This window comes from Rutilus rutilus (genome assembly GCF_951802725.1).
Source record: "Rutilus rutilus genome assembly, chromosome: 1".
In the NCBI taxonomy this organism is placed as follows: Eukaryota; Metazoa; Chordata; class Actinopteri; order Cypriniformes; family Leuciscidae; genus Rutilus; species Rutilus rutilus.
In genome coordinates, this window is record NC_140209.1 from 53,500,185 (window position 1) to 54,008,999 (window position 508,815).

General features: G+C 38.6%; 9 protein-coding genes and 3 long non-coding RNA genes across 27 annotated transcripts in view; 4 read left to right on the forward strand and 8 right to left on the reverse strand.

Moving 5' to 3' along the window:
• Window positions 1-34,215: 34,215 nt before the first annotated feature.
• On the forward strand, window positions 34,216-57,667 carry LOC311297053. 2 transcript variants are annotated; one of them, XR_014628733.1, is made up of 5 exons: window positions 34,216-34,252; window positions 47,421-47,608; window positions 50,169-50,331; window positions 51,290-51,382; window positions 56,803-57,667. It is a non-coding gene; the product is annotated as an uncharacterized lncRNA (long non-coding RNA). The 2 variants fall into 2 exon arrangements; XR_014628734.1 differs by lacking the exon at window positions 34,216-34,252 and having other exon boundaries at window positions 47,051-47,608.
• Window positions 57,668-66,200: 8,533 nt separating this feature from the next.
• tob1a (transducer of ERBB2, 1a) lies at window positions 66,201-69,749 on the forward strand. Its single transcript, XM_084418882.1, has 2 exons — window positions 66,201-66,491; window positions 67,683-69,749. The coding sequence occupies exon 2, from the start codon at window positions 67,866-67,868 to the stop codon at window positions 68,838-68,840; it is 975 nt and encodes a 324-aa protein (XP_084275008.1). The 5' UTR covers window positions 66,201-66,491; window positions 67,683-67,865; the 3' UTR covers window positions 68,841-69,749.
• Window positions 69,750-87,758: 18,009 nt separating this feature from the next.
• LOC311303685 lies at window positions 87,759-91,522 on the reverse strand. Its single transcript, XR_014629802.1, has 3 exons — window positions 91,296-91,522; window positions 90,411-90,571; window positions 87,759-88,448 (listed from the first exon to the last, which is right to left on the reverse strand). It is a non-coding gene; the product is annotated as an uncharacterized lncRNA (long non-coding RNA).
• A 10,545-nt stretch (window positions 91,523-102,067) lies between these two features.
• Window positions 102,068-106,559, reverse strand: wfikkn2a (info WAP, follistatin/kazal, immunoglobulin, kunitz and netrin domain containing 2a). The gene is made up of 2 exons (XM_084407590.1): window positions 105,903-106,559; window positions 102,068-104,780 (listed from the first exon to the last, which is right to left on the reverse strand). Exons 1-2 carry the CDS (start codon window positions 106,104-106,106, stop codon window positions 103,266-103,268), a joined length of 1,719 nt encoding a protein of 572 aa, XP_084263716.1. The 5' UTR covers window positions 106,107-106,559; the 3' UTR covers window positions 102,068-103,265.
• A 6,420-nt stretch (window positions 106,560-112,979) lies between these two features.
• Window positions 112,980-122,799, reverse strand: ankrd40 (ankyrin repeat domain 40). The gene is made up of 5 exons (XM_084418789.1): window positions 122,362-122,799; window positions 120,069-120,217; window positions 118,331-118,891; window positions 117,530-117,711; window positions 112,980-113,707 (listed from the first exon to the last, which is right to left on the reverse strand). Exons 1-5 carry the CDS (start codon window positions 122,493-122,495, stop codon window positions 113,561-113,563), a joined length of 1,173 nt encoding a protein of 390 aa, XP_084274915.1. The 5' UTR covers window positions 122,496-122,799; the 3' UTR covers window positions 112,980-113,560.
• Window positions 122,800-122,903: 104 nt separating this feature from the next.
• Window positions 122,904-128,010, reverse strand: mettl26 (methyltransferase like 26). Its single transcript, XM_084419015.1, has 7 exons — window positions 127,721-128,010; window positions 127,425-127,641; window positions 125,426-125,588; window positions 125,277-125,336; window positions 125,113-125,180; window positions 124,094-124,172; window positions 122,904-123,784 (listed from the first exon to the last, which is right to left on the reverse strand). Exons 1-7 carry the CDS (start codon window positions 127,788-127,790, stop codon window positions 123,728-123,730), a joined length of 714 nt encoding a protein of 237 aa, XP_084275141.1. The 5' UTR covers window positions 127,791-128,010; the 3' UTR covers window positions 122,904-123,727.
• A 4,192-nt stretch (window positions 128,011-132,202) lies between these two features.
• aatka (apoptosis-associated tyrosine kinase a) lies at window positions 132,203-189,204 on the forward strand. 2 transcript variants are annotated; one of them, XM_084417326.1, is made up of 14 exons: window positions 132,203-132,811; window positions 162,923-163,056; window positions 171,330-171,471; window positions 178,364-178,443; window positions 178,689-178,807; window positions 179,043-179,130; window positions 180,161-180,294; window positions 180,624-180,708; window positions 180,817-180,938; window positions 181,439-181,588; window positions 182,368-185,665; window positions 185,804-185,948; window positions 186,046-186,246; window positions 186,397-189,204. In XM_084417326.1, exons 1-14 carry the CDS (start codon window positions 132,730-132,732, stop codon window positions 186,423-186,425), a joined length of 4,809 nt encoding a protein of 1,602 aa, XP_084273452.1. In that variant the 5' UTR covers window positions 132,203-132,729; the 3' UTR covers window positions 186,426-189,204. The 2 variants fall into 2 exon arrangements, with proteins under 2 accessions (XP_084273452.1, XP_084273453.1); XM_084417327.1 differs by lacking the exon at window positions 132,203-132,811 and adding an exon at window positions 150,075-150,292.
• A 280-nt stretch (window positions 189,205-189,484) lies between these two features.
• On the reverse strand, window positions 189,485-291,768 carry baiap2a (BAR/IMD domain containing adaptor protein 2a). Of its 8 annotated transcripts, none has more exons than XM_084418172.1 (15): window positions 291,573-291,756; window positions 262,455-262,530; window positions 255,917-256,003; window positions 229,182-229,243; window positions 228,128-228,199; window positions 222,887-223,024; window positions 206,266-206,418; window positions 203,478-203,711; window positions 201,821-202,037; window positions 201,510-201,711; window positions 200,955-201,023; window positions 199,040-199,193; window positions 197,519-197,556; window positions 191,359-191,402; window positions 189,485-190,827 (listed from the first exon to the last, which is right to left on the reverse strand). In XM_084418172.1, the coding sequence occupies exons 1-14, from the start codon at window positions 291,642-291,644 to the stop codon at window positions 191,375-191,377; spliced, it is 1,602 nt and encodes a 533-aa protein (XP_084274298.1). In that variant the 5' UTR covers window positions 291,645-291,756; the 3' UTR covers window positions 189,485-190,827; window positions 191,359-191,374. The 8 variants fall into 8 exon arrangements, 7 of the variants coding, with proteins under 7 accessions (XP_084274298.1, XP_084274295.1, XP_084274299.1 ...); XR_014628586.1 differs by having other exon boundaries at window positions 190,748-190,827; window positions 191,359-193,707; XM_084418169.1 differs by lacking the exon at window positions 191,359-191,402 and having other exon boundaries at window positions 291,573-291,768.
• Window positions 291,769-292,324: 556 nt separating this feature from the next.
• On the reverse strand, window positions 292,325-300,624 carry chmp6a (charged multivesicular body protein 6a). Of its 5 annotated transcripts, none has more exons than XM_084425767.1 (8): window positions 300,398-300,617; window positions 298,012-298,118; window positions 297,763-297,850; window positions 296,239-296,325; window positions 294,583-294,648; window positions 293,509-293,589; window positions 293,352-293,418; window positions 292,325-293,248 (listed from the first exon to the last, which is right to left on the reverse strand). In XM_084425767.1, the coding sequence occupies exons 1-8, from the start codon at window positions 300,461-300,463 to the stop codon at window positions 293,199-293,201; spliced, it is 612 nt and encodes a 203-aa protein (XP_084281893.1). In that variant the 5' UTR covers window positions 300,464-300,617; the 3' UTR covers window positions 292,325-293,198. The 5 variants fall into 5 exon arrangements, with proteins under 5 accessions (XP_084281893.1, XP_084281892.1, XP_084281890.1 ...); XM_084425766.1 differs by having other exon boundaries at window positions 298,012-298,121; window positions 300,398-300,615; XM_084425764.1 differs by having other exon boundaries at window positions 293,352-293,589; window positions 298,012-298,121.
• A 1,843-nt stretch (window positions 300,625-302,467) lies between these two features.
• Window positions 302,468-345,108, reverse strand: ttyh2l (tweety homolog 2, like). Of its 2 annotated transcripts, XM_084402342.1 has the most exons (15): window positions 344,689-345,108; window positions 339,539-339,711; window positions 328,146-328,257; window positions 324,602-324,822; window positions 320,150-320,245; window positions 318,104-318,176; window positions 313,558-313,627; window positions 311,533-311,588; window positions 310,881-310,973; window positions 310,684-310,776; window positions 309,256-309,398; window positions 309,004-309,180; window positions 308,835-308,913; window positions 307,398-307,422; window positions 303,543-303,967 (listed from the first exon to the last, which is right to left on the reverse strand). In XM_084402342.1, exons 1-15 carry the CDS (start codon window positions 344,815-344,817, stop codon window positions 303,927-303,929), a joined length of 1,581 nt encoding a protein of 526 aa, XP_084258468.1. In that variant the 5' UTR covers window positions 344,818-345,108; the 3' UTR covers window positions 303,543-303,926. The 2 variants fall into 2 exon arrangements, with proteins under 2 accessions (XP_084258467.1, XP_084258468.1); XM_084402341.1 differs by lacking the exon at window positions 307,398-307,422 and having other exon boundaries at window positions 302,468-303,967.
• A 37,718-nt stretch (window positions 345,109-382,826) lies between these two features.
• Window positions 382,827-386,990, reverse strand: LOC311306984. 2 transcript variants are annotated; one of them, XR_014630243.1, is made up of 4 exons: window positions 386,913-386,990; window positions 386,674-386,781; window positions 384,383-384,623; window positions 382,827-383,289 (listed from the first exon to the last, which is right to left on the reverse strand). It is a non-coding gene; the product is annotated as an uncharacterized lncRNA (long non-coding RNA). The 2 variants fall into 2 exon arrangements; XR_014630244.1 differs by having other exon boundaries at window positions 386,674-386,776; window positions 386,913-386,965.
• Window positions 386,991-427,481: 40,491 nt separating this feature from the next.
• Window positions 427,482-508,815, forward strand: part of sdk2a (sidekick cell adhesion molecule 2a) — a 138,354-nt gene continuing 57,020 nt past the window's right edge. Inside the window, exon 1 of the mRNA XM_084430276.1 lies at window positions 427,482-427,590. Coding sequence (XP_084286402.1) covers window positions 427,509-427,590 — 82 coding nt within the window. The 5' untranslated portion in view covers window positions 427,482-427,508. The remainder of the gene's footprint in view (window positions 427,591-508,815) is intronic.

Consider the following 508,815-nt stretch of genomic DNA (forward strand, 5'->3'; position numbering starts at 1 on the left):
CAAGATCCTGAGCTAGGTAATACAGCAGTTTATGCAATGTCTCGTACCCTCATCTCAGGGAACCGAGGTTACGGGAGTAACCGGAGACGTTCCCTTTCGATTTTGTTTCTCAACATTGCATTTGCTATTACTATGGGGAATGTGTAAAATCATGCCGTGTTAACTATAAAGATGTCACATTCACTCCAGGGGCGGGGCGGAGTTAGCACAGGTAAGACCTGTAGGAAATTAAATGGTGCCAACGCCATCACAAATAAATTGGTTTGAAAAGTTTCGATAATTTGAAACGAAATTATGTATAATGGGGTAATGGCTGAGCTCAATGGTGCTCAATGAGTAGTGTATGACACGGTGATCACGTCGCCATCTGTCTATATCATAATAAACGTGATGAGCTGACAGGGACAGAATTGAGGTGGTATATACGACCTAGTTGAAACCACTGAGGCATGTAGAGCAGATCATAACTGAGACTGGGTAGGCGGGTGCGCAGCTCACACAAGACCGTACATGTGAAGCAAGTGACAACACATCTAAGTTATAAAACCGCACAAAAGTATTGGGTGACAACCAGCCTGCCGCCATGCAGATATCCTGAATAGATATGCCATTGTTCCATGCTCACAACAAAGCCATTCCCTTGGTGGATTGGACTCGTACTCTTATAGGACATTCCACGTTTTTAGAGCCATAAGCCAGGGTGATCGCATAGACAATCCAGTGGGACAGTCTTTGCTTAGACACAGGCAGGCCTTTTGTGCGTCCGCCAAAGCAGACAAATAGCTACTTTGTGCTCTGAGAGCCTGAACTGTCCAGAGCGCTCGATATAACATGTAACACGCGTACAGGGCACAGCAAGGGTGTATTAAGCTGTCCTGTCCTGGCCGGTTCCTTGGGAAAACTGATAGTGCTATGATCTGCGCTTTAAGCGGGGTCGAAAGCACTTTCAGTACATAACCTTTCCTAGGTTTTAAAGTGACTCTGCAATCACCTGGCTCAAATTCAATACACAAGTTGTCAATTGATATTACTTGTAGATCCCCAACTCGCTTAACAAAGGCCAACGCAAGCAGTAACTGCCTTGAGAGAGAGCTCACGCAAGCTCACTGATTGTAATGGCTTGAATGGAGGTCCCGTAAGAGCTTCCAGGACAAGTGCCAAGTCTCAAGTGGGCAGGGTGGAAGGGCGAGGGGGTTCAGCCTTCTAGCCCCCTTTAAGAATCGCATCACTAGGTGATTTCTGCCGTTACAGCGGAAGGAGCCCTGGCCTCTGAGATAAAGTGTTCAGCACTCACTGAGAAAGCGCATCTGTCGCTGGCGAGCTCCGTCGAGCATCCAGACATGAAGATTCCAGAACTCCGGGTTGGGGTGCCATATCGTTCTCTGTGCTTGAGAGAGGAGGTCTCTCCTCAGCAGGATTGTCTACGAAGGGGCTCCCAGCATCTCCACCAGTTCTGGGAACCATGGCTGGTTGGGCCATTTCGGCGCCACTAATAGAACTGATTCCCTCTTCTTCCTAATTTTGAAAAGCATGCAAGGCAGAAGTTTTACTGGAGGAAAGGCGTACTTGTGCGCTTTCGGCCAGCTGTGTGCGAGTGCATCCACACCCCAGGGAGACTGCGAGACACTGGGCAGTGAGCGTTCACTGTGGATGAGAAGAGATCCACCTCCGCCCTGCCGAATACACTCCAAATCATATTGACAGTTAGAGGGTGTAATCTCTGCTCTCCATGGATCACTCTGCCTCTCTATAGCATGTCCGTATCACAATTCAGATGTCTGAGGACATGTGCTACCTGAATAGAGAGGAGATGTTGATTTGACCACAGAAGGAGGTCTCTCACTATAGCCACAGGAGGGGCTGCAAGCTCGCACCTCCCTGGGTGGTTTATAAACGCTACCACTGTTGTGTTGCCTGTCCTGATGAGAACATGACGGTGAAGAATGTCTGGGAGAAAGCACTCGATGAACAGCACGAAGCTCTAGGCAGCTGATGTGCCACGACTTTTCAACTTCTGACCATTTCCTGAAGGCTGGTCTGCCATTACATATGGCTTCCCAGACCATGCCCAACTCATCCGTCGTAACAGTCTTTCTCCTGATCACCTGTCCAATAGGAAAGCTAAGCTCTGAAGATGAGTGAGAAGTTTGAGCCTGTCACTGAGCATCGCCCTCTCTGATTGGGCTAAAACCAGCCAGTCGTCTATATAGTTCAAGATGTGCATTCCACTCTGCTTCACGTGAACGTATTCATGGCCAATGATAACCCGAAAGGAAGGACCTTGAATTGATATTCCATCCCCTCGATTGCAAATCTCAGGAAGCGCCTGTGACGAGGGGCTACCTGAATGTGAAAATAAACGTCCTTTAAATCCACAGAGAGAAACCAATCTCCCGGCCTGATATGAGAGAGGATTTGCCTCAGCGTATTCATTTTGAACAGGCGCTTTGATAGCGTGTGATTCAATGGTCTCAAATCCAAGATAGGGTGGAGTCTGCCGTCTTTCTTTCCTGACTGAGTACTTTATCTCAGTCAGAATGAGCCACAGGTGACGATCTAACACCACCAGATTTCCCATGTTGCGGCCGATCGACCGAGCTGTCACTTTTGTTGCTCTGAGGACCAGATTCGTGGCACACTAGAGCTCTTTAAAATCTTTTGGGTCCGGCCCACCCTCATCCACAGACTTGAGCAGCTTGGCCTGATAGACCTGGAGGATCGCCATCATATGCAGTGGTGAAGCTGCTTGGCCCGCTGCGGAGAATGCCTTGCCAGTGAAGTTTGTGGCGCGGCAAGGTTTAGAAGTGAGAGATGCGTTTTCTCACTCTCCATCTCGTCGCTGCTGCAGGGCAGAGATGGGTTCTGCTATTGGGGATTGTCTTTATACAGGACTCGAATGTGCACTCGAGTCTTGAGCGACCGTTTCCATGACTTTGATATCTCATTGTGCACCTCGGGGAAAAGGGAGAGGGCCTCCTCATGTTGTCATTTTGGCCACGATTCGACTGGAGGAACCACTTGTCCAGGCAGCTCCTGGCTGGCTTGGCAGGAGGTCCCAACTCCAAACCGAGCTCATCAACCGTCTTGGACAGGACGGGTAGGAGCTTGACATCACTATGATGGAGGTCCCCTACGTTGCTGACGTGGGGCGCGGTATAATCCTGCGGGCTGTTGGATCACTCATCCTTTGCGGATGCTGCCACTGGTATGGCATCATCCTCAGTGCCCACCATATCTTGTGGGTCAGGGGAGGGGCGGAGATCAGCAGTCATGAAGCGCACTGGAAGGGAGCCCGCAGCAGGGGGTGGGGGGCGTGGTGAGAGGCGCGTGGGCATGGAGCAGGCGCAAGCTCATCACCTGACCCTGACAGGACCACATCAGAAGCTTGCGGCACCTTCCTCCTCTGCTTGCAAGAGACAACAGAGGAAGAGCGCGGCAGGGCTTGTTGGGTTAGTTCATCACCTTGGATGATGGTCACACGGAGCCTGAAGGCGGGAGCACACCGGACGAGTGTACACACACTTGTCTGGACTTGTTTTCTATGAGTGTACACACACCGGTAACGCCATTCGGCGTCGCTACGGCTCAGGACCTTAGATCGCCAATTTACATAGTTTTATAATCAATTTACATTATATTTGTCTCATATCTTCGTTAATCTACATACTGACTTCACCCTGTGCTGCAAGATACATTTAGTTTTACATTTCACATTTACAGAAATCAGCTGCGTGGATGATAATTGCTGATGTTATCGTATTTTCAGGTGAGTTTCTCAATTAATTCAGTTAACGTACGCCCTAAGGTAATAAAGTGTTCAGACTGCAGACTCAGCAACGATTGTATTTAATTGTACAGTACAATCATAACATAGTACAGACATTATCTTAGTTTCATAATGTCCTTAAACATAACAATATTACTGGCCATAAACTGAGAATGTGAGCATCCGGTGTGCGATACCTCAAGTTATCCTAGACGCGCTGTGACGCTGCGCTTCTTGTCCGGTGTGACCCCCTTGAGAGTCCTGAGCATATGTGTGCATATCTCCACAGTGGGGGCAGTCAGACTCCCCAAGCGCCGGCTCTGTGGACACGACCCAGGCAGAAGGCACACGTCTCGTGGCCATCAGAAGGTCCTATTGGATCTGTGCGGGAAGAGGCAATCGTGAGAGGTCATCCTTATTGAAGGCTCACTGGAAAACAGCAGGGGATGAGAAGGCGTTGTCCGCTAGATCATGGTGTGTAAGTCTTGATTGCTAATAGGCTTCTTGAAGAAGGTTGACTGAAAGAAAAGATTTTGAATGAATGATGTTCAGAGCCTATCTGAAATAGCGGAAGCCCGACCATATTTTGCATGCTTGAACGCCATTGGCAAGTGTTACTGTAGTATTTGTAGGAAGGGGTTTATTTTTTAACCAATCCAAATGAGTCTTTCCTGTTATGCAGTATATTCATTTTATATCCCCAATTTGTCTTAATGGGGAAAATATTAAATAAAAAATTTTGAGAATCAGTTAATTTTCCAGTTAGTTTCCTAACTGGAACTTAAAGGAACCGTATGTAAGAAATGTATTTCAATTAATCATAAAATGGCCCTGATATGTCACTAGACATTAAGAAATCATGTTCATTTCAAATACTTATATCCCTGACAACAGTAGTCCGGCCAGGATATTGTCATTTAAAAGTGAAGTTGCAGCCCTCAGCTGATGTTGATGTTGTCATGTTGTGTTTTGGCCTGAAGCGCCACCCTCCACCTATCTACCAATCACAATGTCAGTAGTGTTTCGGCATCCGGGTTGCCAGCTCTGCTCTAGTTACCACAGCTGCAGCTACAAACGTGTCGGATAAAAAATGTCTATTACGAAACCTAAAAGACCTCGTTATGAATCCGAAATACGCAAAACATCTCTCATGAAGCATAAACATAATTAACAGAAAAAAAACGTACTGTGTAGGACTCGTCACTTGCCATTGGAAGCTCCTTGTAGCAGCCTGCGTTCCTGCTGGATCCTGCAGCCTAACTGGCAACCTCGAGTCAGGGGGGAGGGGGAGGGGATACACTGATAACATTCCTTTATTATCAGTGTACACTGAGATCCTTTTCATATGACAATAATAATAAAATAAATTATCAATTTAATATTTCAAGCATAAAATACATTACCTTTTAAATGGACAAAACGATAAATTACCATTTTACATGATCATTTTAAATTGAAAAATTAATAGACATTTATAATGGAATATTTAATTGAATTGAATTTTATTTCCATCCTGTCAATATATATATATATACAATCTAAAACATCAGTCCTGTTTGACTTAATTGCAGAAATCCTTTTTAATAAAATCGACAGCTGAAAGATTAAGACTAAAAAAAGATTAAACTTCCACACCCTCATGTAAGCTCTCAATATTGTCGAGATTATGCCGTTCAAAGTAATTTATAGACTATAGATTCATTTCGATGTTTGATTTTAATGACATTTATTTACTTTATATCATGGTTAACTTTGGTACTGTGTTTATGTCGCCACTTCAGGTCCCAAGTAAAAAAGGGATCTTTAAAATTAATAGAGTTGAGAACCGCGTTCGCCAGCAGGTGGCGGCACTGCACTGTTCCCGCAGGCCCATAGCAACACGAAGGACATTACACATGCTGCTGATGGTGTGTGTGTGAGAGAGAGAGAGAGAGAGAGAGAAACAGAGCTACAGCACTTACATAAGAGAGCCAGCTGCTCTCATAAGCTGTGTGTGTGTGTTTGTTTGTGTTTGCTCACCTACCCGTTCACATACTTTGAGGACATCCTACACCTCCATAATGTTTTGCTATTGTAAATTTAGCTGTTCATGTTGCTTGCAAAAAGATAAAAATACAATTTTGAACACCATGTACCATAGTAATATCATGTTTTTTTTTTTTTTTTTTTGCATTTGCTCTTTGAAAGATCATGCATAGCGTGCCATATTCCATATTTTACATAGTATATGTATATGGTAATCATTCAGGCCCTTGCTTTTGCCATCCGTACCATAACTGTATACCATGTTAGGTAACAAACTGTGATTTGATTTGTGTCTTCAGGTCTTTCAGCAACTACACTGTTATTTAACCTCTTTGAAATGCTTAAGCTCAAGGTTAGAAAGTACGAAGTGTGTGCGTGAGTATTACAATCTTGTAATGTGATTTAGACCGTGCCGTTACAGAGCGTCCTAAAAACATTCTCTAATGTGTCGGACACGGGTCGAAGGGCAGCGGCAACATGGCCGGCGTCCAGGCAAATGTCAGGGTTTCCCTGCGGCTGAATCAGGAATTATGAATCACAGGAGCTGGGCAAGACGAGACTGTGTGAATGCGACAAACTGTTCATGCGAGGTTTAGTATCACGAGGGTTACATGGGGTGACGTCCTTCCCTTGGTCGTTCTCTCTAAACATAGAAGCACTGCGACTGACCATGTGCTTGTGTGATGTATATTTTGGTGAGGTGTTAGTGTGTCTGGCCGGTATTGTGAGGGAGAAGAGTGTGAAAGGTTTGTTCATTTCATTGGTATCTCTATATTTATACACACACATACAACAGCTCAAGTGTCTGGCAGTGCTTTGTTTATCATTGGTTGCAAGGCTGTCCATTTGTTGCCCATTACAGCTCTTTTTCCCCCCTCATTTTCTCAAAGTTAATCTCATAACATTATTTAGGCAATCGTAATTGCAGTGTAAATGGATTATAATGAATAGTAAGATGGATTTTGTTGATACTGATTTCATTCATTTGGTATCAAAACCCTTATAGTGTATAGAGTTAAAAAGTGTAATTAATTAAAAAGGGTCTGTGCATGGCATCAGTAATGATGCTGAGAATTCAGCATTGCATCACAGGAATAAATTACATTTTACAATACATTCAAATAGAAAGACGTTATTTTAATAACATTTCACAATATTACTGTTTTTACTGTATTTTGTATCAAATAAATGCAGCCTTGGTGAGCATGAGAGTCTTCTTTTAAAGGATCTTCAACCTTCTGAACTCTAGCATTTTCTTGTATGAAAAATAACAGCGTGGACATTCTTCAAAACATTTCCTTTAATGTTCCACAAACTCGTACGTGTTCAGAATGACGTCACGTGAGCTATTCCTTTAACACAACAGGGTATAAACCGGTTTCTGTGGGTGGTTTCAGTGGGTTGTTAATGAAGTAAAAGTGAGTTTGTCGTCAGTTTGTTATCCCTCTCATTACTGCCCATCCGTTGACCTATCATCCCTGTGATGTGTCTGTAATTTATCAGGTTCTCTGAAGGCTGTAATGATTCAGGCTTTTTAATATCCCTGCACTGCAGTCCTCCAAATTTAGAGGTAGAAAGAGAGAGTGTGTGTGTGTGTGTGTACTCAGCATGTTTTTTTTTCGCTCGGCTCACAAAGTCGCCCCTAAATTTATCCTGACAGTCTCTGGGGAAATGCCTGGAGAACAGTGCTTATTACCACAAAGGGGCTTGCAGAGCACAAAACTAGAGCAAGAGCAGCCGAGGCATTTCTCTAGAACAAAACCTGTCACGGGACGCTAAAGTTTGAGCAGCTCCGCTCCATGGTTTTGACGTGTCAAAAGTAGAGAATAGTTCCTTAAGAGAACTAAGACAACAATATAGGAAGGTAGTTTGATGTTGCTATTGCTAAGGATTTCTGAGTGAACTGTAGGGCATTGCTTGGTGGATTCTTAGTGACCCAAGTCTCTATGAAATTCTGGTGTCTAGATATGGCTGGGGTTGGTTCTGGAATGTCAGTTTATGGGATTTTTTGGGGGAAAGTGCAACTTGCAAGGTACAGAATGTGCTCTTTAGAGTAAAACGTGTCAAAACATGCATTAGACTCTAAACCCATTCACATGCTCCTAACGTCCTCAATAAACCTCTAGCATTTTACCCTGGAGGAGAATGCAGTTTGAGTAACAACAGTATACTGGTACACTTTTGTCCCGGTGTGTTTTAGAGCTGTCCTGAGTATAAGAGATTCCATCAGGTTCAGCAATCCTTGTAGATCCACCACAGGTGAAACGGTTGTTGTGTTGACGTTGTAGTTAGCCCAACATGTGTGATAGAGTCACTGTCACTGAACTGCATTATAAAACTATTTGGATACATGTTTTTGGTAGACAGCATAAGGAGAGGGACAATTTGTATAACAAATAAGTGTTACACCCCCATTTTAGTGTAGAGATGGAGGAACGTAACAGAATAAAATGTGATGTGTGGAGGCAGCAAGGTTCAGTTCTCAACCCCAGTGCTTTCACAATAACCTAAAACAACTTTTATTTAATAAATGTGGAACGATTGCAAGGCTTCAAGATGGGGCATGGCCAAAACAACAAACATAAACCCTTTACCTAGCAGGGAGATTAACTAACTAAGCTTCAAAAGAAACGAAAGCAAAAGAACGATGAAAATACACTAACTCCCTAACTAGCTTCAACAGGAGAAAACAAAATCAAAAGGAAATGGCACCCACCTACTAATCCCTTCCCTAAGAATTAACAATAAACTTATCAAAATCATAGAACATAAGAGAATGTGCAAACAATAAAGCATACAAATTAGTAGTCTTTCTTGCCATAAGCACCAATTACAACAAGAAGAGTTGCACAACAGTACAAAAGAAAAACCCAAACAAAAGGCACAATCAATGAACAGCTTCTGGTTTGAGAAGTGAAGCCTCACAAAGCATGTTTGCTCCTCAAGAGTTTTTTTTTTTTTTACTATTATCAATGTTGAAAACAGTTGTGCTTGCTAATATTTTTTGTGGAAACCTTAATTTTGAAATATAACTTTCAAAAAGCAGCATTTTTGTATCATTACAAATGTTTTTACTGTCACTTTTGATCTGAAAAGTGAATAAAAGTATTTCTTTCGTTAAAAAAATCTTAGTGTATGCTATTAAAACAAAAGCTTAGCCGGCAGTTTTGGAGATTTAAGTCTTTCCTCCTTCAAGTGTTGCAAAAATGACAGCCAATTGACCGATATGGCATTCAGAATCCATTTTACTTTAGTAATGTGACGTGTTTTCAAGTGAAATGGTTAATCAATGAGAATGAAATAAAGGGCAGCACTTATTTAGAATTGATTGGATTGTAAAAAGTGGTGTATGTGTTTGAAGGGCAGGTTTTTCCCTCAAAAAAAATTCTGCATGCCTTAAAATAGCTTGAATGTAACTCTACACCCTACTGTACTGTTTACACGAGAACGCTCGCGGGTGAAAACGTAAACATATTTTATCAGATGTGCCTTTCGTTTAGACGGCGAAAAGTGAAACCACCCTCCAGAGTGGAAATCTTAAAAACGCTCCACCGTCGCGTTTCCGTCTAAACGGTAAAAACGCAAAAGTCTGCTAGACAGTGAAGGCACCGATCAGTGCTTCACATTGCCACCTAGCCGCCTGTAGTGCATACTACCAGAGCCGGACAGTAACGGAGTACATTTACTTGAGTACAGTACTTAAGTACAATTTTGAGGGATCTGTACTTTACTCGAGTATCATTTTTGGGGAGTACTCATGACTTTACTCAAGTACATTTGAGAGGAAAATATTGTACTCTTTACTCCACTACATTTCTATCCATAACCGTGAGTACCCGTTACTTCTAAAAAAGAAAAAGAAAAAGAAAAAGGAAAAAAGAAAAATCTCGGAAACCCTCAATTTGTTGTTTCCCTCTCAAACGTGATTGGATTGTGCAGGCGCCACTGATTGGGACAGCCTATCAGCAATCACCTTCAGCTTTCCGCCAAAGGTCAACTCCATGGTCAGATTTAGATAAGAGACGAAACCATGGATGAAACAATGGATGAAGACGCAGCAGGTCCGTCCCGGGAATGTGCCAACCCGTGGCCCCACCTCGCCAGACTATTTCAATTTTCTGAACAAGTTAATGATAGTTTTCGCTTCAAGTGTTTGCTGTGTTTACCAATGTAAGCACTGTGGCAGTAGTAATGCAATATTTAAAAAAATTTACTCTTGTACTCTTGATACTCAAGTACTTTTAAAAACAAGTACTTCAGTACTTTTACTTTAGTAGACATCTGACTGTAGTACTTTTACTTGTACTTGAGTAAAATTTAGCAAGGGGTATCTGTACTTTTACTCAAGTAATGAAGCTGTGTACTCTGTCCGCCTCTGCATACTACATTGAATTTCACACACTTTTGCGTCACCATATGCATGCAGATTTCCCCCCCATAACGCTCGTCTAAACGGAATAAAAAGTGATCACTTTTGCGTTTTCTCTTCAGATCGTATCCGTGTAAACGTAGCCTCAGTATATGCGGTTCTATGAATATGTAAATTAGCCCCGCCTCCACCCACTCGTTGATGATCACACGGATCACATGTTGACGTGATTGGTTACAAGGTGGTCAGAAACACCAGCGATTTCAAACTGCGTTTTTGAGTCTGTCTTTGGTTCACCGCAGTTTTAAAGAGAAAATACTCAGCAATGGTGTTGACTTATGAATTTACACATGGTTTGTATTAAAAAAAAAACAAAAAAAAAAACACATAGACATATAAACAACATTATAAGCTTGATTTTCACAACAGGGGGACTTTAAAATTTCAATAGCGACTTAGTGCTGGTACTTTTGACAGCCCGAATGTTGACTTTAAAGGGATAGTTCACCCAAAAATAAAAATTAGCCCATGATTTACTCACCCTCAAGTCATCCTAGGTGTATATGACTTTCTTCTTTCAGACTAATACAATCGGGAGTTATATTAAACAATGTCCTGGCTCTTCCAAGCTTTATAATGGCAGAGAATGTTTGTTTCTGTCAAAAAAAGTGCATCCATCCATCATAAAAATACCCCACACGGCTCCGGGGGGTTAATAAAGGCCTTCTGTAGTGAAGTGATGCGTTTGTGTAAGAAAAATATTCATATTTAACATGTTACAAAGTAAAATTCTAGCTTCTGGCCAAACGGCCATACGCAGTCTTCTTACGCCTAAAGCGCTTTTTAGCAATGAGGGACAGGTGCTTTAGGAATCGTGTTTAATTTATCACTTTGACTCAGCACATGTGCGCTCTTATCCTGTTTCATGGATCACTGTGTTGGCTTTCACAGCATCTCTCTCTTTCTCTTTCCTATTCCCATTTGTCTCCTCCTCCTCCTCATTCCATCAGCACCATCTTGCTCTCTCTCTTTCTAATGTGCGTCACAGGCTGGGTAAACACGTTTGCTGTGAGGCCTGCTGCTTCACCTGCTTTGAATTTTGCATAGAGAGTGGGCTAGAAGCTGAGAGAGACCTTGTGTGTGTGTGTGTGTGTGTGTGTGTGTGTGTGTGTGTGTGTGTGTGTGTGTGTTTTAAATGAACTCCTCTGATCTCAGAGGCATGAAGACACATGCTTCATTAGCCATGTGTCAGAGACAGACCTTCAGAGATCACTGACCACTGCAGCTCAACACTATCAGCATCTGTTTGCACATTTCAGGTTTCATTTTATATGGCACAAGTTTATTTGGATCTCATAAGCCTGCAGGAAGCTATAGCAGAGCCCCATTAAATGAGTAATTCAGCTGGAAAATTCTGTCATTATTTGCTCACCCTCATGTTAATCCAGACCTGTATACATTTACCTGTGGAAAACAAAGAGAATTTCTGAAGACCACTTGAAATATAATGCAGTTATAAGTCATATTGACTACTTTTATGGTGCTCTTTGATTTTGTATTACATTTATATATACCGGTATAAACTGTTTTTGTATGGAAAAGACTGGTGTAAAGATTCATAAATTTTTCTTTTTGTGCCTCACAGAAAAAACAACAACCACTAATGGGTTTTGAATGAATGTAAAAAAAAAAAAAAAAAAAAAAGAAAAGAATAATACCCCTTGAAATAATTTTATTAACTTTTAGTCCATATAATTAAGTTTGCAGCCATCTATATGCTAGTGCATGTCTAAAAGTAAAAATTATACTTTTTTTAAATAAATAATTTTATTCAGCAAGGATGCAATGCAATTAATCAAAAGTGACAAGACATTTATGTTGCAGAAAATGCTGTTCTTTTTCTATCAAAGGATCCTGAATTATTTAATTTTTTTAAGTAAGATGTAACATTAAATATTAATATAACAACTATTGATAATCAGCAAATCATGATATTAGAATGAATTCTGAAGGATCATGTGACTGAAGACTGGAGTAATGATGCTATATATATATATATATATATATATATATATATACATACATACATACAAACTCCATATCAGACTACTCCATACCAGGCTAAGTTATGCTGGAAATAAGCGCATATTTCCATCTGAGTTAGTATCACGCTTGATGGTGAGCTTTCTTTGTCTACGTCAGCCTTCATCGCTTGTGTTTTCAGCACCTTGGACAGTGGCCAAACAGAAGCATGTCGCTGAGTAAGTGCAAGAGATTCTCCCGTCGGTGTGCTGTGATTGGTCAGATTTTGAGAGGTTCTGTGACTCATAATGATGCCAGAAGGCAGCGACAGAGTGATGAGCTCAACCATGACTGAACTGGGCCTCTTGACAGAGAGCCCGACCAGCACCTGCCACTGTCACAACACAACAAAACCACGCAAAAGTTTTGCTAGTGAACGCAATGTTTCTCTGAGAATGCTACATTTTTGCGAGGGAACGCAAAGTTTCTTGGGGAACAAAAGTTTTGCTAGTGAACACAAAATTTATTTAAAAATGCTAAAGTTTTGCGAGAAAACGCAAAGATTCTTGGGGAACGCAGTGTTTCTCTGAGAATGCTAAAGTTTTGCGACGGAACGCAAAGTTTCTTGGGGAATGCAATGTTTCTCTGAGGATGCTAAAGTTCTGCAAGAAAACGCAAAGATTCTTGGGGAACGCAATGTGTCTCTGAGAATGCTAAAGTTTTGTGAGGGAACGCAAAGTTTCCTGGGGAACAAAAGTTTTGCGAGGGAATGCAAAGTTTCTTGGGGAACAAAAGTTTTGCTAGTGAACAAAGTTTATTTGAAGATGCTAAAGTTTTGCGAGAAACCGCAAAGATTCTTGGAGAATGCTACAGTTTTGCAGGGAAACGCCAATTTTTTCTGTGAATGCAAAAGTTTTGCGCGGGAACGCAAAATGTTTCTCGGAGAACACAAAAGTTTTGCGAGTAAAAGCAAAGTTTCTCAAGGAACGCAAAAGTTTTGCGAGGAAACAAAGTTTCTCAGGTAATGCTATAGTTTTGCCAACGCAAAGTTTATCAGGTAATGCTATAGTTTTGCGAAGGAACGCAAAGTTTCTCAGGTAATGCTAAAGTTTTGCGAAGGAACGCAAAGTTTGTCAGGTAATGCTAAAGTTTTGCCGAGGAACGCAAAGTTTCTCAGGTAATGCTAAAGTTTTGCCAAGGAACGCAAAGTTTCTCAGGTAATGCTAAAGTTTTGCGAAGGAACGCAAAGTTTCTCAGGTAATGCTAAAGTTTTGCAAAGGAACGCAGAGTTTCTCAGGTAATGCTAAAGTTTTGCGAGGGAAAGCAAAGTTTCTCAGGTAATGCTAAAGTTTTGCGAGGGAAAGCAAAGTTTCTCAGGTAATGCTAAAGTTTTGCGAAGGAACGCAAAGTTTCTCAGGTAATGCTAAAGTTTTGCGAAGGAACGCAAAGTTTCTTAGGTAATGCTATAGTTTTGCGAAGGAAAGCAAAGTTTCTCAGGTAATGCTAAAGTTTTGCGAAGGAAAGCAAAGTTTCTCAGGTAATGCTATAGTTTTGCGAAGGAAAGCAAAGTTTCTCAGGTAATGCTAAAGTTTTGCGAAGGAACGCAAAGTTTCTCAGGTAATGCTAAAGTTTTGCGAAGGAACGCAAAGTTTCTCAGGTAATGCTAAAGTTTTGCGAAGGAACGCAAAGTTTCTTAGGTAAAGCTAAAGTTTTGCCAACGCAAAGTTTATCAGGTAATGCTAAAGTTTTGCGAAGGAACGCAAAGTTTCTCAGGTAATGCTATAGTTTTACGAAGGAACGCAAAGTTTCTCAGGTAATGCTAAAGTTTTGCGAAGGAACGCAAAGTTTCTCAGGTAATGCTAAAGTTTTGCGAAGGAACGCAAAGTTTCTCAGGTAATGCTAAAGTTTTGCGAAGGAACGCAAAGTTTCTTAGGTAATGCTATAGTTTTGCGAAGGAAAGCAAAGTTTCTCAGGTAATGCTATAGTTTTGCGAAGGAAAGCAAAGTTTCTCATGTAATGCTATAGTTTTGCGAAGGAACGCAAAGTTTCTCAGGTAATGCTATAGTTTTGCGAAGGAAAGCAAAGTTTCTCAGGTAATGCTAAAGTTTTGCGAAGGAACGCAAAGTTTCTCAGGTAATGCTAAAGTTTTGCGAAGGAACGCAAAGTTTCTCAGGTAATGCTAAAGTTTTGCGAAGGAACGCAAAGTTTCTTAGGTAAAGCTAAAGTTTTGCCAACGCAAAGTTTCTCAGGTAATGCTAAAGTTTTGCGAAGGAACGCAAAGTTTCTCAGGTAATGCTATAGTTTTACGAAGGAACGCAAAGTTTCTCAGGTAATGCTAAAGTTTTGTGAAGGAACGCAAAGTTTCTCAGGTAATGCTAAAGTTTTGCGAAGGAACGCAAAGTTTCTCAGGTAATGCTAAAGTTTTGCGAGGGAAAGCAAAGTTTCTCAGGTAATGCTAAAGTTTTGCGAAGGAACGCAAAGTTTCTCAGGTAATGCTAAAGTTTTGCGAGGGAAAGCAAAGTTTCTCAGGTAATGCTATAGTTTTGCGAAGGAACGCAAAGTTTCTCAGGTGATACTATAGTTTTGCTTAGTAATACAAAGTTTCTCAGGTAATGCTAAAGTTTTACGAGGGAACACAAAGTGTCTTGGGAACGCAAAGTTTCTCAGGTAATGCTAAAGTTTTGCGAAGGAACGCAAAGTTTCTCAGGTAATGCTAAAGTTTTGCCAAGGAACGCAAAGTTTCTCAGGTAATGCTAAAGTTTTGCCAAAGAACGCAAAGTTTCTCAGGTAATGCTATAGTTTTACGAAGGAACGCAAAGTTTCTCAGGTAATGCTAAAGTTTTGCGAAGGAACGCAAAGTTTCTCAGGTAATGCTAAAGTTTTGCGAGGGAAAGCAAAGTTTCTCAGGTAATGCTAAAGTTTTGCGAAGGAACGCAAAGTTTCTCAGGTAATGCTAAAGTTTTGCGAGGGAAAGCAAAGTTTCTCAGGTAATGCTAAAGTTTTGCGAAGGAACGCAAAGTTTCTCAGGTAATGCTAAAGTTTTGCGAGGGAAAGCAAAGTTTCTCAGGTAATGCTATAGTTTTGCGAAGGAACGCAAAGTTTCTCAGGTAATGCTAAAGTTTTGCGAGGGAAAGCAAAGTTTCTCAGGTAATGCTAAAGTTTTGCGAGGGAAAGCAAAGTTTCTCAGGTAATGCTAAAGTTTTGCGAAGGAACGCAAAGTTTCTCAGGTGATACTATAGTTTTGCTTAGTAATACAAAGTTTCTCAGGTAATGCTAAAGTTTTACGAGGGAACACAAAGTGTCTTGGGAACGCAAAGTTTCTCAGGTAATGCTAAAGTTTTGCGAAGGAACGCAAAGTTTCTCAGTTAATGCTAAAGTTTTGCCAAGGAACGCAAAGTTTCTCTGATAATGCTATAGTTTTGCGAAGGAATGCAAAGTTTCTCAGGTAATGCTATAGTTTTGCCAAGGAATACAAAGTTTCTCAGGTAATGCTAAAGTTTTGCGAAGGAATGCAAAGTTTCTCAGGTAATGCTATAGTTTTACGAAGGAACGCAAAGTTTCTCAGGTAATGCTAAAGTTTTGCGAAGGAACGCAAAGTTTCTCAGGTAATGCTAAAGTTTTGCGAAGGAACGCAAAGTTTCTCAGGTAATGCTAAAGTTTTGCGAGGGAAAGCAAAGTTTCTCAGGTAATGCTAAAGTTTTGCGAAGGAACGCAAAGTTTCTCAGGTAATGCTAAAGTTTTGCGAGGGAAAGCAAAGTTTCTCAGGTAATGCTATAGTTTTGCGAAGGAACGCAAAGTTTCTCAGGTAATGCTAAAGTTTTGCGAGGGAAAGCAAAGTTTCTCAGGTAATGCTAAAGTTTTGCGAGGGAAAGCAAAGTTTCTCAGGTAATGCTATAGTTTTGCGAAGGAACGCAAAGTTTCTCAGGTGATACTATAGTTTTGCTTAGTAATACAAAGTTTCTCAGGTAATGCTAAAGTTTTACGAGGGAACACAAAGTGTCTTGGGAACGCAAAGTTTCTCAGGTAATGCTAAAGTTTTGCGAAGGAACGCGAAGTTTCTCAGGTAATGCTAAAGTTTTGCGAAGGAACGCAAAGTTTCTCAGGTAATGCTAAAGTTTTGCGAAGGAACGCAAAGTTTCTCAGGTAATGCTAAAGTTTTGCGAGGGAAAGCAAAGTTTTTCAGGTAATGCTAAAGTTTTGCGAAGGAACGCAAAGTTTCTCAGGTAATGCTAAAGTTTTGCGAAGGAACGCAAAGTTTCTCAGGTAATGCTAAAGTTTTGCGAGGGAAAGCAAAGTTTCTCAGGTAATGCTATAGTTTTGCGAAGGAATGCAAAGTTTCTCAGGTGATACTATAGTTTTGCTTAGTAATACAAAGTTTCTCAGGTAATGCTAAAGTTTTACGAGGGAACACAAAGTGTCTTGGGAACGCAAAGTTTCTCAGGTAATGATAAAGTTTTGCGAAGGAACGCAAAGTTTCTCAGGTAATGCTAAAGTTTTGCCAAGGAACGCAAAGTTTCTCTGATAATGCTATAGTTTTGCGAAGGAACGCAAAGTTTCTCAGGTAATGCTAAAGTTTTGCGAGGGAAAGCAAAGTTTCTCTGGTAATGCTAAAGTTTTGCGGGTAATACCAAAGTTTCTCTGGTAATGCTAAAGTTTTGCGGGTAATACCAAAGTTTCTCTGGTAATGCTAAAGTTTTGCGGGTAATACCAAAGTTTTATGAGGGAACGCAAAGTTTCTTGGGGAATGCCAAAGTTTTACGAGGGAATAAAAAATTTCTCTGAGAATGCTAAAGTTTTGCGAGAAAACGCAAAGATTCTTGGAGAACGCTGAAGTTTTGCGGGGGAGAGCAAAGTTTCTCGAGGAACGCAAAAGTGTTGCGAGGGAATGCAAAGATTCTTTGGGACGCAAACGTTTTCCTCCCATCTCATTTTTTTCCATCACTATGTCCCTTTAGCAGCTCTATAAAAATGAGATCTTATGCAGAATGAATCTCCAAGCAAAATGAATAAATAAAATGCATGCTACCTAATAGTCAAGCTCTAAAATGCACTATAAAATTTTCATTCACTCAAGACCAGGAACAACAGGCAATAATGTAAAATTTGCTTTCGTCAACTTTAATTTGCGGTGAACCTAGGATGGTTTAAAAGATTGGACAACATAAAAAATGGTTTGTCCTGATTTCCTTGCAACAATCCTTCGCTTGCTAATTTACATACAAAAAAAGCATCAAAATGAGCCTCCGAATGATTAATTTCCCAATTACACACATTACTCTTCTGAGCTGTTTTCTTATTAGTTCTTATTAGTAGTTCTTTTATATTTTCCCTGTTCTGTAATTTGTCACAATGACCAAAATAGTAAATGCAGTTGTGCTTTTTGAAGTGTTGGTGTGATGACTCACACTCGAGGCGTACAGTGTGGGATTTGTGTTTTAGTTCTGTGTGTTTGATTTGACGGCTATAAACAGATGTGTTTTTCTGAGGTCGCAAGAGCTCAAAGGAGGCAAGAAGTGTGACAAAAATATAAAAGATCGCTGTGTGATTGCAAGACATCCGATTCGTCTGTCATCCCCCCTTCCTTTGTCTTACCGACAGATCTGAAGTGGCTTTAAATGCTGGTTGCTTTTCCATAATCAGACAACAAAATGAAATCCTGCCATTTGACACGTGGAGGAGAATCAGACCCCATGGGAGGGAAGCACGCTTTGAATTGCAGGATGATTGTGTGTGTGTGCCTGTCTGTGTGGGCGTATATGACTGTGGCTCATATTTCCTGGAGCTTTAGATTTGTCAGCAGACAGGCCTGTCTCTTCCTTGAGGTCGCTCTGAATTAAATATGAGGAGCATTGTGGAAAAGTTTCTGCAGGACATGCAGTTGTCAGGAGTTGTCTCAACTGGTAATTTTAAATTTACTTTTACCTGTTTGACTTTAATTGATTCTGTTTGTGACAGTTGCAGAAAATAGTATAATTTGTTGCGCATTCTTTAGCAATAGTGTATTTCTATCCGTATTTGATTTAAATTTAAATTAGGTATAAATTACTCTACAGTACAGCAGTTTTCCAGCCTTACATATACATACTGCTGACTCTTGCTGTGAAGTGAGATAGTTTGCATTTTCAGACACAGAGGATATATTAAGAACAGAGTGTTAGCTTACTTATTACTGTACTGTGCTGTAAATACTACATGCCTCCTCCTATTTTTTAAGGCCGCAGCTATTTGCACTAAATAGCAACAAGAAGTATTTTCTTTGCACTAAGTGCAAATAGTAGTTAGATGCTATTTATACTTAGTGCAAATAGCGGCAGATACTAATTACACCTCAGTGTATTGTAGTACATTATAAAACAGTATGCAATAACAACATATTCAGTATATATGATTAGATGTATTAAAATCATAAATGAACGCTGCTTTATTAGTTGTCCTAATAAAGGATAATAACCCCTTCCCTAACTCTCCCGATATTCCCAGTATTAAATGCCCATTAGCCACTTTATTTCCACTTTCCGGATATTTTCTTAATTTTTATTTAAGATGGACTCTTCTTCAAACTAGTATGTGATGGGAAAATGGAGAAGAATGAGTCTGGAAAAGGGAGATTCAAATTTGGGCTGGTCACGTCAAAAGCATACAGCTTTACCATCACAGAAATAAATTAGATTTTAGAAAACAATATTTCACAATATTACTACTTTTTTTTGATCAAATAAATGCAGCATTGGTGAGCATAAGATACTTCTTTCCTAAAGTGTCAATATGATGTGCAGTTCAGAATCTTCATAACAGATATGCACTGCCCTACTATACATATTCAGATGCAGCCTGTGTAGACCTGAAAATATATACAATATGCAAAAATCAGTATGTTAAATTGTGCATATACATCAATGCATGACAAAACGATGTATGGCAGAAATAGTAGTATAGACCTTATGTTGCCCCGCCCCTTTTCAGCGCTGCGCTCGTTGTCTTTTGACTTCCGGTCTGTATTTTCACAGCGATCTTGCGTATTTATGAATGAAAGGCTCGTTTTAAAATCTTCCCGGTCTACTGACATTTGTTAAGACATCTGCTTTAAATAGTACATTCCTCATGATAACTTTAGTTAACTTTACTTTAAGTAAATCCACTTAAAAAGTTAATTACTCCTGGACAGCAATGCCATAGAAATATACAGAGCGACTGCAAAAACAGAAGGTCAAAATAACCATTCACTCATATACTCTTCTTCTTACATATTACATGTAGCTTTGCAAGTGCTTAATCGACCTTACATTCTTAATAAAGGTTCTTTATTAGCATTGATGGTTCCATAAATCCCTTCAACATCCATGGAATCTTTAGCCTGGCAAGCCAGACGTAGGCCTACATCAAGATGTTTAGTCTGGCAACTCACCAATCTGATGGGCGGGATAAACGGCTGACGTTCAAATTCCCTCTGCACGCAATAGGACAGCGCTTCAACCAACCAGAGCGTTTTCCCAACAGCGGAGCTAACGTTAGTTGATAGATTCAACTTTTAAATCTGGCCGACAAAACTACGAACACATCTTCCTTTTTTTAAGAATGACTTAAGTGCCGTTCTTTGTTCTTTTCTCAAAGAAAAACTTAACTCCAAGTCCTCCAGAGTTGCGGCCAAAGCCGATTCGAAAGACCGCTGTTCTCCATCCGCAGCAGCCATTCTTTGTTTTCAAGTGGCAGGAACCGTCGCAACTCTGTCGTCATATGTTAAGCCCGCCCTCGCCTACTCTATACACGACGTGATTGGCCTGACCCAATTTAGGTTTTTGCAGCAAAAAGGTCTATTGAGAGTTGCTAGACCCACCCTGGCTGCAAAATAATTTTGCTGCCGCTAGGGTGCGTCTAGATTTCTAGGCTATGGAATCTTTCCATTCCGCATAAGGTTCTTTAGATTTTAAAATTGTTCTTCTTTGAAGAAAAACAATGGTTCTTTTCAGAACTGTTCACTGAAAGGTTCTTTGTGGAACCCAAAATGGTTCTTCTGTGGCATCACTGCGAAAACACCCTTTTGAAACTTTTATTTGAAAGAGTACTAGTGTACAACCCAAGAAATGTAGTTAAGGTGTTGCTTAAATTTGTTTTCAGAGTCAATTGTTCTTGATTTATAGATTTCCTTTTCTGAATTAAGTTAGTCTTAATTCGACTTAGGCACTTAGAATGTTTTAAAAAAAAATGTAGAGGTGAAAGTGAGTGTTACCTCTTGAAGAGTAGTAGAGTAGAGTAAACTTTATTATGGCCTGTTGTGTTGAAGAGTTAATGAACTCATTGGGGAGTTGACAACTACTACTACTCAACTCTTGCATGGTGAGCAGGGAAGACTTTATGCTTCTGTGCTGAGAGCTGATGTCGACTCTCAGGTTCCCTGTGGTGTGCGGCGCTCCTGAGGGTTCAGTCGTTCTGGATCTCCTCATGTTCTCTGGCCTGTGCTCTTGCTCTCTGCTAATGAACTCCCATGACATTGAAATATACAACAAAATAACAGCTGAGAGAGGAAGAACAGTGTTTCCATTTTAAACTAGAGAACTCATAGGCATCGGCTAGCGGGTTTAGCACTTGGAACACCATGCGGTTTCTTCAGAATAATCTGTTATTGACATTCATTGTCCTCACGGACATACACGCATACTATTAGCAAGCATTCTATTCTAGCCGGGTTGCGGAGGTTAACAGGATGAGCCGTGCGGATTTATGAACACAGGTGGGCGGAGCCTAAGGATTTGGATCTATATAAATAGTAGTCCTAATCAAAGGAAATCTATAAGCACTGAGAACAAGTGAATAAGAGCCACATGAAAAGGAGATTGTCCATTCTGACCCACAGACATGGTATAGTAAGGGATTAGGGTCAGCTTTCCTCTACGACACAACCTAAGTATGGTAATGTGCTACGCGGTGCTAATGTGGTCTATGTACTGGACACTATTAGTGAATAATGAGTTTAGCTTAAGCTTTAGTGTTCATTTATGCTATTTTTTGCGCTCTGAGAGATTTGTCTGTGATAATTTGACCATGAGCTGGGAGCTACAGGAAATATTTTAAATGTTGAATTGTGCACATTGAGATCCTATAAGACAATTGGTTTAGATTGATATTTTGAGAGAATAGTGGTTTTGAGAAGCTTTCGAGTGTGACGCTTACCAACTAATATTTCAGTATTTATTATAAATGATTTATCTGTACACATCATTATGTTTTTTTAAGTCATGTGCCCTCATAATGTTTCATCAGAATAACTTCCCCTCCCTCTTGCAGCAGATGATGTGTTTACTGGCGTGAGGGCGGGATCAACCTGTCACTCACATGAGATCGACCAATAGCAAACCACAACCATCCAATCAATTCCCCATGGACAAAATCAAGTCCTGCCCTACATTTTTTCTTGTTCCTGAAGCTACTTTTTTCAGGCCAGTTGTAGTTTTCCAAAAATTGCTACTTATTTTGCTGCTCTGTGATTGGACGGAATGACAAAAAAAGAAAAGAAAAGAATGATATAACGTACCAATAAGCACAATAATTATATAAAATACCAATATCCCTAGCACTTTCTGTTGCTAAAACAGCTTCATGTCTTTGTATGAGAAATAGAGAAATTTTTTTATATTTATATATTATATAAATATTCAGTATATGATATATACAGTTTATATATATATATATATAATAAATATAATAATAATGAATAATATAATAAATCATTAATTATTTTATAATAAATTAGTATGCATTTTCCCCCCACAGAAATAGTTTGAATGTAGTTCACTTTGTATTTACAATTTCCAAACCAGTATTTCAAAGTGGAAGTTTCTTTTTTTTAAACGATACCGTTATCATCTCCATGTAAACTACAAAAACGTGAATCAGCATGGTGAGGTCATGGACATCGTATTATATGTTCAGTCTATAGGCACATACTGTAGTGTTTCTTTACAAAGTGATATCGCCACCTACTGGCCTGGCATGAATAATACAGCAGTTTTCCGTCTTAATGGGGATCATTTCGACACTGTTGTCCTCTGCACACACACAAAAAAAAGGCAAAGAAAAAACTTTTCCATTTTTAGTACATCGTTAACGTGTAAACATACCCTCAGTTAGAGCTCGAAAGGACCAAGCATGGCCAAATAGACAAAACTACCATCATGTTGGTGTCATAGCAGGATGTTTATTCTTTGTTTATTGACTGTGGCGATTCCAAACCAAAGAGATGGTGCACGGGTTGAAAATATACTACCTACACTACTTGTTAAAAGTGTGGACACAGGTTTTTTTTTTTTTATTACTATTAATGTTTTGTTTGCTTTTTAAAATAATAATTTTCATGACTTATTACTATGATATAACACAAATGGCAGTCTGGGAATGATGTAGTGACCAAAATAGTGAGCTTCTTTTTCTTTGTCTAGATTGGAGCTTTGCATAGTATTTCACATTTGAAAATATTCAGCCATTTAGAGTTTGAGAAATGAACTTAAGAGTCTCTGAGCTTTTGGACACGTAGGGTACTCCTGCTCCCGTTTAACCTTCTTGTACTTTCACTGAGTATTTTTAACCGGTGTTTACAGTGCAAGTAGGGAAGTCACCAGGACAAACTCTTAATTCATCCAATTATCTAAGCCGACTGAACTACAGGAGCTGGTTTGAATCTAAATGTCTCAAAGCCTTAGTGACATTTATTTTCCAGGGTGGCCGCGGGTCCTTAAAAAGTCTTAAAATGTCTTAAATAAAGTTTTCCTAATAAAAGGCCTTAAAAAGTATTAAAATGTCTTAAATTCAGATTCGATAGGTCTTAAATATTTCTGGTCACGTTACCGCTAAAATTTCTCCAGTCTGACGGACCTAATGTCCGTCAAATAACCAGTGAAGCATCGAATCGCGAGAATGATTCAGATTTTATTACATAAACAGCTATTGATAATGATAATGTAGGCTTTTTCTGGTAACGCTCTTTCGTTATTTCAAATGTAGGCGCGTTGCGCGTGGCAAGCGCGCTCATAATGTAAAGAGACGCCGGCGCGATCACAACATTGCCCAACATCAAATGGCAAACGTAAAATGCAAGCGGAACGAAACTGCTCGTTATTGTGTGGTTGAAGGACCGTTTATCAGTTTGGACCAGTGCAGCGCGAGCCGATCGTGATCATGCGACACTACTACACAGCGCTAATAAGAGATGCAGTAAAGAAAGCATTTGAATTCGCCACAGAACTGACAGAAGTAATAACATCGCTGCGAGATCTAGTGAGAAGCATTCATATTTCTCCGTTATTAACGGATCAAACAGCGCTGACGTGGAAACCTGGAAGAAACATTGTGCCATGAATGAACTATCCAGTGTCCACAGATCAGCAACATTCACCATGGATTTACTGTAGAAACACTACTAACTGCAACCATAGAAGTTTGGCAGGAATAGTAGGCTATAATGCCTTCAAGTAACATTACGTCGGTTTTATTTTGACATTATGAATACAATTGCTGCCCTCAAATGTTAATCTGAACTAAAATAAACCTTTGTTTATAACTACTAGCCTACAATATGACATTTCATTTTTTCCAAGGAGCTGTTTTGTTTTATATGCTCCTAAGAAGAGTCAATTATAGCTCTAGAATTGCTCAAAGTAAAAAAAATATCATACTTTATTATGTTAGTTTTAATATAAAAAAGAATAAAAAATTTAAATCAAGGAAATTTCTCTGGCATTTATTTCTTTATGCTGTATCAAAAACGTACCGTACCAAACCGAACCATGACACAAGTGTATCGTATCGAACTGAACCGTGAATTTTGTGAACCGTTACACCCCTAATATATACGCATGTAATATAATGTGTATTTCCATCACAGGTTTGGTCTTAAATTTCATTCAAAGTGGCATTAAAAAGGTCTTAAAAAGTCTTAAATTTAACTTGTTCATATCTGTAGACACCCTGTTTTCAGTGCAAAAACCCTTGTGACCAACAGTGCAGTGTTGCATTGTCCGTAGCTTGATGTGTTTTACACCAGAATTTATCAGTCACAACACTTTATGACAATATTGCACTTATTAAATTGTTCTTTGGACACATTTACCCAAATAATCTAATGTGTGCACTATCAACCGATTACTGACTGTGTACCAGCCACCTGACAGAACTTTTTAAATATCAATGTTCTGTTATGATGATGAAAATCAAAGCAATGGCATAACTAAACATACCTCAAATGCTCACTTTAATTCAGAATGGATGTTTATGTATGTATGTATCATGTATGTTTGTGTGTATACTAGAGCTGTAAAATTAATCGTTGAAAAATCGGGATCTCAATTCAAACACCCACTCAGTCTGGCTATGTCTAATAAACCGTTGACAAGTAGTATCATAGCAAACATTAAAATCTGTGTTGGCGCTGGCGCGCTGAGCCAGATAGAGCAGTTTCCATGTATAGATATGAAAGAGCTTCACAAATAATCTTTTCAACCACATAGTATTTCTGTCTAACAATAATTCAAATTATTACAGAAGTACTGGGATAAAAGTTTAAAGTTCGGATATAAACACTGATGTCTATGGTATAGCGTGTCGAAAGGTCTTTACAATTGGTCATGAAAGCTGCCTGTTCCACAAAAAGGCGGGCAGTAAGCTTAAATGCCATTGGCCTACAGATTAAATCCAACATAGACAATAAGTGTGTACCTTGTAGTCATAATCTTATGAACCCAATTCCCTTTTTTTTTTAACTTTAAAAATGGCGATAATGATATTAAAAATATAAAAGCATCTATGGAACTGCATATAAATAATCAAATAATGAAAAACAAATTGCAGTTATTATTATGATCATAAAATATTCACCACAGAATTATAAAAAAGTAGATTGCGGTTTGTATACAAGTAAGAACTGTTTAGTAACCATTTTTTAAGTGGCATTAACCAATTTAGCAAACACACAATTTTATCCAATATAACATTTATTTGGTTGTCAAGGGCTTGTATTCACGTCATTTTTCCCCCAAATAAAAAAATAGAAATAAAGAAAGAGGAAAAACCCATTCCATCCATCCAACCAACCAACCACCGACCGACCGAGGTTGTTATATGAGTCACTGAATTGTTCATTCATTAAAAAAAAGTATTCAAATAAATTAAATATATATTTTTAAATAGACTGCAGCACTTACAACATTTTATGTATGTATTCATAATATTCTATTATTAAGTTTTAATAATAATATAAAAATATTGAAGAATGTATTTTTATTTATTTGGATAAATGTAAATGTAGTATGTGCATGAGGGCCTAGTTTAAAGTTAACATTTACAGTGATCCTTTTAACAGACTGTTTCCTTACTAGTATCTATATAAAATACGCAAAAAGCAGTATGTTAAATTGTGCATACATCAATGTATGACAAAACGATGTATGGCAGAAATAGTATTACAGTATTGAGTATCTGCAGCAACAGTTCAGTAACTTCACAAACTTGCATTTTTATATATTGTTTTCATGCTGATGCGAACACTGATTCACTGCTTTCTGATTCAAGTGCTAAAACAGTTCAGGTTCTTGAGAAGCACTGCACTGCTGAAACATTTTGGAAAAGAAAAACCATGTCCTCTAAAAGTGCTGCATCATTCTTTGGACACACTGTCGTTTTAGTTCTCTGGTTTTGCTGGCAACTCCAGCCACTGAGCCTCTGACTGCAATATCAACACCACTCCCGCCGGGGAGTCATCGCTGCAGTGCGTGTGTGCGATTTCATTCTCGGGAGTGTGTAAGGTCTCCTGTCTCAACTGATTCTGCTTCCCCATGTCTCATCTGTCTGCGCTGACAGTGCTGCTTTTCATGATGCTGCCCTGGTTTACCTTTTACCTGCATGTAAAACAACTAATCGGCTTTCTTTTACCTTCCTTGATTTAGCATACTTCGACAACCATAAGCTGCCATGAAATCATATTCCATAATAGGTCCTATAATGCACCTTTCACAAAAATGTAAAATAAGTCTCTGATGTCCCCGTAGTGTGTATGTGAAGTTGTACCTCAAAATACCCCACAGATATTTTTTTATAGTATGTTAAAATTGTCACTTTTTGAGGGTGAGCAAAAACGTGCCGATTTTGTGTGTGTCCCTTTAAATGCAAATGAGCTGCTGCTCCCGGCACAGAGGGCGGAGTTTCGAGAGCTCCTGTGTGTTAGCAGCTTCGATTACCTCACACAGACACGCACTGAACATTTTTTAAACTTTTAGTTTTTTATGTTCAAACCGGAGTCGGACAATGATGGAGAGACTCAAGAAGAAGTGGCAACATGTAGTAATGCAACAGGACATTTCTGAATGGTTAGTTAGCATAGTTAGCATATTCTGCCATAATCTATAAATCACGTTCCCGTAACTTCCGTTTCATGTCGACATTAATTATGATTTATAACATCTGCTCCTAGAAGAGTAAAGAACTTATATATGTGAGGACACAATGAGAAACTAGACATCTATTCACCTTGATGTAATGAAATTCGAATAAATCTGTAAAACATTGTTTGGTATGCCAGCACAGTCTCAAGAAGCAGCAGCAGCAACAACATGACCAAGGTTAAAGCTGCAGGCCAGTTTGCAGTTTCCACCAACATATTTCTTCTTTTTTTTTTACTCCAGGTATCTTTTTTGTTTATTAATTCATTGTCAAACGCACTTGTGTGTAGAACTTGTGCGAAGTGTGTAATTTCTGTCCCATTACCTTTCAGACGGGTTTGCTGAACACTCTTACGTTGGTCAGACAAACAGATAGTCGTGCCCCAAACTCACAAAATTGCTACGCCAACATTCAGGCTTATTGGCATGCTCAAAAATAGCTTTTGTTTTGATAATGCTTTTCTGAGATATCAAGCTTGGATAAGAGAAAGTATTTTAACATGGAACAAATTGCACACTTCACCTTTAAACAAGAGTGCTGTGTCTATTATGTGTCACTAGGGGGCTAAAAGAAGCTGTTTCTAAAGCAGTCAAGCAAGACCAAAGATAGATCAACACTCAAAGTAATTACCTTGTTCTTTTTGGCCAATTCCACAGAGCTGTGCTATTCAGTGAAAGCCCTGGTACCTGCTACAGGCTCTTTAAAAACAAGCCGATTAAGGTACAAGTCAGCTAAGGTGACCAGATTTCTGAAATGGATACCAGTTCACTGGTCTCTCTTGTTATTATCTATGAATTAAAAAATGGGGACAATACATTTTTTGTATGTCTTTATTTTTTAATTGTTGTGAATATACTGTTTATTATAATTAACAATTAAGATGTTTGCGGGTCAAACAGACCCTATCTTGTTACAGTGATAAAAAATATTAAATACTAACCATTGCACATAGCAAAGACATCAAAACAGTATTATATTATAACAAAATTATGACTTATGACAAAATAAATCAAACTAAATAAATATGAGGACATAATATGATAAATAAAACTGTATTTAAAGCTGCAGTCCGTAACTTTTTTGGGTTCAAAATTATCCAATTTTTTTTTTTTGAGCAAGTACATAACCAGCCTGTGTTCAAAACTATGTGCTTGCCTTAGCTCGATTCAAAACAATAAGCTTGTAATAATGTTTTTTATTCCAGTGGTACTGGTGGATTTTCGCGGGAAATTCGAGCATGTCTTTGCGTCACATCTGTACACATAAAGAAGGTGTCTCGGCTAGTAGGCTATATTGCGTGTGAGGATGTTGGATGACGGTTGGAGAATAAAGTATAATTTGCACGGTTTGACACGATATGATAAGCAATCGTTAGATTTTTATCAACGTGATTTACTGCAATGCTTTTTTCCCTAGTTGGTCAGAACAAAAGTGGGTGTTACTTTCTTGTTAAGACGACATTTTACGGTGAAAATTCTAATGTTGGTCATACTTCCAAAAAGCAGAATCTGTGATTCCGAATGACAGTATCCGATTCCACACCAGCGCGGCTGACAGCTGCACATTCTCCTCAAAACACCGGATTCATCCGCTCTGTGCCGTGCCGAGGCACAACCCACGTAAAGTTGATAATTCCGTGAATAACTGCAATTGCAGATTTCGAACAGAGATGGCGACATTGAATATAATATTTTCACAAACTGAATATATTGTCGCCTATGTTTATACAGTAATTACAACTTTTTTTACAACAGTTATTTTATCATGGAGGCTAAGTTGGTCTGACTTTTTGCAGTGTATTTGTGGTCTGTTTTGAATGTGCTGTGAAATGGGGAAGTTTCTGGGGCTGTTTACTAAGTCAGTTTGCTTAATGTAATTTCTGCAAATTCTACTGATATACTGTAACTATCTTGGATGAAAAGTAAGATTTCACCACATGCCCTTTTAGGAAGTCATTTTTCTTAGAGATAGACCAATACTACATTTCTCCACGAATACAGATAGCCGATTATTCAGAATGATATCTGCCGATACCGATGCTTTGTTGTTCTTAAGGGGGGAAAAAACACTGTTGCTAATGCTAAAACTAATGCTGTAATCTATAAAGGGAACCCTCTCAGTTGCTACATTGCTATAATATTACAGGTTAAAATGAACAACAGAGTCCAAAGTATTATATTCAACTGCTATTTATTTTCATATATAATAATAATATATTTAACAGTAGATAAGCTTTTCTTCAGTGTTTTATAAACACATTTTATTAATGTGAACATTTGATAAGTTTCCTGATGTAAATGCGGCGTTTATTGACATCACATTGACGTCTTTCCTAGGTTGAAACGCTTATTGAGCGTCTATATGAGACATGATACATCTCTGTAAGTTGTACTGTATCTTTCAACATACCTTCTGATGTTCATGCATGTTTTTTCGTGCTATACCGTGTATTGAAGTGTACTGAAGAAAAGATTTGCGCTGCCTCTACAGCGATCTGTCACGTCACATTTAAGAGCATCAAAACGCCATTTATTGTTTAAATTTTGTGATAAAATCTACTGAATTTGAAAGCTGAGACTTTGTCTTATCAAAAGTAACAAAGCACAAAGCTCTTTGCAATTATGGGATAGGAAGTGCGCTACAAATAATGTTTGGTTCTGGACCTGGCAACCCTAGCTTGAACTACGGTCATTCATACATCCGACCCCTTTTGATTGACAGGATAATCTACCCTGATCATTGGCTGTTTTTAAACAAATTATTGCTTTTTACTGAGACCAATTACTGGCTGACATAAGCGCATCGCTAATTTTTCTTAGGGTGAAAAGACTATTTAGCCTACATGGCAACAAAATAACCAAATTCTACATAAAAGATTTTCAAAATTACTTTTGGGTCAATTCCTACTTAGAAGAGTCAGATGTTTTGATTTTGAAGAGAATAAAAAGTCAGCTAATTTAGTCTTTTCTCCTGGTGGGTGGCAGAAAAAAAAAAAAAAATCACTTGCAGGCTAGTGCCTGTAGGCTACATGCTAAAATTACCTCACATCCTCATGTGCAGCAGTTACTCTCTGAATAGGCCTATAAACATGTGTTCTGTGTGTTGATTAATCACTGAAATCTCCATATCTAACAAGACTTCTTCAATAGCAGCCATCTGTTTACTGGAACATGACTGCAGTCTGCTAGCTTACATGTTTGGCTGCGTTTACAATTGGCATTAACATGCGACCTGTATCCGGATGTTGTCCACATACACATTGAAAAGACAAGTGTAAATGTATGGAGTCAATATAATGCCACATAGTTTTGCAAAAGAATAAAGTATCGCAAAAGAAAATAAAGTTTTGCGAAACAAAAATAAAGTATTGAGCAAACAAATAATGTTTTACCTTGACTGAAACCCATGTCTCTGCACTGACTGATGGAAAAAACCAAGGGCAGTTGATGCTTTGTTATCTGTTACAGCTTCAAGGAACATGATCTGAGGTAAATTATCAAATGTTATATTTATGTCAGGGGTGCAGAAATCAGTTCCTGGAGGGCCAGACAGCCCTGCAGAATTTAGTTACAACCCTGCTCCAACTGGCCCCTGTAGTTTTCAAATAAGCCTGAATAACTTAATTGGCTGCATGGATCAGGTACGTTTAATTAGGGTTGAAGCTACACTGCAGGGCTATGGCCCTCCAGGAACTGAGCTATGCACCCCTGATCTATGTATTCCATCATTAATTTAATATACTTTTAAAGGCAAACAATACATTAGTGAAGAGATTAATTAAAAAAAAGACCTTTCTGGAGTATCCATCAATGGCACCAAATATAACAAGGCCATATCTGGACAAATATTATATATATGCATGCATGCATGCTGTAACTAAGGGTTTTGCACAGCACCAATATCGTTTCATCAATGATTATAAAACCCTTTTGCCCTGTGTGTGTGTCTGTTTGTATAATCTATATGTAAAATGATATTTGCAACATTACTATTGAATTAATTGCGAGATGTATGATGTATGAATCAGACCTTATGAGCTTGTGATTGGCATCTATGTGAACAAGATGCAGTGGGCCCTGGACAGAATAAGTCCTTCTGATGACACATCTCAACTGCTTCATTCTTGCAAGTATTCCAGCAGAGTCCACTCGATGCATGAATCCCACACCCTTGTCCATGGCACACGGTGACCCAGTGCTTGCAACTGTCCTTTCATCATTCTGTGGCCTTTCTGTGGACGACAAAGGTGTGGACTTTCAGCATTTACTGAACTGACAAGGTTGCTAAGCTCCTCATCTGAGATCTTTGTATATGTGTCTCTTACAGAAATGCCAAACTCATTGAGACGGCGATTAATAGTCCTTGTTGACACACTAAGAAGCTGGGCAATACATGACACAGACAGCTGCACACTCACAAGATTCTGAAGATGCTCTCTGGAAATAAGAAACTTTGGAGGTCCCTTCACTAGAAATTGCACTTCAAGGGCATTATGGGTACACTGTTGTTTTCCACTTGCCTCTCCACTGTGTTTTTTTAAGTTGGATAGTTCATTAAGGAGTCCGCCTGGGATTGTAATTTGATTATGGATGTGTGTAATGAAAAGAAGTTCATGACTGCATATAAATTGCAAGTAATCTAAGTCCAGCGGCTGGCGACTCACTGCACACTGGAGTTTGAAGAGCAGTCTCTCCATTATCATTCGCCCCAATTCAACTCTGGTGGCATCATTGTGCCCACCGACCTACAAAATAACAGTGTCTTCAATTAGTTATGAAATGTATATGTGGCGATACACGGAGGGATTCAAGATTGAAAGCTAGCGACTACGCCACCCTGGAATTAATGTCCTATTAAGGCAACACCGTTTAGTTCACAGTGAATCAGCGGGAGACGTGGATACAGAAAAATATAAATGTTATATTTTCAATAAGAAGAGACTTTACAAAAGCTCAAAGAACAACCCATCAATAACATTTAATGTAGACAACAACAATTACACCATTTAATAAAATACACAAAGAGCGACCTGAGTAGTCAGCTGAGTTCAGGATAAAGGAGCCAAGGCATGACAGCAGGGAATCTGTGCTACCCTGGAAATCCAGAGTTCTCGCGAGAGCACAATTTGAATTTGCTCAGCGAGTTACTCTGGCATTGAGTAATGATGCTCAGTAACTATGCCCTTGTATCCGAGCTGCACCAATCACATCGGGTTATCTGATATAGGCAGGACCGAGGCGAGCTAAACAGGTGACGACAGCGCTGTGACGTCGAAGTCATTAGTAAACATTGCAAGATGGCTATGGATGAACACCACTTGGTTGAAACGGCTTTGGCCGCTACAATGAACGAGTTAGACTTGGCTTTTTATCTAAAAGAGGAACAGATGACGGTGCTCAAATCGTTCCTTTGCAAGACTGGATACGAATACCGACCGGATACGGCAAGAGTCTAATCTACCAGTTAGCTCCGCTGGTAGCTAAGCTAAGGATACGTCACCCTGTGTATTGTTGTGATTGGTCGTAGTGTCATCCAATTGCGTGCAGTGAGATTTTCAAATGCATGCTTGGTGCCGCCCCTCAAATTTATTTATTACTCAATGCCAGACCCTTAATCTTTCGGATTTGGGTCTGGATTTCCAAGCTATCAACACTCATGCACACGTACACACACCACTCATAACACAGCACTCGTGATGAAAAGACCGCCACCAGCAATTAATCTTTGGCAAACGCCGTTAATACTAATCGCATTTAGTAAAAAAACAAAAAAACAATGCACATTTTAATGTTAGTGAAATAAAGGTAAACAATCAACTGTACATACCTGGAATTCTTTATTTTTGTGAGCAAAACATAATTTTTTTTTTTGCTCAATACTTTATTTTTCTTTTGCAAAACTTTATTTTCTTTTGTGATACTTTATTCTTTTGCTAAACTATGTGGCATTATATTGACTCCATATAAATTATATTGACTCCATATAAACGCGCTTCTGATCGGAATGTTATCCGATCAGCGTGTCCAGGTTTGGAGGTAGTCGAGGACGCATTGTGATCGGATCTCAGTGTAATGTAAACGCAATCCAGCCATCGTGTCTGCATTCACAGGTGGAACGTCACACAAAACTCCGCCCACTGTCATTATTCCCCCTCCTCTCTCCAGAACTGAGAGCTGTGTGGTTTTGCGATACAGTCGAGTGCGAAGTACATGTAGGCTACATCGCAAATATACTGAAATGTTTGTCTTCGCAGTTCGCACCCGAAAGTTGCAGAAGCAATCATTTTCTGTAAAGACCGCAAATTTTTCCCACCACAGCTGGCAACGTTCTCGGACCCATACGTTTCTCTGTACCGTTTCCATTACGGCATCTATCCACATTATTAGTAGCCTACTTGCAGCCTCTTCATCCTCCTAATTTTGCGAGATTTGTAAAATGTCCCCCTACTGAGCACCGGAGCCATCCTTTTTTCTTATGTTTTTTTTTTTTTTTTTTGTGCAGGAATGTGAGATCCGATCTGTTATCCAGATACAGAAGATACTTGATGTGGACAGGTGTAAATGCACCGTGTCCTGATTGGCTTACGGTGATCACATGTTGATGCCAAGTGTAAACGCAGCCTCTGAGAGCATGTGTGTTGATTCACCTAGAGAGGGCTTTTGGACTGTTGAGGAGGAGACTTAAACATATGGCTTGTTAGTGCTGGACTGTTACCGCAGTAAAGCAAGCACTAGGAGGCAGAATCCTTGATTTACCCTGATTCTAACTTATATTTATCTAACTTATATTTATGCTAAATTTAGCTTTAGCTATTAAGCTGTGAGCCATCCATCCATGAAATACCTTTTTTCCTCTTCAGGCTTTTCCATTTAAACCTGCCCACAAACTTGCTTGCGGGGCTGGTAAAAAACATTGTGACTATCAAGTGTTTATTCTACACCCGTCTTACAAGACACGCATCTGACATGCTAATTGCACTCCAAATGCCCTGTAGATACAAGTAGCTCAAGTCCTTTTTGGCAACAGTCTAGTAAATGATTGCCAGTGACCTGAATCCTGAGGGGTCAGAAGCACACCATGCTCCGACTGTTTGCATTGCAAATATCTGATAGGCCTTATCCAACTCCTGTTGATTTTTCCTCCTGTACGTCTCCATAATTATCCTTGTACCGCCTGTGAGTAGCAACAGATGGATGGACTGGAGCGAAGGGGTGGGGGAAGGATTTGAAGGATGCGCATGCACATGGTTTATATGGAGAGCACTGTGAATGACCCTCTGTTGAACAGCTTCATGTTTTGCTGGCTGTGATAAGATAGTGGAAACCTTTTTGGTTTATTCATTGCATACTTTGACCTTTAACTGATTAGAGAATGACTTTCATTTTCTTGTTCGCCATTTAACAACCATTTCTCACCTTTCTGACACCAAATAGTGTTAAATGTGACATTAAACGAATAGTTCACCAAAAAATGAATGTTCTGTCATGTTTTTCTCAACCTTATGTTGTTCCAGTCCCATCTTTTTGGTACTTTTTGGTAATTTTAAAGCTTGATTAGACAATATATAAATCAGGATATTCTTTAAAAATGAATCTTTTGTACTCCACAGAAGAATGAACGTCAGACGGGTTCGGAACATCATTATGGTGAGTAAATAACGTGTAATCCTCATGTCAGCTTGACGTCTCCTACTGGCAGACGTGTGTTTGTTCAGCAGTCTTTATTTTACAGAAGTTCATGTTTGCTGCTGTTTGTTTGTCGTGTACTGATGATCTGGAAGCCAAGGTTGGGAGTACACATGTGTTTTAACAGGTCTGCCAAAAGAGAGAGAGACTTTGATATGGTTTGTACTACTGTATGGACTTTTACCTCAGGAGATATATTTGAGCTTTAGCATAATAAAGTTGCAAAACTTTATTTTCTTTTGCAATACTTTATTCTTTTGCAAAACTATGTGGCTTTATATTGACTCCATATAAACACGCTTCTGATCGGAATGACATCCGATCAGCGTGTCCAGGTTTGGAGGTTGTTTTAACAGGTCTGCCAAAAGAGAGAGAGACTTTGATATGGTGTGTACTACTCTATGGACTTTTACCTTAGGAGATATATTTGAGCTTTCGCATAATATGTTTGTCATATTGCAAAGAGACCTTTAAACTGCCATATTTGTAAACAAGTTTCATTCATGACAATTTATTAATTCTTAGTAAAATAGTATAGATGTGAGTTAATGTAGGAAATATATTTTTTTGTGTGCTGCTTACTTTGGAATGCATCATTATTAGTATTGCTTATTCTTAGTTAGGGTCATGAAATTGAATGAACCCCTGAATTAGGCTGTTTAACTCATTTTATCAGGCAAATGAAGAAAATCCACCGAAAGTGAGACTAGAAAATCAACGAGACGGGTTAGTAAGCAACAACTTAGCAGAATAGCACCATAGCAACATTGCGCATAGCAAATTCAGAAAACAATCAGAACCATAGGCCTTATTCACAGCAGCGCCATGACAGGTATAAAAAAAGCAAGGCTGTGAGGGATAGACTTACTGTGTTTTCAATAGCATCTGCTGTAAAAAGCTGTATAAAGCCTGTAGATCACTTTGAATAAGGTCAATAGCAACGTGATGAATACACTCAGAATACCTATGCAACTGCATAGCAACACTTCAGGTAACACACACAACATCATAGCAGCCGAATGGCAATGTGCTGAAAATCACTCAAAACACCTTTGCAACCTCACAGCAATACAGTGGCGGCTCCAGAGATTTTCTGTTGCAGGTGCTATGGGGATGCTCAACAGTTAAGAGAAGGTGCTTTGAATTTTGGGGGGGCGTATCATTATGGAGGTCGCATCGGACCACCCTTGGTATACACATGCGTACACGGCCGCATTAACTATACTTGTTCTGTGACTATAAGCATATATATATACTGTATATATATGTAAAAGTATTCAACGCAAGGGCTATAGACAGGGGCGCAACTACCCAGTGTCAGAGGGGTATGCAGCAACAATTTTGGCAATCATCAATCTGGTGCACTTTGAGAGTTAAAAATGAAAAGCTCCAACCTATATTCAGTGTGCAAATTAAACAAAGAAAAATTCAAACCTCTTTTAGTTACAGTGTCAGTCTACATTACACTACTACATAATAATAGTTATAATATTAATCCCATGATAGTAATAGCCATATATTGTAAAAGAAATGTACTGAAAAATAAAGGAAACTTTCATAATTAGTTTTGTACTAATTTCTATACTTGAAAGAGTATATTTCTATACTTCACATTAAAGATGTGATTGGGCCAGTCCAGTGTCAATCAAGAAAAGATCCAATGGGCCGCTGATCTTCGTGTTTCATAGGGTGTCAGAAAAAAAACGAACGCTGACTTTTTTTAACCAATGCATTACACCGGCACTAATGCGCCGCCAATTAAGCAAAACAAAACGAATGGGCCGCCGATGTACGAGTTTTATGGGCCGTTAAGACAAAAAAAAAAAAAAAAGTATGACATGTATCGGCGCAAAAAGCACGTCGGCCCACCGGGAATCTCCCGGTAGTCCCGATGGCCAGTAGTCTACATGCCTGGATGTCACACTTTAAATCCTACCTGTTGCCTTTCACCATCCACTTATTTAGCTGCTGTCGCATCAATTGACATGCCATCTCCTTTTCCCTCTTTCTTTTTCTATTTTTAGTCCCCGACAGCTTTTTTGCTTTAGGCCTATCCATCTTTTTCGACGACAACTCACTACTTGTTCCTGCTCGCTCAGGGCTCACGGCGCCCGCGCCCGCTCGCGATTTTAAAATTATTATTTAATTCCTATTTTTAACAACATAAAAAGACTATTCAAACATGACATTAAAATATAAATATAAAAAATTACAGAAATTTCTTGGGGGTGCTGGGCAGGTGCTATGGCTATTATATGGGGAGCTACAGCACTACCTAGCTCCGCCACTGCAGCAATACCCCCACAACCACCCACAATGCCATATAAATCACATAGCAACACCTCGGTAACCACCTACAACAAAATAGCAACATAGCAATGTGCAAAAATCACTAAAAACACCTTTTCAACTGCATAGCAGCACCTCTGCAACCACCTACAACATAATAGCAACCACATAGCAACATGCTACAAATCACTCAGAACACATTTACAAGTGCATAGCAACACTTCAGCAACCACCTACAACATCATAGCAATAGGCTAGTTGCACGTGGCCGCCATGTTGGATTTACGATCAGCGAGTGTGGGGGTAGACACTTCCGGTCTCGCACTACGCCCGGTGCAGGGAGCCGGAGAAAGCCGAAAATGATCTCTCATAGTTGTTTATAGAATCAATTATATCACTTAAAATACTACTAAGATCCATATTACTATCACACGAGCCAATGGCAATTAAATGCAGGGATGCATAGTCAGATTAATGAATGAAATACAACTGTTCACGAACAGAAGTATTTGACTCATGCTGCACGTATACGCAATGACAATTATGCCTACTGTAAATATGAGGTTACAACTACTATTAGAGTTGTTTGCATAAAATGCACCGTGCACATTCACACGTTTGCCCTGTGATAGGCTGCAATATATCACCACATATTTCACATTTACATTTTTAACTGTAGGTACCACAAACAATTTAATATAGCTAAGTTTGTGTATATTTTACACGTAGTAAAATACTGTTTGTGCTGCTTATAATAATAATAATACATTTTATTTGTAACTTTACATCAATTCAATGACCTCAAAGTGCTACAATGCAGTGTCCTCAGAGGCTGGAGGAGGTTGGCCTATCCAGAGCGGAGATGGCGTGAGAAGGAAAGGGGGGTGATGAGTTGTTTGAGATATAAGGGGGCAGTGCCATGGAGGCACTGGTGGGACAGAAGGGAAAATTTGAATTCAATCCTGTACTGGACAGGAAGCCAATGGAGCGATTTGAGGATGGGTGTGATGTGGTGGTACTTCCGCACGCCCATCAGGATCCTAGCAGCACAGTTCTGAATGTACTGCAACTGCTGGATGTTCTTGCTTGGGATCCCGATGAGGAGTGCGTTACAGTAGTCCAGCCTGGAGGGGACAAAGGCGTGGACAAGTTTTTCGGCATCGGGGAAAGTGAGTATGGGGCGAAGTTTTGCAATGTTCCTGAGGTGAAAGAAGGAGGTTTTACAAAGATGTTTAATGTGGGCCTCAAAGGTTCTAACACCGAGGTTTGTAACTGAGGATGAGAGGTGGTTGTCGTGGCCGGAGAAGGTGATGCTGGTGATGGTGGATGACCGGGTCTGGTGCGGAGTGCCAACAAGAATGGCTTCAGTTTTTGAGCTGTTGAGTTGCAGAAAGTTAGCCGCCATCCACGTCTTTATCTCCTTCAAGCAGGTAGAAAGTGTGGAAAGGGCTGCAGAGGGGGTTGGGTTTGTTTTAATGTAAAGTTGGGTGTCATCAACGTAGCAATGGAAAGATATTCCATGCCGGCTGATGACATGACCAAGGGGGAGCATGTACAGCGTGAAGAGGGTGGGGCCAAGGACTGATCCTTGTGTGTCCGATTTAGCACCACCCAGGGATACATACTCAGTTCTGTCCGTGAGATATGATGTAAACCAGGCCAGAGTAGTATCAGAGAGTCCAATGGAGGAATGGAGGTGGTGTAAAAGAATATGGTGGTCCACGGTGTCAAATGCTGCGGTAAGATCGAGAAGGATGAGAAACACCAGACAGATAATGATTTATGAAACAGATGGTCTTTACTCATCTCACTTGCACAAAATAATTGCAGTATTAGAAAGCATTAGAAATGCATTGCAACACCTCAGCAACCACCTAAAACTTAATAGCAACCACATAGCAACATGCTAAAAATCACTCAGAACACATTTGCAACAGCATAGCAACACCTCGGCAACCACATAGCAATGTGATCAAAACGACTCAGAAAACCTTTGCAACTGCATAACAACACCTCAGCAACCAACTACAACATCATAGCAACCACATAGCAACGTGCTAAAAATCACTCCGAACACCTTTGCAACCACATAGCAACACCTCGGCAACCACCCACAACACCGTCTGGTATTGACTGAAAAAATAAAACTCCATTGTTGGCCTTATTTTTTTTCCTCTGCATGTTTCTGAAATCCTGCTATGTTAAAAGTGTGGTTCCCTGCCAATACATACTGACCTCTGCAAGTAGAGATGCCAAAATGGCCTCAATAATTCATCTCTCACTGTGCTCTCAGCTGTTTACCCATCCATACCAGCCGGCAGCCCTCACTGCTTCACAATCTTGGATTTGTAATGTCTGGTGAGCTGTGCAAAGTAAACATGGTGCATTTCTTGTGAACGGTTGGAGAACTCACAGCATCAACAACCTGACTGGCCTCTCAAAATAAAGTACATTTCTGATGCATTTATTCCAAATGTTTTACTGGCATACAGTATGTGAATCAAGTCAAGTCATGTCAAGTATATTTGTATAGCGCTTTTCACAATACAGATTGTATCAAAGCAGCTTCACAGTATTAAATTAAAATAATACAACAAGGTTTGTTTCTAGTGGAATTTATTGATTGATAAAATTAAATATCCCCAAAATATCCCCAACTGAGCAAGCCAAAGGCAAAAGTGGCAAGGAACCGAAAAACTCCATCAAGTGACCTAATGGTGTCCTAAAACTCCATCAGGTGACCTAATGGTGTCCTAAAACTCCATCAAGTGACCTAATGGTGTCCTAAAACTCCATCAAGTGACCTAATGGTGTCCTAAAACTCCATCAGGTGACCTAATGGAGAAAAAAAAAAACCTTGGGAGAACCCAGGCTCAGTCAGGGGCCAGTTCTCCTCTGGCGTTAATGAACTAGAGACAGGATTTAACTGTAAGATTAAAAATATTATATGAATGCCTGGCTGAAGAGATGCGACTTTAATCTAGTTTTAAACTGGGAGAGCGAGTCTGAGCAACGAACAGTATCAGGAAGGCTATTCCAGAGTTTTGGAGCTAAATGTGAAAATGCTCTCCCTCCTTTGGTGGATCTGGATATCCTAAGTATGACCAAAAGCCTCAAATTTAGTGATCTTAAAGAGCGCGATGGATTATAGGGCGATAGAAGATCCGTTAAATAGACTGGAGCTAGGCCGTTTAGGGCTTTATAAGTCAGTAGCAATACCTTGTAATTAATACGGGACTTTATAGGTAACCAATGTAGTGATGTTAAAATCGGTGTTATATGATCATATTTTCTTGATCTAGTAAGAACTCTAGCGGCTGCATTTTGGACTAACTGTAGTCACGTGTGTGTAGTACAGTAGTGTACCATCTGTGTTACATTGAGTGCATTTACATGCATTATCTTACATCAATTACACCTATAACCTATCAGTGGGTAAAGGACATAAACTGTAACTTCATTTTGATTTTTTTTTATAGTATTGTTGTGCATGTAAACACTCACTGTTTGCGTGCAAAGCAGTGTGCCTTGTTTGAAACTTCTGCTATATGACTTGAAGGTCAATTAATATTATTTCACAACACCTACATAATACAGTTACTGTAATTATTCAGAGCATCTGTTCGTGTGTCGCAGATTTCTTCAGGCATTATGTCTGACTACTAAACATTGTGTTTCCCACTGATAAATAGGAACATTTATCAGTGAGACACGTAGCTGCACACGTTGCTTATGTAATCAACTTTTTCAAGCATTATGGGCATTACGTGACTGCTCACACTGTGCTGGCAATAAACTTTCTAATGGCTTTTCCAACTAATGCTCTACTTAGAACTATTGCAACAACCCTAGAAAATAAAAATAATCAGCATTACCCTAACAGCTTTATTTGACTCTTACTTATGAGGAAATGGCAAAACCTATGAAAGCTTGTTTCCACCACTGAAAAAAAAAGTAAAAAAGATAATTGCGACTTTTTATCTCACAATTCTGACTTTTTCCCCCCAGAATTGCATGATATAAATTTAGAATTGTGAGATATAAACTCAGTCAGTCTTTTTTCCTTCAGTATTTGACTTTATAACTTGCGATTGCGAGTTTATATCTCACAATTCAGAGAAAAAAGTAACTTTTTTTTTTGTTTTTGAGAATTGAGAACTGCGAGGAAGTCGCAATTGCGAGAAAAAAGTTAGAATTGTGAGAAAAAAAAGTTAGAATTACGAGAAAAAAGTCAGAATCGCGAAATATAAACTCATAATTGCTAGAAAAAAAGTCAGAATTGCGAGAAAAAAGAGTCAGAAATTGCAAGATATAGACTCGCAATTACAAAGATAACAGTCCAATTTGTAAGAAAAAAAGTCAGAATTGCGATTAATAAATTCAGACTTGCGAGAAAAAAGACAGAATTGCAAGAAATAAACTCGTAATTGAGAGAAAAAAAGTCAGACTTGCGAGAAAAAAATGTCTGTCAATTGTGAGATATAATTTCGCAATTGCGAGGAAAAAAGTCAGATTTGCAAGATATAAACTCGTAATTGCAAGGAAAAAAGTCAAATTTGCAAGAAAAAAAAAAGGTCAGAATTGCAAGATATAAACTCGTAATTGCAAGGAAAAAAGTCAAATTTGCAAGAAAAAAAAAAGTCAGAATTGCAAGATATAAACACGTAATTGCGAGGATAAAGGTCAGAATTGCAAGTTTATCTCACAATTCTGACTTTATTTCTCAAAATTTGAAAAGTTTGAAAGTTGAAAGTTTTAAGTTGCCATTTTGAAAAGAAAAAAAAAAAGAAAAAAGAATTGCGAGATGCTTCACAATTGTGAGATAAAAAGTCGCAATTATCTTTTAAAAAAATTTCCGTGGTGGAAACAAGCTTCTATACCTGACAGTAATTGTGACCTTCCTCTTTATTAGGCATCAGAAACATTTTTTTTTACATTTTTTTTATTGATTATAATAAAAGTTCTGTATTTCAATATAGTTTTAAATCTGGGTCTAATTTATATATATATACATATAATAATTATATATTTACATTATTACATTAAATTAAGAATTTTATAATGCTAAAACTGAGTCCTCTTGCATTCATTTCATTTGTTCCTGTCTTATTTTGTCTTGGGTACCAATAGAGTCTGGACTGACACTGATAGAAACTACATAGAACTGGTCAGGGGTCCATCTTTACATTTAGCAGTCGCCATGTAATAAGCATAAGACAAAGAAGGTGAATACCGTTCAACTGGAAAACTTTACACTCTGACCATAGTGTGGCCTTTACGTCAACAGCTGTTGAATTGACACAGGATGCAACCGTCTCTCCCTGACAGTACGAGGATACACTAATGATTATAGCAAATAACACCGACTGACAAGTTCCTTCGTCACCTCATCTGCGTCCTGATTCAAGAGCTTTGAGAGGGGCGGGGCTTCAAGTGACAGCCAAATAGTGACAGCCAATCAGATGGAGGGGAGGAGATTCTTTACCCAGCAACAGCTAAGAGTCATTACACACTTCTCCACAACTCTCAGGTGGCCGTGTCCATCCCCCAGGGTACGGCACACTGTGGCATGTTTTCTTGTCCTCTTGATCTCAATGCATGACTTACAATGGCTTTTATGAGTTGAGTGGAGGTAATGACGAGGCCTGAAGGTGAAGTGGCAACACGAGGTTGTTGGTTTGATCTCTGAATCAAGAACTGAAAAGTTCTGCACCCATTGAGTGAAGCATTTTCCTCCAGGTTGCTTCAAATTAGTGGACTGAAAGTCAGTTTGGTTGAAAATAGGTTGAGTTGAGTTGCAAGTTTAAACATCTGTAAGTAAAGATTAGTATTAAGTTTTTTATTTTAATACCATTTTTAAATTTACTTTTAAGTTTTATTTAGTACACGGTCTACCAAACGCTGAATCTTGTATGATGTTTTCTGCTACTACAGCTCTGGTTGTAGTTACTATAGATAGTCCCTTGATAAACACTATCTTGGTGTCAATCTAACACGTACACACAGTAGGCAAACTGCAATTAAGCGCATAAAACATTCAGCACAGCTTGCAGCCCATATAGTCTGTATTATTAGACAGATCTCTAGAATATCTGATTCTGATTGGCCAGTCACTGCATTCTGCAGTTAAAGATTTGCATATTATCCGACAGAATGCATAATTGTCCCTAGCAACTGATTTTTTTACACGTCCGTACAAAAGTCTGCGGTCAGTACGATTTTTTTTTTCTTTTGTCAAAAAGTGACTCTAAAGACATTTATAGCCTAATAAGATTTCCATTTCAAATGAATGCTGTTTAATTGAACTTTCTAAACAATCCTGATGAAAATGTAGCACAGTTTACAACAACTGTTGTCATCAATACTGTAATTTCGAGGTGACAACCTATGACGTTCTACCCGTAACTGACTCAAAATTATGTGTTTATGTGGCAACACTATCAACGGCAAAATGAACCTGCAGTGGTCAGGTCACATGGTACAAGTCAGAGTTCTCAGAAAATTCTGAGTTTACAAGGACATCAGGTTATTACAGTCATTCCTAAATGGTGCGAATCCAAAATAAAGGCACCCTTATTGAGCATAGGCTACGTCTACATTAATCCGGATACATTTGAAAACGGTGTTTTCATTTCAAAACACTAGCGTTTTCTGAAAGTTGCTCATCCACATTGAAACATCTTGCGCATGCGTAAAACATACAAAAAGTTCACAAGATGATACAGAGAGAGCAGACATTATAAAGTTATCATGCTATTCTTCAGGCACGAACATTTTATTAGCAAAGTCTCACACCACACCACCAGGTTGCACTCAATATCGCATGGTCTAAAACTCAATTATCATTATGTTTTGCCTCAGGACAATTGCGAATAAATGTTCTTTGCAGGAATGCAAAATGAAGACTGTACAAGGAAGCATTTCTCTTTTGCAACACTGAAAGTATATAGCAGACACAACAATGCCGGTATAACCATAGATATCTATGTAGCCTATGCAATACGTCACATGACTAAACATCGTTTTATCGGTTTCATCGTTTTCGAATTTCACAGTCCACACTACAATGCAAAAACGGCATTTTGAAATGGATCCACTTGGAGACCGTTTTCAAAAAGCTCCATCTCTGTTGACAAAAACGCAATCTCAATGTGGCCAAACCGGCGAGAAAAAGATGCGTTTTCAAACAAAACCGTATTAGTGTGGACAAGGCCTACAAGACTTCTTTCAAAAACATTGAAAAATCTTACCGACCCCAAACTTTTTAACGGTAGTGTAGCTGTTTCTCTTTCTTTTCATATATTAAATGAAATTTTAACTCAAAACAATATTTCATGGTTTTGTTTTGGCAAATAGCCATGTAATAGGTGTTATAAGTTAACTTACATTTATTATCACAAATGAAACCTGATACAAGACCCCTTTGACTGAAAAGGATCCCTTACATAACATGCATCCAGCTATTAGAGGTCTGAAATATAAGGCCGCTTCTTTTACTGCCGCTCGTGTTGAGAGTGTACACAGGCTGAGCTCTTAAGTACCGAGTCTCAGCCCGGCGGAATGAATAGATACTAAACAGACTCTATTAGCCGTGGGTGTGTTAGCCGGGCACCTCTCCCTCTAGTCTAACAAAAACGCTGTGCGCTAGCCCTGTGCTCTGATTATTATTAGGACACCGAGCATTTCTCTCAGCAGGAAGTGGCTGCTGGTGCTTCCAAATGCTCGGCTGAAGTTAAACAGACACTGCTTATTTCTGAGCGCCGTGTTTACGTAAGGGGTGCAGGTGCTGGATCAAATACACACAGATGGTCTGTTTTTGTTGTGTCTTGACAGACACAGAGTGTCAGGTTGGTGCATTGCTCAAGTGTGTGTTGTGCATGTCAAGTCAAGTCACCTTTATTTATATAGCGCTTTATACAATACAGATGGTTTCAAAGCAGCTTTACATGGATAAACAAGAAAATAATGATTCAGTGTTGTAAACAGACTTCAATTCTGCTGTAAAGCAGCTCTAAAAAGACAATAGTAAACAGTCAAGTATGTCTGTGCAGTGTGCAATTGTGACATTTTTTGATAAGTAGAGTTGAATTTCGCAAGACCGATGTGAAACAGGAAGTATATAAGGTCCTTTTATAGTGACCAGGGGTAAATGATAGGTGACACTGACCCTCTCTGGGAGGTAAACATGTGGTTTTGATGTCCTGTGGTGGATTGGTCATCTGTTCCTCTCGGTCCACTGAAACTCACAAAGCAGAAATTATTTTTAAAGACACTGCAGTGCTTTTAAAGGGATAGTTCAGCCAAAAATGAAAGATATATATATCTCCCTCCATTTCCAAACCTGCAACAGATAAGACCCTTACTAATCCAGATATCCATTCTGAATACTATATTCATCAGTTTCTCACCTGCTTCCATCGTTGCGATCACATACTTCTGCAAATAAACCTGTTGATTACTTTTCATGACACTATCATCTATCTGTAAAATGCAATAAGTTGACTTTACTCTGCTTTACTACTTCATTTCTAAGTAGTGTATTGATTTTTAGTTGGAAGAACTTAATTTAGTAAAGAGAACTTGTTGGTTAAGTACTGTTAACACAAAACGATTAGTTGTGTGAACTTATTATTAGTGTTCACATTACTAGGAAAATCTTAGGAAACCGATTGCCTTAACATTCAAGTAAGCTGAACTAAAAAAAAAGTTAAGACAAAAAGTAACAACAGATCTTTGGCAAAACATTATTTATTACTCATCATTTTCTTCAGGCATTACAATGTAAAAAAACAATGCCATTCTAGCACCCCTTACATTCAAAACATTTTTCATTAATGTAACAATATGCATTTCAACAAATCTGATGAATAAACAAAGAATACTGACAATCTTTTGACAAGAAACTGAATAGCTGACCCTTTAAAAATCAATGTTTGCTTAATTTTGAATTAACAGAAATAAGTAAAACGGTGCTCTTTAAAAAATCAAAATAAAATTGATGGGTTGATGGGTGACAATTTAACACTTTAATCAAAAAGAATGTTGACTTTAGTGCAACAAGCTTTAAGGGTTAGTTCACCCAACATTTTTAATTCTTCCATCATTTACTCTCCCTCATGATGTTCCAAACCAGTTAGACTTTGAAACACATTAAGATATTTTTTTTAATGAAATCTAAGAGATTTCTGTCCCTCCATTGAAAGTCCAGGTAAACAAAACTTAAAAGATCCAAAAAGGTTATAAAAGGCATTGCAAAAATGAATCCATTTGATTTTAGCATATTAATGACCTTCTTGGATCTTTTAAAGGGGTCATATAATGGTACATGCACTTTTACAAGTTGATTGTACTGAAATGTGTGTTGGCAGTGCCTGTACACAACCATCATAAAATGATAAAAATCCATCCAGTGTTTTTTTTTAATCTTCTTATGTTTTCCCCCTCTCTCAAATCAAGCCGTTCGATTTTGTGACGTCACAAAATCGACGCCCCTCCCACGATTGTTGATTGACAGCAGCGTTTCAACTGTCAATCATGAGCTGTCAATCATAGTCCGCGCAGTCATTGTTGATACGCTGGAGCAGTGTCTATGAGCAGAATGGCGTCTAAGAGATTGTGGTGTTCTGTTCTTGGGTGTAATAAGGAACACAGCAGTCATTTTGATGTTCCTAAATCCGAACCGCTGAAGACGCAGTGGCTGAGTTTGTTTTCGAAGGGAATATTCCCCACGATCAACGTCAATGCTTTCATGTTTGCGCGAATCATTTCACACACCAGACTGCTTTACAAACGAGGGTCAGTAACGTTATAAAGCTGGTTTTGCTAAGAAGCTGCTCCTGAAAAAAGGATCGGTACCAACTATTCGTGTTCCTGCTGCACCTCCAGAAGAAGTGAGTGTAACGTTTTATTAACCTTTATATTAATCTTTATATTAATCTTTGCAAATCGCTTGCACGCTTCACGATGAATGCGGTTGTTTACACTCAGGGTACATTACGGCATGTTTTCTATGCCGTTCTCAATATAGTTCATAATCCCACGTTTAGAATGAACAACGCATTATGGTTATTGTGTTATTATTACAAACGGTGTATGCAAAGAACAGAGGGGCGGGGTGAGCAAAGCTCATTATCATTTAAAGACACATGCACTTAAACGGCGTGCTGAAAACAGAGCTGTTTTTGACCAGGTAAAATTAGTGTTTTCTTACAATACTAATGAGAATTTTTAATTAAAGTATATTACAAACTTTTAATTTAGACCCTAAAAAATCATATTAGCTTGTACAAAAATGGCATTATATGACCCCTTTAAGTTTTGGTTACCTGGACAATTAATGGAGGATCAGAAACCTCTCTGATTTTCTGAGTGACAAACTGACAGAATGTACATTTTTAGGTGAACTATACCTTTAACACAATCTCAAACAGCCTTCGCTTAAATCAACAGAAGGTTTTTAAGTGAATGTAGGTTTGGTTTTAGAGATTTAAAACCAAAACTAGTTACCTGTAAACATTTGTTTAAAAAAAAAAAAAAAATTTTTTCTCCAAGAATGAGAGGAAGGTAACTTCCTAAGTTTAACGTTTAAAATGGAATATTAAATTAGCTAAAAAATCTATTAACAAAAGAATTCAATATGTTTCAACATTGATATCTATTATGAAATCCATTGATTAATGTAATGCATCTGCTTTTGTATCATGGTAACACTTCCTTGTTTTATCTCTCCCCCTCTCTTCTGCTTTCCTCTCCTCACCCACAGTCTTTCTTGTTTTTTAGAAATAGCTTGACATCTTGGCAGACCATGTTCTTAGTTATTCCTGTGTTTCTGTTTGTGCAGCTGCGATGGACACATGTGACGTCAGAGGAGCAGGAGAGGCACAGGGCCGCTCCGAGAACAAACGCTGATTAATGCGGATTAAACAACGGCTGACATTAAAATACACCAACGAAAGACAAGCCAGACGAGGTGGTGAAACACCCTTCATTGTATCTGTAGTGGCAAGCAAGACGTAGAGTTTCTGACAGGTGCTTTTACATTTATTTACCCCACAATCTTCATGTCCTAAACTTGAATGCATTGTGCATCATTGTTCACATTTAAGTGCAGTGAAACTGTGCAGACAGCAAAAAATAACACTAATACAAACAAGAAATAAAATGATAGCAAATAACATGCAAAACAAAAGCAATGCATGAGTATGCCAAAAGATGCAAAAATATTACACCAAGTACTTTGAATGAATATGAAATTTTACATATTAAATGCAAACTAGAGACATTCTCTAAGCGAGCACATCATTATTTTCATGTAGCTAATTTGTTTCACTAACATATATAACAAATGTGTGCTTAACTCACTTTAACTATTTAAAACTTTAACTATTTATGTCGGACCATAAGTTAGGTGCACATTAACCTCTGCACTATGACATCATTGTGTCTGCAACCTCATTGAAAGTGGGGAATACAAAGGTAAACCAATAACTGCAAAGGGTGATCATTTACAATGACCCTAGTTACCAAAAGACAAATTCTACAATGGTTTGTGAAAGTGTGTGCATATTTGCTTTTCTGTTAGATAATTAGGTCAAATTATGTAGACCAGCATCCTCAACTGTATTGTGGCACATGCAGAGTATTGTGGGTAGGGGAACATCATATGTGATTCACTGAAAACTGATTAAAGCATAAACCAGACCAACTCTCTTCTTCATCTGACACTCTGCATTGTGATTCCCATTCAAGGTTCTTGCCCTGTAGGTGACAACTGTGCATGTCTAATTCTCTCCTCTTTCTCCTGATTGTTATTTTGGCCAAACGACTGAGTATGTCTGCATTGTCTAGCATCTCTGCGCTATTATCTTCCGTCAGACGTAATGGGAGCCGCAGAGGAATTTCTTATGCACAAAGACTCATTTCCAGGGCCGTGGCTTTTAACAAGGCACACATTTTAACCAGTTTCCCATTCAATCAGCCATGATCAAAGACAAAAGCAGCCCAACACGCTACCCTCACATAGTAATTACAGTACGGACACAAAAGAGTCCAATACTTTTAATGATGGACTAGATTTAATGGATTTATTGGCGGGAGCAGTTTAGAGTTTATGCAAGGATCTCATACTGAGTTTTTCAGGGAAGTCTGGACAAAAGATAAGGATTTCTTTTTGTCCCATACACTGATTATTGCTACGTGTGTCATGTCTCCCATTTGTACTTTTAGATTTAGTTTGCATTTTGCCCTGTTCTGATCCTGTGTCTTGTTTTATAGTCCTTTTGTAGTTCTTTTGGTTCCCCTAGTTTCTCCCTGATCATTTGCATCTGTGTCTAGTTAGTCTTGTTATCCCCTATGTATTTGAGCGCCCGTGTTTGCTATGATAGTTGGTCAGTTGTTCTGTTACAAGGAAGGGCAAGGAAGGAAGGCAGCTTATTAAACAAAACAAAACAGGGAACACGAGAAGACAGGAAACAAGAGGGCAAAAAAACAAAACAAAACAAGAATCCACCAAAAAAAATTGACCAACATACATAGCAAACATTGGGGCTTAAATACATAGGGAATAACAAGAGTAACTAAACATAGGTGCAAATAATCAGGGAGAAATGAGGGGAACCAGAAGAACTATAAATGGACTACAATTCAGAAAACAGGAACAGAACAGGACAAAATGCAAACTAATGTCCAAATGGGGGACAGAATGACAGAACGCTTCCACATGCTCCACAAAAAAATAATAAAAAAAGCAAAGGAAAAGTCCAGGAGGGTTGTGGAGTGGAGGCGGACAAGGGGGATGGATGGAAGACCAGGCCCGTGGTAGTGGGCCTTAGGTGGAGCATCGGACAACCAGGATAGAGCAGCAAGCCAGGGTAGAGTGCTGAGACCACCGAACTTGGGACCACTGGACTTGGGAGTGCAGAGACCACCGGACTTGGAAGCGCTGGACTTGCGACCACCGGACTGGAAGTACTGAGACCATGGGACTTGGGACCACCAGATGTGGAAGCATGGAGACCACCTGATTTGAGACCACTGGACTTGGGACCACCAGACTTGGAAGCACCAGACTTGAGACCACCGCACGTGGAACCATGAGACCATCGGACTTGGGACCACCAGACTTGGAAGCACGGAGACCACCAGATTTGGGACCACTGGACTTGGAAGCACGGAGACCACGAGACTTGGGACCACCGGAAGCAATAAGACCATCGGACTTGGAAGGGCCGGACTTGGGACCACCAGACATGGAACTGGAAGCATTGAGACCATCGGACTTGGGACCACCGGACTTGGGAGCTCTGGGACCACTGGGCTTAAGAGGAGCTGTGGCGGACACTGCCGCCTCAGGCACAAGGAGCTAGTAAACAAGTATCCACCAAACAGAAGACTAACTAGACACAGGTGCAAATGATCAGGGAGAAACAAGGGGAACCAAAAGACCTATAAAAGGACTACAAATCTAGAAACAGGAAACAGGAACAGAACAGGACAAAATGGAAGCTAAACATAAAAGTCCAAATGGGAGACATGATGAAGTGTGTCTATTCAATAATTTGAACTCATTTTTTTTATAACTTTCATGCAGGATGATGTAGCGAGCGGACTATTTTGACTTGGACCAGTTAGCAAAACACCTATTAACCACCCAGAACACTCTAGCAACCACATAGCAATGTGCTAAAACCACTCAGGACACCTTAGAAACTGCATAGTAACTCCCTTGACAACCACTAAGAACAACAGTCATGGTGAGTTTTGCATTGGCAAACCACTGCACACTATTCATCATTTTTGTCAAAAAATATACAAATCTAATTTAAATATTGTGCTGTACTAGTATTTTTTTACTATTTACTATTACTATTATATAATGTATGAATATTTTGAATTAGTTTTATTTTTATATTTTTAGTTTTCATTTTGAATTTTAAAACATTTTGTCTAAGTTTAGGTTTTAATAATTTTGTCATTTTTATCAGTTTTTTTCAGTGTTTGTTTGTCACTTTAGTACTTAAACTTAAATGTATTTTATTTTAAGTTTATGGAAGTTTTTATATTTTATTCAAGCTTTGTTTCACTTAAGTTTTAAAAGTTTTAGTTAGCAAAAACAACTGTAGGCCTACTATACATGGGGGAAGAAATGCATTTATAAGAAATGCTATTTTGTTATTATATACTCCATTAGGCTTAATATAAATGCTTTATTGAGCACATCAAATACTTTAATGTGTTATAAGATGCTTTTTCTAATCAAGATTTTTATAGAAAGAGCACCAGCTGTATTAAGAGCCATATAATTTATCTTAAATGCACCCTGCCAAGACTGACATTTCTACTTCTCTATCATCTTCCTCAATCTCGTGCCCTCCCTCTTTTCATCTCTAGTTTCTCTTCTATCTGTAATCTTACTTTCTCAGAAGCTTCTCTTTTCACAAACATAAGAGAGGGAAAAATCAATTTAGGCATGAGCAGCTTCCGGACTCTAAGTTTGACCTCTAAATCGGATGCATTATGCATCGTACTGTTTAAATGATCCCACACTTCTAGATTTGACGATAACGGCAACGTACAAACTAGATTTGCATTTCTGTGTAAATCAAAATACTGCGTCATTTTTTCTTTCAGCTGTTAATGAAAATCAACACAATGTGACGCTGACTTTGCAATGCATTTAAGGTGAAATGTGTCTTTTCTGTTTTCATACAGGTTTCATAAACTCCCCCTCATCTGCAGTTGGTCAGTCAAACCGATATTAGTTGAGAAAATGCGGCTGTGTCGCTCTGGTCTGCAACAAGTACAGTACGTATGCATGCACATCTTATCTAATGATGTTGCATAGTTAGATGCAAGAAAGAAAAGACCAATCACAGTTCAGTATGCAAATATTACAAATACATCATTGCGGTTGGTTACATTAAAAAATTTACGTAAATAAGCGGAAGATTTTCAAGCTTGAATTGTAAAGTCTCCAATGTTCACCAATGCTGCATTTATTTGATCAAAACTACAGTAAAATAAGTAATATTGTGAAATATTGTTACAATTTAAAATATTTCAGCGCTTCTGAAAAGCAGAATAAAAAATCAAATAAAAAATCAATTATATATAAGGAATAAATATACGCTATTTCACTTATATAGACCTATGGATTAATAAAACGAAAGAAAAAAGTGTGCGACAAGTAGTAGCCTATTTCAATTCATTTTTGTGACGCTCTCCACAAACTTCATGAAAAGGAAACTGGGATGGATTTTCTTTATTTTACAAAAGCACAATGTTATTTTGAGTGTACACAAATAAAAATAGACCCTTTCTGGTTTTGAATGATGTCTTGCATGATGGCACTTTTTCTCCTTCTCGCTCTTCTTTATGTGATTTCTTGGGAAAAAAACCGCAATAATGAACTTTGTGCATCCGCCATTGTCACTTGTCATTGTCGCATGTTAATGAACTCTCACGTGCAAAGACAACAGCGTTGGCTACACACAACAAGTTAATTAAACCAAATAAGTTTGAAAACAGCCGTTGCACGTGTGTGCATGTTACTTGTGCGTGCAGTTCTTCGTAGTGGTTATAAATTTTAATATAAGGTGTAAATAAATACTACGCATGCAATAAGGCCCTGGGAATATCATTACACTGGATCCCAGCAATCACAGTTCAACCATGTATTGCGTTTTAACTTTACCACCAGACTGTATTTGATCCAGGTGGTTTGTAAAGAACAGATGTGGACCTCAGAGGCTATGTTTACTGATCTGAGGATTAAAAAAGAGATTTGATGACATGCTTTATTGGATTATCATTTTCTCAAGACTCAAGCATTTAATGATCCAAGAGCACCGGCAGCATCATCGTCATCCATTATCCTGAGATGTGCGGGTGTTGTTAATTCGTCATGGAGTCTGCGCTCTATAAATAGCCATCGTGTTGCGTAATACGCATGTCAGTGGCGAATCAATAGAGGATCTCCCGACAATCACTGGGGTTGCGTGTGTTGCATATGAAAAAGCTTTAAAGGCTGACGCTGGCTGCATTGTTGTGGATGATGATATAATCATGAGCACAGAATGTGGCATTAAAATGCCTTTGAGCTGTTTGTGGGATTCAGATATGCTGATGTAAAAAAATAAAATAAACTGCTTTTGCCTGTTGTTTTATTCATCTGATAAACACAGTCGTGAAAGAATGTATTAGATGAACCCAATAAACCCAGTATTGGAAAAAAAGCACTAATGCTCTGTTCCAAAACCTTGTGAGCTGCCCACGGAGGCAGCATTTTAATGCGTTGTAGGCGAGCTAGAGATGCTATTCCTTAAGGTAGACTGCCTTGTTTAGGTAAGATACTTTGATTTAGTGAAATCATAAGACATGTATTCTTCGCAGAGAAGGCAATCCCACAATGTAAGAAAGATTTACTATTAATGGTGCGGTTCAGTCATGCAGGATTGACTTAAGATAACAAGAGGCCCTTGGGCTACAGAATTAGGCCCCCTACCTAGTCTGGCTATCACCAGACCAAGCTCAATCTTTTAAGATTGAACATTGGTCTGGAGAGTCTGCTCTGTATTTTCTCCTGCACAAGAGGCGTGATCAACGGGCATAGTTCAAATGACTCTGTACGCAATTGGATAGTCCTTCAACCAATCAGACCAACGATCCGGGTGACGTACTTTGCAGAGTGACGCGAAAACTCCAGACAGGAAATGTGTAACCAAACGTGTTGATCAGCGGTTTGCAGAAGCAGCAATGGAATCGAGCGATTTTAGCAGGTTGTGCAAAAAAAAAACATGAAGGTTAGTGGTATTTACACCCACTCAAGCGATCTGTTTGCTAAAAAGAAGCCATTGAGCATCGTCAACAGGTTAAAAGGAATTGGACAGAGCCGTAACGGCTCTGGAATTGGATTGGATTAAACCCGCCAATAGCGCGCCAGGTGGATAAGCCAGTTTGTGATTGGTTCCCGCAAATTTGTAAAGGAAGCAGCAGAGATAAATGCACAGGTTTCCAGCATGAGCTGCAGGGCGAAATCAAATCGCCGGCAGATCAGGCTGGGTCTACCCAGTCTACCTCCTACCCCCAATAATCAATGTCACTAGGCCATTAGTCAATACATAGACGTTTAAATTTGTGCTTATTTATGAATAAATTCAAATGACATAACTTTAGAAACTTTTCTTCCTTGTTTTTCTATCTGAAAAGTCCTTGAAAACCTCAGTTAAATCCAATTTTTGTAGAATTTTTGAAATTCTCTAAAACAGACGTTTCTTGTTTGTTTGTTTTGCCAAGGCCAGTTTTGAAAATGATTTGAGAATTTGAGTGTAGAAATTTCCTATTCACACAGCAACTTACAATAGACTTTAGTCAGGGTAGCGGCATATCTAATGTTTGACAGGAATGAAAACGAGGCTGTGAGAGATAGAAGTACAGTGCGTTCAACAGATTGTACTGTTGTTTAACAACCGATTGTTCAGCTGACCAAACGTCTTTTCGGGGGGGGGGGGGGGGGACTTTCAGTAGACAAAAACTCCATAAAACAATTTTAAATGTTGTGAGTTGTGAAAATTACGTGATCTAAGAGCTTTATGCAGTGTGTGCTATTGTAAAGACTGTAAGTTTATCTCTCAAAGCCTCGTTTTCATCTGGGGTTAAATTCAATATGGCGTCTAACCTGACTAAAGTCTGTAGCGTCTCGAATACTGTGAATGTGCAATGGGATATATCAACTGTAACCAGTTCAGTGTCAGTGACTTAAGTAATATCAGTAATATTATCAGACTTATTAAATTTAAAATGACAAAAGTCAAGGTCAAATTAATTTTCATTACCTGAATGAGAGCAGGGCACTTTAGTCGTGCACAGACCCCAAAACTGACTGGAGGAAGACAGTGACTGGATTTAAAAACTTCAGATGACCAGCACATTATATTCACACTTTTGTAAGAAACAGAACCTGCTTTCAGCAATGAGTGGCTCTCTCACACTGTGGGATGTTACAGAAAACGAGCTTTCCAGTCCGGTTCCGTTCACAGCGTGGCTTCACTGAAAATGCAGATGTGAGTCTTGAAGATTTACGGATCTGAGTTTGGTTACAGAATGCTGTTGTCAATGCTGTAAACTCCCACTTATCTAGTCCAGTCATGAATCTCTTGAGGGCGCAGGCTGATAGGTCCTTTACATGCAATCTGCAAGCAATCACATCATTATATGGCACAAGCTGATTGGTCTCTGTTGATCCTGCAGCCAATGAGATTGCTTTCTCAACATTTAAATAGTCAGGTTCAATGTTTGCTGTAAGCTAGTCCTGCAGAGCACTATCAGAGATCCTCTGAAACCCTCCACCTCCCCCAGCTCCACCTGCCCATATCTGGATACGGATACGGATACAGATTTTAGATACGGATTTTATGCATGTCCATTCATGCAGCAGCAGCAGATGTGTCTGTGTATCTATAAGCAGTAGCGTAGCAGATCTAGTCCGCCAAGACCAAATATATTTAACATTGCCATATTCAGTGACATCAAGCAACATTCATATGTGTACATTGTCATATCTGTTGCTAACAAGTTGGTATTTAAAGATTATTTTCCCAAGCATGTAAACTCACAGCCTTGTGGTAGTTGTAGTCCTTATTTAGCAGCTTGCTAACAAATAAAATGCATAAAAATGCATTTGCTGATAAAAATGCTATTATGCTATTTTAGCTTGTTTTTACAAGTATTTGAGCTGTTTATCGAGTCTCATGACTCGTGTTTCACGTGACTCGTACCTAAGCGCACCTAGAAGTGCAATGCTGTATCGGGTGAGCTACCGAGCAAGTTTACTACATCAGAAAAGCCAAGCATATAGTGCTGGTTATGTGATGCAAATTAAAAATGTATTAGTTTACAAATGCACAATGGTAAAAGTGTTTTGGGTTTATAACAGTATTGTGCAAGGAACTGCATGAAAATAAGTCTTTAATTGATAATATACCCTGTAGGAATATAAAAAAAAAAGGATTTTACTGCCAATAGTGTTCATTCCAGCTGGAAACAGCAGTGAATTGTATGTATAGGCAAGTTTTTGGAAATAATATAGGTAGAGGCATGCTTTCCCAATGAGCCGATTTCACAGTTAGCTGACATTATTATGAAGTTGTAGAAAGCTAGGCAGCCCACTAGGTTTTGGAACAGAGCTTAAAGGCATGAGTCAGATGTTGTTTTGACAAAGCGTATCTGGCATCTGGCTATGCAAATAGGCAATATCACATCTACATTTCCACTTTCGCTCTTCCTCATCTAAACATATTTTTCTGCTGATTTTAGGTCATTTTAAAATCAGATAGAATTATTAATACCGCAGTGTGAACCGGGTGGCTGATGTCTTGTAAAGAAAGAAAGGCCGTCTGCATTGTCTTGCTGAAAGTCTTTGAATTTGTATGTATTGCTCACACTCTTTGAGCCATCATCTATTACCATGGCAATCGCACTCATCCGTTTCAATCATGTCTTGTCTCTCGGCTCCTGCTCATTGTATTTCCATTAATCAGCTGTACAGCTGGGAACTAAGAGGTTGTTTAAAGGGAAACTTCATCCAAAAATGAACATCGTGGCATGATTTGCTTACTGTTCCAAACCTTAATGCCCATCGATCCTCCTGAGAGTTTAGCAGAATGTCCAAGCTACTCTACTTTTCATTATTCACTCAAATAGTATAGAAAAGAGCAGTATGACCAGCTAACATGTTCTAAGAATATTTTGCTAATGTTCTGAAAACGTGATTTCTCTAAACCTTCAGTATTTTAAACGTTTAAATGTTCTTGGTAATGCACGTTTCTGGTTATCATTTTAGGAACTTTTTTTTTTTTAATGTTCTTTAAATGTTCTGAAAAAAGTAGTAAAATATCCAATTAAAACATTTCAGAAAAAAACTTCCATTGAATGATGAATAAATACAAATTTTGTGCTAACATTTTGAGAATGTAAAGAACAGATTAACTTTGAACAAATGTTCTTTTAATGTTACTGGAGGAACGTTTGTTCACAACTTTGAGAACCTTGCCAGAACGTTAGCCAAAGTTCTTCGGAAAACGTTCCCTGTTAGCTGGGTGGATATTTGTCATCTACTTTTGTGTTCCATGCAGAAAGTCAGTCGGGTTTGGAACGATATGAGGGTGAGTAAGTGATGACAGAATATTCATTTTTGGCTGACCTGTTTTTTTAATTCCTCACTGCAGGTCCAGTGATTCTGCATTAAAAGGAGTTCCATAAGTGCTCCGGAATACAAAGAATGGCAGAAATGAGTGAGTGACAATGTCACTCACAGCCGCTTCCACAATGGCCATTCAAATCCCACAAACACACCTCCTGACCTTGCGGTCTTCTTGCATTCGGTCTGCTGCAAAAGGTCAGGTTTTTCCCCTTCTGTGTCCTTGGCATCGGAGCACTGATGCCCAGAGCATTGTGACGAAAAGATATTACACTTGAATGTCACATGGACAAAGCGAAGAGACATCATTTGTAAGAGCAGTTGCCATGGTGACTTTGACATCACTGCTTCCAAACAGGATTGGAGTTTTCTGGCCGGATTTTGTGTTTGTGCTGATGATAGAGCCTGCACTTTAGACAAACAGGAAATAGCCTTGTAGGAAGACTGACACGGATGGGACGTCTCCTGTGACGCTGGTAGACTTTAGAATCAAACATTAACAAATAAACTCGTCATTGAGAGTGCATGACCTAAATGTCTTTAAACTTTAACCTGTTTAAAGCCAAACTATTAAAAATCTTGGCTATGTTTTAAACCTACACTGTAAAAAAGAACATGATCAATAAGTTATGACATGTTTTTTTTTTTTTTTACATTGCTTTAACTCATCAGCTTAAGTTCTGCAGTTTTCAACCTTTTTTATGTTATACAAGATTCAACTCATCTTTTTAAGTCAGTTTAATGTAATTTAAGTTGAAATGACTTAAACATCCAAGTTGATTGTACTTAAAAATGAAAGGGAGTCCCTGTTTGAAAATTAGGAATAAATAAAAAATGTTTCCTGAAAGTTCACTTTTCATGCAATCAGAATATTCAACCAAATTATTAATTCCTCACAAGAAGGAACATTTAGTCAGTCCCTTGCAGCATAGAATGATCATGTGCTGTTTTGAATCGGCAAAGAAAGTTTCACAAAACTTTGTGTTCTGTTATGGTGGAGTGATTTCATTTACACACGAGAAGTTCTCTTGAAATGGGAACCTCCCTGTTTAGGGGAAAAACTGCTTGTTTAACATTAATTCTGTGATTTTGCTGGCGTGATGGTTATTTGGTTGTTTGGAGGGCCTTTGGTAGGGATGATTGAGCAATGGTCTTCTAACATGATTGACAGGAGAACTGAAAAAGGCATGTTGACTGGTCTTTGGGGTCAAGGTGACCGGGCATCCCCAGCTGCTAATGTCACCCGCCCTGGTGACCACACACAGACAGCAGAATTCAGCCTCTTCTCATCAGCATTCACTACAACAGCCCTATGTGACCCTGTAGCACATTTCAGAGATTCCTTAGGCCGCTTTGTATTGTAAATATAATCATGGATAATGGTGTTGCATGCACTCCGCTGGACATTGTGCCTTTGGCTCTGACCATTTTCACATTATAGTACAGCCTCTGGTACATCGTTGCTGAACTGCATCAAACATGCTTCATCTATGTTGAACCGAGTCCTTAAAGTCCCTGTAAAGGCAATTCTACAAAAAAATTCTAAACACATTATAAGTGCTAGAAATGTATTGCTAAAACATGTTACAAAGACTGAGAACTGTGAAGTACTAAATTGTGGAGTTAGACCGTTTAACAGTTTTTCACCCTTGCTGTGAGCCGGATTTTTTGGGCGGGGCTAAAACGGGGGCTCGATGACGCACTGCGACCCCCTGAGCTTGATTGGGCCCCTACTTGATGACGGACGGAGTCACTAAGCCTATCGCTCAATCGCGACGATTCGCGAGTTACTATCAGACAGCCTACAGTTTGCTAGCTACTATGCCCACGGCTCTAGCTATGCCTTCGTCATGTAAATGCGTATTCCCTGGATGCAATCACTTAGAAAACAGATCGGTGTCCTTATTTAAATTTCCGAAAAATGATCATATCAAGAGGAGGTGGATTTATCTTGTGAAGAGCTAACGTTACCTTGATGGAGAGCTGATGATCACCACCACACCCGCCTCTGTAGAGATCAGGATAGTTTACTTTCGTTGGAGACAACTGGAATTCACTGATAATCCGCTGTTACTGGTGAATGGGGCCGAACCGACTATCTCCCGCTGTCCGCTTCGGCCTTCATCCTCCCGTCGCGCCGACATGCACGAGCTGTGCGCGAGTCATATTTCCCGCGAGTGGGCGTGGTTTCAGCGCAGCCAGCGGACACGCCCCCAGCGTTTGAGAGCTGAGACTACTGCTCATTTTTTCGAGATTTTGATAGCTTATTTTATTTACTTGGCGGCTTTTTTAATCATTGAAATTGGGCTGGGTGGCTAATAACACATTTTTCGCTGGTATGACAAACTCAGAACACATACTTAATTTTGACTTTACAGGGACTTTAAGCTACAGTGTCGCTAGATATCTGTATTCATAATATGAATTGAGTTACTCTGGAGTACTGTGTTCTGTGATGAGTTGAGATTGTTCTTCAGTATTTTGCTTCATAAATGTTTGTAAGGATTGAATAATTGTCTGGTAAAGTCTTGAGAAATATCCACAGCTTGCACAATATGAAGACATATGGAAGAGAAATAAAGGATAGAAATCCCATCCATCCATCCATCCATCCATCCATCCATCCATCCATCCATGCATCCATGCATACAAACATACATGCATGCATGCATGCATACATTCATTAATTTGGGTGCTGACAGCTGGGAAGAGCAGCAAAGGTCGCTGTTTCGAAGGAGACTGAGGTGTTTGTGCTTTAAGAGTTGGAATAATGAGAAGGGGCCGGGGAGATTTCATGTTAATCTGACCTCGGAACAGTGGGGAAATTTGTGAGAATGCCAGGTAGGCTTGTTATGAGGTGTAAATGTCTTGCAACCGGTATGCTCTGACACAATAAATGTCAGGGCAAAGTATGTGTCCTCTTTGGCGACATCAAAGCATGCATCTGAAAGCAAAGCAACAGTCTTTCTTTCACAACTTTTTTACACAACTTTTTTAGCTTATTGGTTATAGTGGTTGCTAGCACATTAAAGCTAACATATGCAACAGCCGGAATGCACGAAGATGCACCAAACTGAAAAAGAGGCCAAAACCTCTGTGTATACAAGACAAGAAGCCGTTGTTGAGAAATGTTACACACATTGCATACTGTAAAGTTTGGCAAGACCCTCTTCCAGTAAACATCTAACGCAGCTTAGCATGCTAGCACCCCACCCCATTTCATCTCAGGCCAAGCTCAAACAGATACTGGCAAACTTTGTAGCAGGAAATGAAAATTGCATTTTTAAAAGAGGTGGGTAAGTTTAGGTGCATCTGGTTTCAATGGATTGTCCTTCTGCCATGAATACTGATTTCATTTCAGTGCTGAGACAAACTGAAAATGCTCCCTTCCTGTCTGTTTTCTTTCTGTGTTGACTGTTTTCATCTCTCGAGGGCTGTTGTCTTCAGTTCCGGCTCTAATTTTTCTGAGCTTTTTTCTTCCAGTAAGGTCAGTCAGACCTTTTCTTAACTGCTGAGTTACTTTGAAATGTTATCCCACTATTAACTTTTTTTTCTCCTCCAATCTCCTCTTTCAGCATTAGCCCAAACAATTGCATATTACTGTATGCAACCTGCCTACAAAAAAAAAAGGAAGAAAACAAAAAGTTGCATCACATTCTTAGTTTACAAGTCTTACGAGTCCTAGTTTTGAAAACTTGAGTAATGTAGTTCAGCAACTTTATGGCATCACAAACTAGCTTTTATATAATGGTCTTAAGTTATTCAAATTCATAGCAATCAGCTCACACACAATATCTGTAAATAAAATAATTTTAGTGGCAGCAGCACAATAAATGGGCATTTTCAGGTATTTTAACACAGATGAAAAGACACACTTCACCTTTAATCCTATTTTTTTCAGCCTTTTTTTTGTTGTTGTTGTAGAAAATGTGCAATAATATGGCCAGATTGGATACCAGAGCTCTGTCGGTGGATATGGGTTCTCCCAGTTTTCCTTCATCTCCTGACTTCATAAAGTATAAAACTGGCAAATACAGTTTAGAGCTGGTGTCCAGTGCTGATTTGAGACATGTGTGGATGGAATGCAGCAGAATGTGGTGTGCTTTCCTCTCTAAGCACAGCAGGTCCAGAAAACCTCGAGCCGTATGACCGGGCCTGGCCTCTACTGCCGTCTGATTTGAGTCAACTGTCTCCTTTTTACCTCACACCCTTCCTTTTTTTCCCTTCTCTGCCCCCTTCACACTGTAACTTCCAAACCGAGCCGCTCTCTTGACACCTCCGAGTTTTTTTTTTTTTTTTGTGTGTGACTGGACTGATGTCTCAGCATGTCGTTTCTTCCTCTTTCCTTGTAACACAGGGGAAAGGGATAGTTGTTTGATCTTCAGAGGCCATTTCCACATCTTACAGCTCTTTCTCAACTTCAAATGGCAGTGCCTCGGGGCGAGCAACTGCAACTGCAGTAAAGACAAAGCCACATGGCAGATTGAAGTCGTAGACGACGTGTCAACAAGGACACATTTCTGTTGCATCTCTTATTCAGGAAGCACTTGGAAATAAATCAAGATGTTCTTCCAAGACAGAATTCCAGATTCAAAGTTCAAAAACCCACCTGTTACCAGACAAACTGAATATGCTCATTTCAGATGGAATGTGTATACTTGCCTGATTATTTTAAGTCAAAGTCACCTTTGACTTTAATTGTACAGAAAACAGCAGTGCAAACATTCCAACCTCTCTTTTAATTTTGTTAATATATTAAGTCATATGGATTGGAGCAACATGTTTTTCATTTTTGGATGAACTATTCAGTTACTGATTGAGGATTCCTCTTTCTTATTGTCAAGATGAGATCAAAAACTGCATTTCAGCCTACACAATGGTAAAGCCGACATGTCTTGACATGTCACACCTTCAGTGTGAGATAGTATGTGTGTGAGAGTGTTATTATTGCATCTTATGACAGTTCCTCCAACGCAAGGGCAGTTGACCAGTTGAATTGTCAGTCAGCTAATGGAGGTCTGATTAAACTGTAGCCAAGACTGCAATTTGTATTGTTGAGACATCATTTACTATTACACAGCATGCATCTTTTATCCAAACAAATTGATACCTTTATGATTTTAGACTGAAATCAAAGGCATGATATGCATTTTTCACAATATGGCATGGTAGTGTAAAAGGTCTAGGGTAGCAACTCAAAAGACTCATATACAGTATGTAGAGGTGGCCAATAAGGTATATACAAAATATTTTAGACATTATATGTATAGAAAAATATTTGTTGTAATATGATAGCAGTTTTCTTTTACACCACAATACCATATCTATTAGGCTGACTGCAGTGGAAATACATTGTGGCATGTTGTGTAAACGCTATTGTTTTGGTAAATACTACTGGTTTTGAAGGTGTGTTTGTCTACAACATATACACAGTGCTGACACATACTAACCTAAATGAGCTGTTCATGGAGAACATATCCTGAGCTGTATTTTGCACTTGTGATGTGGGTGGTTTAATGAATAACTAAATCACATAGCTGAAGTGGAGAAACTAGGGAAACTATTATTTACTATAGTTTATGCAATAGATCTATTCGGGGTAATTGGCCAAGCGTTCGTGAAATGTCATAATACAAATTGTCTGAAGTGACAGCAAATGGCACGTCCATTTTCTCGCTGTTAGGCTCTTTTACATAATTTATAATGCACCCGAATGGAGTTGTACATTGGTTCGGTTGACAGCCTGTGTAATTTAGCTTCCACCCATCGTCTCTGGATCAGCGAGCCGGCGTTGTAACTGTGACTCAAAGCCTATTTAAAGAGAAGATAAGGTCAGTGTAACAGGTCACTGTCAGCTTTGTAATCCTAAAAGAAATGCCAAGGCAATACACAGTTCAAAACAACTCAGATGAATTCATAATGGTATATAACTAATCAAAAGAATTTTGTGTTGGGCAAGGTTATGGTGAATACAAACCTGTGTTTGTGCTAAGAAATATAATAGATTTTTTTCCCAAACGCTGCATGATGATTAGAGTTCTGACACCTTCCTCCTACTTCTTTTTAGCGTTCCCATTTTTTGCCACCCCCTCACTGCAGCTGACATCAAAGAACATCTGTTTGTTGTGCAAACCTGCCTCTGAACTCCATGTTAAGTCATAGCACTCGGCAATGTCAAAAGTTCTTAATTTGAGATCGGTAGCTTAGAGAGAGAGAGAGTTGAGGTTAGACAGGCATACTCTATGCTTTCTGTGTGTGTGTGTATGTTTAGGCATGACTCTCATATGAAGAACCAGCAGTGCATCCAATCAGGGAACAGAATTCAGCTTTGCTTTTCCCAGGAAATTAGGCTGCTTTTCTCCTTGCTGCAATGGGGCAGAAAAATCACAGGCCATTTGGCACAGAAACACATGAGCCCTCTTCTTATTATGCTACAGTGTACAGTTCCACGTCAGAGACATGCCCTCTCATAATAATAAAACCGGATTTATTGCGTATAAAGGGGCAGGTAGAAGAATAAAAGCGAAACATTCCCTGATCTAGAACAAGACACACAAAACAGGCATAACAGCCTGGTGTTTGATAGGATGTGCTGGTATAAAGAGGAATACCCGTGCGTTCTTTCTCCTGGGATAGATAGATAGACAGACAGACAGACAGACAGACAGACAGACAGACAGACAGACAGACAGACAGACAGACAGACAGACAGATAGATAGATAGATAGATAGATAGATAGATAGATAGATAGACATGACAGATAGACAGACTGAAAGATAGATAGATAGATAGACAGACATGATAGATAGATAGACATACATGATAGATAGATAGATAGATAGATAGATAGATAGATAGATAGATAGGCAAACATGATAGATAGATAGATAGATAGATAGATAGATAGATAGATAGATAGATAGATAGATAGATAGATAGATAGATAGATAGATAGATAGATAGATAGGCAAACATGATAGATAGGCAAACATGATAGATAGGCAAACATGATAGATAGATAGATAGATAGATAGATAGATAGATAGATAGATAGATAGATAGATAGATAGATAGATAGATAGATAGGCAGACATGTTAGATAGATAGATAGATAGATAGATAGATAGATAGATAGATAGATAGATAGATAGATAGATAGACAGACTGAAAAATAGATAGATAGATAGATAGATAGATAGATAGATAGATAGATAGATAGATAGATAGACATACATGATAGATAGATAGATAGATAGATAGATAGATAGATAGATAGATAGGCAGACATGCTAGATAGATAGATAGATAGATAGATAGATAGATAGATAGATAGATAGATAGATAGATAGATAGATAGATAGATAGATAGATAGATAGATAGATAGATAGATAGATAGATAGATAGATACCTTTAATCTCATATATAGAAAGGTAGTAGAATATAACTGAATGAACAGTAGCTCTAACGGACATTACAAAGAGTGAAGAAGACAAGTGTTTTTTTCACTGAGGCAGTTGTCAACTAATTTACATATCATTTGAAGTCTGAAGCCATTTGCTGTGGAAGGTATAGCTTCTAACACCAAAGTACAATAAAACAGTGACGGGCACATGTGAAGCTTTATCTCTGTGGCCTTTCATACTACAATCCTCTGGCCAGACAAACACATGACTGGTTTTTGGTAGGTTGTTTGCTGTATAAATATAAGGGAGTGCACTGTCAGAGCGATGTCTAACTGAGTCATACCCCAGGTCCATTCTTGTCCCATCATATCCCCATCATTAAGGCTGGTTGCCCGGGCAGATAATAACGTGATGTGTGATCCTTATTTGAGCTAACGGTGACGTCAACCAAATTAGTTACACTGCATTAAAAGGTCCACAGATAGAAAAGCATCAAAATGGCCGAAGGTAATCAGAACTAATTGATCATTAATAATAGGAATGACAATATCTGTTATTAAAGGATCTACATTTAGATAATTGGTTTTCAACCAGGGATGCATCAAGATCACTTACACTTATTTCAAGTAAGATATATTAAAAGAATTTAACACTAAATGCTGCCTGATTCTGCTTATGTTTGGTCTGCAATACTACCCTGGCAATTATATCCCCTGGCATTTGGCATAAACCAAATAATAATAATAATAATTTTTTTATGTAATGTTAAAAATGACCAGTGGTGTATAGTTATCTGTATTAATAGACTATTTGGTTGTCTATATTTTATGCTTAAATGAATCATTTTAATCTTAATTTATTGTACACATTAATAGTTTAAATTAGTTTAAAGGGATAGTTCACTCAAACATTTAAATTTGATCATCATTTACTCACCCTCATCTGGTTCCAAACCTGTATGAGTTTCTTCTGTTGAACACTACAGTAGATATTTTGAACAATGTTGGTAACCAGACAATTCATGGCATGAATTTTTTTTTTTTTTTTTTTCTACTATGGTCAATGGGTGTTGTCAACTGTCTGGTTACCAACATTGTTCAACAATATCTTCTTTTGTGTTCAGCAGAAGAAATAAACTCATACATGTATGTTTGGAAAAACTTGACAAGTAATCACAAAATTTTCATTTTGGGTGAACTATCCCTTTAAATCCACTGACGTAAATGACGAAATCAGCACCATACGCCATTCACGTGGACCTCCTGTCTGTTCTGCAGCCAATAAAAAACGAGAGATTTTATTCTCCTGCTACCAGTGACAAAATCATTACCACGTTGATTTTGTATTGTTTTATTAGCCAGTTTCTTGTTTGACATTCATTTTTGTAATACTATCTATATGCGTGTGCTATCTATATGCGTCTAACGAAACATTGCTAACGTGGAAATGTATTCAAATGCAGGTTTATATTGGTAAAGGAAACCTCGCCTTGATCGTGCTTCTTTACTTCAAAACACATACGTTTTCTGTAGTCACATTTCATGAAATTCAATTTCGAATGCAATTTTCCCCTCGACAATAGCAACCTTTCCCCGTTTATTCATACAATAAATAGTGATAAACAAGGTTGCATCAAAGCTTTGCTCTACTGCCATGTCAGCTCACTACTTTGCCTTTATATTTATTCAGTCATTTGATCTACTTAGGGGCATAAATGTCTCTTTAACAGTCATGTTTGCGAAATATGAACATGGAAATGAAATACGATACCTCCATGAATAGCCTGTCTTTTTTGTGGTACTAGGTAACGCGTGACGTCAAAGAGCCTTTATGACGGGCTCAACGTAAGTGCATTAAATCTACCCCTTTTTTGATTGATGGTAAAATGAGCTAATGGGCTTGAGGGGCGTTAGAGCAAGAGCCCGCCTCTCGCTCAAGCCTGACCAATCACATGCGTGGATTCGATGTTCGTATTGTTGTGACCTTTGGAACCGCATCACCGCCCACCGCGTGCCCGTGGCGGAGGAAAACTATATATAGAGGCGGATGACAGCAGTAGGGGACGAAATTGTAAAACACCCAGATAGAGGGGGTGGAGATGAGCTTATTGGGAAGGTGAAACTGCAAATACCTTACAGAAAATTGGGAGCAAGATAAGAAGAAGAAGAAAAAAAAAACACATTTCAAAGTCTACCAACTGGAATACCTTTATGTTTAACTTAATGTGAAGAAAGTATTTATATCAGAATTTTTCTATTTTGCACTAGTTAAATCTACTGCAACTACTGAAAACCGTCATTTTGTAAACTCAAGTAAGTGTTTCATTTATTGCATTACCATGTTTGTGATTTGAACTGTTTTTTAAGTGTTCACTAATAGTGTTGAGCATTGCAAAAGCGTTTTCTGTAAAATAGTTAAGTGAAACCTTAAGAGAATTTAAATGAAGGCAGCTTGCTGCGTCAGTCGTGGGCTGTAGACTTAGCTGGGAGGGATTGCCAACTATGGCAAAACATCGTCTTACACCATAAGATATGCGATATTTGCATAGAAATGCAAACGAACAAACGCCATATAATATGACATGGGCTAACTTACATTCAATTTGTCAGCATATCTAGTTCGTATTTCACAGAATATAGCATATACATGCTGTCTTGTCTTAGATGTATACCTTGAATGATGCCTTTAATGCATTACTGATATATCTGTTTTCAAACTGTACATTATGTCCTCGCTGTCGCTTTAATCTGTGAACTGGGTGGGAGCGACGATACGATCTCTGACGGCTTACTCGCTTTAAATATACAAACGAAACATATTTTGATCTTCTATTTGGTAACTAACGCTTAATATGAACATTTTATTCGTTCGATTTAAGATTCGAGCGCATTCATCCCCTTATTTGCTTAATCGACGGTCGTGCGCTTATGTGCGCGTGCTGACTGGTTTATATTTCTCCTCGTGACACACGTTCAGGTTTAATAATTAAAGTCTCGCATTCTTGTGTCTGATTTCCCCACGACACAGTCAATTTTACAAACACGGATGGCATGCTAAAGATAAAGTTCGATTATGACGACAGCAGTGGATTGATTGGTTACAGTTGTGCAGGGTCTAGTCAGGGCAAGTTAGATAGGCTATTACATAACACTATCAGCTCCGCGAGTCCCAGTGCATCCTTCCTATAATGATAAACTGCATTTATAGGATTACCTTGGTGCACCTTACAGAATTTGGTGTCTTGAATTGAACTTGTGTGGAAAATTCAACCAGTGCATTGAAGCGTGATTTTAGGGATTGTTTGTCTATGCATATGCAAAATCTAATCTTGCTTGTGAGCCCATGAATGCGCAAGCTGTTTGTTCAAAACATTCAAGCTATTTTAATGAACTCTTTATTAAGAAAACTGACAGATGGAACCATGTTCCAATGTATTATTTACAGCTGAGAATAACAACAAGCCAGGGTTATTCACGCTAGTTGTTTTTTTTGCTTCCCTCTAGGAATCGGATCAGACGTTTGTAGACCGAGACGTTCCCTCTGCAACAGCACTTTGTTTTGAACCGTTTTCCCCCAAGTTTCTGTTTATTTGCCTGGCTCCAGCTGAGCCTTGCCCTCTGGTGGCTTACAACACAATACGAGAATTCAAACAGCCAACGGTGATACTCCAGGGCGGTGCAGCAGCTATGCAGCTTGAAATCCAAGTAGCACTCAACTTCATCATTTCTTACTTGTACAATAAGCTGCCCAGGCGACGTGTCAACATCTTCGGCGAGGAGTTGGAGCGACAGCTGAAACAGAAATATGAGGGACACTGGTACCCGGACAAGCCATACAAAGGGTCTGGATTCAGGTGTATACATGTCGGGGAAAAAGTGGACCCAGTTGTAGAGAAAGCAGCCAAAGAAAGTGGGTTGGACATTGAGGATGTCCGCAACAACCTGCCTCAGGACCTCAGTGTCTGGATTGATCCTTTCGAGGTGTCTTATCAGATTGGGGAGAAGGGACCCGTCAAGGTGCTCTATGTGGATGACAGTAATGAGAACGGACTGGAGTTGGACAAGGAGATCAAGAACAGCTTTAACCCAGAGGCCCAGGTCTTCATGCCTATTAGTGAGCCTGTAGGCATGTCCCCAACCTCCAGTTCCCCGTCCCCACCGTTCGGCCAGTCGGCGGCGGTCAGCCCCACCTTCATGCGCCGTTCCACGCAACCATTAACCTTTACCACTGCCACCTTCGCCGCCACCAAGTTCGGCTCCACGAAAATGAAAAGCAACGGGCGGAATGCCAACAAGGTGGCCCGCAACTCCCCCACCAACCTGGGCCTGAATGTAAACAACCTCCTGAAGCAGAAAGTCATGTCCACATCGATGCATTCTCTCTACGGTGTCGGCTTGGGCGGTCAAGCGCAGAAGCCCTCTGCCCTGTCTCCGAACGCCAAGGAGTTTGTGTTCCCTAATCTCCAGGGTCAGGGCAGCCCAAGTGCAATGTTCCCCGGGGAAACGTCCCTCAATCTCAGCCCTCTCCCGTTCAACAATGCCTTCGATGTGTTTGCAGCCTATGGGGGCCTTAATGAGAAGTCCCTCATGGACAGTCTGAATTTCAACTTGAGCAACATGCAGTATTCTAACCAGCAATTCCAGCCAGTGATGGCCAACTAGAAAACGAGAATACTACTAACGACCAGAGATATGTGATGAGGCGGCGGGAAGCAGGTGTTCACGTTTGGAAAATCAAAAAAATAAATAAAAAAAAATCGAAAAAAAGAAAATCGAAAAGCAACACTTCAACTGTAAAGTACCAGTGAATAAGTCAAAAACGATGAGCCCGAGGGTGAACAATGTTGTTCCCTTGAGTATTTTTGTCATCCTTTTTACGATTAAGCTTGTTGTACAATCAAGCTTAGTTATCTAAACTCATACTGTTTTTTTAAGTTGTTTTCTTTTGCCAACCAAGCACAAAATTATTTTTACTGACTGTTTTAAGATATCTTTATGAAGAAGAAAACTACAAATCAAGGCCTCTAATAGTATTCAAGGTAGAGCTACACAGCCAATTTTCCAAGGATTGGCCTGAATGCTGAATGAGGGATTTCTTGGTCTTTTTTCTAACTGTATAATTAATTTAGTAGAAAGTTTGTAAAATATCAGAGTATATATTGTTTCTACGACATATTGCATTTATATCTTTTTACTACTCCAGTGATCTGTGATGGCTGCAGCAGCTTTTGTTATATTTTTTTTTATTGAAATTGTAAAATGAAATCCATCTTTAAAAACATCAACTATTCTAAAGAATGTGTACAGAATATTCCATTGTGTTGGGATTTAAAAATATTTGCTTTTGTTGGGAGGGGGAGGGAGAGTAAAAACAAGAGTTGTATTTTCTGTTAAGAGTTCAAAGATTTTTGCTATACTATGGACAAAATGTAATCGTATATTAATTTTGTACCAACATTGTGCAATACTTGACAAAAACAAATAGTATAACAAAGTATTTGGAGTCAGTGTCTTACATGTAAAGAGGGACTGATAGTTTATTAAGTTTGTATTAAAATGCTTGAAATGATACTCATGGTCTTAAGCTTTTTATTCAAGTCTTCTTTTCTACTCTCATTACCAATTGAATATCAGGCTCTAAACTAGTCTTCATTTATTTTCTCTCCTAAAAAGTGCTTCGTGTTTTCGTTTTCACTGCTCGAGAAAATGTAAAATGAGTATAATTTCATAAATGGGTTTCCATAATCTAAATAGCTGTGACTCATATAGTGTAGCAGTCAGATCAGCATTTATTCTTCTAGTCACGAATCGTAAGGTACACTCCTCATTTACATTTATTCATACGTCAGATGCTCTTATCCAAAGCAATTTGCAATGCATTCAAGGTATGCATTATATCAGTATATGAATTGAACTGTGACTCGTGCCATGCGCTTTCAGGAGAACAGAGGAGCTTTTAATGGAATTATTAGGTTTATATTTAAACAGGCTTTTCTCTTTTCTAGCAGTCCGTTCCAGATTTACTAGTAGTTGCCCTTTAAACCACAAGCATTCACTAAACCCATAAAGAGAACGCCTAATCTTGACCAGTCGAGGCATTTTGTATCTTTTGAAGATGAACGTGAATTTTGATCTGTTTTGGATTCTCCCATAATGCTTCAGCAGAAATATGTAAGTTTTGCAGTATTGTTGTTGCTGAGCCTCAGCATAAAAACAGGTGCTGCTAGACTCAGAATGAGCGGCTGTTAGATCGATGTCTAAGCATGTAACAGCTCCTCTGAATCCAGTGAGCAACATGGATCTATATTTAGTGCTCTAATTAAGTTAGTTGATTGAGCAAAGTGAATTGAGGAGGGAATTTGCAGATGAGGTAACCCACAACCTCACTTTCGGCAGTATATTTTGTCATCCTCCCTTTCCCTGCATAATGTTGGTGTCTAATAGAGCGAGTTTCTGCATTTTACAGCTGAATTAACTAAAAAACACAGTGAAAGACATGGAAATCAGGACTCACCGACACTTTTATTCATTTATTTATGAAAATTGCTTTTGCAGGATGACAAATACTTCCTAAAAATATGACTGAAGCGATTGGATTACAAAACATTGCTTGTGAGATGGCTAATACCAAGTGTAAATGTGGCCTCTTGCTCTCACCTGTTTGTCTGAGCTACCACCTTATAGCCTCAAAATGCAGAACAAACAAGGGCGGTTGCTAGGTCTAATTGTCTAAGGGGAGGTCAGGAAAATAAAGGCCTCGGAAGGCATCTTCATCTGCCGCCGTGGCTTCACGGTTGTGTGTAGGTGCCAAGCTTGGCAGCTCCCTTTCTGTGCAGCTCTGAACTTTGCCAACTCGGTGAGTCAGAGATGAGTTGCAGCACATTGAAACAGGTGCAGGCATCAGGGTGGCAGCAGAAGATACCATTACGGCCACTGTTTATCACCAAATGCTGCGTGGGGGAAGAGGATAGCAACAGACTGGGAATACCTCAGCCTCTGTCCTTGAAGGAGGTGGAGGGCTGACAGGTTGTGGGGGATGAAACAGTGCATGGAGGATGACGGGAAGAGCTTAGTCACTGAAGGGGATCACATAGATTTTCATTGTTAATGAAACAAGTCTCTTATTATGGTCACCAAGCTTGAATGTGTTTGCTAAAAAATACAGTAAAAACAGTCATAATGTGAAACATCGTTACAATTTAAATGAACTGTTTTCTATTTGAATATACTGTAACGTGATTCCTGTGATCAAAGCTGAATTTTCACCATCATTACTCCAGTCTTCAGTGTCACATGATCCTTCAGAAATCATTCTAATATGACATTTCTTAATACTATCAGTGTTGGAAACAGTTGTGATGCTTCATATTTTTATGAAAAAGTTCAAAAGAACAGCATTTATTTGAAATCAGATAATATAATTATACCCAGATATAACAGATACCCAGATAATACAATTATCTAAATATGTTGCGATAATATAATACTTCTGATATTAGAGAAACAATTACAGAAAAATAAATTAAAGAAAGCATATTTTGATACCTTTTGGAGCTTGTTCAGTTTGAGCAGATGTTTTATAGTATCATCATCACTGTCCTCATCAGAGCTCATTTCAGTACATTCAGCATCTGGCTCATATTCGCCATCTCAAACATATTCTCAAAACTATCGTTTTCAACATCTTCAAAATCAATATTTTGATCGCTGACAGCTTCTTCACCAGATCCACCATCAAGTGACAGTGACACTAATATTTGATTGTGTTCAGTTCTTGCTCTGCAGTAAATCACTGAGCCATTTCAAGTTTTGCTGATGATTCTTCCTATTCTTTTGTTTTCTGCCTGCGGTGACTATGAGTGAAACGTCACTTCATCATTGTGTATCAGACATTGCCACCTTGTGGAATAAATGTAACTTTCACTTATTCAGTCATCATAAAGTTCATTTGTTGTTGAAACAATTTACTTACACTGTTACACACCACGGGTCGTTAGCAACCCTATACAGTTTTTACACTTACTGACCACAAACTTTTGAATAGTAGTGTATATATTACTGTAGACATTTAAATTATGAAAAATACTATTCTATTTACTATTTAAACTATTATATGCTTTTGTCTCGCATAACTAGATTAGCAGCATATAAATTCTACATATTCAGCTTTTTCTAGCCAAGAAGCGGCCACTTAGACAGGAAGAAACTGACCAACATGTACAGCGGCCAACCACGGTTTGTATCATATTTACACGCGTAGCTATTTCTATAACAATTTGAATCCAAAACAGTTGTCAGATGTGCAATATTAGAGAGTGACTCCTTCCATGAGCTTTCTCTTTTAATAATTTACTTTGAAATACCTTTGCGACATCAAACTGGCCTGGTTTCAGTAATGCAGAGGCTCAGATAGCAGCAGTATTTTTGTGACAGTGATACTGTGGCAGTGTGTTGTGTGAAGACTTCCACTTATGTGGTGCAGATGGGAGACGTTCCCAATATCACAAGAACGAAACACAGCACTGCTGCAACTAGCTTGCTGACACACTGTTTTAATTTTTTCAAAGAAGGAAGGGCTTTGACTTTAGGCCTCTCACAGGTTTACCTGCAAAGATAAGATTCACTGCTGTATTTAATTAATGAACTCCATTAGACTGACCAGATGTCCGTTTCATGATCAGACTTTTTTCTCCCCATACATTTTCCTTGTATTTCAGAAGTTTCAAAGAAGTCAGAGTAGAAGAACAGAGAGGACATCTCATCACCCTACACTTCATCAACCAGGTTTCTTTGAAGCCTTTTGTGAAGTTTCTGACCTGTTTTTTTTGCTACATGAGTGGGCAGAAAGTGAGAAAACAGTCTGTTAAAATCTTTCAATGTATGTATGTATGTATCTATCTATCTATCTATCTATCTGACAGTCTGGAAAATGCATTACAATTATATATATATAACCAAAAATTATTCAGACACCAGATATCATTTTTTATGTTTTACTAGCTGGTGCAGGACCATATAGTTCATTAATGTAAGTGAGGATAGCAAAATAAAGTAAACTGTGACATATTATACCCAGAAATCCTTCATACAGTGGAGTACCAGTAAAATTTATAAAAGTTTGGGACTGAAAATTATTCAGACACTTTGACCTGAACATGTTTTGCTTAAGTGTTTTTGCTTTGATTGCTAATGCGACATTTTTACACCACAGACTGATTGGCTGACCTAAATTGGTGTTATCTAATTGTCTTACATTTAACAGATATTCGGCAATATAAGATGATAAGATGATTGTCAGCCAATTTTGAATTGATGTATTATAAAACATACAGTGACATATGAAGAGGACAGTCAATTATAAATATGAGTAAGAGTCAGGTCAACCTATAAGTCAATAAATTACTATAATGTTCTATTTTTCTCTATAATACAAAGCAAAATTTTATTCATGCACAATTGACTAGCGAACTTAATCATTTTGTTTTTTGACTAAAAACTATAGCTCATTATCTACAATGTAAAGTTGATCTGTTAACCCAGATGACTTGTCCTCTGAGGCCCTGCATCAACATCTTATACCAGCTTAAACATTAAACTAGATGATAAAACTCTACATTACCTATGTAATCAATATTCATATCTAGAATGAATTATTGTTTGTTTAATCTTTAACCAGTGTTTGTATTGCATGGATATTTTCAGTGACTCATTCATTTTGGTAATGTGTAACCTGTTTTTACAAGCATTGTTTTACAATATATGAGATAAAATGTTAAACCAACAAAACACGTCATAACACTTGTAATATTTTCCTCAGCTGGAAGCCCGTGGCCGTGTTGGAGCTCGCTGAATGAACGTAGGAGGTTCTGAGCTGCTCAGCCTGTCGTGGGAGGTGTTGCATAACTGCGTGGATGCCGCTGTCTTCAACAACACATTAGTGGGGAAAGGATGGCAAGTTTCCCAAATGCCATGATAGGCGATGTGCAGGATCTCCTGAACTAGCTGTGTGCTTGTTTGTTCTTCAGAAATATCTGTTTTTGTTATTACTCCAATTCCCGAAGGTGTCAATAGAGATGAGCTGTTAAAACAGACTTTGCTTTCTGTTGTTTTTCTCTGCTCAAGGACTCGGTATGATTCTCTCACACACATGAGGCCATGGATACAAACAGAAAGTCTGAGTTTGTCTTTCAAAGAAACCCAGAGCCTTGGAGAATCAGAAGTGGGTGGATGAGATGACCCATGCTCAGCTGCAATCTGCCGCTCGAAGAGCTTCATCTCTTAAAAATAAAAGTTTCAAAACGGGGTTTTCCGTTAGAAATAACCATTTTTTGGTTCCCTAAGGAACCTTTCAGTGAACAGGTCAAATAACTATTTTGTTGTTGATCGTAAAGGTTCTTAATGGAACCATCAGTGCCATAAATAACCTTTATATGTATGATATGTATGAAGCACTGCTCACACAGAAGCCACTTTCAACCCAAGCATCTTTCTGTTAGTCAGCGTGGCTAATTAATAACTCCATGGTGCATGGATTCCTAGTAGAATGATTGGATTTCGCCCATGATATTTCGCCAAGCAACAGTAAATGTGACTGCACTTTAGTCTGATATGGTATCAGTTCATTATGATGGTTTTGGCAGCTCTAGGGACAGTTGGTATCTAATGATGATGGTATATTTCAGGGATAGGCAAATTTGGTCCAGGAGAGACACTGTCCTGCAGAGTTTAGCTCCAACCCTAATCAAACAGACTTGAATAAATACTAGATAGCTGTAGTTCTAGAAAGCTAGTTCTCTTGGAGGGTTGGAGCTAAACTCTACAGGACAGTGGACCTCCAGGATCGAATTTGCCCATCCCTGGTATATTTCAAATATTTTAATTAATAAAGAAATTTCAATTTGATGCTGCAAATGAAGCAGAAATTTGTAAGCCAATTAAAATCTATTTTTGTAAGCCAATGTTTTATTTATTTTTTTGGTCTTTTTTTGCTCTCACAAATTCTAATTTAAAAAGTAAAAAGCCAATTGGAGACAAGTAATAAGAGTTTATAAGTTCACTAAAACCAAATCATGTGGTTTTCTAATCTCAAATTCTGTTAATGATTGCCTAATGAGAAAATGTGTGCAAGAGAGAGAGAGAGAGAGAGAGTGTGTATATGCACTTTGCCTTATTACCACGTGTGACAGAATGTGTGTGACAAGATGTGTGTCATGTTCTGTCTTTCAGTGTGGCCAAATAGTTGTGAAAAATGTGCATGCTTGTCTAGTTAAAAAGTGCCTGAATAAAACTGCTTATGCATGCAACTTAAGTATTCTAAGTGTGCAATATATGCTGTTCATCTTCAAGTGCACATATTCTATCTTTGTTTGACTGCATACACCTAAATTTGTAGCAGTATTTGAGGTTTTGCTACCGATACCGTTAGATTTTTTGGTTGGAGGCATTTTTTAATAGGATATTTATTAGTAGCTGCATGGTGTTATTTACTGGCTGTGGTCCATAGCTTGGCTTCTGTCGACGTCAGCACTCAGGACTGCCAGTTTTAGCAGGGGAGGGTGTAAACACAGGCTGCTCTCAGTGAGATGAACAGAGGAACAACCAAAACACTGAACCTACATTCACAACTAGAGCACTCTGTAGCCCTCCAGGGAGCTGCTGTAGGTTTAATTATGCTGGCTGGTAGAACCTGTTCACTGCACAGGTGGGAGAAACGTTATTTTAAGCCGTTAGGTTATGCAATGCAAAATTCAAGAATAATTAGTGAGAAAAGCTCGGGCTCTCGCTGAAGCATGGGTTTGTGTGTCAAAGATAATAATAAATCAAGATAAAAATGTTTTATTACAAGGTACTTTTTTTTTTCTGTAAAAAAACTGTGCTCCAAAAACAGCTACAACCACATTATGATGATAGATACATTTTTGTGGTTTCTAGCTAGTCCAAATTTGCCATTTATCTTGTTGTATAGGACAAACATTTGAGATATTAAAGAGCTTTTTCCCTTTCCTATGCCAGCTGATGCTCCAAGCATAATTCATTCAGAAAACAAAGCTTCAGGGACTGTTCAAACAATGATTCACATGCTCACGTGATTTATGAGTTTGCATGATTTATATGTGCCATGTGGAAAAGAGACTCCAGTTAAGATATAACTATTGAGAGAAATGAGGACGTTTATACCCCTCTTGGATTAAATGAACATGCTCCTCTTGAATATGTGTTGGGAACTCCATTATGTTAGGGTACAGTCGATTCATTCCCGGCACTCCATACTCTACTATTGAGTGCTATTTTGCCCAGAGCCACAAACGACCCTTTTCTTAATAAGGTCAAATATAACCTCTATTGCCCACGACCAACTCAGGCCTTGACCCAACCAGACAGGCCATTCCCTAAGATAGAAACACACAAATCATAACTCTGTCAGCCGTCAAATACAGCCTCTGAGTATAAATAGCTATGGATTGGACTCTCATCTCTTATCTCTGCTATAGCCAAAGACACGTCAGTGAACCGCAAATCACAGCCGTGTCCTCCTACAAACCCAGCTCTCCCGGCCGCTCTATCCATCTGTGTGTGTGTGTACAGCCTCATATATTCTTACAGTCTATTCCTGTGTTGCTCATTGGTTTTATTCAGCGGCTTTGAGAGATTTGAAGAAAAGTATATATTTTTTTTTGATGCATGCGTTATTCAAGCCGGCGTTTCCGGCATAGGAGGCAGGTGTGCTAACAATCACACTAAAGATCGCTGATTCTAGTGTGCCTCTTGATTCCAAGGGAGTGAGGTTTACTTGCACAGGTCTTACTAGAGGGCCTCTGTTACACTCACCCCACTAAACCTCACTCCCACCCTGGTCACGGCGCCAATTTAACCCCTCCGGTTCTACTCGCACTCCTCCGAGCGGGATTCGAACTGGTGTTTATGACATGGGAGGCGCACGCGCTAATAAGGACGCTAAAGCCCGCAGCCTCTTGACGCCAAGGGAGTGAGGTTTACTCGCACAGCTCTTATTAGAGGGCCTCCGTTACACTCACCCCTGTAAACCTCACTCACATCCAGGTCACGGCACAGATATAACCCCTCTGGTTCTACTCACACCGTTCTGAGCGGGATTTGAACCACTGTTTCTGACATGGGAGGCGCGCGCTAATAAAGACGCTAAAGACGTGCCAACTAGCTCTGGCACGCACTATAATGCACTATACGCACTATAACGCCCACTTTTGGCCTGACAGTGGAAACGCGGCTAATGTGACCCCTCCATTTCTACTCGCCCTGTTTTGAGCAGGATTTACTTGCACAGCTCTTACTAGAGGGCCTCTGTTACACTCACCCCCCTAAACCTCACTCCCATCCGGGTCACAGCACCAATTTAACTCCTCGGGTTCTACTCGCACTGCTCCGAGTGGGATTCGAACCGGTGTTTCTGACATGGGAGGCGCGCTCGCTAATAAGGACGCTAAAGACAGCAGCCTCTTGACGCCAAGGGAGTGAGGTTTACTCGCACAGCTCTTACTAGAGAGCATCCATTACACTCACCCCCCTAAACCTCACTCCCACCCGGGTCAAGGCACAGATGTAACGCCTCTGGTTCTACTCACACCGTTCTGAGCGGAATTCGAACCACTGTTTCTGACATGGGAGGCGTGCGCTAATAAAGACGCTAAAGACCGCTGCTTCTAGCTTGCCTCTTGATGCCAGGGTAGTGAGGTTTACTCGCACAGCTCTTACTAAAGGGCGTCCATTACATTCACCCCCCTAAACTTCACTCCCATCCGGGCCACGGCACCAACATAACCCCTCCGGTTCTACTTGCCCCATTTCGAGCAGGATTCAAACTGGCGTTTCCGGCACGGGAGGCGGGCGTGCTAACAAGGATAGTGAGGTTTACTCGCACAGTGTAGTGAGATTTACTCGCACATCTCTTACTAGAGGGCATCCGTTACACTCTTTATTTGAAGTCACAGGGTAGTATGTGTACATCGCATTTAGAAAGAATGATCATTTCTACAAATTTTCCACCAAAAATAGGACCTGAGGCACTTTAGCATTCTTTCCAGTGACAGTCCCAAATTACAGTTATATTTTCAGTCAGAGAAAAAGAGGAAGCTCCCGAAAAACCGGAGTTGCTTTATTTTATGACATGCAGAGCTAAATATGGATATCAGACAGTCCGGTATAAAGAGACGAGACATACTGACATATAAAATAAATGCACAATTGTGGTTGCCTATATGATTTGTCTGATTTCTTCAAGCGGCTGTATTTACGATGTTTACAATGGTTAGCGCGCATAGTCTTTTGCATCGCATATAAATATTTCTGCCTTATACAGTAATCAGAATCCACATCGGATCACAAACAGAAGTTATTTAAAACACTCACTGCTGTCTAAAAGTGAGTTTTGAGCTAAAATGATTTTAAAAGTTAAAGGAGCTGTATGTAAGAAATGTATTTCAATTAATCATAAAATGGCCCTGATATGACACTAGACATTAAGAAATCATGTTCATTTCAAATACTTATATCACTGACAACAGTAGTCCGGCCAGGATATTGTCATTTAAAAAGTGAAGTTGCAGCCCTCAACTGATGTTGATGTTGTCATGTTGTGTTTTGGCCTGATGCTCCACCCTCCACCTATCTACCAATCACGAAGTCAGTAGTGTTTCGGCATCCGGGTTGCCAGCTCAGCTCTAGTTACCACAGCTGCAGCTACAAACGTTCGTGCTGGATCCTGCAGCCTATCTGGCAACCTCGAGTCAGGGGTAGGGGGAGGGGATACACCGCTCTACAGTAATTTGAAAGTGATTGCAGTACCAGTTTTGGCCACAATCTTACATACGGCTCCTTTAATGCTGATGTTAGCTGGTATTTGAAATAATCTGCTGTTCGTAACCACTCCTTAAGCCCGAGCTGGTCCGCTTTGGACTAAGGTATTAGGCGGGCCAAAAAACCCTGGCCGTTGGCCCAGAGGAACCCCAGACGAGGTCCGAGTAAGCCCCGGAAGTGACAGTGGAAACGCAACTAGCCCTGGCACGCACTATAACGCTTTTGGCCCGACAGGGGAAGCGCAGCTGATGTAACCCATCCAGTTCTACTCGCCCTGTTTTGAGAAGGATTTACTTGCACAGCTCTTACTAGAGGGCCTCTGTTACACTCACCCCCTAAACCTCACTCCCATCCGGGTCACGGCACCAATATAACCCTTCCGAATCTACATGCCCCTCTTTGAGCGGGATTTGAACTGGCATTTCCGGCATGGTGCACTAACAAGGACGCTAAAGACCTCAGCCTCTATAGCGTGCCTATTGACACCTCATATATTCTTACAGTCTATTGCTGTTTTGCTCATTGGCTAAATTCAGCGGCTTTGAGAGATTTGAAGGAAAGAATCTTTTTTTTAATGCATGCATTATTCAAACCGGCGTTTCTGTCTGGGGATCTGGGTGTGCTTACAAGGTAGACCGCTGATTCGTGCCTCTTGATGCCAGGGTAGTGAGGTTTACTCGCACAGCTCTTACTAGAGGGCCTCCGTTATACTCATCCCCGTAAACTTCACTACCATCCAGGTCACGGCACCAATATATCCCCTCCGGTTCTATTTGACCCAGTGTTTCCGGCATGGGAGGCAGGCGTGCTAACATTCAATATAATAGTACTAAGTGGCCCCCATAAGGCATGCAAGTTTTAAAGAATAGTATATTCCAAGTCGAACAGAGTGAATTTAAGTTTTTATTCAGCTTTATAAAGTATTTGAATTACATCAGTGCTATTTTAGTATTATGTATATACTATTATAGTATTTTTTTCATTTTGAAATAGCTTTTATTTTAATATCCTCACTTTTCATTTTAATTTTAGTTTATGTTTTAGTTGTTTTGTAATGTAGGCTACTTTTGTATTTTTTGTTTTGGTTTTAGTTTTAGTCATTTTAGTCATTTAGTTTTTCATTAAATATTTTTATTTTATTTTATTTCAGCTATATTTTTCAATTACCAACAAAATGTTAATAGTTTTAGTTTTAGTTAACAATAACAGCACTGATTTACACATTGCTTAACATATTATTAATTTCTTATTACATTTTTATTTCATTTCTGGTAGTTTTGTTTTTAAGTAGTTTCATACATACCCTATTGTACAGTTTTAATGTTTATTGTAAGTGAATATTGACTTTCGGTCTCTTTCTCACACAAAGTTTTCAACTGCAAGGCACTTGCAGAAAAATCCTGTCAGTGTTGATACATGAACTGCATTGTGTCCTTGAGTAACCTTAACCTCAGGCTGCTGTAATTAGTGCACCACAACTCCCCTAGGATGAACATGTCCGCTAAATGACAATACTAAATGCATGTTCTCATTGGGCTCTGAAAACACAGTTTGAAAACATTTTACAGCTGTGAGAACATTTTAGCATTAGCCATACAGGTCAATGTCAAAGGTCAGTTTCAGTTGCATATTTTAGTCAATGACAAAATGTCAACAATGGAGGTTGCTTTGGTTGAATAAATCCTTCAGGCTTCTAATAATGGTCTTCATTCAAATCTCCTCGTATTACTGCTAGTTTCCTAAAGCTTAAGTAGACCCCCACAAATTTAGTTCCCCTTCCATGCATGCGTTTGTTGTGAGTTGAAAGTAGCGGACATTTGTTTCCTTTCTCTCCTCTCCCTCACACACAACAGAGAAGGACTTTAGTATAATGTGATGGTGCCCTTGCTGATACAGGCCTCCCTTTATGTTGTGTGTAATCTGAGCTTTCAGTGCCAGCACTGACCCTCTCTCCCCCTGAATGGAGCGCTGTGGGCCAGGCCACTGTTTCCTGTGCTTTCACTCTGCTTAGCTCGGCACTACGATTATAGTAAAGCCAGGGGTGGGACCAACACATTTGTGCTGAGGAGACAGGGTCTCTCTCTCTCTCACACACACATACACACACACACACACACATACACAAACACAAACACACACTGACTCTGTGAAGGTGAATGATGGCAAACAGAGCTTGAGTCTCAAGGGCTTTGGATGCCGTGATTAAGTCACGTTTATCGTGCTGTAATAGCATAAGTGCGCACCATCTCTGTTCTCTTGTACTCTGGTCCTAAGGCTGAAATTGACATGACCCACCCAGCTAATAGGGAACGGTCTGAGAACTTTAACTAACATTCCTGCAAGGTTCTCTCAAAGTTATGAACAAACGTTCTTCAATTACGTTAATAGAACGTTCCTTCAAAGTTATTATTATTAAGTCTTTAATAATGTTTTCAAAATATTATCTATACAGTACATCGTTCATGGAACGTTTTTTTTTTTAAACAAAATGTTTGTTTTTTTTAAATGCATTTTTAAATGTTATTGTTTCAGAATATCCAGAGAACATTCAAAAGAAACATTCCCATAATGTTTGCAAATTGGAAAGTTCCCTTAAAGGGATAGTTCACCCTAAATTGTAAATTATTAAATTATTTCTTGAGACTCTATTAGCGCCGCAGTTAAAGAAAAAGCACACAAGTTGTGAGAAATCAAGTTGAACAAAAAAACGTGGTTATGATATGATGATTTAATGCACTGATCACTGCTATATAACAACAGCAGGATGCTACTTTTAAATTATTTTAAGTCCAAATTAAATGATCGAATTATGTCTATATATATCTATATCTATAAATGTAATTTGTGATTGCATTTTCCAAAGATATGGCCGGACATGCAGTCTACCAATAGGATTAGAGCGACAGCACTGTGAATGCCCACAAGTGTCTTCATAGGACAGAGGCTAGCGACACAGCGACAAAGTCTTCAGTGTGTCACGGCCCTTAAAGGTGCAGTAAGTTATTTCTGAGAAACGCTGTTGAAAGTGGATCGGACCATGCAGCACAACACACTCAGCCAAGCAGCAGTAAGGGGCGTGTCCACTCATGATGGGGGAGGAGAGAGAGCCCAATCAGCAGTATGGGGTGTGTCTACACAATGAGGGGGGAGGAGATAGAGTGAGCCAATCAGCAGGGGGAGTGTCCACTCATGATGGGGGAGGAGAGTTAGCCAATCAGCAGTAGGGGGCGTGTTCACTCATGATGGGGGAGGAGAGTGAGCCAATCAGTAGTAGGGGGCGTGTTCACTCATGATGGGGGAGGAGAGAGGGAGTGAGCAAGAGGGAGATTTGAAGAAAGACTGTAGAAAGAGAGATGGCTGAGAGACATTACAAAATAGAAAAGCTCAGAGGAATATCAGTGGAAAAAGAAGGGTTATGATCAGACAAGAGCTTTAGGACCTGCGTTAATATTAGAAAAGCTTTCGAACGCTGGAGAGACCGAAGCAGGAAGGCCTGAAAACAGACACAGAGGTTGCGTTGTTTCTGCTCCATAAAGGAGTAACGTTTTTTTCGCGAAGCATTATTTTGCTTCGCTTCAGCTATATATGATAAAGAGACATCCACTGGCTCTGTGTGTTCGAGCATTTTAGGGGTGGAACAATGAAAGGAAGAGTGTGTTGGTTTGGGTTCATTACAAATATCAATATATATATATATATATATATATATATATAAGAAGAAATACACACACTGTTTTAAATACATTGAATTAATATAGAACCACAGAGAATTTCAGTTGGAAACAACATTTTACTCCCACCTGATTTTAAGTAAAAAAGTTGTCCCAAATGATATGTGAAATGAGGACATGGTCTAGGATTGAATTGCCCTCTTTTCTGGTTAATAAACAGGTTGTAATTTGTGGCAAGTAACTGTCCTCACCGTGTAGAAAACAGAACCAGAGAGTATAATGATCTGTAATGATCTATTCTTCTCACTCTCTGGTTTTATTTTTATTTTTTACACCCTGTGGTTTTATTTCCTCTCACTGTCTGTGTTTAATTTTTAATGTTTCTCACTTCCTGGTTTTATATTTATTGTTTCACACTCTCTGGCTTTAGTTTTATGATTTTATTGGGAGAGTTATTAAAGCCTCTTTGCACTGGTCAAATTAATATGTGTATCCAATATGCACTGATTATTTATGAGGAATAATACAAATAGGATTTCTATTACTCTGTCATTTAACACTTTTTTTCACGAAGACATTGGCTATTAGTTGTACTCAAAATGTGAAAACAATAGACTATAAAAAAATGTAACATGAATAGTGCTTCTGCTTTAGGTTTATTGTTTTATGGACATTGTAGGTATTACTTATAAAGATTATAGCCCTGATCAAAAAGTGAGAGAGAGAGAGAGAGAGAGAGAGAGAGAGAGAGAGAGAGAGAGAGAGAGAGAGAGAGAGAGAGAGAGAGAGAGAGAGAGAGAGAGAGAGAGAGAGAGAGAGAGAGAGAGAGAGAGAGAGAGAGAGAGAGAGATGAAACACTTTCTCTCATATACATTTCTGCCTGGTGGACAATAAAATGGTGTAAAATATCTCCATATCTAAAAACCAGAACATTATAGAGACTTGTAGACCTTTTCTGGTAAGCAAAGACCTGTCAATCACCCAGAATACCTTGGCAAGCACATGACGATGAGTTTTATGAATGCAAATCTAGTTTTACAAGTACATTTAGCACAATTTATTTAATTAAAACACAAAGAAAAGGACATTTCAGGACACATGCTAAATGAGCCATAACAGTTTGTTCTGTACACAAAACCTACTAAAATGAGGTCTGTTCTGGAAATGAGTTCACAAAGGCACCCCTTCCTCTGTGGCAGCCCACTTGCATACGCGCCATTGACATTGTTGTGATGTGCTTGTGTGTGTGTGTGAAGGGTGAGGTCAGATCCAGAGGTCCTGCAGGCAAACTGCCCAACACTCAAAGCAAACAAGCGGGCATTGTCAAGGCAGTGTGTGGTTATCTCTGCATCGCATTTCAATGGATCTGAAAGACACAGTGACAGAGAGAGACCTGTTGATAAGGGTTCATGTGTGCTATTGGCAAATGGCACAAACGTGAACATGCATTGGATGTTCAAAAGTCAAAATGAAGTCATCAGTTGGGTAATCTGAATTAAACCCATTTACTTACTTAATACATGTTCCTGCTCTGTAAAAAATAGTGTTGGTTTAACTTAAAGTAACCTGGTTGGAGTTCTGTTGTTATTGAGCACGGTATTACAAATAAATTACTTATTATTATCATTGTTGAAAACAGTTTTTGCTGCTCAACATTATTGTGGAAACAATGATAACATTTAAATATTTGTGGTCAGATTAAAAAAAGAGAGAAATTAATACTTTAATAAATGCTGTTCTTTTGAACTTACTATCCATCAAAAACTCCAACTCCCAAAAAATATTAAGCAGCTCACCTGTTTTCAAATTTGATAATTATAAGAAATATTTCTTGAGCATCAATCAGCATATTAGAATGATTTCTGACAGATCATGTGACACTGACAATTTTGTTGATTCATTCAAGTTGTTCAAAAAAGCAAATTAATTAAATGTGCATCATCACCTGAACACATGAGATGTTAAAGGTAGGGTAAGCAATTTCGGAGAGGCTAGCAATAGTAAGCTAGTTTTGAAAGCACAAGATCCCACCCTCCCTTCAGAGCGTCTCCAAAGCCACGCCTCCTTCGAAACACATGAACGCATACAGTCAGAGCAGAGTCTGCAAAGCGTCACAAGAGAGGCATTAAATTACCTCATGTCTCAAAACACATAATATTACAATGGTAATGAATGTAAACAACTTACAGAGCTCTAGTTGTACCACCTGACTGCTGCAGATTCATTTCGGCGTTGATAGCGTTGATATCGAAACGCATAAATCCCGAGTCTGAAAACGTAAACAGCTCCAGGTGGAACATCACGGGTTGCCATCTCGTAATTACGGCAGTAATGACGTGAACGCAGCATAAGCTTGTTGTTTTGGTACAGGAGGAACTGTAAAAGGTCTACAATTCTTGCGAGCAGGTGCACGGAGGTATGGAAATATGTTGAAAGGCAAGAAGGACATTGTATCGGACTGAATGCAATGACTGTACGAAGATTTTTTTGGTCCTGAGACTTCCACAGAAGATCTTTGTGCATGTTTTAATGTTTAGACCACTTATATTATTGATTGCTATCAGGATGTGAAGAGAGTTTCAACCAGTATAACCAAGTGTTTATATAAATATATAAAAATTGCCTGTACCCTACCTTTAAAGGCCCCCTGAAATCAAAATGTAAGTTTCTTAGCTTTTAGTATGAATATGTTAGCATTAAGGTTATAAGCTAGTGTGTTCAAAAAACAATGACAAATTTTGCATTTAGGAGATAAAAGCATTCAAAACTTACAGTCTCTTACTTCTGTTAAAATGGATCACAGATTTTTATGACATCACCGCTGACTTCAGCTTCTCATCACATCTTCTGTCCAATCAAATGCTCTCTAGAATCTAAAGAGTCCCGCCCCCTATGCTATAAATACCACCTGGCCAAAGCATATGAGTTGGAGATGTGTGTTCGGTTGCTCAAACGCTCAAGTTTTATTCCATTTTTACAACTGTACTGTACGTTGCTTAAAAATGTAATGGCTAGAATTTATTCACTGTTTCAGTGGAAATGACGTCAACGCATCATACAAAGCTGCATGTTCAGCACTTCGGTGGGCCTTTAAAATGCTATAAATCATGAAATGACATCAGATATGTGGCCAATTTCATTTGTCCCTGAAATGGATTTCATTGACTTATAAAAAAATTCAATACTTTTATTTTGAGTTTTGGTCTGTTGGCTCGAGAATAGCGTACAAGTTAGTAGGCCTAGTTATAGTTCAGTAACTTACTTGATTAAAGTAGCCTAGCATAAAAACATGATATTTAGGTAGCTGCTAATGATGTACAAGGGGAAACTAATGAGTCAAGGGCACTACACCACCCACGTGTAAAGCCATATTACAGCAATCAATTATAAATATGATATTCATTTGATCGCAATGAACAGCAGAGAAAATGACGTGGCGCGCAGCTCCAGCAACATGTTTTACGTGGGTGCGTGTCACTTTTCCTAGTATTCATTACACAGCAAGATTCACCAAACAGCTGCTCTCTGCCATACCTCTCAAGTTTGGTAAAACACGCCGCTAATGAGCTTTCACTCAGGATGCCGCTTGCTAAGTGCAAACCTGACCCGAGTTTACACTCACTGACTGGAGAAATCAGAAGTAATGAAATCAAATGTTGGCGCTACCCGCCGGTTGTCATGGTGACGCAACTCTGAGGAGAAAAGCTTCAGCTGGGTGAATATGTCTTGTTGTATGTGTGCTTGTTATGGAAACTTGCCCTGTAATTGGAGTCTGATAGTCTTAATGGTTCTGGCGGGGTCCAAGACGAACACTTCAAATAAATGCAATGCTATTTTTGAGCTGCGTTTGGACGGCTGCATGTGTTCAGCAAATCCTCTCCGCTCCTGTTCCTGTGTATCGTATTTTGGCAAATTGATGGAGCAAAGGTGTACAGTGTGAATTAATAAGCCACAGTGTGAAAAATGAAACAAAATAACCCAGGATTACATGTGCACACGGCTAAAAATCTGTCTTTAGGTTAACGGTTTTAAGTTTGACAATGACTGTAACAAAGAAAATTCGGAAATCTTACTAAAATCAACTAATCTAATATAAAACAATAATAGTAATAAATATATTTCTAAAGCAAAGGCTATATTAATCTTAGGCTAGTTCATTTCAACATGCCTACTTTTGCATTATTAAAATCAAAAGTTATAGCCATCCGTTATTAAATGGACCTGTCCTGAGCTGACATAAACTAACAATGAACTGTTGTATTTTTGTTAACTTATGTTAACAAAGATTATTAAATACAAACAAATAGAGAGGTGCAGGTATGACCATAGATATATATATAAACACTAGATACCTCGTACGCGCTGTTGGCCAATGGAGGTCGACGTCCGCACGTGGCGGCCATCTTGCTACAGTGTACTCGCTCACTACTTCAATGGTGCATGTACTTTTAAATAACCATAACTTGCTCATTTTTCTACCGATTTTCAAACGGTTTGGTTTGTTATAAACGTCAGAGATGTAGTTATGACACTGCATACATACACTGCATACATATGAAAAATTATAACATACATGTTCAAGCATTCGGAATTATAGCCACGTTAATAACGTTTGTAAGAAACCAAACCGTTTGTAAATCCGTCAAGATTTCAGCGAGATAAGAGGATTTGTGTGCGTGCTGATCATTCACCTTAATGCACAGAGCACTGTCACAAGATGGCCGAACGATGATGCCGGAAGTGACTGCGCCATAACACATCTAGTGTTTATATATATATCTATGGGTATGACATCACTTTGTAGGCCAACCGGCAGTTGGCATCACACTGGTTTCATTGACAAAAACCCAATAGGATTTTCCCATAGGCTTTTGGTTTATTGCAAAAACTAAGCTCTGTGATCAACAAAAGTTGATGATACGTACACGTTTTGTCCATCAAGATAATTTTCACAGATGAACACAACTTTTAGGAATTTTCTCGTTTTTGTTGGCCAACAAATTTACATCACCTGCACCACTCTATATTGTTAATGTTAGTTAATGCATTAAGACAGATTCCAGAAGTATTTTTTTTTAAATAAATGTTTCCCATAGGGATTTTAAAATAGTCTTTGTTAAAGCATTATAAGCCATGAACCAAGACAATCAGCTCCGAGGTTAATCATTACAAACTTTGATTTGAGGCAAAAATGTTTTTGAAAATCTGACAAAAAGACAAAGGTACAAAACTGCTGCACTGTTTTTATGGATTTGTCTGTGTTTTTTTTTGTGTGTTTTTTTTTATGGAAAATTTCCATGTGCGGGACCTGAAATCTGCACATATGGCGCCTTTTCACTGTGTGGCGTCTCTAATTCCTGTCCCAGGAACAGCTTGTCCTTTTTGGACCCTCTTTCATTTCCCCTCAGGCGGCTCTGAAATGAAAAACAGAGAGAATGTACGTGGTAATATGCGGGGCCACGGAGGTGCTCTTCATGACAGATGGCTGGTATGTTGCATGCCAACGTGTAGTGTGATTCTCCGGGATACTTATCCTTTCAGATTCATCGGAACAGGATATTGCCCTGGGATCCTCTCAAGAGCTCAAACCTCCAGCTCCACTTTAATCTGTTTGTCTTTTAACTATGAGATTAATGCATGGAGCAATCGGCCTGCAGGGAGACTGTGGCATGTGACGTGGTGTGATGTCATCATGCATGTGCAGACACACTGGAGCAGACTGCAGTGGAATGGGAACTGCACATCTCTCCTCAGAGTTGTTTTTCCGCTGCCAGCAAAGCAAAATTCAATGAAGTATTTCTTGATACCAAGGGGCATCATTTACAAAATGTTGCATAGAAACCATCCTGCAGTTGATCTAAGATAATTTCTCAAATGTGCGTACGTGTGATTCAGAGAAACAAATGCACGCACAAAAAAGCATGCATACAACTCTCTTCCAGATGTGAAATCTATTAAATCGCAAATGAAATTGAAATTGTGATTGGTTTCAGATCTCCGCCTTGTAAACGCCCCCTTATTAATGCCATTAGCATATAAAAGAACTCCAGTCAACCTCCAAATCCTTTACTTGAAATGGCAAGTGGCAAGAATAGCTTAGATTTCCAAATATCTGCACTTCTCTGACTCTCTGCCACAAGGAAAAGTGACATCTTAGACCACTGATATGACTGTATTTCATATGAGCACAGTTTTATCATTTTTGTCAAAAGTACTAAATGCATTTGCAGTAAAACCTTTTTTAAAAACCCATTCACACCAAGAAAGATAACTATAAAGATAACTATAACAATAACATTAACTAGCGGATGATATCATTCTGTTTACTATAAGCAGGAGCTGCAGTTGTGTCGTCTGCCGCTTTAAATGCTTGAGCTCTTTAAAGCAGAAATGTATGGAAGCTTCTTTCCGCCACTAAATAAAAAATAAAAAAATCTACTTTTTATCTCACAATTCTGACTCACATTTGCAAGTTATAAAGTCAGAATTGCAAGATAAAAAACTCGCAATTGTCTTTATTTCTTGCAATTCTGACTTTTTTTCTCGCAAGTTAGGCTTTTTTCTTGCAAGTGTGAGTTTATATATCGCAATTCTGACTTTATTTCTCGCAATTGTGAGAAAAAAGTCCGAATTGCAAGAAAAGTCAGAATTGTGAGATATTAACTCGCAATTGCAAGAAAAACAGTCAGAATTGCAAGATACAAACTCACACTTGTGAGAAAAAGTCAGAGATGCGAGATATAAACCCACAATTGCGAGAGAGAAAAAAGTCAGATTTGCGAGAAAAAAGTCTGAATTGCGAGATATAAACTCGTAATTGTGAGAAAAATGACAGAATTGCGAAATAAAAACGGAGGAAAATAGATATAAATATTGTGAGAAAAAAAGTATCAATTATCTTTTCAATTGTTTTATTCCTTAAGTTTAATCAAGCTTCCATAGAAAGGATTAGCCTATGATTGGCTGCCAATATTTTTACTGTTCATCAGCTGAAAAAAAAAAAAAGTTCTGAAATTGATTCCAACATATTGCTCTACATATTGCTATACAACTCTGTGCCGTTATCATTGTAGTTGTGGTGGTGTGGACTCTACTATTCTTTTATATTTAAAGCGATTTTTAGATATCCTCATCATTATAGATATTGTAAACTGGCCTTAAGAGGTTACATACAATTAGTGTATCTTTAGAGGGGTGGTACAGTATAATGCCCCTTTGTCTGGGCATTCTCTGTCTCTGATGTCCCCAGAGTGTATATGTGAAGTTTTAACTCAAAATACCCTACAGATCACGTTTTACAGCATGTTAAAATTGTCCCTTTTTGAGGGTGAGCAAAAACGTGCCGTTTTGTGTGTGTCCCTTTAAATGCAAATGAGCTGCTGCTTCCGGCACAGAGGGCGGAGCTTCAAGAGCTCGAGTGTTAGCAGGCAGCTTGCAGACACACTAAAATGTCAAACTGTTTTGCCTTTTATGTTCAAACCGGAGTTGGACAATGATGGAGAGACTCAAGAAGAAGTGACAACACGTTTCTGAATGGTTAGTTGATTAATTTATGTAGCTGATGTGGAGTTAACTATCTTCAAGTCTTTGATTAGCATATTCTGTCATGATAATCTATAAATTGTGTGGGAACTGTTGTAAGATGCCTGCAGCGTGACATGATATTGCATTTGTGTTACGTACTGTATTACATGTGAAAAGACGGATGCGACAGCTTGAGCAGACTCACAAATGTGCTTTACTGCAACAACTCTTCCTCTTCTCAACACGGACTGCGTGTTCCCGGGGGGCAGGGTTTATGTAAATTTTAGGGTTTGTAATATCACTAACCCGGGAGGAATGTCGTGTAGTCCCAACCAGCCGTTTGTTGTAGTCCTTAAAAAGCGATTTCTGTAAAAGAAAATATCTCCCTTTGCTTTGAACTTTGAGCGTTGTAACTTTGCAGATGTTGTTCATGCTCAAACAGCAACATTACACACTAACTAAAGTTGTTCTAAATGTGAAATGGCTATAGTTTCTAGAACAAACAACAATAGTCACATGTTTATCCATGTTTGTCTCCGATAAGGGACCAATGGACTGAGTGGGGTTCTGACATGGATATACAGTTGTAGTCAAAATTATTCATCCCCCATTGCAAATCAGGTTTATTTGCATCATTTACAGACTACAGAATAATTTTGAGACTGCAGAAGTCATTAAAAGTTGCATTTTCAGTTGAATTTGGGGAAACCACTTGAAACATTTGGTGTGTCGAGCTATTTCAATTAAAAAAAACAGCTGAAAGTCTGCAATGGGGGTTGAATAATTTTGATTACAACTGTACCATTTGCAAAACTATACTGAAAAAAATGCATAGCAATTTTCACACAGAAATTGTTCAATTTCACAAACAGTTATAAAGAAATGGCAAGTAACGCATTGAATTAAGCATGACATTTTGAAGTCGGAAAAAATGAAATAGTATTTAGTTTAGTATAATCTTTATTTAAAGCATTTTTTACAGTTTATTACATTCAAGTGTAATAAACGTAACAAATCAATGCAAAACATTTAAAATTATGTTCAGTTTATATATTATATCATAAACCTCCAGCTCCATGAGTGTCCTCACCTCTGTGGTCGATGGAGAAACCCAGCACACTGTCTAGCATCGGCTGTCCTGTGGTACCAAACATGGCCAGGGCAGCATCAGGTTTACTCAAGGCCTAATAATAGTCCCAGCTGCCTCGCCCCGCACAGCCCAGAATGTGCGGGTGCTGCCAGGGAACACTCTGTACGCACGTTCCACGCATTTCTCTGCGCTGACAACACAGCAAGGACTCCTATACTGACCCGTCCGGGCGCTGGCACCCAGTCACCGCTCATATATACCCGCGGACATCAGCACTTGTGGATATTTAAAACACTATGACGCCAGAATTGAAAACCACTTTGCTGTGACTTAAAGCACTCCATCTATGCACAACATATTCAAATAAATAAAACAAAAATCACTTTAATCTGATTGCAGTACTAGAATAGTTCTGCAATCAGATTAAAGTGATTTTAGTATAAAACAAGCAATGGTGAAAACATTTTTACATAGCAAACAAAGCAATACAGATACATACTCTCTCTCTCTCTCTCTCTCTCTCTCTCTCTGGTTCGCTCCTTTCTGTCCACTTACACTAACCCTACCCCTACCCCTAAACCTACCCATCACACCAAACTTTCTGCATTTTTACATTTTGGAAAAAAAACCCTCATTCTGTATGATTTATAAGCTTGTGTACCCATGGGGACCTCAATTTAGGTCTCCAGTGACAAGAGTCCCGATGAGTCAGTGTGCATTCAAGTTTAAGTCCCCACCGGGATAGAAGAACATGTACACACACTGAAAATAAAGAAATAAATATAGACAAATGTAGTAATGTAGAAAATTCAAATACCAGACAAATAAGCTATAGCTTATGAAAAAACAAGAGGAAACAAATGAACAAACAAACAAACATTTAAAAAAGCAATGTAGATGACCATACATACATATATACATACACATCTCACTCACATATATCTTCACATCCAGAATATGTGAAAGTGATATGATTGATATCCACTTTATACTCTCCCCCCAAAATAAAATTTGTACAAATAAATAGTTATTTTTAACATTTGAAACTGTTAAAACCCCTTGAAAAATGTAATGGCATTGTGTTCTTTTCTTTTTCTCTACTCACATACACTCTTATCTTATCTAAAGCGCACTGCTGCCACATAAACAATAAAACACCATGAATATTTAGCTGTTCCTCCAGTGGGTAGACATGCTTTGAATGAGATAGCCGTATTTTCTGCAGATGTCTGAGTGTGCCGTGATAAATACATGTCTCGGCTTCCTGAACAGGGTAAAAATACAAATCTGCTGCATGTCACAGGACTGTGGTTTGTCTTTAAAAACAACTCGCTCCTCATTGTGCTAATTACGGCTTCGTTGACAGGACACAATCACAGAAAACTATTCATTCAGCATGTGAGCAATAATGACAACCAGTTTAAGTGCATCTTTACATTTTCTTCATAATTATTCAACTGTTGCCTCTCTATGTGATTTCTTGAATATGAGCTGAATAAGATTTGTTTCCCGAACAACACAAGAAAGATGCTAAATCTCTGTAAAGCGCTGTAAGAGAAAGCATTCAAGTGACATTCCCCTTTATCTTTCTTCTTTTGCTGAGGTTTTAGCAAAACCTAAACTGGTTTTAACCAGGCTACTGCTCAGACTAAAAAATTAATTATACATCCAGTACACTGCAAAAATTATTTCCCTAAAGTATTTCTCGGTTTCCAGTAAAACTATTTAAACATCATTAAAACAAGATACAGTTTCTTGTGAAACAAAACTGCATATTTTTTCATAGAATATATCGTTAGAATCATTGAATATGTTTTTCTTAACCCAGTGGCAAATTATACTTCTTGTTTCAAGCCACAGAATTTAATATTTACATTAATAGGGCGACACAATTTTACTCCTGAAGTAAATTTATCTTGTTTTAGGGATGCATTTTTATTTTTATTTTTACCGAAAAAGACACGAATACAGTTTTTTGTCTCATCTTGTTTTGTGTGAGCAGTTTGTAAACGCTCTCATCAACATTTAAATTCTGTTGCAGTGAGCTTTTTCAATTTTGTCAGTCTATAAAGCATTTCCCACCTTTCCTTGTTTAATTGAATGCTATAAATTCACAGAATTTACGACATTCTGTTCTCAGCTCGAATACAAAAGGACAGAGGACAGGCGCAGTAATTCACATGGGGGTGTAGAGCTAACACCACTCCACAGAATTGCCTTTTGTTCAGCGTCTGGTGGATCAGAACACCCTCAGAATGATCCTTCCTCAAACTCCACCAAAATTTTTTTGTTTTTTGTTGTGGGTGGCTAAGAAAAGTTCATTAAAACATTTTTAGCACAACATTTCTTCTTTCTCCTTTAAATAGAGTTCTTAATGAAAATTCCAAAAGAACATTTTCAAATAATCACAACAATCTCAACAATTCCGAGTATGTAAACACCAAAATGTAAACGTCACTACAGCCAAAAGTGCAAAATGCATTTCCTACCAATGAGGAAACATGTATTTATTAAATTAAACTAGGATGCAATGTTTCACAAAAGTTAGGTCATTGTATGGGTCAAAACATCTTTGTTAAATAACTTGCTATATATATATATATATATATATGCCCTTTTTTCCTTTTTTTTTTCTAGAAATCTCGATTTCTACGGTGCACTTTCCACGCTCACGGCCAGAGTAGTTTTAAAAACTTTATAAGGCTCGCACACAGAGCGGAACGTGGAAAATTAAGTATACCCGCTTAAGTATAAAGGCCCACTAAAGTGCCTTGGAACGCGCAGCTTTGTATGATGCATTTACGTAATTTCCACTGAAGCAGGAAGCTAAGGCGGGACATACTGAATGGCTCCTCCCCCTTTTCAAATAGCCAATAGCGTTTAGTTTACCTCACAGACTGCAAGTCGTACTTGACAGCACCATGGAAGCGAATCCGAGCGCTGATGATACGTTGGATTCAATAGTAGGGTGTGAATAAATTCTAGCCATTTCATTCATTTTCAACGTACAGTTGGAAAACGGAATAAAACTTGAGCGTTTGAGCATCCGAACACACATCTCCAACCCATACTGCTCTGTGACGTGTCAACGGTCGCTTTGGCCAGGTGGTATTTATAGCATTGGGGGCGGAGCTTTAGATTCTAGAGAGCATTTGATTGGACAGAAGATGTGATAAGAAGTCCGCGCTGATGTCATAAAAATCCGTGATCCAATTTAGCGGAAGTGAGAGACTGTAAGTTTTGAATGCTTATATCTCCTAAATGCGAATTTTGTCATTGTTTTGGAACACACCAGCTTATTCATAACCTTAAGGTTAACATATTTATACTAAGAGCTAATCCAATTTTATTTTGATTTCAGAGGGCCTTTAACACACAATGAGGCTGTCTAGCTAACTGGTCGCGACAAAGCGACCTTTGCAAATCCATTTGTTCTTCATGTCAGAAGTAGGCTATGACAGAAATAGATTGGGGCATCAGTTTACGTCACTGATCTATATAAACGTTTAGAAATCATTTATATCATTGGTTTACGGTCGGGAATTTGTCTTGTGGTGCCGCATCCAGTGTAGACATCATCACTGATTATAATGGGTTCTATTTGCCGCGTCACTTGCATGTGGTGTAGACGGATAACTATAACGATAACTATATTAGCGTCCACACCAACGGATGAATAACTTTCTGGTTATTATCAAAGTGTGCCACTGTTGTCATCTCCGGCTTTAAGGTGGAATGAAACGGAAGTTGTGATAGTCTTTTCTTCCTTATGGTGGTATGAGTGAAATCCGCTTCTTGAACAGGAAAAAAAGTAGCGTGGGACTTGATTTTGTCTATTGGGAATTGATTGGATGGTTGTGGTTTGCTATTGGTCGATCTCATGTGAGTGACAGGTTGATCCCGCCCTCACGCCAGTAAACACGTCATCAGAGAAGAGAAGACAAGACAAGAGGGAGCTAGGGGAAGTTATTTTGATTAAAGATTATGAGGGCACATGAATTAAAAAAATAATAATAATGATGTGCATGGGTAAATCATTTACAATAAATACTGAAACGTTCCATAAAGAAAACAAGAATGATCAATTTTGATTTCGTGGCGAAATGCTCAAGCTATTTATAATGGCTGGCTATCAATGTTTTTATCATTCATCAGCTCTGAAATCACTCCAATAATTTGGTTCCTCTGTGCCATTATTGTTATAGTTGTGGCACTATTCTCATAAAATTAGAATGACTGTTAAAACGTAATAGTTATATTTTAAGTTATAGTTATAATCCTTCTTGTGAACGGCCCGGAAAATAGAGATAAAATCCCCATGAGTCGTGTAACGATTCTGCGGCAACATGAAATGGCTCCGCTGAAATACATTTACATGCAAAATGCCTATTAGTCACCCGCTACTAGCAATATCAATCATAAATACGCTCGTGTGGGTGACTGTGGTGTGGAGGTCTCTCTTACAGTAAGGGACACATTGCAGCTAAAACATGCAGAGCAACAACTAGGAATAGTCATTATGATGTCATTTCCTTCTGAGAACATTCTCACTCCTTTTTCGGCTCCACTCTTCTATCCTCTCCTCTTCCCTGGAGCTTTACCCTGGAAGGAAAACACACCTTTACACGCACAATAAATAACGTCTCTCCGTGAGACCTGACAGTCAGTTCATTTTGCACAGCCAACCATGACTTTTAGGGGAATGGACTCGGTGTCATGCTGTGACAAATTCAGATAATATTGAACGTGTGTGTGGAGAGGCGCGTTATTTATGATCGCGATGGCTGCTGTGGTCGGTAGAAAGTCAGAGTTATGCGTTAAACGGTAAAGCCAGGCTTCACTTCGGCCTAACAATGCCAGGCGGAGCAGACACACATTCTGCCATTTGAATCAATGATGCAGCTGATTTATGCACTCGGTTATGCACTATATTACTCCCTCACTTTTGTTATTACAGTGTACACGTCTATTTCTTCCCACTTGCTACTGGCTAAAAGTAATTATAGAGCAGGGATGCGATGACGGCCTGAGAAGATCATCCATTTACAATGAGAGGTTTGCCCGCCATCTGTGTGGCATTATAACGAGAGAAAATATCTGTATCTCGTGGAAAACAAGCTGGATCAGAGTATTGGCTTATATCACACAAAAACGTACATGCTGAAGGAGCTTTCATGAAAATAACCTTAATGGTCATACAAATCTACCTCGTTTTATTCTAAGCAAAACGTAATTTCTCACTTTGAATTTAAGGTGGATTGTGATCTTGAAATGTTTTTTGGTGATATTCACAGACATACTACATTAGATATGTTTAAGACTCTACAATTACGTTCCATTTATCAGATTAGGTGCATCATGCTCTAGATTTCCCACCTTCCACTTCAGCCAGCTTTCTAAATGAAGCTACTGACCCATTAAGCTTGCACATAAATTATTCCTTATTGATGAGTTAAGCACCGAAGCAGAGGATTCTTCTGGCAAAAAAAGACTGCAGCATGGTAATTTCCCATTATTCTGCTCACTCACCCACGAGATTGGTTTAAAAACTCGTAAGACATTGATTGTGACAGTGTGAATCATTCATTCATACCTTAATCTATTCATTCGTCAACTTAATCATTCATTTTTTTATTTCAAATCAAGATTGCATGTAGTGTCACTGTCAACTCAATATGATAATATGCACTGCATAATTTATGTCAAAGCATATGACAGTGTAACTAACATACAATGACAGTTAATGAGAATACCCTACTCTGGATGTAATGCTACAGACACATGGCCATTTATATAAATTGCACTAGCTCTGGTGCAAGTGCGCCCCCCAGTGGAGGATTCTGTGACCCTGAGAACCTGATCTATTAGCTGTAATTGAAAGCATAACTTTACTCTGGACAAAATATAAAACTGATCTCACATCACCTCAGGTTTGAAAATGAACATGGTTTGGATGCATGCATTGCAACTGAACTGACTTCCATTCCAATACTGACGAGTATACGAGACCCCTAAAGTCACACGATGAAGGAAATTCAAATTGCATTTTCTCGCAAATGTTTTGGGTTCTCCCGAGAAACGTTGCGTTTGCTCGCCATACTTTTGAATGCAAATTTTCTGGGGGTATGTAAAACTTTTATGAGAGCCTTTTTTTTTAAATCTCATCAATGTTGTTTATATGTCTTTGTGGTGTTTTAAACATGCTTTAAGACAAACCATGTGTAACCATAGCCACGTTTTTTCTCCTTAAAACTGCAGTGAAAAAAGGGGGTTTGAAATCGCTGGGGTTTCTGACGTCACAAACTACCTTGCAACCAATCACGACGTGCTGGTGGGTTTTAGCATATCATTAACTATTCTCTGAAGCAGGGGAGTCTCAAGAGAAGCCAGGTTATCCCAGTATATATTTTTTTGTTGAAATGAAAAATCGGAATTTAGCAATATAGCGGGTGAATGATGTATATTACGATGTTATGATGAACTATATGCATTTCTCCACTGACGTTCTGAGTTGTTCAAAGCGTTTCTGATGATTGTTAGAAGGCAGACTGAGATGGCGAATATGGTTTGTGTAACATTAGGAACACATTATTAGCTGTTTGATAACAGTCAAGCAAAAGGCTAATCATATTAATTACCGTTATTTGTTCGACGTTGCAAAGAGCCATACCATTGTGCAGCGTTTACCTCAGTAAGTTGGCCGAGTGAATCTGTGAGCCTGTATGAGTGAATGGAGGCGGGGCTAATTTGCATATTCATGAATCCGCCTATACTAAATGAAACAAGGGTGTGGAGTTACATTCAAGCTATTTTAAGGCATGAAGAATTTTTTTCACAGGAAAAAAAACATTTAAATTTGTCATTTTGGTGATCAAAGATGAGTTTTAAGGGATAAAATGATTGACTAGAAGACTTTAAATATTTCAAATTGCACAACTGTTTTTCCAAAATAATAACTGGAAGCCATTCACTGAATTAAACAAACTGTTAAGAGGTCATGGGACAACACTATGGAACTGTTTACATACTGTACTGTACTGCATACTGTTTCACATACTATTTTCTAAAAAAATTGTTGGTAATATTTAACCATGAAAGTCACTAAAGAACTAATTATTATTGTCAACAACAGCCTGGCAGGAGTATGCAGAATACTAAACAATTAACAGACCTGTTATTATTCGAATAAATAAGTAAGTAAATGTTAACGGAAGTATTTGAATAAAAGAAATATGGTAGACAGCAAGTTAATGTACTCTGTCAGATACATTTAGTTGAAAGTAACTGGTCTTGGTTTTAGATGCTGTACATCAGTTGTCTACTTCTGGGGACTCACACGCATACGGGACGCCACTAGACTCCTGATCGCTGTGGGAACCTCTTCCCAGTATGAATGGGCCATATGCACGCCCACTTCTGCATATGGAATGAAACATTTAATTTGCATAATTTACTTCGAGAAGAAACAATTTCCCCTGTCAAAGCAGAGCACGCAAATCAGTGGCCACCAAAGAAAAGTGCCTCCATGAGAGTGACTTCTGAGGCACCAGGAATAAGGAGGCAGGATAAATCTGTAGCAGAAGTACTTGAACACTGTTAAGTGCATGAGGCCCTTAGAGGCGAGACTGCAGGGGTCAAGATGATTCAAATAGATGCCGTTGCAAATCTCATCCTAATAGCAAAAAATCCCATCATCGGATAAATCAGTTAAAAGTCTAATTGCTTTCTACTGAAATTTTACCTGATAGTCCACTATAATGAAGACCATAATAACCCACCACAGATGTCGAGGGGGACAGCTTGTTCCGAATTTTCAGCATCATTACTTCTGTCTTCAGTGTCACATGATCCTCCATAAATCATTCTAATATATGCTGATTCGGTGCTCAAGAAGCATTTATTCTTATAGACTGCTGCAGGGATGACGTATTTTTGTAGACCAACCCAGAAGTTAGGTTCCCTCGACAAAAACGGAAAAGGATTTTTGGATTATTGCAGAAAATAAGCTCTGCATGTAATCAACAAACATTTATGATACTTACAAGTTTTGTCCTTCAAGATAATTTTAACAAACGAACACAACTTTTATGAATTTGGAAGCCTAAATATTGCCAGAAATAAAAGCTATAACCCTAGGCTATAAAAGAACGAACTACACCACCGTCGCCCGACTTCAACGACACGACCATCACCTTCTGACAACATTTCATAAAAAAATAAAAAAATCTCTGAAACTTTGAGTTATAATATTTTGCAAGAGCGTGAGTATAAACACGAGGCTGTGAAAGCGACGTTTAATGTCAAAAACCTCTGTACTGCAACTGGTTAGCTTTTACAAGACGAGTAAAAGCTTTAAAGACAGTAAAACCTTTAAAAAAAATAGTGGGGTGTTTTAACTGATGTGTTTTAATGTCAAAGAATAAAACGTGAAAAAATATTGCGTTCACCACAGACCTTATTTCAGGCTTTTACCCAAACTCCTATTAAAAAAAAAATTGGGATATGAGATTCCTGTGGGATGGAATAGGAAATGCTAAAATGCGAACTAATTTCCGGGTTTTGGCCTACAAAAACATGTTATCCCCGCAGCACTTTATTATCAATGTTGAAAACAGATGTGCTGCTTAATAGTTTTATGGAAAGTGAGACATTTTTCAGGATGAATAAAAAGTTGAATAAAAAAAAGCAGCATTTATTTGTAATAGAAATCTTGGTAGCACTTTATTTTATGGTCCTGTAGTTGCTGCCTTAAATTTTTAAGTAGCTACAATCAACTTGGATGATTAAGTAATTTCAACTTAAGTTACATTAAGCAGACTTAAAAATTGAGTTGAATCTTGTATTATATAATATATAATTGCTGAACTTATTTAGATGAGTTAAAGCAATGTAAAAACACATTGATCGTATAATTTTGTACAGCCTTAATACGATGTACTTATAGTAATTACAATAACTGCGTAATAACTAGGTACTAACCATGAACCTACTCCTAAACCTAACCGTAACTCATGTAGTTACCTTATATTACTTAGTATTTTCTAAGGTAAGTTCATTGTAAGTACATGCAAGTACACGTACTGTAAAATAAAGTGCAACCAAAATCTATTTTATAAACGTCTTTACTATTAACTTTTGATCAATTCAGTTCGTCCTTGCTGAATAAAAGTATTAATTTCTTTAAAAAAAAAATCGTACTGACCCCAAACTTTTGAACAGTAGTGTATTTGCTAAAAAGTGATCACTTCCAATGCTGACCAGTAGATGTCAGTGAATCTGCCAAACAATCAAAATGTACAATGGCAACAATAGGCCCTAGTTACTACAGTTACTGCCACACTACCATAAACTGTGGTATTATATATAAAACAATCAGCAAAAATAGAAAAGAAAAGGACAGATTTTGTTGACTTCTTACACTGTCTGGAGATTCTGTTAGCATTTAGCTAACAGAAAATTAGCAACCTTACCTAGTAGCTAAGATATTTTGTCGGAAACTATGGTTAATATGGTACATTTTAGAAGGAAATTTCACAAGGAAGTCTTTCTTACTGACAAAACACATTGAACGGTTGCTAACAGTTTGTTAAATGTTACGTAGCCTGCGTTTAAACTTTTATACAAAGCAACTTACAGTGCATTCAGGATATCCAGGATCTCTGGGAATTGAATCTATGATCTTGCTATAGCACCTTGCTTTTCCTGTTAAGCTACAGGAAGACATTTTGGGTTGATTACCATTGCAGCATATATCTAAGGAATACAAAAGCAACATGAGAGCAAAAATACTGTACCATCATCTCTTGTTTGCCTTTGAGTTTGGTTTGGTGACGTAAAGGTCATATTAAACTTATTCTGAGATTGAGATGCTTATCAATAGCTGTAACTCCCACGGCTTTAAGGGGGACACGTCCCCTCAAATATTCAGATTAGCGCCCAACCGATACGGTCTTTTCAATGGCTAGTTCTTAAACATACATTTTGTTCCCTCAAATACATGCACTTACAGTGTTGCTCAGTGAACATCCAGCATTCATAACTAACGGTTAAGCAAACTAGAAAACAACAATCTTTCTTTTTTTGCCCATTGAACTTGAGCCTGAGTGCTTCACTTGACACTTGTCAACAGTTTTAATGAAACTTCCCCACTCTACATTCCCAGCATCCACCCCCAAGCCAATCCTACCTCTGATTCTCTCCCTCGCTCTTTTCATTCCTTTCATTAGCCTCTTACGGGGTCATGGATGAGGCCCTGTCAGCCAGCCTGAGGTAGCAGCCATCGGAGGCCCACCCTAGGGAAAAAGCATGTGTTATCCCTCTCCCTCCCATCCAGCTCCAGTCAAAAGTTCAAAGCCGTGCCTTTAAAACAGAGAGTGGTGTGTGTGCTGGCTCCCCTCCCATGCAGGGTCACAGCTTGGCTGGAGTTGGAGCTGGGGAGATGAGAGGGCCGGGCGGCTGGGGGGAGGCGGAGGTTCTCACATGAAAGGTCTGCAGCCGAGGAGAGAGTCCCAGACCTAGACACAACACAAGGGATCAGACTGGCCCCCCACCCCCCTTAGCCGCAACACTTCCCACCAAAGAACAGCTGGAATGTGACCTGTTCCAGAACCAAGGCCAGGACTGACCGACAATAGAATCCATCGGGATTGGGGGGTGGGGCCGCTGTTCTATCATAAAGCATGTCCCCCCTTATCAAAGCTCATTCAAAAACGCCTCATGAAGTCCCACAACCCCAGCTATGCAGAAAGTTTTGCAAGAAAGGTCCAGGATTTGATTGGAAAAATGTCTTTAATCGGCTCTCTGGTGTATTTCCATAAACGTTTAATACATTTTCAACTGCTCATAAAATAATAGTTATAATCTCATTATATGTTTGCCATTGTATGGTTTGACAAAAAAACACGTAACATACTTTGTAAAGCACGTACATAGGACTACCTTTGTTTCAATTTATGGTAGTAATGTAAAAGCATAAATAGACGGAACAAAGTACAACGATTACAGATACGAAAGACTATGAATTATAATAAGGTGCAAGAGTATTTAACGTCATATTTTTTTTGTTTTAGAATGACATGGGTTCATAATTAAAGGTGAAGTGTGTAATTTTTGCGGCAAATGCAATTGCAAAATTGACTGTATTCACACAGGTTTCTTAAACACTCTCATTGGTCAGACAAACAGAATCCATACATAAGCTTACGGTACTGGATTGGCCAATGTCGCTGTGCCGGGCTGCTCAAACAAATAAGCAATGTGTAATAAATTTACTTAAAATTGCCTCTGCATGTTAAGACGGGGTTTATTCCGTCCTCGAAAAAATTACACACTTCAGCTTGAATGAAATCTTCATGGAGTATAAATAAAGTTTTAGGTTAGTAATGTTTAACCGCCTGTTTCCACTGAAGATTCATGTTCAGTAACCGCCTGAAAGGCATTTGTTCTGAGACAGGTAGACAGTTTAATAAAAACATCTGTGGATTTTTAGTCAAACTAAAATAACTGGACTCACACTACAACATGTAGATGTAAATAAGGTAATACTTTCGTATGAAATCATCTAGTATATAAGCATGTTTATGTGTCATTCACACAGTGTAATCCACATATTTCATCTCTCTGTGGATAATTCAAGCAGCTTTATGCTGCGGCAGAAGCACAACATATGATTGTAGAAACTACAAGTCAAGTTTGCGAGTGAGTCTGCTTCACGGAGAAAAGCAGGTGAGAGGCAGGCACGTTGGTTTAGGACAGGGGAACCCAAACCTACTCATGGAGGGACAACTTCCTGCAGAGTTTAGCTCTAGCCTTAATGAAACACACCTGAACCAGCTAATCAAGGTCTTCAGAATCATTACAAACTTACAGGAAGGTGTGTTAAGAGTTAAACTCTGCAGGAAAGTAGCCTTCCAGGAGCAGGATTTAACACCCCTGGTTTAGGCGTCCAGAGATTTAGGTATTGTAAGCGCCTTAGTACTTTGTGCTGCTGAACTCCTTTAAAACATCACAGGTCTTTTTGTTGATAACCTCACGGAGTTTGCGAACACGCCGTACACTGGAAGTGGCCACGAAGCTGTCGGGCTGCAGCGCGGCCATGCCGTTGTGAACATCCCCCATGATGATCATCTGTCCCTCGGCTCTCGTTATGTTCGGACAGGGACAGTTCCATTCCATGTTGAGCAGCGTCACCTCCAGAGGCTCTTGCCCGAAGAACCGCAGCCCCATCTTCTCATCCTTCAAGATCTCCTCCACCGTGATGAGCGCGTGGCCGGAATCGTGGTCCTCGTTCAACTCCGAAATACGACCCAAGACCACAAAGTCGCTCTTGCAGAAGCTGGGGACCATCTTCTGCCGGGGTTTGCATGGCTTGCAGTTGTGGGTCTTGGGGAAGGGGCACATCTCCTCACAGGCTTCCTTGCTCTCGAAGTTATTCTCGTTGCCGCCGCAGCCTCCGTAAACAAATGACTGGCATTTCTTGAGCACATGGCTGTAAGCCCAGCGTGGTTTGTAAGCCTTGCAGGGACCTTGTACGCTGGGCAGGGAGCAAGGTGCCGCAAGCTCCGTTCCACAGGACAGCATGCACAATTCGTATGAATCGAAATGGTTTCGGTTTTTGTTGCACTGGCTGTACGTGAAGGTAAAGCAGTTGTTGCGCTTGGCTTCATAGTACCAATTCATACTCTCCTCGCCGCAGTCATCCATATCAGGTGTTTTCAGACACTCTTCAGCAGGTAGGCGTGTGGAATTCATCACCGGCTCCGGTTTGGTCTGCTCCCTAGGGACCACAGAAAGTGGGAAATGGGCTTGCACAGATCCACCCTGGTTCGTGGCAGTGCAGGTGTAGATGCCGGCATCCTGGACCTGGGCATTGTATATGACCAGCTGGGCGATGTTGGTAACCACTATATTTTCTTGCACGTGGTTTGGTCGCATCACAGTGTTCTCTTTACCTTCAATCTGCTTTTCCCAGGTAATCGCCGGCTTCGGTTTTCCTGTCACCTCACAGAGGAAGCTGGCCGTTTCGCCAACAAACACAATGTGGTGCGCTGGGTTGCTGACCATGTTGGGACGTTGAACGTCCATGGGAGTGGTCTCAAGATGGGCGGTGGTTGGCCGGGCAGTGGTCTCCGCTGGGGGAGGGCTGGTGTTGGACAAACTAAAGTGGTACCTGCAGGTGACTTCTGTGAGGGTGACACCCCTGGTGCAAGCCTCAGCATCCATGTAGCACTTGTTGTAGTATGTCATGCCATCCGAGGCACAGGTGAAATGGGGCTCTCGTCCACAACGGTCACGGCACTTGCACACTGGCTGTCCGTCCCAGATTTCACACTCCGAACCCTGCTGGGTGCACATGAATTTGTCACAGGTGACCCCTTTGGGCATCCCCATTGGACCTTTCTTGCCCTGAAGGTCCATGTAGCGGGCAGCCACGCAGCTCTTGTGTCCGCAAACATTTGAACAGCATTTCTCGAATGGCTCACAGTCCTGGAGGAACAAAAATGGGATATCACTAGGAATGTTTGTGAAAGTGTGTAGAAGTTAATAGCATGACTGATGCTGTTTGATAGTTTTAGAAGTCCAGTTTTTTTTATTGTTAGCATAGGTAAAAAAATAAAAAAATAAAAAAAATCATGTTTTTCATTCATTTCAAACATTTAGAACAAAAATAAAATACTAAAATGTATGCAGATGATTAGGAAATCAAGCATATTCTTTTTAAATCATTTATAAATTAAGTATTTAAAACATATTGAATTAGACATTTTCTGGTGTCACAGCAACTCAAATGGGTCAGTTTGCTACATTTAATGACACCTGGATTAATAAGGACAGATTTTTATTGTTCTTATAAAAAACATGCTATTTTACAATGACATGACATTTCTGAATGCTGTAAATCCACCCTTACAAAAATGAGCATGGTAACAGCCAAACAGTAAAATTTCAAAAATTAATATAAAAATAATATCTCCAGACAATGTTTTATTTTATTTTTTATAGTGTTAATAATTTTTCTCCTTAATTTCTTTTTGATGACAGTACTTGCTAATACCACATTAGCAGCAGTAACTGTAAAACTATGGTTTCATACCATGGTCAATTTAGTAAGATTATAAATTCGATCAAATTTACCATGCTAACCATAAGAGATACTAGAGTTACAGTTCATGATAAATTAGTCATAATCATTCTGTCTTTGTTTTGTTACTAATTTCATGTCAGTTGTTGATAATAATGCCACATTAACAGTTTTACTGTAGTGACAATTATATATATATATATATATTTATATAGCAAATATGCGTCGGCGTGAACTATGATTATCATGGTCAATTTGGCACCATGCTAACTATCGTTTATGGCAAAATAATATAGTTATGTGAGATAGTTACAAATCTAAATTAATACACTGCAAATGAATGAATGAAAATGACCTATATTTAGACAGTTGCTGATGTCACGTTACAGCAGTTTCATTACAGTATCTAGAAATAGTAAAACTATTTCTATTAGATTTTTTTTTTTTTTTTGGTTACATGGTGCATTTATTTTTAATTGCTAGCCATGTGATAGAGAGACACGTAGGAATGGAGCAGATGGACTCACCTGGTCGGACTCGCACTCGCGCGCACAGGTGCTCATGGCATCCACCCACAGGTTCGGGTTCATCTCGTTCGGACACATTCCCGCGTGAGAATAAACCACTTTGGACAGAGTCATTGGCATCGCTCTCGCGCGCAAGTCCAAACGCAAGACGCAGAAGTGTCCGAACAAAAACCAAATCCATCTGGGAAACAGCATCCACCACATATCCACACGATAAAGAAAAAAAGTCCTTTCGAAAAAGGCAACGTTCCAGTGGTCGAAAAGCTACGCAGTCACCGCCAAAACAATGCGTAAAATAGGGCACAAGTAAGTGAGGACCCTGGCTGAAGTGGAGGACGTGTGATCCGTTCAAGAGGTTTGTGGAGTGGAAGAGAAGTAGATCCGCGCGCGACGTTCATCAGTGCTGGGAGATTATAGGTTGCCGGTTCAACCCTATTATTACACATTTCAAACACTTGAAAACGAAGCCTATAGCCACTGTTTTTTATTCAATGTAGCAGTTAAGGGTACACTAACTTCTCGAATGCTTTTGAAATTTAAGACGCAGAGAGGCACCTGCGTGACGCACCAGAACACCTTTTAACTCTTCACTACCCAATAAGAAGTCTGCTATCTTTGGAATGGCCAACCCAACTGGTGTAATGCGCAGTGCGCACTGAAAACAGCCTACTAATTTTCTGTTGAGCACTATGCAGTACACTGTAAAAAAAAAAAAAAAAAAGGAAAAAAGGAACATCTACTTGGATGTTTAAGTAATTTCAACCTAAATTGCATTAAAAAATTAGCTGAATCTTGCAAAAGCTAACTTATAAAAAAGTAAAAATATTGCTTAACTTATTTTGATGAGTTAAAGCAATGTAAAAACATATGTTGTCATTACTCATCTTTTTTCTTTCTGGGGATCTGGTGTTTTTGAAAGGAGTCTGTTCTGCTAGCAAGGCTGCATTTATTTGATCGAAAATATGAAAATTAAATGTAATTTATGTCAATGCTGAACTTTCATCATCATTACTCCGGTCTTCAGTGTCACATGATCCGTCAGAAATCATTCTAATATGATTTGATGCTCAAGAAACATTTCTCATTATTATCAATGTTGAAAATACTTTCTTTAATGTTTAATTTTCTTTTTCTCATTCTTTAAAAAGTTCAAAAGAACATAATTTATTTAATTAATTAAAATGCAATTGAAATATAAATCTTTTGTAACATTTCATGTCTTTACTGTCCATTTTGATCAATTTAATGCTGAATAAAATCATTTAGCCTACTTAAAAAAAAAAAAAAAAATTCTTACTGACCCCAAACTTCTGAAAGGCAGTGTATTTGGTAGTATAATAATTTAAACATACATAAAGAATCAGTCTCACAATGATTTCATACACACATTATTTACTAAGGGTACGTTTAGGCTACATGACAAAGATGTACTAAAAAGGGAAACATTTTTCCTTTGCGTTTTTTGCACACAGGCGACAATATTGTCAAAGCGATCTGGACATAGATCTGAGAAATCAACTAAAAGCACTGTATTATTCATGCCAGGCCAGTAGGTGGCGATATTACTTTGTAAAGAAACACTACATGCACATGAGCACGACCTCACCATTTTCACAAATTCATGTTTTTTTTTTTTTCTTCTTAGTTTACACACAGACTATAATGAGGTCGTTTTCAAAAACTTGCACTTTGAATCCTGTTTTCAGAAGTTTGCAAACTGCTGTTGTCATGTAAATGAACGATTAAAACGCATTTGACACAATAAAATAATAGCCTACCAATAGAAAAACTGCAGCCAGGAACATATTCACCCAAAAGTTCATTTGTGTCTCTCATCCGACTCTAGCAGACATGGGAAAGTTACCTCCAGCTGTGAGGGTACAGGGTGGAGGTCATGTGGTTCAAACATACAACCAATGCTGTCACCAGACTTCATATGAAACTTTCATACAATGGTTTTTCCCATATTTTAGTCGTTCAATTTGTAGCCCATCAACATAGCAGATACTTAAATAGTTCAAAATGATTAAAGAAATTAAATGATTAAAAATATAAGACAACGTTAAAGTAGTCTATGAGCTCTGAGTGGAAAAACCCAAAATGTCCGCCTTACACAGGAACAACATTATGGGAGACTTGCATTTAATAGAAACTCTGTGTTCAGAACATGAAGCGATCTTCCTACGGTTTGCTAGTTTAACCTAACTGACCTGGACTTTAAATCACTTTAATTCCATTTCAATGTTTTATTTTTTTGAGAAAGCAAGCTTTTGTAAAAAAGTATAATGATTTCACAAGATTTTGAGTACACACTACATGACAGAAATGAGCAGCTGTCTCCATTTTAAGTCACGGAAACATGTACCACCTGCAGTAAATCAATACACTGCAACAGAGCAGTGATTTAACGGGGCTTCTACTTCAGATGAATCTATTGTGTGAACTTATGAGCTTTCTGAAAGGTATTCACACTGTCTGTGTGCCATGGGCTGCCCACCCGAGGGAAGGGTCATAAAAAACAATGCACGTGTTATTACCTCTCATAAGCTCATTATATCGTCTGACTGGCACACAAAAGAGCCACCAACTCTCAGCTAAGCTCTGCTTGAAACGTTCAGTCGCCTCCACACGCACGCGGCAGGGTGACCTGTCACTATTCTCAACACAGCAGGTTGTTCTTATGCAAGAGCGGCAGAATGTGTGGCGCAACATCTGGAGGACACATGAGATGTGTTTTCATTTTACACAATTTTCCTCAGACTTATTGTGTTTAGGGCAAAATATCCACCTTTGCCACATCCACATTTTTTTTTTTATATATATATTCTTTAGTCAATAAGAAATAAATTTTTTATACATTTCTTAAATATTATATATGGTACCACACACTCACATGCCACTGTATTAGGTGCATGTGTTCAACTGCTCGTTAACACAAATATCTAATCAGCCAATCACATCATGGCGGCAACTCAATGCATTTAGGCATGTAGACAGTGGCTGCGTCCGAAATCGCATACTCTCTTGAGTAGGTACTTATTTTGAATTTGAGTAATTACTTCAGGGCTGCTTAAAAAGTATGTTCTATATAGTATCATATGCACAGGTCTTTTATGCCTACTCTTTTATCAGTACTGTGAATTTGGACATACTGCTTTTGTCACACACTGTTTTTCGTCTACTATATAGTAGGGAAGTATGCGATTTCGGACGCAGATGATCTGCTGAAGTTCATACTGAGCATCAGAATGGGGAAGAAAGGTGATTTAAGTGACTTTGAACGTGGCATGGTTGTTGGTGCGAGACGGGCTGGTCTGAGTGTTTCAGAAACTGTTCATCTACTGGGATTTTCACTCACAACCATCTCTACAGAGGATAGTCCAAAAAAGCATCCACTGAGCGGCAGTTCTGTGGGCGAAAATGCCTTGTTGATGCCAGAAGTCAGAGGAGAATGGCCAGACTGGTTCGAGCTGATAGAAAGGCAACAATGACACAAATAAGCACTTGCTACAACAGAGATCTGCAGAAGAGCATCTCTGAACGCACAACACGTCAAACCTTGAAGCAGATGAGCTACAGAAGCAGAAGACACACACCACGTAACATTCCAGTCAGTCAAAAATGGACAATAGAAGATTGGAAAAATGCTGCCTGGTCTGATGAGTCTGGATTTCTGCTGAGACATTCAGATGGTAGGATCAGAATTTGGCGTAAACAACATGAAAGCATGCCATGGATCCGTCCTGCCTTGTATTAGTGGTTCAGGCTGCTGCTGGTGTAATGGTGTGTTAGACATTTTCTTGGCACACTTTTGGCCTTTAGTACCAATTGAGCATCATTTAAACGCCACAGCCTACCTGAGTATTGTTGCTGACCACGTCCATCCCTTTATGACCACAGTGTATCATCTTCTGATGGCCACTTCCAGCAGGATAACTCTCCATGTCACAAAGCACAAATCATCTTAAACTGGTTTCTTGAACATGACAGTGAGTTCACTAAACTCAATGGCCTCCACAGTCTCCAGATCTCAGTCCAATAGAGCAGCTTTGGGATGTGAAGGAATGGGAGATTCGTATGATGGATGAGCAGACGATAAATCTGCAGCAACTGTGTGATGCCACATGACAATATGGACCAAAATCCCTGAGGAATGTTTCCAGCACAATGTTGAATCTATGCCATGAATAATTAAGGCAGTTCTGAAGGCAAAAGGAGGTCCAACCCGGTACTAGCAAGCTGTACCTAATAAACTGGCCAGTGAACACACACATACTTAAAGCTGATCTGCTAAATCTTTGAACAGTTTGTCACTTTCTCTTGTATTGGCTAGTAGTTGAGGTTAATACGGGACGGTTGTTGCCGGATCAGCGGAGCAGCGGTGCAGAATGATCCGTTTGCCAGGTGCAGCAAGATGTCTGGTCTTCAGACGGACACACTGTTGTTTACTGAAAACGGACAGAGATCTCATGCTAGTTTCACCGTGAGGGGTGAGAGATGTGATCTGCTACGAGAACATGAAAAGATGGCGCAACTGTTTTAAAGTTCAGATGGGAAACCAAGCTGAGAACACAACAGCTTCAGGATCTTTCTACAGCACACAACTTAATACGAATGCTAATGTATTATGCTTTTCTCAGTTACAAAGTATAGCTTGCATTGGATCATTAGTTCTTGCACAAATACAAGGATTCTAGTGTAATTTCCTGTTGTCTTGGGTAAGATGCCTGCACGCTCATGCGATCTATAGTGCTGAACGGGGCGGGGCTCCGTTTCCCTTAAAATGTGCAATTGAGCGAAAGAGGTCAAAGGGCAGTTGGTGAGCCCGACTCCGATGTGAAAGAAATTCACAAGTTTGAATAAACAGAGGGTTTCTGCATAATACATTTGATCAAAAATCATCAATACACCCGTCACCAATTTTATATTTACAATGTAAATCAGACGTTTAAATAAAATGCAAATGTAACAAGGTTTTATTCACTGCAATTCCCCCTTCTCTCCACAATATTGGCCTCAGAATTTCAAGCTTTTAGTGAAAGCTAAATATTCTTCTGCAACTCTGATGTTTAGAACTGTAAATGTTGCATTGTGCAGTGTGGTGCAGTAACTCTGCTATGCGGTGTGGAGCTCCACTGAGTTTAACAAATGAGTGGAAACACTTCCTTCCTGCTGTCTGGAGTCTCTTTCTTCAAGACTGAGCCTGTCCTCTATTGGTGAACTTTAGCAATGGCATGTTGCACTACATTTTTGTTTTACCCAAAGAAAGATCTGTTCACTTGCATTTACTTTCCATCTATCCATCTATCCATCTATCCATCCATCTATCTATCTATCTATCTATCTATCTATCTATCTATCTATCTATCTATCTATCTATCTATCTATCTATCTATCTATCTATCTATCTATCTATCTATCTATCTATCTATCTATCTATCTATCCATCTATCTATCCATCTATCTATCTATCTGTCTATAGTTCTGTCGATATAGCCATCTATCTATCTATCTATCTATCTATCTATCTATCTATCTATCTATCTATCTATCTATCTATCTATCTATCTATCTATCTATCATTCTGTCGACCTATCTAGCATCTCTTTCTGTCAAAATATCTATCTATCTATCTATCATTCTGTCGACCTATCTAGCATCTCTTTCTGTCAAAATATCTATCTATCTATCTATCTATCTATCTGTCTATAGTTCTGTCGATATAGCCATCTATCTATCTATCTATCATTCTGTCGATCTTTCTATCGCTCTATCTATCATTCTGTCGACCTATCTAGCATCTATCTTTCTGTCAAAATATCTATCTATCTATAGTTCTGTCGATATAGCCATCCATCTTTCTGTCGATATAGCCATCTATCTGTCAATCTTTCTATCGCTCTGTCTATCTATCTTCTATCATTATGTCGATATAGCCATCTATCTATCTGTTGATCGCTCTGTCTATCTATCGTTCTGTCGACCTATCTAGCCATCTATCTTTCTGTCAAAATATCTATCTATGTTAAATTCAGTAAAAATGAACAATAAGGTTCAATCAGTTAACAATACATTGTGTAATGATAATGTATTATGAATTCACAATGAACAATAGTATATTTAAAAAAATAGCATTATTCTAGAATAGATTAATAGATTCTGTAAATTGTCTATCATGTTAATCACACACACATAAAAAAAAGCAAAGGAATTTCTGGAAATTGTTTCCCAGTTGTCTTTAAGTTACTTGAGAACATATGAAAGAAAAGAAAATGAGATTGTTTTATTTCAACTGAAGTGTATAATACTTCTTTTAATCGTCAGATTCTAGTATTATATATAATACTAAAACAATTGCACATTTTTTAAAAAAAACTTTAATTTCAATAATTTAACAATGTCTTTTCAAGGGGCTAATATTACGTCTGAACAATAGTAGCATATTGTTAAATGTTTAATGATCATATGCTTGGTTAGACAGTCAAACTCTCAGAGAAAACTACAAACAATTCGTAAGACAAATCTTTAGAAATTCTTCCCACAGTAACACAATCTCTATCGAGTCAAAAAACTAATTTACAACAATGTAGTGTTTATGCATCGCTCCTAAACCTAACCTCAAGAATTCCCCACAAATGGGTTATCCAAACTGCAAAAAAAAAAAAAAGTATTTCTATGCTCAACATAATCAACAATGCAGCAAAGTGTTTAGTAAAATGGCACGACTATAACCGCTATTTCTTAAATACAGGTCCTGCTTCTCAAATATGTGAGAATGAAGCATGGTAAAACTCAAAAGTATGTTCTGTGATTAAATATCCTATTATTCTTTTCCAATTAAGCTCATCCTAGGGGAAAAAAACAAAGATTTTTTTTTGCTACATTATTAAGTTCAAGAGAATTAAAAGATATTTTGTCTTCATACAAGACCATGAGGCCTCTCTACTCCAAACAGTCCATGCTAGTTTACAGGACGAGTGTTTTGGCTTACAGTGGCTGACAGAACAGCATTCAAAAGACAGCACTGAAGTTCTCAAGGGTTAAATAAAAAGGACGCTTCCCCAATAATGGCAAGGCTTTGGTAAAGTGCACAGAGAGTTTTCTGGCAAACAAAATATTTATTGAATTAGAAGCATTGATGTGAATTCAGCGTGGCTTCCTTCAATCAACGCAAGCATTAAAGACACTAAACGTAAGTTTTATAAACTGATTCACCAGAATGTTGGACTGAATTTGAGATAGGACACTGTATATTTGTTGGATGTACGATGAAATGTGCCTACTCTCACACAGTGACCCGATATGAAGGCAAGGCAGTAAGACAGATCTGAACACACTCCAAGGCCCGACAGTATGCAAAAGTGGTGCGTTTTAATATTTCCCGAAGTCCAATCATGGCCTGGATGGATTTAAATATTCAAACTGAAGCGATGCAAAAAACCCATCCACCCCGGAGCAAGTCAAAGCCCGTATAACAAGCTATCTATGGTTACAATGGAAGAGGAGGCACTAAGGATACATCTGTTAATGAAGGAGAGGAGGAATAAGGCTAACATGTTATATCTGGTTACCAACCCAAAGCATGAGCATATTTTGGGATCCAAAATGTGTTTGGGATTTCAGGAAGCAGGTAAACCGTGAGAGTCTCTAATGTGAAGCTAGTAGGTGAGCCTGGAGGCCTTCATGTTGTAGCAGGGCCTGTCGGTCAGACCTCCCTGTCCTCCAGAGAACAGCGACAAGCCTTCGGTTTTCTCCAGCACCACCTCCAGCTCCTGGAAATCCTGTAGCCGTGCCACATCTTTATCCTGCCAAAGGAACATATACACATTTAGACAGATGTAGCGTTGAATGATCTGGAAGTAGTGTCGCGAATGAGAGCTGAAGCCATTCGATATGGCAGCAGAGGCATTCCCATGATGCAGTAGGGTTGTCCAGCTCAATGCACTGAAGAAAACTTTTGTACCCATCGCTGTCTGGCATAAACACTAAAGGCCCGTTCACACCAAGGACGGTAACTATAAAGATAACGATATATATATATAGTTCTAAAAATCGTTCTCCATATTAAAGAAAAGCAGAGTTCACACCACAACTATAACGATAAAGATATGAGGAATGATATCGTTGGGATCACTTTTAGAATGATTTTTTTTTCCAGCTGTCGAACGATAAAACACTGACAGCCAATCAGGCTAAAGGGCATTTAAAATGCAGACGACATTGTGGAGAAGTTAATCGCCGAGGTACAGAAAAATCCAACACTGTTTGACAAGTCAAACCCTCTTTTCAAGGATGCGTTAAAAAAATTGATCAAGCAATCGGCTGGAATAAATGGTGAGAAGTATTAACAATGAGATCATTATGTAGGCTAGCAAATAGTGTAACAAAATTACCTCAGGTATCCAGCGCTAGTTTCGACAACATTGTATTGCTCCCTTTAAAGTTGCAGTGAAAAAGGTGTTGTGTGTGTGTGTATTTATATATATATATATATATATATATATATATAAACAGGTGTTGACTAGGCATTGTTTTTATGCCACTATTGACTCACTGTTAGATTAGATAGATTATACTAGACTAGCTAGATTCACTGTTTAGATGCGCTCAGAACGTAGCATGCTGAGGACATCTGCTGGTAAAAGACGTGTAAATGCAACAAACTATTATTGATTCATTCGAAAGTGTGAATAAAATTTGTCTTCAAAAGACGACGACTCTCTAATCAGAGTGACGGATTCTCCCAACTCCTCTCGTCTTTTAAGGATATCGTGTACCAAAATATAAGAACTATACTAATATAGTTATCGTTCTTGGTGTCAACAGGCCTTAAGAACTAAACTCCAATGGCGTCTTCAGTTGGATATAATAAAATGCACAACACGGCCAAAAGCACAAGGGCGTTTCGCGTTTGCTTGTCCAATTTCAGCCATTATTATCATGTTGGCCACTCTTTTTGAAGCTAGAACTGCCTCTACTACTCAATGTTAAAAAGCACTGTTTGGATTTACCATCTCAACAAACTTTGTCTGTAGATTTAGACAAGCTTAAACAGGAGAGGATTTTCCTCAACCAAACAGAATGTCACTTTTACGAAGCATCATGATAGCCCTTCAAGCGAACTAAACCAAGAGGAACAGATCCAAAACATCATTCCTTCACCAATAGCTAGAAATATGCATTTGCATGGGAAGATTTGTCTTTGTATTCAATCAAACAACAACACGACTAGCAAAACTCTCAAACGTGTAGGAAACTATGTTTTCAATGCCTAACAATGCTCTTAACTCTATTTTCTGCTATTTTAAAGGAGCCGCCCCTTAAAAATAGATGGTTGAAATAGACAGAGGGTTGAAAATAATCGGTTTTCCACATATATATTTGTTTTTGCGCAAAAAACTTCATCGAAACTTCAACTTCGTCATGACCCCTTTAAAGTTTAGTGCTGTGCGATTTGGGGGGGAAGAATCTTGCGATTTAAAGGGATACTTCAGGATTCAGTATTAAGCTTTGTATCAGTAGAAAACCTGTAGTATTTTCGAATTACCATGCTTTCCTCCCTCATATCCCCCTGAGATGAGAGATTTATGTATTTTTTGTCTGGAAAAAATCCTCCGATGACGCAAAAATCGTCATTTTGCGTCATCTGAGGATTTTTTGGCCAGAGGCTAGAAACTACAGCCAGTAGTAGGAGCTCGTCCCGCATGTTTTCAACCCGCCCATAGTGGGTGGGATCTCACTCACTCACTCTCACTGAATGTACAAACAGTGTCAGCAATCTTTTATTTGGAAGCTAAGCTAACGGGTTCTTATTCTGTGGAGAAAGCTGAGTGGTAGGGGTTACCACACATCCTCTTTTTCCCGGACATGTCCGGCCATCGAGATCGTCCAAAATTTCCGGGATTCAGCTTTTGCTTTCTGCGGTCGCCATTCATTGTTTACATGCACACCTTTTGTTTCAATCTAACTGAATTAATTTCGATCGGTGAATCTGAACGTAGTGTTTACATGAATGCTAAACAAGTGATTGGTTGATGTGCGTTTTACCATTGCTAAGGAAATACTCGCTCCCCCGTGAGAGATAGAGACCGGTGCGTCTGCATCAGTAATCACGCCACCGGCCTCGCGTCGTTCTCCCGCGGCCCTAGCCTCGTCCTGCTCGCCACAGTAAACATGATGAATGGCGACCATAGAACGCAAAAGCCGAATCCCAGACATTTTGTGCTATCTCAAAAAACCAGAGCAGACGGAGTTTTTGTCACGGAGATTCACTAGTACCTCAGCTTTGTTGTTTAACTGCTGTCTAACCGGTAGGCGTGGCTTGGGAGTGGCCTCCTAGGGCAGCGAAGCAAGTGCATTCTGGGAGTTGTTGTCTTTCATTCACATGAGCCAAAAAAACATCTTCTGGCTTTTCTCATTCTAGAAGGCTCCAAATTCAAAAATAATTTCACATTTCTACTACATAAATTACCCAATTTAAATACACATTCATCTTTCCAGAGGTGAAGTATCCCTTTAAATCTCCAGATTTGCAGTGCTTGTTTGTAGGGCTGCACAATTTGGCCAGAAATGTTGTGATTATGTTTTAATTTCTTAATATTTATACATTTAAAGTCCAACTGAAATCAAAATTGACCCTATTTCCTTTGTTAGCGCATATTACTACTAGTCTTGTGGTGAAAAATTTATCCGTGCAAGTTAATACACAGAAAAAAATTGTTTGCCGTCGTAATCTTTAATCAAAGTCTGAAAAGTTACTTCCGGTCTGGAATGGCGTTCCTTCTCTGATGATGTAGGTTTGACGGCTTGGGTTGGGAAACGCTTAACCACTCCCCTCAAACCGTTAGTCTGTTATGAGCAGAGATGGAGAGGAGGAGCGCTAGAGTAAAACCCTGCCCTCTGTTCAATATTCCGTTTCACTGGGAAATGCGTCACAACACTGGAGAAAAGTCGTTTGCAACTTCCGGTTCACGTAGACTTTAAGCTGCAGTCCGTAGTTTTTCCTCTTTGTCGCCATCTCTGTTTGAAATCTGCAATTGCAGTTATTCACAGAATTATCCACTTTATGTGGGTTGTGCCTTGCAAGAAGGGCGTTTTTGCTGTTTTGCCGACCGGATACGGCAAGAGTCTAATCTACCATTTAGCTCCGCTGGTAGCTAAGCGTATGGGGCTTGTTGTGATTGGTTGTGGTATTATCCAATTGCGTGCAGTGAGATTTTCAAATGCATGCTTGGTGCCGCCCCTCGAGCTGGCCGATTTTCATTTAGTCGATGCCAGACCATTAATCTTTCAGATTTAGGTCTGGATTTCCAGGCTACCAGTACCACTGGAATTAAACACATTACAAGCTTACCGTTTTGAATCGAGCTAAGGCAAGCAGATAGTTTTGAACACTGGCTGGTTATGTACTTGCTCAAAAATTGCTTTTGGATCATTTTTAACGCAAAAAAAGTTACGGACTGCAGCTTTAACCCATCAAGCTTTTATTTTGTCATCTACTGCTTATGTAGGTCATTTATGAAGTTCCATCCCTGTTAGGATACTGCCTTAGAAGGCAGTCGGCTGTGAGGACCACATACATCAGATCTGGGTGAGTTGACTAAGCTGTTAATAGGCTCAGGCCTCACCTTTCTGAGCATAGTGTTGGGCAGCTTGCGGATCTTCTCCACGTGCTCTGCGCTGATGTCTAACTCGCGGCAGCAGACGCGGAGGAGGGCGCGATACGTCAGCTCCTGCCTGTCCAGCTCCACCTCGATGAAGTCGTTCTCTCTGACATTGGTGTTCTGGATGCGGACCTTCAGGACGAGCTCTGGGAAGAGACAGCACGATTGTGACTCGAGGCATCTTTGTGAATTCCTCAAACCAGTCTGTTTGGTGCACGTGCATTTAAAGAAAGCGTGTGCAAACCTGTTTGTGGAGATCTGCTGCCTTCAAGTCATGTTGGAATGAGCGCATCAAGCCAATATGTATAAGAACGTCTGCTAAAATCCCTTAGATTTAAGTGTATGACCGAGCAGCCAAGATTTACAGTAAAATAGATGCAAACAAATAAATTCAGATGTACTTGTATATAGATACTGTTCAAAAGTTTGGGGTCTGTAATATTTTTAAATGTTTTTGAAAGAGTCTCTTGTTCACCAAGGCTGCATTTATTTGATCAAAAATACAGTAAAAACAGAAATATTGCATTAACTCAAATGCAGCAGATAATAATAATAATCTCTATTATTATTAGAATGAAATTTTCTTTCATTATTTACAGTGTATATTACACTGTAAATCTGCTTTCTTGCTAACTAGCAACCTCACCTTTCAGTGACTCTATCTGCAGCACTTTTTTATGTGGAGGTGAAAGCGGAGCTGTGTTTAGTCACATGACAGGGCACGGTTCACAGACCAACAAGCTTTTTAGCAAACCCACACTGTACCTTGAACGTTAACTGGAAAAGTGCTGGTGAAAAAGAAGGGCTGGAAGGCCGGCATGGAGCCACCGAGCTGGGAGCAGTTGATCTGCTGCGGGATGGACGGCTGCCGGGTGACCGTGGCGTTGGGAACCTGCGTCTGGCTGCTGCTTCCGCCGGGAGAAGGCAGCGTGGGACACACTGGGCCGTTCTGTGCGATAGGATGAGCGTGTGTAAACTCGCAGTGGTTGGTGTGATGAGTCTCTGAGGAGAGCTCCATTGGCAGGCCGCCGTTGACCACGCCGTTCTGCTCCACCATGGGGACGTAGGGTAACTCCTGCGGGCTCTGGCTGTCTGTGTAAAGGCTCTTGGGCTGCTGATGCTGAGGCGGGAGCTGCTGCTCTTGCGTCGGCGACAGGGTCGCTGGTTCTGACTCCAGGGGCTCTGGGTGACTGTTGGTGCCGTTTTGCTGTGCTATGCTCAGGTTATCTTTATCTATCTTGCTGTACAGGAAGGGCGGGTTGGAAAGATAGTTTGGAATGATTGGCAGCTCTGGTTCCTTCACCTCGGGCATGTCTTCCTCTTCCACTGGAGAAGGACGATAAACATGAATGTGAAGGCGTAAGGGCATTATGACTTTACACAGAAGGTTTTCTGTTTTCATGTTAATATTTTCAAGAAAAAAGAACAAAAATGATAAATTATTACAATAAATTAATAATTAAATTATACTGTAATGGCCGTTGATCGACAAATTGCCGAAATAAACTGAAATAAAACAATCAAAACTAGTTGTAATAAGTGAATGTACTGGATGAAAAAAATTTATTCTTTTTGAGATTTGCTAAAGATTACATTTAATGATGTTATTAAATTATTAGTGTTTTTAAAGATTAAATTAATTTAAGCAAGCTTTCAAAAAAAGTAAAAACAGTAGTAGAAGGAAGATTTTCTATTTTAATATGTATTTTAGTGTTTTTAGGAGTTGCAAAAAAGAAATTAGACACTCTATATTCTATATTTTAAATAATTAAAAAATAAAACAATTGTTTTTAATATAATGTATATGTTTATATCTTAGGACAACTTTGGTGATCATTTTTGATCCACTTCAAATGTTGACTACTGTGTGTGTGTGTATATATATATATATATATATATATATACATACATACATACATAAGGTAAAGGTAATCTAAATGTAGAAATAGGGGAAATTAGCTAAATCAATGATCCAATATTAACAGATACATAATATTACTTATAAATAATAATAATAACAAAAATGTAATATTAGTCAACAACTAATGTGGCACTGAAATATTATGCACCTTGAACAAAAAAAAGTTTATTAAAACCTTTTATTTAATTACCTAATTTTTCTTTAAAATAATTTATATTTTTTTTTAAATTTATTCAATTATTAAAAATTAATAATAATAAAAATTATAATTTATATAATTAACTTTAATGCAAATATATATATGAATTAATATTAATTATCTTTTATGAACTCACAAATTAAAATGACTTTTGCATTTCAATCATTATTTACATGGAATACATGATTTGTATTTATACATGCTGCAACGTTATCCACACGCCGTTATATTCTGGTGTTCATATTCTAGTCAACAAAACACTTCGCTAGATAATCTAAACTGTAAATGTCTAGAATGAAATGTCTAAATGTCTTTGTATGACGGCTTTGAGAGTATCTGAGCATGTAGTGCATCATGTCCTTTTTTCCTTCTAAAAAGCATACCTCCCAGCAGTCTTCTGATTTCAGGTTTAGAAGTGAGCTGAACAGCTAACTCCTCTTTCGCTGTAAGAATGTCTTTATCGGCTCCGGCGTTCAACAGATAGGCCACTATCTGTTTGTGGTTTCTTTTACAGGCCCAATGCAAACATGTCCTGGATGAAGAGGACACACCAGATTATCTTAAACATGACTTTCCACAGTGAATCAGTCAAATGAGTTTTAATGCATTACTAAGGCCTGGCATGAACGTCAGAACAAATCTAACACCTAAAGTCAGTTGATCAACAAATATCAGCAGTGAGAAAACAGAGAGCTTCACATGCTCCTAAAGACAAGCTCTCTTATGAAGCATTTCAGGAATGCTGCCAAGCTACATGACTTGAAAGGTTAGGGCTATCTCTATATAGCAATCAGAAACCATTATATTTTCTACATGTTATATAGAGCTTTTCGCATTACATCATGACCCAGGGTTAATGCGTTTTAAACCCTGTTATGGCCACTTTTAAACCAGAGTTAAGCAACGTTATATACATTTAAGCAACATTAAATGACATAAAATGTAAAACAATCAGTGTCCTGTTGCATGAAGGCATTTTCAGTTGTTTGCTACCCAGGTAAGTTTGAGATTAGTTTGAGCAAACTCTGGCTTTTCGGGCTCAAGAAGGCGGGTTGGTATTTAGCGGTGTTCACCGCGATGGTAACTTGCGCTACACGGCTAACCTGCTCCGGAGCAGGTTTGATTCTGGGTTAGAGATCGCAAACCCAAACTGGACCAATCAGCTGTGAGGAAAGTGATGCATTAAAGCCACAATCCCTGTATCTCTCACTCCATATTACATCAGATTATGGGTATGTTTACATGACAATGATGTAGTATGTACTAAAAAAAAAGGACGTTTTTCTTTTGTGTTTTTTAAAAGTTTCGCGTACAGACGACAGCGCTTTCAAAGCGATCCCTGTTCTCACGGATCCGTGAAACCGACTAAAAACGCTGTATTATTCGTCACTTTGTAAAGAAACACAACGCGCCTATAGACTGAACATGTAATACGCATGCGCATGACATCACCGTTTTCACTAAGTCACGTTTTTGTGGTTTACAAGGAGACGTTAACGGTACGGTTTTCAAAAATTTGCATTTTCAGGGACAATTTTAGAGACATTTTACCTTTCTTTTGCTGCTAATTACTTTTTTATTATGGATTAAAATGATGTATAATTCATATAATATACTTACACAATTATTACATTGGTAATTAATATTAAACTTTGCATTAAAATTAATACAAATATATAAATACATGCTTAAATAAAGCTTTTAAACTGATTAATCTTACGTGTTTTCTTGTTTGAACATATATAGATTATTATTTAAATTATGTTGCATTGAAATAATCAATAGTTGCCTTCTCAACCTTTCGCTGAAGCAGCAGTGTTTATTCCTGACATGTGAAGGCATTTGAATGTATGATATTTTTCATAACCATCTCGTGTTCAACGGAGAAGTGAATTATGCCGGCTATCTCGCTAGAAGGGAATCAAACTGACTCTCTCCATGTTCTGTGTGATCGGCTGTTCGCCAGTTAATCACTAACTCTCAATCAAATTGACCAATTTGTATGCTCTGAACCTCTCGGTAAGATCAGTCAACCCAGAAGATACATTATTACATTATACAGAAAATGTCCCATTTTCATTCAATAACCTTTTGAATGCACATCTACGATACGAGAATAAAATAAGAAAAAATATAATTCGAGAAAAATAACCTGCTGTCTAGAATACCCCCCAGTGTTTGCACTTTACAAGGAAATGTCTTACATGCATGCTAAACTGAAAGTATTTTAACATGACATACTGCATTTTTCACAATCTCAAGTGTGAAAAGCCTGTATAAGGTAAAGGTATCCCATAAATCTGACACTGGTGTCCTAGATCAATCTTTAAGATACCATGGACCCCCAAATATGATCATATTTGACTCCTTTTCTAAAATATTAAAGTTACCATGAATGGACAAGTCATGATTGTTTGTTTGTTTTTTATAGAAAATTGCAGTGGTTATAAATGATTCATCTGTGAACATCATCATCATTATTATTATTATTATTTTAAATTCAACTTAAATTCCTGGCCCCTCCTCTAACGTGTCAGGTATCAATTGTGGCCAGGAGCTCTCTTATCTTAAGAATAAAGGTGAATTGCACTCGAAGGAAAGGTTAATATAACTGTACACTAGTAATAAATAAAATAAGTGGTTTAGCCTGAGTCGGATCAGTGTTTATATACGCACCATCCGTTGATCTCATTCTGAGAGTTGACGTTGACTCCGCTCTCCACTAAAGTCTTCACCTCATCGATGTCTCCGATGGCACTGGCCTCTCTCAGACGCTCCTGCAGCTCTTTATCCAGCGATGTCGTTGACATTATTCAAGTCTTTATGGAAATAAAAGCTTCATACGAACTGACACACTGTGCTTTTGAGGCAGGGGACAAAAATAGACACTCAACTTGCTCCGCCGTGGCTTAAACTGTTGCCTGTTCCGGATGATTTTCGACAGAGAAGCGGAAGGAGTGTGTTTGAAGTCTCAAGAATGAAATCAGATTAAAACGATACAGTATAATAAATCGGGTTGTGTTCAAATAATCTTTTGCCGACTACTGCGATCCACTCATATCCGCTGCACCTCCCATGTTGGGGGCAATTTTCGGTGTAACACGTTCAGATCATGATCTTTGGTTCCGACTTACAGTCGCCAGTGAACCATTCCAAAAACAAAAACAAGAGTCTGAGGAAGACAAAAATCTATAGTCAATAAACGGACTCAGTGCACATTAACAGATAGATATTCTTTATTGATCAAGGATCTTCAATCGCATAAAAGAAGAGCAGCAATTAACTGTATAATGTATTAGTGTTTCATGAAAATTCAAACAAATATTCTGCCTTGAAATGTGAGAGTTCACACCTTTACTTTACTACAAGCGTAAAAATATTCACCATGTATACTGGTAAATTTATATTACCCACCAATTTGATTAAAATAATGCATACATTTATGCATTTGGCATAAATGCACATTCAAAGCAAAGCATTCAAGATATACATTTTTATAGATTTAGATTAGCTTGCTTTTGAAGCATGGCGGTTTGGTTGAGCTGGATTTCACACACTCTCTCACACACACACGCGCACACACACACACTAAGCAGTTACTATGGTTAGCATGGCTATTTTTTTTTTTTGTAATAGGCTATAATATGGTGGTAAATAACAACACTGCATATAAAATAACAACACCTATAATCCAGATAACCAATGACAATGTCCTAAGAAATTCAGAGTAACTATGATCATGTCCTGCAATAAAACCTCAGGCACTTTAAATTTTACTTTCTCGGGCATCCGTGTAGTGAAAATCATTCTGGAATGAAGTATGTTGTATTATGTTATGTTTCATTTCATCTGAGTACACATCATTTTAAACATATTTGTAAAAAGTTTGGGGGGGAAAACCCCACATTAATACATCCTGCAAAAAAACACATCTTTGTCAAAAAGATAGTGATGACAAATTTCAGCAAAGCCTTTGTATTATTCAGTATCTTTGAACACTGCTGAGTCCACACATAATGCAGTGCGATGAAACTGAATTAAATCAAACCACACTGTCCTTGAGAAACAGTAAGCACTGGTTGTTGGCGGGCATATCAACCTAGGAAATCAAAACAAAAACAGATGCATTTACAAGCCTACCAATGTCCCAAGGTGGTGAATCATCACATTATCAAGCCAATCATATTTAAAAGCAAGAAAGAAAGATGTGAATAAGGCATGACAGATTAATTTGCAGTGGATCATGGTCAAAAAATAGATCATAGCTTCTAAGAAAAACCTTTACAGCAAGAATTGTAATGAACAGAAATTGGCATTGCATCTTAAACTAAATGATCATCAAGCATGCACTCGCATTGCACTACACCAGATGCATTAAGCAATTCATTTAGGTAATAAACACTCTTACAATTTCCTCCAATCGTAGTCCATTTTCTTGGCCTAGCTTTTTCAGAAATGATACATCTCTTAGACCCCACTCTGGATTTCTGTAAAACAACATTGGTACAGCAAAATATGACATGATCAACTTTTGCAGTGTAATAATTGTTTTTGTCTTGTATTCCAGTACAAATATCAAAACATTCTTAAATCAAGATGCATTTACTCGAGAAGCAACATGACTGTTAGGTCTATTAGATAGTAAGTGTTGTTTTCTGAAAAATCTAACAAAATTAAACGAGTTTGTCCCAGTAACAGAAATCGTGAGTAAGTGCAGAGGCGTTGTGTGAAGATCTAGACTGTATGTGAGCATATATTTATTCATCTCACTTGCACAAAAACAGATTCAGTATTCCTAAAAATTCATTAAAAAAAAACGTGAAATGCAAACTCAGATTATGTAATAATCCTGCAATAAGTAAATACGTTAAATTGCACAAAATGTACTTTATGTATTTAATCTAATTTTATTAGGCATTGTCTTTGCTGCTGACCTTAGATGATCCGATTCAATCAAAAATGACTTTAGATAAACATCACATTTGTGTTTCTTTTTGTTTTGTTTTTCCAATTCTTCAGTGATTCAGAATGGCAGCACAGCTGACATGTTTGTTTGAGCTGCTCTACTGTACAGGCGTGAATTTGCATTTCCTTCAGCCTGAGGCTTATTCATTTCACTTTTAGTGTGAAAGGGCCTTTACATTTGCATAAAAATATAACTTTTTTTGTTACTAAAAAAAAACAAGCAAGCCCAGCCCATGTGAGAAAAGGTTTCCATAAAAAGTACAGCAATTAATTACTTTTTAGGGAGTAACGCAATATTGAATGCATTACTTTTAAAATTACATTTCCTCAACACTGATTATAAGTTTTTATATCTGCAAGCATTTCTTTTCACACCAGTGAAATAAACTTTATCGAGGGTCCACACCACTTTGCAGCAATGCAGATGTTGCTCGTTTGCCAGTGATTTCCTTTATCACTAACCTGTATCTCAAGCTCTGGTCAAAGTCAACATTGCTCTGAGGAGTAATCGATCCTTTGAAAGCATAAGGCTGCAAAACAATATCAGATGCAAGACGTTAGAAGCCAATAAATGTAACCAAATGCATAATAATTCAAGGTGCTTGAGCTTATTATGCAACAAATACCCCGTAAGTCAGAAGCAATCCTTGGCGCTTCAGTATTTTTCCAACAGCACTAAACAAACCCTAAAAAGCGAAAGAATATTAGATGATTTTATATGCAGACATTCAACTAATACAGAGAAAGAGAAATATAAGCAAGCAAGCGATGATACCATTGTGCAGGCCAGAGGTGAGATGTGCATCATGTTGATGTTCACGACGAGATCACATGACTCAGGTTGAAATCCACCCCAGGTCTCCCAACTCTGAGACACATCAAGATAGATGGGTGGCTTTACATTCTGCAGCCTATGATACTGTCTATATGCTTCAATGCTGCAAAAAAAAAAAAAAAAACAGACAGGGATTAGATTAAGCCAGGATTAAGTTTAGTTCAATTAGGACATTTAAGTAGATTTTATAAACGTGCCTTAGAAAAAAACAAATATTACTAGGACAAAATATTTCAAGTTATGTAGATATGTATCTCAAACATGTATTAGACTTAAGACTTAAGCCTTGTCTGTGAAACCGGGGGTACATATTGGTATTGAGTAGCAGGAAACATTTTATGGAATGAAGCCTAATCTAAAGAATAATCAAGAGTGAACTTTGAACTAACACAGCTCTGTCACAAGTGTTTATCACTGCACTATACTCCTTTCTTTTTTCTTGGCTTGTTACTGAGCAAATTAGAGAAGAACAGATATTTAAAAATTGAATTGAAAGTTGCAGTGGATTGTGGAGGTCTTCTTTCTAGTCGATCCTGAAACAACACATGCATGTCCTTTTCCCAAAGGTAACACTTGTTTTAAAAATTTGTCGTATTTGTTATTAAAGTGGCATTAAAGGGATAATTCACCCAAAAATGAAAATTATCCCATCATTTACTCATCCTCAAGCCATCCAAGGTGTATATGACTATCTTATTTCAGCCAAACATAATCTGAGTTATATTCAAAAATATTCTGGCTCTTCCAAGCTTTATAATGGGAGTGAATGGTACCATTTTTTTAAGGGCAAAAAAAAAAAAGCGCATCCATCCATCATAAAAGTAATCCATACGGATCTTCGTCACTTCTCACCGGAGCTTACGCTATACCTACGTCATACGCCGGAGCTCGACTCTCTCCTGAAAACACGGACGGCGGTTACCGGAAGCCAGAGATTATACTTTATCAAGTTATAAGTATGGACATTTTTCTGACAAAAACGCAACACATCGCTTCAGAAGGCCTTTATGGAGCCGTATGGATTCTTCAATAATGGATGGATGTGCTTTTTTTTTTGCTTCAAAATCTCAGGCTCTATTCACTCTCATTATAAAACTTGGAAGAGCCAGGATATTTTTGTATTTAACTCCGATTGTATTCGTCTGAAAGAAGAGAGTCATATACATCTAGGATGGGACAATTTTCAATAGAAAATTGTCGGAAAAACGCGCGCAGCCAAAACTTTAATTTAAGTAGCTTCGGAGGGGATCGAAGCAATTGACTGCAGGTGAAAGATTAGATTAGCATACAAAGTTTTTGTTCTTTGGAATAGCGTGCACTGACAAGAATGTGTACTTTGAAAGAAACTATTAAGGTCCTGACTCTCTTTGGTCCCATGGCACTTGTAAAAGAGTAGGGTAACCCCGGTGTCCTGGCAAAATTCCATCCATTGGCCCTTGCCAATCATGGCCTCCTAATAATCCACTTCCATTGAACTGGCTCTATTACTCTCTCTCCTCTCCACTTATAGCTGGTGTGTGGCACCTATATGTGCTATATAAATGCCTCATTCATTCATTATTAAGTAATATCGTGCATTTTGACTTATTCTTATTTCATTCATAAATAAAAACTAAAATGCTTTAAGCATTCAAAATAAGCTTTCACTAGAGAACACGTTTCTAAAAGTGACTAAACAGCGCCATCTAGTCATAGATCTCTGCACCTGTACTCAGTAAACGAAAAAATAAAGAACATATTATTATATTATTAACTATTTCAACGACCTCTTCATGAATTAGTACATGTTTTACGATTTCATAACCTGAATAGGTATCAATCAATCAATGCGTTTCTGCAGCAGATAATCTTTTAATAAGAGATTTATATTTGCAGAGCTGTTCATGTCTACATAGAAAGCCGAGAATTCAAGATGAAGTTTGATGTTGCGCATATTCACCTCGATATTGACTGTGCTTCGAATTCAGACGGCTGCCATGTAATATTCGGAAATGCTTTGGCAAAGTGAATGACATGCTGTCCAGTGCCAGAAGAGATTTCCAAAGCCATCAGATGCCTGTCTGATGTCACTCTGCTTTTTAATACAGCAAGGATCGGCTCCTTGTTTCTGTCGGCTGCTGCAGCATTCAGCATTTTACACATCCAACGACAAGTTCCTGGAACCAAGAGCAGAAGGGAGCTACGTAAAAATAACCGCAACTAAACAAGGCAATGTCAGTCAGAATCTAACAAGACCTTTATAAGCTCCAAAGTTCGAAGATCCAAAGCCGTTCCTAAACTGAGCAAATGTCCAGAACAGATTCATGCATCTAAATGACGGCTTCTCACATCAGGTCACATGACGAGGTGCTGCATTTCATAACGGAGGAAAATTGCGAGGCTGCGAAAATAATTTAGATAGATCTTTTTATTAATTGTTCTCTATTCACTCCGTAGTAGTTGTTATTAAAGCACGTTCAACACTGTAATTCGATTTAGAACGCAGTGTATTGGATGTCACATCCCACAATGCAACGCGCGTCAACTTCCTCTTTCTTTTAAAAAGTGGCGCACATTCATTAGTCTGTAATCACGACCAGTGATTATATGTATTTTATTTGTATTAAAATAAGATATCATTTTCTTTCAATCGTTATACACTGTTCAGAAGTTTAGAATCGCTCTGAATACTTGTTAGAAACTGATAGTCAGCCGAGGACGGATTAAATTGATAATCAAATATAAGCATAACAACACAAATACATGCACAAATAAAACTAATAGCAGCAAAAACAAGAGAAATCTAGTCAGAAGTAGGATATAAAGTAGATATTTTGAGTTGAGACATGAATACAGTTTCATCAGTCCCACCTGTTCATTAATGGCTTGCAAGGGTTTCTTTTCTCTTATTTCGTGGATCTGGCCTGTTTTCCTACTTGTTCCCTGGTGAAAAATAAATAAAACATACTTAGAATAATTCAGTAGCCTACTGAAGTGTGCTATTTTGGAACAACTAATTTTGTACTGAGTATATTTTAGTTGTAGCCTAATTAAATTGTAGTAAAGCATAACTTTAAGTGTATTTAGAGTACTTTTGTGTACTTACTATAGGCTACTTTATATACCTGTGTAGGGACTAATTACTGTACATGCTTGATTAGTGATATTAAAGTGTACTTTATTTGTGTTACAAGTACATTACAAATTGATTACGAGTGTCTTCAAAACATACAAGCAATATACCATAAGTGTACTATATTTGAGTAAAAAGTATATGCTCAGTAATACCTAAGGCTTATTCCAAATACTACAAATTGCACATGTTTTCAATAAAAAATGCACATTAATAAACAAATATTACTTAGCTATACTTTGTACTGTATACTATTGTATACTATAATGTATTTTGAAAGTATACTTTCAATGCATTGTTACAATGATCATTTTCAGTACACAGTTAAAAAATATACCTAAAATATATATATTTAAGTAAAGTGCAAATAAATACACTTTTAAAAAAGAAACAGAATTTTCACTTCGTTTATTTTTTAGAAAATATATTCTTTAAAAATATACTATAGTAGGCTACAATTATTTTAAAGTGTTAAAAGTTGTATTGTGAAAATAGGTAAAAGAGTGATGCAAATATACTTTTAATATATTTAAAGATAGTAAAACATTTTATTAGTATGTTTGCAATGTACTATTGAAAAGGGAATATATTTCAAATACAATAAAGTATACTTTTTTCACTGGTTACCACAGTAAAAAATGACAAACGTGGACAACATAATGACTAAAGCTGAAATGAAAGCGAGGCATAAATCTATTTTTCTTGTGTGTTTGCATACCAATGCACAGCCTGTTCATGCAGACATGTTCACGTACGCTGTGCAGACAGAGCGAGAATGGCAAGCAAGCAGTTGTTTACATTCGTTATTGTAGTTCTGTGTTATTTTTACATTTTTACATTTGTTTTCTTTAATTTAAATTGTATTCAAAATTACAAACAATATCTGTAATACAAAAAAAAACTAACCATGACCGTGACAACAATAGACGAGTTCCATTTTTGTAAAGGGGGAAGTTCATGCAGTTATTCAGTGAGTTGTGATTCATTAATAAATAAACAGTTCAACAATCATTTAATACAACTCTATACTGTTATATGACAATGTCAATATTAAATATTTTACATATAGCTATATAATAATAAAATAATAAATAAAAATCAGTAAAAAAATTCAATAAACAACAATAAAGCCAGACACCCTGCAGCATATTCTAATCGGACAAATCAGTTCTTTGGCAATTGCAAAAGAAAGATTGATAATAATAATAATGCAATGGTTCTCAACCATGTTTATGAACCCCCTCCTTCTCCAAATCAACACCCTAAGATGCTTGACATTTCCTTTTATACTGTACTTTTAGGAAAGTATTTGTTTTACAACCTTAAAAAAAAAAAAAAAAAAAATTCTTTGCTAGTGTTATTTCTCTTTGATAGCATTCTATTACTTTTTTTTTTAATGAAAGTTAATTTAAAATCAATTTAAAGCTTCAGAATTATTTTTTTTGAAAACATACTATGCAAATTAAAGCTGTATTTTATTTTATTTTATTTTATTTTACTCACTTTGCTCAAATATATCAATATTTAAAGGCTGACTTTTGTACAGTCGACGCTAGTTGCCGGATAATCAGAGTCAGCCTGCAGATTTCACAGAAAATACTTAGGATGGGAACTATAAGTCTGTAAGGTTTTTTTTTTAGCCAATTTTAGATAGATTTAGTCAGATGTGTCCTAACAAAAAGTGCACCTTAACTCCTTGCAGAATATGCATTAAGTTAATTGAATTGGATGATTGATATGAGTCCCTCTATCAAGTGTGACATATGGCTTTTAAAAATCATACAGTCACAGTTGAAAAGGGTTCAAATATGCAGAAGATGCTAGAAAAGCAAAGAATGTGAGGAACCTGGAGGATTTTTCAGGACAAACAAGGGACTCATGAACAACCATCAAAACATCAAAACTATACAACTATACAATAGTACACAGATTTAAGATCCGAGTATATGTAAACTTTTAAATTGCTTCAATTGTGTAAATTCAGTTAATATTTTGTCTTGTGGATTTCATTTAAATAACTGTTATGTAAAAGCGCTTATTCAGGACAGTATGCAATTTTTTATGATCCCTCTATTAAAAATATATTATTAGCATCTTGCATATTCTGCAAGGGGTATGTAAACTTATGAGCAGAACTGTAGAAAAGAGCAATGTAAACAATCTAGATCAATCTCTGCTTACAGCTGTTAAGACATTTAGCCAGGGTGAATAAATGATGATGAATTTTCCCTGTTAAGTTCTATCGAAAGTCTGCTTACCTGTCTTTCTGTCGGTGCCTGAAAAAAGAAGTAAAAAACAGAAACATTACGAAGGAAGGAGGCTACTCCGAGGTGAAAAATAAATGTGCCCTTATACACTATAGGTATGCCTCCAGTTTTTATCTTGCTTTACTCTCTGTTTCCTGAAGGGGGCACTGTGTGACCTGTAGTACTTCACATCCTTCAACCTTTCAACGACTAACAATTAGTTCACACCATTAATAAGACAAATCTCGCTGTGTATCGTTATTTCCTTTCACAAACGAGAATATGGTATGAAAAAATATCCTGGGGACATGTTTTGGCTGGTCAGCAGTTGTAATTTGTCAGGATGTCATTTTCCAGAGTGATCAGTCACTTGAATAAAGCAAATGTGTCAGCATGTGTAACTCAGCAAATGCTTATGGTTTGCTTTCTCAAGATACATAATGCTGCATTCCAGAAAACTTGGAATTCCTCCACCTTCTAATTGAAAATAACTACTGTAATCATGCTTAAGGTTGGACCATCAGTTTGTAGCTTGTGCAGATTGATCAACCCCAATTTTCATAAGACACAGCATTTGACATTATTTCCAATTAGGCGGTGACTACAGTAGTTATTTTAGTTAACACTTTATCTCGATAGTCCACTTTAGACGTTGCAAAGTTACTTATTTTTTCTCCCTCGGTAGAAATTGCATTTTTTAAAATCATGTTTTTATCCCTCGGTAGAAACTGTAGCCTATAACAATGGCTAATTTCCTGGCCCACCCCATCGGCTATCCAGTCCAGGCCCCCATAGCCTGGGGCTTGGGACAAAAGGTCCACTTATCCCCCATTCTAGCGGCCCTGGCACTTTATAACAAAATTTAATAAAATGATAAATAATTAAATTTTTGTTCTGCCAACATGACAGAGCGTACGTCATGCATTTTCTAAATGACAGGGCTTGCTACCTATTTTTCAACCAATGTTTATTAAACATTATGGTGGCAATACATCCTTAAAGTTATTTCCTGCTGACAAACCCCTCTTAAAATGTTTTGCTGAGGTATGTTAGCTGTTTTTTTTTGGTCTCTCTCTGTTGGTCAGGGCTGCTGGGAGACCATCTTAAACCAGCTATAAGACCAGCAAACCAGTTTAGGCTGGTTCAAGCTGTTTCAGCAGGGAAGACTTGTGTTGTTGTGTAGTCATTTCGTCAGAAAAGCTGAATTATGACACATTCTGACACGCAAACGTTTATTATTCAATAAACATGTTCTGATAGATGTTACAGATGATGTGAAACGATATATTTTAACTTCCGACTTCGAACACCGACTGTTTATTTTTTCTTGCCTAAATCCGTCACAGTTTTGATGTCGGCGCTCGCTCGCGCTCTCCTGTCTGTCACTGCCGCCGCAGCATTAATAATCCTCCTCTACACACTCCATCACACACACACACCGACATAAACCGACCAGAGCTCCAAATAATATTACAGACTGCGTGTCCAAAGGGCACAGCTGCAGGCACAGCAAAACATTTGCAGGAATGATACTGGACAACTGCCAGACACCAAAATCTTGGTGCATAGCCTGCACATGGAGAAAAACCGACGCTAATAGGTGGTCTGCCCCGAGGAGCCTTCAGCAAACAACCCGATGGACGAGGACACACCGCGCTGTTTACACTGAAACGCGCTAAACGCAGAACAACAGACGAGCGGAAATGTTTCCCCGCATCTGTGTCTTAATCCGACGCATCTGAAGTGAGGCAGAGAGAGAGATGACGCTGTGGTTCATGATGCATCGGAGCACCGTCATACCTACTTTTCTTTAATGAAGCGATTTTGTCTTTATTTACTGTACATTCGCTGTGTCCTGCAGTAAATCTGAAGCCTTTACGAGTAGGATGAAAGCGTCGGTATTTGTCGTGGTCATGTCCTCGGTTTTATTTAATCCCAGTTTTGCCTTCAGTTCGCATTTCGACCCAGGTGAGTGAAAACATGACACATTCTGACACGCAAACGTTTATTATTCATTAAATGCGCTGATATAGATGCTACCGATGATTTTTATTTTGTCTTGAGGAATTTGTCTTGAGGAATTTGCCACATACATGTTTTACCATGCTTACCATGGTAAAACATACATAATAAAGGCCTATATATATATATATATATGTACTCATTATTTATTTATTGTGTTTATATGAATGTGCTTCATATTTTTGTTCTTGCTTCAATTAATACTTTTTAGCTGTTTTCTAATTAATAATAATATAACTGTGATGCAGATTAAATGTATTACAACATTTGTTATTGTGAATAATGCATTTATCAAAAGGCAACCTGCACGTGCACATGCATGGCATTCTGCACTACAGGGAGAGAGTGTGTTTTGCACATTTGCAGTCGGACAGAGCTGACTTGGCATTCGTCAGCCAGAACTGTTGTGTTCCTCTTCTTGTGTGTCCTGTGTTCCCAAGGCAGTTCCGTTGCATAACGTCTGTGCTTGACATATCTGAGCACGGCTGTTTACTTCCTCGAGAAGTCAGCAGCCTGTGGTGTCTCAGACACTGTGAGGGTTTGTGGTTGAAGGCCGACCTGTGACACTGAGATTCACGTGCAACCCCCCCCCCCCCCCCCCCCTTTTTTGTGATGTCTGCTTCAACATAATGAGGAATCAAGCAGCTTAAAGCTCGCTCTGCATGCATGCCCGGTGAGAGAGACCCAGCCGAGCAGAACGCAGTGGGGCAACTTGGCTGAATGTCTGCAGTCGGATCACACCGTTCATTGCATGCGACGTATACAGCATGTGATGCACCTGCGGGTGTGCTGAGACCATAGAAAAAGCAGAGCCGTGTGAATTAGGGTGACATAGGTGAGGAGAGAAATAGGTAGTGCCGTAAACGAAGCCAAAAGTGTCCCTGGCCCAAGTGACGTGCAGCATACTAATGAATCTGGGGAGCAGAGGGAGTCAGCTTGCTTCTATATCGCTCTCGGTTTTCACTGTCTGCGATATGCATTTTGCATGCAGATCAGCGTTTGAATGGCTCTCTGATTGGGATGCTGTAACAAGCTATTATGCAACACTGTAATTAGATTGGGCGATATGAGGGCCACGGACGGACACTCCCAATCACGGCCGAGGAATTAAAAAGTCTGAAAAGATGCCTTGACCGGCGCACAGTCCTGTGCTTGATTCAATTGCACTTTTTGCATTCCTGTTTTCCGAGGGAACTTCCACTAACCGTAACAGAATTACCTGAATCTCTCTTGAGTGTTTAATGAAAGTAAATCAGAACTAAGTGAGGATATGAGTTTCCATATATGATGTTTTATTAACAAAGTTCGGGAGAAGCATGTTCAGATAATAAACTGATTATCATGAGAGGAGCTCATCCAGTCAACTCAGTTAGCATCAGGAGGTATATATATAGCAGATTTACCGCTGTTATATGTGACCTTGGACCTCAAAACCAGTCACATGGATGCATTTTCTGAAATTGAGGTTTATACAACATCTGAAAGCTGAGTAAATAAGCTTTCCATTGATGTATGGTTTGTTATGATAGGACAATATTTGGCCGAGATACAACTATTTGAAAATCTGGAATCGGAGGGTGCAAAAAAAATCTAACCATGAAAATCGCCTTTACATTTGTTAATTTATGTTCGCAATTGTGCTGCATTCACTCACAAAAATAAATGTTTTATATATTTACGGTAGGAAATTTACAAAATATCTTCATGGACCATGACCTTTACATAATATCCTAATGATTTTTGCCATAAAAGAAAAATCTATAATTTTGACCCATACAATGTATGGTTGGCTATTGCCACAAATATACCGTGCGACCACCCCATCTCCTCACTTACTATTTCTATCCCAACCTGGGATGGGGGGGTACTCTGGGGTCGGGCCAAATTCCGAGCTGGGAGCCCTCCCCTCGGACAGAACGCCAAATACGCATATCCTTTACTCTATTTAAGTATTTGTAAGTGTGAACTCGTGAAATGATTTACAACAGGTTTGAGATGATAGCAGTGCAGGAAGGCCATTGGCCAAAGGCTGGAATACACTTCATGAATTTTGGCCAGATTTTGCCCCCTGGATTTACAGTCTGGACGAGATGACATCAGTTGCTGAAAGTCAGAGCCAGTCTGCAGATTTGAGCTGACAGATTTCACAGAACATCATATTCATGCTGGGCACGGACTATCACAAACGTCATGATTCCATCCTGTCGGAGCATTTAAAACATGTTCGATGTTTTGAGCCCATTTTAAAACACATTCCCCCGGATCCACAGACAAGGCTTAAAGGGTTAATTCAACCAAAAATGAAAATTCTGTCAGTAATTACTCACCCTCATGTTGTTCCAACCCCGCAAGACTTTCGTTCATCTTCGGAACACAAATTAAGATATTTTTGATGAAATCTGAGAGCTGGCTCACTCCTTCATAGGCTGCTAGGTAATTGATAGCTGCCAGCCTAGAAAAGTTAGTTAAAGACATTGTTAAAATAGTCCAAGTGACTACAGTGTCTCAACCTTAAGTTTATCAAGCGACGAGAATACTTTTTGTGCGCAAAAACAAACAAAAATAATGATGTTATTCAACTATTCATTTTCTTCTGTGTGGGCCTCTGAGTGAGTTCACGTAGTGTAACAGCGCAGCGCTTCTGGGTTGTACGTCAGAATGTAGGCTCACTATTGGCCAGCATCACACGCATCACACACACATGACCAGCGTCGGCCAATAGTGAGCCTACGTTCTGACGTACAACCCAGAAGCACTGCGCTGTTACACTACGTCAACAGCTTAGAAGAATGACATGGAAGAGAAGAGATGGTTGAATAAAGTCGTTATTTTAGTTTTTTTTGCGCACAAAAAGTATTCTCGTCGCTTGATACACTTAAGGTTGAGCCACTGTAGTCACTTGGACTATTTTAACGATGTCTTTACTATCTTTCCTGGGCTGGCAGATATCGATTACCTTGCAGCCTATGGAGGAGTGAGCCAGCTCTCAGATTTAATAAAAAATATCTTAATTTGTGTTCCGAAGATGAACGAAAGTCTTACGGGGCTGGAACAACACGAGGCTGAGTAATTACTGACAGAATTTTCATTTTTGGGGGAACTAACCCCTTAAGCTAGTTCCAGACTAAAATTCATGTGTGAGCTGTTTTAACTAAAAGCATCTTGCGCTGACAAATCTTAAAATATGTCAGTGCCTTTGTTTTGTCTCAAGATGCACCAGTAATGTTTCTTCCTAAGGCCATTTATAAAAGCTACTTAAATGCCCTATTTGAACGAAGGCCTAATTCTGGCTTAATCTAAGCCCTATCTGTGAAACCAGGCCTTATTGTTTTCATTTGTTAGGCAACAAGGCATATGTTTCTGCGTGAGTTGTTGTGCTCAGAATGACTTTATGCAATGAGATCCACAGTCGTGTTTGATGCCCTATTTTTCTGTGTTACCTTTTACAAAGTTGTCAACTGTATGATGCCTAGCATTTTAAAAACTGCTCAGATTTTGAAAGTCGTGTAGTATATTCCAGCCTTAAGGCTGTAAAGATTCCCATTTGCTTTATGAGGGCATATTTAGGGTGACTGTAGGCTGGCTGGGTGATGTACATGCTTTAACAGGCTGGAGTCAGCAGCAATCTGTTACTCTGACTGGCCAAGTAATGGGATTGAGAATCAATGTTTCAGTGGCAGTGGATGGCGTGGCTTGCGATGCGATAGGAGACCAATCAGTCTCCCACTCTCAGGATCTTGGACATATGCAAGGACATGGCAAAGTCATCCGGATTTTAATGGTACAGGGCAGTTTGCTTCATCACATTACAGAAGTTTGAAAGTCAAGTGCTGTTTTTAAGGTTAGGACTGTATTAGTATAATGTATGGGGTTGGGAATCGGATAAGAACTGGTTCCATCTTTTAAAAAATATCATAACATGTCAGAGCCATAGCTGTGTTGGAAAGTGCTCTGCCATATGGTGCGGTTGCACTCTGGACGACCCGATATATAAATCAGTACACAATGAAAATGAAAATCATTGTGCTTTGCAGTACAGCTTTTTTACTGTGTTGCCTATAGTCCAATTTACAAAAATTGGAGCGATTTTTCTCCGAACCTTACGCCATTACCTTTCACCATTACTGTATTAAAGCTTATGAGACTTAGACATACACAACCGTTCAAAAGTTTGGAGTCAGTATATTTTATTTGAAAGAAATTTAGAATTTTATTTAGCAAGGATGCATTAAATTGACCAAAAGTGACAGTAAAGACATGTATAACGTTACAAATATATCATGGTTTCCACAAAAATATGAAGCAGCACTACTGCTTTTCAACATTGATAATATGAAATGTTTCTTGAGCATCAAATAATCATATTAGAATGATTTCTGAAGGATCATGTGACACTGAAGACTGGAGTAATGATGCTGAAAATTCAACTGACATCATAGTTACATTACATACATAAATTACATTTGAAAATATATTCAAATAGAAAACAGTTCTTTTAAATTGTAATAGTTTTTCTCAATATTGCTGTTTTTACTGTATTTTTTATCAAATAAATTTAGCCTTGGTGAGCATAAGCGACTTTCAAAAACATAAAAAAAAGTCTTACTGAGCCCAAACTTTTGAATGGTAGTGTAAAATCAGTTTAATTATACTAGAATTAGTTAAAGATAGTGACAACTGAGTTTGTTAAAATAAATTGTGTTTATCTAACAAAAAACAACAAAATCACTTTAACATAGAACCAGAATTGTTATGTGGAATCTGAACCAGAATCTTTACATTCCTCGCACAATTCCATCCCTATGTTTAGGGTTTGTGGAGGGAACCACATCAAAGCATTCAAAGTTGGTCTGTTAGGGCAAGACTTCTTGCTTTTGTCAGAATTTGTAGCCATACTGCATTCTGATGGTTATTTACCATGCTGGGTTCTCAAAGCCAGGCACTATTCATGCATCCTATAAAGCCACATGCACCGCAGATGTGGTCGGCCTGGAACTGTCTGTGAACCGGGCTTTACTGCTCCACGTTCACAACAACAGAATCCTCAGACGCTGTTAGAAGGACGGTTGCTCAATACTTCAAAGCCTGCCTGTGGTTGTGACTGTTTACTCCAGTTGACTGTAATTTTGTTTTATCCCAGACTCTCTCCGATTCAAATTGCTCAGGTTTTTCTGTTTTAGATGACAAACAAATGAAGACCTGAATGGCTATAAGTGGTTGTGATGGGAAAATGTAACTCATGTGAAGTACAAGATGAAGGTCGTAAGACAGAAATATGCAGTATGTGATAAATAGTAGTAAGTAATGCAGTTCATTGGTCTAACTGTAGGCAGTTTGTGGCAAATATAGTGTTAATATGCTGACTTATATGCAAGGGCATTAATATAAAATGTGCAGTCAATGACTTAAACTGTGGCTCATTCAATGAGAATTATTCTTTTTTTTAAAGATGGATGCTGGAAATAAATGCACTGATTTCTTCTATATATTTTGTTCTCTTTTGTCTAATGAAATTTAGGTTTGAGTGTTCTCTGCTATAACATGCCAGATCAATACTATGTTGATAGGCCTATTAATGGTGTGAGTTTACATCTTCTGTTGGTTTGCTAAAGAAATACATGCGCAGGTCTTTGCAGGACTATTTTATTTATTTGATTGTTTTTAAGCATGCTTTATGCAGCTATACGCATATACGGTTTGTTTGTCGAGCTTCTGTGTTACTGATTGCCATATCAAATTCCTGTGTGTCTGCTGATGCATTTGGCGAATAAAGTGATTCTGATTCTGATTCACTTACATGGCGGCAGAAGGTGTTTGGATTGTGCACCTGTGCACAGAATCAGCACCATGGACAGGGTCACGTCTAAATGTAAGATTTTGAAAAAACATGGTGAATTGCTAAAGTTCAGAGTCAAAGGAATCCCAAAGCTAGATTTCAGTCCTCTTCTGAACCATAAATAAAATCAATAGATTTACAACCAGTACCTGAAGTAAATAATAATATTTCCTTCCACACTATTACAAATGTTAAAGACATAGTTCACTCAAAAATTTAAATTCCACAATTTACTCACCCTCAAGCCATATATGACTTTCTTCTTTCAGCCAAACACAATCAGAGTTAAATTAAGAATATCCTGGCTCTTCCAAACTTTATAATGGGAGTGAATGGTACCTAAGATTTTGAAGCCCAAAAAAGCACATCCATCCATCACCAGCTCTGATTGCATTTGCCTGAAAAAAGAAAGTCATATACACCTAGGATGGCTTGAGAGTGAGTAAATTAATAATTTTCGTTTTGGGGTGAAAATGTTCACCTAGAAATGAAGATTCTGTCATCATTCGCTCACCCTCATGTCGTTCCAAACCTGAATGACTCGTTCCTCTTCTAAACTCAAATAAAGACATTATTAATGTTCTCTTATCTTTTTTTTTGTTCATCCATTGAAAATCTCAATGAGTCGAGCAGTTTAATCCAAGTCAAAATCGCTTTATTTGATGGTATTAAGTTTTAATTTACTATTAATGATCAAATTAAATTAAATTTTGTTTTCCATTAATAATTTTGATGTTACAGTTTTAATAGATATTTAATTGAACATGCTAATTTACTTTATATAACATTTGTCACCTAATACGCAATTAAATAAATCTTTAAAATCACCTTTAAATGTAATATTTAACATATCTAAATACATATACATCAACATGTTGTGATGCTTAAATCCAGCAAAAGCAATTCAAATGGTTGATTTTAGTTTTAGTTTTAATCTGTGGTAACCCTTTTTACTATAGAACAGCATACTATAGAATATTAATATCAGATATGAATCAGTTATCAGACAGAGTTATACTATCAGTGCAATATCTCTAGTTTCTTAAGACTAGACATGCATGATATATTTCATATAATTACTTTAACCTTGTCTGTCTGTATAAGGCTTTTGTACATATTGCTGCGTCTCATTTACCAAACACACACATATAGTCGGATTCACTCGACTGCCTCTGACAGATGAGTTCATGCAGAATTTAATACAGCACCTCGTCCTGACCTCGTCTGGTTGAGTGCTGCTTGCCATGTGAGGCGGTCTGGAAAAAGACTGCAGTGTGTTGATGTCTTTGAGAGAATGTGGGAAGATTCAGAACAAGATCAAATGAAACACCTACAGAACGATCAGGTACACTGTAGGTGTACAATCTAATAACAGTCGAGGGTAGTAAAGGAAAATGTGTTGAAGTACTTTGGAAGAAACTGAATCAGTACACACTACAAAACCCTCGTCAGCCTTTCAAGTTTCTCCACAACAATCATCATCATCATAATTATTTTAGTATGTACACTTTTTAAAGTCATCATGAAATCAAAAAGGACCATTCTTGTGCCCTCATAATCTTTAATCAGAATAACTTCCCCTCCCTCTTTCAGCGACATCTCTTCTCTTCTCTGATGATGTGTTTACTGGCGTGAGGGCGGGATCAACCTGTCACTCACATGATCACAGCAATAGCAAACCACAACCATCCATTCAATTCCCCATGGACAAAATCAAGTCCCGGCCTATATTTTTTCTTGTTTGAGAAGCCGTTTCACTCAGATACAGTGGGTACGGAAAGTATTCAGACCCCCTTAAATTTTTCACTCTTTGTTATATTGCAGCCATTTGCTAAAATCATTTAAGTTCATTTTTTTTCCTCATTATTGTACACACAGCACCCCATATTGACAGAAAAACACAGAATTGTTGACATTTTTGCACATTTATTAAAAAAGAAAAACTGAAATATCACATGGTCCTAAGTATTCAGACCCTTTGCTGTGACACTCATATATTTAACTCAGGCGCTGTCCATTTCTTCTGATCATCCTTGAGATGGTTCTACACCTTCATTTGAGTCCAGCTGTGTTTGATTATACTGATTGGACTTGATTAGGAAAGCCACACACCTGTCTATATAAGACCTTACAGCTCACATGTCAGAGCAAATGAGAATCATGAGGTCAAAGGAACTGCCTGACGAGCTCAGAGACAGAATTGTGGCAAGGCACAGATCTGGCCAAGGTTACAAAAAAAATTCTGCTGCACTTAAGGTTCCTAAGAGCACAGTGGCCTCCATAATCCTTAAATGGAAGACATTTGGGACGACCAGAACCCTTCCTAGAGCTGGCCGTCCGGCCAAACTGAGCTATCGGTGGAGAAGAGCCTTTGTGAGAGAGGTAAAGCAGAACCCAAAGATCACTGTGGCTGAGCTCCAGAGATGCAGTCGGGAGATGGGAGAAAGTTGTAGTAAGTCAACCATCACTGCAGCCATCCACCAGTCGGGGCTTTATGGCAGAGTGGCCCGACGGAAGCCTCTCCTCAGTGCAAGACACATGAAAGCACACCTGAAGGACTCCAAGATGGTGATAAATAAGATTCTCTGGTCTGATGAGACCAAGATAGAACTTTTTGGCCTTAATTCTAAGCGGTATGTGTGGAGAAAACCAGGCACTGCTCATCACCTGTCCAAAACAGTCTCAACAGTGAAGCATGGTGGTGGCAGCATCATGCTGTGGGGGTGTTTTTCAGCTGCAGGGACAGGACGACTGGTTGCAATCGAGGGACAGATGAATGCGGCCAAGTACAGGGATATCCTGGACGAAAACCTTCTCCAGAGTGCTCTGGACCTCAGACTGGGCCGAAGGTTCACCTTCTAACAAGACAATGACTCTAAGCACACAGCTAAAATAACGAAGGAGTGGCTTCACAACAACTCCGTGACTGTTCTTGAATGGCCCAGCCAGAGCCCTGACTTAAACCCAATTGAGCATCTCTGGAGAGACCTGAAAATGGCTGTCCACCAACGTTTACCATCCAACCTGACAGAACTGGAGAGGATCTGCAAGGAGGAATGGCAGAGGATACCCAAATCCAGGTGTGAAAACTTGTTGCATCTTTCCCAAAAAGACTCATGGCTGTATTAGATCAAAAGGGTGCTTCTACTAAATACTGAGCAAAGGGTCTGAATACTTAGGACCATGTGATATTTCAGTTGTTCTTTTTTAATAAATGTGCAAAAATGTCAACAATTCTGTGTTTTTCTGTCAATATGGGGTGCTGTGTGTACAATAATGAGGAAAAAAAAATGAACTTAAATGATTTTAGCAAATGGCTGCAATATAACAAAGAGTGAAAAATTTAAGGGGGTCTGAATACTTTCCGTACCCACTGTATATGCCACAATAGGGAAGAAAAGACTATCACAACTTCTGTTTTATGCCGACTTTAAGACCCATTGCAGGTATAGACTAAACTATAGATAAATTTCTTACTAGTTCAACCAGTTATCATGTACGTACGATGAGCAGCAGCCAATGATACTGCAAAGGTGCACAAGTGGGAAGTGGGAGCCAAAAAAAATCTGAGAGTTAATAAGCATCACGTAGGTATTACAGTTGTTTAAGTTTGTATGTTTTGTATGCACCAATCTTCGTTGAGTAAAATGCACACCAACATGCATGGCAACAGTGTTGTTATTGTTAACTAAAATTAAACCTATTAAAAATTATTTTGGTAATTGAAATTAAGTTAAAATAAAATATCAATATTAAATGAAAAAAGTTTAAATAGAAGTACTAAAATGACTAAAACTAAAACGGAAATAAATGTAAGCTTATTAGAAATATAAGAAAATAATAAAAATGACTAATGCACATAACAAAATTACTTAAACTAAACTTTAAATGAAAACTGAAGATTTTTCAAAGCTAATTCAAAATATGAATAGATACTAAATAATAAAAATGTTAGAGTCTTTAAATGTGCTTCAGTTGTGCACTGAGCATATGTGCATGTTGTTGTGCAAGAGAAAAGAACAGTCATTAGTCAAAATTAGGAAATACACAGGAAAGCGTGTGAACAGACAGATGCATGAGCGAGATCTTGAGGCCATGCAAGAGGAAGAGACATTATGTTCTTGTTCAATGTTAGATAGTCATATCTGTGGCAAGGATTTCCCTGAATGTTTTTTGTATTTTCGGCTTCTAGAAGAAAATTATTAGTGTATTTTGTCATTTGTGATGGCATGTCTTAAGCATATTTCACAATGTGTGTGTGTGTGTGTGTGTGTGTGTGTGTGTGTGTGTGTGTGTGTGTGTGTGTGTGTGTGCTTTTGTGTTAGTTGTATAAGGGGTGGGGTGGTGTTGTCTTTGGTTGTTGTTTTCTTATCTGTGTCACACATTGTTCCTGGGAAGGAATGGTTGCAAAAAAAACAAAACATTGCCTGCCTCCTTCCTGAATATTGAGTACACACACACACACACACACACACACACACACACACACACACACACACACACACACACACACACACACACACACACACACACACACACACACACACACACACACACACACACACAACACTAAACAGCTCTGCAGAGGTACCCTGCACTAAAAATAAATGACTTTGAGTAATTAATTATGAATTATCCAAGGATGAATACAACCCAACAAACCTGGGGATCTGGTCAAAGGCTCTGTTCCTAAACCTAGGGCCTCATTTACATGAGGTCCTACATCCTTTTTCAAATGTGCATACACGAAGGTACGCATAAAAAAACGTGCGTATACGCTTCTCTTCCAGATGTGAAATTTATAGATCGCAAATGATCTTGAAATTGTGTGCAGCTGAATGGTTTCCGACTTGTAAACTACGCCTAATTAACGTCATTAGCATATAAAAGAACACCAGTCAACGTCCAAATGCTTTACCTGAAAATGGCGAATGGCAAGAATTGCTTAGATTTCCAAATACCTGTTCCAGTTCTCCGACTCTCTGCCACAAATACGTTGGCATGGATATACGCACACACCTCTAAGATCAAACCTGTGTCACGTTTTATAAATGAGGCCCCTAGTGAGCTGGAACAAAAGAATCATAGATGTGCTTCTGACGGAAAGTCAGTTTCAAGCGGTAAGCAAAATAACCATTCTGCCTACCTATTATCAAATTCTAAGGCAGCATGGCAAGTATCATTCATGGAGAAGGCAAAAGTTGATGAAAATGCTACATATTATTAATTAAGATGTTAATTATATATTATTAATTAAATTAAAGCTGCAGTCCGTAACTTTTTTGGTACATAAAGTACATAACCAGCCAGTGTTCAAAACTATCTGCTTGCCTTCGCTCGATTCAAAACGGTAAGCTTGTAATAATGTTTTTAATTCCAGTGGTACTGGTGGATTTCCGCGGGAATTTCGAGCATGTCTTTGCGTCATTACGTCACATCTGTACACATAAAGAAGGATGTTGGTGGTGGAGATTTATAGCCTTTTCTCACAGCACTTGATATAATTAAACTCATCAATTAGATGGCGGATCCAGAAAGGTTCAAACGACAATCACCAGTGACAACTGGAGATTCACCCGTTGTAAAATGCAAAAGACTTTGGAGTGGCTCCAGAAAAAAAGAGACTCCAACTGGGCCAATGCGAAAACAAGGATAAATATCGGAAGGGCATTAAATGTAGTCACGCAATGCTGATGTTGTTAACATTAACAATTTGAGAACAAAGTATCATTTGCATGGATTGACGTGAAATGATTAGCGATTGTTAGATTTAATAATTTGTACTGCAATGCTTTTTTCCCCTTACTTGGTCAGAACAAAAGTGGATGTTACTTGTTCAGATGACATTTTCCGGTGAAAATTCTAATGTTGGTCATACTTCCAAAAAGTAGAATCTGTGATTGCGAATGACAGTATCCACACCGGCGTGGCGACTGACATCCGCACATTCTCCTCACAACGCTGGATTCATCCGCGCTGTGCCGTGCCGAGGCACAACCCACGTAAAGTTGATAATTCCGCGAATAACTGCAATTGCAGTTTTCGAACAGAGATGGCGACAAAGAGGAAAAACTATGGACTGCGGCTTTAATTAAAAGAATATTTTTGTTCTATGCAGTTTATGCTCATTAGTGTATTGCCGAACACTGTATATATGCCAAAACAGTGCACTTGCATTACTTTGAATGAGAGAATATGTTGGAGTAAGTACCACCTTATAAGTAAAAGAAGCACGGGTTCCCATTAAAACAATCAGTGTCTAAAGATACAAGCCTGCGGACTGCATATGCACATCCAGCCTGAAATATAAGCTTTTTCAATGCTAATTAAATGTAAAAAAAAAAACAAGATTTATGAGATGGTTCATGTCAGAGTTTGCTGCTGGTTTGAAATATTATGTTATTTACATGTGAATTTGCCAGGCAGCTTTTGAGATTTCGATATTTTAGTAGAAAGAAGCTGGTCTTGCATTTCCGAAATAGCTGAAGGCGATTCAAATATGGCCACCAAGTGAATCGACTTTCCTTGAAAAGGGACTTTGGTATCGCGCTGTTCGCTTAGCAAAATTGCTAATGCCAAACTGTATTGAAATCAGTTTGACTTGAGTCTCTCATGCACTTTGTGGGAGGAGTTGATTCAAATTAATTTGTATAGCGCTTTTCAGAATACACGTTGTTTTAAAGCAGCTTTACAGAAAATCTTGATGTTAATGTTTAAAGTATCTTAATGTCTTCATGTTTTTAGCAGATGGGTGATAATATAGTTCACATTATGCATGCTGTTTGTATGATGTCACAGGTTCCATTTCCATTTATGATGTCACAGGTTCCAAGACAGCAGCCGATATAGACGCTAGATAGCAAGGAAGCTCACTAGATTTTGGAACAGATTTGGAACTAATTGTGTCTTTGCCCTTTATATATATTTTCAGTGAATGTTTGCCTCATTTCCATCTAGTAGATGTAAGCAGCTCCAGAAATAAATCTTCTGAGACGGGACATTAATTATTGCCTGCACCCCATCACCCATCAAGCCATGCTGATTACTGTGGTTAGGAAAACCATTGGTGCCGAACTAGTGGTTCGGAGTTTTACACGCCATGAATGAAGCCGCTTGCTGTTTACCCTCCAACCTCATTCAGCCTTCACAAAGAAACATTCCTTCCCCGTATCACCACGTGGTTCAGTGTCTTCGTTCTCTCAGCCGCTTCAACACCTAATAGCAATTTGGCAATATGACTCTCTCTCTCTCTTTCTCTCGCTGGGTTTTGTCATCTCACTCACTCAGTGGTTGACAGAAGGCAGCTGTCAGCATCAATTCTTCTCGAGGGCAGTGAACAGACCACAGCACTTTCCCACTGATTCAGCATTGACTGTTTAATGAAAAGAATGTTTTTGTTTGTGTGTATTTCTGAATAGGTGATGATAAGGCCCTCCTGCAATCTGTATACTTTTTCATATGTTCTGTGCAAATATGGTAAAAAATATGGTGTTTAATGGATACTACACTGAATGCATAACTGAATGCATTACCGACACTGCATAATACAAATGCTCACTGATAAAAAACATAATACACTGCTCAAGGAGACGCATACAATTGATTCCAATAGAGATTGCTGTTAGCATGCTAGCACATACAAAAATATATTCAAATGAAGTTTATGGATAGTTTTTCTCAGACTGTTATATAATAAAATATATTCTTAATCAAACTCTTGCTTTGTCTACCATCCTGCATGGGTTTAAAAAAAGTTTTTTTTTAAGATATACGACAATATTAAAATTCTGGCAGTTACCAAATAGCCGATAACTATTCTACTGGTAAGGCTAAAACTGATAAATGGACAATATTTTAATTCTATGCTATTGTAATTAATAAAAAAATAACACAACAAGTAAAATCATTCTACTAAATAAATGTTCTGCTTCTGACAGCGTCCTGCCTGTCCACAGATTTTAAATGGTGATAAACTGTAAAAAAAAAAAATTATTCTAAAGATAACATTTGAGTGTTATTAAATTATTAGTGTTTTTAAAGATTAACTTGAATGAGTTTTAGATGATGTCAAAGGGGAAAAATAGGGGAAAAAAGCATGAACAATTGAATATCCATCGACCGCTAAATGTCCAATGCAATGTCTGACCGAAAACATCTCTAATATCAGCCTATAACTAATATGTTACATACAGACCCTTTCCAAAAAATTAGAATATCATGGTAAAGTTTATTTATTTCCATAATTTTATTCAAAACGTTAAACTTCCATAGATTATAGATTCAGGGCCCACAACTTAAACGATTTCAAGTATTTAGTTGTTTATTTGTACATAATTTGGGCTTCCAGCTCATTAAACCCACGAAAACAGGATTTCAAAAAATTAGACTATTACATGAAATCACACAGTAATTACACAGTGATACCATGGTCATTGAACCAGGTTTTGGTTCTTTTGGCAGTGTGGGCAGGTGCAAATCCTGCTGGAAAATGAAGGGAGCATGAAGTGCTCTGAAAATGTCCTGGTAGACGGCTGTGTTGACTCTGGATTTAATAAAGCACAGTGGACCAAAGTCCTCTTTTCTGATCTCATTTGGAAACCAAGTTCCCAGAGTCTGGAGGAAGAATGGAGAGGCACACAATCTAAGATGCTTGAAGTCCAGTGTGTAGTTTCCACAGTCTGTGTTGGTCATCGGCTGGTGTTGGTCCACTGTGCCGTCCACTCAACGCAGCCGTCTACCAGGACATTTTCAGAGCACTTCATGCTTCCTTCATTTCCTTCATTAATACAAGCCTGCTGTAGCAAACCCCGTCCGAATGATGACTAAAAATAACGTTATACTGATGAGTTCAGTGAAGTTTATTGTACATCACACAAAAGATGAGCGTTAGTTTTACTCCAGAGAATCACTGTAAGAGCTGAATAAACACAGTATAAGAAGTGCGTATTAAAGTCTTATCCATAAACTCTCGCTCTCTCTCCCTTTCATTATCATCAACATACACAGCGAAGTACACAAAACACTCCTTACAACTAACAGTAAACAAATATATACACACCTTTTCAGTGGGTGCTAAATTAACTGGTAAACCTTATATCCGTAAAATGACTCGATGAGCTGTCATAAAGTGCGCTTTCATTTCTGCCGTGGTCAGTAACGTTAGTCCTGTCGCTCCGGAGACCGTAAGCTGGATAACAAACAGTACAGATCCATCCTCGAGTAACAAAGAGAGTAAATGAAGACTGCTATGTTCATTCTTACATCCAACAACAGCACACCTCAATCGCTTAGGAGACATTCTTGTCTACAGCTGCTCCAGCTTCGAACATTGGCGGACTCTGTGTCCAGCTCACTCAGGGCGGGTCTATGCTCAAACAGCAGTGTCAATCAAGGAGTCGTGGGAGGGGCTTGCGCAATTCTACGTCACATTGCACCGAATCTGAGAACAGCTCATTCTGAGACAGTGCTTATGATTTATTGAGATTGTGAAAAAACCACTGGGTGGATTTTTATCATTATGGGGTGGTTTTGCTCACACACTGCCAACACACATTTATGTTCAAACACCATGTAAAAGTGAATTTTGCATAATAGGTGCCCTTTAAGGTGCTTATATGTACACTTTAGTGGTATGTAAGGTACAAAGGTGTTCCTTTTTAAGGGTACAGCTTTTGCACTTTTTCCCCCTCTTAGATTGTATGCTAGCTACCTGGTTGAGCAGCTTTTGCATTGTGAGCATGGTTATGTTGTAGACAGATCACTACGTTTTATAATAGAGGCAGACTTTTCCTTATTGATGTTCCTTGAAGTCCAAGAAGGCCAAACTGGGGCAAATGTGAATCACTGCCCCCATCCCACCCCATACTAGACCCAATATTCTTCCGTAAATGTCACTTGTCCTGCTTTCCTGTTGTCTCAGAGTCTGATGCACTCTGCTCTATATCAGTGTGTAAAGGTCAATACTGTCGTGGAGCTGAACGAGTACCTCCATTAACGTTCCAGTGCTCATTGTTCATCCTCTGATTCCTACTGATTCGGGCTTATCCACTGAAGCAAATGGAGCTGGGTCTTGTTTTTTAAAGAGAGAAGGGAAAAATGTGCTGTCCATCCAAATGACCCCAAGCAACACTGCCTGCCCTGCTGAAAAGTCCGGCATAGACCTGCATGAATTCCATGTTGTTCCAGGCTGGTTTACGCTGGTATAGAGCTGGTGTACAAGTATAATCTTGCTGTTCTCTAGCAAATCTGAGCTGGTCCACTACAGTAGCAACCAGCATCCCATTTAGTTCCCAGCATGCAAAACATCCCTTATGCTGGTGACCAGCAATGCTGGATTTTTCAGCAGGGTGTTGAATAATGTTCCCTTTCTAGAACAGTGCTGTTATTATCAACTAAAACTGTTGAAAAATGTTTTTAATAATTGATATAGAGCTGAAATAAAATAAAATATATAAATATTAGATGAAAATATTTTAATATTTTAACTGAAAAAAAAAAGATTTCAAGAAAAATGTGTAATGTTGCCCTGGCAGTTAGATAAATAAAAAAGTTAAAGAAGTGCTAAAATGACTAAAACTGAAATAAAAAATAAATGTAATCTAAATCTAATAAAAAGCAAATTACCAATTACTAAAACCTAAAGAAAACTGAAAATACTATAACAGTATATAAACAATACTAAAATAAAACTTGTTTGGAAGAATGTATCAGTGTTATTTTAGTATCTTTTAGTATCTTCTATTTTCCATTTTTATGTTTTACAAATTTTGTTGCGTGTTTTTGTCATTTTTAATAGTTTTAAAAAAAATATGTCTATATAGTTTTTAATAATTTTATTTAAGTTTTAATTATTTATAGTTTATATATAATTTTTAGTATTTTGAATCAGTTTTTATTTTTATATTTTCCATTTTTTATTTTAATTTTACAGTTTTAAAGTTTTACTAATTTAGTTTTTACAAATTTTATTTAAGTTTTAATTAGGTAAACAAAATTAAAACAAACATTTTTTGCTTTAACTTAACCCCGGAAAGCATCCCTCCCTTACAGGAGGTTTTATTGCAGTAGTGTCAAGATTGGCACATCACCAACTCTGCAAATCTGTCGGCACCCGGTCACAGAGGTGAAAGGCATTGTGGGTCTGTGTGCTCGCATGCTTTTAAAGTGTACAAACACGAGGGAAAGAACAGCTCAGCTGGAAACTTATGCTGTGCTGAGGCATGAGAAGGAAGAGTGCGTATACATGAGAAAAACGGCAAGAGAGAGAGAGATGGAGGCTAAATATAGGGACACAGGTGGCCCCCCTCCCCTCTGTTCTTCCTTCCTATTAGGCATCAGCGAGATTGGGGTCCGGCGTTGTTAAAATACGCTCTCTCGCAGACAGTGTCCACTCCTTGTAGAGGACGAGGCGATAACTTATTGATGCCACAACAATGTTGTGCCACTACTTCATAAAGCCCAGCTCTCGTCCTGAAGGGCTCCTGGCTGATGAGTTTTGGAATTAATGTCCATGTCTGAAGGTCTGTGGGGAGTCATATGTCTTTTGGACAACACCTGCTTCTGAATTTCAAGGACTACCGGGGTTGTTTTTGGTAGGTTTTTTTAAACATTCATCTGCAGAGAGTGAGAGTGTATTAAAGCAATACAAAAGAGTTGTTTGAATAGTTGCGACAATGATGATGAAATCTGTTGTACTTAAATTAATAAAGTCCTAGTAGGACATTTTATAAAGTAAAACATTATGTGTCATAATAAGAAAAATCACAATGCTTTCGTATGCTGTGCTGAATATTACAACAGCACTTTTCAGTCCTGACCTTGAGGGCTCTCCTCCATCCGCTTTCTTATTCACACTGCACACATTCACATTTACCCATTACATTCTTTATACCACTGCTTCACCAGCTAACCTCCTGTGTCATAATGTTTTGGAAAATGGACCCCAGTCTACTCTCCCTTCCTGTTTTGGATGTGCTGTTTCGTTCTCTGTGAGCTAAAATAACTTGCTGCTTCATTCCTGGTTTAAATAAGCCAACTTGACTTGCTCATATCCTTCTTTTGCATCACATTTGACTCAACTTCCATGCCTAACACCTTACAACTTTGAATTATTTTGTCTTTCTAAGATAAAATAATGCTTTGTAATCAGGGCTGGCGTATGCCTATAGGCGAGCCATGTAACCGCCTAGGGCGGCAGCACAGTCAGGGTGCAAGAAAGAGAGAGAATTCTCTACACATTAACAATATCAACACATTATCACCCCTTTAGTTATTCTAAATCTAAATGAAGTTTTCCTTCATACATAGTAGTGCCACTCCTGCCCCGTCCCCGTCCCCACCCCACCCAACTCTTAGAGCAGCATCAGTCTACATGCAATCTGTTATCCGGACATGAATATAAAATATGACGACTTTTTACTGCTGGTGATGACTAATGATTTTAAAGCTTAATACGCTCTTCTGAAAGGAAGGCTTATGTATGTGTGTGTGAGAGAAAATGGGGGAGAAGTCATGTAGCTCACCTTATTGTGATTTTCAGTGAAGCTTTGTATCGATGCTTGATTCGTTCTATCAAAATCACATTACCAATGGCGTCCGAAGCTTCGTTTCACACACACCCACGTACTCTTCGTACTCTGATTCAAAGGTTTAAAAATGCGCGACACAGGGCGCGCCCTTGTGGTTTGTTAAGGAGTATTGCGTTGCATTGAACTGTTTATTGTATTGCAAGAGTTATGAGAATGAATTGTATTGTGAGAGTTTAGGAGAGTTTATTGTATTGTGAGAGTTTAGGTGTTTATTGGTGCGAGTTGCTACAATCATGTGAAAGTGTGTGTGTGTGTGTTTGTGTCTTTGTGTGCATGCACCTACATTTATTCATGAGTTTTATTTGTTTACAAAGTGTCCACATCCAGAAAACAAAATGTTATCTTTATTGTTTTGAGTTACTTGGAGTATGAAATGGAACAAATTGTTGTCATGTATTTAATATATTGGTTCATTAATTCATTAATTCATTCAATTTTGCTTCTAAGATTAATGCGTTGGTCGGTTGTGAAACATTTTGCTACACATCTCTTTCCCTCACTTTCACCAGCAGAGGTCCTCGCCGAGCTCTGATTTGAAAAGCTTCGAGTAATGAACCTTTTTCCGATACGATTGTGTTGAAAGCTTCACTTATTCAGAAAGCTTCACTTCGCGATCACTACTGCTTGCACACCGTCGCTTCACCGCTACTAGAGCTACCACCAATTTGCCAGCCCAATTTATCAGCGGCCTGCCAGGAATTCTCCCAAATCTTTCGATTTCTTTAGTGCAATTTTATGAATAAACGAATCCCCTAATCTTTCACATGCATCTCAAAGATCGTGTTCAATTGTGAGTGTGAAGTAAGCGCGTAGTAGAGCGGCAGTTGAGCTTGTGCCGGCCCCGATTGTAATAGTAACGTCTTGGTTACTGTTGTAGAGGGAATGAATGGAGGTAATGGGACATGGTGTCGAATGACTGACACTAGGGGTCATACTTGGGAGCACCTCTGATTCTTTGAGAAAAGGGCAATGAGAATTGGAAAGCATGCCACTCCCCCGGACATACGGGTATAAAAGGGCGCCGGCGTGCATCACTCATTCAGGTTTGTACTGAGGAACCGAGACAGTGTCCCGACCATTTCAGCGGGCAGTTCAGAGTTGTGGTAGGAGTGACACCATGTCTCGTTCCCTTCATCAGGAATCGTAGGTTACAACAGGAACCGAGACGTTCCCTATCTGTCAGTCATTTAGACTTGTGCTGTCGATTTACTGAAACTACTGAAGGTCGTCAAGAGAAAACACCACAGCAGCTAAACCTTGTTACAAGGTTTTGGTGGTGCAGATGTCGGCAAGCCCCTGCGTGCCGGATAACAAGCGCACTACTGAATGCCCCACGTAAGCCATGTAGTCCCTCGTACAACGCAGGGACAGAGAGGGTTGTACTTACCATGGGAAAAGGACGCTTCAGCCGGTTTTTTTACCTCTTCTTCCTTTAAAAACAAACAAAGCTTTCCAGAATTAGCGCTAACGGAGACCACATCGTGCCTTAAGGGTGGTTAATATGTGGAGAATACTTCACATGAACTTACCAACCAGGATGTAATACACGTGGAAAGAGATCCCTGCGGTAGTAGGAGGAAGTACTACAAAACATTTACTTTTAGGGACACCATACTGTGGACAATACATCAAATAGGATTACCATTAGGGAATCACTACATATGGAGCAACTAGCCCAAGTATACAGGCTGAAAGGACATGCACCAGGAGTACTGGACCTGGCGTCAGACTCCTCTGTTGAATTCGACTGCCGCAGGGTGGTGAGGGAAAATTCACATCCAGGGTTTGCCGGTCCAGGGAACTCACATGGACAAAAAAGTGCACGTTATCACCTCAGTGAGGGGAAAGGCGCTGTGTGTAAGTGGTACACCCGGCCCGTTGTCTTACCTGTTCGTACACAATAGCACACGAGACAAAACTGGCTCAACCTGGAGATTATAAAATCTCGCTATGGTATTGGGTTTCGCCCAACCTGCTGCTCTAGATGTCTGTTAGAGAGGCAAAGTTTGCTAGAGCCCAGGAGGATGCAACACTTCTCTTGGCGTGTGCACACACTCCTAAGGGGCACGGCACGCCTTTGGGCTGGTATTCCAAGGCAATGGCATTCACAATCCAATGGGTCATCCTCTGTTTGGAGACCCTTCTTCTATCTGCCAAAACAGACAAAGAGCTGCTCAGAGCTTCTGAAGCTCTGCATGTGGTCCACGTAAACACACAGGGTGAGTACTGGACACATCAACGAAAAGGCTGGGACTGCTTCATCCCGAGGTTCTCACCACTTGGTTCCTAAAAGGGGTAGTGGGAACTTTGGACACATCGGCTGGGTCTCAGGATCACGTGAGACTTCTTTAGAAAATATTTTGAAAATCGTACAAACCCCAAACCTTTAAATGGTAGTATGTGTATATATATAAAATTGCCTTTTTTTACGAAGTGAAAATGTGCTTCTTACTTATGTGGCCTTGGGGTAATCCAAAACTAACTTAGCGATATCAGAATATGTTATGTTATTACATCCATACTGAGATATTTGGATGTGGCTACCTATTATGTTTTATAGTAATTGGTATATAATGTACCTTAAACCTTTCTAGAGTAACCCTCCATCTGGGATGACAGATTAGGTGTAACGCAGCCACACTGCACCACTGTGAGTGTCACTGTGCAGTTGGAGGACATTCACACAGCACAGGTTAACAGCAGCCACAGCACCTGAGGCTCTCTGCAATCACTCTGTGTTATTAGCAGCACCTCTTAGCATTGCCTGTCATCAGAACACAGCAGTGGCTACCACAGGCTCCACATGTGTTAGTGTACTACATGTAGAAGCCCTGCTTCCTGCTTAGCTACTGTTTGGATGCTCTTGCTTACTGCTCCGCACTTTGCTCTATCGCTTTTATATTTTATCTCCTAATTGTAACTTCAGCAAATCAGCACAGTGCTAAATCGACATAGCTTGGCATCAAATAGAAACTTTTGTGACTGGACCACGTAAACCATGAACTCACTATAGAGGCTGCGACGTGCAAGTTCTGACATTGGGTTTGTTAGGACAGCTGAAGATATAGGGGCTCTTCTCTCTATATCAATCAGTTATTTCCCTCGTTTTCTCCTACTGCCCCTTTTCAATAGCAGAGGGTGCTGAAACTGCAACTTTGTGTATCCATCTCAAGTGTCCCATCTCTGTGTTTAAACAGCTTTGTAATAAAGAGAATCAGGGTGCTCATAAAATTAGGCCACATACACACTACAGCTAAATACTGTTGCACTCTTAGTTAATGCTTACAAATGCATTTTGCAACTTGAATTCACTCCCAAGGATTTACTTTGAAACAATTTTCAATCAGAAATTGCTAGCAAATTTCACAGTAAACATTAAATTAAATTCTGAAGTAAAAATTTAAAACATACTTCAATAAACTTTGTTTTATGTACAATTTTTAATAAAACTACTAGGGCTGTCAATTGATACATTTTTCTGTTGTTTTCTGTTTTTCAATTGAGCGTATACATTTTTAATGTGCATTTTTAGAATCTATGGCCATTTTGGCATTTCCATCAATTTTTTTAAATGTGATATCCCAAAATGCACATAACAATATGGATGGAAACATAGCTAGTGTCAGTCATCACTATTTTGGGTATAAATAGATCAAATTTTTTTTTTTTACAGTGGGAACGAGACGTAATATGGGAATGTCCATCAAAGTAAGGGAAAACTCTGTCAGGTTTCACAGCTACAATTAAACATGTAATAATGCTGGTTTAATAGATACTTTTTTTTGTGTAACCTGGATGAAAAGAGCAGACTAGAAAAATATTTGGTAACACAATTTTGATTTTGCACTTTAGTCATTCTACTAAGTAACTTTGCAACTACATGTAACTCTTATTAGAGTATTAGTAGACTGTCTGCTTAATTTTTACTAACACTTTATTTTGATGCTCCGCCAACAGACATTCTACTGACTACAAGTAACTTCACAACTTTGCAACTACATGTCAAATTCTACTAACCCGAACTCTAACAACTAACCCTAACCTAACAGTCTACCAATGCTGTAATGAGAGTTAGTAGAGATGTAGTTGCAAAGTTACTTATAGTCAGTAAAATGTCTAAATTGGACCATCGAAATAAAGTGTCAGCAGAAAATAAGCAGACAGTCTACTAATACTGTAATGAGAGTTAGTTGAAATGTAGGTGCAAAGTTACTTATTTAGTAGAATGTCTAAAATGGATCAAAATAAAGTTTTGGGTTCAGTGGCAAGACCTATTAAAGAGGATAAATTGGTATGAAAATGCAGGGAACCCTATCTTGTGAAATCCTCCATGAGTAGAGTGAGTCACAGTGAACAGGATGTCTTATGTCCCCAGTGACTGCTCTATCTACTCACTCAGTCTGAGAGATTTCTGTTACAAGTCTGTTAAAGTCTGTTACACCAAAACTTTTCTTCAGTAAGTTCATAAAGACATCAGAAAGTAAACCATATGAAGTCTTTTGAAGAGACTCGATTGCTTTATATAATACACAGATTTCATTCATGCTTTTATTTACATATAAACATTGATCAATGCACATGTAGCACATTAAATATGGCAAATGGAAGCACAATTGTACTGGCTTGACGTGCAAAAGCCAATGTGGCTTGTTCTCGCATGTCACCCAAGCAATGGTTGAGCTTTCATTTAGCATTTTTGATGTGCGTTGATCAGTGTTTATGTGAATTAAAGCCTAAACTTTAACTTTTTGAAGCGTCAAAGCTTTGGTGTAATGGACTTCCAGTGGAGGGACAGAAATCTCTTAGGTTTCATTAAAAATATCTTCACTTGTGTTTCGAGCTAAATAATTAACATACTGTACTGCCTTTCGATCCAAATAAACCTAAATACCAACACAACTCATGTTTATAAGTTAAATCAGGTAGAAAAACTCTTTTTTAACATTTTGAACTTTCTTTAGTGTGTAATGCTGTTGATTGAGCATGAAAAAGCTCTGCATAATTAAAGTCACTCTAAAGAGAGTTATTCTCTATATCAGTGCCCACTGTTTCAAAACTCCCTGAAACGCCTCGATTGTACTTGAGGAATGAACATGTCACAATACGCCTCATTTAAATAATTCCCGCCCAATAGGGGTGTTGAAATTAATCGTTTCTACGATGCATCACGATGGGCGATTCTGCATTGATGCAGTAATAGACCATTATCGATTATAGCCATTGTAGCCTATTGACGTTTCTCTGACGTTATTCATCACATACGAGCTTGTCGCGGGAGGCGAAACACAAAAGCGAGTAAAGTAGAGATGCATTTACAGTGTGTGCGTGTGTGCGAGTGCATTATTGTAACTTAAGTACACTTCTTGACAGTTTCATGCACTTTTTGTATTTAGTTCTAAATGCTCCTGTCGTCTACTGTGTTCAGACTTAAGTTTTGTTTGACTACATTTAGGAAGTGTACATTCTTTGAGCAGATCAAATAAAAAGGGACTTATATCTGACTGCTTGTATTTATTGACGAAAACATAGCCATGTGCAGTATGCATTGTGATATCGAATCGAATAGTTGACATAAGTCCAGTGAGGATTCACATCCCTACCGCCCAAGGCATTTGCTAAATAAAGGGGCAAGGGTTGAGTTAGTAATGTGTTGATACTTACTTTTCAACAAGGGTGCGTTTGTGGTACAATGAGTGACTTGCTGCTTCGTACGATGCATTGTTTAAAAAATCAACTAGCTTGTCACAATCTTTTTCCCGAAACCATATTTATCGCAAATTTGTCGTTCAACCATGTTGGTTATTGATGTCACGCATGTAGTGGAGTAATAACTTATTTTAATGAATCTGTTTGACATCGAATTAATGCTAGACTTTTTGCTATAAATTACAAACATGGCATCTGAGTACTAATTCAAATTTTCTCAGTTATTTTGCTTTTACTGATTCGCTCGTTCTTATATAGAGAACGTACGCACATGCGCACTATCCAAAAACGACTACGCTTTAAAACTCTTGACAAACTAAAATATAGGGCTGTAATCAACCAAAGAAAATCTTGGTCGACTAAAGTCCTCAAATTTTCGTCTAAAAATCGACTAATAATTATGTTAAAAAAATAAACGTTAAATTAATTAGTTGCGCACTGTGCGCCGTACTTGGTAGCCTTGTTGTCCGCCTAAATGAATTATAAATAAACATAAAAAACTAGTAGGCTATTTGCAGTAGCCTATATTAAATAGTTTGTGACCTAATTATTTTGCACTGAAATGAGTCTGACACACGAGTCTGTCGGCTCTGACAGCGTTGCGTCACGTGCACCTGCGCAATATCATAGCCTATAATTTCCGAAAATAGTAGCCTACTATGTTGTCAACCAGTGATATCATCACAAGAACTTTTGAGGAATATGCAACATAATTTAGACAATTGTTTTTTGTCATATGTATTATAACAACTGACAGACACTATCATTTCAGCCGCTCTGTCCAGCTCGCACACACCGCTGCATAGGAGCTCAACTTCGCGGCTGAGACACGAATAGATTATTAACTTTTTTTAAAATGCTGCCACACTGCCGATGTCTTTGTTGACATGGTAGAAGAGGACTGACTGACTATGAATTAAACGCTCTCACAATTAAATAAATAATATTCAGCAAACCTGCTAGTAGCCTACTTTCTTCAATCTGTCTCTCTTCTCCAGTGGGTTGGGCTAATCCAAAAGAAGTGAAATCAAAGGGGGTGTTCTGAAGACAGACTGTTACCTGTGAAACAGGGGTGCTCTGAAAACACCCCCATTAGCAATTAGTGCTTTCCACCTGATGAAATGAACGCGGCAAAACTGATGAAATGAACACGGCAACACTGAACGCGGCAAAAAAATCGACCAATCAGAATTTTGGTCGAGCCAGAACGTATCGACCAAATAATCGACTAATCGACTGGGAGATTACAGCGCTACTAAAATATGTAAATTACATTATATATATTCAAAATAAAAGATATAGATTGTTCTGAATTTCATGCTTATTTTGTATGTTGAGAGTTGATTTGTAGGGAAGGGCTACACTCCTGCGCACATATATTCAAACGCATATACCTATAGACTCGTAAATGTGCATGTGCACGCCATCTGCGTTCTCACTGGTTCGCGTTTTTGAAGAGTGCGCAGAGAGAACTTAAGAGTTTTCTGTTAAAACGGTGTTGTGTTAGCGGCCCCTAAGTTAATAACTAATTATCGTTGCGACGGAAGTGAATCAATCAAGCTAACTTTCTAGAGCTGCTATAAAGCCAAAACAATCTCTGTTACTTTAATTTCTTATTATCAATATAAAGCAGCTTTGGAACAATCTACATTGTTAAAAGCGCTATATAAATGAAGATGACTTGACTTGACTATTTTGCTCCAGATAAGGATCCAGAAAAGTCAACACGTCATGCAAACAAGAAACTATGCTTCTAACCACAGCTCGAGAGCTGTTGTTCCAACCACACAACTTTGCGATGCTGTCAACTATGCAGATGACGACGGAATTGGCGACCATAGTTTGCTATCAAAGCTTTCGGGAAAAGCACCCCCAGAGCGTTACTGACAGACTGGGAAAAGAGGTGCTGCAACAATGTAAAATATGTGAAAAATAATTCTTTTTTTTGTACATTCAAGCATGAAATCCTATTCTGGTAAAACAAAATCAAGACAAAAGGGCATAATATGTCCTCTTTAAATGTCAGCACCTAATTAACATTCATTAAGACAGCTTTTTTGGTGACAACTGCATCTATGCATGCAGACACTTTGCATACTGCATATTGCAGAAGAACTATGATAGTATGCGATTCCGAACACCTGTGCTGCGTGCTCTTATTTCAGAAAAGCAGGAGAAAGCTGTTTCACTGTTAAATTCAATAGCTCGCGTCCTGCTTTCGTCATCATCTCAGCTCTGATCTCCTGTGTATACACTTACACCCCAGGGAAGCGAAGCTGTGTGTTTAGGAGACTGTGTGAGAATGCTTGGGTGTGAGGGGGAAACCTGATGAAAGAAGCAGAGGAAAATAGAAGGAGCAGCTGTTAATGCATCAGCAGAAATGCGTCATCATTATGAAAGGTGGGGGCTGAGGAGAGATTTGATAAAAAGCGAAGTGCAATACATGACGGGTCAGGCAACCAGCCTGTTACCATGGAGACGCAGGAGTGGGCGGTAGAAATGCTTTTGCACGTTGCTGACCGTGTCTCTGCATGTGGTGTTGTGTATACACACATGCTCCGGTCACTGGCCACTGCCTCCTGTTCCAAAACCCACTGAGATATAGACAGCTTTATTAGGAAGCCATAGTTGTTACACCCTTTTGGTCAAAGACAGCTGCCTATGTAGGTATTATACAGCAGGGCAGCTCTTATGTTTTGGTGCAGAGCCCATCAGAGTTTTGTTTTCTTATATTTGTGTGTGTTTATACCATCCCATGTCCATTTCCGTCTCAAGACATTGACCTTTCAACCCACATGAGCAGTGACAGACGTCATATGTGGAACATGGTGTCCACAGCGACATGTGTCAGCATATCAGCAAAACAAGCCACTTCCTCCATTTCAGGACACATTGCCATTGTGGTGAAGAGTTTCGCAGATCTGAATATTCATGCACTTTTCAACTGAGAGATAGAGAGACAGCACATGCTAAACATGTGTCTTTATGTGTGTGTCTTTGTCCCTTGCTGACAGCAGGATTACAGTGAAAGTCAGATTAAATCCCAGTGGTCCAAAATGTGACACCAGCCCCTGCGGTGTCCTTATAATGACAGAGTGTGAAAAGGCCTAAATGCTGTTGGCCTGAGTCCCATCGCTTCTGCTTCATTAGCATACAGCCAATCAAACTGGACAGCTGGGAGGCATGTTTAAATGGCAACAACTTTACCTCAAGCGGACATTTCATTAATCATTATCTGGCGGAATTCTTCTTTTCAGAAAATCTGGTAGGACTAGTGTGTACAGTGTAATTATTATGCATAAGCCAATTTGATTTTAGTCGTTCCTATGTCTCTGGATTTTTAAATGCATGAATTGATCTGCATCTTTACAATAAAGATTTCATTTAATTTAGATATTTTTTTCACATTAAGCTATTGCTACAGAAGCGAGTCCTAAAGTCCAGAAATGAGTTTGCATTTCTGGATCCATTGTCCTGAAGTCAGTCGTTTTTTTTTGGTTAAATGCCTGAAATAAGGTCTGCGGTTAATGTAACTGGTCATACTTGACCCGCTCCGAGTGCGATTCGAACCGTGTCGAACCTCTTGTGGCCAGGAGAGTCAGGTTTTCTCGCACAGCTCTTATTGGCCTATGTCCGTTATGTTCACGCCCCTAAACCTCACTCCCATCCGGGTCATGGCACCAAATGCAACCGGTCCTACTCAAACCGCTCCGAGTCAGGTTTACACGCACAGCTCTTACTGGCCTACATTCGTTACATTAACACAGGGTTATTTTCATGTTTTATTCTGGAATGCCCCACTCGTAATTTTTTTTCTGTTGTGATTTTATGCGCCTTGAAAAGGCGATTGCTTACAAGTGGCTAAATGGGACTATAGGGGACATTAAACGTCATCACGGTAACCCATTCTACTCACTAGTCTGCTTTCAGAGCCTCATTGTGTTTATACTCATGCAAGTATTCTAACTCAAAATTTGCAAACTGTTCTACATTTTATATAAAGATTGATCAATTTGTTTGAAGCTTAATGGAGGTTACGCTGAAGTCGTGCGAGCATGGTGTAGTTCGTTTATAGTCTTTATATAGCTTTTTACTTCTGGAGATTGTATTTGGGCAATCAAAAGTTGTGTTAATTTGTAAAAATTAACTTATTGAATAAAACGTGTAAGTATCATAAGCTATTGTTTGTCACAGACCAGATTTTCCACAGTAATCCAAAAGCTAATTGAATAAAGCCGATTGGCTTTTTGTTAATGGAACCAGGATGAAGCTAACTTCCGGGTTGGCCTAAAAAAATACATCACCACCACTGCACTCAGACTTGAAATATTGGGCACAGGGTGCATTGACTAAGTTTTATGGTTCTTTTTTTCAATTTTGGAGCTTGGCAGTGTCAATTGCCATCCATTTTGGTGTAGGATGAATGAACAGCACAGGCAGTCTGCAATATATATATATGTATATATATATATATTTTTTTTTTCATACAGGTTTTCAATGCCATTTGAGTAAAAAGGTTTTCAATGCCATTTGGGTAAAAATAATGGCAGAATTTTTGTTTTTTGATGGAACATCCCTTTAAGATTGCGTTATCTTTTCTCAATTTACGTTTATAGCCAATCAAACTGCAGAGCTTATTTGCATACCCTCAGCTTTCATTTGACAGCCATTTCGCTGTCTCTCACTTCATTAAATGATAAAACTGTGCAACTTGCTTTTAATTATGAATAACAAATGTCATCTCATATCTAGGTTTTTTAAACCTTATACTGCATCATCATGCAGACTGTGTCTCAGTGATTCACCGCAACAAAAAAAAGAAGCAGATTTGGCTTCCATTAGCGCTGGTTTCATCATGTTTCTTCATGGACAGGTGATCTGTTCAAATGTGATGCACACCAAATCAAATTTCTGACAGCAGCTGCATGCTGCTTCACATGCTGTTATGAAACATTTAGATAACCCGTGTTATTGACTTATCAGCTGTTAATAGCCCCCAATAGTCTCTACCGTCGTAAAGACAGTGAAAATACTATTTTGTCTGGGTTTTTTTCTGGTGTTTTAATGTATTTTAGTTATTTGGCAAATTTTCTGATTTTGACTAAAGGTTACAAAGACAAACATGTTGGTAACACTTTACAATTATTAATTTGTTAACATTAGTTAACTACAAATTAGCTAGAAAAGTAAACAAGCACTGAACAATATTTCTACAGCATTTATCAATCTTAGTTAATGTTAATCTCATCATTTACTACTACATTTTTAAGATCAAAAGTGGTATCTGATAACATTAGTTAATGCACGTCATGAACATGAACATTTGTATTAACTAACTTTAAGAAAGGTTAATAAATGCAGTGAAAACATATTGTTCATTGTTAGTTAATGTTGGTTAATGAATTATCTAATGTTAACAAATGGGCCTTAATGTAAAGTTTTACCATCATTTTTTTCTTCTGTGGATTAATTTGCACGGATTAATTGTTAACCACAAGGCTAGAAATGTGCATATAGGGCCAATTTTGATTTCATGCGGACTGTAAAGGTAAAGTCAGTAACACTATATTTTACAGTGTCCTTGTTACATGTAAATTGTAGTTACTGTAGTATTAACTATAAATTATTCATAATTACATGCAACTAACCCTAAACCAAACCCTAATCCTGGCATTAGACAGTACATGTAGTTAATTATTATTACTCAGTACTTAAATGTATAATTAAACTGTAACATGGACACCTTAAATCAAATTGTAACCAGGTTTTAAACCATAAATGGGAAGAAATGGATCTGATTATTGACAGATGGGAAAATACATCTTTGGTTTGGATCCACTTATGCACTAAAGGCACATAAATAACACATTTCACCTTTAAACATTGTCAGTGAGCCTTCATGCACTGAAGTGTGTTTGTGCACCCCAGGTGGTTCCCCGCTGAGTGAGCTGTCATGGCCATCCTCTCTGGCGGTGGTGGCTGTCTCCTTCTCTGGCCTCTTCACGTTTGTCTTCCTCATGCTCGCCTGCCTGTGCTGCAAGAAAGGGGACATCAGCTTCAAGGTGAGATCTCAGTTCTCATTAGTCATTTCATCCATCAAAACAGCCCCCCAAATTAAAGGAAGATGAGAAATTAATGTCTTCTCCGGCACCTCATCCTAATGTTTTATAGGCACGTCATTCAGTCTTTTTTTATAGCAACCTATTATCATTTTTGTTTGATGTCACCTTGTTTCTTCCCAGAATTACATCATGTCATTCTGCCTGCTAGGTCTGATTTGTCCTTCTAGTCATGTACGCATGTACTGTACCTACAAAGCCTCACAAAGAAAACGTCAATCTTGCGGCGCTTTCCAGTGCAAAACAAAAAAATCTTTTTTTTACTTCATTTAGAAGATTAAAGCCTCCACTTAATTCTGACCATCATAGTTTTAGCTACTTCTGTATTGTGCATCCTGAATTGTGCATTTCTGAAATAAACTATGAATCCAAAGCATCATGGTACAAATAGTGTGTTTGGTAGATGTTTGGTAGAGTATATCCAGTATAAAGATACCAATCTAAAAAGTCTTGATATGCTGTCATACATTATGCATCATAATATATCTGAGTATTGTGATTTTAGCTTAGCTTTTTCAAGTGGAGTCACCCATATGCATCGCATTCATTTCAGGTGGGATGCTGCGTTATAAGACAGCTGCCCATGTAGGCAGCGGGGCAGCTCACTAAGTTTAGGAACAGAGCCATAGCATTTCTTTGTGAAGTATGGCACATCGAACCCAGCATGGCTCTGATACATGGGGTGATTTTGAACCTAACAGAAATAGGTTTAGCTCAAGAACAATAATTTGAGGGAGCATGGATGTTTGACAGAGATATGAACAGACAGACTGAGGGATAAGTTGTTATTAGATTTGGTTTTGGTACACACAGTTGAGGATTAATGTATCAGAATAAACAGGCTGTTTATGTCCTCATGAAAGCAACAGTGGGAGAATGGCACATCATAAGACCCATCGCAGCACACAGCTACAGTCTGTTAATATGCTGCTCATAAAGCCCGGCGTCTGTACTGTCTGATTTTAATAGGATCGTCTGCTCTTAGTGACTCTGTGAGTGGGTGGATGGTTTGTCCATGTCTGTCCCACACTGGGCTGTCTGTGGCAGACTGTGAACGTGATTCAAGTCCAGGGATCACAATGGCACAGATAATTACCATGGCATTTGGTTATCTGTGCAAATCGCGGGGATGCCACCCTGTGGAGAGTCTGTCCATGTTCGTATGGGTGTTCAAACAGAAAACAAGCTGACCTCTATAGAAAGTAACAGAAAACATGGACCGAGGTGGGATTGATACTAGCAAATTAGAGATGTGCATTGTTGTGTGTGAATTTCTAGCTTTACCACCTCTTTCTAGCTCATTAAACCAGCACTTAAGCCTCTAATTGTGTTATTAGTACATTGTACATTTCTAAATAAAATTGTTATTGTGATATTAGTGCAATTGTCATATCACGCAGACTGCGATTTAATGAAATAAGTATGTGTGCTCCAGAGTGGCACTGCTCATCTAGATGTGCAATAAACAAACAAAATGAAAACAAAGGACTGGGAGACACAGAACATGAAGAATCCAGAGGCCCATGGAGAGGAGGCATGACTGGAGATTGAGGCAGATTGGGGAGCAAGGGCAGAGCAAGTGGCCAGGGCAGAGCAGATGGAGATGAAGACCACCACGGCTGAGCTAAAACAGAGAGCACGGAGAGGTTAAAAACGGCCCTTCGTGGTCATTACAGGAAGCTTGGAGGGCTTCCATTCATAGATGGCCTCCATGACCATGTCAATGCAGACAGAGAGTTCAGGAACGACCTCTGTGGTCGTGTCAGGACAGACATAAGCTTCAAAGATGATCTCCGTGGTCGTGTCAGGGCAAACAGAGGGTTCAAAGGTGGGCTCCTTGGCCATAACAGGGCAGGCACAGGGTTCAGGAGCAGTTGGCTCCACCTCGAGAGGATCAGTATTGGTTGACGGTGCCTTGGGAGAAGCTGGAGAAGTGTGTGTAACCCAAATACACAAGATGGCAGCTGCCATGACAGGAACCACAGCCGATGGTGGGAGGACCTCCGGGACCACCGGACTCGGGGACCACTGGACATGGAAGTACTGGGACCACCCACTCTGGACCACTGGACTTGAATGCGCTGAGACCACCGGACTTGGACCATCGGACTTGGATGCACGGAGACCACCGGACTTGGACCACCGGACTTGGATGCACTGAGACCTTCAGACTTGGAAGTGCTGAAAGCACCAGACTTGGAAGCACTGGAGGGGAGTAAGGCACAGAGCCGCCCACCCCTCTCCCACCAAAAAAGTGTTTAGGGGAAGGGTCCTCCTCTACCTCCACCATAGTGAAGGGGGATCCACTTAACTGGAGGGTGTAACCCAGGAATTCAACCAGCGACCCTCAAGGATCATCACAGAGAAGTATAGATTGGAAATGATTATTGAGTCTGTAGTAATAAAAGTCAATGAGGAAATCTGGGAATTCTGTTAAATGTGCAATGTCCAAAACGTCTCTGGTGTGGTCCTCAAGGGAATTTCTATATGCCTTGATGGCGCCAATTAAACGGATTGCTGGATCCATTTGTAGGTTAATCGTTACGTTACGAGGGAGGATGAAGATGACAGGAGAGGCGAGAATCCAAAGGAAAATAAACAAACAAAATGAAAACAAAGGACTGGGAGACACAGGACACGAAGAATCCAGAGAATAAGGGAGATCCAACACAACCAACAATACCAAAACAGGCCAAAACAATGACTGACAAAGAACAAGAGAAACACAAGGGCTATATATATATATATATGAAACAATGGGAAACAATGGGGAACACAAAACAGGAACAAGGAACAAGGAACAAATCGAGGTGAAAAACTACAACTAACATGACACAGGAAGTGAAACAAAATTCCAAAGACAAACAAAAAGATCACGACACCTATTGTGACGTATATTCGGCTTCACGAACAAGAAAAAAATATATAGGACTTGATTTTGTCCATGGATAATTGATTGGATGGTTGTGGTTTGCTATCTTACAGTGTGTGAGTGACAGGTTGTCCCGCCTTATTTTGCATGTAAAAAAAAAAGAAAAAGATGTGCACAGATAAATGATTTATAATAAATACTGCAGTATTCCATAAAAAATAAGACTTGTGGTGACATCAATATTAATATTGTATTCTTTTTCCAGCTTTTTCAATTATTTTTCATTTGGCACTCTTCAAAAAACAAACAAAAAACACCCCACTCATTCTAGGATGATTAATTAATTCCAAATATAGCTATTCAAGTCATCTCGTGAACATTGCTGTATTTCTTCATATTGCAATATTTATCGGTTCGATTATTTTCTTTATCTATCAGCGCCGTCAAGGATTCTCAGCCCTTTCAGTCGAGAATGCACATCTGTGGGATCTGATCTGAGGTCAAGCTTCTTTAAAGTTTATTGTTCAGGTGTCAGCTTATATTTATTTGCAGACAATGGTAAAGGTGGTTTACCTCTTATCTTATTATCTCCTTATCTCATCATGACATACATGACGTTTGTCGACCCCACACTATACTGGTCGCAAAACTATTGCAGTTTTTTCCAATATTGTGCAGCCCTAATGTATGGAAGCTTGTTTCCGCCACAAAAAAAAAAAAAAAAAAAAAAAGATAATTGCGACTTTTTATCTCACAATTGCGAGTTTACATCTCGCAATTCTGACTTTATTTCTCATAGAAATAAGTCACGAGATATAAAGTCAGAATTGCGTGTTATAAAGTCAGAATTCTGAGATATAAAGTCAGAATTGCGAGATATAAAGTCGCAATTGCGTCTTATAAAGTCAGAATTCTGACTTTTTTTCTCGCAATTGCGACTTTATATCACGCAATTGGGAGATATAAAGTCAGAATTGCATGATATAAAGTCGCAATTGCGTGTTATAAAGTCAGAATTGTGAGATATAAACTATTCTGTAAAAAAAAAAATTCTCTTTTTTCTTAGAATTGGACTTTATATCTCACAATTCCGAGAAAAGATGTCAGAATTGCGAGATATAAACTCGCAATTATGTGTTATAAAGTCAGAATTGCGTGATATAAAGTCAGAATTCTGAGATATAAAGTCAGAATTGCGTGATATAAAGTCGCAATTGCGAGAAAAAAAGTCAGAATTCTGACTTTATAAGACGCAATTGCGACTTTATATCTCGCAATTCTGACTTTATATCTCAGAATTCTGACTTTATATCTCAGAATTCTGACTTCATTTCACACAATTCTGACTTTATATCTCGCAATTCTGAGAAATAAAGTCAGAATTGCGAGATGTAAACTCGCAATTGTGAGATAAAAAGTCGCAATTATCTTTTAAAATGTTTTATTCAGTGGCGGAAACAAGCTTCCATACTAATGTGATATATAGTAAAACTTCAAATAATTGTAGCAAAATACTTATAAATACTTATCATTAATTTTGACAAATGATGATTAATTAAAGGTATAGTGGAGGATCTTTCCGAATTTTAGATAAGACCCGCCCTCTCCACTTTTTAAAAATAAGTTTGATTGATTCACCAGAATGATTGACAATTAGGAGGACCAATAGTATAGGTGATCCACCCGGAAGTAAAAAATCCTCCGCTATACCTTTAATTAATCTAAATATTTAGATATGTAGATATGTAGATATATAATATGTAAAATATTTTCTGACTGGAAATAATACAATTATTATTAAACTCCACTCTATAGTGGCAATAGGCCTAATTAAGTTTAATTTGTTTTAATTTCAGTCCCCTGTTGCTTACCATATTTGAAATTCAATAACTGAATTGACATTTAAAAGGCATCTCAATTCTGAATGGTGCACAACCACTGTACCCTGGTAGAACCGTAGTATGTTTCTGTAAGGGAACACATGCCGAATAAATCTCTCAAATAATGCCCAGTAACATTGCCAAGGAGTGGGTGGCATTTGCAGTAGCATGTGGGACCAGACCGCATCTTTTCATCCTGATTTCACATGTGTCTCTGTAACAGACAGCCATGTTGGTATTAAATGTGACTAAAGCCTCTTTAGGGATTGTGTGTGTGTTTATATTGTGAACGAGAAGCGCACACTGCTGATGGAGTGAGACAGCTGCTCTTCCTGAATGGAAAACAGCCCTCGCTCCCCGGAGCTACAACTATTGCTGGAGTCTAATTGAAATGAGTTGGCTGCTTCACACTAGCGTACTTTTCATCAAGATGTTTGAGGTTCTGTTGGGAAGAAACTGATTGTGTGGCTGCAGTCCACGAGGGTCTGACATCCTGTGCCAATAGCAAACTGGCACTGAAAAACATGCTGCATGCTTTCTCATGGACACTTGCTGTCTACTGTCCATGTATGTCAATAGACATTTGTCATAGTACATTTGACTGTTTAGCTTTGACAGTTAAGTCTCTGCTGGTAGATGCCATAACCACGCCATTATGCAGGTAAACGGCATGTTTTATTTTACTATGCAATAAATAAATGGCATAGAAAAACAAAAAACTACAACATAATAAGCTATTAATATTTTGTTGGTTCTCTCTTGTTTTTGCATGTTCATCATTTCTTAGCCTGACCGAAATTTTTATCTGCACAATTTATTGCGTTATCACAAATAAAACAACTGACTCCAATCACAACTACGCAATACGCTTACAAAATCTCACAAACGTTTTATAATATTTGAATAAAGGGTGAATATGTACATTTCCCTAGACCGGAAACATCACTTTTGGACACTGCTGTATACATACAGAATTTCATATTGAACAGAGTCGGACTCGAACAAAGTTGTATTTGCATGATTGTTAAAATATTGTACAATATTGTAGTTCTTATTGAACTAACATACAGACAATTAATAAGGGGAAATGAATAAAGAAATAAAAAGATTTTTGCTGCTTAATATTTTTGTGGAAACTTTGATGAATAGCAAGTTCAAAGTTATTTGAAATAGAAATCTTTTGTAACATTATAAATGTCTTGAAATCTTAAAAGGATGTGGTAGAGAGGAGCAGGCCAACATTTTCCAGCCTCGTGTTATTCTCTTCATCCATCATGCACATGAAACGCATGGAAGCAGTTGCTCACTTCAAATTAAAGTTTTTATCGACTGCCGGTGAATAAAGATAAACTGCTCCCTCCTCTTCAAATATGTCCTGTTAGCACTTTAGTAATGCACACATAATGAATGAATAACAGATTGAAGTATGAAATATTTAGATGGACTGTGTGAATTAAGAAAATTACTTTGCACCCTCAAGTGGTTCGAAATGATATTGCATCAGTTTGCCTCACAGCCATTCACTGTCGATGATAAACACCCTGTAAAGATTTCAGTAAAGATTTTCTATTGAGAGCTTGTTTTACATTGGAAGTGGCAAAAGAAGATTACATTTTATAATACAAATAGAAACTACACACAACTAGTACCAGAATTAAATAAACTAGCTGTCTCATACAATGCTGTATACACAATCAAAGCTACTTTTAATGCAGGAAAAAGGCGATCTTCCCATCTTATGCCTGAAAAATAGAGAAACTGCTGTTTTTCCTACCTCAGCAAATCCGATTTTAGTCAGAGAACAATTGTAACATTACAAACTGAAAGATTGCACTTCTTAAAATAGGAGAGGCACTACGGCATAAGATAAGAGTGTGCTGTTCATTGTAATCAGACATACAATGAATATGAGGATATGCAAGCACAGAGAAATATTTTCCTTTAAGTTAGGGACAAAAGTCACAATTGAAGAACTGTCTCCCGTTCAGTTCATGAGTATAGGAATGTAAATTCAATTGGAATTTCAATTGAATTGACAGAAAAAGAATTTCATGAATTACAATTAATAGAAGTTCATTACAGTCACGCAGCAGATGCTCACAACTGCTCCTTTCTGTCGACAGCAAAACTTATGGAAAGAGGCTGAATGCCTTTATCTTACTTGATATAAAACAAAGACACTTAAGGGACACTTTGGTCTTAATATTGGAACTGCCACAAATTTCATCTTACATCATACAATACAATGTATTTTTTTGCTTGTTTGTAATTTAAACAAAAAAGACTAAAAAAAGCTACAGTAAAAATACAAAGTTCTGTCATGAAACTCTAGATGGAGCAGGCTCATAGATCCTCAACTCAATCTGCTTGCAATCAGATCATTTTCTATAGGGCACAGCTGATTGGTTCCTGCTGTATCAGTAGCCAATGAGTTCGCTGCTCAAACTTCAAATACATGGCCAGTATTTTCTGTAGCAGTGCAGCATGCTTTCAGAAACCCTCCAACTTTCCCAGCTCCACCTGTATGGATCTGCTACGGGTAATTCCTGCACGCTATATTGTACAGCAACAGCATGTCTTACTTGCTCACAGCAGTGTGCCGTGTATGTATTGGCAGTAGCAAGTTCCTGTACTTGTTCTGCAGCAGCAGAAATAACCAAAAGCAAGAGCAATAACAGCAAATAAATAACAAATAGTTTAAAATGTCATTATATGTAATTTTACTGTAAAATACTACATCTACTACTTTCTACATTTTATGATTAAATATAGTTAGAGGACATTCCCAGAAGCTTTAATTTAGTGATTTAATGTGCAATATTTACATAAAGCTAAAAAAAAAAAAAAATACTGTATATAATGAAATATTTCAAATTAAATACAAATTTCTGCAGACAGCATTTTGAATACTGAAATATTACTTACTTTAAATTCAAGTTATACCATGGTCTGTCTGAATACTCGATTCTGATTGAAGCAGTTCTGTATTAATGCGCGGTTTTCGTTGAAACACACACACACACACACATACGTCACTATACATATATATATATATAAGAATTTTGCATCCTGTTTACTACCAAAATCTAAATCTTGAATTCACGTTGGTTATGGCACAGATTCAATACTAAAATTCAATTCCCCGACACAGATGCTCAACAATAGTCAGACTGTGTGAGAATGAGCCAATATGTGTAGCTGTGGGAGCTGAATACCCTTAGGTTATTGGGTTCAAGCAAATGATTGCTCAATTTTCGAAATGTGGCATCCAGCGTTCACAATACAAGAAATAACACACGAGAGGCTTTCATCTGCCATCATACTGTGACAAAAGAGACCATTAAAATTCCATATTAATTTCCCAGAATGCATAAAGTAATAGTGCTGAAGTAATACAGTCACTCTAAATTTCCTGCTTGTGTCTGAATTGTGTCATTGATTCTCTGTGCTTTTGTTCCCTGCAGGAGTTTGAAAATACAGAGGGGGAGGAGGGCCAAGCTAACCTTTCCACTTTAGCCTCCCCCAGCTCTCAGAATGACCCCGAGGTTTATATCCTGCCTCTCACGGAGGTCTCACTACCTGTGTCCAAACAGCCCGGCAAGTCATGTAAGAATTGTATCGTTTTGTTCATTGTTTACTTACCCAACACAAAAGGAGATGTTTTGAAGAATGTGTTTTTTCATGGAACCAGTGCTGGTCATGTGATTCAACATGTAGCCAACCATGAGAAGGCTGCTCAAGTTGACATGTTTTAATGGAAAACATGATTTAAAGTAGACTTACTGCCTAATACTAAGTCCGTTTTAGTTCGAAAAAGTTCAAAGAAGTTTGAAATCGCTAAGCAGTGATATAGTGTTAGCAAACATCCCAACGCCACCTGTACTGCTGAGAGCTGCATTAGTTGAATATGTAAATATGTGCTGCGCTCTTTCCTCTTAATAACAAAATAAACACACAACAAAAATGACAGCGGTGAGAAAACTTCAGCTTCAAAGCATCTGATCATAGAGACGTGGATATGTTTGCATGAGTCCAGTCCAGTCGCATTTTTTTATACCCCTTTATACAATATACTGCTTTAAACTAAGCAAGCAACTTTGCTGTATTAAACATTAAACAAACAGCGCATTGACGCTTTCAATTAGAATTTCAACTTTAATTTGTAGTATAAAGCAGCTCTCCAGTGTGTTCATGCTTTTACTCGTGAATGACTGCGACGGACTGAACAGAAGAAATTAACCAAAGACGACTTTCACGTCAAAGAAGGCGGAGCCTCAGAGCCACACCCACCTATTACGTAATCGCCAAGGACCAGTGGTAGTTTAAAGGGATAGTTCACTTTGAAATTAATTTTTGATATGTTTTAGCTTACCTCAAGGGCATCCAAGATGTAGGTGTCTTTGTTTCCGCAGTGGTTTCAATTTTTATATTTTTAGGTCAAACCGTTCTTGTCTGTCAGTCATATAATGCAGGTCGATGGTCACTGGCTCAAAACACAAGCACAGAGTCCAAATTAAAACAATTCCCCATCGTCCAAATGAAACAATTCCCCATCATAAGTACACATTGATGGCCTAAGACACGAAACGAGCGGTTTGTGTGAGAAAACGAACCGTATTTATATCGTTGTTATCTCTTGAAAACAGCACACGTCCAAATGATCTGACGGCGCGGGCGGGTATAGATATATACATAGATGTCGCCTTGGCTACGGTTTCGTTCCAATGAACTGCAGTAGCGAAGGCGACATCTAGTGTATACGTCTATACCCGCCAGCGGGCGGGTATAGATATATACACTAGATGTCGCTTGGCTACGATTTCGTTCCAATGAACTGCAGTAGCCAAGGCGACATCTATGTATATATCTATACCCGCCCGCGCCGTCAGATCATTTGGACGTGTGCTGTTTTCAAGAGATAACAACGATATAAATACGGTTCGTTTTCTCACACAAACCGCTCGTTTCGTGTCTTAGGCCATCAATGTGTACTTATGATGGGGAATTGTTTCATTTGGACGATGGGGAATTGTTTTAATTTGGACTCTGTGCTTGTGTTTTGAGCCAGTGACCATAGACCTGCATTATATGACTGACAGACAAGAACGGTTTGACCTAAAAATATAAAAATTGAAACTACTGCGGAAACAAAGACACCTACATCTTGGATGCCCTTGAGGTAAGCTAAAACATATCAAAAATTAATTTCAAAGTGAACTATCCCTTTAAAGGTGTTTACCAGCCGGAGTGAACTTTTCTGGAAAGCAGTTTTAAACTCTTGAAACGAACTTTGTTTTGGCCTGATTTTGTCCGAAATGGTTCATTCTTCGATTTCGTTTGAAGTATATCAGGGCCTTAATGGACACTGTGTGTTAACAGAAGTGTTTATAGCTCATCATTGTCAACAATGTGCATTCACACATTGCAGGCTTGGTTGCGTTTCTCATTAACAAACAATACTGGAAGTGAAGTGCCACACTACGCTGATATTTGTCCCTCACATTCCTAATGGCCTTGTGACAGGAAGAGTAAAGAACAGGACCTCTCTCTGTGCCCATTGTGAACGGATGGTTCCGGAAAAAAGAGCAATGGCCTTGTTTATGTTCTCACAGTGCAAAGAGGGGTGGAGAGCGAACCGTCTCTGGAAGCAGAACACACATCTGTCAGTTGCATAATGCGCCGTGAGATTGGCCCAGAGGACTCCTGGCATGATGGATGCATGTGAACTGGACTGCAGAAAGGAAAAGAAGTTATTAATGCATGGAGCACTTGAGAGTACAGATGGAAATGAAGCTGTTTTTACCAACAATATTTCAACAGATATGAAACAGATGTGTCCTAAACCCAGATTGAGTAAAACCTTTTCCTCTCTTTAGAAGAGATAAATTGATTCATATTTGGGGTTGAAGGTTTTTTTAAAAGAAATTAATACTTTTATTCAGCTAGGACACATTCAATTAATAAAGTGACAAGACATTTATGTTACGAAAGATTTCAATATTAAATGATTTTCTTTTGAACTTTCAAAGAATAAAACAAAGTATCACTCAAAAATATTAAGCAGCACAACTGTTGTCAACATTGATAATAATCAGAAATGTTTCTTGAGCATCAAATCATCACATTAGAATGATTTCTGAAGGATCATGTGACACTGAAGACTGGAGTAATGATGCTGAACATTCAGCTTTGATCACAGGAATAAATTACATTTTAAAATACATTCATATAGAAAACAATTATATTATTTCACAATATTTCAGTTAATTTTTGGTTAAAAAAAATGCAGCCTTGGTGAACATAAGAGAGACATTCAACAACAATTTTTTTGGCATATTCGTCTTTTTTGTAGCCTTAACACCAAAAACAAAACGTGATTCAAAAACAACCCAGATAGTAACATAGTGTTGGCTCAGATCCGGCCACCATCTGGGCCGTGTGGAATCCACATGTACCAGATGCAGGCCGGATCTGGGCCGACACTATGTTGCTGTCTGGGAATCCTGATCCAAACCATATTAATTTTTTGCAGTCTCAATCTGAACACCTAGATGAGTAGTTTTTCATAATTTGGGACATAACGTCTATGCAACATAATTGAAAGTGCCCAATATTGTCTGTGTCATTTTTACTAACTCTATAGTCATATGACATTTAGAGAATAAGTCAACAAGTCCATCCTATCTTTCCAAACCAATGATGCACTGCTGCCGATGTAGATACACCAGACGCTGATACATGTACACTGTTGAACAAACTGATCTGATTTAATTACTTGCAAAATGACAGCATTGATTGGTGATTGATTGGTTGAACAGCCAATCCTAAACATCAGATTTGAAAAACAAGCCTTAGTGGGATATTTACCATCTGAATAGTCACCTACAACCTTAGCAGTTGCATAGTAACACCCTGGCCACCGCTCACAATGGCCTGGCATAATGGCAGTGAGTTTTGCACAGGCAAACAACAATCACATTTTCTTAAGGAATGATACAAATCTACTGAGTTTATTACATATAATTTTGCATCAAGTCAAACCCAATAGCTCAATGGCTGACTGTCGTGGGTGAATCCGTGCGAGTCAGGTTTTCTCCCTATGACTCAGACACTGTCTGCGTAGAGCTTCAGAGGAGGGTGGGGGAGACAGCGGGATGCTGGAATGAAAGCAGGGATTGGACAAAAGAGTTTTAGGAGTCAGCCAATAGCCTCTGGACTGTTCGTCGCCCGTGGTTACGGCCATGTGATTGGTCCAGGTGTTGCAGAGCGAGAGGGTAGCACTGAGTCCCTCGTGATATTGAGAAGGGCTCGGTCATGGTTGGACCGCTCCCTTTCCGTCCTCCCCCTCTTCCTCCTCTTCATCCTCAATCATTTTGTATGAATGCAAAGAGCCGGAAATTAACACTTGACTGAATGCAATGAAGTAAAACCCCCACAATTGAATGTCCCTGGTGTTTTTTCACTCCTAAACTACATTTCCAGGTTTTCACTGACTGTGACATAAGCTTCAATCTGAAAGAGGTTGAGCATGGAGAATCAGAGAAAAAGGGTCTCACGGTTATGTCCATAAACAGCAAATTAATTCAAAGAAGCATATAGAACATTTAAGGCAGGGTTTCTCAACTCTGACCCTGTTGTTTAGGGTTGGAGCTAAACTCTGCAGGACAGTGGACCCTTGAGGGACGGTTGAGAAACCCTGGTTTAAGGGAAACATTTCTATCACTTATTTCCCCTGGGAATTGAACCCAACATTCTCTACCAATTGTTGAGCGAGTATGGAACAAACATAGTAACTGTATATGTCACAATATAAAACGTGAGACTTAATTTTGTTAATTGGGAATTGATTGGATCACTCGATTGTTGACATTTGCTAATAGTTGCAATTTTCACGTTAATCATTCAGAATGAACTGAAACATTCCACAAAAATATAAGTATCGTCAAATTAGATTTTATTACGACGTTACATTTTCTGGAATTTCAACAAAATTGTTTTATATATTTCATAACCAAGTGGTAATGACTATTTTGGGGGAATTTAGTAAATAACAAACTGTTTATTAAAGCTACATCATTTGATTAGATCATGTTCTCTTTTTATTTGGAACTTAGACAAAATATATTTATTAATAAATTACTGACAAAAACAGCTTGACTTTATATACAATATCACTTTAGTTAAAGGTAGGATAGGCAATGTTTTTCATGAACATTTTGGTTATACTGTTTTAAACACTCTTCACATCCCGATATAAATCAATAATAGAAGTGGTCTAAATATTAAAACGCACACATATATTCTGTGGAAGTCTCAGGACCAAATTTTTTTTCGTCCAATCATTGCATTCGGTCCGAAAGCAATGATAGGATGTCCTACCTGCCTGTCAACATATGTATTTGCATACCTCCTACGCCATCAGTGCAAAAATGAGGCTATGAAGAGTTGAACACAGACAGTCACCAAGCGTCGCAAACCAAAGCGAGATTATGCTGCGTTCACGCCATGCTGTAATTACCGTAATTAAGAGATGGCAACCCATCTCTTTGGAATTGTGTTTTAATGGAAAAACTATGGGTGGGTGGGATCTCATGCTTTCAAAACTAGCTTGTTATTGCTAGCCTCTCCCAAATTGCGTACCCTACCTTTAAAGACTAAACTGCAAAATGAATATCATACACAAATTCAAAGGTGTTAAAATAGCTAATAGATCACCCATGTTGATGCGGAAAGTCGAGACATTGCTCAATGCCCATGAGCAACTAAAACCTGCTTACCGTTGTGCCAAACAACACTCCTTAATAAGTTCATCCTCATCATATTAGACATGTCCTATCTGTATTTTCACATCACTCCATATTTCTTTGTCTCTCTTTCAAAAGATGTAAATAATGTACGCCATCCTTTGCAATACATATCCTAAACGGTGTAGTAAAATCTGTAATGGCTGACACATTTCTAACTTTGCATGGTATATACTGTCATTCAGCTCTATTTATCTACCATGCTGGTTCTATACCAGAATCAACACCGTTATAAATAAATCGACAAATCTGATGTAGGAATATTTTCTCTTCCATATTGAAAGTTCACGAAAAAAAAAAAAAAAAATCATCTCAGCACCTTTGAAATCCCCTCATTCAGTTAAGTTTGCCATTTTACTCGTTCTGAAATCTTTTGTTGACATATTAAGTAGAATTTCTCTTCCAGCCCATGTGCAATCATAGGCCAGCCTGGGTCTTCTCGTGCAATTGTGCTGCGTTTTAATGCATTTTTAACATGGCCCAGGGCTGCTGTGGGAATACCAGGAGTGGGACGGGAATGCACAACTCACAAATTCCACAGAAATCATATAAAAGGCCAGTTCAAGTCTGCTGAAGAAAAGAGAGATAGTTGTGTGTCAGGAATGGGAGGTGGAGGGGGGTCATTTCTGTGACAATCCTGGCTCTGAGCAGCAGAGAATGGGCCTTGTGTCTGGACTGGTACTGGGGTACCAGGCGCTGCTGCTCTGCGGACAAAAGCCACAATGTAACTGTGGCGGGGAGTGTGAGGGGCTGGAATGAGAAGCTTCTGGAACGCTGCAGAGGAGGAGAACAGTTTAGTGCATTAATACAGGGATGGGTCTGTGAGACGCACACTGTGAGACCTGCTCGTAGCGCAGGAGGAGGTGTGTGGGGGGGCTCGTGTTAATGACAGAGGTCTTTCTGCTGCTCACAGTGCTTTATTTGTTTACAATTGCCCCTATAGTCTTGCTGAGATAGACAGAGGGAAGGAGGGAAGGGAAGGGCAGAGGAGCGAGGGTCATTATGTGCTCATGGCATTGCTTGCGTGAGCAGATGCATTTGGCATGTGCGGAGCTGCGCGGCAGACATACGTCCAGCTCCTGGTGGGGCTGAGGGACACTTGGCACTTTAAACACTGATCTCAGCTAGAGTCGCTAGTTTTACCACAGCTTCAAGTTGAGTTGGCTCCAGCTGAGAGCTCCAGCCGGGTGCATTATGGGAATGATGTGGAACGCCATATCTCAGAGCGAGAAGACGAGCTCTGTCTCTGGGAACGAAGAAAGACAGCGCTGCTTTCTCAGCTGTCCGAGGGCTTGGAGGGTTAAACCCCTGGAGCTTGGACGGAGGCATGGAGAACCAGAGAAGAACGGCAAATCCATTTCACAGCATCGTCAAACCTTCATCCTACGGTTTCCTGCCAGACAAAGAGAGCTGCTCTTCGTCGCTGTATCTAATCTTCCGAATTATCATGGTTCAAGGTATTTGGAACCAGAGTGTCTGAAGTTTTGCGTCAACTTTCACAGAATTTGATCCATTTCTCGTCTAGATGTGTTAATAGAAGAGGTAGTTTAAGCAGATAACCATGGTTCTTGTGGTTGTGCCTCCCTGGATATTGGTCACTGTTCCATTGTTTGGGAACATTCAAACCGCTCATTGTGTCTATTTTTTATGTCTCTACCATCTCTGAATGCATGTTTTCTCTCTGTTTCCCTCAGTTCAGCTCCTGAAGTCTACAGACCTCGGACGCCACAGCCTCCTCTACATAAAAGAAATGGGACATGGCTGGTTTGGCAAGGTAAGACCTTTTATAACCCAAGCCATACCATCAGGTGGCCTTTAGAAATCAGCAGCATGGAGTTGATATTAAACATAGTACAGTACAGTGTGGTCGTGATCTCATTATGAGCTGCTGTTAAACGAACAGTTTGAGATAAATAGCGCACAAGTGTAGACTCTTTGTAAATCTGTGCTGCCAGTTTCACAGGTGGCAGGTGTGAGCCATTTCCTCAGTGTTAATGTGTGGTTTGGGCTGGCTTTCAGGTTTTGCTGGGGGAGGTGAATGCTGGACTCAGCACCACACAGGTGGTGGTTAAGGAGCTGAAGGCCAGTGCCAGTGTACAGGAGCAGATGCAGTTCCTGGAAGAGGTCCAACCTTACCGGTACTCACCGTTCCTCTCATCTGTCTTACCTCATCTTATTTTACTTACCCTCTCATCTTATGTTATCGCATGCTATATGCTAAAATAAATGCTATGTCTATGCCATTTTTGTCATTTCATCTCTCTTGGAGGCACAAAATGAAACAACATTAACGATAGCTCTTATTTGAAAGGTATAACTAAACGGTTTCTTGTGTGAGCAGTGTTTTGATGTTGGAATGTGTGGATCTTACAGGGTGCTCCAGCATCCAGCCCTCCTGCAGTGTCTGTCCCAGTGTTCAGAAGTCACACCCTACCTGCTGGTTATGGAACACTGTCCCCGGGTAAGCCACCGAATACCAGGCACTTCCCTCACTGTATTCAGAACACACTCCGAGTTGGTCTGCCTTCCCTTCGGAATCTATACCAGCGGTCAGCAGCCTTGTGAGATGATGTGGCATATTATATCAATTATAATATGATTTATTGAAGTAGCATTTTATTTACCAAGTATTGTTTTGAAAACAAGAAACTGCAAAAAAAGCAACTGCACTGGTTTTGTGAGTGTGAGTGAGTTGACCCTTTGGTAAGCCAAACCTTCAAAATGTTACAGACCGATCTTAGCTTAGCAACTCTTGCCATATAATCAGACTTTTGTTCTTTTCTCATATAAGTCTATGGAGAGTCTGTGTTTGGATTTAAATTTCACATTTTGGATTTTTGAATTTTTAAATGCATACCGGTAATAATGCAAGAGAAATAAAGTAAAACTTTGTGTAAAGTTAATGCTGTGTATTAAACCCTCATTCCCAAATGAACGTGCTGCATCTGTAATCTTTATAACTTTCCTAAAATGTAATTTATGTATTGATCCATACTATGCAGTTATACTATAGGTAATAGTAAATAAAGAGTTCACAGTACCATAACATTAGGAACAGTTTCGATCACCATCAAATGAGGCTTTTTTCTTTTTACTTGGCTATGCTGGGTGTTTGTCTTGTTACCAATTTCACAGTCTTTGCAGTTTTAATATTTTTTACGCCATCATTCAACAATTTAAGAAAAACAGCATTGCTTTGTTTCATTCCAACACAGAAAAGAATAATAATCTTTCCGTTTTTACCACTTAATGAGCATTTTACCGAAAAACATGCAGTGATGTTTCTGTAAAGCAGAGCTTTATAGGGACAGAGCTTAGTATAGGGATTATTAAACAGCTTAATGCTCCCTCTCCTGGTCATATTAAAAATTGTGCATTTGCAGTGTTACAAACTGACACAGTAATGGTGCCAGAATTACAGTTAAAGGTAGTAAGATAACACACATTAGCATCCATGTGTTGTTCATACGAATGATGTTTACTTTATACAGGGTGATGTTAAAGGATACCTACGAAGCTGTCGGGCCACAGACTCAGTGACCCCTGACCCTTTGATCCTTCAGCGGATGGCATGCGAGATTGCTTCTGGTCTTCTGTACCTTCACAAACACAATTACATTCACAGGTCAGGATCCACTAGCCTTTGGCCTTTTCCCCGCATATTCATTATTTTAGTTCTTTTTCACCCCGCCGCTCACTGGACGTCCAGCTCTGGTGTCTCCTGGCAACAATATCCTGGTGCTGCCTGAGTACATGTCACAGACTCCAGCATCAGTGATTTTGTTGCTGGGGGAAAACCCCTTACTCAACAAACACCATCAGTTATTTGTAAGTTACCCATGAAGAAAATGTGAGATGACACTGCAGACTTCCTTTGTTACTCTGTCATGAAAGTTTACTAATGACAAGAACTATAAATGATGCAAACATTGCTCCACTCTGTCCTTTTTGCAGTGACCTGGCCCTTAGAAACTGCCTGTTGACCTCCGAGATGGCAGTGAAAATTGGAGACTATGGCCTCAGCCACAGTAAGTACAAGGTGAGTCTGTGAAGGCTATAAGGATTGCAGTCATGCTGATCCTATTATTTTGACATTGTCTCAGAATTTCCTCATATTCAATATCAATGCATCCTTTCCCCCTGTTAGGATGACTATTATGTAACAGCAGATCAAATATGGGTTCCTCTACGCTGGATTGCCCCAGAACTTATTGATGAAGTCCACGGCAATCTCTTAGTCGTGGACCAAACCAAGGATAGCAATGTCTGGTGAGAAATGATTCAGAGAAGAACACTGGTTCTCAATCTTGAGGTCACAGGAGATTACATGATATGTTCACTGAAATGTAACCTGGATGCAAAGGTGAACTCAGCATAACAATCAGGATGCCGCAAATGGCGAATGCAGAACTAGCTCTTATTTGGATACTTATTTTGTGGTAATATTTCGCATGTTTTTAATGATAATACTGGACTGTATTACAAAAAAGCTCAGCCCCTCTCAAACAGGTAAAATTCCTCACATAATTTGCAGCCTGTGATATCCTGAAGTACATTTCTTAATTCTGTGCGGGTTCTCTAGAAGTTTGGAATAAAAAAAGGTGTAATTGACCAATAAAGGTAGAAAACCTCTGCCCTGTGACATACTGACATATGTGTGTAAAATTTAAGATCCAGAATTTGAGGAAATATTATTTACTTAAAACTAATTTCCTTACTGTCTAACAGACTCTGACTAACAGAAAGCTGTTTGTTTTTTGACCCTGCAGGTCACTAGGTGTGACAATATGGGAGTTGTTTGAACTGGGGAACCAGCCTTACAGGCACTATTCTGATAGGCAGGTTTTAACATATGCTGTAAAGGAACAACAGCTCAAACTGCCAAAGCCCCTGCTGAAAGTGCCTCTGTGTGAACGCTGGTGAGTCGTCTCAAGTCACAAGTCCTTGTTATGAACCGCCCATCCCCTTGCGTCTGCCAACCATGACTCCCCTGACCCCCATCACTGCATTCAAACCAATCAATGTTCCCCTCCAGAGACACACCCACAAAATCACTCTTATTTTAAATAAAGCAATCTAAAGCAATGAATATTTTCCAACCACAAGTGTTGGAAAATAACCACTTCCGCCAGTCGTTGCCATTTTCTCTGGCAAGACCAACAAATCAATACTGCTCAAATCCACTGTGGTCAATCATACATTTATCCAGTCCTGGAAGCACACAGTCATTCATTTTACCCTCAAACACTCCAATCATTGTCCATTTAATCAATAGCAGTCATGCATACAACTATACCACTCCATCCCCTATGGGATACTAAACAATGAATGACCATACTTTAAGACTGCAAGGCTACTATTACGCTATAAACTGTCCATATTTCAAATCATCACTTAATGGTTTTCTGGCTATTGTCCATACTGTACTAGCATCCATTTTTAAGTATCCATAAAACAATAAGATAATAGATAATCAAAACTGTGCTACTCATAAATCATTAGATGCCAAGAAAAGAAGCAAAATGTTGATGTCTGTGTTTTTAAGGTTTTTGAACTTAAATATAAAATTAAATATAGTTTTTGCAGGCAATTTGGTCTAATCAATCTATTCTAATCCTTTACAATCAATCAATTATTTTTCTGATAGATATTAGTTCAGGGTCTAAAATATTTGCTTTTCTGTCACGTGTGTGAGCAGGTATGAGGTAATGCAGTTCTGTTGGCTGCAGCCTGAGCAGAGACCTGTCGTGGAGGAAATCCATCTACTGCTAAGTTATCTGTGTGCTAAGGGTGCCACTGAGGCTGAGGAGGACTTTGAGCAGCGCTGGAACTCCCTCAGGCCAAGTCTGGGCTCCAACAGCTCTCACAGGACACCTGTACCTGAAGTAGCTTCTTCTACTTCCTCTTCATTCCCTCTACTTGAACACTTCTCTATGGCAGACAGCTTCCAGTCTGAGAATGGGGACGACATATTGACAGTAACTGAGACCAGCCATGGGCTCAACTTTGAGTATAAATGGGAGCAGGCACAAGCTGAGCAGCCCTACTGCTCCTCTTCAGCTAGTGGACCATTGGGAAAGAATAATCCCCATTACCAGGATGTTTATTACCCTCATAGCAACTCCACAGGTAGCTGTAAGGGCGAGAGCCTCCCTCTCGGGGTCTCTCCATCCTACTATGAGTCAGACCATCCAGGGGTGGTTCCAGTGCTGAGTGCACACAGCCCCTCAGTAAGTAGTGAGTACTATATCCGCATTGAGGAACCAGTTGAGTGCAACATCAACTTAGAAGACACCAATCTTGATTACAGCCCAAGAGTTGAAGACAGCAACAGCAGCTTGTCTTCAACAGACAGGAGGAGCCCCATTGGGTCTCTACCAAACACCTACTGGTCAGCAGCTAAAGAATCCATCAGTAATGATTATGATTCAGATAGTAGCCTAAACATGGAGCCACTCCAAAGAAGAGTTCCAAACTCGGTAGAGACTGACCAGTCAGAAACCCATTTTTCTTCTAATGACAGGCACAATTTACAGTGTGAACAGTCACCTCAAGCAGGGCCAGATGTTCATTTGATAAAAGAGTATGGTTCAGACTCTAATCAGCAGAGAGGGTCGGGAAGTCTCTGCCATAGACTTGAGGCAGTACAGGAAAGCCCACTTGACATTTCAGTCTCTGTTAGTAGTCCCAGCTTGGCATATTGTGATCCATACCTTGAATCTAACCAGAGAACCGCAGAAAGAAGTACGGCCAATGAAGCCTATTATGACATGATGGGCCCCGTTCAAAAGAATGTTCCCAGACCCCACTACATGAGTATTGATATTGATGCTGGTGATGGTCTTCTTTTGGGCATGGGCAGTGCCAGTCCAGAAGATGATGATGATGATCTGTTTTCTCAGAACATGTTGACTAACTGGAACTCCAACCACTCATCAAACAACAACAGTTTAAGCGATCGTACGCAAGCTGTGGGCTTTCAAGATGCATATCTCGATTTACGTCATCCAACACCCTCTTCTCATGTCGGGAATTTTAAATCAAGAGAATTGGAAACAGGCAACAGTTGTACATATAATTACACCGATTCTCTCAAAGCCCACTCATATATGGAAGCCACAGATAGTACACCCACCACTAGCAACCCTCACACTGACTCAGAGGGTGGTGAGTACCTACATGTATGCCCTGAAGGTACTCAGGATGTTGAATCATCTTCCAAATGTCATTCTGTCACAGAAAGTCAGCATATTCATACACGGCAGAAGAACATTGCTCATAAACATATTAAAAACAACACATCAGAATTACTTGTAGGAGATTACAGCAGAATGAATCCATCAACTCTTCCAACGGATATTGTAGCGACTAAAGACAATATATTACTCGAGACAAGGATATCCCCTGCACAAAAAATTAAACTTGGGACAGATGGTTCTGCTGGAGTGTGTGTAAAAATGGTGTCATGCCCCAAGGATCTGTCTAAGGGTGTCTCAGAGTGTAACCTTTTGACAGACAGCAGGATAGTGCCCAACAACTCCAGTATCAGTCTGGTGGAAATTAATGACTGCAGTTATGACTGCACTGACATCCCTTCTGGAGTTCTTACAGATTATCCCTTGGACTATGCAGAGGTGGGCAATATTGAATTGACTCATAGACCGTTACAGAGGGAGACTGGGTCCAGACACTGTGAGGACACGATAAATCTTGCCTCTAGCAGCAGTCCATGTGAGGCCTTCAGTCCTGATAGTTATCACACACCCATTCAGCCGAAATCCCTCGACAGTGGCTATGACACAGAGAACAATGAATCCCCAGAGTTTATCTTGAAAGACCTTGAAGGGAATCCAGCACTTAGCACCAGTGTAGAATCAGATGAGTGTGACATGGTGCTCCAGATGGACCTAGATGATGATGTCGAGGTAATGCTCCTGCATCCACCCAGCAGTCATCTACCACTGATCAGCCTTGGTGAGAGGAATCAGTACAGAGACTCTGCTTATTTTTCTGACTATGACATGGAGAATGACAAGAGCCCCAGTGTAGGGGGAAGCAACTTTTTCAATCGCCAAGATGAGGATGATGTCTTTAGACTCGAAGCAGAAAAGACAGTTGGGAAAGAAGGACATTGCATGGAGAGTGAGAGGGGAAATAACATCTCTGTGCTAAAGAACAACAATTCAGCCCTTCATGCTAAACAATTGTGTCTTAAGACAAATCCAAATCTGTGTTCATCACCTACATTGGTTCCAATGATTTCCATGCTTTCTCCCTTTCCTCCAGAGATGGGGGGATGCTTGACCAAGGAGTCAACTCCAGATGATGGTATTGGGCTGGAATCTGATCATTCTGGAGAGGAACCAAACTCTGAATGCTATTCTTCCACAGTGTCGGAAGGTTCCTCCTCGACACAGGAGGCCTCGGGTGTGGAGGAGCCGTCTAACGGAGACACCAGAGATTTTTCCTCAGCAGAGTCACTAGGTGCAGACTGTATCATAGTAGATTTCAGTGGGGAGATCGTCCAAGCAGAAGACCAAGAGGACTGTAACAAAGTGGACAATACAGAACTTCCAAGGGAAGGAAACAATGAGGAAAAGGAAGATGAAGATTCAGTGGAAGAAGGTGGCATAGGTCAAGCTTTTTCAAGATCAAAGCGTGATGATTCCTTGGAGAACCTTCTTCCAGCCTTGCCAGAAGACCTTGATGTCTCAGCTCCACTGGGAAATGGAGAGGAGGCAGATGAGGAGGATTCTGAGGATAGTGATGAGTCTGATGAAGAACTTCGTAGCTACAACATACAGGAGCAGAGTGATGAGAGTGATGAGGAGTTCCCCGTGGTGCCTGTCATTGTGAGCGACCGTAGCAGTGCACGGCATCTACGCAGCCTCCTCAAAATGCCGTCCATATTTACACAGTCCTTCTGCGATGAACTGGAGAGCAAGAAAAAAGCGGTGTCATTCTTTGATGACGTCACTGTGTTTCTGTTTGACCAGGTTCGTAGAATTACCTCTTGTAGTTTTGAGGTAGAGCATTAAGTAGCATGTTACTTTCTTCTCTGTTCAGAAAAATAGACTGATTTGTGCAATGCTAATCTGACTCAAAAGTTTGTGTCTTGCTGTGTATTGATGCAGGAGAGCCCCACGGGTGAGCTTGGAGACTACAGTTTTCCTGTGGAGGCAGAACCTAATGGCCAAGCTTCAGAGGTGGATCAACCACAACCCCATGATAGGGTCACTGCCCCAGAGGATTCACTAGGAAGGAATTTCCCAGAAGAAAGTGGGTGTTCAATAACAATTCTTCTACATTGATTAGATTTTTGCATTGGTATTACCTCTCATTCAGTAAAATTTCACAAGCCTCTCACCCTAAAAAGGTGGTGAATGTGAGTGGCAAGATGATTTTCCATTGATGCCAAGCCCTTCAACATCAGAACCTGGCTCTGAAGAAATCACTACTCCACCCAACTCTCCCGTCAAGTCTCCAGATGAAAAACCAGTACCACCGTTTTCCCGATTTAGTGTCTCTCGTTTCTCCATTACGCATGTGTCTGACTCTGACACGGACTCCATGGGAGGTCAGTTTAGCTCTGCACTTCTTCACATAAACACATTCTTGATATCATTAAGGAATTTAAGGGCTGTGCTAGATACATTTGAGTGTTGAATTTTTGCTTTATTCATGGTTGACACTGGAAGTTAACTAGCTCTCTCCTTTCGTCACACAGGTAACAGTGAGAATGGAGCCCAGGAGTAAAGGGGTCATTAACACACTTAATTGAAGAGGTGTTTAGAACCTGTATGGTTTGATTTGGTCTGTTCAGACTGTGGGTTCTCATGTATCACTATCTTTTTGTTGTTTTAAACGTGCTGGATGAAAGGGTCCTGTCAACCTGATATGCTGTTTGGACACAGTGCCTCATATTGTAGTGGATTAGCCAGCCCCTTCCAAGTGTTCCTAGACAGGCGATGGTTGAGTGACAGTCTGTTGAGGATAACAGTTATAAGAACAGGAAAAGAGATCTGTATAACAGAACATATTTATTATCTATGTATTAAAACATGATGTATGAAGATTATAACTTATTTGCACAATTCAGTATCAGTATCATGCTGAAAGCATAACTTTTTTTTTTTTTTTTTTTTTACACATAACTTGTAGGAAACAATACAGATACAAGGCTGCTCTCATTTTCTTGTCATGCCCCATATTGTCAATAAGTGATTTAGAGTATGAAATATCTGTCATAGTGCTTTACATGTTTCAGGTTGATCCAATGAGCCACATTAAAATAGGGTGCAGGATGAGACCACCGAATAACGATATAAACTGAGCCCCCTACCACAAGCTGCTCAAAAGTGATATGTTCTATATTTGACCACTTTAGCTCAGGGGTGTTAAGGGTAAGGAACAAAAGTATTAACTGTATGAACCATCATGCTTAAAAGTCTTCATACTGTCTGCTGTTTTGCTTTTTTTTTTAATGCCGAACAACTTTCATACAAAAACTACCTGCACTTTAATTATTTGAACCAAGACATCTTTTATACATCTCTTTCCTTATAATCAAGTACATCTAAATCAAGATCTTATTTATGTCTTATTAAAGTGCAGTTCAATTATTAAAAGGCTAGTTCTTCTCTGGTTAGATCTTTAGTTCCCTAGACTTCAATATCCAAAATATTTTACAGACTACAGTAATACATTACAGTACTTGTTCGCTCTAAAAATGACAGTATTGCTGGTGAGCAGGTGATAAACCAGCGATTTTCTTCAACTTGAGGTAGCTTGCATATAGGACAGCTTGCATATGGGTCATTCCTGTTATCCAGCCATTTGAAAAATATGTTTGCTTCTATAATGGGTCTTCAGACTTTCAGAAATATCAGGCACTTAAACCCTTTAAAACAAATCTCATGTGCTACATTCTGAGTTCAGTCTTATTTAAATCTTTCAAAAAAGATCCGTTGAAATCTTTGGCACATCACAGTCGATCACAAGACCCATAATTTGCATCAAACTTTTCATAATGCCTCATGACTGCAATTTTTGAAAGCTTAAATGAGTGCAAGATTTCACAGTTATGGTAATAATTATCAGACAAATTTCAGTCTGTTCTTCACATAAAACTATTGTATGACTTCCGAGGAATTAAATAGGCTACATTTATGGGGCTTGTACCATTTTTTAAGCTGTAGCTCAGACATTCAATTGTGAGAAAAATGAAAATAAAAAATGTAAAGAGTGAATGACAATTTTTTTTTTTTACGTTTTCAATTTTAAAGGGATAGATCACCCAAAAACGACAAAAAAAAAAAAATTCTGTCATTACTCATCCTCATATCGTTCCAAACCCGTAAGACCTTAGTTCATCATCAGAACACAGATGATGATATTTTTGATAGCTTTCTGTCCCTCCATAGACTGCCGCGTAATTGCCACTTTCAAGGCCCAGAAAGGTAGTAAAGACATTGTTAAAATAGTCCATGTGACTACAGTGGTTCAACCTTAATGTTATGAAGCGGCAAGAATACTTTTTGTGTGCAATAAAAACAAAAATAACGACTTAATTCAACAATTTCTTCTCTTCTGTGTCAATCTCTGACAGTGTCTTACGGGTTGGGAACGACATGAGTTAACTAACCGTTTAACTACTTTTGAGTTTAATCTTTCATCCAGTATGGCAAGAATGAAAATGCACGGCATAAGAGGAATGACCCTGATGACGATTCGTTTATTGGTGCTTGTCAGGATGAGATAACATCTTGGGCATGAATAACATTTGCTTCGAATTCAAGAGCTACAGGAACCGATTTCAGGATTGAGCGAAAAACCAGTGGGTTATCGAAGTCACAGTTGTATACTTCAGCTGTGATACTTAAAGACACTTAACCAAGTCAAAGGAAAAGTGACCATCTCGTCTGCGAACAAAATCTGTTACAAACAATAATGGCAGCTCCTGCAGATCTGATCCTCCATCTGTGATGAAGCCTCATCTCAGAAGTGTTCTTTTTGTTAAAATCCAATAACAGATAGATGTTCAAAAATATACTACAAAACAATTCAGATGGTCCAGACGGCATGTGGACCTCATGTGTTTCTACAAGTTCTCTCAATATATTTTGTCCCTATACGATCTGAGGTGTTACACCGAGAAAAGTTATGATATCTGTTTATATGTAACGTACAGCTGTACCTGTCATGCTCTGCCTTGATTCACTGGAGCCCATACACATTTGTGCCAATGCTGTAAGTCACAATCACTGCAATGTACCCTCGCTTTCTCGCTGTTTGCCTTTTAAGAGTTTTATACTGTGCTGAACCTTGCGGCAGTAGGTACTTTTTCTCATCCAGAGCATCAGTGCTTCATTTGGGTGTTTATGGTTGCCAAAGAGAGGTTAAAAGAAAAGTGAACTGAGTGTTGAATGTAGCGTTGAGGGGAGAAGTCTGTTGTTACTGCCTCATAGCTGTCAAACCGTACGTCCTCACGACTCATGCCTACTGAACTATTCTAAAAATAAACCAAACTATAGTTTCTCCTTGTGCCTGTGAGTTATTAAAGATTCTTCATACATATGCATGAGCTCGATTCAAATACAGTGGGCTCAAAAGGCCACTTTAATTGAATATATAAATTGTTCATGTAAAATGAAAATAATTCCCTCTTTTGCTTTAACGACAGCATCGCTTGAACTCCACAAGTGATGGTCATGTTTTCCAGCATGATTTGAGATGATCCAAAAAGCAGCTTGAGCTTCGGGCAAAGAAAAGAAATTGTAGATCTCCGTCATTATAATCTGAAAGTGTGGTAGAGGTCAGTTTACATTTGCTTTTTTTATTTCAGAAAAGACAAGAATGTGCACATACATTAGCAGTTCTCCATAAATAGGAATAAACAGAAAAGCCAAAACAAAAACGAAACATTATAAAATGGGTTTTTAAAGCCGATCAGACAAAATCTCTCCATCGAAGAATCACATAACGTTCCCACCTTCCTCAAACAATCCAGAGGAGACGCCCTATTATAAAACATGCAATTCATATCATTATCTAATCTACCTGATTTCATATTTTTCCTGTAACAAATCAAATGTTGTATATACACAATGGCTTTTGTGACTGGTCTAGTTCTTTTTAGTCCCTCATCAGAAACGAACCAAAAGATATATTTACAGAACCTGCAATTGAATATTTTCACTATTATGCAGCAAGTCTATTTTTTGATATTTAATAAGCAGTATTGCTCAGAATGTGAAAAAGCAAAAGCAACACAAACGAACCCCCTTAAATCTATAACAGTCATTGAAATTTCTAAGAAACAAAAACAGAAAAAGCAAATAATAGTACAAAAATCAAATGGAACAACAAAATATCACATAAAAGCAAATCCCTTTTACTTACACCAGTGGAGTTACAGATATTCAGAACCGCATTAAGCACAAAACAGCAGGAAAAGGCACAGTTCCTGTGTCGGGGCTGCTTGCGTTGAGAAATTGCACTATATATATTTTGCATCTAATACACTGTACAGATCTCTGCGTAGACAGAGAATTCACAGAGGCATCACTAAAACATTAGCAAAGCATGGTGGTCTGTTTAATATTAATATCAAGAAGAGGCTTCATCAGCTTTCTGAAATGAGTGTTAGAGGCATGTGCCACAAAAACGTTTAGAACTGACAGAAAAAGAAAGGCTTCCCTATAGAACTGCATTTATAGAAATAATATCTACCAATTGCTCACTTTTTTCTTTTTTTCTTACATTTTCACATTCATTCAAGTAAAAGATCTCATTTTTAAACAGTCAGGCATAAAAAAAGAAAAAAAAGAAGCACATTCAGTTTGTTAACATGAAGAGAACCCTTTAGAAAAGCTTTTGAAATACGTAAATTGGTGGTTACAAATACCGATAATTATGTACTGTAGCTACAGAGTTAAGATCATTACTCTAATCCTTTCAGGACGCAACAAGCTCTCTCTCCTCCATGCCCTGTGGGTAAATGCATGAGCTCTGCCTCCACATGCTGTTGCAATGACACAGACAGAACAGAAGAGGGCGGTATAGCGCACAGGCCGCTGCACGGCCCCTCTAGTAGTAGAGAGGAGCGGATCGGTCGTCCATGATGCTTGGCCTGAAGTAGAGCTCCAAGGAACGGTCACTAGATAGAGAGGGGGTGGAGAACAAACACGGTCAGTACGCCCGCAACACGGCCCGTGCTAGTGACCCACTGAACTCTACGACACCAAAACATCTTAAAGTCTACAGCACTTTGATTTGGGAAACAGAAGAAAAAGGACTGCTGAAAGGCATACGGTGAGTCATTTGACATATACTTATGAACAGGCATCTGAAGGGTGTTTGGGGCAGGCATGCAAATGGAACAAGACATAGTTACTTCTGATAGAGGCATGCAAGAGTTAGATTCAGGGTTACCTCCAGCGCCAACACCATTTCCTGGCAACCTATGACCTCTCTGGCTGGTGCGAACTACAGCTCACACACACAAAAAAAAAAAGCCAAGGACCAACCAGAGAGGCAGGTGGCGGCATGAGACGAAACAGTTGTGAAGCCCTACTGCCTGTTTAAGCCGAACAGCGAATGGGAGTCGAAAAACGAACCAAAAAACAAAAGAATAAAAAGAAAGGGCATGACTGGTTTGGCTTAGCAGCGATGGAGGCAGGTGACTTACGGAGGTCCTGCAACACTCAGAACCGGGACAATTCAGGACCAAAACTGGAAGGTAAAGAGAGTCCAGGGGTTTGTACCTGAGATCTCAGCTCAGACCGAGGCTATGCATGGCTACATTTCCACCGCATTCACATGACTGTTAGTGTTGCGTACGATGGCCGTACTGAGCGTTTAGACTGGTCATGGATGACGTCACAATCTTATGTTCGAAGATGAGTGCGTAACGCACCTCTAGAAATGACATGGGTTCAAAATATAGTGCAAAATGAAAGCAGTTTGCATAGGAGGTCCGATTAGTAAAGAGATGTGTATGGAAAAAACAAAGAACTCTTGAAGAGCACATTTAAATATCAAATCCCTTCGGTTCTTGAAACTTAAAAGGCATGCTTAGAAAACTGACACATACATCTCATATAGATCAGATTTTAGAAGATAAGGTAGAAGAAAAAAAAAGGCGAGCAGGCAAGCACAGCCACAGAAATACACGGACAGGTCACGTATTCATACAGACACAACATCATGATGCACAAACACACAAACATTACGCTAGATTAGAACTGTGTGCTCTTCAGGTTCGTGAAATGTTGGATCACAGTCGGTCTCAAAGGACGGCAACATAACCTCATCTGGATATTATTTGTGGACGACCTTGTCTTGTCGGTATGTGGGTGCAAAGCCAAGAAATTGAATACTAAATTCAGGGTGCAAGATTAGCCATTAATGGTTTGAAATTGTTCATGCCATAGATTGTCACTTTTTTATATTTATACTGTTGTTGTTTTTTTTCAAATTATATGAATAAATAACACCATAATAAATATCACAAAGTTATTTTCTGCTTTTTTTGTTCAATGCAGAACATTGTAAATTCAGGATGACAAATTAAAAATCATCAAAAGCTCATTCGAACAAATGTTTTATTAATATATAGATATTTATTTATTCTTTTCGTAAAAAGTCACCATACATTCAAGGTCAATGTTCACTATTTTCCTCCTCAGCATGCATATTGTGATTGTTACACTGATTTCTTGTGCATTTTTCCTAGTTTGTATATTTTCCAAGAAAAAAAGAAAGAAAGAAAGAAAGAAAAGAAACAAAAGAACATCAACACAGCGAGGACTACACCACAGCTCCAGAGGATCTGTCAGTCAGCATCCTAAAACTGCACGGAAACATACTACAACGGGAATGTTTTAAAGACATGGGCTTGTTGGCACTTCAATATGGGCTCAGAATAGGCTAAAATTAATATATTCATCAAAATGTGATGCAGAAATGCGTAACCCAATTGAAAAGTTCACAATGACTTCATCAGCATTGTCCAACGTACTGAAATCTAACTCTCATTTGATTGGCTGAAGCGGATGTAAAAAAAATAAACAATTCAAAATAAACCATTGCGATTATTAATTTTGGTCATTTTGGCAAACCTTTTCAAAAAAAAGTCTGCAAAACATCCCTACACTAATCCATCGATTCGTAAGCATCTAATCGGTGAACACACATGAATATTTTGTGAATTAGGTCACACATTTGTGAATCATACTGTCAAAATATTCATTATACTACTATTCTGATCCCATACTTTAAGGTGTCTGAGGCAGGATAATGGGGTATTTTTTTGGGGGGTAAAGGTTTCTGCTCAGAGCACTTTTCTTTCATGCATGTAGGGTGAGCGGACGCGTGCCGGTCCGGGCGATCGGCACAGTCCCACCCGAGTATTTTGAAGCTCATGCGACCTTCACTCTAGTTTCGTAGGTCCACTCTCATTTGGCACTTGTTTAATGAGGGAAAATTTCGATTTTCCTTCCAATCATTCCAATTTCGTCAGTAAATCGGGAGGAAAATCTAAGCTGCTGTTTGTTGCGGCACAAAGCGACACAGTCTCTGGACCAGAGGAGCACCAGGTAATACATGAGGGATTCACAAAACGCAAATGCTCTTCAAAAACACACACAGAGAGAGTACACTCTGCACAACTAAACCACAAAGAAGAAGAAGAAAAAAAACAAAAACATTCCTCATTATGCATGAGGCTCCCATCACATCTGCTTAGAAAAAACACTCAGCAAGAGCTTCGCAATGAGGAGAGCTGCTCCAAAAGACTAAATTGGCTTTTGGCACTTTTTACATGAGGATGTCATTTTAGAAAACAACCACATAGCAAAACTTGTGCACATGCATGAAAGACGGGAAGTGGTAAGCAGTCTCTTTGGAGTCCACAGCGATGTCATAGCGGCGTCACTACAGGCGAATCAGAGTCCGTAAAGCAGCGAGACGAGCAGTTGGACTGCGTTCCGGTCGTTCTTCTCAGAGTTCCCCCCCGACCCACCACACGCGACCACCACTATCGCCCCGGCAAGACGCAGGGAGGAAGAGAGGACAGAAAGGAGGGATGAGACTGGCCCCTTCCATTGGAGGAGGAGTGTGTGGAGGCAGAGCTTAAGAGGGGGAGGGGCTAAGGGAAGTAGGGGCGTGGCCCCTGTGCTATCCGGATCTGTGTCTGATAGTCTGTCTGTGTTCACACTGTCGAAATCAATTTGCCATCGGAACTGTGGAACAAAGAGAGAAGGAAGCTTGCCAGGTCGGACACATTCAGAGAGAAATGAAGAAAAGACAAGACAGCCACAAATGGGTGGGAGTGAAGGCTGTAGGGGGCTTATTCCTCAACCTTAACATGTCTAACATCAAACTATACAACCAACTTCAGTTATGAAATGTGCCATGGGACATTTGACAAAGAGATTAAATTGGTAAAAGGTCAGGTCAAGTTTCATCTCAAAGAAATCTTTCTGTTGCCCCAAAAAATATTCGGCTTACGTACAATTTACAACAACAGTCTTTTGACTTGGTAGTCAAATCGTGTTTACAGTAATGCACTTACATGTTACATTTATGAGGCAGGGCATTGCACTGGAAAACCTTTTCAAAGGAAGGCTACAAAACTTAGTTATTCACTCTTATATTAGGCTATTGTAACCTTTATTTTGATCTTCCTCAGTCTTCACTTTCTCGACTTCAGATGGTCCAGAATGCTGCTGTAAGGACTGTTGACCTCGGGCAAACAAATATGACCATAGTACACCAATACTAGTCTCTCTTTATTTGGCTCCCTGTTTATTTTAGGATCCAGTTTAAGATAGTGTTGTTTGTTTTTTAATGACCAGGCTTCATCTTACATGTTACAACAACAGCAACAAAAAACTAGTAAACCTAGTAACTTCTACTACCTGAAAGGGCTGTTATATAGACAAATATGCCAACAGGAGTAATACTGATAATGTATAGCCAGAAGCTTATCCACTTGAAACTAGAGTTGTCAAAAAGTACCGACTTCAGTACCAAGTTAGTACTGAAATTAAAAAAAGTGACGATACCAGTATTTCCCTCTAGCATTTTGAGCGCTGTTGAACGGATTCTTAAAGGAGAACTCCGGTCAATTTTAACATTGAGCTCATTTTTGTGTACATTTGGAGTGCTGTCAGTACAGAGAACAACGACAAAAATCGGTGTTACCTACACCGTGTTATCCTCTTTTTAAAATTTGCACCCTGTTGACTTCAATGGGGCAAGTTTTAAACCTGCTTTTAGCCTCTTAACATCCTTGATGTGTCATTACAAGTGCACAGGTCATGTGAGTGATTCCTTCTGAGTGAACGCGAGTGAATCTGACTGCAGTAGATGTGAAAGAAATATATAAAAAATGATGTTTATTCAGCCAGCGCACATACCTGTATTTACATCCTGTTTTCGGTCGAAGTCCACAGTAATCGATTGTCGAGTTCACGCGCATAGGTTTAGTACCTATGATCCATATATATCTATGCCTATGGTCACGCGCGTGAACTCGACAATCGATTACTGTGGACTTCGACCGTATGTGGTCAGGTATGTGCGCTGGCTGAATAAACATAATTTTTATTCATATCTTTCACATCTACTGCAGTCAGATTCACCCGCGTTCACTCCGAAGGAATCACTCACATGACCTGTGCACTTGTAATGACACATCAAGGATGTTAAGAGGCTAAAAGCAGGTTTAAAACTTGCCCCATTGAAGTCAACAGGGTGCAAATTTTAAAACGAGGATAACTCGGTGTAGGCAACACCGATTTTTGTCGTTGTTCTCTGTACTGACAGCACTCCAAATGTACAAAAAAATGAGCTCAATGTTAAAATTGACCGGAGTTCTCCTTTAAACACCTCTGATTGGCCATTGTGTTGATGCGCTCTACATATATGTTTCTGATTGGCCATTGTGTTGAAGCGATCAACATATGTCTCTGATTGACTACAATGAACAACGACATATTTGACGCTCTTCACCGAGCACTTTCATAGATACACACGGGAGTGTTTCAAAGCAGGCGTCTAATATCCCTAATATAGCATCCACTGATAGACGCCGCTTTCAAACGCTACCGTGTGTGTCTGTGTAAGCACTCGATGAAGAGTCAAGTCAAGTCACCTTCATTTACATAGTGCTTTTAACAATATTAATTGTTTCAAAGCAGCTTTACAGTGATAATAGGAAATTACAGTAACATAGATTGTTTTGGCTTTACAGCAGCTCTAGGATAAAGTTATTGTCCAGCTAAAGTTAGTTTTGATTGATTGATTCACTTCCGTTGCGAAGAGCATTAGTTATTAACTTAGGGGCCGCTTACACGACACCGTTCTAACAGAAAACCCTCAACGCGCTCCCATCCGCACAAATCAGTGCCTGGTGGCTCGAGAACGCACGAGAAATAGGAAATAGGTTCCAAGGTGCAAACGATTATCAGTTATCTCTGCGCAATCCTACGCAACCTCTGCGCAAACACCGACGTCGCGCACATGCGCATCACGTGTTCAGTCCAGAGGTATGCACGTTTTAAAGCAACACTAAGGAACTTTTCCTCTTCGGCCGCCCTACAGGTTGGAAGCGGAATTGTCCATAAATAATTTCGCCGCCCGCTGTCTACTGTCGCACGCACGCTCGCTGTTTATCCAGCATCGGCTTTGGACTGAACGATGTCCACAGACAAGGTAGAGTATGTTGCATGATTTCATGAAAGTATGATGTATTGCGACATCAGAAACGAAGAAAAACTAAATAATGACTATTGTGAATATTGCTTGACGTAAAGCAAGTCAAATTTGTAGTTTTCTTATGTCTCATTCGAACTACAGAAACGTGACCCGGTTTGGCAAACTTGCATAGTGTGGTTATAGCAGATATAGGGCTGCAAAGCGAATCCAGAAGTGCCTTTCACCCTGTTACGACTTGATGAACCACTGAAACCATTTTGAAAACATTATTTTAAGGTAAAAAAATGTTACTTAGTGTTGCTTTAATATACATGTGCGCAGGCGTGCAGTCCTTTTTTACAAATCAACCCAAGAGTGTCAAAGACAAGTTTTTGAAGCGTTGATCATTGTAGACAATCAGAGGCATATATGTTGAGCGCGTCAACACAATGGCCAATCAGAATCCGTTCAACAGCGCTCAAAATGCTAGAGGGAAATGCTGGTATCGTCACATTTTTTAATTTGAGTACCGACTTGGTATTGAATTCTGTACTTTTGACAACTCTACTTGACGTGAATACAAGCTTCACACTTCACACTTCTACTTTTAAACCCTTCTGAATGAAGTTGTTTCAATTGTAAGTGCATTATTGTACAGTTTTGGTTTGCTTTTATAAACTGCGGGTTGGTATGAAACTATTATCTGCAGTCAATAGAAGTCTGTTTTTAATTCTCAACTCAACTAAGAAGCTCCTAGAAACCATGACTTCAGGGCACATACTGTGAGCAGCTCTGATCCTGACCTTAATGGATCACACACACAAGTGAGTTTACAATGAGGTCAACAACGATGCATTTCACAATCCAACAGCTCGTTCACTCCACTCACGAAAACAGACACACAACCTTCTCTTGTCAAACCATTTACAATTCTCAGATAATACAGGGTTGGTCTCCCAACAAATATCAGCACTACATTGCACATTTAGCATAAGCAAGCAAGAGCTAAGAAAGGGATAATTTACAGATATTAACTACTATTCACTAACAAAGGTATAATTAGCAGTACAGTTTTGGCATTTTTGGGATCAATTCACAAGACTCTTTATTAAGTGTTGTCATTTCTGTCCATTAAGAGCCGATCTTACCTTGGGGCAAACTGACTGTCATAATCCTCTAGCGCTGGCTGGAATTCGTAAAAACAACATTTCAGTGCGGCTTAGAAGCTTATTTCCAGCTTAGAAGGAAAATATCCAAGCGTGCATCAACACAGTGTATTAAAGGGACAGTTCACACAAAAATACTAATCCTGTCATCATTTACTCGCTCTCATTTCACTCCAAACGGAAGGATACATACATTTTTCATAATGTTTCAATTGTATTTCCTACAATGAAAGCAGAATGTGACCAGGGATTGTCAAGCTCAAAAATAGACAAAGAGCACCATAAAATTCTTCTGAAGCCATACAATAATTTTGCGTTTTGTTATTCACTGAACACCTTCTGCTTTGCTTTTGGTCTCAAATGTAATTTAACAAACCCAAACCAAGCTTATTGGATAAACATGCCAGTTGCGACATTTCTACAAAATTAGCCATTGTATGAATTGTATGAAACGTGTTTTACAGGACTCGCGCTTCTTCGCATCCAAAATGCAATGCTGAGCTACAGAGCAAGTTTACTACATCTGAAAAGCCAAACATATGTGGCTGGTTATGTGACGCAAACATCAAAATGTACTGTAGTTTAGTTTACAATGTATGCATTTACATTTACATTTACATTTATTCATTTAGCTGACGCTTTTATCCAAAGCGACTTACAATTGCTATATATGTCAGAGGTCGCACGCCTCTGGAGCAACTAGGGGTTAAGTGTCTTGCTCAAGGACACATTGGTGTCTCACAGTGGATTCGAACCCGGGTCTCTCACACCAAAGGCATGTGTCTTATCCATTGCGCCACCACCACCCAATATGCACTAGGGTAAAAGTGTTTTGAGGTCATATCGTTGTGCCGTGCAAGGAACGGCCCCAAAGTAAGTGTTATTAAGTGATAATCTGCCCCTGTAATCAAAATTTGTGTGACAAGAAATAAAAGTTGTTGGTGTTTTACAGTAACTAGCGTTTATTTCAGCTGTGAACTGCAGTGAATTGTATGTACAGGTACGTTTTTTGCAAATATATCTAGATAGGCTCACTGGCAAAACGTGCCTCTATGTTGAAAAATTCAGTGTCAAACTTGTCAAACCAGATGTGACGTGCCAAATCTGACCATGCAGAAACGTGATTGAGATTTGACAGATTTGTACTAATGTGCACAAATCATATGATTTACTTCCATCGCATTTTTTGCCCCTAATCAAAATGCTTTCGGTGTACAGAAAAGTAAAGCTCTTCAAAACGAGAGAGAGAAAGTCTTGTGTTTGAAACGACATGAGCATGAGTAAATGATGACAGGAATTTAATTTTGTTAATCTTTTTAATATGAAAATCATGCACGTTAAGAGAGACCCACACCATTAGTAAGCTTTACAGAACAGATTAAAGAAGAGCTGACATAAAGATTACACTTTGAGCAGAGTTTAAAGAGAATTACAGAGAAAATTCCAAGAAAGGAGACTTCAGTGAGAGATTCCTGTCTAATACGTATGTGTGTGAGTGTGTACCTGTGCGAAGCCTGCCATGCTGTAGGGACGTGGTCGAGTCTGTGTTAGGCTCTGTGCCAACAGTCGGGCAGTCAGACCATAGTCAGGCATGGGCAAAGACATGTCCTCTCGCTCCAGCAGGTTTCCTGTGCTGCTGCTCTTCCCATGGTGAAGACTACAGGATGAAGGTCAGTCAATCAATCATCTTTACACCTGCCATTAACATGTGTTTGTGTTTCGTATCCAGAGAGTTTTTTTACTGGATTGCATTTACACCTTTATTCAAATGCATCTCCAGTAGCTTATCATCGCAAAATGCAAATCGCCAGTTGCACACACTAATGCTCAAAAGTTGGGGATTTGTAAAAAAAAAAAAAAAATTATAAGTAATATATATATTTTTTATTATTATTATTAGTTAAAAATAAAATATTATGCAAATCGCCAGTTGCACACACTAATGCTCAAAAGTTGGGGATTTGTAAAAAACAAAACAAAAAAACAAACAAAAATAAACATTAAAGATATATATATATATATATATTTATTTATATAATTTTTTTTATTAATTTTTTATTATTATTAGTTAAAAATAAAATATTATGCAAATCGCCAGTTGCACACACTAATGCTCAAAAGTTGGGGATTTGTAAAAAAACAAACAAAAATAAACATTAAAGTTATATATATATATATATATATATAATTTAATTTTTTTATTATTATTTTATTATTATTAGTTAAAAATAAAATATTATGCAAATCGCCAGTTGCACACACTAATGCTCAAAAGTTGGGGATTTGTAAAAAAAAAAAAAAAAAAGAGGAAAAAAATTAAAGATATATATATATATATATATATATTTAAAAAACTTTTTTTATTATTATTAGTTAAAAATAAAATATTATAATATAATATCTAAAATATTATCATTAAACTGACTGAGTTGTTTATAATATAAAAAATATATACTTCAAACAAATGCTGTTAAAGAAATTCAAAACAATACTAAATAAATGAATCAAGGTTTCCACAAAAAAATATGAAGCAAAATTAATAATGTAATGTTTTCTTAAGCAACAATGATTTCTGATGGATAATGTGACACTGAAAATTCAGCTTTGTCTTCACAGAAATAAAATACATTTTTATAATATAAACAAATAGAAAACAGTACTTTTAAATTGTATATTGTATATAAATAATATAAATATAAACAATATAAATTGTATAATATTACAGTTTTTACTAATTTAAGATACAAAATAAATGCAGCCTTGGCGAGCAAAAGACTTCTTTCAGAAACATTAAAAATGTAATTACCGACAACAAACTTTTGAGGTGTGAGTTTTCGTAAATCATTTAGATATTTTAGTTATTTAAAATGTGAATTTTTTTTTAAAGTGTTTCCTTTCTTTATAGACTCCTCAGTAAAGGATGTTAATAGTGATTAGAAGTGAAGAAACAGGAAGAAAAGGTTTTAAAGCGGTTTAAACGAGCCAAACAAGATTCCAACCATATTCCAGTGAAATCAATGGATTAATAATCAGATATTGTTGATTAAATCAGGCGATTTAATCAAAGCGCAAGAGAACAATATCTGTGTTTCAGATCGCCAGAGAAGAAAAAGAAAAGCCCAAACCTGCATCCCACTGCTCAGTCAGTTAAAGTGACATACAGTATGAGATTATTTGCTGCGTAACCTCGTATTCCTTAAGTAACTGATAACGAAAAGATTCGCCTTTTCACCTTCATTAAATGTGGTACAAATCCATCCCAGATGACTTCCAAATGCGTTTTCAGTGAACAGATTATGACGTGATATCTGTCCTGCATATACACCTGGCTTTTAATGTGGTCAAGTGCTATCTGATCATGATCCAATCACCGAAAACGTACAGTATGTTAATGCCAAATGTAAAGAGAGAAACTTACTTGACTTTTAACTTCTCGCCGTCACTCTCAGGCAGCACTCGAGTGTAGGAAAAAGGAAACCAGCCACGCCTGAGAGAAAAGAGCTTTTCTTTAGAAACTTTACGTCCATGACAGTGGATCAAACAAAATGTAAAGAAAAAGCATTAGTGAGATATCTTTAACATCTCAACTTACTTAGAAAAATAATCTCCTAAACAAAAACAAAAGAGATTAAACGGAGATTTATTCATCTCAGATTATTCTCCAGAGAAAAAAGACTCTAGTAATCAAATGTATCACTAACTATTTGCATTTTATCTCTTAAGTCATTGTTTACTGCAAAATATTTAAATAAATGCAAAGGAGTGAGAGAATGTAGAGAAACATGTCTAATGCCACTTTGCAGTCGCCTTCTGGGCACTTTGAGATATTGTTGAGATCTCTTTTGGGGCCAGAAACCCTAGCGACGGTCCCAACGTCATCTGCAGTGCTTCATGGGATGTGAGCTTCATTTAAGACTTTTCATGTTTCTATTCAGCTATGTTGCTAATATAATGTTGCTAATTGAGTGCTTACATCTTGTTTTTCTCATTCTCCCCATAGTGCCAGCCGTCCCGAGCCTCTGGCACCAGCAGGGTGATGATGTCGCCTTCAGTGAAGCTGAGCAGGGTGCTGTTGTCACCAGCGGCGTGGGAGAAAATGGCCTGTACGCGAGCGCGTCCGTTCTTCTCCAGTCCAGCCGCCATAGAACTTGACCTAGGCAGAGTTCGTGTCTCTCCTACAGAGCGAACCAACTATTAATAATAATTCCTTTTATGGAGCTTTTCTCAAAATCCAAAGGACTTTATTTGCCCAAAAGGTTGTGTGGAAGGGTTGGTTTCTCTTACCCACAGTGGTCTTGTTTTTAGCGGGCTGAGGCCTGCGGACGGGCAGAGTGTTGGAGTAGACGTCGCTGACCTGTCTCTGGGGCTGGCTCTGCGGTTGAGACTGATTCGGTGGGGAGGGCGGTCTTCCCTGAGAGACCCCTCCCTCGTTCCAGTAGTCGTCTCCATGGACGCCCGTCGTCCCGTTCACCAGAGACATGCCATCAGGACCCATTAGCCGCTGCAAGCATCAAGATCACCAAGTAAGCGATGCCAGACACTAATGGTCGCCTATGCCGATATTTAGCTTTTTTTCATTATTTGGCTTAGGCCAATAAGACTTTTGGTAACACTTTATTTCGATAGTCCACTTTAGACTTTCTACTAACTATAAGTAACTTTGCAACTACATGTCACCTAACTGTCATTAGAGTATTAGTAAACTGTCTGCTTAATATCTGCTAACACTTTATTTTGATGGTCCCCCAACAGACATTCTACTGACTATAAGTAACTTGGCAACTACAAGTCAACTTATTCAACTAACCCGAACCCTAACACCTAACAGTCTACTACAGTCTACTAATACGCTAATGAGAGTTAGTTGACATGTAGTTGCAAAGTTACTTATAGTTAGTAGAATGTCTAAAGTGAACTATCGAAATAAAGTTGAACCAGTCTTTTACTTTTATTTTGACAGCGCTGTGAATGCCAGCGTCAGAGCGTCTTATTATTAGTTTATGGTCTCTGTTTAACAGTCCAATACATTACATTCATTTCCAATGTGGCTACAGCGGATCATACAGGTATAAATTCATTTTTACTTGTTTAAATTTTTAAATAAACTTTATACATGCTAGTTTCCATGCTAGTTATACATGCTAGTTACCATGCTAGTTGTATGCTAGTTTCCAATCTTTTCATCTTACTACTGGAGCTGCCAGTTTGCTAAATTTCAAATGATTATTAAACAGCAAGCACAAACTATGCAAAGCGGCAGCCCTTCCAGCGAATTCACTCACTCGTTTTCATTCACTCCTTTTAAATGGACTACGTTAGTGAAGTAATGTAGGAAATAGTTAATGAGGGTATGAGGGGGCGATTTCAAACACAGTCTGGGTCTCCAGGAGCAGGGTTGAAGATCTCTGCATTATTACATTACATTATAAGACAGAACTGTTAAACAAAGATAGTAAATAGTATAGGAACAACCGTGTGCATTTGTAGACTGCATAAAATCATGTGTAGTCGGTTAAATAGTGTGATATCGGCATCGACCATCAAAAAAATAGCAATATCGGTCGGCCACTTCCAGATACACACACAAAAGGCTGGGTTTTAAACCAGCAGACAAGGCCACAGACTTCTAAACAAGCTCTGATATACGAGTATCACTCAAGCAGCAGCACAAATAGAGCGTTAGTGCATTATGGGGTGTAGAGGCACAATTAACATTGTGTGAGCGTTCTGCTCTAGCGAGGGGCCACTCGACTAAAGCACAGCCTGCAGACATGAGTTTTAAAGAGGTTGAATCATCCTACGCTCAGCTAATGCTGCAGTATGCAAATGAACATTTACTTTTCACATCAGGATCCGCGAGGCTTGAAATGCTATTTTGTGTATTCTGACCAACAATCAATCCTTTATGTTGTGAAACAGATGGCAAATATTCTTTACTAACCCCCTGATGGCCCATGAAGGCAGCTAGTTCGGGGGGCACGGGCAGCGGTTGAGCTCCAGGAATGGGATCTGAGATGACCAGGTTGCCCTTGGAGGAGTGCAGAGGGCTGGAGATGAGGGTGCTTGATCCAGAGCTCATCTGCTGGGCGAGCAACATGGCCCTGTCGGGCAGCTTGTTGGGGTCTGCACAGGCCTGTTGCCACACCGGGATCTTCTGGGTTAACAAGTCCTTACCCTACAAACAAGCACCACGGGAAAGATAGGGATTGTTTAGAATGGCATTGTCAAAGCTTGTCTATAAATTGTGTAATAAATGAGTGAGTGAGTGAGTGAGTGAGTGAGTGAGAGAGTGAGAGAGAGTGAGAGAGAGTGAGAGAGAGTGAGAGAGAGAGAGAGAGAGAGAGAGAGAGAGAGAGAGAGAGAGAGAGAGAGAGATGCCAGATGTCCTCTGTTGGCTTTACACCACTACACTTGCTGCTCATGTAAAAAAGAAAAAAGAATTGCCATGGTAACGGTAACTGTAGTTTCTGCCAAAACACCAGAGTTACTACAGTTATTGTTACTACTTCAGATTCGTGACTAGATTTTTACACTTTCAGAAGAAAATGCAAGTGGCTGCCTAGACATTTCAATTATGGTTGCGGAGGAGTTCTGAGTGGTTCTCAGGTTGTTGCTAGGGTATTCTAAATGGTTTATTGTGTGTTGCTAAGGTGGTCAGAATAGTCTTTGGTGTATTTGCTAGGGTGCTCTAAGTGGTTGCTAAAGTGTTTTGGGTGTTGGGTGCTCTGATTGTTTTTTAGTGTGTTGCTAATGTGTTCTGCATTTTTTTTAATGTGTTCTGAGTGTTCTTTAGTGTGTTGCTAGGGTGTTCGGAGTTATTTCTATGGTGTTGCTAGGTTTCTAGGGTTTTAAGTGAAGTTTATATTGTATTGCAAATGTGTTCTGAGTGTTCTTTGATGTATTTCAATGGTGTTCTGGGTGGTTTTTAAGGTGTTCTAAATAGTTATTTGGGTTGCTGGGGTGTTCAGAGTGATAGTTTTGAGTGTGTTGCCAGTGTTCTGAGTGTTCTTAATGCGTTGCGGGTGATTCCTAGGGTTTTCTCTGTTGTTTTTATTATGTTGCTATGATGGTCTGGGTGGTCTTTAGGGTTCTCTTAGAGGTTGTTTGTTTGTGTGTTGTTAGGTTATTCTGAGTGATTTCTAAGGTGTTTTGACTGGTTTTTGTGTGCTGCTAACGCATTCTGGGCCATTTTACGGTGTTCCGAGTGTTTTTTTGAGAGTTGTTAGGTTGTTCTGATTTATTTTTGGTGTTTTGCAAGGATATTCTGGGCCATTTTACAGTGTTTTGAGTGGTTGTTTGAGTGTTATTAGGTTGTTCTGATTTATTTTTAGGGTGTTCCGACTGTTTTTTGGTGTTTTGCTAAGATATTCTGGGTCATTTTAGGGTGTTCCGAGTGGTTGTTTGAGTGTTGTTAGGTTGTTCTGAGTGATTTCTATGGTGCTCTGACTGTTTTTTGCTGTTTTGCTAGGATATTCTGGGCCATTTTACGGTGTTTCGAGTGGTTGTTTGAGAGTTGTTAGGCTGTTCTGATTGATTTTGAGTGTTGTTAGGTTGTTCAGACTGATTGTCGGTGTGTTTCTAGGATGTTCTGGGTCATTTCAGAGTGCTCAGAGTGGTTGTTTGTGTGTAATGTTGATCTGAGTGATTGCTAGGGTGTTCTGACTGGCTTTTTGGTGTGTTGCTGGGATGCCCTGAGTGTTTGCTAAGGTGTTTTTAGTGTTTTAGTCTATTGCTAGGATGTTCAGGGTGGGTGCTAGGGTGTTCTGAGTTATGTGGCAAAGTTCAACTTAGGGTTAAGAGGTTTGAAAAAGCCCTAACCCTAAGGGCATCGACCGTTTTTGACCCTGAGCTTTTTGCACAATCCTTTCAACATATAATTCACCTCATGTCATTGTCCTAGCAGTTGACTGTTGTTGATTCTGAGCAACTGCTAATGGGTCTCTCACATCTCGGACCACTTACAGTACAGCTCACTGCAGTGTGGGTGAGGGGCCTTCGTCTCCGTCCTACCGCCCACTCCTGGTGACTCACGCACACAACACACTCACGGCTCCCGACTCCACCACACTCGCTCTCTCTCTTTCTCTCTCTTCAGCGCGCCCTTTCTGAACTCTTCCCACACACGCCTCCGTACTGATTAGCTACTGGACAGGATGTTCTTGAAAACGAAAGGCTTTTCTCCGCCCCTCCCTACAGCTTCAACAACGTTCCCAGAAGACGGCACCACACGTCTAGTCCATGATCAGGGTTTACGGTTTAGTCAGAGCAAGTTATACAATAGTATATTACACAAAATAGCCACGTGCAAGCATCTCTTCAGCACACACAAGTATACAGATGTAAAAAGGAGCATTTAAGTAGATTGCATATGAGGTGGGACCACCTGCAGATCTAAATAACTGCTCTACATGCAGTCTGGAGTTACAATGATGACGTTTTGCCGTGGGGAAGTGGCTCCGTTATTACAGATAATTGATATGTCCAGAAATGGCGTGCAATACTTCACAGGCATCTTTGGAACACAGACAATTGCAGGGGAGAATAAATCTCATCTTTGCAATAAGCCCAAACAAACTGTGCCCAATGGAGACGGTAGTGAGGGGTGATCTTTGGGGATTGCCATGGCAACTGCTGCTGTCTTCAGCCATATTACAGGAGAGACTGTGAAAGTGCATCGGTGGTGATGCTGTCTATCTTGTACGGCAAAGGAAAAAGCATCTGGGTCTCACCTTGCCGTGGTAGGCACTGCTGTTCTTGGCCACGGCACACTGACGGTCCACCAGGAAACAGTATCTCCTACGTTCCTCTGAAAGTGCTGTTTTGTAGCCCTCTGCAATGAAGGATTCCAGCTCACTCTGTTTACTGCTGATGGTCTCAACAAACTGCGGAAGATAAAAGAAAAAACAATTCGTTTCTATGGTGAACATACAAAAAGCTTGCATTTACATTCTTAAAGGTTCTTGAATGGCCTTTTGACCTTCCTAAAAATGTTCTTAAGATGGCTTGATGGTTCTTTGGAGTCTCTTCTGCTCACCAAGGCTGCATTTATTAGATCCAAAATCCAGCAAAAACAGTAATATTGTGAAATATGTGTACAATATAAAATAACTGTTTGCTACATTAATATATTTTAAATGTAATTTATTCCTGTGATGTCAAAGCTGAATTTTCAGCATCATTCAGTGTCACATGATCCTTCAGAAATCATTCTAATATTGGTTTGATGCTCAGGAAACATTTCTGATTACTATCAATGTTGAAAACAGTTGTGCTGCTTCATGTTTTGATAAATGTAATGTTCAAAAGAAAATAATTTATTTGAAATCAAAATCTTTACTGTCACTGCTGTTACCTTGCGGAATAAAAAGTCATAATTTTGAACAGTAATGTATATTAATGAGTACAAAACAAACACTCATCCTCATTCGCTTTAGCAGCCAGGAGTTTCTAAAAAATGTCACCTTTTGTGCTCAACAGAAAGAAAATGAGTTAAAAAGGTGAGTAAATGATGAACTATCCCTTTAAAAATGTTCTCGCTTGGCATCAGGCTGTGAAACTCGTTTTTGGTACGGATTAAAACCTCGAGAATGAAGATAATTTTGCTAATAATTGGTAACAGGAGAGTGCAGGTTCTCCATTATGCCTTACAAAAACTATTGCGACAGTTCCGTGGTACTGAATGATTATCATATTCATGTATAATGGCACAACAAAATTGGTGCTTTTTAGTGCTGTTTTGTCAGTGACTGTGCTCTAGATTAAAACATGAGCAGAAGTGCTGTGAATATATGAATACTAAAATTATCTCGTCTATACCCGCTCTCTGCTGATTGGTCCATAATCACCTTGCCATCTCCCTCTCTCACATCCCCAGTGGGAACTCTCAGCTCCCGGAAATGTCAGAACCATTACAGAACTCATTATCTCAACACATCCAGGTGTTTTAGTGCCCTATTCCAATTTACCCACAACAGGATGAGGGGGACTCCCCATCACTCACTGGTATCATCATGTATTCAGTTATAGTGGCCTGAATGAAACAAGTGATGAGAAAAGCATAATAATGAGAAAAGTACTTCAGACACCATCAAGAATCAATGATGGGAACTACTTCCAATGAAAAAAAACAGACTTATAGAGAGAGTGAACGCTGATGAACAAGTCAGACTCAGAAATCTAATGGAGCAGAAAATCTCCTACGGTCACACAGCGAAAGCTCGACTGCGTTCAGATGAAGATTGGGATGTAAAATTAATGGGTTGTAAAACCAGCAGGAGAGAGTTTTATAGAGAGATTTGATGGTCTTCCATCTACTCTGTATCCAGTGGACTGAATTGTCTGAAAGAAGAGCTTGTTGAAGAGAGTATTGACTAGATTGAGTATCCGCAAGATAAAACAACCTTTGTTCACGACACTGCCACAAAATGCAAGGTCCTGACTGAAGTGAGTACATGCAGTGTGAAGTAATTACCACAGGTTGGCGCTAGTTTTACACTGATGGCTACTGGCTTACATGTGTTGAGGAACAACAGAAGATTGCATTAAAGACAAAATAAGTGTCAGTGCTGTGGCTTTTAGTCATTGTCTGTCATCTATATGCTAATGTAATCCAAAAAGTAACTCTTAACAGATATATGCAGGGTTTTTCCTGGCTCAAAACAAGGCAGGTGGTACCATCCTGATGATGTGCACACATGCACTTGTGCCGTGCCTTCAACTGGCCAAAGCAAACATTCTGAAAAACGAAAAATAGGAGGCTGAAATGTTTTGCCTCTGGTTGTGCAGTGTAGATGAAAACAAAGGCTATAATGCAATGTTTAACAACCTTATGTTATGTTTATGTTCAACTACACTGCAAAAGGGACCCCTTTAGCTGTTAAACAGCTGCCTTTTAACAGGCAATGCATTATGGGTTTTCTAATAATTAGATGGTTTAAGAAAATGACAATTATCAAGATAAATTGGAATATTCTACAAAAAGCTAACCTGTTGAACATCAAAGTAATTAAATACAACATAACAGCTAAAAAGGGTCATTTTGCAGTGTAGTTGAACATAAACATAACATAAGGTCATGAAACATTGTATTAAAGCCATTTTGTCATGGCATTTCAGCCTCCTATTTTTCAATTTATGAAACTTAAACTTTTTAACCACAAATGCTCGTCTTGCACTAGCTCTGCGATGCGCCACGCATTACGTATTCATGTTGAAAGGTTACGCGTGACGTAGGCGGAAGTACCGACCTAGAGGTTTACAAAGTGAACGCGCAAAGACTAAGTCAGTTGCCATTTACAAAAAAATAAAAGGCAAAACAACAATGTCAGATGATTTTGAAGTTGGAGGAGAAAATGAGATGGAGTTTTTCGCCGTACCCTACATTTTTGAATCGGAACACACGTGACCTTTCAATGTGATTACGTAATGCGTGGCGCATCGCAGAGCTAGTGCAAGACGAGCATTTGTGGTTAAAAAAAGTACACATATATACACACACACACACATACACACACATATACACATATATACATATATACACATACATACACACATACATATATATATACACACACACACACATACATACACACACAGACCCTTTCCAAAAAATTTGAATATCATGGAAAAGTTTATTTATTTCCATAATTCCATTCAAAACGTTAAACTTCCATAGATTATAGATTCAGGGCCCACAACTTAAACGATTTCAAGTATTTAGTTGTTTATTTGTACATAATTTGGGTTTCCAGCTCATAAAACCCACGAAAACAGGATTTCAAAAAATTGGAATATTACATGAAATCACACAGTAATTACACAGTGATACCATGGTCATTGAACCAGGTTTTGGTTATTTTGGCAGTGTGGGAAAATGAAGGAAGCATGAAGTGCTCTGAAAATGTCCTGGTAGACGGCTGCGTTGACTCTGGATTTAATAAAGCACAGTGGACCAAAGTCCTCTTTTCTGATCTCATTTGGAAACCAAGGTCCCAGAGTCTGGAGGAAGAATGGAGAGGCGCACAATCCAAGATGCTTGAAGTCCAGTGTGAAGTTTCCACAGTCTGTGTTGGTCATCGGCTGGTGTTGGTCCACTGTGCCGTCCACTCAACGCAGCCGTCTACCAGGACATTTTCAGAGCACTTCATGCTTCCTTCAGCAGACAAGCTTTATGGAGATGCTGACTTCATTTTCCAGCAGGATTTGCACCTGCCCACACTGCCAAAAGAACCAAAACCTGGTTCAATGACCATGGTATCACTGTGTAATTACTGTGTGATTTCATGTAATATTCAAATTTTTTGACATCCTGTTTTCGTGGGTTTTATGAGCTGGAAGCCCAAATTATGTACAAATAAACAACTAAATACTTGAAATCGTTTAAGTTGTGGGCCCTGAATCTATAATCTATGGAACGTTTTGAATGGAATTATGGAAATAAATAACCTTTTCCATGATATTCGAATTTTTTGGAAAGGGTCTGTATATATATAATTTTTATTTTTTTATGTTATTTTTTATAGAAAATGACAGATCGTTTGGCTAGATTAGACCCTTATTCCTCGGCTGGGATCATGTAAAGCCCTTTGAAACTGCATTGAAACTGCAATTACACCTGTTAAAGTCCACTATTATGGAGAAAAATGATTTTCGACTGAAGAAAGACATGAACATCTTGGAAGTAAATTATCAGGAAATTTAATTCTCTGTTCCCTTCAGTTTTGTGTTTTATGCGTGACTCAAATGCTCCGCTCTCCACTCAGATGTAAAAGCTGCTGTCAGTTAATGAATATTTGATGGATGAACTCGTGGCTCGATTGGACTCTTGTCGTATCAAAAGTAATAACACTTTTCTATTTTATAGACGTCGCCTTCTTTGATATTACTTTGGTCACTGTCGCTATGGTTACTGGCAGGGGCGTAGGAATGACTTTGACATTGGGGGGGACATATTGGCCACTATGAATCAATGTCCGTCCCACCAGCATAATAGTAACATACAGTATGGTGACGTGGTACAACATGTATGGAATCACAAACAGCAAATAAATAAACAAAGTCATCCAATCTGTTTATTATTAGACTAATATTGTATTTGTGAAACATAAAAGTGTACAAGCCCCCCTGTAACTGCGGGCAAATATTTGATATGTAACACAGAGAAATCGATTGCCAGCTATGTAAAAAACTCGGTACCTCTAGGGGTTCCGGGGGCATGCCCCCCCCATAAGAAAATGTAGAACATTTTAAAGATAAATTCATTAATCTGGTGCATTTCGTGATCACTCGAATCCGCTGTTAAAAAAAAAAATCCACCCGCAAACCACCCGAACATATATTCTTTGATTTAGATATCTGCATCTGATCATCACAATTATTCAGAATCTCAGTGTTAAGCATGATAATATGGTAAAATATCACACTGAAGTAGGCTGATTTAAAAATAACATTTATTTAAAATAAAAGTTCTTCTTTTGGCAAAATTACATTTCCTTAATAGCCTAAACTTCAAACTTAAATTGTCAATGTTTCAATAAATCACTGTTGGAAAACACTCTTATCTGATTTTTTTTTTTACCTTTATAAAGGGCTCCATCTTTCATTTCAAATTCTTAAATTTGATCTATAGGCCTACATTCAGTTAGAATAATAAGACACTAGGCTGTTACCAATCAAATTAAATAATTTACATTGAAAAAATAAAACTGTATTAAATGATTATTAATTGAAATATTCATAAATTCTCTTTCACTTGTCCCTTCAAAAAAAAAAAAAAAAAAAAAAACCACACGTGTTCGGACAAGCGTTAATGTCGAGCCCTGATATGTTTTCCTTGATTGGTTTTCCCTGAAGAGTTACGTTGAAAACGAAAGTAAAAGAGTGACGCTCGTTCATTGCGTTTTGCCGTGATGAGAGTTCCGTGTCTTTATTTAAAATCAACACATTATAACGATTAATCTGTCATCCACCCTCGATTAATTGGAATGTTATGTTTGTATTACTTGGCCCGCCCGACCCGCGGATTATCCGCGATCCGCGCAGCGCTATCGGCAAACTATACGGCTTGAGAATGGACACAGGCCGGAAAGTGATATTTTTTTTCCCAGGATGGTAGGGGAAGACTCATGAATATTCATTGGGGAAGTCATCCCTGATTGGTCTGATGACCTACCCCGAACCCCACCCCTAAACCTAACCGTCACTGGGGGTCTGATGACTTACCCCTAACCCCGCCCCTAAACCTACCCATCACTGGGGTTAAGACCAATCAGGGTCTTATAATTCTCTATGCAGGAAAAACCCAATTTGTCGCGCTTTCAAAATAAAAGTTACAAATGTACAGTTTTTGACCCTGCGGGATAGGCTAATTTTTGGGTGGGACACATGCAGCATTTTCCAATATTGGGGGGGACACGTCCCCCACGTCCTCCCCGGTTCCTACGCCAATGGTTACTGGTAAGAGAATATGGGCTTGACTCTAGGGCTGTGAAAAGATTAATCGCGATTAATCGCATCCAAAATAAAAGTTTGTGTTTACATAATAAATGTGTGTGTACTGTGTATAATTATTTTGTATATATATATATAAATACACACACATGCATGTATTTATTTAAGAAATATTTGCATGTATATACTTTATATATTTACATATAATTTATATTATATGTAAATATAATTATTTGTATATATAAATAACAAATTTTTCTTAAATATATACACATGCAAGTGTGTGTATTTATATATACAAAATAGTTATACACAGTACACACACATTTATTATGTAAACACAAACTTTTATTTTGCATGCGATTAATCGTGATTAATCTTTTCACAGCCCTACTTGACTCCCATTTCACGTTCATAAAGACTGTATTCAAATTTCAAGACGCTATTGCAAATTGCTGTTTGAATAGGATATTTCAAGAGTCACACTTGTAACTAAGTAAATGCTGTTATCAATCCCCACTGACAGTGTGAATGTAGCCTTAATGAGGGAGAGCCAATGAAAGATTTGGCTGACCTATAACTTAAAAAAAGATAAACCTCATAAACCTTGAGCTAAACCTCAGCAGGAGATTACCCGTGTTGAAGACCCATAGTCTTTAGCCTTGAAAAACAGAACTCTGCATTACTGATGAATGGAATAAAACATAAAACCTTGTTCAAAACCCCTTTATACTTGCATGATGTTACATATTTTCAAGCAAAATGATATTTGCTGACAAAAAATAATTCATTAAAAAGGATAAAGGATACATTTTTTAACTTTAAAGGAAGATTCCTGCCTTGTAGAATAATACATCAATCAGACATGTGGACTTGTTTTACAGCCTTCAGAATAAAATACAGATACAACTGTACTATGAGTCATAGAGTACTGCAGTGTGAAAGAGATACGGTGAGGTACGACAGCACAGGAGGTGAAATGAGGAAAAGCACAACGGAAATATAGAACATGGGGAATGAGTGTTTGATGAAAAGAAGCATTAGAGGTCATGACAGCAGGCGGCCGCGTGGACAGGCATGACGCGGGTGACAGGCGTGCTGATGGCGTGATGGATGGAGAAGGCAGGACCCTTCGCTTCATATATGGAAGCTGTCAGACCTACTCAATCAGCCGCTATGAAAGATGTTACACAGGTCATGTGACTTTAGCACATTAGTCTAGTTATTGATGGAGAAAGTGGAGAGAATTGCTGCACGGTATACTGGTGACACAGTAAGACTTCAGTACCCGTGCCTTGATTATTTATCATCATACTGAATACTCAAATAATATGAATCCAAAAGTATGATACACTACCATTTAAAGGTTTTGGGTCTGTAAAACTGTTTTACTCAAAGTTGAACATTTCTCAGCGTCCAGAAACAAAAACATACCAAGCTGTTTTTCCAAAAACATTTAAAAAAAATCTTCCCGACCCCAATCAGAACCAATTTTGAAGCAACATCATCTCTCTCGCCAAAGGGAGGCTGCAGTTCCAACAACATGTTACTTTAATTTGGAGAACAAGAAAAACTCACTAAAAACAGCCATGTTTTACTCTGGGACATGCTGAACCAGTCCAGCTCAACTTTTATTTTGACACGAGGTACATTTCACTAACAAGTGAAACCGAAGACATGTTACCGCAGGGAAATTCCAGACACAGTTATTGTTCTGCTCGTGTTAGTGTCAACAATATCACGGATTCCTCTCCACAAAGCTATTCCAATTCATCTAAAATGAATACCTTTACAAAACCACACTAAATTAAACTCGAGGTTCTATGGGGTGCGGACTGATGGGGCAGTGAACCCGAGGTCAGTCCTAGAGCTCCTCCTGTCCGATTTTAGGGATAAATCAGGTCCATCGGAGACGTCCAATGGAATTCTTAGGCGCGCCGAATAAACACCACAGACTAGGTGCAAAATAAGATACACTGGTGTTTTGCCAGATGAGAAGTTTATTCTATGTATAATCTGTTTACTACTTTAATTAATTTTACTCTAATTAATTGTATAACTGTATCATTTATCTCTTTTAATTCCTTTTATAACTGTTTTAATTTCCCTTGCTTTTATTTTGTGCTTATTTTCTATGCAAAGCACTTTGAATTGCCATAGTGTGGTATTTTAATTCCTTCCTATGTAAAGCATTTTGAATAAGTGTTTTAATTTTCCTTGCTTTTATTTTGTGATTATTTGTATTCCTTTCTATGTAAAGCACTTTGAATTGCCATAGTGTATGAAATGTGCTATATAAATAAACTTGCCTTGCCTTGCCTAAAGCAGTACTTTCATGTTAAAAGATTAATTATTCAGTGTCATGATGTGTATCAAATTATCATGGTATTTTTACAGAATGTTTTTGAAAGGGCATTAGTTTCCTCCCACCATAGTTACAGTTATTGTTTTTGAAAACTGGTATTTTATCCAAGATCCTGCAGTATCTAATTGAACAGGAAAAGAATGAAACCTCCAAAAGTGTTTGCCAAGATGACATTTCCAAAGAAAAAAATCCAGCACTGCTTGCACAACGTGGCATAAAATATACTGTGACATTATGACATTATCTTATATACCTACTAACTTCAGGGATGTGAGAGTTTTTTTTATTTATTTATTGTCAATAATATACTTCAAATCAGCAAATGAATCATAAATTTAGCTTCTTTTGCTTAATTTAATAAAAAAAAAAAAAAAAAAACAGTATTTTCCAAACTGGTCCAGCTAATATGCATGTTATCTTGAGTAACAAACAGGTATTACATAAATCATACTGTATCATATTTGATATGCAAAATTCCAAGGCCTCTAAATGATCAGCTTTGCTGAAAAACTGATAGATAGTTTTGGAACTCAGGCAAATGGTGACAATGAAAACAGAGCCAGAGGGAGGTGGAGGGTCGAGGCGCAGCTGGTGACTCGGAAGTCCGAGGCGGAACCAGAGGGACGACTGAGCAAGGTGGAGCCATAGGGACAGAGGGTTTGGAGTCCTCCATGGTCAATTCGCGATTGTGTTCCCCCTCCTTGTGGCACCGGTTGCACTGCCCTAAGGATGGCCCTGATTTGGAGATGTCTTGTTCTGTTCTGCTTAGTTTTGTTTTCATTGTCACCATAACACAGAATTTTATCCGATCAACGTGTCCTGGTTCAGAGGTAGTCGAGGACGCATTGTGATCAGATCTTAATGCAATGTAAACGCAATCCAGCCGTCTCTGCATTCACAGGTCGATGTCTCACAAAGCCCCGTCCACTGTCATTATTCCCCCTCCTCTCTCCCGAACTGTCAGGGCAAATGTGTAGATCGCAAATATAATGGAAAGTTTGCTTTCGCACCTGAATCTGTTTGATCGGATCATGGTGATTGCATGTTAAAGCCAAGTGGAAACGCAGCCAAGAATGACAGTGGTGAGAAAACGGCAGTTAAGAAAGCATCTGATCATAGCGACGTGGTCGTGTTTGAAAAAGCTCTGCAATTCCACACTTTAGTCACGTCACGTTTATTTATATAGCATTTTCTACAATACACTGCTTAAAAGTAAGCAGTACTTTCAGTAATAAACACACACAAAAAAGTGTCAGTCTCTTTCAATTAGAATTACAACTTCAATTTCTATTATAAAGTTGCTCTTCAGTGTGTTCATGTATTTACTCACGGATGTCTGACCTCGACGGACTGAACAGAAGAAATGAACCGGAGAATTTACCCATGTTCAAGAAGGCGGAGCCTCAGAGCCACACCCACCAATTACATCATCACCACAGACCAATGGCAGTTCGACGGTATTTACCAGCCCTTTTTAAACTCCCGAAACGAACTTTGTTTTGCTCAGATTTTTTTCTTCGAATTTCCTCGATGTATATCGAAGCCTTAAAAACAGTAGAAGCTGGGGCCCACTAGGGGGCCTCAGTGAACTACCTGGTGGACCCTAACAGTGTGTGTCTTAAAATGATTTAAATGTAGAAATTTAAAACTCTAAAAACAGATGTATAACATTAAACTGAGAAGTAGTACCAGAGGTACATATCAGTATTAGGCGACCGTCGAATGTTGTCTTGGGACTCAGACAAAGGGGGCCTTTGGAGCCAAAATCATTACGCAGCAATTTTGTGTAGCGTTTTCAGATTTTGTTTGTCGATTTTGTGAGAGGTGACGCACATAATTAAACTGACCTGTGCTGTTTGCTGCAAATATTCAGCTAAATAATTCCTCATTATAGGATTGAGTCATCTTCATAAATTACCCAGCATTTGCAGCTTCAGAAAAGTGTTTTTTGGACCCTAGCTGTGTGCTGGATGGGAGGTTGGAATCCCTCTACTGTATGTCTAAATCAACACTCACGTGCTGTACACCAGCCTACAAAGCCCTCTCTAACTTAAACGCTTCCTGCTGGGTGTCCCGCTGCGTCAGCCTGATATAGCCGCAGCTCCACTCGTTCCTCTGACATCAGCAGTCCTTCATCCAGTGGCACAGCAGCTTCCTCTCCAGCCTAGCAAAGCAACAATCCCTGGCTCTCTCAAGATGACTCTCAAAAAGTCATGTGCGCTAACCACACGTGCAAGTGTTCTTCTGTAGATACGCTAATTACTTTCCCTGAACTCGTTGAGGAGTCCACACCATTCAGAAGCATGACACGTCTGTTAACGTGTGATATTACAGCGAGCGCGGAAGACCTCCGCCGAATCTCATATCCCTCCCGCTGTAACTCAGACCACTGTACCGAACTGAATAATTAGCTAATTAGCATCTTCAGAGGGACTTCAGCGACTAATTATTTCAGCAGCAACAGGACGAGAAAAAAAAAAAGAAAAAAGAAGAGAGGACGGAGGTACAACAGAGTCGAGAGCGAGAAAACCCGAGTGCATAAACAGTTGTTTGAACACGCTCAGACAGAGCAGTCAATTCATGACGGTTCATGGAGCTTTTCCAATGAATCACAATCCGTGAACCTCCAAACCGCCATCACTCTCTAAGCGATAGCGCCGTGATTTACCGTAATACAGATGAAGTATCTGCATTTATGTGTGTGCGCACTCAGACTTTGCTTTATGCGCCCCTGGGGCTCTCGACTAAATCAGTTGACTTTTCCTGCTCTCGCTCAAGGCCACATTTACATGAAAAGAAAGAGTCTGAGGTAGAAAATGAGAGCTGCTCTTTTCTTTGGACTGAAGCAGGTTTTCAGAATCGATCTTTTAGAAGCTCAGAAAGATAAAATAACTCATAATATATCATCTAAATGCGCAATTATACAGCTTTTGATCTGATTAGCAGTGCTCATTGTCGTTGTTAAAGGGGTCATATAATGCCATTTTTGTACAAGCTAATATGATTCTTTAGGGTCTAAATTAAAAGTTTGTAATATACTTTAATTAAAAATTCTCATTAGTATTGTAAGAAAACACTCATTTTACCTGGTCAAAAACAGCTCTGTTTTCAGCACGCCGTTTAAGTGCATGTGTCTTTAAATGATAATGAGCTTTGCTCACCCCGCCCCTCTTTTCTGTGCGTACACCGTTTGTAATAATAACACAATAACAATAACGCGTTGGTCATTATAAACGTGGGATTATGAATTATATTGAGAACGTCGTACATAGAAAACATGCCGTAATGTACCCTGAGTGTAAACAGCCGCATTCATCGTGAAGCGTGCTAGCGATTTGCAAAGATTAATATAAAGATTAATATAAAGGTTAATAAAACGTTACACTCACTTCTTCTGGAGGTGCAGCAGGAACACGAATAGTTGGTACCGATCCTTTTTTCAGGAGCAGCTTCTTAGCAAAACCAGCTTTATAACGTTACTGACCCTCGTTTGTAAAGCAGTCTGGTGTGTGAAATGATTCGCGCAAACATGAAAGCATTGACGTTGATCGTGGGGAATATTCCCTTCGAAAACAAACTCAGCCACTGCGTCTCCAGCGGTTCGGATTTAGGAACATCAAAATGACTGCTGTGTTCCTTATTACACCCAAGAACAGAACACCACAATCGCTTAGACGCCATTCTGCTCATAGACAGTGCTCCAGCGTATCAACAATGACCGCGCCGGTCCGTGCGGGCTATGATTGAAAGGCTCGCTCACAAGCGAGGGTCTGTGTTGAAACGCTGCTGTCAATCAACAATCGTGGGAGGGGCGTCGATTTTGTGACGTCACAAGATCGAACGGCTTGATTTGAGATGTGGGGAAACATATAAGAAGATTAAAAAAAAAAAACACTGGATGGATTTTTATCATTTTATGATGGTTGTGTACAGGCACTGCCAACACACATTTCAGTAAAATCAACTTGTAAAAGTGCATGTACCATTATATGACCCCTTTAAAGGAGCACGCCGACTTTTTGGGACTTTAGCTTATTCACCGTATCTCCCAGAGTTAGATAAGTCCATACCCTTCTCATTTCCGTGCGTGCCGTTGTGGTGAACAAATGAGTCCTATTGAAGAGATGAGTCCGAGCTTAGGACCCCATTAGTATGCCAGTAGTATGCCTGATCTAAATCTGTTCTTGCAATAACTTGTAGCTAACGTGAGCTGTCTAAACTGTTAATAAGAAAAATAGCAATATACACAAATAAACATTATTTTATGGCTCTTTTAATTTAAAAAAAGTGCACTTGTAACATATTGCGCTGATTATTACGATAAAAAAAATGACAATTATAATTGCATTACAAATTGCTGTGAATACGGAAAGGCAGTATCAGGGCAGTATAAGCTCAGGTAAAGCTCAGCTAGCACGATCATCGGATAACGTTAGCTGTATGCTATGCTACTATCTAAGCTAACTAAAAAAAACACTAACAACGAGAAATGTTTAATTTCACAATCTATAGCTTCGGTTAAATACTAGTATATGAAACGTACAAGTTAAAATACATGAATGACTCGTTATAACGTAGTACAAACGTCTTCTATAATAAAGTGATTTTGTATGATTTTTAACCAGGCACTAAAGCGATTATTACCCATAAAACATGCTTTGAACCAATCGGATTGCTTGGGTCCTAAGCTCGAACTCATCTCGTCAGTAGGACTCATTTGTTCACCATACCGTAACTCTGTCTGACGCACCCACCGCTAGCCTAGCTTAGCACAAAGACTGGAGGTAAACGGCTCCAGCTAGCATACTGCTCCCAATAAATGACAAAATATCGTCAACATTTTCCTATTTACATGTTGTGATATGTATAGTCACAGCGTGTACAAATAACAAGGTCACATGAGACACAGCCATCTTCTAACCCTATACATACTGGGAACTATATTCTCAGAAGGCGAAGCACTGCTACTTCTGCGGAGTGATTTACTCCAACTCTGAGCGAACTCTCTGCTCCTCACCACGGGGCTTCTCAGGTGCTGCGAGCAAATCACTCGTTATTCATTACTGGGAGCAGTATGCTAGCTGGTGCCATATGCTAGCTGGAGCCATTTACCTCCTGTCTTTTTGCTAAGCTAGGCTAGCGGTGGGTGCGTCAGACAGTTACGGCATGCACGGAGATGAGAAGAGTATGGACTTATCTAATTCTGGGGGATACGGTGAATAAGCTTAAGTCCCAAAAAGTCGGTGTGTTCCTTTAAATGCAGAGACACACTTGTGACCAAACATTATATATGAATGTGGCATGTGACTGTGTTGCTTGTCAACTGTGAGGCCCAAAACTCTGCACAAACTGGTAATATTAATATATCAAACTACTAACTGAACATCTGTGACTGCTGTCATTTTATTAAAGCAATAAGCTGTAGTGTGTAACAGTGATTTTACCAAGGGCAAAAGGTGTTCTTAAACATGGCAATAATAATTGCTTTATTATGCCACAGATCTGATTGGATGAGACTGATTGGATTTACTTTATTTTAAAGTAAAGTTTAATTTTCAACATTACTTCTGTCTTCAGTGTCACATGCAGGGTTGCCAGGTCTGCGCAACAAAAGGAGCCCGATGGCCAATGAAAAATAGCAGAAAACTGACACAAACCCATGGCAACATTTTAAAAGTAGCGCAATTTCACAGGAAAAACATGGATTTGGCAACACTGGTCACATGATCCTTCAGAAATCATTCTAATATGCTGATTTGATGCTCAAGAAACATTTCTTAGTATCAATGTTAAACAGTTGTGCTCCCTGATATTTTGTAGAAACCTTTTTTCTAGATTCTTTGATGAATAGAAATGTAAAAAAACAAACAAAAAAAAACAGCATTTATTTGAAAAGGTAATCTTTTGTAACATTTTAAATGTCTTTACTGTCAATTTCGCTCAATTAAATGCATTCTTGCTGAATAAGTAGCCTATTAATTTCTTTCAAAAAACATTTCTGAATGGTATGGTGTACATTATTGTGCTTAGCAAGTATACGAATATTGTTGCCACCATTACAGCAATACCTCTTGTTGCTTTATTGTAGCTTTAACATTAGCTTACAAAATCACGAAACTGAAAATGTTTGCGTCTCTCTGAGGCGAGTGAAGCTCCACCTGGCCTGAGCTCACTATCTGCAGAGCTTCTGGCAGCAGACAGACACATTTACTGTATAAATCTCCAACAGCAGTCACTGACAGATACAGTACCTGCTCACACACGCTCACAGCCAGAGGCCAGTTCAGCCCTACATCTGACCGCACTCACACTCAAGCAATATTCACTTCTGCTAATACAACCTTCACCTATTATGAAGACTTTTGTATACAGTTTTTTAAAAAAGACCTCCCATAACAAAGGTAATAAAAAAATAAATATATATATATATATATATATATATATATAATAATAATACATATGTATATGTACATATATATACATAAATAAATGTGAGCTTGAAAAAGATCAAAATGATTTTAGTTTTTGTTTTCCGATCAGTGTTGGATGGTTTAGTTAAACTGTGCATTGTGTGAGACAGAATCCGGCAAATAAGGTAAGAAGCGGACATCTGATTGATCAACTCGTGGTTGGTTCACCTGTCAATCAGATGGTTATCATCACTTCCTGCATTTTAATAATAAGGTTTCACATGCATTGTTTAATTTTTTATTTTTTTTTATAATACTGCTCGACACTGGATTTCCTGTTGAGAAACTACATTACCCATAGTTCTGTAAAGAAACCAGCAGATCATGTCAAAAGAACACTGTAGCGTGCACCGTTTCCCATGAAGCACGGCGAATAACTGCATAAGAACTGGGAATGATGTAATGGGAGTCAGTCCCAACTCCCTACGCTCTCAAACTTCTGCCAATATGTGTATACTGTATTAGCTAGAAACATCTGTTTACATCATTTACTGAATGAGCACTGCACTGTCTTACTGATTGCACATATTTATGCATTTTTCTTTGCTTTTTTTTATTTTATTTAATTTTAAATCAGTTTCTTATGCATCTATTATGATTATGATTATTAAATCTTTATGTAAAGCATTTTTACTTACTGTGGTGTATGGATTGTGCTATACAAATAAGTTTTCCTTCACATATTTTGCAGTAAACTTAAAATACATTGTTTCTACATACATCATCAATAGTTTTATATTTATCCATCTTTTTTTTATTTGATTATTTATAATTTCTTTCTCGCTTCAAATCAAAGTTTGTAATGGGGTTCACTTCCTAGCTGGTTGGTTTGAGCTCTATAATTTCTTTTTTTAATCTGTATGGGAAAAATGAATGGGGGAAACACGCTACTGCAAAAACTACATATACTGTACCTGTACCTTTATCAAATTGTCTTTTCAATCAAAATAAATGGAAAAATAATAATAAAAATGTATACAATAATAATATTTATTATTATTGTTGTTGTCATATAATAATATAAACATAATAATAATAATAATAATAATAAATATCTAATAATCATAAATATCTAATAATCTAAACAATCTTAATATAATAATAATAATAATAATAATAATAATAATAATAATAATAATAATAATAATAATTATTATTATTGTTGTTATCATAAAATAATAATCCAAACAATCTAAACGGTTTGGATTATTATTTTATGACAACAACAATAACAATAACAATAATAATAATAATAATAATAATAATTAATATCTAATAATCATAAATATTATCTAATAATCTAAACAATCTTAATATAATAATAATAATAATAATAATAATTATTATTATTATTATTATTGTTGTTGTTGTTATTGTTGTTGTTATCATAAAATAATAATCCAAACAAACAATCTAAATACAATTATTATTACTACAAACTGAAAATAAAAACTTCAAAGCTAAAACCAGAGGTGCACAGCTACATTTTGAGGAAGTGTGAGCTGATCAGGGATATTTCATGACTCAGTAGCGGGGTCAGGAGGGCGGTTCGTCCACACCCGGCAGAGCACGTAAGCTTTCCCAGAGCACATGCACTTGGCTTATTGATCTGTGCCGGGTCTCCACCGCCCCGCTGTCGTAGTGTAAGACTCCTCTCAGCAGGCTAGCATTCACACCGAAATGAATCCGGTAGGTTGGGGCCTGGTCCACTCGCATGCTTTACACAGGCAAGAAAGTTAGCAAAAAACAGCCATGATGTTTGTGTGTGTGTGTGTGTGTGTGTGTGTGTGTGTGTGTTCGGCACAACCTCTTAGCTGATACGCCGCAGCGCTGTTTGTATACACACCTACGGCTTTCGCCCACCCATTGTGTTCTCACTGCCTCGAGAGGCTCACAGCACTTCTTGCATTCAGACGCTGGTGAAAATCATCTCAGCATTAGCATGATGTAGGTGGCCTTGCTGAACCAGAACCTATCCATACACCTCCGTCCCTTTCAAAGGCCTGGGACGGAGCCCACAGCGACACGCTAGCTCTGTTCGCGACCCGCAGCGGTGTGGGGGCTCACCTGCAACTCCTTCTCGCCGTACTTGGAGGGGTTTTTGCTGCCCTGGCTCTTCCTCCGCAGTTTCTTCAGCTCACCCTGGCATTTCTCCAGACTCTCTCCTTTGCTTTTGTGCTCCATCTGGTACTTCTTAAGAGCCGCCTTCAGGAGAAAAAACACAAGGAACACCGTCGGTAAATGCAGAAATCATCAGACTGTAGCTAGTGAATTAAGAATGACATGGGAGTCAAAACCCATGTTCCAAAACAGTCGCTATCTGCCGTCTACATAAGCAGCTGCTCTCCTCAAGGCAAATCTTTAAACTCTAAATCTATAAACGGCCGACATAAGCAGGACCTTTCTTAGTGGTCACTTCTGAGCAGAAGAGTTTCCCAACCTGGGGGTCGGTAAAGATTTACGAGGGGTCGCCAACCTCAATCTCGATTGAGGGTTAGGAATGAAACGGTAACCAGCTTGACGATAAACCACGATGTAATTTTCGACGTTTAATATTACAGTTTAATATAATTAGCATTATAACCGTATTTGATTGCCAGCACTTGAAAAACTCACAGTAAATACTGATACAGCATTCAGCATAGGTTTCGTTTTGTTTGGAAAAAACGGCGGAAATAAGCGAGAGGATTTCTGCTGTTCCATAAGCGCCACCTACTGACAGAGTGTCGATTTACATTTTTGCTAATTTTAACAAGTTAATGGAAAATAAGCTAATGTGCATTCTAAAAAAAACACCAACAAATATAACAATGACAATAATAAATTATTGTTATTACTATTATCATTATTAATTATTATAATTATTATTATTGCTGTTGTTATTGTATAATCATTAATCACAATTCATTCTGATATCATAACTCAGATTCAGTTGTGAGTTAACAAGTCTGTAGACTGTACCGCTAAAAATCATAATTGTGATATTTTGATAAAATAATAATAATACTTATTATTATTATTATTATTATTATATAGAAGTTATGTTATATAGAAGTTAATGATAATAATAATAATAATAATAATCTAATATCTTAACTTTTATATAATAATAATAATAATAATAATAATAATAAACACAATGCTGTGTTGTAAACGCACACGAACACGTAGATGAAGGGAAACAGGCATTCTTAATAAATCCACAGGTAAATCCACAAACAGAGAACAGCAATCCAACACGACAAAACCATTGACGAGCAATGGACTGAAACAGAGGAACTTAAGTACACTGGCGAACAAGGATAATTAACGACACACACCTGAACTGAATGATAAATCTAATTAAAAGTCCCCCTGTGGTGAAAATCAGGTTTTTAATGTTGTGGTGTTTTTAATATGCGTTCAGACAAACCATGTGCAAATTCATAAGCATATGCTGAGCATTTTCTCCTTAAAACTGCAGTAAAAAAAAAGACAGTCTCTAAAACACGGTTTGAAATCGCCCGTTCTCTATGTCACAAACATTACCAATCACGTCAATTTGGGTGGACTTGAGCATATCATTGATCGTCATCATCTGCGAATGGGAACATGGTTTGTGTAACATTAGCAACACATTATTAGCTGTTTGATAACACAGTCATCCAAAAGGCTTATCATATTATTTACAGTTATTACACGGCTCTGTGGAATACTTGATTCTGATTGGTCAATCGTGCCATCCAGCAGTATGTTATTCCTTGATAACAGATAACACGGGCTCATCCGGGTTACTGAAGTCAGCAGCGTTATACGCTTTCTAGGACGGGTTTCTTCATGGAAGTTTTGCATTTGGTGAGCTAATAAAAGATTAAAACTCAGTCAAATCAATATTTTGTGTAGTTATTTAATTTATGTGATCCAGTATCGTGTAGAATATGGCCTAAATTTCAGGGAAGGCAGCAACAGCTCTGCCAGCAACAGCCTTCAAGTCAGGATCCCATGATGCCTTGAAAAGCCAGACAACTCAATGGGTTCTGGAACAGAACTGAAGGTCTGGGGTTTCAGGGCAGCGCATTCTGATGTCTGCAGAAGAAAGAAGTGAAGGCCTTCACTCCCAGCCGCACAACATGGCTCACGGCCAAATTCTGGAGGCTGATACACTTGGATGGGAACATTTCTAGATATACGAATCTTCGCACATCCTACACAAGGTATGTCGAGAGAATGATCTCTAGACTACACATCTATAAATAGTTTGGCAGCTCAACCAGATTCTTGCACAGCAGGAATGCATCTACAAAGACAACGTTACATGTGAGTGATCGCTCTATCTTCAGCGAGAGAAAGGAAGATTCTGCTTTGCCAGCCATGATCCCCCCTTTCTCACCACATGAATGATTCACAAAGCACAACAGGAATAAATATAAATCAAGTCTAATGTGTTATGGATCATGATTTCTCTTGGAATACAAGAGATGGAGCGTGTGGCTGGTTAACTTGCAGTTAAAGGGTTAGTTCACCCCAAAAATGAAAATTATCATATAATTTACTCACCCTCAAGCCATCATAGATTTATGAGACTTTCTTCTTTCAGCCAAACACAGTTGGTATTAAAAATATCCTGGCTCTTCCTAGCTTTATGATGGGAGTGAATAGTTACCTTGTTTTTTGAAGCCCAAAAAAGTGCGTCCATCTATCATAAAAGTAATCCATAGGGAGTTTAAGAAAGGCCTTCTGAAGCGAAGCGTTGCGTTTTTGTAAGACAAATATCCATATTTATAACTTTATAAACTATAATCACTGGCTTCTGGTAACGGTCGTACGCGAGTCTAGTTCCGGCGGAAGAGGGACCTTTGACTCGACGCATGTCGTAGGATGTAAGCGTAGTGTATAATCTTAGGTGAGAGTCGACACCTCTCGCGGTTCAAACTAATAGGGCTGGGCAACAAACTCAAGCTCTTACAACATTTTTCTTTAAAAATTCTCGTTTTAGACTTCTAATCCGTACTGGTGTTTTGTTTAGCTATTTCCTCTGTGCTTCTGTGTTTGTCAATGCGTCATACGTCGGGTCAGAGGTCACTCTTCCGCCGGAACTAGACTCGCGTACGGAAGCCAGTGATTCTAGTTTATAAAGTTACAATTATGGATATTTTTCTGACAAAAACGGATTCGCTTCAGAAGGCCTTTATTAACCCCCGGGAGCCGTATGGATTACTTTTATGGGCTTCAAAATCTCGGTTACTATTCACTCCCATTATAAAGTTTGGAAGAGCCAGGATATTTTTTAATATAACTCAGATTGTGTTTGGCTGAAAGAAGAAAGTCATAGACACCTAGGAAGGCTTGAGGGTGAGTAAATTATGGGATACTTTTTTTATTTTTGGGTGAACTAACCATTTAATAGTTAATAGCATTCATCTTTGATTTGTTGTGGGCAGAACAGAACATGCATTTGGAACCTTAGAAACATATTTATACGTTATGTCACAGTAAATCTTTATAAAACTGCGTTCTTACTGCAGCAGTACCACAAAATGAATATCATCATAATCTTACAGACCTAAATAGAGACTCCAAAGCAGAAACTCAACATGTTTGCACAGAATGTGCGGACTGAGAAAAAAAAATAAAAAAATTGTTTGGTTTCCATGGGGAACGACTGCAGACCGCTCTCTCCAGAACTAAGGCAAGACAGCAAGGCATTAATTTTATCTGAATACAATGTGATGACAAGTGACGCCCAATCCCAGTCGCCCAACCCCCCCCCAATGAACTGCTCTACACAGCTCCTCTCCAACCCACTCACGGCCTAAAGATATCTCTCTCAGCACTGCTCCAAACATACTTTAATCTCCCGCAAATTGTGTACTTTCATTTGTTGAAAATAGTGGAAACAGGAATGACGGGAAAACAGGGCCGTTGCTAAAAAAGAAAGCAAGACCAATGTCTGAAGATGTAGATCTTCAAGATCTTTGGGTATGTTTGGAATGGCATACTACATATACATATACATATATATATATATATATATATATATATAGATGCGCTGTGTAGTGTACACATTTTCTACACATTCATCAGTATTATAAATACCAGTATTAGTAAATATCAGTATTTTCTTTGCAATAAGTGTAAATAGTAGTTATATGCTATGTATATTTATAGATAGAGGCAGATACTGTTTGCACCTCACTGTTGTTGTACATTAAAAGGTATGCAATAATAACAGTGTAAATGATTATATTTATTAAAATTATTAAATTGACGCTGGCTTATTGGGACAATAAAGCCGTCCCTACATCTACCCCTAACTGATAAACACTTGATTATTAAACAATTTATTTCCACTTTTCGAATATATTCTTCATTTTTATTGAAAGTAAATGCCTTTCTGATCTGATATGTGATGGGAAAAGGGAGTAGAGTGAGGCGGATTCGAACTTGGGTCAATTTGCGTCAAAACTTTCTGCCACGCATCTTACCCCTACACTATTGCTACCGTTGACAATGCAGCGTCCACTGTAATTTTGTCTGGCCCACCAGACGTCAGTGGGTGGAGTTAGTGTAAATAGCCTCCGTCAACAAGGCGGGCTGTTTGCACATAGTGTAAACAGACACTCCATAAATATAAACTGTTTGCAAATTACCTTCTACATTTGCCAAAATGTGGAGTATATCATCAAAACAGCAAAAACAGTGTCATCCAGACTTTTTACATATTTTTGGCTCAATGTTTCATTAGACTGCCAAGAGGCAAGGCAAAATATGACTCAAAAATGCTAAATAACCCTATTTAACTACCATTCAAAAGTTTGGCATCAGTAAGATAAAAATAAATAAATAATAATACTTAAGTATTAATTAGTTTTTGTTTACATGCATAAGCATAAGAGACTTCTATCAAAAACATTTAAAAAAAATCTCACCAACCCGAACTGAGGAAAACGTTGAATGGTAGTACTGTATATGTCTGAAATGGTAACTGGATGCCATGTGTGGCATTAAAGATCCAACATACTGAAGCATCCCTATAGGTTTTTACCTTTAAAGTCAACCTAAAACGCCATTTTCAATCCATTTTACTTCCATAATCTTATGCATTTCAGACTGAAAAAAAATAAAAATTAGAGTGGTTTAATTAATCAGAAACTAAATGGATTGTGAAAAGTGTGTGTGTGCAGAGTGTGTGTGTTGGTTGTGCCAATCAGTGCCCAACAGAGGAATGTGTATTACTAAAGTAGATAAGAAGCACTTCTGTTCAGAGTGTTAGTGAGCTCAATGTGCGTCTTGTCAGCCTGTAAGGAGTGGGATGAGGTGCGGACTCACAGTGAGGTATCTCGCGTCCAACTCCACCTTCTTCTCCAGCTCCGACAGCAGCTCGTTGTGGAAGCATTTCAACTGCAAAAGAAATTGAGTGAAGTTCGTTAAATTGACTTTTAATTAAACTGAAAGCACAGATTTGTACAGATTATATGGGTTCAAATACACCATCGACCGCATTTTTAGAATAATGTTGATGAGCACAGAAACTAATTATTCATCCCTCAGTTTGTTTTTAAAAGAAAAAGAAAAAAACTTTAAAGTTACACTTTATTTTAAGGTGTCCTTGTTACAGTGCAATTATACATTTCAGCATCAAGTAATATTACTATACATGTAGAGTTTACACAATACCATTTTCAGCTAAAAACAGAAAATGTTTTAAGTGTTTTGGCCGTTCGTTTACACGACAAGTGTTTTGGGGGCCTGAAAATGCGGACTTTTTTAAAAAGGGTTTCAAAGTGCAAGTTCATGAAAACGATACCGTTATCGAATCTGTGGAAACGGTGAAATCATGCGCATGTGTATTACGTGTTCACTCAATAGGTGCGTAGTGTTTCTTTACAAAGTGACATCGCCAACTACTGGCCTGGAAGAATTATAAAGCGTTTTTATTGGTTTTCAAGGATCTGTGTGAACGGGGATTGTTTTACAACAATGTCATCTGTACGTGAAAAATGCAAAAGGAAAAACTTTTCCATTTTTAGTACATCATTGTCGTGTAAACATACCCTTTATGCATAATTTACTGTTATTAATACAGTAATTACATGCAACATATGTAACAAGTCACCTTAAAACAAAGTTAAAACAAACTGCAACTGAAGTAAAGGTTTTTACAGTAGAAACATTGAGTTTTGATTTTGATTAAGCGGTTACAATAACATGCAAACTTGTAAATCCTCCTTTTGATGCAATTCCTATGGGTGGAGTTTGCTTTACAGCTAAAGTTAGCTGTTTAAACTTGTATTGAACAAGTCAAAAACTGTTGGAATGTAATCTATGCTAAATAATCCTTTAATAAGAGGAGAAATGGACTGTGTGTGAGAAGGGTACACACCATTTCCTCTAACTGCACTTGAATCTGCCGGTGGACCTCTGCCATCTGGAAAAGCACGTCCCCTGCAGAGAAGAGGGACAGACGTCCGTTAAGAGAGAGGACAACAGGAAACGGACTCATAATCATGTGATTCAAGTGAGAAAAAAAAAAAAATGTAGTAAGGTTAAAGAGACTGATCGAGTTAGGGTGGAGTAGGCAAGAAAGAAAGATAGATTTATAGAGGGAGAGAAGCAAGATAAGTCCCAACGTGCATTATAACCATGCCATCGCACTGAACACACACCACAGACGGGCAAACATGGGGACAATGACACGGTCAAAAGACATTAAACACTGAGACAGAGACATGAACGACAGGATGAAAGGGTGGAGAACAAACAAAGACACTCGGATGAGCAAAAATACAAAGCATTTCAAAACAGGGTTTGAACATTTCAGTGTATAGGAAAGGAATATTTCACCACAAAATGAAAATTCTGTCATTATTTACTCACCATATGCTGTTATTTTTTCTGTGGAAAGCTATCATATGACTTCAGAAGACTATAGCGCTTTTAATGGTGGTTTTTGGGGGAAATTTGACAGGCATGCTCACTTTGAACTACTGTTTTATGGAAAAGATTATTTTGTGTGAGTGTGTGTGTGTGTGTGTGTGTGTGTGTGTGTGTGTGTGTGTGTGTGTGTGTGTGTGTGTGTGTGTGTGTGTGTGTGTGTGTGTGTGTGTGTGTGTGTGTGTGTGTGTGTGTTCCGCAGAGAAAAATAACAGCATATGGGTTTGGTTGGGAATGACATGAATGTCAGTAAATACTGACAGGATTTACATTTGAGTGAAGTGTTCCTTTAAACAAAACCAAAGAACTCTTGACTGTAAATCAGAAATCAGTTTAATTTGTCTTTTCAAAAAAAGAAAAGTTTAATTTGTCTTTTTTTTTTTTTTTTTTTAGTGCTTCTCCTTCAGGATGACTGTCAGAATGTTGTGAAACTTATTGCAGAAGAGTAAAGAAAACAGGAAAAAAAAAAAAAAGAAACAAAGAGAGGCCATGCAGCTGGTGGAAGTTGTTTTAATATACCTACATGCTGCTGCTTCTGAATATGCAATGCATTGTGAAGAAAGGAACAGACAGTGAGCAGAGCACAGAGAAGACCTTTGAAAAGAACACACAGCAATGGAAGACAACAGCGAGCCGGCCTGACCTCCGCCCATCTCGGCACGCCAGCCTAAAGTTAGGTGGTACAGAACGTCTCTAAGCATGGTGCAAAGCGGATTTAGTGTTTGCGCATGCTTGAACACTTTGGACTGAGTATAACACGCATCGGATCTCCGGTCGCTTGTTTACACCACATACACATGATTGAAGAGCTCTCGCTGAAGAGTACAAGCATTGGGCTCAGAAAAGCAGTCTGTTGTTTGCTCCTGGAGAGATTAATGATGACCAGTTCGGCCAAAAATTTAAGTAGGTCATCATTCATTCATCTTCATCATGTCCCAAACCTGTTTTCCTTCCATGGAAAACAAAAGGAGATGTTTAGCCGAATGTTTATGCTGCTCTTTTCCATACAACAAAAGCAGAAAGTGGTCAGGGCTGTCAAGCTCTAAAAAGCGGGAACGTACTACTGGTTGAACAATATGGATTTTTTTGATGGCTGATACCACTATCTTTGAGAGCTGGGAGGCTGATGGTCGATGTGAAGCCGACGTGTTGCACTGCGTGAGGCAAATGGTGGTCACACCAGATACTGATACTGTTTTCGGACCCCCCCCCCGGACCCCCGCAATACAGTAAAACTGCACATTTTAGAGTGGCCTTTTATTGTGGCCAGCCTAAGGCACACCTGTGCAATAATCCTGCTATCTAATCAGCATTTTGATATGCCACATCTGTGAGGTGGATGGATTATCTCAGCAAAGAAGAAGTGCTCACTTACACAGATTTAGACAGATTTGTGAACAATATTTGAGAGAAACATCAAACTATTTAAAGTTAGAAAATAAGACGTTTCGGTTAAATTTAGGCAGCACTTTATTTGACAGTCCTGTTCCCCATGTACATACTTGCTATAGTAACTACAATAACTGAGTAATAACTACATACTAACCCTGAACCTACTCCTAAACCTATCCTTTACCCATGTAGTTATCTTATATTACCCAGTACTTTCTACTGTAAGTTCACAGTAAGTACATGTAAGTGCACCTAGTGTAAAATAAAGTGCAACTGAAATTTATATGTATTTTACTCAACATTTACTAAATTAAAAATAATTTGGAAATTAATCAATATGGAAAAGATAAACATGCAAAACAAATAAAAAAAACTGTTAAAAACGAGAATAAATGGGAAGTAAACACTGTAACCAATAGTACACTCAGTAAGTCTGTGCGCACTGGGAATCATATTTTCTCAAATAAAAGACCAGTAATGCTAAATTTACATACAATACACAGTGAATATGAAATTAATATGGCATAGTGGCCAACTGGATATAGTGCAGCACAGGTTGAAATCAAGGATATAAAGTTGCTAATAGACAAAACTGTTAGACAAAGACATTAAACGAATGAAGGCTCCCGAATGGGCGCTGTCAAAATAAAAGTCATGGTAATAAAAGTCTAACACTTATTGGGCAAACAGAAACACTTTTTATCCAATGCAAAAAAAAAAAAAAAAAAAAAGCCAAATATCAACCTTTGACAACTAGTAATTAAGGCACATCCTAATTTTGCAGAGCTACTGGATCAACATATTTTGTTGATAATGGAACAACATTCCTGTCCGAAAATGTTGTCCTATCCCTTACCCTTAAACCTAACCCTACACCTAACTTATTCCTAAATTCAGAGGGAAATTATAGGTGAATGTAGAAGCACCTAACCCTGGCTGTAAGCCTAAACTTGACATTTTAAACTTGACATGTTCCAGGAACATGTTAAACTTGGTGAAACTATTACTTGGTAAACTACTACTTTAATAACACAAAATTGTTCTTTCCTTCATTTATTAATTATCATTCCATTTCTCGAATGTAAGAAAATGCTAAATAATTCACACACTTCCATTCTCATCATAAGAAGCTTATTGGAAACATTACTTTAACAGTGATGATAAATCAGAGGACAATCAAATCACAAGAGTGAAACCGGTAACTATGTGGGCGGTTGATGTGTGATGCTTTTTATCTGTCCTGGGCATAAATGCTGTTAATAAAATGGTGGGTAACATTTTACAATATTCCTTCATTAACATTAGGCATCTACTTACAATGATCAGTTTCACAGCATTATTAATGTGGGTGAATGTACTTATGGGGATTTATAAAACTTAATATTAAAAATGAACTAGTATATAACGTTAATAAATGTTGTGAAATTAATATTGTTTCTCTTAGTTCATGTGAACTATATTTCGCATTAAAGGCAGAGTATGTAAGTTTCACCACTAGAGGTCGCTTATTCAAAACAATGACAAAGATGAGACAGTGATGGAGTGTGGAATCATGGGAGTTGCCGTGTTCACCTCTACGACAGTTTTCTTTATGGGTTTAACTGAACCCACAGCAAACAATAATTGTGGTCCATCACAATTTAATATTATTTTGGTTTATAATAGTTGTTTAAACTGTTGGCATGCATTTTTATACCCTTTATATATAAGAGTTTATATATAAACCCTCCCAAACATGGGACGTGGTGATGTTTTTTTTTGTTTTTTTGTGGCTTTTTGATCCCAAGACTCAACTAATCTCTGCAATTCACCATCTGTGATCATTGGAGAGTCACTGAAACTCTCCTCCTCACCGTACATTAAGACAATATAGACACACGTCCTCTTCCTGGAAGATTTGTAACATCTTTAGTTGATTGGAACTTCTTAATTATTGCCTTGATGGTGGAAATGGGGATTTTCAATTCTTTAGCTATTTTCTTACAGCCACTTTCTATTTTGTGAAGCTCAACAATTTTTTGCTGCACATCAGAACTATATTCTTTGGTTTTACTCATTGTGATGGATGATTAAGGACATTTGGCCTTTATGTTTTCTCATATTTAAACTCCTGTGAAACAAGAAGTCATAACTAGACAATTTCATGTCCCTAGTCACCCTGGTGTGCTAAAAATGTACATATTAATAGGAATATACTTCAGAGAGATTTTACTCATTAAAAATTCTAGGGGTGCCATTAATTTTAGTGGCCATTATTTTGGCCATTTTATTTTATTTAAAGATCAAAAGTATAAACAATGCAGAATTATTTTAACAGCCATATTTGATCGTATTTACTAGGGGTGATTCTGACCACAACTGTATTTACCTTTTATCTTGAAAATATATTTAATTTAAGACAATGTTATTACAAAATATTCCATCAAGGCTAGTCTGTCTGTCTGTATATATATATGTATATGTATATATATATATATATGTATATGTATATATATATATATATATATATATATATATGTGTGTGTGTGTGTGTGTATGTGTGTATGTGTGTGTGTGTGTGTGTGTGTGTATATATGTGTGTATGTATGCATGCATGCATGTGTGTATGTGTGTATATACATACATATATACACATATATGTGTGGGTGTGTATATATATGTTTATCAACCCTTAAATTTTTTCATGAGATCATGTCAAATCAATTCATGACATGTAAAACAACAACAACTTTAATTCACCAAAATCCATATCCAAGTGAGTGGACAGTATCTATGAACTGCATTTTAAAAATATTTTTGAATAAATCAATAGATACTATGAAAAAAATTAAAATCAGTACAACACTGACTGAGACTCCAAAATGTTGCTATGGTTACCAGCACATCATGTTCAGGAGTGACTCATGTATTTCATACTCACCTAACAATGATTTAGAGGATTAAATCCTGCATTTAAATGCGACTCCCAAAACAAACTCAACAGTGTGCATGTGGCCACAAAGACACACCCGAACCTTCCTTCCCGATACGTTACAGGAAAAGCTTCTTCCTCAATCCACTTTTAGATCATTTATTCAAACAGATGAAAAATCTGATTTGGTTTGGCTCGAGTCAAAAAGAAACTTGATTCGAGGCAGTTACCGAATTAATACGAGTAAAAAATATTGAAATTGATTCCAGACCATTGGTCTGGTATGTTGTTAAAGATGTGCAATGACGTTTTACAGCAAAAACACACACTAACAGCCTTTCAGAAAACTTGACTCGGCTTTGATGTGTCTGACAGGAGCTCTTTGCATGCAGGTACTCTAAGCTCTTTTAAAAACGGACGTGTGACATCCGCATTCCTTCTGCTTTATGCATGACTGACACACGGCAACAAGCGGTCACGGTCACTGCAGAGAGCTCGACATGGAAAACCTCCACACACACACACACACACACACACACACACACCTCACATCACAGCCAGCGGAGAACAATAGACACCCGTCAGTTATTCAGCAGGTTCTCTTGGGGGAAATCTGGTGGTTGCATTACATGACATTGATTTTGCAGAAAAAAACAACCATCAAATAAAAACTAAAACAAAATACATAACATAAAACAGTGAGGTTTGTGAAAACATTTAAAAAAATAAATAAAGTCATATTAACAATATTATTAATAATAACATTTATTATGATTACCGTATTAATTAATATCAATATATATTATATTTCTATTACTAATATATTTATATATTTAATCTCAATATATTTATTTAATATCAATATATTTCTATTACTAATTCTACCACCACTACTACTACTACTACTACTACTACAAATAATAATAATAATAATAATAATAATAATAATAATAATAAATAATAAATACACATACAATATTTATGATGCTGATTATTATGATGGTGATCATTGATTTTTATTAGAATTATCATTAGTATCAATATTAAGAGAAATAAAACTAATATATATTAGAAAATGGTAATAAAATATGACAAGAACTTAAGAGTTATATCAGTTGACATTTCACTGGTTTTGGCCATCGTTCTGTTAGCCGGTCTCACAAATGAGTTAGGTTGAATGGCTGTCGGCTGTTAAATGTAAGTACACAATTAGATAATACCAGTTTAGGTCAACCAATTACCAGCAATGCTTAATTTTGTTCAGTCTGTGGTATAAAAAGGTCGCATTAGCAATTAAAGCAAAAACACTTTTTTGACAAAATATGGTCTCTCTCTCTCTCTCTCTCTCTCTCTCTCTCTCTCTCTCTCTCTCTCTCTCTCTCTCTCTCTCTCTCTCTCTCTCTCTCTCTCTCTCTCTCTCTCTCTCTCTCTCTCTCTCTCTCTCTCTCTCTCTCTCTCATTACTATCAATAATACAAATACTAATAATACTAATTTAGGTGATTTTAAAACTATATATAATAATAATAATAATAATTATTATTATTATAATAATAATAATGATTATTATTATTATTATTATTATTATAATAATATTACTACAACATCTACTACTACTACTACTACTAATAAATTATAAATCTAAATAAAATATTTATGATGATGAATTTTATTATTATAATTATCATTACCATCATCATTAAGAATTCAAATTCTATGATAATAACACTAATAATTATTATTTTATTATTAATAATAATAATAATAATAATAATAATAATAATAATATTTATTATTATTGCAATGATTGATTTTGCCATTTTTTATGATTTTGCCAAAAGTAGTGAAATAAAACAGTGAAATGTATTTTTTTTATTTTTATTATTATTAGGACAGCTTATAAAATAAGACATTTAAAACTCTCCTTCTCTGTCGCAACTAGCAGAGAACAACAGATACCTGTCAGTCAGTAGAGCAGGTTGTCTTGGGAAAGTCTGTGCCTGTAGTCTTGCATGTCTCTACTCGGAGAGAAAAATGTGTGTGTGTGAGAAAAAAACACAACATTTGGATTGAGTCCATCTAACCAAATAAGTCGCCGCAAACGTCCTGTCCCCGCCTCACCTCACCGGCTCTATGCAAACATTTATGTTAGAACATCTGAAGCGCAGGAGTGTCATCATCATTTATGAAACTAACGCAGGTAGCGGAGAGACGCGGCAGCCGCAGGCAAACCCGACAGGCCGGACCAGTTTGGGAAGAGGAGAACAAGTGAATCACTGACAATGGTCAAGTGTGGATCGCTGCAGGGTGTCATGGAAACAGTCGAAACGTTGAGGCTTCCAGCCAAACAGAGATTCTGAAGAACAAAATGGAGGACTTTGTTTATCAGCTTAACATAGAGATGCGTAGCCTCCTTTGTCTTTTTGTATAGAAAGCAGATTACATCACTCCCCGTGGTGCAGCTTCTGACAAAACACATGTATCCCATGGTGCACTGGTGCATCTAGTACATCAAATAGTACTTAGTTGTGTCATACAGTATTGTGCATGCATGCGGTGACTTTAATCACTGGAAACTGTCAAGTGGCTGTATTGTTGTTGGTGTAGTGGGCGCTCATACTCTAATGTTATTGGTGGACTGCGCTACAATGAAAAATCTGATCACAAATGAGATGTGTTGTCAATTAAAATAAGAAGTCGTATTATTTTGACAAGTTTTCTTGCTGTTAAAAGTGTACATTATGCAAGTGTTTGTATATCAATTGCAGCAGTGCATTATACATCATGTACACGATGAACGATTATCAACGTACGAATTCAACTCACAGAATGGCGACAATTCATGGTTTTCCACACGTTTTCCCAATTCATAGACAAAGACAAATCATATAGAACAGAAAAAAAATAGCTGCTGGTATTCTGTAATACGATATATTGCGGAAATGACCATGCTTGATAGTTACCGTGGACACCTCAAAATACAGTAAATAATTCTAGATACTTTATATTATAAATTATTGTTCTTTTCCATCAACTGTTTCCATCACTACGCAACTTTCTTTCTGACACCCACTTGTCATGGAGAAAAAAAGTGAAACAGTATTTAAATGTTTTCAAACAACCAATCAGATTTTTGTATTAGCTACTATTGTGTGTATCAAACAACATCAAATATTTAAAGATGACATTTTCAAACATTTGTTTACACCAATACATTTTTACATTTGAATCTGAACTAAAACATGCCATCCCAGAAAAGATATCTAAATATTGGTTGAAAATGTTCTGATTCTTGATAATTGGTCTTTATAATTGTGTACTTTTGCACTTTCATTTGTTGGAATCATTTGTTTGCTTCATACAATTTTTACTGTGTATTGTTTTATTGTATTTAAATGATCAAGGTTATCTTTGTTATTTTGAAAAAAAAAGTTGTTAAACTCATTAATAAGAAGTTTAATTATCTTTTTTAGCTTGTGCCTGTAATGTAATTCAATACCATGATGAAGTTTCAGTAATTATCGTGATATGAAAATGTTATACTGTCATGGTAACATTAACTCCTCCAGTTTTCCTTCACTTCACCAAGGTACCTGACAGGAGACAGATCATGTGTGATTAAATGTATTCATTTCTATTGGTAGTTGCCACATGGTATTGCTGCTGATTTGCTTAAGTGCCCCTATTATGTTTTGTTTTCCCGGATATTACCTGTCTATTATAGCTGTTTGTGAATGTAAAATGTGATCACTTCCTATTCGAACCTACATACATTTTTTATTTATTTTTTCATAATGGTATGGTCTTTATTGGCTGCTCATGAACAACGTTGACTTTGTCCTTCAAACAGAGTAGTTGTAGCTGAGGCCTGTAGGAGTTTACATGTCGAGAAGACGCTGTTTTTTGTGCTGCGAAAGCAAATCCACTTTGCTTCACTTCAAAAGGACGAGGACTCACGCTGGAATTAATACGGTAAAACCAATGCCATCATTACTGTTCATATAACAGTACAGTATACAGGAGTTGAGGAAGCTTTGGTGCTGAAATTCAGATATGGTAATGGCGTTTCATTTCCGACTGTAATGAAACGCCGTGTTGTAAGCGGTAGACCAATCACAACAAACTGGTCTATCTGACCAATCAGAACAGAGTAGACCAATCAAAACAGACTGGGTCATCTGACCAATCAGAGCAGACCAGACCAATTACGACAGACTGAGCCATCTGACCAATCAGAGCAGACCAGACCAATTACGACAGACTGAGCCATCTGACCAATCAGAGCAGAGTAGACCAATCACAACAGACTAGGCCATCTGACCAATCAGAGCAGAGTAGACCAATCACAACAGACTAGGCCATCTGACCAATCAGAGCAGAGTAGACCAATCACAACAGACCAATCACAACAGACTGGGTCATCTGACAAATCAGAGCAGAGTAGACCAATCACGACAGACTGGGTCATCGGACCAATCAGAGCAGAGTAGACAAATCACAACAGGTTGGGTCATCTGACCAATCAGAGCAGAGTAAACAAATCACAACAGACTGAGCCATCTGACCAATCAGAGCAAAGTAGACCAATCACAACAGGCTGGGTCATCTGACCAATCAGAGCAGAGTAGACAAATCACAACAGACTGAGCCATCTGACCAATCAGAGCAGAGTAGACCAATCACAACAGGCTGGGTCATCTGACCAATCAGAGCAGAGTAGACAAATCACAACAGACTGGGCCATCTGACCAATCAGAGCAGACCAGACCAATCACGACAGACTGGGTCATCTGACCAATCAGAGCAGACCAGACCAATCACGACAGACTGGGTCATCTGACCAATCAGAGCAGAGTAGGCTCTTGGAAAGGAGGGGTTTAGAGAGACTGAATCCTTCATCGAACCGTTTCAGACACTGTGAGAAAGGGGTTGATGCTATAATGTATGAGACATTAAAATGTTTTTCAACTTTGGATGCATGTAAACCTATTGTAGGAGAAAATTAGAAACATTTAAAATAGAATAGGGGCACTTTAAACATTTCTCAACCATTTTTTCACTAAACAATTGCCAATTCTTTGTTTCTGCAAACCGCAGCATGTGTGAATGTCCGGCATCTTGCATCTGCAGTAATGATGCATAATCATTGCTGAGCCCACATTGCTGCAATTTGCACACTAAACCGACAAGCATGAACAAAATATAGAGAAATAGGCATTATAAATCTTCTTATCAGCACAATCTTTTTGCGATGGAGAGTTTTATGAAGCCGAACACAAACATCACATTATTTTCTGCACACAGCTGCAGTTCTTTCATGCAGCATGAGCCTGTTGTTGCGGTTATGCTGCTGCTAAGCTCACATCAGGGGTGTCCAAATCCTGCTCCTGAAGGCCCACCGTCCTGCAGAGTTCAGCTCCAGTCCTAATTAAAACACACCTGAACCAGCTCCAGGTCTCCAGGATCCTGGGAAACTTCCAGGCTGGTGTGTTGGAGACAAACTCTGCAGGAAGGCGGACCTGCAGGAGCAGGATTGAAGATGTGTGAAACAGACCAACAACAATTGTAGTGAACATGGGGAAGTCTTATTCATTTGAACTTATCTGTTTGTTTGGGTGATTCATTTCGATTAACTAATTAAAAAAAAATGATTCACAGAATCACAGTCATCATTACTAGTGCTACCAGAAGATTTATTGTAGCCAAAATATATATTTAGCAACAAAATGGCATTTTCCCTGCAGTTATACAAGTCAGAGAGCTATTCATTTGCTTTGTATAAATATATATAAGTTTGAAGCAGTGATTTTATTTGATCTGTGCTAGATAAACATAATTCATTTATAAAAATCATGTGACCTGATAGATTTATCATTATTTGCTTGTCTAGTTTCAAATGTACTTAGCTAGAAGACCTCTGATTGGCCATTGTGTTGACGAGCTCAACATGTCTCTGATTGGCCACTGTGTTGACACGCTCAACATATATGTCTCTGATTTGCCACTGTATTGACGCGCTCAACATATATGTCTCTTATTGGCCACTGTGTTGATGCGCTCAACATATATGTCTCTGATTGGCTATTGTGTTGATGTGCTCAACATACATGTCTCTGATTGGCCATTGTGTTGACGCGCTCAACATATATGTCTCTGATTGGCCATTGTGTTGACACGCTCAACATATATGTCTCTGATTGGCCATTGTGTTGACACGCTCAACATATATGTCTCTGATTGGCCATTGTGTTGACACGCTCAACATATATGTCTCTGATTGGCCATTGTGTTGATGGGCTCAACATATATGTCTCTGATTGTCCATTGTGTTGACACGCTCAACATATATGTCTCTGATTGGCCATTGTGTTGACGCGCTCAACATATGTCTCTTATTGGCCACTGCGTTGATGCGCTCAACATATATGTCTCTGATTGGCCATTGTGTTGAAGGGCTCAACATATATGTCTCTGATTGGCCACTGTGTTGAAGGGCTCAACATATATGTCTGATTGGCCATTGTGTTGACGCGCTCAACATATATGTCTCTGATTGGCCATTGTGTTGATTTGCTCAACATATATGTCTCTGATTGGCCACTGTATTGAAGCGCTCAACGTATATGTCTCTGATTGTCCACTGTGTTGACGTGCTCAACAAATATGTCTGTGATTGGCTACAATGATCACCAATGACATCTTTGACGCTCTTCACAGAGCGCTTACAGAGATAGACATGGGAGCGTTTAAAAGCAGGCGTCTAATATCCCGAATATTGGATCCGCTGATAGACTTTTGACAACTCTAGTTAGTAGTAAAACAGCTTATAGCGTAACAATGAAATGCTACAGCACTGAAGCAATGGCCTTTAAAATGCGCTTTGCGGCAATGTGTTCCTGTCAGGACACATTTGAGGTCATCTGAATCAATGTGCTCTACACCGAACATGGCACAACATGGCAGGAAAAGGTTTCTTCTAAGAACAGATTGATTTGGAAAATGAGTGTATGGCTATATAAAGTCACTGGATTTCTTTGTCGTAGTTCAGGAATATTCTCTCATTTCCAGCAGGTGTATATTCTTCTGCCTAATGGTAACCTCATATTAGCCCTATCATAGTCGTTTCAGCTGAGGAGCACAGCCTGTGCCGAGAGGATCCCTCACACTTGCCCTTCACTGCCAAATCTGCCAAAAGCTGCAGTTTGGGATTGTAAGCAGCGCCCCTGTCAGCTCTAATGGCTACATTCACATACTGTGTTGTCTGTCAGGATTACAGACTCTCTCATCTCCACCACGTTCTTTTCCCTCTTTTTCCTCATCCTCAAATTCTGTAGCTTCTTAATGGCGAACAAAGCTGAAAACACACAGATGCTCACTCACGCAAACCCTTGAAAAACCACAGGAATTGTATGTGCAGTTATTTATTTATTTTTGTTAATGTTGGGAACATTTTGTATGTAATGGTGCTTTAACCATGGTACTGAATGATTATTGTATTTATATACCATGGCACTCCACAGTAAAAAAAAGATTTGGTCCCACTATGTCTTTAAATACTATGTAATAACATTCAAATTATTAGTAAATTAATAGCAATAAGTACATTGTGCCTGATAATGATTTTCTGTTAATGCAACTACTGTACATAGTTAAAGACATAATATAAAGTGGGACCAAAAATTTCTAAATGTAAAGTAAACAGATCTTCCATAAATCCCAATGTATTTATTCTTATATAATGCTATATTTGCTGGAAACACCAAGAAGAATTTAGAAATGCTGTAGTATTTGTTTCTAAAGTTTTATTTCTACCTTCAGATTTGAGCTTTTACTCTCGTCTATACAGTACATTAATGCTGGCTGGTTTGCTGGCTTCAGCTAAACTGTCTTGGAGAATTCAGTGATTTGTGTCTTTGAACAGTGCTGAAACTGTCCTATATGCTGAGGTGAAGAAGCCATGACAGTGGAGGGATTTTATTGGGTCAATAGGGCAGGATCTCTGGCCTGACATGGCCTGTCTCCAGCTATTTATATGATTAAACTGCTCTTCTCTTTGAGCAGTTCAGTTTTGCTAAGGGTTATGCGAGAGCGCACGCGCACACACACCTCCTCGAACAAGGAAAAATGTAGGGCGGGACTTGATTTTGTCCATGGGGAACTGATTGGATGGTTGTGGTTTGCTATTGGTGGATCTCATGTGAGTGACAGGTTGACCCCGCCCTCACGCCAGTAAACACATCATCAGAGAAGAGAAGACGCTGCAAGAGGAAGGATAAGTTATTTTGACTTGTTTTGGGACATGGAGCCATTCTAATCAAATAGAAAAGTTATTTTAGATTGTAATATTATTTGACAATATTAGGTTTTACTGCATTTTCTATCAAATAAATTAATTATTTTGCGTATATAATTAAGCCTCTTGAGTTTCAGCCACTACTGATGTGTACCCTGAACTCTTATTTCTAAAAGAAAAAAATCATGTTTTTCATGACATGACCTCTAAGAGAAGTGAGGGGTCTGAAGACAAAAAGATCATGATAGTTAAAAAAAGCAAGCAAGCAAGATAAAGAAAGGATATATTATAATAACAGCAATTGAGAGGAAGCCATCTCTGTAATAAAGCACTACAGGATGAAAAGCAGAAAGCCTCTAATTTCATGGGGCTGCAGAAGCTTATTAACTATTCCAGCTCTGAACTCTATAAAAGCCATGCCAGACGCAACATACATACACAAGGCTTTCATGGATCAAGACACGGCACATATATGCCAAGACAGCAAATCAAGGGCAAGGTGAGGGGAGTGTGTGGGCCCTCGTTCTCCCAGCATGCAGTGCAGCTCTCAGAAATAGAGCAGGAGAAAGTAGGGCTCCTGGGACTGAGGCACAGGGCTAATAAAAGAGCTCCGCTGCTCTCATTCCGACAGGCCCAGGTGAATGACGAGAGAGAGAGAGAGAGAGAGAGAGAGAGAGAGAGAGAGAGAGAGAGAGAGAGAGAGGTTGTCAGAAGTTATCATAGGACTCTGTCTATATTACATTAAAAGGAGTGATTGCACAAAACACTTTCCCTCCTAAACAAATAACACTACTCCTAGGCTTACTAGCATTTACTAGCGCCATTAGCCCGTTTTCTGTCTGATACATGACATATGAACATCAAAAAGATGAATTACAATCACTTTTTCAATGCTATGACCCACTGGCATTACAGTGAATGGGAGAAATCTGTAATGATAAATATAGCGGCCCTAATAAAATAAGTCCGCCTTCTTAATACACAGTACATGAAAAGACTCCAAACAAATCTGACCAATCGGAGCAGAGAAGACCAATGACAACAGACTGGGTCATCTGACCAATCAGAGCAGAGTAGACCAATGACAACAGACTGGGTCATCTGAGCAATCAGAGCAGAGTAGACCAATGACAACAGACTGGGCCATCTGACCAATCAGAGCAGAGTAGACCAATGACAACAGACTGGGCCATCTGACCAATCAGAGCAGAGTAGACCAATGACAACAGACTGGGTCATCTGACCAATCAGAGCAGAGTAGACCAATCACAACAGACTGGGTCATCTGACCAATCAGAGCAGAGTAGACCAATCACAACAGACTGGGTCATCTGACCAATCAGAGCAGAGTAGACCAATCACAACAGACTGGGTCATCTGACCAATCAGAGCAGAGTAGACCGGGACTGAACAAACACAAACGGTACACTTTAGACCTTTGGCCCATCGGACGCCTTTTAGCCAATCAGAACTTTAACTGCCAGAATTAATATTCATGAGCTGTATGATACCATTCATGAATCTGAACATAAATCCCTCTGTAAAACCCTTTATAATATAAGATATGAAGAAAAGGTTGGTGAATGCAAGTCTTACTGAAGTAGAGATTTATGGCTCAGTAGAGGAGAAAAAACTCACTGTGAGATAAAGGCCTTTAAAGATATCCATTGTAATTTAAATCTACAGACGCAAATAGATAAAGCGTAATAAAATAAACACTTAACTGTGTATTTTTGGATGTTTTCTTCCCACTAGTCTAAAAGTAGTAGTTCTGGGGGCAAAATAGCCCATCTCAAAATTGACCAGTGCATGAAAAACAGCAATTTGCCTGTTATGTATTGCCTTAAATATGTTGTAGAAATTTAAGTCTGGCAAACAGTTTTAGTTCAATATTTCCTCATTTAATTAGATAGGAGCTGTACTTGCATTACTCAAAACAATTCTCAAACTGAGGTAAATCACAGGCCACCTTTGCGGATCTCTGAGGAACAAAATGTGTCACTGAGTTCTTTCTGCATCAACATCTCTTAACTAATTCACTGGCCACTCAACCTAAACCACTGAGGGAAGTGCTTCAGACCAGAGAGGAAATTAAAACGGCATATCACCACATCATTTGCCGCTCAGAGGGGCGTAAATGCTGATGAGTCCTAATTATGTAACAGTTTTCCCCCCCATTATAGACATGGCCGCAGAAACAATCTGAAAAATTTATCTCAGCAGCCTCTTTTCACAATTACAACGATCACAGTCCCTTTAAAGCAAGTCAGTTCACTAGACCAGCCATCTTGGCACCGTGATGCCCATGGGAGCTATTTTCTATCAAAGTAATATCGCACTTCAAATCATCAATAAAAACTGATGAAATGGTATAATGCATTTAGCTTCTTTAACTGAAATGATGGCTAAAAGCTTTGGCAGCAATAAGACGAGACAGTGCCAAATATGAATGAGGCATTTTTTTTTAATGCAAGGTGGGACTTTCCTTCTGTCTCTGATACTACACTGTTTTAAAAGTCTAGTTGCCATAGAAACACTCACATGAAAAACCATTAAAGCTTAAAAATGAAACTTAACACAAATGTCAGTCACTCTGCTTAAAAGTTACGCTTTTAAAAAGTTTGAACAGCATTGTTAAAGACGACTTCTCTTAGTCATGTCTTCTCTCCTCGGGAAGTTTCTTTCTGTCAGGCATAAATATTAATTCCGGAAATTAATGTTCTGGGGCCGGTTGCATAAACATTATGTTAAGACATTGTATTAAGTTCTAGTATGACCCAGTAGCAGTTACTCAGGGGCAGTCAGTCATTTTCGGTATCAAATTAGGCTAATCTACATTTTTATGTAACTGACTTAAAAAAAAAAAAGCTATGAACAGTCATCAGTTCCTAATAATTTTTGTTTTGGAGGTCTCCTGCAAAAGGTTTACATGTATCCAAAGGCCAAAAAACTCTTTCATTTGCTTATAATATACATTGCAGCATCACCTCTTTTATCACAGTGTCTGAAAATTCGATAAAGGATTCGGTCTCTCTAAACCCCTCCTTTCCAAGAGCCTACTCTGCTCTGATTGGTCAAATGGCCCAGTCTGTTCTGATTGGTCTACCACTTACAACACGTATCAGAAACCAAATGCCAATTTGCATATCTGAAATTCAGCTCCGAATCTTCCTCAGCACTTGATACACAGTGATATGAACAGTAACAATGGCATTGGTTTTATGATAAATCGTTGATTTGCTTTCGCAGCACAAAAAAACAGCATATTCTCGACATGTTGACAACATGAACCAAACTCTTCCAGGCCTCAGCTACAGCAATGTTCAAGGGCGAGTGAAAGTAGACGTCATTAGCAGACCATAGGCTGGCATTATGCAAATGTGTTACTGTACATTGTTGTGTATGTATGTAACAGGAAGTGAGACCGGAATTGCTGACGACTCATTTCAGGCAGTTCAGAATTAGTTATTTCAATAACTCTATTTGTCATGCACTTTGACCTTTGCAGACTTTTTACATTCACAAACAGCTATAACACACAACATGAAAGGCAATATCCGAAAAACCATAATAGGGGAACTTCAAAGTCAACGTTTTACGTATGCGACCTCAAAGCCAGCTTGGGATGTATTTGGTCTCTGGCCTACTAATTTAAATCATCTTTTGTTTCTAAATTATACTAAAATAGAAGATTTTATGTTAAATGATTTCACTATTCTTAAATGGTCTCTATGCAAATTTTCTTTTTACATAAAATGGATTTCTGTTGAATATAAAGTAGTATCCAGAGTTTGTCCTCGGGTGTACAGTTGGTTGTAAGTAAACATCCGGGGATGTATAGCTGTGAAGCTTCCAGTATGAATGACCTCAAGCTATTGTGGCATGCAGTGACGTGACCATCAGGCTCTTGTCTAGACATTGTGTACGGCAGAATGTAATACAAATGAGATTAAAATCAGTCACTTATAATTTATCCGGAAACTGAATATAAAAAAATAAAAAATAATAATAGGCATGAATGATAATTATTTAATTTATCACATTAAATGGAAGCCTAACATCAAAACAACATTAATATCTGAATAGAAGAGAGAGGCGAATTTCACCGAGCTTTGTTCTCATGGTAACTGTTTCACAAGCAACTTAACTAAAGCATTGAAGGATGCTGCTTGATTTTAGACACATTTTTCCCCGTTTGCTAGACTTATTCAATAAGCAACAGTACAGTCCACGGCGAACATCAATAACAAAACCCAATTAAAGACACATTAAACTCATTTCGAGGAATGTTCTGGGTTCAATAAGCTTTGTCAACAACAGTGTGTCAGATCAAATTATTTTAACTCATCCCTTAGTTTTTACTGTAAGACAAATAGTAGAATAAGACTGTAAATAATGCAATTTTAATAGAAATTAACATTTAAATTTCCTCAACAAGAAAGCCTTAAACTCAACTCAACTTTATTTATATAGCACCACTAAAAACAACGATTGTTGACCAAGGTGCTGTACATTATTGCACAAAACATTGGCATTAACATCATTTACGACATAAGAAAACATGACAAAACACAGAATATACCAGACACCACACAAATCAGCTACAATTATAAGCCAGAGAAAAATAGTAGGTTAAAGAAATCAAGAGTAGCATTGAAGGCATTTGTAATGATATAAAAAAATTCTGTTTCAAATAAGTGCCTTCATTCTGGCTGCTGAAAATTCAGCGTTGCCATTTCAGAAATAAATTACATTTTGAAAAATAGAAAAATAGAAATGTATCCGCTTAAAGTAGATACACCTCAAAAAACTTCAACAGTTCAAATCACAAGTTCAAATAATAAGCGCTTTTTATTTGAATAATTCATGTAAACGTGTTAAAGGGATCATGAATTACATTATTTTATAATGTTTCCTGGGGTGCACTTATCATGCAAGTATGATTTTTATAATCGAAAATGGTCCAAAGCTTTAATTTAGAAAGAAAAGGCATTTTTTCCTACCCTGATTTGAACGCTATCTTTGAAGGGGCGTGTCTGCTGTGACTTCAGTGTAAACGCCCACTGCTGTGATTGGCTGACATCTTTGCATATGAAATAGCTAAAACTTTTACCACATTTTTAATATGACAGTGTTGATTATAGCATTATGTTTAGATCTATGGCATTATATTTGGATAGGTTGAGTGCATGAATGCAGTGATCTCATCATTGTAACTATTTCTGCACACTAACAAATGCTTTCATCATAGCTAACAGTGCAAATACGGTGCGAATAAGAGATTTGTTGATTATAACGGGAGTTTTGTCGAGCGTCCAGAACTCAGTCACTAATAAACTCGCGGTGTTTGATTGACAGCTCCAGCGATTGTAACTGGAGCGTTCTTTGATCACTTTCTACATATTATTTTCACAGTAAAATAACAGATTCTTTTTTATCCTACTAAGAGAGACAATGTGAAGTTGACTGTTTAGTCACTGGATTGATTTACTGACGCATAAACAACAATAAAAGGTTTTGAGACAAATAACTGACTGTACATGAATCATTACATATCAGAAATCACTGGTGATTTTGGTTAGACGCGTACAGATAATCAGTACATATCAAACGATCTGTAACAAAGCAATCTCCAATGCAAATCCAATGCAGTGACTGTGTTTTTTCCACAACCTGGCACAGCACAAAATTTTGTACTCTTCAAAGGCATGCTCACGCATGTTATTTACCTATTACTTAGTCATGCGTGAATACAGTGGGCGGGGCTACAGTGGTAACTTCTTCAGCAGAGGCATCTTTCACTGATGTCATAAATGGGTCGTTCTCTGGGCTTGGTTTCAATAAAAGCTGTTTTTGGACTAACAAGGTCGTTTTCAGTTCTGAAACTAAGGATATTCTTATAGTATGACGACCTCTTATGTCAAAAGCTCAAGAAATTTTTTTATTTCTCAATTCATGACCCCTTTAGTTAAGTCACCTTTATATATATAGTGCTTTATACAGTACAGATTGTTTGATTATTCAATACAAAGCAGCTTTACAGTGATAACAGGAAAATGATTCAATGATGCAACTACAAAACTATAAATATTTTCGCTCCGTTGATCAACAGAAAGCTGCTTGGTTTGAAAAAGACTTCTGTGTGAGCGTAGATTCATACATCATTACACTATTGGACAATGGACCACAGACTTTTTTGCAGACAAAATTAATGAAGTTTCATTATGATTTTGCAGAAAAATGTGACCACGCCGTTACTGTAACCCTGATTGAGGGACAAACTGAAAAGATTTTCAGTGGTAAACAACATCATGCCATGAATGCCGTTGACAGAGCCTAACTTGAACCCAGAACATTCCTTTAAAACGTGACGAGATACCAAAATAGTGGTGAGAAAACACGACGTAACCTTGGTAAGCGTGCAGATTGTGAGCATGCCGTGTTGTGATGTGTCGTCTACGAGCAGTCCAACCACTGTCTGCTTGTGTAAGGCAGAGAGTAGAAAATAGTGATGTAATGAAGGCAGTAAAACACTGAGAAAGAGATGTGGTGGGAGGATATGAGTGGGAGGTGGTGACAGGGGCATCATTATCCTAAACAAACCAGTGAGCGTGGGAGTGTATGCGAGAGGGGGAGGAATAGTGTGTGTGTGTGTGTGTACGCTCTCCCTCACGCCTCACTTTCAGATGTGAATGAGCGTTCTCCACTGCAAGCGCTTTGTGCATCCAAGGACACCATATACGAAGGCACGATATTTGTCCAGGCACAACTATGAGTGCGTGACTATGTTTATGCAAGTGTGTGTATGTGTGTATATGTAGCGAGAGAATCTGTGGAGTTTAATGCAAGAAAAACAGCAAGGAATGAAGCGAGAGAGAGCGCGTGTAGGCGGAAACCATTTACAGTCTGTCTCAACGCGAACCCCCATGGCTCTCATGAAGGAAGACAGACACACAGCACTGCAAATTGCCCACAAGAATTTAGTGTTCCACCTCACGGCGCAGGACATCTCCTAACCAAAACAGAGATGGAGCGGTCTTCCATTTTAGCTGAGAGTAAAAAAAAACCTGTCATTATCTCCGCGGGTCGGCGGTCGCAGCGGTGCTGAAGTGTATCTGTGCTCGTAATGGCCAGTTTATCATTTCATAGAGAGCGGGGAGAGGTACCACGTGATGCTCTGTCTGACTGAGCTAAACTCTGTGTTTGAGCTGGGCCTGTTCTCACGAGTAGGTGTGTTGACACGGGAGAGGATATAACCTTGAGCGATCCCTCTGGGAAAGACATGGCAGGAAAGCTCAAATGAGGTTTGGGTGTGGACCAAAAAAAAGCCGTGCGTTTGAAGCTGAAGACAATGCTGATAAACGCACATCTGTGACATTTGACCAATAGAGGACATAAATGTCACAGATTGACCACTTGGCTAAATATAAAGAATATAAACATCAAAGGTTTGCGGTAGGGATGTCAAAAGTACTAGTACTTAGGCTGATGATAAAAAAGAAATAAATAAAAAAGCACACACAGGAATAATAGCAGTGTTCCTGCAGAATCGGTAGTAAGAGTACTGTACCATCTCAGCTGGGTATCTGCCTAACACACATACTGCTGTCTAATGAGTCATTAATAAACAAACAATAAATATTAATATGAACAAAAAAGAGAAAACGACTCACTGCTTGTGGCTGGATAACTTTGGTTAATAAACTACGATTCTCAAACAAATCAAACATATACACAAAGTTAAGCCTAAAGCAAAACAAAAGAAAAAACTAATTTAAAGTTCACTTTAATGAAAGACCTGCATATCAGTCAAACACAGACACCATCAAAACCATATTATTAGTTTTATATCTAACAATCATACAGTGACAAACATGCCAATTAAGTATTTTTATATTTAATCTAATTAGGCTACTTGGAATTTTCTTCTGTTTCTCAATTATTTTCTTGAATATTTAATACTGCCTTTACTTTAATAATTACTTGACAACTTGAACAAAATTTACTTTAATATTTGAAGGCTACATTAAGACCATTATTTTAATTACTTAATTTAGAATTATAATTCAATTCCTTAATTTGATATTATAGGCTACTTGTTTTCAATAACATATTCATTTTTGTGGTATAATAAATAGGTACAGCGGATTGTGAAATTATGCTGGCATTCATTAGTATCGACAACCCTATGTTTAAGTTTTAGAGTTAAGTGGTGTAAACAGTATATTCTTTTTTTTTTTTTTTTACTAATTGTGATTTATAAATTATTAAAAACTAGTGTTGTGTTTATTGTATAAAATTCAGATATGGTAAATGGTCATTTTATTTCTGACACATGCTGTAAGCGGTAGGCCATTTACGACAGACTGGGCAACATATCTGACCAATCAGAGCAGAGTAGACCAATCACAACAGACTGGGCCATCTGACCAATCAGAGCAGAGAAGGCCAATCACAACAGACTGGGCCATCTGACCAATCAGAGCAGAGTAGACCAATCAAAACAGACTGAGCAACAGATCTGACCAATCAGAGCAGAGTAGACCAATCACAACAGACTGGGCCATCTGACCAATCAGAGCAGAGAAGGCCAATCACAACAGACTGGGCCATCTGACCAATCAGAGCAGAGTAGACCAATCAAAACAGACTGAGCAACAGATCTGACCAATCAGAGCAGAGTAGACCAAATCACAACAGACTGACCAATCAGAGCAAAGTAGACCAATCACAACAGACTGAGCCATCTGACCAATCAGAGCAAAGTAGACCAATCACAACAGACTGGGTCATCTGACCATTCAGAACAGAGGTATATAAATAATCTTAAAGAGAGTGTCTTATAATGTTTGAATGAGATACCAATGTTAATTGGTATTATACATTTATAATACTTTATTATAATAGTTATAAAATCTATTATAAAACGTATACTTTGTTTTTCAGGTTTCATTTTAATTTCAGGTTAAGTTGAAGTAATTTTGTTTTGTGCTTTTTAATTTTTTTCAGTTTTACAATAATTTTAGTGCTTATTAACTTATTTTATTTCAGTCAGTTGCCAAGGCAAAATTTCTAATTTTCAGTAACATTTTTAATCTAATATATATATATATATATATATATATATATATATATATATATATATAATTATTTTTTTCAGCTGTATTTCAATAAAAACAAAACAAAACAAAACATTTTTAATAGTTCAAGTTAACAATAACAACAATTATGAACAGGTTCTAGACCATGACATCACATCCTGTTGCCCATATTTGTTGCCCAAAGTCTTTTTCGTGCTCGACGCCTAGTGTGTCCGTAGCTTAACATTGCTCCTGGATATACACCTTCCTGCAGAGTTCAGCTGCTACTCTAATCACACACCTGAAACGGCTAATCAAGGTCTTTGGGTTCACTTGAAAATTATAGTCAGGTGTGTTAGCAGACTGAGAGCAGCTACATGCATAATGCAGGTGTTTTGGTTCTTGAGTAATGAATGCACACACACACACACACACACACACACACATAAGCACACACTCGTCACTTAATCAGAGCAGAATGACTCATTGTGACACTGCTGAGGAACAACGGCAAAACCTCTTACAAACCACACCTGCCCATTATCTACAGTCCATGTAACGGCATTAGAGAATGACAATGCAAAACAGTCAACAACCTTTTTAGTTGTGTAACATACAGCTTAAAAGACTTCTCCCAACAGACTGGGCCATCTGACCAATCAGAGCAGAGTAGACCAATCACAACAGACTGGGCCATCTGGCCAATCAGAGCAGAGTAGACCAATCACAACAGACTGGGCCATCTGACCAATCAGAGCAGAGTAGACCAATCACAACAGACTGGGCCATCTGGCCAATCAGAGCAGAGTAGACCAATCACAACAGACTGAGCCATCTGACCAATCAGAGCAGAGTAGACCACTGTCATCAAGAAAAAAAAGAGAAAAAAATATAATAATAATCATCATAATCTTTCAAAGTGCCATACTTTTTGAATGAAATACCATGTTAATGCATTATGATGTTACATGAACAACAGTATTTAATTATAGTATCTTTGCAGTAACTATAGTTACGTTTAGTATTATTCACTAGCGTAATCAAATATACAATTTCAACTAAATGACAGAAAGTATAAATTCAAAATTGTGGGGAAAAATATTGTATTAACACAGCCCTAGTAATAAATATGGAATTTTGCTGAAAATATATGGTTACCAAAGTGCATTTTTGGACAGGAGTGTCTTTCGCCCATAACAGATGATTTGTTGTGTGTTTATGAAGAGTAATTCGAGAGGCCCTCATTGTGTTGTATGTCCAGGGGGTCTGTCACTGAGGCTGGGACTCTGTGTGATTCACTCTCAGTGAGAGCGAGAGAGTGGGATTCAAGTGCCAATACCTTTTGCGAGTTCAAATGAGAGATGAACTGCACAGTTGATTGCATTATATATGAAGGGGGAGTTTACTCTGCCTCAGTCCAGGAAACTCCCTGTGGAAATAACGTAGATGCTGCTTTCATGTCCTGAGAAACATGACCCAATGCGATGGATATGAGCCAATAAAATTCAAACTCTGCATTCACATCTCAAACAGCATTTGAAAAGGACAGTTTATGCAAATATTTTGTAATGCGGCATAATCAAAGGGATAGTTCACCAACAAACCTTAAAAATGCTCAATTCACATGGATTTCTTTTACGATCTATTTGAACTTACTGACGCAAAGTTTTGGTGGAATAGACTTTCAAAAGGAGGGACAGGAATTTCTCAGGTTTCATTTAAGATGTCTTCATTTGTTTTTCAAAAATGAAAACAATGACATGAGGGTGAGTAAATGATGACGTAATTTTTATTTTTGTGCGAACCTTTAAGCAAATATCACAAAAGCTTGCTGTTCAATTCTGTGAATCACAGCCTTGCTGCTGCTATTCAGACCAACAGCATGAGTGTGTTACTGGTTATGTACAAGAAATTATTATTGAGTAACTTTACTGTACATTTCATACAATAAATGGCAGTTTGTTTTTGCACCTCCACCAAAAGCAGTACCACACAAAAGTCAAATTGGAATCACAAGCGCATCTCCGATCAGCACAGTAGTGGTGTTTTTTCCTGAATGAATCAATGGGTTTGAACTAAATCGATTGATTGCATGATTCAGTGACTCACTAATAAAGACAGCCACTTGTTTAGTTCATGAATGAATCAGTGTGTCTTAATGAATCGAATGAGCGAATTATTCAATAAGCATGCTTTCCTACTATATAGGAGACAAAAACAGTATGTCAAAGAGTATTATGTCCAGATCACAGTATTCATAAAACAGTACCCTGATGACCAACTACTTCCGGCATTCTGAAACGCACATATGATGGACACTTTACTATCCCATGATGCAGCAGGAGAGGATTTGAGAATGGCCACGTAGTGACGCAACTGACAGTGGTAGGTTACATGACAATGAAAAAAATGATAGATGTAGTATTTCAGGATTACATTCATATTATACAGAACATACTTTTTTATCTGTATAATATAAATATTAATATTTGCACATGATGTACTTATTCAGAAGAGGAGACTATGTGATTTCGGATACAGTGTGAATTAGAGAGTTTAAACAAATCAGTTGATTGAATGATTCAATGACTCATAAATAAAAGACACTCATTGTTAAGTTCCCGAATGAATCAGAGTGTTTGATTGAATAATTCGAGCGAATTATAAAATGACAAATTCATAAAAGACACTTGTTTGGTTCCTAAATGAATCAGTGTGTTTGATTGAATCATTCGAGTGAATGATTCAATGACTCATTCATAGACACAAAGAAACTCACTCACATAGATTTTGGAGAGTGCATTCAATGGACACTTTAATATCCCATGAGACCACATGCAAGCGACACAGCTGACACAGACAGGTCTGTAACTCTTGGACAGAAGCGGGCGGTCTGACAAAAGCCCGGCCGCTCCTGACATCCTTTGACAACAGTGTATCCGTGCTTGAACTTGAAGAGAACAAAACTTTCTGCAGTTGTGGCATTCACACTGTTCCCAGTTCCCTGCCCTGAGCAACCTGGCAAGATATGTTCGTTACATCCCGACCACGAGTGCACTTTCAGAGAGAACATTCAGCCTTTGTGCTTGAATTTTGGAGGAGAGATGTAAGCTACAGAAACCATTGCCAGTCAGCGACATTCTGTTCTTGCATGGATATTTAAAAAAAGATTTCATTTTGCAGTATAGCTAGCGAGCCAACAGTTTTCATTTATTCATATTTTTGGCTTTTCATTTTGAGTGACAGATGTCATATTTAATAGAGCCTATTTTTCTCTGTGACACTTTTTTTGTGTGTGTGTTCACTGTATCATGATAAGACAAAAACAACATAAAATGATTGTATAGCCAACATTTTATATTTGTTCTGCCCTCTCTTTCTTTAGGGGAAACTTAAATTTGAGATTAGTGGGATTTAGCGGGATTGGTCGGGTCGGGAAGAAAATCATTGTAAGCAGATAGCGGGCAAGAGTGGAATAGAACCTAGCGGTAACGGGACGAATAAAACAGTCCCGCGCACACCTCTACCATCAACCATCAAAATAAAGTGTTAGCAGTTAAGCAGACAGTCTACTAATACTCTAATAAGAGTTGGTCAACATGTAGTTGCAAAGTAACTTATAGTAAGTAGAAGCCATCAGTCTTACAGAACAAACATTTTCACACTTGTTCCTCATCAATTGTACCTACTCAATCAGTAAGTAACGTCAAACACAGCATCTCGCTTAGCTCTTGAATTGATCAGTGATTTGAACGAATGGATTGATTGAATGATTCAATGACACGCAGAATTGTCTGGTGAGAAAGACTCCCACCTGACCGTCTGAAAAACCCAAAGTATCCAAAACAAAAGTCAGCTACAGCCTAAATTCACTCAGGGATCCTGATAGTGAGGTAGAAGGTGGTTTAGTCCATGCTCAAAAGGACTGGAAAGTTCAATAGACAATGGAGATGGTAGCACGAATACAAACAAGATTATGCTACCATACCTCTAGCTGATCCCCATCAGCAACAAGCATCTTGAGGGTCACATATACACCCACTCTCACATCCCTGGCAGAACAAAGAACCAACCAACAATTCTGACAGCCTCCCTGTAGCAGAAAGTGAAATGCTATTTCAAGAAGTTATAGCCCTCAAACTAGATCCGCTTTTTAAACTGATCATAAATGATGCATCGCCAAGTTTCACTGCAGCATGGCAGATGAATTCCCATCCAATGCTGTCAGCCCTTTGACTTCATTTTCCAAGCAAACTCAAGAAATTGAGCATGGGAAACAAGGAATAATTTACGCCAGTACATAAACCATGTCTGAAATGCGTCAGATTTAAAAAGGTACGATATAAAAGCTTCTCGTAGGTACAAATTCTGACAGTTGGGCCTAATGAAAGCAACATCGGCACTTTGCTGAGCATGTGGTTCCATTAGTGCGTGTTTTGTGGTGTCATGTCGGATCAGGCCACACAGTTTGCCTGTTCCCTTGAGGCAAAACAAGACGCCGAGACTCACCCAGGTCTTTAGATCCTTGACTTTCACTGGCCAGCTCTCCCATTCTCACCAGAGCATCAAAATAGCCCTTCGCTGCAAATGTCACACCTGCAAAAGAAGGAGGCAAAAAGAAAAATGTGTCAAACTTTCTCATCTCTCATTACAACGGTATATTCAGTGATCAAAGTGCCCATGACGAGGATGGGAACGCTATCAGCTGTTCAAGTTGGTGTCAGTCCAGCTGGGTAATGAGCGGGAAAAAAAAGCTATAGGAATGGATGAGTCTGTCACACAACAGGAAACACAATCAGTTGTACAGGAAACACATTTAGAATGAGTAAAGATAGCCCTCCTGTGACTATGGAAATGTACCCCCTTTTTTTTTTTTACCGGACCAGCCCAGCTGTCTCCCACATAAACAAACACACACACACACACACACACACACACACACACACACACACAGTTTCCCAATCCCATGCCTCATTACGGTTTTAAAATGTCAACTTCGGTGAAAAGAGAATAAACAGAATATCATTATTTCCACAACTCTCTCTGGATTCCCACATGTGCGGAAGAGAGAGCGAGAGAATATGGGCATTTGATTGTGAGTGAGTATGATTTTACAGCTTAGTCTAATAAGAAGTTTCATGGTGGTCTAGCCTAGGCTTGGCTTATGCTGGTTTGGTGTTGGTCTAACTGGTGGGACTACATACAGCCAGGCTATTCACTTGTAAAACCTGAATGTTACTGTGATCTTTTCAGAGATTTCATAAACACTTTTGCTTCAAGCAAGTATCAGTGAAATATAAGTACAATTTCAAATAACTATTTTCTATTGTAATACAGTACATTTTAAAATTGAATGTATTCCTGTGACGGCAAAACAGAATTTGCAGCAACATTACTCCAGTCTTTCTTCAGTGTCACATTGACAATTTCTTTCTTTCAAAAACAACAAAAAAAACAACAACCTACTGACACCAAATTGTGGGGTCGCTCACTATGTTTATTTGACATTAAAACTAAATGGAATAAAATGGAATAGCTGTACAGCACATACAAATAGAAATGGGAAATCTGCTTAAAGGTGCACTATGTAAGAATTTTGCAGTAAAATATCCAAAAACCACTAGGCCAGTGTTACATATTTTGTTTAGTTGATTACTTACAATATCCCAAATGTTTCCAACTATTTGTTAATCGTGAGAAAATTTTGTTTTTAACCGAGGAACCGGGACGTGTGAGCAGGTGTGAGGGAGTCGCCAGTCAATGGCGTCATATCTGCGTTACCCTCGGTTTCCGCTCGTACTGCCATAGTAACCATGGCGACAGACGTGGACAATTGGGTTACGCCTAGCGGTACGCTCACGCTGTTGTTGTTTTGTTCAAACATTTTAGACCATGGCAAGCAGACTTTGAGACAAAAAGAGGACTAAAACGAGGATCAATATCATTTCGAGCTCCACGTCCGCGACTAACTTCGACTTGACAGAGACGCGAGTGGCGTCTCTGTACTTTATTAGACAGGTGAGCAAATGTACATAAAACTAATCAATGTTATATAGTTCAACAAGATGAAATGTTAGAATATGATCTGTATGTTATTCTAATGCTGATCTAGCTTACTGCTAGTCTCATACAGCCAACAAACTAACACATAGAATAACATTCAACACACTCAAATGCAGTTTAGTGTGATACTATAACTGTTATACCAAGTGAAACAGCGCTGCGTTACCTCACAAGTTTAATTCGTCTAATAAACTGACCTGTGTGAGTGGTAATTCAGCACTTTTTGTGTAGTTCGGTAGAATTAATTGTCCTTATTCCTTTATATCCGCGGGACTCGCGTGTGGCGCTGATATCGGTCTCTCATTAGCAATCGTGATCTGCTTCATACCACAGTCATGTTAAAAACATCGATGTATTCACTCCATAATTCCATAAAGATCCATAATTCCTTAATGCTTATGCGTCATCAACCTACGCCCTTGTTATTGTAAGAGGTTAGCGACCCCTATAGCGGCGAATAAAAACAAACATATTGTAGCTTTAAATGAAAAAGGTGCTCACAATGTAGACAGCTATGGCAATCATAATGAAGCAATTCAGTTTTCGTCATGCGTCCGGTATAGAAAGTGTGTCAAAATCGCTTCCTATTCTATATAGTGCACTACGTGACATTCTCCATTGAGGAGTAGGAACTGAGTGAAAGAGTGTGAGATTTGGGACAGCCAAGCAGCATATGCTGTTGTTTTCCGGAGGATTGGCGGGACTCATTATTGAGTAGAGCAGTGAAGAGGTAGAGGTTTGGCCCACTCATACAGGGCTCATCTCCTGCCTCATAGACGTTTCATGGAATCAGCAGCTCGGACTCGCTTCATGACTGTCACTCTTGGGCTATGACCACAGGACTGAGGAGTTACAAAGCCACTGCCACTAACTATAACTGCACAGCAAGATCTGGCAGCCAAGATGCAGCTCTTCCCCCCCAAAAACGTCCAAGAGCACCTCAGTAATAATGCCTCAACATCTCCCTCAGAGAGAGAGAGGAAAAAAACTGACGGGGAGAAACTGGATACCAGTCAGCTATTCTTTATGGAATTCATTCAGAAATCAAATGGGACCCATTGAGAGCCTGTGGAAAGAATCACCCTGAGCTTCTGGCACGGGCAGAAAGGCCACAAAAATCGATTGAGCAAACAGTTCATCAAGCTGACCAGCTGTGGCTCTGATTAAGTAAGGCAAAGCAGACTGTTGCACTAGGTCTGTGACTACAGTATGTGGCTACTGTTCAGGACTTATTTACAGGGAAATTATGCAGAAATGTGCCTGACAGATGGGACCATCAACTCTGGGCACTCCCACTGTACCATTTCATTTTCTTCACTGTCTCCGTTCTTTTTTTCTTTCTTCTTATAGTCTTCTAGGTTGGATATTTTTGCTGATATACAGGGTGATTCAACTGTCGAATGCAGAAAAAGTTAACATTACATAAAAAGTTAACTCTTAGGTCATTTAGTATGATCAACCTAAATGGGATGGTTCAGCAAAAAATTCTGAAAATTCTGTCATTTACTCAACCCTTATGTCATTCAAAACCCGTGTTCAATTCTTGCTTCTGAAGAACATTTTGAAGAAAGTTGGTAACTAAACAGTTTCAGTTCCCATTGACTTCCATTGAATTTTTGGTGTTTGGTTACCAACATTCTTCAAAATCTCTTTTAGTTTCACAGAAGAAAGAAAGAGAAACAAGTTTCGAACGACGTGAGGATGAGATAATGATGACAGTTACAATTTTTGGGTGAATTATCCGTTTAAATATTAAACAGATACAGCTTGGTCAAGTTTGGTACTGCTGATTTTCACACTTTAGATTAGTGTCCAATTCTCACAATTAACTGACTATTAACAATGACTTTTGCCTCAAACTACTAATTACTGCTTATTAATAGTTAGTAAGGCAGTTGTTAAGTTTAAGTATTGGGTATGATTTAAGGATGTAGAATATGGTCATGGAGAATAAGCCATTAATATGTGCTTTAAAAGTACTAATAAACAGACAATATCCTAGTAATATATCACCAAAACTCCATGGAAATGGTCCATTTATGAAGAAAAAAAAACAAAAAAAACACAGCTGTATCATTTTGGAAGTCAAATGGAAGGTTAGTTCCATTAATGGTTCCTGAACGTCAATGTAGAACAGTATTTACTCAAATTTCATGCGCCTCTGTTGAATCAACAGAGCCACAGCCAATTATGTTCTAGGTTGTTTGCAGACCAAACTGAGAGAAATACTGAAATAATATATATAATAATAATTAATTCAAAGACAATAAATAGACAATTGCACAATCATATTATTTCTTTGTCCTAAATAATTGCAAGCAACACAAACATACAGCACGACCAGTCTAATTCACAAGCAAATCAATTCTGAAGGAATTCCATTAAAGCTGACAGAAAATAGCTGATGTTTATCCAATTATTCCCCGTCTACACTCAGTACTCTCTTTCAGATGACTCTTATGGTTCATTGCTTCATAAAAATGATATTTTAAATAAAAATAATATACTTGAATAAACAATAATAAACAATTTCACAAAAAATCTCGTCTCACAGCACGAAGTTCCCCTGGCCATCAGTCCACGGCGTTTCCCTAACCCTACGGCCACAGACGCTGGGATACGCTCTAGCATCCTACACAGGACAAGTGGTTTGGAGGATGAAAGGATAGTTTGCTTTCTCAAAACTTGCTAATGGGTCATTAAGTGAAATTGGAATCCTTACAATTCCCATCCATACATGCAAGTCTCCCGCTTTGAAATTCTCTCTTTTACTGAGAAAGAACCTTGTCATAACACACTCCCCCACCGCACTCATTCTTCTTTCTGTGCCTGAGGCTCTAAAACAAATCAGCAAGAACAATACCAGTCAGAAATAATAAATGGGGGTAGAGAGCTTTGCTGACTTTGTGTCTGAGTGATTTCATTTCCTAAAACACGGGGTAGAGTGGTAAAGACATGGCTTGAGAGCAAAAGAGGATTACGATTTATTCTGGTCGGCTTAGTGTGGACTAGGACCTCCCACCAGAGCCCAATTTCCCTCACTACGGGGTAGTCAATTATGGAATAAATCTCTTTTTCAACTCTGTCTCTTCCCTTTATGTCTTTTCATCCATGCATTTACGGTAAAAACCCACGCTCTTCTCTAACCAACTGCTGCATTATTTGCTCTAGAACTTCTTGCTACTAGTGGATAGATGTCTGAAGCATATGGACCCTTGTGTACCCCCTTTCTGAGGATAAGACTCTTTCACCCACCTCAGCCAATCTGTCTTTAATGCTCAAGAGTTTAAAGGGCAGTCTGTCTCACAGATTTTACATAAATCCACCCATTGGGTTGGGTGCTGGGATTTATGGGTAGCCCAGGTTTCCTTTGTGACTCTTTAAAGGCCAGGATATAGTTATAGTGTGAGTTTAGTTGCTTCACCCAGTGAGCAATAACTATACTAATACCAGTACTGACACCAGTGTCTTCTTATTTATTCATGCTATACATTGCATATTATGATGATTGAAACTGCACTCCAAAAATAGTTGAAGTTCCTGTGTCATGCTAACCAGCAATGGTGCATGTTAGAATGCTGTCTAGCTTGTATGACAAAGGAGCTTAAATGTATTAAGTTGGCTCAGCAAAAAAACAAAAAACAAACATTGTTTAAATTAACTTGCTTCATTTGTTGCACAACCTTTGAAAAAAGATTTCCTTAACTGATTTTTTTACAGCATAAAAAAGAAAAACCCATTAACTTGTTTTCTTTAAAAAAAGAAGCAAAAATCAAGGTTACAGTGAGAGCACTTACAATGGGAGAAGAGGATTTAAAAGCAGAAAAATGAAGCTGATAATTTTATAAAAGCACTGACATTAATAATTTCGTAAACGTGTGTATTATTTGAGCTGTAAAACTCTTTAAATCATTTTACAGTCATTTTAGGGTATATGATATTGCGTTGTCATGGCGACAAAGATCGAACTTTAAACAGAAAAGGTGATTTTAAGTGAATTTTTCACAACCATGTTAAAACCATGTTACACTTCACATTATTTACATCTTGTGGCTATACCATAGAACAGGGAGAATTTTAAAGTTTATAGATTGGCCCCATTTCTTTCCACACGTCCTGATTTTGCCAAGTTAGATGCGTTCCTGAGGCAACATATTTTGATGATCCTGGAACAACATTCCTGTCCGAAAACCATATCCCTACCCTGAAATCTAACACGATCCATAACTTCTCCCTAAAACCAGAGAGAAATGATGGTGAATAACACTGATGAAGAAGCACCTAACCCTGGTTATAAGCCTAAACTTGACATTGATTGGTTGATTGAAATGTTGTTCCAGGATCAACCAAGATGTTGAACCATTGCACTTGGTGAAATAATGTTCTGCATTCACTTCCATCGTAATTGCCTCAATGTAACCCAGATTTCTACCTTTATTAAGGAAAAGAAGGGAGAGGCCGAACTTTCTTTTTCCAAAGCCGGTGCTGTCGATTGAGCTTCCGCTAAATCTTGGTTTTCCTTTACGGTGTATTCCTACACATCACCATAAATGTTTTACAGCCACTGTACACCCAAGGCTGCCGGAGCAAGATTACATTTGCCAATGTGAATGCAGACGTCAATGGGCAATTGTCTGGCTTTCATCAGTCACCTACTGCACAAAGCCTTCAAAGTCGTCTGATTGTTCCTCTGTCTAATGGCTAAATATCAAATCATCAGTGAGGCAGGACACATTATCTCCTCTCTGAATGCCCTCATCAGCTGAGCGTTTGTGTTTGGCCCATCTGAGCTCAGGAGGTGTCTCGGGCTGTGTGAGAGTTGATAAGGCTGTGTGGCCATCTGAATGACAGGATGACAAACATTGTCATCATCTTCAAATGAAGTGGCATTAAAGGAGGATGGGAAGGCGTGGAGGGTTTGGACAGCTGACTGAACATGGATGAAACTGGGGACGTTTGGAGATGTGATGTGGGCGTTACTTACTGGAGAGAGCCTTCTCGTAGTTCTTCCCCATGGCGATGAAATTCCGCAAACAGGGATTGTACTGTTCCATGATGCCCTGCAAGAGATGGAAAGCTGTGTTAAAGGGGTGTTAAACTTTAGTTAGTGTGTAATGTTAAACAACATCTGCAAAGTTACAACGCGCAAAGTTCAAAGCAAAGGAAGATATTTGCTTTTAAAGAAATCGTTTTTTTTAAGGACTACAACAAACGGCTGGTAGGGACAACACGACATTCCTCCCGGGTTAGTGACATCACAAAGCTTAAAATTTACATAAACCCTGCCCCAGGAACACGCAGTCCATGTTGAGAAGAGGAAGAGTTGTTGCAGTAGAGCACATTTGTGAGTCTGCTCAAGCTGTCGCATCCGTCTTTTCACATGTCATACAGTACGTAACACAAATGCAATAGCATGTCACTCTTTAGGCATCTTACAACAGTTCCCACACGAGCGATTTTATAGATTATCATGATAGAATATGTTAATTGAAGATAGTTAACTCCACATCAGCAACATAAATCAATCAACTAACCATTCAGAAACGGCCTGTTGATTCTACATGTTGTCACTTCTTCTTGAGTCTCTCCAACATTGTCCGACTCCAGTTTAAACATAAAAGGCAGAACAGTTTCTGACATTTTAGTGCTTGTCTGCGTAATTGGAGCTGCTAACACACACACACACACACAAGCTCTTGAAGCTCCGCCCTCTGTGCCGGGAGCAGCAGCTCATTTGCATTTAAAGGGACACGCACATGACGCATTTTTTTAACTGACCCTCAGGGACAATTTTAACATGCTGTGAAAAATTATCTGTGGGGTATTTTGAGCTAAAACTTCACATATACACTCTGGGGACAACAGAGACTTATTTTACATATTGTAAAATGGGGCATTATACCACCCCTTTAAAAAGCAGAACTGCAACACGCTAAGTGTGCATGTGTTATCACTAAGGATGCATCAACATTACAAAGCTGATAAACCGATGTCACCTTATAGCAAAAAAGTCAATATTAAACATTTGATATGAGTCAAAGCAGCACCAGGAAATTCCATTACACACAAATGAAGATCTCCTGCAATGAGACAGCATTTTCGAAGCCTGTACCAAACTGTAATGGGCACGTAGCTTCTATAATGAGAAAAACTAGGTATGTCTGAGCATTCTGTCCTTTTAAGGGTCACATCTCGTTTAGATGTCTTTGGTCCATGTTTTTTTATATATTTTTTGGCCGATTCAGCATGTTGAATCGGCGTCGGGCTGTCGCTGAGAGGGAAAACTCTGATTGGCTGTTTATCTTAGCGAACGAGTCAGTGCACGAGAATAAAAGCAACAGTGACGAAAGCAAGCAAAGAAGCCAAGATGGAACAGATAGAAGGCTGTTCTAATTATATGTCATCTTACCTGAGCATTCAAATGCATGCATTTTTTCATAATAACATGAGCCAACTGGAATGAATAAAGTGATCAGCGTGATTGATATTCAAAATGGTAAGCAAGCGCTTTGTTGAAGGTTTGTATGTCTGCAGGCCTAGTTTCGGTTTCCCTTTTCGAATGACGAAAATAGACTATTGATACTTGCTGAAATAGACAGACATTTACTTACAAGCAGGTGCAGTATGCACGTGCTAGTTGACAGTCGCCTTTAGTCCTTTTGGTGTGTTCAACCGTGTTTTTTGGCCGAGACGCAGCAAAGTCAGCTTTTGTCGCCGCTAGTTCTTTGACGTCGACTTGGTGTGTCCCAGGCTTTAGCTTGTTTACTGAATGCTAGGCTCATTTGATTATGCTGTCAGCTACCTATACTGTAAGTGTGTAGCATTGTCTAACTCCCCCTGCTGAAAATACTGGATTAGACATGAATTTCCATGCTGGTTTAGGCTGATTAGTACCTTCTAGTTTAGGTGGTTGACCAAGGAACTCCAGCAAAAAAAAAAAAAACATCTAAACACAGCATTTGATGGTGCCCCACCTTTTCAGCAGGGGCTGTGCATCTATTCTGTACACACACAAACATACCAAGGACGCTTCCATTTTCCCTTACGCAAAACTGTCCACAGCATCATCCCTCATTCACACCACCCATCATTTCCATGTTGTGTTAAACAGAGTGTGATTATTCTTGTGGGAGGGAAGCAGACACTCATTCGGGGGTGAGCAAAGAGCTTTGACATTTTGTTCAGGGCTTTGAGGCTATTAAAGAGGATGCGAGAAAGTAAAAGAGATGGAAAGGAAGCATATGCTAGGAGTTAATGAACATATTTTGCTTTGAAGTGCCAGTGTGCGAGTTGGGCTTGTTAAATTGCCAGGAAGTTTATACAGTCCGTTTTAAGGAAGAGCTGGGATGTCTAGTGTTTCTGAGAGGGCAGGGCACACATGCAGCCAGGGCAAATTGTCTCGAAGCTCCGGTCCTAGTGCAACCAAAATAAACACTTTACCGCCTCATCACGCTGTAATCCTTCAGTGAGGCTCACTCGAACGGGCATCTGTCATAGCACCCTGAGCACCATCCACTTCCCCTTCAGGGCTTCCTCCAATTAGAGCAGCCACAGTCTGCCAGGGCCTTAGGGTTAACAAAGTCCTGAAGCTGACAGCACAACACCACCGAACCCTGCTTTCGTCCTCTAAAATTCACTACGAATAACTATATCCAATACAGCAGCCTGTAACACCTCACAGGAACCTTATGAACATTCCTACTAAAAAACTGTCCAAATCTAGCCAGTATTTCACGGTTAACATCACTATTGGTCAGTGTTTGACCCTCAATCTCAATCCCTGTCCTGGCACATTACCACGACATACAATTACATATATGCCCTTAACATGCAGAGTACAAGTTTGCTTGTATCATTAGCATCTAGCTAATGTGACCATGACCATAAAATCCATTACTAATTAACATTTAAGGTTCATGCATTTAAAAATGGCTGTGGCAGCTTTGACAATGCATTCCTCACCATTTTCTTCAACTGAAAAAAAAAAAAAGTCAACAGAGCAGCCACAAACTCCGTCTCATCTATAATGCAAGGGTTTGTGGGAAATATGAGCCCCAAAAGAGTCACTGGCTGCGTTCAAAAATCACATTTTCTCTGAGTACGTTTTTGAATACTTCGCGACTGTTCAGAAAGTGTGTAATAGTATGAATGTGTGTAGTATGAATGTGTACAACATTGGTCATTACTGTCATTGTCATGTGACATAATAGCGTAGTTGTGTCGCTTCACTGCCATTCATAAATCCTCTCCCGTGGCCGTGGGATAGTAAAGTGTCCATTGGATGCAAACTTCAGAATCTTGGCAGTAGTAGTCGGTCATCCGGGTACTTTTCGCCTACTGTTTTCGAATACTATGAATTTCACACAAAAGTCTGTTTCAAGGAAAATTTGCAACGCCTCCAGGCAGCTATGTCAGGCATGCAAGTGTCCTATCTATTTGAATGAGAAAATGCCAAAATTCAAAAACTGCTATACAAATAACAAAACAGCGACAAATCTCATAAAACAAATTTCTTACACTCAAATAGCAGTAAAACAATGTACATTTCAGGTTGGTTCAGCAATGTGCATGTGCAGTCCTAAGCACAAGTCTAACATAAGCATCTAACAGTAGCTGCAGTGATGCGATGGCTTTAACAACGGCTGATTGGCTCTTATTTAGAGGACGGGACTTATTCTGCCATATTGTGTGTACTACAAACTCCGACACAGGTTGCGCCCTAGGTGATCCAAGTTAAATTCTTGGCTCGTGGTCCTGTCTACCATCTTGATCCCATCCCCCCCTCTCTCCCACTTCACTTCCTGACTAATCTTCCTACTCTCCTAATTAAATGAAGGGGAAAGGCCAAAACAAATCTTTAAATACAACTTCCTGTTTACAAATTTACAACTCAATAAGGTAGACGACATTAAGTAGCTAAGCATTAGGTGATTTATTAGGAACCCAGTGGCACCCAACCAAGTGGTCACAAAATAAGTAGTAGCTAATTGGCCAAATATAAAAAAAAAGACCTCCAAATCCACTGGTCCAACCCAGTATCAAGCATCAGGGATGGAAATTAGCACCCGCCACCAGCCAAATGCGGGTGATTTTGTGTTGTGGCGGGTAAACTCGCTTCACCTACCGGCCACCGTGGCGGGTAAATAAAAATATACTGTTTCACACAGACGGCGGACACTTTTAGAGGACATAAGTGTACGCTGAAATAAAGTCTTTCGCCTCAGAAAAACGGACTTTCTTGTCCTGTCACTTCAGCCGTTATCCTGTTCTCGTAGCGAACACTCTTCAATTGCACGCGCAAATGTGGCGGCGCGCGCTGTGTATCGCCTCACTGTATATAAAGTGCAAAATAAACTACGAGCATGCAACGCCGTTACGTTGTAAATTACACAAAATAAAAGTAATGCAGGGATGATTTTCATACTATTCACCAGGAGCAGTTTCCATGGTTCATTAACAGTTATTGTTAATATTGTGTATTCACCATGGTAACTGTTGTTTCCATATTAACCCCAAAATGCCACTTTATTTTTCTTTGTGTTATTTTTTATATTTTTAAATGACTCTAGTGGCTCATACCAACATTGTATTAACAAAAACTAGTTTGGGACTGCTATTTAATAGATTTAGCATAGGCCTAATGTTTATTTATTAGTACTAGTCTTTACTATTAGTCATATTCTTACAATTTATGTTAAGTAAAGGGGGACAGTACTTGTGTGTGTGGAAATAGCCAGTTTCAATAAAACTACTTGTGACATGTCATATTTGGCTTTGACTTTGACTGAACATTTGCTCTCACTTTGCGGAAAAAATATTGGGATATATATCATATATCGATATTCAGCCTAAATAATCGGGATATGACTTTTGGTCCATATCGCCCAGCCCTAGTTTCATTGTTGGGACTAAAAACCTAAAACTGGAAGCCATAAAAGACCACGAATCATTCAAATGCCACATCCAGGTAAAAAAGAGAAATATATATAAGAGAGAAAGAGAAAATTTCAGTATTTCATTGAGACTTGAGATTAAATAAACTGCATAAGTATTGTAGATCTTGTAGTATTAATTTTCACATGCAGTTACACATTGACGGTTAAAAACAAGAAAGTGGCTGGTAAAAACATTGAGTGGCTGGTAGATTTTGAAATCCACCAGCCACAGTGGCCGGTGGACAAAAAAGTTCATTTCCATCCCTGTCAAGCATCTTTGACAGTTTTAGGCAGGGTAGATGCTGTTCAGTCAGTCAACACACATCACATAGAGAAGCCAAATACAGGCAGGAGCATGTCAACACATGGAGAAATACCAGGTCAAAACGCTCTCGGATGCCTGGAATGGAAGACATATTTGGACGGACTCTATAACAAGATGATTTAGGTCAGGTATTAATAGGCACCAAACTACTCAAAGACTAGTCTGACAAATGTTTCAGTCAATATTTCATTGAACCTTCAAAAATATCAATGTGTCCTACAATAAATTAAGTCTGGGAGCAAAATGAGCTCTGAATCTTCGATTGAGCGACAATAAGACCTGTTCCCCAGGCTTCAGTGGCTTGACGTCACAGGTCACCTTCCTGCTCCTGCCACACTCTCTGGGCATCTCTGAAAGTGGGTCTGCACCTGACGGAGAGTAAGATGGAGAGTAGGCGGCAGTGCCTCAGCAAAATCAGTCACCCCAGGAGCTCCATTAGATGGAAAGAAAGAAAGAGTGAAGGAAAAATACATATTCATTCATTAAAAAAAAAATTTGCAAGAGTTTTTTTGGGGGGCTTTTTGCGTCTTAATGCCAGTTAGCAAGTTTTGGCACAACAGCAAGACAAGGTATGAAATGTGCTGGAAGAAGATGATAAGTGGAGAGTACACAGTGACACTGAGGAGTACAGTTCTCTTCTCTAAAGGATGAAAGACCTCTCTCCATTTCAAGGGATTTTTTTTATCTTTACCTACCCTCTGACTCTTTCCAGTACCTTCCCTTATTCCCTTGGTGACTACTTTATAACGCCCTGCCAGCATTCCTCATTAAAAAGACACGTCTACATCCTCATAACATGTGAGGGCAAGAAAAATAAAAAGAGAGAGATAAGGTACAATGAAGAGAGGTAGAGAAGAGAAGAGCCTGGCGCTAGATGTGGGTGGTTTACATAACGAATAAGGTGAGAACAGGTCTGCGCTCATACGGCACTCCTGCAATCAAGAGCGAAATTGGGCGACGCTGACGTTGGAATGATAGAACAGTATTGAAATAGGCTCTGTTCCAAAACTTAGCAAGCTGCCTACCTAGATGGCATTTGTACCACGTACATGCTCCTGATATCAAGGCTTTCCCTAAACATAGGCAGAAATCTTCTACAGGATTCCAAGATACCTAGTTTTGGCCAAAATATGAAGCACTGCATGTACATTTTGCAGAGAAGGCAATCCAAGAATGTACTGTAGCTTCATTTACATGCACCCAAATAATCAGTTTATAATCGAATTAATGGCTCAATTGGACAGAAAAAAAAACAGAAAACATCTCAATCGATCTTAAAGAATCTTCAATTCATATGCATATGTTTATTGACATCTCACCTCTTATGAACTGGTCAGTGGAGGAGACAAATATTCAGACAAATATGGCAGCTTTTTTTTATTAAATATATAATCAAGGCAAACATGACAATTATACTTGCAGTGACTTTCTCCGGTTCTGAACATAGCGACTGCTCATGTAATGCAGATGTAAACGAATATGTGAATCAGAATGCAACATTTAGGGATCATGTAAACAGAACTTTCAGAATCTGAAATCAGATTGGATTCATTCTGATTGAGGAAAAATAGTGCATGTGTTGAGCTCAGCGAAAAATATCCAAGTTTAAAAATATACTTACAGCACAAGTCATTATAACTGAAAAGTAAAAAAAAAAAAAAAAAAAAAAAAAAAAAAATTATATATATATATATATATATATATATATATATATATATATATAATGTGTATTGGAGTACATGGAGAACATTGGAGTATGTTCATGTGTATTGGAGTACATGAGCTTAGCAACATGCTAACGTTAAATTCCATTCGAATCAGCAGTGTTCTCTTTATGTCATTTTAGTAGTGCATTGGGCTACAGCAACTTACAAGGTGCCTTTTCAGTTAAAATGCTGCCTATGAAGACATCTGTCTATGTAAGCAGTAGACAGCAAGACAGCTCACTAGGAATAAAGCTGTAGTCAGCACTCCAGTACCTACAAAAACGAGGCCGTTTAACTGTCACAAACACACCACTCAGCACTGAAAAAATAAGGTTTCCTGCAAATGCTAGTGTCACTTCAGCTAGGTGTAATTAGCTTTGGGTAATGCTAACACCTTGAACTTGTGAATCACAAGTGAGGTCAGAAGGACTGGGCGGGGCTTAGGTGGTTTCTTTTCTAAATGCTGTCAGTGTTGCTAATTTTATCATCCCAGTCCTCGTGTGCTACATCTGCCAGCCTAATTGCAAGAGCTAATTGGAATATGAGGCCAGCATACACTTCGTCTGAGAGCTTGGTTATTCCTGACTCTCTGTAAGGGGGACGCGTGTGCAACACCTTCACTTTAGTGACAAGGCAAGAAAGTGACAGTAAAAACTGTGACAGAGAATACCACATAAATCTGGCCAGATAAAACAGCAAAAGTAGGCAATCGAAGTCGGATTTTGAGTTTTACTTTGCGTAGGCTATTAAGATGTTTATGGGTTCAACGAAGCACGTAAACAAACTGAGATATTACACCACAATGCTAACAGTACAACCAATTCTTTGAAAAATTACGGCCGCGCATTAAATAAATAATCATTATTACAGTATTTAGCTGCAAAACAAGCTCATTGGAAACAAGTGCCTCTTCCTACATTTTTGCAAAAGTCCAAAAATGTACCTATTCATACAAATCACCAAAGGTTTGAGCTCATCCGAAATAAACTCTAGAGATGGTAAAACACCAACCATTTCTATTCCTTTTTACACAAATCATGATTAGAAGGGCATATTATTGACTAATAAAGACGGACAATATACAATTATCAGCATAATAAAGCACTGCCAGATTTACGTTCATCTGTTTCAGGGAATATTAAACATACTTTTAGCACCACTTACTTATTTCACAGCGAAAGTGTCACGAAATGTGAAAAGCAACGTAACATTTAGCAGAAATGTCGCCACAGGCACGTTTTTCCTGTGAACCTGGGTTGTTCAGTTTAAGTTTAGGTTGAGTCAAAATATCTACTGTACTTGGCTGTTTGAGCTGCCTTTGAGCCTCATATTTCTGAGGTGTGTCATTTAAAGAGTTGTGGCAGAAGGATGGTACGTGTCAATTAAATTTTGATGTACAATTGAAGAATAGCAATAAAGCTTTCCAGAAAATGTCACTGCTTTATAAATAACCTTTCTTTGGCTGTATATGATCAAAAACATTGATAAAACATCAATTACTGTGAAGTACCATCATTTTGTTGAATTACTGACAAAAAAGATTCCTTTTATTGTCAATGAGTGGGAAAGTACATCCATTTATTTCCAAACAAAACCACATCATGTACTACTTCCAGGTTAAAACCTACAACCTTTTGATTTCCGACTCAGGCAACCATTGCCAACGCCACCCAGCATTTATGGTGCTCTGAGGAACCCAATGTTAACTTTAATAACTGACATTAACACTGACAAGCCAGAAATAAAGGAAATAAAGTGTTAGCAATAAAGGCAAAGGGAAAATGTTCCTTAAACACACTCCAAGAAGCATTTAGGAGGAAACAAGTCTTGGAGGAGAGATAAGACATCATTGCAGATGTGAATTATTTTCTTCTTGGGGCCCTGATCACACTGTCTGGGTGTATTTTACGGTTATCCTTACATAAATCGAATTCTTTTGAAGCAAAACAAGCTATTGCTATAAAAAAGTTATTGAAAACAGATTGAAGATGAATTTGGGTTCACTAAAGGGTCTGATCACAAAGGAATAATTATTGCCTTCCATCTATAATATTAGAAAATTGTACATAAAAATAAACAAAATAAAAATGCACAACATTAAGGATATTTTTCCAACATAAAATATAGAGTCAGAAAGTTTCCCTTTGAATGCGTTTCTGGCTTAATAAATGATTGACACTACAAATGTTCAGAACCCAACAACAGCTGGCCTTGCGCTTGACAACATGCTGGCAGTGCTAATCTAATGCGGCAGAGGTCTGTGCATGGGCTCTCGGCAGACGGAGCACATGGTGTGTGCAATCAGAGAGGAATGTGCGGAGTACAGCGACTGTATCAGTAAAATGACTAGCGTACTGTTCCAACCCCCCCCCCCCCCATCAGACCCCTGTCTTAATCACATCAAGGGGCTGAAAAAAGCAGGATCATCCTCACCCTCTCTCTCTCTCTATCTGTGTTTTGGCTGTATGCAGGCTTACAAATATCAATACGCAATACAAATCTAGTCTCAGTTTCGATCCCTAATTCAGGCTCAACGACATGTACTCCTAAAAACAAGCATGCCAATGTGGGTGTTACTTCACATTGTGTTTACAACCAAGTTTTGACACTGCACACCAAGCGGTGACCAAACAAAAGATTACAATTGTTTACAGTACAAAAATTACTTAAAACAAGCATTTGTTCATATTACCATGAACTGCACAGCCCCAAATATGCTAGATGATTAAAACCTCCACAAAATCACTTGCAAATGCAGTCTTCTTACATATTTCCCATTGAAACCCAAGATCATTGGAAAACTGTGGCCACAATTCCGTTTCATGACACTTTCAAAGTGAAATGTCCAACGAGTGGCACTAAAAGTACGTTTAGTTTTATCTAAAAGAGATGAACACGTATCTGGTAACGATTTATTACATTGGTTGTATCGGCACTGTTTGAAAATGAAATGTCTGGTGAGTGGTGTTAAAAGCCAATCCTAAACCAAACATGAGATGAACGCTTTTGCTGAAGCAACCATGCCATTTTAGCTTGCTTCTACAAGTCTTTTTTTATCGTTACACGTGTTCTACGGGACTCGTACCAGTGAAGAAAAGCCAAATATTTGGAACTGATTATGTGGTAAACCATCAGAATGTATTAGTTTACAATTCAAGCACTGTGGTAAAAGTGTTTTGTGATCATCACATAGTATTGTGCAAGAAGTTGAATTTGAATATAGGTAGAGGCATGTTTTTCCAATAAGCCGCTGTCCAATTGATACAAGTAGTTTGGGAGGGGCATTTCAAAGACTTTTGCAGGTAGTGCTAGAGAGAGAGCGAGCGAGCATTTGACTGCACCAAAAAAACACTGCAAATTTAGTCAACAATATTTCTGATGTCATAAATATCTCCTAAAAATGTTCAGGTTGTAAGAGGACACTAGGATACAAATAGCCTTAAAGCTACACATATGGACTAAAATTCACAAAACACAATTTTTGGAAAAACTTCAAAAAGTAACCAAAATTTACAATTTTATAAATCCATAAACAACAGCAAGAAGTGTTCAATACTAGTTCCTTGTGCTAAAATACTGTCCCAGAACAGACCTGTGACCCATGTTTGGGTCACAACCCACCAACTGAGAACTTTGATCATGCAAACACATTTATCTATAAGTTACCATTTAAAAAGAATCCATGGGGAGTTAAAAATTATACATCAGCCCATTTAATGAGTAAAGAAGACACCAAACGAGAGTGCATGCAAAGCACTAATATCTCATCACTGGTTAAAGAACAGCCACAGAAAATCCATGCAAACTCTTGCAAACTTGCTGTCTTGTGCTCAAACAAGGCTTGAACTTTATGGAACACACTGTCATGCTAAAACCATTGAGTGGTTGAAGGGTCCTTAACGATCCTCCCATTATGTGTAGGAATTCCCAGAATGCATGCACTTCACTGGCCTGACCGCACCACAGAGCTTCTGGAGTAAGCCTTGTTGTTCAGACGCACATGAAATGACAAGAAACCTTCATGCTGCATTATATTCAATGCACAACAAACGTCCTCGACTCTCTGAGCAAATGGAAATAAACACAGGAAAGTCTGGCTGTATCAAACCATGGCTGCCTTTTGCCATGGGTAAGAGCTGTGAGGCACGATGCAAAGCATGTGATAAAAAAAAATTAAATTATACATTTGTTTATCAGGTGTTTTCAATCTCATCTGAAATGAGCAGTAACATGCAATAACAGTTACAGGTTAAATACATTACATTATCAGATTACTTTTTTGATGTTACGAGTAAAGTAATGCATTACAAGTAACATGCATTAGATTATTAGATTACTTTTTGACGTTACGAGTAAAGCAATGCATTACAAGTAACATGCATTACAAGTAACATGCATTACATTATTAGATTACTTTTTGATGTTACGAGTAAAGTAATGCATTACAAGTAACATGCATTACATTATTAGATTACTTTTTGATGTTACGAGTAAAGTAATGCATTACAAGTAACATGCATTACATTATTAGATTACTTTTTGACATTACGAGTAAAGCAATGCATTACAAGTAACATGCATTACATTATTAGATTACTTTTTGATGTTACAAGTAAAGTAATGCATTACAAGTAACATGCATTACAAGTAACATGCATTACAAGTAACATGCATTACATTATTAGATTACTTTTTGATATTACGAGTAAAGCAATGCATTACAAGTAACATGCATTACATTATTAGATTACTTTTTGATATTACGAGTAAAGCAATGCATTACAAGTAACATGCATTACATTATTAGATTACTTTTTGACATTACGAGTAAAGCAATGCATTACAAGTAACATGCATTACAAGTAACATGCATTACATTATTAGATTACTTTTTGATATTACGAGTAAAGCAATGCATTACATGTAACATGCATTACATTGTCAGATTACTTTTTTGATGTTACGAGTAAAGTAACACATTACAAGTAACATGCATTACGTAATCAGATTACTTTTTTAATGTAACGAGTAATGCATTACAAATTCAGATTACTTATTTACAGCCCAAAAAAATACTGCAGATGAAGTATATAAGAACAACAGTCACAGTAATAGTATGAATTGTAGCTGAAATATAGCTAGTGATGCATGATGCCAACTTTAATGGACAGATGATTAATCAGAATTTCCTCCCAATTTAAAATCAGTACTTGGAAAATTGGAAAAATTATAAGACGCTTAGACGTTACAACATCTCTGCAAGAGTCTCCTAGGATAGAAGGAATGGATGGATATTCCGGAACAACTTGGCATTTCTCAATGCCTGTCGGCCATCTTGGTTTGGGGAAAAAAATTCCAATTACAACGGCTTGCCACTTGGTGGCAGTATATAGGATGATCCACTAGTGTCCACTGTAGTGGTTGGGTAACAAACTAGTGTGAAATGTGTTTTCAGGGAGTTCATTTTCAAAACAAAGTCCTAAAAGTGTCCCTAAATGAAAAAAAACCCAAAAGAAACACCAAAGTTTCAAAACTGGAAGAGGTTTAAGATTGTAGAGCAACATGGCAAATTGCATTAACACTGAATGTGTGGTCACAGGTGTGTGTTTAATGCCACTGATCGGTTCGTTCCAGTCCCTTAATTTGATTGGTCCGGTGGCGCTCCAATAGTGATGATATTTAGTCCACTGAGACTTTTTGCTTAATTACAACAGCTTCAAATCAGAATTAAGTCAGAACAAGACGAACAAATCCTTTATGACTAACACAGTCAATGTAACATTATGCAAGAAGAGAAAGCAAGCCTGTTGCAGCAGCTTGGGCGATCAATACAATTTAATAGGCTGAGACAACTGTGTATCTAGATTTAATTAGCCTAATTAAATGAAGCAGAGACACAGGCATCCGAGCTGGACAGATGCGCCTTTGCTTCAGAACGTAGGTGATGTTAGTAGACAGCGCATTCAACGCATAACCCCCTGACCCTGTTACAACACTTCATATTCCCGCAGCTCACTGATGGTTTCCATGGAAACATCTGAGAGTGTCTCTTCCTCTACAGATTACACGCTGATTGATTTATTTTTGAGAACTTAATTAGGAGCTCAGGACTCGGTGTCCCCTGATCATTAAACTACTCCATTCAATACGCCACGTACCTACTGCAAAACGCAACACAGACTGGTAGGGTTGATATCATCATTTGAATTTTAGCGATTGCGATTCCGATTCCGATTCCATTTCTGATTCTGCTTATCTATTCCGATTCTTATTGATTCCCACTTTTGATTCCAATATGGTAAAAAAAAAAAAAGACGAAGTCAAACATTTAGATATCAAACATATTTATTGTCTTTTTGCAAAAAATAAATCTGCAGTTGAATACCATGAACAAAAAACAGCGGCCTAAAGGACAACTAACTAATGAACTAGACTAACTAACATAAATTCTCAAATAGACTATACTATACTTAGATAAATACTATACTTAGACTATACTAAGACATGTATAGTCAGTACATTAACAATTAGCACAAATAAATACAACTGAACAAATCTCAGAAATTGAAATCAAATGTAAAGCAACACTGCATAGTTTTCTTTTTATTAATAAAATATAGATTCATCCTTATTAAAATAACAAAAGTTATTCAATCAAGATCAGTGAGTGAATGTCTTTTAACATTAATGACACAGATGGGAGCAGGGATTTTAGGCTGCTGTCACTTTAAGACCTCATGCACTGATCCAATATACTGTTACACATGCATTATCTTTCTCAATTGTTTACGTTCACTTAAGGCGTCTCGCCTTAAGATTAAAGTAAAAAGCCTTTTAAGTAAAAAAAAACATCGTTTTTTTTTACTGGTCAAGTTTGAGATTTTTGGATATTTGTCTTCAATAACATGTCTTCTTTCAGACTTTGTGCGTCTGTAGATTTCTCAGAAATTCAACAAAAGGCGTTCTTAATCAACATGCTGCTCCGCGATCGCTGTCTGCTCCCTGTCATCACACACACCGTTAGAAAGCTCTCTCTCTGCTGTACAATGCTGTCGGATCCAAATATGGTAATTTCCTTTTTATCAGCAACCAATCGTGAAAGTAAAAGGGCTGAATGCGAAATCTCATTGGCTGATGATAAATCTTTAAAGCCCGTTTTCTCAAAATGACTTTTCTCTCATTCATCAAGTCCGAAATCTCCACTTCAGTAGCACCTATATACACCAAACTTTCCAGACTTGTACCTAGTTATATTATTAAGACATTTACAGAGGGATTTGTAAATATATTATTCCTAGCCTGATTTATATAACATTTTATTCCAAAAAACATGGCGAAAATATTTTTTTAAAGCTATTGACATTATTTTCTGATTTACAGGATAACAAAAGTAGATATCCATAAATCCCTCTGTAATTTTTTTCCCATCTAATATGTGAACACAATGAAAAAATATTTTTTAACCTGGCTTTATCCAATACTCAGATTTAGCGCATATTTAATTAGATATTGCCTAATTTGCATATTTAAACATTAAATTACAGAAAACTTGTAATACATTTTTTTCTCATCTTAATGTAGGTAATCAACTGGGAAAGTTTCATGGTGATATCTGCTAGTTACAATTTTTACCCTATTCACCTGTAGTGTCTCGCCTTAAGACATACCGGATATAAAACACCATCAATAAATTGATCAAAGGTGACAGAAAAGACATTTATAATGCTACAAAATGCTGTTCTTTTGAACCTTCCATTCAATGTTTTCAACATTGATAATAATAAGAAATGTTTCTTGAGCATCAAATCATCATATTACAATGATTTCTGAATGAGACAGTGAACACTGGAGTAATATTGCTGTAAATTCAGCTTTGACGTGATTGAGGCACGGCAAGGTTTTAACGTGACCTCCCTTTAACAAAAAGAAAAAGCTGAAATCACAGTTAAAAAAAAATAAAAAAAATAAATCAACCCACAGGTTATGAAAGAGCTCGCAGTTGAAGAAAGTCCAAAACATGTTGAAAGTTAAAATGATATTTGGAAAGGTCAGAATGACTTAGTGTTGAATATCTATCAAAACTGAGAAGAGAGTGATATCTCAGGAGTGGCCTTTGAAAGAGCAGATGAATGTGGGAGCAAGAATCAGGTGTGGGTGAGAGAAAGAGAGCTTCTTGATCCTTGTGGAAATGCTCTGTAATTGCCGTGTGGAGATGTGGGCCTGTAATTATTCAGGAGGAGGTGCGGGCGGCAGGTCACGGAGTCGGCCGAAAGGAACCTCCTCTGCTTTTGATTCCAGCACTAATTTACCAGCACTTGCTTAGATGCACGTAGGCATAAGGAATGGGATTACGCACAGAGTAAGGCTACGTTTATTCCTAACCCTTTTATTGCTGGGCCACTGTAGAGCGAGTGGCCTTCAAATGACTCTTTTCCTATAGGAACACGGTTTCATTACGTCTGAGTTACAGGGGTCAGTCCTGCTGTGACACATGGGGCAAAACTGTATTACTGTATAACTGTATTTCTCTGAAGAGGTCAACTGTAACCTTGAGAACTATTATCCATGTTGAAAACAGTAGCTGCTTCATATTTTTGTGGAATCTAGAATCTTTAACATTATAAATGCCTTTACTGTCACTTTTGATCAATTTATTGCATCCTTGCTGAATAAAAAGTATTCATTTCTTAAAAAAATAAAATAATAATAATAATAATAATAATTTCACTGACCCCAAACTTTTGAATGGTAGTGCATTTTAAAATGGACATATTTTATTGTCCCTTGTCCCAGATCCTGTGTTTCAATCTTACACCATGAAAATCCATTATAAATTCTTTCTTTGTGAATTTTCAAAACTGATCTAAACAAAAAGTGGTGTGCACCGAAACCATATCAATATTAATTAAAAATGATTTTGTTTTACAAAGTCATTCTCACTGCAACTATGGAAGCTTGTTTCCGCCACAGAATAAAAAAGGTAATTGCTAGGGCTGCACGATTTGGGGAAAATGTCATATTGCGATAATAGAGGTCAATATTGCGATTGCGATTTGCGATATAATAAACAAATGGTTTCATGAGTCAACTTGCTTGGTTCTCAAGGAAAATAAATGCACACACAGATTACTGATAATCTGCCTAAAGAAAAAAGTTATTTAATCAAGAGCAGTGAGTGTTTTTCTCTGTTCCCTTTGTTCTTTGATTAACTTTAGCGACAGATATAATTAGTGGCTACTGTGTACTGTCCCTTTAAGACCAGCGGCTGCTGTCAGAGACGCGGATCTCACACGCGCCTAACGGCGCTGATCCACTTGTCCGTGCGACACTTCTGTCGCGCCGCGCTCCACTATATTCCTATGGGTGACGTCAAGCGACTTTGTCGCGCCCGCAAAGCATTCCGGGAAGGCGGCGCTTCATTTGAAAAAATGCTGCGCGTCAAAAAGCTGGCCGATGCCCATCTTTATGCAAATGAATTCCGTCAGACGCGTCGCGTCTATCCAATAGAAGTAGAGCATATGGAGACGGAGGGAAGTCTCTCGCAGGTCCTCTGTTCTGATACGCTACATTTCCCGCTGGGTCAAAACCACGCCCATAGCGGTAAACCCCCATCAACGTACCAATGTGGGGAGGCGTCGCGACACCACGCGACAGTCGTGTCGGACAAGTGGATCAGCGCCGTGATTCTCTCACGAGTCACAACTCTTCACGTTCATCATAAGACTACTCTTATGTTATGAAGATACTCGACAAAAAGACATTTTGGCATAATTGTGTGTGTTATTGTTCGTTCAAGCTCGAAAGAGAACTGTATTCTGGCATGCTGTTTTGTGCGCACGCACGATATTAGCGCGAGTCTTTCTGTGTGTGACGGCGCTGATCCACTTGTCCGTGCGACACTTCTGTCGCGCCGCGCTCCACTATATTCCTATGGGTGACGTCAAGCGACTTTGTCGCGCCCGCAAAGCATTCCGGGAAGGCGGCGCTTCATTTGAAAAAATGCTGCGCGTCAAAAAGCTGGCCGATGCCCATCTTTATGCAAATGAATTCCGTCAGACGCGACGCGTCTATCCAATAGAAGTAGAGCATATGGAGACGGAGGGAAGTCTCTCGCAGGTCCTCTGTTCTGATACGCTACATTTCCCGCTGGGTCAAAACCACGCCCATAGCGGTAAACCCCCATCAACGTACCAATGTGGGGAGGCGTCGCGACACCACGCGACAGTCGTGTCGGACAAGTGGATCAGCGCCGTCACAGTCAGGACATTCACAGGCAGCGCGTTCTTTTTGGTATACATGTGTGTTGTTCGTTCTACCGCGAAAGAGAACTTGATACTGGCGCGCGTCTATCTGTGGGTCGTGTGTGTGTGTGTGTGTGTGTGTGTGTCAGGAGGACATTCACTGACAGCGCGTTCTTTTTTGTCTTATCGCGCATGAATGGTTTAAAAGCATTTGCATGAATAAGAGAGGGATCATGTAACACTAGCCAAAGGATGCCAAAAATTAACAGATGCTGCGTTAATTGCGTTAACAGCGCTAATTTGTTTATTTAATATAAAATCGCAGCATTTTGCGTCATATAGGCTAATCGCATAGGCTTGACATCGCGATTGCGATTAATCGTGCAGCACTATTGCGATTTTTCTCTCTCACACAATTCTGACTTTTTAATCTAAGATTTGCGTGATATAAAGTCGCAATTGCGAGGAATAAACTCAATTCGAACTTTTTTTCTCAGAATTGCATGTTTATATCTCGCAATTCTGACTTTAAAACACGCAATTGCATGGTATAAAGTCAGAATTGCGAGTAAAAAAAGTTTATTTCTTGCAATTCTGACTTTATAACACGCAATTGTGAGATAAAAAGTTGCACTTATCTTTTAAAATGTTCTATTCTGTGGCAGAAACGAGCTTCCATAGCAACCAACAATTTTGCCACCAATGCAATTTTATCAAAGTTAGGCTATACATATATGCCTGGTTGCCATTGAAACAAAAGTGTCAATGAAGAGAAATGTGAGAAGCGATGTGTGAAGAAAAAAAAAAAGGAAGGTAAATATGAATTGTGCTTATTCTAATCAAGCTGCAAGTTTATCATATTAAAATAAATGATCCTTAGCAAGATGGAGCCAGAGATTTTATTCCAAAAAGTGATTTGAGAAATGGTGGAAATGACATTTGTTCAGGTGGAGAAAAAAAAAAAAAACGTTTATTTGTGATGACTGATGTATATACACCCTGTTTGACATGAATAGTAAACTAATTAAATAACCTATAGTTTGGTAAGGGCCTAATTTCTAATTTCTTCAATTAATAATGGATATGCCAAACCAAGCTTCCATTCCACATGCATGAAGCTTTCGCCTTAGTTAACCTCATCAGGTTTAATGTGTTGATTCATTATGCAAAAAAAACCCCAAAGTGCGTTCTTGCTAATGTTAAATAAGGTGTGTATTCCGTGAGCGCAGTGCAACATTACTTGTGAGCTCTGAGTATTAGAGATAGAGAGCTCTTTGAAGAGAGAGCTCAGACAATAAGATGTGGCAACGGCTCAGAGCCATCCACCCCCGGACCGAGAGGAGAGAGTGGGTGTGCGGAGTGAATCCATCTCTTATAAAACCCATTCCTTTTCAAATGACTGTCGGGAAACCTATGATAAATGCAATCTCCTGGGGCCCAGGGAGTTCTGACACGGCGACAAAAGCTACATCTTTGTCGAGATCAAAAAGGCGACGGGGAAAGTTGTTTTACACTTGTTATTAAATACATGGCGAGTGATCATAGGGTCGAGAGATCCATTAACTTGTCAGCGGAAAAACTGTGAACGCATCGATTGTTTATTAGTCAAAGGGCCGTGGGAATTTCATAGGATTGAGAACAAACTCCCAGTCCTTAAAAGCCTCGGAGGGAGCAAACAGCTGCCATAGTTTACACTACAAGAGTACATCTCTGTTTACTTACCAATTACAAGAAAAAAAAAAAAGAAAAAAAAAAGTCTCTCTCTCTCTTAGAGGTTTATATTCGGTTTATAAAAGGATACAAATAAAAGGATAGTTCACCCAAAAATTTACATTTGGACTATTTCCTCACTCCCATGTTGTTCCAAACACATTATCTGTTATTTTCCATGAAACACAAAGATAACTTTGAAGAATCTTTAAGCAGCTTTTTTTCATACAACAATTTATAGTGACCACATCTGTTGAGCTCCAAAAAATTGACAAAAAAACGTTAATAATAAAAAATAAAATATAAACTTGCAATTGTGAGAGAGAAAAAGTCACATATACATATATATATATATATATTATTTTTTTTTTTTAATATATATATATATATATATATATATTTATATATTTATATATTTATTTTAATCAAGGTAATCATGACTTCTTACAATTCTGACTTTTTCTCTCTATCATAATTGCGAGTTTACATCTGGGTCATTCCATGTCAACTCAACCAGAGGTCCCCAGCTAAAAATGTATTTTGATATATATTTTTTTTTCTGGTGAAAGAAATACATAAATTAAGAAGAAAGCCAAAATATTAAAATGTCAATTAATATTTGTCAAATGTCAACAAAGTAATCCACTATGTTGTCGAGGGGATCAAAATGACAATTTTCACCTGAGATTTGGAGCCAAATTACAGGGGGGTAAAAATGATTTTAGAAAGATGACAGCATAATTATTTTATTTTTACACAGAGACTGCTAGGTCTATTAGTAAAATATGTTTACTTTAGCAATCTTTGTTGTATTATATGCCAATGGTGACAGTTCAAAAATGGGAAAAAGCACTTCTTGTGTTTTTTTTTGCCTGAAGTTTGCATGTCTGAAACTCAAGAAGTATTAAAGACAACCTTAATATCCTTTTAGATTTTGGCTCTTAAACCTTTCTTTTGGTATCTTCATTTTAAAGCCCCTATAGGGTTAAGATTTGCATGCCTGTAACTCTAAAAGTATTAAAGATATCTTAATTTCCTTCTAGATTCTAATGTTCTTTTGGGATAGTGGGATATCAGTGCAGTAACATTACAAATGTAAATCAAAAACATTTTGACCACTGAAAATGTGTACAATTGACCAATTTACTCATGGAGCTGCATTAAGATCTCCATATCTCTGTGATTGATCCATATTGGGCCTTTAAAATGAAGTTAGGCTATCTAAAGAAGTGTTTGATAAGAACCGCAATCTAAAAGGATATCAAGATATATTTAATACTTCTGCAGTTACAGACATAAAAACCTTTTTTTTCCCCATTTTTTAACTGTCACCATATAATACAACAAATATTGCTAGAGTAAACCGATATGCTTAATAGACCAACCAATCTCTGTGTAAAAATGTTAATAATTATGATGCCATCTTTCTGAAATCATTTTTACCCCCCTGTAATTTGGCTCCAAATCTCAGGTGAAAATTGTCATTTTGATCCCCTCGACAAAATTGTGAATGTAAACTCGCAATTGTGAGAGAAAAAAAAGTTAGGCCATATTCTCTATTGTTTCGCAGAAGAAAATAAAACTGCATTGGAACAGAGTAAATAATGAGAAAATTGTGAAAATCATTGAAACAGCCCCATCATTTTCTAAATTTAGCCACCTTTTTCCTACGCCCCATGATGCTTTGCTCGACTTATAGGAGTAACTTCCGTTAAAGGGATCGTTCGCCCAAAAATGATATTTAGCCCATGATTTACTCACCCTCAAGCCGTTCGAGATGCATATGTCAATCTTTTTTCAGACGAACACATTTTCAGTTATTTTAGAAAATGTCTTAGATCTTTCAGTGGTTATAGTGTGAAGCAATGGGGTCCACCTCCTCCAAGTCCCAAAATGTGCATGCATCCTCCACAAAAGTAATCCATCCGGCTCCAGGGGGATAAACGAAGGCCTTCTGAGGGTAATCCGTGCGGTTTTGTCGTAAACAAAAACTTTATAAACGAAAATAACTGGCTTCCGGTCGCGGTCGACGCGCGTTCACGGAGATGGATGCTGGCATATGACGTAGGACGTAGCGTTGGAAGCGTCGTGACGTAGAACGAACGTAGAGTTTTGTTTTGCTCTGCTCTCTGGCTGCGCTGTCACGTTCGTTCTACGTCACAACGCTTCCTACGCTACGTCCTATGTCATACGCCAGCATCCATCTCCGTGAACGCGCGTCGACCGCGACCGGAAGCCAGTTATTTTCGTTAATAAAGTTTTAAATATGTATATTTTTACGACAAAACCGCACGGATTACCCTCAGAAGGCCTTCGTTTATCCCCCTGGAGCCGGATGGATTACTTTTGTGGAGGATGCATGCACATTTTGGGACTTGGAGGAGGTGGACCCCATTGCTTCACACTATAACCACTGAAAGATCTAAGACATTTTCTAAAATAACTGAAAATGTGTTCGTCTGAAAAAAGATTGACATATGCATCTCGAACGGCTTGAGGGTGAGTAAATCATGGGCTAAATATCATTTTTGGGCGAACGATCCCTTTAAACTAAACAATCAGTGAAAGGTTCGCTCTATGAACGCAATAAGCGTTTTGGATGCAATGAGATGACATTATTCTACTCACCCTTCAACCACCATCGAACATTAAAAGGAAACTTAAGTGTAAAAGCACTAACAACAATGAATACCCCAAAAGATTGATTATTTCCACAGCAATAATACAGACATTTTAAATATCACTGTAGTAATATATGTTTCTATTATGTAAAACTATTTAAACTTAATTAAAAATGTTCAATAAATGGAACATGGAGTAATATTGATATTTTTTATATTGAGTAAATAATATTTCAGTGATTTCCATCATTTTGACAGACAATAAATATTGTATTTACCTGCTTTGGAAACATTCCAGTAAACCCTGCTAATAGAGATTAGAAGTGAAAAGGAAGACAATTACATCCGTGCAAAAAAATGTATAAAAAATAATAAAAACACCTGGAAAGAGACGTGAGGGTTGAAAACGAGATTCTTAGTGCATTCCAGTGAATTATTCATGTGACATATCATAATTTAAATCAGGAGAACAGACCACAAAATGCGCAGTATATGTTATTTTTTTCATTCTGTTACAGCGGAACACAAAGAGGAAAAAAAGAAAATAACCAGGAGGAAAAGAATGCAGTGAATGAAAAGAGCTCTTGCCACAGGCATTCTTGTTATATCACGTCACATTAAAATACCAAGCGTTACGTTACTCTCCTGACGTCTGCAAATAGAACATGAAGGACATTTTACAGCTCATTTAGTCAAACTGACAGATAAGGATTATTTGTAGATTTGCAATGATTTGTTTCAGTCTTTTTTAAGTGGAACTTCCCCAAACCGGAAGTGCCTCCAATAATAGTAGGCTTGGTAGGAAAAATATGGATAGGCGAAAGGCAAAAGTGGACGTTTTGAAAAATGTTAACGCTGCTCTTTCCCCTTATAATGAATGCAGAGGGTGACAGGATTCAAAAAATAAATAAATACAAGCTAAGAAAATCTTTCCAAATTCAAACCTGGCACATCCCAATCAATTAGGGCTGCACGATTAATCGTAATTTCCATGTAATCGCACTTTGGCTGCGATTAGCCTATTTTTTATGCGCAGCTTGTCACTGATGTACGGCTCTGTAGACGCTGCTCCATCTGAAAGCACTGTGAGTTTGAGTCACTTATAACGTGCATTTGAAAAAGCAACACGCGTCAAACATCTTTCCAAAAATGAGAAGCATTTATGAACCTCTTGTCCAACAAAAGACGACATTCAAGAACGTGCATTTACTCCAAACTCACTTCATAATGACAGCTGAGCTCATCCTTCTGTGTGATGATGTGCCTTCTTACACAGAATAAGGCAGTCGTGTATTTATAAGTCATGTTTAATCAAAACGTTTCAATCTTCTGTTTATTCAGCTACAGCGATAGGGATTTCCTGGAATGATCAGGGGGGGTAATCCAGCACCCGGAAAGCGTACCATCCCCCGAGGGCCGCCATTGGCTAACAAGCCATCACCTGCTGTTAGCATCCCATTGACTCCCGTTCATTTTGGCGTCACTTTGACAGCGAATAACTTTACATCTGAGGCGTTTGAAGACTCTATTTGTCCATTGTTTATTTCTAAAGAAACACGACAATGTATAAAAGGCTCCATTACCTTGTATCTTACGTTATGGCCCCGTAGAAGCAGTTTTTGTAAAAATAGGCTAACGACTGCGTCATAACCACGCGACTGTCTGGAAATTGCCGTATAGACAGGAGGAGAAGCTCGCAGGCAATCGGGGGGACGTGGAGGCATAAAGTCTGATAACGTCAAGGGAGAAGCCCATAGAGAGTCATGACGTTGCTCCTGCTCCTAGCTCATGGACAGCTCCTACTCACGCTCTCCGTCTCTGCAAGATTCGGAAGGGAATGATTCAGATTTCTCTTGGCACAGCTACTAGAAGACTTACAACTGTCAGGCAGGCTGCTCACGTCACATCTACGTCGTCAAGCTCAGTTTGAGTCTGCGCAGTACGCTCAGCCATCAGGAAGTGAGTGCTTCTAATCTGCTTCACTTTTCTCCGTTGAAGTCTATGGGGTCCCTGTGTCCATTTCTTTTACCGTCTATGGGAATGATGCGCATTATTGTACTTCTGCGGCGGGGGATATTTATCGTGTTTGCATGATAGCGCCCTCTGGTGTTCAAATGGGGCAGTATTTACTACCAATCAGCCGCACTCCACTGACAAGCTGCGCATAAAATGATCGCAGCCTTTGCCAAATCGCGTGCGGTTTTATCGCGATTAATCGTGCAGCCCTACTTCTTACACAGAATAACGCAGTCGTGTGTTTATTAGTCATGTTTAATTCAATCTTCTGTTTATTTAGCAACAGCGATACAGATTTCCTGGAATGATGTGCGTTATCGTACTGAGCAACCACTGGCGTTCTGATGGAGCAGCATTTACTATCGATCAGTCGCACTGCACTGATAAACTGAAATATATTGGCTGAATCCCAATTCTCTGTCTTACCCCTTCCCCTTCCCCTTCCCCCTCCCCCTTCCCCCTTCCCCTTAGTTTTGCACGTTCACGTGAGAGTAAGGGCTATCCCAATTCTCATTTTGATCTAGGGGTAGGGCTAAGGGGAAGGGGTAGATACCCCTTAAAACCAAGAATTTTCGCGAGCTTACTTGAAACCAAGGGGTACCCAGAATGCACTGCGCAACCGGCAACAATGGTGGACATACCATCAAGAGAGTCCCATAATGTAAGTATTTTCGGCTTAAATGATTGATTGAAAAATTATGACAGTCTTGTTTTGTGCTCTACACAGTCATGTACATATATATTTGCAACCATGTTGTTAATTGAAATGTTTTTAAAAATCGCTAGTCTGCTACGCTAGGCTATGCTAACGATACATTGCTGGTATGCACAATCAGTCCCGCATTTCTCAGACTAGCCTTGAATGGACTCCATGTCTACAGTTTTAACTAAACTATAAGCAGTGAATTTTCTTTTCCCCGGACATGTCTGGCCAGGATTTCGAGATCGCCCAAAATGTCCGGGATTCAGCTTTTGCTTTCTACAGTCGCCATTCATTATGTGTACATTATTTGACACTGACACGTATGTGCCAGCTTTGCAGGTCATGCATTCAGCTTCAAACGGATCCCGACTGATACGAAAACACAGGAATTTAAGCAATGCTAAAACGCACATAAACCGATCACTTGTTTAGCGTTCATGTAAGTTAAACACTACATTCAGATTCACCGATTTGAATGAATTCAGTCCGATTGAACCTTGTGCATGTAAACATAATGAATAGCGACGGCAGAAAGCAAAAGCCGAAAAAGAGGACGTTGCATGGTAACCCTGGAGACATCGATACGTGCTTTAACGTTACATATACTGTCCTGTATCACACAGGGACGCAGGAGGAAACCCGGCAGCTGATCCACTTTCGGGATGAAAACGAGCTGAAGTTTCTAAGATCAAAATATGATCCGATTTTTTTGCCTGTTATGTTTACTTTATTGGCCAATAAAGACAGATTTTTGTTAACAAAGAAAGTGTTTCTGAACATCAGTGACATTCAAAACAGTGATAACTGAAACAGATATACAAAACACCATGCGTGTGTATAAAAAATATTGGTAACGATGTATGATGATGTAACCAAGTGGTGTCTCATTTCATAGGGGTATGTTTTCACCCCTAGCACTTACCACTCGGTTTCGAGGGACAAGGGCTAGGGGTAAGACGAAGGGGTAGGGGTAGGGGTAGGGGAAGGGGTAAGACAGAGAATTGGGATTCAGCCTAAATAATATACTGTACCTCAAAAATGGTTGTACGGATTACTTTTGATACGTTTCTGGTGCTTTTTTGTCTTTTTGTGTTGTAAAGAAGGAAGAAATTCAAAAGGGATTTTAAATGACGACAGAATTTTCATTTTAGGCGAACTGTCCCTTTAAGAACTAGGCGAAATGAAAACCATAACAGCTCCTCTATTAGCACATTAGCCCCACAACAAGAACCTTTTATGGATTATTGATGAATATAACCAAATACATGCTCTCAATGTCTGTTTCTATCTGCGGTCTGTGTCTCTCACTGAATGACATGACAGAAACATTTTGTAGCACGTTGTTGCTAAGAAACTACCTTTCCAGATTTCCTACATGAAAAATACATCCTCTCAATCTCTCAAAAAACATAATTATATAAAGTTTGCTCCTGGTGATCTCTGATGAAATGAGTCCCCGAACAAATGAAATTGTACGCCTGTTGGGTATGATAATGCTTTCATCAAACAGATTTATGGGAAAGTAATATGCATATTGTAACTGAAACCTTTGCTTGTTTTTTTGTTCTCCAATATCAGGCATGGCACGTAGGATAAAAAAAAAATTAGGTTTTAAATTTAGTTTAGTTTCCCCTGCAATTGAGTGAACATGGTAACTATGTTTACGTCACTCTAAGTTGACTATTAGGGAGAGGAGTTAGAGACACTCCCATCACATTGTTTCACCTGTAAACTTGATGAGACATGCCCTTTCCCGTCACATGTCTCTTAATACACCCTGATCAACAGAGCTGGAGGGGTTTCCAATAAAGCACTACACCAATTCAAAGTAATCCCTCTTAGGAAGGAAATCATACTTTAGCCTGCGCAAATCTGTGCACAAAAATGTGATTTCTCTCGATTTCAACAATTAATTTATTACACAATACTGCATAACACAATTTAAAATAAAAATCAAGTACATATAGACAGATAGAGATAGTCAAGTCAAGTCAAGTCATCTTCATTTAGGCTATATAGCGCTTTTAACAATGCGATAGAAGAGAAGGTGTGTGGCTAAAGTTAGCAAAATAGCAGTTAGCAAAACCATTCCTGCAGCTTCTGCAGGAATTGTTTTGCTAACTGCTATTTTGCTAACTTCTCTTCTATTTTGCTAGACATAATCTCCATTTTTCCATATATTATATTCAACAGGCACTTTAATCCAGGAGGATTTTTAGTAAGTGCAAGCTTCACGTTTTGCCCAGGAATCAAAGCCACAACTTTGAGCTACATATTTAAAGGTAACTCCCGTGCCAAGTCCTTTTGTACTGAGGTTTGTTACCACCACAGAGACGCAAGAACACACGCAAGTACAATATCACCGCATGCTAACAATGCTTTAGAATTTGCATTAGCACACAGTAGGGGTCTGGCCTCAAACTGCACATAAGTGGCTTGACCTCACCTCACCTCACCTCACCCACACACACACACACACACAGAGGTGAGTGGACAGCAGTTATGTCACCCTCCAGCTGGCAAAGGTCTTGTCAGCCCTGCCGCTGGTACTCGCCTGGAGGCTGATGGGATTAGAGAGATCTGACCGAGTGTGGCACTGTCTGGATGACTGAGCCCTGGTGCTGAGAGTCTGACGCCAGGAGGATGAGTGATTGAGGGCCGGCTGTGACTCACAGGTGAGGCCTGTTTTTAAATCCATGGCAACTCCAGCAGGATCACAGCTATTGCTCACAGGTAGGGAGTGTTCTGTGTGCACAGTTGAGTAACAACAGAACACACACACACACACACACACACACGCACCCTGGTACACCCATGCGTTGAGTCACAAAAGAAATTTGAGAGAAAAGTCTGAATTATAAGATATAAACTCACAATTGTGTGAAAATCAGTCAGATTCGGGGGAAATAAACCTGGCAATTACCTTTTTTTTTATTTATTCCATGGCGGAAACAAAAAAACTGAATTAAGAGATGTAATCAATTCTAAGAAAAAAAACCTGAATTGCGAGATGTAAACTCAGAATTCCGAGGGAAAAAAAATCCAAATTGCGAGATTTAAACTCGGAATTCTGAGAGAAAAAGTCAAAATTGCGAGTTAATAACTTGTAATTTAGAGATACTCACACATTTGAGAATAAAAAAGTCGGAATTATAAGATATAAACTCGCAATTGTGAGAAAACAGTCCGAATTGTGAAATCTAAATGACATTTTTTTTTTAATATACCCAGGCAGAAACAAGCTTCTGTCTTTCCTGTGATACTTCAGCAGATGTTAAACATCCCACCACTTCCACTGATGTTTACCCCTCTTATCTGTCCCTCCCTCTCTCTCACTCACTCACATACATACATACACACTCATCAATACTACACTCCTTTTGAACTCAATCCGTGTTCTTTAGCTGGCCGACTTAACAAGCTATCTGAATAGGGGGTGGATTTGGACGAACGTTCCAGCCGAGCACCACCACTGAAAGACGCCAACACAGAACTGGCACTCAGCGATTCCCAGTTAAACGACAGACTACCCAAACGCAGATCACCAATAGACAGCTAGTGGTCTAATTCAAAGCCCTCCCGTGAGGCGTAACCCACTTTAGGTTTATGAAATGTAAATCTATACAGACTGACATAGTAAACTAGAACTTAAATATCTGTCAGACAGATGAAAATATTATGTGAATGGTGCTGTAAGCTAGTCTTCATAGTTAGGTTTCCATTGCTTTAAGAGTAACACCCCAGATACATCCGCTTGGCCTTGATCAACCAGAATAGTTTCTTTGTCCTCATTTTAGGTGTTGGACTTCAGGTGGCCTATTTAACAGGCTTAAGTATCTGATGAGAGCTGTAATCCTACTGGTGTGGCAAGTATTAACTTTTTTTTTTAAAGTTACAAACCTAAAACTGCCAAACAAACCTTTTGGGAATCTATGGAAACATTGACGAGACACACATTGACTGAACCTGTTGCAACACACACCAGCACGTCCCCCTCCCTGAACCACATATGCTGGAATGCCCGACAGAACACATGCCAATAAACATAACCAATGCAGGTTTTCTGGGGAAAAATGGAAATGCGTGAGAGGAGAGCAAAAAATTGATTCATTTACATTACATTATCAACTATGACCACTTAGCAAACACAGCTTAAATGTGACTGCATAACTGTGAAAAAAAAAGTAAATATTCATAATAAATATTATGTTTTTTATTGTTATGGTAATTGTGTTTTATATTATTTTAATGTGTTATTTGCATTTAAAACAAAATTATAGGCCTATGTATATTGTATTAGTCGTAAAAAGTTATATTGTCGTTTAGATAGATAGATAGATAGATAGATAGATAGATAGATAGATAGATAGATAGATAGATAGATAGATAGATAGATAGCCTTAAAAGTAAAAAAAAAAAGTAATCGGTAATCGGACATTTAAACCATTGTCGCAAAAAGTGATCTTCGATCACTAGATAGATAGATAAATAGGTGGGTGTGTAGGTGTGTTAGAGAGAGAGAGAGAGAGAGAGAGAGAGAGAGAGAGAGAGAGAGAGAGGTGGCAGATAAGTAAAGAACAATGCAAAATCACTTCTGTTCTCACGGTGAGCTTCATTTAAATGGCACTAGCGACACGAACGAGAAACTTGATCTCTCATCAAGTTCATTAATGATGGCAAATCTAACCATAAACCCACTCAAGACAACAATCTTATGCACTACAACGAACAACGACGATAACTCATACATAAAGCATCCACTTTCGTTACGCATGTATTCGCCTATTAGATCATCACCACCTGTGATCGATAAGTTGTTCCAACAGTTGGATCATTGCACTTTACCTTATAGACATTTTCCGTAATGCGGTGAACCTCGTCGGTGCGAGACATGGTGAAATCTTCAGTTAAAACCATAAACGGTGTTTTGCTGAACGTGATGTGTTATCCGAACAGTGTGTCTGTGTGATGAGGGTCAGCTGCGGATCTCTGCTCCGATCCACGGGAGTCTGATCTCAGCTCAACACTACCGTGCGGAGGCAACAGAGAGGGGGAGGGGCTTACAGAAGTAACCACGCCCCCATACTAGAAAACACTCACTGGGGGGCGTGGCTACGCTCACCTGCGCCTGCCGTGTCCCGGATGTGATTCCTCTAGAGCTCCCTGGACATTGATCTTTATTGTTTAACATGATTTCATTGTTTTATGTGTCAGGTTTGGCTATGAACAGTTCGAATATGAGAAACTGCAGAAAACAGGATCTTTTATTAGTTCTTTTCAGAGCAAATTCCTAACACACAGGGTAAGATAAATGTGTAAAGTTTGTTGGAAAGAAACCATTTAGATCGTATAGTACTTCTTCTGATTGTTTTTCCAAGTTTTCAATGGAAATACTTTACCAGTGAATATCCATGACTCTTCCACTCGTTTGTGATCACTGGAAAGTAGTTTTCAATAGATTGGCAAAAAAACAAACATATATATATATATATATATATACACACACACACACACACACACACACACACACACACACACACACATATATATATATATATACATACATACATACATACACACACATGTACACACATTATCAATGGCATGGAATCCAATTTTAAAACTGAAATACATAAAATAACACGCACAGATTCATATAATACTTCCATACATGAACAGAAGGTTTACATTACAAACACACACTAAGCCATCGGAAGAGGATTGTCAGTTTGAATCTGTCAGCAGAGATTTATTTCCTCTCAATTACTGATATTAAGAGCCCCCTGGTGGTCATATGATGCTAACACACCTCCAAGTGGCACAACCACGAAATCAATCTAGTTTACATTGTAGAATACACAGATTTTAACCCAAGCACTTAAAGGGTTTGCACTTTGCATACATGAAAAGGCTTTAAAAAAAATCACATTATTTAAACCGAATCTGTAAATGTGCTTTTATGGAAAAGTATTGAAATTTGCTATTTAAAAGTTCTCATTGCTCATAGTGTAAATCAAATGTGAACATACTAAAACATATAGGCTAAAACTAACACCCGTTTTAATAGAAGAACACATGTAGAAACTCACTGTAAACTATGTCATTTACATGCTTTTATCCAAAGCAACTTGATTTGTGCTTCTGTTCTTGTCACAACAGCATTTCTGTTCTACAGGGATTCCACGTCTTTGACCAATGATTAGAATCGTTTGTGAATACATTTTAATTCTCATGATTTACCGTAGGCTAAACTGGCCTTTTCATGACATTCATGACTTTTTCCAAGTCTGGAAATCCCCAAAAAGTCAAATCCCCCTGACATTCCCTGAAGTTTCCCATGATCGTGGGAAATGCTTCTGACGCGTGCCTATTAAATAATCCCACGAAAGCCTTCTTTTTCTCTCAATTATATTCCCCTAGCTCTTCCTTTCATTAAGACCAAAGCGAAGAGCCAGGTTGTAGGATCAAACATTACGCTGCCAGCATCTCTCGCTCCGGCTTGATTCGTCCCTCTTTTCTCTCTGCAAAGACAAAGAGCACAAAGAGAGTGACAGAAAGCCAAATAAAAAAAAAGCCATGTCATTCTTTCACACACTGCTGTGTTTGACAGTACTAAAACAACACCTGTCTCTCCCGTAGGCACCGCTGGCAATGGATCTGACGGTAATTCTGGGAGGGTTATGTCTTCTCCCTGGCCGGGACGGAGAGAGAGATAGAGAGGTGTTGGATCAGGGACCAGCGAGCGATGATGAAGACGGACGACAGGTAAAGATGCCCATACCTGAGTGATGGCCTCCAGCTCGGCTAACACAGCATCCTCATCCTCCAGCGTCAAACAACCCGCCAGCAGTTCATCAATTTGCTGTTAGGGAAGAAGTTTCGAGTAGCAGTTAGACATTCGAAGCAATAAAAACCAGGGAAGAGCAGTGTGCCCAATGTCCGAGGCTATAACAGCAGGAAGGGTGATGACGAGAAGCGAATTCAATATTTTATTCTGAATATAATCGTGATGTAATCAATACGCGCACAGTGGAGCAAAAAAAAAAAAAAAAAATTTTTTTATTTTAAACTCTTTTAAAACCATCTGTTCCGTTATACGAGCGTTCATGAGATGGACGTCGTGACACGTGATGTTGTGAAGTTGGCGTGAGAAGTGGCGATCCTTTGAACTTTCGTATATTGCTTCTCATGCAAACTGAACTTGTGAACTAAGACAGTAGGCCTGGAAGTGTAATATAGAGTTAAAAGAGTTTAAAATATTAGTATTTCTCTTAGACAACACCTATCTTTTTGCTTCAGAAGACGCTGCGGTTGCGTGGATTACGTCACGATCGCGTCAAGACACGCTTAAAAAGAACTAAATTCGCCTTTTTTGTAATAAATAAATTGGTGATTTGGTGGTTTTTAGTGGTTGTACATTACGACTCGAGAGTTTGGGGCCGGTAAAATTCTTATAGGTTTTTGAAAGAAGTAATATTGTGAAATATCATTTCAATTTAAAATGTTTTCTCTTTGAATATATTGTAAAATGTAATTTATTCCAGTGATGTAAAAGGTGAATTTTCAGCATCATTACTCCAGTCTTCAGTGTCACATGATCCTTCAGAAATCAGTCTAATATGCTGATTTGATGTTTTGACATTTCGTTAGCCTCATAGCATAATTGCCTAAGTAATATTTTTTTAAAAAAAGGACTTAGGCAAATATGCTATGAGGCTAACGATTTATTAAAAAGTGTTCTTGTGCGGTCTATCTATAATATAAATGTCACTTAGTTTGTTTGATTGTGTTGTGTAATGCAATGCCATGAGTGTCATAGATTTTGAAGTCTTGCTCTGAATGTGACGGTCATAACCTTCTGATACTCAATGGCCTCCTGCGTCTCCTCCAGTATTCTCTCCACCTCCTCAATTGACATGACCTGAGAAGATAAAAGATCAATCCGTGGCAAAAAAAAAATGACTTCAGTCAAATGTTCATAATAAACCAGTAAATGACTTCTGAAATATTCATAACATTATTGACCTTTCGCTATAACCTCCACCCCCATTTGGTTACGGTTGCTCACTGAGACAAGCAATGAAAAACACCCCACAGAAATGAATAGTGCAGTTTTCAGTAAAATGTGCTCATAAAGCAGTGAAAATTCTCATTTAAGCTGGAATTGTGTGAACAGAATCGGTTTTGATGTACCTAAAACACATGATGTGAGTGTGAACTTGCTCCACCTCTACTGCAATTTGAATCAATCAATACATAAAGTCTCGCTCAAAAGTTTGGGGTCAGTTTTTTGCATAATGCCAGCCTACGTTCTTCATTGACTGCCTGCGAACAATGTCTGCTTTGCCCCTCAAACACTGTAGTTGTAGCTGAGGCCTGGAAGAGTTTGGTTCGTGTTGTCAACGTGTCGAGAAGACGCTGTTTTCAGCGCTGCAAATCCATTTTGATGCACTTCTAATGGATGAGGACTCAAATTGATACGGTAAAACCGACGCCATTGTTGAAAGAAACAAACAAAAGAGCACAAATAACAAATGAAAGAGTTTTTTTGACATTGGGATACATATAAACCTATTGCAGGAGGTTTGCAAAACAAAAATTAGGAACCTTTAAAATAGCATAATGGGATTTGGTGAGCATAAGAGACTTCTTTCAAAAAATCTTACCAACCCCAAACTTTTGAACCGTTATTATATTATTAGACATTATTAATTTACTCTGTAGGAAATATACTGTTGGTGTTCTTACTCATGTTCTACATTTCGTAATCAAACACACAAATCCTCCAAAGACTTGTATTAGAAAACAGCAAAAGCTTGTCTGATAATATAATGTGCGGCAACAATTGCTAAGGTAGTCATGCTTTAAATATGGGATTTAGCAAAAAAGGCCTTTTTTTTTTTTTCTGTTGTTGATTTCGAGGGACTCTGGAGATTCATGTTACTATAGTCCAGGACAAAACAAAGACAAGTAAGCTCTGCTGTAATCTAAGAGTGTTAGGTTTAAGCCTTTAATCCCAGAACAATGAGCAACAGTTGCCAAAACATGCTGTTACGAACTACATCGCCCACTGCACAACACCAAAACAGACCGATGAACCCCCTTAGCTCCTAATAACAGCATTTAACGCGACTGATAAATGATTACTAAGCAGCTGCGGGTGCGTTTACTTGTTATAATATAGCAAATATGACAAAAATTCTTAATGGAATTTATTTTTAAAAATCAGAATAACTTCCCCTCCCTCTTGCAGCGACATCTCTTCTCTTCTCTGATGATGTGTTTACTGGCGTGAGGGCGGGGCAACCTGTCACTCACATGAGATCGACCAATAGCAAACCACAACCATCCAATCAATTCTCGATGGACAGAATCAAACCCCGCCCTACATTTTTTTTCTTGTTCAAGAAGCCGTTTCACTCGGATTTACGCCACAATAGAGAAAAAGAGACTATCGCAACTTCCATTTCATGCTGACTTTAAACTAGTTTCAGTCTATATAGAGACTTACCTCATGAATTTGCTTAAGACAGTCATTCCCAGCTTTTAAACCCTCGATGACCTTTACTTCAATCTGAGCAAATTCAATATCTTGAACCTGAATGAGGCATATTCAGAATGTAATTCATTATCGTACATCTCTTAAAGGGATATTTCACCGCTGGGAAGATGAATGTGTATTTAAATTGGGTCATTTATGTAGTAGAAATGTGAAATTATTTTAGAAGTTGGTGCCTTCTAGACTGAGAAAAGCCAGAAAATGTATTTTTGGCTCATGTGGATGAAAGACAACAACTCCCAGAATGCACTTGCTTCGCTGCCCTACGAGGCCACTCCCAAGCCACGCCTCCCGGTTACAGAGGGCAGTATCGGAAGAAATGATACAACTAGGCTACTAGTTGACTCGAAACTGAAAAGACGCCGTTTTATCGTGAGATCATGCTTGAAAACATGCGGAACGAGCTCCTACTACTGGCTGTAGTCTCGAGCCTCTGGCCAAAAAAACCTCCGATGACGCAAAATGACGACTTTTGCGTCATCTGAGTTTTTTTTTTCCAGACACACAATACAGAAATCTCTCGTCTCAGGGGGACATGAGGGAGGGGAGCACGGTCATTCGAAAATACTACCGGGTTTCTACTGATACAAAGCTTAAAGGGATAGTTCACTTTGAAATTAATTTTTGATATGTTTTAGCTTACCTCAAGGGCATCCAAGATGTAGGTGTCTTTGTTTCCGCAGTAGTTTCAATTTTGATATTTTTAGGTCAAACCGTTCTTGTCTGTCAGTCATATAATGCAGGTCGATGGTCACTGGCTCAAAACACAAGCACAGAGTCCAAATTAAAACAATTCCCCATCGTCCAAATGAAACAATTCCCCATCATAAGTACACATTGATGGCCTAAGACACGAAACGAGCGGTTTGTGTGAGAAAACGAACAGTATTTATATCGTTGTTATCTCTTGAAAACAGCACACGTCCAAATGATCTGACGGCGCGGGCGGGTATAGATATATATAATCGGTTTCGTTCCAATGAACTGCAGTAGCGAAGGCGACACTAGATGTCGCTTGGTATAGGGACATCTACTGTATGTATATATCTATACCCGCCCGCGCCGTCAGATCATTTGGACGTGTGCTGTTTCTCACACAAACCGCTCGTTTCGTGTCTTAGGCCATCAATGTGTACTTATGATGGGGAATTGTTTCATTTGGACGATGGGGAATTGTTTTAATTTGGACTCTGTGCTTGTGTTTTGAGCCAGTGACCATAGACCTGCATTATATGACTGACAGACATGAACGGTTTGACCTAAAAATATCAAAATTGAAACTACTGCGGAAACAAAGACATCTACATCTTGGATGCCCTTGAGGTAAGCTAAAACATATCAAAAATTAATTTCAAAGTGAACTATCCCTTTAATGCTAATCGGTGAAGTATCCCTTTAATTACTTTATGAAAGATTTCATTTAAATTAAATCAAAGGATTTAATACTTAAATATGAATAATTTCATGCCAACCCACCATGCGCTCCAGGTTGGCTATCTGGATCTCGGTCTTGTCCAGCAGGCGATCTTGGTAGCGTTTCTTTTTGAGCAGCAGAAGAGCTCGCCTGTGAAATGCATGAGTCACAAGTGTTAGTGAATCTGTTCAACCAAAACCACTTTGGCCATGTGGCACCGCGTCAGCACGATAAAGGCACCCCGCAATGCACGATGGGTGACTTTGGGTGATCGGACATCATGAATGGTTACATAATCTGAAATGTCTTACTCTTTCTTGCCATCCTTCAGGAGCAGTTTGGCCAGATGTCTCTCTTTCTCCAGCCGTAACGTGATTTTCCTCTGATATTGTTTCAGTTTATCTCTCTGCTGTTTCAGCTGCTGTGATCCAGTGACAGGACGTGATGTAGAAACATGACAGTTCACTTACAGAAGCACTTCTTATTCATAAAGGTGCCAGTTTCTCGACTTAGATGAATAAACAGACATGGATCTGCGTGCAACAGTGAGCACTGAAACACTGTTCCTGTGTGTTCTGCAGACTCCACTCAAACAGACATGGTCCAAACACAATATTCTAAGACTCGCATATATTTCTAGTATTGCTTCTGTAATTTTGACAATGCTGCTTGTTTTCTAACTTGTCTTAATAATAGAAACTGTGATTATTTGATATTGAATAAACAATAGTTATTGAGGAGGGAAAAATAAATGTTGAATTTATGCATTTTTAGCACTTTAAATATTATATAAAACATTTAATACATAAAAAAAAACATTAATAATTGAATTACTTTATTTTATTAATTTAAAAACGTAAGTCAGCCCCCTTAATTAGCTTATATTGTAAGTTTATATTTACATTTTAGTGTAGAATAGAATAGCCTATCAATTCTACAGTATATATTATTCTATTAAACATTGTTCTGTTTTCTACGCATTCTATAGTTCTATTCTATTTTGCTTAATACAATTCTGTTATATTTTATTCTAAAATATCGTGTTCTATAATCGATTCAATTCCATTTCATTCTATTCAATAAAAGATGTTCTATGTTATAGAACATAACAATGTTTGAGAATGGAGTTTGTTATAAAAATAGAGTAGAACACATTTTATGAATAGAATGAAATGGAATAGCATCAATTATAGAACATAATGTATTAGAATAAAATGCAAAAAGTGTAGAATACAGGTGAACAGAGCTGTACGCTATAGAATACAACAGAACAGGTGTAGAACAGAATAGAGCTGAACAGATCTGCATCGATTATAGAATAGTCAAACAACAGTATGTTATAGAACATAACAATGTTCGTGAATAGAGTTTGTTATAGAATAGAACAGTGTACAATATATTATAGAACAGAACAGTTTATTATAGAATAGAGTAGAACATTGTTTTACTCCATTCTATAATCGATGCAGATCTGTTCAGCTCTATTCTGTTCTACACCTGTTCTGTTGTATTCTATAGCATACAGCTCTGTTCACCTGTATTCTACACTTGTTGCATTTTATTCTAATACATTGTTATATAATTTATACTATTCCATTTAATTCTATTCAATAAAAGATGTTGTACTCTATTATATAAAAAAACCTCTATTCTCGAATATTGTTATATTCTAAAACAGACTGTGTTCTGTTTTACTCTATTCTAAAATCGATGCAGATCTGTTCTGCTCTATTCTATCTGTTCTACACCTGTATTCTATTACATACAGCTCTGTTAACCTGCATTCTACACTTGTTGCATTTCATTCTAATACATTATGTTCTATTATTGATACTATTCCATTTCATTCTATTAAATAAAATGTGTTCTTCTCTATTCTACAACAAACTCTATTCTCAAACATTATGTTCTATAACAGACCGTGTTCTATTTTACTCTATTCTACAATCGATGCAGATCTGTTCTGCTCTATTCTATCTGTTCTACACCTGTATTCTATTACATACAGCTCTGTTAACCTGCATTCTACACTTGTTGCATTTCATTCTAATACATTATGTTCTATTATTGATACTATTCCATTTCATTCTATTAAATAAAATGTGTTCTTCTCTATTCTACAACAAACTCTATTCTCAAACATTGTTCTATAACAGACCGTGTTCTATTTTACTCTATTCTACAATCGATGCTGATCTGTTCTGCTCTATTCTATCTGTTCTACACCTGTATTCTATTATATACAGCTCTGTTCACTGTATTCTACACTTGTTGCATTTTATTCTAATACATTATGTTCTACAATTGATACTATTCCATTTCATTCTATTCAATAAAAGTTGTTGTTCTACTCTATTCTTTAATAGACTGTGTTCTGTTGTAGTACTTTATTTTATAATAAACTGTGTTGTTCTACTAGACTCTTTTCTATTTAATCATCGACGCAGATTCTACTCTATTCTACAGACTGTGTTCTGTTGTGTTCTATATAACATACTCGTTTCTACAGACATTTATTCTGTGTTCTGTAAAGTAGGACAGCTGATCTAATCCTTTCTTTCGCAGTTCATGAACTCATTTCAGACGCACTACATTATAGTATGTTTACACGTGTATGCAACGACACAAACCCAACACAAGTGCGCGTGTGTGTGTGAGAGTGTGATGATGCTGATCGACTTGATTGATTGATCTTACCAATATCGCCCTGTCCTGCTCTGTCACTCGACTGGGGCGTCCCTGTCTGCCGAAAACATTTCCCATCGCGAATAAACCACCACATCCCCGCCTCTCTTCTAATATTACATCTCATCTGAAGTGCTAGCTGCTCTTTACTTCAAAACACATGGGAAAGATGTGTTCCGGTGTGTCAAGCGGTTTTTTTATTCAGCTGTTTCATATGGCTCTCTAAGCGCGTGTGTTGTGTTTATGGAGGCCCTCAGCTGCGCCCTCTAGCGTCTATGATGGGACTATTTGGCGCCCCCTTTCTTTCGCTTTGTACAGGTGTATGAATGACATTCATTCATTTATTCATTCATTCATTCATTTATATAGTTCAATTATATTTTTTTCTTCTGACCATAGTTGCCATAAAATCTCAGCACTTTTGATGAATGGCCACGCTATTTTTAATTTTATCATTTAATCTGAAGATCAACATTTGTGAGATTTAGTCAGCAGAAACGTTTTTGAGGTAAATTTATAAAAATAGTGATCTATGATATTGCATTATGTTGAATATTAAAGTTTTTGTGTGTGTGTGTGTGTGTCTCTGTTTGTTAATGGGGGATTTGTGGACACATCAATGTTTTATGACATATCTTCAATTAAAATATGGGCAATTCAATAAGTAAATAGGCTCATATTCCATGTATATGTCATTGAATAATTTTATCTTTCAGATAAATCTCTTTTACTGGGATTCTCCTTTGCCCGTCATCAGTTATTGAATTATTCAACTCAGTTGTCAAAATAAAATTGTATAATATTTGATTTAGTGTTTTACATTAATGACATAAATATTAATAAGAATATGCAATGCATAAGTGAATACACCCATGCTAAAGTTGACTAAAAAGAGGAATAAAAAATCATATTTTGGAAATTGAACTTAATGCCTTAATTTAAAAAATTAGGAAAAATCCAACCTTTAAAGACACCAATTTTCTTTGTGAATGAATAATGTATCGTAAATAAATAAATGTTCTTCCTTATAATACATGGTGCATAAGTGAGTACACCCCTATGTTAAATTCCCATAGAGGCAGGCAGATTTTTATTTGTAAGTATTTTTTTTTATTTTTTTTTTTATTTTAGGATACTATGCATCCTGATAAAGTTCCCTTGGCCTTTGGAATTAAAATAGCCCCACATCATCACATAGCATTCACCATACCTAGAGATTGGCATGGGGTACTTTCCATAAGATCATCTCTCAATGCAAATCAAACTAGCTTTTAGGCTAACTGAAATAAAACCATGCCAATCTCTAGGTATGGTGAAGGCTATGTGATGATGTGGGGCTATTTTAATTCCAAAGGCCAAGGGAACTTTATCAGGATGCATAGTATCCTAATTTAAAAAAAAAAAAAAATACTTAAAAATAAAAATCTGTCTGCCTCTATGGGAATTTAACATACAGTAGGGGTGTACTCACTTATGCACCATGTATTTTAAGGAAGAACATTTATTTATTTACGATACATTATTCATTCACAAAGAAAATTGGTGTCCTTAAAGGTTGGATTTTTCCTAATTCTTTAAAATTAAGGCATTAAGTTCAATTTCCAAAATATGATTTTTTATTCCTCTTTTTAGTCAACTTTAGCATGGGTGTATTCACTTATGCATTGCACTGTATATATATACTGTATGTGTGTGTGTGTGTGTGTGTGTGTGTATATATATATATATATGTATATGAAAAATATATAATTACATAATAATTTATATTATCTATCTATCTTATATTTATAAATCTATCTATCTATCTATCTATCTATCTATCTATCTATCTATCTATCTATCTATCTATCTATCTATCTATCTATCTATCTATCTATCTATCTATCTATCTATCTATCTATCTATCTATCTATCTAATATATATTATTTATTTTTCAGCTCTACAAAAAAAGATTTGGTTGACAGAATAATATTTCCTTCATACCAAACCATATTTTCACACAGCGAGCACTGAACATGAAGCATGAATTAAGAATAATAAATCATGACTTTTAATAATATATATATATATTTTTTTTTATTGAATTAAATGACACAAAAATGCATTACATAAACAATTAAAAACAGCACTTTAGAAATGTAGACAAATAAAGACAACATAGTGGTAGAATTCAACATTTATCATCTAATCTAATTGTATTCTTCTTTTTCATTCATTGGGATCATAAACAGCTGTCTGTATAAACAGCAGTATGTTGAGCATTTAAAAAAAAATACCATAAAATAAAAACTTTAATAAAGACATTTCTTTAGAAATCTACAGCACATCCGTAGAAACACTAAAATGCTTAACCTAGAAAAATAGGCTTCGTCAGCTTTGTTTGATATGAATACAGAAGCATACGAACAACATCAAGAAGCTTGAACCAAACAAACAATAGTCTGTCAGTGATTTACATATCCAAACTGTTCATCCCCATATCTACTGTTGCAGAAAATTACTCATATTTATCTTTGTTGAGTGCTGTGAGCCTCGTGAATTTTGTCTGGAATGAATAGCAGACCTATTCGACTACTAGAATACAGACATTCACGAGGCGAAATCACATGGTCACAACATAGAAGTATATTTAACGAGAGGCACCAAACAAAACACCTTGTTCCTCATGCAAAATATATTCAAGACCATTTAGTCTGTCAGATTGCAGAAAGCCATCCAATTGATCATTTCTCTCAGGCTACATCATTAACCAGTACTGAGAAATATTCATTTAAGGCTCATTATGGAGCTCAAGGCCTTTGTGTGGTAAATGCAATTGCTTTTTTCCTTTCTTTTTAAGTGAAGTGATTAATTTGAGCTATTAATCGCCATTTGCACAACCTAAGCTGAAGTATTATTATTCAAAGACATTTAAAGGGATAGTTCACCCAAACATCTGACCAAGATTTACTCACAAAAGAAGATAGTTTAAAGAATGTCAGGAACCAGACATCTGACAGCGCACCATTGACTTCCATAGTTGTTTTTACTATGGAAGTCAATGGGTCTCATAAACTGTCTGGTTACCAACATTCTTCAAAATATCCTCTTTTGTGCTCAACAGAAGAAAGAAACTCATACAAGAGGGTGAGTAAGTATGACAAAATTTTCATTTTTGGGTGAACTATCCCTTTAAGATCCTTTTTCTGATCCAGTCCATTTTTGTCACAGAAAACCATTTATCAATGATCTGACGAGCCCCTGAGGAGAATAAGCGAATATTTACACGTGATCAGAGCTCACCCATAAACCTCTGAGGTATCATTTGCCTTTCTAGATGAGAAGAGTACTTTAAAGGTCTGGATGGCATTCGGTTCTCTTTGAGAACTCCCTTTAATGCGCATTAAATATGTGTGCTTTACCATCCACGTGTCCTTTGAGATTATTCGAAGACGTGGAGTGATTTTAATCTTCATCTCACGCCGCCAGAGACTCCTTTGGGAAGAGGACCCCCAGAAAACCTACACCTGAAAGTCTGTCCCGAAGTGTCTGATTTGGGCATCAGTCATGGACAGGTAAGTGGTCCTCATGCTGGGTGAATACTGCAGTTGATAAAGAAACAGGAAGATAAACACTGTATTCGATCGACTTTGGATAATGGCATGTGTGAAAGCCACAGGCAAAAGACCCTCAAGCCTTGTTCACGCACACATACAGTGATCTGCAGTGAGAAACTTTGAGGCAAAATGAGCTAAAGCAAACTTATGTGATGCGGAGTGGGCGTGTCCAGTGGCTTTATGCAAATGAACAGTGCAGTGACCAATAAAAGTGAAGACTAGCTGTGTTTGAAATCGCCCCCTATACCCTATCATTCACTATTCCCTATTACTCCACTAATATAATTCACTTGAAGGAGTGAATGAAAACGAGTGAGTTAATTCGGACACTGGATAGCATAGTTTGTGCTTGCTGTTTAATAATCATTTGAGCTGTAGGTAGTAAGATGAAACTAAAGTTGTGAAAACTAATGTTTAAACCTTAACTAAACAATTTAATAGTAAATAAAAAAGGAATTTATACCTGTATGGTATTACGCTGGAGCAGCAGTTTGTAAAATAAAAGGATGATTCAGCTACAGGCGCTATCTTCTAGTGAGACGCGGGAATTCATTCAGCGCGCGACTCTCACAGTGCATTATGGGTATTCTCTATCCGTTGAGGGTACATCAGTTGTACACTCATTATTGTGGTGCATTGTGGGATTGAATGAGCGCATATGATAACGTCCACTATGGTTTCGGACACCACTACAAATGGCTGTCCCCTCTACTAGTGCACTATTTAAGGGTATGGGGGGGCGATTTCAGGCACAGCCTTTGACTGATCTGTTTCCCGCCAGATACTGTAGATGAGGGTGCATTCAAGTCATGTTGGAAAGATTGTATTTAGAAGTTAAGTGCACACTTTACAACTATAATTTATTTATTTTTTATGAATTATATCATTTGTTTTTTTTCTAGCCAAGTTACATGCACAAAGGGCAAAAGTATTATTATAAATGTTATTATACAATGCAATATTATACATTATACTACGGGCTGTTGAATGCTTGAATCTGATTGGTTGACAAACATTGCAATTGTTTTCAGGGAAACGCACAGCAAAAGTAGTTCCGGCCAGTTCTCGACCGCATTACAGTTCCATATCACTTCGCTAAATGATTTCAGTTATTTTAAACAGCAAAAGAACCAAAACCAACAACGACACTGACCCAGCAAATACATATAGTAAACAATAGGATAAAAATGACAAATTATTTTAATGTTTTTTGTCGCAAAATTACGTTTTATTATGTACGGAAAGCATACTCTCTTTCTCCCGCTCTCTCTCCTATTCAAACACACTCACACATAGAGTAACGTGTTGTCAGCGCTGCTCTGACGATTTTATCAGAAAAATAGATTAACAACTTAAAAGATACATGACATTTCTCACTAGCGAGGTAATAACGGCGCTGTTCTTGAAGCAGATAAACGTACAGTTTCGCTAGTAGTAGAGACTCTGCTGCCGAACAATGTTGAGAGACGCACAGACTCAGGTAATTCACTTACGCTTAATCTCTCTCTCTCTCTCTCTCTTTCTCTCTATAACTGCATTAAAGGGGTCATATAATGCCATTTTTGTACAAGCTAATATGATTCTTTAGGGTCTAAATTAAAAGTTTGTAATATACTTTAATTCAAAATTCTCATTAGTATTGTAAGAAAACACTAATTTTACCTGGTCAAAACCAGCTCTGTTTTCAGCACGCCGTTTAAGTGCATGTGTCTTTAAATGATAATGAGCTTTGCTCACCCCGCCCCTCTGTTCTGTTACCGTTTGTAATAATAACACAATAACCATAAAGCGTTGTTCATTATAAACGTGGGATTATGAATTATATTGAGAACGGCATAAAAAACATGCCGTAATGTACCTTGAGTGTAAACCGCCGCATTCATCGTGAAGCGTGCTAGCGATTTGCAAAGATTAATATAAATATTAATATAAAGGTTAATAAAACGTTACACTCACTTATTCTTCTGGAGGTGCAGCAGGAACACGAATAGTTGGTACCGATCCTTTTTTCAGGAGCAGCTTCTTAGCAAAACCAGCTTTATAACGTTACTGACCCTCGTTTGTAAAGCAGTCTGGTGTGTGAAATGATTCGAGCAAACATGAAAGCATTGACGTTGATCGTGGGGAATATTCCCTTCGAAAACAAACTCAGCCACTGCGTCTTCAGCGGTTCGGATTTAGGAACATCAAAATGACTGCTGTGTTCCTTATTACACCCAAGAACAGAACACCACAATCGCTTAGACGCCATTCTGCTCATAGACAGTGCTCCAGCGTATCAACAATGACCGCGTCGGTCCGCTCACGAGCGAGGGCGGGTCTGTGTTGAAACGCTGCTGTCAATCAACAATCGTGGGAGGGACGTCCGACCATGTGACGTCACAAGATCGAACGACTTGATTTGAGATGGGGGAAAACATATAAGAAGATTTAAAAAAAACCACTGGATGGATTTTTATCATTTTATGATGGTTGTGTACAGGCACTGCCAACACACATTTCAGTACAATCAGCTTGTAAAAGTGCATGTACCATTATATGACCCCTTTAAAAACTGCATTGACTGCTATCAATGGCTCAAGCCTCTGTTACTAGCTCTAAAGTGACGTTTTGGAATTAATAACGGAGGCTTGAGATGTGATGCGCAAGAAATTAGTCCTACACATAAGAGTGTTTTAAATGACAAAAACCTGACAAATATCTTGAAATACATCATCTGACCAATGTTTTGAGGTGTGGTACCCGCAGTATAAGCAGAATAATTGACTCCGGGCTTTTGTGCTAATATTAATACCAGTGGGTCTGACTGAAACACCTGAATTCATTAATTAAGAGGTGCGTCCCAATATTTAAAAAAGCCCCCTGAAATACATGGGCTGTTCTTTATTTAGTAGGAGTTTAAAAAAAAAAACGATTTGTTTTTTGTAGTTAAAAAAGAAGGTACACCACCATCTTGCTTCGACCAAAGTGACTTGAACACACCTGACGTCATAATAACAACATCCCAATCTGTAAATCACACGTCCCAAAGCACCGTGGATGTCTGCCAGATGGAGAAGTTACTGGGAGCAGTTTCTCTGCTCTATATGATGTGTTTCTGCCCATGTATCGGGCATTAACACAAAAGTAATGCCTGGAAACCTCCAGAAATAAAATCACTGTATGTGTGAACGAGCCTTCAGGTGATGTATTAGTGCAGGAAAAGAGCTGAGCGGGAAAACATACTGATGAATATCTGGGCAAAAAAAGCAAAAGACAACAACCTCAAAAACCGCTCAGCGCTCTTAAGTTTTATAGGGACGTACACAATGCTAATGGATTGGGTGAAGATATCGTCTGATGAAGGAAATGAGGACAAAGGCATGTTGAAGGAAGGCAGAAGCACGGTAGGGAGGAGGGCAGTGGGCTCACTTACTGTTTCTAAATGTCTGGGGATATAACTTCAAATGTGATAAAAGACAGGAAAAGAACTCAATTAGCTGTAAAATATCTCTGTGTGAATACAGCGTCTTGACAGTTAAAAATGAAGCAGGGAATCGGTTCATTAGACAGAAGACTGTCCTTTGATGAGTTTTACGCCTTCTGCGATGCATCAACCAACACGACTCAGAAGACGATCCTCTCAATTACACCCGTGTTCACTTATGATTCATCTTAGACCTCACAATCTGCACGAGCCTGATAGAAATAATGGCTTCGGATTAAATCAAAGCAGGGCTGTTTTAAATTTTTTATTTAACTAATAGTAATTTCTCATGATTCCCCTTTCTATCTGCATGGATACTCCACTAAAGAAAGGAAACAATAGGGGGCAGTAATGCTCCATATCTGTTTAAAGCTTCAGTTCTCATGATCTTGTGCACCACAATCACACAAAGCTACATGAGTACCAGAACATTACCATTTCATTCATGCTAAAATATCTGCTATAATTATGAATTATTGTGAATATACACTACAATTCAAAGGTTTTAATGTTTCTGATAGAAGTATCTTATGCTCATCCAAACTGAATTTATTTGATAAAAAAAAAAACGGTAATATTGTAAAATATGTTTACAATCTTAAATGCCATTACTCCAGTCTTCAGTGTCACATGATCCTTCAGAAATCATTCTAATATGATAATTTGGTCATGGGGTCTTGTGGGGCCATCTGAAGCTGTCTGAATATGGATTTTGGACTGTCAAAAATTTGATCCCAGTTCACTTGCATTAGATCGATGTTTTCCTCAAAAACATTCATTCATAGTTGGACAGGAATAAACTATTACTTTAATGGACCCATGCTGAATAAAATCATTATTATTATTATTTTTAAAAAGAATCTTACTGAACCCCAAACTTTTGAACAGTAGCGTATAAGTGATTAAGGAATAACTGACTACATTTTTTTATAAAAAATAAATAAAAAAAGGATCCAAAATATATTTCCATGATCTGCGGAAAAAAGTGGAATTGTGGAAAACAATAGTGCAATTGGAATAGTGCTAAACATCAACCACAACCTAAAGATATGATGCACATCATGATGCATCACAATATTAAAAACTTTGCTTTATTTTTGTCCTTTAGGGACAGATATACAGGGAATACGGAGAAATTACTATTAGTTGTTGATGCTAAATTATAAATGAAAATGAATTAAAAACAGCCCTGCTTTGATTTAATTTGAAGCCAGAATTTCTATCAGGCTCGTGCAGATTGTGAGGTCCCTACCTCATAGAGCTGAGAATTACCAGTTAATAAAAAAATTTTCTGCAAGAAAAATCCTTTAAAAAAAAAATCAATAGTAGATGAAATACATCGAACATACAAGGATTGAGTAAAAACTGAGTAAAAAATCAAAATACCGATGGTGGTGGTGAACCGCTCCCAATCAATGGGACGTTTTCATAGCGAGGATTTCGTTCGAACAGCATGGACTGGTTCCTGCAGGAGAAGAGGAAAGATAAGTGGGTCAAGCATGAGAGAAAACAACAGCTCTCTCTCTCTCTCACACACACACACACACACACTCACATGTACTCTGGTGTGCTGGATGTGGCCTGCAGCGGAGGGTGAAGGCTGGTCTGGCTGCCCATGCTGCTGCTGTAACTGCAGAAACTGTGAACTTGAGCTCGGGTGGGGTTATAGGCACTGATGCGCCTCGAAGGGTTAAAGGGGTCCTCCTCGTCCATATCATCATAATCCCTGTCCCTGAGGAACAAGCAAAGCACCTGTCAGCGACATCTATCCACGCCATGCACCGCAGTGACACAACAGGAATGGTACCTGATGGCGATGAGGGTCCAGGCTCGTGGGACGGCACACAGCAGGGCACAGAAGGCACAGGCTGCCAGCAGAGAGAACAGGCACAGGTACAGGAGCCCCTCCACACCGTCATAGCAGACGCCCAGAAGAGCCTCCAGATAGTCCTGCACAACCACAACGCTGTTAGATCAACATGAGCCTATTCATAAGGCGAGACGCCACAGGGGAATACTTTTTTTAAAACTAATACAGTACCAGTCAAAAGTTTTGGATCTGTAAGATTTTTTATGTCTCCTCTGTTCACCAAGGCTGAATTTATTTGATTAAAAATTTTAGGAATAAAATCAGGCAAATTATATGTAAACACTGCGCACACACCTTACAGAATATAGAATATAGAATACCACACATACAGAATATAGATAGGAATAAAACAGTACATTTAAGTGTATGTAAGTGATACTAAAGCGCAGATTTCTGGTTTTGAGAAAACAGCCTTTAAAGATGTGTATTGTAATTGAAATCTACAGATGTAGATATGGTGTAATAAAATAAAAACTTGGATGTTTTTCTTTCCACTAGTCTGAAACAACATGTTGTGAAAAGCCTCAAAATTAACTAGTGCATAACAAAAAAAATGCCTGTAGTGCCTTGCCTTAAGTAGTTTGACTTTAATTATTATTTTTTTTAGGGGAAAAAATACAAAATTGCTTCGTTGCTAATTAATATCTGAAGATATTTTGTCTGTAAAATCAAAGTCAAGTGGTGCAACCAACAAGCAGAAAAAAAACAGAGACCCTTATGCCATACATTTCTTAAAATATCAGAAAATTTACCTTTTTATGAAAAGGCAAGGTTAGTTGAGGTTATAAAAGTGTAATGTGGTGCGACTCCCCAAAAACATGATGTATTATTTATTAATTTATGTTAAGTTTTCAAAAATAATGATTAACATGTCTACACTTGCATGCATTCAAGGTATAATATGCTTTTAAAACTCATATCTAACTAAAATTCACTAAATTATTTTTTAAACCCCATGAAACCAACATCAATACAAAGACAACATTGACATGTTTTGAAAAAAAATAAATATATTTTTCCTTCTTTTTTTTTGGGACATTCTTATTTGTCATTGTGGCCGTTTTTGGTTAAAATAATGTGAAAACTGGTGATAGGTACACTGTAAAAAAAGTATATGATCAATAAGTTATGACAACATATGTTTTTACATTGCTTACAACTTGCAACTTTTTTTTTTAAAGGTAAATAAGTTTTTTAAGAGTCAGTATAATGTAATTTAAATTGAAATTACTTAAAATTCCAAGCTGATTGTACTTAAAAATTTAAGGCAGCAACTTTTTTTTTTTTACAGTGTAAAAGTCTGGCTATTCCAGATCCAGACTTACAAACTGTTCAAATATTCTTTTTCGTACAAGGATGACTCACTTTATGAAGACTACGGCAGTCCAGCGAGGCGGTGAGCTGGTGCAAATTGAACTCTGAGGAGTTCAAGAGACGCTGAATTCCTAGAAGATCTTTCTGAAATGATTCATACAGGAGAAATGAATCATGTTTGGAGAAAAAAGAGGTACAGAATGTGATGCAGAGCTCTTTATTTCATCCATCTTTGACAGCACTCTCACCTCTGCAGTCGGAAACACAGGGAGAGAAAACTGCAGCAAACCTTGCACCTGTATCTGCATGGTGGTCAGAGACCTCTGGAAGACGGTCAGAGACTGCAGCACAGAAACAACGGCAAAACATGTGAGCTAAAGGATTACTACTTACTACACAGACATGCCATAGGTTATGCTAATGCTAATGCTAATGCAACGACTAGTAAAAGGCCATAAATCCCTGCTGAGAATATGTATTTACATCTGGATTAACACTCATTCAGGGCTTAAATATGGTTAATGGTTACATCTGTCTTATATTCGCTTCATGATTTCCCCTCAGAACGTTTACTGTAATAGATGATCATCCAAAACAGGAGCTTAACCAGCACAGAATAAATGTCTAAATCAGTGGAAAAGCTTTCGCAGGATTCCCACAGGCGACGCGAGAAAGCCAGACAAATCTAATTATCCCAAAACTACAGACAAAAGAGACCCTCTTTGATCAAAGTTTATTTTCATATCGCCTATTCATAATTGAATTAGCCACGCAGATTTTTTATAATGTTTCGTTATAATGGCTTTAACATGGGTATTCGCTTCAATTAGAGGTCAAATGAATCTGTAAGCTCCGTTAATTGCTCGTGTCAGGAGTTCAGGGAGGAATTGAATCGTTTACCTGCTGGAACGGATTGGGAAGACTCTGGCTGCAGTACAGGTAATAGTGCATTATATCTGCAGGGGACACACAAGCAAAGTCAACATTCAGAGGCCAGAGTCACAAAAACCTTCTTAAGAAAGAAGTTAGGAGATTCATTAAAATAAAGTGTAAGAAGTTTGTAAGGATGAAAGTGCAATTCTTGAAATTTGTGCAATTTTATATCATTATGTCAATCCTTAGCCTGGAAATCCAGACCTAAATCTAAAAGATTAATGGTCTGGCGTCGACTAATGAAAATCGGCCAGCTCGAGGGGCGGTACCAAGCGTGCATTTGAAAATCTCACTGCACGCAATTGGATAACACTACGACCAATCACAACAATAAACCCCAGCTACCAGCGGAGCTAACTGGTAGATTATACTCTTGCCGTATCCAGTCGGCAAACCGGCAAAAACGTCCTTTTTGCAAAGGAACGATTCAAGCGGCGTCTTTTGTTCCTGTTTTAGATAAAAAGCCAAGTCTAACTCGTTCATTGTAGCGGCCAAAGCCGTTTCAAACAACTGGTGTTCATCTATAGCCATCTTGCCATGTTTACTAATGACTTCGACGTCACAGCGCTGTCATCATCTGTTTAGCTCGCCTCTGGCCCGCCTATATCAGATAACCCGATGTGATTGGTGCAGCTCAGATCGAGGGGCATATTTAATGAGCATCATTACTCGACCCCAGAGTAACTCGCTGAGCAAATTCAACTTGTGCTCTCGCGAGAACTCTGGATTACCAGGGTAGTCAATCCTTGTATTGTTCAACCAGTTGAGGTTGATATGGGATTTAGACAGTAATTAGTAATAAGTAATGCAATACTTTTCAGAGAGAGTAAATAGTACAGTAATCTAACTACACTGTTGAAGATGTAATTAGTAGGTAGTAATTACTTTTTTTGAGTAACTTACCCAACACTGTATGTAGATAGTGTTATGATGTAAAGCTTAATATGTGAAACAACGTGATCAATTAATTACACATCTTACCTTTATGGAAGCTTGTTTCCGCCACAGAATAAAACATTTTAAAAGATAATTGCGACTTTTTATCTCACAATTGCGAGTTTACATCTCGATATAAAGTCGCAATTGCGTGTTATAAAGTCACAACTGCGAGAAATAAACTCGCAATTCGGACTTTTTTCCTCAGAATTGCGAGTTTATATAATGCAATTCTGACTTTGTATCTCGCAATTGCGTGTTATTAGTCAGAATTGCGAGATAAAAACTTGCAATTGTGAGAAAAAAGTCGCAATTACTTTTTTTTTCTGTGGCGGAAACAAGCTTTCATAGTTTTAAGAAAGTTGGAAGCTTATCCTAATTTTTACGATTATTTACAAGGATTTTTAAGAACATTTTATTTGGGAATTCAAACTCTAACTAAGCATTGTCTTCAGAACAACTTTAAGAAAAAGAAAAGTACATTCTCAAGTATTGTTTTTGGGAGTACAAAATATTCTGAGCTTCATTCTTGAGAAAAATAGGAAAAAAATGGCAGTTATAAAACATTTATTTTCAAGAATGTGCTGAGATTCCGGACCCAAGTTACTGTGCTATTAACTGAAATCGATTTGGAAACCATCATGTTATGACTTCAATCATGAGAACATTACAATATGACCACCCAAATACAAGAACTATTCAGTATTAAGCCACCAGTCATGTAAATTACACGTACTGTAGATGTAAATTACTAGTACTAGTTTAGTGTCTGATGGACTGTTCCACTTGTGCATGTGCAGTAATGGTTTTTACTTCATTGTACACGCATTGTTTAAACCCTTTCAAATAAAGATCTGTAAAGCTTATTTGGATTTTACAAAATGATATTTAAAATACAGTCTCCTGAAAATGGGACATTTCCTTTTTTTGTTGTTGCAGCGTTCATAATAAATAAAATGGCCTAAAAGTGGATGAATATGCCTTTAATTGTCTGTGCTAAAAATATCTGGTTCATGGAAAGGACACGAGGAAATGAAGTAATGAAATATTACTTACCTGCACTTAAGGAGTCTTTGGTTTGATTGACAATGAACTTGTCAGGAGAGACACAAAAGTCACTGGTGCCCTAGAACAGAACAAATAACAAATTCGCATGGACAATTCTGATGTTGAGATGCCACAAATAATTTTGTGGATGTTATTGCAGCGTTCATACATATTGGGTTGTGATATTTGCAAGAGTAGACATCGGAAAAACATAAGGAGAGCAGCAGCTTTTGTTTCTGCTCTGACATACAAGTCTAGGGGTGGGAGAAAATGCGCAACAAAGTTTAAATCCCGCCTGGTTAGCGCGCTTCCCATAATGTTTACTCATTAGGTCGGTAGGCAGAGAAAAGGCGCTCTTTTGTGGTTGTTCAAACACAAAGCAATCCGGTAAAATGTGTTTTCGACTACGTCTGGAATTGGTCGAAAGTGACAAGCTTAAAACCCCGTTTACACCTGTATTTAGTGTCGTCCAACAGTGATCCGATCGACCGAAATGCATCTTACACCAGGTGTCAAACAAGGCCTATGACCTTTGCTGAATGTCAGGACCAGATGAGCTGTTCACACGGGGGAAAATTCTATTGTGAAGATCTGTGGATGGCTAAGCTTAAGTGAGTGGGTGTCAGCGACAAGAACGAACAGAACGAACCTTTACCTGAAACTTTCTTAAGGGAAAATGTCATAAATATTGCTTCTAATTAAATTGTTGTGCGCTTTTAATTCTCCCCTCTGACAAAGCTCTGCAATTTCATTCATGCATTCAGATCTGGACGGCACATACTGGATGGCAAAACCAACCAGATTAAAATTTTAGCATTAGGCTTTGCTTTGGGGCTTGAGCAACAATATTATCAATCATTTCCTCTGTAAAGTTAGGATTGGGGTAACGACTAGGGGTGTTTGTTGGACCAGAACGTTGTCGTTCCAGGACCAATATAAAATACATCCAACTTAGCAAATCCAAATTCATTGTGTATTTTAGATTTTACATGTATTTGAGACTACATGCAGTAATGTGGGAAATCAGTAATCATTTGAATAATCGATAAATCAATAAGAAATCAATAAATCAATTACAAAACAAAAATAACTAATCAACTAAACCAATCATGAGATATATAGACATGAGGATAAGTAGATAATTTAATAATCAGAAATAAGAATTTAATAAAAACATTGATCATTTGAAAACCATTTAATTAGCAATTCTAAAAATCAAGCTTTTAATGTTGTTTTATATGTCCATGTGGTGTTTTTAATATGCTTTAAGACAAACCATGTGCAAATTCATGAGTCAACACTATTGCTGATGTCACAAACTACCTTGTAACGAACCAATCAGGTCAACGTTTGATCGTCACGACTGGATCTCTGAGTGAGTGGAGGCGGGGTTCATTTGCATACTCATTGAACCATGTATACTAAATGAGGCAAGGGTGTAGAGTTACACTCAAGCCATTTTAAGGCATGAAGACATTTTTTTTTAGGGAAAAAAAACGTTTAAATATGTCATTTCGGTGATTAAAGATGAGTTTTAAGGGATACAATCATTAGAGAACAGGGGGAACTTTAAGATAAATATATATCACATTTTTAATAAAGTGATTTATAATCATATATTTTATTTGTCTACTGCTTCCTGTCTATCCCTATCACTGATTTGTTTTTTTTTTTATCAATTGATTCAATTTTTACTGTTAAATGTCCTTATTAATGCTTAATTTATTTATTTCTCCAAATCAATCAATCAGGGTGGTACACATGGGGCTTCAACAGGAAATTCTCTCTGAATTAAAAAAAAAGAATTGAATTCAGGCGTGCAAGTCACACATCCCTGCTATGATTGTTTCCACTCTCAGGAATCGATGTAGTCAAGCACTGCTTGAGTAATCCACTTTACCGCGGGGCCTGACCTTTGCTCTGACCCCTCATTGAGCAGTCTTAGGTCCTGCTCCCCACAGGCATCCCGATTGAAGTGTCAGCTGTGACTCTAATCACAGTCATGCTCACGGTAGAGCTCAGGTCTGCCTCATGTGTAGCTCCTCAAAGACTGAAGCTAAAACAAGAAATTAAGCCAATTCATTCATACCCTACCCCATTTATATATCTATATCAATTAGGGGTGTAGCGGTTCTCTTTAAAAAAAAGAAAAAAGAAATCAAACCATCCAGTTCTCAATCTGACAACACATCGATAACATGGTTTATTGAGAATAACAGCACGTAAAACAGACAAAGTTCTGCTAATGCATGTTTCTGTCGATTGATACACATCCTGGGTTCCCAATACATTACAACAGCGATGATCCAAAAAACTCACTCTTTGTAAACTTTGTTCAATGCGAGTGCCGTGTGCTCGAATACGACTAGTCACTTATGGCGTCATCACCCGGGTGTTGATAACGCGCGAGCGCAGGAGATACCCTTTATAGCACACATTGCTATCTGTTTAAACTAAACTAAGCCTTGCCAATTTAAGCATTTAAGAGCCAGAAGACGCGAATGAGAACTCGAGCGCACTGTGAGAAAACTGTGCGCGCACTCATCAAACCCGCATCTCAAAGAGCGCGAAAATATTGAGTCCTCTTTCAATTCTTGCGCTTCAACGGAGAAATTCACACAAAAATTGTCAACATGCCCATCTTGGTAAGTATCCTAGCAGACATAGTCAGTTTAGTCTTAAGTGAATGAAAGAGTCAAAGCATGTGTATCAGTTTCAGTGTGTACTGGATCCGTGCATTATCTCTTAAAGGGACAGCAGCCTAATATTCCTGCTGTCTGTGTTTTTAATGGTAATCAAACAACAAAAGACAAAACCTGAAAAACACTGTTTATTTTATTTGTATCTTTGCTCTATTGCATTTATTTGTGCTGTTGCTTGTAGTTAGATTATTTGTTCTTATTTTCTTTATTTATATTTGACAGTAGTCCCTTTTCCCTCAGAACATAGCACATAACGCATCATACCGAAACCGTGATGCTAAAACCAGGATACAAACCGAAACACAAGTAATTTGAACTGTTGCACCTTTAATATCTATCTATATATAATTTTTTTTCTTTCCCAAAAGTCAATTTGCACCCAGGTTTGCACCCAGCACAGTTATACTCCAATAGTGCAATGGTGTTTTTGTTTTTTTTCTGACATATATACCATTGCAATTACACAATAGTTAAAAGAATGGCAAAATAAATAGACTTATCAACTTTTAAAGAGAAACTTCTGATTTATTTTGTGGATGACACAGGCTGTGAATCAAATCAAACTGTACAATATATTACATTCATCTCTAGGTAGAATATAGGTCATATTAACCAGATGGACAGGTTGAGTGACGTTTCTACATCCTCAAAGCCATGAACCAAACTAATCAAGATATGACCCAGAATACATTAAAAAGGGTTAAAAAATGCATATGTTTACGCATTCAATGTGCGTTTCTCATATTCAGCAACCTAATATTAAAAAAAGCAGTAGGGGGTGACAAGTAAATGTCTTTATGAGTAAGTTATTCTGTTAGTACGTAAAAAAAAAAGGATTCAGGAGTGAAACAACTGCCTTTATGAGTGAGTCGCTAAATCTTTCATACCGAGTTGTTCAAAGACACTGATTCAGAATTCAGAATTGAAATGTCATTCTGCTGTACCTTCATTTGGAACTCTTGTTGGCAGAGCAAAAAAAGACAAAGTAACTGGCAATGCTGAAATATAAGTTACTGAAATATTAACGTAGTGTTTATATAGTAAGCAATATCATTCGCAATCACTCTATTGGTCAGCAATGATTGATTGCTCATTTGTTTTTGCTTACATGACTATAATTTATTGAACTCACATACATTTATCATATTGCATGGTGCTTTACAGAAGTTAACGATTCTTGACATTGCAAATAGCTTCTAGCAGCATTTGTAAGTAAAAAACTTTTACTTTGTTTTTCTTCATGTGAAGGTAGTAGTAGAATTATGCATGGTTGAGAATTTGGACTACTAATGAAAAGTGGCATGTTTGATGCAGGTCACAGAAAAGTGTAAAGTACTCGAGATCCCCCTTCATTACATTTGTGACATCATGAACAAGGCACTTAGCCCCATATGCATAATGTACTCCACACCCAAATTACTGTATTACAAAACAAGACTAAATATAAAGCATCATTATTATGCAGCCTGAGAGATGCAGAGATAAAGACAGAGGTGAGACATGAGACATGAGTAAATTGGCATGTTTAGTGGCACAGAGAGTAAAACTGTTTACCTCCGGTAAGCCAGCGGACTGTCTAATTTAAATGACCAGGGCTTTGTAATCAGCTTTTCAAACCGGCATGCACCACGAGACACACAAATGCAGTCACTGAACCCTGATAATCTCCTAAGAATTTCACACAGCGCACGCCCCCTCTTCCCCCACTTGCAAACATTCACATTGTTTTTTAGAATAAAGAATAAAAAATAAAATCCAGGATAGTGTCAGTGAATGAAGTGACTAATAAGGTCACTGGACACTGATCAAAGGGCATTTAAAGTGAGCAGTCATGTGAAAACACAGTAACTTACCACAGCTGTGGCCGTGCCCGCTCCTAATGACACCCAACTCATGATCAGGGTCAGTACCCCACACACCATAATACTGAAATGGACAAAAAGAGAGAAAGTGAAGGAATAACAGTTAGACGCGAGGTCAAAAATAAAACTATAAACTACCGTTCGTAAGTTTGGACTCAGTAGGATTTGTGAAAGATTCTCACCAAAGAAATTATTTTGATTATTTTCCCCAAGGCTGCATTTATTTGACCAAAAATGGTAAAAAAAAAGTAATATTGTGATTATTATGACAATTAAAATAACTGTTTTATTTGAATACATTTTAAAGTGTATATTTTCAGCATCATTTATCCAGTCTTCAGTTTCAGATCTTTCAGAAATCTAATATTCTGATTTGGATTTCTTATTATTATCCATGTTAAAAACAGAATTGCTGCTTAATATTTTGGTGGCACAATTTTTTCATGATTCTTTGACACATAGAAAGTTGAAAAGAACAACATTTATTTGAAACAGAAAACTTTTGCAACATTCAAAAATGTCTTTACTGTCACTTTATCAATTTTATGAATCCTTGTGCTGACTAAAAGCATTAATAAATTATTTGAAAAAATTATTGAACTATTGAAAACATCTAGATAATGTAGATTTAGCTAATCTAGCCCATAATAAGATCACCAAAAGTCTGTGATAGAGCATTCTATTAAATATAATATATAATGCATATCTGATAAACATCTTTAAAGAGGAAAACATCAAGTGTTAGATCAGTGTTTCCTGTAGAGTTCTACTATGATACTAATCCTACTTAATTATGGTACTAAATGTATTAAAACACCATTTATTACATAAATGTTTTGTGAATGTGTAAATGAATATCAACTAAACTTCCAATTAGTAAGTAAATCTATTGATAGCTGCTCTCAGGTCACCATGATTTTGCCAAGACTAACATATTTTGTTGATCCTGGAACAACATTCCTGTCAAAAAAATGTAGTCCTAACCCTACCCATAACTTCTCCCTAAAATCAGAGGGAAATGATGGCGAATAACACTGATGTTGAAGGACCCAACCCTGGTTGTAAGCCTAAACTTGACATCAACTGTAAGAGCTTGACCCTCAAATCTGATTGGTTGATTGGAATGTTGTTCCATACCATAATGTTGATAATTAAGAATATTGCAAAAGGATCTGCCGAATGTGTATCTAACAGGAAACGTTTTAGTGATCAACTGCAGATGAGCGTAAACTCTACGGTGTGCTATCATGATAAGATTCTTGAAGTCGCTGAAGCATTCAGAAATCAACCTACAAAAGACTTAATAAGTAAGTAGTAAGAAGCAAATGAATGAAGATGTAAACCAGTGAGAAAGTGATCAAACACGTGAGCATGCGAGTGATCACGTGAGTAAACAGGAAGTCAAAAGCAGACAGAGATGAATGGGGTGAACGGCTCCCTGGTGGCCATGGAAAATGGAGCCGACGTTTCCTCAAACAGCCTTTCTCATCTGAAGATGGTCTTAAAAGCACCAATAAAGCGGATTGGAAGCACGTAGTAATTAGTCAAGGGCGAGCGCACGCTCACGTGGGCAGAGAGATCAATAAGCATTAGTGGGGTAAGTGGGGATGGATCTAAAGGAGCTTCCAATAAGAAAAACGGAGAGAGAGCGAGAGAGAGAGAGAGAGAGAGAGAGGAAATGCAGGGCTCGCTGGCGACTGGCTAACCACTGCACTCTATGCACTCAGAGTCTTTCCACAGAGGTCTGTTTATGTCAGAGGCAAAATTATTTTACTGTGCATCCGTTAGGGATTTAAGCTAGCAGAGATAAACAACTCTGCAACACTAGACAAACAATTCGAAACGAGAAAGGATTATATATACATGCTGAAATCTAAGTAATATGACATTTGACTCGTTGTGTACATACGCAAACAAGTATGTATGGCATCCAATCTCAATGTTGACATCAAATGGCTTTATGTTTACAAAAAAAAAGGTCATGGTTCAATCGCCAAAGCCAGGTGTCTAAACCATACATATTTAGAGCACACTTACACTGCGAACAGCCATCGAGACTGCTTTGCCAATCCCAGACATGCTAAGAGACAGATGACCAAGTCCAAAATCAGAAGCAGCAGGTACGTTAACCATCTGAAAGAAAGCAAACAATGATGAGGGCGGAAAGAAATGTTCAAATACAGATGTTTTCTATTTTTAATTAGGTCCTTTCAATTTAATTTTGTACATTAACAAAAAATAATAAAAAAACTGTGATGAAAAGATAATTCACTTAATTATGCCCCTCTTATTCAAAATGGATTGCTGTGGACTATAGGCCAATGATAGACTTATGTTCAATGATAGATACGGAAACAAACAACATACTGACGTACAAAGCCATTTTTTGTAATGTTTATTCAAAGTCTGCCATAATAACAGTGTCTTAGAATTATCATCAGTGCTTTTCTAAGAAAACATACCTTATATGTGATTCTTTTTTACATATAATTTGATTCATTAAACTGTGTATCATCTCATTCGGTTGCATTTAAAAAAAATCAATTGACAGCTTTAATTTTAATATTCATCTTGTGTGATGTAAGTGTGTGGGAGCGTGCTTTCAGCAGGTCTCTAAGTATGACTTTAAAAGTGGGTGTTTATGGCACTCACATTATTCTTCCGTTGTATCCCATCTATACGATTAATAATTGAACAGACCAAATAGACATATGAATTGCATGAGCTCCAGCCTAGTATATGAGAATAGACAATCTGCCAAACAGCTCGCGCTGAGAAGGTGTTCCTTCCGGTGAACACACATCCTGTTTGAGCTCATAATTTCTTTTTTTATGTTGTATGAACTCATAACATTTCAAAAAAAGATTTACTAAATGTTCTAATAAGCAGGGCAAAGTTTTCTTACTAACATCAGAGCCAGCTAAAAAATTTAAACCACATGTAATATGCTGTATTTTCTGTACTGCATTGATTCAAGGTCTACATGGTTTGGTGTGCTATTGGAATGCCTGGCAAACCACAATCCGATCAGTAACCCTACACCATGAGGACTTAAAAATGCTCACATATCTTAAAACAGAAAGAGAGGGAGGGAACGAGCGCAATATATGGAGACAGAGGTGTATGATGAATCAAGGAAGGGAGTCCAGAGGTCGGGCGATTAGATTTTCACATGAGTAATGGAGGAAGAGAGGTTTGAGCGCTGCTGCTCAATAGCACAGTCCTTTAGCTGTTTGAAACACTAGCTACTTGTCAATACATGCACTGCAAGTTCATAACGCACAGGTCTACAAATGGAAATGGAATCTTCTAGGAGGACATACAAATCAATTCAACAAGACTAACAGCTCCAAAAGCAACCTAGTACACATGAGATACAGTAGTAGTGCCAGTAAAGATGAACAAGTAGGCCAATACTCAAAACAGGTTGATTTTGGTAGGGTGAGGGGGGGAAAGGGCAGAATGTTTGAGGAGTTTTGGGTCACATGTTTGAGAAGTAGGGCCATCATTTTTGAGGTGTAATGAACAAAGTTTTAGAACATTTGTTTGAGGAGTAGGTCAGAAGTATGCAAAATATGGTCACATGTTTGAGGAGTATGATCAGACGTTTGAAAAAAAGGGTCATGTGTTTGAGGAGAAGAGCTCAAGAGACCTATTTTTCAAGTTTAAAAAATAGGGTCAAGTGTTTGAGAAGGCCAGAAGTCTGAAAAATAGGGTTACATATTTGATGACTAGGACCAGAAGTTTGAAAAATAGGGTCATATGTTTGAGGAGCAGGGCGAAAAGTAAAAAATAAAATAAAATAGGGTCACACGCTTGAGAAGGCTAGAAGTTTAAAAAATAGGGTCATATGTTTTGGGAGTAGAGCCAGAAGACAGGAAAAAAAGGGTCACATGTTTGAGGAGCAGGGAGAAATGTTTGAAATAAAGGTTCGGATGTTTGAGGAGCAGGGCCAGAAGTCTGAAAAATAGGGTCACATTTTGAGAAGGCCAAAAGTTTGAAAATAGGGCACATGTTTGCAGAGGTGTAATGTCCAGGTTCAGAAAGTAAAAGTCCTCCTCAGTATTTTGTTCCAATCACCTGGATTTGCTTATTAGCACAGTTTTTCAGCCAGGAGATAGAACTAATTAGTGAAATCAGCTGGCTGAGTAAACATATTGCAGGACTTTTACTTTCTGACCCCTGGACTTAACACCTCTGCATGTTTGAGAAGCAGGACCAGAAGTCTGAAAAATAGGGCACATGTTTAAGAAATAGGGTCGGAAGTTTTAATAAAAGTCGGATGTTTGAGGATCAGGGCCAGAAGTCTGAATAATAGGGTCACATGTTTGAAAAGGTCAGAAGTCTGAAAAATAGGGTCACATGTTTGAAGAGCAGGGCAAAAAGTTTGAAAAATTGGGTCATATGTTTCAGAAGTAGGGTCAGAAGTTTGAAAAATAGGGTTGGATGTTTGAGGAGCAGGGCCAGAAATCTGGAAAATAGGGTCACATGTCTTAGAAGGCCAGAAGTTTGAAAAATAGGGTCACATGTTTGAGTAGCAGGACCAGAAGTCTGAAAAATAGGGTCCCATGTTTGAGGAGTAGGACCAGAAGTCTGAAAAATAGGGTCCCATGTTTGAGGAGCAGGGCAAAATGTTTGAAATATAGGGTCACATGTTTGAGAAGTAGGGCCAGAAGTCAGAAAAATAGGGTCACATGTTTGCGGAGTAGAGCTATGAGTATTAAAAATAGGGTCGGATGTTTGAGGAGCAGGGCCAGAAGTCTGAAAAATAGGGTCACATTTTGAGAAGGCCAGAAGTTTGAAAATAGGGCACATGTTTTAGAAGCAGGACCAGAAGTCTGAAAAATAAGGTCACATGTTTAAGAAGTAGGGTCAGAAGTTTGAACAGTCGGATGTTTGAGGATTAGGGCCAGAAGTTTGAAAAGTTTGAAACTTTCACATGTTTGAAAAGGCCAGAAGTTTGAAAAATAGGGCCATGTTTGAGGAGCAGGGCAAAAAGTTTGAAAAATAATAAAGGCCTAAAGGTTAATAAAGGCCTTCTGAAGTGAAGCGGTGCGTTTGTGTAAGAAAAATATCCATATTTGAAACGTTCTAAACTAAAATAACTAGCTTCTGACAGACGGTCTTTAATAAAAAAGCAACATTTTGAGCAAAAAGCAAAATCGTGTTTTTGCCAGAGATTACAACCAGATCGGATTCAGAACGATGATCAAAACATAGATGGAGTGGATCGAGTCCATCAACACCTCCACAACTCGCACCGTCCTATACTTCGTCCTGGGTTGACTTTTCATTCTGAAACGTTATAGTTTTGTAACAGTATAGTTTAATGTTGATGATCGTGTTTTTTTGCATCTGCTTACATATGCTATCGCTTGTTTCTGCTTCTTCTTCGCATGTGTTTTTATCAGGAGATTCAGTACTCTTTGAGAAGATGTGTAATAGCGCCCCCTACCGTATAACAGTGAAAACACATAAAACCGGAAAAAGCATTCTCTCATAAGTGACAAAATATTACATCAATTGCAGGGAAAGAGTTAAAAAACAAGAAGAAAATACCTGGTGGGGAATGCCCAATATTAACATGACACCTTATGGGCCTTTCACACAGGACGCGGTATGCGCGGCGCTGCGCTATAAAACCCATTCATCTCAATGGCTTGCGCCGCGCAAGGACGTTTTGTTGCTGCGTCGATCAAAGCGCAAGCGCAGCGGTGCGCATCATTGGCGTGCTCACGCGCACGCCGCGGTCAAAGTTCAAAATAGTTCAACTTTTGCCGCTGCGCTCTGTGACGATTACCAGCGCGGCCAATAGAATCAGGGGATCCAAACAAGCACGGAAATCAGAATGGATGATCGTCTCATAGACAGACAGATTTACACTAAAAATAGTTGTGTTTTAACAGTCAGGTAACTTGTAGGTAGGCAATGTGTGTTAACAGTTTTTTAATATGTGTCCCCATATAAGTTTTTAAAACTCCGCCTACGTCATAGCGCAGCGAAAATCGCGTTGTATCTGAAGGGCAACGCTGAACCCAGCGGCAAGCCCCGCACATACCGCGTCCTGTGTGAAAGGCCCATAAGCCATATTGTTATACAGTGCTACAGAGGCCCTTCATAATGCAGAGGGCAACTACCTATAGTTAGCAATGGTCCTATAGTATGCAGTGTTTAATAAACAACTGTTTGAAATTTAGTGCAGACCCATACTGTGATATATATCGTATCGTATCGTGACTTTGTTGCTGATACACAGCCCTTTTTGAGAAGGCTAGTAGTTTGAAAAATTGGGTCACATGTTTGACGAGCAAGGGCATCTGGAACATTCAGACACATTTCTGACCCACATCTACACCAGCAGTCTCAAGAGTAAATAGAGCCAACCTGTCTTTGACCTCTGATGAGACACAGGACATGATGTTGTAAAACATTAAGTGCACGAAGTGAAGTAAATAGCCAGCCTTACCCCACCAGCTCAAAGCAGCTCACCTATAGTACTCTATGAATGCAGTTTGGTCTGCGATGGCTGCCAAATCCACTTGCACCTTCCTTGTGTCTGGCATGGCTGTCAGCTGCTGGATAATGTTGTCGGCCATCTGCTGCATGAAGCGCAAGGTTTGGGTGTAGTCTCCCCGTGGAGAAAATATCTCATCCAACCGATCCAGATGCTCCTTCAGCCCGACCTGCATACTACCCAATGAGTTTCCCACCTGAGAGCAGAGACAAAGAAAATTGCTGATCACTATTAACAGGCTAATGGTGCCGCGCTGGCGCAGAGATGAATGGCCGTTTCCAATGAATTCTCTATGGGAGTGGGAGGCATGCACGGGTGATCATGGTATTGCCAAAGAAGCAAAGTGGTGAGAGTGACAAAAAGCTGAGATTTTTTTTGTTTGTTTAATTATTATAGATATTTGAAAGAATGTTGGGGTCCACACATACTTGACAAAACTGAATTTTGCAAATGTAACACCCCCCAAGTAAGTGGGATATCTCATTGGCAGGTATTGAGATAGTATCTCCCATGCCAGTGGATATGTAAGCTAAACATTTTTGAAAGATGAGTTTTGGACAAAGTGAGGGGTCTTATCCTCCTATTTTGAGGACCGAGAATCAAGAATAAGGCTAGACGGGACAGAAAGAAGCTAGTTTAGAAGAAACAGTACAAGACCACAAAATGCAGTCATCAGTCACAATTAGATTCAGCTAGCTCTAAAAATGGAAATATTTATGGAAATTGTATGACTCAGCGTGGCCACATTAGCAAAATGTAGCGTGCAAAAAGGTCCATTGTCCATATAGGGATGTATAATGCACAGGAACTCACTTCTCTTAGCCAACACATTCAATTTGTGACTTAGTTTGCTGCTCACCAAACTATAAGTGTGCCATAAAAATGTCAGACATCTTATTTTAACCAGAATAAGCTACACTAGACTGTCTAAATGGTTTTAAAGTTTGTTATTAGACATCAAATCATTAATAATGGACCAATACATCAGTGTTTGCATGCTAAAAAACAATACATTTGCTTGAGTCTGTCCATTTATCCTCTTCTTTCCCTATTTTTAAAGGCCACCATGTGGCATTTCTGGTAAATCTTAGTCTTGGCAATAATTGCTCATTCTTCTTTTGTTTCAGTGAAATGCATTATGTAGCTCTTTTGAATAATAGCTCTATAACTCATAATTTCGAGATGGTGGAAGCGTAATTAAGATTTGTAAAGATTAAGATTCATAAGAGCATGCATTAGAGTCAGTGCCCCGTGGAAGGTGTGGACACTGCATGAAATAAAGTTAGAAGCATGCAAAATGCCAATCGCTACACCCATTTACTCACGGTTGCAACAGCTATTTTCTGGCACGCAACCACTGGCAGAAGCCATTTAAAAAGCTTGGCAGGTCTGAAAACTCCCTCCTCACTTTTCAGCATTCATGAATTTAGATGTGCAATCATGCTTGGCCTTCAGACTGGTCCTCTTTACATTTCAATTTTAAAAGAGATGTTTATTAAAGCTGAAATTGGATTTATGCCATTTTAGTGAAGCCAAGTGCTGTTTGTTGTTCTCACATTCTGAATGTTGTTTTAGTTACAGCAAATAGTGAAAAGTCTATTCTAGACAGCTCATTTAGACATGACCGCCCAACCGTGAAGCAATGCATTATAAGCGAGTGAGCCAAAGATACACTAGAAGAGAGAGAGAGAGAGTGACAGCAGGAAGAGTATCAGAGGAACAGAGGATGTCACCACAGGTAATGAACATCAGGGCTGTGAGAGGAGAACTGTTCTGCCAGCCAAATGCTCCGTTTACCAGACTCAACCTGCCATATGCTGAATTACACAGCCCTCACATCTGAGACATGCTGCAGGAAACACTGTCTGTGGGCTGTTTTAAATAGCATTGCTGTGAATTACAAAGAACCGCCCTATGCACAGTGCATTCTCGGAATAGATAACACAGTGACGTTTTTAATGGGAAAGCAAAGAACTTGTAAACCTGTCACTTAATCTACACCGATTCCAACAAAGACTGAGATTAGTTGAAAAATTCCGCTTTTTGGCAAAAAAAAAAGTCTTTTTTTGTGTGATTGCCATTAAAACACAAATAAAAGATTTAAGGGAAGATCTTTTAATTGAAAAATGTGCATTAAAATCACATTGATGCTTACACTAGCTATGTTTCCATCCACCTATTTGTATGCACATTTTGGGATATTGGATAAACAAAAAAACTCTGGATGGAAACAAAAAGATGCACATAAATTCTAAAAATGTGCATTAAAAATGTATTAGCTCAACTGAGGCAGATAAATGTTTTTTCCGATAAGCAGACATGCGCATATCTACTACGATGGAAACACATTAACCGAATAAATCCTTTGATGCGCAACAAGAAAACTCACGTGATTTTGCCTCAACAGTGGATGTGATTGGATAACTGGACTAGCATCGCATCGCATCTCAAATGTTGGTTTCTTAAATGCCTGAGCCAGAGTCTGTCATCAGAATGATTTGGTATAATGACATCCCAGAAGCGTCTCACATGATTGCGTTCACAAACACCTGGCACCTGAACGTGAGATAACATGACCGTCTACACGCTCTGAGATGCAAGCCATTTGTGATGTAGGAAAAAAGAGCCACATTTTCTTCCCCAATTGCAGCAACTTCCATTTTTAGTACAGATATGTCGCACCAAATTTCCCAGAAAGTGACGATTTTGTTCTCTTAATCACATGGGATAGAAACAGTGCTTTAATCGCAACCGTTTTATGCGATATTCCGATTTCTAATTTTAAGGTAGTTTCTCTGTTCTCAACATAGCCTGTAAACTTCTTTTTGTTGTTTATCCTCGTCAGAAACCTTTTTAAATAAATAAAAATAAATAAATAAATAAATAAATAAAATAAAATAAAATAAAATAAAATTAAATTAAATTAAATTAAATTAAATTAAATTAAATTAAATTAAATTAAATTAAATTAAATTAAATTGTGGTCTGTGATAGTCGTTCAGTAGTGGGTGTCCTCAATCACTCTGTGATCAGCATTGACAAACACTTCCAGCGCATCCGTGGACGTGGATATACACATAGATTTTTAATCTCCTTTAAAGCAGATGAACAGATAATCCCAGTCTTCTCTCAGTGCTTACTGATTTCTCTTGCGGATGAATACACACACCAGATGGATGTGTTTGCATCTGGAGAGGTTTCTAGAATCAACAACTCAAACTTCTCAAAACACTGGAAGTTAAATTGGGGACAGACACTTTATGACTACAGTTCTGTGGCAGAAGTGACGCCTGCAGCAGTGCTGCACTTCTGCATGTGTGTGTGTGTGTGTGTGTGTGCCACTCATCACATGATATTCCAGCACCAGTGAAAAGCACCTGAGGCTCCAGCTCTTAGTTTTTAAGAATGCAGCATATAACAGGCAAAATTCAGAGTTCATTTTAATCACAAACGTTCCTCAGGCTATTCCAATGAAATGAGACATGATTGAGTGACAGTGGAAGGAAGTGAAACTCTTACCAGACTGCCAATGCCACCCAGTGTGTGATTGGCATTATAAATTGAGTAAGTCAACTGGTAAACTCCATCGTTGGTTTCGCTGTTTCCATAGAAACCCACGCCCACCGCTGAACTGTGAGAAAAACAAATCAAGGCAAAACAAGTTTGTGTTACAAATACAGTTTCATATCAATACAATTCTCTCATGTTGCTTCAAACGGTTTGCTGAAGATTTGAGACATTTCAAGGTAAAGTTTTTTACCACTACAAAGATGAGGAATCAAATTATCCATCTTATGAGATAAAATATTTTAGCACAGCCTCTTCAAAGAATCCTGCTCAGTTCAAAAAGATCATTTTATTTGGACTAAACTAACTAACCGAACACAACTTACTAGCACCAGATAGATGAAACAAGACAGATCGTTCCTAAACACCAGAAGAACTAATGATAAGAGTAAAACAAGGTAAAGTCTCACAGATTGATTTAGTAAAAGTAGTTAGATTATTTCGTATATTTTCATGACCATCAAGCACATTTATTCTTATTTTCTGATTTTAATTATTCTCAGAGGTGGTTCAATAATTTTCCTCAATATCATAGCAAAAAAAAAAAAAAAAAAAAAAAAACTGCATTACGATTTTTACGATAGAAGTACAACCAACACAACCATAATGTATGAATAAATAAATAAATAAATAAATAAATATATATAAATATAAATATATATATATATATATATATATATATATATATTTGTATTACAGATATGGAAATGAGACGTTTTACATTACTGTTATTAAATATTCTTAAGGGCAAAGACGCGCTACTGTACAAATGTGTGGGGTTGATACTTTTTTTTTCAGTTTTTTTTTTTTATATGCTCTCCAAAGGCTGCATTTATTTGATGAAAAAAAATACAGTAACAAGAAAAATATTGTGAAATATTATTAAATATTTTTCTACTGTAATATATTTAAAAATGTTATTTATTCCTGTGATGCAAAGCTGTATTTTTAGCATCATTACTCCAGTCTTCAGTGTCACATGATCCTTCAGAAATAATTCTAATATGATGATTTGATGATCAAGAAATATTTCTGATTATTATAAGTGTTGAAAACAGTTGTGCCGCTCAATATTTTTGCAGAAAACATGCTAAAATAAATTTCAGGATTATTTGAGGAATAGAAAGTTGAACAACTTACAGCATTTATGTGAAATAGAGTTTTTGAATAACATTATAAATGTATTTACTGTCACTTCTGATCACATTCTTGCTGAATAAAAATACTAATTTCTTTCAGTAAAAAAAAGGGTTTTGAGAGATTCACCCAGGGTAGGTCTTATCACTTGTTAATTTATATTGAAGGAGCCTTGTTTCACAGAGACAATTCCCAGGCCCAAGTTGCCCAAACACATCTGACACCAGCTGCCACCGCAATAAACAGCTCACCAGTACCAGTTTGACTTAAAAATTCATCATTTTGACTCAATTGGTCTCGAGGTGGCTTCTAATGTGAAATCTGAGTAAATATTTCAAAGTAGCCTCCAGAATTGTGCTCTACCTAATTAGACTGCTGTGTTTAGACTGCAGTTTGCTCTCTTCTCCAGACAGCATCAGATCAGCTTCATTAAGCAACCTCATCAGAAGCATGTGTGCATTCACCCATCCATCCGTCTGTCCATGTATCCATCAGTGCATCTATCTGTTTTGTCTGTCTGCCCATCCATTCACCCCACCCATCAATCTATTGGTCTGTCCATGTATCCATCCTTGCATCTATCTGTCTTGATCCATCCATCCATCCATCCATCCATCCATCCATCCATCCATCTATCCATCCATCAGCTCATACCCCCATCTATCTGTCCATCCCTCCATCCGTTTGTCAATCCATCCATCCATCCATCCATGCATCCATCTGTTTATCTTTCTATCCATCCATCCATCCATCCATGCATCTATCTGCCTTGTCTGTATGTCCGTCCATTCGCCCATACATCCATCTATCAATCCATCCACCCATCCATCCAGGTCTGTCCATTAATCCATCCATCCGTCTGTCCATTTATCTATTCATGCATCTATCTGCCTTATCTGTATGTCCGTCCATTCACCCATCCATCCATACAACCATCTATCTATCAACCCATCCACCCATCCATAATTTTTCTTCAGTATCCCTAAGTATCCTGTCACGAAACAAAGGCAAGTTGTCACATTCATAATAAAGTCACCTATACATCTATCTTTTCATCTGTCTGTCCATCCATCCATCCATCCATCCATCCATCCATCCATCTATTTATCAGCTCTAGCAACACTCTAGGAAACAGCCAAGATGCATGAAAAAACACACACAAGGGATATATCCTTGAAACCCTTTTTTTCAACTTTTCTTTTCTAGTTAATTAGTTTTAAAAAACTAATACTGAAGATGGAGATTAGAAAACCTAAATATAGGCTAAATTAGAAAATGTTCAGTAGATTATTTATTTGTCTTCATTTTTATTTTTTTTTATTAATAAGTTTATAAGTGCTCCTCAGAAAATAATTACTTTTTATTTTATTACCAATAACTATTACTAGCCCTAGAATGAATCTGCTGACCTCTTTATGGAAAAATGGAATTTCTATGCCAGCACCAATGGTATTCATGGCATGATTTCATAATCATTCTGTTTTCTACCTCTAGTATTTTCCCCTTGTCCATGCCATTATTGCCATTACTGACTGACTCAAACTTAAAAATGAGACAAAACAAACTGGGTCGACAAAGGACATTGTCACCCACAAATCCAGTTTCAGCTGAAAAGCATGAATTTGAATGCTGTGCAATGAACATAATTAAAATAAAGGCTCTACTGCATAAACAAGTGATGTACAAAATGCAACAGCAAATGAAATCATTTATTTATATAATAATTTATAGTAAATGGCATTAATATGTATAGCATTTTTACATTTTTTTGTCCTCAAAGCATCTCATGGGCCTGACTGGACTCTTTTGTCTTTGACACCTCTGTTCTCACCAACGTACCTTGTTCATCCACAAATAAATACACACATGAACACCCACATAAAAACACCTTCAATGCAAATTAAGAAACTAAGAAACCCACTGTAAATATAAGACATCCACAGTGGAGACTGAGCAGATGGCATACACTGTCCTGCTAAAGTAACTCCTCAACAGGGTGTGTGTGTGTGTGTGTGTGTGTGTGTGTGTGTGTGTGTGTGTGTGTGTGTGTGTGTGTGTGTGTGTGTGCAGGTGGTCTGAGTGAGAATCCTGTCTCTGATTTCCCCTAAGCATGATGGATTCCTGGCTCTTTCCTTATATCATTACTACAACTCCCTCAGGCCAGCAGCATTTCTGCTCCCATTAGCAATTGAGTGCGCTAGCCTGGCTTTCACCCTCAAGCTGCTGAAATCACTGCTCATCTGGATGCATCTCACCTACAAACTGCATTTCTCCATTGATTGAAGTGCCAAAAGCAAATAAGGTGCAAATTTGAAATAAATGATTGGACACAGTGAACGATTAAACAAGTGAAAGTGCAAAGATTTAAATAGTTCTTAAAGAAGTGGATCATACAAACACTGCCTGTGGTGTTTTTAAAATGTTCATAGGGATAATTCACCCTAAAATGAAAATTAAAGGGCTACTTTAATGCCCTTTTCACAAGATTTAAATTAAGTCTCTGATGAGTGTGCATGTGAAGTTTTAGCTCAAAATATCCCACAGATAGTTTTTATAGCATGTTAAAATTGTCACTTTTTGAGGGTGAGCAAAAACTCGCAGTTTTTGAGTCCGCCCCTTTTAAATGCAAATGAGCTGCTCCTCCCGGCACAGAGGGCGGAGCTTCGAGAGCTTGTGTGTGTTAGCAGCTCTGATTACCTCACACAGACAATCACTTAAAATTTCAGTCGTTGAGTTAACTATCTTCTAGTCATTGATTAGCATATTCTGTCATGATAATCTATAAATCACGTTCCCGGGGGCGGGGTTTATGTAAATTTTAAGATTATTGATGTCACTAACCCATGAAGAAGCTCATTTTAGTCCCTACCATCTGTTTGTTGTAGTCCTTAAAAAGCGTTGGTCTTCTGTGCACGGCTACGCGTTCGTGAAACTCTATTAGCATCGCAGTTCACTCCGACTCGCCCAGTAAAAGCAAACAAGTTGTGAGAAATCAAGATAATAAAAACACTACATGAAATACAAGGCCTAGAAATCCCCAAAAAGTGTTGGTTTTCTTTCTTCACCAAGTTGAATATCTCTGGTATCAAATGACATTCAGAATGACAGTTGACAGAAGTGAACGCGATAACTTCACCGCGTGTATAAATAACAAGGTCACATGAGACACAGTCATCTTCTAACCGTATACATACTGGGAACTATATTCTCAGAAGGCGAAGCACTGCTACTTCACTCTACACTGCTACTTCACCTGAGAAGCCCCTCACCACGGGGCTTCTCAGGTGCTGCGAGCAAATCCCTCCGCCCAAGTAGCAGTGCTTCGCCTTCTGAGAATATAGTTCCCAGTATGTATACGGTTAGAAGATGGCTGTGTCTCATGTGACCTTGTTATTTGTACACGCTGTGACTATACAAATCACAACATGTAAATAGGAAAATGTTGGCGTTATTTTGTCACTTATTAGGAGCAGTATGCTAGCTGGAGCCGTTTACCTCCAGTCTTTGTGCTAAGCTAGGCTAGCGGTGGGTGCGTCAGACAGAGTTACGGTACGCATGGAGATGAGAAGGCTATGTATGGACTTATCTAATTCTGGGGGATACGGTGAATAAGCTAAAGTCCCAAAAAGTTGGCGTGTTCCTTTAATGTTAGTATGGAAAGATCTGCATAGATATCCTTCAAATCTTCTTCTTTTGTATCCAATAGTTACAAATAAATAACAGTGAGGACTGATATCACAGCTAGAGACCGGTGATCCTCCTCTAAGCCGTCCATTGCTTCAGTAAACACTTACATGCTCCCGCTGAGCATTGATAGAGCGTTGAAAGGATAAAGTGCCATTTAAACGCCTAATATGTCCAAACGTGCAAATGAGAGACACACTATCTCTATAAGCTGCAGGGTTCAAGTGCTGTTCAGAAGCTGGATCAGAATTAGAGGGTCAGTTTCCTGAATCTTCACCCATCAGCCATCTCTGCAGGGCTTTAATGGGGTCAGCGCTGTCATTAGACCACAGGGCACGGCTAACTGAAAAGAACGTTCGTTTATGATTAGCAAAAATTGAGATAAACTGAAAAACTGTGGACTATGGGGTGAAAGGGGCTAATGTTTTTCTGTAAATGTGAAGGAAAAGTGGCTAAAGGAGAGAACTGGCTTCTGATATACAGTACATGACAATGGTATTTACCCACATCCAAATGTTTTAGAAGGAACGGAGCCACTGAAAATAAAAACTATCCCTTGTTCTGTTTAAAAATGGTAATATAATGGAATTAAAGAACGCCTTAGAACTGATGGGTTAATCCAATAAGGACGACCACGGGCCACCTGACAACAACATGAATTAGATAAACAGCCACATTATTAAGTTAAGGTCTTAGTATAACAGTGTCTTAGCTTAAGAACGTGTTCTGCTTTAGTACATCCCCAGTACAGCGCACATGCACCTTCACGCAGGGTCGCAACCACCATATACATTTAGAAATGTAATGTATGTGTCCAAAATTCACATAAGTGGTCAACTGGTATGGATTTACTTAAGGAATATCTCACCCAAAAATGAAATTCACCTTCCGAAGCCATTTACAAGAAGTTTGGTCTGAAGAACAAACTCAAATTCAGGTTATTTAGGTCATCAGAAAATGAATATAGAAGTAACACAAGCACATGTGATGTTTATCTGTGATAGAGAGGAAACTGTAAGAGGAAGGTGATGTCATATAGTAAGTGGAGGAAATGAGAAAACTGAGCTTGCAACTTGATGCTTCACTAAACCCTCAGACTATAATTATAAACAATAAGAAAGATAATACTGAATAATCACACTGAACATGTTTTTGAGTTTAAAAACACGACACACGTTTTTAAAGTGTTTAAAAAGTTAAGAACTCTTTCAAATTTGGCGCCATGTTTTTAGAACACTGTTGCTGTGTCCGAATATATCAGTGGAGATTTCTTTTAAGACTGCAAGGGAAGCTCGGCTTCCCCTATACTGTCAAAAAATGAATGTTCAAATACACCCACCTAAAGGATTATTAGGAACACCTGTTCAATTTCTCATTAATGCAATTATCTAATCAACCAATCACATGGCAGTTGCTTCAATGCATTTAGGGGTGTGGTCCTGGTCAAGACAATCTCCTGAACTCCAAACTGAATGTCAGAATGGGAAAGAAAGGTGATTTAAGCAATTTTGAGCGTGGCATGGTTGTCGGTGCCAGACGGGCTGGTCTGAGTATTTCACAATCTGCTCAGTTACTGGGATTTTCACGCACAACCATTTCTAGGGTTTACAAAGAATGGTGTGAAAAGGGAAAAACATCCAGTATGCGGCAGTCCTGTGGGCGAAAATGCCTTGTTGATGCTAGAGGTCAGAGGAGAATGGGCCGACTGATTCAAGCTGATAGAAGAGCAACTTTGACTGAAATAACCACTCGTTACAACCGAGGTATGCAGCAAAGCATTTGTGAAGCCACAACACACACAACCTTGAGGCGGATGGGCTACAACAGCAGAAGACCCCACCGGGTACCACTCATCTCCACTACAAATAGGAAAAAGAGGCTACAATTTGCACGAGCTCACCAAAATTGGACAGTTGAAGACTGGAAAAATGTTGCCTGGTCTGATGAGTCTCGATTTCTGTTGAGACATTCAGATGGTAGAGTCAGAATTTGGCGTAAACAGAATGAGAACATGGATCCATCATGCCTTGTTACCACTGTGCAGGCTGGTGGTGGTGGTGTAATGGTGTGGGGGATGTTTTCTTGGCACACTTTAGGCCCCTTAGTGCCAATTGGGCATCGTTTAAATGCCACGGCCTACCTGAGCATTGTTTCTGACCATGTCCATCCCTTTATGACCACCATGTACCCATCCTCTGATGGCTACTTCCAGCAGGATAATGCACCATGTCACAAAGCTCGAATCATTTCAAATTGGTTTCTTGAACATGACAATGAGTTCACTGTACTAAAATGGCCCCCACAGTCACCAGATCTCAACCCAATAGAGCATCTTTGGGATGTGGTGGAACGGGAGCTTCGTGCCCTGGATGTGCATCCCACAAATCTCCATCAACTGCTATTATAACTGCTATATAATTTCTAAAGAATGCTTTCAGCACCTTGTTGAATCAATGCCATGTAGAATTAAGGCAGTTCTGAAGGCGAAAAAGGGTCAAACACAGTATTAGTATGGTGTTCCTAATAATCCTTTAGGTGAGTGTATGTACTGTACTATTGTGTTAACATTTTATTGACTAAAGATGCGTTAGAACAAGTTAATCTCAAAGACAAGTTCATTCAGAATCAGCTACACATAGCAGGTCGAGGTCGGCTAACTCGATTTCCTTCTCATACATTCCCGTAGCGTCACAGTGCATTTCCCTGTTGAATCCCAGCATCCACTGACTTCAATGGAGCTGCTTTGAACAGTTTTCTTCAGTGCTTCAAAACTAGACGGTCATTGGATAAATGCTGCGATTATGCCCCGCCCACGGACGCTCAGCGTCTCTGAGGGTGAATGAGGAGTGGGCTGGCCTGGACTCCGGGCTTCTGCGTGATGATTGGAGGGTCTGTCTAAAAAAAACTGCATCTCCTTTTGATTGACAGCGATTTCATACTATAAAAAGTCGCTGACGCTGAAGCCATTCGAGCTCAGTACCATCGCGGATTTTGCAAGTGTAGTCAAAAGACAAACTGCTGCAACCTATTTCTTGGTATTTGCTTGTCGAAATTGCTAGCCAATTTTCATCAAACATTTCACACAATTATACATTTATACCTTTATTATATTATTACTTATTATATTTTTTATATTATTATTAGTAATAATTAAAAAGTAATTATTAAAATAATAAAAAAATATTATTAGTATTATTATTATTATTATTATACTTTATTATATCATTATTTATACCTTTATTATATTATTACATTTATACCATAATACCTAGCTCTGCTGGCCATTGAGAGGACACTGGTCAAGTCACTGGAAAAGACGCCTAGTTGGTACGACAGGGTCACAGAGCATTTTCTTGAAAAGGAATGTAGGGCAGAATTTACGTATAAATAAATGGACCATTTTTATGATGTAGGCCGAAAATGAGCTTCCCCTCTTTGAAAGACCAGCAGCCGCCACTGGAATATATATATATATATATATATATATATATATATATATATATATATATATATATATACTGTATATATATATCAATCATATAAGAGAACTTTAGTGTGACCGTATATCTATAAGGCATGGGCTAAAGCCACAAATCTCCAATTTGGATTTTATATAGGTCTTTAAAAGAGCCAATTATTAATAATAAAGTGTGTTAGAAAGCATGCACAATAGTAAAAGGTTAAGTCAGACTTTATGCTAAGCAGATCACGCAGTAGCAGTTAACATGACAATGGCCCTGTGTCTAGATCTGGAATGTTAACTCAATCAAGACCCAAACTTTCATGACTGTCACAAGTTTAAGATGAACACTCTGCCAATTCAATTTAGCACTTAAGCAGAAGCATTTGTTATCTTTTATCGACACAATGTGAACGCAAACAGTGTTAGCAGTGTGCTAACTCTCCAATGCTCTAGAGGTTTGAGCCTCTGGGAAGACTGATTTATAGGTTCTCTTGAGGGTAGGAACTAAGCTTTAGGATATCACTCATGCAAATATCCTACCAGAGACGATCTCTCACTGTTAACGTGATCTCTAACAGTCTTTGTGCATAAGAGATCCTGACGTGTTTTCACGCGTGTTCATTCTAATGACAAGCACTGGACATCATGAATCATGTGACACGTGTGTTCTGGTTAGCAGAGAATGAATTTGCCGACATACCCGGCTCAAAGAGAGAAGAGGTGAAGGAGGATTAATTCGCACAAAATTAGAATTGAGTTTCCATCTTAATTCCTACCATTCGGAGCTGAATGCAGTGGTTCGTGCTCTGATTTGCACCGCCGTTTGGGAGAACAAGGAACTGTGCACGAGGTCACAGCACACAAGCTTAAATACTAAAAATATCTCTTCCACAGCTAACATCTCACCCATGAACCTGTCGCATAACAAATCCAATCCAAATGCATCATTATCCATGGTAAAACACTGCTGATGTCCTAAATGAAACGCCACAGGTTAAACCTTAAACGCATACCTCGGGTCTTTATCGACCCGGGACGTCATTCACAACCCTCCCCCTCATTCATTTTTTTTTTAAGTTAGACATTAACCTTCTTAGTACTCCTCAACCAATTCATTGTAAACAATATAACGAGAAAAAATTCTATTATAAAAGAATGTCTGTTTTCTAATTAATGAATCTCAATAAATGCAATTAGAACCAACTAGGCTTCCGAACATCACGTTTAGGTCTAGTGGTATGAGTGTGTGTGAAGTGAGCAGTGTTCTCAGCTGGAGTTGTTGGTGTGCATTAGCCTGACGTCGTCATACTCAGATTCTAGTCAGCATATGAGTCTGATACTGCTCCATTAGGCTGTGATTATGGGGCGTGTTTAACCAAACCAGGAAAGAAAATGCCTCTGCACTCAATTGGATGGACCTACAACCAATCAGAGCAATGGAGTAAGAGACGTATGTTCTTCATTCATCTTTCCGTTCGACAAATGCCTTGATCGCGGTTCTCTGTTCCTCTTTTAAAATCAATGCGCTGTCGATATCTTCTATAACAGACGCGATGGCGGAATCTACAAATCTCAATTCTCCAGCGGCAGCCATCTTTGTTGTCAACGAACTCAACCCAAGCGCTCTTTGGTGACGTGGATGATTACGTTACTGTTGATCATCTGTCCATCATCGTATAAAGCCCGTCCTGACAATTTGATTGGTCCGAACAGCTCTGGTTCGAGCATAGTTGCTCCACAACGGATCAAATCCAGACCGAACTTCCCAACCTCAAATGTTGTGGGCGGGGCTAAGTTTGGCTGGCATCCAGGCTAGGTGTGCATGGAAATGCAGTAAAATGGGAAGCATTCCATGTCTTTCCATCACTAAGAATGCATACTCAGTCCAAGTCTTTTGGCAACCGTGAGAGGATCGGTAAACTTTTGGTGTCCCATGGAACATGCAAGGGGTGGAACACAAGCATGTTTGGTGGAACATGCAAGGGGTTTCGTACCCTCACTGGTGACTTGGATGTGACCCCCAGGATGTGACTTGAGCTGACACAAATGGCATGACCGGACTTCTCCTGTGCCAGTCTTTCAGTGCACTGTTGCTGAGTCAACTGAGTTTGGATGTGCTTTAAACTTTATAAAGCTGGATGAAACTTTGTCAGAGGAATTAAATCGCTTGCAAGCAGCCTGGGTGATAGAACACATTAACGTCTCTGCATGGGTGTCTCCAATTGTTGTTATGCAGAAAAATCCGGTGAAATTTGGATGTGCGTTGACCTCAGAGAGCCAAATAAAGCAGAGATTGTGGACTCTTTTCTACATCCTGCTCTAAAATTTATACTCTACCATCGACCTGACTAATGCTTAATACCAAGTGCCGCTGCATGAGGATTTCCTCCTTCACCCAAGGGACGGGACTATGAGTTGTTGCCTTACTATAAACTGAGAAGAAAAAACTTAGCATTGAGCCCTGATATATTAAAGCCACAGCTAAATAAGTCATTGATTACAAATGGTTTATGTAAAGATTGTTTTAACTTCACTTAAATTAAAAGTTAATTTTTTTAAAGCCTAATAAATGTTAAAATGTATAGCTTTCAATTATACTGTAATGCTGAATGGATATGTTACATATGTTTTTAATATATATATATATATATATATATATATATATATATTATAAAAAAAAAATCAATTCAATTTATTTATTTATCAAAAAAGAAATTCCCATCTAGTCATTTTTTTAGGACTATTAGATGAATAAAGTTCCAAAGAGCAGCATTTATTTGAAATATAAATATTTTGTAACATTAAAAACGTCTTTACTGTGACTTTTAATCAATTTAATTTAAAGCATTATTGTCTTTTTTTTTTTTTTTTTTTAAATCTCAACGACCCCAACATTTTTTTTGTCAACAATTATTTTGGAAAAATGTCCATAGACAGAAAAAAAAAAAAATTAGCTACGTCATCGACTCTAAAGTGTTGATGAATAAAATGAAGATGAATTCAGAAATACACATGCACATGTCCTGACAGGTGCAAAACAAAGTGACCATAAACAACTCACCATATGACCAGACCGGTGATAACAGCAGTCCATGTGACACAGCAGGTGTCAGGCCTTTTGACTTCCTCATCCTCTTCCCTTCGACAGCAGCACAGGCAGGTCAGATACGCAGACAGAACCAGCAGACTCAAGCCCAGACCCAGCGCAGACACACAGGCCAGCAAGACGAGAGCCTGCCGGACAGAGTCAAGAAGACACGGGCCAGATGGTCAAATCAAACAGAGATTAGTGATGCTGCTGCAGTGTACTTTCTTAAAGGGATAGTTCACTTTGAAATTAAATTTTGGTATGTTTTAGCTTACCTGAAGGGCATCCAAGATGTAGGTGTCTTTGTTTCCGCAGTAGTTTCAATTTTGATATTTTTAGGTCAAACCGTTCTTGTCTGTCAGTCAAATAATGCAGGTCTATGGTCACTGTCTCAAAGAGCATGAACAAGTCCAAATTAAAACAATTCCCCATCGTCCAAATGAAACAATTCCCCATCGTAAGTACACTTTGATGGCCTAAGACACGAAACGAGCGGTTTGTGTGAGAAAACGAACAGTATTAAATATAGTTTTTGCCTCTTGAACAAAGCCGCGTCCAACTGATCTGACGGCGCGGGCGGGTATAGATATATACACTGATGTCGCCTTGGCTAATGAACTGCAATAGCGAAGGCGACATCTAGTGCTAGTGTTTCTATACCCGCACGCGGGCGGATATAGATATAGAAACACTAGATGTCGCCTTCGCTATTGCAGTTCATTAGCCAAGGCGACATCAGTGTATATATCTATACCCGCCCGCGCCGTCAGATCAGTTGGACGCGGCTTTGTTCAAGAGGCAAAAACTATATTTAATACTGTTCGTTTTCTCACACAAACCGCTCGTTTCGTGTCTTAGGCCATCAAAGTGTACTTACGATGGGGAATTGTTTCATTTGGACGATGGGGAATTGTTTTAATTTGGACTTGTGCATGCTGTTTTGAGACAGTGACCGCAGACCTGCATTATATGACTGACAGACAAGAACGGTTTGACCTAAAATATCAAAATTGAAACTACTGAGGAAAAAAAGACACCTACATCTTGGATGCCCTTCAGGTAAGCTAAAACATACCAAAATTTAATTTCAAAGTGAACTATCCCTTTAATCAGTATTTTAGTCTTGCTTTCCAGTAAAAGATCATCAGAAAATGCTTGAATTAAAAAAATATACATTTTTTCAGAGAATTTCCAATAGGCGTTAAACGTTTGTACCAGAACACAAGACAAATATGTGTTTTGCAGTGTAAAAATAATGCAAATGTTCTAAGCTACACTTGAACGTGGCACATTATACGTTATTTGCGATGGTATGAGGAAAGAACTGAACAGAGATGTTTTCTGAACAGTCTATATGTAGAAAATTGAAAAACAAAGGTGTTTGCATCTCTAAGAGATTATGTATCTTGACGTTGTGCATGGAACGGTTCAAAGCTGTGGGCGGATAAATCATATAATGGTTGTTATGAGGGCGTGCTTGAGCCCCCACGCGCATCGCCATGGCAACCCACATGGACTGAGGCTAAACAGAAACCTTCAGTCTTTGAGTCCAACATCATGTGATGAAAGTAAAGCACGTCAGCTCTGGAGTCTTGTGATCCAAGGAGACCAGAAGGACAGCCGGATATTATATATATATATATATATATATATATATATATATATATATATATATATATATATTACATTAGATTAGATATTATTAGGTTAAGAAAACACTGAAAAGGGCTACTGCTCATTTAAATGCAAAACAAATACTTGACAAGCTTTTTAAATGTTAAAGTTGAGTCAGGGGATGAAAAAGTGTGGTTACCACAGAGTGCTGCAAACCTCAATTTCACATTACATAATCACAACATGCTCTTGGGAAATTCCAAGCAAAATTACTAAAATCACTAAAGGCTGGTGTGACATTATTTTCAATGGTACAGTTAAACCGCCATATAAGAACTTGGGAATTATGGTCAAAACCAAAGTGTAGAGTTAGAATAGCTCTGTTACAATAATAAAAGGTGAAAAGTAAGTTACTAATGCCGAATTTTAGTATTGATCACTGTTAATGAAAATCAAATCTAGCTCATGAATATCAGTTATGTCCATATGTGCATGTTACTCTCTGTATGGGATAGGCTATTTTAGGTCAAATCTATAATATTAAAATAATGCCTATGTATTGTACCTGTTTGTTTTTATATTGCATGTATGATTAGTTTTTAATTATTTTCTCTTGTTTGAACAACTGAATTATAAAATTGATATTTTAGTGTACTGAATTTGAATTGTTTTATAGTGTATTTTTTGTAAATAAACTTAATTGCTATAAATAAATTGCTATTTGCAGATCAATTTACACTCAAGTCCTTAACCAACACATCTTACTGTAAGATGAACTATATAAAAAGGTTTTATATATCTATATATATGTTTCGTCAATCACTATCTCCGTCAGATCCGGGTCACTAAAGACCCGAATGTGTAATAATGATTGGCGAAACATTCATGCCTTTAAGGGTTAACTCAAAAAGTGAAACGAAGTAATATTTTATTAGGGTATCTGCACTTTTACGCAAATACCTGATTTGTGTAGTTTGTACACTGTCTGCAACCAAAAGTCAGAGATCTCACCACGATCTCAAACACTACATATCCACATTACTCTGTACTCCTTAATAACGGAAATTTCAGTCAAATCTAAGACACGTTGATAGTTAAATGCAATCATGAGACCTCTATTATGTCTCCAAAGCTATAAAATAATAACTAATGCAACATCACAGTCCCCTGGACATACGTTTTCACAATTTTAACTACCAATAAACTCTGGAACCTGCAACTGACTTGCTAACCTCCTACCAGAGTGTGTTTGCGAACTCAACACCGGTGACAGTCATTATTACCAATAATAAAACCGTTTGATCTCTATATTTGTCCCATGCATTGTTTTCAGAGGAAGTTTATCAGAAGAGCACCACTTAAAACCAAACTTCCTGCCAGTGCTAAAAAAACAGACATACTGAGGCAAGCCGGACGTCTATTCAGAAGGCCAAGCAATAAAGGAAATATTTACATATACTTGCTTTTAAAAAATATATATTGCATATTGTAGAGTAATGGCATCTAATTGCCATATTCAGCTACCATAAAACTATGATGATACTACCAACGTACATGTCCAGAAAACCACTGGATTTATTTACCATGGTACTTTTTAGTAAAAGAACATACTAAAATGTCATTGCTTTGAGAAACGTTATTATGTAATAAAAACTACAACCACATTAAATAAGATTGTCATTTTTTGTGATGTGAATTTCAAATCGCAATGTCAAGATTGATAACACACGTTTCCTAAAGAAAGTACAATTCTTGAGATTGATTTCGATTTAACCCGAGAGAAAGACGTGAAAAGCATTCTTTATTTTAGAACGAGGGATGAAATAAACTTGCGTTGCTGCTTGATTTTCTCATGTAACCCAGAAAATGTGACCTTGAACAAGGAACGTAATATCCTTTATGATAAAAACCCCAGCAGAAGTATCGACTGAATCGATGAGGGAAATGTTCCTCTGGAGACTGTATTCTGCTAGAGTACAAATCACAGTATAGGGGAAACAGAGACTATTTAATGGAGATCTGACACACCACCAGACACATCTGTTTACACCAGATATTGCACATTTATAGAGCTCAGTGCGAGACATTTAGAATTATCACACATTTTTGGTCCCGGGATGCTGAAGGTACACACTATATTCCATTACTGGAATGTGGAATTCTTGTCTTAGCAGTAATGGATTTGGATTATGTAAACAAACAGATGCATATAAAGCTACAAGTCACAGATGTCAGAAGCTGTTTGAGTTCTACACAACTGCTGAGCTGAGAGAAACCAGTGATCCACTACAGAATTACATTTCACACTCATCATCCTGCACCTGCAAGAACAGGCCACTGCCACAGCTGCTTACTCACAGGGGAGACCGGGGCTAGTTGTCACACGATACTTCAGTGAATATTTCTATGGGTATGTTTTTTTTTTTTTTTTTTTTTTTAATCAGTTTCTGTAGGAACATGTCTTAAAGGCTTGGCCCAGAAAAATACGAAAACATGGGACATGTGACACCGATTTCAGAAGATTAGAATTCCTGTAAAAAGCTATTACAACATATTTTGGGGTTCATTTAAAGTCACCATTTTAATGGTATATCTCACTATTTATTAGAAATGATTTATCCGTGCATTTTTTATTTATTCATGTGTCCTCATAATGTTTAATCAGAATAACTTCCCATCCCTCTTTCAGTGACATCTCTTCTCTTCTCTGATGACGTGTTTACTGGCGTGAGGGCGGGGTCAACCTGTCACTCACATGAGATCCACCAACAGAAAACCACAACCATTCAATCAATTCCCCATGGACAAAATCAAGTTCGGGCCTACATTTTTTTCTTGTTTGAGAAGCCTTTTCACTCAGATATAGGAGAGAAGAAAAGACTAAACTTCCTTTTCATGTTGACTCTAAAATGTCGCATATAAAAGTGATTTAATTGATTTTCAGAAAAAAGCAAATACATTATTAAAACTGATGAAACAACAAAGACTGAAGTTATCAATATATATATATTTTTTTTTTGCCAAATTTGTTTTAGAGACTGCCATACAGTCAAGAGTCAACTTTAAAATTAAGTCCTGCTATGTTTTCAGGACAAACGTGTTTTTCATTTATATCAGGTTGGGGTAAGTTGTCACACGTTTGAAAGTATTATAGTGTAGTAAATGAATGCATTATGTAGTAAATGTATAATAAATGTATTAATTATAATATTTTTTGGCCAAATGGTTTGGTATTTTGCACGTTATTTTATTAATTTATTTGTATATAGAACACAGTATTTTGTTATAGTTATACATAGTTATAATTAGTTGTAACTATTATACATATATAAACATACATATATATATATATATATATATATATATATATATATATATATATATATATATATAGTTATAACTATTATAATTGAAATAGTTATTGACTCTTGTATGCATGTGTGTCAGTTGGTAACGTTTACTTAGATTTCCCCCCTCCATAAACTAAAAATACATTCAACTCCTCTCACCTGCTGATAGCTGGCGTCCTCCGGTTTAAAAGTATTATCAACCGCCTGGAAATTAAAATTAAGATGCGGGAAATTGTGCAGCCAGTAGGTCCACCATGGAGCAATGTAGTCCTGTCGCGATGAGGCCATCCCGGGCGAGAAACTCAAGAACACCGCTGATCTCTGGAGCGCTCCGGTTATCCTCACTGTTCACTCTATTAAAACACCAAACACAACAAAGATCCGCCACCCGAAGACGAGACGCAATGACAACACAGGGAAACACCGCACAAAAGTATTTCCCCTAGCTCTTTTCGCTTAAAAGGATGCATAACACACGAGTTGAGTGTGTGACTGCGTGCAGAGTGATCAGCTGTGACCCCTTCAGAGCTCCCTGTCCCTGACACTGACTGACTCCACGCGTCTCTCCTGCGACTGCGCACCGCACGCGCTCAGGGAGCGAGCGTCGACGGCACTGATCGCTCCGGACAAATTGCAAACTCATGTAAACAGCACCGGCAAAATGTTCAAGCAAAATGTATGGAAGCCCATTTCAGCCACATAAGGGAACAAAAACCTGCTTTGGTAAATCATAAGTATGACAAAAAGTCCAAATTGACATAAATAGAATGATGACAAGTCAAGGCCTGTCTGTTTCACAGACAGGGTTTAGATTGAGCCAGGACTAGATTTGAGTTCAATTAGGGCATTTAAGAAGCTTTTATAAACGTGCCTTAAAAAGACATTGCTGGTGCATCTTGAGACCATGCTTGAGACACAACAAAGACATATTTTAAGAAATATGTCACTTAACTTCCCAGCAGGCACAGTACGTCAATGTGATGTCAGGAAGACGTTGGACTCCAACTAATCCAACGTCAGTCAGACGTCATATTTTGGTTAAAAATGAAATTCAGGTTGACGTCTAAACCCAACGTTTGTTTGGCGTCAGATAGATGTTGAATTTTGGTTGGAATAAGCGCCGCAAAAAAATGTGACATGCATGGCAGCACATTAAATCTGTGAAGATCTCAGCAGAGGAGGAGTAAACAACTCCACAAACAGCATTACCAGCTTCACTTATTACTAACCAGACTGACTTTATTTAATGTTCGTTTGAATGAAATCAAGTTGTATTTTAAAGTCACCATGATGGTGTTTAGCGTTTGCTTTAGTTGGACTCTTGACCCTTGACTTCTTAGTATAACATTTTCTCTGGCTGCTATAATTGTGTGTTTATAAAGCACAATTGTTGTTGCAAAATAGTTTAGAGAAATTGAAATCAGGTGATATTGATGAATTCCTGATCTTATTCAGTGTCTAATGTTTTGATTATAAAGGACTGTGTACTTTTAATGTTTTATAATCAAAGCCGTTTAATTATACAGTATGAGAGCAATGTTGTTTATCAAATAATATAGAGAATTTTAAAAACATTTAGTGCATTAAACTTTTCTCTCTACATTATAACTTAGCCATCAAGAATCAGTGTATGACTCTCAACAATGGTGACAATCAATTAAATGCTTTATGCTGCAGTGCATGCTGGGTACCACCAATCAAAACTCACCCTTATCTCCCAGCATGCATTGCGGCATTAATAAATTATGCAGCTGGATTTTTTGTAGCTTGTTTTATGCTCAGAGTTGATCTGATTATCTGGACATTTTGTTTGATTGTCACCATTGTTGAGATTCATATCCTGTTCTTCTAAGTACTGGCATAGATGAAAGGTTTTTGTGCACTAAATAGTTTTTAATAACCAAATATTTTATTTACAACATTGCTTGATATGCTGTAGAATCAAATTACTTCTATTATGAATAAAACAATAATAAAACCTCAAGTCCTATATAATCAAAGCATTAGACACCGAATAAGATCAGGGATTCAGGCAATTACATGATGATATCATCATCATAATAATCAGCCAACACCACCTGATCTCATGGCTTTTTTTGCTACAACAATTGTGCTTTATAAACACACAATTATAGCAGCCAGAGATATTTTTATAATAAAGAGACAAGGGTCAAGAGCACAACTAAAGCAAATGCTAACCACCATCATGGTGACTTTAAAATACAAAATATGATTTCATTAAAACGAAAATTAAATAAAGTAAATCTGGTTAGTTTTAAGTGAAGCTGGTAATAAGTGTACGGCCATGCATTTCACCTTTTTGTCTGGTTTATTCCAACCAAAATTCAACGATTGCCCAATGTTGGAGCTTGACGTTAAACAAACGTTGGGTTTAGACGTCAACCCGATTTTCATTTTCAACCAAAATCCAACGTCTAACCGACGTTGTAGTCTATATCCTGTGCCTGCTGGGTTGCTTTCAGTTAAAACATCTCAACCATGCATTTTAGTCTGAAACTAGGTTTAAACATTGACTTTGAAAACTCAGAAAACTTGGGCTGGGGGGAACTTGTCGAAATTATGACATACTGTCATATAGACCTATGAGATAAAAGGTAAAAATTTTGATATAAAAAGTTATAGGCTACTTTGACATAAAAAGTCATCATTTCGATTTTTAATCTCAAAATTTCACAGTTTTATCTCAGAAGTATGACTTACTATGTCATAATTATGACTTTTATGTAATAATTTAGACTTATGTCAATTATTACTTAGTAGCTATGTCAAAATTATGCAGTCACACACTTTTTAAATGTGTTTTACCTGTATTTTTAATTACGCATTGCATTGTGTTTTAGTGTTAACGGAAATTTCCGTAAAATCACTGGATAATGTCCTGGCAGAAAATTGCCAGTACATTTCCCGTTTTTATTTTTTTACAGTGTGTGACATAAAAAGTTATACTTTTTTTTCTGTGCTTAAAAGATCAGAAGAATAAATCTCACATCCATCACAATAAAGTAGCCTAGCCCAACTACAGAAGAGTGTGTCATAGGCTATACATGGGGGATGGAGGGATCTACTATTTAAAAATTTTACATTTTAAATAGTACTATATTTTAAATCTACTAGTTCATACTCAAAACGTTAGTGTCTCATACAGTTTTTTTTTTAAAAAGCGCCTGACATTTTTTTTCAAAGTGAAAACAATTCACAGTCAAGAAAGTGCGTGCCATTAACTCTTTCACTCTTGTTCAATATTGACCTCTGGTGGACAGAAAGGGCATTTCACAAAATAATTGTCCTATTGGTTTCTAAACCTTTCTAAACCAATGACACTTTCATGTCCCCAAACTCTGTGTTTAGCCTATGACCCGCTATTCATGTTTTAAAATCACGTTTAAATGCGGAGTACTACACTACCCACAATGCTGTAACAAAATCCACCAATCGCAGAAGTTGCTGTTACTATGGAAACAAGAATCATTCGAAACCTTTTTATACTTACAAATAAAGACTGTTTCTGTCTAGTCATCTTAGTCCAGGGGTTAAGTATAGGAATAACAAAAAGCAAAGAGAACAACTTGAGAGTAAACTTCTCTACTCCAGCACTAGAAACAACATTTTACCTGAAACTAATTGAAGTCAGGTTTATTGACAAAGGAGCAAATAATGGACACACAAAATACTTCCAGAGGGAGAACGGCCAAAATAATAAACAAAAGACGCCTATAATATTGACTATAATTCTATCGTCACTATGCAATCAATTACAGTGCTTTCTGGGATTGTGCAAATTTGTCCAGGAAAGCTATAAAATGAATGGAAAATATGTAGGCCAACATTAAGAAAGGTGTTAGGTACTCATTAATGAATTATTTAAGCAAAAAAATATAACACTCAATAACACTCCATGTGTTATAAAATAGATGTGGGTGTTAAATAATTTGTTGAGCCATGTGATCACATACCGAGAGGTGGCAGTAGCACATTACAAGTCAAAGAGAAGAAAAAGATATACCAGACTGAAAGACCATGATCTCCAAAACCCCAATGTGCTGAGAAATTAACATTTTGCCTCTTTTTAATTAAAGCGCACGTCTATAAAATTACAATCTGTTGTCATATGTCATGCCATGAATCACTGCGGTAAGATGTGGAATCTCAAGTGTGCTGGTCCTGCATGAGTTCACTGACATGGGCATTGTAAAGAATGAAGGGAATGTGTTGAGCTATCAGCTGTATATTGCATATTTGTCATTTTTGGCACGTCATGTTTCAAGGTCAACCGTGCAAACCGCCATGCAGTTATTTTTGATTAGAGGTCTGATTGATTTTAATATCAATTACGGGTCTGACTGCGACGGCCTTCCTTCATAACAATTAAACGACAAAGTATTAGGCACAGGCTGTGCTAACTTCAAATGATTCAACCGATCAGCTTCTGTAACTAAACGTAATAATGCTTATGCTACACAAAAAAGAGATGTCAACACATTTGATGTGCCATTTTTTGGGATACAAACGAGCCTTCAAATCTAATTCGTCTCCTTTTTTTCTCTCTCTATTGCTTTGTGAATTGAAGTCAAGAAATTATGATGTCCCAAGACACCACAGGATGAATTTGCATAATAAACATTTTCATAAAGGTTGTAGCTGACATCATCACAATGACTGGGAGAGGAGTTTCCTCCCCATCACCTTCTTTTATTACACATTAATCCTCCAATTCCTGAGGCAGCTGTGATGGTTCGCGTTTGATGTACAAAACAACGTATAGTGATATTAAGGAGCCTTTCCTCTTTGGTTATTGCTTTTTGGGATTTGGAATCCTAAATCCCTCTGTGGTGCAGCGGATGACTAAGGCCTATACATATGAATGAAGATTTACACATCAGGCTCAAAGAGTTTGCGTTCAATCAGACGCCGCTGCTCACTAGCTCTGAGGGCTGAGCTGTGAACAGTAATATCCCAGCTTCAGAGCACGGAGATTGTGCTTTCCCTCAGACTTTTGTTTCATTCTGATCTACTTTCATCCATTGAGACAATCGTCTGTCTGAAAGCCCTTGACTAACTCAGCTGTGCTGCGTGAGCAATGTGAAACTAGCGTATGTCTTTAATCATGGCCATTTTTGAGTAGTTCTGCTAAAATGTTTAATTGGGGGTGAGCGAAGTGTGCTATTCTTGGACTCAGACCACTTAGAACTCCTTAGCAACCGCATTACCTACCATGCCAATAATGCTTCTTAAATCTGAACTTGTCAATCGCTGATTGATTTGCGATGCTGAGTTTTTAAAAGAGCTAGGAGGAGAGACATGACTCGACACAAAGTCCCTTTCAAGGAAAGTCCGTTCACTCGGCGGCCATATTTGCAAGTTGCAACCCCTCCGGGCAGCTATTTAAGGCATCCAAGACTATACGTCTGAAATCGCATACTCTCTTGATTATGTTCTCATTTTGAATAAGTAATTACTTTGCAACAGCTATAAAAGTATACCCTGGAAATCCAGAGGAGTTACTCTGGCATCGAGTAATGATGCTCATTAACTATGCCCTTGTAGCCGAGCTGCACCAATCACATCGGTGTATCTGACAAAGGCGGGCCAGAGGCGAGCTAAACAGATGGCGACAGCCATAGATATCATATAAAGGCTAGATGTCTCGTCCGCGCTGCTGGCCAATGGAGCTCGACATCCGCACACGGCGGCCATCTTAAGACAGGGTGCTCGCTCACTCATAACATGGTGCATGTACTTTTAAATAACCATAACTTGCTCAATTTTCTACCGATTTTCAAACGGTTTGGTTTGTTATAAACATCAGAGATGTAGCTATTATACTGCATACATATGAATAATTATGTTCAAAATGTTTAAGCATTCAGAATTATAGCCACGTTAATAACGTTTGTAAGAAACCAAACCGTTTGTAAATCCGTCCAGATTTCAGCGAGATAAGAGGATTTGTGTGCGTGCTGCTCACTCACCTTACTTCACAGAGCCCTGTCCTAAGATGGCCGCCGGTGATGCCGGAAGTGACTCCGCCTTAAGACATCTAGCCTTTATATGATATCTATGGCGACAGCGCTAGTGACGGTGCAATCACGACAGTGATTGGTCGTAGTGTTATCCAATTGCGTGCAGTGAGATTTTCAAATACATGCTTGGAACCGCCCCTCAAACTGGGCGAGTTTCATTTCTCAATGCCAGACCATTCATCTTTCAGATTTGGGTTTGGATTTCCAGGCTAATAAAAGTATGTAATCAGGAACATAAAGAGATCAAAAAGTGACGGGACCAAACAAGAAACAAGATGAGAGTGAATATCATTAAAGCGTTTCATTGATGGATGCACTTATGCACTTGAAAACATATTCCGAACTTGTTTGCTTCTTTCTGGGCAGGTGTACATATAGAGGACATGTTTTGAGGGGTAATGAAACACATGTTAACAGATGTTTGTGTTGGATTTCATAGGAGAGAATGTTCGCATATGTTTATTTAAATTTTAGGAGGAAAATTACACGGGCAGCAGTAAGTTCATTCAACTACGAAGAAGGGCGCCATGCTTCTTCTTTCTTCTTTTATTTAATGGTGATTTACATTCTTAGTTCATATCGCCACCTGCTGGGCAGTTTTGCAATCTTCTTTTAATCTTATCCTTTAAATCTTTAACTAAGTCCCATTCAAATAAATGCCCTGTCCCAATTCAAAGTCTGCATCCTTCGAAGGCCGATTGCGTCGCCGCTGCGTGACGAAGGCTGTACCAATTCAAAACCTCAAAATACGCCATTCGTTTCCCGCTAAATGAAAGATACAATAGATGAATCCTTCACGGCTTTGCCTATCCCAGAATTCATTGTGCGCCAATATATATCTTTTTTTTGGTTGAGAAATTGCCGAATTACACTTTTAAACGTAAGTATTGGGTTCTACTTACTCATGTAATCGAATGTATCTAATGATAAAAATGTAATACATTTTTTTAAAAAGATCAAATAAAATCATGTTTTTTTTTTCTGCAAATTTAGCCGGTTATGTTCCATAACCTGCTGACTGGAATACAACTGTGGTATTTAGTCCTAATATTGTTTGGGAGCATTTGCATTTGTAATGGGCAAACTGTGCTATATAACATTTGACGGGCAGCATTTCTTTGACCTTCTGCTGCTTTAAGTGTGTTCTTGCATTGGAAACTCTGTCTCTCTTCCTCAATTGATTTTTACCTATAATGTGTGGCACTAAACTATTGATCTTTTGTTTTGTTCCCTTTGACCATTACAAGGATAATCCATTTGCTTAGTGGAACAAGGTGACGGAGTAGTCTAGTTTGTGCACTGCAGGAGGGAATAAAGAAATCCTGGGGTTCTTTTGTCTGGCAACCCTTAGACCTTGAGAAAGAAAACACAATGCAAAAGCATGGTTAACCTGCACTGAGGTGAAATTCAACATATACTGTATACGTACGCCAGGCACACTCAGTGCAAGCTTTCAGCAGCCTGGGAATCCAACAATAACAGCAGTGATTCCTTTGAATGGGCTGTTGAACTGACTAATGTCTTAAAGTGAGTAAATGAGAATATTGTTTGACAGCTTGGATTTTTTTTCTTTCTATGATGTATGTATATAATCATTTGAAACAAGATTACAGCAGCAGCATGAACGGAATTGGTCCAAACATGCACTTGTGGAACACATCATAGCAATCTGCAGTTTACAATGATAATTGTCGCAGCGCTGTATCGATCTATTGGAGTGATGTAGAGAGAGCCAAACAAAGCAGGTTTGGAAGAACTCTCCAAAGACATCTTTGCACAATAACTGTTTGCTTTTATGTACCACTTGTATTTCTGAGGACACAGAGACGATCTGAACAGAGAGTGGAGATAAAGCACAAGCTTGGGCTTATTGCCTGGTTTGAGAGGAGATTCTTATACTGATCTCAGCGCGAGCAGCACACCTACCAAAGACAACGAGGAACAGAACAAAGAAGACTGCGGCTTAAAGACTGATTATGGTTTCTGTTACCAGCTCAAGATAAAAGCTTATTCCGCAACTATAGGGCCCACAACCAACAAAAAGTAATTTCATCACTTGCCAGTTTTATGGTACAGTCAGCATCACTGTGTTAGTGAGTGTTGCAAAATATACTTATCGTCTTTCATGTGGAACTTATAGAAAATAGAAAATAGAAAATTGAACTCTTGTCAAGATTCCCTGTGTCTGTTTCATGGACTCTTATTTTGATATTGTCTTCCTGTGGTTGAGTTCCTGTTTCCTGTGTTTCCATTGTTATCTTGTTTGTTAACTAATCTCCTACACCTGTCCTTCATTTAGCCCCTTGTCATCTTGTGTATAAACCCATTTCCCCATCTTGTGTTAATGTTTCATGCTGGTGCTTCTTGCTATTGTTCCTTGTGTTTATTAAAGGTGCTCTAAGCGATGTCACGTGTTTTTTAGGCCAAAACATTTTTGTTACATCCAGCAAACATCTCCTCACCATCCGCTAACTGCCTGTCCCCTGAACACACTGTAAAAAAAAACGCGGTCTCTGTAGACACCCCAGGCTCCACAAACGGCAAGAAAAACAAACTGGGCTAACCTGCACCACGAAACACAACAAACTGTTCCAGCCAATAACCGACAAGAGGGATTTGGGGGGTTAGTGCGCGGATGAGGAGGAGGGAGGGTCTAGCTAGCCTCCGTTTTGTTTGACAGTACTTTAAACGTCAACAAGAAGTGACGTCACCCAACATCACTTAGAGCACCTTTAAATGTAATTTCATCATTCATCTGTGTCAAGTCTTTTGAATCTGGATTATTAGAAGCCAGTACATGACAACGCTGCTGCTGTTTTATATTTAAAATGGTTTTTAGAACTATATATTTATCATTCTTGGTGTGAACAGGCCTTTAGTGTGAACCATGGAAGATAATGATATAGTTCTAAATATAAAAGAAGTCCACACCACAACTATAACTATAACGACACAGAGGAATGATATCGTTGGAATCACTTTCTTAACGATTATTTTCCAGATGATGAATGATAAAAACGTTGACAGCCAATCAGAATCCTAAAGAGCTTGACCATTTAAAGCTGCAGACAACAAAACTGACTAAAATTAATAATGACAGAGCAACAATATCCTTTGAATCACTTCCAAAATGGCTTTTACAGCTGTTTAACGATAAAAAACCTGTCCAATCAGAATCCACCTAACTTTAAAAAGCTTTATTGATTGCTGGTCTGGATGCTAGTTATTCTAGTTATCGTTTTTGATGTGAACATGCAATTTGCTCACTTACAATTCAAAAAATTTCAACATAACTTTGTTGACAAAACATAAATAATTACCTAATTTATTCTGACTAATTATGCCCATATATTTCCATATATCTGCACTCTTAAAGGCCCACTGAAGTGCCTTGGAACGTGCAGCTTTGTATGATGCGTTGACGTAATTTCCACTGAAACAGGAAGCTAAGGCGGGACATATTGAATGGCTTTTCAAATAGCCAATAGCGTTTAGTTTACCTCACAGACTGCAAGTAGTACTTGACAGCACCATGGAAGCGAATCCGAGTGCGAGTGCTGATGATATGTTAGATTCTTGAGAGCATTTGATTGTACAGAAGATGTGATGAGAAGCTGAAGTCCACCGGGATGTCATAAAAATCCATTTTAGCGGAAGTGAAAAACTAAGTTTTGAATGCGAAAATGCAAATTGTGTCATTGTTTTGGAACACACCAGCCTATTCATAACCTTAAAGGAGAACTCCGGTCAATTTTAACATTGAGCTCATTTTTTGGTACATTTGGAGTGCTGTCAGTACAGAGAACAACGACAAAAATCGGTGTTGCCTACACCGTGTTATCCTCGTTTTAAACGTGGGTGATTCCTTCTGAGTGAACGCGGGTGAATCTGACTGCAGTAGATGTGAAAGAAATATATTAAAAATGATGTTTATTCAGCCAGGGCACATACCTGTATTTACATCCTGTTTTCGGTCGAAGTCCACAGTAATCGATTGTCGAGTTCACGCGCATAGGTTTAGTACCTATGATCACGCGCGTGAACTCGACAATCGACTACTGTGGACTTCAACCGAAAACAGGATGTAAATACAGGTATGTGCGCTGGCTGAATAAACATCATTTTTATTCATATCTTTCACATCTACTGCAGTCAGATTCACCCGCGTTCACTCAGAAGGAATCACTCACATGACCTGTGCACTTGTAATGACACATCAAGGATGTTAAGAGGCTAAAAGCAGGTTTAAAACTTGCCCCATTGAAGTCAACAGGGTGCAAATTTTAAAACGAGGATAACACGGTGTAGGCAACACCGATTTTTGTCGTTGTTCTCTGTACTGACAGCACTCCAAATGTACAAAAAAATGAGCTCAATGTTAAAATTGACCGGAGTTCTCCTTTAAGGCTAACATATTCATACTAAAAGCTAAAAAACTTCAATTTTGATTTCAGGGGGCCTTTAAAAATAAAGGTTCCAAAAGTTTTTTTTTGCAGTGATGCCATTGAAGAAACATCTTTGGTTCCCTAAAGAACCTGTCAGTGAACAGTTATGAAAAAAACATATTTTTTTCTGTGTGTGAAGAACATTTTAATTATCTAAAGAGCCTTTTTACACTATAAAGAACCTTTTTGTAATGGAAAGATTCCATGGATGTTAAAGGGGACATGAATCATCATGAAAATCTGACTTTTTCCGTGTTTAAGTGCATAATTGGTCCCCCGTGCATCTACCAACCCAGAAAACATGAAAAGTGATAACCCAGTAACTTTCTTTTGGTAAGCAAGCATATTAAAAAATAAGCCGATCAGGTTTCGCTGCCCTTCTGACATAGGAAGGGGATTTATTATAATATTACCGCCCCTTAATCTGCACGTTTCCACCCACGGCGCCGCCATTAGTGTAACCCAGAGCCGATCAGCCCTATACGCACACTACACAAGTTGCGTAGGGCCCCGCAAATTACTCAAGGCCCCACCTCCCTTTCGTGTCAAAGCGTGTCAATCAAAGTTTACAACATCGATGAGAAAATTAAGCTGAACTATACTTCTGGTCACGAAAAGAGAGAAAAAAAACACACACAATGAGAGTGAATTTCGGGAACAGCAATCAGACTTGTGTTCTCTCCTCTCCAAGTTTGATGTCAGCAAAGAACAGTAAAGTTAAGTTAATGTTGCTTGCTAATGCCGGCCACTTCCAGTGCTGTGTTCTGTGACTTTGTGCCTGACAAAAAAAGTGAGCGTGAAATACAAGTATTTATTACGTTTGATAAACGACGAAGGGCAACGGTGTTTGTTTATAAACTGCAGCTCGGAAAAGATAACTGTGTCGTGCGTTAAAGGGGTGGTATAATGCCCTTTTCACAAGATGTAAAATATATCTTTGCTGTCCTCAGAGTGTGTATGTGAAGTTTTAGCTCAAAATACCCCACAGATATTTTGGTAACCCTTCCTTTTACAGTCCCCTAATTACTAGGCATTTACCTAGTAAATATATGGTAAGTTATAGTTGGTTATTACCACAGGTAACAAGTATGTAAATGCAGAGAAACTAAAAACTAATTACTAGGTATTTACCGGGTAAGTTATAGTTGGTTATTGGTAATTACCACAGGTAAAATGTGACTATGGAAAAGGGAATGATCAGATTATAGGGTAAGATCCCAGTAATACCATGGAAATAAACAAGGCTTCATTTTACAGTACAGTTTCACTTTACTTACTGAGTAAATTGTCATGTTTTCCTTGGTAACGTTGCAGGACATACGAGGTAAAAAAATTTGACTATATGGAAAAGGGAATGATCAAGTTATATGGTACAATTCCGGTAATACCATGGAAATAAACAAGGCTTCATTTTACAGTACAGTTTCACTTTACTTACTGAGTAAATTGTCGTGTTTTCCTTGGTAAAGTTGCAGGACATATGAGGTAAAAAAATTTGACTATGGAAAAGGGAATGATCAAGTTATATGGTACAATTCCGGTAATACCATGGAAATAAACAAGGCTTCATTTTACAGTACAGTTTCACTTTACTTACTGAGTAAATTGTCATGTTTTCCTTGGTAACGTTGCAGGACATACGAGGTAAAAAATTGTGACTATATGGAAAAGGGAATGATCAAGTTATATGGTACAATTCCGGTAATACCATGGAAATAAACAAGGCTTCATTTTACAGTACAGTTTCACTTTACTTACTGAGTAAATTGTCGTGTTTTCCTTGGTAAAGTTGCAGGACATATGAGGTAAAAAAATTTGACTATGGAAAAGGGAATGATCAAGTTATATGGTACAATTCCGGTAATACCATGGAAATAAACAAGGCTTCATTTTACAGTACAGTTTCACTTTACTTACTGAGTAAATTGTCATGTTTTCCTTGGTAACGTTGCAGGACATACGAGGTAAAAAATTGTGACTATATGGAAAAGGGAATGATCAAGTTATATGGTACAATTCCGGTAATACCATGGAAATAAACAAGGCTTCATTTTACAGTACAGTTGCACTTTACTTACTGAGTAAATTGTAAAAACATCTGCAAGAACATACCCAGTATTTAAGATGTGCCATGACATTAGGGAAAACTGTTCCTGCGGGGTAGTTACCAGGTAAGTGTAAGGTAAATTATTTGATAAACCCTCTATAAATGGGTGTAGCAATGAACAACAACTATGTAAGACAATGGATATGTAATTTGGAAACTACCGTCTTAATTTCAAGATAGTAATAAATAAACATGGACTGTTACCAACATAACCCTAGGATAACTACAAACCTAACTTGAATTGATGGGTAATACTGGAGGTGTTTCTAAAAATTGTCTGCCAACATTCTGAGGAAGTACACAATTAAATCTGAGTTATTACCAACCTAAACAGGTAACAAGTACACAGTACTTTGTTGAGTTGATATTTAACAGTGGTGTTTTTTTTCCCTGGTAGTTTCTCTGTAATTGCATACTAATCACCTTAAGTAATTACACACTAAAATACTATAATTTACCATATGCTTACCAGGTAAAAACTTAGTAATTAGTTTGTAGTTTCTCTGCATTTACATACTTGTTATCTGTGGTAATTACCAATAACCAACTATAACTTACCATATATTTACCAGGTAAATACCTAGTAATTAGGGGACTGTAAAAGGAAGGGTTACCGATATTTTTATATAACATGTTAAAGGTTTCACTTTTTGAGGGTGAGCAAAAATGCACCGTTTTGTGTCTGTTCTTTTAAATGCAAATGAGCTGCTGCTCCCCGCACAGGGGGCGGAGCTACAACAGCTTGTGTCCTTTTACCTCACATAGCCATGCACTGAAAATTTCAAAACCTTTTTAGCCTTTTATGTTCAAACCGGGGTCAGATGATGTCAATGATGGAGAGACTCAAGAAGTGACCACATGTAGAAGCAACAGGACATTTCTGAATGGTTAGTTGGTGAATTTATGTAGCTGATGTGTAGTTAATCCTGTTCAGGGGGCGGGGTTTATGTAAATTCTAGGGTTTGTAATGTCACTAACCCAGGAGGAAGCTCATGTAGTCCCTACCAGCCGTTTGTTGTAGTCCTTAAAAAGCAATTTCTTTAAAAGCAAATATATCCCTTTGCTTTGAACTTTCAGCATTGTAACTTTGCAGATGTTGTTTATGCTCAAACAGCGAAATTACACTCTAACTAAAGTTAGAAAAGTGAAATCATAATCAACCACCCCTTCACGAAATGAAACATGCACTTTCCAGCAAAACATCTGTGGGGACCAGTACAATATGGGCGTGATGGCACTCCTCATTATCGGCGCACATACTTTTAAAACAAGACAATGATTATCTAGTCTCCAAGTCAGTTTAGTTAAAACTCTGCAATAAAGCAAGATGGAAAGCAATGTGTTGACACTGACTATTGATTTATAGGCTATATTGTATTTAAAATGTTGATTGGCTGGACATAGGCTACTGGTCAATATGGATGCACATCCCTCAGTAAAGTATCAAGTATTGCTTTTGTCATTTAAAACACAGTGATATGCTATGGCAAGCCATTTTTAGCTTTTATTCATTCATGCATTTTTGAAATCAATAATTAAATTTGTACAATTTAAAATGTGAATTCTTGATATTAAGAATGTACTTTTTCTAGTAACAATGTCTATTTCTGATATCAGGAATTAGATTTTAATTAGTAGTTAAAGGAGGGAGGATTGTAGTGGGAGCACTGGGGTGGCAATGGCAGATGGTTTTCATGGCTCATGGGTCAGGTAGGACGGCCCCTTAACAGAATTTTGCTCAGGGCCCCAGGGAGGTCAGGATCGGCTCTGGTGTAACCAGTTCTAATGCAACGGCAAAAGTTCGAGCAAAGCATGCAAACTGTTCTGTCGTCGCTGCACAGACTAGCACACAACACTATTTGACCAAAAAATGTCACAAATGTCTTATAAAAACCTGCAACTGTGCAACAAGTTGCCAACTGTGTCAACTTGTGTGAAAGTTAAACATGATGGTACATGCAAGTCGATGAGAACTCCACAACAACTATATAAATGTATCCACTAACCATTCAGAAACGTCCAGGTTCACTCTAAAAGTCGCGACCTCTTCCCGAGTCTCTCCATAAGGCTGCACTCCGCTACTGGTTATTTCTGAGATTTTAGATGAGTGAGATTCGAGTGTTTTGTTATTGCCGGAGTATCAGAAGCTTTTTTGAGTGCATATTTGACATTTTATGGCATTTTAGACAGGCACGATTAGACATCATAATTATCATCGTTACAGAAAAACCTTATCATACACACAATATATGGGGTATTTGCAGAAACATTAGATTGTTATTTATTTTTGTAAATATTATATAATTTAATAGTATGATTTAAATAATTAATATTAAATGAATTCCTGTATCACTTAATGTTTTTGGATATACCCCATATATTTTGTATGGTATGTTTTTTAAACTGCGTAATACACACACACACACACACACACACACACACACACACACACACACACACACACACACACACACACACACACACACACACACACACACACACACACACACACACACACACACAAATAACTACTATTAATAACAATTACACAAATTTTGAATTGCATTTAATTGGAATAGTTCTCAACACTAATAGAACTCAAAATATTAGTTATAATCCGTATCATTTTTGAGTTGCCTTTAGTTTAAATTCATTTTGAATTCAGAAATGGAATAGGAATATAAAAGGCAACCTAACACTGTCAGTCACATATGAGAATGCACGTTATACTCAATACTGGTCATTTATTAAAAACCGTACAGTATCTAAAATTTCTATCTTGGAGTGAGAAGTAGGAACACAGTTCTGAAGACGTGAACCGAAAGACCTTGATAATTTATTATTTCAAACATTGAATGTTGTACGAGATTTCAGTCCGTACCTCAGAGACCAAAGCCTCGACTGCAGTTCTATTATGATCGTAATCCTAACTCTGCCTTTTTGAGTATTATACCTGACCTGTTGATTATTATATTTCCAGTGCTAGACTCTGCAGAATCATAGATTGATCCGCTATCAAGGTCCACGGGACCTGTAAAGTGGCAGCAAACAACCGGTGCATTTCAATGTTCTCGCAGACTCCGTAAGAGAGCTGTTATGTTATAGATTCTGGTCTGAAACACTTTACATCAAATTGAGGAAGGTGAAGCAGTCTCGCTGTCTCAGTGGTTACACATTGTGTTTTATACAGATGACTCCCATTAGAGGTAATGACATGACCATTCACGAAGGACAGGGATTCAGAGTCTGCTTCTTGTGAGTGATAAGGACACATTAAAAAGCGTTTGAAAATAGAAATGACAAATGATAGATGAAATTGAATAGGCTGGGTAGGCGCATGAAGAAAGGGAACAAAAGAAGTAAACATTTATTTGGTTCCCAATGCATTTTGTATTTTAATTCCTGCAGCAATGGCCATTCTTAAATCTGCTGATATTATTCAACGGCTTTTAATCGCTGAATTTTAAGTAGTTTATCCACATTTAAAATGCAATGAATTGCATAATTAAAATAGCTAAGAATGTAAATCAGTGGGCTGGAAAGGCGGTAGGTAATTAAACAGTTTTCCTAGTGGAATAAAGTCCAATTGTCTCAAAAAAAAAAAAAGGGAAGAAAAATATGTTGAACAGTATGGAAACATGTTTCGGTGTGTTTCTTGATGCATAATTTGAGTCAGTAAAATAGCTTGCATATGCAAGTACGGTTCTCTGGTAAAATCATCATCCCATCATTACTGTAATAATTTTAAAGATGCAACCAATTGTTTCCTCATTAAAAAGTCCCTACGGAAATGAATAGGAAACGTTTGAGTGCACGTCATTTTAAACATGAGATGAAGACTAATAGCTAATAAAAGCTGTTTTATTGTACATGGACCGGGACCCTCAAGGTGGGCTTTCGTGTTGAGATCACGTGACCAGCCCAAAACTATTCGTTTGTTCCTTGCAACCCATTGATCCATTCTCATAGCGAACGCCACACTACAGCATTATTCACAATCAATTTCTCGAGTGCCGTAATGTTTGCTGTTTGATGGAGTGTCTGCGAGCTTCATGTAGTTTCCTCCGAAAACATGGGCTGCTTTGTGGTCTGAAGTTGCAATTAAGATTTAGCAGATGGAAGCCTCACAATTAGCTGGGAGTGGTAATCAATTTCTGCCATTTACTAAGGACTGGGATGCTGCCATGGAGAGAAAAAGCCTGTGTTTCGAGCAAGAACCGTAACGTGATCTTAATTCTCCTCCACTTCTGTATTCAGAGCTGTGCATGTCAACCATTTCTGAGTGCTCTTGCACTGTACGAAATGCAATACCACATAAAAGAGATGCAGTCTGAGGCGGCATTGCTCTTTTTTTTTACCAAAACCATGTATATCGGAATAGCCATTTAAATGCTTATTATCAAACCATAACAACATCTGCTTTTGTGTTGATTGCTGTGCATTCAGCATATTGATTTCCAATTACACCATTTACAGGATGAGTATATGTCGAGTAAAGGACCGTGACGTTGTCTGAGGCACATATGGCGTGCGAATTGTGCATGAGTGCATCTGTGTCCACTGCTGATGAGCAGATGTTTATGCTGATGAGAAGAGCTTTGGGAATGTGGCTAGCCCTGCTCAAGATGAGATGAGATTGGCATGGCTTTCTCAGCCTTCCACTCATGGCTCATATGGCCACTTGATGCCGCAGACAAGAGCATGTCAGCATTGAATGCTACGGCTGTGTGAATGAGGGACTTGCAAGATGAATGGCCGCCCACAGAGGAGTTGGTTTTCACCTTGAACATCTCATCACTCTTCCTGACTAATCCTCCGCGCTGCTTCTCTCAGGAAGAGCCAGGTGGCGCTTATTCAATGACACATGAGAACAGGAGTCGACCGCGCATACATCACCCGCCGTCAGTTTAACAGGCTTCTGCGTGCTCCTTTATCCCACTGAAGTGTCACACCAGACCTGAGGGTGCGTCATTGTATCTGCAGAACAGCTTTTATGCAGTTACTGACCAATCCAACTCTGGCAAATATTGCCATCCTCCATAGTGTCAGGAAAAAAGTAACAACTGTACCTTTCTTTTTGCCTTTGACTGAGAAAAGAGGCAAGTCAGATTCGAACCTCTGTGGCCCACACACACAGTAATTGCCATTACATGTCGGAGCAAAAACTTGTATATGCAAGTATAGTTATCTAGTAATCATAATCCCATCATTATTGCAATTATTTTATCATGCAATTCTTTCTTCATTAGTCATAGTCTTGCCATTACATGTCGGAGCATATTAACTTTTATATTGCAACTCTTTGGAGAAGTGTGTGTTTGGACACACTTTAAAAATGGTAATATTTTTGATGGACATGATGGAAGGAAATGGAATATAACACTGTTAACTGTAATTTACCTCACTACGGTGAAAAAGTGTATTAGAAAAAAAATTTATGAGTAATCATATCATTTTAATGGTTAAAATATATAATAATTTCAGCAAGAAAATGCATGTACTTTTAAAGTAAAATATTGTTGTCGTCTTATAATTTATGGTGAAAAACATTAAAAGGGCATCCTCGTCCAGTGTGATTACTAGCCTACACTTCTTAACTTAAGGGATAGTTCACCCAAAAATGAAAATGCTGTCCTCATTTACTCACCCTCATGTTGTTCCAAACCTGTATGACTTTCTTTCTTCTGCTGAACACAAAAGAAGATATTTTGAAGAAAGTCGGTAACCAAACGACTGATGGACCCCATTGACTTCCATAGTAGGAAAAAAAAAATACTATGGAAGTCAATGGGGACCAGCAACTGTTTAATTACCAACCTTCTTTAAAGGGGTCATATAATGCCATTTTTGTACAAGCTAATATGATTCTTTAGGGTCTAAATTAAAAGTTTGTAATACACTTTCATTAAAAATTCTCATTAGTATTGTAAGAAAACGCTCATTTTACCTGGTCAAAAACAGCTCTGTTTTCAGCACGCCGTTTAAGTGCATGTGTCTTTAAATGATAATGAGCTTTGCTCACCCCGCCCCTCTGTTCTGTGTGTACACGGTTTGTAACACAATAACCATAACGCGTTGTTCATTATAAACGTGGGATTATGAATTATATTGAGAACATCGTACATAGAAAACATGCCGTAATGTACCCTGAGTGTAAACAGCCGCATTCATCGTGAAGCGTGCTAGCGATTTGCAAAGATTAATATAAATATTAATATAAAGGTTAATAAAACGTTACACTCACTTCTTCTTCTGGAGGTGCAGCAGGAACACGAATAGTTGGTACCGATCCTTTTTTCAGGAGCAGCTTCTTAGCAAAACCAGCTTTATAACGTTACTGACCCTCGTTTGTAAAGCAGTCTGGTGTGTGAAATTATTCGCGCAAACATGAAAGCATTGACGTTGATCGTGGGGAATATTCCCTCCGAAAACAAAACTCAGCCACCGCGTCTTCAGTGGTTCGGATTTAGGAACATCAATGACGCACGGACTATGATTGACAGCTCGCTCACGAGCGAGGGCGGGTCTGTGTTGAAACGCTGCTGTCAATCAACAATTGTGGGAGGGGCATCCGACCGTGTGACGTCACTAGGTCGAACGGCTTGATTTGAGATGTGGGGAAAACATATAAGAAGATTTAAAAAAAAAACACTGGATGGATTTTTATCATTTTATGATGGTTGTGTACAGGCACTGCCAACACACATTTCAGTACAATCAACTTGTAAAAGTGCATGTACCATTATATGACCCCTTTAAAATATCTTCTTTTGTGTTCAGCAGAAGAAAGGAAATCATACAGGTTTGGAACAACATGAGGGTGAGTAAATGATGACAGCATTTTCATTTTTGGGTGAACTATCCCTTTATCTCTTTCCATGCCAGCGTTTGTATGAATATCTGAACATCAAAAGAAAAAGCAGAGCCACTGCTTTTAATCATAAATCGTTTTATTCTAGCTTGATATACACACTTGACTGTGGGTAAGTTTCATAAAAATAAAAAAAGCAACATTTTGAACAAAAATGTGAGAAAATCGCATTTTCTGTCAAAGACTACGTCTGGATTGGTTTCAGAACGATGGTCAAAACATTGATCAAGCAAGTCGAGTCCATCAACACCTCCAAAGCTTCAGAGTCGTTTCCTCTTACTGGATCAACATTTAATTTGGAAATGTTAGGCAGATTTGGTTTATATGCTGTTTAACATTTCATGATCGCGTTATTTTACATGTAAGCAATGCTTCTATTGCTTGTTTCTGCTTCTTCTTCGCCTGTGTTTTAATCCAGACATTCTTTACTATTTCAGAATATGCGTGACAGTGCCCCCCTACCATAGTACAGTGAAAACACAGATTGCCTAAATATTCTGTCTCTGGAGGGGAAATAGTTAACAGAATATTTTTATCGCGTAGCAAATGCGTATTTACGCAGAAACTGACCTAAAATATGGGTAGATGTTGTTGACCCAGTAAGGATGCATGTGGTTAATTTGTTTGGTCATTTTCAAATCCTAAAATGAATCCGAGTGTCAGGATTTGACATGAGCTGGACAAAGACACACTTACATGAGCCCCAAGACTCAATGTGCAGAAATAGTGTGCAAACTATTAGGCCATGCCTCCAACCTCTCACACATTCTTTCTGAGAAAAAAATGACTCTTTTCTCCACACATGCTTCAACATCTGTTCTGTTCAATTTACTCTTTCCTTCATCTTTTTTGAATCTGCATTCAACAAGGAGAGATAAAGTTAAGATGGGAATGAACATCGTCAAAGCATCCATGGTGACTGTACGGCACCTGGAAAACCATCATTGGTATTCCAGATAGGTTGAAAATGGTTTTCTGCAGTCCGTCTCTAGTGGTCTCTCGGTTTTGTTTAATTTTTTTCGCCCTTTTCCCATTCTTCATTCTATCAGTTTGAGAGCAGGGGAGGCACGGAGGAAGTGTGCTTAAAAGGAAATCCTCTCTGCTTTGTGGCAGAAGTCACAGACTCAGGCTGGCTGACGGAATGACAGGACAAAGCAGATATCCAGAGCGTGTCTCTTACCATGGCAATTGCTGCAACTTCGCGGCACTCCGTGTCATCGCATTTGCGAGTGCAGCGTGGTGTGACAGTAGAGAGATGAGTGTCTGAGGTGTTACCTTTTTTTTTCAATCATATAGTAGATAGGGTGAATACAAAGCTCTGCAGAGTCTGAAATCCAGACAGAGTGAAACTGCTGAATTTGAGCTTGGGAGAGCAGAAGGTAATGTTTTCCCTCAAAAACTCGGTGGGTTTCTTATCTCAGCCACGAAAATTGATGGAACCCAGGACGACCCCCACCGCTACCAGTATAGGCGGCAGTGATTTCTTCTAAAGTTGTCTAAACTCAGCAAGACTTTATTACAATGAGCAGCAGGCGTACGTTTGGTCTTGAAGGCCAGTGTGTGTACTGCAACGTGGCTGATACACTTTTTGGCAGGGCACTTTGGGTCTGAGCAAGTGTGGAGTGCTGATAACAGGCAAAGTAGCTGCCAATCGGAGATTGCACGATTAATCCAGATGAAAAGAGAACTATGGATGGCGGTGGACGACGTAGAGCAGGGCTTCAATCGTTTGGAGGTGATAGTTTAAGCCACTCTTAACTGGTGGGATGAGATAGCGACAGCAGTGAAAAAAAAAAAGCTACATTCTAATATATAAATAATATAAAAATAAAATAAAATGTGAATTATGAAACTTTGACACAGAGATGAACCCGCAAATGCTCCACTGATTTGCACAGGCTAGCTTAGCTTGTTAGCTTCTGTCTTTTTCCCCAATTTTCCTATGCGGTCATGTTGTACACATAATATTGTATATTACTGCACAGCATTTTTTTCTTTTGTCAAATCAACCTATCATTTATGTGGTTCACATAACATAATATTTAGAGTTTCTGCTGATGAAACCAATCTCCTTCATTGTTTTAACTCAGATTTTATTTCAATGAACTCAACATTTTAAAGCCTCGCTGTGGTGAAAATCAAGCTTTTAATGTTGTTTATATGTCTATGTGGTGTTATTAATATGCTTTAAGACAAACCATGTACAAATTCATAAGTCAACACCAAAAGAGTATTTTCTCTTTAAAACTGCAGTGAACCAAAGACAGTCTCAAAAAGGCGGTTTGAAATCGCTGATGTTTCTGACGTCACAAACTAAATTGTAACCAATCAGGTCAATGAGTGGATCTCTGAGCTGGTGCGAGTAAGTGGAGGTGGGACTAATTAGCATATTCATAAAACCACATATACTAAATGAGGCAAGGGTGTAGAGTTACATTCAAGCTATTTGAAGGATTCAAAAGGCTATATATATATATATATATATATATATATATACACACTTTTTTTTCCTTTTTTTTTTCGGTGGGACATTATAGGCAGTTCTTGATTTATTTTAAAGTCATTTTTGTTCACCTTTGTATGATTTTGGTTGTTTTGCCGCCTTAAATGTAACAAACAACAACCTGAAACAAAATCATTTGACAACCACAAGCATTAATATACATCATTTAAATATTTTTCTTATTGATTTTTCAAGTCTCGTCTGATGGCTGGGAATCACATGAACGCGTGGTTAGCATGCTTCAAAACATGTCATCTCGTGTAAAGGTCATACGACTACCTCCACTGAAATTTTAATTCACATCCCCGTCCACCCACTACCTGTTTTTCCCATCTTTACGCCTGTCCATGAAGCGCATAGTTTACTTGTACCGGAGGAGCTCCGCAGCCTAACAAGATCTGACTTCTGTTGACATTCAAGTTTTGAGTTTATGCAAATCCAGCTGGCAGGGACAGACAGCGCAGGAGGTGTGCCATCCCTCAGAGCATCTGCAACCTTGTGTTTCCACAATATGTTTTTTTTACAATTACAATTATCAGTTCCCTGTTACAGTTACAGCTCCCAGATCCAATTAGAGCTTCAAAACAGAAATCAGAATTGGCTGAGTGACTAGTTTGAATGTTGTTCCCAGCTAGTTAGTGCTGGTGTAGTCTCATCTTCAGATGGCACACATTTACTAACCACCTAATGCATTTAGTGCACACAAAAAACTCTTGCAGGACCCAGACCTTGAAATACTGATGATGACTTCAAATGTACTGGAGAAATCCTGTCCAATTAAGGGGCTGTTTACACGACACATAATACTTTTTATGTGTTTTGGCTGTTGATTTACAGGACAAAAGTGTTTTGGGTTCCTGAAAACGGGCTTCAAAGCGTAATTTTTGAAAACGGTTTCCGTATAAACAACAAATACGCGAATCTCTGAAGACGATGGCCCTGTCCCAAATGGCACACTTCGTGTGCACTTTCGATCTTGTGGATTTACAATGGCTAGACCGCAGGGTGTCCCATTTGTCATTTTAAGATCTCAGAAGGGTGCTCGCGAGCGCCCTCATGTGGTCGATTTGCGCCCTTGATGCGCACTTTTGCCGAGCCCGCACTGATGCGGACTGCGCAGCAGACTTCTTCCCGACAGTCAAAGCGGCCTTACGTCACGAAAGTGCGGACTCAGAGGAAGACCGCGAGTGCTTAGGGTTCCATTTGGGACAGGGCCGATGACGTCATGCACATGCGTATTACGTGTTCAGTCTATAGTGTTTCATCGCCATCTAATGGCCTGGCATCAGAATACAGTGTTTTTAGTCGTTTTCGTGGATCTGTGTGAATGGGGATCGTTTTGACAATGGTGTCGCCTATTCGCGGAAAACTCAAAGGAAAAACGTCTCCGTTTTAAGCATATCATTGTCGTATAAACGTACCCTCAATCTCCATTACTGAAATATATGACAGGCTTAACTTCAGCCTAGTAATCCTGGACACATTGATTAGCTAGTAAAGGTGTGTTTAATTATGGTTGGAGCTAAACTCTGCAGGATACTGGACATCCAGGAGCAGGATTGGACACCCCAGGCAAAGGTGTTTGCAAAAAGTAAAATAGAGAGAGGCTTTGGCAAGTTTTTCACCTAGACAGGTATGCAAACAAACATATTCAGGGTTGAGTTGGAATAAAGCCCAAGCTCCAAGAGCATTCATTATCGGACAAAGCGGATGCCGCTTTAATGAGATTACTCCCGCAGACTACGCTCCAGAGACAAAGCAATCTCTGCATCGGTTGTCTTGTTTACAGCTAATGGTAACATTTCACAGGCCCTTCAGATGGACAGCCCCAGTGCATTATTGCAGTAATCGATCAGGGCCTCGACACACACACATGAAAGGCCCATTCATCGCTCCTGGACCACCCGATTTCACTCACACTTCACAACAGCCCACCTCTCGGCGTTTAAAGAACCGCAAAAACAAGCCCGTCCATGCTGTGTGATCATGGCACGTATCATTTTCTTCTCACCTTAGGCATGAGGGTTTGACAGCTGTCTGTCGATTCGATGTCCGGGGCAGCCCCTGTCAGTATCTCTGAGGCTGCCCCGTCAGGTCTGCCAGGGGTCAATGTGGTCAGATGAAAGTGTGCCATGGAAAGGTTAGGCCCGGAGCAACACTCTCATTTTGATTAATGGACCTCTCTGTACCCCTGAGTGAGCAATTATCAGAGGATCGGCGCACTCGTTCATCACTGTAACAGAACAGCGGCGCGACCCGTACTGCGCAACCGTACCCGAACTGCAGAACTGCCTCCTTACACCACCCCACAGGTTCGGGCCAAAAGAAGAGCGGAAGAGTGGAGTTTAGTGGAGTGGAAAGCAGAGTAGATAAGGTTTCCCTCGAGGAATAACTCGGCAGGCTCTTGGATTTGCTCTCTGGCTGCGGCGTGAGCTTATAACCAAGCCTGGTGCTTTCATCTATCCTGGCGAACGTAGCGGTCCGCACCTCATTTCAGAATGCCCAAACACTATCGTCTACATGATGCAAGAGCCCATTAGCGCAATGTTCTTCCCAACACACCAGGTTTAGGTTACGCTGCGACCTACTTCAAAATAATCATCATCTTCACAGGGCGAGAACATGTGTCGGTGCTACAAAATGAGTCTGTTAGCGGCAGTACGCAGTGGTTGTCCTCAAGACTGTTTTGCACTGATACTGTCACATTGAGAAAAAGCTCATTATGGTAATCTGCAGATCTATTGAGGACATCTGGCAGATGACATGCATCTTTTACTCACACTGCCAAACATATTGACATTAAATGCATTATTACATTAGAAGCCTGCAATCAAATACACACTGACACTTGATCAATATGTAATTTGCAGATGTATTATTCCCCTGGCCGAGTAACACATCATCGATGAGCCCGTTTGAATAGGTTCACTTAGACAGCCCTCAGTAATTCGCTCAGACTTATCCATTGCCACATAGAAAATGCTCCGATCTGATTGGCTGCCTTTCTTCTGGGAGTAAAAGTACACAGGGTTTTTTTTGTTGTTGATTTTTTTTTTTGTCCGCCTGGAAACCATGTCAGGTTTACAAATGATTGGGTTGATACTATCAGATAAGCAATGGATCTGCCAAAATTTGACAGGTTTTATTTGAATTCTGTTTCTAGCAACTGACAGCAGGTTAACTCACAAGCTCAACTGTATTTTCTGCATTGTTTTGAGTTTTTGAACATATTACTTTTGGACCCGCAGAAAGTCTAATCACAGAGTCTATACATTTTTCCTCTGTTTTTCCAGCATGTATTGTAGGGTGAGGAAAACCGTGGAAAAATACATTTTATGACTGACCACCCTTGCCCTTGAAGTATCAGGAAATAAACTAATTTAGCTGTCATTAAAAATGGCCAGTATCTGTATTTTTAAAACATTTTAATTTATCCGAGATCATCATAGTGAAGTTTCAACATCTAGATGATCTCAGCTTATACATGAGAACAAGACAAATGAGACAAATCTCTATAAAGAATATTAATCACAGAAAAACATCACAAACAGTAGAATGTTTTTAAATGATGATTGGATGGTATAAGTTAGAACAATATGTATATAAATCTCACTTAATTATTTGTGAGAGCCTTTTTTCCCTTACGAAAAATAAGTTTATTGAAGTGTCCTATTAGTACACTTTTTTTTAAACTAAAAATAAGAAAGTATAGCCTACTTTCAGTCTACATTTGATATACTTCTCAAAAATATACTTTATGTACTTCTCAGAAATATACCTAAAAAATACACTTCAGTGTACTTGACTTATACTGAGAGAAGTATATTTGGCCAGTACTTGTACTCAATCTTTTGATCAAGATATACTTAAAAATATAATTAAGTATTCAAAGTATACTTGGCTTGTAGTTGTGTTAACTCTTTTCATCGAGTAGCCTATTAAATATACATTTACATATATTTTCATATACAGTCTTCTGAAACTTACATTGTTTGAAAATATTGATTAGAATATTGATATAAAACAGATGTGTTTCTAATTCTGTCGTCATCTGTTTAGCTCGCCTCTGGCCCGCCTATATCAGATAACACGGTGTGATTGGGGCAGCTCGGATACAAGTGCATAGTTAATGAGCATCATTACTCGACCCCAGAGTAACTCGCTGAGCAAATTCATTTTGTGCTCTCGCGAGAACTCTGGATTTCCAGGGTACTTTTCCCATAGACAGTAAGACTTTTCCCCACCATTGACTGAATTTTCCAGCTATCCATGTTTTCACTGTTATACGGTAGGGGGCGCTGTGACACATCTTCTAGTACAGAATCTCCGGATCAAAACACAGGAGAAGAAGAAGCTGAACCAAGTGATTAAAGATTGCTCACTCAAATGTAAAATAACGTGATCATCAAACATTAAACAGTGTGTAAATCAAAACTGCTTAATATTACCAAATGGAATTAAGCGTAACCCATGAAGAGAAAATGACTGTGAAGCTTTGGGGGTGTTGGACTCGATCTACTCCATCTGTCTTTTGATCATCGCCTTGATCAGACTACATTTTCTCAACTTTTTTGTTTAAAATGTTGCCTTTCTTTATGAAACTTACTGACATTCAAGTGTTGATTAAAAAAGAATGCTTGAAGCTAATAAAATATTTTTAAAATTAAAATACAGTTAAAGGTATTTTTCAAGTATAAAAAATAATATCTACATTTGAACATAGTAGTATACTGCAAGTGCAAAAATAATATATAAATAGTAAACTATAAGTATAATGTTATGTTCACTTAAAGAAAATAGAGTACACTTCAGTGTGTACTTTCATAAACTAAAAATACTTGTATTAAAATAGTAAACTACTAGTATACTTATAAGTTCACTTGTAGTACAGATGCATTACAAATGAGAAACCTAGTTGTGTACTTAGTTTACTACTCTTACACTTATAGTACACTTAACCGTATACTTTTGGGCCAATTTAGTCCCAAGCAGCATTGAAATAGTACATACAAGTTCACTACAAGTACACATTGATATAAGTATACTTACTACATAAAGTATACTTAAAAATATACTTGAACATTATAAGTATACTTCATAAAATGAACTTGAAGTATACTTCTTTTTTGTAAGGGTTCATTACTGTCCCTCTTTGCTTTAACATGTTAGAAAAAGCGAGACAGTAGTTTCAGGTAAAGTTTGATGGATTATGATCATTAATCATCATACTAATAAAAGCTAACGTAGCATTGCATGTCATGTGACCGTTAGAGCCTGAATTTTTCTTGAAAGTCTAATTAGCTGAGCTGTATAGCACAGACATGAGATGCATATAGTAGCCTATATGTGTTACCCTGATTTACATGGTTTCAAGCTGGACCAAGCAAGTCATTTGACCAATCTTGCATACCCTGTTTCTCATTTTCCACAATCCCTGTATTGAGGAAAGCATTGACACCGTAATATTTTCAGCTGGGAAAAAAAAATAAAAAAATCAAATGAACAAGGCTTGATAAATGTAATGACTTAGATGATTAATTTGAAGAGGATGAAAATTAATTACTCGCTACCTTCTTGTGGGACCACTCTCAGAAATATAGTTTTATTAGTAAACCTCCTCAGCCTGTTAGAACGGAGCGTTTCTAATCCCAAGACCCGATGATTTACCTCCTATTTACCTCTAACTATTAGTCAATTACCAGACTGTCTTCTGGACCAGACCTCTGAGTTAATGGGTTTGGATGAAGGCCAGGGTGTGATTTTTTTTCAACACAGTCTAATGGGCTGTCTTGTGATGCATTTTTAATGCACCACATTGAGTGCAAACCTCCTTTGCCAGCTATTCAGGTATTTTTCTCGCATTGATTTTGTCTTCTCTTTTCCCCACTGTGCAAATTTTGTCGCATTGAATATGCATGCAGGTGCTTCTTTAAAGACCTTCTTTAAGGATCGTACCACATGGTCTGTTCAATCTAACCCCTCTGGTTCTATTCGAACCGGTGTTTCCGGCATAGGAGGCAGGCACACTAACAAGGACGCAGTCTCTAGTGTGCCTCTTGATGCCAGGGGAGTGAGGTTTACTTGCACAGCTCTAATTAGATGGTCTCCGTTACACTGACCCCCCTAAACCTCACTCCCATCCGGGTCACGGCACCAATATGTCTCCTTCGGTTCAACTTACCCCGCTACGAGCGGGATTCGAACCTGCACTTCCGGCATGGGCGGATGCACTAACAAGGACTCTAAAGACCGCAGTCTCTAGCATAAGCATCTAGCCTATGACTATAAATCATTAGAAAGGTCTAAGGATGTATTATAAAATATTATATTATTATGACACAAATCTGACAGTAATTTCTTAATTTTTGTCAGGAGGTATGCAAAATCTAAAATAGAGTCCATGTCTTTAATAAGAAATATGAGCCTCTTATGCACCCACTGAAAAAACTCCTCTACACTGAAGAAAAACATATGGATTATCATACACATTTCTTTAGAGAGAAGTATTATTTTTCCTTTTTTTTTTTTTACCCAAAATAGGATGAAGTGAAAATTAGTGAGCGCTGAACAAACATACTGGAAGCCAGAGGGCACACGTGCAAAGAAACTACAAATTTGCCTTATGACGTTCCAGGAAATCCCTAATACATATATCGCTGTAACTGAATAAAAAGAGAAACGCTTTGACTGATTAAACATGAAGACAATAAACAAGCGACTGCCTCAATATATGGTGTATTTGAATGCTTCCAGCCTTCGCGGGTATTTTCGCAATAATAAAGTATATTTATAATGCAATGCTAATCGACATAGCCTTTTATCAATGTATAGAATACTTTAAAATAATGCCTAATATGCCCAATAACATTACATACAACAGTATGAACATCCACTATAACCAATAATACAGACACTTGGCGAACTCCAGCAATGACTGTGTTCATGCATGTGTATCGAAACTGCATTTAAATTATATTAATCATTTAGTTTTAGCTTCAGTACTAATGGCAGTTTTTCACAGACACAGTTAACGCAAGGTCGTTTTGTCGTGAATGTAATACACTTACAAAGAGCGGTATAAAAAGCTCCCATAATGGCTTTCCTGACATCTTATTGCTTTTTAAGAGTGGAGTGAAACAGTCGAGTAAAGATCTGTATTTTGAATCTACATATTGCTTTCATGTCCTCTCTTTCATCTCCGTCTCATTCCCTTTTCTCCCTCTTTCTCCTCCTCTTCGCTCACTGGTTGTCTCCATCCGTTGCTCACATCTTTATTTCATTCCAATTTTCACCCAGCACGATGGAAATGGAGTGGGAGGGCTGGGGAGCTGGATAAGATGGAAGTGGTTGAGAGGAGAAAAAAATAAAACCCAATTTCAACAATAGCCCAAACCCCTGCCTCAGTGTCTACAGGAGGACGCACCAGCACACAATCAGCAAGTCCTGGAATTTTGTCTTCCACTGTAGGGACTTTTTTTTCCTCTCACAGACGTCCTTGAAAACAAGGCAGACAAACAATGACTGGGGTGACTAAACAGTTGTGGCCCTATTGCAAGCAGAATTTCAGTGAAAAGAAATATTCATTTACCACCTGAAACATACCAATAATTTCATTCAGTGAAAAGCAAAAACCTTGTGAGGCACTTAAACAATGGAAGTGAATGTGGCCCATTTTCAGAGGGTTTAATGCAGAAATGTGAAGATTAAAATGGTATCATATTGTATAACAATTTAAACTTTTATTCTTGCATTCATTTTTTTCTGTGAAATGTTGTGTATTATTTGAACTGTAAATGGCAAAAGAGATGTAAATGAATATATATTACAAAAATATTTAATTAATATAATTATTTTAATTTTGCCACACTAAAATCATGTTAACAGGCATATTGTTTATGCATGGCTTTACTATTGAAACTCTATAGACTGGCCAAATTCATTTCCATTATAAGTTTTTCACTGTGACCCAGATTTATGTTTTTTAAAGGAGGGACCAGTCAAAAAGGAATATAAATTGAGTTTAACCACTGAACCTTGAATATTCCTTTAAATTTTGTCAATTTCCCTCTCTGGGTTTCTTTTTTCTATAGTGAGTCACTACTCGATTAGCTGTGTGCGTCCAACCCGTGGAGCCTGTCTGATGTGTATAGAAGGGATGGATTAAAACTGTTCTGTCCGTCCTGGTCAGATGGCATTATCAGTGAATCAGACCTATCATCCCCTCAAATGACAGCAAATGACTGCGACGCTGTCAGGTATGAGCTCTAATCACACACGGCTCTCCGAGGCGAATGTAATCACACCCCGGCCACACTGCAACTCAGCAACTGGCTTAAAAACTGCCCTCTGACATCCACAGAAGACCTCTTCACAGAATATATTATATGGGAAAACCATTACGGTAATATCATGGTGTTCTTAGCAGTACTATGTGTATGATTATGTTAAAGTACGATGGTGGCCCCAAAAAGTACTTGAGCCACACTTAAATTGTCCTTTGATTAGATATTAGTGGCATCTGCAGACGAACAATAACTTTTCTTACCCATGTTTTGCGGCAATGTATCTAGTTTTTTTTTTTTTTTTATGTAAAAAGGTTTCAAAACACCTCATGCTTGTGTTTCTTTCTTCAAAGGAACACGCCGACTTTTTGGTTCTTTAGCTTATTCACCGTATCCCCCAGAGTTAGATAAGTCCATACCACGATGGAACCCTTTTCATCTCCATGCGTGCCGTAACTCTGTCTGACGCACCCACCGCTAGCCTAGCTTAGCACAAAGACTGGAAGTAAACGGCTCCAACTAGCATACTGCTCCCAATAAGTGACAAAATAACGGCAACATTTTCCTATTTACATGTTGTGATTTGTATAGTAACCGTGTGTACAAATAACAAGGTCACATGAGACACAGCCATCTTCTAACCGTATACATACTGGGAACTATATTCTCAGAAGGCGAAGCACTGCTACTTGGGCGGAGGGATTTGCTCGCAGCACCTGAGAAGCCCCGTGGTGAGGAGCAGAGAGTTCGCTCAGAGTTAGAGAAGTAGCAGTGCTCGCCTTCTACAAACGAACTACACCACGGTCCCACGACTTCAACGTCACCATCACTAATCTTCCGACAACTCTTTCAGTTAAAAGACATTTTTCCAGATTATAAGCGAGGCTGTAAAAGCGGACTGAGTGTACCTGTTCGCCGTGATGACGTCTAATGTCCTCCACAGCCTCCGTAGTCCCATTTAGCCACTTGTTAGCAACCGCCTTTTTCAAGACATGTAGCAGCTTCAAAAATTCATGAGTGGGGCAATACTGATGTTTTTTATGTCGTAGAATAAAACGTGAAAGTGTCTTGAGCTTGTGTTCACCACAGACCTTATTTCAGCAAACCCCATTCAAAAAACCCATTGACTTGGGGACGATGGAACTGGAAGTGCTAAAAAAAAAACTCGCTTCCGCGTTTTGGCTTACAAAGTGATGTCATACCTGCACCAGTCTATAGCAAATGCACTATTCTGTTCACAGAACTTAAGAACTTTTTTTTTAAACATGCAATGGCTTCAAAATGTATGTTTGAGGTGTGACTGTGTGTAACTTCTGTTGTAGAACAAAACATAAGTTTCCTAAAGTCATATTAACCACAGACCTTATTTTTTGTCATAACTGCTATGCTAAAACCCCAAAGGAAATTCCCGAGGGAACCCGTGGCTTAAAAATGCAAATTTTCTCCCAGGTTTATAAACTGAACAGCTCTATATAGCCTAATTATTTATTTTCCCTTCAAAATGTAGTTCATTCAGTCTTAAAGAGATATTTCACTCGGAAATTTAAATTCTGTCATTTACTAACCCTCGTGAGGTTCCATGAACAAACACACAAAATAAGATATTTCGAGAAATGCCTTTTCCCCCTTCTTTTTTGTCCATACAATGAAAATCAGTGATAACCAAAACTGCTTGGTTACATTCTTCAACAATGTCATCTTTTTTTGTGTTGCAGTCTGGAAAGAGTAAATGATGACAGAATTTTAATTTTGGTGTGAACTGTCCTTTCTTCTTGAGGAAAGGAACAAACACAGTAGCAACATTCTAGAAATCACACATAAAGCAAGAACATTCGATAAACTGTGTAAAAACAAGACTGTGATCAAATAATAGCTTCCAATTTAAATGAAAATTAAGAGATTTAAAAAAAAAATACTTAGACTTTATAGAGGAACGTTTTGCTAAATAAAGACAGGCATTTAATGAATGTAACTGAGAAGCAGTTCTGTAATTAAAGGGCCAAGCACCGAAGGCCCCGATTCGTCATTTTCCGTCATGAAAATTTGTCCGCCATTTTGAATTCTACGAAAACCTATTCTTTGAAACCTACTTTTTTTAACTCCTCCTAGGCCGTTTCTCCGATTTTCACAAATTTCAAAATTTAATCAGATCATCTTCAGACCATGCCGACAAAAAGTTATGGAATTCATGTCGATTCGTCAAACCGTTCTCGAATACCGCGCAAACTAATTTTACGTAGCGCTTGCAAAAACAGACTTAAGGCATACTGTATCTCCGCAACGCTTTATCGTATTCAGACCAAACTTGGTATATGTCATCATAACCATCACCTGAGTCTACATGCTGCGTTTCAGCACAGCGCCACCTACTGGTCCGGAGATATGAAAAATGGCTATTTTTGCTTATAACTTCTAAACGGTTTGTCCAAAAATCATAAAAGGGTTAGATGTTAGAATCTGACGTTAGATTCAGGACGTCAGGGCGACTTTTTGTAATTCGAATTTTTCCATATCAACCATTTTAGGCATCAGCCATTTAGAATTTTGTACCGAAATACTGTATTTTATGAACGCATGATCGTATTGTTACCAAACTCGGTATGGGTCATCAGTACGACCCTTGGTATTGGTCACAACTCTGGGTGTGGTTGACTGATTTTCACATTTAGCGCTTAAAAAACATTTGCCAATATCTTCGAAACCGTTAGACCAATCGAGACGAAACCACTGTCAGAAGTTTGGAAACAAAGGTCACTGGCTAAACGCCAATGCCCAAGTGTCAAAATATTAATAGTAGTGGCATAAAAATGCAAACAAAGTCAGGTGTGAGTCATTTTTATTTGTTTATATATGTCTAGAACTTCAAAATGATTTAAATTAATCTTTAAATGTCTTTAATTGCTCCTTTCTGCAGTTGGTCTGACATTCCCAGCCATGTCGGCATGTCTTATCGTCTTCTTTGCGCTTGGCCCCGATAATGGCTGCTTGCAGCTATATTTAAATTCTATAATTATTTTGTTCTCAGCTAAGATCAGTGGCTCTTTCTTTCTTTCTTTCTTTCTTTCTTTCTTTCTTTCTTTCTTTCTTTCTTTCTTTCTTTCTTTCTTTCTTTCTTTCTTTCTTTCTTTCTTACTTTTGCTTCCAATTTCATTCTATATACTGTAAAGGCCCCTGGTGTATTATACCCCAATATTAGTCATTAAAGCAACAAAAATGTATTTATGCTTTATTAACTTCAGAAGCGTGTTATGCATATGGTGAATAATTGGAGAATGATGATTATAATAAATAATAATGTCAAATGTACCAGCCTATTGTGGCCAAATTTAACAGATTTAGAAAAGGTTCAGAACTTAATGTATCTCTTGACATGAGATAAATTAGCTGATAGATAAGGAAATTGATCTGGAAATGTTAACAGGTCTAATCGTGCTCCTGATCCAAATCGATGGCATTTATACATTTTAAGTGTGGTGTAAACACTTTTAGGGGTCACAGTATTAAAGTACTGCCACATTTATTTCTTTTTTTGAGGGCATGTACTGTATCACAAGGCCAGTTGTTTGACCTGACCAGCTCTTCATGAATGTTCCAATGTCTTGAAAAATATTATTCCAGCCTAGCCACACTGCATTCATATGCACTGATCTACCGAGACTCCATTTTCAAATCAATATCCACCACCGGTTGTGGAACTGAGTAATAATATATTAGCAATGGAAATTCATAGATCTTGTGTGTGCACTTTCTCCACTTTCCAGAGAGCTGAAAGTGTTGCCCAATACTGCCTGATTGGGAATAGATGCAATGATTGACAGGTCATGAGTAGAACGGCAGTAGAATCGCCCTAGATTCACTTCTGCCGGACAGAGAGAATCATACATCACATACTGAGAGTGAAGGTAAAGATTTCATTACAGAGTTAGACAATAACGAATCCAAAACAATAAAAATTTTATTCATTATCAATTTAGCTTCTCTTAGACAATCTCAAGCGTATAAGAGCCAGAAGCGCTTCACCAACTGTTACAGCTCTATGCTTTGTTACACCAATGCCAGAATTGCATTATTATGATCAAAACACGTGTTAACAATTTGTGCTCTTCGCTTGTAGGTCAAAAATGAACTTTTTTTCTGTTCTTTTTTATTTCGATGAAATTAATGTACTATATTTTAATTTGATAATGTTTTTATTTTATTTAATATTTTGTATTTTTAGGGGATTTTATGGTACTAAATTATATCTACATTGTATTTAAAATCCATTTATTCACTTTCTGAGCATAGAACTTAAACTGTCGTAAAAGCTTGAACGCTGTAAACACAGACTTAAGTTTTATCTCTTTTCAAAGACGACACTTGGCAGATTATTTTAAAAAGTTGTACTTTTTTTTGTTTTTTGTTTATTGTTATTCAAAAATGCACAAACATACTATTTTTAATTTTTATATGAAATATGTATTTTCAAAAACAAATTTTACTCTAAAACTGCAAGAAAACATTTTAGCTGTTCCAGTAAGATTTTGTTTGGCCGCAGTACCAAAAGTTTCCACTAGATGAAATTCGTCTCCCATTAATTTCCAATGCGGTCATTTTTGACCGTGAGGAGCACAAGTGTGACTACTTTCTTCAGGACCATTTAACCTTAATGATGTACATGACTTTTTTTTGTGTGTGTGTGTGTGTGTGTTTACATAGCAAGTGCCAAAACCTTTACCAAGCGTTGAAACATTCCGAACAAGTAAAAAATTCGAAGAGCACCAGAGGGTTAAAATGGTTATCATTTCTGTTTCACATACTAGGTACTTTACAGTATGTACTGCACGCCATTTCGCTCCAACATTGTGCTGTTACAGATGTGCATTGCTTTGTTCAGCATATATAAAACCATCTGTTCTTTTTGTCCTTCGTCTTTTTGTTAGTCTCTCTCTCTCTCTCGTTTATTTCATTCTGAGTGGTTTGTATCAGTGCATTTGTTCCCTAGTTTGCTGAATATCTGCTTGTGTGGTTTGATTACAATATTGAATTACCTTCATTACTCGGATGGATTCTGATTCCAGTATATGTGATTTGGACTAAAACACTGTACTCGGATCCTTCAGATTGATTACATCTTGTGTTGTTTCCCGTGCACTGAAAAAATGGGCCAGTGAGCGAGAGCAGAAAAAAACATGAATAATTATGAGCCCCAGAGAAATGCTTGACCTTTGATTCATGACACACCAAATATTCAGGGTATAATTAGGAGATAAAAAATTTCAGAGCGGCAACCATGTCATTTTAATCCCAAATGCCCATCATAAATTAATCTTTCTTAATGATAAAAAAAAAAATCTGATTATGTTGCAAATGACACAAATACCATTTAAAATTACACAAAGACTTCATATTCATCCTCATTTGCTTATGTCAGACACATTAATCTCTTTATTATTTTACATATTTTAGTTAGATGAATATTTATTTCTCCTGAAGGTACAACATTCCAACTGTTTTAAACTTAAGGGTATTTGTTTACATACCGGCTATAAGACAGATGGAGAAGACCCTCATTTACTCACTCTCAGTCCACAGATGTAATATTTAGTGGAATTTTACAGACTTAAAGGAACATTTCCACCACAGTTTGGAAAATAATCTAGCATATTTTATTCTGACTGTGTACTCATCCGGTCTGTCTAGTGCACAGCCTTTAAAACATAAATCAGTATTATAAATGATAGTACTTTCACATTTCATACAGATTTCTTTTAGAAAAAGTGATAAATACAAAGTTTGGGTACCCTATGCCACATCCGATTATATGACTGGAAAATCCAATGAACATTTTTCAAATGATTGCAGCTATTTTGGTTTCTGAATTAGAGAGAAAATATTAATGTAATTATTAAACATTTTGTCTTCTTGAAATATATATATATATATATATATATATATAAAAAAAATAATAATAGGGTAAATTCACTATCATTGAATTGTAATCAGGCTAACCTGTTCAAAACCAAAATGGAAACTCATACTGTAAAGGTACGGTCGGTCACGTTAGTAAAATTTTGCGAACAACAAAAATAAAGGGCCCTTGTCCATAGAGTGCAACAGTCGGGTCCTGGAAGTGAAAACACTTTTACTTCCAACAAGGTTTGTAATCAATAGTATTTTTTTTCCGTTGAAGCCGTCAGCCCGCATCAACTTAGTTTTAAAATAATTATGTTTTAGTGCTGGGCGGTATACCGGTTCATACCGAATACCGGTGTTTATTTTTGTTATGAAATAATTTTTTTATATACCGCAATACTTGTATGTCGCTTGATCGGAACGCGGCACGCCACTGTTTGAGAGGGTCGCTTTTCACTGTTGCACTGGTGATGCACAGCTGTATATGTTACAAAGCGTGACGGTGAAGATGGATAGGTTAAACTATAATTGATAGCTGTCAAATTATATTACAGTGTTTCCCATACATTGGTTCACAATATCAACACTGCCCACCACAAATAGATTTTCCAAAAGGCTTTGACATCGTTGAATAAACATTAGCACTGCACGTTTCAAAGTCAAAACCATAGACTGTAAAAAAATATGGACGTAGTGTCCGTGACGTCACCCACAGGTTTCTGAAGACCGTTTTTGAAGCCTAAAGTGGGCGTGGCCAACCGTCGCCATCTTGGTAGCGCGTCACTCCCGAATTTATTTATTTTTACAGTCAGACAATTAGCTGAGGTAACGTGATGGCTAACAAACAGCAGACAAACGGCTAATGATGACTAATGACCACAGCAGCGGGAATCCACCTGTCACTCAAAAGTAATTATGCAAAAAATGTAAGGCTTAATATAATTTAAATGGATGAGTTATAAAAAAATTCACTCCCCTCACAGTTGTCATGAAGAGCAAAATTAGCTGTATAGACCAAAGCCACTTTTTGCTCCAGGCTGTAAACATGTTTTTTTCTGCTGTAAAGTTGGGCATTTTAACATGGGGGAGATGCAGATTTGACTCACTTTTGCAGCCAGCCTCAAGCGGCCAGTCGATGAATTGCCGTTTAATTCACTTCCGTGTTGGTTTCAAGAGAGACAGGTAGGTTGCCGCTTGGTCAAAACGCAGCGCAGGTGTTTTTATATGAATGCATCTTTGAAGGGAACTGACTATTTTTACTTTTAGAAAAGTTTCGATGTTATTTTAATTTAATCTTTCTTTAATTTTCCTGATAAAGCAATGTTTATGAGTGCTGCTTTGTGTACAGCCGTTACCAGGGAAACCGATATTTCTGCAGCTCCTAAAGCGCCTCCTGCTGACACCTCTTTGTAAACAGCATCATTTTGTGGGGCCTCACAAACCTGTATTAATACTCGTGTGGAATTTTTCTACAATATTCACCCATGACAGTAAAAAAGGGCATTCTAAGTCAATCTACTGCAGTATTTCCTCTCTTAATCAGTAGAAAATGTGGTTAACACCCAGTCATGCTTGAAAAATATCGGTCATATACCGTTATAATTTAGAAAACTACCGTGATATAAATTTTTGGTCATACCGCCCAGCACTATCAAGTTTAACGCCGGAATTCGAGGTAAAAAACCCCCCCTACATTACACATGATGCTGCACTGAAAATTACACCAATCAGGGAGTCGAAATAAGCAAAATGTGCCAAAAGAGCTCTTTAGCTCCACCCACTCCCATGAAGCACTGCGAATGACGTAATCGAGTCGATCTCCCTACGCTATATATATATATAGTGGCGTCCGTGGGGTTTCAGTCAGGGCCTTCAGTAACGATCTCAAGGGCACTAATGCACTCAATAGTATATTGACATGCAGAAAATTCCAATCGATCACATTCTTATTGTGAAGACTTTATTTCGTCTGCAATAAATGTGACCGCAACTTAAGTGTCTAAAACATCCTACATTAGCAGCAACTCATGCAAACTTAATTAAATGCCACAATTGACTTAAGAATGATTTTACAAATGATTTACATTTGCTAGTGTTTCATGAACGAGGCCAATGAAGCACACGACAGGCTCTACCAACACAGTTGATTCGTATTGAGCTTTAGATTAGAGTAACTTTATTGTCCATTCTGTTTGTCACAGAGTGGAAATATGTCTTTGACACTGGTGTCAAGCATATATACATACTTAACACACATTGACAACACAAACACAGAATTAAACAGAATTACACTATCCACATCATTCCTAAGATATTTCCAAACATCTGACTGAAATATACTTTGTGTTTATAAATTAGCTATACTTTGAAATTGACATTTCTATTTAAAAAAATTATAATAATCACAACGTGTTCTGAGATCACCTTCTCTCTGAATGATACATGCCGCTCTGCTTACTATTTTTGGAATAGCATTGGGATTCGCTTTGGGGGAGAGCTTATAAATGTTGCAGATCAGGTTTTGGAACAGAGCAAATGCCTTTGTGTGTCTTTTAATTTAAGAAGGCCACCACTGAATGAGAGACCTGGAATAGATGGTCCACAAGAGACTGTGTTCTGAAAAAGAAAGAAAAGACAAATTTCAGACAAAGCTATAATATAATCACATTAGCAGAGCACAGAACTGTTATGTTTGCTATGCTAACAAGACTTTTGAAATGTGTTTTTTAGTCTGATATAAATTTGTTTTGCAATTCTAGGTAAACATTACTAATAATATAACAAACACACACGTTGGTATACTGGTAAACTGTATATTCTATCCCCTAACCATCACAGAAAACTTTCTGCATTTTTACATTTTCAAAAAACATCACTTAGTATGATTAATAATATGATTTCCTCATAGGGACCAAAAAATGTCCTCACAAGTACAAGGATTTTTATTTGGCCTTTTTTTACCGTACACTTGGGACGATCCACAGAACATACCATTTATTTATATTATAATAATATGCCTTATATTCAGACCAAAGGCTCATTCAGTTGATTTAATGTTTTAATAAAGTAAAGATAATATGATGAAGTCATTTGAAGTTTTATTTATTTACTCCCTCCCTACCTCCATCCATCCCACCCTCCCTACCTCCATCCATCCCAAATAACTCCTATATAGACTGCTATTCAAAAGTTTGTGGTCAGTTAGATTTTTTTTAAATCATTTAAAAACGTTCTTATGCTCACCAAGGCTGCACTTATTTGATCAAAAATACAGTAAATACAAAAATATATTTAATAAAAAAAAAAATTATTACAATTTAAAAGTATTTAAATGTAATTTATATCTGTGATGGTAAAGCAGAATTTCTATCATCATTACTCCAGTCTTCAGTGTCACATGATCCTTCAGAAATCATTCTAATATGATGATTTGATGCTCAAGAAACATTTCTGATTATGATCAGTGTTGAAAACATTGTGCTGCTTAATATTTTTGTGGAAACTTTAACGAACAGAAAGTTCAAAAGAACAGCATTTATTTAAAACAGATTTTTCTTCTCTTTATTGTCACTTTTGATCAATTTAACGCATCCAAACTGAATAAAAGTATTAATTTCTTTCTTCAAAAATAAATAAACATAAATACGGACCCCAAACTTTTGAACGGTAGTGTAAACACATATAAATTCATTCTCCCGGGTATACTTACAAACAAACATTCGAATACACATGCCACACATGGCGACCACGCTGGCGATGTTGAGCGCTCGGCCGCACTCCGGACTCATCAGGCAGTTTTTGGTGCTTATGCAACACCTGCAGCAACAGCCCTGAGTCTTAGCAGGCGAGCTCTGGTTAGTGTTGGTCGTGTGCTGCTGGGTAATAACTTCTTCATAGGACGGTGGTGGTCTCTTGTATTCCTCCTCCATGGCTAGTCTCTTGGATCGGGCCTGAGGGAGGATGAGAGAGTTACGCTGGGACTAAGAGATGGGGAAAATCGATCGATGTTAATTACGTTAACTAGTTTCTGAGAGCATGGTTTCTTTGTCATTAACTGATATGGAAATAAATCGATGCTCTATGGATCTATAATAAAAGTTAGATACGAACGTGACGGATTTTTTTTTTTTTTGAATTCGGTGATTACCTACGGTGTCCGAGAGAGCTCAACGCGCTGCAACTGAAGAAAACACATGCAAATAGAAAAACACCCGCAAATTAAGAAAACATCTTCATTAGTTTTACAACACACGTGTGCTCCAAATACTCACAACACAACCAAATGCAGAAACGCGCTGCAAAGAGTTCACAGCACAACCAAATACAGAAACGCACTTCAAAAGTTCACAACCAAACACAAAAACAGAAAATTCAAATATAGCACTGACCGCAACGGAAATGTTTCCAGGGGACCTCAATAAGTGACGAACCCGGTTAGGACATGCTTATATTGCTCAATGTCTACTTTTATTTCATTTTATTTTATATAAATTTATTTTTTTATTGCAAAACATACAGAGACGACATGTTTATGCCATACAACTTTGTATACAATATACAAAATGTATTAACAATATGTTCAATGTCATCAGAATACAAATGAGAAGAGTTAACAAAGAGCTAAAAATAAAAAAAGGATAGAGGAAAAAACACGAGGGTAAGATATTAATCTATACATCAGTTACATTGTACACTTTTTGTCATGTTATATTTAAATAAGTTTCATAGGTAAGAAATGTTAGGTAATGCCGGTCTAAAGATGAGACGGCAAGTTTTAAAGTTGAGACACGCACACACAGATATATAACGCATATTTTAAAACCTTATAAAACAAAATGTATATTTATTCGCAACAGTTATGTTAACAGCAATAATAAGAAATGTCTGTCATAAGAACAGCTATTCAGCTGATGGACACCGTGCTGCGTTGTCATGAAAACATCCCAGGTGAAAATAATGAGGAAATTACGTTGTCTTTCGTTGCTCCTTTCGCCAAGTGCGTTCCAAACGGCTACATAATGGCACACTAGTGGCTCACTCCAAAGTCCCCACTTCAAGGGCTCTGCCCTTCAAAGGGAGAAGGGCATAGGGATGCTCACTTCCGTTTGGAATTTTCCCATTTTGAGCAATAAGCATGTCCCAGCCGGGTTCATCACTTATTGAGGTCCCCTGGAAACATTTCTGTTGTGGTCTGTGCTATTTGCAGCAGGTTTCTGTATTTGGTTGTGTTGTGAGTATTTGAAACACATAGGCTATGTGTTGTGAAACTGATGAAGATGTTTTCTTAAAAGGATGGTTCGGAGTAAAATCAACCTAGGGTCCTTTGCACCATGACCTTGAGCAAAACACCCCTTTTTTCCATTGGTCGAACATTATTAAAGTTACGGCTCATGTTGGCTCATGCTACCGCTAACCCAGACGTCGAGGTCACTTCCGTTATTTGGGAAAAGTACGGAAAAGTCCTGGCAGAAAGTGATGCATAAGGATGTAGTGTACCGACGAATTATGATTTTTTTCAAAATAAGGGGGGGGGGGGGGGGGGGGGGGGGGGTGTTTAGCTCGAGGCCATGGTGCAAAGGACCCTAGGTTGATTTTACTCCGAACCATCCCTTAAATTTGCGGGTGTTTTTCTATTTGCATGTGTTTTCTTCAGCTGCTGCGCATTGAGCTCTCTCGTCCACCGTAGATTACTTAAATGGGAACAATGAGTGACATAGTTGTGAAATGAATGTGTTAAGCTCAGCCCTGCTGCTCAAGGGCAAAATGCCAGCACAATCATTCAAAAAGCATCAAGTTCCTCCTAGTCATCTGTTTTTCTTTCACATACTCAAAGCTTAGAGCTCCTTAAGATGTAGAACGGGGGAGGACACTTTTATTACACAAAACTTTTCACACAAAACAAAATCAGTTCCAATCAAATAATTTACTCTAGGACTAGGCTGCGAGCGACGAATATGTTTCAAATGATCAGAGAACAACTGCCATTTCAATTCAATGTACCTTTTTCAAGCGCCTTCAGACGTTTAGAATCTTCTTTCTCCTTCAGTCCCACTTCAGTTTTTTTTTCTTCACGAAATCGAGAAGAAATTAAAATCCTCAATCACTGCACTGCCACAAAAAGAGAAAAGAGCATAGAAAAGACATTCTCTGCTTCTCAGACGATCTTGTTTACCCGCTTTGTTCCTGCTGTCCTCTTTTCGCCTTTTAAAAATCAAGCTAAAAAGTTAATTCAAAATTACCTAAGTTGTCTTGCTTGTGATGTTGACAGGTCTGGTCTGATGTACACCTGGGTGGATTCTTGCATATAAATACTGCACCTCTGTGACGGCGTGTTCCACAGGGCGTGTAAATCAAGTTTTTCCTGTCTGTCCCCTGAGACAGTCATTCTAGAGCGTACCTGTTGTTTTGCATGAGTGTTTTCCCTCCTGAATAGTTTTACTTTTACTTAATCGCTTCTGTTATTTTTCCCTAGGATTCTTTGATGAACAGAAAGTTTAAATAATCTTTTGTTAGATCTGATCCTTGAATCTGATTGGCTGAGAGGCCTTCCAGTAGCGCTGCCGGTTTGAGAGTCAGTCGTTCCTGAGAATTTATTTATTTATTTATGTATTTATTTTTGCATGAGTGCACAATTGGTTTCACTTTTGAATAGATCCTCTAGATACATTTCACAGATGACACTTTTTGATAATTCACAGAATCAGTTGTATTTTATTTATTTATTTGGGCTACAAAATACAGTATTCATTGTGCAATACAAATACTGCATTCCTGTATACACATTGCATCATGGGCTACAAATGCACTGTAAAAAACAAACAAAGTCCTTTGCTGTACAAAAAAATGGCATCATAAAGTAGGAAACAAGTCTTCATCCAACCCATCAGCTTCCATTACGCACATCAGGTGATCTAAACCAGTTGGACTCCTTGAGAACCTACAGGTCGAGAAAAAAAAAAAAAAAAAAAAACCTTAACAGTAACTTTTGACAACACACTTATTTTACTTGCACGCATACACACACACACACACACACACACACACACACACACACACACACACACACACACACACACACACACACACACACACACACACACACACACACACACACACACACCTGTTAAAAACACTTATTGGTCCACCACTGTTAATACTTTATAATGCATTAAAGGGTTAGTTCACCCAAAAATTCTGTCAGTAATTACTCATTCTCATGTTGTTCATTTCATCTTCATTTTCTTCTGTGTGGGCCTCTGAGTGAGTTCACGTAGTGTAACAGCGCAGCGCTTCTGGGTTGTGCGTCAGAATGTAGGCTCACTATTGGCCGACGCTGGTCATGTGTGTGTGATGCGTGTGATGCTGGCCAATAGTGAGCCTACGTTCTGACGTACAACCCAGAAGCGCTGCGCTGTTACACTACGTGAACTCGTGTACTCACCAGTGGCCCACACAGAAGAAAATGAATAGTTGAATAAAGTCGTTATTTTTGTTTGTTTTTGCGCACAAAAAGTATTCTCGTCGCTTGATAAACTAATGGTTGAGCCACTGTGGTCACTTGGACTATTTTAACGATGTCTTTAACTAACTTTCTGGACCGGCAAGTTTCAATTACAGAGAAGCCTATGGAGGAGTGAGCCAGCTCTCAGATTTCATCAAAAATATCTTAATTTGTGTTCCGATGATGAACGAAAGTCTTACGGGGCTGGAACAACATGAGGGTGAGTAATTACTGACAGAATTTTCATTTTTGGGTGAACTAACCCTTTAAGATTAACTTGGTATCACCTTTTAAGGTAACATGAATCATGTTAAAACCAAAAGTTGAATCTGTTATAGTTAATAACTGCAAACAAACAATGAACAAATCATTACAGGCCAAAAGTTTGGAAACATTACTATTTTTTATGTTTTTGAAAGAAGGTTCTTCTGCTCATCAAGCCTGCATTTATTTGATCAAAAATACAGAAAAAATATATAATATTGTGATATATTATTACAATTTAAAATAATTGGTTTTCAATTTATTATACTTTAAATTATCATTTATTTCTGTGATGCAAAGCTGAATTTTCAGCATCATTACTCCAGTCTTCAGTGTCACATGTGACATCCAGTCTATCACATGATCCTTTAGAAATCATTCTAATATTCTGATTTATTATGAGTGAACTACTGACCCCAAATTACTGACCAGTAGTGTATATTGTTGTTACAAAAGATTTCTATTTTTAAAACATTTGCTTCTTTTTTTTCTTTTTCTTTTTATTCATCAAAGTATCCTAAAAAAGCATCACAGGTTATGAAAAAATATTAAGCAGCAGAACTGTTTCCAACTTTGATAATGAATCATCATATTAGAATGATTTCTAAAGGATCATGTGATAGACTGGAGTAATGATCCTGAAAATTCAGCTTTGCATCACAGAAATAAATGATAATTTAAAGTATAATAAATTGAAAACCAATTATTTTAAATTGTAATAATATATCACAATATTTAAATTTTTTTTCTGTATTTTTGATCAAATACATGCAGGCTTGATGAGAAGAAGAAACTTCTTTCAAAAACATTAAAAGTAGTAATGTTTCCAAACTTTTGGCCTGTACTGTATAGTGGTGTAACAATATATCGTGTCACAATACATCGCAATACAAAAATGCAACAATATGTATCGTGGATAGTTCACCCAAAATAAAAATGACTGTGTGAGAAAACAAATCTAGTTTTCAAAGTTTTTGTGTCAGTACGACATTAAACTACTATATATAATGTTGAATATAATGTATAATAATGCAATGGGGGAATATTTGTGGCTCCTGATAATGCCAAAATGTCTTATGTTACCAGGAAAATTTGGCCTACATTATTTTAAATATATCTAGTCCGTGACAAAGTGCAAGCATATCCGTCTAAAATAATTATATTTTCAGCTTCAGAAACATGAATATTTTTATTCTGATGTCACCATTGTCCTGTGAATTGGGTTACCAGCACCAAGTCCAAGCCTATTCATTTTCACACCCACAATGTAATACCAAATATAGCATTTTAATCAACAGTTGATTTTTTGTGAACCTTTTCTTGGAGTATTGCATTGAGTTTAGTATCGTGATATGTATCGAATCGTGACATGAGGGTATAGTTACACCCCTAATTATCTAACATTAACATAGATTATTACAAATATTGCCCATTGTTAGTTCATGCAAGCTAATGCATCAACAAATATTCCCAAATGAGTCCCAAGTGTTACCAATAACTTTATGAGATTACAAGGAAAAATCTCCCAGTGGAGCGCTGACATTTCGAAACAAATCACGGCAATGTACAGGTTAAAACTGCACATTTGTTACTCCTACCTTCTCTTGGTTTCTGTGTAGATCTGGGCTGCTCGGTGACCAGAACGCCAGCGCAGGAGTCGGCCATCCTGGTGCACCAGAAACACAGAGTGTATCGGCAGTCGTCCGAGCAGATGAGACAGAAGCAGTCCAGACAGAACTGACAGCACAGGTTACAGCAGCGGTCCACACAGGGCTCGTCCACGTGACAGACACAAAGACAGTCGTCCCCACAGCTTTCCCTGCACTGAGGGCAAGGGCCAGGCATTACACAGCAGCTCAGTCCCATGTCTGCTTCAGTTTAACAATCTCTGCTGCTCATCCCAAATATGAATCCTAAAAATATGTCGTAATGAGTGCGTTTGTGACTGCGTCATTAGGAGACCGCGTGAAAATGCCAATTTTCCTGCTAATTTGAACTTTCCATGTGCTGAAGGCTGTGTTTGTTAGCAGTGAGCTAAATGCCTCAGGGTGGCCTGGGCCGCCCCTCCTTCTTTGCTGAGTCAATTATTAGACAGGGTCCTGTGATTAGCAGCCCAACAGAGAACAGTGTTGGGTCTGTCTCCCCTCAGGATGACTGAATGGGATTGCAAAAGAGTCGTCTGGGGATTCTGTGTTCACGCATAAAATGTGCGTGAATAAATTCACTAAATGTCCAGGTTTTAGCAAATGTAGCGTAATAACCCGCAGGAGACGTCACATTTGAACCAGTGTATATGGGCCTGCTTTATCTTATCACAAGCAAGGGTGAGATAATGACGACTAGGGGGACATTTATTCACCTTAAGCACAGAATAATGTCAGGGAAATGGGAGTATGGGACGCTAGACACGTTTTCAAACCACTTTTTTTTTATTGTTGGTCTATTTAAACTAAGTTGACTCACTCAGTGTTGCGGTTTCAAGGTGAGGATAATTACATTTTTAGTGTGTAATATGACAACAATAAAAGTGGAGTATAAAGTTTTCTGTACCAGCCAAGGTTTTGAAAAAACAACTTTCTGTACAGTTCATTCGATTTCTAAGTGAATAAATCTGACATTAAATTAATACACATTCTTTACAGAGTGAAGGACATTTTTTTATTTATTCTTTAGATTACCATCCAGATCGACTTATGTTGCATTAAATTTATACATTTATCAGTTCATGCTTTCCTATGGGAATCGAAGCCTTGATGTTGCTAAAATATCAGTCAATGCTGTTCTCATTAGATTCCACAATATAACTGTGCAATATCAAGAGTAGATGCTTGTGAAAAAGTACACTTTTGCATACTTTTAAAAAGAGAACATATTATGTATATAATAGACTTAAGGGCGAACTGAATGTGATGTTTTCAGACATGTGTTAATTGATATTAAATGCAATTAGTCAAACTTGAGTACTTTTTTGACAGTGTGTTAAGTGTGTTAAGAAACAGTAATGAAAGTCTTTCAGTGCACATTAGTGGGCTTTTAATTAATATTAGATTATTTGCAAGTACAGTTTTTTTATATATATATATATAGGTTTACACTACAATGCACATTAAATACAATTCAGCACACTTTTACACAAGGGGCAATTCTTCTCACATCTGTGTAATTACTGTGTGATTTCATGTAATATTCTACTTTTCTGGGATTTTGATTTCGTGGGTTTCATAAGCTGTAAGCCATAATCATCAAAATTATAACAAATAAAGGCTTGAAATATCTCACTTTGCATGTAATGAGTCTATATATTAGTTTCACCTGTTAAGTTGAATTCTTGAAATAAATCAACTTTTTGATGATATTCTAATTTTATGACCAGCACCTGTATATGTCTATGATTGGCCATTGTGTTGACGCACTAAACATATATGTCTATGATTGGCCATTGTGTTGACGCACTAAACATATATGTCTATGATTGGCCATTTTGTTGATGCACTAAACATATATGTCTATGATTGGCCATTTTGTTGATGCACTAAACATATATGTCTATGATTGGCCATTGTGTGGACGCACTAAACATATGTCTGTGCCATTGTGTTGACGCACTAAATATGTCTATGATTGGCCATTTTGTTGACGCGCTCAACATATATGTCTGATTGGCCATTGTGTTGACGCACTAAACATATGTATCGGACTGGCCATTGTGTGGACACGTTCAACATATAGCCTATGTCTCTGATTGGCCATTGTGTTGACGCGCTCAACATATATGTCTGTGATTGGCTAGAATGATCAACGCTTCAAAGACTGGTTTGGGGAAAAAAATCACGCAGCGCTTACACAGATACACACAGGAGTGTTTTAAAACAGGTGTCTATGAGCATATCAGTCAATCATTGGATATATTAGGAATCTGCTGATAGACGCCTGCTTTCAAACGCTCCCGTGTGTATCTGTATCTCCAGCTCCAGCTTTCAGGTGATAAGTCCTTTATTGCACAAGAGTGTTGTATTGAGATTGTGATGTGCTCACATTTTTGAGTGGTCACCATTGTTTAGCTTCTTTGAAATTTGTAACTGCAGTGATGCAGTGAATCAATAATGGCAAAATAAACAAAATAAGAGAGTTTGGATATGTCACAACACTCCTTTAAAGGGGTGGTTGATTATGATTTCACTTTTCTAACTTCAGTTAGTGTGTAATGTTGCTGTTTGAGCATAAACAACATCTGCAAAGTTACAACGCTCAAAGTTCAAAGCAAAGGGAGATATTTGCTTTTAAAGAAATCGTTTTTTAAGGACTACAACAAAGGGCTGGTAGGGACTACACCACATTCCTCCCGGCTTAGTGACATCACCAACCCCAATATTTACATAAACCCCGCCCCCGGGAACGCGATTTATAGATTATCATGACAGAATATGCTAATCAGTGACTAGAAGATAACTACACATCAGCAATATAAATTCATCAGCTAACCATACAGAAATGTCCTGTTGCTTCTACATGTTGTCACTTCTTCTTGAGTCTCTCCATCATTGTCTGAATCTGGTTTGAACCATAGACTGTAAAAAAATATGGACGTAGTGTCCGTGACGTCACCCGTAGGTTTCTGAAGAGCATTTTTGAAGCCTAAAGTGGGCGGAGCCGGCCGTCGCCATCTTGGCCTTGCGTCACTCCCGGATAACAGAAAATAGACAAACAGGCGGGGCGTGAGTGGAGCTGAGGAGCCTGGCCTGACTATCTGAAATCACCTAGCTCGACGTGATCGAGTTAGCTGATGATGTAAAGCCAATTAAACGTTCCTATTTTTGCCCTTCGAAATATTATAATAGTTAAAAGACATGGCTACAAGTGAGAATGTGTATTACTTCGAGAGTGTTTGTGTGTGACAGTGCTGTATGTGCATACATGTCCGTCACTCTTTCATGGTCCGTCAGCGCGGCATCGCTCAAGTTCGTAGAGAGCTTATTCAGTCCATTTTAAATTCTGATGTTGGCCGTCTCTCAAATGGGTTATGGTTTAACCGTTAAACCATAGATATATTGCCTTTGAAGTGCAAGTAAATGCGCTAGAAAATCCACGCTCATTCACGGACGGAGAAAGCGCCGACGCCCGCATGATTTCATCTGACGGTAACTTACATAAGCATATTATAATCCATCTGTTCCATGGGAGCAGAACGAACGAGCATTTATTGACGTTTTAAATTTGAAAACCCCAAAAAGCAACGAAATTGTCAGACATCCATTAGTGCATGTTCACAGAGGAAAACAACTGAAATACAGCGCTGGTTGTTCTCTCGAATAACGACGGAATCCAAAGACGTGGGCTTTGTAACGTTACCCAAGTATGAAATAAATAATCCCGAAAAAAAGCACAAACACTGCAGAGATGGCAAGTTCAGCAGCTAACATTGCTGAGGTGAAGTGACGGCTAGCTAGTAACAGCAGACAAACGGCTAGCACTGACAGCGGCAATCCATCTGTCACTCAAGTGGCTTGGCCACACCCTTAAATTTAAATATTAATCAACTAAACGGACGAGTTATAAAATAATTCACCCCCTCACAGTTGTTATGAAGGGCAAAATTAGCTGTATAGACCAAATCCACATATAGACACCAGGCTTTAAACACGTTTTTTTCTGCTGTAAAATTTGGCATTTTAACATGGGGGAGATACAGATTTGACTCACTTCTGACAACAGCCTCAAGCGGCCAGTCAATGAATTGCAGTTTAACTCACTTCCGTGTTGGTTTCAAGAGAGAGACGGGGAGGTTGCCGCTTGGTTTGAACATAAAAGGCTAAAAGTTTTTGAAATTTTCAGTGTGTGTCTGTGTGAGGTAATTGGAGCTAACATACAAACACACATACGAACCTTTGAAGCTCCGCCCTCTGTGACGGTAGCAGCAGCTCATTTGCATTTAAAGGGACAGACACAAAAACGGTACAATTTTAACATGCTATATAAAAATATTTTTTTTAAATAAAAATAAAAATGTTTAGCTAAAACTTCACATAAACACTCTGGGGACATCAGAAACTTGTTTTACATCTTGTGAAAAGGGCTTTATACCACCCCTTTAAAAGCCTTAAACATATGTGGAAAATTAGGTATGATGATCATGATGAAAATGAAGAGGTATCCAAACTGCCACACATCTTTGACAGAAACACACATACACAAACAATCTTTGCCCACAGTTCACAAATCAACACACAAGAACATGACAGGTGAATCACTATAAAGCCGAAGTGACCTTGACTTCTCCGGTAGCATATAGTCTGAGCAGTAAAAGCCAGTAGTGTGCTATTGTGGGCCCTCGGGCATCCATTAGTGAATGACATGACACATCTGTGAGATACGAGGGCATGCAGGAGATGATGGAGGCCAGCTGACAGGTCTCAGCACAGCAGCCTCCCATTTGCAGTGAATTCACCTGTACAAATGCCTGTTCCTCACATTCACATGGGAATAAATCACGGCTCTGTCTCATTACCTTATTCATGCTGTAGGGAACTAGACCCAACGGTGACTCTAGTTTACCAGCATCTGCACTGGCAGCGGCCAAGGGGCGGATCTCTGATTTCATGACTACATACATCAGTGCATGTTGAAACAAGCACAAAATGTCAACATTATTTGTTCCAAATATACCGTGCAAATATATAACAGAGCATTCATTGCTATTTCAGTCAGGGTCTTATAAGCTAGAAGCATAACTGTGGATGTACACAATACTGCATGTTGAAGTCAGGCAAGCTCTGTTTAAAACCTTTGTTTTCTCTCATGGATTAACTGCTTCTGCCATTGGTATCTGCCAAATGCTTTGGATGTCTGCTTAATTAATACATCTAAATGGTTCAGTGATCAAATCACAAAATGTTATAGACCCTGTAAACACCTAGTGCCGTCCGCTTGTTATTGAATCGTCCAATATCAATATTATTCATGATTAATTACGCTTACATTCACAATCATTTCACAGAGATGAAGTGATGGGATTGCAGAAAGGGATGGCCCTTGTAAAAAAGCAGTATACTTTAGCATACTTTAGCAAAAGAGTACTTATTATGGAAATAACATACTTTAAAAGAATTAGAGGAATTAGAGGAATAAAAGAATAAGGCCGTGTGTCCACCAAAGCATTTTTAGCCAGCTGAAAACGCTAGGCGCTCTGCTAAAAACGCTCAGCTGTGGGCGCTTGAGAGCGTTTTGGCAGCGCAGCGTTTTTTCAGTTGAGACGGTTGAGACCGAGACACTTTGCTTGTTATGATACGGAATATCCGCGAAAGTCTTACTAGTATCTCATTTCACACATATTTTGTTTCTGTGTTGATTCTATATTAAAATGTCAATACAATGTAATGTTTTTTCTCTGGCTCTTGATTTTGTTCCGTTATTATGCTTGTTGTTGTCATCTGTTGACGTTGTACAAGCATCATGTGGCGGACGCGGTTGGTCGGTGTGGTATTAGTCCCGCCCCTCCTCCACTGTGATTGGACGGTTGGGTAAAAAGTTACAGTGATGAGCGCAGCGTTTTACCCAAAGTTGAACATTCTTCAACTCTTGGCGACCCGTGAAAAAGGCGCTCAGCGCCTCGCTACGCTCATGGCGTTTTAAAAACGCGGCGCTCCCATTGAAAACAATTGAAAAAACACGCCAGCCGCGTGAAAAAACGCTTTGGTGGACACACGGCCTAAATGTAATGTTTTCAGGCACTTAATCACAATTACTATAGTTCTAATTGCAATGTGCTTTTTTGACCCACGGACTTAATTTAGGACTTTATGTAGAATTTCACAATAACTTCTATTGCCTTTGAAATATAATTAAAGTGTACTGCTGAATGCACTGACAAGCATTTATGGTAAGTAAATTGTCTTTTCTTTTCCTGGCCCCGGATCGCATGTCTTAGCTGTCTCCGGGGCGGGGAATCTGATTGTTCTTCATTCGAAGGGCGTGGCCAGCCCATTGGAGTCCTCTTAGGGCAGCGATGAAGTGGAGTTTGCTCTCGCCACTCTTTCATAGTCTACTTCTTCTTTAGTGATATGATCATAATATCGAATATTCAGGATTCAGTTTAAGCATTTCCGAATACGATGGAAGATGGCGTATATGGCTGTCAGGATCAAATACGGTTGGATACTACTACAGCATAGGACATTTCAGCCATAATATTAGAATTTCATTTACATGTAGATAGGAGCACTCATATGTATTGATGATATCTAGATGGAAACCAGGAAAAAATGATCAGCTGAATTTGATATATCAACTAGGGTTTATTAAAATACATTACAGATATTTTTTTTTTAGACAGACAGGAGAAATAAAGTACCATGCAGAGTTTCAAAAATAGAAGCAAGGCTTTGATTGATTATAATGTGATTGATTTTGTTTTGATGCATCATGAAATACCACTCGTGCCCAGACATGGTATTACACTCTCTGCAGTCTCTAGGGTAACATGGTAAGCTAGACAATCAGGTCACTGATGACCATTGATCAAATGGAGTCCAAAGGTTTTATTATTGTGGTAATGTAGTGAAACAATCTGAATAAATTAAGGCGTAGGCCTGTGCGTCTCTGTGCAGCTATGCTAATGTTGTATTGTCTGGAGTTGAAATGTATTTAAGGATAATCAATCATGAGGTTCCAGGTGTGATTAAAGTTATGTAATGCACTCTTTCGCTCTGCCCTGCTCCACCTATGAGGAGTGAATGGATTTCTGCACTGATAATTACACTTCTCCAGCCATTCCCTTTCTCCGACATAAAAAGAGAGGAGACACAGAGCGTGAAACAGGAGAGAGAGAGAGAGAGAGAGAGAGAGAGAGGGTAACTAACAATTTATTTCAGCTCTCCATTGAGATTGAGATGAGATTAAAGATGCTGTTTCGGTGCTCACAATTACCGTAGCGTCTCAGACTCCACATTAGCTGACTTCAAATGTAGAGTGCCCACTTTCTTTGAAGGCTAAAAAAAACAGAGAATAAATAAGTTTAGACATGTACGCTATATCTCAAAGTCAGGACACACTTAACCTCTTTATTTGAAGGCTTACGATTAGATGTTCGAAATTAATCTTGTCTGTAGACATACAAATTATGACTATGTATCAATTTATCTGCAAAATACTTGTAAAACTTTAAAGAAAATAATTCTTATATTATTACAAAGTGCACTTAAAAGTGTATGAAAGTTGACTCTTTAAACACACTTAAGTGGCTTTTTATTTCATCATCTGCAAGTACAGATTTTTTAATAAATATCCTGTTGTAATTTGTAGTGCACTATAATTGAACATGAAAAACAATTAAGCACACTTCTTTTCCCCAAGGATAGGCATGTCCAAATATGTGACTGGAAATGTACTTGTAATTCATGGAAAATACTTTAATACTCAGAAACCCTCATTTGATTTTTCAGAGGCTGCACAGAGAAATAGACCGGCTCCTGGCAAACTTGAGAAGCCGCTACTAGCACTGAAAGCACAGCATGGAGCAGCAGCAAGTTAGTGTGGTTATTGTTATGAGAAGAACCTGTTAAGAACCTATTGTTAAGATTTAAGCCAAGCTAAGCTGAAAAAAATATGTTCAAGAATTAAAGCATGCTTTCTTTCTTTCTATGCAATGTCAAAAAGACACCAGAGACAGCTAGAAGGACATCGAGGGCAAGTTATTTGACATCAGTGAATCTAACAGCTGGGGCATGTTCATATTTTTTATTTTTATTTTTATTTTTTATTTGTTGGGACACTGAGACACAACTCATGAAACCGGGTCTGTCTGGACACCTGGTCACCCTATTCAAATCACACACAGCTGCATCCGTGTTTGCATGAACAATAACATCACAGCTGACTGGAATCAAGCACATGAATTTAAACAGTATTATAGCGATTATGAAAGCAATAGATTTCAGTTGGTTTCTCTGGGTAGTCTGCCATTCCACATTCAGGATGCATAGAATGTGCTAAGATTATGCTTAAGAGTTTACTTAGTAAAAAAGTGTGTTAGATTTAGAGCTGCTGCCAGCAGTGCGATGACAACGAAAGGTGAAATATAGCAGAGAGCCCTGTGTAACCAGCCGCATAGCATTTCATTTGGATTGGCAACAAGCCGTCAAGACGCTCATATTTTATCCCACTGTTTCTACAGGTTGTGCTCCAGAACTCAAAGTCTTTCCATCACATCTGTCAAAGGAGCAAAAAGTGGGAGGTAATTGGTGGTTGCGGTTCGTAAGAGTACGTGTTTGTATTTTTTGGCATGAGGGTCCTATTAAAAAACTGTGGCGTTTTAGAGTGCTTTCAACTTCTAACGGCACACTAACTAAAAATGGATTTTAAAATAGTAGTAAAAAAATATGAGTACATTTTTAGAAAATGAAAAATCCAGTGACTATTTAGAAGAATATTTCAAATGGAAAAGTAATATCAGATCATATTATGAAGCTCTTCTTTTTTGTTCAAAATGTATAATTGTCTTTAGAAAAGCACTTTGCGAGTAATTCAAATTTGTGATTACTCATTTACAAGTGAAGTGTGACAGAATGTGTAGGTTTTAAATTCCTTTAAAATCAATGAATAAGGTCTTGAAAAGGCTACAACACTTAAAAAGAGCAAGCTGTTTTAAAGCTGGGACAAAATAATTGCCCGTTGGTTAGAACATGTCTTAAAGTCTTTTGCAATTTAATTGTTCTTGTACATAAGTTTATGAGAAAGCCACACCTATGTACCAGTCTTACCATAGCAACTGGTCTGTATAATTTCAATTTTACTCATACTGTACCTTGACCATCCATATATATTTTAGGTACTCACTCTATTTATCCACATCACTTATGCTATCCTTGATTCCTAGAGAAATTTGGATATCTCTCAAATAGATTGGGTGACACTCATTGTGTGACACTGTATCATCAGTTGCACTATACTGGTTCTACAGTGGATGATTGTTAATGTTAAGGCTTTATTTACTGAATGAAGTTCTGCTTCAATATCTTTAAATTGTTCTTGATCTATCAGGGACTTGACACTGCATTACTAAATGAGCAAACTGCAGATCAGAGTAGCTCTGACTGATTATGAACAGTGGTGTACCTCATGGTTATATCCTTGGCCCCAAACAGTTTTTACCTACGACTGCTATTAAATCAAATGCAACTTACATCACCACAACTGCAGTATGCAAAACACTGACAGAACAACATATAGCAAAGAGGCAGCTGACCTAATATACTCACCCTTGAATGTCAACAAGACAAAGGGGTACATTGTGGAGTTCAGCAAACTAACATTATTATCTGTGTTAAAAAAAGAAAAGCAGAAGACATTGTTTTCCTCTTCATATTCTCCATGGCATATTGCACAGATCATCTGACATAAAGGTCATTCTGCTGCAACCCTTTCAATGAGAGTAATTAGATTACAGAAACTTGAAAGATGGGAATAACAGGGAATACAGCCTGCACCAAAAACGTCTATATCTTAAAAATTCTGATCACAAATAGTTTTATATGTAAAGCGATATACAATATGTCAGTGTTTCTCTCTCACCACCACTTTTTGTCTGGTGTATCCCCACAGCCCCTTCAATGAGGTTCTATTAACCCTTCATTGACAAAAAAAAAAAAAAAAAAAGACAGAAATTTGCATATTTTTATTGGATATGATTTAGCATAAAAAAAAAAAAAACCTGATATAGGGGAAACTCACCATAGTACAGACCTGCTGTATAAATGTACCTTTTTTCAAGTACCTCTTGGTTTACACGTTCTACTGATGCATCATCATCAGTTATTATGCATTTTTATTGCAATTATTTTTACATTTTACACTGATGGTAATGCACTAGTTAAATGTACTTAAATGTAATTAGTGGGCAGCAATCTTAAAGGGATACTATTTTGCCCTTTTTCGAACTCTTGATATTGTTTTTGGGGTCTAGAATAGGTTTTCATGCCTAACTGTTTGAAAAATACATAATTTTTTTCTCGCATCTTACATTGTTGCTGCACCTCTCCTCCCGTCAGAAAGCTCTGTTTAGTTCATGTCTCTATGAAGTCCCTTCTTCCGAAAAAGCATAATGGTCTCTGATTGGTCGGGTGGACCAGTGTGTTGTGATTGGTCAAGGCAACATGAAATACTTTGCAACCCATTGCGCTTCTGTAAGGTGACACATTTCTGAGTAAAAAAAAAATATTCAATGTAAAAAATGTTGGGTGGAACTTGATTTTATACAGGGAATGAAATTGAATGTAAAAAGTGGATATTATCAGAATGTCACCTGGTGGAAGCGTAAAACATTAAGAGGGATGTATGACATCAAACGTAAAGGAGAGTTACTCATATTGTCTAAATATTGGCTTGAATACTTAGAAAGGGAATGACTTCTGATCTTTTTTTTTTTTTTTAAAGGCACTTTACAGGGACAGACCCCCTGGAGTAACCTGAGGTTAAGTGCCTTGCTCAGAGGCACATCAGTGTTTGTCCAGACCCTAAATGCGTTTTGAACCTGCAAACTTTTTGGTTACAATCTGAGATGTTAAGACACAAGGGGCCCTATCTTACATCTACGCAATGCAGCGCCATGCGCCACACAAGTGTTTTTTTGCTAGTTTCAGTCCGCAACGCAGTTAGCATTTTCACTTCCATTGTTTTAGCAAATGCATTTGCGCCTATTTGAGCGCCAATGGGCGTGCTGGTCTGAAAAGGAGGTGTGTTCTCGCGCATTGTTGGCGCGTTGCCAAATAACTAGTGTTCCGTCATGTAAATAGCGAATCTGCCATGGCGCGAGCGCAACTGGCATTTAAAGGGAATGGGAGATGAGACTCTGATTGGTTTAACCCACGTAAATCCCAAAACACACCCATTACTCATTATGAGAATAGGGACAACCCTTTTAGACCATGCGCCTGGCGTGCCGACCATTTTTTTCAGTCGTTAAACTAGCAAAAGTGGATTCGGACACGCCCTAAGTGAACTTGCGCCGTGCGCTTTAGATGGTTAAATCGTTAAACGATGCGCTTAGATCGTCAAAATAGGGCCCAATACATCTTTAGATAAAGGATAGGAACAAGAAAGGAGACAAGATAGGTCGTCAACTGTCTGGAAGGCTTTATGCATCGGATCAATAGTCTAGATGAAACTGCAACATTTTCAACCTGTCAGAGAAGTGCATTCTGATCATTAACCTTTGTCAACATATTTTGCTCAACCAACTATTCATCATGAACAGCTCGTATGTTTGATGCTTGAATCTCTGAACTTCCTTTATTTGTCATCCGTTTTTGTACCTCCCGGTCTTCTTCACTGTGTGCAAATAAGGATCTCAAAAGAGGTCTAAAATTATGCCTCTCTCTCAGCTGCCTGGCTCTCCAAAGTCTCCAGCCCGAGCTCCAGTTACGTCGGCAATCAACAGACCCCCTGGCCTCATCCATCAAAGGGGAGAATGCGCCTTTAGTGGGGGATTTACAGCACTTGCACAGGAAGTGCAGAATCACTCTTGATTTATGCTCTAAAGACTGAGAGTTGCAAGGCGAGTGTTCTCTTTGCTGTCTGAAATATGAAATGGATTGGCCTGGTGGATGGAGGATATTAAACATACTTTGGGTGCCAATCTGTCCTAACAGACAGAAAGATGGATCATTTAGCATACATATTCTACCATATCGATAAGATTATATTTATTTTTGTGTTATTGGCCTATAACCGATAACTCGCCAAAATAAACTAAACTAAAAACTAAAATCCATTTTTAAATGCCACAAGTGAGTTTAATTATAATGTACAGTATGTAAAATGGATCTCATTTTGAGATTTAATGAAGATTACATTTAAGAGTGTTATAAAATGATAAAAAATCTATAAATAAATAACTTTGAACCTAGAACATTACATTGAGTTATAAGTGCTATGACAGCAAAAGTTATCTAAATGTAAAAGTTAGGAGAATAGAGCATGTACAATTTAAAATACCATATCGATCGATACTGATTAAATATAAACATTGGCTGATATTGGCCATAAATTATATAGTACTACATTCTATAATGAATTTAAACTCAAGTAGCTGTTTGGCATGAAAATTCAGCCCAATTTTGCGATTTGTCTGTTCAGATCAATTGTCATGTTTTGGTTTGTTTCTCATTGTTTCCTGTTCCCTTTGTTCTGTTACTATGGATTTTGATTAGTCATTTATACCTGTTCTGTTTTCCCCTTGATTACTCACTGTGTTTATAAGCCCTGAGTTTCCTTTGTTCAGGGTTCGGTCTCGTTTGCATTTATGTTGATGTAATTGTGACTTCTCGTTTATGTATATTCCTGAGTTTTTGCAAGTAAATAATTATTTTTGAATGTCATGACAACAACTTGTGAAAACAGGGCTTAATTAAAATGCAAATTCATTCTCTGACAGTAGGTGGCGCATATGGAAGCACTGTGCAACTCAGTGTTGCTGTTAACTAAAACTATTTAAAAAACTTTTTTATTTTAGATAAATTAAGATGAAATGAGGTCAAATTTAAAAATAAATTTGATAAAAAACTTTAAAAATGCAAAGGAATGTTGCCTTGGCAACTAACTAAAAATAAAATGTTGATTTTTAAGGTAGAGGTGTGCCTTATTCAGAAAGGCATGGATTATGGATTCAAAATGAGTGACGAATAATTCTCAAGCCGCTGCAGCTGCTTTAAGATCCAACATGCTCAAGGCATTTCACTGTTGCAGGTAAAAAAAAAACAACTCCAGAACAGCAGCATTGGACGTCAAGCTGCTTGTATTTACACACCTCCTAAAAAAATAAACCCTGTCTCTTTTTAAAGTTTGCTAATAATATGTGCACATATTATACATGTGCATATATAAAGACTCCACTCAGATGTGTATTTCTGCACCAGAGCTCTTTTGCATGCACAAAACAACCATTATATTTCTCAAACTGCATCAAATGGAAAAGCAGTCCCTGAATGAATGTTACCTTGACAATTTAAAAAGAGTACTTGAAAAGTACTTTGGAAGCTGTCAAGACTGTGAGCTTTTGAAACTGTGCACGGTTTCAAATTATTCTTTTTTGTTAGTACATAATTTAATGTCAATTTAAATCACTCTGCCTTGTGTTATATTATCCTGGCATTACATGTTCAGCATGTACACAACACACAGGCGGTGCAATAGAAATTACACAGAAGAGAATGAAACAGTTATAGCTCCAAATTAGGTGAATCCATTAATATGTTCATCCTCAAGTGATAATGCTTTTATTTTGATGCCTGTAGAGGTATATAAATGTTATTGGGACTTGTGACTTTTTGGTATTGAAGAAGAGCCCTTTATCTTGCTAGACGAATATTTATGTCAGTATTGGTGTGAATAGACCTTTTGGGTGCGATTTGTCATTTCATATTCAGTGTAAAAGCCATAACTTGACTATACTTTGTCGTTTTGTTTTACAATGTAAATTACACACACCCATGGCGAAAAATGTGCATTTTGAAGCAGTTATTGTAACGCTTGGCTGTTACAGTGAAGCGCACGACTCAGTGAATAACTCAGATAAGAGACTTTAATATGATAATCCACACAATACAAGGGTGAATAACAGGGAGAAACACATCAACTAGACCGGACAAAGAACTGAAAGAACACAGGGCTTATAAATGCAAGAGGTAATTAAGGGAGAAGCAGAACAGGTGTGAACTAATTAACTAATGATCATGAACACAGCCAAACTGAAACATAGCAAACAAAACAAAAACAGAATGAAAATCGTAACAGTAACTCCCCCTTCTGGAAGATGCGTCCTCGTGCATCGGGAAGATGAGTCGGTGGATATGGATAGATACCATGGTGAAGTCGACGGTGGGAGGAGCCAGGGTGGAGCTTTCGCTAGAGCTTTTCCATGCAGGACCCTGGGACTGACTGAAGGAGGCAGACTAAGGTGCGTGGAGTATCCAGTGTCACAGAAAGGCTCACAGGACTGAGGCATAGACGGGGACTCGGTAGACTTGGGTGATGACGGAGTGAGGATGATGGGGAAGCCGGAGGGAAGGATAAGCCGGTGGAGCCGAAGGGGTGAAGGGTCAAAGTGCAGCCGGAGACCCGGAAGTCTGTGGTGGAGGCAGAACGATGACTAACTGAGGCTGATCAGAAGGTATACGAGGGAGCCCGGAGGAGTCCTAGGGCTGACGAACCACGGGGGAGTGGAGGGAACGCTGAGCCAGGGTGGAGCCGATGGGCTGACAGGCCGAGGTGGAGACATGGGTCTGGAGGGCCGAGGTGAAGCCGGGGACTCAGCTTCACGCCACACTGGTGGAGGGGAAGTCCGAGGCAGAGCTGACGAGACGCATGGAGCAGGCAGCGGGGGCAGAGCCGAGGAGCTGGACAACACCAGCGGTGCCAGCGGATCCAGGGGAATGGACATAACCAGCGGAGGGGATGAGACCAGGCAGTCGGGCGGGAACATTGGAGGAGGAAGATTTGTGGATGGGACCTGGAGCATCCAGATCACCGGCTGGGACCGGCGTAGAAGGCGAATACTCGAGGGAACTGGTCCACAGATCTATAAGGCAGATGTCCGCTCCTGTCTCTGGGATGGACTGAGCAGCGCGTGTTGACACCGGGACTCTGATGGTAGCCGGCTCTGGTTCCAGGACGAACACTGTGGCTGCCTCGGACTCGCAGGCCGTGATGGAAAGGCCGCCGTTCCGGAGAATCCAGCTCAAATACCCTAACAAATTCCGGTTCTCGGGGAGGAAGAGGAGATGCAATTCTGGTAAGTCCATTATTTTTTCGATCTCATTTTTGAGGGTCCGATCTTCTGTAACGCCTGGCTGTGGTGAAGCTTACCACTCAGTGAATAACTCAGAGAAAAGTCGTTAATATGATAATCCACACAACACGAGCGAATAACAGGGAGAAACACATCAACCACATCGGACAGAAAAACTGAAAGAACACAGGGCTTATAAACGCAAGAGGTGATCAAGGGAGGATACAGAACAGGTGTGAACTAATTAACTAATGATCAGAAACACTGCAAATCTGAAACAGAGAAAAACAAAACCAAAACAGAATGAAATCGTAACAGTTATGCTCATTTTTGAAAATGAATGTTTTTAATAAGTCACTAGACAGCTTGAGATGTGAGTGTGTGCAATTGTTGAACAAGTTATGTTTACCACAGGCTTTATTTTACTCAGAAATTGAAAAACCCTGTTACAATAGGAAAATCTCAAAGGATCCAGAGCCGAATTAGACTTCTGGGATCTGACGTCATACCTGCACCACTCTATAGGCTTTAGGTCAGTAAAGTTTAGCAGGTGCTTGGTAGTTTATGTTGGTCTAATCTGGTCTTTTAAGCAGGACAGATATATAAATAAACTTTAGCATGAAATATTGAAATTCTTGATGCAGTCCTGATGAGAAGTTTAGGGAGACTGCCAAAAGAAAAGTGGGTATATATACTGAAACCAAGAACAGGCTGATAAAAATATTGAAACAGAAAACTAACAGGCTGGTAAAGAACCCCAGGCTATAGCCTCTTTAAACACCTCCAGGGTGCTACAATTTCATATTTGTGCATGTAATTCATCTCTACATTGGAACTCTGTGGGATCTTTCAAGCAAATAGCCGCATGAGCAGGATTATATTGTCGAGGTCTGGTTTTCTGACATAAAACTGAGTCATATCACAGAAGTAATACTGTAAATAGCATGTGTGTGTGTGTAACTGTATAGTGCTGCGTAGGAACAATCACACTCAACCTGCTGAGTTAATGACTGCAGGTTTTTTCTCTCACGTTACTTCAGACCCGTTCATATCTCTGCATATTTTGCTCATTAAACACTAGTTAATTTCAGCTATGACATAATCAACTCTGAGAGGCACAACCACGCAATTGAAAAATCTCCTGGAGGCGTTGAAAAAAAAAAGTGATTGCCATAAGAGCATTTCACAGGAAATGCAATACAAACAAAGGCTGCTGTTTACAAGAGAGCCACTTGTCAAGAAATAAATACAGACAACTTTTGTTCTTTTAGGTTGCAACTGTACTTCAAATAAACTCTCTTTATATTTCTACCCTGACATATGAAGATATATCTATAGATTAAAGCCATTATAATGCTTCCATTATTAAAGTTACACATTCAGTTTAAGCAATCATCTTTATAGATAATATTTTAGACTGACATTTTGTCAGTCCGTTCTATCATATTGTATTAACCTTCTATCGATATTACACTTAAAGCTACACTGTGTGATATTTTCCCCCATCTAGCGGTGAAATTGGATATGACTACCCAGTGAATATTAGTTTCTGTTCCTTTCAATTTCGAGGGCGTTTTAACTCCTACGGTGGCCGTATTATTCCAAGATTAACATGGCTTCCAGTTCGACTTCGTCCAATTGCGCCTTTAAAACTATCATCGCAGCACAGATTTATGTTACAAGGTAAACAATACTTTTTCACCATTGACGTGAGGAAAAGTAATGCAAGTTATACTAGAGGTCGTTCTGTGCATAACGCACAACCATGCTATGGTTAGACAAGCAACTATAAAACTTCGAATTTACACAAATAGGCTGAATTACCTGTCGAGAAGAAAGCAGGCAACTTTGGCGTCCGTTTTAAAATCTTTGCTCCTCATGAGCTCTTTTCATCTGGGTAAAGTTACTCCAGTATTGACTTTGGTCTTGCTGATTTGCCTGTCGTGTTGACGTTTTAATTCTCTCTTTCGCTTGAAAATAGGCGTGATCCTCCATCAGCAATCTTTCAAATCTGCCGGCAGTCGCGAGTAATCTCCCCCTCGCATTCGTCTCTGAGTCACTGAGTGTAAAGCGCGAAAGGCGAAGCTTGAATTTACAGGTATGTCCCTCTTTGGCTAATGTAGTTTCAAGATGGAGGGGCAACATGGCGACCGGCATTCGAACCCCTCACCCGTATGTACTTTCAATGGCAGATTATAAACTTACGAGAATACTTTATTACTTGAAAGAAGTAAATATACATTAATGAGCACATATATTTTTGAAAGAACTAAGTGTTTTTTGCTAAGAATCAACTAAAAAAATTACACAGTGTAGCTTTAAAGTAAATTGCATCTTCATAATTACATATATTAATATTTTTTTTATTGAACATTATATATATATAAACATGGAATATGAAATAAAACGTTCAATGCGAATGCAATAAAGTATGTTTTAGTTTTCCATTAATGCTTCATTCGAAAGTATACTTTAACCATATTTCAGATATAACAGAAATAATTATGAAATTTCATATAAAGATGTACTTAAGTCCTTCTTAAGTGGGCCATAAAAGCACTCTTAAGTTCAGCTAAATAAATGTAATATATTTAAGCTATAATACACTCTCTTTTAATAACACTGCCTCATCTCACATGACTTTCCTCTTGTTTTCGTTTGCATTTTTAAATTCACACCGCATTTTATGATCACGATGGGAACACAAGGGAGGCAAAAGAGACATTGCCTCTCTCTGAACCCTTTTCCACTGGTGTTCATGTTAAACAGTGTTGGAGCGCAGAACAAACACAGTCTCCCCCTGATGACAACCCTGACTATGTTCTCCATAATATTTGTGCTTTATTTTTGTACTAATTAATTTTTCATCTAATCTTTTTTTTTTTTTTTTTTTGAGGAGGCACTGCCTCTGTTGCCTCCCCTGATAAAACTCTGTTATTGATACTGCATCATTACTTGTCTCAATAATATGCAGACTGCTTAATGGTATGGAGGATGTGACACAAGCGTCATTAGCAAGACCACACCAACGCAATCACACAACAGCGCACTGTTTGTCTCCGCTCACGACATCGTCCGACTATCTCAGTGGGAGATTAAAAGTCTCTTCTGACAACACACATGATGTCTTCACATTAAAATAAGGGCAATTAAATAGGCATTATTATGTCAGCCTTTCCATTTCAATCCGAACTGATTCAAAGGAATCAAAACGCAAACAAGAAAGCCAACCCTCAAGCTGATCTTCTGAGGCTCTTTTGCTGTTTTATTCAGTGAACTGTGAGGAAAAGACACACGAGAGAACAGAAAAAAGCTCTGCGCTCAATCCCTGGAGGCCAATAAAACTCAGATGAGTCAAATCTATTAACAGGGTCAAGCGCTCTAACAACTAACCCTCTAAAGTTATCATTCTTACACCAGCAAGACATCAGACACCTTTAGAGATAAATGATCTAATAAATGTGGCTAATGTGTCTTAGCACTTCTCCAGTGGTGTTATCCTGACCTGCCTCTTTGACCAGTCAATGCAGCCTTTACTTGAGCTTGGTGAACACTGTACAATCTTGACCCTTATTTGAAAAAGAGAGATGATCAGGGCAAAATGATGATACTTGATCAGTTATGTGTTAACATTGAAGGGGGTGGATTGGAATCCACTGCTCCTTCAATGTATATGTAATGAGTGATTATAATCAAGGTATTAATCTATAGTTTTCCTTCTAAATATCAAATGAGTTGAACAACTCTATTCTTTAATGCCTGTATTTGATATCTGAATGCAGTAACAGTGCTTGCTTATTTATCCCGGCTTCCAGAAATGAAATAGGGACTGGTTTTGTATTTGAGAAAGGTCTTCAACATGTTAAAACATATAGGGGTTACTGAAGCCAATAGTTTAAGGGACCATTTCTTTGTTAAAGCCTTACTTTCCAGTTAGACTAAAGTGTTGCTCTCCTTGAGAGAAAGAACGCATGATCTATTTGAGAGGACTCTTCTGTTTATAGTTAGAGCCTAGCCAAATCCAACCATGGAAAAGCTGTGTGTTGGTGTGTGTGTTAGTCTTCTTGGTTACAGGTTAAGGAACCACTGGCATTATTGGAGATTGACTGAGCTGTTGTTCTGGACATGCTGGCACCCAGCAATCCAAATCTGAGAACTGGAAGGCCACGGCGTGCCTAACTTCAGGGTCCGAGTGTCAGCTGCATAATCAATGGAGATATGCTTCCGTCTATCTGTATATGTGTGGTTTATCTATTTTTTTTTAGCCAATCAGAAACTGCAACCTGAAGCAATGACGTAGCTTAGACCTTGGTGAAGGGTATAACTGCTGTGATCTTTGTAACTGTAAGCGGGGCGGCCTACGAACTCCTGTGTGAGTCTTGAAGCTGACTTCTGCTGATGAAACTGCAAAACTATCTTCAGTAAAACTTTTATTCAATTTATTATAATTCTGACTCCGGGTCTTCTTGCAAACATCTGGTCCTTGGGTCCTAAACTGTTAACCCCTAATAACATAAATATCTTACTAATGAACAATCTCTTTATTTTATGCTAATACTATCAAAATTACTTGGTCTTCATTCTAAATTATTCTGCTTGGGTTTCTGTGGTACCATTTCAGTTTTGTGTGTCAATGAGGAGGTCAGGATGTCATGATGCAATCAGTGTTAATTTTTTTTTTTTTTTTTTTTTTTTTTATAGTTTTTATCTTTTGCTAAAATATTTTGTAAATTTAGTCAATATTTTGTCATGTCATGCTCATTATTACTAATTAGTATCTATTAGTGATTACATTTTCTTTGGTCAATGTTACAAAAAACTTGTCAACTATAACTGAAATAAGTTTAATTTGTACTACAATTGTTAAAACTAAAACTGGAATAAAAATAAATAAGGCTAAATAGAAATATAAAAAATAGAAACTATAAAATATAAAAAGAAAAGCAAATTCAAAATATTAATAAATTCTATATTAGTAGATGCATAATGCTAATGTCACGGTTTTGGTCTGCGTTGGGACTTAGTTTGAATTTATTTCTGTTCTGTTTTGCCTAGTTTCCCTTTTCCTGTTCCTTGGTTGTCACAGTTATTCACTGGCTGCATTTAGAAGCGTATACTTCCCTATATAGTAGGTGAAAAACAGTATGTGACAAAAGAAGTATGTCAGAATTTACAGTACTCATAAAAGAGTAGGCAACAAGTACCCGGAGGGACACTTTACAATCTCATGAGGCCACAGGAGATGATTTGTGAATGACAGTGAAACTGACGCTGGTAGGTCACATGAAAATGACCACATGGCGAATGTAGTATGTCTGGATTACATTCATACTGTAAAGAACATACTTTTTTAGCAGTCGTAATAATTCACAATTTTAGTTGTGTTTTCACACATTTTAATATTGTTAATAGAAATAAAATGATGCCCTTTTTACAAAGTCTTGATTTTGTTTTTGTGGTCTACTAGAATAGGTTTTTATGCTTGAATGATCAAAAACATATTTTTTTTAACATTTGACCGTTGCAGCACCTCTCTTCCCAGTCTGTCAGTAACACACTGTTTAAAGGGTTATTTCACCCAAAAATGAAAATTATGTCATTAATGACTCACCCTCATGTCGTTCCAAGCCCGTAAGACCTCCGTTCATCTTCGGAACACAGTTTAAGATATTTTAGATTTAGTCCGAGAGCTTTCTGTCCCTCCATTGAAAGTGTATGTACGGTATACTGTCCATGTCCAGAAAGGTAATAAAGACATCATCAAAGTAGTCCATGTGACTAGAATACTTTTTGTGCGCAAAAAGTAAACAAAAATAACGACTTTATTCCACTATTCATTTCCTTCTCTCTTGGCCTCGAGTGAGTTCACGTAGTGTAATAGCGCAGCGCTTCTGTGTTGTACGTCACACGTAGGCTCACTATTGGCCGACGCTGGTCATGTGTGTGATGCGTGCGACGTACAACACAGAAGCGCTGCGCTATTACACTACGTGAACTCACTCGAGGCCCAGAGAGAAGGAAATGAATAGTGGAATAAAGTCGTTATTTTGTTTACTTTTTACGCACAAAAAGTATTCTCGTCGCTTGATAAACTTAAGATTGAGCCACTGTAGTCACTTGGACTATATTAATGATGTCTTTAATAACTTTTCTGGGCCAGCCAGTTTCAATCCCTTAGAAGCCTATGGAGGAGTGAGACTGCTCTCAGATTTCATCAAAAATATCTTAATTTGTGTTGCGAAGATGAACAAAGGTCTTACGGGGCTGGAACAACATGAGGGTGAGTAATTACTGACAGAATTTTCATTTTTGGGTGAACTAACCCTTCAATTCCTGTCTCTATGAAGCCCCTCCTTTTAAGCACAATGTGCTCTGATTGGTCGGCTGAATCAGTGTGTTGTGATTGGTCAACCGTTTCAAGCGTGTTTGGGAAATGTCACGCCCCTTACCATAACTGTGAGTTTTAACACTACTTACTAACTCAACCCCGCCCCTTTATTTTGCGTATGCCTCAGGCAAGAATAATTTATATTAGGAATATTGTGACATGTTCGATCCCAGAAGAAAACACAAAGAGTACAATCGATTCTTTGGAGTGACTTTGTGCATTGTAACTTTGCAGACCTTTTTCATGCTTACACAGCAACATTACACACTAAAGAAAGTTGAAAAAAAATATATATATAAAAAAAAATAATCATATATTTCCGTCAATATTTTTGTTGACAAGATTAACACTAGACATGACTGATTGCTCAGTCCTGAGATGTATGTCATAAGGTCAGGCATAAATGGCCTTCAATGTCATACAGCCTGACTTGGCATTTACCCATGATCTCATTGGGGTCATATTGTATCCACCTTATTCCTACGCCCCATGACGCTTTGCGCGAATTATGGGTGTAACTTCCGTTAAGCTGTAAACAATCAGTGAAACGTTCTCTCTATGAACGCAATATGTTAAAAAGTGTCACGATGAGATGACATTAATCTACTCACCCTTCAACCATCGAACATTAAAAGGAAATTGAAAAGTGTAAAAGCATCAACAACGTATTTCAACAGACCAAATAACCCCAAAAGCGCAAGTCTTTCCACAGCAATAACGGACGGGTTAAATATCACTGTAGTAATATATATACAGTATCTGTATTATGTAACTTATGTTGCCTTAATAAAAAATGTTCATTAACTTCAGCATTACGTGATACTATTTCAAAGTGATTTCCGTCATTTTGACAGATTATAAATTGCACTCACCTGTGAAAACAAACCTGGAAAGAGACGTGAGGATTTGAGGAGAATATGAGAGATTCTTCGTGCATTCCAGTCAATTATTAATAGAATATATCGTAAATTAAATTCGGGAGTATAATGTTACTGATGTCTGAAAATAAATCATGAAGGAAAATTGACAGCTCATCCAGTCAAACTGACGGATCAGCTTTATTTATAGGGCAACCTTATGATTTGAAATGATTGTTCTCAGCCTTTTTGAATGGAAGTTCCCCAAACCGGAAGTGCCACCCATAATTCAAACGCAGTAAGGTCGTCAGGAATAAGGTGGATAATCTGACAAGCAACAATCACAGGACAGAAAAAAAATACAGTACAGTAGATTGAACACACATACACACGCACACACACACACACACTTTGTTTGGTTCATCAAGACGTCGGCAAGAGACCAGAAATGGTTGCACTTCTAAGTTTTAAGCGATTTCATTAGCTGCTATTTTCACAAGCTGCTATTTATGTGTTCTGCTAATCAGGGACATAAAAGAGCAGAGCATCTCCACTTTATTAGGCCAAGAACACATTGTACTTCTGATTGCGTCTCCACCGACTCCCCGAGTACAGGACCTGCAAAACTGAGCTTGCTCTGTCATTGCAGTGCATTGCATCAAAGTGGTAACTCGCTGTCCGCGGTGTCTTACGCACTTGATGGCAAATAAATGTCTCATTATGTGCCTTTTGAAGAATCTAACATTTCAAAAAAAAAAAAAAAAAAAAAAGCGCAAAAGAGAAATAGTATATGACATTTATACAATTGCTCAGAGTCAAACGTCTGTTGTTTGTAAGCCAGTCACCATTGCTTTGTCAAGGCTATAAAACCTTCGATTTACCTGCTCGTGTTTTCTCAGATGACGGCTTCCCTCAGGTCTCTGATGCCGGCTGCAGACAGTATAATACAAAGCTCCAGCCTGGAGCTTTTAATTAACACAGAGATTGCCAGAACCTGGCTCACCATGGGAACTAACATTACATTAAATTGAACCAGGTATTGATTGTTTGTACTTGTGCTGCTGTTTCATTTTTGAAAATTTCAGTAGCTAGCATGTGGTAGGATAGACTTCACTGATTTTTGCTAAAATGTAAGAGCCTCTCTTCAGAACTAATGCTACAAGAAAGAAAACCGAACTTCACTTGATAAAACAGGATCCGATAAGACCAGTGAAATAAATACAACAGCTCTGTTTGACAGCCGAGACTGTGCAATGCGACATCACTTTACAGACACAAAGGCTGTTTCAAATCAGAAAGTAGCAAACTGATGTTAAAGGCAGCAAAATTTGAGTGCTGTAGCCATTCTTTCTCTGTCTGTTGGAGCATAGCGACATTGTACTCAACAAAGTACAATGGGTGGGTTTGAGAGGGTCACCCTGTTTGCCTGAACTATGCATATTGTTTCAAAGCAGCTATACAGAATAATAGTGCAGTAACAGTTAAAGGTTGTATCAGTGATTTCAGGCCCACATTTTTTTTTCTTCAGGCCCAATCACCGACAGGGGGAGGGTGTTGTGAGGTTTTGAGCCATCTTCTTCTTCAGCTCCGACTTCGCGTGCAGCCGTGCAGCCGTGCAGCCGTGCACGAGCACAAAACCTCACAACACCCTCCCCCTGTCGGTGATTGGTTGGAACACTATTTGTTTTGGTTTTGAGTGGTTGGTGAAACCAATTGTTTTTGTGTGCAGATCTCAGAGTCTAGGCTGCCTACAGAGACGCGTTTTTTTGACGGCATGCTTATGGGGCGGGCAGCTAGCGGATCGTTAGGAAAGATTAGATGAATGTGATAATTTTTTGGGGGGGCCTGAAATCACTGATACAACCTTTAATGTTTTGAATTCCATAAGGTCCATATTCAGCAGTTATGTCAAGGCCACTGTGGAAAGGAATGAGAAATTATAAAAATTGCCATAGTCAGACTCTCTCTTCTAATACATCGGAGTCGTGATGACACTGATGATCGTATTAGAGTTTAGAAAATCAGTGTGTGACACTCGATTTCTCGCGGAGGCCACGTTTATGACAGAGCGCCTAGGTTTGTTTAATACCTGTTATCTGACCATGTCAAAAAAGAAATCCAAAGCTACTCTTTGAGTTGCAATCTCTCTAGCCAGAGCCACGCTAATTATACAGGGTTTAAAATAGCCATGACAGTTTGCTACATAATTTCAGGTCCTGCTGTGGTGGTTTCTTGAATGGACTGCTAATGAGTTTTGAAATAATAAAATAAACACACATACAACGGACTCGAAAGGTGTTTGGGCACTTGAGACACATTTAAAAAGGCATCGATTTCTAAATATAACACATTATCAAACCAAAGGGCATCTGCTAAGAAATCATGCAATCCTTTACCTCAGAACTAACTTTCTAAGTGGGTGTTTAAAGTCATTTGACATGGTGCAAAACTTGAAGACAACATATCGTTGCTGTCGGGCACCTAGGGTGCATCTCAATCAGTTCCCTAGTTTAGTAGTCAGGGCACTGATCTGGGAGTCAGACATTTTAAGGGCTGTCTCCATTGCAAAATCCTTCCAGTGCACTGAAACGTTTGCTCCCTAAAAAGTTCTAGCGTTTGCAAAGTCTGCCTTTTCAACCGCTAAAGTCCTTTATATATAGTATGAATGTGTGTAGTATGGATGTAATCCGGACGTACTAGATCCGCCATCTTGTCATTATCATGTGACCTACCAGAGTCAGTTGCGTTACTTCACTGACATTCACAAATCCTCTCCAGTGGCCTCATGGGATACTACAGTGTCCATCATATGCACACTTCAGAATCTCGCCGGAAGAAGTAAGTTATCCAGGTAATTTATGCCTACTCTTTTATGAGTACTGTGAATTCGGACATACTACTTTTGTCATATACTGTTTTTCGCCTACTATATAGTAGGGTAGTATCCGATTTCGGATGTAGCCTTTGTTCCCTTAACCGAAGTTCTGAAGCATGAAACTTAAACCAGGTGACCCAACTCACTAAACATAATGTAATGCGATAGATGATTATAGATCATATTTTAGCATTAACATGCATTTCTAGACAGGCAATGACCATAATCTTGCCAAATTTTATAATGTATTTACAGCTGATATGTTGCATATGTAACAAGCAAAGTATTTATCATAATGTACTTTAAATAACATTACAAGAAGTAATGTCAGAAAGATATCAGTTCTGCTGTTGTTCATAAATACTAGTAGTTGTCATGTTGCCGGAAATAGAGTCATCAGTGTCCCAATGTGTAGTGAGCCAGGGTCCTTTGCTGTCCTTACCAGTGCCTGAATTCGTGTACGCGATATACTGATTCATGACCTTCACTGTAAAAAAATTCTAACCTCCCTAACTAAAAATTTTCTAGTGACTGATAACATCTAAATTTTTCAATTGGCCCAAGTGAAATTCTGTAAATTTAATTTTATAATTTACAGAATTTCACTTGGGCCAATTGAAAAATTTAGCTGTTATCAGTCACTAGAAATTTTTGAGTTAGGGAGGTTAGAATTTTTTTACAGAGTTGGAAGCTAGGGATCTGATTGAGACTTGCCCCTAGTTTCTCCATATTTTGTCATTTTTAGTTGTTTTTTTTCATAAATTATTACTATTGGTCAACCTTTACATCTGTCTGTGGGTTTTGCAAATATTTAACCTATGAAAAGGATTTAAAAGAGCTTGTGACTAAACCTTGTAACTCCAGTGGATCCTCAAAGTGTCGGTCAAACCTAATAACTCCGCCCCGCCTCTCGCGAATGGCCCTGTCCCAAATGGCACACTTCATATGCACTTACGGTCTTATGGTCTAACAATGGCTGCCGTGTGTGTGTGTCTGTTAAGTCCGTGAGACCGTAGTGTGTCCCATTTGTCATTTTAGGTTTCAAACGGGTACTCGTGAGTGCCCCCTTTGCGGTCGATATGCGCCCTCGCAGGACTTTTGCCGAGCCCGCATTAGTGTGAGACTTCTTCCCGATAGTCAACGTGGCGTTACTTCACAAAAGTACAGACTCGTCGGAAGACCGCAAGCATTCAGGGTGCCATTTGGGACTGGGCCAATGAAGTGCCACAGTTCAAATCAGTTAGACTGAGGCCTGGTTTCACAGACAGGGCTTAGATTAAGCCAGGATTAGGTGTAAAAGTAGCTGTACTTTTAAGCATATATGAAGCCTGCATATATGAGCATATATGAAGCCACAATATCAAATGTGATGACACAGTGTTTAATTATTGAATTAATACAGTTTTTTTTTTTCCATTTCTGAAAAGTAGCAGTTTTGAATACACAAGGTTTCCACCTGACAGCGATGATATGAAACAGGTGCATATTGACATTCAGAAGAAATCACACAGTATTTCCCTCTACAAACAAATAAAACACAAAGGTTTTGCCTGAATTTCCTCTTATTTTCCTTCAGTAGGGTGCACGTGTTTTGCTAAGCAACATGAGGCTCTAGCCTCTAATTTTCCACTGTTTATCTTGACAAGGGATACATAAAAAGCTACAAGAGATATAAAGGAAGCAGTGTTCTTTCTCTTCTCTGTCTCCCACTGGATACCCACTTTCAGCATCAACAACCAAGAAAAGAGAAACTTCAAACAGCAACACTGCCGACAGCTGCATCTCATAGTGCCAGTAGGAGAAAGAGAGAGAGAGGATGATATAGCAGAGAACAGAAAACAGAGATCATGAAAACCAAATAACAACACCAGAAAAATTATATTGGGTACCACTTTCCCTGGACAGAAAATAGCTGAAGGTAATGCAATGACTCCCCTGAGGGCGTATCTGCAGTATCCTTCAGTGAACCTGCTCGCAGACACTTTGCACTTGGCAATACACCTGAAACTGATTCCTGTGAAATGAGGGAGAGATGATTGGGGGCGGCTGGTATAGAGGGTAGTGAAAGTAAAAAAAATATAAAGAAGGGATATATCTGACATCATTACAGGGTTGTGTTTTCTTCTTTAGTGGCAGGAGCAGCATGATTAAAAATTGCTGTTGACTTCAACTCCTATAGTAAAAACCAACACTTGCCATTTGGAACTTTTTTTGCATAGTTCATTTGTTTCACTGGCTGATACCGCAAAAGGTCTTCGACTTTAGAAATGCTGATAATAGTTTTTTTCACCAACTGAACGGCTGCATCTGAAATTGCATACAGTACTTTCCTACTATATAGTAGGTAAAAAAAGAGTATGTGAAAATAGTGAATAAAGTACCCGGATGACCAACTACTTCTGAAGTGCACATGTGAATGATACTTTGCTATCCCATGAGGCCACAGGAGAGGATTTGTGAATGGCAGTGAAGCGACACATCTGAAGCTGGTAGAAATGACTTATTCAAAGGAAGTTCCTACTCAGAGATTATGTGATTTCAGACGGAGTCAACGTGTTTGATAATAGCAATGTTACAGAGATAAAACATGTTACAGGATTCAGCTGGTCATGTGATCTCAAAATGGCAGCCACCATGAGGGGGCGACCCTCCTTCTGAAGAATACAACAACTTTGTTTATCAACTTTGTTTAACAACTCAAGTTGATGTGTTTCATTGTAAACACATCTGCCAAAAGTACTTTTCATTTTCGAAAAACTTTGTGTACTTGGCCATATTAAGGGGGGCGGGACTTGATCATTTCCAACGTGAACTGATTGGATGGTGAAAAGTGGTTGTTACACACAGGAGTGGAATCGGATGTTGATCAGCCAAAAAAGAAAATAATTTCAGTGGATTGGCAAGTTTTGATAAAAGACTATAAAAAAGAAAGCCTTTTTCTTTGGAATGACGTACATGAGTGAATCATGAACAATTAGATGAGGAATCTACATTAGGAAAGTAAATATGTTCAATTTTGTTTTCATGCTGAACATTCTGGTACATGCGGAACATTCTGGTACAGTTATGATAAAATGGCGAAACTATTTCAGCTACTGTTGTATTTATAGACCTGAGATTTCAGTGAGTGCATTTGAAACTAAAGGACTCAGCACAACCATAACACAGAAAGACAGTTTTATCACCATACATTCAAAACCTCTTTGCATTCTCGTATCTCTTTTTGAATAAGTTGCTTTGCCAGACGTTAGGCTGCTAGCGGGGTGACAATGTGTTCCAGAACCGCCGAATGGGATAATTTGAAATTTCTGTTATGATTCATTTATATCTCTGTGCTCTGAATGTTAATTCATTCAAGGGCTTGACATGTGCCCTTTTTAGTTTTATACATCTGTCTGAGTGCCCTCTGAGGGCAGATGCACAAGAACCCTTTGTGCTATCTTACTGATAATTTGCCTCCACTCTTTAGACATCGAACTATCAGATGCCCTTTCTAGGACCCTTTCCAACTCTGAAAGTCATTTCAGAGCTGTGCCGTCTGGCCATAGAGGTTTAAGCCAAGCGCACAAAACAAGCCTGGTGCTCGTCACCCTTTCATGCAACAAAAGCCCCAGATTGCAGCCATGCAATCGCCAGTGCTTCTAGTGCCTATAGCAAATGCTAGTACCGCAGTGTAGGACTGCCTTGCTGTTTGAAAATGTCACCAAGAATTAGCTCCCACATCGATCTGTACGCAAGTTTGTTTGAGAATGAAATCCAGTGTTGTAAAGTAGCTACTGTTGGGTAGGAGAATGGTCTTTTAGTTGACTTGTAGTTAGTTTCAGTCCACTTTTCAAGTAGTTTAGTAGTTTACCCCCAAAAAATTTATTTATAATTTCGTGATAAGTGCTTTCGAAACACTACTTTGTGATGCTTCGCAAACCTTTGCAAATCATTTGTGATTCAGAGTGTATTATATTGAAAAAGTGAAATGATTTCAGTAAGTGAGGTCACGGGCTGCATCCGAAATTACATACTTCCCTACTATGTAGAAGACGAATAACAGGATGTCAAAATTACAAAATTGTCAAATATGTCAGAATTCACTGGATGACCTGCTTATTCTGGCGATATTCTGAAGTGTGCATACGATGGACACTTTACTATCCCATGAGGCCACAGGAGAGGATTTGTGAATGACAGTGAAGTCACATGATAATGACAACATTGCAAATGTAGTACGCCCGAATTACATTCATACCATATAGAAAACCTTTTTTTTTTTAGCAGTTGTGTAGTTCCTTAATAAAAATAATTTCCTACTCAAGAGAGTATGCAATTTCTCAAACTCATGGCAACTATTTAAAGGTAGCCCAATTCCGCGGAAACAAACTGGCACAAATATTTAACACTGCCTTCTTCTGGTATTTTTAGATGACAACATACAACTTACATTTCTGCCACCTACTGGACTGGAGTGCAAACACTTTCTTGGTTGCTTTATTAATTGAGGCATGATGTACATTGTACTGACATCACCCAGCCAGATATTTATTTAATCATTTTGTTTTGTTTTCTACAGAAGAAAGAAGACTTCAAGAGATATAAGACTTCATGCAGCGCTGCGCAGACTGATCGGCGGCTGACATGAAGCAGTGCTTGCCGGTTCGAAATTTTGCCTGACTTGAGACAGCGCCGATGCCACGTGACTGTGATGTTTGCCATCAAAGTACCGCAAGAGCGATTCGAGGGCAGACGGCTGACTCAGCAGTTTCTCCAGAGCAACTGCACAAGCTCTGATGACGACACAGCTGGTCCACGATTGGCCGGATTCACCGCATGACAACAGTCACGTGTGTTTCGTGTTTACGCTGATACCTTCAGTTCCACTAATGCTCACAAATCCACAATGATCTTATGAATGATTTTGATCTTGTAATATTTCATCTGAAATGTCAAATCTCGATCTTACGATGAAATGTCCAACTTTTGCCGGAATTCTCAGATAATTTTGTCCATTTAACTCTGCCCCTTTCTTACAGTTGACTGCAAGTTCATATTCAGATCTGCCATCACAATATGTAAAAAAAAAAGATCTATCACTACTTCTATTTCATTGTACCTTTTGAGTCTAGATGTTGCAGGCACTGGTTTGCCATAAATGAGATCTCCTTGGAGGTGTTTAGATTTTAGATTTTAGATTTGGGAACGTATTCGGTGCAGAACTGGACACTGTTGTTGGCTCAACACGAGTAGGAGAAATATGTATCTGGACGATACATTTCATGGTCTGAGCTGCACTTGAGGATGTTTTATCCCAGAGAGGTAGCATTTTTCACGTTTCAATCTGCTTGGCTTTACAAGCGTTTCAGGGACAGGGATGTGTCTGTGAAGGATGATTTCTCTCCGCGGGGAAATCAGATTTTCCCAGCTAGACATCCTGTTTAACAGCAGCTTAGTAAAAGTAATGCTGTGATATCATATAATTGTGTGCATGTGTGTGTGTGTGCCAGTGGACATGTGGCGAAGACACTCTCAGGAGAAGGGGCTTATCAAAAGGAACGTATGTCAAATTAGGATAGTAGCCATGGTGGGAGGCAAACCGCAAAGCCCCGGCTCTAATGAGCCTCCAATCCAGAGCATCACAAAAGCCTACAGGATCCCGTTGAACACCAAACACTGCCAATCAGACTCAATGAACAGGGGACCGTAATGTATCTCTTATTTCCCAGACTAAGCCAGTGAATACTCAAAGCCGAATGAAATTAAGCTATTCCGCTTTGGTTCGTTCAATCTAGTGCGGAGGAGGAGTTGAAGAAATGCGAAACGGTTTCCCTCTGGATGGAATGACAGTGCTACGGTTTGACAGGCGCAAGATTGAGACGAAGCTGAGAAATAGCATGTAGGCTAGCGGGTCATATTATGTGGCTTGATTTGTATTCTCGCTCTGCAGTTAATAGGCAGGTCCGATTGGCATTCCTGAAACTTTTGCTTGACGTGCGGCATGGAGCTGTCACTACACACAGGCTCTCGCGTTTTCTTCCAGGCTTTAGCTTCATGGGAAATATTAAACAAGAAGAAAGGTCTGCCTCAAATTCAGAAAGAAAATGTGAGATGCATTACAGTGAAAAACCAAGAGAGAGTCTGCATTGTTGATAAATGATCCTGCACATCGTTTCAAATATTTCTTTATTTGAAGCATATGACGCATGTGTCAAATAATAATCCCCAGTGATTAATGACTAGTGTGTGGTATCAACTCGAAACTAGGCTAAAAAACAATGAGAAATGTTCTGAGATGCACTATGACTACATTGAAACGAGCACAAATGTAAAGATCTAAACAAAATATGGATTAAGGCTGGAAGGTATGACTGTATACTGTGCAGCAGAGGATATGTCAACATTGAAGATATTTTTCTACATTGTGTGATGTGTGAGTCCTATTCAAGGACTATTCCTATTCAATCAGTTCACTTGGCGGCCATATTTGCAACACCTGCGGGCAGATATTTTGTGCATGCAAGAACAACTCCTATCTAATAACACCAACATTTCCGCATGCCAAACTCACATTTTAATAATACATTTCAAGTCAACAACAAAATATGATTTGAACTGTCAGTTTCTCCCATTCACTGAACTGTCTTGGTGTATGTACAGTATATATATATATATATATATATATATATATATATAGTTAACATTAGTTATTGCATAGACTAACATTAACTAACAATGAGCAATACATTTGTTACAGTTATGTTAATTAATGAAAATGTTCATTGTTAGTTCATATTAGGTCAGGATCTTTAAGTAATATTAAAGGGATAGTTCACTTTGAAATTAATTTTTGATATGTTTTAGCTTACCTCAAGGGCATCCAAGATGTAGGTGTCTTTGTTTCCGCAGTAGTTTCAATTTTGATATTTTTAGGTCAAACCGTTCTTGTCTGTCAGTCATATAATGCATGTCGATGGTCACTGTCTCAAAACACAAGCACAGAGTCCAAATTAAAACAATTCCCCATCGTCCAAATAAAACAATTCCCCAAGTACACATTGATGGCCTAAGACACGAAACGAGCGGTTTGTGTGAGAAAACGAACAGTATTTATATCGTTGTTATCTCTTGAAAACAGCACACGTCCAAATGATCTGACGGCGCGGGCGGGTATAGATGTATACACTAGATGTCGCATTCGCTACTGCAGTTCATTGGAACGAAACCGTAGCCAAGGCGACATCTATGTATATATCTATACCCGCCCGCGCCGTCAGATCATTTGGACGTGTGCTGTTTTCAAGAGATAACAACGATATAAATACTGTTCGTTTTCTCACACAAACCGCTCGTTTCGTGTCTTAGGCCATCAATGTGTACTTATGATGGGGAATTGTTTCATTTGGACGATGGGGAATTGTTTTAATTTGGACTCTGTGCTTGTGTTTTGAGCCAGTGACCATCGACATGCATTATATGACTGACAGACAAGAACGGTTTGACCTAAAAATATCAAAATTGAAACTACTGCGGAAACAAAGACACCTACATCTTGGATGCCCTTGAGGTAAGCTAAAACATATCAAAAATTAATTTCAAAGTGAACTATCCCTTTAAAGGTACAATATGTAAGAATTTTGCATTAAAATATCCCATAATCTCAAGGCCAGTGTTATATATTTTGTTAAGTTGATTACTTACAATATCCCAAATGTTTCCAACTATTTTTAAATCGTGAGAAAATTGCGATTTTAACCAAGGAAACGGGGCGTTAGAGCAGGGGGGAGCTGGGAGTCGCCAGTCAATTGCGTCATATCCGCGTTACCCTCGGTTCCCGCTCGTACTGCGTGGAGTCCTGGACAAATGCGGAAGTTGTAGTTGTAGCGTCTATCAAGCAACAAACGTTAGCTTGTTTCTTGCAGTCGTTATGGAACACAATTATTCTTTACCGATTGCAGCTGGTTCTGTCGACAAAGCATGCTTAATTTTATATTTTCCAAATGTAGCATTCGGTAATAGTTATGTTTATGTAAGGGAAGTATTATTGCTTTAGATTTGTGTTTAGTTCATTGACATTGTTTATCACGTCTGGTGTTTATGGCCATGTAAATAAATATAGCATGTGTTATACATAAAGATTAATCAGTATTTTGGCAAATGATGTGGGTATGTTCGAATGTACTTTTACAACAATTGTTTAGAACATGTAAAACTGCGCAGCGTTATCACAACAATGAATTCGACATATACAGTAACATCTATGATAACCAATTTAGTATTAAACCTTACTTTTCTTGCGGTTAATTCATTTTAATGAAATAAAAGTGTGATGAGGTTCAAGAGTCAGGAAGGAAGAAGACGGGTCGGCGTGACTGGGACTCGTACTTTATTAAAATAAAGCAAAACAAACAAAAGTCGCACACAACGCGCATTCACCGTGGCAACCGCGACTGCACAAAACAGTTCAAAAATGAGAGCTCGGATCCACCGGTTTTCTTTCTCTGCGTCCAATTTTCTCTCCAGTCTCTCTCTCGTTCCAGCGCGCGGCTTAAAAGCGGTCTCTCCACGCGGATGACGCCAATAAGACACAGGTGTTCGTCATTTGCACTTGACCTACTTGCGTCCCACGCTCGTCTCTTCTCTCTCCCATTACAGACCGTGCTGAACCACGCCCCCCTCGCCACAAAAAGCATGTCATTATAAAAATAAAACTTAGCCTCATCCATGAACATGATTTTTCGATTCCCGTCTGACTGATTTACATCCATGGTGGAGTTTAAAATGACAGATCCCATCATTCCACGCTCCTCACATCGTCATCAAGCTACACCGTTGTTGTTGTTTGGAATGTAGCGCCCTCTAGCGGCAAAAAATTCTTGCATATTGTACCTTGAACAAATACAACTTTTAAATGTAATAATATATTATTTAATGTTGAAACTAACGTTAAGGAAGATTAATAAGTGCTATAGAAGTATTTTTCATTGTTAAATCAGGTTTAATGTAGGGTATGCAATTTAGGAGAGGCTAGCAATAGCAAGCTAGCTTAGAAAAGCATAAGATCCCATCCTCCCTTCAGAGCGTCTCCAAAGACATGCAAAAAGACAGCGTTAAATTACCTCAGGTCTCAAAGCACATAACATTATAATTATAATGAACGTAAACAACTTACAGAGATCGGACTTGTACCACCTGACTGCTGCAGATTAATTTCGCCATTGACACAGAAACATATAAATTAGTCTGAGGACGTGAACAGCTATGGGTAGGACATCACGTGTTGCCATCTCGTAATTACAGTTACAACATGACGTGAACACAGCATAAGCTCGTTGTTTTGGTTCAGGAGGAACTGTAAAAGGTGGCTGCTGTTTGTTTGCGACGCTCTATGACTTTTGTCTATAACTCCGCTTAGCCTCATAATGGCGCTGATGACGTGTGATGTCTGCGTGAGCATGTGCGCGGAGGTATAAATACATGTGTTGACAGGCAGGTAGGACATCCTATCATTGAATTCAGACCGAATGCAATGATTGGTTGAACATTTTTTGGTTGTGTGACTTTCACAGAAGATATATTTACGTTTTAATATTTAGACCACTTCTATTACTGATTACTATCAGGATGTGAAGAGATGTTTCAACCAGTTTCAACAAAATATTTTAATGCATTTAATTGTGATTATCCAAAATAGTCACAATAGAAAAACAAAGCCCAACTAGCTCATAGTTATATATATATATATTCATAGCATGATGTAAGATTCATCCATTCTAAATCTGTGCTATTCTAAGTCAAACACAAAGCATATAGCAAAACATGGTGCACCATCTATTGGCCATGAGAAACGCAGCTCAACGGGAACCCTGCTGCTGAGGAGCTGCGGTTCTGAGGAGATGTCAGGAGAGCACGACAGCATAGACCCACTGCGGAGCAGTCCCACATGCAGTGAGCTCTGTTGGCTCATTAATGGAGAAATGCTTTTCTTGAAAGCTGGAGCGCAGCATTGTGTGTGTTAATCAATACGGTTCACTTCTGCCTCATCCACCTTCGCAGCCAACAGTTCAAGGCCCAGTCAGCATCACTCGTGAGACTTATTTAGCTTCTGTTCTCCTTCTGCCCCAGCCCACATGTTCATCATGTCAAGTGGTGAATTGCTTAATTAAAAACCATAGGCAAATGGTTGAACATGCAAATGTTTACTCAGAGGTGGCTCCCCTGAGGGCTGAAGAATATGTGTGTAGATATTCCATGTTGTAATGATCATCACATCAGCCTCATTCATCAGTATAATCTATTGGCGTCTGATCACTGCCATTGTTGTCATCTCATTACCATCATCTTCCCCACCATAATACAGTGTACAGTACAACAGTGTATAACGTACAGTGTAATGAAAATAATATAAGACATGCTCCCTGACATGTCCCCCAGTATTCATAATATTTTTTTAAAAGCATCACTAGCACCATCATCACTGTCGTAACCACCAACATCATTACAGCCATCATCACCAGCATCATCATTACCATCATTAACACATAAATATCAGTGCTATCATGATTACCATGTTTACCATCACCACCACAACTATCACCAACAGTATCTCCTTTACCACCATCATTATCATCACCACAACTATCACCAACAGTATCTCCTTTACCTCCATCATCATCATCATCACCACCGCAACTGCCAAAAGTATCTCCTTTACTACCATCATAATCATCACTACAACTAATTACCCCATAATCAACACTATAATGATTACCATTATCATCATCATCACCACCACCACAAATATCACCAACATTATCTCCTTTACCGCCATTGTTATCATCACCACAACTAGCATTAACACATCAACAAAGCAAACACCTCCTGATTACCACCATCACCACAATAATCAGTGCTACTTTCTTTATCACCAACTTCATTACCATCTTAGAACCTTATACAGAGTCTGAGCATTCAAGCACAATTGGTGAAGGTACGCTTCACATGCTTATATTTAGACTGCAAGTTATCATTTTGATTTTTGCCTGCTGCTCAGTGTGGGAATGAATGCGGTTTCTGGATATAACTTGAACAGTTGTGCAGTACGTGAGTCATAGCATGCTTGGGTAACGAGTCTGTGGATCTGTTCGGAATTTAAAACCAGATTTGTGTCCTCAGGATCAAAGCTTACACTGAGCCTGCAGTCTCAGGGAGAGATAGAGAGAGAGCACTAATAATTTTGTTGCTCTAGGAGTTCGAACTCTCTTGGCAAACAGACAACTTGCTCTGTGGAGTTATAACACTGACATCCTGATAATTGTGGACCGCTTGAACTATGCTCGCAAATCTGTATTAATATATAAAATGTTCAATCAGAGCTAGTTTGAGTTATAAACCCTAGATATTTTCCTAAACATGGTCTCGCCGCAGCATGAATAATGACCAAACTTTCAATAATGATCGATGGATACCTATATTACGAACATGTCGTAATAAGAAGATGCAGTTCTCTCATCCGCCGCGTGGTGGCGACATCCCGCAGTAAAGGAGTTCTTCCTTAGTCCTGAGTTGTCGGGCACTCATACATTGTTGCTCGCAGTACTGAAAGGACACGGACACTGAATTTGGGGGAATACATCCAAGATACCGGACGGAATATTTCCTCATCGAGACTCCACTATTTCAGCCTTTACTTTTCTCGACCACTGGATTTAAAGTGTCTCTTTGCAGGGCATCCACTTTGAGAGATGTCTCATGACGCGCAGAGATGCAGCGGGGTCGATTCACTCATTTGAACGCAAATGACTGAATTCACATGAACCCACTCCTGAAAGGTTTCAGGATTAAACATTTGGCATTTTGTTCTTATCGCCTAACTTTTTTTTGTGGATAAACCTAAATAAATAACCAAAAGACTTAACCAAAAAATAGAATGATTGTCAGTTGAATTTGTGCTGTTTATGCTGTTACAGTTCATAAACTTTGCTTCATCAGACTTTGCAGCAGTTTATTGGTGTCTGGCGGGTATAGATTGATTTATAGACTCCTCCTTATTAAGCGCTGGTTTTGGACGCGCGTGAGCAGCGCGCTCAGTGTCTCGCATTGCTCTTTGGAAACCGGGACTACGGCGCAACATGTATCCAGCGCGGCGCTGGCGAACGCGTACTGCGGACTCACAGCCGTGTCGGAGCATCATGTCAAGGCGCGCGTTAACTCTGAAGTGGGGCGCCGGATGGATTCTGATGTTTTCATTCATGAATAACACTTGGGCGCAAGGTAAGAGTCTCCGATCTTATAGTGGCCCCTGAGACTCAGCGCTCACAAGGCAGTGTGATGTGTGGGATTTATGGAAAGAACCCAAAAGGAATGCTAATGGAATTTCAGTCACAATTTGGAACCAGTTTTAGTGGGATCCAACAGGAACCCCGTATGAATCCTGTTAGAATTAAACAAATTCATGGATGAACCAAAAATTCCAGATTATTTTTTAAGATTTCATCTCATGCAGATTTTAAGGCTAGTTCTAAATTATGATATAAATGTTATTTGGAACGAAGCAGTCTTTATTTAACAGTGAAGTTTGGAATATGATATTTGCTGCTGAATAGGTGTTAACCTGGCAGATATGTGACTGAAATAATACCCTGTGGTCTCTATATGACCAACATGCCCCATCACTTGTAGAGCAATCCCATGGGATGGAGAGAAAGAATCCAGCACTAATACTGCACATTACAGTGCATTTCTAGGATTTACTACACCACACCTACACAATGGGTAAAGTTTGAAAAGAGAGGTCTGTTCAGAGAATGAAACATATGTTTCAGCTCATCTGTGATCAGATCATAGAAAATGCCAAATGCAATAATGGATGCAAGCTTTTTCAAGCTATGACATGTATCTTGTTGAACGGAAATCATATTATCTCATATATCTCGTTTTAATTATCATGCTTTCTTGCCCACTTAGGCGGAAATACAACGATTTTGCAAACATTTGGCCAATTTGAGATAATCGGCTAAGAACTGTACTTTAGGCAGAATTAACATAAATGGTAATTCCACCATGTCATTTCTTAAAGTTAAAAATCTACAAAGCTACTTGTAGGATAATGCATATTTCCGTTTTGTTTTTATTTGTTAGAAAAATTCTGAGTAAAATAATTAATTACTATATTAATTATTTTGAGTAAAAGTGTATATATATATATATATATATATATATATATATATATATATATATATATATATACTACGTAATGTACTTTTATATGTACTTTTACTCAAAATAATTAATATGGGATGTGTGTGTGTGCGTGCTTGTGTGTGTCCTGTATTCTGAGTCTGGTTTGAAATGACAACTGTTGACATGACCATCCCTAAAAGGGTCCACAATTATAACAATTAATGTCAATAAATAATCAAATATGCCTATATAAAATAAAACATCAGAATATGAGAATGTATGTTGCTTTAAATTGACTTGAAGAGCAACTAAACCAACAATTTAATTGCATCAATATCCCATCCATCTCCCTGACTGTACATCGCTTGTTCGTCCAGTTGGTTCCTGAGCGTATTTTACCATTTGACAAGGTGTTCTGCTCTGTCCACGGGGTGCATTTCTCATCTATTAACTGCTGTAAAAAAAAAAAAAAGGCCCTGGCATCCGTAGGAAGATGGCTGATGTACAGCCCAGTGATCCATCCTGTTTGACAGATCTTAAAGTACTGGCACTGGTGATTCATTCACTGTGAAGAGGCTTGGATTGCATCTGATCATTACAATGCCCTAAGCATTGGACTGCTAAAAGCGGCATAATCCTTGAGCATGTCAGCCTTTGAACAGGCCACATTGGGGTATAAACGACCCCCTATCTAATCTAAGAAGCTTTCAGCCGTCCCCTATTATGCATGGCACAGTGTTTGCTGACGCTTTTAAGCATCCTGTCATGGAGCGTACGCATACATTAGCACACTATAGACAAGGTCTGTCCGGTGTTTGTTTAGCACTGTTCAGGACTGCATTGTTTTTCCTCGTATTGATTAGATCCCTGTTTTCATCCTTAAGTGTACTTTCAATGCCCTTGGACAGCTTTAAGGGAGCTTAGCGGTAACTAAAAGGAAACCCAGCACTTTGGTCAATGGGTAGAAAAGGCTTTCTGATCCCCTTTCACCTCAAGACTTTCTCTGGTGATCAATTGCTCGGCTCCACTTGAAGCTGCCAGACTTTGCACCCCCGAATGACCAAATAGGTACCAGTCACAGAGGGTGGCTAGAAGAAGCAGCAGCAGTCGAAAGGCTCTTTCTTTCACGGAGGGTGGCATCAACCCACCATCGGGTAGCAGCGAGCCTCTGATGCCCAAAGTTCCCCCCACGGGGCCGCCGCCGTATTTGTTCTGAAGCTTCCCGCTAATGAGTATCAGCGTGACTGGCACGCAGGGTATACAGCAGAATGAGTTCAGTCATCCTTGCGGAGCGTGGGGAACACAGAGTATTCCATAAATTAGGAAGGCTCAGAAGCTGAAGGGGTCTCTGGAGACGAGGAGGTGTCATGTGCTTGTTTTTTCCCATCCAAAGGCTGAATATGTTTCTCGTGCTGCGTTTAATAGCGATCAGGGCTCTAATTCCACCTGGATGCCTGATAGAGTCCGGAAAAAGAGACGGCTCCTGCAGTGTGACACTTATTTTGCGCTCATTGCAAAGCAGAAACCCTCCTTGTGAGGTTATCCACCTTCAGAGTGTGCGACCAATAAACCAGTGCACAAATGCTTTTCATACACTTGAAGAAAAGTGTCAGTATTAGTTGTCAAAATTTTTTACGATACCATGACTTAAACACCTCTGATTGGCCATTGTGTTGACATATTAGGGACTGACACATTGATATATTAGGGATCCGCTGATAGATGCCCGCTTTCAGATGCCCCCGTGTGTATCTGTGTTAGCGCTCGATGAAGAGTGTCAAAACAAAATGTTTTTGCAGCGTTGATCATTTTAGCCAATCACAGACATTTCACGAGTTCACATGTTAATGAAATCTGATGTAATATTATAATGCGTATTTGGCTTGCTGTCCGGGGGGAGGGCTCCGAGCTCGGAATTCGGCCCGACCCCAGAGTACTCCCCCCTATGAATGTATAGATCATAGGTATCTATGAGCAGACCCATCTGAATGTGAGGTGATAGGGTGGTGGCGGGATGCTGAGAAATTTGTCATGAGACAGGATTTAAGGGAAGGCTTTATTTATACTGCCTTCTTCTTGTGCTGATTGGATGATTACCTGAACATGCTCCTCCCGAACTTTGTTACATAAAACTTCATATATGTTGAGCTCGTCAACACGATGCCCAATCAGATACATATATTTTGAGCGTGTCAACACAGTGGCCAATCAGAAGTGTTTAAGAATCCGTTTAACAGCGCTCATAATGCTAGAGGGAAATGCTGGTATCGTCACATTTTTTAAATTTCAGTACCAACTTGATCCCGAAGTCTGTACTTTTTGACATCTCTAGTCAGTATGCCCAAGAATATATGTGTGTATTATGTGGGGATAACGCATAATTAGTTATAACACATTATTTTAAAATGATTTTTTTAAATAAGAAAAGAAACAAGCAAGCCCAGCCCAAATGAAAAAAAGGCAATGTAACACATTACTTTCCATAAAAAGTTACTTTTTTAGGGTGTAACACGCTATTGTAACGCATTACTTTTAAAAGCAACTTTCCCCAACACTGTGTGTGTGTGTGTGTGTGTGTATTTCCTTGGATTTTGAATTAATCCTTACTGTTATATTGCAATTTTGAAACAATGTCTTTGTGGCATTTTGTTGCATCATTTGACAGCTGTCAGCCATCTTTAAATCTTCTGATTATATTTGATAATCCTCCATGCTTACAAAAATGAATTCGGGTGGAATCCACATCTTTATGCGATTAAAACTGCCTGCACTGTTGTTTAAGCTGGATAATGCACGCAGGCATATGTCAAGACGTCGACCGCCAGTCATTCATACACATCGACTGAGTCATGCAAATAAGGAGAGGTCTGACCCATTTGCCTTAAAAGCCTTAGGAAATTCAAGCCACAGTTGCGTTTCAAGTTCAAATTTGCCACCGTGCGGATGTTCCCCTCCTTTGAGGGCACTAGTAAAGCTTGTTCCCATATGAACACATGGGACTCGAGCGCTGTTTTTGATGTCCCAGACGGGCCATAATGAGCATGGAAGACCACCGCTCCAGATGCCCTGTCATAATTATGCGCCCGTGCACCAGTTGCTTCATATTTATCTGTACGCGCCGCGACACTTATTTAATTAAACGTCTTGGAAGCAAGGTCCCGGCATGGCAGCAGATGTCTCGTGAATTTTTGACAAAACGCACGGCGTTTTCCGCGAGCTCTAGCTGCGACAGCCCCAGCACACGGCCCCCGCAGGTAAAACAGACTGACAGCCCAGCTCCTGTTATCCCATGCCGTCTACATGCTAGCTCTTCCTCGTTCCTCGCCACTGCAGTCTGCTGATGTTTATTCATACAGTCAGTAGACTGAGGAATGAATAAACGGCTCAAAATGAGGCACGTCGACCTCTGCAAGGCTCCGTCTGGTTTTTTCATTACTGGATGTCAAACTTTTCTTCCTATCGGAGCGGTGGCTCACGTTAATCTGCCTCGAGACCAAATGCGATTGTAGCCTAATATTAGAGAACCTGTAGACTGACTGTGCGGAGCCTGTATCTCGCTCCAGGAGGCTTTTAAACGGACTCGTTCGAGCGGTAAAACTGTTTGGATAGTGCAGAATGGAAATATAATCAGATAAGTTTAGACTTTAGGGCCCCTGCCTAGTAATTGCAGTGAGCCTGAGGGGGTATGACTGTCAGTGTTAGTGTGGGGCCAACGAGAGTCAGATCTAGCATTGCATCCGTGAATTCCGGCTTCTAATGCAGTCCCAGAGGAGATCCGACTGCTATCTGTTCGCTGCGAGCACGCGTAAGAGCCCGTTTCATTATTCTGCCGCAAATGAATGTCTTTTCACATTACGCCTCTGGAATGGCATTGTTACCAGGCCTTGCTTGATTCTGTCTCAGTCGTCAGTTGGGTGGAAATAAGGATTAATTCATAAAGCTTTTTAAAATTCGGTGTTATTTCTACAAACATCATTTGGCTCTGGAATCTCAGGCTGGCTCCAATCAGTAAGGAAGCAGTTTCTGCCAACGACCAGCTGCTGCTCGCTTGATGATGATAATGAGAATCCTTCAGTTTTGTAATCGGTTGCTCTCTTAATATTGCTGTAGTTTTACTACAGCATTATTTATGAAGAGAGCATATCTGTTTGTTCACAATTGCCACAACAAAGTGCTTTAACTCACAGCTTCAGCGTGTATCACATTCAATCAGATACTAGTACAGCACTTGAAGGTTGATGCTGGTTATGTGGGTTGACGCTGTGTAGTGTTTGTATAGTCGATGTATCCATGAAATACAAGGACTGATCTTCTGAAGCTGATAATGAGGCCTTGGCCTTCCGTCCACATTGAGATGGCATTTTTTGTCAACAAAGATGGAGCATTTGAAAATAATGACGCGTGTTTAGTCATGTGACGTATATTATATCCACAGATATATATAGTTATACCGGCATTGTTGTGTCTTCTATATACTTTCATAGTGTTGCTAAAGAGAAATGCTGATTTTGTACAGTCTACTTATTGCTTTCCTGCAAAGAAAACATGATGACAATTACGTTTTAGACCATGCGATTTTGAACGCAACCTGAGTGGTGTGAGATTTTGCTAATAAAATGTTCGTGCCTGAAGAATGTCATGATAACTTTATAATGTCTGCTCTCTCTTTTGGTATGCTTTACACATGCGCAATATGGTTTTTAAGCATTTTCAGATGTTTCAATGTGGATGAAAAGCCTCAAATTGGAAAAAGCTTGAAAACGCTACCCAGACAACAACATAGTGTCGTCCCAGATCCGGCGCACATCTGGTACACGTGGATTGCCAGATGTGCGGCGGATCTGGTGCTGACACTATGTTGCTGTCTGGGTAGTGTGGACAGGGAGCGTTTTGCATATTGTGTTTTGAACACTGGTCTCCATTGTGGGATATAGACATCAAGATGTCTTTGTGTGACGTTCACGGATTGACCGCACGTTTAACATGGACTTGAGTTAATAAATGCACTCACACACACAGAGAGATTGTGTACTGACATAAGAGTTTATTATGATTATCGATCGAAATGAGTGAATGAAATATCTGTCGTCTTTAAAATTATGGGACAAACAATACTGCATAGACGATGGGGAAACGGTGGCGGGAATCGAGATTGGAATCTACCACTTATTAATTAAGCATGGGTGTTTTAGGGATAACGCGGCCGAGTTGCTTCTGTTACTTCCTGTTTAATGTATTGTATATGATATCAACTGTTGTAAATTATCTATTTTGAACGGTATGACAAAATGTTTCTTCTAGACTCTCTATTTATGGGAAAAAAGTGTTGTATGTGAGTTTGTCCCTCCCCATGGGGTAATGGTGCTGGCCACCAGTATAAATGTGATAATTTGTGTTAGTTTGTATTGGTTGCTGCAATGGAGAGTGTGGCCTGAGTGCCGCAGGTATTTTGTACTTTGTTGATTTGTTTGGTTTTTTTTTGTAATTTTTGAGGAAGAAAATTTGCATTTGGCATTATTGCTTTTGACTCTAATTTGGATGTTTTTGGATAAGATTTTTCCCTTTTTTGGTTAATTTTTCCATTAATGTTTTATATTTGGGTTAGGATTTTTTTCATGATTTTGCACGTTTGAATAAATATTAATTTATACTTCAGACTTTTTGTATTCACTCTGCCTCTGTTTAATTGGGCTACCCATTTTTTTTGGTGCTCATTACTGGGTTCCTTTTACACTTTGGCTTGGTTTACAAGCTAAACCAGCATAGAAATCATGCTGGTCTAAACTGGTCTTTCCTGCAAGGTTTAATTTTGAGAGTTTTGTATCTGACCATTGAAATGTGTGAACGATTAGCGACATTAATGAAACTAGAAAATGAGATACCATACATAGCCACCAGCAAGTCCCCAGAACATGAAATTCTGAATGCTGTAGAAAATACACCACCATGAAAAAAAAAAAAAGTCTTCTGTGAAGACTCACAGTGAACATTGTGTTTAACAGAAATGTAACAGTTTAACAGTGTGTGTGTGTGTGTGTGTGCATATTTGCATGAGTGAGATTTATTTCTAGTGTACCCATTCAAAACATCTCTTCCACTGTTCTCTTCCAAGTCAAATTAAAATGAATAATCACAGTTTACTTAAGTGTAATGTTTGGCAGGCTGCTAAATTGCCTGCTGTTGGCGCAAATTTGCCAGTGGAAAATAAAGTACACAAAACTTTCCACGACTGTTATGATTTGATCTGGTTGTATTTTCATCATGTATCTGGTTTTATTTTCATGTATTTTCTAAAAAGTTTTTAATATTGAACAATAAATACTCCCTACGCACACACGTGAATGGTTGCAGATACAGACCCTTTCCAAAAAATTTGAATATCATAGAAAAGTTTATTTATTTCCATAATTCCATTCAAAACGTTAAACTTCCATAGATTATAGATTCAGGGCCCACAACTTAAACGATTTACGATTAGTTGAGTATTTAGTTGTTTATTTGTACATAATTTGGGTTTCCAGCTCATAAAACCCACGAAAACAGGATTTAAATTTTTTTGAATATTACATGAAATCAGTAATTGGTGCAAATCCTGCTGGAAAATGAAGGAAGCATGAAGTGCTCTGAAAATGTCCTGGTAGACGGCTGCGTTGACTCTGGATTTAATAAAGCACAGTGGACCAAAGTCCTCTTTTCTGATCTCATTTGGAAACCAAGGTCCCAGAGTCTGGAGGAAGAATGGAGAGGCACACAATCCAAGATGCTTGAAGTCCAGTGTGAAGTTTCCACAGTCTGTGTTGGTCATCGGCTGGTGTTGGTCCACTGTGCCGTCCACTCAACGCAGCCGTCTACCAGGACATTTCAGAGCACTTCATGCTTCCTTCAGCAGACAAGCTTTATGGAGATGCTGACTTCATTTTCCAGCAGGATTTGCACCTGCCCACACTGCCAAAAGAACCAAAACCTGGTTCAATGACCATGGTATCACTGTGTAATTACTGTGTGATTTCATGTAATATTCTATTTTTTTTAAATCCTGTTTTCGTGGGTTTTATGAGCTGGAAGCCTCAACTAAATACTTGAAATCGTTTAAGTTGTGGGCCCTGAATCTATAATCTATGGAAGTTTAACGTTTTGAATGGAATTATGGAAATAAATAAACTTTTCCATGATATTCACATTTTTTGGAAAGGGTCTGTAGGTGCATTGGACACAAGGAATATTTCAACAGGAGTAGAAAAAGAAATGGCTGGTGAAGGTCACGGTTTGTGCTTGCCCACAATATCATTCAACCCGATTTATTCTTTAATGACAACACAAATACAAAACCGATCCGGTTTACTTTCAGAATTCTTACAATTCTGTTTCGCAGGCAAAACATTTGATATTTAAGGTGGGTTGAAACAGAAGCTAAATGCTGTAAGATTGAATGCTTTGAGGAGAGGGATGTCAATAATGAAATTCCTGCCTTTGGCGGAAACTCATTATTTCAGGGCTAGTTTAAATAAAAGAGCATCAGCTTGAGTGAATTTGGTTTTCATTTTCTGGTTGTTTACTGCAACTGAGAGGGGGAAACGCTAGTGGTAGTATAGGCTTAATAAACGCTCTGCATGTGCATTTGCTTCAAGGAAATTTGCTAAGAACTCGGGGCAAATTTTGCACAAGTCAAAAAGCAAATGGCTTGTGTGTGTGTGTGTGTGTCCTTATGAAGTCATTATGTAGTGAAGGTTCTTTCTGAATAGCCTCGATGTACAATGAACGTCTCCTAAAGAGACCTTGGCGACTGACTTGCTTAGCATCGAAATGAAATTAGCAAATCTTTCAAAGCGATCTTGTTATGGAAAAAGTGCTTTGGATAGGAGAAAATGGGATGAAATTCTGACAAAGTGTCATTTTCCTGCTGCATACAAGCTTGTTTCAAGCCTCTGGGCTGTTTCGATGTCAACATTTAAACAACAGAAAGCTTGACTGAAGGGAAACAGCAACTAGAAACAAAGCCCTCTACATCTTTTCCCTTATTCAGCTTCATCCTCCTGGGAAACTGGGAGTGCATTCTTGTGTTGTGAATAAAATAGCAAAGTGGCAACACGACCGTATGATAGAGACATTGATAGAAAGATTGAAAAGGGGGGCTATGTGGGAAGAGGAAAGCAAAAAGAGATGCAAGCCTCATTTTTTTTTTTTTTCTCTTCTTCTGAAAAGCTTCAGCGCTGTGAACCCATTTTATGCGCACAAAAGACTGAGCTCTGTTGTTCTGGCCGTACATGCTCAAAAAAAGGTGTTCAATCCAAGCCCTACCAATCACAACATGGATAATTTTACCCATAAAACAATCTTCTGCTCTCCATTCATCAGAGCTCTTTCTCTCAGTAACAAAAAAAGCTCTCACCGCAGAGCAGTGCTGTGAATTGTGAGTAGTCTTTTGCAGATTTCAGGATTTTCGCCTTAAAGATCCTGTGAAATTGGAGTTTTGTGGATTTTAGTCCATGTCTGTTAGCTTTGAGGGTGTCTACACTGTATACACTGCTATATTACTAAAAGTTTACCAAACAAACTTTTTATTAGTAGATGAGCTTAACATTTACAGTCTTTCGTTTACGAGAAAATGGACCAAAAATAATGATAACTCATCTTGCACTCATAGGCGTGCAATGATGTTTTAGTGCCATGTTAAAATGAAAGATTTGAAAATAAACAAAATCTATCTATCTATCTATCTATCTATCTATCTATCTATCTATCTATCTATCTATCTATCTATCTATCTATCTGATTTATTTGGTTGCATTGTAGTTTTTCTCAGAATGCAATACTGTAATTTTGAATGTCTTTCAGCGATTCTTCCCCCCCCCCAGTTCAGATTATTTTTGCCCCCCCAAAAAAGTATTTTGACGGAGCCCCTCGATATGTCCTTAACCAAAAAATATGGACCTTACTGTAGTCAGATAAGCGTCGTTACGAAATGACCTATTTTGGATCCCGAGTGCAGATCCACAATCTGAACAAGTCTCCGTATGACCTTCCAACAGGAGCTTGGCATAAGTGACTGGACATTTAAGTCTATGAGGGACAGGAAGACATTTCAGAAAGCGCGGCGCACCCATCGTGGCTGTGGATGGAAATGTTTCAGATTGAGAAGTTGTCTCTCGTCCCTTCACCCCCCCACCCCCCTTCTCCCCATTCTTTGGCAGTCCGCCTGGACGTTTGCCTGGCTGGGAGCCGCTGGCTGCATCTCAATGCCTTGTGCTGGGTATTGATTAGGACAAACGCTGAGCTCTCCCCACCAGCTCAGACTAAGGCTCGTGCGAGAATGTGTGGCTTTTTGATGTCACTTGTGTTTCTCTTTCTTCCATCTCGTCTGCGCTTCTTCAAATGCTAGCGACGTAGTGAGCCGTCTCGTGCGCTTGATGTTTCTTTGCATCGCACCTTCCTTGCAAAACAAATCGACTGCTGCTTTGAGGTGGAAACTCACGAGCCCCCGGTGTGTTTCTGAAACTGGTGCGTGTGTGTTCACACACGTGTGCGAGTAGGCCTATACTTGTACAAGGCATGCAGAGAATATTTAAATTTTGTTTTTCACTCGCAGTCGCTACAACAGTACTTCCACTCAAAGGTTTGTTACTTATCATGCAAAGTCATGGAATTAAAGGGGTAAGTTCACCTCAAAAAACGACAATCCTGTTATTATTAACTCACCCTTATGTTGTTCTAAACCCACATGCAGTTCAGTGGAAATTTAGAATTTTCATGCACTCATTTGCATACAACAAGATTTCATAGTAACTGTATCAAGCTCCAAAAAGCATCATAAAAGTAGGCCATATGACGCTATAATCCAAGTCTTATGAAGTCATATGTGAGGAACAGGCTGAAATTAAGGTTATTATTCACTCATAATTTTCTCACCTATCATACAGCTTCAGAAATTTCTCAAAAGTCCATACTAATACTAGTGAAACGCAACATTGTTGTCATAGCAGTTTCAATGTGCAATATTATGCTGTTGAACGCACTCTTTTGTTTAAAAAAAAGTGAAGTATTAATATAAATATTAAAACAATGACGTTTAGCCTGCGAGTTTTTCTTAATTAAGTAAACACTGAACAATACACCTAAAATAAATCTTGAAAAGGTAAAACGTTTTCAAGTAATTATTTATAATCTTGACTGCACAATATTAAATAAAACATTCATTATTGTTGATTCTTTAAATTAAATGACTTATTAATGCTATTAAAGATATTCATAATTTCACTTAACAATATTGTGTAATTAATATTGATGATGATGACATAAAAAAAGCTTGTTGGACTGCAAATAAATGGCCATTTTATTTTATTTTTCACTGTGAACTGTCATTAAAAAAAGAGCTGTGTAGAGATTCTCCAACAAGTCTGTGTAAATAAATAATGGCTTGTTTTTTTTTTTTCATGAGCTGTTCCTTGAAGTGGAATGGCCTTCCATTTAGGGAGATGCAAATTTTGTGGTTATTTTTATGTCGTTTTTTTTTATTAAATACAAATTTATTTGTAATATACTGTACAATGAATGATTGATCTCCTCAAACAGGAAATGAATTGCCTTGGGAAATGACATTTGGTTCTGTTTTGCTTTTCTCCACTGCGCACTAATTGTGAGTGTCTTACAAACTGACCAATTTAATGTGTTAATAGATTAGCGACATTTAATTTGGACTGTTGTTATTACAATGAGGTACAAGACCCAAGAAAAGTCAATTCCAGCCTGTGCCCTGAATGATTTAGCGAGGGTTAGCGGAGCTAGTGAGGTTAAATGGAAAAACTGTGGTGCATTTCTATTTGCTCCTCTTGCAGTAATGAATACTGACAGAGATAAAAGAGACTGTGTGCAGATATTTATTTTCATTTCAAAGGGGGCAAGAAAGCAGACTCTAATAAAAGTCTTCCTTGCCGCGAAACGTATAAACCGATGCTAAAACACGTGCTTTAAAACAGACGCAGATAATCGTGCAGCCACACGCCAACCCTAAATTGCCCCTTAGCTTTCAGTATGAAGCAATTTTTTCCGAGTTCGGTCTTGAAACGTTTCCAGAAGTGTCAGTGTTTCCAGTATTGAGGGATCTGTATTCACCATGTCCACCATTAGAATCAATTCTGGTCAATAGCAAAGCATGTCTGAAAGAGAGAGATGCTCTTTGTAAAATAAATCCCTGTCATGTCGGCTCCTGTTTATTAGTGAGATCATACAAAGAAAAAAAACACATTTGAGAGAGAGGGAGAGATGAAACGAGACGAGTGCACTGGAGAACAGATATATTTATGCAGTATACAGTATTGCACATCCCAAATTCACCCTTGATCCAATGTAGCTCAGAAAGCCTGTTGGAGCGATTGGCTCTGAAATTGTGTGTTCTGTGTTGTGAGAGGTTTTTGCTTTACCAAAATTTCAGTAGTGAATTCTGCATTCTTCATTTCAATACCACAGCAAAAATGTGTGTGCCGTAGAACACTCGGTATTAATATAAGTAATAATAAATGAAACCATTGGCATTTAGCCTTCAGGGTTTTCTCATATAAGTAAACATGAGGAATTATTGAAGAGAAGTAAACAATTAGTGCTAAAAAAGAACAATGAATCAAATTTGATACAACAGTATAAATAACAGCAATAGAACAAAGACAACCAACTAATAAACAGTGTTTGAAAATTCTCACGTAGTCAATTAAACATTTCAAGTATGCAATTAAACATTCAGAAGTGTAAAAAAAGTACGAAAGTATTAAGTATGCTTGATATTTTGAAGTATTAAGTACTGCATGATTATTAAAAACTGTCAGTCAGATCTTTTAGGAGATCAGATCAATCCTCTATCCATCCATCCATCTGTCTGTCTCTCTGTTGTGACATTATTGGGTACTTTTGAGACTGAAAATACTCTTGTAAAAGTAATCTATTTGGTGTTTCAGTGTGTTTCCTTGCTCGAAATGCCAGCTTAGACCATCATGAATGTCACATGCAGGGCCGGTTCTAGACATTTGGGGGCCTATAGGTAAAATTAATGTTGGAGCCATCATGGTTCAAAAAAGTTTATTTTCTTCACACACTCAGAAGGTGGGACCCAGTTTGAAAGCACCATTAATTGGTTGCATTACAAGTGAGTAACAATTCAACTGTATCCAATGGACAAAGAGCCAAATTATTCGAAAGTAACAGCAAAGCCTTGGTGAGCATAAAATACTCCTTAAAAAAAAAAAAAAAAAAAATCTTATTGAACCCACAGTTTAATATGTTAATTATGTATAGGCTCAGCCTGCACAATAACATGATCACACAATTAATGGGGTAAAATTGTTGATTGACATCCCTATTAAAAGCATCCAGTGCAGAAATCGCCTGCTCGACAATCCCTCAGTATTAGATTCATCCTTGCCGCAAGCTATTTCATAAAGTGACGGGGACAAAATCTGTCATTCTTCTACCTTTCTCGCAGTTGTCCCATTGTACCACGCACTATGTCTTCTAAGCACATTAGGCTTGCGTTGAATCTCTATCCATCCGGCTTAGTTATATTGTCCTTTCCTCTCGGCTACATAAGCTCTTCTCTATATACTGTAGTTTGTTTTCTTGTGAATGATCTTGTAGAACTCCCACTCTCTCTGATGCGCTTTGACAAATACATTGAGGGCACATGAAAGGTCACGAAAGGAAGAAACTGAAGCAAGTTCTCCAGATGAAACAAAGAAGTCGCTAGCTGAAGGGAGAGGGTGCTCGCGTCACAGTGAATCAGTGCAGGGCTGGTGATCCGGGTGAAACTCTGTCATCGGGTCTCCACAATGGTCTGCGGGGGCTCTGGATATAGCGGCATCACAAGGACATGTTTCTAAGAAACATCCTTATGTCTCTTTGAGCGCGTTAGGAACGAGCCTGTGAGGACCTTCAAGATGCATACAATGTAGATGAGAGCGGGGCACAACCTAAAGCAGGGCTAGTTGTAACACACTTGTTTTAAATACTTCCACACATGCTAGCATGATGAAACTTAGTGTATTTACTAGTTGCCATATTGTTGATATAACCCTAACCTAACCCTAACCCTAACCTAACCCTAACCCTAACCTAACCCTAACCCTAACTATATACAGAAAAGATTGCGCCAAAATTCAGAAATCTTTGGAAAATATCACGGAACATTTATTTAACCATAGCAAAAGTAAATTTTCAAATCTCCAATCTGTTATTTAAAAGTTGAGATGGTTGTTTAATGCTGATCTCACCAGCAGAAGACACTAGCCGGGTTTAAATCCCAGTTGTGCAGGCGGGGCATGTTGTCACACTGCGTTACAATTAGAACTATGATATTATATTCTATACTTTTATGAATTCTATTGAGAAACCATGAGAAAAAGGCGAATAAACACTGAGAGTCAATGTTCAGAAATGATTCATTATTAATATGTTTTGAACTATGCTGTATAGCTCTAATTTGCGGTGTGTTTGTTGTCAAACTCAAGAATTTGTTTATTTTTAATTATTAAAAAATGCCATTATTTTATATGAAACACTTAATAATTGTATTTTATTGAGAAAATATTTTAATATTTCTTGTATTTTTATTTTTTTTATTAGATCAGATTACATTTTAAGCTGTAATATGGTCATGTTGGGGCATGTTGTCACATTTCACTTCCAATCTTTCAGGGTAAATCAAGAAAAAAGTATATGCTGTATTATTGAAACAAAACCACAAAATTGTACTAGACGTCGGAAAAAATAACGCGCTACAATGGCTGTTTCCCGCCATTCCTTTGAGAGATTCATCAAAGAAATCCCGTCTTACCAACAACTGCAACAGGCACAGTGTTTGTTCAAGTATTTTTTGCATCACCAGAAGCTTCAATCAGAATTGCATTAAAGGTATATATTTCATCAGTTCATGCATTCCCTGTGAATCAGACCTATGACCTTAGCATTGCTAGTGTGATGCTACAGGAATAACTAGTTAAGAAGTCTGTTTTAAAGAGCTCTGTATAATTATGAGTTTTATGAGTCAACCCGACACCGACCAGAATCCTGAACGGAGACTGATTAATAATAGAAATACTGCACACAGCACATGATCTGAAGCATGTCAGTAACTGCTAGCATGCTAGCACAACATGCTATCAGCTTGCTACAACCTTCTCCTATGCCTTGTTCACACTACACAACTTTAAACGTCGGCAGATCGCTGTGCTGTTCAGACTACATGACTTGCTCTGGAGTCTTGAAGTCGTTGTGGTGTTCACACTATGTGACACTACGTAAATCTTCTGCAACAGGGGGTTACACACTACATGAGCTGACAACAACTCTGTCACCCAACGACTCTATCCGGTCCCAAAACCACATTTTGTCACGAAAACATGCGCAAGAAGTGGAATGGGAAATGGCGCATTCAAATGGCGCATTGTCTATTTGAAAATGGATGGCGGGACAAAATTGGTGGTAAAAAAAAAAAAATATATATATATATATATATATTAGGGGTGTGACGGTTATAGTTGAACACCGTCATTAGAACTTTATAACTCTATAGGATCATAAGATGCGCAATATATTGGGTTTTTACCACTTAATGAAGTTTTGTTTTGTAAATCGTGAGACATGATTTTTACCACTTCATTAAGGGTACTATACGGTTATCCGGACCACATGTGATGACCTACCCCTAAACCTACCCGTCACTGGGGTTACGACCAACCAAGAGCGGTTGTGGTCACGTGTGGTCAGGTGTGAACCGTATAGTACCTCATTAAGTTTTGCTTTGTAGAAAGCATTTCTTTAAAGCGAATTTCATTTTGTATAAATTGTATCTTAATTTTAATAAATGTTTCATCAACCAATTGCATGTATTTAATAAATAAAAAGCAAATAGACAATATAATAGCCGTGACATGGAGGCGCCGGCGCGCCGCGTTCACTTGCATTGCATTGTGAACTAGAGCGCATCTCATCGTAAATGAATGAAACTCAGGCAGCCTCATACATTAGCTTTAAATATCTTTGCTGCATCCTTTCTAGAACAGACAAGGGCTTTCTTGCGGCTCGCATCAGCAAAGCACTGCATCGTCCATAGACCGCAAAACAATCGGGTGAGGCTTTGAAGGTTTGGTCAAAAAACGTTGGTGCAGATGATGAGTTTTGTCATTTGACTCACATCATAACCATCACACCAATTCTGAAACCGGCACACCCCTTATATATACATATATATATATATACACACACACACACACACACACACATATATATATACATACATATGATATATATATATATATATATATATATATATATATTGTTTGCGCAATGATCTGTTTAGAACCCCGGAAAAAAAAGAAAGAATATGGGTGAAAGGATGGATAAGCACAGGCGGGCAGCAGGGATTGTCTGTCAGAGAGAGTTGGAAGTGAGTAAAACATTATAATGAAAAAGCAACTGCCTGTTGTGGTTTGGCAACGATGGTTACAAATACAAAAGGCTTTTGTAATGTCATAACAAGCTGATCATTGGCTGTTGCTCATCGCGACACGTGACACCACAGGCTATCGAGTCGGCCGACAGCTCCAGATATTTGTCATGGTAGATATTTTTCTGGCGTCAGCGATGTGTCAGCGAGCGTTTTTGATGCGTCGTTAAGTATTTCACACTTAAAGATTGGCCAGCGTGGATCACCCGCAGATTTGCACGCGATTACAGCCCGACCGGTCGGCGAGCTCGTTAACTTGCAAATCGGGCTTAAAATCCTGTAGTGTGAACTAGCCTTGAGTTATGTTTTGAATTAATTCCTTGCTACATATTGAATTTAATATATTTCTTAAATAGTTTAGCTAAATTAGTCAACCGCACTATTTATTTATAATTATTCATAAATATTATTTTGTTTTTGGGAGACGCACCACATTTTACAGCCAGAACTAACCTTGCCTTGCCATAAAAAGGTCAAATTATCTGAGATGCACAGTCAAAGGTTAAGAAGGGGATCAAAATTCATTTTTGTTCAGAAATTACAAACATGCCCATAATATTGTATTCAAGCCAGCCCTTGTAAAAAAGAAGTACACTAGCACACTTTTAAAAAGAGTACTTATAACAAAAATAATATATTTTAAAAGAACATACAAACACTTAATTTCATGTTAATTGAAATGAAATGAAAATGTATAATAGTATACATTTATATTAAAATTAGTTGAACAGTCTGTCTATATCTTCTGTTGTTAACAGCAATCCCTGTTAAATTATAAGGATTCCTGGTTAAAAGTTTTATGTTTTCATGACATTGTCGCTCTCCTCCCAAAAGCCCAAAACAGTTCCATATATGCTTGTATGTGACCATATGTACAAAGTCAGAAGCGTTGGATTGATGCCCTCCTGATGAATTGTGTTTTTATGTTAGCATTTCATTAGCCGAAGAGGAGCTATCAGCATGAGGCAGACAGGAAGGTGATCTGACAGCTCCCCCCTAACCTGTCTATTGATCCTACAGCCTCATTAAACCTCTTATCCAGTGGCTTTCACACACCCGAGCCTGTCATCGCTCTCAAAGCTGTCAGGGCCCGAGCAACATTCAGATCACACACACACGCGCACATACAGGCTGCCAGTTTTCGCAAGCAAACATGCAAGGCTGTGTTAAAAAAAAGAAAGAAGAAGCTTTAATCATGGCACAACAGCGAATGGAGAATGTCAGCATGCCCTCCCCGCTCTGAAAGCGTGCTTTATTAAAGGAGTCCTCAGCGAGCGGGCCATGGAGAATGTCGTGTAGAGCTGGAACAAAAGACGGGTATAAAGTCCAGAGAGTGCATCATAAAACACTTCATTAAAACTTTTCACTGGTAATGGAGATGAGACGCAGTTTAACTCCTCGCTGGAGCTTTTTATTTGTGGCTCACGCGACAAATTGAATTGTATTTGGTTGTCATGAGTGTAGAAGGTGACCGGAGGTGTTTGGCATTGCGGTAATTGTTGACGCCGATGAATCAAAGCAATTGTGATTGCAGGAGCAACTTTGGGAATAACCTGAATTGCTTGACTTTGATGAAGAGTGTGATGCAGAGTTCATAAAGCCTTTGGCTAACGTCTTGATGTGAACGTCATCTCGGGATCAAATCTGAGGCGGAATCCTAATTTACAAACTATTTAGCATGTCAGGATTATCCTGTCCCATGATAAAAAAGCAACCGGGATGACATTGAGTTTAGGGGATGTTTGACATTGTTTACTACTGTTCATATTACACTACTGTTAAAAAGTTTGGGGTCAGTAAATGTTTTTGAAAGAAAGTCTCTTAGTCTCTTACACAACAACATTTTCAACTTTTTTAGGTGCCTAGTGTTTCTTTACAAAGTGACATCGCCACCTACTGGCCTGGCATGAATAACGGCGTCGTTTTCGCAGATCCTTGTGAACGGGATCGTTTTGACAATGTTGTCGTCTAACGCAAATAAGGAAAAACTTTTCTGTTTTTAGTACAGTGTTGTCTTGTAAATGTACCCTTATGCTCACCAAGGCTGAATGTATTAAAAACAATATATTTCAATATATGTTAAAACTTAAAGCAACACTAAGTAGGATTTTTTACCTTCAAAAAATGTTTCCAAAATTGTTTCAGTGGTTCATCAAGTCGTGACAGGGTGAAAGGCACTTATGCCACCGCTTTGCGGTCCTTTATCTGGTATATCCACGCTATGATTACCAGATCGGGTCGCGTTTCTGTAGTTCTAATGAGACATAAGAAAACTACAAATTTGACTTGCTTTACGGCAAGCGTTACAATTGTTGATTCCAAAGCCGGTGCTGGATAAACAGCGAGCGTGCGCGTGCGACAGTAGGATGCGATAGGCTAAATTATTTACGACAGCGGTAATGGACAATTCCGCTTCCAACCTGTAGGGCGACCGCAGAGGAAAAGTTGGTGTTGCTTTAATATATTCCTGTGATGTCTGAATTTTCATCATCATTACTCCAGTCTTCAATGTCACATGATCCTTCAGAAATCATTCTAATATGATGATTTGATGCTCAGGAAACATTTCGTATTATTATCAATGTTGAAAACATACCATTTATTTGAAATAGGAATGTAAGAATGTAAAAGTCTTTACTGTCACTTTTGGTCAAGATTATAAAAAATCTTACGGACCTTAAACTTTTGAATGCTAGTGTAATCATTGTTTCTTTGCAATGAGCTCATATGTTGCAATACTAGTGCACTGGTTTATTACACTCATGAAAGTACCTAATTTAACGGCACAGTGCATACTTTTCAAAGTATAGCCTACTTGGGAGACAGTCTGATTGCAACCGGTTGCCATGTCTGCAATCGTTTTGCATGCGTCCATGTGATTCAGCAGCACTAATCTCAGACTGTGTTTGTCAGAGGCCTCACAAGCCTCGTTGCTAATTGCTCTCATTAACAGCCAACACTCACACTCTGCACCCTTCCCTGCAATTAAGACTTTGCAATAGAGATGTTATGAGGTAGAATAATGCAGTGGGTCAAGGAGATAAAGTAACATCTAATTAATTCTCACTTATATTAATGATATCTCATGAAATAAAAAAAGCTTCCGCCCTTGTAGTGTTTTCTTTCCCATTTCGAGAAGTCGAAACATGTGACAGAACAGGCAATAAAAGATTTCTGTTGTGTTTGTTTTGAGTTATTCTTGTGAGATGAACACGGGATCTGACGGTGAGGTCGTATTTAAGATATGCTGTAATGAAATGACACTCAAGACTAATGAATATGAAAACATTTATAAAAATAGGCATGAAGCTCCTTGGAGCAAGAGATTGGGTGACTGCCACACTGGCTGAGCTTATATGACAAAAGCTTCAGGGATCATGAGGACACAAACACACACACATGCACAAGTACAATAGACATTATCACCAACTGGAGGACTGAAGGTACTTGAGGTGGTTTCAGGGTATCAAACATATATATATATATATATATATTTTTTTTTTACCTGTGTAGAACAGACACTAGCCCATCGGCTGTGTTTAACCATTTTAATCTCACAACAATCTAAAACATAATCGACTGGGATACATTTTAAATTTAAACTGCACCTGAAACTATATGGAAATTATAAGAAAATGTAACAATTCCTTGTTACAGAGATTTCAATTGTGATTACATTTTCAAATTCCTTAGTAATAATAATAATTACTTATAATAAGTATAACCTTCTTTTTTTTTTATCAAAACAGTTATTCATATTTAACTACTCATATTTATATGACACCCTGTAAGTAATTACACAGTTTGTAAGTCTCACAAACCCTAAGTATACATAGTCCGATACCTTTCTTCGTTTGATTGGTGAATCTTTAATGACTAGTTAAGAACTGCCTCCGAAGAGTCGTTCGTTTGTGAGCTGCAACGCTGGTTACACACGCAGTACGTTTTGTGTTTTATGTTGTATGCAGCCAGCAAAGACATCACAGTTGAAAGATGTGTTATCAGTTTATTGTTTTTGCTTTCTTTCACAGCGCCCAGTCTTTCTCTCGCATCACATTCAAATCACATTCAAGGTAACGTAAATAATACATCATTTATTTCGCCTTAGTGCTGTACTATTCAGTGGTGCAGCACCGCAGCTGAAAAACAGCTGGGACTATTGAAAAGGAAAATAGCCATGTATTCTTATATATATATATAACAGTTCTGTCTGGTTCTTGAAGCTGAGAGCCTTTTCCAGCCGTGCGATATTCCCCCAGTATCAGCACTGGAACCGTTTCAACGTTTGTATCACTCCGCTTGCAACATTTATCACAGAGAGTGTCATGGCGGATGAGCAAACCACCATCATTTTACAAATACTATGTATTTGTATAGCCTACTATGTATTTTATGTTGTTGTGCCATGGAATGTAGTTTTAAAGTCCCCCTGTAGTCAAGAATTGTATCCCTTAAGACTCATCTTTGATCACCAAAATGACACATCTAAACGTTTTTTCCTTGAAAAAAAAAATTCTTCATGCCTTAAAATTGCTTGAATGTAACTCTACACCCTTGCCTCATTTAGTATACGCGGTTCTATGAATATGCAAATCATTCACACCAGCTCAGAGATTCACTCGGTGACGATCACACATTGACGTGATTGGTTACAAGGTAGTTTGTGACATCAGAAACACCGAGAAGGGTCTGGCTGCAGACCTGTACTTGTATGCCGTTCCGATCGGCTCTTTTATATGCCTTTGCTATGGCGCGCGCCCCGTGCCAAAATTAAACATCCGTATGGCGCGCGCCCCGTGCCAAAATTAAACATCCGAACGACTGACCGACCGACCGACCGAACGTCAATCCGACTTGTACTTCTGAACGGGTGACCCACGTGACGACATGACGACGTGACGTCAGCATCTTGAAATTAGCAGTTTTTTAACCATGCAAGTATCCAAGCTAATGTGTAAAGACTATACATGGACATTACAGGCAACACATAGAGATATTGTACACCTAAAACAACCCTTCATTTTCCTGAATCCTGTGCTTATGAGGCTACACTGTAAAAAAAATCCTGTTGTTTTTACGGAAAAAAACTGGCAGCTGTGGTTACCAGAACAATACTGTAAAAATCACATCAAACCATAAACATACTTACGGAGTAAAGGCCCTTGCACACTGAGTCCGAAATTATCGCATGCGTTTTTTCGCTTTCGTGATTTCGGTGGCTCTGAACTGTCAAAACACCATTCAAAATGCTTGCTACGGATGCGGAAAACACAGAAAATCGAACCTGATTCGAATTTTTTTTTTTTTGACGGACGAAAGTTTCGGAGGCAGTGTACAAGCGTGATTGACATAACGTGAGGTCGTATTTATTTTTTAACGTGCGAAAATTTCGGACGCGAATTTCGGACTCAGTGTGCAAGGGCCTTAACATGTAAATTTAACATTTTAAACATGTGAATTCAACATTCTGTTGAAGTATTAATATCTGTTTTGTACCATAGTATTACACTGACAAACCAACAATCACAGCAGTAATGAGAGTCACATGATTAATCAAAGCTAATCACAAGTAGTTCTTCCACAAGAAAGTTAATTAGGGCCCGAGCACCGATGGTGTGAGGACCCTCTTGGAATTGCTCTGTTTATATTAATATGTAATGGTGCACAGTGTCATTCACACAAACATTAAACACCATCATGGTAACACACATGAAATTTTTAAAATACAATAAACATTAATTTAACAACATTAAATGTAACATAAAACCCTAATGTAGCCTACATAACTGATTATAAAAAACTAAGAAAACTATGACGAAACATAGTTATTTCAACAGAAATACATCAAATGTGAACTGTCACGCATGGAATTGTGGGAATGTCAACTTACGTTTTTTCACTGTAAATTATACAATGACTTGTTCGTTAAATGTACCGTTAGATCTATCACAGTTATTTACCGTATTAACAACCAATTAACAGTTTTTCACTGTAGCATTTTTACAGTCTTTTACTGTTAAAATCACGATAATTTTTTACAGTGTAGCCTGTGTGATTTACTTTCAAAGAGCAGACATACTATAGCCTACATACAGACATTCAATAGTCTTAATTTGACCAATATATTCATTGTAACTAGTTTTTATTGTAAATTTTATTGCCTAATGTACAATGTTCACACAGTCCATAAAAAACACTTTTTTTTTCTTTTTTTTTTCTTTTTGCAATAATCTTTAATTTAAAAAACAGATCCAGATCCAGGAGGTTTTCATAAATATTAATATTTGCTTTAAATCTTTGGAAATAAATAAAATAATACATATAAATGGACATATAAAATATCAAGTTATATATTTATTTATGCTTAGGCCTACATTTATATATGAAACTGTTGTGACCTGTGAATCAACAGTTTAAAATATTTGCAGATAATAAATGTTATGAATTTAAGACCTATTTATGCGTCTTTGTTGTTTGTGTTTGTTTGCAAATAATGTTCTGTTATGTTGAGAATAAGAGTTTCTGTGTTGGAGTTTGGGGGGGGGGGTCACCTGTGGATTGTAGTGGATTGAATTGTAGAGCAATTGAATTGTTGAAATATTGTTACTGAAAGCTTTATATAACATAATTAAATAATTAATTTACTTTTCCAACTAATGTTGCAAGTCCAAAAAAGTACATAATTTCATATTAAGAAGAAAAAAAATTGCCTGTCAAAAATATAAATATTGGGAGTTGTTATTTAAAGTGAAAATGGCTTAAAGACACTTCAAGAAAATATGTATGTGTTATTAGCTTGTTCAATATTAAAATAATTCAACATAAACATATTTTAGTTAATAGCGACTTTGGTGTTTTACATTAAAATTCCAGGAGTCTTTACAGTGGATCTTACATTTAAGATAAAGACTTTCAATATGAAAGTCCGCTAGAATCTGAGTTTTCATAGTCCGCTCTGGATCTGTTAATTGAGGTTCTAAAATATAAACACATGTTCAGTTTTCAGCCAAGCTGATTTGTGTGTAAGATCTTGAATGAAATAATGAACATCACTTTAGATGTCTGATCAAACATAGGCCTATCCTCCTGAGATTTAGATCTGACCTCTATAGAGTATGATTAAACATTTTTATATTTATCTGAGATCACAATTGTTACATTTGTAAAATCGATTTGTCTGATATAAATGGTCAGTATATTTTATAGGCTTAAAAATCAAACAATGCTTTCAGATCATACACACGAGTCAATAAAATAAGCACCACAAATCATTCATTAGACGCTACATAAAAAAGGAAAACAAAGCATCCAAAACGTTACAGAAAATAATAATATTGTACAAAGTAAAAAATGTTTGCAATTACTTAAAAAGTCCAGTAATTGCAACTGATAAGGTGAACATATTGTATAGGGACTGTATGCACTGCAAGTATATGAATATTGAATAGTAGGCCTATTGAATGTCTGCATTTTATTTTATTTTATATGGTGTATTTTGTTGCTTTAATTTTAATTTTATATTGTGGATTATTTTATATGGTGATTATTTGTTTCTGTAAAGCGCTTTGAGATGTACAGGTAAAGGCACTATAGAAAATAAAGGTTATTATTATTATTATTACTTGCATACTGTACAAATACTGCAGTTCAACTGCAAAAGCCAAAAAGGTCAAATAAAACTCTAAATGAAAAGCAATACTGTAAGTTGTGCAACTGCAAAATCAAGGACAATGAAAGATTATTCTGCTTCAACATCATGTCTTCTTGCTGGCTCTGGCCTGAGGACTTTGTCCACATCACAGACAATGTTGTCTCCAGCCAGACGAAGAGAAACACCTTCTAGTCTGTCTGACACGTCCAGCCTTGACAACAACGCTGTCCCCTTGCTCTTTCTCGTCCTCATCCTCCTCTTACACGTACTCTTCCTCCTCTCCCTCTCAGATTGTTTCCAGTGCACCTGTGTCACCTGCACACTCTGAACTGGCTCATATTATACAGTTGGTTTGATGATCACATCATTAGAAATCAGTGTGAACAATTTTGAATCGTTGCGTGTGAAGTTTTGCCTCTTGTGTTTAGTGTTTTGCGACACAAATGTATCACAGTGCGATATGTTTTAATAAGTGAGAATGTGTTTAGACTTTAGAGTTTTGAAACAGTGTCTAATTGCCTGAACTTGTTTAAAGTTTTGCAGAAATAGTGATTTATTCGACAAATTGGTTTAGGCTATTGATAATTTGGCTCAGAGAATGGAGTTTAGTGTTTTAGCAATTCAGAAAAACTGTAAAAGGCTTATTCAAGTAGGCTAGGCTACAGTACAGCAGGATGCAGTTCATATTTTAGTGTTGTTTTAGGTGTACAATATCTCTATGTGTTGCCTGTAATGTCCATGTATAGTCTTTACACATCAGCTTGGATACTTGCATGGTTAAAAAACTGCTAATTTCAAGACGCTGACGTCACGTCAGGTCGTCACGTGGGTCACCCGTTCAGAAGTACAAGACGTTCGGATAGACGTTCGGATTGACGTTCGATCGGTCGGTCGGTCGTTCGGATGTTTCATTTTGGCATGGGGCGTGCGCCATATGCAAGTGCAAGTCTGCAGACTGCAGCCAGACGCTATTGGAAACACCAGCGATTTTAAATTACGTTTTTGAGACTGTGCCGGTTCAGTGCCGTTTTAAGGAGAAAATACTCAGAAATAGTGTTGACTTATGAATTTGCACATGGTTTGTCTTAAAGCATATTAAAAACACCACATAGACATATAAACAACATTAAAAGCTTGATTTTCACCACAGGGGGATTTATTTATTTATTTTTTGTAGTTATTCAGACCTCAAATATGCGACTTATATATAAACATAGTGCAGCAGCATATTTGACAATTGTTTAGACGTTTTCGGACGGAGATAGAGCTCCGGGCCGTCAGCAGCCGTTCAGTGCTCATGTACCCGCCGAGAACAGCTTCATATCGGCCAGTCCCTTGGAAATTTTGCCGCTGGCTCTTATGTACATAGTTTAAACATGAGGTATTATTCATTTTGGGTATATCAAGCGGCAATCCTTGGTCTTATTCATCTATTAGGCCAACATTTTCCAGAGCAAATAGATTTGGCCAAGGGAAAAGTATATTTAAATGAAATCCTGTAGGCTATAATATGTATATATATATATATTTGATAAATAATATTTTATATAAATAACTTGCCGTATTTGGTATTGAGAAAGGGTCCGTTAGTGATTGTGATTTCAACTTCAGTGACAGTTACATGATGGTTCTCTTAAACCTAACAACTTTGACTGATCATTCTGTTTGTTCTATCTACATTACCTATTTATTTCCTTCCTGGACTGGCTCAACTCAGACCTGCCTAGGTCTACTAGGGGATTCTCCCTACTTTCTTAGCAGCAGCTCGCGTCCTATTCGCATAGCGGCAGTAGCCTATGTACATTCCATTCTTTTCAATAAATGCTGTTTAAATCTACTCAGAGAGTTGTCATGATTGAAATATATTTTTTATATATGTATTTCTGTTAATGATTCACAAGATCCCCAAGTTCCATCAGCCAATCAGGCATTGTCATGGAGATAAATGATCACACACAACATGACTTTTTTTGAAGCTTAGTAAAAACTCTACACAAATTAAATGTCAAAGCAGGGTACAATTTAGTAACAATCCTATTATGCTCTACAGTAGTTGATCATTTTTGGAGTGACTTCTCCAACACCGTTAAAATGAGACACACATAGTAAGAGATGATTTACACTTTGCTGAAGCACAGGTGTATCAGTCAGCCCTCTTTAAATGTTTTGAGCATCTTTTGCCTCTAAGCAATGCAATACATCATGGGGTTTGTTTTCTTTCTCTCTGACATTTGCGCTCATAACCATTATCTTATATAGCTCTCTGTGTGACAGTTTATTCATTCATATGCTTACAAGATGACAATGCATTAATTTATATTAGTTTGTGAATGAGGGTGAGTGGTTGCAGATCAGAGACAGACGCCATGACATGGCTCTAATATCGAATCAGTTTTGCTCTTGTTTTGATCCCCATGTTCTCACACTGGCTTTAAAAATACGTTCATGAATGTGATATCCTGCAAATCGCAGTTAGTCAGAGTCTGTTTTGTAACTATATTGCAAGCGTCGTTAAAAAGCCTCAGCGTAATGCATGAAACTGAATGCGCGGATTGCTCACAGACATACATTTACAAAGGCACGCATAGTTAGCCCTCGTCTAGCTTTTCCAAGAGCCCCTGGTGATCAACATTAAGATGTTTTTGTTCTCTTTAAGGAAAATTAGACTGGATGTTCTTGGAGGAATCAGATAGAGAGATCACAAAACATGAAATGCAAATGTGTTCATCTGGCTCTCAGTAGGCAGCAGTTTTAACTGATTAATTGTAGATGTTTATTTGATTGGCTGCAGCTTTATTTGTCAAGCTATTCCAAATGGGAGTTTGGTGCTTTTTTGTGTTAGAAATTGTTTTGCTTTTTGCTTTGATCGTAAAAAAAAAAAAAAGAGAACAACATCAGTTCTCCATAAGCCTACTAAATCTGATTGTCAACACAGAAACCATGATTTCTCTTTATAAACTAATCTGACTTATTCAGTATTTCCCTTACTGAAAAAACGTGAGGATTGGCCAATCATATCAGAGGTCATTTAGATACAGAAGTCTTAAAGGGATAGTTCATCCAAAACTGAAAATTCTGTCATCAATTATTCCCTCTCATGTCATTCTAAACCTGTATGACTTTCTTTTTTCTATGGAACACAAAAGAAAACATTTGGATAAATAATTTGCCGTTTTTTGTTTGTTTGTTTGTTTACAATGGATTTAGCTATTTAGGTTTTTCTTTTTTTGTCATTTTTATTAGTTTTAATTTTAGTACTTCAAATAAACATAGTTATTTCATTTAGTTGCCAAGACAACATTTCAATTTTTTTTAAGTTTAAGTTTTAATATTATTTTATTTCAGTTACCGAAAACCTTTTTTAATAGTTTTGCTTTAGTTTTAGTTACCAGTAACAACCCTGTTGGATCCCACTAACTTCATTGCACGTGTGACGCAGAAGGAAGAAACTCATACGGCTGAGTAAATGATGACAAAATTTTCGTTAATGTTAAATTCTGATTTGAAAGTAGACATATTGCAAGGAAAGTAGCCACATAATAAGTCTTGGATGTAATTGACCATTGAACAACTCATTTTAGTTGGCTACTAATCTGAATATTAGAGAAAAGTGCCCCCTCAGTATCCATTGTGGTAACTGCACAGATTCGAGGAAAGAATAAAAGCGCTACAAAAGTGTAGAAAATGGTCCCTTTGAAGCTTTAGTAAAGCATTAGCATTCAAAACCGAACCTGTAACGATCACCAGCTGGAGTGCCCTTGAGAGCCACCAGAGGGCACTCCACATAAGACTCTCCTATTCACTCACAAACTACAATTCCCATAACTCACTGCCTGGACTCATCATCACTCATCACTGATCACATTCACCTGTACCTCATTCACTGATTGTATTCACCTGTCTCATCCTGTTAGTCTGTCTATTTATACCATGTTCATTCATTCACTCACTGCGAAGTCTTGTTGTACTGTCAGTCTGCATTTCCGAGCGTTTATTCCGTGTTTGTTTTCTGTTTTGACCCTGGACTGTTTATTGGACTCTGTTTATTGCCGCCTGCCTTGACCACTGCCCGTTTACTGGTTTACGAATTTGGATTACCCTTATTTAATAAAGCTGCATTTGGATCGATCTTCTTGTCTCTGAGCATTCATGACAGAAGACTTCGCCACACCCAGATCCAGCAGCTATGAGCTCCAGAAATCCAGCAGTACGGATCTCGCCTGATCTCCCCAGCATGAGCCGGGAGTTCGCTGGACAGATCGCGGCCTTGGCCCTGGATAGCCTCGATCTGTTCCAGTACACCTGGGGGTTTGTTCCTCTCGCTGCCTCTTGCTCTCTGGGTGATGAAGCAATTAAGTTGTGTTACCGGCTGGGGGCTAAGGAGGTTGACCCGAGGGAGCTCCCCGATCTCTCCGGTCTGGATTGGAGAGAGGCACTCTCCAGATGTCTGGAGAGCTTCCTTCCGTGGCACGCCATGTCACCGTCTGCACTTCACGCCAGTCCAGCCGAGCCCGCAACTCACGCCAAATCTGCCGAAGCCAAGGCAGTATGCGTCATGCCCGCCGCCCCTGAGACTGAGAGCGTCATGTCCGCCGCGCCTGAGACAGCAAGCGACATGCCCGCCAAGCTAGAGCCTTCACCGCTGGTCCCGTCCAGCACAGAGCTCTCTTCACCGCTGGTCCCGTCCAGCACAGAGCCCTCTTCACCGCTGGTCCCGTCCAGCACAGAGCCCTCTTCACCGCTGGTCCCGTCCAGCACAGAGCCCTCTTCACCGCTGGTCCCGTCCAGCACAGAGCCCTCTTCGCCGCTGGTCTCGTCCAGCCCAGAGCCCTTTTCGCCGTTGGTCCTGTCCAGCTCAGAGCCCTCTTCACCGCTGGTCCTGTCCAGTTCAAAGCCCTCGCTGACGCTGGTCGCGTCAAGCTCAGAGCGCGCTGATCCTGATCCAGAGACTGAGCTTCACGTCGCTTCTGCCGATCCAGAGACTGAGCTTCACGTCGCTTCTGCCGATCCAGAGACTGAGCTTCACGTCGCTTCTGCCGATCCAGAGACTGAGCTTCACGTCGCTTCTGCCGATCCAGAGACTGAGCTTCACGTCACGTCCGCCCGTCAAGAGTCTCGTCCCGCCGAGACTGAATCTGTTCCTGAGCCTGAATCTGTTCCTTTTTCTACACCTGTGTCTTCGGACAAGATGGCCGAATCCACGCCTGTGTCTTCGGACAAGATGGCCGACTCCACGCCTGTGTCTTCGGACAAGATGGCCGACTCCACGCCTGTGTCTTCGGACAAGATGGCCGACTCCACGCCTGTGTCTTCGGACAAGATGGCCGACTCCACACCTGTGTCTTCGGACAAGATGGCCACCGCCGAGCCAGTGTCTCAGGACAAGATGGTCTCCGCCGAACCAGTGTCTCGGGACAAGATGGTCTCCGTCGAGCCAGTGTCCTCAGCAGAGTTACCCTCAGCAGAGATGGCTGCCGACATGCCTTTCCCTGAGCCGGTGTCTGTTCCAGATCCAGAGCCGGAGCCAGTGTCTGTTCCAGTTCCTGAGTCGGAGCCAGTGTCTGTGTCTGTTCCTGAGCCAGAGCCAGTGGTGCCAGTTCCAGTGCCAGTTCCGGTGGTACCAGTTCCAGTGCCAGTTCCGGTGGTGCCAGTTCCAGTTCCCGAGCCGTTGGTGTCTGTTCCAGTTCCTCCGCCGTGGCCGCCCGAGGGGTCTTCACCGCCGTGGCCGCCCGAGGGGTCTTCACCGCCGTGGCCGCCCGAGGGGTCTTCACCGCCGTGGCCGCCCGAGGGGTCTTCACCGCCGTGGCCGCCCGAGGGAAAGTCTCCGCCCAGGCCGCCTGAAGGTTCGTCTCCGCCCTGGCCGCCTGAAGGTTCGTCTCCGCCCTGGCCGCCTGAAGGGTCGTCTCCTCCTTGGCCGCCTGAATGGTCGTCTCCGCCCTGGCCGCCTGAAGGTTCGTCTCCTCCCTGGCCGCCTGAAGGGTTGTCTCCCCCCTGGTCGCCTGCACAGCCTGCTCCGCCCTGGTCGCCTGCACACCCTGCTCCACCCTGGTCACCTGCACACCCTGCTCCACCCTGGTCACCTGCACAGCCTGATCCGCCCTGGCCTCCCATCCTGCTGCAGTATCCAGGTCCTCTGCCGCTCCACGGGCCTGGCCCTCCATCCCGCCCCCGGGTCCGCCTCCGCTCCACCTCCCTCCTGGACAGTTTAGGAGCGTCTGGAATCCGCTCCTTAAAGGGGGGGCTATGTAACGATCACCAGCTGGAGTGCCCTTGAGAGCCACCAGAGGGCACTCCACATAAGACTCTCCTATTCACTCACAAACTACAATTCCCATAACTCACTGCCTGGACTCATCATCACTCATCACTGATCACATTCACCTGTACCTCATTCACTGATTGTATTCACCTGTCTCATCCTGTTAGTCTGTCTATTTATACCATGTTCATTCATTCACTCACTGCGAAGTCTTGTTGTACTGTCAGTCTGCATTTCCGAGCGTTTATTCCGTGTTTGTTTTCTGTTTTGACCCTGGACTGTTTATTGGACTCTGTTTATTGCCGCCTGCCTTGACCACTGCCCGTTTACTGGTTTACGAATTTGGATTACCCTTATTTAATAAAGCTGCATTTGGATCGATCTTCTTGTCTCTGAGCATTCATGACAGAACCACAGTAATCATTTATCTGCCTTAATACTAGTGTAGAATCACAAGCCAGTGATGGAGAAAGGGTTAGTAGGTAGAGAAGTGCAGTCCGAACTGCTGTCAGTGGACACATCTGTCAAAAGCGCTGCTCCTCTGTTAAATTCAGTCTGGCTGTTTCGCACAGGACATTCTCTTCCCTGTGTGCCTGTCTACAATTTAATGAGGCCGTATTTCAATGCTTTCAATACATCCAGTGTGGAAATAACAGGCTCAGAGCAACACACTGCATATAAAACTGTAATACAGTGCATTGTGAGATTTAAAAGCTTTTGAATGAAACTGCTGTATAGCTCCTGCAACCTGAGAGACAAAAGCAGCCACATTTTTCACTGCTGAAATGTTTTGTTCTCTGAGTCCGGTGTTAACAGATCTTAGCAGGACGATCCAGCCTGGAAGAATTAAAAGGGGTAGTTCACACAAAAATGAAAATTCTGTCATCATTTTCTCACCCTCAAACCTGTATGATTTTTTTCTTCTGTTGAACACAAAAGAATATATTGTAAAGAATACGAGGAACCAGATAGTTGATGGGATATGTTTTAAGGGGGGTTTTGAAATCGTGTAATGATGAAAGGTCGCGGATGTGTTGGGGAATAGAATTCCAAAGGGTTGGGGCAGCGGTACAAAAAAACCTTCCACCAAACGATGATAGTTTGTGCCTACGGATCGTCAATAGACCGGTATCGGAAGTGTGCGAACTGGGGAGAATGTATGGATGAGATCAGAAATATAGTTGAGCGCAAGACCATGGAGTGCTTTGAATGTGATAAGGAGTGTCTTGTATTGAATTCGAAAGCAAACGGGTAGCCAATGAAGTCTGTGTAAAATCGGAGTAATGTGGGAAGATTTCTTTGTGTATGCAAGGACCCTAGCTGCGGAGTTCTGGATATATTGGATCTTATTTATTGATGAATTGGGTTAGCCATAGAAAAGAGTAGTAGTCAAGCCGTGAAGTTTTCAGAAATGGATGCAAGCATGCGATATTACGAAGGTGAAAGAAGGCAGACTTAGTGAGCGAGGAGATGTGTGGAAGGAAGGAAAGAGAGGAATCAATTTCCAAAAATTGCCCCATGTGACTGGTTTTGTGGCCCAGGGTCACACACACATATAATATATATATACTGAACAAAATTATGAACGCAACACTTTTGTTTTTGCCCCCATAAATCTGTGTTAGTGAGCACTTCTCCTTTGCCGAGATAATCCATCCACCTCACAGGTGTGGCATATCAAGATGCTGATTAGACAGCATGATTATTGCACAGGTGTGCCTTAGGATGGCCACAATAAAAGGCCCCTCTAAAATGTGCAGTTTTACTGTATATAAAAAAAAAAAAAAAGGTTGTTGATTGTGGCCTGTGGAATGTTGGTCCACTCCTCTTCAATGGCTCTGCGAAGTTGCTGGATATTGGCAGGACCTGGAACACGCTGTCGTATACGCCGATCCAGAGCATCCCAAACACATAAATTCATGCTGACTGCAGGAATGTCAACCAGAGCTGTTGCCCATGAATTGAATGTTCATTTCTCTACCATAAGCCGTCTCCAAAGGCGTTTCAAAGAATTTGGCAGTACATCCAACCGGCTTCACAACTGCAGACCACGTGTAACCACACCAGCCCAGGACCTCCACATCCAGCATCTTCACCTCCAAGATCGTCTGAGACCAGCCACCCGGTCAGCTGCTGCAACAATCGGTTTGCATAACCAAAGAATTTCTGCACAAACTGTCAGAAACCGTCTCAGGGAAGCTCATCTGCATGCTCGTCGTCCTCTTCGGGGTCTCGACCTGACTGCAGTCCGTCGTCGTAACCGACTTGAGTGAGCAAATGCTCACATTCGATGGCGTCTGGCACTTTGGAGAGGTGTTCCCTTCACGGATGAATCCCGGTTTTCACTGTACAGGGCAGATGGCAGACAGCGTGTATGGCGTTGTGTGGGTCTTGTATATATATATGTATGTATATATATTATATATATATATATATATAAATGGGGCCCATCAACTGTTTGGTTGCCGAAGTTGTGTTCAGCAGGAGAAAGAAAAATCATACAGGTTTGGAACAACTTCAGAGGTAGTAAATGATTACAGAATTTTCATTTTTGGGTGAACTATCCCTTTAACATCAGTGGCATATATGGTTCATTTGTACATTTGCGGACATGCATGAAAGAGCGGGGCAAGTTTTCACTTTTTAATACATGTATTTTAAATTATACATTTAATTATACATTTTACAAATTGCAATATTTGTTGCTTTGATATTTAAAGTTACCTACTGCAATGTTAAGTAGTACAATGTGTAGAATTGTGCTTAAAAAACTATAATAGGCTGTTTGATGGCAGGTTACATTGTAACATCATCACCACCACATAATCATATACATTGATTAAATATAAGTCTGTTTGTATGTGAGTGTGCGCACGACTCCATAATATACTGTATGCCTTTTTGAAGTGCACAAGTGTGAATGCACTGCCGCAAATCTGAAGAACAGCAGCGTGTGATTGAAGAACTCCACCGAAATGTCAAGAGTCATTAAGCTCCATTCAGTCACAATCAGGCCTAATTCTGCCTGTTGTGCATTCTTTAAACGCGTGCGACATGCTCTGGGCCCTGTCGTATTTAGCCCTCCTTGACTTTGCCTCAAGGATTCAGGAACAAGGACTGTGCCCAGGAGATAGACAGATTCATACTCCTGTTCAGGGTCAAGGGTCAATTAAAGCTTATTGAATAATAAATGGAAAGAAATAACAGGCATCTGGGAGCGAGCAATGTCTTGGCCTCTATCTGCCCCCCCCGTCTCTCACTCGCTCTCATTTGCGGTCAGCCCTGTATGAGTCTGTGATGTCCTGTATATATGCAGGGATTCATATTGCAGTCACAGCCACGCTGGCTGAAATTGCTGGTTGAAGATGAAGTTGAAATTGGAAAGTGGTTATCATGTCTGCATGAGGAAACACATTTGAGTCAGTAGGAGGTGGGGGAGAAGAAATCAGGCTGGCTGTATTATCGTGGAGATTGTTTTCTGCTTGCTGTGGGCCTGAGATTGTAGCCCAAGGTGAATCCAGACCAACCTGAAGTCAGACGCTCAGAGCGGACACTGGTGAGGAGTCGCCTAATGTTGCATGCCTAATGCGCCTCAGCTTTATGACACTGAACAATCTCTGCCACCTCGTTAAAGACCACCGAATCTGCTGAATTTAACACCTCTGTTGTTCACATTTTTCTAGTAATTTGCCATATTTCCCCTCATGAGAACCCCTTGTGACATCTCAGTAAATCTACTGTTACAACTGGACAGGTGTACAGTACAATTGGAAAAAGCTTCATGGCTGTTTAGCTGTTAAAGCTTTTTATTTCATCCTTTTACATACAAATATTGGCCCACGTAGTTTCCTTTTTGCGGCGTATGAGGGAAATTGGAAGCCAAAATCTCCTGCAGTCGCTTCGATCTTGTCTTTGAAAAAAATGTCAGGGGAGAGCCACAATTCTGTGATCACAAGGCATTAAAAAGTCTTTGGGCTTGATGTCTGGAGTCATCTCTTGAGTATAACACTCTGGCACACTTGTATTGTATTCCCTGTATCAGAATGTTTATGAGTATTTGCACTTAAAGCCTTAATGGAAAGCTGTCAAAAACTAATAATCCGACTCATTAAATTCTCCTCACACCTGCTGTTAATATATGTGGTTTAATTTTCAAACATTTTGCATATTATTATGCAAATGTATGGCACAGTATCGCATTTAAAAGACCTGCTAATGCTGCATTCCATTTAGCTAAATAAAAGTCAGCATTTTCTACTGGGAAAAGTGTAATAGAAATCCATTCTGTTGGGATCTAGAAATCTAAAACTGATTTTCCAGGGATTCGGGTGTATAACGTCACATGGTGGCAATGAGGGAGATGTACACGACTATAAAGATAGTTCAGACATCAACTAAATGTCTGTCATCATTTACTCACCCTCTTCGTGAGTTTTCTCTTCTGCAAAATACACCAAAAATATATTTTGAAAACTGCAAACCAACATAACCACCACTGCCATTCATTATGTGAAAAAGAAAACATAGGCTACTTTTAAAAAGAGTACTTGTTATGGAAATAATACAGAGAGGATATACTTAAAATACATGATACTAAACCTAGCATGCTAGGCTAGCATAAAGTGTTAGCCGGGCATAGCAATTTAGCTGCTAGCAGACTTCTTTGTTGACAATCACACAACTGCAAAGCTAACAGGAGATCCGCCATTTTGTTTCCTAATACACCGAGCGCCAGGCAACAAAACCTTTATGTTTGAAATTCACTGATGTCGAGCAGGAATATCACACATCCACCTCTGAATGTAATGCAGCATAATCAAATCTAGTATGTTTTAAGGAGCGAGGTAGGAAGGTGATAAATTAACTATAAGATGCCTGCCATTCATTCTGTAATTAGGTATATCTTGTAGAGAATGCCAGAGACAGCAGTATGAGAAGCTGATTAGGAGAAGAGATACTATCTCATGGGTTTTTGTTATTTCTCTGGTGATGGTAGTGCGTGTGATGTTGTTTTATGCAGAGGCTTACGATAGCCCCTTCTTTCCATGAACACCTTATTACTGCCTCTGCCTGGAAAATGGTTGCTGTAACAAAGAGAAACTTGCTGTATTCTGAATCTCATTCATCCACTATGATTTTGGTCTCTGAAGTCCAGGGAGAAGAAAAAGAATGAATTAGGTATTCTTTACAGCTTTTCCTGGAAAGACTTGCAATAGTTTTTGTTCTCATCAGTGTATGATACATCTAGGTTTGGTTTGGTATATTTTTTTGTCTTTATGTGCTGATGGGACAGCACCCCGGGCATGGTGTGCAACCCCTCCCTGCGGGCGGGCACTTCGTCCTCCCCGCCATCAGTGCCGGCTCACTGAGTCTATTCAGGTCCACGAGCGTCAGGGCTGGCCCGCAGATCCACGTTTTGTGTGGTCTGAAAGGAAGTGGCTGCAGGCCTTCAGGGCTCAACGGCAGTGTTTTTCATGGGGGGGTTTGGAATATGCCAGGTCAGGACAAACACAGCCATTGTGGTTTGTTTAAGATGGCATCTTGCCAGCCACCTCATCGCAGATGTATTGAGAGGACCCCACTGTCTGCACATTTCTCTTAAAACGTTTATTGCAAGCTGGAACATTCTGAAAAGTGGTGGGAGGGGCACATTATAAACCTTGTCAACCTGGCTTGTGAATATCAATTCGATGAATTAGGTAACATTCGGGCCATTCGTCATCGTTTGAGGCCCGTTCACACCAAGTAGATAACTATAATGATATAGCCTCCACACCGATGCACTATAACATTCTGTTTATCATAAGCTTGCGTTGCAGTTTTGTCGTCTACCGCTTTAAATGCTCGAGCTCGTTAAAGCAGGATGGATTCTGATTGGCTGTCAATGTTTTTATCGTTCATCAGCTGAAAAAAAAAAAATCAGTCTGAAAGGGATTCCAATGATATTGTTCCTCTCTGTCGTTATCGCTGTATCTTGTGGACTTCCCTGTTCTCATAGAATTAGAATGATTATTAAAATTTTATAGTTAAAGTTATCATTCTTGGTGTGGATGGGCCTTTGCTCACCCATGTGTGTGTGTGTGTGTGTGTGTGTGTGTTTGTGTATTATATATATCTATCTCTCTCTCTCTCTATATATATATATATATACACACACACTCACACACAAACACAAACTTTTATGTTAGATGCAATGAATCGCGATTAATCGATTTGACAGCACTACTTTTTTTTCTGTGCAGTGTTCATTATAGGTTATATATAAATATATCTTGAATTTGTTTTTATTTTGTTTTTTTCAGTTTTATTAGTTGTGTTTTTATGTATATATCGGTTTTTTTTATATATTTTTTAATATATTTTTAGTTTAAGTTATTTTAATACACCAAGTTAAACTAAATGAAAATGAGAAATATTGCTTCGACAACTGGAAAAAGTTTTTTTTTTGTCTTTATTTTATTTTAGTTAACATTTATTATATTTTGCCCAATGACTTCAGTTTTGGTTAACTATAATAACCCTGCTTCTGTGAAAGATACTGTATTTTATTTAATTTTTTATGCCTATAGTGTTATTTTGTCTATGCAATAAAAGTCAATGGGGTCCAAACAACAACACTGTACCCCAATGACTTTCATTATATGGACAAAAGCACAAACACCTTTTTTTTGGTGCGTGTGTGTGTGTTCCACAGACGAAAGGAGGTCATACAGGTTCGGACTGACATGAGGGCGAATCAACCATTTATTTTCTTCACACTGTGGCCAAGCAAAAAAAAAAATTTAAAAAAGCTCTTGAAATCAAATGCGTATTGCCAAGAGTAGGCGAATTAACATATTTCTAAAAGTGGCAAGATGTGTCCAGTACCCAGTTACAATGGTTGACACAGGCATGTTAATGTATTTGAGAAAAAAGAAAAGAGAAAAGAGTTGTTTTTTTTTGGTGATTTGGCGCTTGGTCACCATGACTGAAAGCGCAGAAGTAGTCAGATGGGAATGTTGCCATGGTTTCTAGGGTACATCTTGTACATCTTCCGAGGCACTCTTGTGTCCTGTTGCCCTCCTGTGATAATAACACGGCTTTTGAAATTTCGGTTTAGATTTGGTCAATTTAGGGGTTCGTTTGCCACACCAGTGGACCCCCGTAGGCCCGTACATGTGTCTTTAGTCATAACTGCTGGTTGCGTAAGCATTATGGGGCGGACCCACACCGCCCACCAAGCGGGCAGAGGTGGGAAGAATGCCAGACTAACTCAGGTTCACACGAAACATGGCAGAGTATTTCTGTTGCAGCAGTAAATCTGTCCTTCAGTCGTCTGGTACTCATTTAAGACAACCGTTCTCACCACATGCCACAGGTCTACTTAGCACTTTAGCTTCAGTGCTGAGGGCAAAATCTTATGACTAAATGGACTACTTTTTTCAGATTTTGAGGCAAACGCCAACAGAAGAGCAGCATTTATCACGGTCAATCAGAGCTAATGTCCTGCTCAAGTTCACTCATTGCTGGCGGAGTTTATAACCTCATGATTTAATGACAGGCCGCGGGGCAGCTCGGGTGGCACAAATCCAAGCTCTAAGCTGTTGTTTTGTGGGTTATCAAGTTTTATTTGGTGTGGTTTCATTAGACCCTCCTTCACATCTTGAAGTAATGTATGTAAGAGTTTGCCGTTTTTAATTTGATTATCATTTCCTGTTATTTTCACTAATTAAAGTTTAATGGGGAACATTAACCTTAACAACTAATGCTCTCAATACCCTTCAGATTTACTCGTACACGCGTATTAATTTACACACACTCATTCTCAAGCTGTTACAGTGAAACAGTGTCATTGCTATCCTGTTCTTGTTTAATGCCGAAACACATTGAACATATGTGGAAAGGTTTAGAAAAGTGCGTGTAATGTTTTGCATCTTTGCATGGACCAAATGTCTCTACGATAACATTCAACTCTTGTTGTTTACATGAGGAAAACAACTCCATCTTGTATTTTTTCATAAGTGAAATACAGTAGCAGTGCTTCTGACCTAGCTACATTTTCAGTAGCTTTTCTGTAGTTCATAGCAGTTTTTTAAGAGACACTATTGTAGAATTCAAGCTATTTTTTCCGAATAGTAACTGGTATTTGCAAATCAACAATATATCACTGTTTTTATTATCACACTGTTTCAGATCCAGCAGAGAATATAATAAAATAATCAATTTTAATGATTTAAAATGCCCTTCTCTGTCTCTCATTTGTAGCACTGGAAAGTATGATTCAAGTCTGTTTGCTGTCAAGTCCCAGTATGGCAATTTGCACCTTTTTATAGCGATATATTAAATTAAACGCTGTAGTTTATCATGCCGTTCTGAGTCATAGTCTAGTTAAGCTGTATTTAGTGTAAATGAACTGTATCTGTTCAAGATAAGCTGATCTGATTATGCAACCATAATCAAAATTTATTCATTCAAAAACCTTCATATTTTTTTTAGTCTGAAAAAATACCGCTTTGATGGAATTATAATTATTTAATCAGTTATTTGCTTGTTTCAAAAGATTTGGCTCCCTTAAATAGCTTCACTGGTGCTGGCTACATTGTTGCAATTCTTTTAGCATACTTTTAAGAAGAGTACTTATGGAAATACTTCAAAAGAATATACTAAATTATGATCTGAATGTTTTCAGACACTTAATTGCATGTTAATTGTGATTAAATGCTGTGATTAAAAGTGTATGGGATTTTACATTTATATTAAATGCAATTAGTTCAACTTAAGAGTGCTATTTGATGTACTTAAGTATGACTTGAGTGCATCTTTATATGAAATTTCATCATTCTAATGTCAAGTCAAGTCACTTTTATTTATATAGCGCTTTTTTACAATACAGATTGTTTAAAAGCAGCTTTACAGTGATAACAGGAAAATAATGCAACAAAGATTGTTTCGGCACTGCAGCTCTAGAAGAAAATAGTGTCATTGTCCAGCTTAAGTAAGTTTAGTGTTGATTCATTTCGGTTGTAAAAATCATTAGTTATTAATTTAGTTGATTTATCTGTACAGCCGCTCTGGAGAAAACAGTGATGTCATCATCCAGCTCAGCTCAGTTCTCTTACAACAGCATCAATGCAGTCAGATCAATAATATTGTTGAATATTAAGTGTCCCCAACTAAGCAAGCCAGAGGCGACAGTGGCAAGGAACCAAAACTCCATCAAGTGACAGATTGTAGAAAGAAACCTTGTGAGAAACCAGGCTCAGACGGAGGGGGGGCAGCTCTCCTCTGGCCAGCAAACTATGAGTGTATGATTATGATTCAGGCAGAATTACAGGTCAGAAGTCAGATTGGATCAGAACATTCAGAATATTTATCCAGTTCCATCTGGTTGAAGATCGGATTCGTCACGCCGGCATGGAGATGGGTTTGTTGAGGATCAGTGCCGATGGCTGTCGTGTCGATGAGGCCAGGGGAAAGTCTAGATGACAAAATCTCTGCTGACACTTCAGGGATGCGTTGTGATCACGTCTAACCGGATCCAGGCCGTATCCAGATCGGATGGAGGACCTGCGCCTCTATTTGATCTGGATACGGCCCGAATCCGGCTGACTACGGTAACCTCGGGATAAAAAGAGATACTGTTAACCTGTACTGCCAAATGCACTGACAAGAATTTATGGCTGAAGTCATTTTGACTGAAACTTACATATCATGTATTACAAATAAATCTCTAATTCCACATTAGTAATAATAAAGTTGCATTTTAGTACATTTAAAATATATTTTAAAGGGATAGTTCATAATTAAATCTGTGTATTTGTGTAATATATGTTACGGTTTAATTTGTGTAAATACACAAAAGAAAAAATGCCAAAAGTAGAGTAGTGTAAACGGTATAAAAATACACGCATGTATGCACTACCACAGAGAACAGCTTGTGGCTCTTCAGCATACAGTTGAAGCCAAAGTCCCCACGGGACGTGTCAGTCTGAGAGATTGCCCTGTTTAATAACAAGAGTGCCATAGACTGGTGGGAAGTCCATTCACTCTGAGCCTTACAGGAACTAAAAAAACCTGACACACTGTCCCTTTATTAATATGACACCTCGCCGACGCTGAATTCCTCACCCCAGCTGCTGATAAAGCAAAATACAACAGGCTTACCACACATTAAATGCATCTGCTAACTATGCCAGTGAATTGTTAAAGGAGCACAATGAGTTTATTGGGGCTTAGCAGATGTGCCCATATCCAATTCAACTTGCCATTCAGCCACCATGTAGTCCACAGCTATGCCATATTGGCCAGCAATACAATTCTCCAGTCTGGATCTAATCATAGCAGCACTTCTAGAACCTATTTAGGTTAAGTGATTTGCTCTGGGCATTATATATATGACAGAAAAGGCAGGGAAAAATATAACAATAGGGTGCGGACCATTTTTTCATGATGAGTGGTAAACACGTAAGCCATCTGGGCTTGTTTTGTGTGTCTGCTTGGAATAAGATCATATAAACAATGGCATTAATGGGACGTGAGAGGATAATGCCTCAGTGATGTCACCCGCTGGAGGAAACAGAGGTGAGAATCAAGCAGACGAATTACACGGTGGTCCAGATGTGGCGAAAGGTGCAGCGATGTTGTGATGGATCTGTGCCATGGATATCCGTTCATCTGTTCGTTGACTTAAACCATATTATTGTAATCCAGCGAGATCATCCTAATGCCTCGGATTTAGCCACCTAATGCGTACGACAATAACAGTAAGGGGGGAGCGCACTTTTAATGTATTGAATGTAGTGTACATCAAATATTAAAAGTATATATGTGACCCTGGACCACAAAACCAGTCACATGGAGCAATTTTATGAAATTGAGATTTATACATCATGAAAGCTGAATAAATACAATTTTGTTAGGATAGGACAATATTTGGCCGAGATACACCTATTCGAAAATCTGGAATCTGTGGGTGCAATAAAATCGAAACATTGAGAAAATCGCCTTTAAATTTGTCTTTTTATGTTTGCGATTGTGCTGCATTCACTCACAAAAATAAATGTTTTATATACTTACAGTAGGAAATTTACAAAATATCGTAATGGAACATGATTTTCACTTAATATCCTAATGATTTTTGGTATAAAAGAAAAATCTATAGTTTTGACCCGTACAATGTTTTGTTAGCTATTGTCACAAATATACCCGTGCGACATGTGACTGGTTTTGTGGTCCAGGGTCACATATAAAAAAAAAATACTTGAATGAAATGTAGTGTAATATTAATCACATATTAATATTAATATCAATGAATATCAATTAATATCAAGAAATTAGTTAAATAAGAGGCCATATTGTTGGCCGATACCAAAAACGATAATTCTTTATATCTGAAAGCCGAGAACCGATATATTGGCCGACATATATAAATCCAATTTTTTATATAATTTTTGAGAGCCTGATTACAAAAACAAAAGTCTCACCATTAAAAGCCATGTCCCAAGCACACAATTATAGTATTCTCATTATAACTTTATGTAGCCTATATGACAGACTTGCACTGCACATGTTGCACTTTACTGTATTTAGCTTTTTGAAGTGATTCTAAACATATTTCAAGCAATTCATCAACAGTGCGCGTCTAGAGGATCTCAGCTGAAGGAAATAATCCATTATTTATCGGCTTTAATATATCGGCCACATTTTCTCACCAGGCCGATTGCGATCACGTTAAAAATGAACATATATCGGTACCGATATGTTGGCCGATAAATCGCGCATCCCTAATTTAAAGAGACTTTCATGACTGTTTCTTAACATTCTTCAGTACACGATAGTGTGTGCTTTAAAGAAGTATTTTGATGTGTTGCCTAAAGTGTAAAGTACTTGATAATGATTTTAACTGTAGCGTGTTATGAGATATTACATTTAAATGTAACATATTTTAAACTGTGTGTCTATTTACACCGAGTGCAAAAAGCCCGTCCTCTTTACACTAACTCCACCCATCATTGTCTGATTGAGCCAGACAAAATTACAAAATAAATGACCCTTCTGATAAGAGGAGCAGTGGCGTTAGCTTTCGGCCTGACCGACCCAAGTTCAAATCTGCCTTTTTTCCAAACTCATTCTTCTCTCTTTTCCCATCACATATCATCTAGGCGAGGCATTCATTTTGCATTTTTTCTCAATCGCTTTGGCACAACAGTCTTAACATTTTCTAAACTGTAAACTCAATTGTCACAACTGTTTGCTGGAACATCAGAACTCTATGACATGTCTGCAAAACGTAATAACTCACACAAAACATTTAATTCATGCTTCAAAAACTAGTTATTGTGTCAGTATATTGGCCAATGCCACCAAAGTAAAATGTGATGTGTAATCATGTGGGCCACACTGGTCAAAATGTTAAGATGTTTTTTCACCATGGAAATATTTGTTATATGTGTTTGTTTTTTTTTGACTCTAACTGCTTTCTATACTGTACAAGACATCTGTTTTGTCTGTGTAAATACAGATTCAGAGAGTAGGTAAAAATCGACTGGGAAAAGTCAATACTGTAGTACACAAAAAGAAAATGAACATCTGTATACAGTACATTTATTTTTGCAGCAATGTGTTACTCTATTATGTCTTTCTCTAACACATACAGTAGGCCCTACATATCTTCTTGGTTACATATGTTCCTATTGCTCTTCCATTTCTAGTAACATTTCTAGGGGGAAAAAAATACTGTAAAAATACAAATGTATTTATACAGTACTGATGTAGCTGCTTCCATGTTCAAAAAGAATGGTAATTGTGCTGTCAGCAAACTCCATATTTGTATATTTTTCCAAACTTGATTGGTAAGATTGTGATTCCTGTTTCATTACAACGGCAGGCCATTTGCCAATTTAGCAAACATTACAAACATTCCATGTCATAAATATTTATGGAATATAACATGTCTGGCAGATTTTGATCACTGAATGGATCATTTTGCATGTGATGGCTCAAAGAATGTTTAGATGTTGTGAAGAGTTTGACAATTTCACAGTGAATCAACAATCCATGTGCATTTAGTCATTGTGCAAATTGTAGACAATTGCACTTACTCTTTTACTCTTAAAGTCCCAATAAAGCAGCATTCATTTTTGATTTTAGTAGCCTAAATATAATCATATACAATGAAAATGTTGTTATTGTATATTAGTATCTGCCACTATTTGTACTAAGTATAAATAGCATCTTATTACTATATTTACACTTGGTGTATTATTATTTATTATTCTCTTTATTGTCACACATCTTATACACAAGTGTACTTTATTATGTGCAAGTCTCTAAACATATAGATTGATGTAAAAACATCTATCACTATTTCCACTATTTTAAATGTACTAAATTGCAACTTCATCATTACAACGGTGTTGTTTCAAAGTATAATTAAGTAAATGGTTTACAAGTTTCAGTAGAAACGATAAAGCAGATTATAGTTTAAAATGAATGTTTGCCAGTCCATTCGGCAGTTTAACCATATGTGACCCTGGATCACAAAACCAGTCACATGTCACACGGGTATATCTGTGGCAATAGCCAATTGTATGGGTCAAAATGATCGATTTTTCTTTTATGGCAAAAATCATTAGGATATTAAGTAAACATTGTGTTCCATGAAGATATTTAGTACATTTCCAACCGTAAATATATAAAACATTTATTTTTGCGAGTGAATGCAGCACAATCGCGAACATAAATGGACAACTTTAAAGGTGATTTTCTCAATATTTAGATTTTTTTGCACCCTCAGATTTTCAAATAGTTGTACGGACAAATATTGTCCTATCCTAACAAACCATACAACGGAAAGCTTATTTATTCAGCTTTCAGATGGTGAATCTCAATTAAAAAAATTGACCCATATGACCCATATTGTTTTGTGGTCACATATTTCAAAGACAAAAAAAAAAACACTGATGTTCAGCGAATTGCATTTATATAACTGTAAACTATAATAAATGAGTTGGCCAATAACCCCAGCCCACTCATTTCCCATCTCTGTGCTCCTCTCAGACAGTTTTGAGCCACATTACTAAACTGCCAGAGGTTATCCTCCTAGCTCCCTCCTTTTTGTATTCAAAACTCCTTCTCACTCCATCTTCACTGTTTCCTTTTTACCATCCTGTCACTGGGGATCCATACTCGAGGCCTGCAGAGAGAAACAGGATCATCTAGTCCAACTGCTAAATGTCATCAAAATGATTTGCACAGTGCTCTCAAAGACGCTCTCGAAACTATTTTAAACGGAGCTCCTCCTCTCAGACTCCAGAAGTGTATTTAAATCAAAGTCATTTGTAATATTTTTTCAAATAGGAGATGGGGACTCCACAGCCGGAACAGAGCACACACGGGCAGGGAATATAGAAGTGCAAATAATTCCCTCATGTGGAAAGTCTGCAATTAACTGGGGATGTCAGCCTTTGTAAAATGTAATTGAGTTCAGGAAGAAATGAATGTCTCTAATCCCAACGACAGAGCACTGTCAGTCAGGGTTTTCGGATTCCCGAACCTCAAGTGTCCTGCTTGTTTATGCATTTCTGGCTGATATGTAGACTGCATTTCACTTGTGACAGACCCATTCTGCCACATGTATGTCACCGTGTCTTTTCTGAAGCGGATCAGGGTCTATTTGCGCTAATAACACTCTCTCAAACTGTAATTTGCACCCTCTTTACAAAAGCAGTGCAGTTTATGTTACTTGAATTAAAAGCTACTTACGGTAATCACATCAAACGGCTCGCCTCGTTGGAAAATTTGCTCGACCAAAGTCTTTTAATTTTCTTGCAGAGCTGCACATTTCACTATACAATGAAGAGGCGGTGTGTTAGCGTTGTGCCACCTCAATTCCAAGGGTCAGTTGCAATCATACTTTTACCTGACCGTCCAATCGATCGCCTCCTATTCTGATGTAAGAGGAGTGAATTACTCTTTAACCATCAGGCTTTCACTGTGGCATCTCAAAGACTCGCCTTTGGAAATGTCAACAGCTAAAGGCACTCAAATATCATCTGTCAACCGAACAAGAGAGAGCGGCAACCTCAAAGTGTCTCCTCGTCGTTTCCACTTACGGGGCGATTGTTTTGACCTCTCCGGTTTTTCTCCATCCATATCCTCTGGACTCTGAACACTGATGTTGAAGCACCCAACCCTGGTTGTAAGCCTAAACTTGGCATAAACTGTAAACTTGTCCCTCAAATCTGATTGGTTGATTGAAATGTTGTCAACAAAGATTGTACTTGGTGAAATCATGTTCACCAAAGATCAATGGGTTACACTTTACAATATAAGGCTCCATTTGTTAACATTAGTATAACAGCTAACACAAACTTACACTGAAACTACTTCTAAATTTGTATCTATTAATAATAACAATTAGAGTTAACAATGAACTGTTCTGTTTTTATTAACTTACATTAACAAAGATCATGAAGTTAATTAATATTGTTCAGTACTTGATTACACTGTAACAAAGACACCCTAAAATAGTGTAACCTCACATTTTAGTTCATGTTAGTTAATGCTTAACTAACGATAACTAATTGGATCTTGTTGTATAAGCGTTAGAGATAAATGTTACATTCCTGCAAAGATGACAGAATATTTGGTCATAATTATCATAATTATTTAGTCGCAGTGATGGAAGTTTCATTTCAGACCATATGAAATGGCGATTGAGTGTGACCTAGATTTTTTATTATTTTTTTCATGGCTTTTTTGAGTCTTACTTACTTCCCGAAAGCTGAGACTCACCAGTAAGTGGCAGGATATTTTGCTAATAAAATGATCACAGTAGAAGAATAGCTTGAAAACTTTATGATGTCCTGTCTTTCAGTGAGTGTTTATGACGTTTTACACTGTGATTTGATCAGAAGTGTCAGCGTGGACGAGCAGCTTCTGGAAAACACTGGCCATAGAGCGTTTTGAAATGAAACTCTGCTTTCAAATATATCCGGATGAATGTGCACAGCCTAAAGGACACATGACCTGACATACAGAGACACAGAGGGTTCATGTCACAGCAGATTAATGTCTTGTTGCCTTGTTTTATTCTCCACACTTAGTGTTAATCATACAATGGATCATGCTGTGGACAGTATGGTGGAACAGGTTGGTACATTATCTGCAGATTATTTGCACTGTTCTCCCCTGGTGAGCACCCCTTATGACTCCTGGGTTACAAAGCCATTGCCAGGGCAACCCACTCTGATATAGTGCCATGTTAATGGAATTAATAATACTCCTTTGTTGAAATCCGCTGTTGTGTCAATGGACAAGCTTGTGGTAATTATTTTTAAGTGCACAGCATTCTGCAGATGTCCCATTGCTTTTATGGCTGGACTCCTACATTGCCAGGTAACATCAACATATTTCCATATGTATGATGAGAATCAAGTTGTCAGATATATAAATGCACAATGACAAGCTAGACTGTGTTTATAGGGCGCAACAATGATTTTTTTACTGCTTTTTCACTGACCCAACATTCAAGATTTACACATTGATATTTACTGAGAGATGAAGAATCACCATCATGCCTTACCTGTCAAACTCCTATAAAGATTAAACACATTTTACTGGGGTGCACAGCGTTTTTTATGAGATAAAAAGTATCGCCTGAGTATGTTTTAGAATTTATTTATTGTATTAATCTTAAATGTCTTATATTGTTTTTTTGTTGGTGTTGTTGCTGTTGATTGTACACTGAAAAAAAGGTTTTTAAAAGTGGATTAAAAGTGGAATTTTTAAGTAAGGGTGTAGTACGGAGCCCCCCTAGTCCCACTTTGTCAAAAAAAATTATTATAACTATCTCGTGGCCTCAAGATAGTAACTCATGGCCTCAAGATAGTAGCTCGTGGCCTCAAGATACTATCTCGTGGCCTCAAGATAGTAAGGCCACGAGTTACTATCTTGAGGCCACGAGATAGTATCTTGAGGCCACGAGTTACTATCTTGAGGCCACGAGTTACTATCTTGAGGCCACGAGTTACTATCTTGAGGCCAGGAGTTACTATCTTGAGGCCACGAGTTACTATCTTGAGGCCACGAGTTACTATCTTGAGGCCACGAGTTACTATCTTGAGGCCAGGAGTTACTATCTTGTGGCCACGAGTTACTATCTTGAGGCCACGAGTTACTATCTTGAGGCCAGGAGTTACTATCTTGTGGCCACGAGTTACTATCTTGAGGCCACGAGTTACTATCTTGAGGCCACGAGTTACTATCTTGAGGCCACGAGTTACTATCTTGAGGCCAGGAGTTACTATCTTGAGGCCACGAGTTACTATCTTGTGGCCACGAGTTACTATCTTGAGGCCACGAGATAGTATCTTGAGGCCACAAGGTAGTATCTTGAGGCCACGAGTTACTATCTTGAGGCCACGAGTTACTATCTTGAGGCCACGAGTTACTATCTTGTGGCCACAAGTTACTATCTTGAGGCCACGAGATAGTATCTTGAGGCCATGAGTTACTATCTTGAGGCCACAAGTTAGTATCTTGAGGCCACGAGTTACTATCTTGAGGCCACAAGATAGTTATATATATTTTTTTTTTTGACAAAGTGGGACTAGGGGGGCTCCGTAGTATTGTCTTGTAAAACGCACTCTTTTTTTACAGTGTATGGCTTGTGTTTTTTTACTTTGTTCTCGCCATGAAGATAGACATGGCAAAATAAATAAATAACTAAATAAAAAATTCACTGACCCAACACAATAAAATACAAAAAAATTGTATTGAATGTTTATGAATAATGCTATATTTTGTATTTGTATATTTATTGTAAGTTAATAATTTTAAAATATTTTTTTTTTCCTTTAAAGTTTATTATTAAATATTAGCTTTAAAATCGTATTGCATTATTTCATGTGTTTTCTTCTGTTGTCATGGTTGCTAATTATGTTTTCTTCTGTTGTCATGGTTACTCATTGTTTCACTGATTTCACACACCTGATCCTTTTTTTGTTCATTGGTTCACTCTATGTTGCCCTCAGTTCAGTTTTCTCATTTGGCTGCACTTTTGCACACCGTTTCCTTTACTTTTTCATGTTGGATTACTATCTTTTGTTTGGGATAATAAAGCTAAGATGAAATTAGATCCGCTTGGCTTACCTCATCTTCGTCCTCATCCTAAACATGACAACATCAAAAGATGTACATTCTTTTTTCTTTCTTTTTTTTTATCAACAATTGAATATGTTTCATTAACTTTCATTAAAAAAGCAACATTTAAAATAAAAAAAAACTCTTTGTGGGTTCAACATTTTCCTCAGTGACGTTAGGCAGTTTTGATTTATATGCTGGTGAATGTTTGGTGATCAGGTTAGTTTACTTATGCTTAAGCAACTTTACAATTTTTTTTTTTTAACTATCCTACTAAGAAGTCAACCAAACTCACCATGAACATCAAATGGGTTGACCAGTTGTTTCAGCAAACCTTTCATTATCTTGCGAAATAGGGTGTGTGTGTTGTTTGCACATGTTTATTACAGAGGTCCACAATATTGAAAGGCCATGCGGGGTACTTTCAGTCCAGGCTCTGAGGTCATCAGGTGCACCAGGCATGTGGTGCAGCTGTTGAGAACTTTGCAGCAAGATGAGAAAGAAGCGCAGAAAATCACAGATACGCAGCATGGGTGAGCTTCACTTCCCCCTTTTTCCTTTTGACAAGCTGTTTTCTTTTAGTGCCCTTTGATCTTGTTATTCCTTTACACAATCCACGAGGACAGCGTCACTATCAACCTCTAGAGTCCAGCTCAGCTGCAACAAGCCCCAATGAACAGAAAATTAACTCCTGACCATCGCCACCAATTTATCTTAATAAAAGCAGTGGTCTGATGTAGAGGTCAACCGATTGATCGGTTTTGCAGATCAACTGACACCGATAACCGATTGCTGGAACAATCGGTTATCTGCAAAAACCCACAGTTTATTCTGGTTGCATCCATTGCTGGAGCGAATGAGAAGGGTGCACTGTCATTATATAGTACGAGAGCGACCTCTAGAGGTGAAATAAAAACTATCACTGACGCCTCGTGGTGTTTGTTTTGACACGTGAAACTGCGCTCGGCACAGAGTGGGACACTTCAGATGTGGATTTAAAGCAGACAATGAAACAGTATGTATAGAGTAAACTACTGTACGTGTTTCATATCATTATAAAGTATTATATTTGTTGACTAGATGCTGCATTAGTGGAGAACAGCAGTATGTTTGCTGTCGAGGCTGAGGACGCTAAAATTAGTAGTACCTCAAGCGGTTAAAACAATGTAACAAAATCTCACGCAAGTCCGACCCAAATGTTTAGTCACGATTGTTACCATCTATTTGCATTAGTTTATATCCAGCTGGTCGCTTTAATGCATTCGTTATGCAGCGGAGTTGCATATTTAAAGCTAGCGACATAGCATGCAGCCGATAGAAACATATAAACAAATCAGAAATGCATTCAATTTCAGTTCTTTTTTTTAAATTGTCACTGTTAAACATATTTTGCTTTTTTGATTTGATAATCAAGTGTTCTAAAATAGAAGCAAATAAGGTGTTATAATATACATACAATACACGTTTGTGTCCAATTTCAGTGCTGTGGCCTTTGTGTAGATGTTTAAAGATGGCCATCTATAATCATGAAATGGTAACACTTTGCAATAAGGGTCCCTTTGTAAGTTAACATTTAAGGTTAATAAAAGTATTATTCATTGTTAATTTTAACATTTACTAATACATTTTTACATTTTAAAGTTGTACCTCTTTAACAGTAGTTAAAGCACTATGAACTAACATGTATGATCAACGTATAATTGAACAATGTACATAAAAAGTACAGTACATTTTTCACGGTTCAGTATTGGTTTTCAATTTTTGTAATAAAGTTCAGCACTAATTTACAGTGCAATGCATAAGTGAATACACCCATGCTAAAGTTGACTAAAAAGAGGAATAAAAAATCATATTTTGGAAATTGAACTTAATGCCTTAATTAAAAAAATTAGGAAAAATCCAACCATTAAGGACACCAATTTTTTTTGTGAATGAATAATGTATCGGAAATAAATAAATGTTCTTCCTTAAAATACATGGTGCATAAGTGAGTACACCCCTATGTTAAATTCCCATAGAGGCAGGCAGATTTGTATTTTTAAGTATTTAAAAAAAAAAAAAATTTAGGATACTATGCATCCTGATAAAGTTCCCTTGGCCTTTGGAATTAAAATAGCCCCACATCATCACATAGCATTCACCATACCTAGAGATTGGCATGGGGTACTTTCCATAAGATCATCTCTCAATGCAAATCAAACTAGCTTTTAGGCTAACTGAAATAAAACCATGCCAATCTCTAGGTATGGTGAAGGCTATGTGATGATGTGGGGCTATTTTAATTCCAAAGGCCAAGGGAACTTTATCAGGATACATTGTATCCTAACATTTTTTTTTTTTTTTAATACTTAAAAATAAAAATCTGCCTGCCTCTATGGGAATTTAACATAGGGGTGTACTCACTTATGCACCATGTATTTTAAGGAAGAACATTTATTTATTTACGATACATTATTCATTCACAAAGAAAATTGGTGTCCTTAAAGGTTGGATTTTTCCTAATTTTTTAAATTAAGGCATTAAGTTCAATTTCCAAAATATGATTTTTTATTCCTCTTTTTAGTCAACTTTAGCATGGGTGTATTCACTTATGCATAGCACTGTATGTGTTTTGTTTGTTTTCATTCAGTATCCATTTCAAAAACTATCGGTTGATTAATAGGTTATCGGCCAGCGTGGGCCAACCTAGTTATCATTATCGGTAAACTCCACTATCGGTTGACTTCTAGTCTGATGCATTCAAGCATGTATGCAATTTTGCAGACCACAAATGCTTTTTTGTCTTCCACACTGTACAACAAACATTGTGTGGTCTTCTTGCGATTTCGCAATTACTTCCACCCACTACAGGCGGTCTAGTGGGTCTGTCGTGCCCGATTTACCTTCTATTGAGGGAAAGAACCAGGAAAACGGTGATTCATAAACTCCCATAGCACTTTCACCTTAACACTCATCTACTGTTCTCTAATTGTACCTTAAAAGCCTCAGTGAGTCACTGTCCAGCATCTCATTCTATTGTCTCTGCAGCCTTGAGCTCGGTCCTACTTGTCTGCAAGCATTTCTGCAGCAATTATGGAAGTGTGCCATATTCTCCTCATGACTTGATCCATCAGTCTGTGCCATTTAAGATGCTAATAATATTGGAAAGCTCCCAGTTGTGTGTTTGCATACACACAGCTGAGTTTGTTTGTGTCATGCTGGATTTCTTCGAGTGTGCGTGTGTGTGTGTGTGCACATGCGGTGGAGCTGTCCTGCAAGGAGCTGAGAGTAAGCTTCTAAGATCAAAAGAGAAATGATACACGACAGCAATCACTTTATATTCGCCCAGCAGGCCAGCTGGAGCGTGCTGTGCTGGTGATGGAGGACTGCAGAAACCACTCGAAATCTGACGGACTGCATTGAGCAGTTGGTGGGCTGTGATTCAACGGTGCTTTAAGCTATTTTAACGTTACACTAGCTTCTACAATGTAGCCACTGAATTATGCTTAGACTTCGCCCTCCTAATAAACCCCGCCCCCAAAGATGATGTCAGCCAGCTCGAAGTTTTCAGAACACCTATATTAGAGATATCTGACAGGTAGTAAGGACAATTAATATATACACAACTAGTGTTGGGGTAACGCATTACAAGTAACGCGAGATATGTAATCAGATTACTTTTTTCAAGTAACTAGTAATGCATTCCATTTAAATTTACAATAAAATATATGCTACATTTTCAAATAAGTAACACAAGTTAGTTTTGTTTTCCCATGTATTAAATGACAGCTCTCCTGTCCATGTTGAGAGAAATCTTGAGTAAGTGCAGAGGTTGTGTGCTTTATGTAAAGATGATGGTTAAAGACTAAACGAGAGCAATTACTCATCTCTATCGCACAAAAACAGATTCCGCATTCCTCAATATGAATAAAAACAGTGAAATGCAAACTCAGAATATTACGCAAACCTGCAATAAATACTTTATGTATTTAAACTCACTTTATTAACCAATATCTTTGCTGCTGACCTTCGATGATCCAATTCAATCATACTAATAATAAGCAAAATGACTTTAGATAAACAGAGTGTTGAACTTTCTTCCAATCCAGAATGTAAGAAAAATAATGCAAAAGTAATGTAACATTACTTTCCATAAAAAGTACTTTCCATAAAAAGTAACTACACAATTAGTTACATTTTTAGGGAGTAACGCAATATTGTAACATTACTTTTAAAAGTAACTTTCTCCAACACTACTATTCAAAGGCAAAATGCACCACGGTTACATTTATTTGATCAATTTCACAGTATTGTGCTGTATTTTCAGCATCATTACTCCAGTCTTCAGTGTCACATGATCCTTCAGAAATCATTCTAATATGATGATTTGATGCTCAAAGAACATTTCTTATTATTATCAATGTTCAATTTTGACACTTTTTATCAGGATTCTATGATGAATAGACAGTTCAAAAGAACAGCATTTATTTGAAATAGAAATCTTTTGTAACATTATAAATGTCTTTCCTGTCACTTTTGATCAATTTAATGCATCCTTGCTGAATAAAGTATATATAATACCCCTGTCCCTGTTTGTGATGATCACAGATGTCTGGATTAACGCTCCACTAATAAGGGCGCTCGTGGATATAGGTGGCTTGATGCTTTTATTAAGTCGTGTTAAATCGCAAATCTTCTTTTATTTAAATCAGATTATAATGGGCAGTGTGCATATGGCTTGAGTGCATTTTGGTTGGTGCTGATTTGTGAATTTTTGAAGAAGCTACTTTGGAGATTTTCAAAAACATACGTCTACCTCTTTTATTTAAATAACTGTATTGTTTATTTAAAGAATCTAACACTGATATACTTAAAATCGTATAATACTTCAATTAAACCTAATTGAAATTAAACTAAGTTGATTCACTGATTCACTTTAATAAATCAGACCACCTAATGCTGTACTTGAGAGAGAAAGAGGGCATAAAAAAAAAATGAGTTTAATTATTCCCTGAGCTGTAAAGGCTGTGCGCACCATAATATAACATTGTGTTATACACCAATACTACATGTTATAGGGGGAAAAAACAGCTTGTTACTATAAATGCTACACTATTTAAAAAAAAAAAAGCTGAGGTACCGTCACTCTACCGAAAAATGTGATTATGTCAGTAGCGTCTCTTTTATTTAGCTGGCTAACTCTCCAACTCTGGAGGTGCGATTGCACTAGCACACATGTGGGACTTTGCATAGTGTCTGTACACACCATCCCACCAGAAAACTGTGACTTACATATCTTTGCATACTGAAACTAGTTGTCTTTGAGAAGAGCAAAAGAATGAGGATTAAAAAAGAGACTAAGTATTGTACAAATCTGTTTCCCAAGAGGCTTAAATGGGAAGTGGCAGCACAACAATCTGAGGATTACATACTGGATTTTGAGTAAGAAGCTCCGGATATTCCTCCTTATCTATTTATCACACCGAAGAGGGCAAGGTTCAGAGACCAAATTCAGTGACCACTTGTTTTTAAAGCCCGAGGTCTGGAAATCTCAATAAGGGAGTGTGGGCCTGATTTATGGATGCTTCTAAATGGATTTCATTATGTCCATAAATAAATATTAGGTTAGAAGTAAACAAGAAGAGAATGTTAAGTAGCGATTCTCCAATTTTATGCAGCTAGTAAATTATCAGCCATTTGCCTTTAATTTAACCCTGCTAAAAATGGTGTTCCCTGTCTTTGTCAGAGTCCTAGGGGAGCAACGACTCCAAGTAGTTTTTTGTCTCTCTGGTTTTGTGCGTCAGTATTTATTTATAATTTTTTTAGGCGGGTATGCTTTCCCGTCAGCCTGAGGTAGGTCAGAGACAAAAGACACTATCCTTAAAGAACAGAGGGGGGAAATCTCTCTAGTGAAAAGATATGGAAGATAATAGAAGCTTGAACGGTACTTTAGAGAGAACGAGTGAAGATAAACCGCAGAGGAGGAAGGTAAGACACCTTGGCCGCCACCGTGATGTCAGTAAAAACCCATTCTGTCCTACGAGTCTTTATTCTGACCAGAGACAGCACAATTGAGACCCTGATGAGGAGCACATGCAATTACTCTCTCTTAATAAAATCTCATAGTTCCAATTATACCCCAGCACAATGGCCACCGCGCTTGACTGCTGATTGAGTTCAGTTCACGTGGGACTTATAGCGAATAGTGCTGCTCTTCCTGCTCCATCCCCTGCCAATTGATCCAGAACAATCTAAGCATGATGCTCGAGCGCTTTGAAGAAGATTCTCCACCATAGTCTCAGCCTCAGGTGGTTTTGCCCACATACTGCCATAGTCCAGTTCCCCGATGTGTGAGACAGATTGCAGATTTCTTACGCCTTGAAAACATTTGAACATCTGAATCAATATTGTAAAAAAAATACTTTTTTAAAAATAAACATCATGAATTACTAATTCACAAATATGATTATGCATTTGAGAAGTTTCACCACTTTATCATAAAGCGGTCAATTTATCTGGTATTTCAAGAGACTTATTGACCTTGACAGTCACGAAGGTCTGTACACTAAAAGTAGTTAAGTATTTAAAAAATGTAGTACAACCAACTTGGATGTTTAAGTCATTTCAACTTAAATTACATTAAACTGACTTGCTGATTGCTTAATTTATTTTGATGAGTCAAAGCAATTTAAAAACACATGCTGTCATAACTTATGCATCATATAATTTTTTGACAGTGTATAGGTGGGATTATGTGATGTAATTCACTATTTTGTTTTGCTTATTCTCTGCATGTTCCTCCATGTTGGTTGAACCAGATGACATTGTAGACAAAAGTTGTTCAAATATTAATAACCAGTGAAAAACAACTATTTGTTTACAGTTTTTCTCAGTCGCTTTGATGCATTTCTCAGATCAGAAATGAAATTCTCAAAACTACTTTTCAACCTCCACATCATCTAGTCACTTGTGCACATCATAAAAGCTTTGATTATGTACAATTGTCTGCGGTTTCCTTTATTATCAGTTGCTAATGCCATGTTGCTCAAAATGTATTAAATAGTTCTCTGTGCAATAGTCTTACCCCTCAAAACATCTAGTCATTAGTTCATCGTATAAGTCATTAAATGCAGAATGGTTGATCTAGTTGTCATAAACTGTCAGGCATATTTTCTATTAGACTTTTTGTAAATGTGCCATGAATTGAAGAATTGTGCAGGTGAATCTTGACTTTCACTAATGAAGAGAATGTAGATCAACCAATTAGAAACCAGTTCTCTGAAATAGCTCAAAGTTGCATCTCATGAACCTTCACTTGGCAAGCATATATACAGTGCTGCATGCAAAAGCAAAGTTCTGCTTTAGGGGTCTTTCCTGTGTTTGCCTTTCTAATGTTGTTTCTTTTTCTTTTCTATATCACAATAATATTGTACGTTGTTTTTTTTTTTTTTTTTTTTGTCAGACCACTAGTAAAAGTGTAACTGTGAATCCTATCCAGTCTCTTTCAATCAATAACTCACGTACAGTAGAGTGTAAATTTGTACTTTTGCAATGGATATATGGCATACTGAAGAAGGGCAGCTTTGTGCATTTCAATGCAGTAACTGTCATCCAAACTGTTGCGTTTACATCAGTTAATACTAACAGAATGCAGTGTTAGATTGACAACATGACTAAGCATTTTGACAAGCATCTTGTTTGTGAACAATGACACCAGGACTTTTCATTCTGATGGCACTGATATCTTCATTGACATAAATACTTACTTTTGAGAGATGAACTAAAATTTTGAGTAAGTTACAATTTGAGAATGCACATACTGTACTTCTTTGCAAATATTAAGGATGATTTGAGAAATGCACCAAAGCGAATGAGAAAAACTGTAATGTGTCGTGACAGATCGATGTAGTGCCTCAGTTCAAGAGAAGCGACACGTGAACTGATCATCTCCTCCGCTTTAATACCAGTTACAGGGCGAAATCAACATGAACGGACATCTGGATACTGTACAACCAGAACCTGTATCATGTCTCATGTAATCGCTCAATCAGTGCTTCAACCGTGGAAAGACATCAGTAAAACAGCTTGTAAACAACGTTACGTTTGCCTCAGAAAAACCACATGACCATAAACTCGTTAGTCAGCTAGAAAAATTATTGCATAATGATCGAATTGATCGCATAACATAGCATTTGTAATCTTAAATATTTGTGATGGGATCTGGGAAAACCCACCACATGGTGAAATTTTACCTATTACAGGTTTTGATATCACATGGAAGCTGGTATCAAGCCCTTTCCAAATCTGTTTTTATTTTTATCATAGCTTGTTGGTAGCAAAAGTTATGTTTATCTGAATTCGGCCGATCGCTATGTTTTTCTGGAACGGAATTTTGAGAAAAACAGGTTTAAATAACTGTCACCGTCGGGACGCAATTGTTATAAAACTGCGTGACATTATAGTTTAAACAGGCTTGGCGCGAAATGCGCACTAATACACATTCACTGTACATGTTATCTGGTTTATTTTATAGGTAAACTATCTTTGTAGTGTTAAGAGACAGACAGGTGGATGTACGGCGATGGTTTTTTTTTTTTTTTTTTTTTTCACCTCTGCCGGGCGTTAGAGAAAATGGTCGCATAGAATGCATTAGAGAAAGAGAGTATTTTCAGCTTGACACTATAAATCGCTGTTTTCCTGCACTAAACAAGGGAATTTTGCCAAGATATTTTCAGAGATAAGAGAAAAGATGTTATAGAATAATAATTTAATGAAAAAAAAATTTTGACAAAAAAACTGACATTCAAACTATTTTTGAATTTACTGAAAACGGCCCAGCGCGACATCCGGCGGGTTTTCCTAGATCGCATCACATTTGTTCTCATATAATCTCCAATTTTTTTCTGAGATGTTTTAGATGGATGTGTGTCTAATGTTTTTTTAAATGTTGCTTCTTATTTCAGAATGTTACAGAGAACATTCAAAATGAATGTTCCCATAATGTTTACACAATTATAAAATTGAATGTCTGTCAAATCCCTGAAGATAGAAGAAGAAAAAGTCTTCTATCAGCCTGAGAGTTTGAATGAGAAAGCGAGGGAAGAGCAGAAGCAGGAGATGAAGTGATGATAATGAACAGAGCAGAGTTTATTGAATAATCTTGCTGTCCTGTGACATTAAAAACCTCCAAATGGAGACATTATCTTGTCCCTAACTCATGAAGACAAACATCCCTTGAAACCACACAATCATAGTATGAAACAACAATAGAAATGAAATATTAAGTAATATAAACAATGAAAACATAAAATGACATAAAGGAATATACTAATAATAAACTGATCATGTAATTTAATTCCATGTAAATGTAGTGAGAAAAGTCTTTAAAATTGCTACTCAAATCCCCCACCCCTGCATTTGAAAATCTTTTTGCGAGTTTTCTCCTCAGTCTTGGTCATGGTGCGTTGCAGGGCCAACATGAAAGCCCCTGAAAATACAAATTCCATCATCAAACTCCGAGGGGAAGTGCATATCTTTTGAGGTTCAACAGCGGTCAACCAGAGTTGCATTTTTTCCTGCTGTGATGGTGCTGTCAGCACAGCTGATGATACAGCAGCCAAATCCTCTCACACACCTGCCCACAGCACAGAAAGCTGCAGCTCGTTGTTGCTTTTAATGAAAAACAAGAAGTAGCCTGAGCAACCACAACATAATTAACTGGCACGTTGCTAAACCTGCTCTTGGTTATTTGCTGTGACAAAGCTAAACGCCGTGAAAGCTCAATTTCCCCCACAAAGTCTCCACAAGCTGTCCTGGACCACCCTACTAAAAATAAAATACTGACTTAGACTTGCTTGAATTAATGTGCTGATCCAGTCTGGTTTGATGCTGGTCTAGCTGGTGGATTTGCACCACACCCAGCAGAAAGTATTGTAATTTTAATAATAAAACATTGTAAAAATGGTAGGATTAAATTGTTAATAATATGTATCCTTAATATAGACGGGGAAACCGGTAATAGATCTGACAGAATATTTCATGTAATTTTACAGTAAAATACTGTGAAATGCACAGTTTTTGGAAGTGAAAATAGGACAAGTCATGTTAAATACATGTGTGACATTTCACATTTCAATGTTTTTCATTTTAGTAATTCTCTCTTCTTAAGTTATTCTTCAAACATTTTTATGTGACATCTTATGTTGTTAAATGAATGTTAATTGCCTTATTTCAGTGTATTTGTGTGATCTGAGAAATGCACCAAAGCGATTGAGAAAAACTGTACATAAATGCCACTGATGGAGCGAATGTCGCTATGTTAGGCTGGTTGGGGTGCCTAAACAAACAGACCGTGTTTGAAACCTGAAATAATGCTGGAAAAATCTGCTACTAAAAATGCCTATCACACAAGCATGTGTGTGCGTTTCAGCGGTTGGTGATAAGAATAAAAATGTGGCCTGATGGAACAGTTGATTACTAAATTAATTCATACTTTTTTCATTTCACGATTCCAACTCAACTGAGGAATAAGCATAACAGTCTTTATACCCACTTTGATATCTCTAAAGCTCATTTGAATTTGTTTTAGATCATTAAATGTGACTATTATGGTGCTTGAACACTGCCTGCCAGTCATTGACAGTCTGGTGACCAACATTTAGAACACAGCATTTGCTGTTCTTCTCAGCAGGAACAAGCTTTCCCACTGACCCGGACCGACGGGAAGTTGTCGACTTCATCATTGGCTTTCCGATATAGGTCAGAGGCGTCGTGCTCAGACGCTCTCTCCCTGAGTCTGCTGTCAGCTGATTATGTCAGATTAATTTCATATGGACCTTTGAACGGGCTCTCCTTTGATGTGCTTTGATTCACTGAGATTTATTTATTTGACTCAGTGCGCTCGCCTCGCGTGGACCGCGATAGCATGATGATAAAGGTCGGGCATTAGATATGTCGGGTGCCACGCTGTATTTCCCCTTGACAAATCCGCAGAAGTTCCAGCTTCTCGGTCCTCCGCTTGGATGACAGCCTGAGCTCTCAGACAGAAGGGATGGACAGATCAACCTCACTATGCAGCTGCAGGAAGGACAGAGAGAGGGAGAGAGAGATAGAAAGGGGGGGCTGTGAGAGAGAAGGACAGAGGAGGATACAGACAGCGAAAGAATGACATAGTGGAGAGAGAGAGAGAGAGAGAGAGAGAGATTGATTACTTCAGGGCATTACACAAGCTGGCACCCATCAGTAATCCTTCAGTGACACCCTTCCGCTGTCATGAGCTCAAAGTCTGGTGCGCTCTCTAAATCCTATACATACACTTTTACACTCTTAGGAATGGCAGTCTTTCTCTGTTCTCCTGGGCTTCCTGTGACTGACAAGCGCGAGAGGAGTGACTTTGAGGAGTTTAGGCTAAATGTGATGAGCTTTTCAGCAGAACGCTTAGACGCTGTCACAGATGAGCAAAGTAGGAAATTGCTGTGTATCTGTTGCTGTGTAGAGAGAAACTTCAGCTCTCTGCCATAAGGCATCCTGTGTGGCTGATCCAAGTGGTCAAGATTGTGCTGGTTAGCATTGTCCGCTTAGGCCCTGCACAACTATACACAACCTTACAGCAAAAATCAGCTCTTTCCATTGAAGGAACTCGTCCAAAAGTAGCCTCAGTAGTAGTTCTGTGTTTTCTCACATTGTCACAATACATATAGCTACTAGTGTCCATATATGTGTTTCATATGTGTGCAGATTTATTAAATGAATGAATATAATGTTATTTTTCGGCTAAAATATACAGTTTACATTACAATACATAATATATGCATGTATCAGGGGTGTATCAATGTATCGTGTCACAATATATCGCAATACAAAAATGCAACAATATGTATCGTGGATAGTTCACCCAAAGTGAAAATTACTGTGTGAGAAAAGTTTACAGAGTTTTAGTGTCAGTACGACATTAAACTACTATATATAATGTTGAATATAATGTATAATAATGCAATGGGGGAATGTCTTATGTTACCAGTAAAAAGTGGCCTACATTATTTGAAATATATCTAGTCAGTGAAAGAGTGCAAGCAAAAAATAATTCTGTTTTCAGCTTCAGAATCATGAATATTTTTATTCTGTAGTCCAAGCCTATTCATTTACAACCACAAAGTAATACCAAATTTAGCATTTTAATCAGCAGTTAATTGTTTGTTAACCTTTTATATCGTGAATTCAGTATTGTGATATGTATCGAATCGTGACATGAGGGTATTGTTACACCCCTAGTAGTTAATATATACATTTAATCTATAAGCAATACATAATTGATGTATGCGTATACATAAATTATTCCAATTATCTTAAATATAGAGGAAATGATAGTGGATAGTTTTCTATAGCCATATATCTAGACTGAATATTTTTCTGCAACAATATAGCTTTTTCTACTTTATTTATATTATAATATATTTATGTGCATTATAAAACAAATTGCCTTTGACATCAGGAATGCTAGCGGATAGCTTTCACCAGGAATTATGGACCTCTTTGATTTGAGTCTGATCCCCCACATCATCCCTCCTCTGCATCCCAAAGTCCTCCTCCTCATACATGGAACATCTCTGGAACTTAAATTTGATTTGCTGCAGTGACTCTGGACAGTAAACTTCCTGTTAGCGCGCTAACTCTACAACAACCCACAGAACACATATACTCACTAGGCTGGTATAGAATCAGTGAGCCATCTTTCTATTTTCTCCTCGTGGACAGATCCTCACAGTGGAGCGGTTCAGATTGATTGGCTCGGTATTGATCAGAACATGTGCCGGGGCTAAAAGCGAAAGGGATGCTTCTGTGTACCTCACGGCTTAATGGAGAGGAGCCCAGTCTAGCCTGGCTCTTTTGATCCACAGAGGATTAGAGGAGATTGCTGTGTACGAAAGCAGGAAGATGCTGGTCCATCAGACAGCTCATCCAGCAGACGTGAGCAGAATGAGTCAGGGTGTGAACGTGTGGAGAGGTTTCAGTCCGTCATTCAGATGCAGATAAACATGCATAATGTCGCGGCGCTTTTCATGAGGTAGAGCAGGTAGCCGTGCGACTTCTTCTACTTCATTTCAGGATTAATTATCAATTTGAACAGACAGCTGGAGGATCTAACCCATGAGCTATGTAAACACTCCTGAATTGTTCTATATTCTGAGCATGGACATCCACTGAAGAGCATCAACTACACCCTGATGAGAGTTCGCTCGCTCTCTCTCGCTGGTGGAATCAGTCTTCTCAACTACTTCAGCATGGCTGATTAATATCCTGCTGTCTTCTCATGTTTGTTGTGACCCAGCAACGATGACTCTTAAACAATACTGTTATTGCCAGCTCAATATGCATAGATTAGTCATATCTAGGCCGAGGCGAAATGTGCTCATTTTGAGGGAAAATATGTGAAATCTGTAGAATAGATTAAAATGTGCGAAGTGGAGCTGAAAAATACAGCTCTTCGGTGTAGTTTGATTCTTAAACTAGGCTACTTCTAATGAGTAGTTGCGTTATAGTGAACCAAAATTTGGACTTGCTGAATGAATTATTCCTATGAATTACTTCTTTTTAGTGAATCGAAAATATAAAGCACGACTAGTGTAGTTTGATTTATGAACAAATGAGTTGGTTGTATTATAGCAAATCAAAAACAAATAGTGTTATTGCATTTATGCTGCATCTTAAAAAGTCTGTATAATCAAACCTTTTTCAAGAATTGTTTTAAAATTAGTTACACTCTAAAAAATGCTGGGTTGTGTTAACCCAATGTTGGGTTAAAAATTCAATTTAAAAATGGACAAACCATTTTTAATGTAACCAATGCAATTTGTCCATTTTTAAATTGCATTTTTGTCCATTTTTGATTTTGTCCAAAATGCAATTTGTCCCTTTTTAAAGTGCATTTTTTAACCCAACGTTGGGTTAGTCCATATTTGACCCAAAATTGGGTTAACACAACCCAGCAGTTTTTAGAGTGTATCAATAAAAGTACAATGTAACTACATCACCTTAAAATAAAGTGTAACCAAAACAACTATTAACATTGTTTTTGTCAACTGAAATAAAATAGAATAAATTATAAATATTGGATGAAAAATGTAAAAACTAAAATACATTTTGAAGTACAAAATTATGGAAATAAAAAAAAATAAAGCTAAATAAATATAAATAAATAAAGCTAATTAAACATGTTATGTTGTACATAACAAAATTAAAATGAAACTATAAATATAAAAATATAAGCTAATATTATAATAATTTATAAAAAATACTAAAATAATTAAATGATCACATCCTTTTGCCACGGAGTTGCATTTCTTTTTTCTAAATATTTCTTTCTCAAAAGAACTTAAGAAATAATGAAGCTGGTAATGATTCTGACTCATGAAGAGAATGATAAAAAAGAGAGAACTAATAGCAAACATGTGAATATCTGGGATATGTAGAACTTTGTGAATGACATGGGCAGGACTACCTATTTGTCCAAGCAGTGTGTAACGGATTGTGCTGCTATAATACACGCGGACATGAAGATAATAAGGCAGTCTTTAATAAATCCACAGGGTAATCCACAAAGTAAGAGTAGCAAAACACACATCCAACATAGACGAGACCCGACAACAATGAACAGAAACAAGGGAACTTAAATACAGGTGCAAATGAACAGTGATGAAGACTCAAATCAGAAACCATGACAATAAACAAGTCCAAACTGAGTGACTGTGACACAGTGATGGACGGAAAGAGTTTTGAAAACTTTTGTCTTTTTGAAACAGTCGCTATTTTGTGACTCTGTTGAGGGCCACTTGTGGTGCAGAATCTATGCTTTAATGCGTGTGTTTATGACAGCTCCTTTTATAAGGCAGGAATAAAGAAACTCTGATCAATAAGCTCAGCTTGATATTCACAACAGTGAGGCTGAGGGAAGCAGTGTTTAAAAAAAAAAGAAAAAAAAAGTTGAGACTGGCCTTTCAATAATTAAGACAGATTTGGGAAAGCAAACATCTCGGAAAGAACGGGTAAGACTGAGCGCTTTGATAATATCCCGCTGATTCATAAAACATTCATACACTTTTCATTCTCAAACTTGTCAGTCAGATCTCTGCACCTTGTTCTCTTCTTTTCATATGCAGGTCTTTGAGGCTGTGCGGGCTCTGCGAAGATCTATAATCACAGCTCTGAGCCCTTTTCTAAATCTGTCTGATGAAAAAAAAAAAAAAATTCCCATTTAGAAAATAAAGGATCAAACGATCATTATTCAAAATCATGTGGTCGCCTTTAAATGCAAATGCGAAAGGTTATCCCTGCCCTTTGACTCAGAGAATATCCCATGGCATATTATTTTATGAAGTGCACTGATCCCGTGCAGAAGAGCTGGCTGCGCTACGGTAGACGGGGAGAGGAACCATGGATTTAGCCGCAATCTGATTTACTTTCATCGCGTCGCACGCAGTGAGATAGGCACTTAAAGTGATGAAGCAGAGCGTCAGGTTTATGTTCCTCACGGCGCTCGCGCAAATGACTCGTGGCATGTGATCTACGCCACAACAGCCTGTAAGGGGGGTGTAGGAGCATCAGTTAGTCTCTCAGGCCTGATTAAGGAGCCGTACGACATATCTGAATATCTAAAAAAAACGTCTTTGAGAAGTAGTAGTGTACAACAGGAACCATGGGAGCCGAGTGGGTGGGGTTGCTGGAGGCAGAACAGTTCACAATCCTTCAACAGCTTCGGGCTAAAACAACTGTGTTCTTTACAGGAGTGCCAAACTTACGTTGCGCACAGAATTAGGCCTTGCGTGATCAGATTTCCCAGTCGTGCTGTGAGAGAGCGCTAGGTGTGTCGGCACTCTTTTCTTTCCCTTGGAATGGTCTGGTTTTCATCAGCTTTTGAGATGGCCCAAAGAAAAGCTGTCATCTTTCAGCTGACAGGCTATACTCCACAAACTCTGAGTGAAGAGGAGTGTCTGTGTCCCTCCTGCGCCTTGTCAAAGTGACAAAGAAAAAGTGGAGGGAAGCGATGAGAATCTCTCCTGCCTGAGTTGAGAGCTTTGCAATGTGTTTACAGTATGTGAAGTAACACTGCTGGTCACCAACGTGTGGTGTGTGTTAGGCTTTGTGAAAAAGAAGTACTTTTAAAAAGTGTACTTATTACGGAAGTAATAAAGAATTTACTTTAGTGCGAACTAAATGTAATGTTTTCATTTAAATGAAAATGTGTAGTTTAAATTTATTTTGAATGCAGTTAGTTAAACTCGAGAGTGTTTTTGACACAAGTACATCTTTATATGTAATTTCATACATTTGGCAGACTTGCTACTGCCAAAACATTCAGATACGTTGCTGTGAGTGTGTAAGACATGCTGCTGCTGCTGCTGGACATGTAACTTACATGATTTAACCCTCATTGCAGATCTATACAGGTGGAGCTGGGGAAGGTGGAGGGTTGCTGAAAGCGCGCTGCAGACTGCTAACAGTAACACTACCAGTATTTGTAGCTCATTTGCCACTGATGCAACAGCAACCAATCAGCTGTGCTATGTAGTTGATGATGCGATCTCTACCAAATGAGTTCAAGTTTGAGAGGTATGAGTTTCAACTAACTAAAGCTTTATTTTAAATTTTTTATGACATCACCGCGGACTTCAGCTTCTCATCACATCTTCTGTCCAAACAAATGCTCTCTAGAATCTAAAGCTCCGCCCCCTATGCTATAAAGACCACCTGGCCAAAGCGACCGTTCACACGTCACAGAGCAGTATGGGTTGGAGATGTGTGTTCGGTTGCTCAAACGCTCGAGTTTTATTCCGTTTTCCAACTGTACGTTGGTCAAGAATGAAAGGGCTAGAATTTATTCCCGCCTCTACTATTAAATCCAACGTATCATCAGCGCTCGGATTCGCTTTCATGTTGCTGTCAAGTATGACTTGCAGTCTGTGGGGTAAACTAAACGCTATTGGCTATTTGAAAAGGGGTAGGGGCCATTCAGTATGTCCCCCCTTAGCTGCCTGTTTCAGTGGAAATTACGTCAACACATCATAAAAAGCTGTGCGTTCCAAGGCACTTCAGTGGGCCTTTAAGGATCTATCAGCCGGTGCCGTCTAGAGTTTCATGACAGAACTTGGTATTAAGAAACAGTCATGAAAGTGTACTTTTAAAAGTAAACTTAAGTGGCTTTTTATTTCACAATCATATATATATTTTTAAATATACTTGTAAGATATGAAGTACACTAGGTGCACATTCAAAACAATTAAGCACACATCTTTTTCACAAGATGGTCTCCTGCATCGCATGCTGGTATGCTGATGTTCCCACCAGCCAAAAATGATACCTGCCAACTTAGTTCTGGTCTTTTCAGCAAGGATGGTCGTTTGTAAGTGTCCTCAAAGACGAGTAATTTCACCCGATCTAAGCCAGCTATTTTCTTTGTTGGTACCTCATTGTCAATGTTTGACAGGTTAGATTTGGCAGTTAGCCCCTGCTGGAATCTCCACCATTCTATGGGTAAAAAGGATGTTTCTCCATTGATTTCTGTGCAATTTTTTTTTGTGAATTCTGACATTTTTGCCATTGAAATATTTTCTTGGATGTTTATAGAGTGATTAGTCACATGTATTTTATGCCTGTCGCATTCTAGCATAGTACTCTTTTTATTTCCGCCATATAAAGTTACAGTACAGCAGAAATAATTAGAATGGTGGTATGCTATTCAAAATTCAGTCTTTCTGCTATTAGAGGAGATATTTGGATAAGAGGGAATGGGACCCGGACTCAGATTGCCTGAAGCGCTATTGCGGCAGATGTTGGAGCGCTGCCCACAAGACCATAAAAAATGAATTTTAATTCAAATGTTTTAAACATGCTCATCATAGAAGAGGTGTATTCAAGTCATTGCATGTGTGAATTACATTTTTAATATGTTTATGAATAAATTAATAGTTAGGACAAAACAATAACCGTGACATCATGTACCCAGTGGTCAGAATGTGAAAGAAAAAGTAATGTGAAATTTCCCAGCGAGTGCATTTTATTTCGGACCAAAATCACTTGAATGCACTTCTTACTGTGATTACGATTTTCAAACTCTTAAGGAAGACCTTCTCAGGAGGACTTGAATGCACAATGAAGTCCTTCCCCTTAAACTTCCTCTGATGTTTTGCTTCATAAGTACACATTTATTCTCAGCGCTACCACAGATATGATGTGCCCAGAAACATGATCTCAGAGAAACCCTCCCAAGTCATATAGATCACAATTGATCTCTCCGTGGGATTGACAGCATGGAAGTGTTTGTCAGCCTTGCACATTCCACTTGTTCATTATGGCCCTTGGGGTTTTGGTCGGTACGACTAATGCAATCGCTCAGAAGCTGCCGGTCAATATAAAGACACGTGTAACAGAGCCCGACCACATTCACGACCTATCTTGCCTGTAATTACAATGTGCCTTGCACATGACAGCAGCGTCTCCACTCTTATTAGCCTCAGGTTCATGGACTCTATTCAGACTCATGTCTCATAGAAGTTTCTGGATTCACCTCAGAGTTGTCTGATTGCGAGGTGCGTTGCCTTCACAGCCGGGGCCCAGGTTGCGTCGACGTGCCGGGGTCATGACCTCAGCAACACTTCGTTCCACCCATCCATTAGGTGGGTAACCAGTGTGCGTGTGTGGGCGAAAGTAGACGAAGATTGGTGTTGAATCTTTAAAGAGCCTGGCGCCTGCCTTTTGTGTTTAGCACGCTGCTCATGAGCTAGTGCCTGCAAGGTTCGGATATTTCAATTAAAAGCAAAACTGAGAACTGTGGTTAAAAGCACAGAGGGAAGCTATGCTCCACTGCTCCCCACCTCGTTCCTACTTCCCCCGACTCCGTCGCAGAAACACAAAGGCTATTTTCGGAGAGCCAATGCACTGTGGGGCCAGCGGGCAGGCCGAGCTACTCGCCTAAAAGCACTCATGACTTTTTAATTTGTGGCTGAGGGGCTGTCGTCCTGCGGTCGCGGAGCGGACCCAAACGTCGGCGCGAAATAGAGGGATCAAATCCTCACCCGTCGAGTTAGCTCTGTCATAAAGCGAGAGAGGGCTGGAGAGGTGAGGAAAAAGAGGGGAAGGCGGGGAAGTGAGGGTGGTTGGAGTTGCGAGAAGGAGCGAAAGTGTTAGATTAGTGCATTTCAGAAGTTACTCGCTGATAAGGAGACCGTGAAATGGCCTACAAAGGAGGACAAAGAACAGGGGACTGACAGACAGAGATACTTTGCATCGTCTGACGGTGAACAGAGAGAGAGATGCAGAGGACAAGATGAGGACGAGCCAGACATCTCCAGAGAAAACAAAATGATATCTCTTCCAAAAAAGAGCACGGTGGCAGACAGTCTCATGGGCGTCATTCGGTATTAACCCATCTCTGTGTCTGATTCATCTCTGGCACCTGTTTCCTACATATGCATTCATCCCGCCGCAATAATACAAAACAAATAAAATATGTTTATGGCATTCTCGTCCTGTCTGTTTCAGTTATGGCATTTCAATTCAAAAAAGATTTATTGAGTTTTGAAATCCACATTCAAAAGTGATAGACATAGAAGGCCTGATGAATTATGTATGCCTGACGTTGAACTCGCCCTATGAGAAGTGAAAAATGGTGTTAGTATTCGAAGGAGTGTGCATACAATGTCAGGGGTGAAAAGGTAATAGGCCATTGTTTCCGAGAGCCTACGAATAGCAGTTTGAAAAATGTATTTCACCGGGGTTCTTTTTAAAACTGGTTTAGCTGTATATGAATGGAGTGCCATAGCAAAAAATTATTTCAATTTTGTCATGAGTCCTGATGAAAGTAGAGCTTCAGATTTGGACTCAGTAAAGCATGCGGTCTGCCATAGTGACAGCTCTTATCTAAAATCAAAATGTAATTTAGTTTATCTGAGAAAATGCTCATAAATAAATCTGAATGTATTAAAATAATCCTGTGCATGAAGTATGCATAACTGTGTTTAAGTGATTCTAATAAAATTCTGAAGCGTTTAATGCCGGTTTAAAATCCCAATGCGATACTCACCACTGTGACGCCAATGTTCCCTAATGGGTTTCATTTAAATATGTTCATTTGCGATTTTCTCCACCAATTCATTTCTATCTCGGATATTGTAGATGGAGATTATCCCTGGGATTACAATGTTGGGGGGGAGGGGGGGTAAAGAAAAGACACTCTCGGTGTGTATTTACCCGCAGCTTAGTGATGTAGATGTTAAAAAATGGGTCTCGCATATGCAAAATAAAACCTTGACAATATCAGCCTCGCGTTGCCCATCTGGCTTCCTATCAGTTTTTCATTTGCTAATATTCATTTCCAAATGTGGAGAGCTAACAGACGTTTACGATGTAAATCGCGGAGCTATAACTCTTGTCAGTGTGGCATGCAGCATTAATCCGCCAAATCACTCATCCCAGCGGGTGCCAGAAACATCAGAGCCACCCGACTCTGTCTGTGGGACTCCACTGTACTTTGTGATACCCGTCTGCATCAGCTTTGCAAAGGCCACCGGGTAAGAGCGGGGCCAGTGCTGTGCAAACTCCAATTCCCCTTCTCAACAAAGCCATTCCATTGGCTAAGACTGAACATACTTTTTATGAATACTCTTATCATGTGCTTGGTTAGAAATGATGGAAAATTGTTTAGTGGTATATTTGGACTTGAAATTAATATATATGTCACATATCACATTATATTACCAAACTCAGCAAGCTATTAGATTGGCCACCTGTATCATATTAACTCTTTCCCCGCCATTGACAAAATTTTCGAAAAGTTTTCACGGTTATTTGGTAGGGGTGCAGTACAGAATCTGCAACGCATTCTCATCCTAGGCCGTCATATACTGACGCTTTTGACATTTCGTCTACATCCAACGCACATGGCACCCTTTAGCGTCAATATGAGACCCAGATAGCTTTGTTCGGTTATGGGTAGGTTTAGGTCTGGGGTAGGGTTAGGGTTAGACCGGCCTTCTGGCCCATATCTATCTGCGTCTCATATTGACGCTAAAGGGTGCCATGTGCGTTGGATGTAGACGAAATGTCAAAAAATGTCAGTATATGACGCCTTGGGATGAGAACGGGCTGGAATCTCTGGATCAAAGCACAGGCGAAGAAGAAGCAGAAACAAGCGATAGCATGTAAGCAGATGCATATGTAAAATAACGCAATCATCAACATTAAACAGCTAGCATATAAATATAATACTGCCTAATGTTACGAAAATTAAATGTCGACCCAGGACGAGGTATAGGACTGTGAAGCTTTGGAGGTGTCGATGGACTCGATCTACCCCAGCTGTGTTTTGATCACCGATCCGGAAGTAGTCTTTGACAAAACAAGATATTTTTTCTCAAAATGTTGCTTTTCTATGAAACTTACCCACATTCAAGTGTTGCTTAAAATTAAAAAAAGAGTTCATGAAACTAGAATTTAAAAATATCTATATTTTAAAGCAGAGTTCATAAATTTGACATATTCTATAATCAGATATTCAAACAACAACATATTCTGGAGGCCATGGCAAACTTTTTCAAAAACTCTGGTGGGGAAAGAGTTAAGAATTACACTTTTGAGTAGCTAGCCTAGTGCTATTATGATCTCTGTGGTTTTCATCAGGCATTAGAATAGGAGACAGAATTTTCCACGACAGCGCTCCATCCTAATAGCAATGTAGACAGTCGCCTTAGGCCTTGCTGAGATTGTTCAAAATAAATTAGTATTTAACCCAAGGAAAATGCTAAATAGCAATTGTACATTGGAAGTGAGAGGCGCACTGTGACAAAACTGTCAGACCAGCTTTAATCAATGAACTGAATAAATCCAGTTTTGTTTTGTCACGCTGCTCTGCTCGTTGAATCTATTTCTCTGGTAACAAAACCACTTGTCACGTGGTTGCACTTGCAGTGGTTCTAGGAATTTTTTTTATTTTAAGACTATTTTTGAAAGGAGCATGGGGCCCTTTTTAATGATCTTTCCTAGGGTCTCCACAAAGGTCAGATTATGGTCCTGCAGGGCTCCAGGAAACCTGCCTCTTTAATGTCAATTTTTTTTTTTTTTTTTTTTTTTTTTTGCAGTTACAAGAATAAGCTCGTATATTGAGAACGTGACAACACTATATTATCAAAGCTGCAATAAGGGTGTTCAGGGGCTGGATTCACAAAACATTTCTGAGAATAATTGTTTTTTTCTAACTGCCATTTTCCTCTTATTTTCTAACTTAAGAATAAAGTTAAGAATATTGTGTATTTCTAAAAACATTTCTAGAGAGAGCGTAAGAATAACTGAATGCAACAAATCACTGGGACAAGCTCTAAAATTAACTATTTAAAATACACAGCATATTTAAAATGCAAATGCGACGCTGAGTGCAGAGTTCCAATCAAACCATTCAGGATGGAAATAGTGTGCAAAGGTAGCGCAGAAAGTATTAGGGCCAATCTCATTTCTCTGTCTTACCCCTTCCCCTTCCCCTTCCCCTACCCCTTTGTCTGCGTCTTCCCCTTGCCCTTCGATACCGAGTGAAGGGGGGTAGGGGGAAGAACGTTTCTCTAAGAAATGAGACACCACTCGATTACCGTTTGCGTCATCTTCCCTTTCCGCTAGCTGGCTGCTACGTCAACAGAGGCGATACGCGTTGACATAAACAAACGAAGATGCCGTCGTCTCGGGTTGTGATATCGTTTGCCTGGTCTCTCTTTATCTTTGCACGCTTGTGTGCCATCAGTCAAAGACATTGTTTCATTGTATTTAACGGCGGCGCCGGCGACACCATAAGCAAAACATTAGCAAACGGCAAATAGCGCATAGCTGCTAGCTAGCGGTTAACTAGTGATTCAAAACAAAAACATTACAATTAAAACCGCTTGAACGTTTTATTAAAGGTATCATAAAACACGAGTGTCATTAAACTGCTGAAAATACATACATTTGTGCGACTCACTTCTGAGAAATTCCTACCCCTCTCTTTCAAGTGTGGTCCTCCACAGACTTCGTTTCAAGGGCTATGTAGCCCTACGCCTTGGCCCTAGCCCTTAATCAAAATGAGAATTGGGACGCCCCTTCCCCTCACATGAACGCGCAAAACCGAGGGGAAGGGATAAGAGTAAGGGGTAAGACAGAGAAATGAGACGCAGCCTTAGTGCAGGTTGCGCATAAAACAAAAGTTTTCTTTGCGTCGATCATCAAATATTTGCCAAGAACTGCAATACCATTGTATACAACGAAGCCTGTCATTTTCTTCTCAAGGCAAAAATAAGCAGTGTTGGAGCTGGTTACTTTTCAATAGAGCTGTCATTCAATAAATAGGATAACGTGCTTTACTTATATGAAAATGTAACTCAGATATTTTATTGTAAATTTAAAAGTAATGCATTACTTTACTAGTTACTTAAAAAAGGTAATCGTATTACGTTTCTCACGTTCCTTGTAAAGCGTTACCCCCAACACTGAAAATAAGATACTCTTAAGAAAACATTTGGAAACTTAAGACTTTTCCAAATTCTTTATCATAAGATATTTCTGCACTTCTTTCATGAACCTTTTGTAAATCTTCTGCAAAGATTTTCATGAATCTGGCCCTCGAACGCACTGTTTGTGCTGAGATGGGACCATTTTTAATTTCTTCATTTATTACACATAGCCAGAAGTCTTTAGTGGTTTATTTCCAGGTGTTTGGCCTCCTCACAGTTAGAGGTCCTTGATAGTCAGAGGCCCCAGGGCATGGGCCCCATTGGCCCTCGCTGAAAGAGTTTGAACGGAGAATATTACCATTAATGAGTCCTCACAAAAATGTTTAAATGATAAAGTGAATGGTAGAAAGGGAAAATGAAATGGTTGTGTTATTATTTTTAATTGTGTTATTCTGTCCCCCAGGGAGAAAGCTGACATTATGTGAGAAGTATTGCTGTCTCTGTAATTCTCTCTCTCACTCACTATTTATCTCTCAATTGCTTGCTCTGTCTTTCCCTTTCTTTGTCTCACTCTACCTTTCTCTCTGTCTTTTAAGAGCTCCTGAATATTTATAAGAGGATGTCAAAAATAGAGCTAACCTTGATTTTACTTTCACAACTTCAACCCTGCATTGAACCTCTCAGGCTCCCGTTTCCAATACTCTTGCATATAAATTGGATTTGTTAGTAGGAGGTTGCCAGTGTGACATCTGGGTGGGGTGGAAAGTATTTCCCCCCCCTACAGCAAGGTTTTGATTCTCACCTTTGCTGCAGGAAAAGAGAGAGAAATTTCATAAAAGTGGTGATTAATCATCTAATGTTTTGGAGTTTAGCCTGACAGAGGGGAAGATATCTCAGTAGAGCCAACTTCTGCACCTCAGAAAAGTTCTGTGTTGTTCACCTCAAGCAGAAGTTTTGACTATAGACAATCTCAATCATTACTTATGGTCCAATGCTCCAAAGTCCAGTGCTCGGGATGTTTCTGGGCTGTGACTTTTGGCCAGTGAGTGTGTTGCCACCGGCCAATAACGACGCGCGGCACAGGCAATGGTGGGACTTTATTGTCTGTGTCTTAGGAAGGCCCAAAAACAGCTTGCTAATGTTACTATTTCCTATCTGTAACCTGACAGATTTCTAGGCATTGTAAAAAAACATTCTTATAATGACATGTAATTATTATAACATGTACTATTATTGCTTGTTAGCGAGCTAGAATAAAGATGGCTAAACTTGCTCGCAAATTACAGCCAGTCATCTGACTATTAGCGTAACTGTTCTTTCATATACACACACAAAAAAAAATGCTATTTCTCTCAGGTCTCACATTTCAATTTTAAGTTCATTCTAAAGAGTTCCACCCATAAAAGCCAGCAGATTCCATTTGGGCCTGATGTGAACTCAATCAGAAAAATGGAGTGGGTTTCTCATTCTTCCTGGACTTCTATGTCATGAATGTGACATATATTCAATTGATATCTGAAACTAGCCATGAAACCCAGCAGCTGTGCACATATTCTTATGCATGGTAGACAACGAAAGCACTCACTAATTTAAAAAAATCTGTTAACGTGCCCATCACCACATATTTCCCTTGGCCAGACCCTAGCCTGTGCTGAAGAAATCTATCCCTGTGACCAGGGCACCTGAATTTAAACCACATTAGTCTACATTTCTCACAGAAAAATGCTGATCCCGAGCAGTCTGCACCACAGTTCTTGCCCTCTCCTATGTTTGTATAACCAGATGCTTATTTAGTCTATTTTTAAAGGTGTGGTCAGTCTTCCTCAAACTCCAGAATTTCAGGAAGTTTATCTATACGGGTGCCATGTTAACCACAAGCACGGAGCAGATTCCAGCCGTTTATGGTTTATGCTGACTACAGAGGTTAATTGCACCCGGCCTCACATGCAAGACCATTACCGGCCACTATTGTGTCCTGGCAAACACGATAATTAGTCTTCTGAAAAGAACTCCTCTCTCCTTTTGTTTCTGAGCAGTGCATCTCAGTTACCGATGCACAATATCTGGGTAATTGAGAAGCGAGATGAGATTCAGCGAGAAGACATGTTAGACGTGTGAGAACAATGTCATTAGCATAATGCCTGAGTGTTTGGATCCATATCTGCGGTCGGCTCTACTGTCCGGCTTGCTCGGCCCATGTGCCCAAATGCCGGGTTCTTGCTGGAATAGAACTCTTGGAATGTCAGGGGTCAATGATGAGGTGTTTAGGGATGTGGAGTGCAGTGAATGGGGACTGCAGCTAGATGTGAGGTCCTAGGTGTCACAGGGGAGGTATAATTACACCATCTCGGAGAACACCAACAGCCCTATTAAGAAGAATGATGGGGGAAAATGGTGGTCAAAAAGGTCTGCAGGAAGTGCGTTTATGTGTGTAATGGAGTGCCATTATACACTGTAGACTATCAGCAGGCTGAGATTGGAAACTGCTGTTTGTCGGCTCGAATTGTTTTGTGTATGTTTTCAAGCATAAAAGTTCTTGTTTGGTCACCCAGTCTCAACTCACCATATGTCTTGCTTGTTCCCCTCACAAAATAATTTATTTTTTCTACTTTTGTTACCAGCTTGTGCTCCCAGATGCACAGCCATTGTGCGGATTATAGCCTCAATATTGTTTTGTCCTCTGTGAGGACGCATTCTGTCTCTGTTTCCTAAACTCGGATGGAAAACTCCGAGTTTTGATGCTTCTCTGTTTCAAGTCGCTCTGATGTAAAATATGGCTGACGTACCCTTGACAGTTCAGAGCTGCATCCTTTGCTGTCCCTCCCATCCGAAACGCATGTGACTGATGTTCCTAATGCGAAACGTGTTCTTCCCCCTCATAACAAATAAATAAACCATTGTCCAAGCCGAGCCCTGTCTGCTTTGGCACACAGGCCGCCATAAATGTAATGAAGACGGATTGTAATTCTTCTTTCTGTCAAAGCCATGCAGCCATTAGCATTTACATCCAGCCCTGCCATTCACTCAGTCACCTCGCGGCACTCTAGCCGGCACACGCGCAATGATAAGAATCACAATCAGCGGCCTTACCGCATACATATATTACAATGCCAGCCTCCAGATACAATGCAGAGCTCCTGACTATTAACAAGTATGCTATCTCTCCAACACAGGGGTTTCAGGTGTAGGGGAGGGGTTGGAAGAATGCGGGAGGAATCCGACAGCTTGTTCTGTGCTGTTGGAGTGTCAGTATCTCTAAGGCCCAGTGAAATGACTGCTTGAACAGATGGGGCCTAGACCGTCCTTTCCATTTGAAATGATTGCCTCGGATGCCATTTAGTCATGAAGAATGCAGTGTGTGATTTCCTGTAGGGGAGCCTAAAAGGGCGTGTCAGCCCATAATTACACAGCATATTTGTCATTTTTATGTTTGTTTGTTTTTTGACTCATTCTTTTGCGAGCCTGGCATTAAGCGAGTGAGGTATTGGACAGTGACATGTCATTCGTCCAGGTGCTCTACCATAATGGAGCCAGTGAAATAATAATGTGTGGATGGAATGCTTTCCCACCACCCCATCAACTAATTAGGATCTAATTATCCAGGCAAGTGTAAACAATCGCAGCAGATGGCAGAATGCGCAGAATTAACTCTAATGACCCGGGGCTCAGTGGAATTCTCATTTCGATGCCTTTGTTTGTTATTTTCCTCCATTATTCTTTGCCCTACTTTCTAAATACAGTTCGTAGCTGCCTCCTCGTGCCATGCTATAGTGCTTGCCTGCCTTCGATCTTTCTTCTTTCCACTTCGTTGAGGTGTTTGCACAACTCACGTGATGTAATTTATCTTCTCTCTAAGATCAAGTAAATTTGTATCTTGCACTCTCATTTTCAGTTTTTTTTTTTATGCCACCTACTAGCATTAAATTAGACAGGAAGACAACCCCGAAGATGCAGTACTCTTTAAGTAGACACATAATTACAGCACACATGCCATTAAAACTTCAGTGCTCCCTCTGCTTCACTCCAAAAATTCACTACTCAAGTCCATCAAAACAGTATCTGACTTCACAGAGTCCACTGGATGAAGAGAGAAACATGCAGTCAGGGCAACTGATTGGGATTCTCAGAGGCATTGACAGAAGGGTGAAAAATAGATGTGGATGAAGTATGAGGGTGCACGGCATCTCATTAATTGATGGTTGGCTTGCACAGTTGCTTTTCCGTGTTGTGCCAAGCGCTCTGGTGCCTAATTAATCTCATGGATATCAGAGACACGTCCCAGGGGGCGCATGCATCCCTTGGTGTTGCATAAGAGAGAGATTGAGAACCAAAGAAGGAGAAAGGAAGATGAAACAAGAGGGAGGGAGGGAAAGTAGGGAGAGGTGGGGAAGGATGCAAACAGAGGTGAGTAGAAAGATAGGTTATAGAGGAAAATGCAAGGAGACAGCATATGCACAACGCCAGAGACTGTGACGAAGAGGCAGAGAAAGAAGAAGTGACAAAAGGTAAGAAAATAGATAGGTGTTGAAAGAAAGACAGGGCGGGGGAAGAATGTGTGCTGGCATTGTGTCGATGCCGCCTTCAGGAGGCTGTGCTCGGATAATTCAATATGCCGACCATTGACTGCCCCCCATTCTGTCTTCACTCCTAATTAAATCTCTATTTGATAGCTCAATGCCGCCTCTAATTGTGTTTGAGTTACGTCACTGGCTGCCCGCAGCCCCCTGGATCAAAATCGCAATGCCGTGCTACATTACACCTCAATTAATCGCATCAATTACACATCCATTAACCCGCGGCAACCTACTCATACTGCAGTCATAGACAGATGTGCTGAGAAAACCTGAGGAGCTAATGAAATTCAGAGCTTTGAGAGATTGCAAATTACCCCACCGATTGAATTGCAACAGAAGTCAAACAAAGTAATTCTGAGTTCCTGTAATATTCTACGCCTCATTCAACAGACCTGTGGTGCTTTTCAAAGAAAGAAAACAACAGTGAAAGAAAAGCTTTTTCTTATTTCTTGCTGCTATCACAATCAGCCTAAACAAAAGAGATTCTGAAGCGCCTACCCTTGTGCCTCACAAATGTAATTGTATCAGCCATAAATATACCAGAATATACAGTACACAGTAACATATGGGCTGAAACACTGAATGTGATGGTGACAACAGTGCTGTGACCACATTGCTGTTGCATCTGCATTTGTCCTAATACGGTAACATGGTTGTTTGCCCTGAAGGGCAATGGGGCTCTTCCCCTAGTTTCCAGGGGGGAGGGCACTTTGCACGCTTTGAGAGTTGATGAAGTGTAAATCGGCAGGGTGCCGGTTGTCTAGGTGACAACCGCTACTGACAGAGTGACATATCAGGCTGACCTTCAGCAGGGATCAGGAGCACAGAGTGAGACTGTTTCTGTGCCAGTCTCATACACTCACCTGACTTCTCCAGTATTGCACCAAAAGGCTAATGGCATGGCCAACATTACACCTACAGGCAGTACATGAAGTTGCAGGAGAAAGCAGAGGTGACCATTGCCCCAAGGTTCTACACTGATTTAAGCAAAGGTTTCTCCTAGAAAAAAAAAGAAAAGAAAAAAACAGCTTTAAGAGCCAGAGGTTGCCTAGACCATGCATCCACTTATTTTAAGCCTTTGTGATGAGAAGAGCAGGATTGGCTAATGTGCTTATGCACAGGTGCCAGAGGATTAAGTGGAAAGGGACATGGCCCCTACCATGTTGGAATAAGGGAGGGAACACCAGAACAAGTGTTCAGCCCTAGCCCCGAGAGTACGATTGCATGCCAGCGTGGTGCAGTGAAAGCTCTGAGGGGCCTGCTTTATGGATCCCGGCTGGTGCCTGTGGCCTTTGTCTCAGAGCTATTAAAATTCTGTGTGCTGCAGCAGCAGCCTGAGTGGAGCGTTGCCATTCGAGGTTGCCTGTCAGGTTAGTGGAAGTGCTTCTTTGTCGTTTCTAAGGTGGCCAGTGGTGGCAAGGTGGATAAGGGCACTGCAGAATAATGCTCTCAGCCCAACCAAGCATGAAGAGAACATTAAACGCCCCCTGACTCTGGCCAGCTCAGCTTGCCTGCTGCTGGGCTCCTCCACCGCAGAGGAACCACCCCTAGGTTCTCCATCTGGACCAATAATCCATGCCACCCAACACCCACACACACAAACATACATACAATGTGTTGAAGGAACCTCAACATACCACACTTAATTCCCCCAGAGTATGTTGGCATGCTTCCTATCTCCTGCCACCCCCCATGAAGACCAACACAAAAAGGCTTCCTTTAGTTTTATCTTTTTCTTACACTTCCAAACCACAGGGATTCTGATGAGAAATGGCACCTGCGTTATGGTTCATTAAGGCCGAGTTTAGCATCATCCTGACCTGGGGTTTCTTGCTCTCTGTGGGCACGCTCTCCTGCGGACCTAGCCCGCCCACTCAGAGCAGGATTTTAGAGAGTGAGAAACAGAGCTGCTTAACCTTGCCTGAGCCCCAGCAGATCAAAGCCTGGTACTCAAACAGTGAAGAGGCCACAGGCACTGACTGACATTCTCATTACAATATGGAGATCGCTTTCAGCACCACGAAGCTTCCTGTGTGAGGACAATGTCAGACCTCTGCAAACTAGTCTGTGCTCTGCCTCCATTTCATGCTAACATAACCTTTCGTCTGACATAATGGGAACCCATGGGAGTGAAACTTTTACCACACTGTGTATTCGGCCACAAAAGCCCTGTTCATTTCTTTGCATCTAAAGCAACACAGCTGCTCCAACCCATTTGAGATCTCTCGACCACTAAATTTAACGATTTAGACAAACAGCAGAACTTTCTTTAAGAAAGCAGTTAAGAAGAAACATTATGAAGTTCTCTGTTTTGTTTGAAGTATCAACATTGTCTCAGATGTTTCTCCTACAATTCCTAGACACACACGGGACAATTTGTAGCCTACAGTAAGACTATAGCGAAAGCCATTATTAGCCACCAGTAATATAGCCCTTTCCCCAGGCTGTTTAACTAATCATTTAAAGAGTTTCAGCCACCCATGGAAACAAAATGGCAGCTGGCCTCTGCCAACAGAATACTCTGAGTTGTAATCTATTATTGTTAGTACCCACTTACCTGCCTTTCAGTGAGGATTACTGGGTGAGAGTTACGTCAACTAATCAACATTAATTTGGTGATAAGAGAAGATGTAAGCCCCCCCCCCCCCCCCCCAACTCAACTTTTTTTTTAGATCAGTCCTATGCCAATGGTATGGAGAATAGTCTACATCTAGAAAATTACTTTGCATATTATAGAATATTCAAATAATTTAGCAGATTTAATGAAGTACATTATATTGGGTTTATACTGAAATCTGAAATTTAATTGCAGGCTTTGGTATATTGGCAAATTTTGGAACAGTATAAGATATTGTTTGGTGATCTCAGGAGATAAATCTTAAGGGGAAAAAATTGCTCAGTTTAATCAATTTAATCTGGTTTTGGTCTAGGAAAAAAAAAAAAAAACGATTGAGAAATCAAAGTAAGTCTCGCTCGTGTTTTTTTTCTTTCTTATGGGCAGTTGAGATGAGACTTTATAAGATGGTGCAAATAAAAGCACAGCCAAGCCACACACACACATTTGCACACATATGTACAACCATCCATCATATCATCGTAGGGGGGATACTGCTTTCAGCCAATCGATGTGGAGTCTGATTTTGCACCTGAGGTCTCTAATGGTGGTATGTTTATAGTGCGGCATTGCTAAGTGGATATGCCTCTCCACTGGCTGCGCTGAATGGCAGTGCATTTACTGGAGGATAAAATGTCTGTGGTGGCACGGTTGGCGAGCGCTGTGCACTCAGGGTGGTGTGTGTGTGTGTGTGTATGAAATGACACTCTTTTCAAGAGCCTGTTACCCAATGGCCATGATTTGGAGAGTTGTACCAGGATTGATTAGGCTGATAATAGTCCAACTCCTTTAGATGAAAAGAATTAGCCATTCTGCACGCCATGCAGGGGAGTGTGTGGGTGTGCGTGTGTGATTGTTTTTATGGGTATTTATATGTATGTGCAGGACTGTAGTGATGATATGGGTAGACCTACTGAATATTATTTCTCCATTATTAGGCCCTGCTTGTCACAGGGCCCCAGACAACATTCCCAGTTGCCCTCACCTGACCACACTGTGAATGTTCATGTGTATCATAACTTAATATGCATCATTTACTTGTATTGTGTATGTGTATTTTTTGTTTGTGTGGGACCTCAGTCCAAACTACATCACTCTGTATGCTTGATGGCGCCCCTGTGAGGTGAAACTTCTCAACATGTCTCTCAGTGCACCTTGCAGCACAGAGAAATTAGCAGAATGTTTTACAACCCTGCAACAGAGCTCTAGGGCTCACTAGCTTATTGCCTCAATTAATACAAGCTTTAATTGGCTTTTCACAAACACAATGACAATCAGATCCATGTCACCTACAGAGAACGTCTCGATCACGATCGATAGGTCCCATCATCTGCTCCTCATGGGGGAAATGAAAGCACTTTGTCTCTTGGCTAAAGGCACCCGCATGCAGGGCTTTGTGTTTGTCTGAGAGTCTATATAATCCGGCTGTTTTAGAAAGACTGAAGATGAATGGATTCCTCGGCACACTATAGCTCATTCTGTCAGGTTTGCTGGAGGAGCAACTGCATCTTAAACTTATCTTCAAAACCTTCCCTCACTTAGCCCATCTGGCCCCTGAAATTCTCACCCTCACCCTCCCTCTGTCATGACTTCAGATGTCTCTTCTTTCAGCTCCAGAGCACCTCAGCGTCACAACAGACAAATCATTTCTTAAATTGTCTTTTATACTTTAAGAGGCCAAATTGAGTTTGTCAAATCGTGTTTAGCTTTTCAATGTTAATGGCTTCTTTTGCCTTTTTTTTCCTCTCACTCACTCTCAGCATGATGTGATTCACCAGTGAAAAATGTTTCATCTTTCTTTGTTGGTAGTAAACAACACTCCTTTCAAACAATCATAGCCTGTTGTTTACGTGGCCTGTGGGTAGTGCACAAGCTCTGACGTGTTTCCACTATATATATATATATATATCAGAATGCCAAAAATGATTTAAAAAAAATGAAAGAAAGAAAGAAATAGTCAGTAGCTGTAAGAATTGTCATTATCTATTTCCTCTCATGCCCTGTGGTCACTGGCCGAGTGATGCCCGGTGGTGCCGTCACAGCAAGGTCACTGTCTAAAATGTTCACACTCTGAGTTGAAATGAACTTCCAGTCTTCACCCGAACAACAAAATTGGATTGGATTGGATTCCAACATTGGAATCTTCAAAAAGTGGCTGAAGACACAT

Excerpts from the sequence above, each read along its gene's own strand:
- aatka (XM_084417326.1), top strand. The coding sequence starts at position 132,730 with ATGAAAGCGTCGGTATTTGTCGTGGTCATGTCCTCGGTTTTATTTAAT. Across the intron at positions 180,939-181,438 it reads ACCAAGGATAGCAATGTCTG|GTCACTAGGTGTGACAATAT; the intron begins GTGAGAAATGAT and ends TTGACCCTGCAG. Across the intron at positions 181,589-182,367 it reads GTGCCTCTGTGTGAACGCTG|GTATGAGGTAATGCAGTTCT; the intron begins GTGAGTCGTCTC and ends GTGTGTGAGCAG.
- chmp6a (XM_084425764.1), bottom strand. The coding sequence starts at position 300,463 with ATGGGAAATGTTTTCGGCAGACAGGGACGCCCCAGTCGAGTGACAGAG. Across the intron at positions 298,122-300,397 it reads AGCAGGACAGGGCGATATTG|CAGCTGAAACAGCAGAGAGA; the intron begins GTAAGATCAATC and ends ACTGGATCACAG. Across the intron at positions 293,249-293,351 it reads GGTGCCTACGGGAGAGACAG|AGAGAAAAGAGGGACGAATC; the intron begins GTGTTGTTTTAG and ends TTGTCTTTGCAG.
- wfikkn2a (XM_084407590.1), bottom strand. The coding sequence starts at position 106,106 with ATGTGGTGGATGCTGTTTCCCAGATGGATTTGGTTTTTGTTCGGACAC. Across the intron at positions 104,781-105,902 it reads GCGAGTGCGAGTCCGACCAG|GACTGTGAGCCATTCGAGAA; the intron begins GTGAGTCCATCT and ends TTGTTCCTCCAG.
- ankrd40 (XM_084418789.1), bottom strand. The coding sequence starts at position 122,495 with ATGTCAACGACATCGCTGGATAAAGAGCTGCAGGAGCGTCTGAGAGAG. Across the intron at positions 120,218-122,361 it reads CAGAATGAGATCAACGGATG|GACATGTTTGCATTGGGCCT; the intron begins GTGCGTATATAA and ends CTCTTCATCCAG. Across the intron at positions 117,712-118,330 it reads TTTTCCAGTTAACGTTCAAG|AGCTCGTCCTGAAGGTCCGC; the intron begins GTACAGTGTGGG and ends GTCTCTTCCCAG.
- ttyh2l (XM_084402341.1), bottom strand. The coding sequence starts at position 344,817 with ATGGCCTCATCGCGACAGGACTACATTGCTCCATGGTGGACCTACTGG. Across the intron at positions 320,246-324,601 it reads GCATTCATAGAGTACTATAG|ATGGTTAACGTACCTGCTGC; the intron begins GTGAGCTGCTTT and ends GCTTTCTTTCAG. Across the intron at positions 311,589-313,557 it reads CAAAGACTCCTTAAGTGCAG|ATATAATGCACTATTACCTG; the intron begins GTAAGTAATATT and ends TGTCCCCTGCAG.
- baiap2a (XM_084418169.1), bottom strand. The coding sequence starts at position 291,644 with ATGGTTTTAACTGAAGATTTCACCATGTCTCGCACCGACGAGGTTCAC. Across the intron at positions 228,200-229,181 it reads AAGTGCAGTTAGAGGAAATG|TTGAAATGCTTCCACAACGA; the intron begins GTGTGTACCCTT and ends TTTCTTTTGCAG. Across the intron at positions 203,712-206,265 it reads GCAGTGCCTACCACGGCAAG|GGTAAGGACTTGTTAACCCA; the intron begins GTGAGACCCAGA and ends GCTTGTTTGTAG.
- mettl26 (XM_084419015.1), bottom strand. The coding sequence starts at position 127,790 with ATGAATCTGTTCTGGACATTTGCTCAGTTTAGGAACGGCTTTGGATCT. Across the intron at positions 127,642-127,720 it reads GAACTTTGGAGCTTATAAAG|GAACTTGTCGTTGGATGTGT; the intron begins GTCTTGTTAGAT and ends TCTTGGTTCCAG. Across the intron at positions 125,337-125,425 it reads CACCTCTGGCCTGCACAATG|GGTTTGTTTAGTGCTGTTGG; the intron begins GTATCATCGCTT and ends TTCGCTTTTTAG.
- tob1a (XM_084418882.1), top strand. The coding sequence starts at position 67,866 with ATGCAGCTTGAAATCCAAGTAGCACTCAACTTCATCATTTCTTACTTG.